At 36.4% G+C, this 576,716-nt stretch overlaps 1 protein-coding gene across 3 annotated transcripts; it reads right to left on the minus strand.

Annotated features, from left to right (window-relative positions):
• Positions 1 to 192,107: 192,107 nt before the first annotated feature.
• On the minus strand, positions 192,108 to 458,245 carry KCTD8 (potassium channel tetramerization domain containing 8). Of its 3 annotated transcripts, none has more exons than XM_047719200.1 (2): positions 456,864 to 458,242; positions 192,108 to 193,755 (listed from the first exon to the last, which is right to left on the minus strand). In XM_047719200.1, the coding sequence occupies exons 1-2, from the start codon at positions 457,819 to 457,821 to the stop codon at positions 193,295 to 193,297; spliced, it is 1,419 nt and encodes a 472-aa protein (XP_047575156.1). In that variant the 5' UTR covers positions 457,822 to 458,242; the 3' UTR covers positions 192,108 to 193,294. The 3 variants fall into 3 exon arrangements, with proteins under 3 accessions (XP_047575156.1, XP_047575158.1, XP_047575157.1); XM_047719202.1 differs by lacking the exon at positions 192,108 to 193,755 and adding an exon at positions 404,466 to 404,515 and having other exon boundaries at positions 456,864 to 458,245; XM_047719201.1 differs by lacking the exon at positions 192,108 to 193,755 and adding an exon at positions 455,390 to 455,553 and having other exon boundaries at positions 456,864 to 458,245.
• Between the last annotated feature and the right edge of the window lie 118,471 nt (positions 458,246 to 576,716).

Consider the following 576,716-nt stretch of genomic DNA (forward strand, 5'->3'; position numbering starts at 1 on the left):
TTGCACCTCATTAATAGCTTTTTTGATTTCAACTTGGTTCGATTTTAGTTCTTTTATTTCTCCAGAAAGGGCTTTTATATCTCCCAAGAGGGTTTCTCTAATATCTTCCATGCCTTTTTCGAGCCCGGCTAGAACCTTGAGAATCGTCATTCTGAACTCTGGATCTGACATATTACCAATGTCTGTATTGATTAGGTCCCTAGCCTTTGGTACTGCCTCTTGTTCTTTTTTTTGTGGTGAATTTTTCCGCCTTGTCATTTTGTCTAGATAAGAGTATATGAAGGAGCAAGTAAAATACTAAAAGGGTGGCAACAACCCCATGAAAATATGCTTTAAATCAGAAGAGATCCCAAATCATGAGGGGGGAGAAAGGGGATAAAAAGAGGTTCAGAAAGAAGGAAAAAAAAAAGAAAAGAAAAGAAACAATTAAAAAAGAAAACGAATAACGAAAAAATATAAAAAAGAAATATATATATATATGTGTGTGTGTATATATATATATATATATATATATATATATATATATGATAAACTAGTTTAAAAATGTTAAAAAAAAGAAAAGGTAAAAGTTAAAAATAATTTGGCAGAAGAAGAGAAAAAACACTGAAAAAGAAAAAAAAAATTAACTGCAAGGCTAAAGAATCATGGGGAGAAAACCATGAGTTCTGTGCTTTGCTTTCTCTTCCTCTGGAATTCTGCTGCTGTCCTTGGTATTGGAACTGCACTCCTTGGTAGGTGAACTTGGTCCTGGCTGGATTTCTTGTTGATCTTCTGGGGGAGGGGCCAGTTGTACTGATTCTCAAGTGTCTTTGCTCCAGGTGGAATTGCACCGCCCTTTCCAGGGGCCGGGGCTGAGTAATCTGCTCAGGTTTGCTTACGGGAGCTTTTGTTCCCTGAGCGCTTTCCATAGAGTTCCAGAGAATGGGAATGAAGATGGCAGCCTCCCAGTCTCTGGCCCAAGGACCCGAGAGCTTGGGGCCCCACTCCTCAGTGCGCCCTCAGAGAACAGCGCCCAATTACTCCCGTCACCCTGGCCTCAGGCCGCGCTCCAAGCTGACCGAGCTTGCGACCAGTTCAAGGTAACCCTGAGCTGAGAGCTCACTCCTTGGCTCTGTCTCTGTAGCCAGCTTCACCGTTCTCAGCTTCACCGTTCTAATACCTGTAAGCTCTGTGACCCTCAGACACCCCCGATCCTTCTGTTACCCTGCGGGACCTGAGGCCACGTTGACCCCGTGTGGGCTTCACCCCGGTTAAGCCTCTGGAGCGATGTCCCTCAGCAGAACAGACTTTTAAAAGTCCTGATTTTGTGCTCCGTTGCTCCGCCGGGAGCCGGGAGCCGGCCCCTCCCCTCGCGGTCTATCTTCCCGTCACTTTGGATTCACTTCTCCGCCAGTCCTACCTTTCAGAAAGTGGTTGATTTTCTGTTTCTAGAATTGCTATTCTTCTTCTCTTTGATCTTCCATTGGATTTGTAGGTGTTTGCAATCTTTAGATAAGCTATCTAGCTTATCTCCTGCTACCTGAAGTAGTCTCAGCCTGCTACTTCTCCGCTGACTTGACTCCTCCCCTAAAATAGACTTTTTATACCTAGGATGATACATATGAGCTTCATGATAACCACAAAACAAGAACTTATAATAAATACACAAAAGAAAAAGAAAAGAATCTAAACATTACCATAAAGAAAGCCATCAAACCACAATGGAAGAGGGAAGAACAGAGAGGAACTACAAAAACAATTGGAAAACAATTAACAAAATGCCAATCAGTGGATAACTATCAATAATTACCTTAAGAAATAATTACTTTAAATGTAAATGACCTTAATTTCTCAATCAAAAGACATAGGTGGTTGATATGATCAACTCAATAGATTCAGAAAATGCATTTGACAAAATTCAAAATCCATTTATGAAAAAGCTCTCAACAAAGTAGGTACAGAGGAGTTGTTCCTCAACATAATAAAGGTGACATATGACAAATCCTTAGCTATCATCATACCCAATGGGAAAAAGCTAAAGCTTTTCCTCGAAGATCAGAAATAAGATAAAAATCCCCACTTTTATTCACAACAGTATTGTAAGTCCTAGCCACAACAGTTATCCAAGAAAAGAAATTAAAAGGCATATGAATTTGAAAAAAAATAAATAAATAGAACTGGTACTATTTTCAGATGACACAATACTAGATATAGAAAGCACTAAAGGCCACCAAAAAGCTGTCAGAACTAATATGTAATTTCAGTAAAGTTCCAGGATAAAAAAAATAATATACAAAAATCTGTTGCATTTCTATCCACTAATAACCAGAGAGAAAAATCAAGAAAACACTTCAATTTGCAATTGCATCAAAAAGAATAAAATGCCTATGAGTAAATTTAACCACGAAGATGAAAAATTTATACACTGAAAAATCTAAGATATTTACAAAAGAAATTGAAGACAGAAATAAATGGAAAGATATTTCATGTTCACAAATTAGAGAATTAGTATAGTTAAAATGTCCAGACTACCCAAAGCAATCTACAGAGTCAGTGCAATCCCTATCAAATCACAATGATATTTTTCATAGAACTAGAACAAATAATTCTAAAATTTATATGGAACTACAAAATACCTTGAAGAGCTAAAGAATCTAAGAAAGAAGAATAAGACTAGAGTTATCATGCTCCCTGATTTGAATCTATATCACAAAACTATAGTAATCAAAACAGTAGCATAAAAACAAACATATAGACTAATGGAACAGAATGTAAACCATCCCCTTAAAAAACCCATGTATATATGGTCAGTTAATTTACAATGAAGGAGTCAAGAATAAACAATGAAGAAAAGACAATCTCTTAAAAAATGGTGTTGGAAAAACTGACATGTACTTGCAAAATAATGAAACTGGACCATTTTCTTACAACATATGAAAAATTAACTCAAAAGATATTAAAAACTTGAACATAAGATTTAAACCATAAAATCCTAGAAGAAAACATAAGTGGTAAGCCCCACAATATCAACCTTAGCAATGTTTACATTGGATCTGACTCTAGAGGCAAGTAAACAAAAGCAAAAATGAACAAATGAAACTAAATCAAACTAAAAAGGTTCTGCACAGAAAAGCAAACCATTAACAAAATGAAAAGACAGTCTACAGAAAGGAAAAAAAATACAAATAATATATCTGTTAAGAGGTTAATATCTAAAATATATAAATAACTCATACAATGCAATACCAGTAACAAAAACAAAATTCAATTAAAAAATGAACAGAGGATCTGAATAGACATTTTTTTTTTTAAAGAAGACATGCAGATGACCAACAAGCATATGAAAAGATGCTCAACAGCACTAATCATCAGGAAAATGCAAATCAAAACAACAGTAAGATATTACTTTACACCTGTCAAAATGGCTAGTATTGGGGCATCTGGGTAGCTCAGTGGGTTAAGCCTCTGCCTTCAGCTCAGTTCATGATCCCAGCATCCTGGGATTGAGCCCTGCATCGGGATCCCTGGTGGGCAGAAAGCCTGCTTCTCCCTCTCCCACTCCCCCTGCTTGTATTCCCTCTCTCTGTGTGTCTCTTTCTGTCAAATAAATAAATAAAATCTAAAAAAAAAAAAAAAAAGAATGTCTAGTGTCAAAAAAAGACAAAAAATAATGTGTTGGTGAGGATGTGGAGAAAAAGGGACCCTTCTGCCCTGATGGTTGGAATGCAAATTGGTGCAGCCATTGCAGGAACAGTATAAAGTTTCAAAAAAAGCAAACTCAGACTCATAGTACTCATAGTACTATTCTCTATAGTACATAGAGAATGTACTATTCTCATAGTAGAGAGAATAGTATGGTGGCTCCCATAGAAAAGAAAGTTTGGGGGGAGGGGTGTGAAGTAGTTGAAAGGGATCATGATGTACAGATTCCCAGATATAACACAAATGGTGATGGGGATGTAAAATACAGCACAGGGGATATAGTCAATAACATTGTATTAACTTTGTATGGTAACAGATGGTAACGTAGACTTATTGTGATGATCATTTTGCAGTGTATACAATATGGAATCACTATGTCATACACCTGAAACTCATATAATATTGTATGTCAATTTGCTTCAATTAAAACAAAAACAGAACACTGAAACCTTAAAACAGTACGATTTTCCATTTGAAATATAGCAGGCTGGAGCCATCAGCAAAATGAAAATATATTTCCAACTCATAATTTGGATATCACAGCATTTTTTTGACTGCACCACAAACTAAGGAGAATTAATAATCTATAGAAGTTGTCACCGAGATGTGCAAAGAACTACCATTGAAAAGATGAAATCCTATAAAAGAGACTGAAAGATAAATGTTTTCTGAGCTCCTAAAATGCTTAGATGGGTTTGGTTATTTTTGCATCTTCTGAATCTGAATTTTCTATCATGAAACAATCAAAATAATATGATATTTTTGACAGGCTATAGTCAAAGTTGTCTAAAAGTAATGAAGTGGAATGGAGACCGAGATTCTGTTACATGTGGCTACGGGGAAACAAATAGCATATGTAATGGAAATCTTTAAATTCCTGAGGCTAATTTCAAACAATATGTTTCACATCCATGCTCTCCTTCTTTTAAATCCATGTCTTTTATAAGTGCTGCCAAATTAAATGACTGGCTTTTGTGAAGGTTCTCTGACTTAGCTTTCTCTTGCAAAAGTGCTAATGAACAGTGAAATGGTGACAGAGAAAGGAGCAGAGGGAACAAAGAAGCTCATTGTGACACAAGACTATATCTTTTTTGCTCTATTTGTTCTTTAAAACATGGATATTGACACTGTCATAATAAAAAGATGTAGGTTGCATCTGGTCCTATTTGTTTTTCATCTGGCTTTCAGTGACACATAAAACTTTGTGAGCTTGTCTTAGTATGTAATGATAATCCTCAGGGCACCTGGGTGGCTCAGTTGGTTGAGTATCTGACTCTTAATTTGTTGAATATATTTATAGAATAATGTTTGAAACGAAATGAATGATTCTGCCACAGCAATTGATAAATGGTATTTAAGCAAGGCAATCCCTAGAAGGGATTCTATGATATTTTCAATAATCCCAAGCCACTTCTTAAATCATACATGATAATTGCTTTCTTCTATAGAAGACTTGTCAAGTAACTCATTATTATTATCTTGTAAAGGCCAGTTGATGTCTTCTTTGTGCATAGCCTGACAATGCTCCAATCAGGAAGAGGGCATTTAGAAAGAACCCTTAGGGCCAAGGGAGAAAGCAAGATGGCTGAGGAATAGGAGACTGAAATATCAGGTCCCAGGAGTTCAACTAGATAGTTATCAAACAATTTTGAACACCTTTAAACTCACTAGGAGATAGAAGAGAAGAAGAGCAGAAATTCTAGGAACAGAAAATTGACCACTTTCTGGAAGGTAAGACGTGCAGAGAAGTGAATCCAGAGTGATGGGAAGATACACCATGGAAAGAGGGGACAGCTCCTGGCAAGTGAGAAAGCAGAGGCGCACAAAATTGGAACTTTCAGAAGACTGCTCCACTGAGGGACTTTGCTCCAGAGACTAATAATGGTGTGAAACCCTTGCAGGGACAGTGTGATTTCAGGGCCTGCAGGTTCACAGACCAGGGGTGTCTGAGTGTGGCAGAGCTCCCAGGTATCAGAACAGGAAAGTTAGGTGTAGAGATAGAGCCATGCAGTGGGCTCTCAGCTTGGGATTATCTTAAACCATGATCCAAGTCACAGTTGGACCACTGATCTCCGAGCAGAGATGACACAAGTGGCAGATTCGAGGATACTCATCTTCCTCCCCAAGAAGAGCAGTGTGGGAGCACACTGCAGGAATCTGCTAGGTTTGGAGACTCCAAATGAGAAAGTGCACCACAGATAGAAACACCTGGTCACAGACTGGGTGAGGTCAGAGTACGGCCAGAGACTAGGAAGGTGGGAGTGGTAGACTGCTTTTCTCTGAGGGCGCACTGAGGAATGAGGCCCTGAGCCCTCAGCTTCTCACAGCCAGAGATTAGGAGGCTGCCATCTTTATTCCTGTCCTCCAAAGCTGTATGGAAAGTGTTCAGAGAACAAAAGCTACCAGGAGTGAACCCGAGCAGATTACTTAACCTGGCCACTGGCAAGGACAGTGTAATTCTGCCTCAGACAAAGACATTTAAGAATCACTGCCACAGGCCCCTCCCCCAAAAGATCAGCAAGAACAACCAGCCAAGACCAAGTTCACCGATCAATGAGAACTGTGGAACTCCAGAGGTATGGGAAAGCAACACATAGAATTCATGGTTTATTCCCACGATCATTTAGTCTTTCAAAGTCAATTTTTTTAATTTTATTTTATTCTTAGTCTATTTTTTATTTTTTCTCCTCTTTCCTATTTTAACATTTCTTAACTATATTATCTTATCAATACATTTTTTTAAAAAGTCTTTTTAAATTTTCATTGTTATAGTCGTATTTTATCCCTGCATTGTATTATTGTATTTAACCTTATTTTTTGTAAACATATAGTTTTTTTTCCTTTAAAATTTTGAGATACAAGTTCTTCAAATAGATCAAAATATACCTTAAATCTAGCACATGGCTTTGTTCTAGTCTCCAGCCAGAGCACATTGTTTCCTTTTCTTATTTTCTTTTTCAACCAGCTTCTTATCTTATCAATTCCTTTTTAGAATCTTTTTAATTTTCATCTTTACAGTCATATTCCATCCTTTCATTGTATTTGCCCTTATTTTTGTAAATATAGAAGTTTTTCTTTCTTTAAAATGTTGGAAGATAGTTGCTTCTAAAAGACAAGAACACACTCAAAATCAAATGTGTGGCTCTGTTCTATTCACTAGTCTAATATATATATATTTTTTTTTCATTTTTCCCCTTTCTCCCTCCCCCGCCCCAGTTTTGGATCTCTTCTGATTTGGTTAGCATACATGTTCTGGGGACTTTGCCACCCTTTTAGTATTTTGTTCTCTCATTCATATATTCTTCTCTGGATAAAATGACAAGGCAGAAAAACTCACCTCAAAAAAAAAAAAAAAAAACAAGAGATAGTACTGATGGCTAGGGACCTAATCAATATGGACATGAGTAATATGTCAGAACTAGAGTTCAGAATGACAATTATCAAGGTGCTTGCTGGGCTTGCAGAAAGCATGGAAGACATTAGAAAATCCATTTCTGGAGAAATAAAAGACTAAAATATAACCAAGCTGAAGACCAAGCTCAAAGAAGCAATTAATGTACAATCGAAAATGGAATCTCTTACTGCTAGGATAATGAGTCTGAGGGAGAATTAGTGATATAGAAGTATATCGAAGGATAAAGAAGGAGGATAAAGAAGCTGACCAGAAGAGGGACAAACAGCTGCTGGACCACTAGGGAGAGAATTCAAGAGCTAAGTGATACCATAAGATGAAACAATATTAGAATATTGGGATCCCATAAGAAGAAGAAAGAGAGAGAAGGGAAATAGGGTATATTGGAGTAAAATTATAGTAGAGGATTTACATAATATGGGAAAGGGAACAAGCTTCAAATCCAGGAGGCACTGAGAAACCCCCCTCAAGATCAACAAAAATAGGTACACACCCTGTCTTCTAATAGTAAAACGTATAAGTCTCAGAGACAAAGAGAAATCCTGAAAGGAGCTTGGGACAAGAGGTCTGTAGCATGCAATGGTAGAAATACTAGATTGCAGCAGACCTATCCACAGAGACCTTGCAGGCCAGGAAGGACTGGCATGATCTATTCAGAGCACTAAATGAGAAAAATATGCAGCCAAGAATACTATATCCAGGGAGGCTATCATTAAAAATAAAAGGAGAGATAAAAAGCTTCCAGGACAAACAAAAACTAAAAGAATTTGCGAACACCAAACCAGCCCTATTGGAAATATTGAAAGGGGTCCTCTAAGCAAAGAGAGACCCTAAAAGTAACAGAACAGAAAGGAACAGAGACAATATACAGTAACAGTCATCTTACAAGAATATAATGGCACATATCTTTCAATAGTTACCCTGAATGTAAATGGGCTAAATGCCCCTATCAAAAGACAAAGAATATCAGAATGGATTAAAACAAACAAACAAACACAAGACCCATCAATATGCTGTTTGCATGAAACCCATTTTAGACCCAAAGACACCTCCAGATTCAAAGTGAGGGGGTAGAAAACAATTTACAATGCTAATGGACATCAAAAGAAAGCTGGGGGTGAGAATCCTTATATTAGATAATTAGATTTTAAGCCAAAACTATAATAAGAGATGAGGAAGGACACTATATCATACTTACAGGGTCTGTCCAACAAGATCTAAAAATTTTAAATACCTATGCCCTTAACATGGGAGCAGCCAAAGATATAAACCAATTAATAGCAAAATCAGAGAAATGCATCAATAATAATATAATAATAGTAGGGGACTTTAACACCCCCCTCACTGAAATGGGCAGATCATCTAAGCAAAAATCAACAAAGAAATAAATGCTTTAAATGGCATATTGGACCAGAAGGACATCACAGATATATTCAGAACATTCCATCTCAAAGCAACAGAACACATATTCTTCTCTAGTGCACATGGAACATTCTCCTGAATAGATCACATCCTGGGTCACAAATCAGGTCTCAACTGATACCAAAAGATTAAGATCATTCCCTGCATATTTTCAGACCACTATGCTCTGAAGCTAGAACTCAATCACAAGAGGAAATTTGGAAAGAACTCAAATACATGGAGACTAAACAGCATCCTTCTAAAGAATGAATGGGTCAACCAGGAAATTAAAGAAGAATTGCAAAAATTCATGGAAACAAATGATAATGAAAACACAACTGTTCAAAATCTTTGGGACACAGCAAAGGTGGCCCTGAGAGGAAAATATATAGCAGTACAAGTCTTTCTCAAGAAACAAGAAAGGTCTCAAGTATACAACCTAACCCTACAACAAAAGGAGCTGGAGAAAGTACAGCAAAAAAATGCCTAAACCCAGTAGGAGAAGAGAAATCATAAAGATCAAGGGAGAAATCAATTATATAGAAACCAAAAGAACAGTAGAACAAATCAACAGAACTAAGAGCTGGTTCTTTGTAAGAATTAAAAAGATTGATAAACCCCTGGCCAGGCTTATCCAAAAGAGAAGAGAAAGGGCCCAAATTAATAAAATCATGAATGGAAGAGGAGAGATCACAACCAACATCAAGAAATACAAACAATATAAGGACATACTATGAACAGGTATATGCCAGCAAATTAAACAATCTGGAAGAAATGGATGTATTCCTAGAGACATATAACTACCAAAAACTGAACCAGGAAGAAATAAAAAACCTGAACAGACCCATAACCAGCAAGGAAATTGAAACAGTCATCAGAAATCTCGCAAGAAATAAGAGCCCAGACCAGATGGCTTTCCAGGGGAATTCTACTAAACCTTTAAAGAAGAATTAATACCTAGTCTCCTGAAACTGTTTCCAAAAAATAGAAATGGGAGGGAAAATTCCAAATTCATTTTGTGAGGCCAGTATTACTTTGATCCCCAAACCAGATAAAGACCCCATCAAAAAAGAATTACAGGGGCGCCTGGGTGGCTCAGTGGGTTAAGCCGCTGCCTTCGGCTTAGGTCATGATCTCAGAGTCCTGGATCAAGCCCCGCATCGTGCTCTCTGCTCAGCAGGGAGCCTGCTTCCTCCTCTCTCTCTGCCTGCCTCTCTGCCTGCTTGTGATCTCTCTGTCAAATAAATAAATAAAATCTTAAAAAAAAAAAAAAAAGAATTACAGACCAATATCCTTGATGAACACAGATGCAAAAATTCTCACTGAAATACTAGCCAGTAGGATCCAACAGTACAATAAAATGATTATTCACCATGACCAAGTGGGATTTATTCCTGGGATGCAAGTTTGGTTCAACATCTGCAAATCAATCAATGTGATACAATACATTCATAAAAGAAAGAACAAGTATCATTGATACTCTCAATAGATGCTGAAAAAGCATTTGACAAAATACAGCATCCTCTCTTGATCAAAACTCTTCAAAGTGTAGGAATAGAGGGTACATACTTCTATATCATCAAAGCCATCTATGAAAAACCCACAGTGATCATCATTCTCAATGGGGAAAAACTGAGAAATTTTCCCCTAAGGTCAATGGCATTCCTTATGGCAGGGATGTCCACAATCACCACTGCTATTCAACATAGTACTGGAAGACCTAACCTCAGCAATCAGTCAACAAAAAGAAATTAAAGGCATCCAAATTGGCAAAGAAGAAGTCAAAGTCTCACTTTTTGCAGATGATATGATACTTTATGTGGAAAACCCAAAAGACTCCACTCCAAATGTGCTAGAACTTGTACAGGAATTCAGTAAAGTGTCAGGATATAAAATCAATGCACAGAAATCAGTTGCATTTTATACACCAACAAGAAGACAGAAGAAAGAGAAATTAAGGAGTTGATCCCATTTATAATTCCACCTCAAAGCCATAAAATAGTTCAGAATAAACCTAACCAAAGAAGCAAAGAATCTGTGCTCAGAAAACTATAACATACTCATGAGAGAAATTGAGGAAGAGAAAAAGTAATGGAAAAACATTCCTTGCTCATGCATTAGAACAAATATTGTGAAAATGTCTATGCTACACATTTAATTTAATCCCTATCAAAATACCATGAACTTCTTAAAAGAAATGGAACAAATAATCCTAAAATTTATATGGAACCAGGAAAGAGACTGAATAGCCAGTGGAATGTCAAAAAAGAAAACCAAAGTTGGTGGCATCACAATTCCAGACTTCAAGCTCTATTATAAAGCCGTAATCATCAAGACACTATGGTAAAGGAACAAAAACAGACATATAGATCAATGGAACAGAATAGAGAGTCCAGAAATGGACCCCCAACTCTATGGTCAACTAATCTTTGACAAAGCAAGAAAGATGTCCAATGGAAAAAAGACAGTCTCTTCAACAAATGGTATAGGAAAAATTGGACAGCCACATGCAGAAGAATGAAACTGGACCTTTTCCTTATACCACACAAAAAGATATTCACAATGGATGTGAGATAGGAATCCATCAAAATCCTTGAGGAGAATACAGGCAGCGACCTCTTTGACCTCAGCCACAGCAACTTCTTCCCAGATACATTGCCAAAGGCAAGGGAAGCAAGGGCAAAAATGAACTATTGGGACTTCATCAAGATAAAAAAACTTCTGCACAGCATAGGAAACAGTCAATAAAACCAAAAGACAACTGACAGAATGGGAGAAGATATTTGCAAATGACGTATCAGATAAAGGGTTAGTATCCAAAATCTATAAAGAGCTTATCAAACTCAACACCCAAAGAAAAAATAATCCAATCAAGAAATGGGCAGAAGACATGAACAGACAGTTCTGCAAAGAAGATGTCCAGATGGCCAACAGACACAGGAAAAAGTGCTCGACATTACTCAGCATCAGGGAAATACTAATCAAAACACAGTGAGATACAACATCATACCAGCCAGATGGCTAAAATTAACAAGTGTGGAAATGACAGATGCTGGCAAGGATGCAGAGAAAAGGGAGCCCTCCTACACTGTTGGTCAATCTGGTGCAGTCATTCTGGAAAACAGTATCGAGGTTCCTCAAAAGGTTGAAAATAGAGCTACCCTATGACCTAGCAATCACACAACTGGGTATTTACCCTAAAGATACAAATGTAGTGATGCAAAGGGACATGTGCACCTAATGTTTATAGCAGCAATGTCCACCATAGCCAAACTATGCAAAGAACCTAGATGTCCATCAACAGATGAGTAGATAAAGATGATGTGGTGTATATATATACAATGAAGTACTATGCAGCCATCAAAAGAAATGAAATCTTACCATTTGCAATGACGTGGATGGAACTAGAGAGTATTATGCTGAGTGAAATAAGTCAATCAGAGGAAGTCCATTTTCATATGATCTCTCTGATACAAGGAATTTGAGAGGCAGGGCAGGGGGTCATGGCGGGTAGAGAAGGAAAAAATGAAAAAAATGGGACCAGGAGGTAGATAAACCATAAGGGACTCTTAATCTCATGAAACAAACTGGGATTTTTTTGTGGGGGGTGGGAGGGTAGGGATAGTGTGTCTGAGTTATGGCCATTGGGAGGGTATGTGCTATGGTGAGTGCTGTGAAATGTGTAAGCTTGATGATTCACACACCTGTACCCCGGAGCAAATAAAACATTATATGTTGAAAGAAGAAAGAAAGAAAGAAAGAAAGAAAGAAAGAAAGAAAGAAAGAAAGAAAGAAAGAAAGAGAGAAAGAAAGAAAGAAGCGGGAGAGTCCTTAGACTAATTGCCATGGCCAAGGTTTCATCTACACTCTGTCACTAATCAAATCTGCTGCAAGTAACTTTTTTTTTTTCTCCCAAGATCTCTTTTTTTCATGCATCAAAGAAAGTTTTAACTAGGTTTTTGCTAAAACGTGTTACAGGTTCCTTCAAATGCATACCGCAATGATCAGGAGACACAGAAGGGAGCGTGATGGCAAAGCACTTAGCTGTTCTGGCAACATCACCTGTATCACATCTCTAGGCCAACATGGGCATCACTTAAGTGCCCGTGTGTAAGAAAGGACAGGGAAAATATGTCAAATAAGTTGTCTACTATTAGTCTTAGATTGAAGACATAGATAACACAAGGCAGTGCTTAGATTCAAAAAAGACATTCCATATGCTCAGATTTATAAAAAGCTTCCATTTAAAGTAAATGCTGAATATTGTATTTACATCATATAGTAGAGATCATTACCATTTCTTTCCAGAAAAAGAAACAGCACCCTACAAAATTTCAAGATGTCTTATATAATAAAGTTACAGTAAGTATTCAAACTAAGTCTTTCAACATCAAATCCAGTATTTAGCTACTACATGATAGCTTGGTGTTTGTAAAGTTATCATGGTTCTGCTCTGCATTATTTGCCATTTTTTAAATTCACTTTTAAAATGCAACAAAAATTTGGATTCTGTACATTTGTATTCTACAAAACAAAATGACAACACAGAAGTTAAAAATTGAATGGGAAAGAACATTTTATAAAGGTTTGAGAGCAAGAGTAGGTCCTGGTTTGGATGAAGGCTCTATCATTGCAGGGTCACATGGGTCATATCCCTTAATTTCTGTCTTAATAACTTTCGACCATAATGTACATTCATCTAACAGACTGGGAGAATTAAATGTTAATGTTTGTGATGTACTCAGCACCATTACTAGGGTCCCTTGATAATGCTAGTTGACATTATTATTACTGCTGCTACTGTTGCTGTTGTTATTTTAACATAGCTAGACCAAACAGTCCATTGTCATCTTGTTTATGGAATCTTCACCCTGACCACATTACATTCCAAAGTACTAAACTGTGTAATTAAATAGAAAACAAAATCTACAACCAGATAAATAAAAAAATTCACCCCTAAGCCCTGATATATCCAAAGATAGGAAACAAATCAGTTATGTTTGTTTAATATTCACATATTTTTTTTAAAGATTTTATTTATTTATTTGAGAGAGAAACAGTGAGAGAGAGCATGAGCAAGGAGAAGGTCTGAGAGAGAAGCGGACTCCCCGAGGAGCCAGGAGCCCGATGCGGGACTCGATCCTGGGACTCCAGGATCATGACCTGAGCCGAAGGCAGTCGTCCAACCAACTGAGCCACCCAGGCGTCCCAATATCACATATTTTGATGACAAACTCATTTTCCTCCTTCAACAAATGGTGTTGGGAAAGCTGATAACAACCTGCAGAAGAATGAAACTGAACTTTTTTCTAACAACATACAGAAAACTAAATTCAAAAATGGATGAAAAACCTAAATGTGAGACAGGAAACCATCAAAGAACACAGGGAACAACTTCTTTGAGAAAGGCAATAGCAACTTCTTACTAGATATGTCTCCAGAGGCAAGAGAAACAAAAGCAAACATGAATTATTGGGACTTCATCAAGATAAAAAGGTTTTGCATGTTGAAGGAAACAATAAAATTAACAATAAAACTAGAAGCCAGCCTTCAGAATGGGAAAAGATATTTGTGAATGACACATCTGATAAAGGGTTAGTATCCAAAAATTTATCAAGAATTTATCAAATCTAACACCAAAACTAAGGAATCCAGTTAAGAAATGGGCAGAAGAAATGAATAGACACTTTTTCAAAGAAGACATCCAAATGACCAACAGCCACATGAAAAGATTCTCAACATCACTCATTACCAGGGAAATATAAATCAAAACTACAATAAGTCACCGACTCACAACTGTGAGAATGGCTAAAATTAACAACACAAGTGACAAGAGGTATTGACAAGGATGCAGAGAAAGAGGAACTCTCCTGTACTTTGGTGGGAATCCAAACTGGTGCAGCCACTCTGGAAAACAGTATGGAGGCTCTTCAAGTTAAAAATAGAACTACCAAACAACCCAGCAATTGCACTACCAAGTACTTACCCAAAGGATACAAAAATATAGATTCAAAGAATAACATGTACCCTGATGTTTATACCAGCATTGTCAACAATAGCCAAACTATGGAAAGTGCTCAAATGCGCATCCACTGATAAATGGATAAAAGATGTGGTGTGCACGCAAGCGCGTGCGTGCGCGCGCACACACACGCATATTACTCAGCAATCAAAAAGGATGTCGTCTTACCATTTGCAATGATGTGGATGGAGCTAGATTATGCTAAGCAAAATAAGTCAGAGAAAGACAATGATTTCACTCATACGTGGAATTTAGGAAACAAAACAGAAAATACATGATGGGAAATACATAGTGTAAAAATTATTTCCCAAATTGTCTAAAATCTAACAAAAATAATTTTAAGGCCTTCATATTCAAAGAACTACTGTATAAAATAGAACCTATAGCTAACAATACTCTATTGTATACTTAAAATTTGCTAAGATCTTACGTTATGTGTTCTTACCACAAAAATAACAATGTTAAAAATAATAATAACAACAATAATAGGAAACTTTGGGAGGTGATGGATTTGTTTACAACCCTGGTAGTGATGATGGTATCACAGATGTATCCTTATCCCCAAACTCATTGAACTGTATATGCTAAATATGTACAGCTTTTTATATGTCAATAATACTTCATTAACATAGTTTTAAGAAAAGAATTTCTATCACTGTATGATGGTTTCATTGATACTGCTGAAGTTAAAAAATATGAAGGGACTTTGAAATTAGCCAGTGGGTAATTATGTGACCTTATTTCAGGGAGGAAAGTACACTTTATACTGATATATGTGGTAAAACTGTATAATGAATTTAAAACAATTCCAAGAATTACAAGAGCAATTCAAATAGAGCATCAAAATAATCACAAAAGACAGAAAATTTACCAATTTGGAATCAAGGAAAATCAGGTCTTGTATTAATATACCATCAATACCTTTCTAGCCTCCATTAGATATTGATTAATATGAGGAATCATACTGTCTTTGCTGCTGTGCAAAGCTATGTGACAGAGCCCATGACAGAGCTGTGTGAGCATGCAAAGCTATGTGACAGAGCCCATGACAGAGATGTGACAGAGCTATGTAACGTAACCCATGGAACTTGGAAACTATCAGATGAAAGCCCAAAGTTTTTCTACTAACAAAAGAAAATGTGAATATAAGGAAATACAACTATCTTAAATCTGGTAGACCACAGAATATAATACTATACAAAAATGTTCTAGTAAGTTGTGAAATGCACTTTTAGTTCCATTTGTTCTATGTGTAACCATCACACCTTCTATATAAAGGCAAAACTGGGAGCAAATTAGTGGAAAGCCACTAATTTTAAATTTAAAGTTATTAAAAATACCTCATTAAGTAATTTCATGTCACACACATGAACACACACACACCCACATCCTATACTAGGCAGATAATTTCTGGCATATTATGAATAACATTAGAAAAGAGTTCCCTACTCTAATTTTAACCAAAAATCCTACAGAAAATAATTAACTATTGTTCCTGTTTGAGACTACGAAGACAGAAATTTGATTGAAATCTTTATTTCTCCCTAAGATTAATTTTAGTACCCACCAAGAAAGCATATATCCCAAAATGCCCATATAACCTTCCAAAACAGGTTCTTCTTTATGTGATTCATTCATATATTTGAAAATGCATTTGCTTTGCATAATTAGGATAAGTGAAAGATGTAAATCATTACTAATTCTCATAAAAAAATAATTGGCAGCAGAAATTCAAGGTTCCTCCCACTCAGAGATTATATTACTGTATCTTCTCAACAATTGTAAGTTTGGAAGGGATAGTCTTCTAGTGGTTGTCCAATCTACACAGTGCCTTCTGATATGGTGTTCCCTAAATCATTCTGCACTGACAAAAATGCAAATGATTATTACTGAGGCATGATTTATTCAGAGGAACTTATTTAGCAATATGAGTGGTCTCTATCAGTGCTGCACAAACAGCATAGAGCTTCATAAATTAAGAAGGTTCTCAATTAACATTTAATAAAACAGCTTATTGTCACTTAACTACATTATAGCATAAATCTGCAATGAATAATTATTTAGTAGCTCTAACAGTGTTAGGTACTGATCCTCTGCCAATTTTTTAAGACATTAATGTATAACATTAATGAAAGGGTCCATAGACAAAAGGACGAGACTGATACAAAGCGAAGGTCAAGCAAAGCTTTATTTTGCGCCAAGCATCGAGAATCAAACTGACCGGCCAGGGCCGTCTCTTGCAAAGAGGTGACCCCTCCCAGTCTCACAGACTAACTTTTATAGAGTGAAGGCCATGTGGTTGAGCCTGGCCACACACAGGTGGCCAGTTGAATTACATTCTACCCCATGATAGTCATCTAATTCAGCCTATGACCTTGGCTAGAATTGGCGCCTTTGTCTGATGCCCAAAAGGCGGGGGCTCACACTCCTTGGCGGGTAATACGTGCGCTTTTACTTGATTGGACATCTCCACCTGGCGGAACACATCCTTGGCGGGTAGGGAGGTAATATGTGCGCTTTCCCTTGATTGGACATTTCCATCTGGCCGGATATGTCCTTGAATCTGGACTCCGTTATCGGGGGCTATTTGGCCATATTTCACCAATTCTGTTTCTAAGCACTTTCCTCTTGGGGGAAGGGGCAGTTTCAATCTAAGTTTACTGCATAAACAACAAAATGGCTCACTCTGGCTAAATAGGCCCTTACAATTAATAAGAACAAAACTATGGCTTTATTAATTCTCTTATATGTGGCTCCTGTATAACAGACCAAATATCAACTTCTAAATCCCAGAAAACATTGTTAAATCGTGATAAATGGCAGATAAAACTACTTCTTATTTCTTCATGACTCTAAATTTAGCAAAATTACAGCAATTTTAACAAAATTATACACAATGCTCATGACTTAAATGGCAGGTTATTTATCTCTAAAGGGTTAAAGTGAACTGTGAAACCATCATGGTCTGTGGTTGGGACTCGGTGGCTTAAGTATTGTTTGATGAGCTATAACACGGGCAAAATATGTTTACAATCTTATTTTTTGGGAGATTATGAGCAGGCAGAACAAAGGTGGTTTCTTTAAGTGTCCAGGAGCATGCTGTGGCTTGTTTATTCACAAAGCTTTAGTGAATGAATGCATTCAGAAATTAGCTAATGGCTTAGTAAACTTTTAAAACCGTAGTTTCCACCTATCTTATGTTAATTTTGGCTTTTAATTAGAAGAAAAGTCCATAGAAAGAAAAAGTGATAAAGGTCTAGTTAAATTAGAATGCAGTTTTTCTTCTGATTTGTGATTCCTAGGGCTAAACTCAAGTGTATATATAAATATATTGTATTTATATTCATACTAAAGATCTAACTTTGTGGAAAGCCACTAATTTTTGTTCATTTTGAGTAGGAATGGGAAGGCAGTTTGTAATAGTTTTTTGGAATGGCTTTTGGATATTAAACCTTCCTCAGTATCAACCACAGATCTAGGTGTTTGACTCTGCAGACAGATGCAAAGAGCTGAACCTGCTGCATACCACCTGGGGAGCAAAACCTCATTAGGAAGAGATGTGTTTACAGAGGAAGACATGACCAGGTTGGATCAGGTTCTGGTGCTTTTGAATATAATGCAGAGCCAAGTGAATGGTTTCGCAGAAGGTCAAACTTTTCTATGTTTAGCCATTCTGGTTTGTGTTAATTAATAAGAAATGTTCTGTAAATATACATTCTTAATTGCAACTAAATTAAATATTCATTTGTAACATTTGCTCTAAAAAATTGATTTCTTAATGAGTATGAAATGAATAGGTCACACTTTTAGTGCACACAGAAGTCTCTAAAAAGAACTGACTGAAAATAGCATTGGTAATTTTAGAACTTTATAAAGATACACAAAAGTGCTCTCTATGAATATGAAAGTTCCCTCATACCATTAATATCCTCCTAAAATATATGTTTATAGAAATCATTAAATCTTTTGTTTACTCTCTAAATATGAAGTATAGTAGGTTATTTCACTGGATATGCTAGTAGTACCCTTGTGTTAAGAAACGCACATAAAATATTCTCCAAAAAAGTATAGTAATATTATTTGATTCTCTCTGTATCTCTGTCTCTGTCTTTCTCTGTGTATGTGTGTGGGGTGCTCTACCTATGGAGTACTAAAAAGGCAAATTAAAGTAAGTTAAGCAATTTAGAAGTGACTTCAGGAACAAATATTTATGGATTTGAAATCTTGGTGACTCTTGATTAGAGCTTAAGCCTTCTCTTTGCTATGATCTCAGGTCTATCTATCAGTGGATTCAATTCTGTTAGCTGTGTTTGTATTTGGGCATCCTAGTCAGCTCAGGCTGCTGTAACAAAATGCCATTTTCTTATGCAACTGGCATTTATTCATTACAGTTTTGGAGGCTGGCCAGTCCAGGATCAAAATGGCAGAAGATGTGCTTCTCAGTGATGGCCCTCTTCCTGCCTTGCAGATGGCTGCCCTCTTGGTTTGTTCTTACATGACAGAGAGAGGAAGCTCCAGTATCTCTTCTTTTATCCTTCTTCTCCCCCTCTGCCCCCTTCTCCTTCCCTTCTCTTCCTCCTTCTTATTCCTCTTCCTCTTCCTCCTCCCTTCCTCCTCTCCCTCTCCCTCCCCTTCCTGCTCTCCTTCTTCTTCATCCTTGTCTTCTTCCTCTCCTCCTTCTCCTCCTCCCCTTCCTCCTCCTTCCCTTCCCCCTCATCCTCCTCCTCCTTCCTCTTCTCCTTCAAGCACTATCCTCCTCAGAAAGTCTATACCCTCATGATCTCACATAGTACTAATTACCTCCCAAAGACTACACCTCTTAATATTATCACATTGAGGGCTACACCTTCAATGTAAGAACTTGATGGGACACTAACATTCAGTCCATTCTGCCCCTGGCCCCCAAATTTATGCCCTTCTCACATGCAAATATATTCATTCCATCTCATTTCAGCATCAGCTCTAAAGTCTAAAGTCCAAAGTTTCATCTAAATATCATCTAACTCAGGCAAGATTGAGGCTCAAATTTATGATTTATTCTGAGGGAAAATTCTTCTCCAGGCATGAATTGGTGAAAGCAAATAAATTATATGCTATTTAATGGTGAGACAGACATAGAATAGACAGAATTTTGTAAAATATTCCTTGTGTAAGAAGAAAAAGGACAGAAAACCAAAGAAAGTTCAGAAAAAGAGGAGCAGTATTACAAAAAAAAAAAAAAAAAGAGAGAGAGAGAGAGAGAGAGAGAAAAGAAAGAAAGAAAAAAAAAGAAAAGAAAAAGGAGAGTGTGTGAGAGATCTGGTCAAATGTCAGACTTCACTTGCATTCTCTTTACAGAGAATGCCCTTTCTTGGTTAAACTAGCTCTCTAGTTCTTAGCCTCATCTCTACATAACAGAGTTATCTATCCTCTTACCCTGTTTATTATTCCTTATTTTATTTTCTGACTTACATCATTGACCAGACCAAAATTTCCAAATTATACTCAAGAATAATAGTGAAACAGAAATAATTTTCCTAAATAGAAAGTTTTGAAGTTTTGGTTTAAAATATTTCATTAAAGAAGAATATTTCTCTAAAACAATTAGATTCTATTTTAAAACTTGAGTTGAGACATTTGAGTTACTAGTGTTGCATATTTAATCAGTTCTATATATTTTTATTTAGTAACTAATATATATTATTATATCACCAATCCTTATATTCTTGGATCAAATCTTTTTTGATAATGCTGAATCATATTTAATTACAGCTGTTAACATTTCTGTTTAAATGTTTTGTTGTATACATATGTGAAATTAGTATAACATTTTCTATTTTTAATTACTTATCACCAAGCTTGGGATTAATAATAACTTCATATGATGAATTTTCTAATCTCATATTATTTTTGTGGTCTACAACAGGTAATATAACTTGATAACTGTATTTTTCTTCAAATTTTGAAAGATTTCACCAGTCAACATGTAAAGACATTGTGACTTTTAATGTAGTATTTTTATATTTTCAAATTTTTATTATTGTCTACTACTTTTTAAGGTCTATTCTATCAATTTGGTTTTGAATTTTTTTTTTTAGAAAACAATCACAGTGAATATCATTTGATTGTAGTATTTATCATGAATTTTACATTGTTTTGATGTGTATGGTTACTTTCCCTAATTTTTCCCAGAACTAGCTCCTCAGATTTACTAATCCCTGTATTTTATGATGTTGTATAAATTGTATTAAGTTTGTATAATGGATTTGGCTGGACAATGTTCACAAATTTCTTTATGCTGAATAGTTGTCCCTCCAAAATTAAATTGTTCTGCACTTTCAGGTGTCAACTTACATTGAGAGAAATTATAGCATGGTAATTCACCATATGAATTCTAGAACCAAATTTTCTAGGCATGAATATTAGCTCTACCACTTACCAAATGTATAATGCTGAGCAAATTATTATACTTTCTGTACCTCAGCTATCTCATCTGCAAAAACCAGGATAATACTAGTATTTATCTTATAGGATAGTATTGAAGATTAAATGAATTGATTCATGCATGTCATTTAAAAGATTGCCTGTCACAGAATAAGTACTGGGTAAATATAAGCAATTGTATTGATTTTGGTACTACTTCGTGACATAACAATGATACAAGTAAATATGATGTGTAAGGGGTTGTTAGTGTGACTCCCTTCTACTGCCTGTTTCATTTGCAGCTAAGAATAAGGTTTAGGGATCAGACCTGAAAGAAATGAACTCTTCTCTAGCTGTTTGTTTTAATATCTGGGTTTATGACCCATCATCATCTCTCTGGGCAACAGATAAGTGCAGTGAGTCATCAGCATTTCTCTACATATGCATACCAAATCCCTAATAACAAAATGAAAATACCCAAAGCCAAAGTGTACAGGTATAAATATCCACTCCTGTAAGCAAAAATAGCATAGCATCTTAAAACCATTACCGTGGGCTACACGGAGACCAATATAAACAATCATTTGTTGAAAATAAAGCTGAGCTTTAAGCAAATATAATAGAGCCAGATGCCTTTAGAATCAGCCATAACGTATGGAGTTTATTGGATATAACTACATGCTCATTCCTCCTGTACCCCTGCACTAAAACCTTCTACAACTAAGCAGATGTAATGTAGGAATCCATCTTTTTTTTTTTTTTTTAATGATCTGCAAAGGTAGTTACTTAGTGCCATAAATGCTTTCAGGCTTTGATGATATGTCCTCGGACTACATCAAGCCAGGGAAGTCTTTTTAGATGCAGGGCCAGATGGTAACAAAAAGCCGATGTTCTGGGATGCAATTCTGAGGCTTACCTAGGACAATGGCTATAAATAATTTTTGGTATTCACCTTTTCATTTCCTTGACTTCCTATATTTTACTTGCAAGTATTCCTGTTTCCCTGTTTCATTTACTTCCCAAGTATCACTGGTACTTCAAAGAGGTTCGTAATTTCATTTAACTCGTGACTTATTTATAAAGGCGGTGGTGCGGGGGCTGAATGATGTGCACTCTATGGGCTAACAGATTTTTGAAAATTGGCTGAAAATATGCTTTTGTGTCATGACTTTCCCTGACAAGTCACTGAAAATGAACACAAAAATATGTAACCAGGAGAGATATTTTAAAAAGCGTATTCATAAGAATACATTAACAATGAATTAAGAATGCACTTATATTGACATTTTATTAACAAGCTATTTTAAAACTAATCAACAAAAGAGGGCATTTAAGAAGTTTTTGTCTCTGACAATTTTTCATGGAAAGAGAATCTGCTGACTAAAGTTTCTGTGCAATTAATCGGCCAGTCTTCAGTGGAACATGAAATCTGTGATGTATAAAAAGTGTCAGACCCAACTAATTATACTGTTTGCCTTATGAATAAACTATTACTGTGGATTTTTGTTATTCTGTACTATTTTCCCAGTGTTTTAAAAGCTATAGCCACTGGTATGTCTTTTATCCTCTGTTAAATACAAACTGACTCTAAGGAAAATTTTAAGAGTGGTTATAATTTTCCCATTCAGCATTATCACATAAATATATTGAATGTATATATTTATATACATTTATATTTATATATTTATATATTTATAAATACATATATATTTATATATACATTCAATATAAATATAAATTTAAATTTATAAATTTAAATTCTATTTAATTTTTTTTTAAATAGAAGCTTGCCCAGGACCTACCCGGTCTTCTCTGCAGCACTCCCTCCCTGCTCCAGATTCTTGTGTAAATAGGAGACTTAGTAAACAACTTTGCTTTTGGTGACAGAGAAATACCTTCAATCTCCATGTTAATAGACATAAAGGCTGTGATGACTTTGCTAATTATTTTAAAAATAGCTGGGGAGGGTTGCTGGAGGGGAAGGGGGTTGAGGGATGGGACAACTGCCTGATGGATATTGGGGAAAGTGTGTGTTGTAATGAGCACTAGGTGTTATATAAGACTGATGAATCACAGACCTGTATCCCTGAAACAAATATATTTTATGTTAATTAATTGAATTGAAATTTTTTAAAATGGCTGGTACAATGCAGAAAGAAAACATTGTGAGTTTTTACATTGGACACTGAGCTGATAGAAAGAAACCAAAATTTCAAAGCATGTGTCTGAAAACACATTCTTCCTTAGCAGATTTTATTACTGTCAAAGGAGAAAGGCATCCTTATCAATGAACTGGACAGAGGGGTCAGCTACTTGCAAATTCTATGTTCTACCTGCTGCACCATGTTACCTTCTAAAGAAGAATAGGACATAGTTTCTGTCCTCAAGGGAGCTTTAGTCAATTGGAACAGAAAATAAATTAATAAAAATTATTATAATTTAAAATCTAAATAGATACCAAATATTATCTTTACAATCCTTCTGGAAAGTTTCTAGATCACCCAGACAGAAAATTCTTTCATCCACAAAAATGTATTTTTGATCCAATTATCAAGTTTACATTAAACCATTTTCTTTTAACTTCTGACTTCCCAAATTTTGAAAAAAAAATCAGTAATTATAGTTAACTTTCATAAACAAAGGTCTTGCCATCCCCTAGTTATAGTTGATGTGTGTATATTTTCACTTACTCCTCAGGGGGAAAACAAAAGTCACAAACTTCATCAATGTGATGTAGAGCACTAAGGTTGTTATCCTAGGAACCAAATAAGTAGCAGAACTGGGTGTTGGGTACCCCCAAAATTGGGGACCCTAATAATGGGTCCGTGATTAAAGGAGCGAGACTGATACAAAGTGAAAGTCAAGCAAAGCTTTATTTTGCACCAAGCATCAAGAATCAGACCAACCATCAAACAAATAGACAAGTCGGGGCCGCCCCTACAGAGAGGATGACCCCTCCCTGCTTTCCAGAGTAATTTTTATAGAACAAAGGCCATGTGGTTGGGCCTGGCCACACACAGGTGGCCAATGAGATTGTAACACACACAGGAAACTCCACAGTGATGCTAGGCCACCAATTGAATTACAATTTACCCTAGTAGACATTTGAACCAGCCTATCACCTAGTATAGAATTGGCACCCAAAAGGTGCCCAAAGGGCGGGGCCCATACTCCTTGGTAGCTAGGAGACAGTATGTGCCCCCACTGATTGAATACCTCCACCTGGCCTGACCCACCCTTGTATTTGGATTTTGTTACCTGGGACTGGTTTCCCGGACTTGCTTTTAAGTAAGTTCCCTTGGGGGGGCGGGCAAGGTCAATTTAAGTTTTACAACAAAATGGCAGTTCAACTGGGGTGGGGCCACTCTGGCTGAATAGGCCCTTACACTGGGCACTTATATAATTCCAGAACACCTGCTCTAAGCAGGATACAGTACTGCTTCGAGGGAAACATTACAATTAAAAATGATTACTTCTCAGCATAAACTTCCTTATCTCTAAATGTTCTGATTTTTTTAAACAGAAAGAGAATGGAGGTTTCTAGATGTCATTGAGATCTGAGAGCTCTTGTTAATGTGGCTTTAATAAGAAGACATGTTGTAATTTTTTACTTCATCTTTTCTTCAAAAATTAAAATTCTCATATCACATTTCCTTACACTCAGTATCTATATTCTCTTGGGCATAATCTGCATTATGTTTTTTTAAAAAAAACAATTAAAGAAAGTCCTGATGGTTGATATTACAGAAAATGTAAGGGAGCACGTGGGAGGAAATCAGTCCCATGTAATAAGTCAGTAAATAATACCACAATTCACATAATAGTTCTTAGCCTTCAGCACTAGTTGTTATTATTTGTTGCCTTAGTTAATGAAAAAAAGTGATATGTGAGAAATCATTTTTAAATACTTTTAGAAAAATACTTGAAAATATTCCTTGGTGCACATTTCCAAATTTTCCAAAGTTCCAGAGGAAAAACTGTTTGTTCCTTATACCCACAAAAGGGACTACTTCAACACACAATATGCGATAGGAAAGATTACTTTAAAAAGTAATCAGGACAATTAGGCAGTTTGCAATTGTAATTAATAATTATAATGCTACACTGCTGAAGAACAATATGAAAGAATTAGAGATGATGTAACAAATAGTACATATTTCCAAAAGAAAAATGACATCATAAAATAGCTTTACAAGCCTGATGATAAAGGGCTTATTAGGAGAAATCACTGAGATTTTAAAGCCTCATCTTCTCATAAACCTTTTGTATTATGTAAAAGTGAGCAACATGCTTATCAGAAGAAAATAATACATATCTAACAGCTAGAAGGGTTCTATCAGATTCAGCTCTTGTATTCATAAATCTCATTAACTATTCAAGTTGCTAATCCTAGAAAGAGAAATTCAATCTCCAACCAGCCAATCTATTTCTCCTCTGTTCTTCTTACAGTGGTCGATGTTAACCATATAGTCAGACACTGAACTTGGAAACTACAGAATCATCCTGGATCTCTGACTTTCCATCTTCCCCTGGATAGGGTCAAACAGTTCTCAACCTCCCTTCCCTGTTGCACCTCAGACACATGTGTTGAACAGTATGCTAGGGCTCCCATTGATAGACCCAATTTTTTAAGGCTGTAAAATAGGAAAGAAAGGTGGTTGCATATTTACATAAATGTACAAATTTTACTTGCTTCCTAAGTAGTTTCTCTCCAATAAATTCATCAAACACATACACACAGGGTCACACACATACACATGAGTTGAAAACTGCTAATGTTGAGTACTTTCATTTTTACCTTCTTACCATTTTTCCTATTTGCCTTGTCCTCTTAATCTTCACTATTGCCTGACCTTGGGCATTCATCTCTCTCCAGAACACAGCATTTGTTATCAGAATAGCTCCTCTGCCCACAGGCTTCCCTCCCTCCAGTCTCTTCTTCTCTCTATCCCTATTTTAATATTCAAATCCGATCAAGTAACCTCTTTGCTCATAAGCTTTATTGACTCACTGGTTACTTTTTCACTGATTCCCCATGATTCCACAGCACTGATTTAAGTGTTTAAAAAATGTATAAAAAAATAAGTTGTTTTCATTAGACAACTATCCATTATGCTGCTTAACTTGTCCTCTGACAAAAGATGTATTTTCTATCAATCAGTATGTGAACTGTCACAGATACACATTCAACTTTGTATCATGTTCTATTCATGAGTTACTATTTTATAGATATTATAAAAGAAGTATCCTCTAAAGAAAGGAAAATATTAGAAATAAATCATAAGTATAAAATGTTTAAAAGCTTCATCAATAGAATGTGGAAAAACAAGGGTCAGAATCAAGGGTCAGCATACTGACAGGTGAAGTACTGAAAGCTAATCTTTTATGTGTTCAGACATTTTAAATTGTCATAATCATTTCTATTGCTTTGGTAATGTTCTTATTGACTGAAACCTCTTTGAAGACAAAGAACCATGTCGTATTCCTCTTTAGAAAGAAACATTGTATAATAAAATGTGTATAGTATTTGCAACCAAGTAATTTTGAATACAAAGCCAGGTATTTATTGGATGTAAGAGATTTTGCAAGTTACTTCACTACTTGAGCTCATTTCTCCTTCTTAGATTGGAGATATTAATACCTGAAAGATGTCTGTGAAGATTTAATAAAATCAAGTGTGTCAAGTTCCAAGCACAGGGACTACCCATGATAATCAATGGTTTTGTTCTGTTTTGGTTTGTTTTGTTTCAGTAAGTATTTGTTAAATAACTATCTGTCCATTTTACTCTATAATATTTTATTGCTAATTAAAATATCATTTAGCACATTCTGAAAGTATTTAGGAGAGGAAGAAAAATTCAATGTGATTTTAAAAAGACACAAAAAGGATAAAAGTGAAAAAGAGTCAGAATAATTAAGCATAATTGCCTGTGTACAAAAATGGAAAAGTTCTTGGCAAAGTCTGTCAAAATATTACTTACTAAACAGATTTTTCTCCCACGTCCTATGCATCTTAAGAGTAAATCTCATCTGAGTCTTCCCTCTTCAGTTCAACCGGAGTACAGATTTAAGCATGATGGCTGTCTTAGTTTGTAATATCTGTTTTATCTTAACCTCTTGCCTCTGAGAATTCTTGATAATATTTGCACAGAAAGTTCTTTAATCAAATTTGAAAAGAACTGCTCTCAAAGCTCACTTTCAAAAGCAATCATCATATTTTAAAAATTATCTTTCTTTTTTAAAACATTAGCACATGTAGAATAAAGAATTTTAAACCAGAATTGCATGATTCCACCACAGCATGAAGAAAGACATTAATGTTCAAATTTAAAGTGATATAAATTTCAAAAAGAATTGAAAAGTAATGTTGATAAAATACTGCTGATAAAACAGGATTTTTCAAACTTATAAGACAAGTTTTGAGGGAAAGAATGTGTCCAGAAATATTTTACTCAAATACATCATCACTTAAATATAAAAAAAATAAATGAACATTCAAACTGGACAAATAGAGAAAGTGTGGGGAAATAAATATTTAAAATGACAAAACCAAATGGAGGCAAAAAGAAAAGTGTGAGAAAACAAGTATTTGACAGTTGATTCTAACCAAATAAAACATGTGTAAAGAAATGCCCTTAAAATGACAAGGACAAATTTTCAAGTCAAAAATTACTTAAGCAATGTGTATAACTCTGAGATTAAAAAACCCACCAAGATGATCAGGATCTTTCAAAAAACTATTTAGCCATAGGAGGCCAACAGTAAACAGGAGAATTTAAAATTCAAATATGGAGAAGTAATGGTTAGAAAATTGTGTTGCTGTGTATTTCTGAGAAAGTCTCAATTAGACCAAATAAAAAGTTTTTTATATATAATGAATAGCTGGCTTTGTACTTAAAATCAAATTTACCTGGTTGCAAATACTATGCACTTTTCATTACGCAATGTTACTTTCCAAAAAACAAAAAAAATATGACATAGGTCTTGTCTTTAAAGAGTTTTCAGTTAAAAAAAAAGTTTTCAGTCAATTGGAACATTAGCAAAGCAATAAAAGTAATTATAATAATTAAAAATGTGCAAACATATAAAACATTAGCAAAGATTATGCCAGTAGAGATTAGTAGAGATTAGCAAAGATTACTCATTAGATACATCCTACACTGGGCTGAATAGGTCCAGCTCTATTATTACTACTATCTGCAATTATTGTCTGGAAGCAGCCTGGGGAGATCATGGCTTTTGTGTAGGCATAGAAGTGTATCCCAAAGGTATTGCCCATGGATGATGCCCACTAACTATACCCCCAGACTATCTGAGAAGTGTACTACAAAAGCAGCCATACCCATGAAAGGAAAAAACCCAATTCTGAATGCAAATTTGGGATGATGATTCCAAGAATAACCAGATAATCCTCATGGACACTGAGAAGCATGTGTGAACTTCAAGAATCTTAGAAACATTAAAAAATACTTTGTGTCAAGCAGGGTTCTCTCATAAACACACACACACACACACACACACACATATATATATAATAGATGTATATATATTATATATACAGCAAGAATTATATTTTCTTTCCCCCAATGCTTGATCCTTCTTCTTTGAAACCAAAAGCTCTTAGTTCTGGTCTTCAGGCCTTTTTACTAACTGAATCTGGCTCATCCAAATTATCTAAGATAATATCATTTGCTTAAAATCAACTGCTTGTAAATATTAAGTACATTTGCAAAATACTTTAATGGCAACAGAGAAAAGTCTGATTGAATAATTGGAATCTAGCCAAGTTGACAAGTAAAACTGACCATAATACTCGCTCCCAAAGAATAAAAATCTGACCCGAAAAGATAATCACTGGGAAATAAACATAACTATAAAAATAATAAATAAATAAATAAATAATAAACATAAAAATAAACATAACCGAGAAGGACAAAAATACTGGAGGTAAGAGAAGAAAGGTAGACATTGGTTGCACATCCCAGAAGAGTCTATAAACATCAAATATAACATCTGAGGATGAAAGTACTATCTAGTGTCGGAGTATGAGGCTGTAGGGAGAAAATATTCCTTAGCCAGAATAGCCCTGAGAAATGAATAGGTGGTCATTGATGTGGGAATAGGGATCAACTTGAGCCATGAACCTAGGAAAAATTTCTTCAGAAATCTCCTTTTTGAGGCTGTGTAATTTAAACACAGAATCTTAAAAGGTACAATATTTAAACGTTTATAAATGTTTTTTAAACTTTGAGCATATTTATAGGCTGAACAGCAACAAGAATAAGCCATGTTCACAAAATTTTTAAAAAAAAGTGATCTTGAATTTTGAAATATGATTAAAGAAATGTTTTAAAAAGATGAAAGGAAAGGTAATCAAAATTTTTAAACTATCAAAACTAAGCATTAAACAAGTATAAAAGACACACATGAGAGATAAAATAAAAGAAATAAGCAAAAAATACAGATATTAACATAAATTAACTTAAAAATCTTTAAAATGTTATGATTAGGCAGTAAGAAGATATAGAATGAAAAGTGACAGATCTCAGCAATAAATTACAAATAAAAATTATTTCAGACATAAAGACCAAACTAGAAAAAAACTATGAAACATTTAAAAATGAAAAAAATTACTGAAATAAAAAATACACCTGAAGTGTTTACCATCAGATTAAATACTGAAGAAGAAAATAAAAATTCAGTAAATTTGATTTTGTGAACTCAACTTGATCAGTGAAGTCACAGCTTTTGAAACATTCTAAAATTAAGCACAGAGAGAAAAAAAGACTGGAAATAACACGAATGGTGACCCAGTGACCTCTGGGAAAGTACCAAGCAGCCACAGAAAACAGAAGAGAATACAGGTGGGTAGAAAAAACATTGGAGATAAAATTATATTATTATAGTAAATATATTATAAACTATATTATTTATAGTAACTATATTATACATATGTTAGTAATTATATTATATATGATATGTACATTATATACATATTACATTATTTATAGTAACTATAAATCCATAGACATATAAAATTCAATGAAACCAAAGTAAAAGTAATATGGAGTCAAGCACATCCAGGTGCATCATAATAAAATTGTTAAAAAACATTGAAAAGAGAAAAATTTTAAGTAACCATTGTAGAAAAGATATATTTTATACCAAGAAACCAAGAATTATAGCAAAATCTCACCCGAAACACTGTGATCCAGAAGACAATGAAACACCATCTTTAGAATACTACAAGGAAATAAATGTCAACCTAGAAATTTTGGCTATCAAAAATGTTCCCAAAGTGGAGAACATAGATAAAGTGTAGAACAACAACAAAAAGCTGAGATATTTCATTGAAAGTGACATTTGCTAAGTGACCTTTTAACAGAGTTGTTAAAGAAAGTTCTTTAGGAATAAGAAAAATGATACCATTTTAATACCTATATAAATGAAAGAAGAGTGACAAAATCAGTAAATACATGGGCAAATATAAAATACTCATCCATATTTAAACTACTTAAAATTAACTGATAATTTAAATCAAAACTAATAACAATGTAACATGTGGCTTGTAGTTTGATGAAATACAATGGATTAGTACAGTAAGACAAAGGTCAGGAGGGATGAAACAGATGTGTACTTTTGTAAGATATTTACAATATTTGTGTGTGTAAAATGTTCAGAAGTTTGATAAATATGTATATTATTTAGCTTAGGCCAACTACTAAAAATCAAAACTAAGAGTCATAGCTATAACCCTATTATGAAGATAAAATGGAAACATGAAAATAGTTGAAAAGTTGGCCTGGAAGGGAGATTAAAAGAGCTAAGTATGGAGGGGACATATAGAAAACAAGTAGTGAGATGAGAGATATAACATCAGCAAATTTTAATAATTCCATAAAATGGAAATGGTTTAAGCCAGAGATTGGCAAACTTTTTCTATAGAGGGTCAGATGTTAGATATTTTATGCTTTGTGGGCCACCTACAGTCTCTGTCACATTTTCTTTCTTTGTTTGTTTTTTATGTGTTTTTAAAAATAAACCTTTAAAAATGTAAAATCCAATCTCAGCTCAAGGGTCATAGAAAAACAAGTCATGTCAGGAAACAACAGGTGTTGACAAGGATGTGAAGAAAGGGAAACCCCCTTATACTGCTGGTGAGAATACAAACTTGTGCAGGCACTTTGGAAACCAGTATGGAGGTTCCTCAAAAACTTGAAAATAGAAGTACCCTATGACCCAAGAATTGCACTACTAGGTATTTATCCAAAGGATATAAGCATAGTGATTCAAAGGGACATCTGCACCACAATGTTTATTGCAGCAATGGCCACAATAGCTGAACTAGGGAAAAAGCCGAGATGTCTATCAACAGGTGAATGGTTAAAGGAGAGGTACACACACACACACACACACACACACACACACACTGGAATACTACTCAGCTATCAAAGAAATGAAATCTTGCCATTTGCAATTATGTGGATGGAACTAGAGTATATTATGCTAAGCAAAGTAAGTCAATCAGAGAAAGACAATTATCATATGATCTCACTCATATGTGGAGTTTAAGGAACAAAGCAGAGGATCATAGGGGAAGGGAGAAAAAAAGAAAAGACAAAATCAGAGAGGGAGACAAACCATAAGAGACTGAAACAGGGGAAGAAAAACTGAGGGTTGCTAGAGGGGAGAAGGTGGAGGGATGGGGTAACTGGATGATGGACATTAAGGAGGGCATGTGATGTAAATAAGCACTGGGTATCATATAAGACAGATAAATCACTGACCTCTACTTCTGAAACTAATAATACATTACGTGTTGATTAATTGAATTTAAATTAAAAAAAGAGACCAACACACACACACACACACACACACACACACACACACACAATAAGCCATGGATCCCATGGATCTTATTCAGCCTGTAGGATATAGTATTTCCACCTCTATTTTAAAATCAATGAGCTATATTTCCATGTTAAGTAATTAGAAAAATAAAATCAAATTAAGTGCAAAGTAAACAGAGAAAGAATAAAGATACAAATAGATAACAATAAATTAAAAACAGTAATTTCATGAATAAAATAAACCCAAAAGCTCATTCTTTGAAAATATCGACAATATCAATAAACTCTTATTTACCAGCATACCCATGTCAGTAAATTTATCTTCAGTTATCTTCTTTCTGTAGAGATTAAATGGAAATAATACCTCCTTCAAGATTGTTATTTGAGCAAAATAACATTTATTTAAATGAATTAAGAGTACCTGGAGGCTAGTAGATGCTCAGTAAATTCTAGTCCAAGGTCTGTCCATTGATAATGCTTCTACTAACAAATATATGTAATCATAATGGGCACCTCCCTCTATTGATTATGACATTTAATTATCAATGCTTTCTCTATAATACACCTAGATAAAACAAAACAAAACAAAACAAAAAAACACCACAAAACATAAACTTGAAGCAATTATGTGGTCTGACCAGTTAAAAAGAGGCAAGTTAAATTACCGTTCATAACAGCCAACTCTCCTGTCCATTGTTTATCTCACTTTACCACTCAAATGTCTTCTTTGCAACAGACTCTAAAGGAATCATATTAAAAACCAATGTGGATGTCAATATCTTACCAACTTCCTGTAAGCAAAAATAATATTAAAAAATAACATAGCAAAGCATCCCACATATTCAAAAAACAAAAATTCTTAAACAGTAGTGAAAATAAATTAACTTTTTCACCTTGTGTTCTTCTTCATAAGCTGCATGAAAGGAAAAAGGATGTGCCAGGAGTTTAAAAAATAAAATAAATTTTAAAAGTTTTGTTTGCTAATCTCTCTCAAGTGATACAAAGGATTTACTAAAAATGACTATGAATTGCTCACCTGAATTCAAATGCCAGATCTCCAAAGCCATGGGCCAATTGTTCACCCATTGGCTTCATGAGAAAAGCTAAAAGTGGAAAAACAGCCTAACTGTTTACAACTCAAATATTGGTTAGAAGATATTAAAAATAACATCACAGGGGCGCCTGGGTGGCTCAGTGGGTTAAGCCACTGCCTTCGGCTCAGGTCATGATCTCAGTGTTCTGGGATCGAGCCCCGCATCGGGCTCTCTGCTCGGCAGGGAGCCTGCTTCCTCCTCTCTCTCTGCCTGCCTCTCTGCCTACTTGTGATCTCTCTCTGTCAAATAAATAAAATAAAATCTTTAAAAAAAAATAACATCACAGTGCCTGGTCTTGTTCTGAATGTAATTTCCTTTTTTCAAAAAACTCTCTGATGTATAAACTAAATTTTTACACTGCAGAGGTAATCATATATTTTTTAATTTTTATTTTTTTAATTTTTACTTAAATTCTAGTTAGTTAACAGGGTAATATTAGTTTCGGGTATACAATATAGTGATTCAAGGATTCCATGCATCACCCAGTGCTCAGTACCTATTTCACCCCTGCCCACCTCCCTTCTGGCAAACAGCGGTCTGTTTCTTGGTTTGTCTCTCTTTTTTCCCCTACAAAAGATATTTTTAAGAGCCATATTTAATTAAGAAGGATTTAAGTGAATCTCAAAGGATTGTTCTACCAACTCTCTACACAAAATAATTTATAATTACAGTCTATAACCATGGTGATTGACATAAAATAAACTACTGGTTTTGAATTACCTCATTATAAAGATGTGCTGATTTTTTTGAGATATGTATCAGTAGAAGCATAAAAATTATTTGTCTCTGCTAAGTATTATAAAGGTAAACCAGGGAATATTTCTTTTTATACTTATAGCTCTTAGCATTTCCTGTTGTAATAAAAGATCAACTGTGGGGTGCCTGGGTGGCTCAGTGGGTTAAGCCTCTGCCTTCAGCTCAGGTCATGATCTCAGGGTTCTGGGATCGAGTCCCGCATCAGGCTCTCTGCTCACAGGGAGCCTGCTTCCCCCTCTCTCTCTGCCTGCCTCTCTGCCTACTTGTGATCTCTCTCTGTAAAAAAAAAAAAAAAAAAAAAAAAAAAAATCAACTGTTATACACATTGATAGCCTTAAGATTCTTGAATCTACATATTTTAATGGATATTCAAGATTCATAAGTTTAATCCACCATACAGTACTTATTACTCTAAAGTATGGTTTCCTTTATTCTCCTTCTCATTCCCTTTTTTCCCTTTATTAAAAAATTCTAAATTGAAACTATTAAAGTTGTTAATCCATATAATTTATATCTGAATAAAATATTGCAGCTTTATGAATTTTAACCCCAAATCTGCATTGATTCATTCTTGTATTTATACAACAAATGTTTATTGAGGGCCATTTATGTGCCAGGCCCTATTTTAAGTAGGGCACAGCAGTAAATAAAACAGACAAAATTGCAAAACATTACATATTTTATTATTCCATTTATATAAAATGTCCAGAAAAAGACAAATCTATGGAGACAGAAAACAGATTAATGGCTGTTTGGGACTGGAGGTGGGAGCCAGGGTTCACATCGAGAATATAAGGGATTGTATTTGGAAAAAAAAAAAAAAAAACATATATATATATATATATATATATATATATATATATATATATATCTGACTTGTGGTGATGCATGCACAACTTTGAAAATTTACAAAAACCAATTGTGATTTCACATAAATGGGTGTGAAAATTATACCTCAATAAAGTATTTAGGAAGATAAGTTAATAAAAAATCAACAAAAATGGTGTAAATAAGAACCAAATATTGGTCATACAGGTAGCTCAGTGGTTTAAGTGTCTGACTCTTGATTTTGGCTTGGGTCATAATTTCAGTGTCGTGAGATCTAGCTTAATGTTGGGCTCCACCCTGGGCATGGAGCCTGCTTAAGATTCTGTCTTTCTCTCAAAAAGAAAAAATAAAAAAATAAAGATATAATATCAAGTAAATTCTTTGAAGAAGAATAAAACAGAGTCAAAGTACATATGATGATGGGGACTAGGGAGAAGTAGCTATTTTAATGGACTCATCAGAGAAGATGTTTGAACTCAGGAGCCAGCTATGTAAATATGAAGAGGTTCTAGGCAAAGAGAAGAGGAGGTATGAAGGGCAGAGCCAAAATCAGCTTAGCTGAGTTTCAGGTAAACAGGGTGGCTGGAAAAGGGTAAATAATGGGGAGAGGAGAAGGAAAGTGAACTCAGAGTTAATACCCAAGGGTTTTGTACAGTAACAATATTTGGATTTTAGAAAATGCCTTTAGAGTATAATTTTGGAATGTCTTTAGTCAGGCCACTGGACAACTTTCTATTGCTCTTTGTATAAATGCTTTAATGTGTGGTCATAAACATTTTAAAAGCATGTTTTTCAGAGAAATAATAGTAATAAAAACCTAAATTCCTTTCAATTCTGACATCAACTTTGGAAAACCTTTACTTTATTTTAATTTTCTTTATCTTGATAACTGACATTCTTGACTGAATCCAAACTGATTTTACATTATCATATTGAAGTGAGTTATTCCTTATAAATAGTTTTTATGCCATAAACAGATTTATAGATTTGAATATGCAATAATGTATGACACTTTTTACCTTCTCATAACATAGTGTCCTTAGTTCCTTTGAATATTTCTCTTAAATGAGGTACCCAAAATAGAAAAAATTATTCTCACCATCGTCTTACTGATAATTTAACCCAAAAGTTTTTAACATGTGTTGGTCCCAGAGGAGTATTTTGTTTTAGCATAGAACTAAACAATTGTGTTCATAGTTGCTACAATCTTAGTTTTTGCACTGAATCAATATACATATTTAAAATAGATCTCTTGGGCGCCTGGGTGGCTCAGTGGGTTAAGCCGCTGCCTTCGGCTCAGGTCATGATCTCGGGGTCCTGGGATCGAGTCCCGCATCGGGCTCTCTGCTCAGCAGGGAGCCTGCTTCCCTCTCTCTCTCTCTCTCTGCCTGCCTCTCTGTCTACTTGTGATCTCTCTCTGTCAAATAAATAAATAAAATCTTTAAAAAAAAATAAAAAAATAAAATAAAATAAAATAGATCTCTTAACGTTTCTTTTTCCAAATGAACATTTAATAAGAGTCCATTTTGTTGTAATATTCTGTTCTTATTTTAAGACCTTTGATTAAGAGCCCTAATTTGAGATTTCAAATATGTTCCTTTATTAAATTCTATAACTGCTTGATATTACTAGTCCTGATTAAGGATTCTAATGTCTCTAATTCATTTACTAATCTTATTGAGATTGTATTTGCTTTGTCATCAGATAACTAATTGAAATGTCCAATAAGGGCTTATACTAATCTGTATAAGATTTTATTTCATCACACAGTATAAAGAGCAGTGGATTTTTTCCTTCAATTTTATATAGCAAAATATCTATTCAAATAATCACTAAAAGACTGTTAGAAATATTCCACTTTGCCTTGGGAATACCTAAATGGTAAACCACAAAGGAAATCCAAGAGAAATATGCAGAGTGCATAATCATTGTGCTCAGGTGTTGACCATTAGCTCTGCATAAGAACTAATTCAGAATTGTCCTTCACACAGGACAAAATATTTCATGTAATATCTTAAAAGGAGAAGAACTTTTGCAGGGGAAGGAGACAGATCTGTGATGAACATAGAGTTAAAGAGAAAGGACTTTTTAAAAAATTTTTATTTATTTATTTGTCAGAAAGAGAGAGAGTACAAGCTGAGGGAGAAGCAGGCTCCCTGCTGAGCAAGGAGCCTGATGTGGGACTCAGTTATAGGAACCTGGGTCATGACCTGAGCCAAAGGCAGCTGCTTAACCAACTGAGCCATCCAGGTGTACTGGGAAAAGACATTTCCATAACATTGTCATTGGGAAGAAAATGTTATAGCATTACGACATTGATGAGCCAGGCTGCACATGATAGGAATGCTACTATGGTGGCCACCAGTCACTAGAACAGTCTGAAAATCAAATACTCCAGGTTAAAGCAAGAGAATGGGAAACTGCAAGAGACAGATACATCCATGAAGGAATGAGAGAGAGAGAGAGAGAGAGAGAGAGAGAGAAACAGAGAGACTTTACTATCTTTAATAACTTACACAGGAAAACGAAAACTGAAAGTACAGAAAGGAAATACAGACACACTATTTGTGTATACAAGAAACTTTATTTGTAGGTTTATTATTATGAAAACCTTGTCTATTGATTTTTAACTTTCAGAAGTAATATATACTCAAAGTTCCAATACTTACATATGAAACATTACCTGTGATATTGAAAATACACAGATATACACAAAGCAAAGAAGCTGAGAACAATGAAGGAAAAAAAAAAGTGGAGTGATGCAAGAGCTTACTACATATTCTCAAAATATGAGGAGTCAAGAAATGGTATTTTGAGGTAATGGTGTAATGCACTTTAAATACAGGTACTTCTCAGAGTGAGAGAAGTAACCAACAGAGGAATTAAAATAATGATAAGATGCATTCTTAGAAGGGGAAAGGCAAGGGTGTAGAAGCATGATTAATCATTATCTACCACAGCAAAAATCAGTAGATAATCTCTCGAATTACCAAATCAAGAAAGACTAATATCAGCATATTATTTAGAGATATGCCAGTGGGGGGGGGAATTAAGAGGATTAAAAGAATTTGTTCAGAGTAGTGGACATGGTATAAAGGGAAAAGACTATACATTTTCATTATAAACCTTCTATGATCCTCAGATAAAGCTGAAAGCAAAATCATGTTTTTAAATCTATCTGTACCCAAAATCTATTTACAGTGTAAGATGGACACTTAGGATTTTTTTTTAAGATTTTATTTATTTATTTGACAGACAGATCACAAGCAGGCAGAGAGGCAGGCAGAGAGAGAGAGGGGAAGCAGGGTCCCTGCTGAGCAGAGAGCCTGATGCAGGGCTTGATCCCAGGACCCTGGAACCATGACCTGAGCCAAAGGCAGAGACTTTAACCCACTGAGCCACCCAGGTGCCCCGACACTTAGAATTCTTCTTGAAACATATATTATTGAAGTATTTGAAATGTAAGAAAAAAATTTTCTCAACAAATTTACAAAATCATCATTTCTCAGAAAGAGATAAAATGAAAAGATTTTGGGAAGTATCAGAGCAAGCACTGAAATTCCTTTCTTGAGTCTGTAAAATGGCAGAGAAGATAGCTACAATCAGAGGTTACATTGGGACATTAGAAGAGTAAAACATCCTAAATGCTCCAGTGAAGAAGAAAAAAATCATCTACTCTGGGAGTAAATATTAAAAGGTAATTTTAAAAGTTTGGATAATGTGTCTTTAAGAAATGAGACTGTGAACATAGAAATTAACAACAAAAATAAGTTGTATTCTACTATTGAGTAAGCATTCTGTAAGCACCATTACAAAGAAGAGTCTAAGGTAAGGAAAAGTAAAGGACATCATCCCAAGAATGGGATCCAGAGAAAACCTCCAGTGCCTTGGTTAGATACAACTAACTTTAACATGGAGATATATGTGAGAATCTCTTGGATGACTGTTGCATTGGATGATGAAAGGTTCTAGTCTGTATCTATGTGCCATCTGGGATTTTTTAAAACAATTTCCATATTATTTATAAACACATGATACTTTCAGTTTTACATCCCTAATGATTCATATTTTAAATTGAATTTGATTTGCTCTGGTATAATTCAACTATGCTGTATTCTTCAAAGTAAAGCTGCTATATAGGTAACATAGTGTTACTAACTTTGACCTTAATGGATCTGAATTCAGTGATATGGTGACTTTATGTCAGATAGTTAGTATTTTGCCTTTGAGAAGGGAATATGATCATTTTTAGAGTATGTAATAGGAGACAGTAAATTATGGGAGTGTACTGCAATACCGTGACCTTTTCAGTATTCAGTAGTTTGAATAGCTGGTCTTTCTATCCCACTTGATTAAAGCTCACTAATCATCAAGAAAGTTAATGCAAGATAAAACATTTTTTTTTAAATGGCACAGCATTAATCCTTTTGTATGGCAGAAGTTGGAATAGAACTGTTAGACATTTGTAACAAATTTCAATGTCTCTGCTGTAGTTGCAAATCTTTAGACAGCAGCCATTGACTTTGGATGATGAAATTGTGACCCAGTAAAACCTTGATCCAGCACTTTTTAGAGTTATGGTATTTTACAGATGTGCCTGCCATACACAGAGAGTAGACATGACCTTGGAAAATTACATAGATGTCTCCCTCTCCCACAGAACATCGCATATAAAATGTATCTCCTGAGAATCCTATTTTTAACAATATCCAATGACATCAATTTTATACCTTCAGTAACCACTGCAAATCATAAACCTCAATGAAAGTTCTTATTTACATTCAGTGAAGAAACTTATAACTGATGTAAATCTGTGTTGTACTGATAGATTTGGTGACTCTTAAACAGGTATTTATTAATTGAGGAGGAGCTAATGAGGAAAAAAAATTAACATTGTTAAGTATTACAAGTTTTTATATATAGTCAATTTTTTAGAACTGTAGAAATTATTTTACTAAGCAATTTTACCCAAAATATTCAGAGTTAAAGCAAGTTAATTTATATTTCAACACATTGAGGAACACAGTAAATTGTAGATAGATATCTCCTCCTTATTTCAGAGTATACTAACTATATCAAGTTTTATTTCAATTACCAAGTTTTATTTTAATATGGAAGATTAGGTTTTTGTTGCAGGATAGAGTTATTATGGTACTCAATATATGTATGGACAATACATGACAAAGTGATGAATGAGAACATAGGGATAATTGTATATGTTAAACTGTCTTCATGCTTCCTATGATACTACCAAGTTAGCATGCAATTGCTTTGAGCTGTGTTATAGATTTGGAAAGTAGGACTAGTAATTATTGACATAAGAGATTATGTGGACATATACATATAAGCAATTACTCACAGAGAGTAGTTCATTAGTTGGTTAATGAGGAGAATGTTAATTACTTGTAGCTTCATTCAAAGACCAGGGTTTGAAATGGATTGAAAGTCAACCAGACATCTCAGTTGAAACAGTTTTGTTTTTCCTCAATTTAATGCAGACATAACTTAGTTCTTTCTTAAGGTTGGTAGTCATAACATGCTTTTTGTGCATATGAGATTTTTAGCACTTCAAAATATTGATATTTTTATAGTTGTCTCTTAAAGCATTCCTTAGTTTGAAAAAGGAGTATTTTCATCCTGTTTGCATTTCTTCAAATCATAGTTAATACTAGAATATCTGGCTTTTTAGCAGTGTTTTTCCTGACCTCTTGTTGATTCTTAAATCATAAGCCTAGATTGATCCACATAAAATAGGTCTCCATAAAGTTGAAAACTACATCTATTGTATATATATTTTTCTGCATATCTATTGTCAGATAACATGATTTTTATCTGAATATAAGAATATTTGCATCTGGTAGGTGCAAATAAGTTCTTATTTAATGAATGAATGTTTTATGTATCTAGAATATAGTATATTTCATTATCCATGGTTTCATTCAAAAAATATTTATAAGGTGTCTACTATGTGTCTAACAGTAGGTGCCATAGACCTTTTATTTAACAAAGCAGAGAAGTGACACGTTTACATTCCCATTGGTAAAATCAGAATATAAGGAGGAGGGGCAAGATGGTGGAGAAGTAGGAGACCCTGTTTCAACCAATCTGCTAAAGTGAGCTAATTATCCACCAGAACACTGTGAACATCTATGAAATCAACCTGAGACATAGGATTATACACTTCTGCATCTCTATGGGGGCAGAAGACACCAGTGGAAAGGTAAAGCAGAGTGGGAATGGTCACACTGATATCAGAGGATAAACAGAAGGGGAAGGGAGCCACCACTGGAAAGTAATACCCCAATACAAAAGTGCCCTGTGATTGGGGATGAGCATTAACTTGGAGTCTGGTCAAAAGCACTCAAAAAGAGCAAAAGACCTTGGGGCAAGTGGTGGAATCAGGCAGTCACTGGCATGGGCTTAAGCCCACTGTCCCAGAACTGCCACTGCCAGTGACCACCCATGCCGGAGAGAGTGCTTGCAGAGCCCCTCTCTCCACAGCTTGCATTATGGCTCGGCTGGGCACACTCCTGCCCCCACAAGAGGAGGTCTGCAGACTGCACCAGCCTGCTCTCCCTAGAAGTTTTGCACACTGCACGACCAGGGTCTGACAGACTCCCCCCCTACACCTGAGAAAGCTTCTTCCTGGCACTAGCCCATGGTCTCTAGGACCCACCAAGGGTCTGGATTCTCCCAGCGCATGTCTGAAGGAATTCAATGCGATCTCTGATTGCGATCCCAGTGGCAACATGAGGTCTGGACCCCAGAGAGCAGTCCCAGCAGAAGCAGCCACCAGAAGCAGGGTCCCTGGACCAATATTGCTCATGGTTTTAGTGGCACCAGGGTGCAGAGAAAAGTGGGTGCTTCAGACAACCCCTGAGACAGTGGCTGGGGTTGTGCACTGCCTATGGGAGGTTGCACAGCATGGTGGAGTTTGCACAGGGGGAGTCTGTCTGTTCTGGACCACCTAGAGGGGAGCAGACTAAGGCTTCTCTCTGAGATGGAAGTTCTGGGTGCAGTTTGCTTTCCAATAAACCTCCAAAAAGCCACAAAAAGCCACCAAAGTGGGGGAACCTACAAAGAACAAAAGCCTGAAAAACTGGTTTCCACAAAATCCAGCCCCTTAATAGGGGTCAGGAGAACTCAACCCAACCAAGACTGGCTGAAAAACATTGCAGAAGGACCCCCCCCCCCCAGAAGGCCAGCCAAAAGAATGAGAGGACAACCATGACAAGGTCCCCATAAAACTGTAAATATAAGAGAAAACAATATATTAAGCTGCCAGTATTCCCCTAAAACCTGTATATTTCAAAGATACAACTTCTATTTTTAATTAGGTCTCACTATTCTTGTTCTTTTTAATTTTTTTAACCTACTTACCATTACAACTAGAGGTTCAATTCAACCTTTTCCATAATAGCCTGTTAACTTGAACTTTTTTCATACATATACCTGGTTTTCTTTTCTTTTCTATTTTTTTAATATATATATAGATTCAAGGTAATCGTCTTTCCATAATCAACACTACCCCTGTATATAAACCAGTTTTAATCTCCATTTATCCCTGGAAAGTTGAGTTCTTTAACAAAGATATCAAGGTACACCCAGCAAGAAAAAATATAACCTTCCTCACCCACATCAAGGATTTCTAACCACCCTCCAGTCTTTCTCTTCTGTCAGAGTTTCTGTGTATTTGTTTTTGTTCTGGTATTGTATAAACCTTATCCTTGGGGTTCACTTTGGCTGGGTTCTTTCTTTCCTTTTTTTTTTTTTTCCTTGTCATTTACTTTGGTCAGACTTTTTGTTGGTATACCTTATAAATCTTACTTTGGGGGCATTCGGGCTGGATCTTCTTTCTTTCTCTCTCTTTTTCTGTCTCTCTTTCTCTCTCTCTCTTTTTCTTTCTTCTTTCTTTTTGTGGTGACTTCCTATTGCTCAGAAGCATTCCAGGGTGCACCTTGCCTGAATCATGGTTGATATATTCAGCTACACATCCCTTCAACCACCTCTCACCAAAATTCCTAGAAGGAGGACCATCCAAAGGAGGAAAAATTCAGAGACTGTGCCCTCTCCATCAGAACTATTGGATATGGACATAAACAGTATGTCAAAAAGGGAATTCAGGGTAACAATTATCCAGGCAATGGCTAGATTGGAGAAAACCATTAGTGACAACATGGAATCTCTAAGGGCAGAAGTGAAAGCCACATGGGAAAGAAGTTAAAGATGTTATCAATGAGATCCAATCTAACCTAAATACTCTAACAGCTAGGGTAACTGAGGCAGAAGATAGAATTAGTGATCTAGAGAACAAACTGATAGAGAAAAAGGATCAGGAGGAGGCCTGGAACAAACAGCTTAGAAGCCATGAAAACAGAATTAGAGAAATAAATGATGCCATGAAACATTCCAATGTCAGAATTATTGGGATCCCTGAGGGGGAGGAGAAACAAAGAAGACTAGAAGATATAGTTGAACAAATTCTTGATGAAAATTTTCCCATATGGGGAAAGGAACAAGCATCCCTGTCCTAGAGGCAGAAAGACCACCCCCCAAGATCAACAAATCTAGAAAGACCTAGAAACACTTGATTGTGAGACTGATGAATCATAACTTTAGACAAGAGCTTCTGAGGGCAGGGAGGGAAGAGATTCCTTAGATACAGAGGAAGGTCCATCAGAATAACGTCAAACCTGTCCACAGAAACCTGGCAAGTCAGAAAGTGCTGGCAAGACATATTCAGGACACTAAATGAGAAGAACATGCAGCCAACAATACTTTATCCAGCAATGTTGACATTCCAAATGATAGAGAGATAAAGATCTTCCAAGACCAGCAAGGTTTAAAAGATTATGTGACCACCAAGCCGGCACTATAAGAAATATTAAGGGGGGGGTTCTATAAAAAAAGAAAGAACCCAAGAGTGTTGTGGAACAGAAATTTACAGAGAAAATCTATAGAAACAAGGACTTCACGGGAAACAATATATCAATTAAAAAGTATCTTTCAATAATCACTCTTCAACATGAATGGCCTAAATGTTCCCATAAAATAACACGGGGTTGCAGATTGGATAAAATGACAGGACCCGTTCATATGTTGATACAAGAGACCCATTTGGAACCTAAGGATACATCCAGACTGAAAGTGAAGGAATGGAGAAGAATCTTTCATGCCAATGGGCCTCAAAAGAAGGCTGGGGTAGTGATTCTCATATCAGATAAATAAGATTTTAAACAGAAGACTGTAGTCAGAGATAAAGAAGGACTACATCATTCTTAAAGGGTCTATCCACCAAGAAGATCTAAAAATTGTAAATATTTATGCCCCCAATATGGGAGCAGCCAACTACATAAGACAACTATTAATTAAGATTAAAAAGTCATATTGATATGAATGCATAAATAGTAGGGAATCTTATCACACCAGTAATAAACAGATTATCCAAGCAGAAAATCAATAAACAAGAGCACTGAATGACACATCGGACCAGTTGGATCTCATAGATATATACAGAACATTCCACCCTAAAACAACAGAATACTCATTCTTCTCGAGTACACATGGAACTTTCTCCAGAATAAACCACATACTGGGTCACAAATCAGGGCTCAACTGATACAAAAGATTGATATTATTCCCTACATATTCTCAGACCACAATGTTTTGAAACTGGAACTCAACCAGAAGAAAAAGTTTGGAAGAAATTCAAACACTTGGAAGCTAAAGACCACCTTGCTTAAGAATGTTTGGATCAACCAGGAAATCAAAGAAGAACATAAACAATTCATGGAAACCAATGAGAATGAGGACACATCAGTACAAAACCTATGGGATAGAGCAAAGGCAGTAATAAGGGGAAAATTCATAGCCATCCAAGCCTCACTCAAAAGAAAGAAAGAAAGAAAGAAAGAAAGAAAGAAAGAAAGAAAGAAAGAAAGAAAGAAAAGAAAAATCCAGAATACACCAGCTCTTTTTACACCTTAAAGAACTGGAGAATCAACAACAGATTAAGCCACCCCCACACATAATAAGGGAATAATCAAGATAAGAGCAGAGATCAACAAGATAGAAAGTAGAAATATAGTAAGAACACATCAATAAAACTAGAAGCTGGTTTTTGGAAAGAATCAATAAGATCAATAAACCATTGGCCAAACTAATCCAGAAGAAGAGAGAGAGGACCCAAATTAATAAAATAATGAATGAAAAGGTAGAGATCACAATTAACACCAAGGAAATAGAAACAATTGTCAGAAATTATTATCAACAGTTATATGCCAATAAGTTAAGCAACCTAGATGAAATGGATGCATTCCTGGAAATCTATAACTTCCAAAACTGAATCAGGAAGAAATTGATGAATGGAATAGACCAATGTCTACTAACGAGATTGAAGCAGTGATCAAAAACCTCCAAAAAAAAAAAAAAAAAAAAAAAAACCAGGGCCCAGGACCTGATAGATTCCCTGGAGAATTCTACCAAACATTCAAAGAAGAAATCATACCTATTCTCCTGAAGCTGTTTCAAAAAATAGAAAGAGAAGGAAAACTTTCAGATCCTTTTTATGAAGCCAGCATTACCCTGATCCCCAGATCAGGAAAAGACCCCAATAGAAAGGGGAATTTCAGACCAATATCCCTGATGAATATGGATGCCAAGATTCTCAACAAGATCCTAGCTAATAGGATCCAACAGTACATTAAAAGGTTATCTATCACGACCAGGTGGGATTTATCTAAGGGATGTGAGGGTGGTTCAACATTTGCAAATAAATGTGATAGAACAAATCAATAAGAGAAGAGAGAAGAGCCACATGGTCCTCTCAATTGATGCAGAAAAAGCATTTGACAAGATACAGCATCCATTCCTGATTAAAACCCTTCAAAATATAGGGATAGAGGGAACATTCCTCAACTTCATAAAATCTATCTATGAAAAACCCACAGCCAATATCATCCTCAATGGGGAAAAGTTGACAGCCTTCTCCTTGGGATCAGGAACATGACAAGGATGCCCACTCTCATCACTGTTGTTCAATATAGTACCAGAAGACCTAGCAACAGCAATCAGACAACAAAAAGAAATAAAAGGTATTCAAATTGGCAAAGAAGAAGTCAAACTCTCTCTCTTCACAGATGACATGATACTTTATATGGGAAAACCCAAAAGACTCCACCCCCAAACTACTAGAACTCATACAGCAATTCTGTAGTGTGGCAGAATACAAAGTCAAAGTACAGAATTCTGTTGCTTTCTTATACACTAACAATGAAAATATAGAAAGGGAAATTAGAGAATTGTTTCCATTTTCTCTAGCACCAAGAACCATAAGATACTTGGGAATAAACCTAACAAAAGAGATAAAGAATCTGTGCTCAAGGAACTACAGAACACTCATGAAAGAAATTGAAGAAGACACAAAAAGATGGAAGACCATTCCATACTCATGGATAGGAAGAATAAACATTGTTAAAATGTCTATACTGCCTAGAGCAATCTACACTTTCAATGCCATCCTGATCAAAATTCCACAGGTATTTTTCAAAGAGCTGGGACAAACAATCCTAAAATTTATATGGTACCAGAAGAGACCCCAAATTGTTAAGGAAATGTTGAAAAAGAAAAACAAAACTGGGGGCATCATGTTGCCTGATTTCAAGCTTTACTACAACGCTGTGATCACCAAGACAGCATGGTATGGCACAAAAATAGACACATAGATGAGTGGAACAGAGTAGAGAGCCCAGATATGGACCCTCAACATTTTGGTAAACTAATCTTCGACAAAGCAGGAAAAAATATACAGTGGAAAAAAGACAGTCTCTTCAATAAATGATGCTGGGAAAGTTGGACAGCTATGTATAGAAATGAAACTTGATTATTCTCTTATACCATATGCAAAGATAAACTGGAAATGGATGAAAGACCTCAACATAAGCCAGGAATCTATCAAAATCTTGGAGGTGAACATAGGCAGTAACCTCTTCGACATCGGACACAGCAGCTTCTTTCAAGATATGTCCCCAAAGACAAAGGACACAAAATCAAAAATGAACTTTTGGGACTGCATCAAGATCAAAGGCTTCTGCACAGCAAAGGAAACAGTCAACAAAACAAAGAGGCAACCCACAGAATGGGAGAAGATATTCACAAATGACACTACAGACAAAGGGCTGATATCCAAGATCTATAAAGAATGCCTCAAACTCAACACACAAAAAACAGATAGTCACATCAAAATATGGGCAGAAGACATGAACAGACACTTCTTCAAAGAAGACATACAAATGGCTAACAGACACATGAAAAAATGTTCATCATCATTAGCTATCAGGGCAATTCAAATCAAAACCACATTGAGATACCATCTTACACCAGTTAGAATGGCTAAAATTAACAAGACAGTAAACAACAAGTGTTGGAGAGGATATGGAGAAAGGGGAACCCTGTTACACTGTTGGTGGGAATGCAAGTTGGTGCAGTCCCTTCGGAAAACAATGTGGAGATTCCTTAAGAAATTAAAAATAGAGCTACCCTAAGACTGTGCAATTGCATTACTGGGTATTTACCTCATAGATACAGATGTAGTGAAAAGAAGGGCCATCGGTACCCCAATGTTCACAGCAACAATGGCCACAGTTGCCAAACTTTGGAAAGAACCAAGATGCCCTTCAACAGATGAGTGGATAAAGAAGATATGGTCCATATATACAATGGAGTATTATGCTTCAATCAGAAAGGATGAATACCCAACTTTTGTATCAACATGGATGGGACTGAAAGAGATTATGCTGATGGAAGTAAGTCAAGCAGAGAGACTCAAGTATCATATAGTTTCACTTACTTGTGGAGCATAAGGAATAACATGGAGGACCTTGGGAGATGGAGAGAAGTGAGTTGGGGGAAATCGGATGGGGAGACAAACCATGAGAGACTCTGGACTCTGAGAAACAAACTGAGGGTTTGGGAGGGGAGGGTGGGTGGGAGGTTGGTTGAGCATGGTGGTGGGTATTATGGAGGGCATGTACTGCATGGAGCACTGGGTGTGGTGCTACACAATGAACTTTAGAACACTGAAAAAAAATTTTAGTTTAATTTAATTTAAAAAAATAAGAATATAAACAAATACAAAATTAATAAATGAGATAATCTCATATCATGAAAAATTTATAAAGGCAGCAAATGTGGATAACATACAAGAAATTAATTGGGGATCATGCTTTTTTATATTTCCATTTAACAAATTAAAAATAACTTTACTGTTCTTATCCTACAAATGAGGACAGTAACCAATAGGACAAATCAGTAAGAGTTCATCAAACTACTTACAAATGAATTTGCTAAAACTGACATATCTTTGATTATTGGTCTTCTCAAATATAATGTGGTGGTCCTTTTTTAATATTGTTTTATATTAATAAATAATAATTGACCTGCCACTATAAATATTTAAAAAAAAAGCAACCTAGTGTTCCTTTTTACAAAAGTAGGCTAATAATTTTATATGGACCCAACCAGCAATGTTAGTTCAATTGTCAGGGGTCTTCTAAATTTTATACATCCTTCTCTTCTATTGATAAACCAATAGAGGTGACTCACCCATTTTAAATATTGAAGGATGGATTAAAATACTAGTAACTTGGCCTCCTCTAGATATCCATAACATAAAACTACCTAATCATTACCCAAGATTACACAGTCTGAAAAACATGACTGAAAATACTAAATTCTAAATAAAATTGCACACATTTGGTAGTTGGCAGGTTTTATCAATTTTAAGACAAGGAAATAGTTATATTTTAAATGAAACCCAAAATCCCCCAATAGATTTTTTTTTTTAGTTTCAGATGAGAGGTCATACATAACACAAGGTACTAGAGAATCTGGCATGTCTTTCTCCATGGACAATGTAGCACTCTTATTGATTAAAATGGGCTAAGGCAAACTTGGGCTTTATTGCTAAAGTATTTGTGCAGAATTCACAATAGAAAAAACAATTTCTATCTCACTGATGACAAATCATACTCATTATGGGGATCAGCTCCCAAAGATCAACTGTGAACCAGAGATGGGGCTCTGTTCACATTATAAATATGGAAATCACTGAACCCACACCTTGGGATCACCCTCTATTTCTTACTGAATTCAAGATTATCTTGGGTGTTTTCCTTAGGTGCATATTTATGAAAGCTGACAAAACTTTAGAAGAGAATATTCCATAGCTAATGACATTAGAAGGGAAAGAGAGAGGGAGAGAGAAGAGGGAGAGAGGACTGGAAAGAGATGGGGGCAGAGAGAGAGAGAGAGAGAAGAGAGCTCCATTCTTACTTTTCTTCTCTGTCTCCAGTCAAAATTTTCTCTGACAATATAGATATTTCCCTACCTAGGAATTGAACCTAAATGGCTGTTGTTTTAAGTTATGAAGACTGTCATTTAAAAGGTGGAAGAAATTTCTGTTTACTTAGTGTTAAAACTTAAATTTATCTTTGTGCCATTTCCTTTGGACAGTAAAATATAAATCACTCAGTAGAACCTTGTGAGTTAGGCAAGACCTTAATGCAGGGAAGCAACTGACAAGAAGAATTTATGGATCAAACATTTAAGTGCTATATTTAGTAATGTAGGTTTTCTTTTTATTGTAGCAGATTTATATTCCTGCATAGGCTTCATTTAGACTAATGTTGGTTTTGGTTTTTGTTTTTTCCTAGAGAAGAATTTAGACTCTGATATGGTTTATTCCTGCAGAATTAAGCATGCCACTGGAGAGTTGTTCCTGAGGGGATCTGAAATGTAGATCCATAAAACAATAGGATCTCCAAACCTGGTAAACTCACCATCTTCTATTATAGGTGAGTTGAAGAAAACAACCTGAACTAGGGATGCAGAGCATGACTTGGCTCAGAATGATGACATAGGAGGGTCAGAGGACACTGGTGCCATTATAACTCTTTTCTTTTCTTTCTTTCTTTCTTTCTTTCTTTCTTTCTTTCTTTCTTTCTTTCTTTCTTCCTTCCTTCCTTCCTTCCTTCCTTCCTTCCTTCCTTTCATTCTGTACTATTATTTCTTACTAAATTCTTTAGATAATAAGAAAATCTACTATACTGAATTGCTGATCTGATAACATTTGCAAGACCATACCCACGCTGCTATGCACAGCTGTGTAATTCGTGTCCTGAGTAAAAGCAATCTGTCTGGGAACAGATAGAGGTTGAAATTCAGCTTGGCCTATGTCTGGTTCCCAACAGAGAATTTTTCGACTTGGTTTGCTTTTGTTTTTGTTTTTTTGTTGTTGTTGTTTGTTTTGTTTTATTTTGAATTGTTTGTACAGAGTAGAAGTCTGTGGATCTGGTCCTCTGAGGTTCACTGTTTTCTATTTGCTTGAAAGAGATGCCTTTTTCAAATTCAAACATGGGCTCTAGACATGCTTTCAGAAGCCCTGACTGCAACCTTGTGGACAGGAGTTGAGATTTCCCTGCAAGGACTAGATTTATCCATTGCAAGTTATCTGGGAAATTATCCAGGAAATTAAGACTTGGGAGAATGGGCTTCAACTCAAGTGGAGGGAACTTCATTTCTAAGCATTGTAGTAATTTTTTTTTCCTCTCGATTCTGAAACATGCCAATGAATAGCTCCCTCCCAATGCCAATGATTTGTGGTACAGGCCTAGGATAGGAAGGTGACACATTCAAGATATCTAAAACTAAAAATTTTACAGAAGTTATGAGCTATATTTACTTCCTTCCAGAATTCTAAACTTTTAGGAAATTCTTGTCAATTGTGATGACTAAAATTGACTGTCCTGTGGAAAATTAAGAGGAGCATGTATTTCTTGTCCAGGATATAGTTGAAAGAAAAGAACAATATTGGGGCACCTGTGTGGCTCTGTTGGCTAAGCAATTGACTTGGTTTCGGCTCGTGTTGTGATCCCAGGTGGTGAGATCAAGCCCCATGTTCAGCTTCTTGCTCAGTGTGGAGTCTGCTTTAGAGTCTCTCTTTTCCTCTCCCTTTGTCCTACCCCCAGTACATACATACATACATAAGAAAAGAAAAAAGACCAGTTTTTCCTTCCTTTACAAATAGGACACCTTTACTTATGAGAAAGGCAACATTTGCAGAGAGATCAGACACAGAAGTCTGGCTTGGCAAGAAAGTGAAAAAGAACTGATCTTTTCACATGGAATATTTTTTTCTTAAGTACTATGAACCTATTTGGCTCTACAAGTCATGTTTCAAGAATAATATGGAAAATTGTTCATAATAACTGTGGATACTTTTATTAAAATTATTTACTAGTTGAAATTAGTTTTTCATATTTTTCCCTCTTCTACCAAAGTGTTCAATTCCTCCTTCTGAATTATTATGTCTATTCAAAAAATACAAATCCCTTTTCTTTTTTTTGTGATGTAGCTTAGAAAGGATCACCAAAAAAATATGATAATCTCAAAAGAGATGTTTGAGCTTTAGATACAAATAAATAACTGAATTTAAAACTGGTAAATAAATAATCAAGCATAAGGTATTTAGGAAATGCCATAGATAGATGATAGATAGATAAATAGATATAGATAAATTCACATGGATGTAAAAAAAAATCACTGTGAATAATAGCTTGTGGTAGTGATAGGTTTGTCTGCCTTTTATATAAATTTTTCTTCTCCTATTTTTATTGATAAGCCTTTGTTCCTGGATACAAAACTGAGTTTAGAGCTCTGTCTGAGCCAATCACCATCAATCTGTCTGCCATAGTATGTGCTTCAGAGAAGTGTATACACTTAATCAGGGACCCTTAAAGCCTTGTGTGTTATGTATATATGATCCTGGAGAAAAATGCTGTCCATCTTTCACTGACATTCCTACCTGAAATCTTATAAAATAGGGTAAGCATACGACTTATCTCTAGTCACATTAAATAAGCACATCTCCAATCTGAGGAACCTAAGACCAGCACACTGAGAACAACAGAGGAGAGATGATTGGAGACATAGAAATCATATGCAAACTTATATGAGGGCTGGGATCAAGAAGGAATTGAAGACCGTACTTTTCTCCTTGTGTGGTAAGCAAATTCCCTTTGTTTGAGTTGGATTTCTAAACTAAGATTCTCATTAAAGAAAAGAAAGCTGTGGCAACACTGCTAAGTTAGTGAATTGGTAACTCTAAGCTTTACCAATTTATAGGAGACTTTCTTCTCCTGTAAATCGTTGTGTCTTTAAATTAGGCATTTATTCATTCTTAACCAATTTCATAATCTATTAAAGAAAATGATAAAAAAGATCTCATGATTTCCCTTTGGTTCTAACAATCCCTATTTGAAGGCAAAATTTGTCAGGCTTTTATTTTCACATAAATATAAAACTCTAATTCTGAGAGAAGATAGTAAAGAAACCATTTGCTCTCTCTATAGCACTGTTTTCCAGCTAGAGAAATCAACAAAGTAGGGTTGCCATGTATGAATGTTGAAAAATTGTGTGTGACTGTCAACAATGTAATATCGCTATACAACTTGCTCATTCATTTAATAAATATTTTATTGAGACATAATTGACATATAACATTGTATAAGTTAAGTTGTAAACCATGTTGATTTGATGCACTGATGTTGTGATGTGATTACCAACTTAGCATAAGCTATATTACCTCTATCCCATCATATAATTATCATTTCTTTTTTGTGGTGAGAACAGTTAAGATCTACTCTCTTAGCAACTCCCAACTACACTATACTGATTTGTTAACCAGGATCACAATGCTGTGCATTAGATTCCCTGCATTATTCATCTTTTAATTGCAAGTTTGTATCATTTGGCTAATATCTCTATAATTTCCCCACCCCCTGGCCACCATTCTACTCCCTGTTCCTATGAGTGTGGCTCTTTAAATTCCACATGTAGGGCGCCTGGGTGGCTCAGTGGGTTAAGCCACTGCCTTCGGCTCAGGTCATGATCCCAGAGTCCTGGGATCGAGTCCCGCATCGGGCTCGCTGCTCAGCAGGAAGCCTGCTTCCCTTCCCCTCTCTCTGCCTGCCTCTCTGCCTACTTGTGATCTCTCTCTGTCAAATAAATAAATAAAATCTTTAAAAATAAATAAATAAATTCCGCATGTAAGTGATACCATACAGCATACATACAGTTTTTTTCTCTATTTGACTTACCAAATTTAACATAATGCCATCAAGGTCTATCCATGTTGCCCAAATGGCAGGTAGAATGTCCTTTTTTGCCATAGATTATACATATATTCATCTGTTGATAGACACACACATACATTTACCTGTTGATGGACTCTGAAGTTGTTTCCAAATCTCGGCTATTTCTAGTAATGCTACAGTAAACATGGCAGTGCAGATATCTTTTCAATATCCCGTTTTCATTTCTTTTGAATATATATACTCAGTAGTGAAATTACTGAATTATATGGCAGTTATAATTTTAATTTTTCAGAAAATTAAACCTCCACTCTTCTCCATATTGACTAATCAGATTTACATCCCAAGCAACAGTAGACAAGGGTTCCTTTCCCTCCACATTCTTTTTTTTTAACCTAAGAAAATATTTTATTTCTATTAAGTTTTTAATTTTTATGTTATTATAGTTAATATACAGTGTGGCCAACACTTGTTATTTCTTGTCTTTTTTTTGTGATAGACATTCTAACAGGTGTAAGGTGATAATCTCATTGTGGTTTCCATTTGCAATTCCCTGATGATTAATGACGTTGAACATCTTTACATGTACTTGTTGGCCATTTGGATATCTTCTTTGAAAAATATCTCTTCAGTTTCTCTGCCTATTTTTTTCTTAAAGCTTTATTTACTTATTTGAGAGAGAGAGAGAGAGAGCACGTGAGCAAGCAGGGGAAGAGCAGAAGGAAAGAAACAAGCAGACTCTGCACTGAGCGTAGAGCCAGATGCAGGAGTCAATCCCATGACTCTGACATCATGACCTGAGCCAAAATCAAGACCCAGATGCTTAACTGACTGAGCCACCAGGTACTCATGCCCTGCTGCCTAATCTTTTAATTGGTTTTTGTTGTTGTTGTTAATGAGCTATATAAGTTATTTATGTATTTTGGATGTTAACCCTTATCCTATATACAGTTTGCAAATATATCTCCATTCCATAGGTTGCCTTTTCATTTTGGTGATTGTTCTCCTTTACTGTGCAGAAAGTTTTTAGTTTGATGTGATAGCACTTATTGATTTTTTTTTTCTTTATTGCTTGTGCTTTTAGAGTTAAATCAAAAGACTTTTTGCCAAGACCAATGTGAAGAAGCTTTTCCCTTATGTTTTCTTTTAGGAGTTTTATGGTTTCAGGTCATTTCAGGCCTTTAATCCACTTGGAATTATTTGTTTGTGAGTAGTCAGTGAAACAGGAGCAAGATAGAAGTCCAATTTAAATTTTTCTGAATGTGGTTATCCAGTTTGGCCAATATTATTATTTAATAAGGAGACTATTCTTTCTGCATTGAGTAATCTTGACTCCCTTGTCATATAGTATCCCCATATATTCAGGGGCTTATTTCTGGGCTCTGTGTTCTGTACCATTGGTCTATGTGTCTAGTCTTATGCCAGCACCATACTGGTTTGATTACTGTATCTTTAAAGCATAGTTTGAATCAGGGAGCATGATACCTCTAGTGTTGCTGTTTCTCAAGTTTTGGCCATTAGGGGTCTTTTTCTTTTTTCTTTGTTTCCATAGAAATTTTAGAATTATTTGTTCTATTTCTGTGAAAAATTCCACTAGAATTTTTATATGAATTGCATAGAATCTATAAATGGCTTTGGGTAGTATTGCCATTTTGGCAGTTTTCATTCTTTTACTCACAAGCATGTGCTATCTTTCCAACCATTGGTGTCTTCTTCACTTTCTTTCATCAGAGCTTATAGTTCTTGGACTTAACTTCCAAGTTAAATTTATCACTAAATATCTTATTGATTTTTTTATTTTATTGTAAATGGAATTATTTCTTTTCCACATATTTCATCATTAGTGTATAGAAATACTACTGATTTCTATACATTGAATTTATTGCCTGCAATTTTACCGATTAGTTACAATGAGTCTTATGCCATCGTGATGCTGACATAACCTTCCTCAGTAACTATTTTTAAAATTAACTTAGTTAAAATCAGTCATTTTAAAAATAATTATTATGAATCAGATCCATTCTAGTTATGGGAATGCTGCAGTAAATAATGGAGAGAATTCTTTCATGAAGCTTAATTCTGGTGAGATTTATACAATTAACATTCCATTGCAATTAACATTATATTAATAAATAATGGAGCCCTTGGGTGGCTTAGTCACTTAAACCTTGGACTCTTGCTTTGGCTCAGGTCATGTTCTCACAGTTGTGGGATTGAACCTCACCTCTAGCCCTAGGCTGAGCTCAGAGTCTGCCTCAGATTCTCTCTTTCCCTCCCTCTTCCCCTCCCCCCACATTCTCTCTTTCCCTAAAATAAATAAATCTTTAAAAAAAAACCCAAATATTATATTAACAAGTAAGTAAATTAAACAATTTCAAATTAACACAGAAAAAGAAAGTTAATAAAGTTACTGGTTTTGACCAGGATGGGATATAGAATGAAGGTCCCCATTTGGTTAGATTGTTCAGGAAAAATTCTTCTTTAAAAGGAACACTTGATTTGATGCCTGAAAATCATAAGAAAGCAATCATGTGGGGATCTTGGAAAGAATAGAAGAATGATTCCAGGAGTTTGATTGAAGAGGCATGCCAGACTTAAACTGACTACATAGCAATCATTAAGGAAATTAATTATTTATTCAAATCCTTGGTTCTTTACTCTTGAATAAACTGATTGAATAAATCTGAAAAAGTGAGAATCATTTACACTTCATTTCCACCCACTAATTGTTTTTGGTGAATCTGTGAAGATAATACAGAGGAAACTTTCAAAGTGGAGACTTCTTTCTTATACAACTAGGATCAATTGTGCGATTGGGAGAAAAAAGATGGGAGGATGAAAAAGCAGTACCACCTTCATATTACCTTTATTAAGTAGAAATAATTAGAATCAACCATAAATGGAGCTGACTCAAGTCATTCCAAAATAAATACTGCAGTCCTACCACTTTTCACATTTACCTGAGCATATAAAATATTTAGAAAATTCTATCTCAGCAAATTGAGAAAACACAGTTAATCTTAACTATCTTCCTTTACTTATAAAGATTTAGAGTGCTTTTGAGAGATAGGAAAAAAGCTATAACTATCATTCTAGATCAAGCTAAGACCATTAAAATGCCTGTCACCCTTAAGACAAAAACAAAGACGGACACAAACTCCTTACGTAGCTGAGAAACTATTGGTAAGAAAATTGACAGTATATTTAGATACTTGATATTTCAAAAACCAAAAATTTTCCTAGAAAAAAAAGTATAAATACCTGTTTACATTAATGGAACCAAGCACAATTATCTTAAATTCTTTCTGTCAGAATTTGAATCGAAACTGATGGAGCAAACCACAATATAAATTTTGTCTATGTCCTCTTGAGAAAGTATGATAATTGCTTCATTTATTAAGATTGATATGAATAGTATTTCCATTTCATATTCCTTCCAATCTCTACCTAAGCCCCATCACATACACAAATACAACTAAAAGCTACAACGTGGGCTAGGTACGTGATGGACCTAGTATATCTCAATAAACCAGCCAATAAATGCCAAATCCAGATGAGGCACAAGCTGCCTGGTGAAGGAAAAAGAGCAAGATACATGAAACTGAAAGCCAACTTCTACTTCTGACGCTTTCAGTAACTAATTATCAAGAAATCCCCAGTGGAAAATATATTTTATGCCTACGGAGTTTTATGATCTCAAGAGTACAGAGGCTGTTCTGCTAAGAGGGGTCAACCGCTGCTATTGGCAAGAAGGTATAGTGCACGCACTTTGGTATGAAGAGTGTGCCTTTGGAATTATTCTAAAGCTGAAGTCTATGAACCATTTGTCCAGGGTTCTTTAAGACCTCAAATCTCAGGCCCACTCCTTGGAAAGGCTAGACTTTAAGACAGCCACTCTACAAATAAACTTCAACCTAGAATGGTTAGTTAGTATGGAGGAAAATACATAATTATGAACTAAAATGACCTGGTTTAGTGCGCTGCGTAGGATCAATGTCAAGTGCATGTGACATTCAAACAGGAATCCATGCTCAGAAGGAGGCCCCAAGCTTGGGGTTAATGTTCTGCAGACATTGTTATGAAATCCTTGATAATGTTATCTTTGAATTTGTGTTTGTAAGTGAAGTCTGATGGAACAAGTGAGCACATATGCACTGGGGGCTTGCAGTGTTGGCTCACATCTGTCCTGCCTCCCAGCCCCACCATCCCCTCTCAACTCTCCTAGGTGGGTTCTCTGTCACTTGCTCCCATCTAACAACTGCTGCCATCCTTCATCCTCATCCATGAGGGGGAGGTGAGAAGCACGTCTTGGCACCTGCCCCACACATATAGAGTAAGCAGGACTCCATACAAGTCTGCTGTCCTCATCTCCATCCTAATATCCCCATGCTGGAGGAAGTATTACATCAAATGGAAATTAATAAAAACCACCATGATGGCTGAAGAGACAGACTGTCAAGGAAAAGAAAAAATCTTTTTTTTTTTCCTGGTTTTTGAACAAGGGACCTTGAATTTTCATTTTCTGCTGGGCCCTCAAATTATGTAGCTGGCCCTGATCCCGGATCTACCACTTTACTAGCTGTATGATCCTTGGCAAATCACTTAATCACTCTAAGTTTGTTTCTTCCTCTATAAACTGTGGGTTATGTTTTCTGTTACACAGTGGTGCCAACTGAAAAAGCCATTCTCTTGATAGGAAACACAGTAGCAGGAGGAAACATAATGAGTTGATTTTGAGTTGATTCATTCATGGTTCCTTCTGGTTGTAAATCATTTTGTGCATACACATCTATAGATCGTACAAATCTATAGATGGTTCACTAGAAATACCGATTCTAGATTGGTACTTTCACTTGGCAGTGAAACCACTGCCAAGTCAGAGGAGAAGATGTGTTTCTCAAAAATCAGGTTAGCACTTGCAAACATTTTCTGTAGAATAGTACTCTTTAGTTCCACCATTAAAGTATATATAGAAGATTAAATAAGATAATGTTGCCTAGTTTAGAAAATCATTATTTTTAACATTATAAGGTCATTATTATAGTCTCATAAGGAAATGTGTTATGTGTTTTAAAACATCCAAACCTACTGAAAGGAACTTTGATAATCTAGCCTGTTGGTATGCTGGTAAAAGACTCACAGTAATGCGTTTTGAGGAGATTTCAGGAGTAGTTGTTGGAAATGTACAAATTGAATAATACTTTCTGCACCCTCTAGCTCTCCTCTACCCATATTTCTACTTAGGAATTCACAGGTTAGAGGGAGAGCTAGATCTAAGATATCTTGAAGCCATGTACATGCTTTCTCTCCCTTCAGCCATTTGTCCCTATGTGTATCTCTTCACCATGTCCATAAATTCTCCAGTTAAAATTTTTTTCTACCAGTTGAAATTTAAATGCACCAATGCCTGTGTCAATTTCTAATTTAATGATGAAAAGGGAAGTAAACATGCATATGAAAATATTCTAGAACGGTTGCAGTTTTCTATCCTTCCTTGTTATAAAAAAAATATAGCACTTTCAACACTTAATACTGAAGAAATATTTAGCCCAGGATACAGAAAGATTATCTTCTTATGTAGGGTCAAAAGTAAGTACATATTGGAATCATGTTTCTAAGGACTAATTTCACCATGAAGCCAGAGCTATTAGAAGCACATCTTCCCTGCAAGTAAAATTTAAAATTTATAAGCATACCAGATATGTTGAACTTTATGGCATAGCAGCAACAAATACATCATTTAGTATTTGGGCTGATTCTCATTGCCCCACACACATCAATTATCCTCACTCCCAGGCTGTATATTAGGCTGACAGCAGGTATTCAAATGCAGGTCTGTAGATACTTTTCCACTTTCTTATCACATGGAGGGCTACAGGTATGCGGAGGACACTGGGAAAATTAGCAACACATCTGACTCGGTAAGGATATTCTAACTTAAATGTCTTAAAGTTACAGAAGATTATATGAATTTAAGAGGAAAAGGGAATTTTTGCAGCTCTCTCATGTACTGCAATCACTTCACACTAAAATAATTGGATTATATATAGCAAAAAAATTGAAATTTTAAAGGAAACTAATAGGGAGTATGTGGTTGAAAGGAGGACACCTGAAAATTACTTACTTCTAAGGAGAGAATCTAAGGGTCTTTGAGGCTTTTGCTCCAAGCATATGAAGTAAGAAGATGTGCACAGTTCACTGGGCTGGAAATAGACCACATCTTGCTTTTGTTTTGTTTTGTTTTGTTTTTAATAAAGATTTTTATTTATTTATTTATTTGACAGAGTGGTGGGGAACAAAAGGGGGGAGGCAGGGAGGAAGAAGCAGGCTCCCCACAAGCAGGGAGCCTGACGTGGACTTCAATTCCAAGACCCTGGGATCATGACCTAAGCCAAAGGCAGACACTTAACAACTGAGCCACCCAGGCATCCCAGAGGTGCTGTTCTGATAAGCTAAGTCCATTTATGAATGTTTTGTTTGTCACGTATTTCTATATTCAAAACTCACTGTAAATCTTACATTAAGAATGAAATAAATTAGATAACTCAATGTCCTGATCATTTCTTTTGACTCTGTAAACCCCTTCACCAAACATTGTAACATGAAGCATGACACATTTTGTTACAGATTTGTTGAATGTCCCTTGATTCTACTTCTCTCTTTCTTTCTTCAAAGATTCTTGAGCACCTGGGTGGCTCAGCCATTCAGCATCTGCCTTTGGCTCAGGTCATGATCCCAGGGTCCTGAGACTGAGTCCCACATCAGGCTCCCCGCTCTGTGGGAAGACTGCTTTTCCCTCTTGCACCCCCCCTTGCTTGTGTTCCCTCTCTCACTGTCTCTTTCCCTGTCAAATAAATAGATAAAATCTTAAATATATATATATATTCTTTAGGTTTTTTTCCATACTTAGGTTCTTTTGCTCTAGTTTTTATTTTCTCCTATTAAAAAAATCACCTGATGCTTTTTTCAATTTAACCACATTTATGTTGAACTTCTTAACATGAATTCACAGAAATGTCCTTAATATGTAATGTGCATATGAAATAATGTAAAATCATATTTTGGATATATGTATTCACATATGTGCACTCACACACACACACACTCCTGTTCTACTTCTGTTTGCACTGTACATCATGCACTGAAAGCTGAACATGTGAATTCTGTCTTCCATAATTTTACAAATTATATATATATACACACACACACACACACACACACACACACATATCTTTCATTATTAATACATCTTAGAAGGATAAATCACACAAGTCACTGCACTGCAGATACAAGAATTTGTCATGACAAAAACCCAAGTTAAAAATAAAATTAATACCCTGTAATAACCTTCACATAAAAGCTACTTCAGTGATTTTTGTCAATTTTGTTTTGTTGTTTTGCGAAATAGGTTTCCCTTAGGTAGTGGTATGATATGGTGTGGCTGAGAAAAGAATGACTGATGGGAATTTTAAGTGTGCTTCAGGAGAGAAGAATAGGACTTGTTTGATACTCATATAGCTCCTGTCATAGGAGGAAAATACAAAGGCTAGTACTCAGCACTTATTGAAAATAATAAAGGATATTGTTCAGCACTTTCTCTTCCAAAACACTGCTTTAAATGATATGTATCTATATCTATATCCATATCCATATCTTTCTAACCAGTCATTGAATCCTCATGGCTATTCTAGAAAAGTGTTGCAATTGTTGCCATTTAACAGCTAAGGACAGTGAAGCACACAAAAGATCAGTAATTTGTTTCCCTCCTGGTACATGGAATTTGATTCATGATTCTAAGTCAGAATATAAATTGTTAACAATTATGGTTTAGAGGACTGTTAAACCTCACACACATAACACACACACACACACAGCTTATTTATATACCTTTGAATTTATCTTATCACTTTATAACTCTCTTTCTCTCTCTCCCCATCACTCACAGACCCCTCCTTTTCTCTCTCTTAAAGTGCATCAGTTCTGTTTCTCCAAAGTTTCTCTACACAGTGGGCAACATGGGCACAGATACTTTGACAACTTCATGGTTTCTTCTACCAGTAGACTGATTTCTTTTAGATCCCAATTTTACAACCCCAGAGATGACCAATGATTGCTTTCTTTTCTTTCTTTCTTTTTTTTTAAGATTTTATTTATTTCTTTGACAACAAAGAGAGATCACAAGTAGGCAGAGAGGCAGGCAGAGCGAGAGGGAGAAGCAGGCTCCCCACCGAGCAGAGAGCCCAATGTGGGGCTCCATCCCAGGACCCTGAGATCATGACCTGAGCCGAAGGCAGAGGCCTAACCCACTGAGCCACCCAGGTGCCCCAAATGATTGCTTTCTGATAACTATATACCTCCGCCCCAGTCAACTGTGGCCAAAGAGGAGAGCATATGAGTATTTAATGATTCCTCCTTGAGTGGCTAGAAAAAAATAAGGCACAGCCCCCAAATTAAGAGGGAAAGGTGAGGATAAGAAAAGGGAGGTAATGCTGGTCTGATAGAAACTAAACAAATACGATAAAAATAACTCATGCACTACAAAACAATAAATGGAAGGAAGTTAGCTGAACATTTTTGTTTTTGCTTGTTTATTTAAAAAGAAGAGGACTGGATTTTTATGTTAATCAAGATGATAAATCACTACTATTATGGACCATTAACAACTTAGACAGATTGTCTGGATGATCTAATTGTTAATAATGTTATTCTGCATTATAATATATACTGGCATTATACAAGTAGCTCTAATACTTATGAAGATATATGTGGCATAAAATAAATTAACAATGGGTCGAGTAGTGATAGGATTACAATTTCACTTTATTCCCACAGAAATCCATCTCTCAGTTGAAGAGAAGGTGAAGTTTGCTTTCCTGTACACCTTCTTCTACTCACACATATGAATGTATGTATAGCATATATATGTCCAGTAAGTTATGGATTTCCTAGTTATGGCTCTATCATATTCAGCCTGACCCTGGGGATACTGCAGAGGAAAATACCACGAAGGGTACACGACCAAAAGATAGTAGTATTTTAAAACATACATTTCTTTTGTCTAAAGGAAAAGATGCAGGTAATTTAGACAATACAAAAGAAAACATGAACATGACTGTGTGTTTTTAAGTAACAGAATATCACACCAAAAATTTAATTTGACAGTATTATTTTTAAGACAAAGGAGGAAATTTTAATTTAACCAATGGAAGGAAAGATAAAACTAAACTAGATTTTTAATAATATACTAAGAAGAAATAAAATAAGACAGAAGAACTATCCCAATATAATGTATTTGCAATATATGTAAGTGGATTAAATTCATTTGTTAAAACATGGAGTCTTAGATTAGAAGAAATATTTTAAATCAGATCCAACAATGTGTGTTATACAAGATATAAAATGGTGAAGAAAGGATGAAAATGAAGGAGCAGAAAAAAGATACACCAGGACACTTTGAAGCATAAGAGAAGAAGTAAGACTTTCACATAACATCAAATAAAATTTAAGGCAAAAGTATCATAAAATATAAAAATATTATATACTTGCAAAAGATCATTAAGCTTAATAGAGTGTAATGATTATAATTATATGCACATAATAGAGCTTCAAAAATAAATAGAACAAGAACTTATAGAACCAGAGGTAGAAATAGATAAATCAACATTGGTATTTAGATTTTTCAAGTGGATTCCTCTCAGAAGCTAAAAAATACATAGAAAAAATATTAAACAAAGTTGTACCAGACTTTTAAATCACAATTATTAAATTCACATACATAATATATTTTATCTGTGTGAAGGTACACATATAAACTTTGCAGTTGATTAACAGAGAACTCCAAGTACAGGTGTAACATAAGCAGGAATCAGTGATAAACTAGTCCAAAAAGGAATCTTCATGAATTCTAACATTTTAGCAGAACACAGACTTTGCATTCCAACCCTCTGTAATGAAACTTCAATATAACAACAACAACAAAAAAAAGAGGTAACTGCATACTTTGAAAACTAATCAATAAGTAAACTTTATACTGAATAAGATATCAAAAGGAAAATTACAAAGCACTCAGAAATGTTTTAAAATAAAATACTTAAACTAAAAAAAAAATACTCAAACTAAATGTATAGAATTCTTAAAGATACATTTGTAGCTTTAAATATATTTACCAGAAAAAAAAGTAATGACTGAAAGCAAGTGAATATTCAATTCAAGAAGACAGTTATAGAGCAACAGAGAAAACCAGAAGATTAAAAAAGGAAAAAAACAATAAATATGAATAGAAATTAATGATATGTATTTTTACATGAAGATGAAAAAGCAAATCTTTGGAAAAATCAGTAACAGAAAATCTTCTAGGATGGAATAAAAAATAAAAGGGAAAATAAAAATAAAGCAAAACGAAAATAAGAAAATAAGACAATAATATTAGAAGAATTTAAAAATAGCATATCAATACTATATATCAATTAATTTTAAAATATAGATTAGAGAAATGAACTATTGGAACCAGTATAAAATGCCAAATTAAAAAAAAAATGGGAACTCTGAACACACCAATGTTCTTAGATAATTCAAATATTAAAAAAGCAAAAGGAGCATGAAAAAAAATTTATAAAATTGCATACATATTTGCAAATTTGTTATACACTAAAGTGGGATAGAGAAAATGAGAATTAAAAAGACCAGGAAAAAAGAAAAAAAGTAATACAGCACAGTAATGCAATGCATTACAACACCAAGAGAAATACAACAATAAAAATTCTTTTGAGCAAACGGTTGATAGCATTGTCGTAATTACTGGGGAGAACATAAGATGAGAAAAAAAATTATCATATACAGGAAAGAGTATTTTTAACTAGCTTTATGTAACCAGGGGAGGAAGTTAACTCCCACAATTGTTTACCAACCCTCTAAAAAGTGTTCCAAGGATGGCAAATATAGACGCATTAACTACTTACACTGACAGCAATTTTGGATGCAGTATCAAGTATCATATATAAATACCCAAGTAAATGCCAAAAGTATAACATTATTGGTTAGTGTTGAATAGTGAATTTTATTTACATCTGCCACGCTCTAAAAATATTTCAGTTTGATCAGTTTGGGTTATGCAACTATTATACAATAACATAAATAATTTATAGGTCCTCTCTATTTTGAGAAATAGTCCCCAAAAAAGTCTGCATTTATTCAGATGCTTGCAGTATAAACAGGAATGGCAACTGACTAAGAAATGGTGAGACGCCCCAAGCTTTCTGCATGAAGATTTTCAAGGTTAGATCAAATGTGATTTCTGACTTCCTCCTTCAGCTCTCTGGTTATATGCACACACGGTCAGGCGTCCAGTTCAATGAATAAGGTCTGTATTTATGCATATTTATCTGTAAACATGTGGCATATATTCCCAATAAAGCTACTTACTATTGCAAACAGGCAGAAATGTAAACACTCTTCTATTATTTTTTACTTCTCTGTGAGTACTGGAACAAGCCTTAAGTTATTTCGATAATTGAATTTTTATTGGGCTTGGTGAAAGACATTCTGTATTTATTTTGAAAGCAAGACATTAGATCAGTGGAAACCACTGCTGAATATTATTTTCATCTTAGCAAACTGTCCATGCTCACATATTTGCCAAATCCCAGAATAATATAAGCAATACCCATCCTAAATGATGAGGTGGTGTGAGGACTATAGAAATGATGGCACTTAGGCCACAAGTACCTTCGAATTGATTGTTTTAAGATTAATTATTATTTCTAAATCATTCATACTTAGTTCTAAGCCTCTCTTTCAATACATTCTCAGCAATGTCTTATTTTATGCTTCTGCTAGTAGTGATTTTGGAAAATTTCTCATTTGTTTCCTTTTTTGCACTTCGTATTTGAAAGAGGGAAATTGCTTTGGCACATTTCCAATATTTTTATAACTTGGTACATGAATTGAGAGTAACACTAAGACTAATCCTACCCTACAATCAGCAGAACTATTTCTATAATGTCAGATAAAGTCAGAATGCTGTATTCCTAGATCAGAACCCTCTGTCAATTTCTAGTGTGCTTAAAACACAACAGACACATGCAATGTGCACACACACAGGGACACACACATGGATTCAGCCCATCCAACAACATACCACCCCTGCCATGGTGCTGCCTTTTCTCAGGTGCTTCCTGATTCCTGCTACATTCTTTCCCCTTCTTTGCCTGTTATGATTTAATGATTTTATTAGTGAGCAAAGAAATGAGCAGATGACTGAAAGGATGAAATGGATGATTATGTCCTGACTGCTTGCTTGGACTCATATAAAATATTCCCCTCCTTCTCCTAGACTGAATTGTTTTTTTCAACTTTTATGTATCTAGGATGTATGGGATAATGTCTCCTCTCTTCACCAAAGATGCCTTAAGTCCTGAAACTTTTAACTATATTACTTTTGTAAATGATAAAAGGGATTTTGTAAATATAATTTAGTATATATGGCATATATGATATATACCATATATGTTATATATGATAAAAGGGATTTTGCAAATATAATTTAGTTAGGACTCTTCAGATAGGAAAGTTGTGCTGGATTATTGGTTGAATCTAATGGAACCATAAGGGTCTTTGTAAACTGAAAGGGGTTAGAGACTATGGATTGAAGATGATACTCTGTAGTTTTGAAGATGATAAGGCCACCAACTGAGGAATACAGGTTACTTCTAGAAGCTGAAAAAGGCAAGGAAACAGATTCTTCCCTGAAGCCTCCAGAAGGAATGAAGTTTGCTGACATCTTGATTTTAGGACTTCTGACCTCTTGAATTTTAAGATTAATTAATTTTTGTTGTTTTAAGCCATGGTCATTTGTGGTCATTTGTTACAGCAGCAATAGGGAACTAGTACAGTGTCCATGAACTCTCTATATCCTTCAGAAGCATGTCTGCTTCTCCTCCTTCATCATAAGATTTTCATGAATATCATGCTTCCTTTACTTGGAAAGGAGAGCTTGCTATATGTCATATTTTCCTCAAAAAGGGGTTTTACAATGTCAGCCAGATGTTTTTCTCACTTATTTATTAACTGTTTTAAATTTTACTCTATATTTGCAGATACAGTAGGTAAATATGTCTGTTTTTAATATGTTATCTAGAATAATCTTGGAAGTAGCAAGTATTTTATAATTTAAATGCATGCATTATTTGACTAGAAAGTAGGAGAAAACATGGTTCAATCTCAACAAAGTCACATAAAAAGAAATATGGCTCCAAGTATCTTGAAGAACAGTGAAAATCATTACTGTTGATTAAACAGGCAATCCCAGGGAGGCAACTTTACATCTATTAAATCCAAGAAGTTATTCATAAACACTGATCTGCACCCTCTCCTCAATGTCCCAAATCTGACAACTGCTGTAATTTCACTCAACTTTTTCTAATCTGTCAAATTTCTTTACTCCCTCTTCTCTCTGTCCTGCTGCTCTCTCCTCTCCTCAAAGTTCTAGACCATCCCCAACCCCAGAGAGATTCCATCTATGGCCTCCTGACTGGACGTAGCATCCCCCCACACATGCTTCATCTTTTAATGACCAGCAGCAGCACTTTAAGTTAACTGCAGGACAACACATCTCGACGCTCCCTCCTCTCCCTTCACTGATGATATTTAAAAAGATATTAAAAAAACATTGATGGACGGCAATATTCTCAACTCATTATATCAATATGAAAATAAAACCTAGCTAACTAACAGGAATAAATTGTACACATGGATTTACCTTTATGTTTCCAAATCTCCACTAAAAAACAGTAGATGAATTTTTAAAGTCATAAACTCCCTAAGACAAAGAGATTAAAAACATAGAGCAACACCATTTTGGAATCTAGAAACAAAGGAAACTAGTTGATAGTGCTAAGGCAGTTGAATCCTAAGATAGTTTGGGAGAAATGGGAGAAAAAAAGAAAAGCAACCTGATTTACAAATTAAAATAAGGGAAAGGCTCAGGTTTCCTGAAATGAGATGCTTTTGGAAATAGGGATAAAGGTAAGTATTCTGATTGATAATTGGTTCATAGTTAAATTCACATGTACCTGAAGACTACATAAAAGATGGAAAATAAGGATGGAGGCAGCTAAAATCCCTCTGATCTTATTTTCCTAGTACAAAGCAAGGTAAGAGATCCTGCATTAGAGAGAGCACAGCTGAGGACTGAGGATTAGTCTCACAGGAGTTGATGAAAACTTGGCTGTATACTGATTGCCGAGTCATCCCCACAGACAACACCATCTCTATCCCCAACCTCCCTCAGATCCTCAACTCAGAAGCTCACAAAGGTGGTAGCCAAGCTTATATACCCGCTCAGTAGGAAACTATAAATACATTATTGACTGCAGACTCTGAGCACCTCAAAGTAACATATAAACAAGCCAACAAAAAGAACTAATGATACTGACCTAGGGTTGCCTAAAAGGTTCACCTAAAACTGAAGCCCATAGTCAATTCGCTTCATCCCCATACACAAGGCTTATATTTGGTTATCAGTTTTTCATCCCAACTCTTATTTATCGGCAGACAGCCAAGGATCACCATATTTAAGAGGAAATCCCCTATGCTTAAAAATAGAGACCTAAGCAGATCTTTTTTTAAAAGGTAATGCAGGTGGATTAAAAACATTATAAAATCTTCCCATCCAAAAGAAATCCTAATAATTTTTGCAGATACACAACTGTAAGGAGATAACATTATGGACTGAATGTTTGTGTACCCTCACCAAAATTTTATGTTAAGACCCTAACCCAATGTGATCATATTTGGAGGTGAGGTCTGTAAGAAGTGATAAGATTATGAGGGTGAAGCCCTCATAAATGAAATTAATGTCCTTAGGAAAAGAAGTCAGAGAGCTAGCTAACTCTTCCTGCCATGACAGAATACAATGAGTAGTCAGTGATCTGCCACCTGAAAGGCATCTCTCATCAGAATTTGACCATGCTGGTACCCTGATCTCCAACATTCAGACTCCAGACTCAAGAAATAAGTTTCCATTGTAGCTTAAGTCACCTAGTCTATGCTAATTTGTTATAGATTCCCGAACTAAGAGAGAGAATAATTCCCTACTCTGTAAGTGTGTATCATGCACAATGACAAACTTCCAGTAAGTACAGTATAGAAGGGGGGAAGAATAATTTTACAGTGGAAAACCTTAACAGACCCTATCTAAACAGCTGGTCAAAGCTGGGGTAGGGTCCCTGACAGAACCCTGGAGGTATGAGCTGTAGGGACAGAACCATCCCTTCAGTGGACCCTAAAGGTGGAACTCCACCCCAGCTAGACCTGAAGGTGGGACTGCTAAACTAAAGGGTCTGAAGAGCAGAGAATCAGTTGAAAGAGGATTCTTCTCTAGCTTTCAGATCTAATGGAATTTGCCTTGCTATATTTTAGACTTACTAGGCACCTGTCACTCTTTCCTTCTTTTTTTTTTCTTCCCCCTCCCTTTAGGAATAAGAATGTCTATCTTTTGACTGTCCCACTCTTGTATTTTAGAAGCACATAACTTGTCTGCCTTCACAGATTCACAGCTGAAGAGGAATCTCATTTCAAGATGAATCATACCTCAAGTCTCACCCATATCTGAGTTAGACAATATTTAGATAAAATTTTGGACTTTAAACTTTAGAGTTGATGCTGGAATGAGTTAAGTCTCTTGGGGTTGTTGGGATGGAATCAATGTACTTTACATGTGAGAAGAGAATGAATTTTCACGGGCCAGGGTGGAATATTACAGACTGAATGTTTGTACTTGCACAGAATTCTGATGTTTAAAACCTAATCCCAATGTGATGGTATTTGGAAGTGGAATCTTCAGGAGGTGAGTAGGCCATGAAGATGGAGCTCTCATGAATGAAGAGTGTCCACATAAAAGAGACCCCAGGAAGCTCTGTCATTCTTCCCACCATGTGAAGATATAATGAGAAGGCAGCCATCTCCAAACCAAGAAGAGGACTTTCGCCAGAACTTTAATACACTGACACCCTGATCTTAGATTTCCAACTCCCAGAACTATAAGAGTTTTTCTTTAAAACCTGCAAATCATGGAGCAAACCAAAGGCAGAAATCAGTTAAGTGTCTGCCTTTGGCTCAGGTCATGATCCCAGGATCCTGGGATCAAACCTCATGTCAGCCTCTGTGCTCAGTGGAGAGTCTGCTTGTCCTTCTCCCTCTGCCCCCTTCCCCTGCTCTGGCTCTCTCTTAAATAAATAAATAAATAAATAAATAAATAAATAAATAAATAATATTTAAAGAAAAACACTGCAAATCATATCAGAGAGAAAAAAAAACAGTTTATTTAGTGTATAGTTATAAAAGCCTGTATAATGATAAGAAATAAGCAATTACCAAAATATATAAAATTTGTCAAAGAACATAAACAGTTCATAGAAAAGGAAATACAAATGTCTCTCAACATTAAAAAATTCTTCCTTCAGGGGCGCCTGGGTGGCTCAGTGGGTTAAGCCGCTGCCTTCGGCTCAGGTCATGATCTCAGGGTCCTGGGATCGAGTCCCACATCGGGCTCTCTGCTCAGCAAGAAGCCTGCTTCCCTCTCTCTCTCTCTCTCTCTGCCTTCCTCTCCATCTACTTGTGATCTCTCTCTGTCAAATAAATAAATAAAATCTTTAAAAAAAAAAATTCTTCCTTCAGCATGAGAATAAAATACATGTATTAAAAATATACTGGAGGGGTGCCTGGGTGGCTCAGTGGGTTAAAACCTCTGCCTTCTGTTCAGGTCATGCTCCCAGAGTCTTGGGATCAAGTCCTGCATCGGGCTCTCTGTTCAATGGGGAGCCTGCTTTGCCCTCTCTCTCTGCCTGACTCTCTGCTTACTTGTGATCTCTGTCAAATAAATAAATCTTTAAAAAACAAATACTGGAATACTGTTTTTCACCTGTTTAATTAACAAAATTCAAAACTCACTATGGTGTGCAACTTTGGAACTATCTATTAGAATTGCAAATGTGTATAACATTTGATCTTGAAATTACACTTTTAGGAATTTATCTGTGCTCATGCATTAAACATATATTTTCCCATACATTAAATGGCCTATAAATTGGGTGATTCATGGTAGCATTACTGTCAGAACAAGAAATGGGAATTAATCAAATGTCCATCAAGAGAGAACTCATTAAGTAAATGATTACACATAAAAAAGAATGAAGAAGCTTTCTATGGTCTGCACCCAAAAAAAGGCACCCAAATATTAGGTGAGAAAAGCAAAGAAAGATGTAATATTCTATTTTTGCATAGAAAGGAAAAAAATATATAAAGCTGATTTGTGTAAAAATCTCTGTGGAATTTATAAAAGTGCTAATTTTTATGGTTAAGAACTGGATACATGAGTAAGAAGTGAAAGATGAATGCTTTTGATGGTAAGCTTTTTTATAAAATAAATATTAATTATTCAATAGGATGAAAAGAAGAAATTATCAGGAAACAAATAAAAGCTCTTAGAAAACAATATACAAACATTCAAGACACAGCCATACATACACCGACCAAAAAATTAATAAAATTATATCTTTTAAAATCTTAAAAAATATAGAAAAAAGGTAAGGCAATGAGATACAAAAGAAACATGGTAAAAATGGAAAAGATGAAAATATCAAAGAGATTTTTCAAGATATTATTGTAAAAATTAAGTAAATGCATTTCATTGGGAAATTTCCCCAAAGTGTCCAATACTCTGCACATATATAAATATGTCCATCCCAAAGTATATTATAATGAACTTTCAGAACATTGTGGAAAGGATATACTTTCTGAGAGAATAAAAAACAAAATAAAAAATGAACATATTCCTGAGGGAATAAAAATTTTAAAATGCTTTGGTTTTGTTAATAATGTCATCAGGAGTTAGAGTGAATTAATAAAACGCTTTTTAACTTTTGAGAGACCTAGAATTCTATACCTAACCATGTTTTCAATAAAATATGGAGATGGAGGAGGGGTATTTTCAGACATCACTGTTTAAAAAATTATCTCTCACACATTTTCTGAGGAATCTACTAGAATAGGTGATTCAGAGGGGAAAACAAAAAGGCATAACTCTGTAAAGTAAAAGACATGGGATCCAGGAAACAGGTGATCTAACTGCAGAGAGTTGAAGAGAATTCTCTGGTTGATTGTGATGGAAAATAAGAGGTTAATTCCCATGCAACATTTCTGGAGTACAACTGGCACAGTTTAGAAAAAGACAATAGTGGCAGAGTACCTGAAGCTTATGACTGTATTACATGAGAGGGACTGTAAACAACTGGAGGACAGTTTATGGATTAATTAGTGATAAGTATTTCTAAAATATAAGATATAAGTAAACAAAATGAAAAATATTAACACAAAAGACGACAAAAGTTAGGAAAAATAATTATATTGTATTACAAAGATAATTAGTTATCAATTTTTAGTCAAATTTGTCTCAAAATGAAATAATCATAAATCACAAGAATACTCACAGGGTATAATTCTCCACTGGAGGCCCAGTCTTCCTACCCCTACATTGTAAAAAGAATCCCCAAAATCTCTTTTGGAATGGAGATAAATGTTCCAGCTGATTCTTGCCCTAGTAGCATCACTCACCCTGGGTTTAACTCCTATAACTTCTCATTTTACCCAGTTAGCTACAAAATTTTAGGAACTCAGTTCACTAATATTCTGGGCCATGGATTATTAAAATACTAATATTTCTGTTTTATTTTGAAAAAATGAGATTAATGAATAACTAAATTATTCACGTATCATTGTTCTGCTAGTGATTTTAAAATACATAAATAAAAGGTAAGGTGTCAATGTTCTTAACAACTGTGAGTTTCCCTTCAAATTATTTTCTATGCTATTTTCACGTAAAGTGTATACTGACATAATGTTGGATAATGTTTTAATTAAGAAATCTTTTCTTTAAACTGAAAAGGAAAGGTGCTAATTAGTAACAAGAACACATATGAAAGAATAAATCCTACTGGGAAGGTAAATATATAGTAAAGGTAAAGGTTAATCACTTATAAAGCTAGTATGAAGATTAAAAGACAAATGTAGTAAAAATAACTCTGATTACAATAATTTGTTAAGTGATACACAAGATAAAAAGCTATGACATGTGACATCTAAAACAAAATGTGAAGGGAAATGAGTTTTATAATGGGATAAACTTGTTATTGACTTAAGATAGACTGCTACAGGTATAAATTGTTATATGTAAGCCTTGTGGTAATCACAAAGCAAAATCCTATAGTAAATACATAAAAAATAAATAGGAATATAAGCATATCACTAAAGAAAGTTATCAAACCATAAGAAAGAGAACAACATAAGAAAAGAATAGAGAGGAACTGCAAAAACAGCCAGAAAACTATGAGTAAAATGGCAATAAATAGATACCTTCAATAATTTTACTTTAAATGTAAATGGACATAATTCTTTAATAAAAAGATGTAGAGTGGCTGACCAGATTAAAAAAGACCATCCATATGTTGCCTATAAAAGATTTGTTTTAAAAGTAAGGACACAAAGAAACTGAAAGTGAAGAGATGGGGGGGGGGATTTCCATACAAATGGAAATAAACAAAAAATTGGAGTGGCTATATATACATCAGGTAAAACAGACTTTAAAACAAAATCTATGAGAGACAGAGAAAGGCTTTGTGTAATGAAGAAGGAGTCAATCTAACAAGAAGATATGACATTAGTAAATATTTATGCACCCAACATAGAAACACCTAAATGCATAAAGCAAATATTAACAGACCTAAAGGAAAAAATAAGCAACAATATAATAATAGTAGTTACATAAATGGATAGGTCACCCACACAATAAATGAATAAAGAATCATTGACCATAAAATAATACATTAGACCAAATAGACTTAACAGATATTTACAGAACATTTTACCCAAAAGCAACAGAATACATGTTCTTCTCAAGTGCACATTTTCCAAAATAGACGTATGTTATTTTTTGTTATTTTTTTTTAAAGATTTTATTTATTTATTTGACAGAGAGATCACAAGCCTGCAGAGAGGCAGGCAGAGAGAGAGGAGGAAGCAGGCTCCCTGCTGAGCAGAGAGCCTGATGCGGGGCTCGATCCCAGGACTCTGAGATCATGACCTGAGCCTAAGGCAGCGGCTTAACCCACTGAGCCACCCAGGTGCCCCATGTTATTCTTAATAAATGTAGGAGTATTGAAACCATATGAAGTGTCTTTTCCAACAATAATAGTAGAACTAGAAATTGGTTACACAGAGAAAACTAGAAAATTCACAAATATGTGGAGATTAAACAACATGCTACTGAACAACCAATGGGTCGAAGAAAAAAAATCAAAACAGAAATCAAAAAACACTTTGAAACAATAAAATGGAAATATAACCAAAATTTATAAGACATAGCAAAAGCAGTTCTAAGAGGGAGTTAATAGCAATAAATGCCCACCAGAATAAACAAGTCAAATAAGCAACCTAACTTCATATCTCATAGAACCAGAAAAAGAAGACTGAATAAGGCCCAAAGTTGGTAGAGAGAAGATAATTATAAGGATTAGAACAGAAATTAATGAAATAAAGACTAAAAGGACAACATAAAAGATCAATGAAACTAACAGCTGGTTCTTTGAAAAGTAACAAAACCCTTAGCTAAGCTCACTAAGAAAAAAAGAGAGAGGACTCAAATAAATAAAATCAGAAATGAAAGAAAAGATGTTAGAACTGATACCACAGAAATACAAGGGATCATTAAGAGAGTGCAATGAACAATTACATGCCACAAATTGGGTGACCCAGAAAAAAATTAATAAATTCCTGAAAACAAAATCCTACCCAGTTTGAATCACAATGAGATAGAAAATCTGAACAGATCAACTACTAGTAAGAAGATTAAATCAGAAATCAAAAAGTTGCCAACAAATAAAAGTCTGGGACCAGATACCTTCACAGGTGAATTCTACCAAATATTCAAAGAACTGAAAGCGGTTCTTTCTTTTTCAAAAAATAGAAAATTCTTTCAAATCATTTTTTGAAGCCAGTATTGCCCTGATACCAAAACCAGACAAGGATGCCACAAGAAAGGAACAGTACAAGTCAATATCCCTGATGAAGATATATGCAAAAATTCTCAACAAGATATTAACAAACCAAATTCAACAAGACATTAAAAGGATCATACATCATGATCAAGTGAGATATATTTTGAGGATGCAAGGATGGTTCAACATCCACAAATGAATCAATGTGGCACACCACATTAGCAAAACAAAGGATAACAATCATATGATCATCTCAAGAGACTCAGAAATAGCATTTGACAAAATTTAACATCCTTTTTTTAAAAAAAAATTTTATTATTTCAGAGAGAAAGAGAATGAGTGGTGGGGAGGGACAGAAGGAGAGAGAGAGAAGACTCCCTTTTGAGCAGGAATCCTGATGCAGGGCTTGATCCCAGGACCTGGGTATCATGACCTGAGCTGAACGCAGACACTTTACCAACTGAACCATCCAGGTGCCCCTCAACATTCATTTATGATAAAACCTATCAACAAAGCAGATATAGAAGGAACATATCTCAACATAATGAATAGTCCTCCCCCTCCTGCTTCATCTTTTTTGTATGTGTCTATCAGATGGGGCAGATTTAAATTGTAAGTATGCTTTTCTTTCTCTATAGTTTCCTCTATAGTTTGTTTAGAGTTTGAGTATTGAGTATAGAGTCCTCTGTAAGTTGTACAGTTCTTTTGTTTGTTTCTCTGTTTTTTTTTTTTTTATGGTAGTTTAGAAATAAGGCCTTCCTTAGATCTTCCTATAGTTCTATTTATTTCTTTTCTATTACTGTGGGCTTTGGAGATACTACTGTTACACTCTACTCACTACCTGATGCTCCACTCCAGATCTTGGCTGTCACCAACTGAATCCTCTGTTTTTAACCTAAAGACACCTAAAAACCTGTAGCAGAGACACAAAGTTTATATCTCTCCAGAGAATGTCCAATCTAAGGGTAAAGTAGGGCAGGCCACAAAGGCAGTTCCAGGTTTAAGGATCATGGCGAGAGATAACTTAGATTTGACTCATTACTTTCACTTTGTGAAAAGCAATTCAAAGTGTCTACAGTTAAGAATAAAAAGAGAGTGCACACAGTCCCTCAATGCCTCTCACTGTTCCTCAGGGAGGTACACCAATAATTGGATGGGCTCAGTATGGGGTGTGGAAGGAGGAATTAGCCAGGTCAGAGAAGCCCAAAAATTTTATGCTCCTTTAAACTAGAATGCTGGACCATGTCAGCATTCAAGGGTTCACACTGCTACAATAGAAGGGAATTCTTGTCCTATCACAGTTACACATTTGTTTACTCTAACTCTTACCAAAGCATGAGCTCCACTTGTCATTTCAAGATAAATGCCCCGGTCATGGCTTACTGTGTGACAGAGAGAGATTTACATTTTACTGAAGGTTTTCTGGAGGGATCATGGAAGAGTATGACAATACATATAATCTCACTCAGTGTCTCCTGATGCCATTTATCTCATAACATCCCCTCCAAACCCACTCGGTAAATTCTCTTATTTGCTGTACAGATTAATTTAGGCTGTGCCGCACGTCCATCATGCCACTCAACAAAGAGCCCTTTGGTGTATACCATCATGATAAAGGTATCTGGGATGGTAAATAACAGATAATACATCCTGTCATTCAGTTGTTCAAGCAAAACACTGAGAACAAATAGTATGGATTTAGGGAAAAGTCTCTCCAGTCTCATCTGGCCTTCCACAACATACTTATAATGTTGTAAGAACCATGTGTCTTAATAACCTTCAAACAATCCAATTAATGTATTGAAGCATTTCCAGGAAAACTATTTAGAGATTGTAGAGGTTCAGCACCTTACAATTTGTGAGAAAGTTAAGCCATAATTAGAAGTTTGCTTTTACATCTGTACTTAAAAGAATCATTACTCCTTTACTAATATTATGAACATTTTATGAACATAATTTATCTCCATTGCCCTTCTCTTGGTCTGTTTCTGTTGATATATGACATACTCTAAATTGCAAAAAATAAGTTATTACAGTGAGCAATTTCTAATTATTTCCTCTGATTAAAGTTCAGCTGTGTCAGGGAACCTGATCCCGCATGTTGCTGCTTGATGGGAGAAACCATGTTTTATAATTAATCTCTGCCATTTAAAAAAAATATTTGAATAGGACTTTACATTAGTGTCTATGAAATGCTTTAATATTTTTATTTCTAATTTCCTTCTGATTTTGGGGGGGCTCAATTACCATAGCCAACACATCTTAGAAGAAATAAAGTACTACTATGATGAATAGGAGTATCATATGTTCTATTTATAAGGATGAACACAGTTAAGCATCTGTCACAAAAGTTTATCATCAGATGCAAACCTACATATTGGGCTTTTCACTCATACTTCTACTTAGGGCCTTCTGCAGAGAAAAATATTAATTCTCTGAGGCTCTTGTTTTCCCACTATGCTCTCCCATAAACAAGGGTTTGATGAAAAGTTCAATTTCAATCGTACTGAGAATTTTAAAAACTATTTTTAAAGATTAGTAACACATTATAATTTGACCAAAGAGATAGCCATGAAAGAAAAAAAAAAAAAGTTTAGAAAGTTTCTCCAACCTCTCATATCCATGTTACTCAAGGATCAACTGTATTTTTAATAGAGAATAGGATATATGGTCTTACTTTTAAAAATTTGTGACGATTGTTAGTGTAATGTAGGAAAGAGACCAATTTCATTTCATTCCTCTGAAGGTCAGAGAAAGGAGTATTGTTTTTTGGTTTTTTGTTTTTTTTAAAGCTTTAGTAGCTCTTAATGTGGTACATTTCTCTAAGTATTTTCTTCCCCCACTTATTATAAGTAATAAGGCAGTGTACTATTTTTTTTTAAAGTTTCTCCTAAAATATTACAAAAAGATTGTTTGGGACTTGAAATTAGTTGGACTAAATTTAAGCTTTTGATTCTGCCTCTCTTTAGCTCTATAATCTTGGGGCATTACTTAGTTCATTACAGACTTTCTTTAGAGACTGTTTGGAGAGAACATCATCAACTCTAAAGTGGTACTGTCAGAAACAAGTTAAATAATGTTTATGACTGTCTTTGTAAACTCTAAAACAATGTAGAAATGATAGAGGTTATTTTTCAACTACAGTAAAATATGCTAATTTTCCCTGTATTTAGTAGCTCATTGACAAGAAGATACTCGATAGAATCATAAATTGTCTAAAGAGAAACCAAATGTTTGAAGGTCCTTGAACACTAATCTATATAATTATGGAAATGGTTCATTCCATAGAAAGTAAGTATTAAGAAGTAAACCACAAGTAAAGAGCTTGTGTCATAAATAATGGAATCATAATAAATATTTAATGATGATTAAGATTCCATCAATTTTTGAGAAAGTGAAGTTAATCTAATTCAAAAATATTAATTCAGTCACTTTGGAAAACAGTGTGGAGTTTCCCCAAAAAATTAAAAATAGAGCTATCCTATGACCCTGCAATTGCACTATTGGATGTTACACAGATATAGTGAAAAGATACAGATGTAGTGAAAAGAAGGGCCATATGTACCCCAATGTTCATAGCAGCAATGGCCACAATTGTCAAACTGTGGAAAGAGCTAAGATGTCCTTCAGCAGACGAATGGATAAAGAAGATATGGTCCATATATACAATGGAATATTACACAGCCATCAGAAAGGATGAATACCCAACTTCGTATCAACATGACGGAACAGGAAGAGATTATGCTGAGTGAAATAAATCAAGCAGAGAAAGCCAATTATCATATGGTTTCACCTACTTGTGGAGCATAAGGAAAAACATGGAGGACATTAGAAGGCAAGGAAAAGTGAATTGGGGGAAATTGAAGGGGGAGAGGAACCATGAGAGACTATGGACTCTGAGAAACAAACTGAGGGTTTTGGAGGGGAAGGGGGTAGGGAGATGGGTGAGCCTGGTGGTGGGTATTAAGAAGGGCACATATTGCATGGAGCACTGGGTGTGGTGCATAAACAATGAATCTTGGAACACTGAAAAAATAAAATAAATTAAATAAATATTTTAAAAAATTAATATAGCATATCAAATACACTGTGCTCAGTTCTGAGCTTAAACAAATTTAAACAGATCTACCATCTTTATTTTAACATTCCACACTATCTTCATCTTGGTATTTGTACAGGTACCAAATTCTAAACTTTAAAAAATCATAAACACAAAAAAGTAAAAACATCATGTTAATTCTCAAAACATGGATAATAATTATGGATTTTTCCTCAGTTTCTCTCTATAAGTACAATGGAGACAAAACTAATAAGCTTCTGTTCAGCACAAAGAGTGAAGAAAAACTAGAGTAATAAATGAGAATCATTTTTAAATAAAATTATTTTAACTAAAGCTATGTTTTTGTTTGTGAAAGCTTTATTTTGTTAAAATTATTCTGTTTCTTAACTCCTAGCACCAATATGTAATTCAAATGGAATCTATAATCTCAGATTAAAAATAATTTCTTTCTAGAAGTTATAATCATTCTTTAATGTTAACTATCTGGTAAAGTGAAGACCACCAAAAGGAGAGTCAAGCTCAGATAATATGTCTCTGTGAGACTTAGGAGTGAGTACCAGGGGCTCAGAATAAGCAAGTAAGGATTAATAATCTTTTTCGTCAAGGGAGGATTAATTTGCATGCTGATATTGCTATACTCAAGAGGAGGCTGACTTAGAGAAGGGAGAAAAAGGAAATTTTATCTGTTTAATGAATAATATTTGAGCACCTACTATTTGCCAAGCTATGATCTAGGCACAAAGACGCAGTGGCAAATAAGAAAAAGAATAGGTACTTTTGGTAAAACAGAACTCAATGTTCTGTTGAAGGAAAGGGACAAGTAAGCAAATTCAAAAAAGAAAAAAATATAAAATTTAAAAAAAATTTTAAAACTCCTCTCAAAGAGGAATTTCTAGACATATGAAGACAAAGAAAGCCAAGTAAGAAACAGAGTATGTCAGTTTCATATGCTATTTAGGTTAGAAAATCAAGCATGTCCTCTTAGAGGAGATGGCACTGGAGAATAGCAAATATAAAGTCTCCAAAGCAAGCGTAGAGCTCAAAAAACAGCCAAGCATTCAGTCAGTGGGGCTGGAAGTGAGTGGGCCAGAAGAACTCAGAGGAGATCAGGTCACTCAGATCCTGGTTCAGATCCAAGGAGTTCTTTTATGGCATGATGAAGAATTTTGGTTATTCTAACTGCTATGGAAATCATTGAAGGACTTCGAGTTTAATGTGCTCTGATAAATATTTTTAAACTATATTGGAGAATAGATTTGAGGGTGAAGTTGGTGAGAAGGGTGAGAGGAAAGGATGGAAGGAATGAGACCAGCAGGGAGATGCTTCAGTTGTCACTGTCTGCAGGATGACAACTTGAACAAAATAACAGTGGAGGCAGTGAGAACGTGATTCGATTCTGGATATATTTTGACATATCTTAGCAGGGCATGTTGATGCACTGGATTTGGGTTGTGAAAGAAAAATGAAAACAAACATGATGTTAGGCTTTTGTTCTGAGTGAAAAGTAACAGTGAAGATTCGGGAAGGTAGTGAGTTTGGAGATACAGATCAGAAGTCCTTTTTCAAACATGTTAAAATTTATGTGCCAATCAAACAGGAGAGTCTAGAACCAAAGGAAAGTCTGCGGTTGGTGATATCAATTTGGGAATTGTAAGGATAGGGATGGTATTTATGCCCATAGCCTGCATAAAATTACCCAAAGTATGAGTGTGCATGGAAAGGAGAAGAAGCATAAGGAATGAGTGATGGGAAATGCTGAGAGTTAAATGTCAAAAAGAAGGAGAAGAGCCCGTGGAAGAAACTGAGAAGGAGCAGTGTTCTGTGTAGGAAGAAACACAGAGCCTGTAGGGAATACATCCAGGAGCTTTGAGAAGCTGGCTCCCACCATCACATCAAGGCTTGGCTGTGAGGTATTAATGTTGGATTAATTATGCAGTCTGCCTTTTAGCTAAAAGTGAGTTAAATTCAGTCACATCAGGGATAAGGTACAATAGGTTGACAATGACACTGACAATGCAGAGATGTCCCCCCACCTATCTTAGAATTTGTGCAATTCTATGTATGATTTGTGATATTCTGAGCCTCTGACCAGGGACCATCAGGGCCTCAGTGGTTCCATTCAAAACACAGGAATTGTTTTTCTCTGCTCTATGAAGGGAATTGATTTTGACTCTAGAATTGTCTCTATTTTTCAGAAGCTAATCAGGGTAAGCTAATCCTGTTAGCATTTGTCTTTCTTGTAAACAATTCTATATAGAAATTATATTTTGCCTTCCTTCTGCAGACAGTCCTAATCATTGTCAGAAGAAATCAAGGCAAGCAAAGTGAGCTGCCATGCATAAGGCTGTGGAAAGAATTCCCACAATAGCTATTTGCTAAAGGCAATGTTTTATAGTCTTAATTATAACACTGCTGGAAAATCATGGAATGTATATACAAATTCATTTACCTCATTTGTTTTTCACCCTTAGGTGCAATATTGTAAACAACGGCATTTGAAATCTAAAACAGAGATTTATTTTCCACCAGTGTTTATTTATTCCGAGCAAAATGGACTTCCGTCAAGCAACATGTCATCATGTATAATGCTCTGGCAAGCCAGAGTTTTAATTTCATTAAATGGCACATTTTTTATGGCTTCAAATGCTTTTTTGCCACCATTTATTGTGGAAGAACTTAGTAATAATTGTAAAATATGAACTCCTGATTACTAGGAAGATATTTTGGTTAAGTAATTCACTAATTACCAGCTCCATAAAAATTAACACAAATGAATAGAAAACAAGTCTCCAGGAAAACTAGGGCAATGCTTTTCTTTATCACTAAGTAAGTTCTAGGCATCTCTGAGAAGTAGATATCCCCTTATTTTCAATGAAGCAAAAGAAAGTAAAGGGCACATTTCATGATAGATATAATGAAGTCTAACTAGAAAACCAGACTGTAAATATGTTTTTTTCATCTCTTTTGGGAGATTTAAAAAATCTTACCATTACATATTAGATTCCTTATTGTCCAGGTTTAGAGTGAATTTGTGATAGCAGCAGGGATCTGAATGCATAGTGAATGATTAGCTTTGTGAGGTAGGGGTTGCAGGTCACAGAGAGGATGACAATTCCCCCAACTAACTACCTGAATGAGACTTGTAGTTTGCTCCATTCTGTAAGTCCTTCCTATGTCTTGCATCTTTATTAAGCTGGTTGTGTTCAGCCAAAGATGAACATTTCTAGAAGAGAATATCCAACTGGCTACCTCTCAAAGATGTGCCCATCTTCAAATTGAGCTGCCTACATTTTGTTGGATGCCATAATTCATGTTTAGGAGATGGATGAAATTGTCTGGTGAGGATTATTTTTAAATGTTTTATTAGTCACCATTCTACTCAGGAAGTGAAAAATGCTAAAGTACTCTATGCATGAATTTAGAAAGAGATTTTCTATAGGGAAATATGTAGGTACCCACAAATTATCACAAGGGTTGGAAGAGTAAAATTTAGAATGATATTTCAAAGACTGACTCCCAAACCCTGACAAATTGCCTGCCAAGGGAGCCCTTACCACTGAAGCCACCATGGAAACTGTTGAGATGAAGATCACAGTGCCATGATTGCATTACAGACATCAAGAATCCAGAGTCAGGGCACCTGGGTGGCTCAGTGTGTTAAGCCGCTGCCTTCGGCTCAGGTCATGATCTCAGGGTCCTGGGATCGAGTCCCACATCAGGCTCTCTGCTCAGCAAGAAGCCTGCTTCCCTCTCTCTCACTCTCTGCCTGCTTCTCCGTCTACTTGTAATCTCTCTCTGTCAAATAAATAAATAAAATCTTAAAAAAAAAAAAAAAAAAAAAAGAATCCAGAGTCAGGAAGCCATCACTACCACAAATGTCTCCCAATTCACAAAACTAGAGCCTAGATCCTGGAATATGGTAGCAGCGTTTTTTTGTTTGTTTGTTTGTTTGTTTGTTTTGTTTTGTTTTGTTTTGTTTTTAATAACCGGAAAGCTGGAGAAGAGAAACTGGAATGCTGACTGCTGCAGAAAAATGTCCTATCTCCATGATCTTGACTGCCTGCAGAAATCAGTCAAACACCAGAAAGATGGCCTCATTCCCACTTGGGCTTTCCAAATCTCATACGGGTGGATCTTTTTAGTGGGACTCAATTAGCATCCAGAACCTTAGGACAAAGAAGTATCAAAAATGTAATTTTTAGTTTTCCAATATCTGCATTAGAAAAAAATATGCTAGAAGATTGATAGAATGGAGGAAGTGCAAAGCAATCTGCAATACCTAACCACAAATACATGTTTAAAGCAAGTGTTACTATTTTCAAATAAAGGTAATATAAGAGAATGCTTTTAATTTTAGATTGGATGAACTCATAGAGTAAAAATGTTTGCTGAACGTTTTCAGATTCCCATTCCTCTCTAAAGTTTACCAGAAGTTCATTCAAGCTCAGAGTTATGGAATAAAGTAATGTGACATGACATTTTTTTTTCCAATTCCTAAATCTTTGATAAATGTTATATATGCTACACTGGTGACTTATTCTCACACATTATTCGACAAACAGAAAGACAAGCCATTCAGTCATATGTATTCAAACATCAATAGTGGTGACAGCATAAACCATGAAAATTGATTTTTATTTTGAATTGGTTAATAAGTTTCTTTGGGGAACTTCCAGTGACAACAATAAACCTGATTTTCCTAGACAATAAGATATTACCATCATCAGTAAATTTTCCTTCATCTCAAGTGATCTATTAAACTCATTTTTAGCATTTCTTTCTTGATCAATATGAAATACATTTTTTTGAAATAATACTATCAATTGACATTTAAAGTGGCTTTTTTTATTCATTTAATTTCCTTAAACAATAGTATCAAAGCTTTGAGTTTCGTTAATATTGTCCCTGATATTTTTACAAATACATAAATAAAAATGCCATTTTCATTCATTTCAAATGTTGTTAGTTAACCACCTGAATTTAATTCTGAATATGGCACTAACAAAGATACCATAATGATAAAATATGGGCAAAGATCTCTTGAGGTTAAACAAGGAAAGTAAATATACTATTATTCCAAGTGTTTTAGAAACTTGTAATTAGTGAGATTCAAGAAACAACTGTGTATTTACCATTCTTTTTTCTACCAGAAAGACAGCATTTAGGCAACAGAACCTAATGCAACTTCTCATTAGGACTATATGACAGAGTTTTGGAAGCGTTTTTGACAGAGTCTGGAAGGGGTTTCTTCTCTCCATGGAGTCAATAGAACTGGCCTTAAACATGTGCAACACATATTTGTGAAGATTTATTGCTGTTTTGGTCTTGTTTTATTTTGATTTTGTTTCCTCACTTCTGATTTCCTTCCTGTGACTGTGAAATTCCACTCTACCTCCCAACATTTATGAGATCTGGTGTCAGGCAGAGTCCTCATCAATTTCTAAGGACTGATGTTTGCATGTCCAGGCTCTCTTTTTGTCTTTCTGCAAACTAAGTCATGAAAAACTAACTCAGGCTAGACCAATATCATAGGACCTCTTAGGTTTGCATCTAATGATTCCAAGCAGTAGGGAGAGAGAAGACTTCATTGTGGCAATGTCAGAAGCATCCACAACGTTCAGGGGCGAAAGGGCAGTGGCAGCAGGGTCAACGGTGTTATGCTGGGTCTAGAGCAGTTGAAAAGGAACAGCTCTTTGGTATGGTGTTCCATGGCTGTGGCAGTGCCAGGCTCATCAGATAGGACCTGGGTCCCCCATCTAGGCTGCTTCTGACTGCCTAGACTTCTATTCATTATCTTATCGTTTTCCAAGCTTTATCCCCAAAACTTCATGGGGATCCTCAATAAACTGCATGGGTTGTTTTGAGTCAGAAAAGAGTAAAAAAAATTTTTTTTCTTGTTGAAACTAAGAATCCTGGTTAGTAAACAAATAAATAAAATAAGAATGGTACATGTAACTCTGATAAATGAAAAGAAATGTAACTTGTGATTGTATTCTTTTCCAAGGGATGCTATAACAAATTACCACAAACTTGGTGGCTTTAAATGACAGATATTAATTTTTTCACAGTGCTACAGCCTGGAAGGCTAAAATTAAAGGTGTTGGCAGAGTTTTACTCCCTCCAAAAGCTCAAGGGGAAAATATTTCTTTCTCTCTCCTAGTTTCTGGTGGCTCCTGGTATTTCTTGGCTTGGGCAAAAGAGACTTCATCCCTGCCTCCATCTTTATATGGTTTCTGTATCTCTGTGTGTCCTTTTCTCTCTCTTATAAGGACACTTGCCTTGGATTTAGGGTTTACCATAATCCAGTATGATCTAATCTCTATCCTTACCTTAATTATATCTGCAGAAGACCTATTTCCAAAATAAAGTCATAGTCTGAGGTTTCAGATGGATGTGAATTTCTAGGGGACACTATTCGACAGGCTACAGTGATCATACTTAATTTGACCCTAAGACAGTGAAAATCCACTAGTGAGGAATTATAACCTGGAACCCCCTGGTGAATGGTGACAAAACAGCTAATTAAATGACCTCTTTGAAATGCATGTGAGTCTTCAGGAACAGCATTGCTTCTTCCAGAACATAAATTCCATTAAAGAGTCAAGGTCTACGGAAAGAGGTAGTTGCCTTTACAGCAATGAATACTATAAGAAAGGCAAATCACAAAGCATAATCTGCAAAATACCTATAATTTTGGGTCAAGGTACTAGTGGAAGCTTTGAGATATATTAAAAAGATTGGCAAGCTTTCAAATTCAAAGGACAGAGATATCTCAAAATTTAAAAGTACACTACTTTATCCTACAGATTGACAAATTCTGACATCAAGTAAATTCACAATGCTTTCAAGATTATTATGTGAGAACTATGACACTGATAGGGAAAGAAGAAAGCAGGACTGGGATATATATGTATAGGGGAATTTGGAGGAATCAGCACACCCTGTACCAACAAGCCCAATGAGCCTGAACAGCCCTATCTCTGATTTTCTCTAAGTGTAGTTCTGCATGCAGGGGACCGTTACCGTACAAGAAGGAACCAGTTCTCTCTGTGTCCCTTCTTTGCCTTCCCCATTATCTCCAGCTCCAAAACCACAGTCATGTCACAGACCACTCCTAACTTATAAGGAAGCAGTTGAAAATCAGCCCAAGGAGGCTAAGAAGTACATGCCAAAAATGCTTAAACTTTTCTAATTTATATTATCAAACATTGGGTAACTAGAAGAGGGACTAATTCAAGGACATCAGAAATAGTAGAGAAGGTAATGTTAGGTGAGGCTATTAACTTTAATAAGGATGCACTTCCTACAGATCTCAGGATCAAGGTGTCAACCTTAGCATTTGAAAGTGGTTCTAATGGCTTTCTCATCTGGGTAATGAAGTTCTTACTAAGGCTGTGCTCTTGCTAAATAGAGTTGGGATATCAGAAAAACAACTTGTGTGTGTGATATAAAGAAGAAACCCAAATACTCCTGAAAGAGGAATGTTAGAGTGGATTTGTCATTAAGGCCCACCCACATATTTCCTCACTATTTCTCAGAAGGCATGTCTTGTATTGAGATCTTAAGAAAGGCACTGTTGCTAGGAGTTCCAGTAACTTGAAAAGCATTTAAGAGAATCTGTAATTTTGTTGGGCAAAGATGTTGGTTAGGGATGCTTCCAGGCCACGGATGAAATAGATTCCCTAATTTCCATGGGGCAGAAAGTTACTGAGTGGGTGAGTTAAAGGAGTGCTATAAATACCAGAGCCAGATTTGCAGTTCTAACCACTTCAGGCAACAGAACATCATGATGACCAACATCATTTAACCCCTAGAGATCTTTATAGCAAGTTTCTTGACCGTAGCATTGATACAGAATGTGCAATAAGACCATACTTGATTAATACAACTGAAAAAAATCCAAATGAGATGGGCAGGAGTTTGGGGTGTCATTTCAATAGAGAGTCATAAATTTCTATTGAATTTCCAGATCTAAATCCTACAACAGACCTGGTATCCTTGAATGAAGAGCATGTCGGGTATTTATGAGGAAAGATACCATAATGAAATCACAAATAAATTCTAAGAATATATCTCCTGTCCTTGCCAAAAGATCCTGCCAAATTTACACTTGGGCACTGACTCTGAATTGATACTAGTTCTTGGGAAAATAGACAAAGGTGTTGTTGGGGATCAAATACAAAAATGCAATTTTGACCTATGGCCACCTCACTGTATACTCAATAGGACACTTGTGTTTGGCTCCTCTAGTTCCAGAGTATATAGGTTCTGGAAATAACTGTAAGCAGCTGACAGAATCTTTAGGAAGAGTTATTATAGAAGGGAAAGCCAAGTTACTATAGTTCATCCTAAGAAAATTATATATAAAAAGCAATACTGAATCACTAAAAAAGGCAAAGAAGATAAGTACCACCACTGAAGATTAAAAATGCAAGAGTAATGGTTTATTGCACAGCCCACTTAACTGTCAGATTTGGTCACTTTCAAAGACTAATGGGTCTGTAAGAATAACTTAATTATTGTAAACTTGATTAGGTAGGGTCTCTGATTGCAGCTGCTATTCCAGATGTGGAATTGTAGCAAATTAGTAGAGTAGAAAGAGGAGAAAAAAGTTGCTATTTCTCCATTAGGATGCATTTCCGGTAATATATTTTACTGTCTCTTTAACATAATAGAGAGATATCCCGAAGCAGAGATATGCACAGATTTTTTCAGTCAATAGTTAACAGGTTAAATGGATTTTTTGGAACTTGGGAAGGGCAAGACAAGTTCACAGGGCAATAAACTTTGAAGAAGCTGTAAAAAGATATACAGCTCAAGAATTAGCCCAAACTATAAGAATAAATCTTTCTCACATAAATATTTACTAAGGATTCCATTGCAGAGAAGGCTGTTCAAAAAGACCCAATCAGAAAATTAGTGTGGCTATCCCCTGCCAATCCAGGGTTTATTTGCTGGTTTCATAAGCACAATACTTGTGGAGAGGGTATCTACAGCCCGAGTACAGATTTTAACTCATTTGCTCTTAATTGCATTCCCTGCCTTGGTCCTGAAAATTATATTTTTTAGGATTCCCTGATATTTGGCTTCTAGTTAAGGTCAGTGAATGGAATGAATTGGTGGAATATGGGAGGGTATGAAGAAAGGAAAAGCCAGTATTTGTCCCTCTCTTTATTTCTACCTCTAGTGGAGTCTATAGATTAGATAGATAGATAGATGATAGATAGATAAATATCTCCTTTGTTATTTCAGTTCCTGCCAGACAGCCCCAACTCTTACAGTACAAGAGTCACTCCTTCCCTATGTACCCCCTGACTTAAGGATGGTGCTGACAAATCTCTGGTTGGTTCACTGAAACCTTGTCTGATTTTCAGGTTCTTCTTAAAAGTTTTCATAGTAAGTTCCCTATATGTACAGTAGGGAGACTTTTATTGGACTCCTTCATATGCACTCTCTGTTCTGCTAAATGGTTCCAGATTGATATACCTGGCCTCCAGGAGCCATGGTGAAAATAGGTGTTAACTTCAGTCATTGTTGTTTCCATTTTAATGTCTTCTGTTTCCTCGCTGGACCATTTCTATGTTTGAAAGAGTGGCTGCCCAACTTGCCTTTTTTAAAAAGTTATTTTCTGAAATTTGTTCTTCAACTCAGCACCACATTTATCCTGTGAAATTGTGTTGGCCCAGAGTCCGTCCTTAAACCTTGCATATTCTAAACCTGATTTGTCAGCACACCAAGAGTACATCTGTTTCTTAAGTGTAGGCTTGAGTAGAAAGCTCATAAGAAGGATCCACAAATACAGAAAGTTAGTTTCCAGTGATGATAACTTCTGAAGCTTCCATGCTCTTGTTCTCAGGCAATGTCTTTTCTGCCTGAAGGAAAGACATTCATGGGAACCCAAATCCAAGAGCCCTTATTTTCTACCTGAATATATTTCTTTCTTACATAGAGGGTTCTCCAGAAAATCATTATTATAGTCTCCCAAATTTAACCAGCTTTTTAAACATTGACAGTCATAGTCAAACTACCATTTGACTCTGCCCAAATATTGGTTTATACCATTACAAGGCCAGCCACTGTTAATGTCAATGACCTTTGCTTTATAATCTGAGAAGTTGCAATAATTCATATTTTTTTCCCTCAAGACTGTATCTTGGGAGGAGGTGGAGTTCATTTTGTCACTCCTAAAATAAATTTAGAACCTCCTTGTGTTACATGATTTATAAACATTGATTTACAGGGGTGCCTGGGTGGCTCAGTGGATTAAGCCTCTGCCTTTGGCTCAGGTCATGATCTCAGGGTCCTGGGATCGAGCCCCGCATCCAGCTTTCTGCTCAGCAGGGAGCCTACTTCTCCCTCTCTATCTGCCTGCCTCTCTGCCTACTTGTGATCTCCGTCTGTCAAATAAATAAATAAAATCTTTAAAGAAAAAGAGTAAGTCCATAAAGGCAAAATGAGAAAAATAAAGCAGATGGGCAAATGATACATAATGTGGAGCCCTGAATAAGCTGAAACTTAATTATCCAATGCAGAAAACAAACTGATTTTTAGAAATCCAGAAAGATTAAGAAATTGAAACTTATAACTCTAAAAGTAGGAGTAGCAGTAAGGAAAAAAATAAGAGGAGTAGTTGAAAATCTACATACGTAGTTCTTGGATTCCAGGATTTCCTTCTGGAGATATTAATCTAGAAGGACCCAACTTTGGAGGGAACCAGACACAAGAGAGACCAGAAATTACCGTATTGAAAATCAACCACATATACTCCTCTTTCTTTAGTCAGTTTAAAAAACACTCACAGCCAAATGTATATTTCCCAAGTGACAGACAAGATGACTTCACTATCAAGGAAAATGTACCCAACAGAATAAACCCTGAGTTATGTAGATCTATGAATCCCAGCTGGTAACAAGTCTCATTTCCCCTAAAGTATGTACAAAGATTCTGAAGATTTAGTTTATGTGTCTTAAACAGAATTATCTAATCAAGGATCAATAGACATTTCAGAAAATCTTTTGATGTGAAAGACAAGAGACTAAAATAATCAGCAAAAAGGAAGTCAGAGGCACCAGGGAGAAGAGAGGATAAAAAGCTTTCAAAGTGTTTTACTTAATATCCAAAGGGATAAAAGAGAAGATATTGCCACTCTGAAACAAGCACAGATGAGTATGAGGAGCTAACAGACAAAACATGCAGAGAACAGAATGATTTAAGAAATTAAAAATATAACTGTAGGGGCACCTCGGTGGCCTAGTCAGTTAAGCATCTACCTTTAGCTCAGGTTATGATCCCACAGTTCTAGGATCTAGCCCTGAGTTGGCCTCCCTGCTTAGTGGGGAATACACTTCTCCCTCTGCAACCCCCACAACAGATAACAACATGAGTTTGAAGATACCTCCTAAAAGATAGAATAAAAGGCAAAGTAGGAGACAACAACAACAAAAAAAAAGATTAGAAGGACGTCTATATTAATAGCAATTTTAAAATAGGAAAAATAGAGGGAAAGAAACAACTAAATAATATGGAAAAAGGTTACAGACCCAAAGGAACCAAGCTTCCAGATGTAAAGATATTTTTGCTGCCTAGTATAATGAGGATAGGAAAAAAAAATAAAAAGAAACTAAGGTTCAGAAATCAGATTGTTGATTTCAGACTGCTTAATGCCAATAATGAGTTAGAAGCCCGTGTATGGACCATCATCATTAAATCTGGGGGAAAAATTAACTCCCTCATGAAATTCTAGGTACTGAACTCTGAAGTTTGAGAACAGAATAAAGATATTTTCAATCAGTGTGTCAAAAATCATTTCTTAAATCACTTGCCAGAAATTGACTTGAGGATATGCTCCAGCAAAATGAGGAATTAAATGAAGGAAAAGGAAAATGCAGGACTCCAACATAAGAAGGGTGTTAGGGCGCCTGGGTGGCTCAGTGGGTTAAGCCGCTGCCTTCGGCTCAGGTCATGATCTCAGGGTCCTGGGATCGAGTCCCGCATCGGGCTCTCTGCTCGGCAGGGAGCCTGCTTCCCTCTCTCTCTCTCTCTCTCTGCTTGCCTCTCTGTCTACTTGTGATCTCTGTCAAATAAATAAATAAAATCTTTAAAAAAAAAAAAAAAAGAAAAGAAAAGAAAAAGAAGGGTGTTAGCAGGAGAGACGTGAAAGAAATCGACAGGATGGTGCGAACTGCTAGTATGCTGTTGCCCACTGGACCCAGACAACAGCCAGATTGAAACAGATGGAGGAGAGACTCCAGGAGTGATAATCAAGAAAACGATGAAATTAGTAGTATCTTTGATGTGTGTGTGTGTGTGTGTGTTTAATGTACTAGAAGGAGACATGCTTGGAAGACCAATTATATTAGAAAGATTAAAATGTGGGGCACCTGGGTGCTCAGTGGATTAAAGCCTCTGCCTTCAGCCCAGGTCATGATCCCAGGGTTCTGGGATCTAGCCCCGCATCGGGCTTTCTGCTCAGTGGGGAGCCTACTTCTCCTTCTCTCTCTGCCTGCCTCTCTGCCTACTTGTGATCTCTATCTGTCAAATTAAAAAAAAAAAAAAAAAAAGGGACGCCTGGGTGGCTCGGTTGGACGACTGCCTTCGGCTCGGGTCATGGTCCCGGGGTCCTGGGATCGAGTCCCACATTGGGCTCCCGGCTCCATGGGGAGTCTGCTTCTCCCTCTGACCTTCTCCTGGCTCATGCTCTCTCTCACTGTCTCTCTCTCAAATAAATAAATAAAATCTTTTAAAAAAAAAAAAGATTAAAAAAAAAGTCACCTGTTTAAAAAAAAGAAAGATTAAAGATGGTTGGAGAGAGTAAGAAATAACTTTTGAGGGGCACCTGGGTGACTCAGTCAGTTAAGTGGCTGCCTTCAGCTCGGGTCATGATCCCAGGGTTCTGGGGTCAACCCTCATGTTAGGCTCCCTGCTCAGTGGGGAGCCTGCTTCTCTCTCTCTTGCTCCCCCTGCTTGTGCTCTCTCTCCCTCTGTCAAATAAATAAATAAAAATCTTTAAAGAAATAACTTTTGAACTCCAAGAATAAGAACGGAAGAGAAGGGAAATGAAACTTGTATCTAATACCAATTGAATGCTAAAGAAGAGTTTTGTGTGGTTGTTGTTGCTGCTGCTGTTTTTGTTACATTTCATGGCTCAGATGTTAATATGTTTATGTTCATAACAATTGAGTAGTGATACAAACAAAAATCATAATATAACTTCATTGAAGAATGGGTGAAGCAAATGTCCCTGGCAAAGTTAAGAGCTAAATCAATATCATCTTTACTCAGAAGGTAACATATAACACACAAAGATATACAAAAGAAACAGTAATACAAAACTAATGTGGATGTAAACGCCAAAGGAATCAGTTAGGAAAGTGAGAGGAAGCGAGCGGGGGTGCCCAGGGAGGATGTGCTGAAACGTAGCTAAAAGGAAGATGGGAAAGAGACCATGGCCTTTTGTAAAGGCCATTTGTCCCTGAGACCTACCTTTCTGTCTCTCCATGACAAGCAGCACATCTCCTAAATGATATGATCTTTCCTTAGATATGTTAACAAACTGAGCATATCACAGCAAACCTTCCAGGTGAGGAAGTCACTTGGACTCCAAGGGGGACTGTTTGCAAGTTCATGCTCTAATCTTTATGTGATGCTGATAATATTTCAACCTTCTCATTTTAGTTACTTAATTTTAACTTCCTGAAATATACTACCCTCTACTCAAAATAGAAACAGTTTCTAACCCTGATTCCAAAGTTATATCCTTACTTATCACTATAACTTACTTCTTAACGGCCCATTTTAAACACATTAATTCATGCTTAAAGATCTATACTCTTTGAAGACACGTGTAATTTATTTCACTTTAATTTTTATCTTCTCAGCTATATTATAAGCAATGTGAGTGCCGGGATTTTGCATCTGTGTATTTAGGACACTCTTAAACACACAGGCTCTGTTCAGAGTAGAAGTTAATGAATTGACAATTTTTTAATATGTTTTTATAGTTATTGCTGAATGCTTTATACATTAAATTTACAGCAAACAGTATTAAATAACTTGGGGATTTATTATCTAAAAATATTTCCCTTATGCCATAAAGCATGTAAAAAATTATTAGCTTAGGAGCTCTGTTGAAATGTTACTCTTTAAGAATTAAATTGACTTAAAAAATAATGTTGATAAAAATTTGACCTTAGAGCTCAATTAATTTTTAACCTTGTCCAAAGGGCAATAAACATAATCATATGAAGATATGGTAAGATAGATTCTGAATTTCTTGCTAGCTCAGTCAATTCTGAAGGCACCAGCAGGAAAGAGCTTACACAAATCAATGATTTCACCCCTTGTGGAACTGGACATACCATATCTCTTTTCAGCACTAATGTTCTCACTGTACAATTCCTTGGAAAATACTGACCAAATCTATTAGCAGTGGGTGTATGTATGAACAAGCGTGAAGACCAATGCTAGCATAATATTTCCCCCCAAATCTAAATATGTGTGTTTTCACTGAGATTTTAAGAGAGTTTTAAGGCTACACCTAGGATATTTTCAGTGGACAGTAGATATTTTTAATGCTAGAAAGCATTAAAAATATGTATATGAATATATATGATATATATAATATATATTATATACATATATACATATACATAATATATATTCATATATATGAATATCATATTCATATACTTTCCATCAATAATTAAAATATGTATTTAATGTTTGTATCAATTAAAAAACTAACATATAAAGTTTTTTTGGAAGTGGATTTGGATTGAGTGATTACTTTCACCTTCCAGGTAAACTGAGAGGGTCACAGCTTGTTTGTTCAGGTCCAACAGTTGTAAGTTACCCTAGTAATTAGAAATAAAGTATTCTTGTGGTTTTACATTATTAGCACAGGAATTTTGAGTTTCCTATCAATGAGTGATTTGAAGAAACAAAAAGCGAAAGTAAGGTAGGAAGATTATTCAAAAAGGGAGAAGCACTACATATCATGTAATAAATTCCTGCCAAAACGAAAAGTCCTCTTGCAAGATGTTCTTCCAGTTTCTGCCAGAATAATTACAGGAAAATGACAGCATCAAATTTGTATGTGTTTGATTTGACTGAATCAAGACTCCTGCTTACATGATACTGTAGTATTGGCTCCATGGTATTAAGTTCTACCTTCTGCTTCTAGACAAAAACACTTTCAATATCTGAAGACTGCTAATATGATCCTTGTGGGTCTAGTTTTCTACTGTATAAATAATCTCAACTTCTCATTTGAATCCTTGCAAGCCATAGCCTTTTAATCCTTTTGCCAAATGGATATCATTCTGGATAGACCCAGAAACAATGATGTATCTTTTAATATGCAGTTTCCAGAATGGAGGAGAATATTCTAAAAATGAAACTTCACTCATCTAAACCAATGATTTTCAATATTAAAATATTGAAATTTCCCAAGAAATTTTTGGGACACATATTTTAAATGTATTTCCCTCGAAATTGGTATGAATATAAATATTAAAGAAACATTCCAAAGAATTTTGACCTGAATTGTTTACAAAACATACTTGGTAAAACCCTAATATAGACTTTTATTGACAACAAAAATCATAACATTCCTTAATTACTATTGGTTCCTATTAAGCTTAAACTCAATTTGAGCTTCTTTTAAGCCCGGTGTCTCTGTTCAGTACTTGTGCAATTGATATTTCAATTTTTAAATTTTTTCCTGTTAAGATTCTTGTTAATTTGGATTTACAAGTTAAGGTTGTTGGGTAAAACTGCTGAAATAAACCATCAAACCTTTCATCTGTCATCTAAAACCTTAGCTTCCTTTGCCAACATTGTATCGCTTGTAACTTTGACAAACCTCCCTTCATCCAAGTGACTGATGAAAATTTATAAGACTAAATAGATTATTTTATGACAGGCCACAAAATACCTCCCCCAAGGTGACAATCATCTATTAAACAACACATTTGGGGGTAGCTGTGCATTTATTGAATTGTTCTACCACTTAACACATGCACATTTCTCTATCTTATCTATAAGTATGTCATACCCAAGATAATTTGCCAAGTATTTTCCTGGAATTCTGATAAACTGTCAAGAACATTCTTCTACTCCTACAGATTTAGCAAAGATAGTTCCACTGGGGAAAGCAATGGACATTTACTGAGCATTTAAGCATCTTCTCATTTATGACCACCTTCTGAGATGGATTTGTATCCTCCACAAATAAGGCACAAAAGCTTGGGGAAGTTGTATAGGTTTGTGATGACACAAAATTAGAAGGCAAGGAGTCCAAATTCCTTTCCATATGTCGCTACTTACCAATCCTATGGCAATAAGCAAGACTCTTATTATCTCTGCAATGTACATATTTCAAAATATACTCAGCTCTGAATTATAGGTTATGCCCTGAATTCTATCTACTAATTCATAATATATGTTAACACAGAACCAGAATAAAAGTGCTTCAAGTGTAATAAAAACGTATCTATTTTTCATTTAGAAGTTTGAGATAGGGGGCGCCTTGGTGGCTCAGTGGGTTAAGCCTCTGCCTTCCGCTCGGGTCATGATCCCAGATTCCTGGGATCTAGCCCCGCATCGGGCTCTCTGCTCAGCAGGGAGCCTGCCTCCCCCTCTCTCTCTGCCTGCCTCTCTGCCTACTTATGATCTCTGTCTGTCAAATAAATAAATAAAATCTTAAAAAAAAAGAAGTTTGAGATAGTAGTCCAAAGCTAGTATAGATGCTCTATTCTATACAGTTCTCAAGATCCCAGATTCTTTCTATTACTTCATCATTCATGGCCTCCAATCCCAAGGTCAAGTCATTGTTCATGACGGCTGTTCCAAGTTCCGATTATTACACCCACATTCCAGGCAGCATAAAGGAGGAAAGGTAAAGAAGAATGTACAATGCAAATTTGTTTTAGGAAAGGATTCTGGCAGCTGTTACATGATACTTCCACATATATCCTATTATCTAATAGTTAGTCATACAGCCATATCTTGCTTAAAAGAAATCTAGAAAGTGCTTTTTTTAATTCTGTGTGCCCATGTGCCCAGTAAAAATTTAGATATTCTGTTACTAAGGAATAAAGAAAATGGTTTTGGAGACAATTGTGAATCTTCACCACAAATAAATATAAAATACATTATCAGTATAAAACAAACAAGTTCAGTTTCATATACTTGTTTTTGGTGAAGCTCACTGATTATTGAAATAAAAACTTTCTATATTGCTTTAAATATCATAGAAATGTCCAGGGATTTAACACACTTATTTATTTATTATTTATTATTTGTTTATCCAGTCAACAGATATTAATAAAATGGTCCAGATACCACAATAGACCTTGCTGTTTTAAAAATCAATTCAAGTCATGGTCCTTGTCCTTGAGGAGCTCAAAATACTGTGAAGGAGATAGACTTTTGAACAAATATAATGTTTCACAACAAAATCATATTCAAAGGAACCTGGGAGAAAAGTAAGATTAAATTAACTAAACTGTGGAGATTTGAGAAAGACTTTAAAAAGGTAATATTAAACTGAATTCTAAAGGAAAAAAATGAATTATGTATCATCAAAAGAAGGAGCGGTTAAAGTACTCTCGGTAAGATTATAATACACACAAAGGCATAAATTATAAGTTAAAAAAAATTATGCTGTTAGATTTAAATTCGGTGCAATTTGGTAAAAGCCACAAATGCCATTCCAAATTTATCCTATGGGAATAAAGGGCACTGAAGACTTTAAATAGAGAAGGATATTATAGAATCTCTGGAGATTCTTTTTTTGTGAGTCTTGACAACATGAATGGAATATTGGAATCAGTGAGAGACTAGAGGCCGGACAGTTATTGCCAATAAGTAATTCAAATGCCAGATGATGAGACTCTCACTATGGCAAAGGGAGATGACTCTCAGATAGGTCATTGACCCTGTTATTAGCTCCTCATGTCCTCTTTATCTTTTCCTTTCTAATATTGAAATCATCCTCCTTTATGGGAGAAGAGAGCCTAAAGAAATGTTATGTAGGGGTGCCTGGGTGGCCTCTGCCTTTAGCTCAGGTCATGATTCCAGGGTCCTGGGATGGAGACCTGCATCAGGCTCTCTCCTCAGCAGGGATCCTGCTCCCGCCACCCACCCCCACTCTCTCTCTGCCTGCCTTTCTGCCTACTTGTGATCTCCGTCTGTCAAATAAATAAATAATATCTTTAAAAAAGAAATGTAGTTTCCCAATTTTTCTATCATTTATTACTCCAAAAAATAACATTGCCCCACTCCCCCCCCCTTTTTTTTTGCTTATAATGCAGTAATGACAACAACTGAAAATTCTAAGTTAATTTTATGAAGACGCTATATCAAAAGTTATACATAAATTATTTCATTTTATTCTCTCTTCACCTATAAGTACCTACTTAAGAGGCAGATACTATTATTAAGAGAGATAAAATAACTTTTACAAGAGCACTCAAGTTGAAAATAATGGAGTTTAGATGCCAAATCAAAACTACCCATCAATAAGTAGATAGCAAATCTATTAACACATAGATATTTTGATTATTTATTAGTGAATAACAAACATAAGCACATTCAGTTTATGAGCTTTTAGTATAAACTTCTCATTCATTTGTGCCTTCCACATTGTGTGTGTGTGTGTGTGTGTGTGTGTGTGTGATTGTTGTTTCTTTTGTTCCATGTATCCTTTCTTTCACTTCTCTTGTACACCAAGATTTATCAAGAGGGAATTCCATTGAGCTTCTTAAAGAATGGAAGCTCACATTCATTCAAACTAAGTTTGTTTCTTTTAGAAATGAGATATTGACATAACATATAAAGAGGACAATTTTTCTGTATATAGACATTCAACCTGTTTGAACCACAGCATTTTTAATAAAGACCACCTTCTGGATTTTAAAATTTGTGGAATTGTACCATCTATTATATTTCTTAACTTTCTTACCCTTCTCTGTACCAGCTTCCAACTTCACCCTTAAACACATAGTTTAGTATTAGCTAAAGTATTATTGCTGGTTTTATTCATAAGTACAATTTGTTAGTAGTAAACAAAACTGGGTTTTCTAGGACAGATTATCATACAGCTTTATTCTTTAATTCTTTCAAAATTAGAATTATATCGCTAATATGAATTTATATCACATGGAAACAATAAAAAAAGAAATAACTTGTTCAGCTAAGTGCAACTATTTTCAGAAAATGTTACTTCTCCAATTCTTATGACTCAGACACTTTACTTGATCTTCTGACATTCATTTCTCTATCTTTAGGAAGATGATGGCAATGGTAAATGAAAATAAAAACATTTGGAGTCAGAAAGACCTGATTTCAGGTCAAAAACCCTACTAATTACCAGTTGTACGACCTTGTGCAAGTCACCTAACCTCTCTAAACTCTTGTTTCCTAATCTGTAAACTACAGATAATACCATATACATCATAGAGTGAGAATTAAATGAGGTTTCACCTGTGAGATGTCTAGCACAATGCCTAAAACAGGGCTGGTTAATACTGTTAGCCGAGATACAGATTCAAGTGGACACAATTTGGATCTGCAAGGAAACTCTAGAAGATAATTTAACTGAATGTAATCATTCAACAGATGAGGTCACTGAACCCCACACAGATGAGGGGATTCGTTCAAAGTTATACCATGAATTGAGACGGAACGGGCACCATATCCTAAATCACCTTTTTTCAGCATAGCCATCATCCACTCCTTTATACCATTTCAACTAGAGGAAAACTCTTTTCAAGTTCCATGCAAAAGCATCTGTGTAAAGTATTTTACATCCAGCAGAAGAGGAAAGATTAAAACAAAATAGTGTGATGAAAGACCATTACTAAGGAATTCAAGTATATTATCATGTTGATAAAAAGAAAATTGGGCTTTTGAAATCTACTTAACTGTCCTAAACCGTAAGAGCATAGCTTTCACAAAGTGAAATGAGAATGAGAGAAAGAAGTTAATGCACAAGAAATTGAGTTCAAGGAAATCTACTTAACTCTGATCCATGATAATAGAAAATACAGATTTAAAATAGTAAAATGAGGACATTAGAAATGGCATTTTAAAATTGTAGAAACCAAAGTAGATTTAAGGAGATAAAATATTAGAAGTGACTCTATATAATACATTGTTCTGATGCTAGTAATAACAGGAAACCATATTATACCCCAATAGTATATGTCAAATATTGTGTTAACAATTTTTTTCTCATCCTAAGGGTAAATATGTTTGTAATTCTTTGGTTGGTTCAAATAAAAAAATAAATAAATAAAAACAAGACCAAGAATTTTAAAAGTGGTGTACTCAGATGCAAGCATCTGACTCAGAAGCCCATCATCTTCCTATTATATCTCTTTATGCGAAATAGAAAAGGAATTCCCCCTCCCCAGTTTCTAACCTGTGACCAAGGAGAAAAGCATTATTACACTGCTGCTTTTGCTTTTCTGTCCTGATCACTCTTTGTTGTCAGAGATGCTCCTCCTACCTTCCAATCACTCAGAGAGACCGGCTGTCCCAAGGAAGGGGCAATACAGAGCAACTGGAAAACAAAGGCATCACAATTTTACATTTATCATCCAAAGCCTCCAATTATATTAACAGACAGAAAAAGAAGAGATGTACTAGTTTTACTAGACTTATCTAACTAACCCCTTTCAGACTAAATATTTTCTGAGGAGAAGAAGAGAATTGTAAAGTCAGTCGCAGAAATGTGAATGTAGCTGAGGGTCATACCCTAGACCCTCAATCCAAATCAGCATTGAATTGGGAATCCTTTTAAGGTAACAGATGCTTCTGAAAGAATGGAGACCCAATGCCTAGCTCCCAGTGTTAAGGTCAAGGAAACAACAAGCCATGTGGAACAGTTCTGTCTGTGGTATATACTGCTGGGGTGGTAACCAGTCTCATACTAAACCTAAGTCTGGCATCTATTTTTTGAATAATAGGAAAGTTATCTAGGGGAGCCCTAAAGAGGGAAAGACGGTCTGATGAAAGTTATAAGCCCCCTGAAGGCTCCTTTTGAGTGGCATGGAGCAGGCAAAACTTTCTCGTGCCTTCTAGGGATTCCAGATTTGACTTAGTTTAAACCTGAAATGATTTACAAAACCGCAAACTGACTTATAAAATTTGACATTTACTAGATTACTTTTTCTACCAGAATGCAGAATGTGATCTTGTGGTCTTTTCACTTTCACAGAAACAAAATTTCCTTTCTTGGGATGCCTTTGTTTGCAACTTTGAAAATGCATATCAATATATAATAAAATTAAAGGACTAATATTTAAAAAAAATATATCCAAATAGAAGTAGTGACCACAGGGTTGTTTTAATTGGCCATTCTTTTCTATTTTTAAAGAACTGAGTTATCTGCACACTGCAGCTCATTTATATTAAGGAGAATATAATAATTAAATTACACAAACTTATTAAGACTCTAAGGAAGCCAAGCTATCTATCCTATGTGTAAAATAATGAACATCTTCTTTGTAACCATTGCCATTATAATGTTATTATACAAGCATTAAATTGAAGTTCTTTTTCCACTGTTAAAACAACTGGTCAATATCCATTTCCATCCTCTGAAGGTTGGAATCAAGATGATATTATTGTAAATGAGCCACAGATAGGTAATGATCCTTTTGCACTGAAATATTTTTAAAAATCTTCTAATTTCCTTAAAGGATAGTAGAAAGTATCAACAAAGTTATCCATATAGCTGAGAAAATGTGCTTAATGTCCTCTATCCCATGTAACTTTGTATTAATATTTGAGACAGAACCCTGAGATAATAAATTGTCCTACAGAACTACTCCCTGTCCCTCTATCTGGAACCAATCCCACTGAGGAAGTCTCATTTCATTTCTAAGTTGAGCAAGCATGGGTTCTAATGAGCCAGGTGATATATGAGCCTTGTAAGACTGATTTACTGATGGTTTCTGTGTTTGGGCCTCATTCAGAAATAGATTTCTTGCCATCAATAGCATCTGATTTATTGAAATCATATTCATGGAGAGCTTAAGTTCTATGCTTGAAAAGAGGTAGGTAGAAGTTCAGTTATAATAGGAAGACAAAAACAGACCACTGGAGGAACAAAAGGATACTTTTCAGCATTTTTACTCCAAAGAGGGAAAAATTATTGCATACCTTTGTTTAAAGCTTTATAGGGTATGTTTTTTGATTAAAGTAGATGACAGTATATTATACATAGAATTATACTTACATATTACATATGCAATCATACATATATTTTCAGGAAAAAAAGATGCCTGACATATTAGTAACAGTTTATTACAATTTTTTTAATAAGTAACAACTACATGCCATATAATTTAATATACCAATGAAAAGATAGTGGTTGTAGTCATTGATGCTATCCTTCCCAGCCACTCTCATTGGATGAGCTCCTATTATGGGCTGAATTGTATCTCCTCAAAATTCTTATGTTGAAGTCCTAACCCCCAGTGCTTCAGAATCTGACTGTATTTGCAGATAGAGACTTTCAAGGGGTAATTATGTTAAAATAAGTTCATTAGGGCAGACCCTAATCCAATATGGTTAATGTCCCTAAAAGAAGAGATCAAGACAAAGACACATGTCCAGGGAAGAATATGTGAAGAGATAGCGAGAAGATGCCTCTCTACAGCCAAGGAGAAGTCTCAGAAGAAGGAAGCCAACCCTGCTGACATTTCAATATCCCGTGAACCATGAGAAAATAAATTTCTGTTGTTTAAGACTGTGACACTTTTTTCACGGAGTCTTAACAAATTCAGGCCCTGTGAAATGGAAGCATTAAGTTGTTGACCTGTCTGGCGAGTTTTTCCCTTGCCAGAGTGGTAGCGTTCCAGTTTGCCAAGAATACTGGGAGTAGTCCAGAGGGCACCTGCTTCGGCAGCCTCAGGGAATGTGATATGGAATATGGTCCCAAGGTCTTGCGTGGTATGAGCAAAAACAAACTCTTCATACTCAAGCCCTAGGGATTTGGAGGGTGTCTGTGTACAGCATAACCTAATCTATTGTGACTACTGCACATCTGTGCTTGGAGATTATTGAAGTTAATGGATTTTTTTAAAGAGATTTACTTATTTATTTTTGAGAGAGGGAGAAAGAGCGGGAGAGGGGCAGAAGAAGAGAGAATCTCAAGCAGGCTCTGTACTGAGTGTGGAGGACAGTATAGGACTCGGTCTCATGACCCTGAGATCATGACCTCAGCCCAAACCAAGAAGCAGAGGCTTAACGGACCACAGGACCAAGCACTCTTGAAGTTAGAAGATATTATTAAAAATTACACAATTATATCTATGATAAGGCTCTGGGAAAAAAAGTACAATTATATATCTGCAAAGTGATACTGCTTTTATGTGAATTCTTATTTGATCTACATCCCAACTATTTCAAACAACCATTTCAGAAACAGTAAATGTTATTTTTTCCTAGGCTGCTAAAAAATTAGTTCTCAGAGAGATGACTGACATAGCCAGGTCATATCATTAAAGTATGACAAAACAAGGATAAGAATCATATTTTTCAGCTAGTTTTTTCCTAATACTTTTTACTATATCCAATGCCTCTTAAGGAAGTTGAGTTTACAATGGAAGAGTCATTCAAACTCAACAAAAATTTGGTATTTTATCACCATGGATGTGATCCTTTTCCCAAAACTATAAAATTAAACGTATTTTAATTTATTATAAATAGTGAAATGCAGTAGTTAAAAATAAAAGCTATGAAAATTCAACTTCTAAGGAGAAATTAAATATGCTTGGCACTATTTAATTTCTGTAGACATGACAAAAAGTATCTTTATTTCTATTTCATCTCTGAACTATCTATCCTTAGACTCACAAGAAGCCTAACTGTCTCACAAGCTAAGGTTAATTAATTCAATATGAAGACGATTTGTTAGATCCCTAGATGTCTTCTTTTCTGTGCTAGACTGAGGGACCCAAAGAAGAGTTTGAAAACTAGACCTGTGAAGAACAAACTTACTACATTAAATTATAAAACCATTTGCACTTATAGACATGAATCAGAGATGTAATGATGGGGAATATGATTAATTATTTTCCATAATATGAGGTGAATCAAAGGATACAGATTTCCAAGGGCATTCATGACAATGGGCAGAATTACATGTTAACACTTACAGTAACCAACTTCATTAAATGTGTAGTTTAAAATAGACTGGACCACAATTGAAGATTTTAATAATGAATTTCACCCTGTCTTGGAAATATCTAAATTAAATATGAAAACTTACTATTGCTTTATCCAGGCCATACCCTGGGGTACCAGCTGGATTATTCTTTACAATTTAATGTCTTTGATATTGTGCAGACCATATCTCCATGTGCTTCTATCAGTGGGGTTTCCTTTGCAAAAGACAATGTCCTTTGCAAAAGGCAATCTTGGCACAATTGATCTCACTGTCAGGGAATCTTTGAAAATATTCTGAATAATTTCCTCACATATCTATGACAATTTCCAAATTTAGAGCCACAAAGCAAATTAAATAATGGTACTTTTAAAAGACCATGATCTTTTGTTAATAGCCAGTGGAGTAAAACATTATTAACAGGTGCATCCACCATAAGCACCATTCCCTAAATCTGCCAGCAGAGAATGAAGAGAGAAATTCATGACCCCAAATTATCTTCATTCCATTTAACTAAGACTTGCTTGTCTTCATGGAACAAGGAACTCACTAGCAGTGTTTTGAATTGTCCTCAATCCAGAACTAATCACATAATTTAAACTGTAACAACTACATTATTTAGACCAAGGTTTGCCATGACAGTCCAGGAACTATATCTACTCCCATATACATATGGTTTTCCAGGGTTTCTTTTCTCATAGTCATTTGGCAGCATTAAAAATTGACAGAGGTTTTGCATAAAATCTGGCTTTCTGACATGTACTGAAAAAAATGAAAGTAAAAAAAAATAAAGAATTAAAAGGAAAAACTAAGAGAAGTTGAAAGGAGTGGGAGGGAATGAAAAGAAAAAGAAGGGGAGGGGTGCCTGGGTGGCTCAGTGGGTTAAAGCCTTTGCCTTCGGCTCAGGTCATGATCTCAGGGTCCTGGGATCGAGCCTTGCATCAGGCTCTCTGCTTAGCGGGGAGCCTGCTTCCTCCTCTCTCTCTGCCTGCCTCTCTGCCTGCTTGTGATCTCTCTGTCAAATAAATAAATAAATAAATTGCAAACAAACAAACAAAAATATTTAAAAAAAAAAAAAAAACAGAAAAAGATGGGGAAAGAAGAACAAAAGAACAGAGAGGGGGAAAGGGAGAGGAGCGAGGAGGCAGGCAAGATAGAAGCATGGAAGGTAGAGGGAGAAGAATACTAGTACCGCTAGGCCAGCATTGTCTGTTGGTAACAACAGGATTCTCTGAATAGCAAGTATTCTTTCTAAGAAGGAATCCCTCTACCCTAAGCTTGCTATAATCTTCTCTTTTCTCTATTTTTTAGCATCTGGCAAATTTTACCTTTTATTTTTTTAACCTACTCTAGTCCTTATGGTCATTTAATTTGTGCTCCTTAATTTAGACTTTAAACTCTTAAAAGCAAGACCAGTGCCTAGCAGATATCAATTCTACAATTTGGGCTGAAATGAATGGCATAGAACTGAAGTCTCATTGGGTGCCTGGGTGGCACTGTTGGTTAGATCATTGGCTCTTGGTTCCGACTAGGGTCCTGATCTCAGGATGGTGAGATCAAGCCTGGTGTGGGGTCCCATGCTCAGCTCAGAGTCTTTAAGACTCTCTCTCCCTCTGCCTCTGCCCCTCCTCCCTCAAATAAACAAATAATTAAAAAAAAAAAAGATTTGCAGTCTCGTCAAATAACTCACATTGATTTCCATATCAACTTCCATTAGAAATAATACTTAGGGTCTTTCAGTCATTCTTCATTTCCCACTCTCAATATCAAATAACACCTCTATTCTGTACCCACACTCCTGATCTCATCTCTCCCTAGCAATTATTGTAGCTCTCCCCTTTCAAGGACTTCACTGCTTTCAAAGCCTCTAATGAAACCAGTAGCTCTCAGTTGTTAGAGCCACAATAGGATTCATCTTAAAGAAGAAAGAAATGTTATCATAAGGTAGCTTGGGCTGTAAATCTGCTCTTCTTCCTCATTATCTAGAGCAAAAGAGCTTTATCCCATAATTCTGCATTACCGATATTTATTCAAGAATTGTGAATCACTCTTATTTATCACTTTGCCAAATAAGACTTTCTAGTCTCATGAAAATTAGTTAATTCTAAGCAATTTGGGATTTTAAAATATAATTACATTCTTTTCTCATTATTCAATTTATTTTGAACTTACATCCTTTACTGAAGTTTGTAGCCTGTGTTGTAATCTTCATTAGACTTAAAATAAAAATAAAATGTCATGGCTTCTCATATCAAAATAATTTTAAAAATTCAAATATTGTGCAATTTTATGTTACTAATTATACAATGTTTAAAAGTTTGGATTTTGAGAGGGTTTTTGTTTTTGTTTTTAACATTGTGGGTGCTACATGATCATACCAGAAATTGGAAGATTTTCCCATCACAGTATATTTATTTCACTATATTCTTGGGGTTTTCTTTTTTTCCTACTAGAATAATTCTTCTTTCTGACTTCAATTCATAACTCATAACTCTAAACTATTGAAAGACATTCAATTTTTAAAAAGTGTGTTGATCCTTTCACTGCAAAGCTTTTGTCTTACTTAGATAAACTTCAGGATTTATGTGCATTTTCCCTTAACACATCTTCCTATTTTTCATATATCTTTATTATTTTAGCATGGTTACCTTTGCCAAGATTTCTTTGTATGTGTCATTTAAAGACAAGTATAAAGAGAATTAAATAGTTAGAAGCTCTTAGACATTTCAAATCCAATATTATTTTCATGTCTCTCATTTATTTTCTCTCTAGTATTTATCTTTGCCTAATATCATTGTAAAAGCCCTACTCTATATAATTCCCATGGTTACAATTGCTCCTTTTAGTTTTATTTTTTTTAAACCACTTGCTTTTTTTTTTGTTTTGTTTTTCTTGAAAGCTTCAACTCATAAAATATGATGCGATTTCTACTCCTAGCTTTGTAAACACTGATTTGGTAGGTTTGGACACCTACTTTAACCATATATATTTTTTCTTCCTTCCTTTCTTCTTTCCTTCTTTCCTTCCTTCCTTCCTTCCTTCCTTTCTTCCTTTTACCTTGTCTTTCCAGAGCACACATATTCCTGTTTATCTCATTTAGATGGATTTTAAGAGTACTGGATGTTGTCATTAATTTTTTATTCTGTTTAGCAAGCTAGAGTTCTCCTTTCTGGTTGAGGGACTGAGGCACTATACAATTACAGTTGATCAAATGTTTTATAATAAATGTTGTAAGAAATTCTTAATGAAAATGAACTCAACCACAACATCCTCCCACCTCCATTAGATAAATACTGGGAACATTTACACCACATATTCATTTTCCATGCTGGGAAACCGTAAAGGGACTTAGAATGATTCAGCATTGCCCTAACATATAAAGTGAGATAACACAGTAGGAGAGAAATTAATCTATTTACTACATAATAGTGACAAACCATTTTATTATTGCAAACTTTATTTATAATAAGCACATTGTCGATGATTGTTTTGAAACTAAAATTTGGAACAAGTTTGATGAACACAATTACACTTACAGAGACACTAAGGCAAGTTCATTAAAATCAAGGTATGTCCTAAGTTCCAGAATAGAAAGGCCCCTCACCAGAGGGAGAGCTCTGTAAGTATAGGGAATAAATGCTTCTGGCAGGACTGACAGGCCCACCTGGCTTGGCTCTACCTTTCCTGCTGACCTGAGCACATACTTTTCTTTCCCTGCTATTTTAATTCTTTAAAGGTCAATGGGGAACAAATGTCACATTTTTTTTCCTAAAAATGCTAACTTCAAGCCCTTTCCATTTTCCACCTTGACTAGACACTCCCATACTTGTTTCAACAGGACCTATGAATACTGTATTTACAGACTCAAAATTAACCCTGTTCACCTGGATGATAGGAACTACAAACACTCTGTTTCTAAACTATGTAACAAGTTAGTCACTTAAATTCCTTTTTCAAGCTACCCACTATCATAAAACAGGGCCAGGGATGAAATAAATATTTGAAATCTTCAGACACCTCATCATATTTTGAGGATTTTTTTTTCAAAAGTAAGTTCAGAGAATAATATATAACTATACTTGTGCCCATTTCATGATACAGGTAAATATTTACAATTTCTTTTTTTTTATTTGTCTGGTCTTACTTCTCTCCATCCCTAGAAATGAACACTATTATAAATTGATAGATATTCTTTAGTCCATATTTTAAGAGGAGCAGAAGTAGGATTAAAAAGTAATGATTTTTTTAAAATATTTGCTGAGCATTCACTATAAACTAAAGACTCTTCTAAGTGTTTTTCATATATTAACTCCTTTAATCATCAAAACAACTGATTTTATACATAAAGAAACCAAGGCACAAAGAGTTTAAATAGACTACAGGAGTTCATAAAAATTATAAATTCTGGAACCAGAATATAAACCCCACCATTCTACCATGTATGTGGGTATATGGGTATATGTATGTGGATATACGTATCCTTTAATTATGCTTTTAGTATTATTTTCTATGTTTTAATACTTGTTTTGCTCATTCAGCATTTTAAGGGACATTTCTTTTTTTGGTTTTTTGTTTTGTTTTGGTTTGGTTTGTCAAATCATGGGTATCTTTATAAATATTTACAAGAAACTCTTTTTACATATATCTAATAACAGAAGTTCTGGACCTAGTGATAATGTGTTTCTATTTTCAATAAAGACTATTAAATTGTTCTCCTGTGTGGTCATATTTACAATTCTACCAGTAGATTTCAAAATTTTATATTTATCTTGGATACTTCCAGCATTTCCTTCTGTCAGACTTTTTTCCCATTTAGATATGTATGAAATGATAATTTTATTTTATTTTTTTTAAAGATTTTATTTATTTATTTGACAGATAGAGATCACAAGTAGGCAGAGAGGCAGGCAGAGAGAGAGAGGAGGAGGCAGGTTCCCCGCTGAGCAGAGAGCCCGATGTGGGGCTCTATCCCAGGACACTGGGACCATGACCTGAGCCGAAGGCAGAGGCTTTAACCCACTGAGCCACCCAGGCGCCCCTGAAATGATAATTTTAAAACATAACTGGGAAATGCACAGTACTAGGAAAATTTAAGAAAAAAATCCCATCTTTCACCTAACAAGGGAAATAATATTTTTAAGTTTTCGTATTTTTTCATTGGTATATAAAATTTTTAATAAATTATGAATGCAATCAAATTAATAAATTTGTTACAAATAAATTCTCCCAGTTTATTACAGCCCTTTTTTTAAAGTTTTTTTTTATTTATTTATCTTTTTAAATTTATTTTAGAGAGGGAGAACACATGTGTGCAAAAGCAGCGGGAGGAATAGAAGGAGAGGGAGAGAAACTCAAGCAGAATCAGAGCAGAGCCCAGATTTCCATGCAGGGCTCGATTTCATGACCCTGAGATCATGACCTAAGCTGAAATCAAAAGTCAGAGCTACCCAGGTGTCTCTATCACACATCTTTTAATTCACAGGTATTTTTATGTTTCACATTTATTTTCTATTTTGCTATGTTTAATAGGATCTACTCCATTACTCTTACTTTTATAACTTGTGCTTTTTTGAAAACTGCTCCCTTCCTACAACTGATAGCTAATTTTCTATATTTTATTTTAATAATTTTAGAGTTCTGTGAACCTTATGTGTGTAGTATAAGATAATTATATCTAATTTTATCAATTTTCAAATGAGGAGTCAATGGTTATATTACCATTGAGTAAATACCTTACACTTTTCTTGCTGACTTATAATTGCCACCAATAGATGGGAAAGCCCTTTTGTTATTCATCTGAATTGGTTGTTAAAACTACAAATAGCTTGTTAGAAGGGAGAATTAGGTTAAAAGTGCAAATGGAAGAAAATAAAGTCCAAAATCTACGAACTTGTAAGTGTGGAAAAGCAGATATGGAAGATACTATTTTCCAAAGATGTCACCAATGATATCTGTTATCTCAAATGTTCTTCTGCAACGTGACTTTGCACTTCCCTGTATTACGAACTATCAAGTTTTCCTAATGTTTTAGAATGGCACCAGCATTCACTTAGACCTTTAAGTTAGAGATCTGGGAAGACTTGTTGATTCCTTCTCTCTCACTCTACAAGTCCAGTTGGTTCTAAAACCCTGAGAATACTACCAGGGAAATCTTTCTTTAATATGGCCTTCTAGGGATGCCTGGGTGGTTCAGTTGATTAAGCGACTGCCTTGGGCTCAGGTCATGATCCTGGAGTCCCGGGATTGAGTCCCACTCCCGGGATTGAGTCTCAGCAGGGAATCTGCTTCTCCTTCTGACCCTCCCCTTGTCATGTTTTCTCTCTCTCTGTCAAATAAATAATAAACTCTTAAAAAATAATATTTTTAAATGATCTTCTATCCATCTTTGCTGCCTTAAAAAAAAAGTAGTAGTATACTACTTGTAGCAGTAGCAGTGATTACTATCCATCTGGTATTATATGTAATCACTTTACACAGATTATCAGCTTAAATCCATGAGCAAATCTTATAGAATAGGTTAAAAAATATCTTCCATTTTATAGAACATCATTCATTTAGTACATGGTATGGCCAGGATTCCAACTCAAAACATCCAACAGAAGAACCTATATTTTCAAGACTTCAGGTTTCATCAATTCCCATCTCTTTTTTTGCCATAGTTCTTTATCTGCCTTATTCCTCCTACATTGATGCCCTCCAAACATCTATAGCACACAACAGTCAAATCTAAGTAATGTCACTCTACTTTCTAAAATCCTACAATACCTTCACTTTTCTAAATGTGTTGAATTTAAAACTTTTTTAAGGTTGAATTTATAACTTTTTTCTGGTCAATGAGGTCTGTCATGTTTTGGTTCACTTCTCAATTCTACCTCATCTTTGGCATATTTTCCTTCATATTCTCTGTTCAAGCAACAATGAACTACTTTAAGTACCTCCTTGACAGGAATGTCCTTCCTAATCCTATAACCGGGTGGATTAATTGGAGTAGACTAAGCTACTAGAGCAAATAGATCCAAAAGTATAATGTAGTGACTCAAACATAGTGAAAGCTTTTCTTATTTACACAATAGGCCAGGGTGAGTTTTCCATACAAGGAGATCAAGGATTAGAATTCTTCTCTGTGACATCATTCAAAGTCCATGGCTGATGGTTGCTCTGCCATTGGCACATGGCTTCTAAGGTTGCTGTCATAATTATCATACCAATCCATGGGAGATAGAAAGTTGTAGAAGAGTGTACCTCTAAATTTTATGGATCATTCTTGGAAGGAGCCATGCATAATTTCTGTTTACCTTCCACTGGCAGGAGCTTAATCATATAATGTCATCTGTCTCCAAAGGGCTAAGGTTTGTAGTTCCTGGATGGTCAACTATGCTTAAGATACAACAGCATTGCCATGGAGGAAAAAATCTAGATTATGGCGGACAGATTTGCCACATATTATTAGCTCTTATTTGTCCTTAAGAATCAGATCATATGCCATCTGCACTGAAAGATCTTCCTTGACTTGATCAGTTATGTTAAAGCAGTCCTATATTATAAGCTCCTCAAGCCAAAGACCTATTGACATATCTTTCCAGTTATAGAAAGCTTCTTGATGAGGAAGACCCATTTACTAATCACAATATTCTCAACACTTAGCATTTTGCTTAGACATAATATAATAGTTCTCCAGAAAATTAATTGAATTGAACTAAATTGAAATGAAATAATATGCAATGTGCCAAGATTGGAGGGGGGGACAAAAACACTGAAAACTATGAGAGATTGGTGTTAAAGAAACCAGGTAAAGGAATGGCTGTGTCAAATATTTTAGAGAAACGAATTATGTCTGATAAAGTATTATGAGTTTCAGCTAATGAACAGAGGTAAACATACAGATAATCAAGAAAAGGTGAGACAAAAGGTGAAACTAGGTGACAAAAAAATCTAAAGAGGATTTTGTTTGTCTCTAAGTTGAGAAGTCATAGCTTTCCCAAAAGGTATCAGAGGCAATGGAAAATAAACAGCTTGCTCTCTAATTGTTCCCAAGTGTCTAGACTTGGATTCAATTATTTTATACTAAGCATAAATACCATATGCCCTCTGGCATTCAAGGTTAATGATGTCCAATTTTTGGTTCTCTCAATTGTCAAAGAAGTATACTTTGTAAAATAGCTGAGTAGGTATGTAATTAAGCAAGTATATTTTATTACTGGAATCAGAGTATTTTGAGTGACTTGAGTTTTCAAATGTGTTCCAGTTCTCAAAAGGTTATTTCCCCCAAGAGTTGTATTCCTTCTTGTATTCTTACACTAATTGTGATTACATTTTCAAAAAGAAAATTTAATTTTTATATCGCTTTGCAAGCATCAATGCACTATAAATCATGAATAATGTTTATTGCAGCTCTACTGTAGCTTTTCTTGTCATGTGTTCAAAATAAACATACCACACTTTTCTGAAGGCTTTTTGTATGTCAAAAATGAAAATCTTCCACAAAACTCTTCATGTCCTTTCTTCCTTCCCTCTCACTCTAGGCGTATGAACGTAGATCCTGCCAAGTAAGGCAAAGATATCAGGAGATTAAAATATTTTGTGATAATGGAAGAGCACCTAACTCTGGAGCATCACTCTGCTTACCACTCTGTAGGCATGACTGTATTGGAATACAGAAACTTCAGAAGCATAAAGGGATTTAGTGAATAGCAGATATTTTGGAGCAAAGGAGACCCTGTAAGTGTCTAACACTGCAGGTTTCTTTTCGTCCATTCTCCAGTGTTCTTTGGCTGATTATGCATTCCCTGAGTGCCTGGGTTAAGAATGTAGTCTTTGTGCTTCCATAGAACCTGTGTTAATCATGAAATATCACATAACACACTTTATTGGAATTTTCCAAGGAACCCATTTGGAAAATGCGACTGGCTTAGCTTATGTCACATGTCTACCCCATGACAATCCCTTTGGTCACAAGGATGGAGTCATACTATACACATCTGGTTGCCTAGGGCAGGGCAGGAGAAGAATTCTTAGAATAGTATTATGGACTAAAGAGATATTTACTGTGAGAGCAAAGTTCTACTTGGGATTCAAGAACACATGTTAGGGCTGTACATCTGAGTTTGCAGATAAGAGAGTACATTACTTCATCTTGTCAGATTTTGCTATCTTTAAGATATGAGATCTTAGAGATATACAAGTTGAGGGTGGTAAAAGCACAAGACTTAAGAAGTGCTTTCTATTTACTTAAAAAAATGTCTCTGTCCTTTTTTTTTTTTTTTTAAATCCAGCAAAACTTACTGGTAATAAATAGGTGTCACTTCAGCAAAGCCTAGTTCCTAATTAGCTGTCTAGGTTTCAGAGGAATGAGGAGAAAAAAATGAGGAATAATTAGCAAGAGGTAAAATTAAGTATGATTTTTATTAATTATGAAAAAAAGATTTTTCCATTATTTGTTTATAAAGATTTGTTGTGGATAGCTTTTTCTGAGAGATAATGAGCTGCCTTCAAATAACAAATCTTCACTGCATTTGGACTAAGATATTAATACTACTCTTATTTTTTATATATTAGTACCAGTGTTTAAAAAATACAAATAATTTGTTTATAATTATATTTCAAAGTTTTAATATAATCTTTCTTCAAAGCAAATGGCTTCTAACAAGCCAATTCAAATAGTTCTCATTTTTAACAGCTTTATTGAGATATAAGTCACATACCACAAAATTCATCCTTATAAGTGCACAATTGAGTGGTTTTTAGTATTTTCACAAAATTGTGCAACCATCACCACTATCTGTTTTCAGAATACTTTTATCACCCTCAAAAGAAACTCAATGACCATTAGCAGTGGTTTCCCTCCCTTTGTCCTCACATCCCAGACCCAGTTCTAGGCAGCCACTAAAGTATTTTATGTCTCTATAGGCATGCTTATTCTGGACATTTCATATGATGGAATCATACAATATGTGGTCTTTTGTGACTGGTTTCTTTCATTTAGTATAATGCTCTCAAGGTTCATTTAAGTTGTAATATGTACTAATATTTTACTCCTTTTTGTTGCTCAGTAACCCCATTGCATGGACATATCACATTTTGTTTAGGCATTTATCAGTAGGCGAAGGTTTGGATATCTCTACATTTGGGTTAGAGTGAAAATTTTTGCACACACGTTTTTGTGTGCAGATAAGTTTTCACGTCTCTTGGATGTATACTTAGGAGTAGGATCACAGGGTCATATGATAACTTATAACTTTTTGAGGAATTGCCATATTCCTTTCTTAAGCAGCTGTACCATTTTGTATTCCTACCAGAGATAAATGAGGATTGCCATTTCTCCATATCCTCATCAATACTGTCATTACACTTTTTTAGAATTATAATCCTAGTGCATCTGAAGTGGATTTTTTTAAAGATTTTATTTATTTATTTGACAGACAGAAATCACAAGTAGGCAGAGAGAGAGGGGGAAGCAGACACCCTGCCAAGCAGAGAGCCCGATGCGGGACTCAATCCCAGGACCCTGAGATCATGACCTGAGCCGAAGGCAGCGGCTTAACCCACTGAGCCACCCAGGTGCCCCTGAAGTAGATTTTATTGTGGTTTTGATTTGGATTCTCTGATGGCTAACTATGTTGAGCAACTTTTTGTGTTCTTGTTTGGAGCATCTTCTTTGGAGAAATGCCTACTCAGATCTTTTGTCTATTTATTAATTGGCTTATTTGCCTTTGTTATGTTTTATGACTGCTTAATATATTTTTGATACATGGCCTTTATCAGAGATTTGTTTTGAAAACATTTCGTCCCATTTTGTGGGCCATCTTTCTCAATGGTGTCCTTTGAAGCACAAAGGATTTTTTTTTTTTTTTTTTGGTGGAACAAGAACTAAGTTTATTTTTCATTTCTTGCATTTGAAGTATTCCTCGATGACATATATCCTTTACCTGAGACTCTTTGCCATAGTCCTTAACCACCACACAACTGCAACCAACCACTTTACAGGGTTTTCTCACTCTGTCAATTTTACAGAGGTCTACCCATTTAGTTGCTTATACTTTTGATGTTATATCTAAGAAATTATTGTCCTAACCAAGGTCACAAAGATTTATGCATGTTTCTTCTAGGAGTTTTATAAAATTAGCTTTTACATTTACGACTATGATCAAGTTTGAATTAATTTTTGCATATGGTGTGAGGTAAGGGTCCAGCTTCATTCTTTTGCATGTGAGTATCCAGTCACTCAAGACCATTCATTAAAAGAACATTTATCTCATAGAAGGCCTGGGTGGCTCAGTCGCTAAGCATCTGCTTCAGCTCAGGTTAGGATCCCAGAATCCTGGACTGAGCCCACATAGGTTCCCTGTTCAGCATTCAGCAGGAGGCCTGCTTCTCCCTCTCCTACTGCCCCTTCTTGTATTCACTCTCTTGCTGTGTCTCTGTCAGATAAATAAATAAAATCTTAAAAAAAAAGATATTTACTTTTCGTTGAAATATTTGTGGGAAGAGAATTTTAAAAATCATTGATATAGTTGATATTTAGAAAATTATTGTTAGAATTTATAGGAATTAAAAGAATGTCTGATTAAAGGTCACTATACTCTGGATGGCTAGGTTACTACTTTCCAAGAAATAAAGTCTGTTCCATTATTTTCCCTCATAAATAATTTACACATTTTATCAGAAATGCTATTTGCTTCCCAGAAGATGTTTATCAGTTGTCTCACCAAAATAGTTTATTTTCCAAACCAGTTTTTAAACTTAAAAAAAATAAGCCCTAGTGAAAAGGAGATACCAGATTTCCAAGAAATCTACCATTTCTCTAATAAAACTTCTGATAAAATGTTCTTTTTGCCACAGGAAGATATAAAACAATATATAAAAGTAATATTTACATTTAAGCCAGTTTCAAATACTAAAGGAAAGCTTATTCTAGCAAACTAAGTGTGAATCCTTTTGCGACAACAAATGTTTTTGGTCATTCAAATGACCACTGATAAAACTACCAGAGTCCATCTTCTACTTTTTTGGTAGTTCAGATATGTTAGAATCCTGAGTGGCTTAAAGAAATACCTTATATATTTGAGGAATCTTAGAGACTTGTTCTGCTTCTTGTCATGTTTATTATTATCACTGTCTTTGTGGATTTTTGTTTGAATCAATCATTGCCATGGTCCAATCTGGACCCCAGAAACATAGGTTCACAAAGATTGTATAAAACAAAATTTTGTAAGATTTAAACAATTCTCCCATGCTCTCCAAATCAGAGAGACTGATTTCTAACAGATGATGAGAATAATAGGAATATTCTAAGTCCATTTAAATTCTAAATCCATGTAAAAAAAAAGAAAACAGAGAAGCCATTATGGAAATGAGTGCTATGGAAAGGCTTTCAGAACCATTTTCTAGAGAAGGCAATGTTTAACATGGAGAAAAGGGGCAAACCAAAGTGGATTTGGCTCATTTGACTTCAAGTCTAATGCACAGTTAATGTTTGTTTTCTGAATGGATATTAATTAATCATCCTTTGTCACCTGTTTGGCATAGATTTATTTCTGGTCATTATTCAGCATATATTTTAGGCAAATAAGTTCCTCTGATAAGAATAGAAGTTTTGCAGTGTCTGGATGGCTCAGACAGTTAAGCGTCTGCCTTTGGCTCGGGTCAGGATCCCAGAGTGTTGGGATTGAGCCCCACATCGGGCTCCCAGCTCAGCAAGAAGCCTGCTTCTTCCTCTCCCATTCCACCTGCTTGTGTTCCCTCTCTTGCTGTGTCTCTGTCAAATAAATAAATAAAATCTTAAAAAAAAAGAAGTTTTAGGACTGTGGAATGTTTTGAAGTTTTGTTTGCTGCTATATTCCATAATCTTGAATGGTGTCTGTCACATAGAAGATACTCAATAAGAGCTCTTTTTTACTGAATGTCTATTTTATTTAGAAATAGTCTCTCTGCTATACTTTGGGAAATGGCAGAAAGAAAAAGAGAGTTTCCAACAAATTTATAAATATTTTGAGTATGGGAAATCTATGTGATATGCCTTTGTACATTTATAACCTAAAACCCTTCAAGAACAAACATAAACCATGAAATATAAAAGATAACCAATAAATTTTGATGAAATCACTTTGGGTAGTCCATTCCCAAGGATAAAATATTAGAGGACATTGAATGCTTTTGTGTATATACATCCAAAAATCCATTTCAATGGATAGTTCCTTCATACCATTTTTTTCTATAAGGTCTCTGAAAGAAAATAAAACCATCCAGGCAATAGTAGTTTTGGAAAAAGTTTTGCTCATTCTTTTCTAGCCTGGAAAACCAGCTAAACCTTCTCCAGAGAAGCAACATACTATAAGAGTTCCACTGAATTTGAGGAAGAGAAATTAATTTGATTATGATTATTTCCATTATGAAATGAAGCTTGACTTTTCTTTTTGCATTGGTCCCAGAGCACTTCCTCAAAAAATAAATAAATTAATAAATAAATAAATAAATTAATTAATTAATTAAAAGGAAAAAATAAAATAAAAAGTTTCAAATTTTTCTTGTCTAAATGAATGGTAACACTAGTAGACTTCAACATAATAGAACAGAATAGGGGAATTGATTACCACACTCTTCATTACTAGAGATAACACAAATACCACTTTTATTTGTCTTGAGGATACCTATTTTGTCTATTCTGTATCTTTACTTAATTATGGGTCTGCCTAAATTTGGAGGAAATTCAATATAGGTGAAAGAATTCTGATCCTAAAGTGGCAATATCTAGATCTAAAACCTAGGTTCTCTCACTTGATAGATGGGTGATTTTGGAAATTTAGTGTCCTTGCCTGTGAACTAAACAAAATAACAAACAAAACATTCTTCTAACAATCTCATAAGTTTGCTTTAAAAATCAAGAGAATGAATACAAAAAACAGAGACCTTGAATGTTTAAACTTAGCAACTTGCACATAAAAGGGAAAGTTCCCCATAAATGATTGCAGGATGGTGTAGAAACATGATTCTGGAGAGACCTACAGCAGGTCTAATTTTTCTCAACATTTTCTTGCAATCAACTTTTATGAAGTCCTTTTTAAATCTGAAAATGAACAAGTCTATTTTTGAAAGACGTTTTCTTTTAAATCCTGTCTAGAGTGAGTAGCATCAGTTCCAAAGGCATGGCTTATTCTTGGAACCTAAGAGAAAATGGAAGATGAAAATATCTATATAGTAGAGAATTATTCTTAGTTGCTATTCTTATTGCAAGTGGAAAGACTTACCTGAATTATGAATTTCTGAAAGGTATGATAACTTTGGAATATCCCCAAAGTAACAGAGTTTTTATTAAGCCCAAATCACTAATTTTTTTAATGTTTTCTTTATTTTTCATCACTGTGTGATTTTAGGCAGGTTATTTAGATCTTCTAGATCTCAGGAACCCCAAATAGCTTTATAAGTGACCTTCCCAGTCTTCTATGCTTTGTTTTGAAATTCTAAACCAGTTCTGCAAATAGCCAGCTTCCTCTGGCTTTCTTCCACTGGACTAGCAAAGATGCTGCAGTAACTTTACCTTAGCCAAGCTGAGACCTAAAGGGAAAAGGCATCCTCATTGTGAAAAGAGAAAGCTGTTGTTTGAATTTCCCAGGAAAGAAATATTGAACTAAATGGAAGGAAATACACTTTAGTGAGGATTGGCGGAGGATATAAGGTGGGGGAGAAGTGAGAGCTGAGGGAAAATGCGGAGATTTACAGAGCTGAGCTGGAAAACTCAGGATGTTAATTTTTCTTGTTTTAACAAGAAAAGTAACCAAATTCTCAGTAATTCTCCTGGCTAAATTATCTTTTTTAGCTGGCTTCTTCCTGAGGTTGGCTTCCTTCACTGCAAAATGTTTTCCAACAGATATTACAAACTACAGTTATAGATTTCCTCATTTACACTTACGTAGCAATGGTGTAGCTTCCCACAATTATCAAATAAGTTCTGAGTTTCACTCTGATTGGACTAACATAAAACAATAACTATGACCAGAGAAAATATTTCATGGTAGTCGGCTTATGCTTGGGTTGTTGCTCATCTCTGAAACCATGATTTAGCAACAGGGCTTATGATTATGCCAGTTTGCTCACATTACTCCATGTGTACCCATGGAGGTAGAGGTGGGCAAACACCCATCCATATTACATGATTGTCAAACAGGAAAAGAGAAATGTTTTAAGAGATGTGGATATCCCAATGACGACTTTTCTAAAAAGAGGCACGGAGGAAGAAACAATCACTAAAAAGATGACTGACTAATGATCATTCCAGACCCAATCAAAAAGTCACTTTCAGTTCCATTGGTAAATATCATCTCTTTCACTGCAAAATGAGCACATATTTTGAGACAATATACCTACTGTGTATTGATTACCACACATTCTATTACTAGCCATGTTCAAAACATCTTGTTAGTCTTGAAATATATGTTATAAAAATGAAGTTTTAGTTTCTTCATCTTACAACTCACATTTAGGAATCATTGCACCTAGAATTGATCTATAAGTTTCCTCTTCTATCCAAAAGTAGAGCATTCCCATGAAACCTTTCCCAAGATGAAATAGCATAAATCAAAGAAGAAATTACCATTAATCTACATGGAATTTTTTCAAGTGTTCTCTGACCCTCATAAAATAATGTCTCTTAGGATTTTCTGATACTTTAAGACACATTGTGCTGATGGAGAAACAAAATAAATCAAGATAAAGCACAGATGCTTACCACACAGATCAAAGCTGTTGTGGCTTAATGTTGAATGTCTTGGTGTATTTCTCAGGGAAGAAACTTGGTGGGGACTGCTCAGGGCACACTGTCTCTATAAAGGCTCACTGCAAAACAAATGTTGAATGCTATTTTTGCTTTTCACAATTCTCACAAAAGAAAAAATCCTCTTTGCATTTCTGTCACTTAGGAAAACAGGCATTAATGTAGTTCTTTCATAAAAGCAAAGTCACACAACACAAACTTCTGCAAAGCAAATATGTGATCTATGTACCTTATGAGATAAAGATCAAGTATTGGTTATTTTCAAAGCAATCTGTAAAAGATCTCCAAAAATTATAAAACACTTATGGAAGCATTATCAACAGAGAAAACATACCAGGCTCAAGGCTTAGAAGAACAAATATTGTTAAAATGTCTATACTAAGCAATTTACACATTTAGTCCAATCCCTATCAAAATAGCACCAGCATGGGGCACCTAAATGGCTCAGTTGGTTGAGTGTCCAACTCTTAGTTTCGACTCAGGTCATGATCTTAAAGTTGTCAGAAGGAACCCTGCCTCAAGTTCCATGCTCAGCTGGGAGTCTGCTTGAGATTCTCTCTGTCTCCCTCTGCCCCTCCCCCTGCTTTTGCTATCTCTCTCACTGTATTTAAAAATAAATAAATAAACCTTTAAAACAAAATATCACAAGCATTTTTCACAGAGCTAGAATAAACAATCCCAAAATCATGTGGAATCACAAAAGGCCCCAAATATCCAAAGAAATCTTGGAAAAAGAAGAACAAAGCTGGAGACATCACAATTCTGGACTTGAAGGTATATTTCAAAGCTATTATTATCAAAAGTATAGTACTGGCACAAAAACAGACAGGTAGATCAACATGTAGAACAGAATAAAAAACCTAGAAATGGACACAGAATTATTTGGTCAACTAATCTTCAACAATGAAGGAAGGACTACCCAATGGAAAAAAGTCTCCTCAACAAATGATGTTGGAAAAACTGTTTAGCAATTGGCAGAAGAATGAAACTGGACTGCTTTCTTACACCATACACAAAACTAAATGCAAAATAGTTAAAAGACCTAAATGTGAGATAGGAAACCATCAAAATCCTAGAGAACACTAGCAGTAGCTTTTTTACATCAGCCATCGCAACTTTTTACTAGATATGTCTTCTGAGGCAGGGGAAATAAAAGCAAAAATAAACTATTGGGATTTTGGCAAGATAAAAACTTCTACACAACAAAGGAAACAAAATTAAAAGGCAGCCTGCAGAATAGGAGAAGCTATTTGCAAATGACATATCTGATAAAGGGTTAGCATCGTATCCAAAATCTATAAAGAACATATCAAACTCAACACACAAGAAGTAAATAATCCAGTCAAGAATGGGTAGAAGACATGAATAGAGATTTTTCCGAAGAAGACATACAGATGCATAGATAAATGAAAGGATGTTCAATATCACTCATCATCAGGGAATTACAAATCAAAACTAAAATGAGATACCCCTTTCACCTGTCAGAATGGCTAAAATTAACAACACAGGTAACAATAAATATTGCCAAGGATTCAGACAAAGGGAACACTTTTATACTGTTGGTAGGAATGCAAATTGGTGCAGCCTTTCTAGAAAACATGATGGAGGTTCCTCAAAAAGTTAAAAACAGAACTACCTTATGACCCAGAAATTGCACTACTAGGTATTTACCTAAAGGATGCAAAAATACAGATTCAAGGGGATATATGCACCCTGATGTTTATAGCAGCATTATTGACAACAGTCAAATGATGGAAAGAGCCCAAATGTCCATCATTGGATGAATGGATAAAGAAGATGTCACATATATACACAATGAAATAGTACTGACCAATTAAAAAAAAAAAAGATTGAAATCCTGCCATTTGTAATGATGTGGTTGGAGCTAGAGTATTAGGCTAAGCAAAATAAGTCAGTTAGAGAAAGACAAATACCAGCTGATTTCACTCATACATGGAATTTAAGAAACAAAACAGATGAACATGGGGAAAAGAAAGAGTCAAATCATAAAACAGACTCAACTACAGAAAATAAACTGAAGGTTGCTAGAGGGAAGGTGGGATGGGTTAAATAGGCGATGGGAACTAAGGAGTGCACTTGTGATGAGCACGGGTGTTCTAAGTAATGAATCACTAATTTCTACACCTGAAGCTAATATTACAATCCTTTTCCTGCTGTCTTAAAGGAGCAGTTTTGTTTTAAACCAATTGTCCACACAGGTATGGAATTGTTTCTGGGCCCTTTATTTTGTTCTGTTCATCCATTCGTTTATTCTTGCATCAATTCTTTTTTTTTTTTTTTTAAGATTTTTTATTTATTTATTTGTCAGAGAGAGAGAGAATGAGCACAGGCAGACAGAATGGCAGGCAGAGGCTGAGGGAGAAGCAGGCTCCCCGCTGAGCAAGGAGCCCGATGTGGGACTCGATCCCAGGGCGCCGGGATCATGACCTGAGCTGAAGGCAGTTGCTTAACCAACTGAGCCACCCAGGCGTCCCTCTTGCATCAATTCTAAACTTGACTAATTACTGTAGCTTTATAATGCATCTTGCTTTCTAGAATAGCAGATCCTCCAACCTTGATCTTCAAGAGTGTCTGGGTTGTTCTTGGCTCTTTACATTCCCATGAAAATTTTAGGGTTTTTTTTGGTTGTTGTTATTCTCGTTAAGTCAGTCCTACAAAAAATACTAAAAATTTTGTTGGGATTGCATTGAATCTACTAATTTGAGAATTGACATTTACTAATACCTTAAATAGATATTTAATTTTAATTGTTTTCTTGTATGAATTAAAATAATTTTTAATTTTTTTTCCTTTTATCTTCAAATGGGTATTTTTTTTTAAATATTAAACCAACTTTTTATTTCAGTAATGTATAATTTTTAACAAAATACATTACACTTTTTTAAAAAGATTTTATTTATTTATTCGGCAGACAGAGATCACAAGTAGGCAGAAGGCAGGCAGAGAGAGAGAGAGGAGGAAGCAGGCTCCCTGCTAAGCAGAGAGCTGGATGCAGGGATCCATCCCAGGATCCTGGGATCTTGACCTGAGCCAAAGGCAGAGGCTTTAACCCACTGAGCCACCCAGGCACCCCCATTACACTTTTTTATATACACTTCAACATTTATGATTTTTGCTGTGGTGTTAAAGGGTGAATTTGGTTCATAATTTTCCTTTTTTTTTTTTTTTTTGGTAACGTATTATATGGCATTTGGTATCAAGTTTACCCAGGCTTCATCAATTGAGTTGGGAAGTCTTTCAGTGTTATTTTATTCTCTGAAAGAATTTATATAAGAGTGACATAATTTTTTGCCTGACTGAATGGGCTGTTGAAGTGACATAAAACCAAAGTTTGCATTGTAGGAAATTCTTATTACAATTTTACATTCTTCAATAGTTTAAAGACCTTATTTTCTTTTCATTTTGTGTCTATTTTGGTAAGTTGTAAAATTTGGTAACTTTATTATATATTTATTATATAATATACTATTTTTTTTAAATAGGCACAAAATTGAAATGAAGACCCTTTTCATTTCTATTGGCATATTTTTGCTTTTGTTACCTGTGCTTTTGGTGTCATATTCAAAAAATCATTGCCAAAGTCCAAGCATCAAGCTTTTCCCCTGTTTTCTTCTAGGAATTGGGGGGGTGGGCAAAGGTGAAAACATAAATTTATAAAGATTAATAGTTTAAGTTCCCAGAATGGTCAATAGGGGATAGAAACAGCAAATTTCCAAAGATAGAGGCAGAAGGTTAAGAGATTTTAGAGAGTGTGGCTGGGGGTACATTGGATTGACTTGATTTTCATGGTAAAGTTGAAAGAATGAGGGAATGTGATGGGGACTATAGTTGGAGGAAAGCAAAAAGTTTGAAAATTGCTTAGGCCATGAATCCAAAAATACACAAAGATGCATGAAAAGATTGCTATGTAGCTTCAGTGGACCAAATGAAGATATTTAACACAATTGCTAAGTGGACCTAGTCATCTGAGCTGTATAACTCCAACTACCACTGGTTGGTAGGATAAACCCTCAGATACGCAACTGCTGGGTGAAAGTGGTTATAGATTTTTAAGATCTTATGCATGTTACCAAAATTGCATATCAACAGTCTGTAAGTGTCGTAGCTTGGGCTGCTCTAACAATAAAAACATCAAAAACAGACTGGGTGGCTTAAATAATAAACATTTATTTCTCATGATTCTGGAGGCTGGGAAGTCCAAGATCAAGGAACTAGCAGTTCTAGTGACTAGTGAAGGCCTGCTGAGTCCTGACAGGAAAAAAAAAAATGTTTAAAGAAAATTAGCAATAAAATTATTACTGAGATTGGGGCACCTGGGTAGCTCAGTCAGTTAAGCATCCAACTCTTGATTTTGGCTCAGGTCATGATCTTGGGGTCTTGGGATGGAGCGCCATGTCAGACTCTGCACTCAGTGGGGAGTCAGCTTGAGGTCTTTCTCTCTCTCTATTCCTCTGCCCCTCCCACACTCTACCTCTCTTACTCTCTCTAAAATTAATAAATAAATCTTTAAAAAATTTATTATTGAGATAAACATTTTTTCAAAATACTGTGTTATGATATATATTTTTCACATTTTATTATGAAAATTTACAATATCATAATGAGAAAAATGTCATTTTTTTCCATAAAAGACAAGATAATAACTCAAAAGTATAGCTTGGCAAGGAAAAAAAAAATAAGAGAAAAGTTTAAAAGTAAAAAAAAGTAAAAGTTTAAAAGTAAAAGTTTCTAATATACCACTCTAATCATCATTTGATGATGGCCCAGGTGTGTTCAGGTGAGCAGCTAACAGGTCCATGGGAGTTAATGAAACCAAAATATGCATGTGGGAGACAGGGTAAGAATTAGAGCAAACAGAGGATGGATAGGAGGCTTAAAGTCATGGTGAAGTCAAAAAGATGGAAGAACTAAGAATAACAGAAGAGTGGAAGTTTATTGGTATAGATACAGGATTCAAAGTATGAGATCTTTGACATTAAGTGCTTTACAGCAGTATTATGTACATGAAACATCACCTTGCATGCTTTAAAAAAAAAGACATATCTGAATATACCTTCTGAATTATTTTTATCAAGTTCTTAATATAAACTATAGCTTGAGAGTAATTTATTTAAGAATTGGGCAGCAGAAGGGCACCTGGGTGGCTCAGTGGGTTAAGCCTCTGCCTTCAGCTCAGGTCATGATCTCAGGGTCCTGGGATCGAGCCCCATATCGGGCTTCCTGCCCAGCGGGGAGCCTGCTTACCCCCTCTCTCTGTCTGCCTCTCTTCCTAATTGTAATCCCTCCTGCTGTCAAATAAATAAATATTTAAAAAAAAAAGAATTGGGCAGCAGAAATACGGGAGAGATAGAGAAAATGGAGTTCAGGAAGTTAAAGGAGTGATGGTTTTGAGATGATGAATTATTTTACTTATGTCCTTCATGGAGTATGCATAAATTATGGTATGAACTAGAAGGGGGTGGACTAGGGGGACTACAGGACTGAGGGAGGAGCTATTTCTTGAAAGACACCTTGGTAACAGGTAATAAGGAGAATATTGATTCCCTTTCCTCATTATAGGTGCACATTGACTAGAAGGGGGTCTGAGAGAAACAAGTGTTTCATAGCTCAGTTCATATAATGTGAAGAGATTGAACCAAGGTTTGAGAAAAGTTCTGAAGGAATATAATGGCTTGTCACACAAATGCCAAGTACAAAAACCACTGTAGAAGGAACATAGGAGATATGATTCCCCCCAATAATTTGGAGACTCAATAAAAAACTGACTTTTTTTTCTTTTTAGCATTTTCTTTTTAATCATAGAATAACTACTCCCACTAATTATACCAAGAAAAAGTAAGTATTACACTTAATTGGTTCATTTTCTGCATAAAATCAATGCTCTTATTTTTAACATCACTTTAAATTACATAAATTCTATTGAAATGCATAAAAATAAACTGCCAACAGAGTATATGGATTTTATTTTCTATTTTTATTGCAATCTATTTAGTAACTGGGAAAAGTTGTTTTTTAATTGCTTAAGGTAATTGTGTCTGTCTTGATTACATTACCAAATAATTAATTAGAGAGAAAATTAAGTGGCTATTGATTACAACTCTGAATTTCCTAATTAATTTTAAGATTTAAAAATGTAAGTATTAGTTATGTTTTGGATTTTCTTTCATATTTCTTTTTCCTTTTACATACAGAAAAGTTGCAGCCAAACTAGCCCTGGAAAATGGCCCAGGAACAAAATGAAAAATGAAACTGATTAGGATTAAGGACCACACATAACAAAAGAGGACCTGAGAGATCATGAGGATGGCCAAAAGAAGGAAATTCATGAGACCTTGCAAGAGAGTAAAAAGAAGCTTTTAAGACTGCCGGATCCTTCAGGCCCATCTCAGTCAGGTAAACAATTAATGTGAGATAGAATCCATAGTTCAGCCTCTACCTAAAAAAAAAAAAAAAAAAAAAAAAAAAAATTGCACTTTAATTTGTTTGTATGGATTAAACACTGCCACTTAAAAACAATTGAAAATGCTTCCTTTCTAAACATATTAATTTGAGACAATTTCTAATTAACCACTGAAGTGGATAACCAAGACAACCCACAGCTATTCAGAGGACTATTGTCTTTAATTGAGCTTCAGAAAAGGAAATCAATATATACATTACAGTAATCATTTCCCCAATAGACTTAAGTTATTGGCAGATATGGTCAAGAAAGAGACACAGTTCCTAACATCAGAAAAGCAATATTTAAAATATGATAATTTTGCAGGTAAATGGTATAATTCTTTTATTGTGATTATTACTGACTGTGATGGTTTTTAACTATGCACTAAAGTTCTTTGCCATTCCTTTTCCTAAAAAGTGGATAGAACTGAGTTCCTCTCAACTTTAAGTGTGGTCAGAGTGACTTACTTATAGTGAAATAACTATAACCAATATTTTTAAATTATATGCATTTACCCCATTCTAAAATTATTCTAATTCTGTTTTTCTCTTTTCTTGTTATATTTTACTCTCCTTAGAATTGTAAATATTGTCTGCAGCAGAATTTTTAAAATTATTGTTTTATCTAAAAGACTTTTCCCTGGCTACTATTGTGTGCATGTCATTGATTAAACTATTTATTAAAAATGTGGATTCTCTTTTCTCCCATTTTTCCACATATTGATTCTGAACTTGGTCATGGCCATGTAACTTGCTTTAGCCAGTGGATGTTATTATATGTAACACAGGTAGAGGTTTAAAAAATTATGATTGTTGTATCAACTCTCTTGTGTCTCTGCTATTGACAAGAGAATGTTCTCTGGTTGGATCCACAAGTCCAAGGAGGGTGAAAGGCACATAAATTATATTGTCCTTTCATGATCATCTCCAGTGGAACATGATTGGATCAGTCACCCCCTACAAGAGGCATAAATGACCTAAATGAGAATGCCATTGAGATTTTTTGTGGCTATTATGTAGCAATAGCCAACTAAAATCCTTCTTTAAAGTGTCTCACTCAACAACCAGAGTTTTCTGGTTTGGGGTGGATAATAGCGAGAAATTTTAGATGACATAGTTTACCCTGTCATTCTAAATGAAAGGATAAACGTTGCAATTCAAAATAAATGGATGACTAAAGAAACAAATGTCCACAATCTGGATTTTGTGTTGCAGAGATAAGAACACCTTTTAATGAAAGGGACACATCTCAGCATTTTATACATCTGAACATCAAGCCTCCTTGACATATTTTTCTCACTTTCCAACCAAGCCATTCCTTTTCCTATTTCTCCTCTTAGTTTATTATCTATTCCTTCCCAGTCTCCTTTACTCATTTCAACTCTTCAATGTGACTTGGAAATTTTGTTGTATCCCAAAACTCGTCCTTAGAACCCCTTCATTTTCTACCTTCATCAATTCTTTAGATAACCTCATCAGCGTTGAGGCTTAACATATTGCATACATGCTGATTTCTCCTTTAAACCATTCTGTTGTTTGAACTTTAGGTTCATATTTATATTTTTTATTACATTTTCTTTATCATAACTGAGCTCTTGAATATCCTCCTTAACCAACACATCTCCAGTATTATCCCCCCTCAGCAATGGCAACTCCATCACTTTATTTTCTCAGGTCAAAACCAATAGTCACTTTTGACTCCTGTCTTCCCCACACACCATAAAAAAACTGTTGGGTCCTTCAAAACATACTCAGAACATGACCATTTATCACATTTTTTGCTACTTCCCTAATCCTAACTTCATTCATTCATCACGTCTCTGATGCCACTCCTGACACTTTAAGTCTATTTTCAAATATGCAGTGAGAATGATTGCTTCGATTAACATATAAATGCAATTGTAATTCTCTTCTATCTTCTGTCTCTAGTGGAATATCACATTACATAGTTAAATTCATAATTTTTTTGCAATAAATTATAAGGCTTTCAAATGATTCCTTACCTTCCTATGTCTCTTTCCCCATGTTTTACTACTATTATATATACAATTCTTCAGACCTACACAGTACACTTTACTAGGCTGTGTACACTCCATCTGCTCTTCAAGATCATTTTTTTTATTTATTTATTTTTTTTATTTGACAGAGAGATCACAAGCAGGCAGAGAGGCAGGCAGAGAGAGAGGAGGAAGCAGGCTCCCCGAGAGAGCAGAGAGCCCGATGCGGGGCTCGATCCCAGGACTCCGAGATCATGACCTGAGCCGAAGGCAGCGGCTTAACCCACTGAGCCACCCAGGCGCCCCTTCAAGATCATTTTTTAAATTAACATATAGTAAGTTATTTGTTTCAGAGGTATAGATCGATGATTCCTCACTCTTACACAATTCACAATGCTCACCATAAAACATGTCCTCCCCAGTGTCCATCACCCAGTGACCCATCTCTCCCACCCCCTCCACTCCAGCAACCATCAGTTTGTTTCCTGAGATTAAGAGTCTCTTATGGTCTATTTCCCTCTCTGGATTCATCCTGTTTCATTTTTTCCTCTTTTTCCCCATGATCCTCTGCCTTGTTTCTCAAATTCTGCATATCAGTGAATTATATCATTGTCTTTCTCTGATTGCCTAATTTTGCTTACCATAATACCCTCTAGTTCCATCCACATTGTTGAAAATGACAAGACTTCATTTTTCTGATGGCTGCATAATATTCCATTGTATATATACATACCACTTTTTCTTTACTCATTTATCTGTTGGTGGACATCTAGGCTCTTTCCATAGTTTGGCTACTGTAGACATTGCTGCTATAAACATTTGGGTGCACATGCCCCTCTAGGTCACTACATTTGTATCTTTGGGGTAAATACCCAATATTGCAATTGCTGGGCCTTGAGTAGCTCTATTTTCAATTTTTTGAGGAACCTCCATACTGTTTTCCAGAGTGGCTGCACCAGTTTCATTCACACCAACAGTGTAGGAGGGTTCCCCTTTCTCCATGTCCTCACCAACATCTGTCATTTCCTGACTTGTTAATTTTAGTCATTCTGACTGGTGTGAGGTGATATCTCATTGTGGTTTTGATTTGTATTTCCCTGATGCCAAGTGATGTGGAGCACTTTTTCATGTGTCTGTTTGCCATCTGGATGTCTTCCTTATAGAAATGTCTGTTCTTGTCTTCTGCCCATTTCTTGATTGGATTATTTGTTCTTTGGGTGTTGAGTTTGATAAGTTCTTTATAGATTTTAGATTCTAGCCCTTTATCTGATATGTCATTTGTAAATATCTTCTCCCATTCTGTCAGTTGTCTTTTGGTTTTGTTGATGTTTCCTTTGCTGTGCAAAAGCTTTTGATCTTGATGAAGTACCAATCATTCATTTTTCCCCTTGCTTCCCTTGCCTTTGATGATGTTTCTAGGAAGAAGTTGTTGTGGCTGAAGACAATGAGGTTGTGACCTGTGTTCTCCTCAAGGATTTTGATGGATTCCTTTCTCACATTGAGGTCCTTCATCCATTTTGAGTCTATTTTTGTGTGTGGTGTAAGGAAATGGTCCAGTTTCATTTTTCTGCATGTGGCTGTCCAATTTTCCCAACACCATTTGTTGAAGAGGCTGTCTTTTTTCCATTGGACATTCTTTCCTGCTTTGTTGAGGATTAGTTGATCATAGAGTTGAGGGTCCATTTCTGGTCTCTCTATTCTGTTCCATTGATCTCTGTGTCTGTTTTTGTGCCAGTACCACACTGTCTTGATGATTATAGTGATGTAAGAGAGCTTGAAGTCTGGAATTTTGATACCACCAGCTTTGGTTTTCTTTTTCAACATTCCACTACCTATTCAGGGTCTTTTCTGGTTTCATACAAATTTTAGGATGATTTGTTCCATTTCTTTGAAAAAAGTTGATGGTACCTTCATAGGGATTGCATGAAATGTGTAGATTGCTGTAGGTAGCATAGACATTTTCACAATATTTGTTCTTCCAATCTATGAGCATTTAATGTTTTTCTATTTCTTTGTGTCTTCCTCAATTTCTTTCATGAGTTCTTTATAATTTTGTGAGTACAGATTCTTTGCCTCTTTGGTTAGGTTTACTCCTAGGCATCTTATGGTTTGGGGTGCAATTATAAATGGGTTTAACCCCTTAGTTTTTCTTTCTTCTGTCTTATTGTTGGTGTATAGAAATGCAACTGATTTCTGTGCATTGATTTTATATCCTGCCAATTTAGTGAATTCCTGTATGAGTTCTAGCAGTTTTGGGGCAGAGCCTTTTGTTTTTTTTTTCCAAATAAAGTATCATATCATCTGCAAGGAGGAGAATTTGACGACTTTTTTGCTGATCTGGATGCTTTTTATTTCTTTTTGTTGTTGGAGTCCTGAGGCTAGGACTTTCAGTGCTATTTTGAGTAGTGATAGTGATAGTGGATGTCTGTGCTGTGTTCCTGACCTTAGGGGAAAGGCTCTCAGTTTTTCCCCACTGAAAATGATATTCCCTGTGGGTATTTCATAGATATCTTTTAAGATATTGAGGTATGTACCTTTTATCCCTACACTGTAGAGAGTTTTGATCAAGAAACAATGTTGTGGGGTGCCTGGGTGGCTCAGTGGGTTAAGCCGCTGCCTTCGGCTCAGGTCATGATCTCAAGGTCCTGGGATCGAGTCCCGCGTCAGGCTCTCTGCTCAGCAAGAAGCCTGCTTCCCTCTCTCTCTGTTTGCCTCTCTGTCTACTTGTGATCTCTCTCTGTCAAATAAATAAATAAAATCTTAAAAAAAAAAGAAAGAAACAATGTTGTACTTTGTCAAATTCTTTTTCTGCATCTATTGAGAGTATCATATGGTCTTGTCCTTTCTTTTATTAATGTATTATATCACATTAATTAATTTGTGGATGTTGAACCAACCATGCAGCCCATGAATAAATCCCACTTGGTTGTGGTGAATAATCTTTTTAATGTACTGTTGGATCCTATTGACTAGTATTTTGGTGAGAATTTTCACATCTGTGTTCATCAGAGGTGTTGATCTGTAATTCGCCTTTTTAATGGGGTCTTTGTCTGGTTTTGGGATCAGGGTAATGCTAGCTTCATAAAATGAGTTTGGAAGTTTTCCTGCCATTTCTATTTTTTGGAACAGTTTCAGAAGAATTAATAGGTATTAATTTTTCTTTACAATTTTTGGTAGAATTCCCTGGGAAGCCGTCTGGCCCTGGGCTCTTGTTTTTGGGAGATTTTTGATGACTGCTCCAATTTCCTTACTTGTTATGGGTCTGTTCGGGTTTTTTATTTCTTCCTGGTTCAGTTTTGGTAGTTTGTATGTCTCTAGGAATGCTTCCATTTCTTTCAAATTGTCTAATTTGCTGGCATATAGTTGCTCATAATATAATTGTTTGTATTTCTTTGATATTGGTTGTGATCTCTCCCCTTTCATTCATGATTTTATTTATTTTATTTTATTTTTGATGTCTGGCCAGGGGTTTATCAATCTTATTAGTTCTTTCAAAGAACCAGCTCCTAGGTTTGTTGATCTCTTCTACTGCTCTTTTGGTTTCTAGTTCATTGATTTCTGCTCTGATCTTTATTATTTATCTTCTTTTGCTGGGCTTATGCTTTATTTACTGTTCTTTCTCCAACTCCTTTAAGTGTAGGGTTAGGTTCTATATTTGAGTTCTTTCTTATATCTTGAGAAAGACTTCTATTACTATATACTTTCTTCTTAAGACTGCCTTTGCAAGGCGCCTGAGTGGCTCAGTGAGTTAAGCCTCTGCCTTCGGCTCAGGTCATGATCTTGAGGTCCTGGGATTGAGCCCCACATTGGGTCCTCTGCTCAGCAGGGAGCCTGCTCCCCCCTCTCTCTCCACCTGCTTCTCTGCCTACTTGTGATCTCTCTGTCTGTCAAATAAATAAATAAAATCTAAAAAAAAAAAAAAAAAGACTGCCTTTGCTACTTCCCAAAGATTTTGAACTGTTATGTTTTCATTTTCATTTGTTTCCATAAATTTTTAAAATTCTTCTTTAATTTCCTGGTTGACCCATTCATTCCCTAGTAGGTTGCTCTTTAGTCTCCAAGCATTTGAGTTCTTTCCAACTCTCCAATTGTGATTAAGTTCTAGTTTCAAAGCATTGTGGTCCAAAAATATGCAGGGAAGGATCCAAATCTTTTGGTACTGGTTGCACCTGATTTGTGACCACAAACGTGATCTATTCTGGAGAATGTTCCATAAGTACTAGAGAAGAATGTGTATTCTAGTGCTTTGGGATGGAATGTTCTGAATATATCTGTGCAGTCCATCTGGTCGAGTGTGTCATTTATTGTCCTTATTTCCTCGTTTGTCTTTTGCTTAGATGATCTATCCATTTCAATAAGGAGAGTGTTAATATCCCTTCTTATTTTTGTATTATTGTTGATGTGTTTCTTTCTAATGATTTTGTTATTAATTGGCTTATATAACTGGCTGCTCCCATGTTAGTGGCATAAATATTTAAAATCGTTAGATATTCTTGTTTGATAGACCCTTTAAGTAAGATATAGTATCCTTCTTTATTTCTCATAGTCTTTCGTTTAAAATCTGATTTGTCTGATATAAGGATTGCCACCCCAGCTTTCTTTTGATGCCTGTTAAATGGTTTTCCACACCCTTACTTTAAATCTGGAGGTGTCTTTGGGTCTAAAATGAGTATTTTGCAGATATCATATCACTGGGTCTTGGTTTTTTAATCTAATCTGATACCCTGTTTCTTTTGATTGGGAAATTTAGCCCATTTACATTCAGGATAGCTATTGAAAGATATGAATTGAGTGCCATTGCATTGGCTGCAAGGTGAGTGTTATTGTTTATTATCTCTGTTCCTTTCTGACCTATATTACTTTTAGACTCTCTCTTTGATTAGAGAATCCCTTTTAATATTTCTTTTAGGGCTGGTTTGGTGATCAGAGATTCTTTAGTTTTTGTCCTGGAAGCTTTTTATCCCTCCTAATTTTCAATGAAATTGAAAGCTGGATATAGTATTCTGGGCTGCATATTTTTCCTGTTTAGTATCTTAAGTATAACATGCCAGTCCTGTGTTGCCTGCCAGGTCTCTGTGGATGGGTTTGTTGCCAGTCTAATGTATCTACCATTGTAGGTTATAGACCTCTTGTCCTGAGATGCTTCCAGGATTTCCTTTTCCTGTGAGATTTGTAGGTTTTATTATTTGGGGTTATTTTATTGACCTATTTTTATTGATTTTGAGGGGATTCTTTGTTCCTCCTGGATTTTGGTGCCTGTTTCTTTTCCCAAATTAGGGAAGTTCTCCACTATAATTTGCTCCAATATACCTTCTGCCCCTTGTCTCTTTTCTTCTTCTTCTGGGATCCCAATTACTCTAATATTGTTTTGCTTTATGATATCACTTATTTTTCAAATTCTCATCTTGTGATTCTATAGTTGTTTGTCTCTCTTTTTCTCTACTTCTATTCTCCATCATTTGGTCTTCTATATCACCAATTCTGTCTTCTACCTCCTTTATCTTAGCTGTTAGAGCCTCCAATATTTATTGCACTTCATTAGTAGCCTTTTTTATTTTGACTTGGTTAAATTTTGTTTCTCCAGAAAGTGATTCTCTAGTATCTTCTATGCTTTTTTCAAGCTCAGCTAGTATCTTTATAATAATTATTCTGAACTCTAGTTCCAACATCTTTCTAATGTTCATGTTGATTCGCTCCCTGGCAGTCAGTATTGCCTCTTGCTCTTTTTTTTTTTTTTTCTTTTTGAGGTGAGTCTTTCCATTTTGTCATTTTGCCCAGAGAAGAATAGATGAATGAGAGAACAAAATACTAAAAAAGTAACAATGGCCCCAGAAAAATATAAATTAAATAAATCATAAGAGACCCAAAATGGGGTGGAGGGGTAGAAGAATATGATCAGACTGGTGAATAGAACAGAGCCACACTAGATTTTGTGTGTATTTTGCCTGTTAGAAGAAACTGCCTCCCAAAATTTTAAGAAAAGAAAACACACATACATACACAGACACACACACAGAGACAAATAAGAGTAAATATAATGAAGGGATGGAATATGACTATAAAAATGACCATTAAAGTATTTTTAAAAAAGGAATTGAAAACAAAAATAAAGAAAATTCAAAAACTTAACTTTAAAAGACTAAAAAATTATGAGGGAAAGCCATAAATTTCATGTGTTATATTCCCCTAGTACTGGAGGGGTTTTTTTTGTTTTTTTGTTTTTTTTAATGATGGGGAATGTAGTCTCCCAATTAGAGAAGGAAAGGAAGGGTCTTTTTTTTTTTTTTTAAGATTTTATTTATTTGACAGAGAGAGAGAGAGATCACAAGTAGGCAGAGAGGCAGGCAGACAGAGAGAGGGGAGGAAGCAGGCTCCCTGCTGAGCAGAGAGCCCAATGCGGGGCTCGATCCCAGGACCTGGGATCATGACCTGAGCTGAAGGCAGAGGCCTTAACCTACTGAGCCACCTAGGCGCCCCCCTTAGTACTGGAGTTTTATAGTTTTCATTGATCAGTAAACTTGGTCTTGGCTGGATGTTCTTGCTGACCTTCTCAGGGAGGGGCATACTGCATTGATTCTCAAGTGTTTTTGCCCCAGGCAGGCTTGTACTGCCCTTGCCAGGGGCCAGGCTAAGTAATCTGTTCTGGTTTGCTCTGTGTAGCTTTTGTTTCTTGAAGGCTTTCCATACAGCTTAAGAGGATGAGAATAAAAATGGCAGCCTCCTAGTCTCCAGCCCTGGGGAAGCCAAATCTCAGGGCCTCACTGCTGTACGACCTCAGAGAAAAGCAGTCAATCACTCCTGTCTCCCTGATCTCCACATGCATTCTGTGCTCATCCAGTCTGTGACTGAGCATTTCTATCTCTGGCACATGACCCTGTTTGGAGTCTCCAAACCCAGCAGATTCCTGTGGCGTGCTCCCTCGCAAATCCTCCTGGGGGAGGAAGGAGAGTCTCCTGGGATCTGCCACTTGTTGGGCTCCTGCTTGAAAAGCAGTGGCATGACTATTTGGTGGATCCCTGTCATGACAATCCTGAGCTGAAAGCCTACTCCTCTACTCAGTCTTTGCAGCAGGCTTCCCTGCTCTGATACATGGGAGCTCTACTGCACTTGGGCACCCCTGGTCTTTCTGTGACCCTGAGATCCTGTGATCCTGTGACCCTGTGATCCTAAGACCATACTGTCCCAGCAAGGGTTCCATCTCCTGCTTAGCCACTGGAGCGATGTCTCTTAGCAGACCAGACTTCTCAAAGTTCTGATTTCATGCTCTGCTGCTCTGTCACTTGCCAGTAACAGGCTGATAGAGGTCCCCACCCCCTGTGGTCTATCTTCCTGCATATAACCTCAGATTCACTTCTCCATATGTCCTAACTTCCAGAAAGTGGTCATTTTTCTGTTTATAGAGTTGCTGCTATTCTTTATTTCAATCCCCTGTTGAGTTCACAAGTGTTCAGAATGGTCTGATAACTATCTAGCTGAATTCCTGGGATCAGAAGAAATTTAGATCTCCTACTCCTCCACCGTCTTGGACACCTCCACTGGTGTTCATTCTTCTTTTTTTTTTTTTTTTTCTAAGATTTTATTTATTTATTTAACAGACAGAGATCACAAATAGGCAGAGAGGCAGGCAGAGAGAGAGAGAGGAGGATGCAGGCTCCCTGCAGAGCAGAGAGCCCGATGTGGGGCTCGATCCCAGGACCCTGGGATCATGACCTGAGCCGAAGGCAGAGGCTTTAACCCACTGAGCCACCCAGGCGCCTGGTGTTCATTCTTCTTAAAACATTCTTCCCTCAGATTTCTGTATGGCTTGTGTATCAGCTTTTTCAATTTACCTTCTCATTGAAGTCTTTCCTACTCTGGATTTAAAATTACAACCACCCCCTAAACATTTCCTATTCCACTTTCTTGTTCTACTTCTCTGTGTAGCACTCACCATTACCTGAAATACTGTGCAGTTGGACTCTAAAATTGGCAGTGTTGGTTTTCAATTTAATTTTATAACTTTATATTTCATATGTGCTACACACTAAAGATGTATTTTAATTTAGATGAGATTAAAGATGAATTCCAAATTTCTCTTTTCCAAGGTGTATAAACATTAAAAACTGTCTAAAAACTAGGCTACTGAGTTAGTTTCCTAGGGCTACCATAACAACATACCACATAGTATGTGACCTAAACAACAGAAATTTATTTTATTATAGTTCTGTAGGCTTGAAGTCCAAGATTAAGATGTCAGCAGAACTGTCTCTTTCTGGAGACTGTGTAAGAAGGATCTGTTCCAGGCAGCTCTCTGGCTTTTAGATGCCATCTTCTCCCTGTGTCTTTATAGCATCTTCTTTCTGTCCATGCCTATGTCCAAATTACCTCTTCTTATAAAGATAATAGTCATATTGAGTTAGGACAACAATTACCTGCCTCATTGTAACTTAATGAACTCTGTTAAGATCTTGTCTCTAAATTTGGCCACATTCTGAATTACAGGGAATTAGGACTTAAACACACAAATTTGAGACGGAAGGAAAGAAGGACACAGTTAACCCATGACAGTCACTAATTCATACTCAATATCATAAATCTAAAATGCAACTGATTCTGAATTAAACTATAGATATTGTGAATGAGTGTCTACTGGTGGGAGGGAGAGGAGAAAGCAGCAAAGGGTAGATTGATAAATAAAATACACTAGGTTTAAGCATTCTCTCACCATTCAGATTCTGGGACATTTTCAAATTCACTGCTAGCCTGCTCCAACATATACGATATTGTTATAACAAAATTTGTTAGATAGTTCTACAAAGGATGTCTGACTTGTGACTTAGACCTAGAATAAACTTAGATTGCAATGCACAGAAGACTAAAAGCCATCCATATTGTACCCAGTTGTATTTATGTTCTTATCTTTGTTGTTTTGTAAAAGAAATTAGCTGCAGAAATGCTGAATTGAAAATGTTATCCTGATTTTCATCTCTTGGGCCTTGGACTTTTTTTATTTTGCCAGATTACCAAAAGCTGAATAAATGCCTGAGTGTATACAAAAACAATTGCTTTTGTATTTGTTTATCAACTGCTTTTTTTTAAAGGCCACTTAGGAGACTTCAAATAGATTATTGTTGGGTTTTATTTTGGTTTGAATCCTCACTTCTCAACTACATACTTTTCTTGGAAAAAGAGTTAAATTCAAATGATTAGTTTTTATAAAAATCAAGGTGAGAAGCTGGGATTGTTAAATACTCTTTGTTTGCCAGCAATTGATTCATTGGGCACATCTGGAAATTAGACACCTACACTATAAGAAAATTGTAATCATTTCTAAGCCTGCCTGTTGGGGAATCTCTGTTACAGAATTCAGGTCATGACAGGTTTATAATGTCAAGTAGATGATGAACGATCCTGGAGCTGATTTGCTCCACTTTTTGCCTCTGACATTTCTCTACATACTTTGGGTACCAGTTCAAAGAATTTAGATACAGAATTTTGGGGATTTCTTCATTCTCAATCCTGAAAAATAAGATAAGAATGGTTAAAATCCCAGAACAGAAGTCTTTAAGAACTTAAAGAGAAATAGGCAGATGATTATTGAAAACTCCCTCAGGAACCAACACCAGGCACTAAAAAAAAAAAAAAAAAAAAAAAAAAAAAAAAAAAAAGTTTAGCAGTGTTGTTCACTAAGAGCAGGGTGGCTACAGAAACAACTAACAATGGGTACAACTTAGACAATAGCCAATCAGGCCTGGACACCTAGCAACCAGTCACAATTGACTCTAGTCATAAACAAGGAGGACAACCTTCTCAGCGCACACAAGCTAGGAAAATTTTGGCATATGTGGCTTCAAATATTCATCATACTGTGTGGCTTTGAGAAAGTCATTAAACTCTTTGCTCTACTGTTGTGTTTTGTTTTCTGTGTCCTATATCCTAAAAATACTAGTACTTCATGGGATTGTTATAGGATTACAATATGAATAAGTAATTAATCAAGATAATATCTGTCAAGGTCTCAGCTCATAAGCATGTGTGAAGTGCACATGTGTGTTTGCAAATATGTACATTATAATGTAGGAAAAATGTCAGGGTTTGAAACCAATGGCCAAGAAAGAATTCTTGAGATGTCTTTGGTGAAAAGGGTGGTTTTATTAAAGCATAGGGACAGGACCTGTGGGCAGAAAGAGCTGCACAAGGGTCATGAAGAGTAGCCATTTATATATATTTCAAGTTGAGAAGGGGTTAGGGATAGTGTAAGTCTCTAAGGAATTTTGGAAGCAAGGTATCCAGGACCTTGGGAGGTCTAGCTAATGTTAGGAAAACTTCATTTATTACTGTATGATAAAACCTTAGTCATGAGACCCTTCACATGCTTGGTGGGTGGAGATAAAGGAAGTTTCCAAAGGAATTTTCATATGTAAAAGTAGACTCACAGGATCTTGGGGGTTGAGCTAAGATTGCCTTTTGACCTTAGCAAGTATTACATCAAGGCAGCTGAGTTCCTAGAGGAATGTCACTCTGCCTGTTTTAAGGACTTGTCAGTGGTCTGTAGGTAGTGAGGAAATTTAACTTTCCCTTTGCCTTTGTTTCCCACATCACATTAGAAGTTTCTTAAATGCTTTTTCATTTGATTATTTTATTTTGATTCATTTATTATTTCATAAAGAATAATTGGGGTGACTAAGAATATGAGAGAAGAGGCAATTTTAAATGATGTGAAGATATGGATTATTTTTTCCTTTGAATAATTTTCCCAGACTTGAGTAAATTTCCCAGTGCTAAATTGGTCAAGAAGAGCCAGGCACTGTGAGGTATAACACAAGAAACAAAAAGAAAAACCAAAATTCCATTATTATCACTTAGCATTTGATTGACTTATAGAATAAATATTTTTGAAAAGCTTTATTTAATACGGATGATTAAAAAACAATATTAATAATATTAATAGCAAGCATGTATGCAGTTATTAAAGTGTTCTAGACATTGTTTTGAGTGATTGCTGAATATGAACTTATTTAGTTTTAACTATGGATAGTTATTATTATTGTTCCCATTTCATAGATAAGAAAACTGAGGAACAGAGGTCAAGGCTTTGTGACCAAGATCATATTCCTAGTATGTGTAAGACCTGGGTCTTGAATCCAAATTGTCTGATTCCAGAGTCTATGTGCTTAACAACTTTCCCATTTTCCCTTATACATTTTGACATGACAGAAACTTGGACAAGTTCTTTCATTTATCTTATAATGTTAACACTCCTATAGGATTCCTCCCCCAATTTTGTGTGATAAGCCTCATAGATGTTAAATGATTTAAAGGTCAAGCTCCAAGGAATTGACAGTTACAGTATTTTCACTTAGGACTTTAAGTTCTGTGTTTTATGCAATATTTCTCAAAATTACATTGAACATTTTATAGTTTTTTTAACCTGTCACTATCTAATTAAGTTTAAATTAATGAAAGTCTTCCACTTGCTATACTCAGATTAATTTGTCTGGCCATTTATGAGGCTATAAATGGAACCTGAAAGTAGGTCCACTGGATTTAACACCTGAAGCAAGGCTCAAACAACAGAATGAACGGGGATTGTAGCTATAGTTTATGATTTATAGTCACCAAAATAGAATCATACCATTTGAGAGTTTGCCAGTTTTCATTGGTGTGGCATCTGGATATTCCTGTAAAATATCTCAAACAATGACTAATAAAAGATGCTGATAATTGAGAACTCCAAATGGAAGGTATAAATTGTCAAGAGGGGAACTACTACTGAGTCCACAATTTTCTACTTCTTTTTTAAATATTTTATTTATCTATTTATCACACAGAGAGAGAGAGAGATCACAAGTAGGCAGAGAATCAGGAAGAGAGAAAGGGGAAAGCAGACTCCCTGCTGAGCAGAGAGCCCAATGAGGGGCTCAATCCCAGGACCCTGAGATCATGACCTGAGCTGAAGGCAGAGGCTTAACCCACTGAGCCACCCAGGTGCCCCCACAGTTTTCCACTTTTTTTTTTTTAGATTTTTTATTTATTTATTTGACAGACAGAAATCACAAGTAGGCAGAGAGTCAGGTAGAGAGAGAAAAGGAAGCAGTCTCCCCACTATTCAGAGAGTCTGATGCGGGGCTTGATCCCAGGACCCTGGGATCATGACCTGAGCCGAAGGCAGAGGTTTTAACCCACTGAGCCACCCAGGTGCCCCCAGTTTTCCACTTTTAAGGTAAAATGTATTCCCCCATAATGAGAAATGAGCATGTGGGTGTCATTATAAAAAGCTGTGATAGATTTTCTGGGTGACTAGTAGAAATTGCTCTCTTTCTTTGGAATCACATCTCATATGTCACAACTCAAAGAGCCTTAATGCCAGCTAATGTCTGCACCCAGGAAGAACAAGTAATGAATTCATGGATTGCCTTTCTATACTTCACTTAAGAAAGCTAATTGTTTAGGGAATAGACTCTCCTTGGCTCATTGGTTTAATAATACAGGAAGCTCTTTTGGAATTTCACAACTCTTACACTTCACAGTAGGAAGCCAAACCCAACCTAAATGAACAATTCTCCCTTAATTCACACTTGTGATAAAAACAGAGAGCCATACTCCTTATTAAAATGTAAACAGATAATGAATGAATTTACTAACTATTCCTCCCTGCTGGGGCATTTAGCCTTTGGGTAGCCTTCATTTTAAATCATACATTAAGTAAATTCTCATTAATTTGAAGCAAAAGATCACATATTAAAACATTTTGTTTACCAAAATTGATATTTTAGCTCAGCAGACCCCCACCACAATGATATCTTCAGATCAGTTGTGAGAAATGTCACTGGTATTTTATCATTTTATTATTTCTTGCATTAATTAGCATTAATTCAATGTAGCCCTACAATAATCACACACTCACAGATCTGCTTTATGCTAATTCAGATATGAGAAGAAATACTGAAGTTACAACTACTGTATCCAGAACTGTGTATGATTCTAGGTATTATCCAGGAAAATAAGTCTCATTTGTGAAGATCATGAGTTTTGTGTTTGTAGAAATAAAATAGTTGAAAACCACTGATTTAGCCGGTTAATATTTTAAGTCTGATTTAAGAAAGTATCAATTCTCGCAGTCAAAATTCTATATAAGCAGAACAAACTAATAGTTACCCATCATTGGCCTGTAAGATTTACATTGTAAAGTTAGTACTATTATCACAAACTAATAAGTGATGTAGTCCCTATGGCAAAGTGAAAGAATAATGATAATAAGCTTTAACTGTTAACAGTTGCTAAAATTCCCAGAGTTTTTGCTGTATAGCAGATACTCATTTGGTGCCTTACATGCATGATCATATTTAGTCCTCCCAAGGCCATGGAAGAAATTTTTAGAGAAGAAATATGAGGCTTAGAAAGGTTAAATGAGGCTTAGAGAGGTGAAAGGTGAGGTTTAAACATCAGATTTACCCAAAATTATGTGCGTATGCTTTTACCACATGCCACAGAAATATGTCAACAGCAACCACAGATCAAATTTACATCTGATTTTTAGTCAAAGTCAAAGATAAGTGAAGCTAGGGGAGGGAAGTTGGAAAGGGTTGAGAAGAATGCTGTGGCAGTTAAAATTCTAATATGGTTCCCAGTGACCTCCTACCCTTATATAACCCACTTCCTTTGTGGGGGTGGGATCTGTGAATATGATGGGATAATTTAATTCACATGGTGAAAGTGAAGGAACTTTTTAAATGTAATTAAGGACTCTAACCAGAGACGCTTTTCTGGGTTTTGAAGGTGAGCCCTTCAGTAGAAAATGCATGCCTCCTCAAACACAGAGGTGCTCTCCTGCTGGCCTTGAAGAAGTAAACTGCCAGGTTGTAGAAGGGATTATGGAAGCGGCCACAGGGCATGGACCTAAAGACTGTCTCCAACTGCAAAGACTGGTCCCTGGCCTAGAGCCATCAAGGAAACAAAACATTGTGTTTCTAATCATTGTGGATGATTTCCTAGAGGACAAACTCAGAAATCCACACTGCATCACACTCTGAAATATGACAAATAGAAGGCAATTTATAAAAGGGTATTTGGAGAATGCTACTTAACAAGTGACATAATGCCTAAGCACCAAAATTTCCAAACAACATTAACCAAAGAAAGAAAAAAAATAATAAATTTAATTATATAATAAGAAAATAGTGACTGTAAGGGCCTATTTAGTCAGAGCGGCCCCACCTTGGTTGAACAGCCATTTTGTTGTTTACGCAGTAAAACTTAAATTGACCCTGCCCCGCCCCCACCCCCAGGGGAACTTACTTAAAAGCAAGTCCGGAAACCAGTCCCAGGTAACAAACCCAAATACAAGGGTGGGTCAGGTCAGGTGGAGATAACAGCCCAAATGAAGGGAAGAGTCAGGTCAGGTGGAGACATCCAATCATTAAAGCATGCATACTATCTCCCTAGCTACCAAGGAGTATGGGCCCCGCCCTTGGGGTGCCTTTTGGGCACCCATTCTGACTAAGGTGATAGGCTAATTCAAATAGCTACTACGGGGTGAACTGTAGTACAGTTGGCCACCCGTGTGTGACCTAGCATGACTGTGCAGCTTTCTCTGTGTATTGCAATCTCATTGGCCACCTGTGTGTGGCCAGGCTCAACCGCATGGCCTTTGCTCTATAAAAGTTAGTCTGTGAGGCAGGGAGGGGTCTCACTTTCTGTAAGAGGCATGGCCCTGGCCAGTTGGTTTGATTCTCAATGCTTGGTATGAAATAAAGCTTTGTTTGACCTTTGCTTTGTAGCAGTCTCGTTCCTTTACTCACGGACCCATTATTGGGGGACCCAACATTGGGGACCCAAGAGTGACAAGTACATATAAGAATGTAATTTCTCTCCTAGAAAGCCCAAGTAGAATACAGAGTGAGTGAATCTGTGAAGAAGTTGGTTTGAAATCCAAGTCTAGGTATGTTTAATATTTTGTTAGCTTTACTTTATTTAACATGACAAATGTACAGAGATCTTGATAAAGCTTTCATATTAACAACAACAACAACAAAAAACAAAACTCATTTTAACCAAGAATTTACATCTTAAAAGAGTATTTCACCTCTAGGCTGAACTGCAAAATACCACTTCTTGCTTGTCTCATGTTTGTTTCTGAAGCTTTATAAGCTTTCCCTTTCTGATTTCTGGGAGCTCAATCAAGGTGCCCTGAGTAGTATCAAAACTTGAGATTTTAATACAGATTGGGATATCTGTATTGTCATTAAAACTAAAAGGAAATAGAACATCACACCACAGCCAGGATCATGGAAAATATACAGGAAGCTGAGTCATCAAGTGAAAACAATACATGATGATATTATAAACATAAAGTGAAATACTATTGATAAGAGAACAGAAGGTAAGCTGAGGACAAAGCAGAAGCTGACACCCCACAACCACCCCCTCCATGGGATATTTGTGACATTTCTCATGCAGTCCTGGATGTCCTAAAGCTAAGGAGAGGAAAAACAAATAGTTAAATTTACAGAGACTTGAGTCTCCTTCAGTTTACAAATGTCTTGGCAATCTATAGGAACAAAGCATCTCTTATCAATAACTTAGCTTCCAAAAGGAAATGTAGATACAATTAAATGTCCTTATAACCTTCAGCCCATTGACAGATACTTGAAGCAGTCAGACTCTAGTGTTCCTCCAGGAAGCTCCCAGCTATATTAATGTTAATGCCTTGCTAGAAAGAAAAACAACCTTAACTTGACAATGGCAAGGCCTCCAGTTTCTTATAGGTCCTCTTTAGCATATGAAAGTTCTTTTGAAAACCTCCCTTTTCCTTATCTTCTCCCATATTATATATCAACTCCATAGTATATAAGCAGCCACCCCTCACAACCCCAGTGTAGAAGCTCTTTCTGCCCATGGGTCCCCTCACCATGTTTTAATAAACCACCATTTTGCACCAAAGACATCTCAAGAATTTGAGTCTCCAGACCTCTCCCCACTGAACGTCACCTATATTCCAAATCTCCATCATTAGGAAGCTATTATAAATTTCATTATCAAAATACTTAATGATGAAAACATTAGCAGCAGTTAAAATGAAAAAAAAATAGGAACTTAATCTAAGGGTTGTTTTGTTAAAAAAAATTCAGACAGAAGACATGATATAATAGACCATTGTGTTAGCAGCTCTTAGCTGTAGATACTGGGATTATGTGTAATCTTATTTTAAATGGGCTTTTTCTTTTGCATTTATGCACTTTTATGTATTTATATTGTTCATTAGCATGCAAATTTAAATGGTTTTTATTATTTTTAGAATCAGAAAAAAAAAAAAAAACAAGCTAGGGAAATTGAGCTTCATAGCAAAGCATTAGAATTTGAAATGATCTAGGTGGTCTATAAAAAGTGAACAAAACGCAATCATTGAATCCCAGCTTCCAGATGCCCTGATTCTAAGTTCACATAGGGACATGTGCAAAGACAGGAACATTCTTTGGCATTTAGCCAATGTCTATAGTTCACAATGTATCATAAATAAAACATTACTCACTTCCTTAACTATAAAAAGTGGTAGTCACATCAGATGATGAGCTTTATGATATCTTCCAGCTGTAATACTCTATAGTATCATGCTCCATGACTCATTGGTATAGAGTTCTTATAGATTTTCAGACTTGGGTGTTATTTAGAAATTTCATTTTGTTTAAAAAAAAAATGAAAACATGCAACCTTAGAATCTATTATATTATGAATGATCTGGGATGCCAGCAGAGAGACAGCCCATCATGGCACCGACAAGGTCACAGGCACTGGGGACAGACTGCCTGTGGTTGAAACACATTGCTGACATACATTAAGTGTGTGACTGGAGGTGAGTTACTTAACCCCTCTGTGCTTCAATTTTCTCATCTTGGGATAAATGTTGAACTTACAGAGTTAGAGTGATGATTAGATTAATTAACAGATGTAGAGGATGTAGAACAGTGTCTAGCAAATGTTTAATAAATATTAGTTATTATTTTCCTCACCTGCTTAAGTAGGAAAAAAATGAGTCAAATAAAAAACAGCCCAAAGGGATTGGAGCAATTTATTCTGCTTTAGGAAAGGGTAAGCAGGGACACCTAAAACTTCACAGTCAAAGCAACCTTATTAAGTTACATGATTGCTTGTCCTCTAAAATCTGATATTTTACCTTTAGAACGGATGGAGGAGGAATGATATGTGTCTATTGCTAAAGATGGCAAAATAACTGAGATTCTAGCTAAGGGAGGGAGCATTCTGCACATATCCTGGTCTGCCATTTTTTTATTTTATTTTTTTTACCTTTTCTTCAAGGCCACACTCAAATGCCATTTTCTCTGTTAAGTGTTTCCGTTCATCAAAAATAGAAGAGCTCGGGACGCCTGGGTGGCTCAGTTGGTTAAGCAGCTGCCTTCGGCTCAGGTCATGATCCCGGCGTCCTGGGATCGAGTCCCACATCGGGCTCCTTGCTTGTCAGGGAGCCTGCTTCTCCCTCTGCCTCTGTCTGCCTGTGCTCACTCTCGCTTCTCTCTCTATGACAAATAAATAAATAAAATCTTAAAAAAAAAAAATAGAAGAGCTCTCTAGCTCATCAGTACTCATCCTTTGTGTCAGCATGAAAATGGCACTCTTTATAGACTCTTATTTCATAGGGAAGTCTAAATGTTGTTTCTTCTTCAGTAAAATGTATTAATGATTTATTCAATAAAGGTTTATGTAGCACTTACTATGTTCTAAGCTCTGCTCTAAGCATTTTGCAAATATGATCTCATTTAATCCTGTGGGAGACTGCAAAATGTAGCAACACTTCCCAACTGTGTTTGCACATCTTTTTGTAATGTGATTGTAAGGACCTATTTAGCCAGAGTGCTTCCATCTGGTTAAACAATAACCTTGTTGTTTAACCCTTTAACTGTCCTTGCCTCCCTTCCCCCAGGGGACTTACTTAAAAGCAAGTCCCGGAAACCAGTCCCAGGTAACAAAGCCCAAATACAAAGGTGGGTCAGGCCAGGTGGAGATATCCAATCAGTGCAGGGCACATACTGTCTCTCTAGTTACCAAGGAGTATGGGTCCCGCCCTTTGGGTGCCAATTCTGACCAAGGTGATAGGCTAGTTCAAATATCTACTAGGGTAAATTGTAATTCAATTGGTCACTTATGTGTGACCTAGCATGACTCTGCAGCTTTCTCTGTGTGTTACAATCTCATTGGCCACCTGTGCATGGCTAGGCCCGACCGCATGGCCTTTGCCCTTAAAAGCTAGTCTGTGGGGGCACCTGGGTGGCTCAGTGGGTTAAAGCCTCTGCCTTCGGCTCAGGTCATGGTCCCAGTGTCCTGGGATCAAGCCCCACATCGGGCTCTGTGCTCTGCGGGGAGCCTGCTTCCACCTCTCTCTCTATCTGTCTGCCTCTCTGCCTACTTGTGATCTCTGTCAAATAAATAAATAAAATCTTTAAAAAAAAAAAAAAGCTAGTCTGTGAAGCAGAGAGAGGTCGCCCTCTCTGTAAGAGGCACGGCCCCAAATGTTTGGTTTGATTCTTGATGCTTGGCGTGAAATAAAGCTTTGCTTGACCTTCGCTTTGTATCAGTCTTGCTCCTTTATCATGGACCCATTAGTGGGGGACCTTTCAGTGATCTTGCCACATCTCCCAAGTCTCTTCTAAAATGTGTTGCCCTTGTGAATTTTTTGACAGTAAAACAAGCAGAAGTGACAGTTTGTGGGTTGAGAGTTTGGGTTGAAAGAAGTCTTTCAGCTTCTGCTCTTGCTTTCTTGATGCCCTGAGATTGCCAGGTAGAGGGAGCCACAACAGCTTCCTTGAGTGTAAGCAGCCCTGTGGAGAGATAGGGCAGCCAATGACTACACCCACCACATACCTGAGTGAAGCTCTTCCATCAGATATCCTCCGTGAACTCACCAGATGCATATAGCTGCGTGAATGACTCAAGCAAAAACAGCAAGAGAAATCACCCAGCTGATTCCAGCCACTAAGTTTATTTCTTTTTGCAGCAAGAGCTAACTGATATACTCCTCATAATATTACTATGAACTAGACATGATACTATTCCAATTTTACAGATGAAGAAGCAGAATGGAGCAAGCTAAATAAATTGTTCAAGGTTACACAGCCAAAGCAAACCCAGGTTTTAAACCCAGAATCTGTGGTCTTAACCATCACACTAATCTGACTTTTTAAAATTCATATTCCATTTTAGTCTCTTCAGTTATATGAATATTTATGAAGCTTTCATGTCCTCATTAAAGCCCCCAGGTTCGGGACGCCTGGATAGCTCAGTGGGTTAAAGCCTCTGCCTTCAGCTCAGGTCATGATCTCAGGGTCCTGGAATCGAGTCGCGCATCAGGCTCTCTGCTCAGTGGGGAGCCTGATTCCCCCTCTCTCTCTGCCTGCCTCTCTGCCTGATTGTGATCTCTGTCTGTCCAAAAAATAAATAAAATCTTTAAAAAAAATAAAAAAGCCCCCAGGTTCTAGTGACATTCTTATACATGTTATTTTGTTTGAATCATCTGACTGCCTTGTAAGGAAAGCAGATCAAATGTCAATATATTCCAGGTGATAAGTTTGAGACAAACACTCCTAGAGGTTAAGCATAATGCCCAAAGTTATACGTAGGATGAGTGTAGAGTCTAAAGTATATTTTCTTTTTTACACATATTGCCCAAGGTATTAAGTGCCAAGTTTTACCTCAAGGTGCACACATTAAAGTATCTCATGTGTAATAAGTTTTCTGTAGATATTTATCATAAATAAATGCAATGGGATATATCACTTAATCCTTGCTTAATTTATCTCTCCCCCCTTTTTTTGCAAATGAGGTCATTCATATTTCTTATTTATATTTCTTCATTGCAGATATCACATGCCACAAAATATGACAAAGAAAAGCCCTCATAGCCCTCAGGAATGATGACAATAAAGCAGTGATACCCAGAGAAAAATGAATCTATCTCTTCTTGCCATCTCTGACATGTTTCAATTCAGTACCTAGGGACTGCAGGTGACAATCACCTTAAAATGTGACAGCTTGTGAAAGGAGCAGAGAGGCTTGTAAAAGGCATTTGGACAGAATGATAGGTCATACACTCAGGGACAACAGGTTTTGGGCATAAATATATGGCAGAAAAAGGAGGTTATATAGTGGGCAATCACTCTAAAATCAGAAAATCAGATTTGACCTCTACAGAGCAAAGTTACGAGTTCTTCATTACATTCCCATAAAAAGATATATATAGATAGATAGATGATAGATAGATAGATATGAAAGATATAAAGATATATATATGTATAAAGATATATATATATCTTTACTGTTTGAATAACATATATGGTAACTATTTGATTTAAGAGAGGAAACTTTGCATTATATGTGAACCTCAAGTGCTGATAAAAGGCCAGACACTTTTGATTTATAATTAAACGAATAAATATTACAAATCTTTGTCACACGAAATATCAGGACTCCTGACCTATTCAGATGCTAATGTCTCATTGAAGTCCTCTGTCCATTGCCTTTGGAAAATAGGACTTATGGGAGAGTCATTAATGCCAGCCCCAGGAGGCTGAACTTTAAGAACCAATGCAAACACCCACCAGGAAGGCAAGATCTATTTAAGCAGAGAGGATGTACTGAATGGAAAATATAAATATAAATATGCTGTTCTTCCTTCCTCTTCCCTTTCCTCCCAAGCTGTGTCTTTTGGGAAGAAGGAGACAAGAAGTTTTGTCGGTTTAGGAAAGTGAGTTCACTGTCAAACTTGAGAAAAAGTAGGAAGCAAATTGATAGTATAACTATAATAGTTTAAAATATTTCTAGTGCAAGAAGTCTTCATAATCCAGACGGAATCTTCGTTAGTCTGGGTTGAACTTAATTTTAAAGGCTGCATATTAAAAAACTCAGTTGTGTGTTTATTTTCATTGGAATCTCTTTTATGCTAAGAAATCCAAGAATCTAAGGGTAGAAACAGGAAGGTGAGAATAGGAGAGAATCAGATACTTTATTATTATGGAAGATTGAGCCACCATATCTAACAAAATAGAGGATAAAGTTTGCACATTTTTTTACTATTTCTTTTTTGTCTTTTTCTTTTCTCCTGATGGAGAGGGACCTTAATAATTGAAATATTTAAATTCTAGGATCTGGACTTAGAATTGGAATATATTCAATACTGATACAGTGAGTAGAAATGATGCACATATTGCTTTGTAGTCAACTTTAGGTATGAAATAAATCTGGATCCAGAATAATACTACTAATTCTACTAAAAGCCGTTTGTCTTCTAACTTCCTGTCTTAATGATACTTTTATTACTTAGAGAAAGGAGGAATTTGTTTCATATTTCAGGGATTTTGTATATTTATGCCTTCTCCCCTATGGTACTTAACTAATTTAAAAAGAAAAAAAACAGCAAAAAGGGGCACCTGGGTGGCTCAGTCAGTTAAGTCTCTGTCATGATCTTAGGGTCCTGAAATCTAACCCCAAGTTCAGCTCAGCACTTAGAGGGAAGTCTGCTTGAGATTCTCTCCCTTGCCCACTGCCCCTAATGGGCTCTCTCTCTCTCTCTCTCTCTCCCTCAAATAAATTTTTTTAAAAGAACAAAAATGAAAATAACATTTAAAGAATTATATGAGCCTGTTACTCCAAAATATAACAAATAAATTGTTGAGTATAGATCATAAGCAGAACTTCTTATGTTTCCTTCTACTTTGTACCTTCCCATCCCTCCAAAAAAAATGCCCTTAATCTAGATTCCGGTAAGAGTCTAGAGAGGAAGATTCTGTCTGGGAAAAAGTTTTGTTTTCACAGCAAACTCTTGTATATATGCTGACAAGTACAAGATAGGTAACACGAGAAGAAGGAGACAACCCAGCACAGCTTCTTAAAATAATCATTCACCTTAATGTGTTCCATAACACCTGTCTGGTGAGGGACTCTTCAGAAAGTTCAGAAAGGATTTGCAAATAGTTTACTGCTTCTTCCTCTGGAAAGTAGAATGGAAATCCATTAGCAAAATATGAGGATGTGGAAGAAAAGCCTCCTTCCTTCCTCTTTTAATAAAGAGACAGTAGGAATTTGATACTTTCAACTCAAATTGGACTAATAAGGCAAATGACCTCAGTAGATTAATAAAAGACAAGAAATTAACACCCAAGCCTATTGCTTTAATAGCACAGTTCTGGACAGATTATTATAGGACTTAACATTCTTTGTCCAAAGGAAGAAGGAAGGAAGGGAAGGAGAGACGGAGGGAGAGAAGGGAGGGAGGCAGAAAGAAAGATAAATTATGAAAAAAATTATTACTATAATTAACTGGAAAAGAGGGAATTCAGAAAATAGATATTTATTCCACCCTTTTAAGAATTAAAGAAGGTGGGGTACCTGGGTGGCTCAGTCAGTTAAGCGTCTGCCTTCGGCTCAGGTCATGATCCCAGGGTACTGGGATGGAGCCCTATATGGGCTCCCTGCTCAGCAGGGAGCCTGCTTCTCCCTCTCCAGCTCCCCTGTGCTTTTGTTTCCTCTCTCACTAACTCTCTGTCATAAATAAATAAAGTCTTTTAAAAAAAGAATTAAAGAAGGCAATTTATTACTTAAAAAATCAGTAAAATATTTGTCAAAACAAAAATTGCATCAGACAGAATCAAACCAGCAAGTACGATTTTATTCAAGGCTACTTGCAATAGGGATGGGAAGCCAGAATTCAATCTGAAACCAACTCTGTTGATATAAAGGACTGGAGAATATGAAAATCTGGGTGGGAGAGATTGTAGACTATGTGGGTTTAAGTGCCCTTGCCCAAAAGAAAAGTAAACTCAGGTAAGAGATAATTTTAGAGCTTGGAGCAAGGTTCCCCTGAAATTAGTCTCCTACCTTCCCATAGAAACTGGGAGCTAGAGCAGTATCTTTTTTGATAATTACATTTCAAAGACTGTTTCTCAGTCCTCGAGAAAGACATTTCTGGGCTATAAATTGACTGGAGGTTTTTTTAAAAGATTTACATCTCAAAGAGTCAGAAGAAGAATTTACAATTTTAAGTATTATAAACCAAACGTTCTAGGAAAAGGGAAGTCAGAGGTCTACTCAGGAGAAAGCCTATCTAAGTTTAGTTAAACTGAGGGGATGTTAAATCTTATCTTGGTCGATATCATAAACAAGAATTTTTAAATGGGCTGGAGGACATGTTTAAAATTTTTTTAAGCAAATGCTAATAATCCAAATAAAGAGTAAAAAGGTATTATCTGACATAAATGTGGCTCTTCGGTGAACTTTCTGGAGAGCACAGGTTTACAGAGAACATCAGTATAAAAAACTTATGCGATAACCAAGACTGAACATTAAAAGAATAATATCATAAAATACTGTCTAAGATACAAAAAGCAACAATGTGCCAGTGATATAGAGATCTAACTTGGCACTAATACATTCATCTATGAACAATTTTATAAAATGAGATGAAAATTCAAGATGCATTTTATTTATTTATTTAAGATTTTATTTATTTATTTGACAGAGAGAGATCACAAGTAGGCAGAGAGGCAGGCAGGAAGAGAGATGGGGAAGCAAGCTCCCTGCTGAGCAGAGAGCCCGATTTGGGGCTCGATCCCAGGGCCCTGAGATCATGACCTGAGCCGAAGGCAGAGGCTTAACCCATTGAGCCACCCAGGCACCCCTATTTTTATTTTATTTTTTAAAAGATTTATTTATTTTAGAGAGAGAGAGCATGCATGTGCAACTAGGGGGAGGAACAGAGGGAGAGGGAGAGAGAGAATCTCAAGGAGATTCCCATTGCAGGGCTCAAGATACATTTTTCAAACAATATTGTACTATTTTAGTAGAAAGAAGACAGGCCCATCCAAACTTGGATTCCATGTAAATTAATGATAATTGCTTCATCATTTTATGTCATTTCAATTTACAAAAGTTTTCACAGAACACTCTACTTTTGGATATCGGGGCAAACCTATATAGGTATGAGGCAAAGAAATCTATGATGTTTTCATGTCTGTTCCCTCACTCCTCCTTCTCTGCAGTTACTTGAGGTCAGACCTCACCAGTGACTCACCAGATTACTGCTACAGCCTCTTAACTTGCCTCCCCATCTCCAGTACTTTGTCTCCTCAGGCCTTATTATCTCACCATTTCTGCACTTACCTATGAAAAGTCAATGAACCACCTTAACTATATAGAATACACCACCGTTCTCTCTCATGCTTCTTTGCCTTCACCATCACAGCTCTTCTTCCTGGAACACTTGTCACCTCTCTTTTCTTCCTGGATGACTCCTTATGGTCCATGGATTATCTCCCTGAGAAAGCATCCATGCCCCTCTTGACTCTACTGGGCCATTCTTCTGTCACAGCCAATGAATGACTGCGTGCAAGCACTTGCCATCCAGGATAACAGGTTCTGGTCTATTTCTATCACTCTTCCACCAAGCTATGAGTCTCTTGGAGATAAGAGACTGTACAGTGGGGGCCCTGGGTGGCTCAGAGGGTTAAAGCTCTGCCTTCACTTTAGGTCATGATCCCAGGGTCCTGGGATCGAGCCTCTCATTGGCTTCTCTCCTTGGTAGGGAGCCTGCTTCTCCCTCTCTCTCTGCCTGCCTCTCTGCCTACTTGTGATCTCTCTCTGTCAAATAAATAAATTAAATAAAAATAAATAAATAAAAATAAATAAATTATAAATAAATAAATAAATAAAATTTTAAAAAAGAGACTGTACAGTGTTTCTGTTCACACAATGTTTCTCAGTGTAAGTGCTATTGACAATCTTTTCAGTGGAATGATTCTTCTTTACACAAAATGTTCATTTATGGCCCCAACCAAATAAATCAAATGTCCATTAAGTGGGTGCTGTTATCCTTAGTTAAAAACCATTATCCCACAGCATGCATATGTAGTATAAAAAAGACAATTAATTGTGTGTTGAATAAATTAAAGAACAGGTAAATGAGCGGATTAACAATGGATGAATAAATACCTTTTCAATAAAAAGAATTGGAATTTTCTTTTTTTTTTTTTTAAAGATTTTATTTATTTATTTGATAGAGAGATCACAAGTAGATGGAGAGGCAGGCAGAGAGAGAGAGAGAGAGGGAAGCAGGCTTCTTGCTGAGCAGAGAGCCCGATGTGGGACTCGATCCCAGGACCCTGAGATCATGACCTGAGCCGAAGGCAGCGGCTTAACCCACTGAGCCACCCAGGTGCCCAAGAATTGGAATTTTCTTGTTAGTTTTCAACAAATGCAGAATAACTTGGTTGTTTTTCTCTCAGATATCTCCAGTCACTCTGAACCAATTCTTCTTTTGGATACTTTCTAAGTGACAACTTCTTAAATGATACTAATGATATTAATACAGATAGTATCTTAGTTATTTTAATTTCATAGATAATTCTTTTAGTTCTATAGCTCTTCTATTAACCTTAAAACTTAGCCTACATATATTCACAACTTTCATATATAAAAATTATTTTCCTTCTTATAAGATACTGCAAAACACGCAGCTATTATTAGAATATTGCCATTCCATGAAGTCTGACATATGCCAACATTTGTTTCTAGATGTGTGAAAAAGCATGACAAATTCTAACAGATTCATCCCTGAGATCAGTGTGTTTTGTCTTAGCAGAATAGAGACAATGCATTATAAATTAAGTTTTTATCAATACTTAAGAGTTTTAGTCTTTTAGGCTGTGTGGAAAAAAATGTAGCTTTTATATGTATGGAAATAGTAGTTGTCTAGCGTTAAATAACAAAAATTACACCAAGTAAATTGTAAAGATCCAATTGGCTTTATTAATCGCTTCCTGAATCAGGGATCACCCCATGTAGCTTACAGAGGGGAGACCCAGAGGGCTACAGAAAAGGAAAGGTTTTCAAAGGCAGGAGGAGGAAATCATAAACAGGAAAAAAGGATTATTTCCGGTGAAGTCACCTTCCTCTAGGGACAAATGAGTTATAGGAAGAGGATTATCTCAACTTCCTTTCAGGGATGAAGAGCACCCATGTGATAGATAATCTTACTGGTGCTGACCTGAAAATTCCTGACTGAAGGCTAAGGGTTAAACTCCGGGTGTGTTGAAACTGCAGTTAGGTTCAGTATAGAGTCTTGGTTGACTGACTTGGGGCTTTAACCTAAGTGATGCCATTTTGGGTCTATTGTTTTCTTTTTAACCTGAGCCAGTAGAAAGTTATTACTCTACCAGCCTCTCATTATAAAAATAAGTCCAGGCACTGTCCATTAAATGGGAGAAAAAATAATTTCTATCAATGAAAGTTGTGAGTATAAGTATGGAGGCTTCAACCTCTTCAAACTTAAAAAACCCATATAAACTTATACATTATGCAAGAAATTTATACACACACATACATCCATATACACTTGCCTTGGAAATGTAAACTTTCTTTTTCTTTAATTGGATTAGAATACACACTGAAAAAACACATGAAAGTTCCAATAAAGAAGCATCCCCAATAGATAATCTAGCAAAAGCATTATATAAACAATCAGTATCATCCCTACTCTCTATCTGTGAATTCTGTAAACTCCCACAATAATTTATTTTCTCCTCTACCCAGTGCCTTATCCATACTTATTCAACTGTCTCATATTGTGGCACTGCCTTTCTCCCAAAACTCCACCCCCAGAGCTGGAAATCCAAGAATGGAAGCAGATTACAAAAGAACATGGGTCCTAGTTCAGAAAACTGGTTGCTGCTATTTGCTAACTGACTGATCTTTGAGCAGGCTTCTTACCTTCTCTGAGTCTTTTCCTTCATCCATAAAATGAAGATAAAAATAACTTCACCTTAGAAATCTAGAAAAGATTTTGCTATGTCCAAATAATTAATCTGTGCCTAACATACTAGATTGTCAAAGAGAAGTTTTCAAGTTTGCTTTATGTCTTCCAAAATTTTAACAATTGAAAGCTGGGCAACAGTTCATAACTAAGGTACATCCAGGTTGACTAAGTGACATACTAGACCATATGAAGAAAACTTCATGTTTCTTTTCTTTTTTTTTTAAAGATTTTTATTTATTTATTTGACAGAGAGAGAGAGATAGATCACAAATAGGCAGAGAGGCAGACAGAGTGAGAGGGGAAAGCAGGCTCCCTGATGAGCAGAGAGCCTGATGTGGGGCTCGATCCTAGGACCCTGAGATCATGACCTGAGCCAAAGGCGGAGGCTTAACTCACTGAGCCACCCAGACACCCCATCATATTTCTTTACCATAAGAGAGAAAGAAAGTTCTTACTGATTTCATAATTCTATGAGGGATTTCTGCTCTACTCTCCTGAACTTAACCCTACCTGATACAAAACATTTTACTTACAGATACTTAGGCTCCATCTTCCTTAAAATTAGCTTCTTACATTTAGCTCCAAACTTGATCATTCTTATGTATTCCTGATTACAGTCTTAAAAATGACCTTTTGCCATATTACCCAGTACAGAGTTCCAGAGGTCATCCTGAATTTCTTCCTCTACTTCACATTCACTTCAATGTCCCACAAGTATCTAACATTCAGTTGCTCAAAATTGAACTCTTCATCCTTGCCCCAAATCCTTTTCAAAATCTCCCCCCTGTTTTTCCTCTTTTGGTCATCATTTGCTCAATCACCTTAGTCAGAAACTGACAAAGATCCTAGCTAAAACACTTTTTTGCTTCATAAGTAATCAGTGACCAAACCCAAGTGCTCCTTTTTTCTCAGCTTCTTACAATCTGTTCTCCTCCTTCTTACCTTACTGTTCCAGGCATTCCCTATATCTCTCAATAGGACTCTCCCAATAGCCTCCACCAAACCAATCCTCACTGCTTTGTGTTGTCAGAGAGGTCTTCGTAAAATGTGAAATGAATCATGCACTCAATTGCTCCCTATTATCTACAACACAAAGTCCAGACTTTTTTATATGCTGCTTTAGATTGTGTTCTTTCCCTCCTTCCTGAAATCTCCCAGCTCTGAATCTCTTTCATCAAACTATGCCACTTAATATCCTTTTTGTAACTTCTACAGATTGTAGGATTATTTTCTCTATTCTGTTGAATATTTAAGTTTTTGGCTCAAGGCTATTTTCCTAGCATAACTTCTCTCTTTGCTCTTGGCAACTTCAATATTTATGTGGATGACACTTCTAATATCCAGGCATATCATTTCTTAGCATATCAATTATACTTCTTTTACAAGCTTTTTTTAGTGGTTGCCCTAGAGTTCATTATATACATTTACAACTAATTCAAATCCATTTTCAAATAATACTATACCAGTTCACAGGTAGTACACATACCTTATAATAACAAAAATTTCCTCATTCATTCCTCCTGTCCCTTACATTATTGCTGTCACTCAAATCAATGCAAACATCAGATGCATTGTTGCTATTATTATTTTGAACATCCTATTATCAGCTCATTTAAGAATGAGAAAAATAAGTTTTCATTTTACCTTCACTAACTCTTTCCCTAATGCTCTTCCATTCCTTATGCAGATCTGAGCTTTTGACCTCTATGATTTTCCTTCTCTCTAAAGCACTTCTTTCAAGATTTCTTGCCAGACAGATCAGCTGCCAACAAATTATCTCAATTTTTGTTTTTCTGGAAAAGTCTTTATTTCTCCTTCACTTATAAAGGATAATTTCACATGTATAGAATTCTAGACAGGTGTTTTTTTTTCTTTTTTTTAAAGATTTTATTAATTTATTTGACAGAGAGACACAGAGAGAGAGGGAACACAAGCAGGGGGAGTGGGAGAAGGAGAAGCAGGCTCCTCGTGGAGCAGGGAGCCCGATGCAGGGCTCGATCCGAGGACCCTGGGATCATGACCTGAGCCAAAGGCAGATGCTTAATGACTGAGCCACCCATGTGTCCCTTGTTTTTTTGTTTTGTTTTTTTTTGTTTTTAATTTATTCTCTCAACACTTAAAAATTTCATTCCACTCCCTTCTCACTTGCATGGTTTCTGAAAAATTGATATAATTCTTATCTTTGCTCCTGTATAAGTGTTTCTGTCCTCTGATGTCTTTCAAGATTTTTTTCTTTTTCTTTGAGTTTTCACAGTTTAAATATGATATAGCTGGGTAGAACTGCTTGTTTGTTTGTTTGTTTGTTTGTTTGATGTTCTCTAACCTTCCTGGGTCTGAGGCTTGGCATCTGACATGAGTAAACTCTCTGCCATTATTGCTTCAAGTATTTCTTCTGTTTCTTCTTTTCTTTTTCTCCCTCTGGTATTTCTGTTGCACATTTGTAGCACCTTTTGGAGTGATTCCACAGTTCTTGGATATTCTGCTTCATTTTGTCAGTCTTTTTTTCCTTTGTTTCTCAGTTTTGGAAGTTTCTATTGATATATCCTCAAGTTCAGAGATTCCTTCCTCAAAGGTATTAGTCTATGAATGGGTTCATCAAAGATATTATTGATTTCTGTTACAGTTTATTTTCTCTCTAGCATTTCCTTATGAGTCTTTCTTAGAATTTCCATCTCTGCTTACAATACTCATCTATGCTTGCATGTTGTCTCCTTTTTCCACTTAGAGCCCCTAGCATATTAATCATGGTTATTTTGACTTGCTAGTCTGATAATTCCAACACTCCTGCCATATCTGACTTTGGTTTTAATATTTATTCTGTCCCTTCAAACTGAGTTTTTTGTCATTTTAGTATGCCTTGGAATCTTTTGTAAAAGCCAGAAATGACATACCAAATAAAAAGAATTGCAATAAATAAGCCTTTAGTAACGCCGTGGGGAGGCGTTCGGGGGAGGGGAATTATTCTTATGCATAAATCTCAGTCTTTTAGTGAACCTATGCCCTTGAATTGTAAACTTCACCTGTTTCTTGGATTTCTGTGCCCTGCCCCCCTAATATGGGACAAGATGGTTAGGGGGCTGGAGTTGGGTATTGCCCTTCTCCCACATCAGGTTGGCTCTGATAAAGCCCCAGTAGGTCAGGCTCTTGTAAAGCAGATTCTCTTGAAGACAGGCCTGCTAAAGAACAGAATATTGTGGCTACTATTCTTCTCCCCCTGTTGGAAGTATGGGGAGACTTTTTTTCTCCAGACTTCACTGTGAGAATCTGATAATCCCAGAGGTAAAATTCACAGATGTGCGGTTATTTTGCCCTAAGACTAGGTCCCACTGGGTTTTGGTTTTTGTTTGTTTTGTTTTGTTTTTTAACTCTCAGATTTGTCTACACTGAACTTCCAGAAATTCATCAAGTACAGTTCCAGTCTTCCTACCCCAGGACTGGTTCCCTAGGAGATTTCCACTAGTGGGTCTGTGGTCTCATATGTTATGATTCTCTGTAGCTGCCCATCTGTCTCTCCAATTTTGAAGGCAGCAGTTTGCCTCAACTCTAACTGATCGAAAAAGGGCTGTTGGTTCTTAGTTTGGTCACTTTCTAGTTGTTATTGGCATGGAATGACGACTTCCACTCTCCTTATCTGCCAGACCAGAAACCCAGCAATCAGTACTTTGGTTTCTTCAATGACTTCTCTTCCACCTCATCTCAGCCAGTTACGTCTGTAGCTTATCTTAGACTGGAAACCTCCTAAAAATCTCAGTTTAAACTATATCACTTCAGAGCATCGCTGCTTTCCATTCTGATTTCTTCTCTCCAGTACATCAATTCCAAATACATCTTAACTTCCCCATGACCTAAAATTAATTGACTATCATTATTCTCTGTCTCTCATTACTGATATATGCTCAATTTCTGGTTTGATATGTAGTCCATCCCTATAGTGACTTTTTCTTATTCACAATGATAACCATGTCTTTTATTTCTCCAAGTTATCTGAAAAAATTCCAACCCTAAGTACATGTAATCCTTTGCATTCTCAATCCCTATACCTAAGCTGTTGAATGTTGTTGAAGAGAGCACTCATCTGTGCTGACTGGTCTTGCTTCCTCTTATGAACACAAATTTCAAATGGGTCTTTAATGCTACCCTGCATTATTCTACTTTTACTCACTTTCTACACTGCAGTCTTGTAGACCAGGATTTCATACTTTTTTCCGTTCTCTTCAAATTTCCAACTACTGTTGCTTAATAACTTCCAAATTGATATCTCCTGTCAGACGTCTACTGAGAATTATATATGTAGGTACCTACTCCATATCTCTGCTGTGATATCTATTATGGATCTCAGATTTATCTCAGTCAAAACAGACTTCCTCCTCTTGTCCTCAGGAGTGCCATCCTCACATCTTCTCCATCTGTGTAAAGCTTCACTCTATCCTTTCAGCTGTTCCGTTCAGAAATCCTGGTCCAAATGTCCAAGTGTTACCATTTCTCTCCAAGATTATTGTGACTTTTAACTAGCTCACCTATTTCTATCCTTGTATTCACCACAATATAGCCAATACTGAAGCCAATATGATTCATCTAAAAGTTAACACTGATTATGTTACTCTTTTGCTGAAACCTTCAACAGCCCCCACTCCTTTTCACTCAGAAAAATCAATGTCTCCATACCCTCTGCACAGTGTGATGCTATTAGGGCTCTGACCTCATTTCCTACCAGCCTTTCCCTTTTACATTTTGTTCTAGTCACATTGGCCTCCTCACTCTTGACATGTTGGCATGTTCTTGCTTCAGGGTATTTGCATTGCTATTCCCTCTGACTAGAGCTCTCTTATCCTATCTCTCCAAACGGCTTTTTCTATAACTTCTAAAAATAATTTTAATAGACTTTATTTTTTTAGAGGAATTTTAGGTTCACATAAAAACTGAGTGGAGTATACATAAAGTTCTCATATTTCTCCTCACCCCACCCCCGCCCTGAGTTTCCCCTATTATTAGCATCTTGCATTAGTGTGGCACATTTGTACAATTGATAGATAATATTGATATAATATAATTAGCCAAAATCCATAGTTTGCTTGTTTACATTAGGATTTATTTTTATGTTGTAAATTCTCTGTTTTGAAAAATGTATGACACAATTCCATTTTATGGTATCATACTGAAGAGTTTCACTGCCCTTAAAAATCCTTGTACTCCATTTATTCATCCCTTTCCTCTTCTACCTGGCAACCACTTCTCTTTTTACCATCTCCATGGTCTTACTTTTTCTGGACATCGCTTACTTGGAGTTATACAATGTGTATATAGACTTTCCAGATTTACTTGTTTTACTTACCAATGTGCATTTAAGATTCCTCCATGTCTTCATGGGGCTTGATAGCTCATTTCTTTTTATCAGTAATATTTCATCGCATGGCTGAACCACCCTTTGTTTATATATTTGCCTATCGAAAGACATCTTGGTTGCTTCCAAGTTTTGACAATTATGAACAAAACTGCTGTAAACGTTTGTTTGCAGGCTTTTGTATGGATATGTTTCCAATTCATTTGGACAATAACAAGGAGTGTGATTACCAGATTGTATGGTAAGAGTATGTTTAGTTTTCTAAGAAATGGTCAAATGGCCTTCCAAAGTTGTCCTTAAGTTTTCAAAATCTTTATTCAAATGTCACCTTCTTAGTCAAAACTTCCCCAAGGATCTTATTTAAAATTTTAAGCCATAGTAATCTCAATCATGACCTTGAAACTCTCTACCCATTGTCCTTACTGCAAAGCACTCATCATAAGGTAATATATCATTTTTCTTACTTACTGAGGTGTCCCCTATGATCTCTCTCCAATTCAACTAGATTGTAAGATCTAGGAGAGTGGGGAATTTTTTTCCTTGTTTTTCTTTAGAACCCTAGAACACCAATGAGATCATAAGGGTCACTTAAAAATATTTGTTGAAACAGATGAATAAGTTTAGGTATATAATTGTTATGAACAGTGAAGGTTCTGAGATTTCACTCTATTTGCAAGCTTACAAGTTAGTCTACTATAGCTTCATGGGTCCTAGTAGAAGACATGAGGTTTCTGGGTCATAGACAAAGGATTTTATTATCTGTGGTACATCAAGCAATATGAGCTTCATGTGCATAATAATTGTACCTCTTGCTCCCCAAGTCCCTTGAAACCAATACTGAGGTGGATCCAGGTGGTTGCTGCATACATGCATTTGTATCACACCTGAGGAAACCCAAGATAACAGAAATCCAATCTTTTAGACTGGGCTGGAAGTAAACCTGCCAAACCTTTGCAATGGAGAAAGATACTCTCTTTGTTAGAGTGGGCACTGAACACATCTTACTTCTGTTCCAAGTCTGTTTGATAACACCTTGAAAAGATAGTCTTCAACAAATATGTCAGTGCCTTTGTCTGCTGACATACAAGAGACTTATGGAGTATTGTGAAGCAGTAATAATGATCCAGCTCATTTTTATCTTCCACACATTTTTCTACCCATGTCTGAAGGAGTATCCAGCATTCTAAGCTACTTGGAGATTTCCAAGTGAGTCATGCTACTTCATTTCTCTCAGTATCTTTGCTTCCTTTCCTTGGAAGAATTTTGACATCCCATTCTACCTCATGTTCCCCAGTTTCTACTTGGTAAGTATCTTCTCTTCTTTCAGGACTGAAGTGGAATATCACCTCCTCAAAAAAGAATTAACACTTCATAGCTTTTATTGAGATTCAAAGGTGTTATAAATCAAAGCAAATGAATTCATTTTCAAAGTTTTGTGCTTAAAAAAAAAAAAAAGGCTCCTCTAAGTATCTTTGTATCTTTGTAATGATACTTTGGTGCCTGCATTGAACCCTATACAGACATCTGTCAGAACACCTAAGTGTTATAAGTACTTCTTAATGTCAAATGGTCTCTCCCACTGGGTATTGATATACTGGTGAGACACAATATATGGTGGAGATTTGCAAACTAATTATTATTAATAATAAAGTATAGGAATTTGCCCTGTTTTATTTAAATTTTAACAGTTTTTTTTTTCAAAAAAATTTTTAAAGGTTTTATTTATTTATTTGACAGAGATCACAAATAGGCAGAGAGGCAGGCAGAGAGAGAGGAAGGGAAGCAGGCTCCCTGGTGAGCAGAGAGCCCGATGCGGGGCTCGATCCCAGGACCCTGGGATCATGACCTGGGCCGAAGGCAGAGGCTTTAACCCACCGAGCCACCCAGGCGCCCCTAAATTTTAACAGTTTTAAGAAAACTTTTATTTATACATGACACTTTCATATACTTTCATTTCACTACACTAATTTAAATGAGTAATTAATTAAATTAAACTAATTAAATTAACTAATTAATTAACTTAATTAATAATTAAATAATTTAATTAATTAATTAATTAGACTAATTAAATTGGTAATCTTCCCACAGATGCAGTGTCCAGAATATCTAGACCCAACATTTTCCCAATTTCTTCCTATATCATTAAGATAACCAAAGCACATTCTGTTCTTTTTTTATTTACTAAGTTATCTAAAAACCTATTCAGTCTTGATCTTGATAGTTTACTGTGCATGTGACACTAAATTTGCTACTAAACCAAAGATCCTTTAAAAGCAGTATCAAATTGGCACCAGATGTATTATTCCACTCAAAATAATTCTTAAATCTCAGCTTAGAAAAGTAATAGAATGTCAATTATAAAGTTATGATTTTTCCTATACTTTGCTAAAGAAGGAAAAATAAAACAACAAAACAGTTATATTTATTTTTATTTTGGATCAGAGCTTCTCTTAACTCACTTGGCCTTGAGAATGAAGCAGTTGCATTTCATCTCATTGTTCAGTGTCCTGAGAATACTGCAGTCTCTCTTGGGGTGAGTTAATGGTAGGCTTTCAGTTTTTAATTCTCAGTTGCCTTCCTTTAATACATTTGTTACAATATTGCTGGAATTTTTCTGTGTTTGATATTTAATAATAGGAAAGCTTCTTCTTTCACATTATCTTCAGACAGCTGTCTATCTGGTTCTTCTGAGTATATAATCATTGTGCATTTATTGGCTCATACCACCAAATGCATCCTGAAGATACCGAGTAAATAAGCCATCCTGTGAAAACAAAAGAAACATGCTCTGGAACTCCAAAAGCTTAAAAGGAAACCCAGGACTATTAAATGTAGTGCTTATTCTAGAATCAATTCACATGATACCTTTGGGCATACCCTCCCAAAAAAAGCAGAAATAAATAACTAATGTAAAATGAAAATAGTATTGTATAGCTTCCTTAAAAAAAATGATTGTGCCCATTTACTGTAAGAATGAAAGTGTAACATGCATCTTGACATCAGTGGCGAAAGTATTCAAAGAATACACAAGATACAAATTCCTTTAGTTTGGAGGTTCATATTGCTATATATTTTGTAATTCCAGAGCGAACATCATCACTGTTACATGGTGGAGGTCCGATAACCATGAGTTAAGAGGCAGTATAACAAAGTGGCCAAGCTTGGAGACTTAGGTTAAAATTCCAATAATGACAAACCATAAGTGACTCTTAATCTCACAAAACAAACTGAGGGTTGCTGGGGGGAGGGGGGTTGGGAGAGGGGGGTGGGGTTATGGACATTGGGGAGGGTATGTGCTATGGTGAGTGCTGTGAAGTATGTAAACCTGGTGATTCACAGACCTGTACCCCAGCGGATAAAAATATATTATATGTTTATAAAAAAAAATTCCAATAATGTAAACTTCCAGTGGTGTGACCTTGGACTAATCATGCATATTATTGACTTCTGAATGTCAATATCTGTATTTATAGACTGGAGACATCAACACATGCTTATTTTATCTTTATCATGTTCATCATCACAACTAATATATTTTGAGATATTGGTCTGTCTTAACTATGTGCCAATGACTCTACTAAGCATTTTCTATACATCATCTCATATAACTCTCAGAGCAATACCATAAAGTGTGTTTTATTGATGAGGCAACTGAGACCCAGAAGAGTTATATCATGTGCTCAACGTCACACAGCTAGAAGGAAGCAAAACCTACATTGGAACTGAGGCGTGTCTGAATTCAAACCTACCCATGCATCCAAGCTATGAGATTAAATTTTAAAATGCATATTAAGCTTTCTGGCAGACAATGTCAGAGTCAGTGCTCTACTAGATGGGCCCAAGGTAAGTCCCTACACTCAGAGTTTTATGGAGGTGGCAGGAAAAAGGAGGGAGCAGAAGAAAGCACTCAGAACTTGTTATTGCTCCATTTTCTTTAGGGAGTCACACCATGAGTCACTCTCATATAGTTTTAAGACAGAGAGCCCCACCCAAACCACTGATGGGTCTGTACTGGGGGAAAGGAAAATAGACTTTACTAGAGGTTATTCCTGGCTTAGAGAATCAGTGCCCTGCAGGAGCCAGACAATAGTAAAACAAACGAAAAAACAAACCAAAAAATGGTGCACTAAACTTCTTAACCCTAAGTGATTTTTACTGGTCATTAGACAACTTTGCGGTAAACAATGCATGGCTTTCCACTTGCTAATCTATTTTCCTTTACTCTGCTGTCCTTGCTCCCTTCGTTCAGCTGTTCTAGATCCTGCTCGAACCTAGCCCACTGTGCTGCATTTACCCAGCCAGACCAGAGCGGACACAGTTTTGGGTCATATCTAAACCACAAATTCATGTGTCCCCCAAATGTTTGTTTTTCTTAACTCTGTGATACATTTAACCCTTTTACAGAGATTTCCACTCACAGTCTCCATGAACGAAAATGTATCCTGATGCAGGAAGAACTCTCTGTGAAGCATAATGTCTGGTCACTGCCTCTCAGAAAGATCCTGAACAAGAACCTGCAATGTGTGGTTGCCACCGAGAGTTAGGCATTATGAGATGTATTCACTTGCTCTGGCTGCCATGACAAAATCCCACAGAGTAGGGGGCTTACACAGCAGAAGTGTATTTTCTCACAGTTCTGGAGGTGGAAGTCTCAGGTCAAGGTGTTGGCAGGGTTGGTTCTTCCAGAGGCCTCTCTCCTTGGCTTGGAGCTGGTCAAGATTCTTGTATTTTCACATCACCTTCCTTCTGCCACTGCCCATGTTTCCTTGCCTCTTCGTATAAAGACACCAGTCACATTGGCTTAGGGCTGACAAAGATTCTCTCTCGACCAAACTCTACCTAAGCTCCCTGAACAGTCTTCTCAACTAGGTTCTGACCCTGGGGCTTCTGTGTTTGTCTCTCCATTGCCCAGTTTGTTTGTTTGTTTGTTTAACATATAATGTATTATTTGCTCCAGGGGTACAGGTCTGTGAATCAACAAGCTTACACATTTCCCAGCACTCACCATATCACATACCCTTCCCAATGTCTTAACCCAACCACTCTCTCCCTCCCCCCTCCCCCCAGCAACCTTCAGTTCCCATTGCCCAGTTTTAACAAGGATAGCACATCCTACTAAAGCAATTTAGTCAGAATCCCTCAATCTTGATACCTAGTTGCCTTGGATATCTGATGGGGTTCCTCATCCTCTGTCATCTCCCAGGTGGTGTCTGGTTACCACACCTGTACTCAGCAGGAATCCTGTAAGATTGGTCTAGCCAGATTGCTCCTTTATCCTTGATGTTTCCTATTGGACATTTTCTATCCACTAACACCCCAACACTAACCCTGATGACATTATTTTAACTTAATTGTCTCTTTAAAAACCCTGTCAGTCACATTCTGAGATACTGGGGGTTAGCACTTCAAGATATGAATTTGGAGGAGACACAATCTTGCCCAGATTACAAAGCATTGGTGTACTGCTTCGGGTCCTGGTTTTGGAACCGGTACCAAAGGCTTAAATTGGGATTGCCCTTCCTTCTCTTCTTCTTGGTTGCCTTTCACCTAGGATTTAGGCCAGCTCCCAAGAGGTTCTCAGGGAGATAGCGGGTTAGCAGACACTAGTACTGGGCTGCATTTCTGAGTTGATTTCTTTGCCTGGAAGCTCTTCATTTTTCAAATGCTCATGGATAAATAGTATGATTTACTCAAACCAATAGTTTGTTTTATTTTGTTAATTTCCTTTGCAGTGATGAAATTCTAGAAGTCTGTTGATCTAATGATATGCTTAGAGACAAGAGAAAATCAGCAGTTACTGTGGGGCCCAGTGAAGTGATCTCTGCAGAACCAACGGGCATGCACTCATTGCCCACAAATATCCGAAGAGACTAAGAGGGAAGAGGAAAGCAGACACTGTATCTCTGTTTTCAATGTTCTTCCTTTCGAGCCTCAATAGCCATCCCCACTGGCCCGGTGGGAACAGGCAAAGCTGTGCTGCTGCTGTGACAGCTGGTTCTTACAGCAAGCAGAGCATTTGGCCAATTGCTGCTCCTTATCTCAACCCACACTCACCAATTCATGGAGGACCCAGGTGTCTTGGAGGCAAAATTCAAATTTCTGTCCCTTTGCTCACCAACCCTGATGGCAAACACGACGCCATTGCACAGGCATCGCCTCCTTCCTGAGCAACAAGAGGAGTCCATCTGGTTTTACAAATACTTTATTCCTGGAGCATATATAGGCGTGTGTGTGTGTGTGTGTGTGTGTGTGTGTGTACATTTACCTTTCTTACACTTTCCAACGCTAAGAATAACTGGGATTCTTTTTACTAGGAAAAAAAAAATCTGTCCTGAGGCCAAGGGGATGAGTGCATTGTGTTTATTCGATAAAAAATAAACAGATTTGGCAAAGGGGAAAGGATAAGTTCTTCTTTGGAAGTGCTCTGAAGGGCTCAGCTCTGGGCACATTTTACAAATCAGTGATCTTGGAAGTGCTTCTGTTAAAATAAATTAAAATCTCCAGTGAGTCTGAATAAAGCTTTTCTCCCTTGTTTCTTGTCAGATGTGACATCCAGAAATCTGGGCTCCTCTTGGACTTGCTCTAGAGCTATTTTGACAGATTTTGCTTTTATTCTGTGTATAGTCATTGTTTTTGCCTTAATTATTATTATTTTTCACCACTGTGGCTTGGTATTTCTTCCTGCAGCAGAAAAAACAAATTTGCAGAGAGAATGGTCCATTAATCACATCGATCCTAAGTCATTAGCAAGTGTTAATTATCTAACAACAAAAAAACTTAAATGTATCCTATCACTAATCATAAAACCTCTGCAGCCCTTTCTCTGACCACTGAAACTTGCTTTGTCTCTGTCATTATACAGATGTCTATATTGTATTTGTGAAATAATGCAAGCTCTAAATCTCAGCCTCCACTGATATAAATGGTTTCTATTTCTCCTGTGGGCTATTTTCATTCATTATTTCCTTTTGCATTTCGCTATTAATATTATCGAGGTTATAGATAGCTATTCCCTGATAAAACAAATTTTAATTTTAATAGCAGAGGTTTCATTCTATTGGGAAAACTTAATTAATCATTTAATTGTTTCAAATCAGACAGGTCTCTCTTTTCAAAACCTCAAATTGTAGAATTGAAATGAACATTAATCTCTGTCTTCTACGTTAACTTCCTGAGAAAACTCCAATTAAATAATCATTTTGTTAAATATAAAGATATAACTGAAAATTACTAGTGGAAGCAGCCTTGAAACTGTAAATACAGATATGCACATTACTCACACATGCACACACACACACACACACACATGAAACAGAGGGAGAATCATAAAAGATGAAAGCAAATTTTATTCTTCATAAAAAGCATTTTGAATGATTTGCATTTTGTTTATTTTTCCCATGCGAAATGACTTTTAAGTACACTAACCATTCACTGCTGATACAAATTCAAAAAAAGGATTGGATGTTATATCATTCTTTTCATTTATATCTGATTAAAGCATCTTTGATTTGATAAACTCAGTATTTCATCTATTCCTTCCTTCTTTCCTCCTTCTTTTTTTCCTTCTCTACTCTTCCTACCATTTATTTTTCTGTTTATCTTTCCTTCACTTTTTACCTTTTCTTTTTTTTCTACTCTTCTCATTCTCTTTCTTAAACTGTTGTGTTTTGCCTTCATTTTTTTTTTCATTTTCCCATTTGCACTTCCTCTGTTGTACTGTCTTTTCTCAATGATTTCTTTTTTCTAGTGCTTTCTACATTTTCCTGACTTCCCCTCTCACTCTGCCATGTCTATCAACCTATAATATAAAATAATACAAGGTTTTATTTACTCTAGCCTCACTGCAATGCATTATTACTGCCTTTTCTCTCTCTTTTGGCCCTTAAATGATTATTTTTGTACTGGATTTTACAATTCATTGCCTTGGAATATAAAATTCTGATAGGAAATGATAGCATCATTAGTAAAGTCTGTGTAATGTTCAGAATGACATGAGTGGAGAATAAATTTTGAAGTTTAGCAAGGGAACTCTCCACCCCCACCACCAATCAGAGCAAAAGACAAACTTACCAGAAATATTTTTTTTCTAAGCTTCATTTTATAATCCATATTCAGTTACACACCTTGGGACAAGGTCTCCTAAAATTCTTTCATTTTCAGACTTCTTTTTTCTCTGCTCCACGAACCATGTAATAACAAAACAAAAAGCACAGAAGAGCTTCTCACAACTCAGGCGCCAGGTTTTCTACAAAACAAGGAAGCCAATTTTATAAAAGAGGAGAAAAAACAAAAGAAAGGGAGACAGAATGAAGGAAGGGAGGAAGGGAAGGAGGGAGGAAGGAAGAAAGGAAAAAGAGGAAGGAGGGAGAGGAAGAAGAAGGGAGAAAAGGAGGAAAGAAGAAAATTCGGTGTCTATGAGGTACTGAATTAAACTTTTTGCTAAAATTAAAATGTTTATATCTAGAAACTTCTGAATTAGGTAAATAAGCCCTCTTTTTACGAATATACACAGTTATTAAATGTTCTCATTAGATTGTGGCCAATAGGAACTAGATGAGGTCAAAGTAAGGGAATCTGCAGAAAGGCTAAGCCTTTGTTTATGGCATCTCTCTGAACAAACCCCTGGGTCTTCTCAGATATTTCAGATCTCTGTAATGGTGCTAGGTTGAAAGTTGTAAGCTTCCAAAGAACCTCTGATAGTGTGTCTTTATGACAAAACCATGAGGAGTCAGGTACTGTGACAATGAGGATTCCGAACATGGAAGGAAGATAGTGGTCCTAAAAATGTCTAGTTATTAGAACACAAAAGCCTACTTGATTAAAGTGTAGCCTTGGGGAACATGGGTGCAGAGTCAGTTAAGCATCTGCCCCCTGGTTTCTGCTCAGGTCATGATCTCAGGATCTGGGATCAAGCCCCACATCTGCTCTGTGCTCAGTGCAGAGTCTTGCTTGAAATTCTCTCTTCCCCTCTGCCCGCTCTCCCTGCTCTCTCTCTTTCAAATAGATAGATGATAGATAGATAGATAGATAGATAGATAGATAGATAGATGATAGATAAGGGGTGCCTGGCTGGCTCAGTTTGTTAAGTGTCTGTCTGCAGTTCAGGTCATGGTCCCAGGGTCCTGGGATCAAGCCCTGAGTCAGGCTCCTAGCATAGTCGGAAGTCTGCTTTTAAACCTCTCCCTCTGCCTGCTGCTCACTCTGGTTGTGCTGTCTCTCTCTGTGTGTGTGTCAAATGAATAAATAAAATCTTTAAAATAAGTAAATAAATAAATAAATCTTTAAAGAAGTGTAGCCTCTTATTTCTATCCTACTATCCTACGTGTTATATGAAAATAAACGTTTAGGCATATTTTCATAGAAGATGGAAATCCCTTAAAAAAAAAAAAAAAAGATCTAAGTAAGAATCCAAAGAGAGGGGCGCCTGGGTGGCTCAGTGAGTTAAGCTTCTACGTTCGGCTCAAGTCATGATCCCAGGTTCCTGGGATCGAGCCCCACATCGGGCTCTTGGCTCAGCAGGGAGCCTGCTTCCCCCTCTCTCTCTGCCTGCCTCTCTGCCTACTTGTGATCTCTGTCAAATAAATAAATAAAATCTTTAAAAAAAAATCCTAAGAGAAAGTTTAGGTAGAGAGTTTCTGCTTATTAACACTCGGTTATTGAAGATTTTCTTCTCAAAGATGGTTATACATATATATTTTTTAATTACTATACTGACCAGAAACATTCAGAAATTCTTCGATATTGTATTACATAATCCAAGTTTTCTACCAAGATTTTTATTAAAACAGCTAGAAGTCTTTTTTTCCCCCTGCTTTTCATATTTGCTAAATATAGTTTCAGAAATTAATAATTATGAACTAGATTTTTAGATGGAAATGATAATTTAGACTTGTTGACAAATTTGGGTAGCTTAAAATATGTATGTGATCCAAAGGAGAGAAAACAGAAACAATTTAGGGAAACTATGTTATTGAAGAGGTTATTTAACATCGTGTTATAAAACAACTCATTGTTTGACTGGATTTTTCATGTTATAACCCTAACTGTAACTTTAAAACTGTACAGGTGTAAGTAGGGATTCTATACCACCGACCGGCAGCAGTACTACCAACCTTGGGGGCTCATGATGATGGTTTGCTGTCGTCCCCCAGATACAACCTTGATTCTTCTCAAAAATGTTATCCTCTCCATATTCACATCATACAAAAGTAACTCTAGGATTTACCAGCTGTAGCAGAAAAGAACAGTGCCAACAGTTTCAGGAATTTTTGTTAGATACTTTTTTTTAAAAAAAATATTTTTATTTTAAAAAAATATTTTTATTTCTTATTTATTTTTTTTAAAGATTTTATTTATTTACTTGACAGATAGAGATCACAAGTAGGCAGAGAGGCAGGCAGAGAGAGAGGGGAAGCAGGCTCCCCGCCGAGCAGAGAGCCTGATATGGGGCTCGATCCTGGAACCCTGAGATCACGACCCGAACCGAAGGCAGAGGCTTAACCCACTAAGCCACCCAGGTGCCACTGTTAGATACTTTTTAAAGACTGAAAGATAATAGAGGTACAATGCTGATTTTAATTGGTAGTAGTACAAGGTCACGTTTTTTTTTTTCTTCTTTTTCTCATACAAAATAATGTCTAATAATCTTGGTGTCAACAGGGGTACATGAAACCAAGCATGCAATGATAAATAGGATTTCATTTAAAATAACTCAGATACAAGAAAGTTGACAGGGCATGTGAGGTAGGAGGAAAGAGTTATTGACTCTGAGATGGAAAGCACAGAAGAAGGCAGGTTAAAATAAAACTAAATGGAGAATCTTAGTGATATATAGTTGTCTACATTTAATGTGTGCTATAAATATTGGAGATAAAATGAAAATGTTATCTAAATGTATAATGTTATTAAAACAACACAGAATGTTTATATTGCTGAATCAATCTATCTATATACATAAACCTATATATACAGATATATATGCATAATTTAAAAATGATAACATATCTGAAAAAGAACTACAAATTTATAAAATATAGGTCATACAAAATACATGTATTACAAATACAATATATATGTGTATTTTAGACATAGATTACATCTGGGACATTACACTTTATCACTTATTTTATTTTCTTATGCCCCTTGACCAGTTAAGAGCAGAATAGTTGGGATAGCAATAATGATATTTTCAAGAGATCCTTGTCTAAGTTAGGTAAATAAACCTCCAATTTCATGGAAATCATGTACACAGATTTATGCTTTTATTCTGTGATAGATTAGAAAAGCATAAAGTAAGCACCTTCTCCTACCCTCTCTATATCTTTGAAAATGAGATGGACAAAATGAAATTATCTGTTACTAACTAATAATGTAAATGTCTTCATTCTTCTTTTGTATATTAGGCAGGAGATCATTAAGTCTTACTTGCACAGACACTGCCAAAATACTGAAGAAATAACTACTGAGAAATAAAAGATATTACTAAGAGCCCAGGGAAAAAGAGTAGAGAAATGAAAATATACACACTGAGAATTACTACGTTAAAGACACATTTTAATTAATACAGCAATGGACATGCAAATTAAAATACTATGGACTATATATTAGCCATCAGATTAGAAATCAAATTCAAACTATTAGCAATGGATAAGCATCGAGGAAACAGATACAATTAAGATACAATTAAGCACAACTATAGTCTCCATGGAGATTAATTTAGCATGGTATATTAAAATTGTAATTGGGTACACGTATTGACCAGAAACACCACATTAAGAAGCTGTTCCAAAAAAGTAAAATTTGAGAATATGGCTGTATATGCACAAGGGTATTATTATTAGTTTTATTTGTAACAATAAATCTGGAGACAAGCTAAATGTTCATCAATAACTTATGATTTACCTCGAATTATGGAATGTGATGCAGTCATTAAGAAGAACAATTAGCTCTTTATTTAGTGATATGGGGAGATAGTCATTAAATTGCTAAAACAGAAAAGCAAATTGTTAACTATTGCATATATGTGACTTCAGTTTAGTGAAAGTAAAAGACATAAGCATGCATATGAATGCATTCATAGATATTTATATGAGTGTAAAAAGTGTGGAAATTGTACACATAATAGATAATAAATATGTACTGAAATAGTTCAAATTTATTTAACCTTAGGTATCATCCAAATTTAAATGAATTTCTGATACTGTGAACCAAATCCATTAGTGGTAGTAATGTATGGTTGTTGCCTTTGCTTTCATTTTTAATTTCTTCTTAAAGATATTCATTTTCTGAGTTCCATCTTTCCCATTCTTCACTTCAATTTATTAACTGTTTTAATATATCAAATATAAATGTATAAAAATATGTATATACACACACTAACACACACATAGTAGGTGCTACATGGACACCAAGTTGATAGAGAAGCCCATTCTAGGATTTTAGAAACATTACATATCAGGAGAGGAATAAATATATTAATGGCTATTAAAATACGGCATTCTGAATCTGTAATTATTAGAGGACAGACCAGATTCTGTGGGCATTCGTGTTAGGGACAAGTTAGGTCTTTGCCAATCAGAAACTGGGAGAAAAATTTGAGACAAATTTCAAGAAATAATTTCTCTTCATGAGTGCAGAAGGAAATTCCAGATGGTAAAATGGTGTAGGCAATGGTACAGTTTGAAGACCTGGCGTTGTTTGTGAAATGATGATCAATCCTGTTGGGCTACAGTGTAAGGTATATAAAAAATGACAGACGTGGGAGTTGAAAGAGGATAAGGGGACATACTGGGATATAAAGCTGCTGTGTCTTGCCAGACAGAGGACAACTTCAATCAGGAAGCAACAAAGAAGACACTAAAAGAGAAGAATATGTGTTGTCTTTATGTTGAAGCTATCCAAGTGATCATTCAACACTGACTGTCAATCTCAAAACCAGTAAAATGTCAGCTCTGTGATTCTCCCAGACTAATGGTAATATTATATGCACATAGAGAAAAATTAACATATTAAGTCAGTAATGTAGAGATTAATACTGTGGCTGTGGCTATTTGGACATTCATTTCTCCAACGTGTGCAAAATTGGAAGGAGATAATTTCATAGATTTCCTGAGGGGGGGGGAAGCAAGTGGTTTTACCTTATGAGTGATAATAAATGTCCCCAGATATACTCTGTAGCAAAATTACTAATTATCGAATTTCTAGAGATGAAACTGATCATGCTGTAGAAATATAAGGAAACTATGTAAATTTCTGAAATTGAATAGCATAGAGTTTGTTTGGGTGAAAATACTAAAAGAAAATAAAGAGAGATGTTGAAAGAGATGTTCAATAAATACACTTACTTAGAATGCACCATTTTAGGATTCCCCACCCCCCCACCCCAAATCAGAGAAGACTTGCTTTTCCCGATGAGACTTCAAATTAGTTTTTAATTAAGCAGGAAGGGAAAGTTCACTTACCCAAGCAACAGATATCAGTCTGAAGAATCTTTCAGTGAAGTCCCTTTATTTTCTATTGGCAGTAACATTAAGAATGATCAAATATTGGGGCGCCTGGGTGGCTCAGTGGGTTAAAGTCTCTGCCTTCGACTCAGATCATGATCTCAGGGTCCTGGGATGGAGCCCTGCGTCGGGCTCTCTGATCAGACAGGAGCCTGCTTCCCTTTCTCTCTCTCTGCATGCCTCTCTGCCTACTTGTGATCTCTCTCTCTCTCTCTTTCTGTTAAATAAAATAAATAAAAAAAATTAAAAAAAAAAAGAATGATCAAATATTGCCCAGGTTTTGTTTTGTTTTTATTTTTTTTTTTCAGACATCTGGCAACGAGTTATCTTTTAAACAATTACACAAGCCCAAGCAAAGACAGAGGACATGGCCTAGTCATTGTTCTTTCCTCTTTAGTGACTTGCCTCCTTCCTTGATTTCCAAAATAACAATGATAAAGTCCAGTTACATCTTTTTAATATTTGGTGCATGAAAAAGGAGATTTTTCTATTTGCTAACAGAGATATTACAGAATTGCAAGCAAGCAAAATTGTCTCTTGACAGTGAAAGATGGAAACACTGAAGACATATTATGCTTTATTTTGTTCTTTTCACCCTATTATAGATTATATAAATTGTTTCTTGGAAATGGAATGGCCTAGCCTGGGTAGTCACTTGAATTCAAAAAAATAGTTTGCTGACTTCTTGTGTTCACAGTTGAAGTAAACATTGTCTGAGGACAAATGTCCAAGAAGTTCTCTTAGCCTACCCAGACTGTATTGTTTGAGGACCCTTTGGCAGAAAGATCCCAGCTATAAATATATCCTGAAATGAAACAAGGGCAATGCAGGACATGATTGTACTCAACCTTAAGATGAGGAGTTAACTGAAAAAGCTATTAAATCTTCACTGGGTGAACTGGAGATTATACAGGGAAGGCTGAAAATGGCTGAGAGCGAATTTTCTCATTGGGAATTTATTTATTTTTTTACTTGAATGCAGATCTAGGTTGCTATCATTGGGTACAAGTGATAGGCACTCATTTTATGGAAAAGTGTTGGGGACTTCAAATCAGTCTGGCACCAGGAAACACTGGAGAATAGATCTAGTCTCCTTTAGGGGCATTTTGATTTCTATTCTCCACTGCAGCCCTCAACCACAATAACCCATGTTCCACATTCTATATGCCCCCTGCATCTTCCTTTTAGAAAGAGAATTGACCCAGGTCATTCAGACCTTATTGCAAACAGTTTAATTCCCTTTGCCTACTCTAGAATTATTTAACATTTAAGAGAAAAGAATAACTAATAAAGTGAAAAGAAACGAGAACTAATTTTTAGTGTAAAAATTCCAGATGGCTGTACCAGAATAGGTAGGTATGGATATATTACAGCAATGTGGTCCTCCCTATGCCTCTCAAACCAGGCTATAGGAAAAAAAAAAAAACAACGTACTTGCACTCATAACTGAAGGATTCAAGGTTCATTGTGTGTTTATGGCAAAGAGAACAAAATGATAACTATAAAAAGATTTCCATAGTATTTGATTAACAAACATAAAAAATACAGCAAACGAAGCATATCTTTCAATATATGTCAGTATATGCCATAAATATTCAACTGACCATCCTTGTCTAGCTACACAGATCTATGTAAGTAGCTGAAATTTTAAGAGTGTTAAAGCTGAAGCAAGATCCTCACTCATGAGAAAGTGAGTCAATTATATTCTATCACACTAGCAAAGTCAGAAACATATTCTTAAGACCTCTTTAAAAAAACAAGCAAAAACACAGAGACCAAGTCTAAAATGAAAGGGGCACTTAAATTAGCTCAGCTAATTAACAGCTCAAATTCATCAGAGATCCAAAATAATGAAACACTGCTGTAATACACGTGCCAGAATTCTCATTTATCTACACACCACCGTTTATATCATAAGATTTCGTTTTATTTAGTTTTGATAGTCTGAAATTTTTTTTTAAAGATTTTATTTATTTGACAGAGAGAGAGAGATCACAAGTAGGCAGAGAGGCAGGCAGAGAGAGAGGAAGGGAAGCAGGCTCCCTGCTGAGCAGAGAGCCCGACGTGGGGCTCGATCCCAGGACCCTGGGATCATGACCTGAGCCGAAGGCAGAGGCTTTAACCCACTGAGCCACCCAGGCGCCCCAATAGTCTGAAATTTTAATGAAAATTAAAGAGCTATGGTTGTCTGGGAATAAAACTTGAAGTCACGCTTGAGAACCAGCCCAATCAGCACAGACAACAGCAGATTCATTGGCGCTGCTATTCAAGTCAGCAATATCAGGGTGCTCAGGAAGACAGGACAGTGAGATTCTTCCAAAAAGCTTCCATTGGTTGCTTTTGCACCAGATGATGTTACTTAAACATCATCAGGTTTGGTGCTGGTACCTTGTATTTAGAGCTAGGAATAAAGAAAAAAGTGGGGTCAGATGGACTAAAGGTGGCCATGAAAAACATAGCAAAGTCAACCAGAAGAGGAAAACCAAACACATGGAAAAACTCCTTTATGCAACTACCTCCAGTGGCATTAACCCATGCATTTTTAGGATAAAAGACTTTCTGCCTCTAGCTTGTGATTTAAAGAATTGTGGGCCGAAGCTAAAGCACAAGCCTCCAGCAAGAAAGATACAAAGTTTCTGTCAACAAAATAAAATGTAGGTCTCTACGCACAGCCTGACATCCCTCTCTGCACAACCTGACATCCTGTATCTAAACCCTGCTACTTTTGAAATATATCCAATAGTTAGATTTAATTTATCTAAATCCAGTGAAATACTCTGGCGGGCCTCATCTTCCCAAATAATAGGAGGATATTTGTATATGGCCATTTAGAATTATTTTTCCAACAAAAAGTGTTTTAAATGAAAATATTGAAAATCAATCCATAATTATTTAAGTTATTTTCTAATTGGGAGCTCAGAAAGCATGGACTCATGCCAGGAAATTGTACAGTCATTTCACTTAATTTAGAGGTAATTGTAGTTTTGTTATTATCAAAGATACATGAATGTTGCCAGTGAATACAAGTGATAAGAAGTATACTCACTAACCTTGGAACACCTGAGGCATCGGACATGCATTTTTCTGGCCCTGGAGATACATGATCTGAATGTGTTATAGATATAGCAGCTTGACAATGCTGGGTCAGCTTTCTGGTGGTCTTCACAGGATGGGAAGGAAATGTTCTGATATTCACAAAAATGTGATAAAAACAGATATTGGCATTATAGTTGCAAAGCTAGCTTCTAAATGGGTTTATACGGGCTAATGGGATTTCTGCAGATGTTTGATGTGACAAATAGATGAAACAGTCAGCAGGCTGTGACTTAGAATGTGTAATGGGGTATTAAACTTCCCATTCTCAACGTCTGCTTAAGAATAGTTTATTCCCCATCTGCATACTCCTATCTTCCTCTAGGTGCACAATTATTGCTGCCAACCTACTTGAACTCACTTCCTGCTAATAATAGTGCTATCTCCATTTGTAGTTAAAAAGTACTATGTATGGGGCGCCTGGGTGGCTCAGTGGGTTAAGCCGCTGCCTTCGGCTCAGGTCATGATCTCAGAGTCCTGGGATCGAGCCCCACATCGGGCTCTCTGCTCAGCGGGGAGCCTGCTTCCTCCTCTCTCTCTGCCTGCCTCTCTGCCTGCTTGTGATCTCTCTGTCAAATAAATAAAAATAAAAAAATCTTAAAAAAAAAAAAGTACTATGTATTATCTGCTAGATATAGTGGATCTCCACTATGTAGCTAAGGAAGGGCTAATTCCAAAAGGCTAAGTGACTTGCTAGTAGGTAGTGGATAACTGAACTGAAATTCCATTTGCATCCGCTGCTCTTTGTACTTAGTTTTAATTCCCATTGAGAGTTAAGTTATAATGGTGTTAAAAAGCTTATAAAAGGGTTAAGCCATCAGAGGCATTTGTATCAAATGTGCTGAGATATCCTAAGAATATATTCCTAAAAGCCCTGAGGCTTTCCAGTTACCTCACCTACCTCCATACTCAGTGTTGGCCACCCTGCTTAGTTTTTTCTTTTTCAAATTTTTATTTAAATTCTAGCTAGTTGGGGCGCCTGGGTGGCTCAGTGGGTTAAGCCGCTGCCTTCGGCTCAGGTCATGATCTCAGGGTCCTGGGATCGAGCCCCGCATCGGGCTCTCTGCTCGGCGGAGAGCCTGCTTCCTCCTCTCTCTCTGCCTGCCTCTCTGCCTGCTTGTGATCTCTCTCTGTCAAAAAAAAAATAATAATAAAATAAAATAAAAAAATAAATTCTAGCTAGTTAACATATAGTATAATACTGGTTTCAGGAATTGTTCCCTGTGTTGTTAATTTTAGCCATTCTGACAGGTGTGAGGTGACATCTCAGCCTGGTTTTGACTTGTAATTCCCTGATGACGAGAGATGTGGAGTAGCTTTTCTTGTGTCTGTTGGCCATCTGGATGCCTTCCTTGGAAAAATGTCTTTTCTTGTTTTCTGCCCATTTCTTAACTGAATTATTTGTTTTCTGGGTGTTAGGTTTGATAAGTTCTATATAGATTTTAGATACTAACCCTTTATCCTATATGTCATTTGCAAATATCTTCTCTCATTTCTCAGGTTGCCTTTTAGTTTTGTTGATTGTTTCCTTTGCTGGGCAGAAGCTTTTTATCTTGATGAAGTCCCAATCGTTCATTTTCGCTTTTGTTTCCCTTGCCTCTGGCTCCCTGTCTCGTAAGAAGTGGCTATGTCTGAAGACAAAGAGGTTGCTGCCTATGTTCTCCTCTAGGATTTTTATAGTTTCCTGTCTCACATTTAGGTCTTTCATCCATTTTGAATTTAGATTTCTGTACGGTGTAAGAGTGGTCCAGTTTCACTCTTTTGCATGCTGCTGTCCCGTTTTCCCAACACCGCTTGTTGAAGAGATGATCTTTTTTCCGTTGGATATTCTTTCCTGCTTTGTTGAAGATTAGTTGATTATATCATTGTGGGTCCATTTCTGAGTTTCTGAGTCCTCTATTCTGTTCCATTGATCTATGTGCCTGTTTTCTTGTGCCTGTACCATATTGTCTTGATGAATACAGCTTTGAAATAGAGCTTGAAGTCTGGAATCGTGCTGCCTCCAGCTTTTCTTCTCTTTTTCAGGATTGCCTTGGCTATTGGGGTCTTCTGTGGTTCTACATAAATTTTAGGATTATTTTTTCTAGTTCTGTGAAAAACACTGGTGGTATTTTGATAGGGATTGCATTGAATGTGTAGATTGCTTTGGGTAATATAGACATTTTAACAATTTTTTTTCTTCTAATCTATGATCATGGAAATTTTTCCTTTTCTTTGTGACCTCTTCAATACCTTTCATAAGTGTTCTATAGTTTTCAGAGTACAGTTTTGTTAGGTTAATATTTAGGTGTCTTATTGGTTTTGGTAGAATGATAAATGGGATTGATTCCTTGATTTCTTGTTCTGCTGCTTCATTATTGGTGTATAGATGTGCAACAGATTTCTATATATTAATTTTACATCCTGCGTCTTTGTTGAATTCATGTATTAGTTCTAGCAATTTCTGAATGGAGTCTTTAGGGCTTTCTACATAGAGTATCATGTCATCTGCAGCTAGTGAAATTTGACATCTTCATTGCTGATTCAGATATCTTTTATTTATTTATTTGTTGTTTTCTGATTGCTGAGGCTAAGATTTCTAGTACGATGCTCAGTAGTAATGGTGAGAGTGGACATTCCTGTCTTGTGACCAGAGAGGAAGAGCTCTCAGTTTTTCCCCATCGAGGATGATATTAGCTGTGGGTCTTTTGTATATGGCTTTCATGATGTTGAGGTATCTCCCATTTATATCTACCTCATTAAGGTTTTTTAGCAAATGTTTTATCTGCATCATAGAGAGATTATATCACCCTGTTTAAATAGATAATTTCCCCTCTGGATTACTATGAGAGAATTCCATCTGGTCATACAAAAACTCTTACTTTCCTTCCTATATAAACACAGTGATATTCTAAAAACTTCACATACTCTTCAAATTCCAGACTTTCATTGGCTTCCCATTGTCCATAGGAAAAATGTACAATCTTTAATATGGATCAAAAGGCTCAGGTCTCCACCGACTACTATGGCTTCATCCTTCTACATTCCATCTTCTGGATTTCTTATCTTATTCCTTCAAGCCTCTCTGTTGAGTTTGAAAGTATTATTCTCTCCACAAAAGCACTGTGTCATCCCCTTCACTTCCTCTCTAGATAAATCCAACTAATTCTTCAGATACAGGCCAGATGTCTTCCGGGAGACTTCCCTTTTTCTGTCAGATAATTTAAGATCCACATGATCTCTCCTGTGGCTTCTGTGCTTCTATTTTGTTAGCTTTCCTTACATCAGCATTATTTATTGATGTAAAACTCTGTGAGGCCACTGCATCTTTCTTACCCATTGATGTCTAATTTGGTAATCAAATAAAAAACGAAAACAAAAATAAAAATAAAATAAGCAAAAATTGATAACAAATGAATGAATGTGCAAATAAAATGGTTGGGTACTGATATGAATAAAAAAAAATGAATGGTTCTCTAGTCAGTGTTCCAATTAGCTTTTTTTTTTTTTTTTAACTACCCAGTAAAAAAACAAATAGTTCAAAACCCAGTATGACAAGTTCATAACGACAACCTATGGGGTATTTCCTACATTAATAATTCTTTATGGAATGACTATTTAAAATATAAGAATTAATATTTTGCCCACAGAGAACAGACAAATACAGTGATGGATGTAGTGGAAAGGCACACTTAATCACTATAGGAAACTGATTACTTGAAATAAAAATTTCAACTATGTCCTTAACTTTGTTACACAAACATCTGTTTCAGTATAGACATTAACAACAGCACATGTGAACCTGAAATTTCATACTAATTTGAACGCAGGATCTGTCTATTCTCCACCTGTAGGTGATTTCCACTAACAAAGGGGGGATATAGGATGCTCTGCTTTAAAATTAAATTTAAGAAATCATTTCAGCTTCTCAGTTAAACATTAAAAGCATTAAATAACTTAAAGAAACTTTTTTTTTCTTTTTAATCCTAGGAATAATTACCTAAACCTTTCGTTGGGATAATAAATATTGTTTATATAGGACTGCAGTGATGATTGTTAAAAGCCAAGATTGCTGAATATAAAATAAAGTATTTATGGCACGCTTCATTTTTTTTCCTGTCTCCAGGTGGCAAGAAATAGATTTCTCAGTGACAATTTATTTAGTATTAGAAAGATTTTAGTTTGAGAGTCCTGGGTGTCTCAGTTGGTTAAGCACCTGAGTCTTGGTTTTCACTCAGGTAATAACCTCAGAACCCTGAGAGAGAGCCCCACATCTGCTCAGCAAAGAACCTGCCTGCGATTCTTTTCCTCTCCTACCCCTGGCCTTCCCCACTCAGCTCTCTATCCCCCCACTCACTCTGAAATTAAATAAATAAATTAATTAAATCTTTAAAAAAAAAACAAGATTCTAGTTTTATATTGGATTGATTTGTGTTTTGTGTATAGGCATATTCAGAATTTTACTCTGAAATATTAACACAGAACATCAGTAGTTCTATGTGATTATGAAATGGCTTTGTTCTCGGATTTGTACTGTCCTAGTTCAAACAGGGAAAAGTCTGAGGGTGTTGGAAGTCATGAGGGAGAAGGGAGAAGACAGCCTCTGAAATATGCTAACAATTTAATTCGACTAACAGTTTGTTACTGTTATACCAAAAACATTCTGTTTGGCCTTCCAATTGAAAAGGACTAATTAAAAATAAGTTTCTAAAGGACATTAGGCTCTCTCGTTCTACGACAGTCTCCGAATAACCGTACATCCTGTTCAAGGTAAGACGGATCCTCCCCAACCCTTGGAACCTGCTCCATCGGCCGGTCAGTGGAGATCTTGTTTCCTTAACAGAACTTCCCACGTTAAATAATCCCCCCATTGACGATTGTTTTGAGAAAGGTGACTATTCTAAATAGCAAACTTCTACTGCAGTCAGTCTCATCAGGACTAGATGTGAGCTCTTTTGAAGTGATTGGATTGATTACTTAGTGTGGCAGCTCCCAGCTAGGCCTTTATCATGCGGGCACCTGATTTCAGGTACTGGGGGCGGTGATTATTACGCCATTTAGAATGCAGGAAACTCTAGAACAATGAAAGCAGTTATGAAAAATGGATTTTTTTTTACTGATCACTATCAGTTTTTGTCCAGGCAAAGAAATCCAGATATAACAGTCAGTGTTTTTATTATCATTAGATGAGAACTGCCAGTGTTTTCAGTTGTGAGAAGCACAGCTTTCGACATGTCACAGATTCTTAGATTCCTGTTATTCCACCGCACTCTTACTTCGCATGGTGCATAATTCATCATAGGATTATAATACAATCTCAGAGTGAGAAAATCAAGAAGCAAAAATATAACTAAAGAGGAAAATGATTGTTCCTGTGGTTTCTGTTCTGTAGGAGTCAAATTATGTTGAATTTGAATTAGGTTGTCTGAGAAGACTGGAGAGAATGGCTTGACCCTGTAAGATTCTGTATAATACCACTGGATAAGCACAGATTTTCTGTGCATAGCAAGCGTGCAATTTCCTATTTGTGAAAAAGTTTCTCAGAAAGGACAAACATTAAGATGGTGTTAAATTTCAGAACACTGATAGAACAGGAATGGGTAAGAACCTCTAAAAAATCCTTTCCTCCAAAGAAGCAATGAGAAAATTGACAAAAGTGGTAAAAATCAACTTAAAAAAAAAAACATTGGAAGTTAACCAAAACTTGCAACAATTTAGGGAGTCTTTAATTCAAGATTTTACTGAATCTCAGTAATAAGAGTAAGTGTTATGGCATTTCCACCTGATCGATACCCAGACCTCTCTCTCCTGGGTCTGTGCTGGCCTTGAAAACCAACAGTTGACAATCAAAATGAAAACCAGAAGTTTAGTATCTTCGGGAGGGAATGAAATGGGGCTGGAGTTCTTCCAAAGTACAATTCCTTTAGTTTCCTAGAAAATCTCACTGGCAAGGCTTTTTTTTTTTTTTTAAGATTTTTTATTTATTTATTTGACAGAGAGAAATCACAAGTAGGCAGAGAGGCGGGCAGAGAGAGAGGAGGAAGCAGGCTCCCCGCTGAGCAGAAAGCCCGATGTGGGGCTCGAACCCAGGACCTGGGATCATGACCTGAGCCGAAGGCAGCGGCTTAACCCACCCAGGCGCCCCAAGGCTTGTTTTTATTTGACCTGACTCAGACTTCTTCTAGTGTGAACAGTCTTTTTTTGAGGGTGTTGTTGAAAATAATCAGTGGCAATTTTTATTATCATAACCACCTATCATAGTAACAGTTGAGGCAAACAACAAACTGACCAAAATAATTTCAAAGAAAAGCTAGGGAATGACACGTCCAGAGGGGACTTTGAAAAGTTCCAAAAATAATAAAATAAAATAAAATAAAATAGTAAATTAATTAATTAATTTACAGAAAGAAATAATGAAGTTCCAGCTTATTTTGGAAATCTACAAGTCCACATGAATTTGTAGGGCTGTGTGCAATAGGGCTGTATACATGCCTAGGAGGAACCTGAGAAAATCCCAAACTCTCACCACTGGCTGACCTTCAGGCTCTGTGAAAGCAGTAAGTGAAAAACAAAATGGAATAATAATCTGTTGAGTGTTGAAGGTATGATTTAGCATGCACACAAAGCCTTTTGGTAATGAATAGGAGACTTATTGGTTTAAACATTTTTTGAAAAGTTTGCAGATCCTTTATTTGATAAGGATCTAGTATCTAGAATATGTTAAACACTTTTAAAACTTAATGAAAAGATAAACTATACAATTAAAAGTGAGCAAAGAGCTTGAGTAAACATTAAAAAAAAAGATATACAGATGGCAAATAAGCTCATAAAAAGGTTCGCACCATCATTAATCATTAGAGAAATGCAAATCAAAACCACAACAAAGTATCACTTCATGCCTACTAGGATGGCTATAATCAAAAAGACAGACAATAATAAATGTTGTTGAGGATGTCAAGACTGGAACCCTCACAGACCACGTGCAGGCATGTAAATTCTTGCAGCCACTGTGAAAAAGCTTTTGGTAGTCCCTCAAAAAGTTAAATATAAAGTCACCATATGGTCCAGTAATTCCACTCCTAAGTTTATCCCCCAAAGTATTGAATACATATGTTTTCTCAATAAAGTATGCACACATCTTCCTAGCAGCATCATTTATAATATCCAAAGAGTGGAAACAACCCAAATGTCCATCAACTGATAAATGGATAAGCAAAATGTCCTATATCCACACAATAAAATATGATTCAGCCTCCAAAATAAATGATTCATGATAAACATCCACAAACCTTGAAAACATTATGCTAAATGAAAGGAGCTCCATACAAAAGGCCACATATATAGAATCATATATATGAAATGTCCAAAATAGGCAAATCCAGAGAGACAACAAGTAGCTTAGTGATTGCCAAGTGATTGCCAAGGTGGGGGAAAAAAGGGCATTGGGAAATGACTGCTAATGGGTGTGTACTTTCTTTATAGGATGATGAAAATGCTCTTGAAATAGGTAGGGGTGATGGTTTTGCAACATTGTGAATATACTAATGACCACTGAATTGCATTCTGTAAGAGTGCGAATTTTATGGTAAGTGAATTACATCTTAAAAAAAGAAACACAAAGAGCATTTGTCCACTAAATAAGAGAGAGAATAAATTCATTTTGATGTCAGTTTTTAAGTACATTGAAAATAATCGGATAATGAGGTATCATAATATTAAGCAAAATTTAGGAGAAATGTTATCTTTGGAACAAGAGCACCCGCAAAAACATTCTTTAGCAGAATCTCAAAGTATATTTATTTGCATTTAGATAATTCAGTTTTACTCACTGATATAGATAGATTTAAATCTTAGAGCAAATATTTACATGGATAAGCTCCCAAAATGTCAACATTGATTGTGTCAGAATTTATTTTTTTTAAATTACCTCAGCACACAGATCTTTATGAAGTTTAGCTATGCTTTTGAAACCTCTGTAAATTAGAACACTTTCTCAAAAGTTTATATCACAAATTAATTTTATTAACAAACAAGGAGCAGCTATAATGATGAAAAATAGATACGCTTTGGTTTTCTGAATCAGGAAGTTGATGAATAGTTAATGGGAGGCTGTAACTCAGGAGTCTTAAAGTTGCAGCCTGAGTAAAAAATTAACATCCTATAGCTGAACAAACTGGGCATTTATTTGAGATCATTCATCTGTCTTGAAGTTTCACCTTACAAATTCATGCTACTTTGTTTACTCTCTCATTCATTCATTCATGGATTCATTAATGTATTCATTTGTTATTTATATTACTTTATTTGGATATTTGACATTTAATTGATTATAAGCATTTATTAAGTACCTAATTGTACAAAATGCCACTTAAAGATAATAAATACAAAAATAGCAGAGATTATAACTCTCCTTTTGTAAAATTATAGAATGAATCTAAGGGAACATGTGAAACTATTTGGAGATATAACAATCACATATCTCTACTAAAAAAACTTCAAGTAAGAAAATACCTTCATGGCAAGAAGGTCTTTTTATAGGTAGTTCAAAAGGTTTTTGACCAATGCCAAACATTATTTAAAGTGCCTTATGTATATTAAATTTTCACAGCAACTCTTAGGATGGACTCCATTACCATCACCATGTTACATACAGCTACTATATGGTAGAGATAGGATTTGAACCCAAGCAATGTTTGCTATAATGCATTTATCTGGACTTTGATGGGGTTATTGACTTCATATGAAAAACCATAGAGGGAAGAGGGAATTCCAAATTTGGAGAATAGAAACAGCAGAAACAAACAAACAGGAAGAGGCTATGTCTCACTGGAACTGAGGCTGATAGGAATTAGGGACTGGGACAGTGAAATAAAGTGTGGTGAGTGGAGAGAGAACTGGGATTAAGAGACTGGGCATTTGGATATAATCTGGAGGCAGACAAGGAGCCACCGAGAGTTTTGAGTGAGTTATGAAGAATAATCTTGCCTGATATGGGTTATTTACTTGATAGGACGTAGGGAGAGCACTCAGGGATTGATTAATCAATCATGCAATGGTGTCAGAATTATGGAAGTCAAACCCTTAGTGAAGAAATTTGGGATAAGTAGATTCAAATGATTTTGGCACTTCTGGATTCTCTTTAAAACCTGAAATCACCAATTAAAACAATCCCTCTCTGTGACCACACTCTCTGTTCCTTCTGGTTTGCATATGCAACTAGTCTTTTTGAGATCATGCTTTGATTTCTTGAGATTTCAAGTCTAGTATTCACTCCGTCACCCACCCCATCCCCAATCTAATGCTTTCTCTTTTATTCACTTAATTTTTAACTATCCAGTTGAATTCGTAAGGTTCATCCTTTTACTAACATAGATGCAGAGACTTCTCAGATTCAGCTCTAATGTTTTTGGTAAGAGGTCCATTATTTCATAAGGGTTTGAGAAATGGCCATATTTTATTTTTATTACTTAGTCTGCCATGAAAACAAAGCCTAAAGGAAAAGTGGGAAAATATGGTAGGAAAAAGCTGTGTATTGTGTTTCTTGCATTCTCAATCTCTGTTTATTCTGGTTTGCCAAGTAGGTGAGAACTGAGCTGGCAAACTCTCTTTAGTTTGGGAGAGGCAGACGAGAACATTCACATCAGATAATGAATGTTGTCCCTGTCGTAATAACTATAATGGTGGACACAAAGGAAGAAGTGGCAAATTTCACTCGATAGCTCATAGTCAGAAATTGCTGGAAAAAAATGTTACATGTGTGCATGCATTTGTACATGGTGATAAAACTGAAGAAAGAGAACAAGCAGAAAATGGAGTCTTCATTAATTATGTAAGGTAGTGTGTAAGGTCTTTCTCCTCATAGGCAGTGAAATGAAGGGTTTTAAGAAGAGAATATGAAAGATTTGTGTGGCAGGAAGGTCACATTTCTGGCAGTGTGGACGATGGACTAGAAGGACAAATGTTGAAGGCAGACCAGTTGTAGTCCTTATTACTGATGTGGAAGTGGAACACGATGAAGGTGTGAACTTGTATCTGCAGTAGAGAATCCTTTTAAATGCCTCTAGTTTAGTGCTTGTTAAACTGTACCATAATTCCTAGTTTGTCTTCTGCATTGAACAGCCATTGATTTCAAGCATCAATGACACGACTGATTGCCCCAGGTGCAGGCAATAAAAGTAGATAATTGTAAAATGCCAATAAATCCAACTATCAATTAATCCACTTTTTATTCTCACCAGGCATCCACAATTCTAAACAATGTTAGATTAAAATATTCCTCCCCAGAAAAAAAAAAAATGTTTTGTTGGTCTGAGTTCTAATCCACTTGTTTCTTTTCATTCATTTTAATTAGTTTCCATTTCAGTCTCTGATGGCATTTTATTTATTTATTTATTTTTAAAGTTTTTTTTTTTTTAATTTACTTATTTGAGAGAGAACAAGCAGTGGGGAAGCTTCAGAGAGAGGGAGAGAAAAAGGCTCCCTGTTGAGCAGGGAGCCCAATGTAGGCCCCAATCCCGGGACCCTGGGATCATGACCTGATCCGAAGGCAGATGCTTAAGGGACTGAGCACCCCAGGTACCCCTCTTAACAGCATTTTAAAGAAAACTTAATTTGCTTCTACCTTAACTCCCTGCTGCTGTAATTAGAGACTGTGGGCCATGCAGAAAAACAGGCTGGGCGTGTGTAAGAATTTAGTTATGAGGATGTACTCTGGAATAGTCTTCCTTAATATATTCTTCAACATAAAGAGGATTTATTCATTTAAAAAAGCTATATTCAAAAGTATATTCGATGATTATTTTTGTGTGAAAAATTTTCTATAATATTTTCGCCTACTGCGGCCTTCTTATATATTGAAGACTTGCTTCCTGAAATCTCTTCTACAACATCCTTGTATGTACAAATCCAAATCCCTCTTCTTTCACATCCAAGCTCAAATTCTACTTCGACCATAAAGCTGTCTCTTTCCTCTAAATCTATGTAGCAATATTTGTGCTTTTATTATAGCCCATGCCACTGCCTACACTTTATCATGGTGATTGTGTACACATCGTATGGTTGAAATTAAATCTATACGCTCTTAGGCATTTTTATTATTGCTTATTTACTGCTGTATCTTCTTTACATCTAGTAAAGTGCCCTGCTCGTAGTAGGCACTCTAGAAATAGGCCCAGATTGCTTTGAATTCATTTATATAGAAAACGTACATGACTTTTAAGATTCTTTCAACCCTGCAGGTTTGGGATCTGTTAGCTTATGTATGTTATGCTTCAAAGTGAATGTTTTTAGGACTAAATAATGGGAAGAGAGATTACTTTTGACGAAAATCGATTTGATGTTTAAGGGCTTTATAGAAAACTCTTCCAAACTGCATCCTTTTAAAATGAATATAACTATTCTTTCATAGGATTTACTTAACTAACCTAAACTAAAAACACCAATCTACATGGTCACAGGTTATGCTGACTGTATGCTAAACAAAAGGTTAAACCCTGTGGGGGAGACATGATTTTAAGGCCTAGTCACTGAATCTCTAGCGGGAGATGCTAAAACCACATTCATCCAAATTGGAATAAACTGAAATATTTTTAAAATATTCATTTGAGTAAATCTCTCTGTGAGAGATTAGCACTGAGGACCAGTGAGTGGAATCTGGCCTGAAAACATTGCAAAATAGCTTTTAGCAGGTAGTGAGACAGGAATAGAATCTGTCAAGGACTGTTGGAGAGAATTTTACCTTGAAAAATGTATTTATTTATTTGCCAAAATTATTAATACCTACTGTGTGCTAAAAACTTTGTACTCATTTCTCCTCATTCAAAGAAAATTAAGCTCTTAACTATATGAAAAATCTTTCAAACTATTGGGAAATACAAATTTATATACTTATTCTTTTATATTATAAAACCTGACATGTACATCAAGTCAGCAGGATATTTTTTAAAAGGTCTGAGATGTCTGAAAATGGAATGATTAATAATTCTTCCCCAAGGAATTAAAGCAAGCTTTGGAGAGTGGTGCCATTTGAATTGAAACGTGTAAGATGGGCAAGATTTCGAGTGTGAATTAAGTTTGTATGTGTGTATGAGTGTTGGGGGGGGGGTGACAATTTTTAGCCTTAGCAAGTGACTAATAACTGGTGTGCAGGGTTTGCTTCTAGATGTGAATCTGGAAAAGACAGATTGGATCCATAGTACATTACGGATGGTCAGAAACTCTTTGTTGTTCCTCTCATGAATAGGTAGAATATATTTTCACATACCTCGAATTTGAGAAGACTTGCTTTGATGAAGAGAATGAAGGGGAAGTGATATTGTATTAGTTTCGAGCCCAGCCTCCAGAAGCCTTACAACCTCGAAGCCATACAACCTTTGGCCTCACACTCTTGAAGCTCGTCAGTGGCCAAAAATGGAATGAGGTCATTATAGATTATTTAGCAGCTGACAATTACCAATACATTGTCTAGGTGAGTAAGCCCAGGTGAGATCAGTGGAAGAACAGCCTAGTTGATCTTAGCCCAAACTGCCAATCCTTAGAATCATGAGTTGATAAATGATTATTGTTTATAAATTGCTAAGTTTAAGAAGTGCTTTGTTGCTCAAGAAAGGTAAGCTGACTTTATTGATGGTCTACAATATGATACCTGATTGTTTGGATTTTATTCTTCAAAGAGTGGATGGCTCTGATATACCAGCAATGAACAAGTGGAATTTGAAATAAAAAACACACTGCAATTTACATTAACACTACCGAAATTAAATGCTTAAATATAAATCAAACAAAATTGGTACAAAATCTATATGAGAAAAACTACTCTGATGAATTAAATCAAGTGAGAACTAGATAAGTAGAGATAGTCCGTGTTCATGGACAGAAGACTCTATATTGCAAAGATGTCAGTTCTTCCCAACTTGATTTACAGATTCAATGCAATCGCAATAAAAATTCCAGAGAGGTTTTCTGGTTTTTTTTTTGTTTTGTTTTGTTTTGTTTTTTTGTGTGTTTTTTGGTGGATATCAACAAACCATTTTTAAAGTTTATATTGAGAGGCAAAAGACTCGGTAGCCAACACAATTTTGAAGAAGAACAAAGATGACTGGCACTATCCAATTTCGAGACTTGCTATAAAGCTACATTAATCAAGACAGTGTGGTATTGGTGAAAACATAGACAAATCGATCAAGGGAATAAACTAGAGATCTCCCAAATAGACCTATATAAATATAGTCAACTTATCTTTGATAAAAGAGTAAAGGCAATACAATGGAGTTTTTTTTTTTTTTTAATGGAACAAATTGTTCTGAAACAATTGAGCATCCACATGCAAAAAAATCAACCTGGACACAAACCTTATACCTTTCACAAAAATTAACTCAAAATGAATAACAGACCAAAAAACAATGGATCACAGACCTAAATGTAGGATGAAAAACTACAGATCTCTTAGATTGGAGATAACACAGAAGAAAACCTAGTGACCTCGAGTATGATAATGAATTTTTAGATGCATCACCAAATACAATATCCATGAAAGAAATAATTGATAAGCTGGACTTCATCAAACTTTTTAAAAAACGAAATACTTCTGGGGCACCTATGTGACTTAGATTGTTAAGTGTCTGCCTTCAGCTCAGGTCATAATCCCGGGGTCCTGGGATTGAGCCCCACATGGGGCTCTCCACTCAGCAGAAAGTCTGCTTCTCCCTCTCCCTCTGCCCCTCCACCCATTTGTACTCTTTGTCTCTCTCTCTCAAATGAATAAATGAAATGTTTAAAAAAATGATAAACTTCTACTCTGTGAAACACAATGTCCAGAGAATGATAGAACAAGCCACAGACTAGGAGAAATTTTTGCAAAAGAAGTGTCTGATAAAGGACTATTATCCAAAATATACAAAGGATTCTTAACATTTAGCAATAAAAAACAAACAACCTGATTAAAAACTGAGCCAGTGACCCTAACAGACATGTCGCCAAAGAAGTTATACAGATGGAAAAAAAAAAAAAAAAAGAAGTGAAAAGATAATTCACATTAGTAATCAGGGAAATACAAATAAAAACAATGAAATATTGGGGCGCCTGGGTGGCTCAGTGGGTTAAGCCTCTGCCTTTGGCTCAGGTCATGATCCCAGGGTCCTGGGATCGAGCCCTGCATCGGGCTCTCTGCTCAGCAGGGAGCCTGCTTCCCTCTCTCTCTCTGCCTGCCTCTCTGCCTTCTTGTGATCTCTGTCTGTCAAATAAATAAATAAATCTTAAAAAACAAAACAAAACAATGAAATACTACAACAAACCTATTAGAATGGCCCAAATCTGGAACACCAGCAATACCAAACGAAGCCGAGGTGTGAAACAATAGGAAGCCTTATTCGCTGCTGACAGAAATGCAGAATGGCACAGCTACTTTGGAAGACCATCTGATGGATCCTTCCGAAACCAAATATAATCTTACCATATGATCCGGCAATCACATTCCTTGGTATTTATCCACCCAAAGGAGTTGAAAACTTACGTCCCCACAAAAACCTGTACATGGATGTTTCCAGCAGCTCATTCATAGCTGCCATAACTTGGAAGTGACCATGTTGTCATTCAGTAAGGTGAATGGACAAACTGTGAGACATCCAAACAAGGGAATATAATTCAGCGCTCAAAGGAAATGAGCTATTCAGCCGCAAAAATACATGGAGGAAACTTGAATGTATTTTACTAACTTAAAGAAGCTAATCTGAAAAGTCAATATACTAGATAATTCTGACTATGTAATGTTATGGAAAAGGCAAACCCTTGTAGATAGTAAAAAGATCAGATGCGTCAATGTGGGTCCATCGATTGTAGCAAATGTACCTCTCTGGTGCTGGACGTTGATAGTGGAGGAGGCTAGGAATGGATGGGATAGAGGGTACATAGGCAATCTCTGTACCTTCCTCTTGGGTTTTCTATGAACTTAAACCACTCTAAGAAAGTCTTTAAAAAAGTGGCAATCTTGGGGTGCCTGGGTGGGTCAGTTGGGTAAGCATCTGACTCCTGATTTCAGCTTAGGTCATGATGTCATGGTCCCTGGGCTCCATGCTCAGTGGGAAGTCTGCTTGAGATTTTCTCACTCCCTCTCCCATTTCCCTTTCCCCTGCTTGCTCTCTGTGTCTCTCTCAAATAAATAAATAAATCTTTATTTAAAAAGTGGGGAGACTTAAAATTATTATGTAATGCAGTTGTGTCCATTTACCTGCAAACTTAAATGGCATAGCAGTTACTGTCTAAACTTTTTCTGTTTTGCTAAGTTCCTAGGCTGTCCTTTCTTGGCCCTGTGGCTAGAGAGAGCAGGACTCTGTGTGTGTGTGTGTGTGTGTGTGTGTGTGTGTGTGTGTGTGTGTGTGTGTTTTGTCTGCACCTGAAACTCTTTCTGGGTTCCTGGGTACTTCTTCAGCTCCAAGATTGGGGTATATGAGGTCAAAAGAAAACCCAGGAAACTCATCACCATGTTGTTCTTTGGGTCCCAATATCCCTACCTACCTTTCCTTCTTCTCTCAGTCTTTCAGAGTCTCTTAAGTGTGTTTATATAGATCTAGGGTTTTTAGTTATATTTAGTGGGAGAAATTGGGAAAAATAGGTCTAGTCCACTTCAAACTTGAATATCTCACAATTAACTTTTACATCTTGTTTTGATTTTAGTACTCAATATGTTTCCATTTACAATAACAACAATAAGACATCAGATCACAAGTTGAGTGTCTACTGTAGCAAACAAAGGTAAACCACGTGGACTCCATAAATACTCAAAGAGTATATATGTGAGCCCCAAAATACATTTATTGTCCATAAATACTCAACTTCAGCATCAGCTTTGAGCACTTTTGGCTTTTGGTGATCCTCCAGATTTTATCTCCTGATTCTTTGGAAAAGAAGATTTATACATTAGTTTTAGCCTGACTCATATTTAAGTCTGGAGTCTCCTTTTGTTTAGGGAAGAACCTCCATTCTAGCTACTTTCCTTGATACCCTTGTAACCCCAAATGTGGTGAGCCAGATTCTAGCCTCTGGTGAAAGCATAATGGTTTGGGAGAATCAGACCATAAGTTTCTTCCCAAGAGCAATATCTGGTAATTCATATTTCTGAATGTCTCGTTAACCTTTGAGCCAAATACTTGGTCTATGGTAATTGTTCAATGGACTATTATTGAAATGGGTTCTTATTTCCTAAGGATAGATGAAATAGTCCACATTTACTAAATTCCTTCCATTGCAATTCTGTTTGAAGTTCTATGTTGGGAAAAAACAGACCAGGGTGTAAAGTGTTTTTCAGATCTATTCGCTGTCCTTCACTTGCTGCGCTTTCTATCACAAGGGGATCACCTCTATAAATTATATTTCCAAGGCTCCTTTACCAACTGGTTTCCATTCATATTAGAACAATGGAGAACATCTGCTGGGATATTGGGAAGCTAAGATCATGCACCTCCCTCCCCTTCCTTTTTGTTTTGGGAGACATCTGTGGAAGTGATTGTGACTCTTTAGTGGCTAGAGTTCTTACTGGACAACTTGTTCATCCGTATTCCAAGTTCTCCATCTGTTAGCCTTGGTTCCTGGATTCTAGTAAGACCACCACTTCCCCTTTTCCCTCTATCTCCAAGAGCAGTAGTAGTGATGCTTTTCTTCAATTACATCATTTAAGTCTTCTTTATATTAGTATCATCCCCATTATCCCTAAGATCACACAGGTCATAAGTGGTAGAGGTGGGATTTGATCTGTGATAATCCAACCACCAACTTTTTTAATTTAACCAGCATGTTACAGCCACATCAGGCTTTGGAAAGACTCCCAACCTTCCCAAAAGGAAATGCAGAATTTGAGAGTAGCTCTTTCTCGAAAGCCTGATAGTTAATTCAAGCTCAATCACATATCTGTGTTTTCTTTAATAGTCTACTGTAGATGGTATTTTATATAATAGTAGGTTGAGACATCTAAGAATACCTAAAAATGTATGTAGATTAAAACGTTTTTGAGTTAATAATGCTTATCTCCTTGTAGTATTAAAGAAATGATACCAGTGCTACTCAACTTTTGTTTTAACCCACCACAGAGGTGGACCTCTACAATTCTTGAAGATATTTTTACCTTCTCTCTCAGCCTCTTTCTTAGTGAAATTTCATATTATGTATTTCTTTCTGTAGAGATGGTGAGGCAAAAACTATAGCTTGTGGTAAGAAAGCTCATTTCCATACATGCAATCAGGAAGAAAGCTTTTGTCATTCAGGCTAAACTTTCCACTTGCTATTGACATTTTTGTCTCTTAATTTGTAGGAGGTAACTTCCCAATTGTTTTTAGAGAAGCTTTCAATCTGGTTGTCAGCCAGACTAGAAGTTTAGTGCATTCTCAACTGAAGTCTTCTTCTCTTGTGGGTTAAGGGTTTATTAATCAATCCCAGGGCTATCTGGATTGGACTCTATATCCATTTTGAATTATGTTAAAATTCTAACTTGTCAACATTACAGTTGAACATATCATTCTCCAGCTTGGGATTTTAAAGGAACATGGAGGACAACGTGACAATTGAGTATTTTCAAAGAAGAGTCAACAGAAATCGAGGAATTCTAATATATTTTCCTTTTTTTAATAAATGCATAAAGCTTTTTACCATTTCCCTCAATTATTTTGATTAACACGATAATAGGATCTTTCAGAGCATCATTAGACCAATTTTCACAGCCTGATGTAAGGACTCATTTCACAGAAATAATCATGACTAGCATTAATAGATGAATGTCAGTGCCATAACACAACAGCATAAGGCATATTTACACCATCTTAACATACAGAACACCATACACATACACAAAAATATCACAGATCCAGAACAAATAAAATCAATCTCCTAGACAGTTTACATTTACAGGCTTTGCCTAAAACACTTTTTTTTTCTTAATTTTTTTATAATTTTTTCTTTCCAAGCAATAAACAAATCTTCCCTACGTCTTGTGATTTATTTGTTACATTGTGTTCATGCAAAAATAATAACTTGTTTTATTGCATTAACATTTAAACAGTTTTGGATTTGGGTCCCCCAAACCATCATCGAACATTTCACTCGATGTTGCTTCACCCATATTGTCAGTTTCGTTGGAGCGATACGATGATTTGTTTTTGGCGAGTTACAAAATGACTAACATATCCAGTTGACCACAGTTCAAAAAATCAAGATGCGAAGCTTCTTGATCATGCACATTTTACTTTCATTCTTGCAAAATGGTTTGAATCAGATATGCCATTTTGAATTCACATTTGTTTTTTATTCTTTTTTCAAAATCCTATTTCTAAAAACAACAACAACAAAAAAGAATGAAAGAAAAGACTGTCCCACGTCCACTGTTCACAAAAAGGAAGAGCAGCAAGAATCACACTGACCATTGTTAGGATATAGTCAGGCGGCAACGCTGTAGTAAACATCGAACGTCACTGAAACGCGGCAGGAATGTGACGATTACTATAAGCCGTACTTCTGCAACAGTTCAGACTGCCACTGGCGTTTGCGCTCTGGAAAATAATCGGGAATGTGGATTTTTTTAAAATCCTGAATACACTTTTTCATTTCTTCTTCCACACTTAGCTTCTCACAGACTTTCTTTTTGGATAGATTCGTTTCCCGGGACTTGCTGATGAGTGTCTGAAAGAGTTCACTGTTTCGGCGTTTGTCTGGTGGGGGCATCCATTGCGCAGGTGCCTTTTTGGAAGGGCGATCCAATGTTAAGGTGTTGGGTTGGTGAGCTGTTGCCTGCTGGGCACTGGGTGGGTTGTCCTGGGGAGTGCTGGCCTCTGAGTGGCTGTCACAGCTGGAAGTGGAGAGCTCATTACAGGAAGTCCCACTTTCACTTCCTTTATCTGTGACTTTATCATGTTTCCTATCTTCATGTTCTTGGTTAGGTGACACTACTTTCTGAGGTGGTCCTAAAAAGAAAAGAAAAGAAAAAAAAATAACAAGTAGAATAATTAAGTGAGTAGTGGGAAGGTCAAATTAAATAAGCTTTATATTTTTAAAATTTTAAACCAAGAACATTTATCTTCAAAAAAAATCACTGTTTGTTGCATTAATTTATATTTGAGGGATTAAATACGACACTTAGCTTTATTAATGCACATTGAAACATGTGTGATGCTGATTAATTATTTATAGAATCGAGTTTAGGGGCTTTGTTAATGAGCATTTCTGCCATAAAAAATCATCAATAACTTTATGCTGAAAAGAAGATTTTTGTTATTTTAGTTACTAGTTCCTGAAATCTAAAAAGATATTATATGTACATATTTTGTTAGTCCCATAACTGTTTCATGAGACATTTAGTTCATTTTTGTTCTACTTATTGGCTAGGAGTCCTTTGTGTATATATCTACATTATAAAAGCAGAAAGTTCCATTGCTCTATTTTACATAGTAGGACTCTTCAGGTTCAGAGGCTCAATAGCCTCATTTATGTTTCCAAGTGGGAGATTGGTTTAAATCTTATCCTCAGTCTCTTAATCTTGTTTTCTGTCTATTTCCTTGAAGAGAATTATGAAAGTGAGGCAAGATATACATGTGCCTAATAGTATGATGAAAAAATAAAATTGAAATACAGTATTTTCTTAAAATACAAGGTTTACCATTGAGGTAAATTACCTAGGAGGACAATTTTCAGAAAGTGATAGTTTGCCAAGATAATTATTTCAAATACACAAACAGTTTACTTCCAAGAGGGAGCATATTTTATTCTTCTTGCCTCTGCTTTGGGATTAGGACCTCCATTTAACATTTACTGAATGCTACCAGATACACAGAACTATAATAAAACCTTGATTAACTAAAGCCTAACCATTGAGAAATATGTTACTCAAATCTTATTTTTTTTTCCTGTAGTCAACTTTTATAAACAGGTCATATAAATCAGAATGGGTAGTGGGGAAAGGCATCAGTATTTTTAAGCAATTGCTCAGAAGATTCTATTGTGTAGCCAAAGTTGAGAACAATTGGTCTGATCTATAGGGTCTCAGGTTTGACCACATATGGAATTATCTGGAAAGCTTAGATTATTGATGCCTTGGTCTTAACCCTAACATCCCACTATAATAAGATGCTATCAGGCCTTTGGGCCATTTAATAGAACTAGGTGATTTCAATCTGTAGCCAAGATTATGAATCTTTCCTCAGTCTAATATATAGTAAATGAATTATATATAGTAAATAATAATAAATATATAATATATAGGGGTGCCTGGGGGGCTCAGTGGGTTAAGCCTCTGCCTTCGGCTCAGGTCATGATCCCAGGGTCCTGGGATCGAGCCCCATACCATCGGGCTTTCTGCTCGGCAGACAGGGAGACTGCTTCCCTCCTCACTCTCTGCCTGCCTCTCTGCCTACTTGTGATCTCTGTCTCTTAAATAAATAAATAAAATCTTTAAAACTATATATAATATATAATTATATATGACATATATAATTCTATATAACATTATAAAATATAAGCATATATAATATATATAAAATATAAGTACATATTATATTAAATAATATAATCTATAATATAAATAATAAATATAGTAAATAAGTATAGTAATATTTAGTAAATCAGTCTAATATATAGTAAAAAATACTTTATACTACTCAGAAAAGTGGGGACACAAATCAGCTTTTATAAAAAAAGTACTTGCCATAAAAACATCTACTATCTGTAACATTCTATTGGGCAATATTACCAATTTTCCTATTTACAATAAGAAGAAGCAAAAGAGGATACCAAATATTTAAAAGGATGAAGTTTGACTTGGGTGGGATTAAAGATTAAAAAATGCTTTGGAACTTTTTGGAATGATGGAAATATTCTATATCTTGACTGTAGTGTTAGCTCTAGGACAGTATACATTTGTGAAAATTGATAGAATTATATAACTAAAATGGGTGCCTTTTGTTATGTAAACTGTATCTGAATTGACATAACCAAAAACAAACAAATAAAAAAAAATCCTCAAAACTTTAAAGAAGATGTACATGTTTGAGGGAAGGTCTTAACTAATATTTCATACTTCCCTTGTTCACAATACAGTAAAACTCTAAGAAAGGACACCAATACATTTCAAAAATATCACAACCATGGATTAAGGAGCACAAAACCTAACAGCTTTTTTTTTTTTTTTTAAAGTCTCTGCCATTTTCACTTAGGGTAAGAGAGAATGGGGGTGGGTCTGAGGGATGGGGGCAGAGAAGATGTACTGATTAACACTCTTTGCTTACTAAACCAGATCCATTCTCAACATTCCTTTCTCCTTAGTGGCTGATGGGCACAACTATGTCCTTAAGGCTCCCTTGCCTTCTGGCTTTCAGTTGAATTCAGCCAATGATAAAGACTAGCAAGACCGTGCCCTCATCCCATCCTGCCCCCAGGATTTCAGGATCTCACTGTATTCCTGGACCAAGAGGCATAGCCCTGTCTGGCAGCTCTGTCCTCTCTCCCTCTCCCTTCCCTCCTTCTGGAACCTCTCTTTCCATAGTCTATTAAACAGAGGTTCACATCTTCAGGCCTACAGTGTTCACCATGTCCACTGTAATTGGCATGAGGGTACTGACACTCTGTTGTAAACTGTCAATATTTAACTTTTCTCAAATTACCCAACTGGATATGCCTTCTCTTTCTTCTGGCACCCTGACTAATAGACCCACACCGGCATTAGCCAACTTCTCCAGCATTACTTGTAGGATCAGTGTTTCAGTGGCATCAGATTTTAGTGGTAATGATATTGAAATGGAAATGGGTTTAAAGCCCTAGTGATCTGGAATCAAATTCTAGCTCTATGGAAAATAGTCTAGTGGCCTTGAGCAAGGTACATAGCTCCTCTAAGCCTCAATTTTCTCATCTGTAAAGTGGGGTAATAGTACTTTCCCCATAGGTTGAGATCAAATGAAATACCATATAAAATGGTCTAATAAAATAAATCTCAACAATCAGAGTGCATCATTGTAATTTTTTTTCTAATGTACAGATGTTTAGGGACATCTCTGAAGATTTTAAGTTTGCTCAAGAGTTTGCATGTATGTGTTTATGTGGAGCTCAGGGTGGTAGAGGACGTGTAGCATCTATTTATCTAATTATCTTTATGGGTGCGTGTGACCTCACACTAGCATGAGGCCCACTGGTCTACTCCAAAATAGGATATAAATAAATGCTTTTTACCTCTTATGTCTGTCTTCTGCATTACTTTAACCAGAAATCCCCACAGAAGAATGTGTGATTTTCATTCCCAATAATGACTAAAAGATTAACTTCAAATACCTGGAAAACCAATTTATATCTAAGCATAATTGAGTGATGAGAAATCATTTTTCTGTTAATAGGCTGGGGAATAGAGCATTTGATAGAGATACCAAGGCAGAAAAGTAACATCAGAATGGAAAACAGCATGGAAAAAGGGTATTAGGTACCACCAGAGCAAATATTTCATTCTGTTTTTATTCACTGGGAGAAAGATGCTTAATGACATATGCTGGGGAGTTATATAAAGTTCATGTGTTAGCTAACTAAATAACATATGATTATTATGCCTAATGGCACTACAATTTATTCATGGAAATAAGCTTCCTCCCAGTCCTCCCAATACATACACAGATGAATGCAGAAACTCCACAGTACAATAGAATGCAACGTATGTACGTCAGAAATGAATTGCTCTTGGAGTACAGGACAGAACACCCAGGAAGACTTCTGTGAAGGAAGCACTAAGCAGTTTAGCCAGTGAAGTGGTATGGAATATCACTATGAGCCAGGCACTGTGTTAGGATCTAGAGGAGGCTCACAGTAAGTTCTCTGGTAAAGCTCACAGGCTATTTTATGATATTTTATAACACTGAGTGTTTAAAATGCATGAACACTTTAGAATATCTCCCACTACAGACTTTAAATTCTGAAAAAAAGTTATTATGATCTTAAGAACATCTCCTTTTTTAAGAACTTAGAACAGATCCAATTATTAACCAGAAACAGCAAATACACACTTTTATTTCTCACTTCTTCTATATCATAAATTATCTTTAGGTAAGTCTGGCTCAGATGTTTGGCTCAGCTATTTCTATTATGACTTAAAGCAAAAGGTTTAACTTTATCTTGTCCACCCTTTTGAATGTCCAGAATATTAAGATGGTTTTCTGTACAAGTCACCAGCAGGAACAAATAGTTTCCTTTTGATTAATGTCAGAATTTTTGATAATGCATAACACATTATGTATTATTACTGAAATTTGATTAAGCATATTTTAAATAATTAGTGATAACTTAGTGGATTCAAACTGGAGCTAAGATACAATAATAAGATGATTTATGGGCTTTTTATGACATGAAATTTAAGAAAAATGAACAAAATGCATAGGAAGTAATGATTTACTCTATTTGCTTAGTTTTCTTGAGAATACTGCTAATTGCAGGCTTCCAGGGATAATTTAAAACTCTAATTTTACATTATTCCATTCAATGAACCAAAGCCACAGGAAATGTCCTAAGCACAAGATGAAAAATTATTTAAATAGCACCAAGTCCAAGTCCTGTATATATGGGAAAAACATGTGTGTCAGAAGCTTCTCTGTGTCTCTTCAACTAGTGATAGAATAAATATATAAATTATCTTCTTAAAAGCATGTTGCCTTCCAAGTTAGAGCATCAGACAGACTGAGTTTAAGAAAAGAAAACAAAATGTAATTTGGTGGTCTTACCAGCTGGGCTTTCTTCCATCACATAAATAAGCTCACCAGCAATTATTAGAACAAGCAACAAATCAATGAATAAGCAAAACTGTTACTTATTTGACTTTTAAAAGGAGTTAATTATTTAAAAATATCCAATACATACATACGTATACCTAGAAACTTTCCCAAAAGTATTTGGGTAATTAAATCTTTTCATTTGGCTATTTGCCATTAAACAGATTAGGATTTTTCATCTAGGAGTTGATCCTCTTTCAGGGGAATGACAGCCTTACCTAGAAGACATGTAAGTCAGCCAATTAAGTCATGCCCCTCTACAAATATTATTTTTTTAAACAATGTCAGTACACAACATGCACACACACACACACACACACACACACAATACTCATTTATTATGCTCACATTTTTCTTCAGTGTGGGAATGACCTTGGAAGATCTGGCTTTGAGCTTGGTTAAGTGCTTTGTGTTTTGTGTCCGTCATGGAACCTCTCTAAAACTTGGTCTTTGTCGTTAAAATGTTGGGGTTGGCCCCTAAATTCATTTATATTATGAAGTTCTGTAATTCTAAATTATATAATGAATAGGAAGGGATTTTCCACACAGTAAAATTCTAATCAGATATTAAATATATAAAAAATTAATGAGTGACCACTAATAAAATTACCTCTTAGAATGTGGAAACAAATTCAATTTCCACTACAGTACTTCACAGAATTACATGGTTCAAGGATAACTTTCTCTAAGTTTACTGATAGGCAGTGTAGTTTAGAAGACATTACCAGTTAATATTTGTTTCATTAAATCTGTTCCTTTCATGGAAACACAGGCAAAGACAATAACATTTAAGGCATCACAGTGCAGACTGGCTGGGCTCACATCCTAGTTTAATAATGTACTAGGTGTGTTTTCCTTGGGCGATTTTCTTTGTGCCTCTGTTTCCACAAAATCGTGGTAAGGCTTAAAGAGCTAACACATATAAAGCACTTAGGTGGGGCTTGGAATGTGTAAATGTTCACAATGTCAATTATTATTACTCAGCATAAATATCCTGTGTGATTTGGCCATCAGTAGTATGGCTGATTTGCTTACCTGAATTTTGAGAGAACGAACAGAGGGACCCAAATCCTTCCCCTCTAACTGTGGCTCTACAGGTGGTACCTACAAACGCATGGCTTCCAGCTGTCTCAGCCCCTTGAGGCCTCAGTTTTTTACTCAGTAAAAATGAAATAAGAACAGAAATACCTAGTCACAGGGCTATACTAAGAAAGGAGAGAACATATGTCGAAGCAATTTGCCATGAAGTTCTCTCCAACAGGTTTGAGAGGCTATGAAGTATTAAATTTTCATATTCTAAAAGGAACTTATTTGAAAAAATAAAACACAAAAGCTCTCTTTTAAGTTGTTAAAATGTGTGAATTAGAGGCAATAGTAAAAACATTACATTAAACACAATAAAACAAATTGAAAGTATCACAATGGGCCAAAAGTATAAAATTGGGTAAAACAGGCTTACGATTAATTCCATTGAGTTTTATTACACTGATACAAAATGGAGGAAGTTATAGCTTTTCTAAGTCATTTGGGTGGTTAGTGTAGTACAGAAATTAAACATTAATATTTTCATCTTTTAAAAAAGGTGACTTCTGGATAGTTTTGCGTGTAAGCATGTTGAATAATTCCATATTTTTCTTGGAATACACAGCCATTTCCAAATGCAGTCTACATGTACAACTGCACACTTGAAAATACCTTTTATTTTAATCTCTTTACCTGCCTAGTGATGATAAAAAAGACTGAATATGTAAAATATATCTGCAACAGGCACAATTCCCAGAAGGAAAATTACCCTTTAATAGTACTAAATTCAATGGTCTGTGAATGGTTATGTGCTACTTAAACAGAATGAACCAATCCATCTTAAATATTAGCACCACATATCTCTAGGTATTAAGCAGTTGAGTCAAAAGGGAAAAAACTCCATTTTGATTTGCTAAACATTTGTTGAGCACCTATCATGGACCAGGCATAGTGATAGTTACAAGAAGGACACACACACACACACAAGTAAGTCAGGCTTAGGGTGACAGTAATACATAGGTAACTAACTTTTGAAAAGGACAGGAAGGAGGGAGCAGGAGTAAATTGTGATTGGAGTAAACTAAGGAATGGGCATTATTTTTAATTTATTAGTTAAATTCTCACACTAAATTGAAACTTAAAGTCCATATAGGAGGTAAGTTCACCTTAGAGTAAAAGGCTATTTGAATAAATAAAGTTCAACTTTTATATGAGAAAATTAAACTCATTTCTTTATGTTTTCTACAGTCTCTACCATCATTACTTAATGTTTTTATGAAGAGGAATAAAAAAGAAAATAAAAGAAGTGTAATTTGGAAAGATAAACATGTTGTGGTATTCCTTTCTACATCCTGACATGATTAGTCACTGGTCCATTCTTTTGATCTACCCTGTACCTGCTAACTTTTGATTGTACTTATTTATCTACAGTGTGTCTCCCAGTCTCAAACCGTAAATGCCTTGAAGGTAGAAACTGCCTTTCTAGCCTATCATGAAGTCTTAATCGAGTAATTGCTTGACCAAATAAATAAAATGATCTTTACTCCTATGAATATCTATAGTATCTACTACTTACTATATCAATCATTACTGAATGAATATTCACTACCTTTTATGTTACTAGATATTCACCAAGATGACCACAGAGAGGTAAGAAAGCTCCCATCATCCCCACAGAAATATTTGTCCCAGAGTCACATATCTGTCGTCCTATGCTTCCTCAAAGTGGTTATGGTTTCGATAAAGGTGGTGACCATGTTTTTTTTCCTTGTGTCACTCAGTTCAGTTCAGTGATTTGTTTTGTCACTGAACCAAATGTAAATAAAGTGAGTAATAATTAAGTAAATAAGCAAATGTAATGTGGTATTAAGAAAAAATGTGAAAGAAAATGTATGTTTAATTGAACATATATTTGAGGAGGTTTTCAAAAGTAATCTTATCACCTTCCTTGCATTTCATACATCTGTGTCTTCCTAGTAGTTATTTCTGTAGACGATATCCAAGGTCAAATTTGGCTACCCAATGGATTCATTTCTTATTTCCAATTATTTCCAGGTCTTGTTAATTCTACTTCTACGGTGGCTCTTAAATCAATCCCTTCATTTCTATTCCATTTCCACCACTTCTAACAGGTTTCTCGTTACCTTTTACTGTGTCTCCTAACCAGCTCTCCGAATTCCTTTTAGTCCCACTTCAAACTATTCTTGCAAATTTGCTAAATAAATATTCCTGAAGTCTAATGCCATCAAGTATCTCACTTGCACAAAAGCCTTCCAAATAGTTCCCTCTGCACACAGGATGAAGCTTGCATACTACATTTTGGCACTGAGGATTGTTCTTAGTGTGACTCAAGTGATTATCCCAGTCCATCCGGTACTGCTCCCCACATAGCAGCCAAAACATATGTGTTGCTTTCGATAAAGGCCTTGCTTAACTCATGCCCATTTCCCTCCCCACGGACTGTATTCCATCTATGCTCATCATTCTTCAAAGCCAAATGGTGTTTTCAGCATAAAACCTTCCATTCTCACATTTGGCTATAATATATCCTCTTCCCTTAATGACCCATAGCAGTTTGTTTGAATCTGTCTCAAAGTATGGAGCCTATTTTTGTCTTAAATAATAGTCATCTCTATACGACTTTTAACTTCCACAAGGCATACACACAGACACATGTACAAAATTTTAGTTTGCATTTCTTGAAGCACCATCCCCATGATTGGGCTTATACTAATTCAGTAACTCATTGTTGAACTGAATTAAATGAAATTAGTCTTCCCTACAAAAGAATGTCTAAGCACATAAGGAATTGTTTTATTCCCAAAGAACATCTTTTTGTTTTGTCTTCTTTTAACTAAAAAAAGATAAACCCAAGTATAATTAAGCTTACAAGGTGTAACAAAAACAAGCAAAAAACCTAAAAAAACCAAAAAACAACAAAAAAAAGAAGATGAGCCTTTGGCAGTGGGGTATAAGAAGGGGCTTACCGTCTCTCTAGTTACTCTAAGTATTCCTTTGGGAAGGTCCCTATATTATTCCTTTTAAGTTACTAAAGAAAAATAAAAAGTATTTGAGAACCGTAGATAATGAATAAAACCCATTTTCTTTGCTCTTCGGAAGAACTCTACATCACTTATGTGATTGTACTGGGTTGTTACACCTAATATTACACCTAAATATTGTTACACCTAAATATTTCTAGTAGGAAAGGTATCACTTGTCCACTCGTCCTTTTAGAAGACTGATCACATGTGAAATGGTTACCGACACCTTGTCTGAGGGCTACATTTAAAACTGACCTCCGCATTTCACTCATGGGAGCTAGGATTCTGTGGTACAGTGATCATTTTGTAACACCCCCTCAAAAAAAAAAAAAAAAAACCCTACAAAATTCCATTAAGATGCCCAGGCTCATTTTGGAATTGGGAATTAAGACCATGTAATCCTGGGTTCCCACTACCAAATCCACCATTCCTTATTATTGATATTGATAGAGTGTTTTTCCACATGCCTAGGTGGTCACCTTCTAATGTCCTCCCTTTTCAAGCAACGTTTTGTATAAGACAGATAATTTATCTCTTTTTCAAATTTGTGAACACACGCCAACTCTTGCTTGTTCCACATCTATAAATGTGGATCATAACACCTGCATGGTGCTTGGCAAGGGTTAATGAGAGGTTAAATCTACAACACATCTGATGGCCCTGGGAGGGGAAAGAAAGTTGCCTTGTAAATATAGGCTGGGGCTACACTTATGATGTGCTGTGTATAACAAATTTATGTGAACATAAAACCATGCTGGTTGTAAATTATCGTTGCTGTTATAAATAAGAAAAATCTGTCTCAGGCTTGAGAAAAAAATTTTTTGATGACAAGAGGGGAAGAAGAGGTTGTGACAAGGCAAAAAGAAGAAAAAAAGAGAGAGAGAGAGAGAGAGAGTAATACTCTTGGATTCCCAAAGCAGTATCAATTGCTGGCAGAAAGTCACAGTTGAGGAGATTTTTATTTGTCAGATCTCTTCAGATCTGGAGTGCCTGCCTGCCAGTAAGTACTTTCAAGTACTTCTAACAATGGTCAGCGAGATGTAACATTTTGTAGCTGCCATACTATTTAATGTGAGTGCCACCTCTTTTCACTTTGAGATTCATAAAAGTGTGCCTATTATGGAAGCAGCTCAGTGCAGAATCAGTACGGTGCATGGAAAACGGAAACAGAGACGCTCACAGCAGTTTAAGGTGAAGTTGTGCGACAGTTAAAAAAAAGTTCTACCTTTGGAAATGGCAAAACTGTGCTTGAAGTTCTGACCCCTACTAGCTATGTGTAGCTATGGTGTCTTCAAGGCTCATTTCCCCATTTTGCTTAAGAGGGATTAAAAATATGGTACCTCCCTCCTAGAGTCACCCTACGTAAAGATACGTGTGAGGAAGAGTCTTACAGGAGGCTGAAAAGCAGGCCCCAGAAAATACATCTGTTCCTAATATCTGGAATCTGTAAATGTCACTTTGTATGATCAAGTCTTTGCAGATGTGATTAAGGATAGTGAGAGGGTGAATTCATCTGGAGACCTGAAGTCAACCAGAGGTATTCTTGCACGGGGGGGTGGGAAGGACATCTGGCACACAGAGAGAAAAAGGCAGCGGTGCGACCATGTTGTCAGGGGATGGAGACTGTTGGGTTGGAAATCACGGACTACCGGCAGCCACCAGAAGCTGGGAGAGGTAAGCAATGGATTTTCCCCTGGAACGTCCCTGGCGACAGCTTCATTTCTGCCCAAAGTGATTTTGGACTTCAGACCTCTAGAACCCTAAGACAATAAGTTTCTGTTGTTTTAAGCTACCAAAGGTGTGGTAATTTAGGACAGCGGCCATTGGAAACTAATACAAGTCTATTTAGTCTCCTGTCTGGCCCTTGGAAGATGCTAAATTATGGCATTTATATAAGAGAAAACATTATCCTTAACAACTGGATGTTATTGGATCTGAATTACAGGATCTTAAGTTTCTCTATTAAAAATACAATCTCTTGCAGTCTCTGCCAGATTGTCATCCTATTTTTCTTCCAACTAATAGCCCATAAGATTTTAGAAAAACAGTTATCATCTCTAGTCCGTTTTCCCCAATTATATAAATTAACCATTATTTCCAATAACGAGGTTTATAGCCTCCTAATGTCACATCCGACTACACTCTACACAGTAACATTCCCACAAAATTCTCCTTTCTTTCTACACGCATGCATACTCACACTCACCTACCCTCATGCACATATTGCATACACATGTCGACATATCATATATGTACATATATGTGTGTGCATGCGTGTATGTATTTATAATCATAGAACTGTCTCTCATCTGTAACTGATTCCACACACATCTAGCAACTGATCATTCTATGAAATGCTAGCACCATGAGTTTACTGCCTTCTGGACATTTCTTTAACTTCAAATACCATATGCTCAAAAAAGAGCTCATTATTCTTTCCCTGTAAACCAGTTCCTCCCGCTATGTTTTCTATTTTTCTTTTTTATAAAAGCACCACAATCTTCATAATCAGCCAGGTTTGCAGTCTCAGAGTCTTCTTCATTATTTCTATTCTTATCCCCCTATTGATTCTCTGCTCGTGTGACAGCCACTAATCCCGTTGCGCCTACTTTGATAATGTCTCAGTCACTCATCTCACTCTTCTCCCCACAGTTATGATCCTCATTAACTCATATTGAATCTATTGTAATCACCTTCTAACCTCTTCCTCAATCTATTGAAATGACATTCTAGAGCTCTTTTCCTCTTTAATATCTACCTCCTGCTATCCATACTAAAATTCCAGCTACATAGCACTGAAATATAGCTCTTATTATAGTACTTGTTCTCAGAAAATATCAAAGCTTTCAGCAACATATCCAATCTGCTAGACCCGTAAACAAGACTTTCTATGGTGTGGTCCCAATTTAAACTCCAAAACTCATTTTCTATTACTCCCACTTTCTATTCAAGCCAAATTGGAGATACTGATATTATCCTAAATATCACATGTCTTCTTGTCTTCAGTTCCTCACCTAAGTAAGTTATAGGTTGATTTTTCTCTTATAGCATACTTAAATAAATGCAGCATATTCTTTATTGGCTGTGTGTGCATGCATATCTGAGAATATACTTGGTACTCCTATCTATCTTGTAGACCCTAAACCCCACCCTACAGGAGTGGGTTTATAACATAGACTGGGCCAGTCATAATACCTTACCAACCCAGCCCCATAATCTAAGGCAAGGATGAGGGTTGGGAGACAAGTAATCGGGGTAGTTTAATAATAAGAAATCCCTGGAACACTAAACTGTTGATGAGGGGAGAGAAAAAGAAGGTCTAGCCAAAATCAATCTAGCCAAAAAGCTCTTGGATATGACTGCCAAGGACTAAGTTCCCCACCCCAATTACAGTAGAAGAGAATAAGACAGGAAAGGGAGTTTGGGTGTCTGACTCTGTAATCCCTCCGGGCCCCACCTGTTAAACGAGTATTTTAGACCAAATGAAATATTAACTTTATCAGAAAAATGATTTTTATACATCTATTTGGATATTTTATTAGATACATATAACCTTGAAATGTAACTGAAACCTCTCTTCTGAAGCAAGTTAGTGTGACATGTTGATTATATTGTCATTGGAGGACTCTAACACTTAATGCTAAATGCATAAAGTTAAATTTTTAATGTACATCTTAAGTTATTGATCAGAAAATCTGGGGAAATTTATATTAAGCAGAAAAAATACAATCAGTGTGTATTTATGAGCAAATTGTTATAACAGTAATATACACAATTTAAGGAATCTTAGGGATTTACTTTTACTCTACTTAACAGGCCCATGGACCCCCATCCCTGCCTTAGAGCCTGCGACCAGAGTGGGTAAAATACTATTATTGTCCTACACTAAGTTTTCATCCATTCCTGTGTCCTGGGAGAAAAGATCTGTTTCAAAAAGTGAAACAGGGTGCAAGAAAAACACAAACCCAGACACACACACACACACACACACACACACACACAGCCGATATATGCTTTATTATGGAAGTTTGTTCAAATGCAGAGACCAAGATGTATTGTAGTAAAATAAGTGTTTCACACCATCCCATGGCAATATGTCACTGTGTATCATCTTTTCCTGCGTAGCCACTAGTTAAAGGAGAGAATTGGCTTAGAGAAACAAACTTAGTAATGCAACCAGGACAGTTTCTCTTAGTTCATAGTTTCTCAAGTGAGTACAAGAGGAGAGTAACATTAAACATTTATTGAACACCTACTATGGACCAGGCACCATGGTAAATGCATATACATAGCATCTCATTTACATTTCACAATAACTTTATAAAATAAGGCCTATTGTCCCTATTTTACTAATAAGAAAACCAAGGCTTAGGAGATTATGTGATTTGACAGGTCACATTTGAAAGTAACAGAGATAGGATTCAGAGTTTCATCTGCCAGACTTCAGAGCTTATACTGAGTTAAGCTCTGAGTTACACTGCTTCAAAAACCTGAAAATGGTGTTTAAATCAGCTTTCCCGCAATCCTAAACTAGAGGTAGAACTACTCATATGAGCTACAAGTCTTCCTAATCTGATAAGATTGATGTGTGATGCACAGCTCTAAAAAAAAACTGGGGATAAAAGTGCCTAACTGTACCTAAGTGTTAGAATTCCTCTAGATCATTTACAATATAGTATTATTTTATATCATGTCCAGCTATCTTCACAAGAAATAAATTAAGAAGGCTAAATGTATGAAAATGTGGGATGGGCCTTCTAACTCAGTTCCTATTACTGTGACCATTATTGGGAACAAAGCACTTTAAGCAGGCAAACTCTATTCATCAAACTGAAGATTTTCCCCACTTTAAAATGAATGTTTATGTTGCCATATCCTCTGAAAAGCATACTTTTGGGAATTTAGACCAATTAAGGTTTTTATGTTAATTAGATAAACACAGGTCAAGAAGCAAATGTGGTTTAAAGAAAACATATATATATTTAAGATGTGAATTCCACTATAAAATTTACATGGTAGAAATAACTAGGAAAATGGATAAATAGATATAGAATTATAGCAGAGAAAAATCACAAAGGATGAGGGAATTATCTTTTTTTTTTTTTAAAGATTTTACTTATTTATTTGACAGAGAGAGATCATAAGTAGGCAGAGAGAGAGAGAGAGAGGAGGAAGCAGGCTCCCTGCCGAGCAAAGAGCCCGATGCGGGACTCCATCCCAGGACTCTGGGATCATGACCTGAGCCGAAGGCAGCGGCCCAACCCACTGAGCCATCCAGGTGCCCCGAGGGAATTATCTTAAGACTCATGACCTGTCAGATATCACAGCTTCCAAAATATCAGAATTCTATTTGTACAATAAGGCATCCTTAAAACTGAACCTTTCAATGATGTGCTCCTCTTGAAACGTTTTCACATAAGGCCAGAAATTTCTGCTAAGGCTTTCAGAGCCTAATTAGATAATGAGTAGTTTCTGTCAGGATTGAGACACCTTGAACATCTCATGTCACTTTATAGTGTGCTTAGTCTAAGCCTAATATTTCAGTAGCAGCAGTAACATCAATCTCCCTCTCTGACATTAAAGCCTTACAGATTAAAAGTAAAAGATTGTGAACTGGTGCTAATGAAACCATTACCAAAGAAAAAGATGTACTGGTATAAAACCTTTGGTATGGATCAGTCAAAATGGCTACGTAAAGGAAGAATTTGCACTGGGAATACTCTTGAAAAGCCATGTTTAATTACAAGATGTGTTAATACTCATTCATTAAAAGCTTGAAGATAGAAATTTCTTAATATAGGAAGCATTAGTAACAGAGTATGCTCCCAGTAGGATGCATTACAGAACTCTCCATGAAGCCCCAAGAACACAGGATTCACAGAGATGAATATTCTGCTTTGACTTTATGAGGTTCAGGGGAAAGTAATCTGGGTTGGTCACTATTTGCTCACTTTACAAAACTTTCTTAAATTATGTAGAGTCTGAAAGAAATTTCAAATATATGCATTCTTTTTAGGGCAAAATTTTCCATAACAAGTAACTAAACGAGGGCTACATTTACTCAATTATAAGAAATGTACACAAAGATTACTAATTAATTGGGAATTATGACTTACATTATGATTGATTTTAATACAACTGTGACTATATATTAGAGAAGGACAAAAAGAACATGTTTAACCAATGATTAAAGATTCACAACTCCTTTGCCTCAATGGCTGGTTGCTCCATTTGTCTTTTTTTTTTTTTAAGATTTATCTATTTGACAGAGAGAGAGAGAGAGAGAGAGATCACAAGTAAGTAGGCAGAGAGGCAGGCAGAGAGAGGGGGAAGCAGGTTCCCTGCTGAGCAGACAGCCTGTTGCGGGACTTGATCCCAGGACCCTGAGATCATGACTTGAACTGAAGGTAGAGGCTTAACCCACTGAGCCACCCAGGTGCCCCTCCATTTGTCTTTCATGTGCTGTGAATTACTTTACAAGTAGAACTGCAAGTTCAAGGTCAAAGATTATTCAAAAGACAGAAGATTTTGAGTGTGTAGATTAAAGAGCAAAGGAGAATTATTAATGTTTGTTTTTATTGCATTTGCTCTACTAATTTATCTTTTTTGTTTATAATAGCAAAAATATACATATAACTAGAGTAAAACTTTATAATCAAAATCCTTAGTATTATGCATCCAAATTCTTCTAAACTTAAGCATTTAATTAACAACTAAAAGGTTGTTTTATAATTCAATTTTTGTTACTATAAATTTTATTAAAATATTACCTTTTAGGATAGTGCATTCTATAAAATTCTAATTACAAGGAAAAATGAATTAAACCCACGTCACTTTTATTAGTACTATGTATTTACTGAAAATCGTCAGGGAAGACGGCATCATACTTGATGTCACAGAGACTAAGAACATATTCTACCCTAGTGTAGTAATAGTCTAGAAGGGACAGAAAAAGAAATGGAGGAGATTGAATCAGGATGTTAAGACATTTTTTTTTAATTGTTCAATCTCTTACAAAACCTTTTAATATGTTATGGCTAGGAAATGGGGAAGAGAGAGAGAGAACAAATGAACTAAATCATTGACAGTGCTAGAAAACAAGAAAAACCTTCAGAAACGGAACAGAAAATACTGGGTGACAGAAAACAGATGAGATCAGTCTAAAGAAGAATAGAGCAAACATCAGCTTGACACACTCACAGGAAAAAAAAAGTAAAGTATAATCTAGTAGAACTCAAACCCAGAGTAAACTAATTAAAAGAAATAGAAAGACTCTTCAGTCAGTTATCAGAAGACCAGGGCCTTGTTTATATGGCTGGGCTGGTCCATTTCACCAAGTAGAAGGCAGAAGCACTGACTGTAGGACAAAATTCAACTGTTCTCTAAAGAGAACTAACGACATTTCTGGGAATAATTCCTTCAGTGGATGAAGGAGAAGGGCTTTGAATTAATTCTCTTATAGATGAGGGGTGGATGGATGGGTCTGTAAAGAGAAAGGTGATCTACCCAGGAAAAGACAAACAAAAGCCTCTCCTTGACTTGACTAAAAGTAAGAGGTGGGTATTTTACATATGAAGTTGGGATGGCCTCATCCCACTACATACCAGTGAAATATCAATGCATTCTAGTAGGATCATCCAGTCAAGAATACCAGCCCCTCTTCCCAGTAAGGCAGAGCCTAAGCACTGCAGTATTCTGTTGGAGAAAGTTACTTGAAATCTGCTGGGCAAAGCCTATGACATCTACCCATACTAAGCAACCTAGCCATTCATTCATTAATGCAACAGAAAACAAACAAAAATTAGGTATTTTACATAAATAAGAGTATTAAAGAGAGAGACTTGGACAAACAACAAAAATATTTTTGCCTGGACCAAATAGAAATAGAACAGATAAGAGAAGAAAAATTTAAAAATTCTATTTAGAATCCTCAAAGGTGGAACATCTGGGTGGTTCAGTTGATCAAGTATCTGCCTTTGGCTCTCGGATCAAGTCCCACGTCGGGTTCCTTGCTCTGCAGGGAAACTGCTTCTCCCTCTGCCTGCCACTCCCCCTGCTTGTGATTGCTCTCTCTCCCTCTCTGACAAATAAATAAATAAAATCTTTAAAAAAAAAATCCTCAGAGAGAAATGAGAGGATATTTAGTCTTTTAAGAGTTGACAATTAGGAAAATAAATTTTGGGGAGAAACTAAATATTTTATTATAAAAGTAGAATGTGACAAAATGAACAAATAGAAGAATTTGACTAAAAATAAGACTTATAGCCTGGAATAAAATGTCATGATAATTTATTAGAATTGGTAGCAAAATGATACATACATAGAGCATAAAATAAAAATCAATCCAGAGCACCTGAGTGGCTCAGCTGATTAAGCATCTGACTCTTGATTTTGGCTCAGGGCATCATGTCAGGGTCATGAAATCAAGCACCAAGTCAGGCTCTGTCCTTGGCTTGGAGACTGCTTAAGATTCTCTCTTTTCTTCTCCCCGTGTCCCTTCCTGAACCTGCTCCCTTCACACTCTCTCTCTCTAAAAAAAAAAAAAAAAAAAAAAAGAAAGAGAGAGAGAGAGAAGAATCAGTCCAGGATGTCCATATATAAATAATAGGGATTCCTTAAAAAATATCAGAGTGAAAGCAGTGGCAATAATAACAAAATAAATTATAGAAGAAAAATGTCCCTTGTCTGTAACAAGTATACTTTTTGTATTGAAAAGGGGCGCCTGGGTGGCTCAGTGGGTTAAACCTCTGCCTTCTGCTCAGGTCATGATCTCAGGTTCCTAGGATCAAGCCCAGCATGTGGCTCTCTACTCAGCAGGGAGCCTGTTTCCCCCACTTCTCTCTCTGCCTGCCTTTCTGCCTACCTGTGATCTCTGTCAAACAAATAAATAAAATCTTAAAAAGAAAGAAACAAAGAAACAAAGTGTCACTGAGTTTTAAGCAATGTTAAAAAAAAAAGGTCACACATTTATAAATGCATCTCAGTGAATTTTAAGAATTTCAAGGTAAAAGAGAATTCTAAAAACTTCCAGAAGAAAATAAAGCATCCTACAGACAAAAGATTAAGGAAAAGTTTCAGCTTGACAATTTCACTGACTACTCTTGATTTCTAGAAGACCATGAGTCAAAACCTTTGGAGGTTTTAGAAAAAAAAAAAAAAGTTTGAACTTAGAGACTTATCCTCAGTTACTTTAGCATTCAAATGTACAAATTATTTATGGAGACACTCAAACATTTTACTATCCAAAGAGCCTCACTGAAAGAATTTGTCTAGATTGTACTCCAGCAAAAATGAATATCAACTTATTAATTTGTTGATTCATACATTTAATATTTGTTGAGACTCAGTACATAGAAGACATCTTATTAGACAAAAGAGAAATATGTAAAATGTACAATGATGTTTAATTTGTCTAATGATGATAGATATTCATTTAACAATCACACAAAGTAATGTACAGTTGTAACTGTAATAAGAGTGCTATTAACTGATATCATATATACTCATAGCATATTTTAAGATGTTATGTTTTACAAAATGTAAAGAAAGGGTTTCACTCAGGAAGGAACTGTGAAGGTAAAGAAATTATAGAAGGTACTGGATGACCCAGGGTTGGGGGGAGTGGTGAGGAGCAAGAGATATGAGTATGAGCAAAGTGCCATTTGCATTGGAGCATTAAAAGTCATAAAAACTGAACAATGGCAGCACACATATGCAACATGGCCCAAGTTGGCCCACAGAGGTTGTAGAGCATTCAAGTTCTTATAAGGCATGATGAAGAAATTTAGCTTTGTCCAATGAACAAAGGGAGTATAGCAGAACAATTTAAGCAAGAGAAAAGATTGGGAACAAAATCAAAGGTGCATTTTGTAACTACCACCCTGAAATAGAAGAGAATGGCTTGGAAGGAGACTCTAAGAAGACGGAATAGCAGCAACTAAAAGCCTTTTCCCGTTTTCTAGGTGAGAGATGAAAACAAATTACAGTGAAACATTAGTGGTGGTGGCGGGGATGATGATGGAGAGAGGTGAAAATTTTAGAACTCAAAAACCAGTAGAGGGGGAGGAGTCAAGATGGCGGAGAAGTAGCAGGCTGAGACTACTTCGGGTAGCAAGAGATCAGCTAAATAGCTTATCTAAAGATGGCAAACACCTACAAATCCAACGGGAGATTGAAGAGAAGAAGAACAGCAATTCCAGAAACAGAAAATCAACCACTTTCTGCAAGGTAGGACTGGCGGAGAAGTGAATCCAAAGCGACGGGAAGATAGACCGCGGGGGGAGGGGCCGGCTCCCGGCGAGCGGCGGAGCAACGGAGCAAAATCAGGACTTTTAAAAGTCTGTTCCGCTGAGGGACATCGCTCCAGAGGCTTAACTGGGGTGAAGCCCAGGCGGGGTCAGCGCGGCCTCAGCTCCCGCAGGGTCGCAGAAGGATCGGGGGTGTCTCAGTGTCGCAGAGCTTACCGGTATTAGAACGGGGAAGCCGGCTGCAGAGACAGAGCCGAGGAGTGACTCTCAGCTCAGGGTTGCCTTGAACCGGTCGCAGGCTCGGTCAGCTCGGAGCGCGGCCGGAGGCCAGGGTGACGAGAGTCATTTGGCACTGTTCTCTGAGGGCGCACTGAGGAGTGGGGCCCCGGGCTCTCGGCTCCTCCGGGCCGGAGACCGGGAGGCCGCCATCTTTATTCCCGTCCTCCGGACTCTACGGAAAGCGCTCAGGGAACAAAAGCTCCCGAAAGCGAACCCGAGCGGATGACTCAGCGCGGCCCGGGGGTAAGGGCGGTGCAACTCCGCCTGGGGCAAAGACGCTTGAGAATCACTACAACGGGCCCCTCCCCCAGAAGATCTACGGGAAACCCAGCCAGGACCAAGTTCACCTACCAAGGAGAACGGCGGAATTCCAGAGGAGAAGAAAGCAAAGCACGGAACTCATGGCTTTCTCCCCATGATTTTTTAGCCTTGCAGTTAATTTAATTTTTTTTTCTTTTTCAATTTTTTTTTCTTTTACTCTTCTTCTGCTAAATTTTTTTTAACTTTTACCATTTTCTTTTTATTAACGTTTTTTAAATAGTTTATCTAATATATATATATATTTTCCTCTTTTTATATTTATTTCTTTATCGGCTTTCTTTTTTTTAATAGTTTTTTTTTTTCTTTCTTTCTGAGCCCCTTTTTATCCCCTTTCTCCCCCCTCACAATTCAGGATCTCTTCTGATTTGGCTAAAGCATATTTTCCTGGGGTTGTTGCCACCCTTTTAGTATTTTACTTGCTCCTTCATAAACTCTTATCTGGACAAAATGACAAGGCGGAAAAATTCACAACAAAAAAAAGAACAAGAGGAAGTACCAAAGGCTAGGGACCTAATCAATACAGACATTGGTAATATGTCAGATATAGAGTTCAGAATGATGATTCTCAAGGTTCTAGCCGGGCTTGAAAAAGGCATGGAAGATATTAAAGCAACCCTCTCGGGAGATATAAAAGCCCTTTCTGGAGAAATAAAAGAACTAAAATCTAACCAAGTTGAAATAAAAAAAGCTATTAATGAGGTGCAATAAAAAATGGAGGCTCTCACTGCTAGGATAAATGAGGCAGAAGAAAGAATTAGCGATATAGAAGACCAAATGACAGAGAATAAAGAAGCTGAGCAAAAGAGGGACAAACAGCTACTGGACCACGAGGGGAGAATTCGAGAGATAAGTGACACCATAAGACGAAACAACATTAGAATAATTGGGATTCCAGAAGAAGAGGAAACAGAGAGGGGAGCAGAAGGTATATTGGAGAGAATTATTGGAGAGAATTTCCCCAATATGGCAAAGGGAACAAGCATCAAAATCCAGGAGGTTCAGAGAACCCCCCTCAAAATCAATAAGAATAGGTCTACACCCCGTCACCTAATAGTAAAATTGACAAGTCTTAGTGACAAAGAAAAGATCCTGAAAGCAGCCCAGGAAAAGAAGTCTGTAACGTACAATGGTAAAAATATTAGATTGGCAGCAGACTTATCCACAGAGACCTGGCAGGCCAGAAAGAGCTGGCATGATATATTCAGAGTACTAAATGAGAAAAACATGCAGCCAAGAATACTATATCCAGCTAGGCTATCATTGAAAATAGACGGAGAGATTAAAAGCTTCCAGGACAAACAAAAACTGAAAGAATTTGCAAATACCAAACCAGCTCTACAGAAATATTGAAAGGGGTCCTCTAAGCAAAGAGAGACCCTAAAAGTAGTAGATCAGAAAGAAACAGAGACAATATACAATAACAGTCACCTTACAGGCAATACAATGGCACTAAATTCATATCTCTCAATACTTACCCTGAATGTTAATGGGCTAAATGCCCCAATCAAAAGACACAGGGTATCAGAATGGATAAAAAAAGAAAACCCATCTATATGTTGCCTACAAGAAACTCATCTTAAACCCGAAGACACCTCCAGATTTAAAGTGAGGGGGTGGAAAAGAATTTACCATGCTAATGGACATCAGAAGAAAGCAGGAGTGGCAATCCTTATAGCAGATCAATTAGATTTTAAGCCAAAGATTATAATAAGAGATGAGGAAGGACACTATATCATACTCAAAGGAACTGTCCAACAAGAAGATCTAACAATTTTAAATATCTATGCCCCTAACGTGGGAGCAGCCAACTATATAAACCAATTAATAACAAAATCAAAGAAACACATCGACAAGAATACAATCATAGTAGGGGATTTTAACACTCCCCTCACTGAAATGGACAGATCATCCAAGCAAAAGATCAACAAGGAAATCAAGGCCTTAAATGATACACTGGACCAGATGGACATCACAGATATATTCAGAACATTTCATCCCAAAGCAACAGAATACACATTCTTCTCTAGTGCACATGGAACGTTCTCCAGAATAGATCACATTCTTGGTCCTAAATCAAGTCTCAACCGGTATCAAAAGATTGGGATCATTCCCTGCATATTTTCAGACCACAATGCTCTAAAGCTAGAACTCAATCACAAGAGGAAATTTGGAAAGAACCCAAATACATGGAGACTAAACAGCATCCTTCTAAAGAATGAATGGGTCAACCAGGAAATCAAAGAAGAATTGAAAAAAATTATGGAAACAAATGATAATGAAAACACAACAGTTCAGAATCTGTGGGACACAACAAAGGCAGTCCTGAGAGGAAAATATATAGAGGTACAAGCCTTTCTCAAGAAACAAGAAAGGTCTCAGGTACACAACCTAACCCTACACCTAAAGGAGCTGGAGAAAGAACAAGAAAGAAACCCTAAACCGAGCAGGAGAAGAGAAATCATAAAGATCAGAGCAGAAATCAATGAAATAGAAACCAAAAAAACAATAGAACAAATCAACGAAACTAGGAGCTGGTTCTTTGAAAGAATTAATAAGATTGATAAACCCCTGGCCAGACTTATCAAAAAGAAAAGAGAGAGGACCCAAATCAATAAAATCATGAATGAAAGAGGAGAGATCACAACGAACACCAAAGAAATACAGACAATTATAAGAACATACTATGAGCAACTCTACGCCAACAAATTTGACAATCTGGAAGAAATGGATGCATTCCTAGAGACATATAAACTACCACAACTGAACCAGGAAGAAATAGAAAGCCTGAACAGACCCATAACCAGTAAGGAGATTGAAACAGTCATCAAAAATCTCCAAACAAACAAAAGCCCAGGGCCAGACGGCTTCCGGGGGAATTCTACCAAACATTTAAAGAAGAACTAATTCCTATTCTCCTGAAACTGTTCCAAAAAATAGCAATAGAAGGAAAACTTCCAAACTCATTTTATGAGGCCAGCATCACCTTGATCCCAAAACCAGACAAGGATCCCAACAAAAAAGAGAACTACAGACCAATATCCTTGATGAACACAGATGCAAAAATTCTCGCCAAAATACTAGCCAATAGGATTCAACAGTACGTTAAAAGGATTATTCACCACGACCAAGTGGGATTTATTCCAGGGCTGCAAGGCTGGTTCAACATCCGCAAATCAATCAATGTGATACAACACATTAATAAAAGAAAGAACAAGAACCATATGATACTCTCCATAGATGCTGAAAAAGCATTTGACAAAGTACAGCATCCCTTCCTGATCAAAACTCTTCAAAGTGTAGGGATAGACGGCACATACCTCAATATTATCAAAGCCATCTATGAAAAACCCACCGCAAATATCATTCTCAATGTAGAAAAACTGAAAGCTTTTCCGCTAAGGTCAGGAACACGGCAGGGATGTCCGTTATCACCACTGCTATTCAACATAGTACTAGAAGTCCTAGCGTCAGCAATCAGACAACAAAAGGAAATTAAAGGCATCCAAATCGGCAAAGAAGAAGTCAAACTATCACTCTTCGCAGATGATATGATACTCTATGTGGAAAACCCAAAAGACTCCACTCCAAAACTGCTAGAACTTGTACAGGAATTCAGTAAAGTGTCAGGATATAAAATCAATGCACAGAAATCAGTTGCATTTCTCTACACCAACAACAAGACAGAAGAAAGAGAAATTAAGGAATCCATCCCATTTACAATTGCACCCAAAACTATAAGATACCTAGGAATAAACCTAACCAAAGAGACTAAGAATCTATACTCAGAAAACTATAAAGTACTCATGAAAGAAATTGAGGAAGACACAAAGAAATGGAAAAATGTTCCATGCTCCTGGATCAGAAGAGTAAATATTGTGAAAATGTCTATGCTACCTAAAGCAATCTACACATTTAATGCAATTCCTATCAAAGTACCATCCATTTTTTTCAAAGAAATGGAACAAATAATCCTCAAATTTATATGGAACCAGAAAAGACCTCGAATAGCCAAAGGAATATTGAAAAAGAAAGCCAAAGTTGGTGGCATCACAATTCCGGACTTCAAGCTCTATTACAAAGCTGTCATCATCAAGACAGCATGGTACTGGCACAAAAACAGACACATAGATCAATGGAACAGAATAGAGAGCCCAGAAATGGACCCTCAACTCTATGGTCAACTCATCTTCGACAAAGCAGGAAAGAATGTCCAATGGAACAAAGACAGCCTCTTCAATAAATGGTGTTGGGAAAATTGGACAGCCACATGCAGAAAAATGAAATTGGATCATTTCCTTACACCACACACGAAAATAGACTCAAAATGGATGAAGGATCTCAATGTGAGAAAGGAATCCATCAAAATCCTCGAGGAAAACACAGGCAGCAACCTCTTCGACGTCAGCCGCAGCAACATCTTCCTAGGAACATCACCAAAGGCAAGGGAAGCAAGGGCAAAAATGAACTTTTGGGATTTTATCAAGATCAAAAGCTTTTGCACAGCAAAGGAAACAGTGAACAAAACCAAAAGACAACTGACAGAATGGGAGAAGATATTTGCAAATGACATATCAGATAAAGGGCTAGTGTCCAAAATCTATAAAGAACTTAGCAAACTCAACACCCAAAGAACAAATAATCCAATCAAGAAATGGGCAGAGGACATGAACAGACATTTCTGCAAAGAAGACATCCAGATGGCCAACAGACACATGAAAAAGTGCTCCATATCACTCGGCATCAGGGAAATACAAATCAAAACCACCATGAGATATCACCTCACACCAGTCAGAATGGCTAAAATGAACAAGTCAGGAAATGACAGATGCTGGCGAGGATGCGGAGAAAGGGGAACCCTCCTACACTGTTGGTGGGAATGCAAGCTGGTGCAACCACTCTGGAAAACAGCATGGAGGTTCCTCAAAATGTTGAAAATAGAACTACCCTATGACCCAGCAATTGCACTGCTGGGTATTTACCCTAAAGATACAAACGTAGTGATCCGAAGGGGCACGTGCACCCGAATGTTTATAGCAGCAATGTCTACAATAGCCAAACTATGGAAAGAACCTAGATGTCCATCTACAGACGAATGGATAAAGAAGATGTGGTATATATACACAATGGAATACTATGCAGCCATCAAAAGAAATGAAATCTTGCCATTTGCGACGACGTGGATGGAACTAGAGGGTATCATGCTTAGCGAAATAAGTCAATCGGAGAAAGACAACTATCATATGATCTCCCTGATATGAGGGAGAGGAGATGCAACATGGGGGGTCGAGGGGGTAGGAGAAGATAAATGAAACAAGATGGGATTGGGAGGGAGACAAACCATAAGTGACTCTTAATCTCACAAAACAAACTGAGGGTTGATGGGGGGAGGGGGTTGGGAGAGGGGGTGGGGTTATGGATATCGGGGAGGGTATGTGCTATGGTGAGTGTTGTGAAGTGTGTAAACCTGGCGATTCGCAGACCTGTACCCCTGGGGATAAAAATATATGTTTATAAAGCTGTAAAAAAAAAAAAAAAAAAGAAAGAAAGAAAGGATGAATCCCCAAGTTTTGTAGCAACATGGACGGGACTGGAAGAGATTATGCTGAGTGAAATAAGTCAAGCAGAGAGAGTCAATTATCATATGGTTTCACTTATTTGTGGAGTATAACAAATAGCATGGAGGACAAGGGGAGATGGAGAGGAAAAGGGAGTTGAGGGAAATTGGAAGGGGAGGTGAACCATGAGAGACTATGGACTCTGAAAAACGATCTGAGAATTTTGAAGGGGTGGGGGGTGGGAGGTTGGGGGCACCAGGTGGTGGGTATTGTAGAGGGCACGGATTGCATGGAGCACTGGGTGTGGTGCAAAAATAATGAATACTGTTATGCTGAAAAAAATAAAAAAATTTAAAAAAAAAAAAAACAAAACCAGTAGAAACTAGTGATGAACTGGTGGTAGGTAAGAAGAGAGTTGTGAGGAAGGTAGATATATCATGAGGGCACTTGGGTTTCTGGCCTTCATAATAGATTGGATGGTCTGCCATACTGAGGTTGTAAATAGCGGTGAAAAACTAAGTGTATGAGAAAAAAAACATGAGTACATTTGTAGTTGAAAATATTAGAAATAGACAGTTTAACATACCCACCCACATGGAAACTCAGGCATGCTTTTGAACATATACTTCTTTGTATCTCAGAAAATAAGTTCCCCGAGTCCAAGAATAGGCAAAGAACATAAGAAAAATTGTTGAAAAAAGAAATCACTGTCATAATACAGACATGGTTATGCTAAACAATCCAGAGCCAAGACCCAAATGATTACAAGAGGGAATATGAGGGGGTTGAAAGGAATGAATAATATACAAGGATATTGGGAAGGAGAATAGATCTGATTAATTCTCTATATTAATTCTGCATATTGTTGGAAAATATGTGAAGCATGTGTTAATAATTTTAAACTATTAAAAGAATAAAAATACAAAGCGTACTTGGAAAAACTGAAGTAAAAATTAAATGAAAAAAAATAAGTGATTAATAAAACATAATAGAAATTATCAAGACAAAAACATCAAGTCAAAAAAGTAGTCAGTTGAGGGGTGCCTGGGTGGCTCAGTGGGTTAAAGCCTCTGCCTTTGGCTCAGGCCCTGATCCCAGGGTTCTGGGATCGAGCCCCGAGTCAGGCTCTCTGCTCAGCAAGAAGCCTGCTTCCTCCTCTCTCTCTGCCTGCCTCTCTGCCTACTTGTGATCGCTGTCTGTCAAATAAATAAATAAAATCTTAAAAAAAATTAGTCAGTTGAAAATATGAGTATATTTATTAATAAATGACTAATGAGGTAAAATCCCTAAATGAAAGAGGTAAAAATAATAACTTGATCATTTTCTTTATTTGATATTTTAAATATTCAATAGGTGTGGATATTTTAAATATTCAAGGTACATTTCAACTTGAATAGTTTCTAATTAGCTTTTTGGTTAAAAACAGGACATATTTTAATACTAGCCATTTTGACTGGTGGGAAGTGATATCTCACTGTGGTTTTGATTTGCACTTCCCTGGTGATTAGTGATGTTGAGCATCTTTTCATATGTCTGCTGGCCATTTATATGTTTTCTTTGGAAAAAAAATGTCTATTCAGGACCTCAGCCCATTTTTAATTGCATTATTATTTTTTTGGTGTTGAGTTATGTAAGTTCTTTATATATTTTGAATATTAACCCCTTATCAACTATCATTAACAACTTTTCTTCTCTCCTTCAGTGGATAGGAAATATTACCTCACATCAGTCAGAATGGCTAATACCAAAGGACAAGAAATAAAAAGTGTTGGTATGGGTGTGAAGAGGAACCCTTGTACACCATTGGAAGGAATGTAAATTGATACAGCCATTGTGGAAAATCATATGGAGATTCCTTTTAAAAATAGAACTACCATATGATTCAATCATTCCACTACTAGGTATTTACCCAAAGAAAATGAAAACACTAACTTGAAAAATTACATGCACTACTCCTATGTTTACTGGACCATTATTTACAATAGTCAAGCTATGGAAGCAACCCAAGTGTCCATCAGTAGAAGAATGGATAAAGAAGATGTAATACACACACACACACACACACACACACACACACACACACACTCACAATGGCATACTACTCAGCCATAAAAGGATGAGATCTTACCATCTGTAACAACATGGATGGACCTAGAGGGTATTACATAAGTGAAATAAGTCAGAGAAAGGTGAATACCATCTGATTTCACTTACATGTGGAGACTCAAAAACAAAACAAATTAACAAACAAAAAATGCAAGAAGATTCTTTGTTTAATTTTTTTTAAAAGACTTTATTTATTTGGGAGAGAGAGAGAGAGCATGAGTGGGGTGAGGGGCAGAGAGAGAAGCAGACTCCCCGCTGAGCAAGGAGCCTGATGCGGGGCTTAATCCCAGGACTCTGGGATCATGACCAGAGCCAAAGGCAGATAACCAGCTTCCTGAGCCACCCAGGCTCCTCAACCAAACAGATTCTTAAATACTGAGAAGAAATTGGTGGTTGCCAGAGTGTGGGATATGAGAAAAGGTGAAATAGATGAAGGGAATTAAATGGTACAAACTTCCGATTATAAAATAAGTTGTGAAGATGGAAGTTACAATATTGTGAATACAGTCATTAATATTGTAATAATATTATATGGTGACAGATGGTGACTACACTTATTGTAGTGTGAGCACTGAGAATTGTATAGAATTGTCAACTCAATAAATTGTACACCTAAAACCAATAAAACATTGTATGCAACTATACTTTTTAAAAGTTTTATTTATTTATTTATTTAGTAATCTCTATGCTCAATGTGGGGCTCGAACTTACAATCCCAAGGACCAAGAGTTGCATGCTCCCCCAACTGAGCAAGCCAGGCACCCCAATGTAACTATACTTTGATAATTAAAACAACAATGACAACAACAACAACAACAAAAAACAGGGTAGATTTCACGGGTTCTTAATCTGTGCAGTCACACAGGGCACCTCATTCAGAAAGGTTGCATGCTTGGTTTAATGCTTTGCTGTCACAGTTTTAAAACAATTTACAATTTGAACTTGTGTTTTATGAGCGAAGTCCAATAGAACAAGGAAGCATAGGGAACGGGGGAGATAGCCATGAGTGCCTCAGTCCCTTGCTACCCTATTTGCATATAGTATTCGAATGCCTCATGATCCTAAGATTTCAGAGAGACTCAAAGCAAGTATAAACATCTTACATTAACATTAGGTAAAGTGGTAGGAATGGGGGGCACTATCGCCCCTGGGGCCACATTCTCTGTTCCAACCAGAACTTGCTTGAATTCAGAAGGAAAGCAAATTGCATTCTAAGTAACAAGAATGTCCAAGAATCCTATCATATCCTTTCTTACTCATCATTGCACTAAACATAATGACATAGGAAGTAAGGGAAAGAAGGAAGTCCATAGTTCTTTTTTTTTTTTTTTTTCATAGTTCTTTTTCTTTTGGTCCTTCAGATCCCTGGGAAAATGATAAGATCTGTGTGATACAAAGTGATCCAAAGAATAGAAAATGAGAGAGTTTCCCTAACCAATTCTTTAAGCTTCATAACCTTGATCTCAAATCCAGAAAACACACACACACACACACACACACAGAAAAGAATACTCTGGGTCTAATTTCTAAACCTATATCAAATGGAAAATGTATCATGACCAAGTGATATTTATCTCAAAATGAAAGTGACCTCATCACCATAAACATTACCTAGGTAGGAAGAAACACTGAATAGAAACATTGAATAGATCTCAATACCCATACCTGATTTATTTTTTAATATCAAATAAGAAATTAGAAGAAAAATAATTTCTTAAGTTGATAATGAGGTACAGTTTCTACTAAAGTCAGAATTCAGCCCAAATACCTGTCATAATTAATACAGTTCAATTATTTCTCTTAGAGTCAATACAATAAGTAATAAAAATAAGTAGAAATTGAAAAAGGGGCAAAAGAAGTGTCATTATTTCAGGTGATACGATCTAGAACAATTGAAAAACTAATTTAAGAGAGTTTCATAAAGAGGCTAGGTAGAAGATCAAAATAGAAAAATCAACTGCTTTCTTCTATAACTGTAATGTTAATTAAATATATATATTATATAATTTTATATATTTATAAAATAAAATATGTTAATTTATACATATATACACATATATATAAAATAGGTCATACTCTGTGTAGCAAGACAAAGTTCAAATTAACTGTGGATAAATTTTTTTCTCATGCTGAACAAGAGGTATATAAAGAAAAGTATGAAACTTTGGGATGACTTGACTTTATTGAGAGACCAGAAGAAATGGAATAAATGGAAGGAGAAAGTATGTTCCCTATTAGAATAATATTGTAAAGATCTAATTATCCCCAAGTTACCATGTAACTAAGATAAAACCAAGGAGTTGGGCTGATGGTAAACAAAATGGTACATGTATTAGTGATAAAACCATCGTAAGACATGAGATGAGGTGTGAGGGACCATCTTGTTACTACGGTGTTGCAGAATTAAACTAACCATGTCATAGGCAGAATTGGACAATTATAGGTAGGGCCACCACACGATACCGTACACACACACTTCTCAGGGAGGGCATCTCTAAAATTTGTGGCATAGAGAAGCAAAGCAAATGCATCTTTTCTGGAGGTGTTCAGGTTCCAAATAAAAGATGGCAAAAAGGAAGCACACCAATTTGATAAGAGTAGTTTCTCTAGGTAGAAGAGCCTCAGTATGGGGCCAGTGAAGAGGGGCTTTCCTTATCCACTTTATTATTATTTTTAAAAATTTGCTATGAGTATGTTTTCATTTCTTAGTGACTACAAGAACATGGGAGAGACACATGATAAGAGACTTGGTTTCAAGTCTCAGCTCTGCTGGAGACCAGCAGGCACTTGTGAGAAGGTGTTCTACTAATTTGGACCCCAATTTCAACTCTGAAAACAATTTTAAGAGAACCACTTGGTGATCCTTTTCTGCTCTGAATTTTGCAAACCTTCCCACTGAAGGATATGGAGTTTTGGGACCCAGTGTTTCCTACTGGCAAGACCTCGCTAGTATGTATCCCCTTGACTGAAAACAGCCTCTAGCCACAAGCCCACAGCATGTGTACCCAATTTCCAGAGCTCCTGGTGATCAAGAGGAAACTGTTCTATATTAAATAACCAGGTCATTGCTGCCTCTGTCAGACTAGGGCCTTGAGTGGATTATTGAAAGGGATAATTGAAAGAGAGATCTAGCACAGACCCCAGCACTGCCCCAAGACAGTCATTGGTCAAACCTGCTGACTGCTCTCCTTGCTCTGGGCATGAGAGCAAGGTCATCTCATCTAATCTCCCATGAATTTCTGTTCATCTCCAGTTAGACTGGGAGCTTCTAATGGAGAAGCAACTGTGTCTAGGAGAGCTCCAGAAGTGCAGGCTTTCAAGACAGGCCTGGGTTCAAGCTCAGGCTTAGTCACTCCGCTGGAGGTCACTTTCAGGAAGCGACCTAAACATCTCCTTACAGTCAGAGATCAGATGATGAGAAACTTGATATTGCAGATAGCAGAGAGGGCTTCATCTTAATACTTGTGTTGTCACTTCCCAGCTGTGTAACCTTGAACAAACTGCTTGAACTCACCATCCCTTATATTTCTTACATGTAAAACAGAGATTAAAGATGTATCTTTCACAAAGTGTTTGCTTTGTACTAAGTATTCAATAGTATTCAATAAATAATTCTTAACTAAATAACTGATTCTTTAAATGCAATGCAAATGGAAAAATGTGAATGGCCCATCATGTTACACAAGCTCTTTCATGTTTTTTGTTTGTTTGTTTGAGAGAGAACAGGAACAGGGGAGGGGCAGTGAGAGAGGGAAAAACAGTCTCTCCATTGAGCATGGAGCTGGACACAGGGCTCAGTCCCAAAACCCCAAGATCATGACCTGAGCCAAAGTCAGACACTTAACCAGCTGAGCCACCCAGATGCCCCTCTCTTCATGTTTTTGATCAACACCATCTTCTCAGTGAGTCTGACTCAGACCACTATATTTTAAGTCATAAGCCACCTCCACCTCTGTCCTCCTGATTCCCATCCTGAGTGGGACGTCCTCATGCATCCTTCCCCTCTGCCCTATGTTATTAGAATACAAAATTGTTTTCCCACCAAATACTTGTGTCAACATGTGAACTGAATGTTTTTATGTAAACATTTGTCTCCTTATTTCTTTGGAGGGGGTAAAAACCTGCTGGTACATGTCACCCATGTCAACTGCTACACAGGCGGCAAACATAAGGTATTAAAAACTCCTTTGTAGCAAAAAAAAAAAAAAAAAAAAAAAAAACAGTGTTCTCTACAGGAAGCCTAGGATAATGCTGAAAGATGAAATTGCTTTGCCTGAGGAGTTTTATTAGGTGCTCCAAAGCATGGGGAATGGCTTGCTGCTGAGTTGTTAGCAGAATAAACATGGGCGGAGTGAGCAGGGATGAGAATCAGAGGTACAATGACCAGGACGAGATGATCACACTTGACCTATTTGGTGATACCTGAACTTCTCATGGAGTTCAAGAGACAAGTAATAAAGAAGTCCCAGGAGGTTGGGGCAGGCTAAGAAATCTTGTATCCATTACTGTGTCGTACTTTTTAAGGGTAGGCGGTGAACATAGCCTTTATAGAGAGGTTCCATGCTTAGAAAAGACAATTTCTCAGTTACCTCAGCAACAATCTCCATCCTATTCATTTCTTTTCTCTGAGGAAACAGAGTTTCTGGTCACTACCATAATTGTAATATAGTAATAGCATTCAGTGTTTAGCCCAAGGTGCTATTGGTAATGATTTTTACAATGGTTTTCTTGAGTCGATACTGCTTGGTGTCATCTCTCAAGTTTGCTCCTGTGTATCCTGGCACAGTGAAGGGCCAGCTAGTAGGGAAGTAATTACCTGGGAGCATGGCTATAAGGACCATCAGAGAAACGCACCACCTCCAGAATGCATCCTACTGAGTAGCCTCTGAATCGTACCTCCACCTCTTATCACTACTTCCATAAAATGAGGCCTTCCCTAATGAGGGTCATCATATCAGGCCACAAGATAGAATTACAAAGTATGTGGAAAACTGCAAAATAACCGAAATAAGAAGTTTGGTATGCTCCAAAAGTATCATGTATGCAAATTTTTCCTCCTAAAGAGAAAGATCTTGTCTGGGAGTGGGATAATTGAACTGTTATTATTGAAGCCCTGTGCCCCTTAACTCTCAACTGATATATTGCCCTGCCCTTCTCCTCATCTGTCCTCATAAAACTCAACTGGAAACTCTCCCACTTATAAATACCACAACTACAGAATAAAGTGAAGGCTGCATCGTCGTACTGGTTTCGGAAGAAGACTGGGGAGGATCTGTTTATTTCTACCGCTCTTGTCAGCTCTGACTTGATAGCTGATGTCAAGACAGAGAAAAGTACAAAGTTGAAGATCCATCTTTAATCCACCATCTAAATCCCTAGCAATATGGGGAGGATGTTATTTGTTTGTTTATTAAGAGACATTTAGTTTCCTGGCATGTGGATTTTATTTGAGGATTTGTTATTTTAGAAATGGCAAGCACTTTCTGTTTAAGTATCCTAATAGAAAAATAAAAACAAAATTTAAAAAAAAGTGTTTGTTCTGGAATCTTGGATTTTTACCTCCTCACAAACAATAAATTTAATGATCTGTTAAAAGTTTTTTATTTGTTTGTTTGTTTTTTCTGAAGGGTTTTTATTATGCATACACAGCAGGGCTTACTTTAAAATGGCTTTTCTTGCAATGAGAAACAGAGGAAAAAGATCTGATAGAGCAGAGAACTTAACAGAAGAATATGAAATTCAGAATTCCTATTCAAAGGCAGGACACCCACGAGGGAACGTCAGGTTCAAATATGACTTTCATCTTTTTGAGTTCACTCTTTAAGTCAGTAAAATAATAAAGTAAACATTTTATTTTATAGACTTTAGAAAAGGTGTCTCCTTTTTCTTCTTTTCACTATATAAATAAAAGCATAAGGCTGTGAATGAAAAGCAAAAACCAAAAATGAATGTATGAGCAGAGGTGTATTAAAGAGCCTGGCCAGGCAGAGTGAATGTGTAAAGTGGCTGGCTACAGACCCCATAGGGACCCACAGAGACTGCAGAGTTCTAGCTAAGGAGCTCCAAGACATGAAAGCTGCTGTGAGTTCTAGAACAGAGGAATGGGATAATAAAAGAAGAATTAAAACAGAGAGACCGGAACGCAAATTAACCACTCTGAGCTCAGTTTGAGGTCTATGTGAATGCTCAGCATATATTTTTTCTCAACCCTGTGTAAATATTGCAACAGTGAATCAGAGAGCACTTACCTCTTGCCTTTTCCTCACAGTTCTTTCCCTGAAAGTGTTTTCCCCCAACCTATGTAACATTATGGTGTCCTCCGTGAATCTGAATCCTGTTAAGAGTTTTGACAATGGGGAGTTGCTGTTCAATGGGTACAAAGTTTCAGTTATGTAAGGTGAATAAATTCTAAGTATCCACTGTACAACCTGTGACTACAGTGTTAAGAAGTGACTAATGTGGTAAGAAGGTAAATTTCACATCACTTGTTCTTACTACAAGTAAAATAAAAAAAGAAAGTTTTAGGAAGTCAGAGATCACAGTGAGCAGCCGTCCCATTTCTCTAACTCTCTGGGTGTATCTGCGGCAATGAATGAAATGCTAAAAGCATTTTTTTTAAATCTTGTATATTTACCCTCTATTAGTCATAGTCATTTTTTTTTTTTTTTTTAAATTTTTAATTTTTTTATTTTTTTTAAGCATAACAGTATTCATTATTTTTGCACCACACCCAGTGCTCCATGCAATCCGTGCCCTCTACAATACCCACCACCTGGTGCCCCCAACCTCCCACCCCCCACCCCTTCAAAATTCTCAGATCGTTTTTCAGAGTCCATAGTCTCTCATGGTTCACCTCCCCTTCCAATTTCCCTCAACTCCCTTCTCCTCTCCATCTCCCCTTGTCCTCCATGCTATTTGTTATGCTCCACAAATAAGTGAAACCATATGATAATTGACTCTCTCTGCTTGACTTATTTCACTCAGCATAATCTCTTCCAGTCCCGTCCATGTTGCTACAAAACTTGTGGATTCATCCTTTCTTTCTTTTTTTTTTTTTTTTTTTTTTTTTTTTTTTTACAGCTTTATAAACATATATTTTTATCCCCAGGGGTACAGGTCTGCGAATCGCCAGGTTTACACACTTCACAACACTCACCATAGCACATACCCTCCCCGATATCCATAACCCCACGCCCTCTCCCAACCCCCTCCCCCCATCAACCCTCAGTTTGTTTTGTGAGATTAAGAGTCACTTATGGTTTGTCTCCCTCCCAATCCCATCTTGTTTCATTTACTCTTCTCCTACCCCCTCGACCCCCCATGTTGCATCTCCTCTCCCTCATATCAGGGAGATCATATGATAGTTGTCTTTCTCCGATTGACTTATTTCGCTAAGCATGATACCCTCTAGTTCCATCCACGTCGTCGCAAATGGCAAGATTTCATTTCTTTTGATGGCTGCATAGTATTCCATTGTGTATATATACCACATCTTCTTTATCCATTCGTCTGTAGATGGACATCTAGGTTCTTTCCATAGTTTGGCTATTGTAGACATTGCTGCTATAAACATTCGGGTGCACGTGCCCCTTCGGATCACTATGTTTGTATCTTTAGGGTAAATACCCAGCAGTGCAATTGCTGGGTCATAGGGTAGTTCTATTTTCAACATTTTGAGGAACCTCCATGCTGTTTTCCAGAGTGGTTGCACCAGCTTGCATTCCCACCAACAGTGTAGGAGGGTTCCCCTTTCTCCGCATCCTCGCCAGCATCTGTCATTTCCTGACTTGTTAATTTTAGCCATTCTGACTGGTGTGAGGTGATATCTCATGGTGGTTTTGATTTGTATTTCCCTGATGCCGAGTGATATGGAGCACTTTTTCATGTGTCTGTTGGCCATCTGGATGTCTTCTTTGCAGAAATGTCTGTTCATGTCCTCTGCCCATTTCTTGATTGGATTATTTGTTCTTTGGGTGTTGAGTTTGCTAAGTTCTTTATAGATTTTGGACACTAGCCCTTTATCTGATATGTCATTTGCAAATATCTTCTCCCATTCTGTCAGTTGTCTTTTGGTTTTGTTCACTGTTTCCTTTGCTGTGCAAAAGCTTTTGATCTTGATAAAATCCCAAAAGTTCATTTTTGCCCTTGCTTCCCTTGCCTTTGGTGATGTTCCTAGGAAGATGTTGCTGCGGCTGACGTCGAAGAGGTTGCTGCCTGTGTTCTCCTCGAGGATTTTGATGGATTCCTTTCTCACGTTGAGATCCTTCATCCATTTTGAGTCTATTTTCGTGTGTGGTGTAAGGAAATGATCCAATTTCATTTTTCTGCATGTGGCTGTCCAATTTTCCCAACACCATTTATTGAAGAGGCTGTCTTTGTTCCATTGGACATTCTTTCCTGCTTTGTCGAAGATGAGTTGACCATAGAGTTGAGGGTCCATTTCTGGGCTCTCTATTCTGTTCCATTGATCTATGTGTCTGTTTTTGTGCCAGTACCATGCTGTCTTGATGATGACAGCTTTGTAATAGAGCTTGAAGTCCGGAATTGTGATGCCACCAACTTTGGCTTTCTTTTTCAATATTCCTTTGGCTATTCGAGGTCTTTTCTGGTTCCATATAAATTTGAGGATTATTTGTTCCATTTCTTTGAAAAAAATGGATGGTACTTTGATAGGAATTGCATTAAATGTGTAGATTGCTTTAGGTAGCATAGACATTTTCACAATATTTACTCTTCTGATCCAGGAGCATGGAACATTTTTCCATTTCTTTGTGTCTTCCTCAATTTCTTTCATGAGTACTTTATAGTTTTCTGAGTATAGATTCTTAGTCTCTTTGGTTAGGTTTATTCCTAGGTATCTTATAGTTTTGGGTGCAATTGTAAATGGGATGGATTCCTTAATTTCTCTTTCTTCTGTCTTGTTGTTGGTGTAGAGAAATGCTACTGATTTCTGTGCATTGATTTTATATCCTGACACTTTACTGAATTCCTGTACAAGTTCTAGCAGTTTTGGAGTGGAGTCTTTTGGGTTTTCCACATAGAGTATCATATCATCTGCGAAGAGTGATAGTTTGACTTCTTCTTTGCCAATTTGGATGCCTTTAATTTCCTTTTGTTGTCTGATTGCTGAGGCTAGGACTTCTAGTACTATGTTGAATAGCAGTGGTGATAACGGACATCCCTGCCGTGTTCCTGACCTTAGCGGAAAAGCTTTCAGTTTTTCTCCATTGAGAATGATATTTGCGGTGGGTTTTTCATAGATGGCTTTGATAATATTGAGGTATGTGCCGTCTATCCCTAAGCAACAGAATACACATTCTTCTCTAGTGCACATGGAACGTTCTCCAGAATAGATCACATTCTTGGTCCTAAATCAAGTCTCAACCGGTATCAAAAGATTGGGATCATTCCCTGCATATTTTCAGACCACAATGCTCTAAAGCTAGAACTCAATAACAAGAGGAAATTTGGAAAGAACCCAAATACATGGAGACTAAACAGCATCCTTCTAAAGAATGAATGGGTCAACCAGGAAATCAAAGAAGAATTGAAAAAAATTATGGAAACAAATGATAATGAAAACACAACAGTTCAGAATCTGTGGGACACAACAAAGGCAGTCCTGAGAGGAAAATATATAGCGGTACAAGCCTTTCTCAAGAAACAAGAAAGGTCTCAGGTACACAACCTAACCCTACACCTAAAGGAGCTGGAGAAAGAACAAGAAAGAAACCCTAAACCCAGCAGGAGAAGAGAAATCATAAAGATCAGAGCAGAAATCAATGAAATAGAAACCAAAAAAAACAATAGAACAAATCAACGAAACTAGGAGCTGGTTCTTTGAAAGAATTAATAAGATTGATAAACCCCTGGCCAGACTTATCAAAAAGAAAAGAGAGAGGACCCAAATAAATAAAATCATGAATGAAAGAGGAGAGATCACAACGAACACCAAAGAAATACAGACAATTATAAGAACATACTATGAGCAACTCTACGCCAACAAATTGGACAATCTGGAAGAAATGGATGCATTCCTAGAGACATATAAACTACCACAACTGAACCAGGAAGAAATAGAAAGCCTGAACAGACCCATAACCAGTAAGGAGATTGAAACAGTCATCAAAAATCTCCAAACAAACAAAAGCCCAGGGCCAGACGGCTTCCCGGGGGAATTCTACCAAACATTTAAAGAAGAACTAATTCCTATTCTCCTGAAACTGTTCCAAAAAATAGCAATAGAAGGAAAACTTCCAAACTCATTTTATGAGGCCAGCATCACCTTGATCCCAAAACCAGACAAGGATCCCAACAAAAAAGAGAACTACAGACCAATATCCTTGATGAACACAGATGCAAAAATTCTCGCCAAAATACTAGCCAATAGGATTCAACAGTACGTTAAAAGGATTATTCACCACGACCAAGTGGGATTTATTCCAGGGCTGCAAGGCTGGTTCAACATCCGCAAATCAATCAATGTGATACAACACATTAATAAAAGAAAGAACAAGAACCATATGATACTCTCCATAGATGCTGAAAAAGCATTTGACAAAGTACAGCATCCCTTCCTGATCAAAACTCTTCAAAGTGTAGGGATAGACGGCACATACCTCAATATAGTCATAGTCATTTTGATTTGAAAGTAAGAAGATAATCTGGAAAATGTTTTTATCAAATAACCAAGAAAGAAGTCTTGTGAAATGAGGATATATATAAGTGATTAGGAAATAATAAAGCAGTTTGCTATAAAAACAAGTAGTTCTTTGCTGCTATTTCATTGTTACTGTCTGCCTCAAGGAACACCTCTTCATCACTTGTTTTGATAATCGTGTAGGAAAACAATCTAACTAAAACATCCGCACAAGATTTCAGTTAAGTCTGATAAACTAATGCGTGGAAGAAGGGGATAAAATCAGTTCTTGTAGGAATATGGAGAAGGGGCACAACTCCATCTCTGATGGGAACACAGGAAGGAGGGGACCACTCTTTCCTGTTTTAAGATATGCTCCAAGGCTGGGGCTTACAGCCAGATATTAAACAGTTGAAGTCCTAGGAGAGTTTTCACTTCAACTTAAAGGCAGAATTAGGAAAGCTTGGCCTCTGGAGCTGAACAGAGAGTCACTGTCACCATCAATGCAAGTAACTGCAGAACAAGGCAAGTTGGGACTGTAGCAGAGATGAAGCTCACCAGTAATGTAGAAGCAGAAATGTATTCATTATGATTTTGTCTCATGTTTGTAAACAATTTTACATTTGACAAAGAGATTTCCCGTGCATTACCTTTGTATACCCTTAAAGTATCTTTAAAATGCCATTATAATACAGGGAATGTTATTAGACTCATTTTCTTTACTTAAAATTTATTATATACTATTACATACTACTTCATGCATACAAAAACACATACAACATGTGTGATGTGATGAAATATAATACAACAAATAACTGATCACACCACAAGACTTCAAAAGTAAAACTACCAGCATCCCTTTTTTAAAAAAAAAAAAATTATTTATTTGAGAGTGAGAGAGAGAGAGAGAGCACAAGCAGGGGGAGAGGGAGGAAGAGGGGGAAGCAGGCAGGGTGAGAAGCAGGCTCCCCGCTGAGCAGGGAGCCCAACATGGGACCCAATCCCAGGACCCCGGGATCATGGCCTGAACGAAAGGTGGATGCTTAACTGCCTGAGCCACCCAGGTGCCCAAAAGACCAGCATCCTTAATAAAACCTGTGGTTTCTCTCTAATGTCATCCCTCTGAGGATTACCTAAAGACAGCTATTACTCTTAATTTTTATTAATTTACCTTGTAAATTTGCTTTGGTTTTCTTATATTTGAGCTTTTTGGAATGCTGTCATAATTTATTAATCTTTTTCAATTTAACATTATATTTCTACAATTTAACCACGTTGTGAGTTGTTCATGTTCATTCATTTTCACTGCTGTATACTATACCATTTTGTATCTATTCTCCCAACCATGTACACTGGGGCAGTTTTCAGTTTTTTGTTAATAAGAACATTGTTATTGTGAAGATTCTGTCTTCTGGTAGAGTATATAATGAGCAGAAATTATATAACTTTGTAAGATAATGCCACATATTTTCACATTTTCTTTGTTTACTAATTCTTTTTTTCTATTTGGTTTATATAGAGTTAAAAGTGGAAATAAAAATTTCCCATAATCTGTAAAATTTCCCATGTTATTTATATTATTTTTATGTTATTTATCATAGCTATTTTATTTTTTGTTATATTTTGTTATTATAGTTTTACAATATTTATATATTCCTGATAAATTCAAATTTTATGATTTTATAGTGTTCCTGTTTTTACTTAATACATTTGTGGGCTTAAAATTAATTTGCCATTCCAATTATATAACATTCTTAAAATGACAAAATTATGGAAATAGAATAGCTGATGGTTACCGGGTTAGAGACAGGGCTTAGGATGTGGCTATATGAAAAGATAGCATGAGGGATATTTCTGGTGAAGGAACAGTTCTGTATCTTGACTATGGTAGTGCTTACACAAATCTACACACATAGCAAAATTGCATAGAAATATGCACATAAAATGAGTGCACATAAAACCAGTAATATCTGAATAAGGTCAATGAGTTTTATCAATGTTAATTTCCCAGTTGTGATATTGAACTCCAATTACAAAAAAAAAAAGTTATCACTTAAAGAAACAGAAAAAAGGGTACACAAGAGCCCTCTGTACTAGTGTTGTAATTGCATGTGGATTTACAAAGATTTTTAAACAAAACATTTAAATTTAAAAAAAAAATACAAGAATCTTTTTATTAGATTTTACCTGATATGTGTTTTTTCCATTATTTTACTTTCAAATTTTGTATTTCTTATGTTTTTAAAAAATGTTTTATTTATTTATTTGACAGAGAGCAATCACAAGTAGGCAGAGAGGCAGGCAGAGAGAAAGGGGAAGCAGGCTCCCTGCTGAGCAGAGAGCCTGATGTGGGACTCCATCCTAGGACCCTAAGATCATGACCTGAGCCTAAGGCAGAGGCTTAACCCACTGAGCCACCCAGGTGCCCCTATTTCTTATGTTTTAAGTATGACTTTTGTAAATAGTGTTTAGGTAGATTTTCATTATTAATCTTATCTGAAAATCTATGAATTTTAGTTGGAAATTTCAGTCCATTTATATTTATGTGCATTACTAACATCTTACTTTTAATTTTTATTTTCTTTCACTCTCTTTTTTATCCACTACTCCTTTTTTATTGACTGAATATTTTAATTATATTTTTATTCTGGTTTCATATTTTTCCTTCAACTAATATGAGATTTATAAATTCTGTTTTTATTCCTTTTAGTGGATATGAAAATTTACCATGGATACATAACATCTTTAGACTTCAAATCTAAGCTTAATCAATATTTTGGCCACTCTCTTGAGCAAAACAAGAAAGTAGAAATTTGAGCTCTACCACCCTCTCTGCTTATATGCTATTGTTGGCCAGGACTGACTTCTGCTTTATTTTTATTTTTTTATAATTCCATAGTTTAGACATTATCATTATTATATTAACTATATATTTTTACAGAGGTTAATTAATTTTTGTGATCTTAAGCTTTTTCTGCTATAGTTTATTTTCTCTCTTTTTGAAATATTTCTTTTATGAATTATTTTCCTGCAGAGAGAACTTGGGTTCCCTTCTACCTGGGCCTAGGTTGTCACCAAATTGATACTCTTTATTTCACTAGCCCTAGACGAATGCAGAATACCAGCTTGGCTTCCCTGTCTTGTGAAAATACAGCCCAGGCTTTCCTACCTGACTTTAGCTGTCTGTGTTCCCTTATTGGTGTCTGTCCCCATAAAGGGCTTGGCTACATTTGGCTTGTAGATACTATCCAAATTCTTCTCCTGGTCTTCTCTTCCTTCTTTTTTTGAGCATTGGGGATTTCCCTGGAAGCTCAAGAGTCATTAAATCATCATTTATTTTAATTCATCAATAATCTACTTTTAGAAAGATTATTCTTTAGAATATATAGTTGATGTTACTGCTGTAAAAAAAAAAAAACACAATGAAGTCCTTTAACTAGCCCATCTTACAGATAAGAAAACTAAAAGAAAGATTAGGCAATTTTTCTAAAGCAATACAGGTAAAAAGTGCCAGAAGTGCATTGTAACACGATGTTTAGCTCTAATTCCAAAATTTCTTCCATCTGTTGCAATATGACAATGGACTCTCACGGATGAACTCCATTATTATCAGCTCCTCTGAACAAAGTGTAGCATAATATGAACTAACTAATCCATCATCATTTAGTTTATACTCATTTATATGGTTCATTTATTTTTAATGCCTATCAATTTTGTCTCCTTAGACTGTAAAATCCCTGAGGCTAGGCAATGGTATTGCCTTTATCCTTTTGTCTTTTGAATATCTAAGTGAATTCTAAGCACCAGCACTTGCTCAGTGATGTTTATGACTCAGACTCCGTATGATCCATGTGAACCCCTCAGCTCCTACTTTCTTTATCCTGCCTCTCTTCTCTTTCTGCTTGGGACAATGTTTGAAGTATAAAAAAATGTAGTCTTCTCCCTTAAAAGGGAAATCATGTATTTTAATGACGCATACACATAGTAATATGAGAAATGCTATACAGCTTACTATTTACCAGTATAAAATTTAAAATTTACAGAAGGGGCTTTTAGTAACTAGTGGGCCACTATTAATCTGTCCAGTTCTCCTGAAGGGAAAGAACCCACAAATGTGAAAAGAGCAGGATGTCTTCCCAAACTGATACCTATTCCTTAGAATATAAAATCAGAAGCCAGTCCCCTGGGCAGTGTCATGTCTATTCTCAGCTTAAAAAAATACTCAAAGGCTGATAATACAGTGAAATGCAGAAAGAGGCAACTGCTAACATTCACTTAGCCAAAAGGCATTTTCAATTTTTACTCAGAGAGACTTTGAATGAAAGAAGATAGAGCAGAACAGGAAATCAGTGTTTGTAAAAGTGACCTCTGCTACCCAATGTTTCTGAGTGGCAAGTCTAAACTAGAGTTGATGACAATATGAAGAATTCACCATATCATAAAAATTACCAATAGATACCTCTTGGAGTTTCACAATTTAGTTTTCTTATCCTTATTAGCCAAAGTGACTTTTTAATTCATAGATATCAGGTGCAATCACCCACAGATCATTTCCCTAAGAATCTCTAAGACTCCCAGAAAATAAACGAAATAGTCTAATGAAATGACAGTCCATAGGGATTATAATTCCTGACCCAAAAATAAGGATGGACTAGGGAAACAAAGGGACGATTAAATTCATCTGTAGGAAAATATTATTGGCCAGAAGAGGAATATTTGTGGAAACAAGAACAACAAAAACCAGCAGTACCAACACAGAAGTGTGTAAGAGCCATTCAAACTAGTCTCTGAAGGTAAGAAACATAGAGTGCCGTGTATCACCTATATTAGGTTTTTGTTGCTGAGTCAAAGGCCTTCCCAAGATTCCCTCCTTAAGTCCCATCTTCCAGTCTTTCTGCATTAGTGTAGCTGAGTGAAATGAGAGTTAGAGATACCAGAAAAAGTTGAGATTCTGAGTTAAATAATGATTACTCTTTCTCTGCTTCATAAAACTGTAACCAAAGCCCTATGGTCATTGACTTTCATAACATTGGACTTGTGTTTTCCTAAACATACCTACACAAGCAATTTCATTCTCCTCTGTTCACAGTGCTGTGGTTCACTGTTTTGTATTGTAAGAAATGGGCCCATGCTTTCTTGGCCTCAGCCACCATCATCCAACCATGAGCCTAACCCAGGTTCTCTTCAACTACTTCAAGAAGTATTAAAAAAAAGAACCAAATCTTAAAATGCCCTTGGTGAATAAGGTTTTAATATTATAAATCTCAATTTATTTCTGATTTTATCCCCAATCCATGATTTTAGTGATTACTTTATCTGGACAAATTTTTTGACTGTTGCTCAAGTCAAATTTTCATCATTTTAAGCAAATAGAAATGTCAACACAAAGAAAACAAACAAAGACTAATTTTTAGCTTATGATGTGGGTTAAATTATATACCCCCAGAAAGATATGTTCATGTCCCAAGCCCTAGTATCTTGAATGTGATCTTCTTTGAAAAAAGAAGATCTAATCAAGTTAAGGTGTGGTCATATTCGATTAAGGTGATTCTTAATCTGATGACCAGTGTCTTTATAGGATGGGGGTGATTTGGGCATAAAGACACAGAGAGAAGAATATCTTATGAAGATGAAGGCAGAGACTGGAGTTATACAGCTACAAGTCAAGGAATGCCAAGGATTGAAGGCCACCACCAGAAGCTAGGATGAAGCAAAGGAAGATTCTACCTAGAGTCTCAGAGGGAGCATGGCCTTTTGATTTTAGACATGTAAGCTTCAAGAAGAACAATGAAAGAATACATTTCTGTTATTTTAAGCTATCCAAAGTTATAGTAGCCCTAGGAAATTCATCACTTTATTAGTAAGTATTTGTCACGGTAGTGACTTTCACACATAATTTTTGGTCACCACATCTATATAGAAATATATAGAAATATATATAGAAATAAAATTTATAAACATGTTCCAAACAGTGATCTCCATCAGTGAGAATAAAATTAGGATTGTTTAAACATTTTGCCAAAGGCAAATTATAAGATTCAGACCAAAATCATGTGTCATTTATAAATATGTTAATGACTTTATGTCCTGTAAGTGAAAACTATTATTTGAGGGTTTATGCAGCCAAAATTGAATAGTAGAAAAGATATGAGAGGCACAAACAATACAAGATCTGGTTTTTATATTTGTGCTGAAGGAAAGCCCAAAGTTTTTACATATATGAATCAAAGCAGTGCATCCAGTACACAAAATGTTGCCATCAATCATTCCATTGGCTTTACTGCCATTGATTGATATTGGGCCTTGAACCTTGCCATTGGATTCAACGTGAGTTCAGAATTTTATCCAATACTCATTTAAGTTAAAGGATGAATTCTAAATAGCTTACCATATAGCTTTTGTAGCAATTTGAAAGAATGCAGAAAGCTAGAAATAAAATGCTACCTGTCTGCTGTACCTAAATCTCTAAGCTGTACTGCAGGTTTCCTTGTGGGATTGGGTATTCCCAGTGAAGCCTGATAACATAATAGAGCTTACATCTGGCATGCTGCTAGGCAGGAGAATGCTTGCATTTGAGGTGCTGGTAGGGAATGAGGCCATGCCATCAAAGTGATGGATCTAAATTATTTACTGTCCTGGAGGAGCTGGTATTAAGACATTGCATGCTCTCATAAATTCAATCAATGGTACCCATGACAAGAGTTATAAACAGCATGCCCATTCCTTTTAAAAAGTAATGGTGGAATGGCAAGGCAGAGGAGGTTAGAAGAACTTTAATGGGGAGTCAGGGCACTCCCTTATACAGTTTAATCCCCAAGTGGTGGTGTTTCAAAGACTTAGCTATGATAGAAAAAAAGGGATATTTGGGGATTTCTTTGGGGGTGGAGCATAGAGGTATCCCTCCCAGGTTGTAAATAATCAATGATGATGAAATATTCACTTGTTTTTTTCTACAAGAGGGAGTAGGTACAAGTAGGTCTGAGAAGGGTTCACTTAATGTTGTCTAACAACTAGGATACAGTAGCATCGGAAAACAGACACTGATGACAAGATAAGTAAGAAATATCCTTGAAGAGTCTACTCAGGTTTGACTAGTGAAAAGGTGTGGGGAAAGAAAACACCACACTCTACACTGATCATGATCCAAACACCAGCCAATGCCCCTGCCACATTTCTTTAATAAAGATGTGATTGTCAAAATGAAGTCTGTAGTACTAGACATTCTGCTCCTGCCATCCACTTAGGGGCAGTTTGATTTGTACTCCTTTGTATTTCCCTCCACAAGGGGATGTGCCTTCTTAACACTAAATTCTTTGGGGGCGTCTTAACACTGAATAGGGATAAATGAAGTCAGAGGAGGAGAATGATAGCTACTTGGAGCTGAGATCAAAGTTGGAAAGATTCAGGAGTATTTGGGGTGAAGGATTCACTGCTCTGGGAGGAAAAGGAACTGAAGATGCAAAAAGAAAAAGTTGGGTTCTATATCTTCCTTCACCATACTTGGGAAATTACTTTTGGTTGAAGGCTTTTGACCGCATTACCATTCTGATCCTAGACCATGAGCATCTTGGTTTTTTGCTTGTCATATTTTGGGAGACATGTGATAGATTTTGGACTTAAGGATCAATAGCAGCCCCCTCCCCACACACACACCTGAGTAAACAGAATAAATCCACCATCCTGATGGGAGTCAGCAATGCATGCCATCAACACTGCATAGACCTAAAAGTGTAAAACGGGGGAAATACCACCTGGAATTCCATGATTGTCCTTGATATGCTATTAATGTAGCAAAGGGGCTCTATGGAAGTTATCAATTTATTGTCTCACAGCTCCAAATTCACCTTTGCACCTTCTCTGTTAAAACAGACTGGCCTATTTAAGCATTTTGAGCATTTCTTGTTTACAATGGATATGATGTTAAGAACTGGCAGCAGAAGGTGATGGTGGAAAATAGCAGGAGGAATGGAGAAGCTCTTGTTTGAATGCACTGCATTTTGCTTTTCCTTCCGTCTGCTGCATGATCCATCAGGTGTGTGGATGTATGTGTGTGTGAAGGGACATCCAGGTGGCCCCGTCTTAGCCATGTGTCCAGAAAGGCAGACCCTTGGAGATCTCACAGACCTGGCTAGGTTGGGTGATGATGACACTACTATTGCCCTCTTAACATGAATAATTCCTGACTCAGGACTCATGACCAGACTGGTGCCACAACTTCCCTACATGCCCACCCACCAGCTTCTGCTCATCTATGCCACAAAGGATTGTCTTCTGAGCAACTTCTTCACCTGCAGGCTGCACTTTCACCTTCTTTAAAGAGGTCTGATACCAGTTTTGGGGAGCATATTAGTTTCCTAAGCTACTATCACAAAATACCACAATCTGGTTGGCTTAAAACAAAAGAAACTTCTTATCTCACAATTCCGAAGGCTTAGATGTTTGAAATCAAGGTGTTGGCAATCCATGTTTCCTCTGAAACCTGTAGGGGAATCCTTCCTTGCCTCTTCCTAGCTCCTGGTGGTTTGTCAGTAATCTTTAGCATACTTTTGGCTTACAGTGACTTCACTCAATGTGACTTCATTGTTACATGGCATTCTTGCGTGTCTCTGTTTTCACATGGTCATCTTTTTACAAGGACACCAACTATGTTGGATTAGAGGCCCATCCCGCTCCAATATGACTTCGTCTTAACTTAGTCAATTACATCTGCAACAACTCTATTCCAAATGATGTCACACATTCTGAGGTACTGTGGATTAGGACTTCAACATGTAGGTGGACACAACTTGACCCATAATAAGAAGGAAAGACTTCTTCCAAATGTGGTCTTCCTTAGATACCCTCCCTTAGCCTTAGGGAGTTACCTTTTGGAGTTATTATTACATTTTCATACTTATTCTTCTATCATAGTTTAATAAATCTTAGTATTAAACTTCCCTGTTTAAACTGATTTATGATCTCTGATTCTTAATTGGACCCAGACTAATAGATACTGTGGAGAGCATACTAAAATTGAAATAATTTTTGGAGACTTTAACTTTGAACTGGATTTTCTTATTGGAGGATGAGATTTATGTCTCATCAATAAGGAATTTTTCAAAAATCCCTGGTGAAATAACTCAATTTTTAAATTAAGACTCAATATAAGCTCATTTCTTAATAAGCTAAAATCTTTAATTAAGGGTCAGAGAGATAACATACTAGAAACACTTAACTGTAACTATGGGACTAGAAAATAAGCAGGGCTTAGAACATAAGATAAAAGCATTTTCTATGAGTAATCGTCAAGTCTATCTTGAGATATTTTTTCAGATTGGCAAAAACTGTGAGTTGGAACACAGAAAAAAAATGAATAAACATAGAATTGAGAGTTGTGGTTATCTGAGTTGCTAGAAAGTTTCATCATAAAAATTGTAAGTGAAATTTTTGTGCAGAACTGCTTCATTGGTCTCTATCATGTGCATGTCAGAGGAGAAAGGTCCTGGATTTATATACCAGATCCCTAACCTTGGATCTGTGAAACCTATTCTAGGCTTTCCTTCATGCCTTCCAGTCTGCATGCTTCTATAGCAACTTAAAAGGGGTTACCCTTTATGTGAGTGTGGAAGCTGATGGGACAGTACAAGCAGCCTACTGCCTTTGTTTGCAGGGTTGAGCCTAAAGTTGCTTTAGAATCATGAAGACTGGAGTCACAAAGGAAAGCTTAATGTAGAAGAGAGCAATGACAAAATGGAACCTATAGGGACAAATTAAAAACAACAAGAACTACTATGACTGGCTCTTTCAAGAGCTCTAACCCTGATCCTGTGGGTGACTGGCAGGAACAGCTACCCACTTCTCCACAGTTGCACACATATGCCTGGGACACATCTGGGAGGAGGTAAGGTTAGAGTTCTGGCCAGAGCTGGGGGAACTGTGGGTCAGGACGCTACCATACCCCAAAACATGAGCTACCACATCAGTGGGATCCTATAGGTCCTCATGCTCTGCATCATCATTCAAAGAGTTAAAAAAAAAAAAAATGTGGCTGCTGCTCCACTTCCACTTTCCAGATCTCATACAAATTATATTTTAGGTCCAAGGCTAACTGGTGACTCCACAGAGAAGGAAATTCAGGGAATTCTGGTTTACAGACCAAGCACAAAGCCACTATATCTACCTAACATGCAAACAAAGGCAGAAGGGCCAGAAGGAAAGAAGGGAAAGCACAAATACTTGGAAGCAAAAAAGAGCTTCAGAATTTTTAGGAAATGAGAGCAACAGTGACTGCCTGCTATTTGGTAAGGTGGAGAGTGGACTTTATCCTAGGTTGGAAATGTGGGCAAGGGACTAGTCATGGATGTACTTGTAGGTCATGATGTGAAACACAGATTTATTCCAAATTCAATAGGAAATCATGGATTTATGTAGAGATTGCAAGCAAGGTATCAATATTGGAAACAGAAATGTTCTGTAGTAATCTATATGATGAATGATGGTGGAGATAAATTAATGGATTTTCATCAATTTAATTCAGGGGTAGGATCTACAGGACATTTTCTCCCAAGTTGCATTCCTCTAAAGAAGGGGACAAGAATATGTCATAGGATTTGTGTTTCTAGTAACTGGATAAATGGTAAAGACATTGATGAAGATGGAAAACACTGCAAGATTAGATTTTGGAGTGAAGAAGGAAGGAAAATCCCATGTGTCATTTACACTTGCTAATCTTGCTAAATTTTTTAAAATATTTTATTTATTTGACAGATTACAGGTAGGCAGAGAGGCAGGCAGAGAGAGAGGAGGAAGCAGGCTCCCTGCTAAGCAGAGGGTCCGATGCAGGGCTTGATCCCTGGACCCTGGGATCATGACCTGAGCCGAAGGCAGAGACTTTAACCCACTGAGCCACCCAGGTGCCCCTAATCTTTCTAATTTTGAGATGTCTTTGGGACATTCAGGTATGGAAGGGTTAAATAATTTGTTCAAAGTCATGAATATTTAGTATTTGACATTAACCGAAGGTTAATAGGTACTCTGAAACACTCTGGGTCTTTGTTCATTTTTGCTTACCCTACATATTCAATAACCCAGAATTTATCCTATTAATTAAGTAACTATTTCATTGGTTACTTTGTATGTTCTCAATTTGAAGATGGATACAATTGCCCCTTTACCTCACAGGGGCACAACTGACCCATTACCTCACAGCCTAGTAGTAGCAGAAAAAGAGGCACGCTGCTTACAGAGTCAACATTGAAAGTGGTACATTAGCTCCGCAAATTCTATCTGATTGACTTCTCTTTGTGTTACATGCTTTACCTCCTTTGTCCTTCCACCCCATTCCTTGTATATGAAGCCTTGTCACTCTTCAATATAGACCCCAGGTAGACAAATGAAAGCTCAGTGGCTTTTCAAGTGTTTTTGTAAATAAAGTTTTACTGGAACAGAAAGATGCCTATTCATTTCTGTATGGCTTATGACTGCTTTCATATTACAAAGACAGTACCTGCAACCCAGACTATGGCCTACAGGCCTGAAATACTTATCAGGGATTTGCAGATTCCTGATTAAGACTAAAGTATTGTAATATCCTTTTAGGTTTCCTCTCTCCCTTCAATCCAATCTTTCTTAAACATCACTGCTAGATTAATCTCTCAAAGGTTGCTATAATCCTTTCTTTAATGAGACACGGTACACTTAAATAAATGTGAAAAAATATTCTAAAAATGCCTTTGAATATAAAACACCCACATCCAATTTCTCCACAGCTCTCTACCACCTTATGAATTAAGAATAAAAACCCAATCTGGCATTTGAAAGCCTCCATAATATGATAAAAGCCTAATTGGTTAGGCTTATCTCCAATTACACCTCGGTAGAGGTGCTTCAGCCAAATTGGTCTATTTCCTTTGTCTGTGATTTCTCCTCTCTGTGTCTTTACTCCTATACTGTTTCCTGTACCAGAAAACCCTTCTTTCTGCCATTCTCTTTGCAGTTTCAACGATATCCATCTGCATTTATGAGGATAATGTTAGCTCTTACTATATAAACTCTTCAATTCTAGTGACTACACAATAAAAAATTTATTTCTAATTCAATGCAGGTGTTCTTGGTCAGTGATGTGGCATGAGGTGTGTTGATAGTTGTCATCTGCCTCACAAAGTCACTCCAGACTGCCCATCTTCAAGTCATCCAAAGTCAACCTGGGCATCATTATCTAGCCAGCAGAAAGGGAAGAGAAGATAGAGAAGGGACACCACTTCCTAATCCCAGAGGAGTCATATACATTGCTTCTGTTTGTAGTTCATTGGTAAGAACTACTTATAAGGCCCCACCTAATTTCAAGGGAGTTTGAGAAATACAGTCCCTAGTTAAGCATCAACTCCTCAGGAAGATGTTTATGTGATCAGTTTAGAGCACAAATCTTTGATGTGCAGTTAGAGGTCTCTGCCAAATCATCTTTCTTTCTTTTTTTTTTTAAAGATTTTATTTATTTATTTGACAGATAGATCACAAGTAGGCAGAGAGGCAGGCAGAGAGAGGAAGGGAAGCAGGCTTCCTGCTGAGCAGAGAGCCCCATGTGGGGCTCAATCCCAGGACCCTGGGATCATGACCTGAGCCGAAGGCAGAGACTTTAACCCACTGAGCCACCCAGGTGCCCCCAAATCATCTTTCATGGGTATCTCCATACTACCTTCCTATTCAGATAAACACTGTTTCCCATTCAGCCTTTGTAGCATTTAAAAAAATCTATTATTAGGAAGGCGCTTGAGTGGTTCAGTCAGTTAAGTGTCTGCCTTTGTGCTCAGGTCATGATCCCAGGATCAAGCCCTCTGTAGGCCTCCCTGCTCAGTGGGGAGTCTGCTTCTCCCTCTCCCCTTCCTTCCTCTGCTTTCACTCTCTCTTTTTCTCTTAAATAAATAAATAAATAAATAAAATCCTTTAAACAAAGATTTAAAAAGTCTATTTAGGTTCTAACATAGTCTATCAGGTATTTATTATATGTCTTTGTTTTTTTTTTTTTTTTTTTACTTTATTTCTCATTTTACTACTCTGATAATATCCTTTACATTACTCAGAATACTCTTAGTATCCACGGTGGTGATGAGTGAAAAATCCTTGCATCGGATTTCATTTTGAACATGTTGTTCAGTAAATTATTTTTAGAAGCAAACGACCCAGAATTTTTCCTACCCCTGTGATACAAAAAATTGGTATTTGGATGATGTGGGAGGAAAGGGACTTGGGAATGTTTCCAGAGAGACAATATCCCTGAGGTGAGGGTGAGATTCATAGATGGTTCCTACTACAAATACATGATAATCTTAGATTGCATGTGGTTATACAATCCCAGAAACTAACTGTTTAGGGTTGCATTGTGCTTCAGAATATGAAGTATTCTTGTTTGGAAATAAGGTCTTTAAAGAGATAAATTATAATGAGGTCATTAGAGTAGATTCTATTTCAATATGACTGGTGGCACTATAAAAAGCAAAAAGACACAAAGATAAACTCTCACAGAAACAAGATGATGTCAAGACACAGAAGGAGAATGTCATGTGAAGATATAGTAGAGATTGAAGTATCCCGGCCACAAGCCAGAGAACATGTGGAGCTTGTAGAAGCTGGAAGAGGCAAGGAAGGGTCTTTCCCCTAAAGGTTCAGAGGAAGCATGGACATATTGACACCTTGGTTTGGGCCTCACGCCTCCAAAAATGTGAGACAAATTTTTTTGCTCTTTGCATCTCTGGATTTTCTCTCTCTCTCCTTTTTATTCTCATTGCCACTTCCTCAGAGAGATCTTTTTTGCCAACAAACCTAAAGCAGCACAATTGCCCCTGTTACCCCATCATAATATAGTCGAGCATATTTATTGTCTCTGTCCCACCTTAAAATAGAATCTACCTTAGGGCAGGGTGTTAGCCTCACTCATTTATTGCCTTAATCCCTCTGGGCATAACACAGTGACTCATATTTTATAAGCCCTCAATAAACAATGAATGAATGAATGAATGAATGATTATTCATTTTGCTTTATATAAAATAGGAAAGTTAGATAAATCATCAAATATTTTCAAAATTCTTACCATATTTTGGATTTAAAACACAGAGATTCTGAAGCCAAACTTCCTTGGCTCAAATGCCAGCCTTGTCATTTCATAGCTCCGAATAAGGGCAAGGTGGGTAACGTCCTTGTTATTCAATTGCCACCATCTGCAAAATGGAGCTAGTATCTATCCCTATGGCACGGGGTCATTACCCTGATTAAATGAACTGTACATGAAGCATTTACAGGCATACCCAGCACATGGTAAATGCTATATAAATATTCGCTATTATTATTATATTATTGTATTACTAAAGATATACAAATTATAGCATTATTTGCCATAGTTGATAAAAACGAGATTAAGGCTCTTTTCTCTGCCCACAAGGACTTTACTATATAGCTAGGGAGACTATAGAAGTTAAGTTATTTAAATAAAATTCAATTTACCAATTTAAAGTAGATGAGATAATACAAACATAAGATAATATTGGGCTAATAATTATGATGAAAATGAATATAATTAATATGATTATGCATCATACATTTACGCCAAATGAGTGGCACTACTTAGGACTGATTTCACCATTTCTTGTCATCTGGATTACAAAGTTGTGTTCCAACAAGCACTATTTATGTGGGACTTCATTAGAGTTTACAAATTAATTCCTCCTGAAGCATTTCTTAAATGATACAAAGAGACGCAGTGAATAGCAGAAATCTGTGGCAGAACACAGGGTGTCTTGAAGCCTCTCAGCAGGCACCCAAAATTTAGCATTAAATGCTGCTTATACTCTTGAGTGTTCTTCCTCTTGGGGGAATTCTTAAGCCAAACTTTCAGGTCAGCTTTGCCATTAAAATCTCTTCATATTCAAAGCTGTCTTCAGGATTTAGACGTCTTATTAGAACATACCATTTCAATAGCTACCAGTTGGGAATAGCCAGACTCTCAAGCATAATGGACAGAAAAGAGAGCAGTTTCTGAACCCATCTGGCCATCTGTGCTAAGCAGTTCCAAGCAAACACACTGGAAAAATTGATTTTGCTTGCAAATTTATAAATTTGGTCCTAAATTCTGTGTGTTTGTTTAGTGTTCCTCTGCTGAGCAACAGAGAAGCTAAGTGGTAATGACAAACTCAGATATGCACATTTAGCTGATTATCTTGGATTCCAAACACCTGAGCCAAGAGTTGGTTGCTATTCAATAATCCCAGTTATCCTCCAGCTGCCATGTGACTTGTTTCATATGTAGGACAGGAAAAGACCATATATCTCACCTGATTTCTCCCCATACAGCCTCTATCTCTGCTTCTCAGGTCTTTCTATAATTGCTTCGATCAATGGTATAACATATTAAATGGGTATTTAAGGAAATCAATTCAAAACACTATAAGAGCAAACACTATAAGTTTGGAGATTTTGATGCAAAACACTCAACTCCAGGAAGGGGTTTATCTGTAATAAAATGTGCATAAAATCACCTGTGACTGACTTGGTTGATGCCTGAGTCTTGGTTTTTAGTTCATTTTTTTGAGATAGTACATGGCCTTTACCTTATTTTTTTCAAGCAATGATGATGAAATTATATTTGACCACAATGAAATATAATCTTTGAACATGTAGTTTAAATATTTTGGGCAATATCTCAGAAGCATTAGAAACCCAATTTTGTACCCTATTGATAAAATTATTTTAATGTTCTTCACATATAAGAAAGGAATGCTAAAACATTTAACTATATATATTTATAATTTCAACTTCTTATAGAAAACTTTTTCCTGGGATGAACCAATCCCTTCCCTTTCCTTCCCTTCCCTTTCCTTTCCTTCCTTTCCTTTTTTTCCCTTTCTCTCTTCCCCTCACCCTCTCTGACTCTTTTTATTTTTCTGTGTCTATCTAACGGACTAGCAAGTTGTTACTAGGTTGATTCTAGGCAGTGACTACAGACATGAAATCAGAGTGGTTGCCCTAAATGTCCAAGGCCAAAACAGATACCTCTTCAATATCCTTGAGTGTGTGCAAAATGAAGTAAATAGTTTGAAATTGGATAATATTGTCACTATCACTAGTTTGCAAGCTTTTGTGTCTATCAGAGTTACTGGAGGAGAGGGTATGCTGGTTAAAACATAAATTTCTAAATTTCTAGGCCCCCACCATAGAAACTCTAATTCAATACATCTGAACTGAGACCTATTTTTTTTTTAAAACATCCAGATGAGTCTTCAGTGACTACTTAAGTGTTAAGTGATCCAAAAATGACATTTTCAGAAACAGCCATTTCTAGATTAAAGGCTCTTTCATCTTGCTTAAACATTCCTTCATATCTTTCTTACTGATTAATTTCTCAATATCTTGCTTTATTTTTCCCAAGGCCCAAGTCTCATCTCTGCTATTAATGACTGGAGTAGTTAGGGGAACTGTCAACAATTTCAGCAGCAGAACAGACTCAAACCACGCCCCACCCCATTTGCTCCACCATGTCAGCTGCCCCATGATTGATCCAGTCCACCTAGCATGGAGTCTGACTGACCAGTAGGGCTGTAAGAGCTGTTAGCACACCTCAGTTGAACAGGTAGCTGCAGAGCCAGAGATTGAAGTGACCATAACGTTCCGCTCAATTTACAGAAAAATAAGGAATTCAGCAGTGTTTATTCTTCTATAATGAGGCAACTTTGTATCAGTTTTGCCTTCTAAAATATGACAAAGTACATAGATACTGCTGTCACAATGGTAGCTTACTAAAAAAAAAAAACCAAAAAAACAACAAAAAAAAAAACCAACAAATTTAGGATAATGGTTTCTTTTGGGAAAAGGGCAGTCCAACTCTGGCTAGTGTGTTTTATTTATGAAGTTGGGATATAGGTTTATTCCCTTATTATTTGTTCTATTTGACTTAGTTATTTAATTTAAATAAGACGGTATCATATATTTATGTTGAAACATGGAGGCCAATGATAAGCAAGGAAATAAGTAGAACTTGGTTGCCTCTAAGAAGCTAAACTGGGAGTGGAAAAGTGGAGGATAGTACAGGGAGCTCTTTTTACAAATCCTCCTTTTTAAACTATAGGGTATATTGTTAAATAAGTATAAAACCTAAATAAAAAAAATCAAGGACACTAGTTTAGCTAATGTTTTTATTTGTTTGGTTTTGGTTTAGAATTTTTTGTCTTGTGGTTTTCTAGAAGCAGGCTAATTAATTTAGGTGCTTATGTTAGGGAACTTCTAGAGAGAACGTCAAAAAAAAGAAGGGTGTGTTTTCCTTTCTATTCATTTTAGTTGTTATCTTTATGCAATTATGATCTGGGTTTCTTTATTTTATGAGTTTTATGTTTGCCTGAATATTTTCTGTCTTTTCAGTAACTTTCAAAGCCTCAAGATGTTTTATTAAAGATCAATTCTTGTACCATTTTTTTAATCTTTATTTCAATTCAGAGTGTTTCTATTTCTGTGAATCTAATAATTACAAATATAATCTGTTCTTTTTCAAGTAGCTTCCCAGTTCATCTCAATGCTGTGTGGTGTCCCAGTTGCTCTACGTTGGTTTACCACTCAGCAATCTGTACAGCATTTGAATCTGTCAATCCCTGATTTCATTAAGATTAAACGTGCTTTAATGTAGTAAATCCAGTTGCCCCCAGGTTTAGATACAATGAACTAAAGGATAGAAACCAGGTTACTGTCATATGGAAATATCAGGTGTACTATGCCGATTTGTCCTTGTTTTGTTTCACATATAAATTTTCTTGGGGGGGATACCAAGGGTTATCAACATTTAGACTATGAATACAATTTATCACAAGATTTCTATTTTCTAAAAAGGAAAAACATAGTTCACATAGTCCCTAAGAATTTTAAGTATTTTTGCTAAGTATCAGGGTTACTTTAAAATTGTCTGTTACTGATATAAGCACACTGTAGAGCATTTCTATAGAGAGTCACCCTGTAAATACAGTGATTTCAAATATTTTCCCATTCATTTATATATTACTTCCTATTAACTTAAGAAAATTGATTCCTATGATCTTAGGAAAATTGTTTAATTTCTCTGTGCCTCAATTTTCTGTCGTATAAAAAAGGGCTTAAACCATTATCAATACAATAAGACTAAACAGTTCAATAATAAAGCTGACATTTATGCATAGCACTTAACATGTGTCAGGAACAATTTTAACCCTCCTGTGTGTAAGCGTCATTTAATCCCCTGAATTTTATAGATTAGGCAAGTGATGCTGCACAATGGAGATAGGGTGGTGTGTATGACTAATGACAGACATGGTTTCTATTCTCAGGGAGCTCATATAGAATACAGAAAATAAAATCAAGTGTGAGTACTGTTTGGGCAAGGGCACAGCAGGGATGGGATAGAGGCAACAGGAGTTTCCAATCTACTCTAGAGGGTGAAGGAAAACCCTCAGGGCAGAGCTGAGGCCTCATTTGATAAAGCAGTAGAAGCTAAGCTCCATGAGAGTTCTGAAGATGACAAGGATGGGCTCAGCAGGTGTACATTGGTAGGTGGGTATCAAAGGAGAGAGCTGAAGAGAAGGAAGGCTTTTTACGATGAATGGAAGAAAGCTGAAGCTACTTTTTCTCTAGTCAACTGGATGGACAAAGTTAGCACAGAGGAGTCCAGGCCCAGGCAGGGCAGACAGGAGGGTATGACTAGCCCGCATGGTATCTCTCTGCTTTGACTCACAGAGAGACAGTGAAGAACACATAGTCACTCCTTTTGCCTACCCTCCCTACCTCCTTTTAGTCAATGAACATCTAAGACATCACATTTGCTAGGCCATGCTGGGAAAGAGCAGGGAATATTACAGATACAGTCTGTGCCCACAGGGCCTTCACATTTCTATGTGAACTTAACAATATAAAGACTTCAATACTGAAATGATCACTCTCAGGGAAAAAACATTTTAAGTATCTTAAAGTGTTTTTAAAATAATATTCTAGAAAAGACTAGATTCAGGGTCAATTCTGATTGGTGTTTCCTTTAATGACAGGATTAGCAGGTGAGTTTAGTCCAGAGCAACGATGTAAAGAACAAACAGAATATGTGAAGACTTGCGAAGCAGTTGGTGACGTTTGCTTGCTTTCCAACTCTAATAACAAAACAAGATCATAAGGTTATTAAATCAAAACTTGAATTGAATGACCATTGTTGAGCAATAATAACATGCTAGTAATAATAATAGAAAAAAGACTGAGTCCTTAAAACTTGTCAGGCAATGTGGTAAATTTTTTATAAACAGTATTTTATCCAACCCTCAAAACCTTTTGTACATGAGGAAACTGAAACTTAGAAAAGCTAAATAACCAGTCTAAGGCCACCTTAAGAGGCAAAACTGAGGTTTAAATCCTTGTCATTATATGTAAAGGGATAGAGATAGATACATAGATGATAGATAGGTGACAGATAAGAAGAGGATAGAATGGACCAAATAGCTTCCAGTCAACCAATAAAATTCTTATTTTAGTATTTTATTTGTGATTACATCATTTTAATTAGTACATGGAAAGTAATAAGCAATATCATATATCTTTCCATTGTGTTGCATTCCTCTGTATTTACCCAAAGACGCTGATGAATCAATTCTCTCCAAAACATGGAAAGTATTCTGGGTTTTGATTTTATACACAGTTCATCCTTATTACAATGACTTCCTGTATCAATCAAGATCATTACAGGAAACACGGCACTCAAAGTTGTTGATGGACTAAAAGTTAATGAAGGGACTATTGACAAAGGTTAAGTGAGGATAGGATATGCTGAAGGACTATGGGGCTAACAGAAGGGAGTCTTTACTGTCTCCACAACTTGAAGGGCAAGAGGGGAGTACAGCTCTCCCAGCCTGGAAAGAGTGCCTATAACCAAGTGGAGAGCTGCCCAGCAGGGGCTCTGGCCCCAGGTCCAGGAACACAGCTCCTGATCACTGTAGCCATAAAAGAGGGATCCAGGGGAATCAATATCCTGACCTCATTATTCTCCAGTTCTCCTGATATCCTGCAGTGCCCCCCACTTCCAGAACCCTGTGGGAAGCTGGAGTGCAAGTGACCATAATGCAGTATAGAAAGGTCAGCCTGCTGGAGTTTGAAGGGTGAGGTTTAAGTAGGAGTCCAAGTTGGTTCCACAGTTGCTGGCCACTCAGTGGACAGTGGGTGTAATACTTACTCAAAAAAAGCAACTGAGAAGAAAAGGATGAGGAATTCATTTGGAAATCAAGTATATTACTTTAAAATGAGTTCTATTTTGGAAGAAGTGTTTATTGCTTCCCATCCCCTTTAGGGTTTTTAATAATTGTGAGTTGATAGTCTTTAATTCTTGCATTTGTAAACATTTAATTTTTAAGTTATAGATACAAAATTTTTTTTAAAGATAATTATTTCTTTCCATCTGGGATACTGTGTTTAAATTTGCCCGAAAGGTACACATTGATACACACTGATATATTTGTATGCCTACAGAAAGGACAAAAAGAAAGGGCCAGATCCTTTAGAAGATATTGAAGAAACAAAATAAAACAAACAAAAAGCAAGAAAGTATAGAAATAGCTAGGAGGGAGGGTGAACATTTATCCACCTTCTCTCATGCTTCTACAATGGGGAAGAAATCTTCTTTGCACTCCCAAAAGGGATAATATGGCAGAATTCTTTATGCCTCTCTCTTTATGCCTTCCCACTCCTCCTCAAGGAAGAAAGAGTGACATCTAATAAGTGAATGGTTCTAAAGAGTCTTCTCTCTTTCTTCCCATCTTTCTCTCAAGATACACAAGATTTCTTCTTTGGATAAAGCATCTAGAGCAGGTTGCTATTTGGGAGACAGAAGTGAGTTTGATGGGGGTGGAGTGGCCCATAGTTCTGAGTGAGTAAAATTAATTCAGGGAACAGTATTAGGAAGACCAATTGTGACCTAGATGTGAGCTGTATTATCCTACTCAGTTTCACCAACAAGAAAACAAACATTTTGATCTCCATTTGTCTAACTCACATATCATTTCAATTGGTTTACAGCTTAGAAGAAGAAAGAAGGAATGACCTTATTACTCTACTCTGTAAAGAAGCTCAGCAAGAACTACCTGGAAGAATAAAAGAGATTTCTCTGTTTAACCTGGAGCATATGCACACTGTGTAGGACCTCTAATCTGCCTGTTTGGTTTGAGAAGGAACATCACAGAAGCAGGATGACTCATTAAATAAATCTCAGGTGTTAGAGGGGAGAAACACTGCTGAGAGATTATGCAGAAACCAATGAAACAGCTGAGGTCCAAATTTCACAGTTTTCAGTCATGGGTACATAACACCCAGATCTACTTCTGTCACCACTCCCTCTCCAAGCATCCAATTCAAAACAGCAATAAACAAAACAAAACAGAAACCCTCCAGTATCTTCCTTTGTTCTCAGAATAAAGTCTGAAACTGTGACAAGATCAGAGCTCTGGATTTTTCTCTCACTCAGGATTCATCTTATACCACAATCTTCCCACTTTCTATGTGGGAAGATAGTCCTCAAACCCAACATTCTCTCTTCTGCCACAGGGCCTTTGTATATGCTGTTTATTCTACTTGAAATGTTCTTTTCACCCACTCTTATCTTAGTTAACTGCTACTCATGATTCCTACTTCACGTTGAGCTTCTTTTTCTCAAGGAAGCCTACTTGACCCTCTAGCTTAGGTTGTTCTTATTGTTTTCTGCTTTTATGGCTTTGTCTTCTTTCTTTCTCCCCATACCCACCAAGACTTATTCCAGTTGTGGTATTTCATTTATCAATGGGACTATTTGACTAATGACTATTTTAATCCAGAATGCAGCTTCTTGAAGGTATTTACAATACAGTTTATGCTTATTACTTATAATAAAGTTTAGTAGAATTTTGATAATTGTCTGCTGAAATAATGAATAAAAGAAGGAATGCAAATTAATAAAAAGGTCACTCATATGTTAATATACTATGTGTATATATTCAGAATTATGGGTTAAATAGATTTTATGGTTTTCTCAATATCAGTGTATCTCAAGAATATATTTCATATAGAAAAGTAAACTATTTTCTACATTAGATTTTCATAGTATATTTTCTGTTTCTTAAAAAAAAGTTCATTTTAAATCATCTCTGCATGGTTACAGTGGTACAATGAAGTTATTTCTTTACTGTTCACATGATTATCCCATTTTAAAAACCTATATAATTTGTGTATATCGCAACACTATTACATATTATCTTAATATCCAAGATACTCCAGTGAATTTTCTAACATTATAAATTAGTTCTAAAATAAATGTTGCATATTCAAAAGTCTTATATTAGCTTCAATTTATAAAAGAAAATCAGAAGATGCTGTGAGTCAGAATAGGGAAAGCAGATTGCTTTGGGGGGAAAAAAATAGAGCACTTGGGTTCTAGTTAATTCCATAAATTGCTAGTCATGTGCAGGGGTAAATTTAAACAACCTGAACATCTGTGTGAGTGAGGGAAAGGCTGTCTACTCTGTCTTGACATAAAATAATACGGCCTCATCTCGTGGCAAAATCCAAAGCACAATTCAAATTTAAGATAATCACAGGCTATCCTTAGTCTGTGGCTGTTTTGACCCTGTCACAGACTCTGATACTACATCATACTCTTTCCAAACCAAGAAGTGTTGAAGTTAAGAACACAGTATCTGGAGCCAAACGGTTGGTCTCAAATTTCAGCTTCCATACTTGCTGGCTGTACAACCTCAGGCAAATTACTTAACCTCTCTGTGCCTCTGGTTCCTCAGTAGCAATGTGAAGGCAATAATACCATGTATCAGACAGTGTTATCATGCAGGTGAAATGAGGTAGCAAATGGAAAATCTGAGGAACAGTGCCAACCACAGAGTAGGCGTCGGTTAAGTATTAACAGTCATTTACAGGACCATTCACTGTCTCATCTGTCAGTTCCCTATATTGGGTGCTGAGGGTGATGGCAGTTTATTAATCTATTCACCGGGTGATTCTGCAGCCTTCTGGGTGGAAAAAAATCCTCTGTCCATTTAACACTTCAGATATATTTTTAAAAGGAGAATATCACTTTAGCAGTTGGAAATGAACTGTCTTTCTGTTTCACTTTTACTTGGTCTTCTCCCCTGGCGAGATGTGTGCCTGGTTCTTCTGATGGCCTTACATGCTCATCTCTCAGGCTAGTCCTCCACATTGTCCAAAGTACTTTGGCCTCTAACGGTGCTGCCTAGTTTCTCTTATTCTTGAGTATTTCATTTTTAGATTTGGTAAGCGCTCTACTCCATTTCGTGCCAATTGCCTCCCTGTATGGATTTAGTCATAAAGCAATTGGAGAGGCAACCAAATACCAACTCCTTTAGAAATGACTAGAACTTTGCATAGTGCCATTTATCACGACCCCACTGCGAGTCACCATATGTGAAGTAAATTCACTTTGAATCCCATTTAAATCAATTTGCAAAACTGCCTGAGACACTAACAGATGATTCACTGAAATTGAGATGTAACTATTGCCTTCTTGGCAACCCCAAATAGCGTCCCTCCACCAAAACAGCAATCAAGTGAGTTATGCATGATTTGCTTTTAAGAGACCCATGGTCTTTATTGTTCACATTTGTTTTATCCTCTAGATGCTGACTACTCCTTTCTTATTCCCTTACTTTGTAGAGATGAAAGAGAAATTTGAGAGTCGGTGATTGCCAGAGGCAAGTTGTGCAGCTCTACACACTTTTCATCACCGTCTTGTCTTGCTCCCGGCATATTTTTAATATATGTCTTTAACTCCACCCCATGAATCAGAAATATTATCAGCTGCAGGATATTATTCTTGTTGGTGTTTATGAATGACTCCATCGCCCTTCCAAGGGCTATGAGAGGAATCAAGTATCTCCAGGAGCCCAGAGGGAGACACATCCTCATAGCAACTTTAAAATTCTTTTAAGGCTGACATTACCACAATTCTAGAGATCAGCTAGCCATGGTCAAAATAAGGTATTTAGAAATGTGCAGAGTCTATACAGCCTTCGAGGTTGTTCAAGTGTAGTGAAATCAACAGAAATCTATGTTATTTTACATAATTAACCTGTCAGAAGGCAATCAGAGGAAGGCATGTAACAAGGTCTTCACTCTTGCTTCCCTTATTCACGATCTTGGTCAGAACCACAGATTCTCAGGTTCAAAACCTGTTGTCCCCATCACACCAAGTCTTTCCTTCCTCCCTTGCAAAGCTCAAGATTGGGCTACTCTCTGTTTGCCCACCATAAAATGCCTAATATGTATTTCTTTTACTTTCTGGTAGGGTAGAGTCGAAGCACTGATTAAGAATTTTACATATGTTTTGTCTTTTTATCTAGAAAACAAAAAACAAAACAACAATAACAACAACAACAACAACAACAAAACTAGATTCTGTTTAGGATACCGGTATACTTCATAAAAGGTTGAAAATCTGTAGGGCTATTAGTGATGGAAAAAGAGATTTATTTTGTTAATTTGTATCAGAATTCTTAAAGATAATTAGGAGGTTGTATTTAATACTATTGATTATACCTATGTATATGTACATATACGTATATATACACACACGTATAAATATATGTCTATTGATTAAATATACACTCACACACTCAGTTAGTCCTCACCAAAACCTCTATGATTATCTCCATCTCACAAAATGAAACCATAGCATAGAACAACTAAGTAACTTCCAATGCTCAAACAGCTAACTACATGATATTGGTTTTAGACCAGGTGGTCTGGCTCCAGTAGGAATTAAAGAAATACCTAAGGAGTACAACTGGATGTATCGTTGCATTGTTGTATATGTTGCACTGGATGGATACAAACTAAATATTATTTATGTAATCTTTTCTGTTTCAGAAAACTCCACCTACAGAAAGCTAATAAATAACTTACATAGTATTAAATGTTCAGTTCAATGAAGTCAGAGGTGTTAGCCACCAAGTGACTTACCCCCTTAAATGGCAGGAGGCAGAGTTGATCAGAAGTCTGGTAAAACATGCTGAAACTTCTGAAAGCATAAGCCCAGAGAGTCCAGCCCACATAAAATAACCTTGTTCTGAACACTGTTTCTGTGTTATACTAAAGAGAGGGCATAAAATACCTGCCTGTAATGAAAGCATCATGCTGGACTGGGCCCCTCACTTCAACCTTTATGATCATATAGACAGGCTTCTATGCAAGAGACCATCACTGTCATTCTCTGGGTTAGTCTGTGCCTTGACTCCATCCCAGGCTGCCTTTCACGTTCACTTCCGTGCCACTGACTCCTCCGTGTGCAGGGACTGGAGAGTACAAGGCTTTTTCCCCTTGTGAAGCAAAACTTGTCTTCACTATGTTGAGCTGGCTTTTTAAAAACTGAGACCTCAGGTCGGTGATTCAAGATTTCTATATCAGGACAGTGGGAAAATTTTTCTCTCCGTGGAGGTTCAAAGGGAAAGTAGGGGCTTTGTGCCACGTTACTCACAGCTCATTTCCCAAACCTAGATTCTGGTGGCTTCACATCCTCACCCCTCCTCTCTCTAAGTAAAGAGCAGCTGGCACTGATGACATCAGCATGTCTGTTAAGGAGAAGTAGTATAAAAGGCTTATGAGGAATTGAAAGTCACCAGAGGTGACTTCAGCTCAAAGTGCCCCCTATGTTAAGATTTTAGTCTCAATAGGGACAGGAGTACAAATAATTAGAAAGAAAAATATTACCATTGTGTCAGCTTTGGGAACATTTTTTTCTACGTGTATTTCCATTAACTATTCAATTAAATATGCATGGCTTCATGACCAGGCTCTGGGGAAGTGTCCTAGCCTCTGGCTAAGCCCTCAGGCCTTGAGAGAATGTTTCAATTTTTAAATAAGACCTCAAAAAGACATTGGTTAATGTTTTTTGATGGATTTATCCGAAGTGACTTTTTAATCATTTTAATTTAAAAAAGTATTTTATATTTTTCACACATTTTAATCTTCACTGTTGTCAATCAAAAGAAATTTCTGGGACATATTTTAAAATTATTTTTACTTTTCATTGAAGTATCAAATACTTACAGAAAAGTGTACACAGATGAACTGATGGATTTTTACAAACTGAACACCCTCTTATAACCTCTTATAACCTTATAACTCCAGACTAAGGAAAAGATATTAACAGCTTCCAAGCACACCTCCTTTGCTCCCACATAGGCTCTATGCTGCCCCCAGGTGTAGCCACTGTTCAATTTTCTATAACCAGAGTATTTTTAATTCTTAAAATTTATGTACCTTAGATCATACAGCATTTACTTTTGTGTGTCAGGCCTTTATCTGTCAACACTTTGTGATGTTATCCATATTATTTCATGAATTTGTAGATGGTTCCTTCTCACTGCTACATAGTATCCCATTGTGTGAATATTCTACTATTTATTCATTCTACTGTTGGTAGGCCACTGGTTTCTAGCTTTCAGTATTACAAATAGTGTTGCTACGAGTATTCTAGCACCTCTTCTAATGAATGCAGTCTTTGTTAAGGATATGCCAAAGAAAGAAATAGTTGTTTCACACAGTATAATTTGTATTGCTCCTATAACAAATTACCACAAATTTAGTAGCTTAAAACAACACGAAACTATTATCTACAGTTTTGAAGGTAGATACCCAAAACAGATGTATTGCTGGTTCCTTGAGGAAAGAGTGGGGTGGTTGGGGATTAAAAAGGTTTTCTTTTTTCTTTCAAGATTACTTATTTATTTATTTGTCAGGGAGAAACAGAGAGAGAGAGAGAGAGAGAGAGTGAGTGAGCACAAGCAGGTGGAGTGGAAGAGGGAGAACCAGGCTCCCTGCTGAGCAAGAAGCTCAATGTGGTCCTCAATCACAGGACCCTGGGATCATGACCAGAGCCAAAGGCAGATGCTTAACTGATTGAGCCACCCAGGGACCCTGGGATCATGCCCTGGGCTGAAGGCAGATCATGCACTGAGCCACCCAGCGTTTTCTGCCTACGGGATTTCAGTAGGTTCTAGCACCCAGGGCAAAACAGAAGCAATTGCACGATCCTGCTTGAGTTGCAGTGTTAGAGCCACAGATTCTTCATTAGCCAAGAAAGGCTGCAAATAGTACAAGGATACTTGGTAAAAAAAAGTTGTTTGCCATCACAGGTAAGATGCTATTATATTTTTGTGCCTGGTTTCTGGGTTTAAAAGAAAAAAAAAATTCCGTGCACTTAACCATTTTAAGTTTAGAATTTTACTCCTCGACAAGTAAATTATTTCTGAGGTGGTTAACCTCCTAGCACACTGGCAGAAATAAGTACAAAATTGATTAGGGGAGATTTTCCATCACCCAAATTATAAAATATTCTTGCATAAAGCAATAAGCATGCATAAATATGAGCTCGAAACAATTATGCTTTCAGCCATGAAAGAGTAAATGATATCAGACTTTCCCGCCTACCATTACAACTACAAAACTGAGCAAGATTAAAGAAACTGTCTTCGGTTGTTGGACAACAGGCAGACAGGCTGAGATTTTTGAAACAGGAGAAATACCTGAGATGAACTTATTAACGCAAGCTCTCTAAATAAATGCTCTTACCACAGTGCAGAAGATCTGGAGCATGGGAGATGAAGATCGGAATTCGGGGCTGCTGAAGTATCTGAAATTCGCAGGAAAGAACTGGAGAAGAGAAACTGCACTGGGACGAATTAGAAGTCTATGTAGGTGGGGACACCTGGGTGGCTCAGTTGGTTGTGTTCAACTCTTGATCTCAGCTCAGGTCTTGATCTCGGGGTCAAGAGTTCAAGCCCTTCGTTGGGTTCCACCCTGGGCATGGAGGCTACTTAAAAAAAATAAAAAATAAAGTATGTGTTGGTGTTCACCACAGACTCTTGGCCAAGCAAGGGCTGGGCTGTGCATCCACAGGATAAGTCTCTGTAAGATTGAGCAACGACTGAATGTTCCAGGTTGAGAATTGAATGCATGTATCAGAGGTTGATACGTAATCCCCACAAAGGATCACTGTCATCTTGATCCAAAGACCCTCTTTTCCTAACAAGACCTGCATTTATTATTTTTTTTTCTCCTCTGAGACCATCACTTATTTTGGATTTTTTCCCCCCCTGGGAGATAGGTACTGGAAATTAGAAACAGTTTTATATTTGCAAGTCCTGGGTTGGAAATATTTCCTCTAAATTCTGTCTAATAACTGAACAGTTTGTTATTTACATCATCTGTCTGTCTCCATGCCTTAGCATAGCAGCTAAAGGAAGCCACTCTTTTCAATATTGTGCATGGAAATCGTCCAGGTCTAATCCACGAATTCACTGGTATATTTTCTATTCTAGTCCTCTTATTACTGTAGGTGACAGTGTTGCCACATTTTCTACCAATGCATAACAGAGGTTGTCTTTTTTACTTCCTATAATAAGATTTCCTCACTGTTTTTACACTCTGCACCAACAGTTTCCTCAAAGTCTTCCTGGCTTCTGCCCACTACCTACAGCACAAATTTTAGGGTTTAGTCATAGTTAAACCCCACTTGCAGGACAAATTTCTGTTTTGGTTACTTATTGCTATGTAATAAAATTCCAAAACTCAATAGCAAAAGACAAAAGTAATCATTTATTATCTCATGAATCTCTGATTTGATCAAGTAATTTTTCCACTAATCTCACTTGGTGTCACTCATGTGGGGGCAATCACAGGCCAGATACACCTAAAAGAGCCTAGACAGCTTCAACCATTTGTGTGTCTGGAGAATTAGAAAGAACTCACAAATAAAAAAGGCTCAGACCTCTCTCTCTATCCACGTAGGCTCACCACAAGGGTAGCTTCGTTATATGGCATCTGGATTCCAAGAATCAAAATATAAGGGTGAGTCAGAGGAAGCTGTGAGTGCTCTGAAAAGATAGATCTAGAACTGGCATGGCATCACTCCTGCCATGTTCTTTGGATCCTGTTTGGTAAAACCAACCCAGACCTAAAGAAGAGGACAGATATTCCCTCATAAATGACATAGTGACAATAATTCTAGCCACTTTTATTTTTTTTTTTAAGATTTTATTTATTTATTTGACGGAAAGAAATCACAAGTAGGCAGAGAGGCAGGCAGAGAGAGAGGAGGAAGCAGGCTCCCTGCTGAGCAGAAAGCCCGATGCGGGGCTCGAACCCAGGACCTGGGATCATGACCTGAGCCGAAGGCAGAGGCTTAACCCACTGAGCCACCCAGGTGCCCCCACTTTTATTTTTTTAATTAGTTTTTTATAGCCACTTCTAATCCACCAGACAAAAAGTCTTTCAAAATGACGTGTTAAAAGTCACAAAAGAGAAAATTAAAAATATAAGGAGCCCATATCTACTAAAAAAAGAATTTATAATAATAATAATAATAAAAAAAAACCTTTCCATGAAGAAAACATCAGACCTAGATGGGTTTCACTGGTAGATATTTTTGAACTAAGAAATAAAGAAGGTCAACAAAACTATAACTCACTCTTTGTAAAGACTAATGAACTATAAAACCTCTAGCAACACTGAAAGAACAAAGGAGAAATTTCATTCATTTGAGAATATGAGAATTTTACAAATAACAAAAGTACTTAATGCTTTATTATGCATAACTTTTCCAATGTTTGTGAAATTTTGACATCTGATTAAAAAAATGGAATATCTGAAACAATTTTTAGCCACTAAATGAACAAAAATCAATATATTAAAAGCCATCCTCAAATACAAAATGAAATATGAGGTTGAGGAGCTTTTGAAGGTTAGGTTAATGGTAAATCTTCAACTTATCACTCCCTATAATATACAGGCTACGCCAGAAAACAGAGGAAAGTAACTTTTTTCAATTGTGAGACTGCCATATAACTCAATAAAAGTTTTAAGCATCTCTTATGAAAAGAAACCCATGACATAACCCATGTCACATGTGGCTATAATGTGAAAAAGTTAAATAAAACATAAAATATTAGCAACATCAATCCAGAAACATACTTTTTAAAACACATGAGCTAGGGTAGAATTCATTTCAGTAAAGCAAGAGTAGCTTAATATGACAAAAATCTATTATTGAAATACTACACAGTAAATAATGAAGAGGGAAGTAGCCTCTCAGTACACGTAACAAAGCACTTGAAAAGTTCTACACCTAATAATGATTTTTTTTTTAAATCACAAACCTAGGAATAAACCTATCAAAGAGGTAAAAGAACTGTAGTCTGAAAACTATAAAACACTGATGAAGAAAACTGAAGATGACACAAAGAAAGCGGAAGATATTCTATGCTCATGGACTGGAGGAACAGATATTGTTCAAATGTCTATTCCAATCAAAGCAATCTACACATTCAATGCAATCTCTATCAAAGTACCACCACCATTTTTCATGGAGGTATAGCAAACAATCCCAAAATCTGTATGGAACCACAAAAGATCCTGAATGGCCAAAGTACCCTTGACAAAGAAAAGCAAAGGCATCATAATTCTGGACTTCAAGATATACTACAAAGCTCTAGTAATCAAAATAGTATGGCACTGGCATAAAAACAGACTTATAGGTCAATAGAACAGAATAAAAATAAAAAGAAAGAAAGAAATTAACCCACAACTCTATGGCCAATTAATCTTTGAAAAAGCAGGAAAGAATATCCAATGGGAAAAAGACTGTCTCTTCAACAAATGGTGTTGGGAAAACTGGACAGCAACATGCAAAAGAATGAAACTGGACCACTTTCTTACACTATACACAAAAATAAACTCAAAATGGATGAAAGACCTAAATGTGAGATCTGAGACTACAAAAATCCTATAAGAGAACACAAGCAGTAACTTCTTTGACATTAGGTGTAACAGGTTCTTACTAGATATGTCTCCTGCGGCAAGGGAAATAAAAGCTAAAATAAACTACTGGAACTTCATCAAAATAAAAAGCTTCTGTACAGAGAATGAAACAATCAACAAAACTAAAAGGAGAAGATATATTCAAATGGCATATCTGATAAAGGGTTAGCATTCAAAAATATATAAATAACTTATCAAACTCAACACTCAAAAAACAAATAATCCCCCAAAATTGGCAGGAGACATGAATAGACATGAATTTTTCTAAAGAAAACATACAGATGGCCAGCAGATATGTGAAAAGATGTTCAACTTCTCTTGTTATCAGGGAAATACAAATCAAAACTACATTGAGATATCACCTCACACCTGTCAGAATGGCTAAAAATAAACAACAGGAAAGGGTGTTGGCCAGGATGTGGAGAAAGAGTAACCATCTTGCACTGTAGGTGGAAAGGCAAAATGGTATAGGCACTCTGGAAAATAGCATGGAGTTCCTCGAAAGTTAAACATAGCACTACCCTATGATCCAGCAGTTGTACTACTAGGTATTTTCCTAAAGAATATGAAAATACTAATTTGGATACATACATGCACCCTGAAGTTTATAGCAGCATTATCTACAGTAGCCAAATGATGGACACAGCCCAATTGTCCATCAAATGATGAATGGGTAAAGATGCGGTATATACATATAATGGAATATTATTCAGCCATAAAAAAGAATGAAATTTTGCCATTTGCAATGACATGGATGGAGCTAAAGAGTATTAGACTAAGTGAAATAAATCAGTCAAAGAAAGACAAATACCATATGATTTCACTCGTATGTGGAATTTAAGAAACAAATGAGGAAAGGGAAAAATAGGGAGAGGGGCAAACCAAGAAATACTCTTAACTATAGAAAACAAACTGATGGTTACCAGAGGTGAGGTAGGTGGGGAAAAGAGCTAAATAGGTAAAGGGTATTTAAGAGGGACTTGTGATAAGCACTAGGTGTTTTATGGAAGTACTGAATCACTCTATCGTACACCTGAAACTAATATTACACTATCTGTAAACTGACTGGAATTTAAATAAAAACGTTTAAAAATGCTTAGTAAATTAGGAAAATAAAAGAATGTCTTTAACTCCACTAAAGATCTAAATAAAGTTTATCTTCCAAAACCTATGACATACATCATTCTTAATGAGGATATGTTAAAGATATTTTATTTTAAAGGAGCAACAAAATAAGGAAGACTACAGTTACAAGAATCTATAGCTTTCATAAAGGCCAGCAATAAATAATTAGAAAATCTAGCTTTAAAACAGTTATCTACAATAACAACAAAAAATGAGGTGCTTAAGAATAAATATAACCCATGTTATATTGAACTTTTATGGAAAATATACTAAATCTCAAAGACATAAAAGACATAAAGGAGTGAGAGATTTACCATGTTTATGTCAGTAAAGACTCAATAAAATAAAAATGTCACTTCTTCCTAAATTAATCCAAGTATTCAGATTATCCCTAATATACCAGTTGATCTTTGTTATTTTGTTTTGCTTTTTTTTTTTTTTTTTTGCATTTGTCAAACTGATCCTAAAATTTACATCTGAAGAGATGACTATACCCAAGGATTAGTATTTTGATGATGTGGGAGAAAACTCACCCCACCAGATGAGAAGACTTACTAAAAAAGGTAATGCAGTTACAATATTTTGATATCTATGAAGAGATAAATATTTTGGCAGAAAGGAATTAAGAGCCCCTGAATAACTTTACATGTAGGAAAAATGGTAAATGTTGCAGGTGACATTATAGCTCAGTGGAGCACAGGATGGATTTTCCCATAAATAATACTCGTAAAACTGGCTACCCATACGGAAAAAAAAAAAAAAAAAAAAGGAAGAAAGACACGTAAAAAAGAAATCATAAAGAAATATCTTTATGATATTGAAATAGGAAAGGATTCTTTTTAAAAAGATTTTACTTATTTATTTGACAGAGAGAGAAAACGCTAGCATGAGCTGGGGGTAAAGGCAGAGTGAGAGGGAGAAGCAGACTCCCCACTGAGCAGGGAGCCCCATGAGAGGCTAGATTTCAGGATCCAGAAATCATGACCTGAGCCGAAGGCAGAAGCCTAACTGCCTGAGCCACCCAGGTGCCCCAGGAAAAATTTTCTTAAATAATAATTTAAAAAGGCAACCATGAAGGAAAAAAAAAAAAGTGTGATAAATTCGCATCCATGAAACTAAAAAAAAAAAAAAAAAAAAAACTCAAAATGGCAAAAGAAAATGAAAAGCAAAGCTTTTGACTTAGAGAAAAATGTTTGCATCCTATATAAACTAAGTAGTATTCACTTTTCAGACTATGTAAAGAAACCTCTGCAAACCAATAAAACTAAGCACAATTAAATAATAATGAGCCAATGAGACAAGCATATATCTAGGCAGTTCACAAGAGGGAATCTGAAGTTTAGTAAATACATAAAATGGTCACTCACAATCGGAGAAAAGCAAAGTCTCTACGAGAGAGAATAATTAGTTAACTAGTTAACATTAGTTAATTATTAGTTTCATTTTATTCATTCATAAAGAATATGGACTAGGGGCGCCTGGGTGGCTCAGTGGGTTGAGCCCCTGCCTTCGGCTCAGGTCATGATCCCGGGTCCTGGGTTCGAGCCCTGCATCGGGCTTTCTGCTCAGCAGGGAGCCTGCTTCCTCCTCTCTCTCTGCTTGTCTCTCTGCCTACTTGTGGTTTCTCTCTGTCAAATAAATAAATAAAATCTTAAAAAAAAAAAAAAGAATATGGACTATGTATGTAAGTGACGAATCACTGAATTCTACTCCAGAAACCAATATTACATGGTATGTTCACTAACTAGAATTTAAATTTAAAAAATAATAAAGTAAAAAAAAAATACCTAAAATTAAAAAAAAAAAAAGGAACATGGACTATGAAATCAAACTACTTGGGTTCAGTTTCTGGTTTAACCGCTGACTAGCCAAGTGACCCTGGGAAAATTACTTTACATCTTTGAGTCTCTGCTCTCTCAGCCTCTGGTGTCTCAGCTGTAAAATGGAGATGAAAGTAGTACCTCCTCATATACTTCCGTATGTTAGGACATAGTAACCGTTTAGATCCCGCTCAACATAAGCACTTCACAAGTCTAAGCAATTACCATTAAAACAACAAGGGAATTTTATTTACCATTAATCAAATAGGCAAAATTTTAAGTGAGATGACATTCAACATACTACATTGATATAGGAACGACAGGCCCCATCTTCAGAATAGTGGTCAACTCTGGAAGGGGTGAAAGGAAGAGTCTGGGAAAGGACAGGAAGTGTGGCTTTACAGAGAGAGAGAGGGAGAGCAGAAGAAGGAGGAGGAAGAAAGAAGAAAAGAAAAGAAAAGAGAACTGAAGAAAAGAGAAAAGGACAGAGATTTAGGAAGAAAATAGGACAGGATATTAATATATAGATATTATATATATAATTTCTGTGTTGTTTGTACAGGTACTACATATTTGAGTATAGACCAGGAGTTGGAAAACTACAACCTATGGACCAAATCCTGCTCATGTAAATAAAGTCTTATTGGCATAAAACTGCGCTCATTTGTTTATATGTCATCTATGGCTGCTTTGCATTTTCAGGGCAGAGTTGAATAACTGTGACAGAGACCTTATGGCTCATACATTTTTTTTTTAGTATATGTCACATTTTAAAATTTAAAATCAATTTAATTAACATATAGTGTATTATTAGCTTCAGAGGTAGTTTAGTGATTCATCAGTTGCATACAACATTCTGGTCTACAACTTTGAAGATATTTCTTACATGACCCTTTACAGAAAAAAAAAATGTCAATGCTTGGTATAAAGTACAATAAGTGCTTTCCCCATATATTAAAAATATTTTATACTCTCAAAAATATTTTATCCTCCAGTAAAACAGGGACTTGTAAGGGAATTGATTTTTTGGAATGACTTTATTCAAAACCTTATTAACAATAAGCCTTGTTAACTTCTAATGTATTTCAAAGGTAGAAGTCAGAAAAGCTCAAATTTAGTCATGAGAAAAAAAAATCATTAATCTATATTTCTTTGTTTATAATAATGAGAATATAGGCCTTTTACATTCTAATCCATGTCCCAAATAAAATGTAATAAAAGTCTTAACTTTTCTCACTGCAACTCTTAATACACAGAACTGCCAAATCTCCTTCATCTATTCTACACCTTCTCCTGCAACTCAGTATTTGGAAAGTCAGAAAATATTTCCATATTAGATAATATTTATTTAGCTAAAGACTTGAATTTAAGGGAAAATAGAGAATTAGTGAGATAGGCTAACTACATCCTGAATGTAATAGTGCTGACTAGAATTTTACTTTTGCTCACAAAACAGGCTGAGGCAGGTGCACCAGTGGGAGGGAGAAACTGTACTTCATGTGGTTTTGCAGGGACCCGGTAGCTTATACATGGATTTAAGATCTCTCTTCGTGTCATTCATTATCCCAAAGAATACTGATGGGCATTCTTCGGAGGCTTTATGAAATAGGAAGTTTATGGCATGGATGACATTTGGTCCCATTTCCGGAGATACTTTGATCATATATGGCCACACCTAACTGGAAGTCCACTTGAGAATTGGTATCTGGCTGGGCAGACATAGGTATAGCTATTACAGAGAAGCGGAACACAGTACAGATAGAGAGGAAACATTACTGACAGGAAAGCAGCGTTTTAAAAAGCTAGAAGGAAGAGTGAAGTAGGCCAGTGAGTATTTTTCTCTTTTTTTCTTTATTTTTGAATGGGGGCAGATTAGTATTACGGGTGCAGCATAGGAAGCAATGACCCAGAAAAGTAATTAAGCCCCCTATCATTGATGTTGCTAGTAAAACACAGGCTGCCTGATTAAATTTGAATTTTAGATAAATAATAATTAAAGTATATCATATGCAATAATGGCAGTTGTTAAATTTGGTAGTGCTACATACCATGAAATTCTTTCATAACGGGGAGCATACATTCATTCTGGTGGGCAATGATGGATTATTTATTTATTTATTTATTTTAAAGATTCCATTTATTTATTTGACACAGAGAGAGAGAGAGACAGAGACAGAGGGAAAGGGAACACAAGCACGGGGAGTGGGAGAGGGAGAAGCAGGCTTCCTGCTGAGCAGGGAGCCCAAGGACATGGGACTCGATTCCAGGACCCTGGGATCATGACCGCAGCGGAAGGCAGACGCTTAATGACTGAGCCACCCAGGCTCCTGGATCATTTATTTTTTATTTAAAAGATTTTTTTTTTAATGGTGGGTCATTTAAAGGTTTTGAATACAGCATGTAAATGGAGATATGTTATAGAAAGTCATGCTGGCAGCAGAAAAGAATACAGATTTGAAGAGGATAATCCTAGAAATGGAAAAAAAAAATAGTACAGGAAATATTGTTATCTCTTCAAAATTCTGATTTCATGTGGATATACTCTTAAAGGGAGATTGCTGCATATGATAGTCTTTTTTTTTTTTTTTTTAATTTTTTGAGGAGCCTCCATGTTCACTGAAGCATTTTAGGTTTCCTCCACCAGCCAAAAACAGAGCATACCTGTGAAACCTTTCTAAGCCCAAATGGCAGAAAGTGAAGAAGCAATTAATATTTTCTAAGAGCAAAAATCCTCTTTGGATTTCTTCTGGTTAGCAAAAACAGGTGCCTAATATAGGTCATTTGTAAAAGCAAAGTAGCACAAAGCTCTGTGCAGTAGCAGGACAAACCTGTATTCACAAAAACTAATACTATACCGAAAAACCTAGATGTCCATTAACAGATGACTGAATTAAAAAATGTAGTTTAGGGGCGCCTGTTTGGCTTAGTGGGTTAAGCCTCTGCCTTCGGCTCAGGTCATGATCTCAGGGTCCTGGGATCGAGCCCCGCATCAGGCTCTCTGCTCAGCGGGGAGCCTGCTTCCTCCCTCTCTCTCTGCCTGCCTCTCTGCCTACTTGTGATCTTTCTCTGTCAAATAAATTTTTAAAAAATGTAGTTTATACATACAATAGGCTATGATTATGCCTTAAAAAAGGAAGGAAATTCTGCCATAAACAATAACATAAATGAACCTAGAAGATAGTATGTTATGTGAAATAAACAAGACATAGACTAATCCTGCCTGATTCACTTATATGAGGTATCTAAAGTAGTCAAACCCATAAAAACAGAGAGCAGAATGATGTCCTCTGGGTTTAGGGGTTGAAGAAACTGGAGAGCTGCTGTTGAACAAGTATAAAGTTTCAGTCATGCAAAATAAGTAAGTTCCAGAGATCTGTTATAAAATGTTATGTTCATATTTAACAATGTTGTACTGTGCAATCAAAAATTTGTTTAAGAAAAAAATTTTTTTTAAATTTGTTAAGACAGATCTTATGTTAAGTGTTCTTACCACAACAAAATAAAATTTAAAAAAAAATACTCAACAGCTCCATAAAGAAATTGTATGTGGGGGGGGGGGGGCAAGAGAGAGAGAATAGTGACCATAACAGTGTTGATAATAAAAAGAAAAAAGAATCAGGAAATAATTAGGAGCTGTAATTGTTGAAGTGAGTGATTAATTAGATGGTGGGGGCACGAATCACTCTAAATACATCCAAGGCTATTTTTTCCCCATTTGTAGTGACGGACACCATCAGCAGATAAAGAATACAGAAAAAGAGCAGTTTTGAGGAAGTGGAGGGCAGAGGCATTAGGGGAGGTATAAAGATGGTAAGTTTGGAAGAGGCTGATTTCAATGATTTGTAAGGCACTCAGACAGTGATGACCAGCTGGCAGATATAGGTTCTGTTTTGGAACTCCTTTGGGATGACTGGACTATAGACATAAATTGGAACTGGCCACTCTACAAACAACACTACAAATCATTGTCAAGTTAAAAAAAAAAAAAAAATCATTGTCAAGTTAAAAAAAAAAAAAAAAAAAGCAATGGGCCTACGACACAATCCTGTGGAAAGCATGAGACGCAGAGAGCAAGAAGATCTAGCTATGATCAAAGGTGAAAGCAGAAAGTAGGACAAGTGGGGGCAGAAGATGCAAAGGCCACGTATGTGCTCCCCATTTCAAAAACCACAGGGAGATACAAGGACTGAGAAATTGCACTGGGTTTGGCAACAGTCTTCATTGTTGCTTTTAGCAAGGGTATTTCCAGGGGAGGGTGTGGGGGTGAAGATCGGATGAAGTAAGACAGATCCCTGGGAATGAATGCGAAGGGAGGAAATAAAAGCATTAAGGATCAATGGCACTTTAAGGAAAATAAAACAGGACAAATGAGAAAGAGAAAAAGGAATAGCTAGAAAGTAGCTAATGGACCCAAACCAAAGGAGGTTTATTTTCCTAACAGGCGAGACTTAAACTAGCTTCTTCTCCAAAAAGAATGTTTTTAGATTAAAGATGTTGAAAAAATCAGATATGATCAATGGATGACATTTTTTGAAGAAAAACATAAGCGGGGTGACTAACTTGAAGTCAGAGGAGAGATACTTTATTGTCAAAGACAGAGATAAAAACAGGATGAAATACAGCTGAGTTTGGTTGTTTGAAGAATTATAGTTCATACCAAAAGACTTCAAATTCCTTCTTAAGTAGGAGATGGATTCATGTTCCAGGAAAGAAAAGCATTTGACATTAATTTACCTAGAGGATTTTTGCAAAGGTTCAGGTCGGGTTTCCTTTTTTTTTTTTTTTTTTTTTTTTAAGATTTGATTGATTGGTCGGAGAGAGAGAGACAGCACAAGCAGGCAGAGTGGCAGGCAGATGCAGAGAGAGAAGCAGGCTTCCCACTGAGCAAGGAGCCCTATGTGGGACTCGATCCCAGGATCCTGGGATCACAACCTGAGTCAAAGGCAGTGGCTTAACCTACTGAGCCACCCAGGCGTCCCCAGGTCGGATTTCTAATTAATTTGAACCAAGGGTATGTCAGGATAAATTAGAAGGATTTCCCATGTGATAGAAGTAAGTACATTGTACAGATGTCTTCCTATATTGGAATCTGTTATAACTCTGTAAGTCAGCAATACTGGGGAATAATCATCATGTCATTTTTTTCTAATACTGCCACTAATAAGAAATTGTGGGGTTGTTTTTGTTGTTGTTTGTTTATTTGTTTTTGCTTTTGTTTGCTTGAGCTACTATTTACTACCTTCTTACTAAAAAATTATGAAAACTAAAGTATTAAAAGCATATGTAAAAAGCATTAGGAGGACTATACAGGTTATATATTATGCACTGAATCCTTAAGTTATTAAAATTGTTTCAAACATTTTCTGACCTATCCGGGGGTATCTTAGTTTCAGAAAAACAATTCCAGAATGTTTCATAAGAGTCAGCTGATTTTTCTGCAATCAGTCTTCTACTTGATTTATTGCTTGATAAGAAAATATACTAATTAAGTTAACTTTAGTGCTGGCATATGGTTATTGGAATATCGACATTTTAACACCAATTAGACTACACTCCTAATCTCATTTCCTTGATAGTCTCCTTTATCACTTTATTGAATTATGAGAATAATTTATCTTTCTTTTCTACTTATATCATAAAAATATTTTTCTTCTAAAGGAAATTAAAGAAAAATTCACATACCATTAATACCTGCTATAAAAGCCAAAACACATATAAGAACATACATGTATGTTAACCTAGACTCTGTGTATATTGTTAGCTAACTGTCATTTTCTGAGTTTTCCAAACATGAATAGATACATACATTTTGAGAGTTAGCTGCCAACCTTAGCCTCTTCTGAGTATTATTTCGAGCATGCCATATTCCACATTTCCAGTCCTACTATAAGAATACTACTGTTTTTATGTATTTTAAAACATTCTGAGAAGTATTCAATTCATTTCTAGTCTCCCTGCTCCCTTCTCTTCTGCAGAAACCAGCTGGCTATCCTATCCCCTATTCTCATTATCCTCACATAACACTTCTTTGTGGATATGTTCTATAGAGTTTTGAAAGTTACAAATTCAAAGTTTGCATTTTTTTTTTTTTTGGCCGCTTTAATGAATTGCAAGAGGGAAAATGTTAGGTATGTTTATTTCACCCTAAGGAAAAAAAAAATGGATAAAATGCACATTTTTAAAAAGTTTCCTACAAACAAATTTCAGAATAACGAGAAAAGAAGATGAAAAATCAGCCACTATAAATATCTTTGTGTTTGAATATGGAGATGAAGCCTAAGGAAAAGGAGGGTTGAACCTGTTTAGAGCTCTGAGAGCAAGAGTCTTGATAATAAAATGTGGACATTTTGCTTAAATTTATGTCTTCTGTTAATAGGGTTGTCAGATTTACAAATAGAAATACAGGCTTCTCAGGCAAATCTGAATTCCAGATAATCACAGTGAATGATTTATACAACAGGTATGTCTTCAGTATTTCATGGGTATCTTAGGACCTACCTAGTAACTCTCTCTGGGGATAGTCAGAATGTGGGGCATAACAGAGAAACAAAGAGAACTCCATTACTGAAAGGCTGAGGGATTACGTAGACTCTTTGGGAGCAAACCATAGAGTAGGAAGGTGTCCTGCAGCAGACTATTGATGGATAGGAAGTGACAGGAACCTATGAGAAGGTGCTCAGGAGGATGAAAAGGGATAGTGGGCAGGAATGTTTCTGCCACCAGTCATTCTCATCCTCTTCCTATTTTTTGCTGTCTAATGACAAGGCGGCTGTGTAGCTTTGGAAATATATAGATTTAGATTTTAATCCTGGCAGTGCCACTTCTTTTAAGTTGATGGTCCTTAGGCTCATTAATATCTCTGAGTCACATTTGTCCCAACTTGTAAAATGAAAAGGTTATTGTGAAGACCAAATGAGTTCTTAAGCACCTGAATCGGAGTCTTGGCCGCAGCCAATAGAGGGCCACATGGCTTGGCCTCACAATTACGAAGACTGTCTTCCTAAAACCCAAACAGAATATTTAATACATTTCGCTGGATAATAGCTCACTCTGTTTCCATACTGGCTCAACTTCCTTTAATCTAAATTGATTGTGAGGATAGTCTTCAATACTTATACTGACATTAGAGTCAAGCAATTCAAAACGTCAGCTCTAGCTAGATTGCTTGGATTCCAATCTGGTTTCACCACTTAAAAACTGTGTGATCTTGGGCAAGTTACTTATCCTCCCTGTGTCTCAGTTTCTTCATCTGTAAAATGGGAATAATAATGATAGTTACACTATAAAATTGGTGTGAAATACCTGATACATAGTCAACACTTATAAATGTTAATTATTATTGTATCATTCATTGCCAATAATTTCTAAATACACAGTTTTCACAATTAATGAAGTAAGTTAGAAAACTCTGGAGCAAAGCAGCCTTTTTAAAATTCCCAATACCAATACCAGTTAAACATCCAGCTAAAGACTCTGTTTTGGGTCTGAGATAGTGCCTCCGGAGTTTTGTTTGCATAGTTTTGTTTAGTTTTGTCTGACTGATTGATTTACTTATTTTTAGAGTGATAATACATGATCTTCTACATGTAGCAGGTTAGGTAGAGATGGTATTTACACCTATCTTTCCTACATCATGAGGAAATTAGGTATTCCTCAAATATCATTGGCAGGTTCCACTATAAATCAAGTATAAACATATCACACTAACACTTCAAATCTGGCAAATAAAGCTTCTGCTTCCCTTTTCAAACAGAAATGGACATAGGATTATAGAAACAGAGATTCAATAGAGCAGAAAGTAATTATAAGATTTATTTAGTTCATCCTCTTACATCCAAATACTTAAGCCATCCCAAAAAAGTAACAGTCTACTTTAGTCTCTCAAACCTCTTGAAATGGAAATGTATTTTTCTTTGGCAATCTTTTCTAATTTCTTACAATCTGTATGATCAAATAACTCTTTCTAAGGCAAGTTCAGGAGTAAAAAAAATTGACCACATTTCTATTACCAGTCCTTTTTCTATACATGATTTTTTTCTTCCATAGAAGCTGCCTGAATTTCATCACAACTTTTGTGAAATGTTTGAAGCCATTAATACTAGACAATTTTGATAGGAACAAAAAAGTCTAAAGGTAAATTGTTCTTTGGGGATCTATTCTTTGAGGTATATTGAGTTTTTCATTGTTTGTTTTACCCAAAGACATCCTCAAATATTTATTCCAATTGTAAATTGAACATTTTAATCACAGGATCACAGGCTCAATTGCGTATCTTAAGTACAAATTTGACAGGAAGACTCAATTGCTATATATACTTAAATTTTCCATAAGTTATTTAGGTATTAGGAAGCCAGCCAGAAAAGGAATATAATGAAATACTAACATCCAAAACACTGAAAAAGCTAATCTAGTTGTAAGCAAAAGGACATAACATCAAATAAAAAATATCTTATGTTAAAATATAAAAACAATTATTAAACAAATAAGAGAAGTGGTTAATAGAAAGGTAAATAGGACAATATTAGAAAATATATGGAATGAAAAAAAAAAAGTAGGTGGGAGGGACACTTGGGTAGCTCACTCGGTTAAGCATCTGCCTAAGGGTCCTGGGTTAGAGTTCTGCATCAGGATCCTTGCTTGGCAAGGAATCTGCTTCTCCCTCTGCCTGCCACTCCCCCTGCTTGTGCTCATGCTCTCTCTCTCTCTCTCAATCTCTCTCTCTGACAAATAAATAAATAAAATCTTTAAAAAAAGAAATAAAAAAATAGGAAGAAATGTAAGTGATAACCATAATTTATTCAACATATGTGAACTGAGCACCTACTATGTTCTAGGCATTAGAGATTCAATATTGAGCAAAGGAGAAGTGTTCACCTTCATGAGACTTACCTGGCAGGCAGAAAGATCAGTAATAACAAAATAATAAATAAAATAAAGTTATATAAAACATAAAGTACTGATAAGTGCTTTGAAGAAAAAAATGAAACAGATTAAAGGGATAGAGTGAGGATAGGTGCCACTTAAGATCGGGTGATCAAGGAATGTTGTTTGAGGTGCTACCATTTTCCAGCAAGGGCTAGAATTAAGTCAGAGTTGAGCCATGCTATATATATATGTATATATACATATATATATATAGTATTCTAGCTCAAGAACAAAGACTCTTGGGTTCCTGTCATCTGTTTAGAATTTTCAAAGAACACAACAGACCAGTGTGGCAGGAGCTAAGTGAGGAAGAAGCATGATGGAAAATCCATGATGAGAGCCAACCATGGTCTGGATCATTTAGGTCATGACAGCCAGGCCAAGGACTTAGGAATGTTAGGAGCAGATTAGTGACATGATATACATTTTGTTTTAAAAAGAATCACTCTGTTTGCTGTGTGATAAATAAATTTCAATGAAGTAAGACCGGAAGCGGTGAGAAGAGTCAGAGTCTATTGAGTTAAAACATATAAGAAATGAAAGTGGTTTGGAGTGGTCTTGGTGGTAAGCCTTAGAAGTGGTAAGATTTGGGACTTGTTTTGAAGGTATAGATAGTAGAGCTTCTAATGGTTTTCATAGGATAAATAAGGAAAAGAGTATAGAGGACTCAGGGAAGGCTTCAAAATATTTGAGCTGAGCAACTGGTGAACTAATAGTGGTATTCACTGAGTTGGGAATCACTGCCAGAGGAAGAGGTTTGGGAGCAAAAAGCAAATGCTACGTTTGAAATGCCCATGAGATACCCAGTATATCCAGACAAAATTCCACTAAGCAATTAAACATACAAGTCTAGATTTCAGCAGCAAGTTTTGTTCTAAAATCAAAATTTAGCCATCATCAGAATATAGAGGCTATTTAAAACCAGAAGAATGAATGAGGTCACCAAAAAAGCTGATATAAATAGAGGAAAAAAAGAGGTCTCAGAATTGAATCCTGAGGGGACGCCTGGGTGGCTCAGCTGGTTAAGCAGCTGCCTTCGGCTCAGGTCATGATCCCAGCGTCCTGGGATCGAGTCCCACATCGGGCTCCTTGCTCATCGGGGAGCCTGCTTCTCCCTCTGCCTCTGCCTGCCATTCTGTCTGCCTGTGCTTGCTCTCTCTCCCTCTCTCTCTCTGACAAATAAATAAATAAAATCTTAAAAAAAAAAAAAAGAATTGAATCCTGAGCTCTCAGGCACTCAACAATCTCACCATTAGCAAAATAAGCCAGTAACAGACTGAGGAGTAATATTAAGAACAAAGAACAGGGAGAGTACAGTGTCCTGGAAACCAAGGGAAGAAAATACTTAAGAAGAAAGTGAAGAGTTCTGTCAAATGCTTCTGAAAAATTAGCGTATGATTAAGTGTCTACTGAGTTGGACAACAGGAAATCATTGGTGAATTTGACAAGATCTTGACTTGATTTTTAGTGGAGTGGTGGGGAACAAAGCTTTGTTATAATGGGTTCAAAAGAGAATGGGAGATGAGGAAGTAGAGATTTCAAAGTATTTTTTCCTTAAGCAGAACAAATGGAGCCATTGTTGCCAAGGGGGATATAACATCGAATGTTAATACGATCAAGGTTAGTATCTATCTATCTATATCTATCTATCTATGATACAAAACAGAAGAGAAAGGATAACTGGTGATAAAGAAGAAAAGGGAAACAGCTGCCTGAACAAAATCACTGAAAAAGCAGTAAGGGGTAGAATTCATATTAATTATGGGAAGACATTGCTGACTTAAGAAAAAAAAATATACCTTCCTTAGTACAAGTCACCTGTGCCTTAAGGTTAAAAAATGTATTTATTCTTTAATATTAAGGAAATATTTTGTTATTTTAGAGATATTTTAATGAGAAAACCTCTAGAAAGTATGCATTAATATTTATTAGAATCACTGTCTTTTTGTCAATGTCTTATGGTGGATAAAAACAACTGATATAGCCTTAAAAGAAAATGATTTCTGTAATGGTTACATTTCTTCCTTTGGGTTTTTTAAAAATATTAATTAAGTGGAATGAGGATTGCACACAGGTGGAATAATGAAGTGTGGACTGATCCTTCATTCCCAACTGAAAGTGTAACAGCTTGTTTGAAAATTAATATTCAATATTCTCAGGGGTGTCTCTCAAACTTTAAAGTGAGACTTTCTGATGTTTTAGTTTGTGTGAAAACTTGAGCAGAGTAGAGTAGCTGATATTATGAAATTCAACATATGTTAAATTACCATAATAAGAGATCAGTTTAGGGCAAGGGGCTTTTTGCTTTATGAGATTTTCGTGTAATTGTTCTCACTCTGCCCATGACAATTCTGAATTTCTCTCTGACACGTTCTTTCTTCTGCCAGTGCAGCAATGGAAAGCATAGGGTAGTTTTTCTTTTTAGGTCTGTAGTTTTATAATCTTTGTCACATTTTAAGCATAACAAGTAAGGTGAAAATCTGCCCCCTATCAAACATGAACTTCTGGTTGAAAATCTAGGTAGATGTGGAAATGGAGTTGCTTTATTTTTCAAAGAATACAGGTTACACGAACTATGACTAAATCTCTGATTCTTTCAAAGAGAATAAATAGAACACCAATGTTGTCATGACCTCAAATCAATATTAATGGAGTTGCCTCTATGTGAATGCACTGATGTTTTGGACCTAAAAGTAGTTACTTCTTAACTATTTGCAGTTGCTTCACGCCTTTTAAATCCAGATAGAAACACTGAGGACTGGTATTGTCTACTGACGGATAACTCTAGCATTATATTTTACTTTGATATTAGAAAACACTGAAAGTCGTAAAAATGATATTAGAATAGAAAAAGGGAAGGGCAGAGAAAAGGAAGAAAATGCAATACCTAGTTTTGGGGATAATGATTTTAAAATACTGAAAAGTACTAGTCAACAGCCTTCAAATGGCACAAGAAGTTGAATCCACCACTAAGACAGGAAGTAGAACTATTTGTTCATCAACACACTTACTAGCAACATCCAGATGTAGCTAGACTCATTTCTATAGCAGAAACTGAAGGCATTCCAAAAAAGGTTCTTTCTGTCCTGGACAGTATGACATTCTTCGGCATTTCTTTTCTTTGTAGGGAACTGTCTCCAGTCTCTTCCACTATTTCCAAGTACCTGGGATATGCAGCCACATTTGGCTGTGCCCCAAAGACTTAATAATTCAGAGCAAATGACTTATCTTCTTTTGCCTAAATTTTCTCATCTGTAAAATTGGGATAGTATCAATTTCTACCTCAAAGAATTATGGATATTAAAAAGTAAAAATGGTAAGGTGCTTTAAATTGTATCTATCATATTTTAAATAGTCCATGAATATTAGTTATTGCTAATATTACCATTAGTCCTAAAATAACAAAGAAGAGACATTCCTTACCGCTTTTTATAAAAGTGAAACTTATTGAAAGTTTGCCCTAGTATTTGAGCCAAAAATCAGTACTGTTAGCCAATATAAAATCTTAACTACTTCTTAGAACTTCTATAAGGCAGTGTTAAATTTTCTTATTTCCCTCATACAAGGGCACTTGTCAAGCCTCACCAGAGTATCTGTATTAAATTATAAAGTCCTAGAAACAGTATTAGGCCTTTACTGGAAATTTTCACATACTTATTTCCTAGCACTTGGGTTTAACAAATGCTTTAGGAATACTAGTGGTTCATTACATGTAAAAAGAAATGTCTGAACACAGAAATTGTTTGTTGGCAACTCTATTTTTATCAATAATCTTGTTTTATAAGAAATACATATATTTATATGTATGTGTATATACATAAACACATACGTATACTCATACACACACACATACACACATACACTTACTTTGTTCCATATGATTTCCAGGTCAAGATGGTTAGAATTTTTTCTTCAAATCTGTGCTACTTTTGAAAAAGGAGAAGAGTTCTTTTAAACCCACTTATTCTCAGAATATTATTCCTTTCTCCCCATATGCCTCTGTCAACCTTTTTCTTCTGTCATTTCTACATTTCTCTAGACTTTAAGAATGCAAAAATAGATAACCTACCTTTTGACTTATGTATTATGAAAAAAGAGCTAGGAAAAATGATGAAGGTTGTACACTATAACCCCTCCACACATTATATAAAAGCATGAACTCAGGAGAAAAACTAAAGCTAAAATCCATAAAGATTAACAGTTATACAAGTGTTTACACTTTTATTATTAATTAAAATCTTAATTTAATAGAACCACTATTGCCCATCAGAAGAAATAATGTACTTCAAAGGCCTTCCATTTGGAATTCATCCTTATTCAGTATTTACACAGAATTCCAGTCTTCTAGAAGGAATATTCAGCCTAATGAGTAAGTAATCAATCATGATAGGGATATGTGGAGTATGCCAGATAACTAGTTTGCTAATAACTGTTTCATTGTGGAAAACAAAAGAGCATAATGATTAAGAGACTATAGTTTTGGATTCCAACTTCTATGTTCAATTCCAATGCCACAGTTTACTGAATGTGTGACCCTATTAAGCTCTCTATCAAATGAAGATCATGTAATTACCTATACCTCATGGGGCTGTTGTCAGTATGAAATGAGAAGACACACACTAAGTGACTATACATAGTAATGATCCATCAGTTAATACCCATATTATTAACATGTACATATGTTAGGCTGAGCCACAAGTAACCACTTTTTTTTTTTTTGCCAGTATCAGTCAAATACTGGAAGTTTCATATAGTTCAATCTAATGCATGTACACAAGACCAAGTCTCCAGAAACTTTAAAAGAAACCCCACAAAAATGAGCAAAAGGAACATTTTTCCCCCACTGACTTTTTGAGAAAGATAAATGATGAACAAATAAGCAAATCATCATTATCATTATCATCATCATCATCATCATCATCAGGCTACTTCTAGGATATTTTAAGCAGTCAGCATAAATTTTTCTCTTCTCTTAACACTGCTTTTTAAAATAATGCATAAGACAATTCAAAATGAAACGTTTTATGAACTTGAACTCTAAGAACTGTAAATTATCAGATGTTTAAAGTATGTGTAGAATAAAGTGTATTCCTATGTACTTATATTCTTTGAAAAATGATAATCTACATAGGATAATATTTTAGGAAATTGGTACATGAAATTAACACTTTAAGAGTTCTTTAAAATTTTGTGGTACTGGGGTGCCTGGGTGGCTCAGTGGGTTAAGCCTCTGCCTTAGGCTCAGGTCATGATCTCAGGGTCCTGGGATCGAGCCCCACATCAGGCTCTCTGCTCAGCAGGGAGCCTGCTTCCCTTCCTCTCTCTGCCTGCCTCTCTGCCTACCTGTGATCTCTGTCAAATAAATAAATAAAATCTTTAAAAAAAATTTTTGTGGTACCATAAGCTCATATATATATATGTATAATGAGTGCATATGAATTGTATTAATGGTAGTACAGGGTAGGACATTGTACATTTTGATTCACATATTAATTCTACAGATCCATTTTCATGTCATTTGTATATCAGGCAAGGTGTCAGGCACTGGGTACACAATGGTGAGTGAGACAGGCAGGATCTCTGCTCTCAAGTAGGCACAGATCACTGGAACTGCTGGAATCTAGTTATCATAGCAATGCCACCAAAACGGAGAATCAAAAATTCATCAAATACCAAAATTCAAATTCCTTTTCTCACTGTAAGCATTCACAAGGACCAGAGTTGTTGATATTTTTGAAAAGGAAAGAGTAAATTGTTCTTATGTAGAAGATTATCCCTCTTCATTTATGAGTCACATCACATACTAAGAACCACAAAATCTCTTATTTGACTTGAAGAGTTACATAGCTAACAACAAAACTGGAAACTGGAAGAATAATAGGTGAATCACAAATCTGCTTAAAGAATTCTGAATGTTATATGACAGTTCATTTCTTCAATGGCTTCTTCCCTAAAGAGAAATGTTTCCCAATTTTAAGAAAATCAAGTTTTCATAAATATTCAAAAGATGACATTCTTTCCATGTGGCATAAAATAATTCATAATTTTCTCCATGTTGCCATTATGGAGGTAAAAATAAGTACATTGAAAGGTGCTAACTAGCCATTTGAATTTAAAAGTTTACTCTCCCAGTAGCAAATGAGTAGCCAAAAAAAGCATGTGTGTACATTTGTCATATGTATATTAACAGACTTCTACATAAATATTGTCTATGAGAAAACAACTAAGACATTTTCAGTGTTAGCCTCATAAAAACTTAATGAATTTTTCATGACTGAAAGAGTGAAGAGGTTTGGAATATGAATTAGAAATCTTATGAAGAGTAGAAAATGTGTCTCAATCCAATCATTGAACCATGTGGGGGAAAGGTGAAGATTTCAGGGAAAAGGAGTCACCCTTCCTGAACTCAGAAAGCAGCTTCCTAACTAAATTGCCAGGGTATTGCACACATGGCCATTTCTTAATTTTTCCCACTGATAATTGAAGGATTCTCTTGGGAAATATGTATTTTAAGAAATAAGGTTGTTAAAAGCAAAAGATATATGTAACAGGGCAAACACAATATTGTCTGTTAAGCCAAATAATCTGGACATTTGTAAAATGATTAAAAAAATGATCAATAATAAACCAAAAATACTATAATGGTGATACAATTTATAATCATCTTGTCAATATGAGCAGATGTTAAGATGGATTCTCATAGCTATGTTTATCAAAAACCCAAATCAAGTCTCAGAAAAATATCAATTATTACTATCTAAAAACTCTGTCTTTGTATGAGTCTTTCTGTTGTCTGAAATCATGTGAATAGGCAACAACAGAAAAAGAAAGTCTTATTCAGCTTACTCTTCTAAACTGAAAAAGATCATAAAACCCTCCTGGATCTATCCACCAACATCAAAACTCGCTGTATTCAAGTTTAATTCCAGAGACTGTTTCAAAGCAACTGAATATTTGGACAAATTTTAGAGTTGATATCAAAGATTTTATAATACTAGGTTTAGATAGAAATATCTCATAGGCTTAAAAAATAATTTCAAGTATGTGTGCCTCTCCTTGGCATAGTTTAAGGAGACTTCACCTTCCCGCCTCAAGAAAGTCTAAGAATCTAGTGTCATTCTCTTGAATGATGACAAGTGTTTTTTAGAGACACCTCATTCTTCTTTTTTCCCCCCAAAAGGTACTCAAATTAATTTACTATTTTCTTTTTTTCAATCTCCATTATCACTATCTAAAAAGACTTCGAATTTTCCCTTGAACTGCTTTATCATGCGGCTCCATGTCAGAAAAATGCTAATTACAAGATTATGAGGTTGCATCTTAGCACTTGAGAGCTTGTCTTCTAATTCTCACACTATTCTTCCATATTGCATTATCAAATTGTATTGAACTTAATTGTATCTGCATTTCTGAACTTAATAACATTATGTTAATATTTATGTAGTCATTCCTTGGCCCATGTCAAGAACTTGGTTGAAAATTAACTTGTTCATTCATGGTGCGAGTTTAAGGTCTGGACTGAGAAGTATAGCCCTAATAATTTGATTCTACCTTCTAAAGTAGTCACAAGTTGGAATTACGTGGACTGGGCAAGTTGCTATAATAAAGCAAAAATATCTACTCTTCTACCTTCAGAATGGAATTTAATCAATCCAGAGATTGGGATGTGACCCACTGCAGTCTATTGATGCTTCCTTACCATTTAATGCACTGATTAAGGTGTTTTACAAATACACAAAGTTGTGAAGTCATTTTTATTACCCAGAATGGTTTTTAGGAGGCGAAGTGATTTACTGAGAAAATGTGTCTTAATGATAGCTTGAAATAAAAGTTAATATTGGAAGGTCTTGTTCAAACAATAAATCTTCTATGTATGGGGCAGGATAAAGACCTTCTGCTGCTCCTTAATTAAAGTGAATGCACAGGTAGGGAAAGTATTCTCAAAGAAAAAAAAAATGTGAATGAGACAGGGATCACTTGGAAAACATAAGACTAAATAGCTTCTAATTCCAGATGGAGTGGCTAGGGACAGCAGGAAAGTAAAAGATGGGTTCTTAACCTTACAAGCAGTGGGATGTGAACATATGTAAATTATCATACATATTATCTCTATGAATAGATATTTTAACTTTCTCCTTCTATTTTTCTCTTTCTCTTTTCCCTATTCTTCCCTTTCCTTCTCTTCCCTTTCTTCCTTCCTTTTACTTTTTTATGTGAGAATTAAAAAAGAAAAGATGAACCATGAGAGACTATGGACTCTGAAAAACAATCTGAGGGTTTTGAAGGAGCGGGGGGGTGGGAGGTTGGGGGATCCAGGTGGTGGGTATTGGAGAGGGCACAGATTGCATGGAGCACTGGGTGTGGTGCAAAATAAATAAATAAATAAATAAATAAATAATGGTGTAAAATACCCACAGCAGGCATAACGGCTCAAAAACAAGAGATCAAGGGCGCCTGGGTGGCTCAGTGGGTTAAGCCGCTGCCTTCGGCTCAGGTCATGATCTCAGGGTCCTGGGATCGAGTCCCGCATTGGGCTCTCTGCTCAGCAGGGAGCCTGCTTCCCTCTTTCTCTCTCTCTGCCTGCCTCTCCGTCTATTGTGATCTCTCTCTGTCAAATAAATAAATAAAATCTTTAAAAAAACAACAACAACAAAAAAAAAGAGATCAAGAGTATTTGGGAATTTCAAACATTTAGAGGAGGCAGACTTTACTCATCCTTAAACAATGCAAATGAGGACACAACCTTATCTCAGGTTTATGCGTATAAACTAGAAGAAGCTGAAATAAGGTTTAACCGAAGTCAAAATAGACTAAAACACACAACACGATTTTTAAAACATAAAAGCATCGGACTCTTTATCGCATCCTTTACCAGCTTATTTCTTACGCATTATGGTGGAACTCCGCTGGTTTCAGGGGGTAGCCAGGGCTGTAGGAGGCGTGCCCACGTGAGAGGTGGCACTCAGGCAGGTGTGAGTGCCAGACTGAGGCAGGGAGCTCCCAGCAAATGGTGTGGGAGCGTGCAGGGACAGAAGGAAAGAAGACAGGAGCAATGCTATCCCCTAAAGTGACCAACAGAAAAGCACAGTAACTTTTTGTTAGCCATTAATTAACCAATCGATATCAGTTACAAATATATATATATATTAAAGATTTTGTTTTTTTTATTTATTTATGTGACAGACAGAGATCACAGGTAGGCAAAGAGAGAAAGAGAGAGAGGAGGAGGCAGGGTCCCTGCTGAGCAGAGAGCCCAATGCAGGGCTCGATCCCAGGATCTTGACCTGAGCCAAAGGTAGAGGCTTTAACCCACTGAGCTACCCAGGCACCCCTACAAAAATATTTCTTAAAGCTCTGAATGAAAACGCAACTGAATTTGCCCAGGTGCCCCATGACATAATATCTTTAAATGACACAGTATTCCATACAGAAATTAATTTTGAGAATTCCTGGTTCTACGATTGGCCTCTGCCCCATGTGGACTCAGCCAAATGCATTTCTTTAAAAAAAAAAAAAATGAGTTCCCAAGGATGCAGAATTGTTCAAACTTACTTAGGACACATTTTTTTGGCTTTACCTTAGTGGTAATGCTTACCCTAGTGGTAATTCCTTAGTTTACACAGAAATTCAAATAAATAATAATGGCACTATAATTATAAAAATAAGGAAAACAAACTTGAGTTATTTGAATTCTTTGTGACCACCTGGCTTTACAACTTTATAAACTATGCGACAGAGAAATAGAGGTGTCACATTTTTGTTTGGTAAGTGCACATTTTATTTCATACATTAACTACTGAATTTAAATAAAGTTCAAATTCACTGTTCTTTCCAGAAACTTGTTTTAAAATTATGAGTGAATTGAAAATAGGACTGTTATTATTACATGGATTTTACTGAAAATAAGCTTGTCAGACAGAGAATGAGATGTTAAGAAAGGGATCCACATAGATGCTTTAAATACTCTAGATATGCTATTGAAACAGAGTACTTGGGACCAGATCCCAGTCCAACTACTTATGTCTTTGTGATTTTAGGCAAGAGGTTAAGTTTCTTTATCTGTAATATGAGAATTAAAAAATCCTAACTTCTGGGGTGCCTGAGTGGCTCAGTGGGTTAAAGCCTCTGCCTTCAGCTCGGGTCATGATCCCAGGGTCCTGGGATCGAGCCCCGCATCGGGCTCTCTGCTCAGTGAGGAGCCTCCTTCCTCTTCCCTCTATCTCTGCCTGCCTCTTTGCCTACTTGTCTGTCAAATAAATAAATAAAATCTTAAAAAAAAAATCCTAACTTCCATAATTTGGCTGTTATAAATAATGCTACAATAAACACAGGGGTGCATATATCTTCTTGATTTAGTGTTTTGATATTTTTTGGGTAAATGCCCAGTAGCAGAATTACTGGATCATATGGTAGTTCTATTTTTTATTTTTTGAGGAACCTCCATACTATTTTCCACAATGACTGGACCAATTTGGATTCCTACCAACAGTGCATGATGGTTCCCTTTCCCATATTCTTGCCAACACTTATTATTTCTTGTATTTTTTATTCTAGCCATTTGACAGGTGTACAGTGATATCTCACTGTGGTTTTGATTTGCATTCCCCTGATGATTAGTGATGTTTAGCATCTTTTCATGTGTCTCTTGGTCATCTGTATGTCTTCTTTGGAAAATGTCTATTCAGGTCCTCTGTCCACTTTTAATTAGATTATTTGTTTGTTTGTTTGTGTGTGTGTTCAGTTGTATACATTCTTTATATATTTTGGATATTAACCCATTATTGGATATGTCATTTGTAAATATCTTCTCCAATACAGTATGTTACCTTTTGTTTTGTTGAGGGTTCCCTTAACTGGGCAAAAGCCTTTTATTTTGGTGTAGTACCAATAGCTTCTTTTCGCTTTTGTTTCCTTTGCCCAAAGAGACATATTCAGAAAAACATTGCCAAGGTCAATGTCAAAGAAATTACTATTTATGTTTTCTTCTAGGAATTTTATGGTTTCATATCTGGAACAGGGCTTTGGACTAATATATTCCTGATTCCAAAATCTGGGTTCTTACTGCACCATTTATAGTCTTACACAAATTTTATTTAATTCCTATAGGCGCTTACTATCTGGTAAAAGCAAGAATTTATACAGAAAGGTGAAACAACAGTTATTTATATGTTCTCCTATTGCCTCTCCTTCTAGAAATCTTAAAGCCAAGGAATGTGTTCAGTCATAATAGCTCACTTGAGCCTTAATTTCTGGAGACCCACTGCCTTCTCTCTGTTTTTCATTACTTAGGGTTTCCAAGATCTTCTGTCTTTAAATATTTGACTTATACAGTGTTTTCACACAGACATATATATATATAAATTAAGTCAACTCCATCAGGGAAGTAATATGTGGTGATATTGGAGAAAAATCCAAACATATAATAGTTATATGTATCAATCAGTATTGAATCATTCACAAGTGATGCTCTATTTTGTATTAATTACAGAAGATTCTATATATGTTCTGTAATTATTCTGTATTTTCCTCTCAATATATCCACAGTAAGTGTCAGGGTTTCTTCCTTTCTCCCACATGTGTCCTTTACTAAGCTCACTTTCTTTTCATTCCTATGGAAGAAAAAGAAAGATAGCTGAGAAGTGCTTTTTATAGTAGAAATTCTTATTAAAAAGTCAGACTATTGATAGGGCATAATAGTAATTACTTTCACATTGATTACAAGGGCAATGGTGAAAAGTAAAGGGGCAGCATATTTATAGAGGTGATGGGGAGATAGTTGCAAAACTGTAGAGGAAACAGTCAATAATCATTGGCTTTCTGGGCTCATCCTGGGAAGTCATCCAAACATACTTTAAAATTCTGTTGGAGTTCGAAAACCTATCACACCCACGTTGATCAATAGCAGTCAGGTTAAAAAAATGAAAAAGGTCTGAAATTAGAAGTGACGAGAGTAACAATGACCTATTTCAGAGCCAATCCAGGGCCTCATCTCTGTTGTCATCCTTTCTGACCTCTCGACCATAACTCAAAGAGTTGACCACTCTGTCTCCATTATTACTTAGTTGTGGAAATGACAGACTCCCCTTGCTACCAAAACCTTCTTCATCCTTTCCCCAATGCTTTCTTTGTTGGTAGGCTGTTCACTGCCAGACTCTCTGTTCTCTATTCTTGTTCCTTGTACTCTTATAGTGGAAAAACCTCCCTCTTAGAATCTGTCAGGGTAAATACAGACTAATGGAAAGAGCATGGCCTTTGAGATCAAACATTCCTGGGTCACCTCAACTATGTGACCTAGGATGTGCTATCCTTGACTTTAAGCCTCAGTTCTATCTGTAAAGTGGAAGTGGTCAAGGCATATTCATTTTCTAGTGTTACCATAACAAATTTCTACATGAAACTTAACTAATTCCTGGCCTACAAAATTTCTAGTGGTGAGGAATTGCTGAGGAGACAGATTTCTCTTAAATTTCTGAAGAACTAAGAAATTTCAAAGACACCGTTGAAGCCAGAACGCACTTATAGTAGGATTATATTAACCTGAGAAAGCCATGGATTTTCTCCAATGCAATGGTATGAGACAGCCTTAGAAGTCTTCTTAAACAGGTGGAAGCCACAGGGCAATAGACAACTTATATTGCTAGCCTTGGGGCATCTTTACATACAGCAGCTTAATACAGATTTAAAGAAATTGGGGTTATTTTCCCTTCTCCCCACTCAACCTTTCCATCACTGTCAAGAGTAGCATCATTTCTTCAGATATCAATGATGGCAATTACTCATCTTACTACTAAGGGTTAAGAAAACAAATGGGTTACTCCAGAGTGAGGATGGATTCAAAAATTCCATTTTATGCTTTCTCTCACTGCTATGCTGGGAGAGGGAGACTATCACAAGGAATCAAACTCTAAAAGGGGACAGATACATTTCCTAATATGGTTCCCTGTTTGCACTCTCTGAAACTTTCTCTGTGCTACATACTTATCTTCCATTATGATCTCATAACATCTACCAAATCCAGATGAAGTTCTTGCTCCCTACTACTGAGATGGTACCATTGGTTTTCTTCTTGGATTCCTTTGGCTTACATGCATCATATAAGTACTATCAAGTATAAATTGTGAGATCAAGGTAGTATGGTTGCAGTGATTTATTAGGAATAATGTGAAAAGTAAGACAGTCTCTCTCCCCAAGTAGGTAACTTCAAATATAGATGAATTTTTTTCTCTTTCTCCAAGAAAACCATCATTTTTGTAAGGATGAGAGTTCAGAGCTATGAAGTACAAATTTACCTAATCCAACTGCGGCATTTTAAAAATGAGTAAAAGTTGGGGCATTTGGGTGGCTTAGTTGGTTGAACGTCCAACTCTTGATTTTGGCTCAGGTCATGAGCTCAGGGACATGAGCTCAGAGCCCTCCGCACTCAGCAGGAAGTCTTCTTGAGATTCTCTCCCTCTTCTTCCACCCGCCCTCCCCCCTCATATGTTCTTTCTCTCTCACACTCTCTAAAATAAACAAATAAATCTTTTTTTTTTTAAAAAAAGAGTAAATTGAGGATAAGAGAAGTTAAGTAACTTGCCTAAAGGGGCACAGCTTAATTGGGACTGGGGAGGGTTTGTACAAGGGGTTCCCATGTAATGTTATTTCCACTGTACTACATGATGTACCCCCTTCAAAATTCTGCTCACTTCAGTCAATTTGTGAAACTGTTTCCAGGTATCTGCACCCAAATGAACCAATGATGATCGCATCCCTATTCCTAGTTGTTGAATATTTATTGATTGCAACAGAGTTAAATTTATGGTTGTTCTTTCACATAGAATGCATGCCAATGGATTCCATTTTATAAAAAGTACATATATTCCTACTTAGATTTAGAAGAAATATGTATCCTTCTCTCTTCCTTCCACATATTAAACTACAAATGATTCAAGCTGCAGAGATACCTGGTTCCAGCAACTTCTCTAGGGCACAACTCTGAAAAACTAATGTGTACAATCATTAAATACTGGGGTTTGACTAATAAGAATTTTCTGTGTGCCTTCTTCTGTCTAATGATACTAAGACAGAGTTCCCAATTTGTACCTTTGGTGATTTACGGTTCCTGTTCCAATGGTAATGATGGGAAATGCTTTTCCACTATCATTTAATTAGCCCAGAATCCTAGTAGAAATTAGTCTTAAAAATGTACCAGCAGAGAAAAGATTGAAAGCTGCTATAAAGAACTTTGCACCAAGACTGCACAACTTTAATAGCACAGCACTGGTATTAAACACTATCAATAATGGGAGTAATCCTTTACCATAAAAGAGTTAGAAGCAGACGTCCTTTGATTTTCGAGGCTTGCCTTCCCTATCTGTATAATAAAGGTGCTGGGCCAAAACATTCATCTCCAAAAGGATACTCTAAAAATGATCCTGAGGATAAATAGCATGCGGACAAATTGTCTAAAAAGAATGAGAAGTAATTAAAGTAATTCCAAAACAGAGGAGTAAATTCTGACTTGCTTAACTACATATGGCTTGTCATACCATAGCTTAATCCTTCTAAATCCTCATACACTCAGAAAAGTATCTAATCTCTTAACAAATAACAAGCATATTTGGGACTACTCTCTTGCATTTCATATAGCAAATATGAACTCATCTGAATTACTAAGAAATCATGGTAACAGCTCAGGACTAATGTACTACTACAATTAAGCAATAAGTAATAATATTCAAAGAATCATAGTACAATAAAATAACAAATATTGAAGCAATAGTGAATATGAACCAGATACTATAATATGCTATAGAACTGCACAGTGATTTTGAGGCATAAGATTAAAAAGAAAAAAACTGATGAATTAAGTTTCTTTGGAGCTTTCCAGCTAATCATGTTAAGTGAAGATACCTCTAAGAGGGGAAAAATTGTAAGCAAATAAGACAAAACTTGTGTTTTTTATCTGGCAATCAAATGTGTTTACTCCTTTGTAAGAAAAAACAAATGCTTCTGTCTTTATGGTTTTAGTTTTCTTTTTAGCACAACGAAAAATTAGAGACAAATCCTGAATAGCACACAAATCAAAAGGTATAATCTATCAATTACATCTCTGCTTCTCAGGTATGTAAGTAAAAGCATACAAACAAATTTTCAATCATATATATACATCAATATACAATATATACAATCAATGATATACATCATAATGCCATCAGTTTTGATTTTTAACAAATCTGAAAGTCAGTCATGATCAATTCAAATATAAGAATGAACAAGCTATGCAGCTAAACTGAAGTGAAAATATTTTTATCACAGCACATTGAAATAGAGGGGTCTAATTTTTTAAATTATACGAATATCTGATTTATAGAGAACCTGAGAAAACAAAATGATTAGTAACAATTCTTCTTCTTTAAATAAACTGCACAAACTTGAAAAAAAATCTATGAAAACCAACGAAAAAGTAAATATATTTCTGACTAGACTTCACATATATACCAAGAGACAAATCAGTTTACAAATCTTTATTATAGAGAGAAGTGATTACTCTCTTTATCTAGCAAGGCAATAATGACAGATGGTTAAAAATAAGAGTTCCAGAGTACTTGCTGGATTTCAAGAAACAAATAGATTTTTAGTCTGAGAGTATTTGATAAATCCTGTTATGAAAAGCAATGTTTTGTTTTGTTTTACTGGTCAATCATTTCAACACCTAAATTTCACAATTTAAGGTATTTTCACATTTGTTTATTTTATAGCAATGAAGGAATATCACATTAGTTAAAGTTTTCCATTTAACATAAGACTAGAGAGATAACCATTAAAAATATTATGCACAGCTATATATTGGAATTGAGTTTGCACAACAATTTTCTGTTACCTTTTCTCATTTAGTACTCTCTGAAATCCTCCCATTAAACAGAAAAGAAAACTGGGAATTTCTGTCAGCTAATGGGTTTGCTTTCTAATTCTCTGAAAAAAAAAAAACTGGAAAAAAAAAAAGACTTCCATATATTTCCACACCATTTCATTATCTACCCACTTGAGAGTGACTACACCTACTTTCTCCTCCTTCCTGTGAATGCTCTGTCTAAAGCCATTCTCTCTACTGGTATAGCAAATCATATTATCTCTCTCACATACTCACATGCCTTGCTCAAGCATTCATCATCTCTCTTCCAAATCATCAACTTTTTGCCTTCTACATGTTTATTTCTACCAACACAAAAGCAATATAAATGTGATGCAACTTTTCCCCCCTAAAATGAAACAATTTACTCCATTTCCTACACCGCATCATTTCTTTACCTTGTAGCAAAGTTCCTTAACAAAGATGTTTATACTTGCTGTCTCCAATTCCTCTCCTCCCAACTCACTCAAACTTTCACTTCCACCACCACCCCCAAACTGCTCTTGTCAAGGTCATCAGGAATGTACTTGTTGCCCTATCCAGTGGTCAATTCTCAGCCCTCATCTTACTTGACTAGTAAGTACCATTTCACATGGCTAATTTTTCTCATTTCTTGTTGCACATTCTTCATTAGACTTTTTAAACACCATGTTCTGCTGGTTTTCCTCCTAACTCCCTTCCAGTCCCCTCTATAGATTTCTACTCTTTTTCTAAAACTTCTAAGATTCTAGTGCTCCCCAGCTCTTGGCCTCTCCCCAGTTCTTGGCTTCTCCTCATTTTTGTCCATTTTCATTCCCTTGGCAGATGTAGGATATCTCATGACTTGAGGTACCAAGTACATTCCAACAACACAGAATTTTATCTCATTCCAGACCTCTCTTTGCAACTCCAGGCTCATAATATCCAACTCCCCAGACATGTCAAATTCAACATCACCAAAACTGAACTCCTAACCATCTCTTCCAAATATACCCCAAACATAACCCTTTCCATTTTAACTTATCTCAACTCTATCTTTCCAGTTGTTGAGGCCAAAAACCTCAGGGTCCTCCTTAACTCCTCTTTCTTCCATGACACATCTGTTAAGGATTGCTGTCAGTTCTGTCTTCAAAATGCATCCCTAATTGAATACTTCTCATCATATCCTATACCACCACTTGTCTCTCACTTATAATAATGCAATAGTCTCCTAACAGATAAAAAGTTCAGAGTGGCGGGGCATGTCAATGAAGAAAGAAGGGCCAAAGATAAAGTCTTGTAGAGCTTTTTAGGTAAATACAGAGAGCTTGGATTTTATGTTTCTGCTACAGGAAACTTGGAATATTTTAAGTGGGAAAGCAAAATCTTCTGCTCTATGTTTTAAGAAAGAGAACTGCTCCCAGAAGGAGGATAAGTGGTATAGGAGCAAGGCTATAGCAGAGGTCTCATAGAAGAGGCATTTCAGTGGACCAGGGAGAGAGGATGATGACAGCAGATAAGAAAGAAAAGGGCAGATTCAAGATTGGGGTGGAGACCACAAGGCTTGTTGCTGGACTGGCTCAGGGATGGTGAGAGAAAGAGAAATTAAAGTAACCACTAGGTTCTTAGCTTAAGCAACCTGGTAGATGGTATTATTTACTAAATCAAGAAATATTCACTTAGTATTGTTTCATGGCATCTTCAAACATAAAACCCAAAGACTATTAACTCTCACTCAAATATTCTATAGACTTAAATCATATAAATTGCATAAGTTCAATAAAAAGAGATTTGAGATTTTAAAAGTTATTTCATATACCTAACAATGCTTTCTCTGCTTTAAAATTAATTTCTTAACCACATATTTTGTCATATTGATAAACTGTATCCTGTAAGGTTAGAATCATTGAATAGTAAAAGTCTATAATGTTTAATATTTCTAAAATAGTTGGCTACCCTATACGCTAACAATCCCAGGGAAAGGAAACTCACCTACCCCAGTGACTCCAGAACTGAACCCAACTTTTAAATTTACCTAATCATTAAGACACTTTTCCTTATACGGAGCCAAAATCTATCTCCTGGAGTATTTATCTAATAGTCCTGATTCTGCCATCTGTGGTAAACAAATAACATCTAATCTAAGATGAGCAATATTTGTCACTTGCAGACCACTTTTCATTCTTCTGCTAAGAGCAGACATTGCTAATTGATCAATGACCCTTTACTGCTGACCCAGCAGTGGCTTCAGAATCACTCTCAACACAGAACTCTTGGCAGTCACTACAAATTAATAGCAGATAAACTTAATACTTCTAAATCAAAAAATGTTTATAGAGTTCTTATTATGTTTCTGTACTCAAGGAATTCAGTCCAGATCTGTATGCAAGCAATTATAACACAAGTTCATAAATATTACTTTAAAAGGAAGTATAGAATACTATGAAAGCAAGAAAAAGGGCACTTGGCCCAGATTAAATGGGTAAGAGTTGTCTTCTTATTAATAGCCCTTTAGCTGAATAATTATTATGTGTGTCTTGTTTTCCTTCAGCAGGCCAAATATTCTTGGAATCTTCAGGCCCATGTGCTAAAAGAAAATGTTAGAGCATATTAGGAATATATTTCGAATCCTTTTTTTATGTAGAAGGTACTTCTGACTTGAACATAATTAACATTAGGAGATAGTTGAGAAATGACTGCACAGTACTAATGTGAAAGTATAAATCAAAAATTGTATACTCAGTCAAGTGTTCCTTCACCTATAATCAATAGAGAGATACAAGCAACTATGCAAGGGATTAGGCAATTTAACTCGTGGAAGCTATTCTTTTTTTTTTTTTAAACACACAGACATACAAATTAACAGTGAAATCTAACCAACCAAGAGATTAATCAGAATAACTCAATAAATGAAAACTAGTGATTAAAAAAAAAAAAAAACCTAACGGTGAGTACTGAATCTGCTTAAACATAAAAATTAAGCTAGTGGGGGTTTTTAAGGTGATAATTTCTTCTTCTCTGCTGGCAGGGAGTCTGTGGATAGAAACTTTGCATAGTTCAAATAGTCAAAAACATATTAATGCCAAGCACCTGTGGTCACAGACTTCTTAAATTTAGAGGTGAGCTTTTCTCTTTATGAAGAAACATTCAAGTTCACCAATTCCTTCAGCTTTACTTCAGTTCCTTTTACTTCAGTTACATTAAAGTAAAAATAAAGTCAATGTTTTCTATCTTTATATGACATTGTATCATCCCATTTATAAAAGTCATTTCTTCCTGACTGGCCATCTAACTTTACCCCTCACTTTCTACATATATACTGAGAGATGTAGATGGAATGCGTTCAGAGAAGAGGGGTAATGATTATTGTTGGGAATTCAGATTTGAAGTCTTTGAATTTTTTTATGAGTATATATTATTTCAAAAAATTTATAAAGTATACTTTAAAACATAATGTGGTTTAAAAGTCAATATTGTCTGTATTTTTAGACTTATTTACTGTTGTCCAAGTATCTTCAGAATTCTCACCTATCAGATAAAAATATTATGTCTCTCACAGACTGTTAAGAGCTTCAAACAAGTTGATATACAAAATATGCTCTCTGAAATGCTGTTTCCAATTCATACATACATACGCATCATTTATAAATATATACAATATTATGTATTGTATAATTTTATATTAACTTAATATGTTAGTATAATTATATGTTATTGTGATGCTATATTAATATAACATAGTAATATTAATATTATATGGGGCAATACACCTCAATAGTAATCTCTCATAATATATTAATGGAATCACCTCACCATAAGTAATCATAGGCCAAAGTAAAAAGAAAAATAAAATAAAAGTGAGACTACAAATTTGGTACAATTGTTTTTAGATAAAAGAAGACAGATCCCACCTATCCATCATTCAAATATAATTGGACTGTGATGTGTATTTTCTTTAATGACTAGTTATCAGAATTAGGTATATCAGGGGAGAAAATCCAGGAAGTATCAAGTAAAATTTGGTCTTTATTAATAATCCTTCAACCTGAAAGGGCTTACATTTTCCAATTATAGGAATTTTTAGAAGATTTGATTTTATCTTAGAAATACCTGTGCCTGGGTGGCTCAGCCTGTTAAGCGTTTGCCTTCTGTTCAGGTCATGATCCCAGGGTCCGGGAATCAAGTCCTGCACTGGGCTCCTTGCTCAGTGGGGAGCCTGCTCCTCCTTCCACCTGCCACCTGCTTCTCCCTCTGCCTGCCACTCTCCCTGCTTGTGCTCACTTTCTCTCTGATTTAAAAATAAAAATAAAAGTATTTTTAAAAAAGAAGAAATACCAGTCATTTGCAAACAAAATTTTTAAAAGTCATAATTTTTAATTCTAAAGAAGTTTAACTGACTTTTTTGCAATATGTTTACATAAGAACTATGAGAAGTATTTTTCTGCATCTCCTATGGTTGAAGTCCTATTCAAGCCTCCTTGTAAATAAATTTATAATTATTATGAGACTATAAAATCATTGTAGATTATTAAAAGCTATTGATAAAATGCCCCAGAGAAAATATAAATAAATTTTCAGCTAGTTAAAGAAAAAGAAAAACAGAATCTGAACAGATGGCAATCTTACCTAAGCATAGAATTATTATGAAAACTAACTTTTTTCATTTGATTTTTTCTATATAATTTTCTTTTGAAAATTATTTAAGAACATTTTCTCTAGTTGATAAGTTTTCCTCATTCCGCTAAAGTTATCAAATATAATCTACCAAAAAAATCTATCAAATTACTGAACTCAAATTATTTTCAAAAGAAATGTTTTTTTTTTTAAAGATTTATTTTATTTTATCTTATTTTATTTGACAGAGAGATCACAAGTAGGCAGAGAGGCAGGCAGAAAGAGACGGGGAAGCAGGCTCCCCTCTGAGCAGAGAGCCCGATGTGGGACTCGATCCCAGGACCCTGAGATCATGACCTGAGCCGAAGGCAGAGGCTTTAACCCACTGAGCCACCCAGGCGCCCAAATGAAAACCAGATTAATTAATTCCCCACACTTATTAGACAATATTAACCTTAACTGCTGCCAAGATCTTGAACTCAGTGCTGCATCTTGATTTATGGTAAATGTGGGCAAACAATGATAAGTATTTATAGATGTAAGTGTGGATATAAGCACACAGAGAACATTAAGAAATCTGATTCATATAAGAGAATGTCAGAAAAAAAAAGCAAATGATACTTATTACTTCATAAGCTAGGTTCCCGGGCTTTGATTTCTTTTTTTTTTTGGAAAAAAAAAAGGAAACTTTTATTTTGTTTTGAGGTTGGTAGACAGCATTTTAATCAATTATTTGATGACAGAAAGAAAAGAAAAAGACCTAGACCCCTTTAACACTGCCCTGAAATGGAATACACTGTTAAAAATATCACAGCCACTTAAAAGTTCTTTCAGCATTTTGGGGTTAAACAACAGGATCTAGGATGAAAACATTGTCAAACGCCTTGTGGAAAGCCAACCAAACAGAATTCCTTTATCAGAAATGTGAAAAGAATTATTCTTTTATGTGAAGAAGAATCATTCGCAATTGCACTGAGAATAAGATTAGTCCATGTACTCATTTTGTTCAACAATCTTCATCAACATTTTGTTTTATTAACTTAATTATCAACACGAAAAATTTAACATGATAATAATAATTTAAATTCATGCAATGACATCCATTTTTGCTTAAAAATTGACAAGGTATAATGCTTATGGCTGGACATAGTCTAGTGAAGCTGATTTTCAGAAAAATTATGAAGTAAACGATTATCATGTGATTGTGGAGATAAATCACAGAAATGATTTGACATACATAAGTTCCATACAAATATAGAGGGGGAAAAATAAACAATCACATAACTCCTTATGTCCCTCCACCTAGTAATTTGGGTCTCTGCAGTCCTGTGGGAATATAGGAAAGACGGAAGCCAGTCTGACACTTAGAATCTTAGTAGATTTTATATATCTCACTTGCCCACTGGTACCTACCAGCCATCAAAGTACTGGCAAGATCATGATACAGGAGCACATTCTGACTATGGCTTTTATAAATCAATACCAGATTTTCTTAAAAGATAATCTATTCTTTTCTCATAGCATTTAGTTCAAATTCATTTCCTTATCACCCCTCAGCACCATGGAAACTGGTGAGATTATCTGATTTTGATTTCTTTCTTTCTTTCTTTCTTTCTTTCTTTCTTTCTTTCTTTCTTTCTTTTCAGCATAACAGTATTCATTGTTTTTGCACCACACCCAGTGCTTCATGCAGTCTGTGCCCTCTCCAATACCCACTACCTGGTTCGCCCAACCTCCCACCCCCCGCTGCTTCAAACCCCTCAGATTGTTTTTCAGAGTTCATAGTCTTCATGGTTCACCTCCCCTTCCAATTTCCCTCAACTCCCTTCTCCTCTCTAACTCCCCTTGTCCTCCATGCTATTTGTTAGGCTCCACAAATAAGTGAAACCATATGATAATTGACTCTCTCTGCTTGACTTATTTCACTCAGCATAATCTCTTCCAGTCCTGTCCATGTTGCTACAAAAGTTGGGTATTCATCCTTTCTGATGGAGGTATAATACTCCATAGTGCATATGGACCACATCTTCCTTATCCATTCGTCCATTGAAGGGCATCTTGGTTCTTTCCACAGTTTGGCGACCGTGGCCATTGCTGCTATAAACATTGGGGTACAGATGGCCCTTCTTTTTACTACATCTGTATCTTTGGGGTAAATACCCAATAGTGAAATTGCAGGTTTTGATTTCTAAAAGCACTGACTCAATGTGATCTAGAGCATCTATTCATGAATGCTGACAAACAATTTCCTGATGGGGCCTAATTTTCTTGACAATTGTGTCCCTGAGGTTTTACTTGGGTTCTTACCAAACACCATCATCAATAGAACACTGATTCCATATAACATCCTATATATCAATTTGTTCACAAGCTTTTGAACTAACATTTTCTTTTAAGTTGGACTTGCTTCCCTAACTTAATCTTATGCCAGGCCCAATATACAGAACAGATGAAAGTGAAGCTGGTTTGTTAAAAGCAGAATGAGAAACCAGAGTCCTTAATGTTTAAGGCTCCACTTCTCTCAAGCAAAATCCTGAAACATGTCCACTGAATCTTAATGCCAAGACAACTGAGTAAAAAATAAGGGAACAAGGGAAAAGAACAAGGGAAAGGGTGAGACAAAATGTTCTAGGCCAAGAGGGAATAAAAAGCTAAGTGAGACGTTAAAACTAGAAAGCCATACACATGTTCTCTAAGGGCGCCTTCTAGAACTAAGATTCTGGCAATCTTAGCCTTGGCCTGGGCTCAATAGCTCTTATACACAAGGACCAGGAAAGCCCTCCTGTCGAGTCTTTTGAACTCATTCTTATTTAATTGACATTTGCTGGGAAAGGGAAGGAAAGCAAAGAGAAAACTTAAATTTTTAAAATGTTGCAGATAAATATGTATTAAGCTGAAAAGCTAAATTGTAGCTGAGTACGTTTATACTCTTTAGATTTTTCATATAAACATTACCTTTCCTTTCTTTTGATGTGTAATTATTAATATTGGTGATTCACTAATTATTAATTCAATTTTAACAGTTTTTATTTTTAAAATATTTAGTCCTTTAGTGGATAACTTTAAAATTACATAAATCTCCAGATAATTAAAACTAACCTACCCACTCCCTCCTTAATTGTCTGACCATCAATAATGACTTTCCCTTAGTTTGATTCCCAACTCTTATCCACATGGATTAATTAGCCATTTGTGAGCAGGATTAGGGATTAAAAAATCACTGATGCTATTATAAGTTTTAATTTTTATATTAATGATTTATGGAACATAATTTACAAATTAGTTCTACTTGTTAAAAAATAACACCTCACATATTAATATAATATGCATATGATTTTGTTGACTTTAAAATGTTAAAAAATTACTTAATTCCTCTGTTAGCACAGTGATGAATCATTGCATAAGCCCCACTGGTAATTTTTTCCCCTTAATTCTCATAAAGACATCAGAAAGCTGGGGTTTTGCTTCTGTTTTCAATCTTTAGTTTCCATGATTTCCTAAAAATTAAAAAAAATGCATATTTCCCATAGTGATGTTAAAATTAAAGGATACAAATTACCTCTAAAAATTTCAGTTAGCAATAATCGCGCCTCGGATAAACCTCATTGGCTACGATCCCTCTAAAAATTTCAGTAAGAATGAGAACCCAAAGATTATTCTACCTGCAGAGCAGGTCACCCAGCCCAAGGTGTGTGAAACATAATCTGAAATAATCCATTAGATGGTGGAAAATGGTCCCTTTCCATTTTCTTTTACATCAGTAAAACATACCACATTAGGTTCTCCAAATTAACACTACATATCTTAAAGAGTATATTTAATGCTACTGCAGTGGTGTAATTTCACAAATATTCTTGGCATATCTACGTGCTAAGTACTAGGTTGATATAAAAGCCCAAATAAAGTACTCGGTAATTCAACTGAAACACTAACACACATAAAGTATGCTACCAATGTGAAGTCCTAAGTTGAAATATAATTCAAAATATTACAAGAAAACCAAAAGCATTTCACAAATAGGTATAATTCAGTAAACAAAACAAAAAGTGGCCTAACAGTAATTTTCCAACAAAATCATAAGAATAATATAGCTATCCAGAATTTCAATTTACATTGCAAATGGTTACATTTTTTATTGCTTTTGTGTCCTCAGTTTTTTTTTAATATAACATGATTCCTTATTTCTAAGATGCACATTTTTTGTATTTAAATAGATGTCTTCATTTAATATAGTATCCTTCTATCTTTTTTTCCTGTGGTAAACTACTAATTAAACAGCAACTTAGGATCAGGAAGATATAGTATATACGTATGTTTTATTTTTATAAGGCAAACACTAATTTACCATTACCTTGTACTTTAACACACCTTTAGAAAATAATTTCCCCTATTAAGATGACCAATATCTGGAACACTGACAACACCCAATGCTGGTGAGCATGTGGAGCAACAGGAATTCTCATTCATTGCCTGCAGGAATGAAAAGTGGTAGAGCCACTTTGGATGACAGTTCGGTTGTTCTTTACAAAATTAAACACACTCTTACCATATCATCCAACAATCACACTCTTGGAATTTAGTCAATGGAGTTGAAAACTTATGTCCACACAAAACCTGCACACAGATATTTATAGCAACTTTTCATAATTGCTAAAACTTGGAAAAACCTAAGACATCCCTCAGTAAGTGAATGAATAAATAAGCTATGTTACATCAGACAATGGAATATATTATTTGGCACTAAAAGAAATAAGCTACCAAGTTGTGAAAATAAGTTAAGGAATTTTATTTTGTTTTTTGTTTTTGTTTTTGTCTTTTTTTAAGATTTTATTTATTTATTTGACAGAGAGAGAGAGAGATCACAAGTAGGCAGAGAGACAGGCAGAGGGGGAGGGGGAAGCAGACTCCCTGCTGAGCAGAGAGCCCAATGTGGGGCTCGATCTGAAGACCCTGAGATCATGACCCTGAGACCATGACCTGAGCCAAAGGCAGAGGCTTAACCCACTGAGCCACCCAGGTGCCCCACGTTAAGGAATTTTAAATGCATATTAATAAGTGAGAGAAGCCATCTGAAAAAGCTATGTACTATATGATTCCAATTATATACGACTTTGTGGAACAAGTAAAACTATGGAGACAGTAAAAAAGATCAGTTGTTATGGGAGGTTTGGGGAGGGAGGGGTAAACAGGTGGAGCATAGAAGATTTTTAGGGCAGTGGAAATATTCTGTATGATTCCATCATGAAGGGAACATACCATTATCCATTTTTTCCCAAATCTAAAGAATGTACAACACTAAGTGAACCATAATGTAAAGTATGGACTCTGGCTGATAAGATGTGTCGATGTTGGTTCATTTGCAAACAAATTCCCGCTTTAGTAGGAGATGTGGACAGTGGGGGAGGTTTGCATGTTTTGGGGTAGGATTTGATGGGAAATCTCTATACTTTCCCCTCAGTTTTGCTGTGAACCTAAAACTGCTTTCAAAACATAAGTTTTTAATTAAAAAACATAATGCTCCCCATATGGCTTTCATAGAAGCATCCTGAATAAAGACTGTGTTTATTAATAATATGTAAGTAAAATACTCTACCTGCTTCTCCTAAGAAAGAGCTATCCAAGATCCTAAGGAGGAATATGGTATGTCTTTGACTCCTTATAGTCCAAGAGAAAAAGTTTATTATCTGTATGTAAACAATCCTCCATGGTAAATTGAAGACATCCATGGGACACAACACTCGTGCAATGCCTTTCTAACATTTCTGAGTATTTCTGCAAATATCTATGGGTATTCTGCATGGAATTTTACCTCTGGTAATTAGAAGTCTGTCCTGGCTTTAAAAGTACACTGTGGATCCAACACCCTTTTATTGAATACATGACAATTGGTATATCCATATCTGAACTTGCACTAGACTAGACCTGGTGGAGTCAACAACCCTCTGATTTATCTCTTTCCTTTCACAAGCAACACAGTCTGGTACAGAGTATGTTAGTACTCAAGAAAACAGAAATGGAAGTTGTAATGGAAAATTGACATAAGATAGGTATACAAGAATATATACAAAAAGATGCTGCAGAAATAATTAAAAGATGCTGGATCCCAAGCTTTTCTTTTTCTTTCTGTGCTCAGAAGAGGATTCACAGTAGTCCTTCCAGGTCCACTGACACTGAAGACCACCCTTCCTTTCCCACAACTTGTTTGTCAGGGCTTCCTTGGTTTGGGAATTAGAAGATGACATGTTTCAGTTACATGTATCACCCAAAATGGATCCAGATCCCTGCAGGAAATGGCAGTCTCTACTTTCCCTCACAGAACGCCCACATACTAATAAGCTGCCCTCCTCTTTACTTTTTGTGAGATAAAATTAACTAAAATGAATTAGGGGGTGGGGAGGGAAATATCATCACCACCGGTGACTTTTCCTACATTTTTTGTTTTAGCACCAGTAAGTATAAATACATATTAAAATCACCTCAGGGGAAGAGCTGACAGACCCACAGAAACAATAGGAAATAGCTCCCTGCAGAACTTTCCTATAACTTGCTTCCTGATAGTCATCCTAACAGCGTGTGAAACAAACTCCCTCAACCACTGAACTTTTTTTAAAGCATTGAGCATAGCTATCAGTTTAGAGTTCATTCCCACTGGGTCTGTATCCAAGTGACAAAATGCTACTTCTTAAAGACAGGTGACAACATTTCTGGTTTGGATAATCCTCATTAGATTCAAAAGAACAGAATGAGAGCATAGAAGTTAAACATGAAATAAATATTAATTAAATGACAGCAAATGAAGTAATGAGTGAATGAAACCTTTGAAAAAGCCATTTGTCTCATGTAAATAGACTACAAAGGTGAAAACATGATAAAATACATATAGTTGCAAACAAATTAATTTCAAGTTTTCAGTGGCAATAAAATCTAACTACTTATTATTCCAAGCCTCTTTGAAAATTGCCATGAAGCTAGGTTGGAAACATAAACATCACTATAATTTATTTTAATGTAGATTAGTTAGGTATCATTTTTTTCCCATTACAGAAATGAATACATGCTGTGGGAGCTTAAAAAATTTAAAAAGTGTGACAAAGAATATTAAAAAGCTAAATATCTGTATCACCTAAAGATATGCACTGCTAAAATCCTTATCTAACAGTGGAACAGATGTTTGCAAGGATCTTCTCAGTCTCATCTTCAAAGAAACACTCTTTCTATTTCTTTTCAAAAAGTGGGTATGTTATCATGCTTTACTGTCTACAAGTTCTTTTTCTATGTACCAGCATTCTCAAGTAATGAAACTCCAGAATATTTCCACTAAAAGTTTAAAGTAAGACAGCAAACCATTGTGTGCCTCTTTCTTCTTGCATAAAAATTTAGTGGGTAATTAAAGAAAAAGCGGACTCTAATCTATTTTTAATATGCAATGGAAATTCAGAGTTGTCTAAAATGACCTATAGAGGTGTACAGTTATACATTGTTTTAGATTATAATTAAGTTTTCCTACTTATGTGTAAACTAGAAGAGATTATGGTGCTCCAAAGGTCTGATATTTATTAGAGATACAGTTTCTGTTTCTGCTTTCTAATCATGATTTTTATTGTAGGAATATAATAGTAAATGTAGAGCACCTTTCAAACTAAATGTAATTTCAAACATGGTATCAGAAAAAAACCTTACACTCATATTATACATATTTTATAAGAAAATTATTCTCTGTATTGCCATCTCTTTTTAAATGAAAATTTATTTGAGATATTCTAGTAAAAGACTGAAGAAAAGAATAATCAATTTTGCAATCTGAATGAAACAAAAGAAAATGCTGTCATATGTAATAACTAGCAAAAAAAAAAAGGAAAAAAAACCCTAACTACTTTTATGGTATGTTTTTAAATGCTCAATTAATTAAACATATGCTTTATTCAAGTAAATATTCATATTAACAAAACTAGAACAAACACACACAGAAAAAAAACAGAACAGAGTATGTATACTTCAATCTATAAAAAATTTTAAAAAATTTTAAAAAAATCAGTGCTAGGGGGTGCCTGGGTGGCTAAGTTGGTTGAGAGTCCAACTCTTGGATTTGGCTCAGATCATGATCTCAGAGTCATGTGAGATCAAGTCCCATGTCAGGCTCCACACTCAGCTTGGAGTCTGCTTCTCTCCCTTTGCCTCTGCTTCTCCCCTCCACCCTAGCTCACACACTTTCTCTCTCAAACAAATAAATCAATCTTAAAAAAAAAATCAATGCTAGAGGAGAAAAAAAATGGCATACATATAATTAAAAAATATGTGATAGAAATAAATCTAACTATTTAAAATATCAAACTAATTATAAACAGAATAAACTTTTAAGGTAAAAGATGAAGATTATAATTTGGAAGGGTCAAATCTGGCTATTTACTGATTATTAAAAAAATACTAAATTTAATGACTCAAATACATAAAATAAAAAGATATTTAAAAAAATAGACCTTTAAAAACCAAGAAGGTGCAACTATATTAATCTTAAATTTTAAAGAAAAACTCATTATCAGATACTTCATGATGACTGAACAATTAAATTCACCAGTGTATTATTTCCAAACCTCTATGCACACATTATCAAAATATATTAAAAAAAAAACTGACAAGGGAATAAGGAATAAGGAAAAACAGACAAACCTATTGTCACACTAGAAGATTTTATATAACCCTGAATTAATAATTGATCTAGAAGAAAGAAACAATTCAAGAATTCAGCATTGTTATAAAAAATCTGAATAATACAATTAACATGATTGATTTAATATATGTGTGTATGTTTTTAAGTCTTTACACCAAAGTGGAAAACGTGAGATGTTTTCAAATTTTTCAATCATGTTAGAGGTTTATGAAACCTGGCCTCTAACTTTATCATAAAACAAGTTTCAAAAAATTTCAGATTTGCTATCACAATAATCTGATCATATTTTCTAACTCTGAAGCAATTAAACCTGTGATTAATAACATGAATAATTTCTTGAAATGTTTAGAAAATACTTAAAGATGAGTAATAACATTACATATCAAAATAGCATTTAGAGTGAAATCTGTCCAATGAAATGCTTTTATTAGAAAAGAGAAAAGGCTAAAAATTAATAAGCTATGCATTTAACTTACACAGTAGTAGATAAAGAATATAAGAATAAACCCAAAAGGGAAGAAAAAAGAATAAACCCAAAGAAAGTAGAAAGAATGAAGTAATAAATAGAAAACCAAAAACTCGGGGCGCCTGGGTGGCTCAGTGGGTTAAGCCGCTGCCTTCAGCTCAGGTCATGATCCCAGGTCCTGGGTTCGAGCCCCACAGTGGGATTTCTGCTCAGCAGGGAGCCTGCTTCCTCCTCTCTCTCTGCCTGCCTCTCTGCCTACTTGTGATTTCTCTCTGTCAAATAAATAAATAAAATCTTTAAAAAAAAAAACAAAAACCAAAAACTCATAAAAGAAAAATGAAGGTAAAATAGATATGAAAATAATGTCAGCTTAAAAAAGAGAAAGGAAGTAACATTCACAGTTGTTAGGTCTCTAATATGCAACAGCCACTACACTATTTGCTTCTTAGTATGATACTATTATTTAATGTTTAGATCAGTCAAGCATTAAATCCTCACTAGCCTGTTAAATAACCATGTGAAGGTTAGATTATTAGTAAGGTGGATATTAAAATACATATCTCCCCAGGTCCAAAGCCTTTGGCTTTTTCTAATATACTTCAAATTTCTTCACATGTCTTTATCAAGAATGATAAATTGAATTTCATTCTTAATTCATGCTTTGCCAACTGCATAGATCATACAGTCAAAATAAATATTTAAAAAAAAAAAACTGTTTTTCACAAATTGAAATAGGAAGGCCCAAATTATAAAGTTATCCATATCCCTATTATTCAAAGTATAATTCATGGACTGCTATTACCTTGAGGCTTAGTATAAATGCAAACTCTCAGTACCACCCTGAATGTATGCATCAGAAGCTGCATTTTAACAAGATGATCAGGTAATTCATAGGCATATTAAAGTTTAAGAAGTTGCTATAAGTAACTGATTATTCATCTAATATCTCATCTACATGAAGAATCATGTGGAATACTCATATTGAATGATCAAAGCATCCGATGGTGGGAGACAATAATATATTAGAGAGTGGAATCAAGATTCCCAAAGATCTTGGTAGGCTAGAGCCTGGCTAAGACTAATAAATGCCTACCTTTTTAAAAATGGCCTACTATTTGCTGTTTGCAGTACTAGCTTTTGTTCTTTCATGAAAAGTTAATGAAGTAATTGCTGCTAACCCTATTTACAGATGATAATAAATGTAGGGCAAAGAATATAAGAAAAATAGGTTGAGAGGCGCTTGGGGGTTGAGTAGGTTTACTGTCTGCCTTCAGCTCAGGTCATAATCTCAGGGTCCTGGGATCGAGCCCCACGTTGGGCTCCTTGCTCAGTGGGGAGTCTGTGGCTTCTTCTCTGTCTGACCCTCTCCCATTTTTTGTGCTCTTTCTCTCTCTCAAAATAAATACATAAAATCTTAAAAACAAACAAAAAAAAAAACAAAAAAAAAACAAAGTAAGTTGAAAATTCAGGCCCTTTTGACTCCAAAAGCCCTGTGCTCTTCCCTGTGATGTACCTTGTATTTTCAATATAAAAATCATATCCACATACATGAAGACTAACCTGGATGGTAATGCATATGGAAAAATAAACAAACAAAACAAACAAACAAAAAACAGCTGAGACTTGTAATAGAAAAAAAAAAAGAAAAATGTAACCTAAGTATGCAGTGTAATATAACACTTACGATTATACAAGTACCCTTAAAATTGCCACATCCATATTTTGGCAGGATCGCCAAATTAGACCATACCTTCAACACTACCTTAATTACAGACCTAAGTATTAAACAGATGCATCGCCTCGGTAACTCTGGCTATATGAAACAGAAACCCTAACAAAAATTCTTAAACAAGTTAGTGAATTCTTTTTCTCTCACATCAAGACCAATTTAGAGAAAGACAATTCAAAGATGGTATGCCAGTTCTACAAGATCATCAGAGATCTATTGTCCTTTGATCTTTCTGTTCAGCCATTCTTTGTAAGTGCTTATTGTCTCATTGACACACACTGAGCCACCTCTTGCTTGTGAATTACAACCAGACAGAAGGGTAAAAAAGAAAAGATCCATCAATGTGAGACAATCCCCTTATAAAGGCATTTTCATGGAAAACACATCTAAGACTTTCTGTTTAAATGTGATTGACCAGAAATTAGTAAATGGCCATCTCAGGGAGCTAAGAAATGTGAATTTTTATTGGATTTGTCTCAAGAAAACTGACCCGTTAGTAAAAATGAAAATGATTATGAATAAACAACTAGCATTCTCTGCCACAGACAGTTAAAAAAGAAGGACGAGGGGAAAAGGCAGAGAAAAAAGCCTTTAGTTAATAAGTGAAGATTATCTTCAGTAGAAGATGAGCTCCAGAATGGCCACGGTGTCTGAAAAAAACAAAAGCTCTGAAGAATAGTTAAAGGTACCAGAAACATTTCAACATAAGAAAGTAACTTGACAGCATCTTCAAATAAATGATGAATTATTTAACCATAGTAGCTATGAACAAAAATAGTAATTAAGAGTCATAAAGGATGGGTGCCTGGGTGGCTCAGTGGATTAAGCCTCTGCCTTTGGCTCAGGTCATAATCTCAGAGTCCTGGAATCGAGTTCCATATCAGACTCTCTGCCTACTTGTGATCTCTCTCTGTCAAATAAATAAATAAAATCTTTTTTTTTTAAGATTTTACTTATTTATTTGACAGACAGAGATCACAAGTAGGCACATAGGCAGGCAGAGAGAAAGAGGGAGAAGCAGGCTCCCCGCCGAGCAGAGAGCCCGATGCGGGGCTCGATCCCAGGACCCTGAGATCATGACCTGAGCTGAAGGCAGAGGCTTAACCCACTGAGCCACCCAGGCGCCCCAAATAAATAAAATCTTAAAAAAAAAAGAGTCATAAAGGAACAGAATTGGGCTCAATATAAGGAAGACTATTTTATGAAATTATCTAATCAAAAAACTAGCGAAGCCAGTAAGAAGTCCCCACCCTTAAGGAATTTCACCAGAGGGAATAGTAGGAATATTATAGAAGAGCTATTAGTCTCAGAGGAAGAGCAGGTTAGGAGAAAGAGAAGAGGTCTTCCAAGCCCATGTTTAGGTTCTCGTAATGATGACTGCATACTTTCTTTGTGTATTATAGGCAGAATTAATCAAACTTACAGAGGTATAATTAGCTTGCTCATCTATATCTGTTGTCTAAAACTGGTGTGTCATATTATGAGAAATGACAAAACACCCTCTCATTGTGAAGTCATCCAATATTTGTTTATCATCACTTTCAAGAGTAATAATATTTTTAGAAAATAGTGTAGCATTAGATACATGTTTTCAATAAAAGTTCAAAATACTACCATTATGATGTCAGATTACAAACACAATGTGAACCTTTATTTAAAAAAATAATATACTATTGGGTTTAACACGAGATTACTTCCATTGTAATTTACTTTCTAATTAATTGCATAATCAAATTTCAAACCCCAAGAGAAAACACTCTGATTCAAGCACGTATCAGTCGATGATTCTCATTATATCAACCAACATGATGAGCAAAGTAGAAATTATTATGAAATAGGACAATGTACATATTTTTTTCAAAATGCATAGTCTTATAGCTTATGAATGTGTACTGAAATAAAATCTCTAGTCAAAAATTCATAAAATTAAAATAGTGTAGAAGTTCAGTGTAAAATATTTTAGAGACCCAGACAGAAGACAAATTCTTAAAAAACAGGTATTTGAATTCCTAAATTAACTTCAATTTCAAACCTACCTTAGTTGCAATAACTTAAAAGTAACATTTTACAGAATTTAAAGTCACCTTGGAAGATGCAGCCACCCTGTGTTTTCTGAAAGTTCATGTGACACCACTTTGCTTTTACAAAAGACCTACAATAGTACAGTAATGGCTATTTATATAGAAGTGAAAATCCTTTCCAGGTTTCTTTTGGTTATCCAAAACAGATACTTGGGATGCCTGGGTAGCTCAGTCAGTCAAGCATCTGCCTTCGACTCCGGTCATGATCCCAGGTCCTGTGATCAAGCCTTGCATTAGGCTCCCTGTTCAGCAAGGAGTCTGCTTCTCCCTCTCCCTCAGTTTCTCCCCTGTGCTTGTGTGCTCTCTTTGTCTCAAATAAATAAAATCTTAAAAAAAAAAAAAGAAGATAGAAGAGAAGAAAGAAAAGAAAGGAAAAAAGGAAAAAGAAAAGAAAAGGAAAGAAAATAAAACTTATGTAGGTCTTTTGGAAAGCTGAAGTGGCTTAACAGGAACTTTTGGAAAGCAAGGAATACTCTTCCCTTTAGGCCATTTCAGTTTATGAAAGATTTCATAGGAATTCTCTACTTTTGGATAGTGGGGAAATCTGTATAAACCTCACAAATTGCATTATTCTGAGCATTGACAGTATACTGGAAATCCAGTATAATCTTTCAGCTATATTTAATTCTCTTATTCATAAAATATTAAGCAACTCATGCTACTAGATTGTGTAACTAGGATAAAACGGAGCTAATTATGACTTTCAAAAAGTTAGATAATTTTCTTCTTTTCCCATTCTCAACATTTGATATTTCAAATAGAGTTATCCAATAATAGCATCTGTTAAAATGATAGTAATGTAAGGAATAGTTGCCTAACAGTACTGAATCTTTGGAGGCAATCTGATCATAAGATTTGTATCATTTTGAGACTTCTAAACCCTTAGAGAGAGCCTTCAAAAAGAAAAAAAGAAAAAAAATTGTATATTACTTAAAAGCATAGGGCCTGGTATTGCTACATTAGATCCAATTGAGAAGAAATATAATCTTTTTTGTTTATATGTACCACTTAGAAACACTTGACATTTTAGAGATCAATTTGAAACTTAATTATATGTAGCCTGATGAAATAAATAGATTGATAGTATAGATGCTGCTTGTGTAATGGAGACTTTGTGGATAATCTAGCTTTGAATATAAAAACATCCTTAGTACATAATTTCTAGACCAAGAGACACTAAGTGCACTGAAGTGTTGTTGAATTGAAGAATTTTTAGTGCTATAATAAAAAAGGCAACCGTTTTATGAAATAATCAAAATAGTGAAAATGAGAATAAAAATACAAAATTTTTATACATATTCAGCAAACTGAGGCCTAATATTTCCTGATATGCTCTAAAATCACAGATATTGCTGGTTAATCACTTTCAGAGGAAAAAAAAAACTACTTCTTCACTATCATATGCTTTATATTTTACCATAAAAAAGCTAAACTCTCAATGTTTCAGTTAGGAACCATCAGCTGCACAATAAGGAACAGTGATCCTGACACAATTATTTACCATCAGTGCACAGACACATTGTAGATGTGATTAAGACACATTTCAGTTATAAATCCTATTTTAATTTTGGAAAATCTTTCAGTTTTTTTTGTTTGGTTGGTTGGTTTTTTGTTTGTTTGTATGTTTTTCTTCAGAGGGGAGCGACAGAGGGAAAGGGGAAGGGAGAGACTCTTAAGCAGGCTCCACATCCAGCACAGAGCCAGACACAGGGCTTGATCTCACAACCCTGAGATCATGATCTGAGCTGAAATCAAAAGTTGGATGCTTAACCAACTGTGCCATCCAGGCACCCCTGAAAGTCTTTCAGTTTGGTCAGTCTTGGTATTGCAGGGAATTTGCTTTATTTTGCTTGCATGTACATATTTGGGTAATTATAAAAAGTCATCTATTTTCTGGATTCAGTAGAAAAGGTTAACATGGATAAGCTCAATTCCTTCCCACTGCCTAGAACATTAAGCACAGATCACATCATCCGTTTTCCCAAACTGGTTCTGTACTCATCTTTCACACACTTCCACACCTCCCATTTCTCATTCCTGGTATTAACTTCATATAGATCTGAATTTCAGGCTTGGTGATTCCTCTTCGAGTAAATAGTCTTCTAAGATCTCTCTCTCTCTCTCTCTCTTTCTCTCTCTCTTTTTAAGATTTTATTTATTTATTTAACCGAATGAGAGAGATCACAAGTAGGCAGAGAGACAGGCAGAGAGAGAGAGGAAGCAGGCTCTCTGCTGAGCAGAGAGCCTGTTGCGGGACTGGATCCCAAGACCCTGAGATCATGACCTGAGCCGAAGGCAGAGGCTTAACCCACTGAGTCACCCTGGTGCCCAAAGATCTCTCTTTTAAAGACACAGTTAGGCCCTCAAATTCTTCCATAAATAACATTCTCACCAATCTCTTAGAATCAGAGACATGAACAGACTCTCCTGACAATTTCTTTCTCCCATCATTTTCCTCTTCTACAATTTTCAAAATTATTTTATATCCACAGTTTAAATGACAATAAAGACAATATTTGCAATAAGATCTCTATCTCCACTATTTTTCTGTCTCATATAGTGTTGCCTTCAAACTCCAAATCATTTTCTGTGGTAATAAAAGGAGCTTCTTCTACCACAAATGTAGATGATAATCATCTTGTCTACCCATCATGTCCAAATCAGTTAGATGAAAACGAAAATTGCTCATTAAACCCCATCATATTTAAGTATAGAAAATAATGCTGTCCACTTACACTTTATTATACTTTGAAATCCAAGAGTCTCCAACAGATACCACAGCATGGCCATGGCAATGGAAAAATACCCATACCCTTCACTGATCAGATTGAGAGCCTATTGTTGTGAGGTTGGGACCCAAGTGAAAACACAGAACATTTAACATTGAACAAAACATGGCATTCTCAAACAAATCCAAAGGGAAGAGATATCAAGTATGCTTTATAACAGGAGGCTGAGATACAAGTGATTCAGGAACTGCCAAACAGAAGGACAAATTAATTTATTTGCATCTTAAGCCCCTAAAATTGAATTTTAAAAGTCACATGTTGTATTTTTCTTCCTCTTGGTTTACTCGTAGTCATGTTATAATCCTGTGTCATCATCACAGATGATACTTGATTGGACAGAACTAAGTGAAGAATTGAAAGCTGGGGTCATAATCAGACTACCTTTTCGTTTTTCCATAGACACCAATCAGAACTAAAGGATCATCATTACGCTCTATGTGTTCCCCTCTCCATTCCAAACGCACATTCTCTGAGTTTTAGGTGTCTTGATCTACAATGTTTAAAAAGATAAAATGTGAGTGTGAGGAGAGGTATGTTTTCAGATTTCAAAACAGTTCAACCTTAGAAAATGTTCTCCAAAAATTTTTCAAATGAACAAGATAGTTCCTTGGGACCTCCTTCAGAGTGGAGGGAGTGTTTTAATTATCTTTGTTTCCCAAAACATATTTAGGTGCTCAACAAGTGTTGGAGGTTCTTTTTTTTTTTTTAAGATTTTTTTATTTATTTATTTGACAGAGAGAAATCACAAGTAGGCAGAGAGGCAAGCAGAGAGAGAGGAGGAAGCAGGCTCTCCGCCGAGCGGAAAGCCCGATGTGGGGCTTGAACCCAGGACCTGGGATCATGACCTGAGCCGAAGGCAGCGGCTTAACCCACTGAGCCACCCAGGCGCCCCGTTGGAGGTTCTAAGTTATGTAACTCACTGAATTGGATTGTTAATTGAACGGAATAGAATTCCTAATTGTGTTTGCAAACAGAAAGGGCATTCAGGTCAGGACTTGAATCACTCAGAATCAATATCTGTTATCTTTTTGGGTTACAATAAAGATACATGATTACTATTCTTGCTATTTTTTTTTCTCCTTTCGACTGTTCACTTGTTTTTCAATGCAATACCAAATGAAAATTACCCAAGGTATAAAACTTCAAAAAATAGGAACAAAGAATAAATAACTATTATATGGATAGAGAAATAACTTCTAAATGCATTTTGATTCACCCAGTAAATAAAGTTTAAGTTTTACATAAATGTATAAACTATTATGTATAGCCTATCCTCTGCTGCCTTTATAATTGAAGTTTGATACACATCCTTACACAATTGTCCTCATGCTTACATATGTGTGTTTTTACACACATACGTTGTAAACTGATTATTTGATTCCTTTATTTGTTGGTATTTTATATATGCAATAATGTTTATGGAAAGACAAATAGGATGGTTCAATGAATGATCTAGGCAATGATCATTGCCTGGCAATGCATTAGCTGGGACCAGGATTTTCCTCCTCTCCCAACAAAGAGTGCTGTAGGATCTTAACTTTCCCCAACGCCTCCAACTGGCAGGCAGTTCATACCCTCTGGACCCCATTACTAGCTCATATCATGGTTCAGACTATTTTTCCAAACTCAGACACTTTGCTCCTAATTTTAGGAGAAAAACTCTGATAAAATGAGAACACCATAGTGGTGCATCATTTTCTTTTCTTATAACACACTTCTACATGTAACCAGCCCAAGCAAACTTTCTGTGGAATTTCAAGAAAACTTCCCATGAGCTCCAATCAGAGCAAGGTGGCACTTTATTACTATGTGCCCCCCAAACTCCGTTTATCAATATCAAATGTGGGGTGAGCACCACTACTTTGTGCATGTCAAAAGCATTGAACTAAGCACACCAAAGAGGGAGTATTAAGGCAGGGAGAGTTAAAGCAGGTCATAGTGAACATAATGGTAATATGGTCATGTGACCTGTGGTCTAGATGTACCTTGAAGCAGGTGGGTCATTTGGCCTTGGTAGGGCACCTATAATCTTGAACCAAATCGGTCTCTAATTTGGTACTTCTAACCTGAAGCACCAGTGGTTGCTGGGTCACAGCAAAACTCCTCAGTGAACATAAGTTTTCTCTTACTTGTTAATCATTAGCAACGAGTTGATTTGTAAAGTGATTCAACGTTAATAAAACTGCCATGTGTTTGGTCCGTCTATAAGTCATATTCTGTCTAGAAGAATGACATATTTTATTCACTATTGCCTTTGCCACAAAATTACTGCATGTCTACAGTTTATCAGACATTGGTTTAAGTAAAGGAGATATACTATCCTAGTAAGAAACATAAATAAATACCTATAAGACAGGGAGAGAGGCACAGCCACAGGATGCTTTGGGAAGAATATCTAAGTTCTGACTTGAAAACTAAATCAGGAGTTGGCTAAGGAGGGACTTGAGGAAAGAGATTTCAAATACAGAAAACATCTGTGAAGGTCTGGGAGATAAACTTACCAATGTTCAAGAAATAGATGTAGCTCCACCTTCATGGAACAGAATAAGAAAGGAAGGAGTCATGAGAAATAAGGCTGAAGAAATAAACTGGTGGCCAGATGATGAATGGTTATATAAAATATGGTAAGCATAAATAAGCCTAATAATAAGCCTAAATAGAGCTGTAGAAGAAAGGAAATTTGATAAATTCAAGAGATAACAGAAAGTTGAATGGACAGGATTTAGTGATTCATTGGATATGGCCAGTCCTGAAGATGGAGGGTTAATGATGTCAGCTCAAGTCTACTGTAGGCATCTGGTGGGATGGAGGTCTCACTGATAAAGAAAGGCAAGTTAGACACTGCAGGTTACTTTAGGTCAGTAAAGTGAAGCACACAGAGATCACAAGTTCTGTTTTGGAAATATGAATTCAAAATGCTTAGAGACATACAAGTAGATGCAGCTGGTTATAGTTGTAAATATTAGATTGGAATTCCAGAAGATATCGGGGTTGGTGACTTAGATTTGTAATCATCAGAATATAGCTGAAAGATGAAGTAGGCTGAGAAAAAAATGGACAGAAAATTGATAAGAAAAAAATGTAGTGTCATGGAAGCAAAGTAATAGCTATTATTTTCTTGCATAAATGATATATGTTCCTCATAATCAGGTCCAGACAGTAAAATGTTCACTAGGTAAAAAATGAATCCTGTTTCCTTCACCAATGCAATCTTAATCCTCAGAAGTTATTAGTAACACTTTGGTGTGCATTACATCAGCCATTGTCTATGTATATATAAATACACACATCTCTACACATATTTATGCATACACATCGGGGATCATATTCCATATTCTGTAACTTGTTTTATTTAGTAGATTGTGGATATATTTCACTATGAATGCATAGGAATAGATGCTATACTTTCTAAAGGCTGCACCATATTTCATTTTATGAATTTATCATGAGTAAATCATTTAAATTCATATTTAAATGCTTATTACAGAAATAATTCAAGGACATTGTAGAAAAAGTAATAAAAATAAAATTAAAAACTTAAAATCTTTTTTCTCTCCTGCAGAGACAACCACGACTAGTCTTCACTTTTTAGGAGATCTGGAGGTTAAGTTTCTAAATATTATGCTTAAAATTGCATTACATGATCCATCACCTTTATATCTATTTTACTCCCCACCTATAAAGGATGAAATATTTAGGGGATTTGTATAAATCATTTCCCTTGCCCCAAATCCAAATATTTGTTAGCTAATCATTTTAACTTCTCTAAGATTGGCTTGCTTTCTTTCTTCCTCTTTCTTTTTCTTTCTTTCTTTCTTTCTTTTCTATAGAGATTGTAATCTATATTTCTTGAGTTAGTTATCAGTTTTAATATTATCTAGTTTTCCTCTGGGTTAAAAAAATGGAAATCAGATACTTAACCTCTGTCCATTGTTTCTTCCATTTCTCAAAAATTTTAGGTAGAAATTATGTTGGTATATTGTTAAGACTTAAAATTTTTGCATACTCTGATGTAAATATAAATGCTAAAGAGAATTTTCTTTGTTTGGCTTAATACTAAAAATGTTTAACCATTGTAAAGAATGTAACATAAAAGACTATGTACACACTGTGTGTCATAGAATCAAAAAATGGTATTGGACCTGTAAAGATCTAAGATGATGTCATTTAAATTCTTGTTTCTAGCTTCCTTCCATCTTCTTTACAAGACTATTTATGTATTCTATATTGTTCCCCTTTCAGGGTAGATGGGAAGGACTTCCTTTCATTTTTCAAAAAACATCTTTAATTTTTTTAATAAGTAAACATGCATAGTAAAGTTTATGAGATACTCTGTATATGAAAAAGTGTATTTTACCCTCACATATGATTGATAACATATCTAGATACAGAACTCTAAGTTCAAAGCATTTTTTCTCAGCCTCAGGAAAGGATTGTTTTAGAGTCCAATGGTGCTGATGAAAAGTCTGATGTCTTTTTGAGCGCTGATATCTTGAAATCAACATAATTTAACATAATTACTTTGTTTAGTTTATTTCTTCCTGGTTGATTTTAGATTTTCTCTTTAACTTTGATATTCTAAAATTTTACTGTTTTGGTTCTTTTCACCAAGCTTGCTCAGCAATTAAAAACTTTTCTTTAACCCATGTATTCAGAACATCAGATAAGGCAAATCAGTGTCTATTTTCCTTCTAACACTTCTTTTAGAAATGCACTGGACTTCCCTGATTTAGTTTTCTTGGACCTTAATTTTCATCTGTTTCCTTTTTGCCTGAATTTTTTCAGATTTCCTTGGCTTCTCTTTCAGAAGTTCTTGTTCTTGTTTGGGATAATTTCTTCTACTTGTACACCTAAACTATGTCCATTTATACCATTCAGAGTTGACCATCTTTTTATTTCCACATTTAAAAAAATAAAATTAATGTTTCCAATAGATGTAATATATACCAAATCTTTATAAGGACAATTAAAATTGTCTTTAAGGGGGCGCCTGGGTGGCTCAGTGGGTTAAGCCGCTGCCTTCGGCTCAGGTCATGATCTCAGGGTCCTGGGATCGAGTCCCACATCGGGCTCTCTGCTCAGCAAGAAGCCTGCTTCCCTCTCTCTCTCTCTCTCTCTCTGCCTTCCTCTCCGTCTACTTGTGATCTCTCTCTATCAAATAAATAAAAATAAAAAAAAAATCTTTAAAAAAAAAAATTGTCTTTAAGATTTCTTTGTTCTCTAAGGAATCCATCAAAATCCTTGAGGAGAACACAGGCAGCAACCTCTTCGACCTCAGCCGCAGCAACTTCTTCCTAGAAACATTGCCAAAGGCAAGGGAAACAAGGGCAAAAATGAACTATTGGAGCATCATCAAGATCAAAAGCTTTTGCACAGCAAAGGAAATAGTCAACAAAACCAAAAGACAACTGACAGAATGGGAGAAGATATTTGCAAATGACATATCAGATAAAGGGTGAGTATCCAAAATCTATAAAGAACTTATCAAACTCAACACCCAAAGAACAAATAATCCAATCAAGAAATGGGCAGAGGACATGAACAGACATTTCTGCAAAGAAGACATTCAGATGGCCAACAGACACATGAAAAAGTGCTCCACATCATTCAGCATCAGGGAAATACAAATCAAAACCACCATGAGATATCACCTCACACCAGTCAGAATGGCTAAAATTAACAAGTCAGGAAACGACAGATGCTGGCGAGGATGCAGAGAAAGGGGAGCCCTTCTACACTGTTGGTCAGAATGCAAGCTGGTGCAGCCACTCTGGAAAACAGCATGGAGGTTCCTCAAAAAGTTGAAAATAGAGCTACCCTATGACCCAGCAATTGCACTCCTGGGTATTTACCCTAAAGATACAAATGTAGGGATCTGAAGGGGCACATGCACCCAAATGTTTATAGCAATAATGTCCACAATAGCCAAACTATGGAAAGAACCTAGATGTCCATCAACAGATGAATGGATAAAGAAGATGTAGTATATATATACAATGGAATACTATGCAGCCACCAAATGAAATGAAATGAAATCTTGCCATTTGCGACGACGTGGATGGAACTAGAGGGTCTTATGCTGAGCGAAATAAGTCAATCGGAGAAAGACAATTATCATATGATCTCCCTGATACGAGGAATTTGAGAGGCAAAGTGGGAGGTTTGGAGGGTAGGGAAGGAAAAAAATGAAACAAGATGGGATCAGAAGGGAGACAAATCATAAGAAACTCTTAATCTCACAAAACAAACTGAGGGTTGCTGCGGGGAGTGGGGTTATGGAGAGGTTTGCTGGGTTGTGGACTTTGGGGGGTGTGTGTGCTATGGTGAGTGCTGTGAAGTGTGTAAGTCTGACGATTCACAGACCTGTACCCCTGGGGCAAATAATAAATTATATGTTAATTTTAAAAAGATATGCATATTAAAAAAAAAAGATTTCTTTGTTCTCTGAATGATGTCTAACCCTCCAGGGCTGGTTTTTCTTTTAGTTTGCCTTGGTTCTTCTCTTTCATAATGTTGACTTTTCTCAGATGTCACATGGCCTCCTGTCTATTCATAAATATAAATTAAGTACTAGGTTAGCTTAGGTTAGCTACTAGAAGTGGGTAAAATTTGTTTTCTCACCAGCTGTGTAGTCTTTTCTAGGTGATCTCTTTCTTGAATTGGAAGACCAACTGCAATATCTATATCTATAAAATCTGGACATGTTAACAGTAACTGTCCCCTAGGTTGTACAGATAAGAAATAGGAAGTCAGACATCTACACTTGCCAGAGTAAGGAATAAGCAAATTGGCAATGGAGAAAATCCTTTTTGTACCAGATTAAATTATATTTAGTTTTATTTCTCTCCTTGTTCAGGGTTGGGAGAGGGTTCATTTAGAGCAGGAGTTTACGTACAATAAAAATTTGTCAGAACACAGCCATGCTCATTTGTTTGTGGAGTGTACATGGCTGCACTCACACAAAGACCCTCATAGCCTAAAATATTTACTATGTGGTCTTTGTTATAAAACCTCTGTCAACTCCTGGTGTAGGGTACCATTAAGCTCTGCAATACTTCTTTCTCATCCTCTAATAGTCACTAGTACCTACGCTGAGGCAGAATCCTTTCTGTGTTTAGAAAAGAATTCTCAGTATTCGTCATGATGTCAAAAACTCTAATTGCTACATACTTCATTTACAATAGGAAAAGGGAAGAAAAGCATCAGTCTCAGGTATTCTAAAGGTGTTTTCTTAAGAAAGTACCTCGTTGATTTCCAATGATCTTTGCATTTATTGACTGTGTAGCTGGAGCATCTCTAGACCTCCTTGGGAAGTCCTGGCTTATTTCTGATGTCTGCAGTATATTTCATATAAATTCTATGCTATCTGCTTTCTATATCCAAATTACCATAAAGTTTTTGATCCATTATTGACATAAATTATTTCCTCATTATCATTGTAACTATACCTCCTGTTTTCATGAAATTTCTTATAAATCCATGAAAAGTTTTGAAATAAGTGAGCTAGATTCTTGTGTTCAAGCTGTCATCTAGTATGTGGAACTCCAAAAGAAAAGAAAATGTTCAAGAAGGAATAATCAATACCACTAAATACTGAAGAGACTTCAAGTGAGATGTGGGTGGGAAGGTGGCTCTAGATATAGAAACAAGGATGGCATTTGCTACCTTGGAGATAGTAGGTTATGTGCAACAGTGGGCAAAGAGGACAGAGAACAGTACCTTGGGGAATGATGGAGATTTGAAGAAACAGATAAAGTGAACATACACAACTTTCTAGTGAAGGAGAGGAGAGAAATCAGCTGGCATGTGGCTGGGAATGTGTGATCAAATAACAGACCTTTGCTTGTTTATTGTTGTTGCTCTTCCTTTTTAAGATAGAAGTGAATATATCAAACTTCAAATCCAGTGGCTGAAACTTTGTAACAAAAAGACATTTTAGTTGAAGAAAGAGAGAAAGGAGAAAGAACAATTTATGAAATGCATCCTTGAAGAGGCAGAAAAAAATAGAATCCTGCACATGGGCAGAAGAATACATTTTAGAAAAGACAGTAGATAGGAGGAGAAGTGGAAAGGATGGGTGTTGATACCGTTAGAAATTGACAGCAGAGGTCACAAAAGTGTCATCCTATCACTTTTTTTTCTATGTGAGGTATCAGCTGACCACATATGTTGGGTGTTCACTAGCCTGGGACATTCAGAGGGTTGGAATTGCTTCCATAGATAATGGAAGAGAGGGACAATTTGGATACATTGAGTATTGAGGAAGTACTGAGGATCCAAAGGAAGGTAGATATCATTCTTCTATAGTGATACGAGCTTCAGCCTGGAATTTTCTATAACAGCTTTCCACAGTCTCAGTGAGGGTGCAGATGTAGCACACCGCTGGATTTATCAAGACATGGGGTTTGACCCAGGGAAGAGCTAGGAGATTAGCAAGAGAATGAAGTTTGACCATGATATTTAAGATGACTGTGAAGGAAGTAAAATTATAAGGTAACTGATAGGTGTAGGGGTTAGGAACTGTGTGATAAAAAATACAAGACTGTGTAAAAACATGGAGTGAGAGAATTGCAGGAAAAGAATCAGTGATTAGAGAGTAAAATGTTTAATAAGCACTTCTATGCCATGATCCATTCCTCCTGCAGTTGTGGAAATGAATTATCTAATTAAATTCTCACACTGAAAAATTATTATTCAATTCCTCTCACAGTCTCAGAATGGTAACTTGCAAAGGTTAGACAAAGCCAAAAAGTGATAGATCTGAAATCTGAAAAGTGTAGGTGTTGCTACAGTCAATCTTCAGGATGTTCTTCAGGATCTGCTTGTGTCCCAATAGTATTTCCAGCTAGAAGGGGACAAATAGAGAATAAGAGTTCTATGTCATATTCTCATGAAGCATCAAATTCTGGAACACATTACTCTTATCTCCTCCCACGCTTCTTAGCCACACTTTCAGACAAAATTTCACATGAAGAAAATGACCCTAACGTAGAAAAGTTTGAGAACCCCAGATCTGGATAGAATTTTTAATTGCAGGGGTGCCTGGGTGGCTCAGTGGGTTAAGCCTCTCTTCGGCTCAGGTCATGATACCAGGGTCCTGGGATCAAGCCCCGCTCTCTGCTCAGCAGGGAGCCTGCTTCCCCCACTCTCTCTCTGCCTGCCTCTCTGCCTATTTGTGATCTCTCTCTCTGTGTCAAATAAATAAATAAAATCTTTAAAAAATAATTTTGAATTGCAACTAATTTTTTTCAAGGACGCTTAGGCAGGGGTAGTTCAGATCTTCTCCAGTAGAAACCTCACTCTAGGTTCTGGTACTGCCTTAAATTACAAGAATACATTCTATGATTCAGATATATAGCTATGCTTAGTCGCTGGAACTTTTTTCCTGTAAATATTATAAAATAAGGCTTCATACACTTTGGTAGTATACAGAGAATCTCTGAAAAATAGACCTCATCCAATAAAGCATTTTTATATCAGAAGCACAATTACAGCCTTAGAGCACTCTGCTAGAATTCATTTTCAGGAAAGGTTTTGAAATTGAAAGACTGGGACACACAAAGGTAAAGCCATAGTTGTGTATGAGAAAGTGGAGACAATGAATTGTTAATGAATTCCCATGCAAGGGTGACTGGAAGAGGAACATGAACAAAGTGTAAGACTTATTATTCCTAATTCTGCAAAAAGCCTAGCAAACCTCCTCTATCCACTTTGTTTAAGACATTTTAAGAACTCAAGCAGAAGGACAGGACTAGAGTGACACCAGACACCTGGTGGTGAAACCAGGAGGCCTCACAAAAAGGCATTCACTCCCAGGTGGATTTGCACACGCTAGAACACATCCCTCGAAGCTGCTCCTTGCAAAACTCACGCTCTGTTTAGTCCATCTTTGTTCCAAAAGTGCACTTGTTCACAGCCCTCTAGGTAAATGTTTCCTACCTTGCTTTGCCTATCACTTCCCTCTTTGTTTCTGTCAGGTATTTATTATACTACACTTGATCTTAGCCAAAAGGCCGAGAAGCGATGTCAGGTATTTATTATAATGCCAGTTTCTACCTACACCTGTTTATTCTCACTTTCCCCACCTTCTCTCTAAGCCCCATTTTTACCGTATGGGCAATTAGATCAGGAACAGTGCTGGTTTATGTACAAGCGTCTGCCAAGAACCTCACACACAGTATACACTTGATCATTACTTGCTGACTTAACTAATTTGCCCTCCTCAGCTTTATGACAACAGTTTTTCAAGGGCCGACCGTAAGACTCAGTTGGTCACTTAGGGCTGTATTTGGGTGCAGGCGACACAGACTCTGTGGCGGCTTATCCAAAGGAGATAGTTGTTTGCTTTGTTTTTTTCATATAACAAGATGTTCAGAGGTAAGTCCTTTAGGAGAGGTCTGACAACTCCGCATAAGCACTGTCCCCACAGCCTTTGCTTCTTCTGTTTTCCTTAGTATCCCGCAAGAGAGGCTCATTTGGTTAAGCTGGAAATTTTACAAAATATACCAGGGTTCTGTTAATAAGAAGTCTGGGCAGAGAATTCACAGTGTCATATACACACTATAATGCCTCTTGATTGATATATAACAACAGAATCGTCATCACATCAGCGGTGTCATTCCGGCAGCCCTCATCAGCCGGTTAGACTGTTCTACAGAGGAAACAGATTCTTTCTCAGAAGGCGGCATGGAGAGAACTCAGTTACAACAAAGAGAGATAGCTAAATGTATAGACATGTAATAGCAAGATAAGACAGCCTGACATGTACATTCCCGATGGCCTTTCCAATGAGATAGGAATATTTAAGATTTGTTCAAAAAGGCATCTTTTTCCTCAGACTGTATTGATATTGGCACAGTCAGCTCAATTCTGGGACCCTCTCTTTTCTATACCCCCTTTTCTGACTAACTTCTTTCTGAGGGGCGTATTCTTTCTTTGGATATTTTATGACGATGTTTACTTTTGCAAATCAGGAAGCCCATCTTTCTCTTTAAGGCCACTTTGCAGATCTCTACTACGTGTTGACTTCACAGTTTAGCTCCCAGAAAGCAATTTCATTTCCATTTTCTCCCCATGTTCTCCCAGGACATTTCAGCATAGTCATAAAATATTGACAAAGAATGTCTGTAATAGACCATACCTCATCCGCAATCTTAAAATCGACTAATAAATATTCATTGTGAAATATCTTTCAAAGTTTGTTTGGTTAGCTTTTCTCTCAGTTGTACCTTAGGCTTGGTAATTGTTCCTAATAGTATTTTACAAATAAAAATTCTTCTGCTAATGTCCCAATATTGATACTGGGTTTCCCTTGGAGACTTGTGGTAAATGCATTATTTTCTTAACCTATGAATTTTTAAAACTTCTGAATGTTGACATCCCTGAACTTCATTTTCTTCCTCTAGGAATATGTCTGCCAAAAGGTATCATACACCATCGTTTTAAATATTACATGACACAGGCATGAGAAAAAGTAGAGTGGAAAGAATAATCTTGGTTAAGGCAAGAATTTCTAAGTGTTAACTTGAAATTTCTGTAATTTGGGGCGAAAGAACTTTCAAAACAATATTCTGTTTTTGAATATACCCAATGCAGATGTCTAGCCACAGCTGCTTCTTGGGAGGGTTGGCAGAAGTCTGGGTTTGTAAACCGGGATGCTTCACATGTATGTGAGGCCCCTGAAAAGACAGGAGCAATCCAAAGTAAAGAGAAAGGGATAAAAGCAGCACACTGGGGACTGAGGACCAGCCTTCCTCACACTGCCATATTCTAGAATAGAAACCTGAGGAATCTAAGGATTCTAAGTTTAAAATTAGCTTTCAGAATTTTTGTAAAACAAAACAAAACAAAACAAAACTGTTTTACTTAATAATTTGCTAATTTGATGGATAATTTTAATAGTCATACATATAGTATATATTCTTGCCCCAGGCCTGCAAATGTTAGCAGCAGGCTTGCTTAGTCTTACTCTCTCCATATGTAGAAAATACTTATATATAGCTCTACAGAAGGAACCGTATCCTTATCTCCTTAATTCATGGGGGATATAATTAACCTAGTGTTATAAGGCATAAGAAATCCAAAACAGAGCAGGAAGAAACTTGTACAGATATAAGATATGCCTTTCATCTGCTTCAAAGAGTGGTGAGGTGGGAAAAATACAGACTCAGTGCATAATTCCTCAAAATAGAATTTCTGAATATAAAGGGAAAACAAATATGAACAAGGCAGCCATTGTGCAAACAGCCATATTCAAGATGTGCTCAAAAACATCCAGTTTGAAATGCATATGCTCGCATGCCTTTGCTTTTCCTGTTATGTTCAGAACTTTGTACTATTTTGGTTTTTTGTTTGTTTCATTCATTAAATAAATTGAGCATCTTCTACAGCTTTCAGCATATTTTAACATTCAACATTTCATATTATGGGTCATTTTTATCTTCATGAACAATAGCATAGCACCAATTACTCTAATAACTAAATATGACTGTGTGTGTGTGTGTGTATTTTAGTAGCCGTCTACACCATCTGGATTATTTTTTTTTTTTTTCTAAAGACCAGGATTCTATTTAGTGCCATATGTCTTTAATCCCTATGGATTTAGAATGTGACTAAAACAGTTTGATAGAGTGAAAGTGATTACTGAAAGTCCTCAGTATGAAAAACCTCAGGTCTATTCTCATATATTTTTCTCACCCTCAAGGTTTGGGGCCTGAATTACCAAGATAATTGCTTCACTCTCTCTTACATTCATCTTAACAGTTTAAAGCTTAAGAACCATTTTATCTTTCATATTTTAGCTCATCTTTTCTTTTTTGTAAATAGGTTGTGTCTTTCTTCCTCTGCTTTACGCCTTAGCTGTTTGTTTAGTTAACACTTTGTCCTTTCCTGTTATTTACTATGTATGGCCATGACTGATACTCCTGTATTTCTAATATCTGAACATTTGAAAGCAAGCTGTTTTCCAGAAAGATTCCCATGCATGAGTAACAGGTATTCTGACAGTGAAATTAACCACCTCGTAGTCTTCATTCCTTTATTCTTCCAAATGAGAAAACTAATCTTGTTATGTAAGAAGTCATTACTTCATCTACTCATCAGCTGTTTCTGACATGCTCCAGTTGGCTCTCAGTTTGGAAATAAAATTACACAAGGATGAAAATGAAGCCTGTTTCAGAACATTTTCAAGGAAGATTTGTTCCTCTAATAGGCTCTTTGCCGAAAGATATGGTTTTTAATTTGTGCAAAAATAAAAATGGAGTTCAAACAAGTGAAGCATAAAAAGTCAGGGGTCAAAAGACTTTCTTTATTTCGACAGCAGGAAAGTTCTAACTCTGTATGAAATGACACCTCGAAAACAATTTTTGCTATGATTTACCTCTCCACAGTTTGGACAATGCATCTGAAAACAGCTTAAAATTAAGTCAGGTTTTAATGTCAGTGTTTCATGAATGTTAATTTCAGGATCCAATTTTTTGTCCAAGTAAGAATGAAACATTTCTCCCTCTCCATCTCTATTTTCTTTTGATTATAGGACTCTGTCTTACATTTTCTGGCAAACGAAATACTTCCTAATTAATTCATGGGGTAATAGAGAATGTTTGCATGATGTTCTCTACGGTAGCTCTGGTTGCAAGAGATTTTATAAATACTGGAACTGAGAGCAAACCCTAAGGATACAGTGAAATAAACAAGGTACAGAGAAAACACAAGAATTTGAAATAAAGTTTCTTCTTCTTCTTCTTCTTCTTCTTCTTCTTATTATTATTATTATTATTATTATTATTATTTAAATGCTTACAGAAGGTAGGAATAAGAATCTATAGTCTCTGGAGATAAACTTTCTGTAGTCATATATCAATATTACAATTGCCTATCTCTTAAGCTGTGTGATCTTGAGCAAGATACTCAACATATCTATGCCTTGATAACCTTATCTGTTGACCCCGGATGGTGAGGGGGAAGGTCAAAATCAAATAAACTTGTGAAGATTTAATGAATCATTAGAAAGAGTTGTCATTTACTAAGACTTGCTTTGCATCAGACACTGTTCTAAGCAATTTATCATGCCCCAAGCTGGGGACTCCCAATAGGGTTAAGATACTAACTTACAAAGCACATTGGGAATGTATACACTCCTTCATGGATACTCCTTTTGTAAGGAAGTAAAGTAATGCCACTATTTCACATCAAGTACATATTTAATATTTTTTAATATTTAGCTGACCTAAATATAGATCCAAAACCTTGTGCCCATTTTCAAATAAGAACACATGATAATTAATTTATTAATTATAGAAGGCTCTTTGCACAAAGCATCAACATAAAAACAAACCACTGTAGCTACCGAATTTGTTGATAACAATGGCAACTATGTTGTAACTGAGTTAAAGAATCTTTCCTAATGCATACTAAATACTTTGTGAGTCCAGCAAATACAGCTGAACTAGGGAGGCGTCTTTGCCCAACTGCGAACTACATGACCACTTTGTTGAAATAAGCAATCCCTAGGATTTGGCTCTACTATATGTCTTCTCCTGGTTTATGGCAATTTTCACTCCATACGTGTAGGGCATCCATAAAATATACAGATATTATGGCACATGGTAAGTACTCAATAAAAATAATCTTAGATGACTTTACATTAAGAATACAAAACTATTAACTATTCTGAACTAGGCAAAGACCATGAAAGTTAAACTACTAAATAAGCAGTACCATCCAGAGAATTAGTTTTGCGCTTTTGCAGGTAACAGATGTGGCTGAACTCAGCTAGAGAAAATGGTTCCAGCTTTTATTGAGTCAAATCTTAACCACCCACAAGTTACTTTGGAAAATCCATTAATCTTTAGTGAGCTCTGAGATTTACTTCATTATTGACTGCCAATAGAGATTGGGTTTGTCTATCATTCCCAGGCAGCTAATAAGTATATAGAGAAAAAGAGAACTGCATTCTGGTCCCTATTCTATAGTCACTTAGATAATATATTGTGTAAGTCACTCATCTTCCCATGGCTTTTGTTTTTCTATCTACATGTTGACCCTAAAACATCTCTTTTAAGATCTTACTAAATTTTGGGGTCATGGGCAGGTACATAGGAAACAGAGTGTTCCCTTTGGAACACAACATCAGAGGAGTAAATATTATCTTAGGGGCTTGTACAAATTAAATGGTTTCAATTGTTTTAAGGATAAATTCACTACTTTTTCCTTTTTTTTTTTTTAAGATAGCAAACAGTCTCGCCATGTTTTTCTTCTAAAATCTGTTCTATTGGGGTGCCTGGGTGGCTCAGTTGGTTAAGCTTCTTCCTTCAGCTCAGATCATGATCTCAGGGTACTGGAATGAGTTCCTCTCCCCACCCCCAGTTGGGCTTTCTGCTCAGCAGGGAGTCTCCTTTTCGCTTTTCTTCTGCCATGCCCTCCCAACCCTCCCCACCATGCACTCTCTCTCACGCTTTCTCTCCAATAAATAAATAAAATCTTTAAATAAAACCTGTTCTTTTTTTTAAAAGATTTTATTTATTTATTTGACAGACAAAGATCACAAGTAGGCAGAGAGGCAGGCAGAAAGAGAGGAGAAGCAGGCTCCCTGCTGAGCACAGAGCCCAATGCATGACTAGATCCCAAGACCCTGAGATCATGACTTGAGCCAAAGGCAGAGGCTTAACCCACTGAGGCACCAGGCACCCCTAAATAAAATCTGTTCTATCAAAACATGGAGGTATCAAAAAATGATCATTCACAAATCAATTGCATTTCTTGCAAAGATAAATTTTCTTAGGCAGTATTCTGAAAAATTTTGAGGGGCCAAAAAAACCCTCCTGTCTCATTTTGCACATTTCTTTAAAAGTTTGTTACTTTTACTCCTAATTCTTTTTAGAGGGTCTCTCTGTTAGCATTCCTTTCAGTGACATCAAGGTTGGGGAGGCACTGGTCTTAATCAAGCCTCTCATATACTACTCCTGCCTTGACCAGCTCTTGCCCTGTAATGGAGTTAGTCACTCAACCTGTCTACCAGCAGGAGCTAGTGAAAGAGGAAGGTAGATTTTAAAATATAATCAAATCAATAATGTGTTCTGTACAATATGGATATAAGGGAACCTTCATGGAATGTATGCACTAAATCTGGAAATCACTGTCAATAATCCAAGTAAATAGCCTTCTGTGTATCCTGGAAAAAGCTTTTCCACATAACATTTAAATGTCCACCCTAAATTTGACCTCACAGATCTTAGCTTACAGGAGGCAAAAGTGAGTAGAACTCTGACTCTTCATTTAAGACCACAGTAGCTTTCACCCATTGGAATTTCCCAAGAATGCCACAATAATTATCACATGAAATCTCATGTCTCAATACCTCACCATCTGGCCACTGCATGTACTTTATGTGCAATATAGAAAAGCCCCAACAGGGGGCCTGGGTGGCTCATTAAACTAAGCTTCTGCCTTAAGCTCAGGTGCTGATCTCAAGGTCCTGGGATTGAGCCTCATATGGGGCTCCCTGCTCAGCGGGGAGTCTTTTTCTCCCTCTGTCCCTCTCCATGCTAGTGCTCTCTCTCTTGCTCTCTCAAATAAATAAAAAAGGGAAAAAAAAGAAAAGAAAGAAAGAAAGGAAGGAAGGAAGGAAGGAAGGAAGGAAGGAAGGAAGAAAGAAAGAAAGAAAGAAAGAGAGAGAGAGAGAAAGAGAGAAAGAAAGAAAAGCCCAAACAATTCAGGGGAAAAAAAATGTACATGAGCCTGTCAGCTTTTTCTATTTTCACTCTATTTTTTAATGTAAGTAAAAGCCTCACCTTTCAGATTAGTTATGTCTGAATCACAGTGGTTAGGCAGATCTCTGCGTGAGTCCTTTGGTCATCAGGAATATGCTATTAGAACTTTCTGTAAGATGTACAAATGTGGGTCATGCCTCAGACAGATAGTTCACTTACAAAAATTATACCCACACTGTCGATTAGCTTGCAACCTCAGGCCAAAGCTGTCCTCACTTTTCCATGACACTGTCACTAGATCATTCTCATGTTTTATTTAATTCTGCCCTTCTCAAATGCATCAATTTCTCTTCTTACTTTATGAATTTTTAGAAAGTTTGTATCTCTGGGATTGAGTTTCATATGGCATTTTTTCATCAGTGCTTTGTTATTATTCAGGGATGTTATTGGTATCCCAAGATGTCATCTGCTTTGCAGAGGGTCCAGCCCATCTTTTAGTAGCTTTTAGGATAAAAACTAAGTCTTTAATTACAGTGTTCAGTTATAGAGAAAAAAATTGGAAGATCTAAAATCTGAGAGAACTGGCTGTAAGTCAAAGTCTGACAGTTACTGGTGTGTGAACTTGAGTAAAATTACCTTTTTTTTTTTTTGAGCCTCAGCGAGTAAGTCTATATATTAGGTTTGAAAATGGCTACCAGAAAGGTTGCCATGAAAATTAAATGGTTATATATGCAAGACACATGGCACACAGTAAAAGTGGGGCTCAATTTCTGCTGGAGTCAGCTATGATGATAATGATGATGACAGTGATGATGAAGACACTGTGTCCATGATGCTGATTCAGAGTTCTGATCACTTTCCCATTTGAGCCCAAGAAGGGAGGGCTTCAGCGCAAAAGTCCTCTCAGAGCACAGAGGAGGTATGCCACCCTGAGACACATCCCCCAACCCCATCCCTCATCACATGTCATTAAGGCCTAAGAGATGCTTCATGGTAAGACAAGAAAACTTATACTTTTTGTGGATTATACATGTCAAACAGTTTTCATTGAGGAAGAAATTGTTCCATAATCCCAGGTACTTGGTAAACTAAGAAAGAATGATAGTTTCAAATAACTTCTAAAGAAAGTCTGTGAAAAAATAAAATATAGGGGTGTCTGGGTGGCTCAGTCAGTGAAGAGTCAGCCTTCGGCTCAGGTCATGATCCCAGGGTCCTGGGATCAAGCCCCACATTGGGCTCCTTGCTCGGCGGAGAACCTGCTTCTCCCTCTCCCTCTGCCTGCAGCTACCCCTGCTTGTGCTCTCTCTCTCCCTATGTGTCAAATAAATAAATAAAATCTTTAAAAAAATAAAATATATAAGAAAATTACATTTTTGAAGCAATCTGCTTCTTCTCAGTTGGGCAGATTTTTGAAGTAAATAAATAGCTCTAATCATTGGGCCCTAAGTATATATTCTGAATTTTATAGCCTCTAATAATGCAAGTTACAAAAAAATGAGGACAAGAGTATTAATTATGTACAGACACAACTAGTGTTGAAGATATTTTAATTCAATGATGATAGGAGTGAAAGTGCCTACACACTTTAACAATCATAGTTTTGTAAAATTATTTTTAGAAAAATATATGCACAAAAGCATCGAGAAAATGATTTGCTATCAATGAGAGAAAACAGATCATGATAAGTTCTTGGTGATGGGATAATTATATTGTTCTTGATATAATGAATGTGACACAAAGTGAATTCAAATCAATCTGCAAGAGGGGTAGAGCTCAGGAGTAGAGAATTTGACTGCAAATCAATCTGTAAGAAAAACTGCTATTTTTGAGTAGAAAATTCACTGCTAATATTTCTTGTTGATTTTGAAGGTGGCGATTTACAGAAATTGTATGTCATATCTGCATATATGACAAAAAAGACAGATAATATATCTATGACATATGTGTATATATGACATATAAGACAGATATGTATATGACATACTATACATGTGTGTACATACATATAATGAAAGAGAATGTGTGCAGTCCTACAAAATCCAAAAAAAAGTGCAAATAACTAACATTCTGAGACCAATTTTTCAAAAACCTGACATAAGGGACACATTGTTAGAAATTATTATAGTTATTCCACAGAAACTAATAGATACCCTCGATTAAAACAAAAAACAAAGCTCTCTCAGATTATCACCTTTTACCATAAAGTTTAATGCAATATGCTAAAAGAAATACTCTAAGGAGTCAGAAGACCTAAATTTCACTGATTATTTAATTATTTTCTGGCTATGGAATCTTGAGTTAGTTACCCATCCTCTAAATTCCAGTGTTCTTAATTACCATGAAGGAGCTGGACTTGCTCAGCCAATGTTTTCTAACTGATCTTCTTAGCAGCTGACTTTTCTTTTCCAATCACAATCTATACAGAATTGCAGTATGTGTCTAACATGACAGTGGAGCTGCTCTCTTGGAATGAAGATGAGAGAAACATGGTCCAGGATCTTTAGGCTTAGCTGCCCCACACCTCTGTCATACAAATGTCCTGCACATTGTTTCAAATCAAGTATTCCCGCTTCTAAAAGTATTAATCCCCAGTCTATAAATTTCAATCTCTCAACACATGAGAATAGAATATTATTCAACATTTTTATTCCCAGCAGAATCATACAGCATAAGTGCTCAATAAATGGTTATTGACTTGAATGCCTTCATTTGCAATTCTACCTTACATTTATGTACCATTTCACTTTTTACAAAGCACTTACTGTTTCTCACATTATCTCACTTGCTTTTACCATTAATGAAGCAGGCAAGACAAGTATAAATGAAAGAGGAGTAGGTTCTCACTGTATTAATCTTTCTCTTTAAAAAAAAAAACTCAATAGTTATGAAAAGCCAAATTCATCATACTAATTTCATCATGAATGATTCTATTTTTATAGCACCAGTTATCACACATGTTCCATATTCATGTTGCTCTTTCAAAAATGCCTTTTGTTTTATACGATCCAGCAGGGATTCTCAACCGCGGCACTATTGACATTTAAGGTTGGATAATCCTTTGTAGTGGTATACAGTGTCCTGTGAACTATGGGATGTTTACCACCATCCCTGGCCTTTATCCACTACATAGTTTTTGCACTTTCCCAGTTGGGACAAGCAAAAATATCTTCAGGCATTGTCAAATGTCCCCTGGGAGGGGAGAGCAAAATCACCCTCCGAGTACTACTTGATAGACCAACATTGAGGCCAAAGGCAGTGACCAATTCATTTCAATACGCCTGCTATATTTTCAGTGATTAGCACAATTGTCCAGACTGAATAGAGAGCAATGTCATTCCTTTTTGTTGTTGTTTTTAAATGGCCCAAACAACCAACTCAATTTGGAGCTTTCTCATTTTAACCATAGGGAGACAGTGGAATGAATACCTCAAAAAACATACAGGTACCTTATTAGACCTTGGAAAAAACTACATCTCTTCATTGGTAATGGAGATAAATAAAAATTTAAAAAGAAAAACAACTAATACCGAGACTGGAAAAGATGTGAGGCCAATAACCAATATTACTGTCTCACATTACATAGAATAGCAGATTGTATAGAGAATATCATGTGCTTATATAAGTCACCAATAAACCAAGTAAAAATTTTATTGGAGATGTTCTGGATAAAATCCTGGCTACTGTCTTAAAGACAGAAATGAATACTTCCCAAGTACTATGTTTTACTCACATCTCCCAGGTGATTCACAGTTGGCTAGGGCAGAGCTAAGCATATGGGCAGATATAATTAAGGTCAAGCTTTCCATGGTTACTTTAGTAACAGTAGCTGATAGTCCTTCAAGGAATGTCCTGATGACTGCTCCTAACTAACCCCATCACCCATCTTCACATGCTTAATAAGTGATCACTGAATCTAGTAATATATAAGAGATTAGAAAGGAAAGATAAGATGATACAGCAACTGAGCTAACGATGCAATGTACTGAAGAGAATGAGGTTGAAGATAAGAACACTGGACACTTTTTTGACAGAAGAAGTTCAAAAATGAAAGGCAAAAACATAAGGCTAATCCAAATGTAAAAAAAGGAGTAATGACCATATTACTAGTTGCCAAGGAAATTAAGGAAAGGAGGGTCAATCACTTTATATACTTTGAAATTAATATTCATAGAATGATATAATATGTATAACCCTTTATACACTGAAAAGGTATACTTAAAATAAAGGTATAAAGATGGTTGGAATTATGAGAAAAATTGAACAAGATAAAACTGTAGATATCACTACCAACTTATTTTCAATTAAGAAGACAGAAATTAATACAGAATTTATACACTAAAATTAATAAAGTTAACAGCCAAAGCATACAGAACTTAGTACTCTGCAGCGAGATTTTTTACTCCAGTAAACCACTTGAGTTTTTAGAAGTCACTGGATACATTGGGTGTCTACTACATGCTAGGCACTCTTCTAGTAACAGGGACACAGCAAAGAACAAAAGATGAATTTCCCTTCATCATGCAGTACATGTTCTATTGTAGTAAACCACCAAAAAAAAAAAAAAAAAAAAAATTGCAAAGCAGAAATTATGCAGGATACATTTTCTAATCATATGACATGGGAAGAAATTAAATGGGGCATATGCACACAAAGTCCTCACCAGCTTATTATTATTATTGTCATTATTATTATTACTATTATCAAGTGTTTACAGCAATTTTACTCAGTAATACTACTTCTGAGAGTTAATACTACTGAGAGTTTATTCTAAGAAGTAACTAGAGGTGAGCATACAGACTTATTTACAAGGGTATTTATCAAGTTATTAGATTACATTATTAAAAGTCTCCAAAGGATTGAACTGTAAATTAATGCACGTTTTTAAAGACAACTATATGATTGCAATTATATGTAACCACTTAAAATACAGGTCTGAGGAAGAATATAGAATAATGTCAGAAAATCCTTTGCTATAACAACAACAAAATTCAGGATATAAACTAATACATGATTATAAAGGAATTAAACATTATTATTAACAGTCATAAATGTTACAGGCTGAGGACAGAAACAAGGGAGGATTACAAGTTCATAAAATAAAAAAGCCTTGGAAATTTTGAAATACTTTGTTCAACTGTTTACCATCAAAGTGAAATCCAAACACAGTTGCAGATTATCCAGAATACATCTAAAATGAGAATAACATACATAAACATTTTTTTTCCTAAAAGATTTTTATTTATTTATTTGACAAAGAAGAGGGTGAACCAGAGATCACAAGCAGGGGGAACAGCAGAGGGAGGGTAGGCTCCCCGCTGAGCAGAAAGCCCAGTGAGTGGCTTGATTCTAGGACCTGAGCTGAAGGCAGACGCTTAATACTTAAAGGACTGAGCCACCCAGGCGCCCCAACATAAACGTTTTCTAATGTGAACACACAATAGGCAAATTCATAAATGATTACATTTTCATCAGACAACAGACAACATAAAATGCTTTTAGATAGAAATTAAAAGTAGTCAAATAGACAAGTATATGCATTTGATTCTGACAAAACATTTATTTTTATTTTTTTTTCTAAAACTTTTTTTTAATGAGGTAGGTAGAAAACACAAATAAAGCTAGGGTTAAAAAGTTACATATAGGGGCACCTGGGTGGCTCAGTGGGTTAAAGCCTCTGCCTTCAGCTCAGGTCGTGATCCCAGGGTCCTGGGATCGAGCCCCGTATCGGGCTCTCTGCTCAGTGGGGAGCCTGCTTCCTCCTCTCTCTCTCTCTCTCTGCCTGCCTCTCCACCTACTTGTGATCTCTCTCTCTCTCTCTGTCAAATAAATAAAATCTTTAAAAAAAAAAAAAGTTACATATAGAATGTATTAAAATATTTGAAAATGATACTGTGTGCCAGCCTATGCTAATCAATAAAATTGATTATCCTAATGCAAAGGAAAATTATTTTTAAGTGAAATTATTAACAAAAACAAATAAACAAAAGTCCTGAAAATCATGAAAAAAACTCTCAGTCCAGGAGGTATTTTAATGATGAGAAAGAATTTCTTGTAAAAGTGGCAGTTTTTCTTAGTTAATTGAGAATTATTAGTGAATTTAGAATGCATTTAAGGGACAGATAATATCTGTTATAGGTCCAGTAGATACAGATATAAGGAAATTATAATTACCTGGAGAATGCAAAAGAAGGAAAGCATCCTTTGATTCAATGAAAGAAATACAACCTCAAAGGATCTCTGATTATAACAAAAAAAAAAAAAAAATTAAAGTATACAAGTATAAAAGAACAAGTATAAAAGAAAGTTTTAAATTTTTGAATAAAGTATTAGCAAATCTAATTTAATAGAATATTTAAAACACTAATCAAAGATACCTAATAAAGATTCACCTCAGAAATATGAAATCCCTTAATGTTAGAATTACTAACAAAATAATGCATCTTATCTATAGGACAAATTAGAAAAAAGAACATCATGGAATCAAAATTTAATTTGGTAAGTTTTAATATCACCCAATTAAAAAATCAAGAATAAAGAATATTCCTTTAAGTCATGAAGCATGTCATTCTCAAATAGATAGCACATTTTTATGTCTCCATTAAAGGCACCCAAATCAAAAAACCAAAAATTGCTGTTTACTTTGGTCTATAAAACAACAACAGAAAACATGAAACATAAATAGGAGCTATAATTGTAAAGTATAACTATTTGCTAAGTATCAACTGAAAAACTGGAGATAAAAATCTCCTTCAAATGTCTAGGAAGAAGATAAAAATGCAAAAATCACTAACTTTTCTCTGTAGGAGTAACAGAAAATATATAAACACCCAAAATATCATGAAATTAAAATATTCCAAACAATAAATATGTGACACCTATTGGGAGAAAACTACATACTACATACATATCTTTACTGGAAAATACAGAAAGAACTGATGAACACTTCGTTAAAAAAAAAAAAAAGAATAAAATTATATGTCCATTTTATATATCAAAAGAAATGCAGAATAAAATAAAATTGCTATATATCTCTATTCAGAGAAACTTTTTATGTTTAAAATGATTGAAGAAATGATAAATGAAAACAAATTAAAATTAAAATTACAAACGGGAAAGTATTTAGAATAAATGTCAAAAAAGGTTTTTTCCTGTTAATCCAGGAAAAGAACCTCAAAGGATACATTATAAAAGAAGAAATGCACATAGATAATAAATACCTCCAAAATGTTCACTCTAACTAATAATTAATTATAAAGTAAAACAAATTATAATTGACCCAACTATCGTTGGGTCAATATTGAGCTAATCAGGGATTTTCCTAAAATATACATTTTGAAGCAGACATTTTAGAGGAAAGAAATGTTAGGGAATATAGTGAGGAACATAATTTGTATTTATAATGGAAAATTATCACATCTATCTATCTAAATAAACAATCATTTGCTCAAAATTTACAAAAAGGAAAACAAAGATTAACTAAAACAAGATCACAAAAAGAATCAAATGCTTTAGCATCTCTTACATATATTTTGTTCCTTTCTATTTTGTTAGTTTATCCCAAATTTGGTCTTTTTTCTCCCCACCTATTACTATACAGCAACAACTGCTTAGCCAAACTTTGATATAACAAACGGCAGAAAATTATTGGTTCCTGTCTAAGAGCACACAGAACATGGGTTAGCATTTGAAGTTGTAATGGATTTAAAAAGGCAAAACCTGACATCTTTGAGGTGTTATGTCCCATATGAACTAAAAGAGATATCTCTGAGAAATTCTTAGAATCTGTGGTAAGCAGAATAATGCTTCCCTCTCCCCACCCACACAAAATCAATAAATCAATAAATAAAAAGTTAAAAAGCCCTAACCCTTAGAATCTATGCACAAATTACCTTCAGTGACAAAGGACTTTATCCATGTGATTAAATTTAAGGACCTAACAAAGCAGAAATTGTTCTGGATTATCTGGGTGAGCCCAATCTAATCAAACCAGTTCTGAAAATGAAAGAGTAGAAAAAGAGTGCTTCAGAAAGGTGTAACACTGGGAGCACTCAATCCATTATCGCTGGCTTTAAACACCAAGGAAGGTGCTACATGCCAAGGAATGCTGGTGGCTTCTAGCTGGGAACAGCCCTCAGTCTACAGCCAGCAAGGAACTTCATTCTCCCACAAATCCAGATGATCAGCAAACTGATTCTCCCTTAGCGCCTCCAGAAAAGAATGCAGCTATGTTGACATCTTGATTTCAGCTCCGTGAAACCCCTACTAGGCCTCGGATCCATGCAATCCATACATGTTGTCCAACCCACTGAATCTGTGGTAATTTGTTATGGAAACAATAAAAAACTCATAAAGAATCATACACTTAGAGAAAATGTTAAAAGTCATTTGGCAGAACAAAGGACAACCATAAAATTCTCATGTTCTGTCTAATATAATTACATCATTAACTGATTATAAAGCATTTATACTAATTATTCAGTGTCATTAAATAATATAATCCAAAAAGTATAACTAAAAATAATACTACTAACAACTACTATACATAGAATGTTGGGTGTTATCCTAAATATTTGACTAACATTATCTTATTAAACTTTCAGGAAACCCTTGTGGTAGATTTTATTTTTATCCCTATCTTACAGATAAATAGAGATTTAGATAAAGTAAATTGCCCAAGGTCATCCAGCTAGTAAAAGGTGGAGATGAATTTCAAACCCCAATCTCTAGGACACCTGGGTGGCTCAGTTAAGTATCTGTCTTAGGCTCATGTCATGATCTCGGTCGGGGCCTTGGGATTGAGGCCCATGTTGGGCTCCCTGCTCAACCTGCTTCCCCCTCTCCTCCCCACTTGTGCTCTCTCTCACTATTTCTGGCTCTCAAATAGATAAAATCTTGAAAAAAACAAAAACAAAAAACAAAAACTAATCTCTGACAACACCCTTGTGATCATAATGCTAAGGTAAGTTCTATACAGCTTGCAAATTTGACTTTGTGTTGTTTGTCCATTTTCACAATTTGAAGGTTCCCTATTCCAGTTGTTTTACTGGATCTCTCAAACACTCAGAACCAGGACTTTCATAGAATAATGAATGCCTTGTAAAGTTTATAAAACGTAATGACATATGAATTATTAAATTAAATTTCATTATAAAACACTTCAAACATTGACATTTACAAATAGGAATGAAATAATATAAGTAAGAAGTCAAATTGAAAAGAAATATCCTGCAATTTCTTACTAAAATATCTACTGAGAGCTGCTACACTGTAGATATAGCACAAATATTTATTCAAGAGAAGTAAAAATTTATGTTCACACAAAGTAGCTACATGCATATCTGTAACCCATTCTTTCATAAACACCAAAGTAGGTAACAGTGCTAACGTACCAAAGAATGGCTAAAGAAACTCAGGCACATCTATACAACAAAATAATACTTGCAATAAAAGGAAATGAGCTACCAATACATGCAGCAATATAAATGACTATCAAATGTATTTTTCAAGTTAAAGGGCTGGACCCAAAAGGCTGTTTACTGTCTGATTCCATTTATGTCATATTCTGAAAAGACAAAATATAGGGGTAGAGAACAGATGAATGGTCAGGTGTGGGAAAACTGGCAGACTCTATAGGGTATTAATAGTACATTCTATTATATTGATTATGGTGGTGGACATAGTTCTACTCATTTTAAAAAAAATCTATATTAACTGTAAAGCAAAAAATAAATTTCAGCATATAAATCAAAAATTAAAAAATAACAATAGGATGGCTATTATAGAATATTTAAAGCTACTCAGTAGGGACGCCTGGGTGGCTCAGTCAGTTAAGTGGCTACGTTCAGCTCAGGTCATGATCCCAGGGTCTTGGGATCAAGCTCTGCATTGGGCGCCGAGCTCAACAGGGATTCTGCTTCTTCCACGCCTTCTCTCCTGTGCTCTCTCTCTCAAATAAATAAATAAAAGCATAAATAAATAAATAAATAAAATGAACCAGGTATCAAAGTGGATTTAAAATGAGGAATTGAGGGGCCCCTGGGTGGCTCAGTGGGTTAAAGCCTCTGCCTTTGGCTCAGGTCATGATCCCAGGGTCCTGGGATCAAGCCCCTCATCGGGCTCTCTGCTCCGCAGGGAGCCTGTTTCCCCCTCTCTCTCTGCCTGCCTCTCTGCCTACTTGTGATCTCTGTCTGTCAAATAAGTAAATAATTACCAAAAAAATCTTAAAAAAAACAGGAATTAAGTACATGCTAGTTTCTTAAAAAGAGTTATTTATTTATTTATTTATTTATGAGCATTTGCCAAAGAGCGTGGGAGGGGTGGAGGAAGGCAGAGGGAGAGGAGAGAGAATCCTCAAACAGATTCCCTGATGAGCATGAAGCCCAAGGCAGGACTCTATCACAGCACTCTGAGGTCATGTCTGGAGCCAAAATCTAGAGTCCACCACTTAAGTCACTGAGCCACCCAGGTGCCCCAAGTACATGCTATCTTTAGGAGTTATATTTATATATTAAATATAAACACAGAGATGATTTAAAAGTAGACAGCGAAAGATACTACTTGACAATACCAATCCTTAGAAAATTATACTGGTTAATTATCAAAATGACCTCTGGTTAAGGAGTACTATCAAAAATAAACAGAGATATTAAACAATAGAAGGATCAATTTATCAGGAAGACATAACAATTCCAAGTGTCCATGCATCTAACAGTGGAACTTCAAAATACATAAAACAAATTGACATGGCTAAAGTGAGAAATGGACAGTTCTACAATTATAGTTGAAAGATTGAAAATTCCTCTCTCAGTGACTGATAAAGGACAAAATCCCTGGGAATATAAAAGATTTAACAACATTATCAACCAACTTTAAATAATTGACAATTTTAGAACACTACAATAAAATACTGAGAAGGAACATATACCAAGAGAGACCAAGACTTTGAAAGGATTTAAATTCTTTGACCACAACATTAAATTAAAAATTCTATTTCAGAGAACTATCAGATACTTGGAAATTAATCAACTGTTTCATAATCACCTGAAAAAAATATTTGTACAAAATATAAATATAAAAATGTTACTCAAATGAAGGATTAAAAGATAACTTCTTCCCCCAAATGGAAAAATAATTTGAAAAGACATTACAAAATAAAAAACACAAATGGTCCATAAGCATATACAGGGTGTTCAATAGCATTAGTTATCCTGGAAAAACAAAATAAACCAAAAAATACCACCAAAAACTCACAGAACTAGCTAAATTTAAAGACTGTACCAAAACAATGGGTGCATAAAGCCAAACAGATGCAAGTGACCCAGCCTTTTCTTGATGCTGATCAGTGGCAACTAAAGCCAGAATGCACTCTTCAAGACAGCAAGAGCTACCTTCCAACCACCATCCTCAAATTTGAACTTGGAATAGCAGTTCTACAAATTCCTCTGTTTGCCATTATTAATTCCCCATTGTTTAATGCAGTATTCCTGAGCTGTTCTTTTTTTTTTTTTTCAATTAAAATGCTTAGTTTGCACTAAAACCTAGTAAATCACTAATTAATGTTTTATGTCCAGTTTTTATACACATCTTTAGTAGAATTAATGAGAAAATTATATTACAGAAAAATATATCAGCATTATCAACATTCTGACATTTATGATCAATAAAAGAATTTTACATAAAACTATTCAGTTATAAGACCTAAACATTAGTTTTAAATATAACTTAATATTATATGCATAAACTAGAATCATACTAATAGTAATGCAGGAAGCCATATGCTTCTCCTGGTACCATTAAGGAAATAATTAGATCAATACTTTTATACAAAAAAAAAATGCCATTATTATCCCCAGACGGCATAATCTTGGCCTTTCATTTGAAATAAGTCGGCAAGTTTCCTTCATGATAAATAATGTAATATTAATATCACAGTTGGAGAACTGTTCTCCGAATACACCCAGCAAGTACAGGAATTACAGCCCAATTTTACTTGGAAATATACTATTCCTCCCCAATGAGTAATATCTAGCTTCAAATAACATGGAAGGACAGAGTTAACATAATTAAGATGATTATATTACATAAAAATGAGCACACAACTTTGCAGGGTAAAATCTTCAGGTCAGTGGTGAAAACCCCTAAAGAAAATGACAACATTAATTGGCCTAAATATTAGATAAGTAAAGCCATTAGTCAAAACCCTATTTTTCTAAGTTCCCCTTTCTAAACACAGTTTTAAATAATTGTAATAATGCAGATGGCATATGTCACAGCAATCTGAAAGTCACACTCTAGAAAATACAGGTGTAAACCAAATTAGGGAGATATTATGCTTAGTTCCATTTGCTTCAACCAGAATAGGCAGAATCACAGACTAATGCAAATTAAATGTTATGTGTATCTTCCAAGTTTCTATTCTTGTGATCAATGGTATTTATTCTAGTAAGGAATATCTGTGTGTCTTAACTACAGTTGGTTATGATTCTTATACTAACTCCTTATCAAAATTACTTATAAGAAAAAATATACCTACTGCTGCAGGGATTTTGACCTCATTAAATTCTAAACTCAAGATTCTAGATTAGTGACCCCTCTCAGTCCCTGTTGCTTGCAGCCCATTATGCTCACATTAAGAATTAAGTTCTATTTCAGAAACCCAAAAAACAGGTAACATGACCTTCTGGCTGTGATCGCCCTCCTTGTCAGCTTGGCAGCATTTATGGTATCAATTCCTTCCTCCTCAATGAAACTCTTCTCTCTGCTGGCACAGATCTCCTCTTACTACCCTCGAGCCTCTTTTCGTTCTTTCTTTCTTTCTTTCTTTCTTTTTTTTTTTTTTTTTACTACCTTTTTCCTTCTTAGATTCCACCTCTTTGGATACCCTGTCAGCTCTAGAAACTGCACGTTCATAAACTGCATTTTTGGCTGAAGAATTTAAGTGATGCTAAAGTCATCTTATCATCATCATCATCATCACCATAATCATCCCAAAGCAGCTCTAGCATCTGTCTTCACTTTTTTATTTCCCCACATTAACTACTGTAGAATGAACATTTTTGACATACAGTTAGGAACACATGAGATTTGTTGGGGATAATATCTGTAAAAGATAGAAGGGGAAGAAAGACTGGGTAAGGAAAGACTTCAGACTGTCATATAGATGTGGAAAATGTTAAGAAAAAAGACTGGGTGGCTTGGGTCATGATCCCAGGATCCTGAGATTGAGTCCCACATTGGGCTCCCTACTCAGCAGTGAGTCTGTTTCTTCCTCTCCCTCTGCCTGCCACTCACCCTGCTTGTGTCCTCTCTATCAAATAAATAAATAAACCTCAAAAAAGAAAAGAAAAGAAAAAAAGAAAAGATTTTGGTGGAGGAAAGTAGGAGGACTGGGCAGAGAAAGCCTCAAAACACAGTAAAGATCTGAGAAAGACTTGGCTAACCCAGGGGAAAGCTTTGGAGCAAGGACTTCCTATTACAGGAGTCCCACATTGTTCAGAAATGGCCAGACTCTAGAACACCTGACATGCTCGGCCACTGATAGAGACCTGCGCAGGAAAAGCATGACCTTGGTTCAAAAGTCACTGTAGATCCCAAAAGCACTAACAGTAGGAATTGTTCACCAACTGTCCAAAGTGCAGCTGACCAGCGGGTTCTTTCTGGAAGGTATAGTTGAGTGGCACAACCCCATAGCTGCCATCCTCTCACTACCTTCCACTTACATGACTACATTTGACTTAATCTTGGTGTGTTCAATCCTGACTTCTTCATACCACTCAGTTCTAGACTCAGCCATTGGATTAAATTTCCAAAGCACAATTCTGATTGTATCAATGCCTATTCAAAAGCTTTCAGTATTAATAACACTTCTTATCACACATTTATTATTTAATAAATGAAGTTGAAATTCTTTAACTCAGCATTGAAGGCCCACCAAAATATGAGCTCAGTCATTCTTTATAGATTTATCTAAGAGAAAGTAAAGTGATGTAGAAAAGACACTTCAGAGCCAGAGAGATAGGCTTAACATGCTAATTCTATTTACCACTTTTTAGGGATGTAACATTTTTTTCACCTTTATTTTCTCATTAGTAAAATGAAAATATCTGAGGTATATTTTTCAAGTTTATTGAGATAATTGTAGGACACAAGAAACATTCAATACATTTTAATTTTCTTTTTTTGTTCTTTCTCCTCTGCATGCATCCAGTCAGATCCTTTACCATACCTTGAATATGTCTCATACTTTCCCGTGTATGCCTTACCTCTGACCCTGTTTCAACATATCATTTTCCCACTCCCTCTTCGGCTATTAAAATCCTACCCATCAGGGCACCTGGGTGGCTCAGTAGTTAAGAGTCTGCCTGCAGCTCAGGTCATGATCCCGAAGTCCTGGGATCGAGCCCCACATCAGGCTTCCTGCTCCATGGAAAGCCTGCTTCTCCCTCTCCCACTCCCCCTGCTTGTGCTCTCTCTCTCTCTCTCTGTGTCTCTCTCTGTTAAATAAATAAATAAAATCTTCAAAAAAAAAAAATCCTACCCATCATCTCAAGTCTTACAGTCCAAACCCTTCTGATTGCCCCCAGGAAAATGTTGTTCCATCATTTAGACAAAAACAAAAACAAAACAAATCAATTGGGTAATACTCATGGAAAGTTGCATGTTTCTTTTTTTTTTCTGCACCCATTTATTTTCATTTATTCCTACAGTAAAAGGATAATAAGGTTAAGGTCAGTATATGTATGCATTTATATATAAACATAAATGTTAGACCTTCTAGCATGGTATTTGCAATAGCATATCCTCATTGCATATTTCAGTGTAACATCATCTGTTGATATGCAAGCTAACAACTTCATGAGATTATTTGGTGATGTTCTAAAGATAACTGTTAATGTGTGATAGCTCCACGAAAGATATATATTTGGTCAAATGAATAAAATATGTTTAGAAAAATTTTGATAGCCACTAATCTATGAAATGCCATCCATGTAAAAGAGCATTATAATGAATCAGGAAAACCAGCCCAACTTTTCTATCATTTATTTAACCAAAATTGATTTCTGCCATAATCAACCAAAGCCCTTGAAAGTGATGTCAAGGGACGCCTGGGTGGCTCAGTTGCTTGGACGACTGCCTTCGGCTCAGGTCATGATCCCGGAATCCCGGGATCGAGTCCCACATCAGGCTCCCAGCTCCATGGGGAGTCTGCTTCTCCCTCTGACCTTCTCCTAGCTCATGCTCTCTCTCACTGTCTCTCTCTCAAATAAATAAATAAAATCTTTAAAAAATTAAAAAAAAAAGTGATGTCAATACCTACTTTCTTCCTCATCTCTCCTATCCTCCTATTCACTGCAGTCAGATTTCCATCCCCATTACTTGAATACAACCATTATCACATGCACCAATGAATTTCATGTTGGCAAACTGGAACATTTGAAGGTACACTTGGATTCATTCAGTGTCACAATTTCATTCAGATCTCTGTCCAAATATAGCTCCTCAGCTTCCCCAACCCCCTACCTATTCCTTTAATGTTCTCTGCCCTCACATACATACAATTTTATCTGACATAGTTAACTATCGACTTTTAAATTGGTCAATTTTTTAAATCGCCTTCCCTATAATGAAAGTTTAATAAGGACATGGACTTCATCTTATTCGCTGTTTTATCCTCAGCACTTAGAATGGCTCTGTCAGTAAATCACTGTGGCATGCAATGAATAAATGATATTCTGAAGATAACATTATGGGTTAGATGATCTGATATTTTCACCACAGGACTGAAATTAGTTCAATTTTTGGTTATTAAAAGCAGGATTTTTGTGCATTAAAAGTATCCAAACAAACCCATTTAGTTAGTAACAAAACCAAGTTAGACATCTGTAAGGTTTTGACCACGTCTTCAGAAAAAATAACAGAGACCTGCTGCAAAATTATCTTTGTTATTGACTTAAATTGTGTGCACATGAACCACAAGGTTCCCAGGAGGTCAGGAGATCTCAGCAGAAACCCTAGACCTCTGTGGAGATTTCTGAAATGAAAGAACACTGAATTCTGAGTTTGAAGAGCTTCAGGTTCACACCCCTCCCACTTGCCTTTTATTGTTGTTGTTGTTAATTTTATACAGTAAAATTCCACACAATATTTCCTTTGGAAGGGCAGATTTAAAGAATGAGGTTCTGTTACTTTAACAACATAAAAATCTAGAAAATATCATTAATTTAAAGAATCAATATGTTCCCATAGGAGTTCATAAGATCCTTGAAACATGAATCTGACCTTCCAATAAGTTTACATTATCTCTCTGCCTAGAACATTACTCAGTACAGAGGGATGGCATCAATTATAGCTATGAGATCGAGCTGAAAAAATAATTTATTCTTTCTTCAACATTTTAGTTTCATTTTCTATAGTCAACATTCAAACTCCATTAAATAACCATTCATCTTTGCATGTACAGCCATAGTCTTAAAAGGAGAAGAAAATATGAAATAGTTTGTTTCTTGTTTTGTTTTTGTAATAAATAGTTGAAAGGAAGAAACCGGCCTGGAAATCTAGCAGACTTCTTGCCTGGTCACCACTAGGAACACAAGCATTCTCTTCCCAATCCATGAATCTTAAAGACTTTGCTCACTTACCTTAACTCAATCACCATCTTGGAAACAGCCCAGTATGCTTTAAAATGAAGCCAGCTTACCTAAATGAAGGCTGTGTTAGCTCTGCTAAACGGACTTTATTCAGCTCACAGTGACATCACCACATTTATCAATGACCTGTTTGAACTCTACTACCTCTGAAACACTGACATGCCCACTTGTGACTAAGTATGTGATATGTGATGATGGTTAGGAAAAGGCATACCTCCCTTGATTGACAGGGACAGGAAAGTCACTAATAAAGAGGCCAGAAATGCATCAGATTTTGTGTGTATGTGTATGTATATATGAGAGATGTCATATATATAGGAGATACATAATATACATGACACATATGTATATATACATATATATGAATTAAGTACCTTTTAAAATACTTTGCCCAATTGGGTGGTTTTCTTACTATTTAGTTGTAATATCTCTTTATATATTTTTATGTATTTCCTAGTCAGATATATATTTTGTAAATATTTCCTCCCAGATGATAGTTTGCTTTTCATTTTTGTGTCTTTTGAAAGGCAAAATTTCTGATTTTGCTTGTCAATATTTTTAATTTTTACTTTTACACTTCATGTTTTTTTATGCTACAAGTAATCTTTTGCCAAATCTAATGTCACTAAGATTTTTCTAAAATTTTTCTTGTAGAAGTTTATATTTTCACTATTATATTTAGGTCTATGATCCACTTAGAATTAAATTTTATATAATGTATGAAGTAAAGTTTGATTTTTTTTTTCATATGACTATCCAGTTTTTTCAGGTACCACTTTTTAATTATCTTTCTCAACTGCTTTCTCAAGATTGTGCAGGTTCTATTTCTGGATTCTCTGTTTACTTCCAATAATATTTATGTCAACACTTAAACTAATACTACCTGTTCTTGATTCCTGTGACTTCATAATAAGTCTTGAAAGAGGTAATTTAAGTCCTTCAATTTTTCTTCTTTTTCAAAATTGGTTTGGTTATTATAGGTACTTGATATTTCCATATAAATTTTACAATCAGCCTGTCAATTTTATAAAAAACGCCTGATGAGATTTTGACTGGGATTGCACTGAATCTAACAATGTCATTAAGAACTCACATCTTAATAGTGAGCAGTCCAAACAATGAACATGATATAGCTTCCTATTTCTCCTAGGTCTTATATAATTTCTCTTATCAATTATTTTTAGTTTTTGTTGCTCGGATCTTGCACGTATTTTGTTCTGTATATACCTAAGTATTTCATGTGTCTTATTATATATAAAAAGCATATTTTTTGTATATTGACCTTTATTAGATTTAATGTAATTATCAATAGTTTAGGCTTAAAAAACATCTTTTTATTTTCTGTCTGATTTGTTATTTTTTCTATTTTTTTGATTAATTGAACATTATGCCTTTTTATTTCTTTTTTTTAAGAGATTTATTTATTTCAGAGAGAGAGAGAATGAGAACAAAGTGGAGGGAGGGGCAGAAGGAGAAGGAGAGAGAGAATCCTTGAGCTGAAATCAAGAGCCAGCCACCCAAATGACTGAGCCATCCAGGCACCCCTCCATCTTATTTTTAATCATTTGCCTATTAATTGCACCTATTCCGGGTATTTTTATGGTTACTTTATGGTTTATAATATGTATATACATCTCATACTTATGATCACCATACTTTCAAAAAATACCTTATTACTTTATATATAAAGCAAAAACTTTATAGAAGGATGCTATCACATCTTTGACTATTACAAGTGTTACATATCATACAATATGTTATTATTATTTTACTTCAAATAGTCAACTATATTTTTTAATTTTATAATTGGAAAATAATCCACTTATATATATACACATATCTGTCACAATACCAGCAATCTTTAATTTGTTGAAGATTTGTTTAGATAATCTTCTCTGTTTAGATTCATGTAATATCACTTTCCTTTAGCCTGAAATTTCCTATAATATTTCTGGTAATGCAGTTTTGTTGGTGATAAATTCTCTGGGGGAAAAATTACATTTCACCTTCATCTTGAAGGAAATTTTAGCTGGATGTAGAAATCTAGATTTATTTTAGTTTTCTTTTTTTTTTCTTCAGCATTCTTAAAAAAAAAAAAAATCCCCTATCTTTTATCTTTAATTACTTATGATGAAATATCTGCAATAATTCTGATATTTCCTCACCCTCCCAAAATATGACATGCCTTTTTTCTCTTACTCCTTTTATGACATTCTCTTTAATCCTGATTCTTAGCAATTAGCTTATGATGTAGCTTGTTTTGGCTTTCCTTATTTTTATCCTGGTTTAGGTTATCTGATATTTGTGGATCTGTTGGTTATAATTTTAATCAAACTTGGAAAAATCAGACCATTGCTTTTTCAAAAATTTCTCTTCCCCCTCTCCTCTTTAGACCCCATGATATTTTCCACAGGTCCCACAGATCCTTGAAGGTCTATTTTTATTTTTATATTGTTTTTTTTTTAACCTTTGTGCTTCACTTTTTAATTTTTTAAAAGATTTTATTTATTTATTTCACACAGAGAGAGAGAGAGCACAAGCCAGCAGAGAGGCAGGCAGAGAGAGAAGGGGAAGCAGGCTCCCCGCTGAGCAGAGAGCCCGATGTGGGGCTCGATCCCAGGACCCTGGGATCATGACCTGAGCGGAAGGCAGCGACCCAATCCACTGAGCCACCCAGGCGCCCTGTGCTTCACTTTTGATAGTTTCTATTTCTAGGTCTTCAAATTCACTGATTTTTTTTCTACTCTAAACTATTAATCTAATCCGTTGAATTTTCATTTCAGGTCTTCTATATTTCAGCTCTAAAAGTTCAATTTAATTCTCTTACATAACCTCCATTTGTATTGCTATTATTTTCATTTTTTTCCTTTAAATCCTGAGCATGTTTAATATAAACGATTTAAGTCATCTTCTGCTATTTCCACATCTCTGTAATTTCTTTGGTTTTTTGGAGGGTGGGGGGCAGAGGGAGAGAAAGAATCTTAAGTAGGCTCTAAGCCCAGCAGGGAGACCCATGGTGGGGGGGCTAGATTTCTCAACTTTGAGACCATGACCAGAGCCAAAATCAAGAGTCAGAGCTTAACCAAATGAGCCACTGAGGTGCCCCTTCCACATCTCTGTAATTTCTATATTACTTTCTATTATCAGATTTTTTCCTAAGGAAATTAAGAGTTATGTTTTTCTTTGCATATTTAATGATTTTTTGTTTATTTTTGGATATCATGAATCTTATATTATTGAGTACTGCATTTTGTTGCATTTTAAAAAAGTTAGACTATTCTATTAATAGGCAATTATGTGCAGACCAGGCTGCTCCTTTTGAGACTTGTTTTAGGGCTGTTATTTGGGGTGGGCATGCACAGGTCCAGTGTAACCTTTATTCTCTGCTAAATTTACATCCATTTTTAAGGCGTCACCCTTATGGGGTCTTTTATGAATGTCTTAGGTGTTCAAACAACTCTCCTTATTCTAGCCTGTTAGAGCTGAAAATACCTAGCCTTGGATGATCTGTAAAAATTGATCGTATTATAACTCCCTATTCATTCCCTAATCAGCCTCATGGAATTTTCCTCATAACTGGCCAGCTTAGTATTCAATGACAGACCCAAATGAAACCACTAATCAGAATTCTGAAGCTTTTTCTCCATACGCCCCCTCCTACCTTGCAAATTCCAGCAATCTAGACCTCCAAATTCTATTTATGACACCTCAACAAAAGAGACTACTAGACTCTGCTTTGGCTCCTTCTTGCATCACGGCTGGAAAATATTTTAAGGGAAAAAGCCAAAGTGATCACAGGGCTCTCTTCATTGCATTCTATTCTATATTATCCAGTGTTCTAGTGATTTATTGACACACAGCTACTCCAGCCCCAATTATGCTATCATGGTTGGAAAATTTGTTTTGGTTTATTCCAAGCATTTTTCTTAGTCATCCTACAACCCACATTAGGATTAAAATCTAGCAGATACTCAACCTGAACAAATTTAGTTTTCTAACTTTCATGCATAACTCCATTTTCCCAATCTTATTACCACTAACTTACTGCTTTATTTTGTCAATTTTTTTTTGTAGTAACATCTCTTTTGTTAAACAAACTATACTATACATTTTTTTCCTATGATTTTCTATGATAAAATTTTAATCATATCAGACTTACCCCTTTTTGATTTTTGCAATTTCTAAATTAAGTAAAGACTTCTTAGACTGGCCTAGTGGGCTTCCCACTCCCTGTCCCTAACATAACATTTTCAGCTAGTTTGATCATATTCCTTCATGCTTACTTTTCATACCAGTGAAACAACATGAAGTCCCATCTGTGAGCAATGGTTCTCTCCATTTGAAACAGCCTTTTCTAGAGCCTTGCCTTCTTTACTTGCCAAAATCACATTTTTAAGGTCCATCTCAGTTACTATATGTTTCATGAAGGCTAAAGAAGATAGATGTAACTTCCTTCTTCTAAGCCATTATAATACACTCATTTTATTAACTTACTAAGCACTCAGTGTGTGCCACTTACTTTTCTTTTCTTTTTTAGGATTTTATTTATTTATTTGACAGAGAGAGAGAGAGAGCACAAGCATGGGGAGCAGCAGAGGGAGAGAGAGAAGTAGGCTTTCCGTTGAGCAGGAAGCCTGCTGTGGTGCTTGATCCCAAGACCCAAGGATCATGGCCTGAGCCTAAGGCAGACACTTAACTGACTGAGCCACTCAGGTGCCCCTGTCATTTACTTTTCTAAGTCTGTCAATTATTTCATCCAAGCCTCATAAAGTCCCGTTGAGTGAGGACTTTAATTATCCTTATCTTACAAATGGGGAAACTAAGTCACAGGAATGAAAAATAAGTTGTCTAAAGTTGTACTACTTATGCTGTGTTATTTTATTTAGCACATCCTTACAGTATCATAGGTATAAACTGTACGAGGGCACTGGCTTTGCAAAATATTTAGTAAAGACTTTGAATACAGCAGACATGACACGGTAAGTATTTGTTCCTGCTCTGGAAGGCAGGAAGAGTAAGAATTAATATTCATGAAATGTTATTCTCTTTTATAAGTTGATATGATTTGTGGGAAATGAATAAAAGCACAAGATTCAGGAAGCTGGCAGTAAATAATAGAATGGTTTTAGATGCCTTGATATTTTATGTTGGGTAATTGTTTTATTAAAACTAAAAATTAGAATAGAAAACTTAATGAAAAATTGAGTCAACTGAGAAACACTCAGTAACTAACAGTCATCATGGAAATTCTGTTTGCACATAAGTTTAAATTTACCCCTTTATTCAATAAAACATTATTTTAAAAATTACTAGTTATTGTTGAGAAAAATATTAAAGCATAAGCTTTCCCATATCTTTAAAACAGGGAACACCAAAATATAATTTATCTTTTCTCTTGATAATACAGTCATTAGAAATATTGATTTCTAAATTACGTAGTTATAAGGTCATGCCTTCAGGAGTTAGCAAGATCAATAAGGACATTTGCTTTATTGCTGGGCAAGTTGCTTCTTGTGTCTTCTTCCTCATTAAGAATGATGACACATTGTTTTCCATTTTTAGTAACGCTAATCCATGCTGTTAATAGTTTGTGATGTAAAAATCACTAAATTAGGTAACATAACTTTACACATAATTTTAAAAATATTCCCTGCCACAATGGGTGGTTCTAATCCTATTATAATCCTCTATGGACTCTTGCAGTGTGTTTTCCAGTAAGAAATTGTTTTCATTTACTTTCTTAGTGAATTTGCTTTAACTGCTAGAGCTGTCAGAATGTGACTTATATACAAATGCAGTATTTACATAACTAGAATAATTTACTATCCGGTATCTCAGTGAAAGTTATTTGGTCTATATATTGAGGGCATGGACACAATCAGGCAACCCAGATTAGCATACTTTTCTGTTCGATAATATCAATTTCCAACTAAAAATGTGATTTAATCACTTTTGCATTCCATATGGTGCAGTGTAGTTACTTAAAATATTCAATAAATGCATAAAGCTACTGGAAGAGTTAAATATAATCATTAAAGAAAATTCATAAAGGCATAGAAAAGAATCAATATAATTTATAATAACAGTTTAAAAAATTAAAATCTGAGTATAATCAACAGTAATTTCTAAAATAATCACTATCTGAACTTGGAAAACAATTATACAAACATATGAATGCACACATTTAACCATATAGATAGGTAGATAGATGATAGATAGATGATAGATAGATAGGTAGTTACACCATACATAACTTCTTCATCCCATATTGGCTTTCCTCATGAATGAGTAGTAAACAACTTTTTAACTCTGAATCCTTCATAATTTTCAGATTTTTTATTACAGTTTAAGAGTGTCTAACTTTGCACCAAGTCTTTTTTACTACCCTTCACTTAATCTTTTACCTACTTGACATAAAATTTATTAAGATCTTAAAGATTACAAGCAGTTTGCTGTCAGTTAAGAATGACGGATATAGTTTCACTCATAATTTCCTTTGCATTTTTTTTGGCAAAATAAAAAAGAAAGACCAAGCATTATTAGCCAACAATTATGAGAGTAATTGCTTCTTTATCTTAACATATTCTTTTTTTTTTAAGATTTTATTTATTTATTTGACAAAGATCACAAATAGGCAGAGAGGCAGGCAGAGAGAGGGTGAAGCAGGCTCCCCGCTGAGCAGAGAGCCAGATGTGGGGCTTGATCCCAGGACCCTAAGATCATGACCTGAGCCGAAGGCAGAGGCTTAACCCACTGAGCCACCCAGGCACCCCCTTAACATATTCTTAAATCCCATTTTCTCTATTCCCATCAAGTACCTAGGTCCTAGGCAAGATAATATCAAGTGAAAAGAGCAGAATTTTTTGATCCATATTTCATTTCCCATTCAGCCTGCTCTTTGAGTACCTTAGAATAGGAGGATTTGTCTATATGAGGAGATTAATGACCATGATGGCGATGATAGAAAATTGTAATAAGACTCAACAATTCCACATTTAGAACAACATTTTGAAAACTCTGAACAGCATACAATTAATAAATATTATTTTTGTAGACAATCCTCTGTTGTAAGATGTCATGTCATTTTCCACAAAACACAATTTAAGGGCAGTTATTGAAAAGAAGACATTTAAAATAAAAACAAAAGCAAAATCTTTGAAACAAAGATATAAAAATAGTCACATTGCATTAATTAACATCTCTTTCTCTACTGCACTATTTTGTCCCCCTTTTAAAGATGAGCAAAATGAAAAACAGGCTAAATAATTTGACAAATGTTATACCAGCAAAGTGGTGGAACGTAGGCAGCCTGACTCCAGAGACTGCTCTGGATTGAATCTTTGTTCATTCTTTGTCAGTCTACCCTTTTTTCCTTCTCTTTCTTCTCCTTGATCATTACAAAAATCATTGCCACAGACAAAAAGAAATGAATATTTGAATGCATGAAGACTCAATGAATGCAGCTTTCTTTGTTTATTTCAAGACACAGATTATTTCATAAAATAACTACATGGCCTCTTCATACAAAAGACCAAAAAGCTGAAGTGTATTATAAGAATATTTTAGTCAGAGGATTCCCCTCCTAAAGCCCCAACAGAAGGGAACAAAAAATATTTTGTTAAAGTCTGTGAGAAACTATGTTCAAAGGAGTTACCGGCACTGGATATATCCTTCAGAGGATGTGAGCAGGAACACTAAATATAATGGCCACCATTCTGTAACTAACCTAACACTGAAGGACAAAAATACAATTAACTTCTGTATATATTTTTAAGTAGATATTTTATTTTATACATTGTACCTTTTGCTTGAATAAATGCTACCCTCTGGCATCATCCAAGTAAAAGGAAATATTAAAGTTAAGAAATAATTATATCTGGCATAATAGCCAAGATCCTCTCTAACCATATAAATATTGTTTAATTGGATGTTCTGAATTTCATCTGTTCTATTTGTTTTTTGTTTTCTATTTCCTAATACAGTAAAAAAATAACATATGAAAGAAAAGAAACACTGCCAGAAATATTTTCCTATGATAACCTTGAATGTTATTAAGGTATCTAAATATAGAAGATGAAACTGAGTTGGAAATTTCTACCAAATCCATACAGGAAGGACTTCACAAGGTCAGGGTTGGGTTTTTCCCCCCCTCTCTTGAAGCTACACACTTCTTGTAATTTAATATGAGCATAAACATGTTGCTTAAAATATCAAGGTGGGTCACTGCTTAATTAGCAGTTTAAAAATTATTTCAATCAAAGCCATTACATTATAAAGGATATGCAGCAGAAAAACTGAAGGTAGTAGAAATTATACTAATTTAGGAGCTAGCTAACAGAGTTCTAGTCCCAGAACTGCTACCAAGTGACATCACTTTCCTCTATAAAGCTTTTTTTCTTCTTTATTAAAACAAAATGATTGTTTCAGATGACCTCTTAGGTACCATAATGTATTAGACTGAGTTACTGTATTTTTTTCTTCTTTGAAGAGATTCTTTTTCTTTTTCTCTCAGAAATGCAGTGTCCTCTGTTCCTCCAAAGCTGTCCTGTGACTCCACATATTCTTGATTTTTCAGAGAGAGGTAAGGAGGACTTCTAAAACTGAAAACCTCATGCTACATAACCTGTGAATTTTATGACCAAGAGCTTCTCATTTCTGAAGTATACCATTTGTTTTCTGACTGCTTGATCTTCTTATTTGTTTTCCATTGTTTTCAAGTTACTATTCAACTTTCTTAGTTCTGAATTCCATGTGAAAGGGGGAAGCACTTAAACTTCTACCATATTCCTTCACATAATGTAATCCAATAGTGCTAGAAACAAAGATATATTAAAATATAATTCTTTTTTATTATGTTCAGTTAGCCAACATATAGTACATGATTAAACGTGCTTATATTAGCAAGTAATTCGTTATGTTTACTGAACAGGTTGAAGAGGCAGACTGCAAAGGGTTGATGCCTGACTCATCACATACCTGCTGAGAGACCTCTTCATCTCTTTGTCCTTATCCAGAGTGATGAAAAACCTACCTTATCAGATACTTTTAAAGATTAAATGGATTAGTGAGTGCAAAGATCTTAGGGAAAGATCTGAGCCTGCCACACAGTAAGCACTCCATAATATATATTAACAATTACTATATTGTTTTTTTCCCATTTTGATATCCAGTTAAAAAAGAAATATTATCAATAAGAGAAATAAAGAACAACAGTTTATAATCTTAGGGTTAAAAAGGCTGGTATAGGTACACCTGGGTGGTTCAGTGGCTAAGCATTGGACTCTTGATTTCAGAGCAGGTCTTCAGGCTTGGGTTTTCAGGTCCAGTTGCCTGGGGCTCTGTGCTGAGCCCAGAGTCTGCTTCTCTCCCTCAGCCCCCAACCCTTTTCTCTCTCAAATAAATAAATAAATCTTTAAAAATAAATGGTTTCCATAAACATAACAGAAAATCATATATTATAAAAGACTGACAGATTAATAATAGAAAAACAGTCATTTGCAAAAAATACTTACACAAACTATTGTTAAAGAACCAATATCACACTGGAATAAGATATCCGTCTCATATATAATAGACAAAAAATAACAACCTTAATTTTAAAAGGGTTCCAATAAGAAATCAATAATAATAAAACAACTAAAAATAAGGAAAGACTGGACCATTTTCTTACACCAATCACAAAAATAAACTAAAAATGAATGAAAGACTTAAATGTGAAACAGGAATTCATCAAAATCCTAGAGAAGCAACAACCTCTTCAACCTCGAGCACAGAGAGTTCTTGCTAGACATGTCTCCACAGGCAAGGGAAACAAAATTAAAAATGAACTACTGGGACTTCATCAAGATAAAAATCTTTTGAACAGCAAAGGAAACAACAAAACCAAAAGACAACCTACAGAATGGGAGAAGATATTTGCAAATGTCTTGTGAGATAAAGGGTTATTACCCAAAATCCATAAAGAATATATCAAACTCAACAACCAAAGAAAAAATAATTCAGCTAAGAAATTGGCAGAAGACATGAACAGACATTTCTCCAAAGAAGACATACAAATGGCCAACAGACACATGAAGAAATGCTCAATATCACTTGGCATCAGGGAGATTCAAATCAAAACCACAATGAGATTCCACTTCACACAGTCAGAATGGCTAAAATTAACAAGGCAGGAAACAACAAAGGTTGGTGAGGATGCAGAGAAAGGGGTCCTTCTTACATTGTTGATGGGAATGCAAGTCACTCTGGAAAACAGTAAGGAGTTTGCTCAAAAAGTTAAAAATACAGCTACCCTATGACCCAGCAATCGCACCACGGGGTATTTATCCAAAGGATATAAACATAGTTATCCAAAGGGGCACCTGCACCGCAATGTTTATAGCAGCAATGTCCACAATAACCAAATTATGGAAGGAACACAGATGTCCATCGGCAGATGAATGGATAAAGAAGATGTGGGAGGGGCGCCTGGGTGGCTCAGTGGGTTAAAGCCTCTGCCTTCAGCTCAGATCATGATCTCAGGGTCCTGGGATCGAGCCCCGCCTGGGGCTCTCTGTTTGGTGGGGAGCCTGCTTCCTCCTCTCTCTCTGCCTGCCTCTCTGTCTACTTGTGATCTCTGTCAAATAAATAAATAAAATCTTTAAAAAAAAAAAAAGAAAAGAAAAAAGAAGATGTGGTAAATATATATATTTAATGGAATATTAGTCAGCCATCAGAAAATGAAATCTTACCATTTGCCATGACATGGATGGAACTACAGGGTATTATGCTAAGCAAAATAAGTTAATCAGAGAAAGAAAATTATATGATTTCATTCATGTGAAACTTAAGAAACAAAGCACAGTATCATAGGAGAAGAGAGGGAAAAATAAAATAAGATGAAATCAGAGAGTGAGTCAAGCCTTAAGAAACTCTTAACTACGGAGAACAAACTGAGGATTGCTGGAGGGGAGGTGCGTAGGAGGATGGGGTAACTGGGTGATGGACATTAAGGAGGGCACACGATGTGATGAGCACTGGGTGTTATATGCAATAGATGAATAACCAAACTCTACCTCTGAAATGAATGATATACCATATGTTAATTAATTATATTTAAATATGATAAAATTTTAAAAATAAATAAAAATAAAAATGAGGAAAGGATATCCATAGGAAAAGATACTCAAATGGTCCCAAATTACAACTTCCTTAACTAAAAAAATTTAAAAATTAAAATGAGATGTTTTTTGGCTATCAATCTGCCCAAATTAAAAATATTGTAATTATTCTTCATTATCGGAGAGAATGCGAAGAAGGTAACGCTCCAAAGCCATGTACCTGATGTGAATGGAAATCACAATGTCATGAGAGAACAATGTGGGTTTGTATGTCAATAACCAAAATCACATACTCTGAACCCAATATTTCCAGTTCAAGGAATCGATGATAGATATATTCACATCCACTAGCAAAGAAATTCTTTGTAACATTATTTGTTATAAATAATCAAAAGACTTACATATTCATTAGAAGAGGAACGGATAAAATAATTTTTGGAACACCCAAGCTATGGAACAATAAGCAGTTATTTTTTATTAAAGGATAGCTCTATGAATACAAAGATACATTATTGTTTTAAAAACACATTACTGAGTAGTTACATATTATAATCATTTTCTTATAAATTATACAAGTTAGGGGGAAATATTAAGAAATACATCTCAATGACACAATCATGGGCTTACATTAATTTTTTTTCTTCATTTTATTGCTGTGTTAAGTCTTCTCAAGAAGAACCTCTTTCTTAATTAGAAGAGTTGATAATATTTGCTATTAATTATTTTCATGGGAACTAGATTACATGCATGCGACCTTGAAAGGACACTTCTTTTATTCATTAAAGAGGTGATGCATGTACTAACACAGGCACTTTCGGGATCTTTCAGTGCAGTGTTTTTACAAATTAAAGTAATGCTATCATAAAAGGAGAATTAGGATTACCAGTTCCGTTATGTAAAAATCTTTAACAATATAGGCAATAACATTTTAATAACAAAATTATGTTTCTTTTTTATCGAATCAGTGTCCCAAACAAAAATGCCATTTGTGTAAATAAATGGTACCTACAGGTATTCATACTGAGGTTTCACCTAAAAACTCAGTATTAGCTGAGATGTGATTCAGAATGTCAAGCAAGCCTATTCAGTACTGTCCTTAATTTAGGTAATAAAATCAAATTGCACAAATTTCATACAAGTGTTTCCATGAAAACATTAAGCAGTTTTATTTTCTCTTTTAAAGATGTCTTTTATACACTTAAAATATTTATTTTAACAACTGAAAATACATGGCACAGTAAGAAAGGGAGAAAAACAATGAGGACATGATGGCTGTGTTCAAACACCAGCAGTGCTTTTATAGAAGAAAGAGTAAACAGACACATTGTCTTGCTCCAGGAGGCTGAACTTAGATATGCATTAATTGTATAAAGAAAGAATTACTTTAGTGGTATAAGACACTTCTAAAATTGCACTTTTTATTTCATAAAATTTTCTACTATCGGCACAGTTAAAAAAAAACAAAACACTGATTATAAAAAAAGAAACATGACTTATTAAAAAAAATGTTTAAATTACATTCGTAAAAGAATAGATCAAAAGTAACTGGTGTCACTGAATCTTAAAGAATTGATGAAGAAAGTGATTTTAGCACTGTCCAATAACAGAGAAGACTGTTTCAAAGAGTACCATTCTTTATCCCAGGAAACTTTCAATGGATACTACAGAATAAATTCCAGAGATATAGGCCAAGTCCCCTCATTGCGTAGGGATTGAACTAAAAGTTCTCAGAAGTCTCTTTAAAGAAGAGTAGACTACCATGTCACTGTAACATTTAGTCCTGTACATATGTAAACATTACCCCAAAAGTAATTAATCTCCACAAGCCTAAAACACCTGGAAAACCTACACAGCAAGTTACTCATTTTGCGAGTCACATGCTGGAATTTGGAAGCATCTCTAAAATGGAAAAAGGGTTAAATACCAACTACCTGAACTTCACTGCTCTGTAATAATAATGATGATGATGACAGTGGTAATAGATAAATAAAATGTTATATGCCTTATTTTAACTCCTGGAGAAATTAAGTTATAGAGTACATTTCTCTTAGTTTGCTTAATAATACAAATTTCTAAAGAAAGAAATTTAAATGATTAGACCAAGATTTGACTTCCTAATTCTCTAACATTCTGCTTCACTAAACCTTTTTGTTATAAATTATCATGTTTTGACAGATTAAAATCAATAAGGGATAACAGTGGGATACAGATAGAGAAAGACAGAAAAGAAGGAGGAGGGAGAAGGGAGAGAGGGATGGGAGGAAGAGGTGTGGGTGAGGAAGAGGGAGAGGGAGGAGGGGAGGAGGAAGGACAAGGAGGGAGAAACACTAGAGAATAACAACAGCAATCATGCTTCAGAAACCCTGTTACAGTATATATCCACACTCTGTAAAGCATTTACTAATAAACTTTAGAAAGAACTGCCTGATAGACAACAAACTGTCATCTATTATCTTCCTGAAGAGAAGTGACTATTTGTTGGTTTTGCTCTCAGCATTCAAACCTTCTTCTTGAAAGCACCCAATTTTCTTTTGAGGAATTATATTCTGCTCTCTCTTTCCCAATGTGTGTAGCATTAGTGGAAAGACAATTCTCAGAAACTGCTCCCTACACTAAATAAGTCCAAGGACCAAATTTCCCTTCTCCTCCACACAAAGAGAATCAGGGAGTGATCTAAGTTTGGTGAAGTAAATTCTCTGTGCCTTGAATATTGCAACTGAGGAAAAGATGCATAAACAAGAAGAGGGGTAGGAAAGCTGTCACAAAGGCATCATACTTTCAAACTCTAGTTCATGCTCCAAGGACTTTGGGGCTGCTTTGGTTCTCAGTTGTTTCCAAAACAAATCTCCAGAAGCCCGGAAATCTGTAATTTCACCTACATTCTTCTTGTAAATTCTCCTTTGCATAACTTAGCCAAAATTAGTTTGTTGCTAGAAGCCAAAATCCATATATCGGAGGGTAGTGACAAAGCATATAATTAAAGTACTGAATTTAGATACATAGGGTATATAAAATAATTTTACAAAGATTTACAAAGATGTGAGATACATTATAAGAGTGTTAGATAAATGTCTGTAAAGCATGCTATTTACAACAGTAGGAAAACCAATAAAATACAAGGATTAAATCTCCTAAAAATGGGGGCGCCTGGTTGGCTCAGTGGGTTAAAGCCTCTGCCTTCAGCTCAGGTCATGATCCCAGGGTCCTAGGATCGAGCCCCGCATCGGGCTCTCTGCTCAGCGGGGAGCCTGCTTCTTCCTCTCTCTCTGCCTGCCTCTCCGCCTACTTGTGATATCTCTCTCTCTGTCAAATAAATAAATAAAATTTAAAAAAAAAATTAAAAAAAAAAATAAATAAATCTCCTAAAAATGCACAAGACCTCTTCACAGAAAAATACATTATGTTGAGTGAAAACAAAGAAGATCTAAAAAACTAGAGAGAGAGAGATCACATTCTTGGATTTGAGGTCTCAAGATTTTAAGACATTAATTCTCCTCAATTTGCTCTAGTGATTGAATGACTCCAAGTAAAAATCACAACTTTGCGAAGTGTGCGTGTGTAATTTGACAAGTTGATACTAAAAGGTGAAAATGCAAGAGCCAAGAATAGCTAAGACGCGGCTGTGGAAGAACAAAGCAAAAAGGCTTGCTCTATGGGATATCATGAGTTATCACAAAAATACAATTAAGACGATTGGCACAAGGACAGACAAGGGAACAAGTGGAATGAAATGGAGAGTTCATTACCAGATGCATACATATACAGACAATTGATTTTTATCACTTCATATTATTTTATACAGTGGGGAGCGGACAGTCTCTTTCAATAAATGATTCTAGGACAATTTAAAATCCACATGGAATAAAATGAAACTAGACATCTCACATAATACATAAAAATCAATTCTGGGTAAACTATAGAGCAAATGTAAAAGGCAAAACAATAAAGCTTCTAGAACATAATATAGGAAAGTATAGGATAGGGCAGAAAAAGATTTCATAAACAGGACACAATAAGCAATACCCATGAAGAAAAAGACTGATAAATTGGATCACATAAAAACTAATTCTTTATGTTCCCAGCGGACAGCATGAAGAGAGTAAAGCCACACTACTGAGAGAAAATATTTGCATCAGATAGAACAAACACAGGATTTTTATACATGCGGATGTGTGTATCAATCATAATCAATAGAGGGGGGAAAGAAAGAGAACCCAGTAGAAAAATATGGCAAGAGATTTAAACAAATATTTCACAGATGGGCAAATGGAACTCAACCTAATTAGTCAAATATGCAAATTAAAAAGTACACTGGGATACCAAAGCACACCAATTGGAGTGGCTAGAGTTTAAAAACCTCACAGATACCATGGTTGGTAGGGAGGTGAAGTAATGAGGAAAATATTATACGGCTGGTGGGAGTGCACAGTTCTACTACTCTGGAAAGTTTGGCGTTATTGACTAAAGCTGAAGACACACGTACCCAGCTGTGCCACATCTAAGTGTATACCGAAGAGACAGGAAGATCAAACCCAGAGACAACTCAAATGTCCACCAACAGAACATATTTTAAAACTGTGAAGTAGCCACATGATAAAAACTTTTAAAGCAATGAAAGGCATCAAAATACAGCTGCACACATGGCTCCATATCACCAGCATGATGCTGAGTGTAGGAGGCCAGGATGCAGAGCGGATGACTCCATTTCTTCAAAATATGGCCAGCTAGACATGGTTAGGGATACACCCTTGAGAGTTAAAATTATAAAGAAGGAAATTAATAACATTAAATTAGTAACCTTAAAGTCAACATAAAAATTAACTTGGGAGGCCAAGGCACAGATGGTGATTAAGAGGGTCAAGATCTATTTCCTGTCCTGAATGTGGAGGCACAGGTACTGATCAGCTTTGCAATAGTGTATAACGTTGCTTTAGAGACTTTTCTGAATATATATCATGCCAATAAAAATTTGAAATAAAAAAATAAATAAAATTAGAAATTTTACTCTCCAAATAATAGTTTTTAAATCAGAAAGCCCCACATGTATTAATAAAATAGTACTGTAAATAGAATAGAATAGTATTAGTATATATAGAACAGTATACAATATTATAAAGTATATTTTAGTAGTAGTATACAGTAGTATATATTAGTATATAGTAGAACAGTATACAGTAGAATAGTACAAATAGTAATAGTATAGTACTATTGTATATACTACAAATAGTAATAGAATAGTACTATAAAAACTTGTTACATAAATATTTTTTTTCTTATGATTTCATTTTTTCTCTTACCTAGATTCATTTATTTAGGAAGATTTTAATACACCATTCCTTCTATTAATTGGCTTTCCCTAACATATCAAATTGTCTGATTTTCTTCCCCTATTGATATTTTATTGAAATTAATGGAAGGCAAAAGCTTGTAATAGGAATAAAATGAATTAAGTACATCACTTACAAAATGTATTGATCATCCATGTCATCAGTTATTTGCAGACTGAACAGTAAGCAAACCTCAGAGACTGAGCAGGAAATAAAGTATATAGGAAATACTAGTGGAACGGCTTCTGTATGTATATTTTCTTGTACTGAAGTAATATAAAATTCAAAACACTCTAATTAATTCATTTTATGCAAATATCATTGATTTCTCTAGTTATTTAACTCTGCTATTTTGGTCTTACTGTTTGTGAGGCTTAATTCAAAGTTTAAACCCATGTAGAACAGCTATATTTTCTCTAGGCTTAGGCAAAATCTCTAAAGACCATTCTGAATAAATTCAACATTGATCAGATTGAGATCAGATAAAACCAGACTGAGACCAGACAAGACATTTATTTTTAAAAAACTGCATGTAGTTTTCTCCTAAATATTTTGAAGAAATATAGCTTAACAACATTATATGTTTTTATTCTACCTTTATGTATTATAGAGTGAATAGATACATACATGTGCCCTTTAAAAAAAAAAAAGGAATAATGAATTACTTAATCAGGGTTAAAAACACAGCTGATTATTACTATTGAAGGTACATACACACATCTCTCAAGAGCAAAAGTATTTATCCTTACAATAAAGGGAACTGGGGATATTTCAGTGAATTTTTCCAATAGACAGACGCTTACAATAATCCATCACCTAAATGTTTTCTATTTTAAAAAAAACGTTTTATTCATAAAAAGGGATTTATGGACCATATAAATTATAAATGTAATATAATAAAAAAGTCACTTATCCAGATTGCTTCATACCCACTATCCAAATTCTGTAAGAAACTACAAAATGTTTATTTGCTTTATGTATACTCAGAGAAAGGACAGAAGAAATGAAGAACCTGCTCCTTGTTAGGCTTTGCACACTAACTGTGTATGGCTTGCTTTCTATCAGTGCCATCTCAGGATCCTAGAGTTACCTTTCCTGGACAATTTCTCAAAATTCTTAAAGAAAACTTAGATGCAGGGCGCCTGGGTGGCAGTGGGTTAAGCCGCTGCCTTTGGCTCTGGTCATGATCTCAGGGTCCTGGGATCAAGTCCCGCATCAGGCTCTCTGCTCAGCAGGGAGCCTGCTTCCATCTCTCTCTCTCTGCCTGCCTCTCTGTCTACTTGTGATATCTCTCTGTCAAATAAATAAATAAAATCTTAAAAAAGAAAAAAGAAAGAAAAAGAAAACTTAGATGCAGTCAAAGAAAAATAGAATTGAACCTACCAGAAGGAAAACAACAGCTATAGTAATGGATGGGTTTAATTATTCTTGTATCTTCTGGAAGTCTTGAGAGGTGGACCATTGAACAAATGTTTTCTTTTCTTTTTTTTTTTTTTTTGTTTCAAATTTTTATTTAAATTCTAGTTAACACGATGTAATATTGTTTGTTTCAGGAGTAAAAGTAAGTGATTCATCACTTACATATAACACCCAGTGTTCATCACAAGTCTTTTCTTTTGAGAGAGAGAGGTGGGCAGTGGAGGGGTGAAGTGAGAGGGAGAGAGAGAAGACTCTGAGGCAGACCCCAGGCCTAATATAGAGCCCAACACCCTCACAAACCTGAGATCAGACCTGAGCTGAAATCACGAGTTGGACGTTCAACCAAATGAGCCACCCAGACATCCCAACAAGTGTTTTGTTGTTGTTGTTGTTGTTGTTGTTTTAGTAGACAAATCAAGCTTTCTTTTTTCAAATAGCCAGGAGTATTGCAAGAAGAGAATGGAAAGGCAATCCTTATATTTAATTAATTCGTTAAAAACTAACCAAAGTGAAAACAGAAATCCTTGAGGAAAACTTTAAGGAAAGCAATCATAAAAAATTAGTATTTAAAGGTTTTTAATTTCTTTTTAAGATTAACAGTTAAATAAATGTACAAGTAATTGTTTTTAAACTTTACACTGATAGGCATTAAATCTCTCTTAAAGATGCAATCCAGGGATGATCCTCCTATTTGGGGCCCTTTTGTGCATTTATATTTCATGGGTATGTTTCTTTCCACATGGCATTTTTCCATTTAATTCCCAAAATTTCTTCTTCACTTTCCTCAAATGCTCTTTTCTCTCCCTCTCTCCTTCCCTCAAAATGTGTTAACCTCTCTTCATTCTCTATCTAGTGCAAAGCAGGATTTTCCTGAGCAGTATCACTGAAAGCCATCATATATGCCTTATACTTACCTAATCTCAAGCAAGATGAGTTGTTTTTTTTTTTTTCTTCCTTGATGTTTCTCATTCCAGGTTTTTCAATGGCATAATTCATTTGTCACTGCAATATCTCTAATGAGGTATTATACATTATTTGAGGCACGGCTGAACATATTCTTCTAAAGAAAAGGACACTCATTCAATAATACAATAGAGTCTTACGTGTTCAGAAGGTTTGGGGTCAAAAATAACCTAGATATTTTAAAAATATGAAATATTAACTACCAATGCCTCAGATTGTTTTTTTTACTTAATGGGTATAGGTTTGTCAAACTCTGATACATTAAAGGACATTTCTGCTGTTAATCAGTTGAGCTAATTTTCTAAATAATAACAATAATAATAATAAAAATACCCAAAGTGATATCAATCTGCAATGGTCTAATAAGTACTCTTGAGCCACAAATTACGCAAAATTTGACAATTTTTTAAAGATTTAATGAAGAAAAAAATCTCTAAGAGATAACTGAAATAGTAGGACAATGATGAATATTAAAAGGGTAAATGATACCTTAATTCACCAAATAGTTATTGAAAACATTTTTTTTTTAATGTTTTATATTGGGCTCAGTGCTAAAAGGATGCATGAGTAGAACACTGGCTTTGTAGCTGAGTACCTCACAACCTCTTAGAAAAGATCTCTATGGGGGTGCCTGGGTGGCACAGTAGGTAAGCATCTGACTGTTGGTTTGGGGTCAGGTCCTGATCTCAGGCTCATGAGTTTGAGCCTGTCAAGCTTTGCTCTCAAAGCAGAGTTTGCTTAGGATTCTCTCACCGTCTCCCTTTGCCCCGCCCCCTACTCACGGCCTCTCTTTCTCAAACAAATAAATCTTTTAAAAAAATTTAAAAATAGTAGTGCAATTGCTGGGTCATAGGGTACTAGGTATTTACCCCAAAAATGCAAATATAGTGATCCAAAGGGACACCTGCACCCCAATGTTTATAGCAGCAATGTCCACAATAGCCAAACTATGGAAAGAGCCCAGATGACCATTGACAGAGGAATGGATAAAGAAAATATGATATATATTCTACTCAGTCATTAAAAAAATGAAATACTGCCATTTGCAACAACATGGATGGAACTAGAGGGTAATTACGCTAAGCGCAATAAGTCAATCAGTGAAAGACAATTACATATGATCTCACCCGTATGTGGAATTTAAGACACAAAACAGAGGATCATAGGGGAATGGAGGGGAAAAGAAAACAAGACAAAATCAGACAGGGAGATAAACCATAAGAAACAATCATAGGAAACAAACTGAGGGTTGCTTGAGGGGAGGGATGGAGTAATTGGATGATGGACGCTAAGGAGGGCACATGATGCAATGAACATTTAGTATTACATAAGGCTGATGAAACACTGAACTCTACCTCTGAAACAAATAATACATTATATGTTAATCAATTTAATTTAAATTAAAAAAGTAAATAAATAGAAATAAAATTTTAAAAAAAGATCTCTACATCAGTAATTATTATTTAAAGCAGTCATTGTTAAGTGTCATAAGAAAACAAACATCAGTGTCCTACAAATATCAGGAAGAAAAAAGGCCATTTTAGGCTGGCTACATTTGATCAGTAATTTGGAGATGTCATTTCAGGTCACTTTAATGAACTGGAAAGTTCTGTCTAGGTTTTGGCTAATGGCCACATACAGGTGAATTAATGTTAAGTGTTGAAAGCTTGTCTGAGCAAAAATTTTGGATGATTTCATATGCCAAGATAAGAATTCTGGACTGCTTTCTTTAGACAGGTGACAAGTATTAAGGGAACAAGCCCTGCTTTCATTTAATCATAATGCCAACTTTTATGAGAGTGCTGACAATACTCTATAGTTAAGGACAGTAAGCCTTCGAGACTACAGAGTGCTTCCAAAAGCGTGGAGAGAGTACATAGCCCTTATTCCAAAATCCATACTCTTTCTACACCACAATAGAGAACAATTACTACAATAATAGGAACAGAGTAATGTTTGTAGAAGATCAGTGTGTAGAGTGTGGGGCAAAACAGTTCAAGAAAAGACTTTAGTCAGAGACATCAAGAAGTCAAAAAATAAGTCCAGGTTGAAGCGGAAACCTGCAATGGTTGTCACAGGAAAATAATGGGAAAGAAAGTCAAAGGACACTGCAAAAAGTCTACACAACTCCTTTGCTGTATCATAAAGGGAACACTCGGATAATTTCAAGTGGCTATTTCTTTCTGAGTTAAAGGTAAAATAAAAAAATTAAAACTTTAACCCACTTAAGACCAAAAACATTTTAAGAAACAGCAGACATTTAAATACTAAGAAATAGCTTAGTAATTCTAAAAGTAATTCTCTAAATACGAAGTGTTGTAAGACATACTTATAATATGTAAGCCATCTGCTTTACTCTTTTTATTGTTGTTGTCTCTATAATTAGGGTTAAAATAACCTGGTAAAGTTAGGCAACAATAAGCATGGTGCATGCTATATGGATTAAAATATTTATTGAAATCGGTATTTTCAATTTGTTTATGCCAGGAGTTCGTATGCAAGATGGTAACTTAACCAAGAAGCTAGAGGAATTAAAAATACATTTCTTTTGCAAATCAACTGAAAGCATCATTAATCCTAAGTATTCCCTCCATGCCTGTCACCATGGTATCAAATCACAGAACTATTAGAAGAGAAGCATTAAAAGGAACTGAAACTCCTGTCCTTTTATTCATTGTAAGTCATATCAAAGCCAGGAACTAAAAGAAATACTTCCGAATTATTTATTCTAAGGTTAAAGGGGAACATTAAAAAATGTATCTTTGATGTATTCTTGCACATTTTAATATTGAGACTACAACCAGTCTCCAGGGGTATGGATCAGGAGCTAGGGCATCTAACTGAAAACTCTCCCTCCAGCATCAGTGAATGAAGTTCACTGCAAGCCAATAAAGACAAAGATCACAGACTAGAGTAAAATGAGAAGCTGTAAGAAGAACCAGGGCAGGCAGGGGAGATGTTAAGAAACATAATTTTTCCTCTAGGCACAGCTATAATTTTGTACCAACTTCTGAATAGTCCTTTGTGTGTTCCTAAATAACACACCAGTTCTATTAAAATTGTACATTATGGAAGTGTTCCTGCTAGTGATCTCATCCTAAATTAAAGACACTTAGAATAAACATATCACTTTTTTTTTGTCTTTCATGTAAGCTATTCAGAAGTAGCAAAATATTCATGTTTACATCTAAATCTGTAGTTTTAGTAACAACAACACAGCAGTGTTTTAGGGTTCTAAGCATGGACATTTGTGGTGTTTGAACAAGTGGACATCCACATACTAAAAAAAAAAAAAAAAACTCCACAATAAAACCACAATCCTGGGTGCCTGGGTGGCTCAGTGGGTTAAAGCCTCTGCCTTCGGCTCAGGTCATGATCCCAGGGTCCTGGGATCGAGCCCGGCATTGGGCTCTCTGCTCAGCGGGGAGCCTGCTTCCTCATCTCTCTCTCTCTCTCTCTCTGCTTGCCTCTCTGCCTACTTGTGATCTCTGTCTGTCAAATAAATAAATAAAATCTTAAAAAAAAAAAAAAACACAATCCTTACAACTTTCACAAAAATAACTCCAAAATGGATTATGGACCTAAATATAAAACACAAAACTATAAAATTCCTAGAAGATAAGATGGAAGAAATTTAGATGACCTTGATTTTAGCAATGACATTTTAGATACAACAGCCAAACACTATAGTGAAAGAAGAAAAAAAAATTGACTTTATTAAAATTAAAAACTTCTGCACAGTAAGAGAATCTATTAAGAGAATGAAAAGACAATCTATGGGGAAATTTTGCAAAACACATATCTGATAAAAGACTGTACCCAAAATATACTAAAAGTTCCTAAAACTCACTGATATAAAAATAAAAAATCCAATTAAAAATGGTAAAAGGATTTTAATAGACACCACACTGAAAAAGATATACAGATGGAAAATAAGCAGAGCAAATGAAAATTTGTTCAACATATGTCATTAGAAAATTGCAGATTAAAACATGTGCTTACACTCACCTTTAAGAATGGCTAAAATCAGAAACACTGACAGTATCAAATGCAGGTGAGGATATGGAGCAACAGGAACTCTCATTTATTGGTAGTAGGAAAACAAGATGGCACAACCACTTTGGAAGACCATCTGACAGTTTCTTACAAAACTAAACATAGTTTTTTCCATATAATCCAGCAATTACAATTTATACGAATGAGTTGAAAACTTACAACCCCCCAAAAAAAGAAAAAAGAAAACTTAAAACCACACAAAAACCTGCACATAAACGTTTACAGCAACTTTATTCATAATGTCCCCAAATTATGGAAACAACCAAGATCCCTTTCAGTAAGTGAATGGATAAACCCCAAACTGTGGTTTGGAATGTTATTTAGTGATAAGAAGAAAAAAAAAATAAGCTATCAAGGCACACAAAGACTTGGAGGAAAACGTAAATGTATATTGCTCAGTGACAGAAGCGAGTCTGAAAAGGCTACGTACTCTATGGATTTTAATGCTATGACATTCTGAAAAGGGCAAAACAATAAAAACAGACAAAATATCAACAGCCTCCAGAGGTTCAGGCAAGGAGTGAGAAGAGGAGGAGAGATGTATAAGCAGGGCTCAGAGGATTTTTACGGTGGTAAAACTAATTCTGTACGAAGGTATAATTGTAGATTTGTGACATTATGAATTTACCAAAGCTATAGACTGTACAACACCAAGAGTGAATGTTAATATAAGTTATAAACAATATTGAATAATAATGTATCGATGCTGGTTCATCACTTATAACATGTACCACGCTTATGCAAGAATAGCAGGATAATGCTGTTGAGAGGGTGTTGAGCAGATGGGAACTCTGTCTTCTGCACAATTTTTCTGTAAACCTAGAAGTATTCTTAAAAAAATGAAGTCTATTAATGTTTTAAAGATTAGATAAAACATTTGTCAATTGTTTAGTCTTGAGAAAAATAGGGTTTTGCATAACAGCATCAAGAAAAATGTCTTTTAAATGTTGATTGCATTTGGTTCCACTGAAATTCCTGTACTGTCCCTGAATAAAAAAGTTGACTCCAAAGTCTACAAAGAAAGGATATATTATATTAAGCACAGAAATACTTTAAAGATATTTAATTATTTTAAATGGATTCCTAAAAGCAAAGTGAATACACCAAAATGTGCTACAGATCTGTTGAGAACATGACACCAACTAAAAATTTAAAAAGCAAATGAAAACGGGAAAAAATAACTTGTGACCTATCGGAAAGGCAAAATTCAATAATCAGAATAAAAATGTATCTATTGAGCCTCGACAAAGATGTAATAAAATGGAAATCACCTCCAAAAGTGATAAAACATAAACTGTTTCAAGCTTTTTGGAGGACAGATAGTTCATAAACACATTGAAATTTTAATGAATGATTGATTGCCAGAGGGAAGGGGAGCAAGGGATGGCAAAATGGATAAGAGGCAGAAAGAGATACAGGATTTCAGCTGTGGAATGAGTAAGACAATAGAATAAAAGGTACAATGCAAGGAATATAGTCAATGATACTATTAATAGCATTGTATGGTGACAGATGGTAGCTACACTTGTGGTGAACACAGCATAACTTATAAACTTGTCAAATCACTACCTTGTACTCCTGAAACTAATGTAACATTGTATATCAACTATACTCAAATAAAAAATTAACATATATAAAAATATAAATAACTAAATGTGTATACAAAGTGACCCGATAATGTCATTTAGAAATTTACCCTAAAAAAGATAATCAGACAAGGATAAAAAGATGTATGTACAAAAATATTCTGCATGCATGCGCATGTATGTGTTTCCTTGTGTGTGTTTGGGTGCAAAGAAAGAGAGCTGGGAATGAATCTTGGCTTTTATTTTCACATCTTACTTAAGAATGTGGAACTAGAAAAAAGAATAATTAAAACAAGCAAGCAAGCAAACGAACAAAACAAAACCAGAGAGCTTACATGTAAGACCTCCATGAGGGAAGATTTACCCTTCCCTACCTATGAAGGAAGGCTTACATATGGATTAGCCTACCTTACTGGCTCATAATTATTATCATAATAAGTATTGTATCCATAATTCATTGTAATCCTATATGGACTTAAAAACAGTCATTGTGGTTTTCTGAAAACCTGCTTAACATTCTTAACTTTTCTGCTTAGCAAACCCAGTCTTCCCCTTCCTGCCCTTCTGTCATTTGTAAAGTCCTCCAAAGCCCTAAACAGAGGCAGGTATATACACACTCCCATCCTGGTCTTCCGGCTCTTTTTTCCCCCACGGCATGAGTGGTCCTTTTAGGAGAGGAATTTCATATCACATGTGTTCTATCCTGCTCCCTGAACCACCCGCTTAAAAACCTTTAATGAATTCCTATTGCCCTTTAAGACCCAGCCTAAGTGGCTGTTACCCACCCACTTCCCAGCCTCACAGTGAGCCACATTATCCACACTCCGGGCCTCCCTATCTTCCTTCCTTTAGCCCTTCAGACTTGCTGGGCTCCCTTCTGCCACAGGGTCTTTAGATAGGCTGAGGCTTCTTCCCTTTTTTATTCCCCCTGTTAACTCCTGCTTTCCTCCACATGTCATTTCAATCATCAAGTCCTCAGTGAAGCCCATCTTGACTTCTCAGAGCAGGTGAAATCCCTCATTAGGCAACCACATAACATCATCGTGTAACTCTTGATGCTCTTATCACAACGGCAATACATGATCTATTTGATTAATACCCCTCTCCTCTACTTCACAGCAAGCTCCAAGAGTACAGGGAACATGTCTACTTTTGCTTACTTATTGCTTTGCCGGAGTACGGCCTGATACTTAGAAGGAACTCAACAAATAACTCACTGAATGAATGAATGAATCAATCAATCTCAACGTTAATGAAGTTCTCAAAGGCTCATCCTTCATTACCAGATCCAGTTTTAGCTCATCAGCCCACAATGTTTACACTGTGCATTAAGTTTACAACAAGGAATCACGTATCCGGAGACTACCACTGACCTTATAAAGAAGTATTTTTTAAATATTTTTAAATATGAGCAAAATAAGAGTCAAAGATACTTTCTCTCAAGAGTCAACTTTTTGAGGGACCTCAGCATACTTGAAATTTAGAATGAATGTCACCATCTATTCAATTAGCTATATTGGCATTACTGAAAATCTCTGAGCCGCTACAGAAAAAAATAATGTCAGTGTTTCTTTTCTATTGACTGTATGTTTGATGATCCAGGCAGATGATCTTTTAAATATCTCTCCAGCTGTTGGATGTATAAAACACAGCAAATGGCACCAGAGAAGCCATCACCCATTCAAAGATATTCATAATTGTATACAATCGTTTAAGCTATCCGTGTAGGTTACTATCTGAACCTGTGATAGGGACTCCCCACAAAATGAAGTGACAAAGTAGGGGGGGGGGTCTTTTTCTTTAGAAAATTGTGTGGTTGCTTTATCAAAAAGGCAATGAGTTGTAATCCTCTGATATGAGCACTCATGCCCAATCTTTGAGATTAAGGATAAAACCAGGATTTCAAATACACCTCATAAAGCTTCCTGAAGTTTCGTCAGTGTCTGGTTTACATTTTTCTTAAAGGCAAATCAGATTCTGCATGAGCTATACTCTGGAATTCAGCCAGTGGCTGCTGAAACTCAGTGACACTAAGCTAACAGCAGGGTGCCCAGTGACAAAATTATAGTTCAGTGAGACTAAGTGAAGGACCACACTGAATGTATGAAGAACCCCTATAAATACAGATAGAATAAGCTATGTTTTAGATTCCTTTGACTGCTAGAATTTGTAGGAGGAAGACAAATGCGGATTTTGGCACCCAGAACAGGAACAGGTTTTTTGAAGGGAAAAGATGTTATATAAACTATAAGGTGAAGAGGTGAGCCCAGAAACAACCAACAACAAATCCTGTTAGACTCATCTTTACCCCCTCAGTATTTTCAAAAGCACTTGTTCCAGAGAAAGCAACATAAACCAGAGTTATTGTTCAATATGCAGGGCAATGATGATATTTTGGGAAAGGATCAAAGTTTTCATAATCATTATGAAAACACACTTTCTAGAAATCTTACCTTCTGGCACATTTCAGTATCTGGACTGGGCTGCTTCTAACTTGATTTTACACTTGACTGGACTTCAGTGAGTCATCAGCATAGACACTGCTCAGCTCCTTCTGTCCTTTTTTGCAAAGTGGCATGCAAGCTGGTTGTCCAGGTTTTCTATGCCAGTGACTCTACTCAAGTGGTAGCTGAATATACACTAGTGTAAGGAAGACACAGAATGAAAATACTCCTTTCTGGTTCAAGGAGAAAAGTTACAGTGCTTACTGACATAAAAGAGCTCTATGATGGACTAGAACAGCATTAAAGAGGAGGAAGTACTCTCTTAGCAGAGCCTGCAGCAACTGACTGGAGAGAGATTACTGAAGCTCCTTTAAGGTTATCTGTATTTCTAATTAGGCCGTGTGTAGTCTTCTAGAAAACAATTCCCAAAGGAGATTTTTTTTGCCTTCTATATAGGAAAGCTGTGCATACTATTTAGCCCAGTATATATCCCATATAGTTCGAAACCCGGTAAGAGTACATTTAGGAAAAAATAGCCACTCTAGTATGCTAGCTGGATTTACACATTTTGTATGAAGAAGTTGGCAAAGTATAGAGCACTTAAACATGAAGTCTTCTGAGCTCTGCTGAACTAAGCTGATAATCACTTTTTTTTTTTAAATAAATCGGTAAGAGATGATAAAACTTGAATACAGTTGCTTTTACTGGCATTTTTTAATGTGTCCTTGCAGGGTTTTTGTTTTTGTTTTGTTTTTAATAATGTCATACCCATTGCCTGGAATATCCCCAGAATTTACACAAATCCTCAACATATCTTCTGGGTTAAAATTTACTGAGGAAAAAAAAATTACTGAGATATTTCAGAATGGTGAAGAAACTACAATTTAGATGAGAATAAGTGTCTCCTGACACTGCAGTTCTTTCTGTTTCTGCATCTCAGATAGCAAGACTGGGTTCTTTTTCCACCTACGGAGTTTACACGAGGAAATATTCTCCTTTTATACAAAGTTCCTGGGCATCCATTGGTGTCCCACTACTTTTCTTTTAACTTCACCTTCTCACAGAGAGTACATGGGGTCATTTTCTGAACTCAAATTTTTACTGTCATTGAAAGTACAGTAAGTTGAAAATGTATAGTTTAGAAGTACCAGTTATTTATTTAAACTGGGTGCTCTCACGTCTTTGAGGTTGTAAACTGACTCCAAATTTCAAGACAAAAATATGGCCAAAATGCATCAAGAATCACTCTTGTATCCAGCACTTCTACATCTAGAAGTGTATTTTATCAGAATAACTGGAAAAGGGCTCAAAATTTTGGGTGGTATTATTCATTACAGCCTAATTTAAAAATTGGAAAACATGTAAATCAACTTAAAGACACTGATATAGCAGGTTGGCTAAGTAATATGTAACATTAGGATTCTATTCAGCCGCAAATAACGGGAAACCTGACTAACAGAGTCATGGACATTTAAGAGTTCATTTTTCGCACATAATAAGTCTACTGATAAACAGTAGCTGGCACTGCTTTGGGTGCTCAACAATCCCAGCGGGATCCCAGGATTTTTCTGTATTTCTGTTCTGACATCCTCAGAATGGTGCTTGTACTCTCATAGTTACAAGATGGCAGATGTAGCTCATACACCATATATTCTTTCAGAAGGGGATAATGGTCAAAAATCTGAATACATCCATCCCCTTCATCAAAAAAGCAAAATCTTCCCAGAAATCCAGTAGAAGACTCCTACAGAAATCCCAGAGGCCATAACTGGGTTACACTGCCAACCCTCCCTGAAAGAGAAGTGTGAAAAGTGTAATTCTTTTCCAGCTTCAATTCCCGAAAGTAGAAAGAAGGAAGTAGAAATGAATGCTGAGTTAGCCCATCAAAGGTACTGGCCACCTAAATTACATCTTTAAAATAAATTCACAAAAGCAGGGGTTTTATCTCTTGGCTTTTGTATCACTGAGGTACAATATACTGCTCATCACATAGGAATGTGCAATGAGTAATTGATAAATGAATGGAATATAGGCAGTCATTAAAACTGTATTGTCAAAAAACTATGAAGAGCACTGGAGATTGTTCACAGCAAAATATTAAATGAAGAAGGCAGAATACAACCTGTATATTCTGTGATTCTGTGATCCCAGTCCCACATACAAGCAAACTTGAAAATAAATCCCAGATTGTATAAAGTAATTCTCTTTAGTTAGCATTACTGTGAACTGTAATCCTGCTGTGCTTTAGAACCGACAAGGTAAAATGGGTAACATCCCAAGTTCATTATGATCATGAAATAAATGTGTCTCGCTTGTTAGTTATCCAAAAGAATCGGTTTTCTTCTCTTCCCAATTCTTTGACTAGTTTTTTGGCCAGTTTTAAAATGTTGCTTTAGCTTTGTTTCTCAGCTCCGGAGAACTTCGGCAGCACATACAGCCACGTTCTGCTGGTTCTGCATTTGAGGCCAACTTGGCCAAGAAATTGTTAAAAAAAAAAGGGGGGGGGGGATATTGGTGAATATTGGTAACAAGCCTTGTTTTTCTAGGGAGCCATGCATTTGCTTTTTCTAGTTGAAATAGCACCATCCCCCACTAGGTAATATTTTAATGGTATTAGGTGATTCAGACTTTTTTAAAGATTTTATTTATTTATTTATTTATTTATTTGACAGACAGAGATTACAAGCATGCAGAAAGGCAGTCTGAGAGAGGAGGAAGCAGGCTCCCCGCTGAGCAGAGAGCCCGACGTGGGGCTCGATCCCAGGACCCTGGGATCATGACCTGAGCCGAAGGCAGAGGCTTTAACCCACTGAGCCACCCAGGCGCCCCAAGTGATTCAGACTTTAAATAAGCACAGTGTGTCATGCAATCCACTAGACTGAATAAAATACAGTCCCTGCTTTCAAGGGGCTCATAGTCCGAAGAAAGACAAACAGATGAACTAACAATTATAGGGACATGAGGCAGACAAAATAGTGATGCGAATGCTAAGTGCAGGTACTTGCCCAAGTACAGAGGAAAGTTACAGGATCTAGCTAGGGGCAGAAGGAATCAAGGTGTGTTTATGAAGGAGCTAATACTGGAGCAGATTCATATCACAGAAACAAGGGGAAGGGGAAGGCAGTAAAGTAAAGCATTCAAAGAAAACAAAGAGAACATTTTTGGAAGGATCATTCATCTCTATGGAAAGAAGCCTGGGGCATTTTTCTTCTTCATTCACTTTACTCACAAACTCACTTCAAAATCCACTGAGTTTCTGATTAATAAACATCCTTCGCTGTGTTGGAAAGAAAAGGTCTTAAAGCCAATAACAGGATGCCTTTCCAGGCACAGACTTGTGTCTTAATTTATGCTTCTGAAAACCAGGTCACATTTCAGAGACATTGCTTCCATTCTTTTAAAAAACCTGGGACACTACTACAAGTTGCATGCTTGCAGAGAAATTACCCACATTATCTTTCATTACAGCACAACCATAATTAAAATCCCAGTTCTATCAGTGGTTCTTGGAAATCCAGGGAAGGATTTAGCAGTTCATGTAAAACAACGGAGGACACTTTTCTGTCCAATAATACAGAATGATACATCTGTTGCAAATACTATTGCTTTTATGTAAAATAAATGTGAAATATTTATATTTACTAATGGAGTTCACTTTTTCTTGAGCTTCCTTCTTCTTCCCCTCACATGACTGACCTCCACTCAACCATGGGTGGGCAAAAACCTCACCTTCTTGGGAATCCCTTCCAAACTCAGGACCAATGGGAGAGAAGTCTTTCCTATTTGCTCCCTTATATTCTCAGGCTCTTCCTTCTAACAAATGTCTACTAACTGTCCCTCTCCGTCACTACCCTTACAGTGTTCATGGACTGAGGGTCCTCAAGCAGGATCAGTACAATGTTTCAGTTAAGAGGGAGAACTCCAGAGCTGCCTGGGATCAAATCCCAGCACTGACACTCAGGGTCTCTATGATGGCATGTACTTAACCTGTTTCTTCTATTTCCTCATTTGTAAAACAGGATCATAATGATATCTACCTCACGGGGTTGTGATGAAATAATAAAATGATTTAATATTTTTTAAAGCATTTACTCTGACACTTGACCCCTCCTAAGTACAGTATGAGGTCAGATATTTTTTTGTCACTTAACTATCACCTTATGCTCAGGACTAACATGACTCCTGGCACCAAATAGATAATAAATATGTTTCGAATAAATGAATGGAAGAAAATAGTTGATGGGATTTTGTTCTCCCATCTGACTCTTCCCACTTTTCCTGTCTCCCTCCCTTCTCTCCCGGGCCTCATACTCTCTTACTTCCCTCTCCCTTCTCCCTCTCTCACCCACATTTCAGACATCCCACCAATACTCCAAGTCATTATAAAATCCTTAGATTAGACACTGTGAAGTTTCACACACCTCCTTTGTGGCACGGAAAGGTCAGGCTCGGTTAAAGACATCTAAGTCTATTTCTCCCTGAGTACTATTCTTTAGAAATAATGCAAAGTAGTTTAGACAGCTATTACGGTCTTTCCAGAAGAAATGGGGCAAGCCTCCATACCAGTCTATCATGTAGACCATGGTCAATATTTGTTAGCCAAGATTACCTATAACTTCCGAGATAATCACACAGGTTTCTACCATACACAGATGGTAGGCCCAAATTTAAAGTGTAGACTGATGCAAAAAAATAAGTAAAAGTGCTCTTAGACAAGAAAAGACAATCAAAATGGAGAGGAGTGCTGGCAGAAGGTAAGAAGAAACTTTCCTGTATTTTAGCAGATCTAGAAGCTACAGAAAAATTTACCAATAAATATTTTTTTTTAAGATTTATTTATTTATTTATTTGACAGAGAGAAATCACAAGTAGGCAGAGAGGCAGGCAGAGAGAGAGGAGGAAGCAGGCTCCCTGCTGAGCAGAAAGCCCGACGCGGGGCTCGAACCCAGGACCTGGGATCATGACCTGAGCCGAAGGCAGCGGCTTAACCCACTGAGCCACCCAGGCGCCCCTACCAATAAATATTTTTAAAGGGATAATTAATTACTGAGCACGTAATAAGTGCCAGGTTCTATAACAGAAATTTCACATTTGTTATTTCATTTGTTATCAAAAAAAAAAAATCAATGAGTTATCAATCTTTGTATCCGGCTCAACACTAAGTAAGCGAAGCTTCATAAGATATTCCTTCATAAGATATTCATAAGATATTCCTTCATAAGATATCACCTGATATTCCTAAAGTCAGAAAGCTACTTCAAGCTTGGATTTGAAACCTGGTTTATCTTACTTCAAAGGGCATATTTTTCCACTGTGTTATGCTAATTAAATAATAATAACAGTGATAAAAATAACTTGGACCAAATCATGTATAAGAATTAATAATTCCCCAAATAATCCTTTTCTCAAGAAGAGTTAAATGGCTTGGGCTTTGACAGGTTCTTAGATTTCAATTCAACATGGCTATTCACATTAATGAGACATCATTTTAAAATTTTGCTTTCTTATGGTCTCCTTAGAAAAAGCAACCAAAATAAATGGGATCATCCTCTTATATCACAAAATATCATTATATGGGACATATGTACTAATCAGAAATGAATTCACATTCAAAGACATGTGGTGAATATAGTAAAAGCAGCAAAGATGCCAGACTATCAGTATTTACAGGCTCTCAGAAAGCCTGATTTCTAAGAAAAGTTAAGAAAACATCAGATGTTTTATATCAACTTTGATACTAAGATTAATAAAGAATGATTCAATATAATCACTTTTGTTTATTTGATTGTGTGTAAAGAAAAACTGTAACTGTAGATCCAGGGAAATAGGTAGACAGACAGATAAAGGGGAAAAAAAAACCGTGCTCTTTATAGAATGTCTAGAAATAAATAAGTGCTGCTATGGTTCATATTCGACCTTTTAAACAAGTAAAGATTGCCAAATTACAAATAAAGGATAAGTTGTAGACAAGTCAGACATGTAACTCTACCAAATTACTGTGTATTCTGGGAACATTTCTCTGTCTCTCATGTATTTAACTTTTAGTTGCATGAAATAATTTTTATTCATTAGAAAGAAAACATCTGGAAATGTTTATATATGTTTTCTAAATATGAGTATTTTATATAGTGATTTATAATAGAGTTATCTCAAAAGCTAACACTGAACAAAATATAAATGGGTGAATATAATTTTGACCAGAAAAGTCTTAGATGGAATTTATTTCACTTCTTCAAATCTCTGCTAAGGAAATCTAACTGCATGGTGAGTCATTGAAACCCTTTTTGTCATATCTTAAATATTTTCTATAACTTCCTACAGACCAATGTTCAGGAGTGGAGAAAAAATGGTGGCCAATGAAAGGAACTTTCAAAGAAAAAACAAATAAATGAAGCATATTCCCCATATGACTTACAAGAGAAAGAAATGGTATACTCTTTCTGCTCATGAATATACCATCTAGTCCACTAAGTCAGGAATTTGTGACCTGAAACCCTAATGGTCTAAACAATTGTATGCCTAACTTACCCTCTAGATATAGTCTTTGTTCAAGGAAAACCTGGCTTGGTAAACATTATGGAGTCCCACTAAGATGATAGTATATTCAGTAAAATCAACAACTTCCTTATAACTTAACAGGATTATCACATTCACTAGCCTGAATTGTTTTTCTTTTACGTTTTCTTTTACATTTCAAAATTGGAGAATTAAACATTACATAAGCTATTTCCATGTGATCAGAATATGAGACAACAAAGGAGACAGACAACATGGTCAGTGGAGATGGACAGAACCAACGGGCCATGGAACAGAGAGGTGTATACTGGGAGAGTGAGGTGAGAAACAGGAAACACAGAAGTCCAGGAGGTAGTGGTGATATCTGAAGCAGGAGAAAAAAGCCAGGCAAGTCTATAAAAAAGTGATAAAGACAGAAATCAAGAAGAACTTTATAAGTGAAGGAAGCATTTGAAGTGAAATAAGAAAACATGGGGAGGCTGGGGACAGCCATTGATCGTAGTCAATGCATCAGGAAAGAATTGCATTATAAAGGAATTGGAAGAACACTGTTGGAATTTTCTCTGCGTTCCTGAGTTTCCAGTAGGTGATTTCAAAAACTCCATGGGCTTCAAGAGTAGCCAAAGTCTAATAATTCTAGGACATGCATGTCTAGATCCCACGTTCTCCTGAGCACACCTGCATTGCAGTTGTCTACAAGAAACCTTAATCCAACTGACAGCCAAAAGGGAAGAGAGTGGTTTGAAACAATTCATCAAGATGAGCTTTCTGGGGGCGCCTGGGTGGCTCAGTGGGTTAAAGCCTCTGCCTTCGGCTCAAGTCATGATCTCAGGGTCCCGGGAACGAGCCCCGCATCAGACTCCCAGATCAGCAGGGAGCCTGCTTCCCCCACCTCCACCTGCCTCTCTGCCTACTTGTGATCTCTTTGTCAAATAAATAAATAAAATCTTAAAAAAAAAAAAAAAAAGAGCTTTCTGGTGCACAGAACAGGGTGGAGAGCCTACTGGGAGGGCAGAACAAAGGGCGGCCCTCATGCATGATTTCTCAGTCATTACAGCCCATAAACCACGCAGCAAAATCATATTGGTTTCCTACCATTAGAAGATTATACTCAATCCCAAGTTTCTCCTTTCTGTACATGATGAAACATCTTTTGTCTTCATGATTCAGGAAGTACTAGAGTGAATATTTCCCATCTTTCTACCTCCACTTCTTACTCACTCTTTTTCTTCTCTGTCATCCTAACCCCCACCTCAAGAAGGAGTGATTATGTGATTGGAGAGATTATATGATTATGTTTTTAGAAAGACTGCTGCCACAAGTAATGATTATTGCTCCTCAGAAAGGAGATTTAAGTACACTGCCCACAACCCCTCACACACTGCCTGATGATGTATCAGAGGATCAGGGCCAGATTTCTTCACCCTTCTCCAACCATGCAGAAGGCACACAGCATCAGACCTGAATTCTTCATTCCTGAGCCAACACTGGAGCCTTCCTCTAGTGTTCTGTGGAGTTCTCTGGCCCATCTGTTCATGACTGCATGAAGACATGCATGCTCCATAAAGCTGGATTGTAAACCTATTCAGAGCTTCTCCCTACAAAGAGTCCTGAGACTGAGATTTGGGGAAAAGGCAGTAGGGCCCCTATTCCCACTTCAGCTTCAAGTTATAGTCATGCTCTCAACACACTTTCACCAGAGAGGCATGCACTTTGGGTCTATAGGGTCTTCATTTATAAAGCTGATTTTTCTTAGCCTAAATACCTATGCATCTAGTGTGGATGTGTGCTATCAGCTGGGACCAACAGGAGGAAGAAAACTAAGTGATTTTCATTTCACACTATCAACGTATGTAAGAAACAATGTATGCTCTTTCTCTCTCTCTCACTCCCACTCTCTCTCACTAATACTGGCTATAAGCAAGGCAAAGGGAATACAGATGTGAATAAAATGCCCTTCCACCAAGAAGCTCACATTCATGTTAGGGATGTAAGTGTTCTATCAGGACTAAAAGAAGCAAAGGGACCACCAACAGGTAAATGGTTAATTGTGACCAGAGAAGGTTGGAGACAACTTTTGATCTCGGTCTTGAAGACTATGTGTCAGGTTCCTGGGTGAAAGAGTAAGAAAGGGCACTCTTGGCAGAGGAGATAAGACAAGCAAAAGTATCAAGCAGGATGGAAGACTGAGAAATCTGTGCTTGACTAGTTATGTCTGGAGTGCACAGAATAAGTGAGAAACAGCAGAAAATGATCTTGAAGATCTGACACTAATATTTGCAGGACCCAGAGTAAAAATAAAAAAGAAGTCTGCATATTGTATGTCTAAATATTTGAAATGTATAAATCAAGCTAACATACTATTAAATATGCTCTATGTGCTATGGGGAGTGCTGTGAATTGTGTAAGACTAATAATTCACAGTCCTGTACCCCTGAAACAAATAACACATTATATGTTAATAAAAAACAAAACAAAAACAAACAAAAAAAATGCTTTAGCCTTGCCTGTTGACAAATAGACAGTCTTAACAACCTGGAGGCCAGACTGAAGTTTAGAATTCTTTGAGATTTCACCCCAGAGCATGGTAGTTTGTGGAGAGACAGCTTCCAGTCTCTGGGCAGTCCCAAGTCTCTTCCCACCCCAGGTGTGTGTGTGTGTGTGTGTGTGAATGTGTGTACATACATACAGAACAGTGAATGAACACAAAATTAATAATCACCTTCACATTTTCTTGATTAAAATGTTTTTAATGAATTATCAATTACTTCAATGAACAATATAATGATTATATTTTATTAATAAGGCAATCACAAAAAAATAGTCATATAAATATCTTGGATGCATTAATTTCCTATTTATTGCTGTTAAAAATTTCCTCTGGCTACAAATTACCTCCCACTTGGTGGCTTAAAACAACACAAGTGTATTATCTTATAGCTGTGGAAGTCAAAAGTTCAAAATCAGTCTTAGTAAGCTAAAATTAAAGTGTCAGCAGGGCTGGTTTTTTTCTAGTCTCTAGGGAAGAATCCGTTTGCTTGCCTTCTCTAACTCCTAGAGGCTGCTTTCATTCCTCATTCCTTAGCTTCTGACCTCTTTCTTCCATCTGCAAAGCCAGCAGCAGAGTATCTTCCAATCTTTTTCTCTGACTCCAAACCTTTTGTCTCTTGTAAAACCGTGTGATTACGTTGCACCCACCCAGAGAACTCAAGATAACCTTCTCCTCTCAATATCCTTAATTTAACATACACAAAGTCCCTTTAAGATAACATATTTTCAGGTCTCCAGGATTAGGAGATGGACATGTTTTCAGGGAGCATTCAGCAGCTGGTATAAATGACCAAAATAATACTCCATGCAAATGTAAAAGTCACCTACTCTTTGATAGTACAATGTAAATGAGGGGGGGGAAAAAGACCAAATAAAATGAAGTTGTTTATCACTATTCCTAATCTGAAATGAACATACCTTGGGAGTAGAGCTTACGAGCTGATAAACTCCTGTGACCTACTATTGGGATTTTTTCGTATGAGGACTGATTATCACTGTACATAAAAAGTCTTTGACAACTCCTATGTAGGCCATGTGATTAGTCCAAGAAAACAGAGTAAAGTAAAAACCAGTGTGTATGTGGGCCAGAGGGTCTGTCTGTCTTCTGCTTCTGTCTGTATGTGTGTTTACATGCATACCAGGGAGAAAAGAGTAATGACACATCACAATGGATAAACTGGTTAAGAATTAAAATCCCCTGTGACTCATATTTTATTGTAAAATATCCTCCATGAGAGAGCACAATTGCAAAGGATATCAGCTTTTTAATTTGACTGAAACACCATATTAATCTTGGTAATGGAATTGTATATTGTTGCTACGTAAAATTACATTAATTTTTGTATTACTAATTTTTCAATCAATTCTACTGCAAGACCATTATACACACAATAATCTAGCAATTACACAGAACCTGATTTGTATTTTAAAAGTATGCTCAAAGTCTAAAACATTTATTATCTCACTTTGTAATTCACTGATATACTAGGCATTTCCTTTGCAATTAAATAAAACCTATTATAATATTTCATATTTCTCTTGTACATCAATGGTAAATTTAGCGTTGTCTGATAAAAGAACAAATTTGCTGGTAAATAGCACATTTCCTAGCATATACTGCTTTGTTTCCTAAAGCATCATACTCAAATATATACTTTATCAATAATCGTATATATAAATAAATACTTTATCAATAATCGTTTACAATTTAGACAATCTGTAAAGTAAATAAAACTCATCTTTTCCCTATTATTGTGCTATCATGGGACACTCATGCACACCATCCTGAACCTTCCTCACAGAACTTTCCTTCCCTTAATGTTCAGCAACAGCATTATCAAATTAAGGTACACTGGGTTCTAGTCTTCTGGCTCACTTCTACAATTCAGTTAAACATACCTATCCACACTAGATAAAGGTAGATCAGTTACATATCACAAATCAAATGCTGAATGAACACGTTAAAATCAGTATTTTGCCAAAGTTGAGGCCAAAGTGGATATTTTAATTATATAATGAAATGATGAGATACAAGAATAATGCTGAGATTTTTATTGAACAATTTTAATGGTTAATATAATTTTATTATTAAAATTTTTGATGGTCAAATTTTAAAAGATCAACATTATTAGCGTGGGACAAACAATTTCTCAGCATAGAGAGTTAGTTGTCATATTGCTCCTGTGGTCACCCAATTTCACATCTGCAATCATACATGCTCATTTTGCAGTTTAAAAAAAAAGATATTTAGAGCGTACCTTAATTTTCTGTAACATCTTCATATATACTATATATTTATAGTTCCTACATAGTCTGTATTGAAGAGGATTCTTCACGAATCTCATGTATGATTTTGAAGGTTTTTGTGCTTGTGAATTTGTGAAAGTGCAAAGTTGATAGTCTTTGTCATTCTTGTTTAAAAGATGTGAAGACTTTCAATGCAAAAATTTCACTTAATTCTTAAAAATTAGAATTGTGAAGTCAGATAACTATATTCTGCCATTTATTATTAAAATTATATGAAAAATGTTAGTGGTTTCAAAAAGAATGTAAGTTCTTCCTAGGCTATCTATTTAGTGCAGTCACCCTTAATAGATCTACTAGACTTCAACATATTTCTAAATTTTTGATGAATATTTTCCTTAATAAAATAGGAATATTCACAATTAATCCTCATTGTAGTATTTTACACTTACACTAACATGCACTTTTATTTGAATAAATAAATTTCTGAGATTTTTCACTCTATTACCTCTAAAATTTTTACCTATTTTTTTTTTAAGATTTATTTATTTATTTGACAGAGAGAGAGAAAGAGCGCAAGCAGCAGTGGGGAGGGGTAGAGGGAGAAGGAAAGAAACTCAAACAACTTCATGCTGAGCAGAAGCCCCATGGAGGGCTTGACCTGAGCAGAAACCAAGAGTCAGCACTTAACCCACTGTACCACCCAGCCACCCCTTAAAACTTTTTAAATCATAGAGATATGTTCAGATTTTCAGAATCAAATGGCATACTGGGTTTATAGTACTGTTATACAATATTAGACATCATGTGATGACTAATCCACATGATCTCACCCGAGTTCAAGTTTAATGGAAATGACACAGAGATGGCATTCAGCAAATCAATCTTCCAAACCCTGAGCCTGGACCTTAAAGCCAACTAGCATAGTCTAAATCTAATGGCCTATGCCAAATTTCCATACAAGCTGAAAAGAAGATACTTACAGTCTTGCCAATTGTGAAAATTTCAGAAACTTTGGGAGACAAGTTAAGGACAAGTTTTTGGTCAAGCAGCCCTTTGCCTTACTCCAACCCACACAGATATTATTTACAGGCATGTTCATTCCATTAACTCATAGCATTGGACCTAAAGTTTTTACTGTCCCTAACGCTTAATATAATAAGACTCTTTCTCATTTTAGGCTGTGTTGAGAAAAGGCATTAAGGTTTGGAGAAGGAGAGATAGTTAGTCCTTTGAGTGGGTTTATTATGTGATGCCCTCCTATACCAGAAATGTTATAGCAGCCTCCCATAGTAATATGCATGGCCTTCTGCAAAAACAAGGCATTAAATATATTTTAAATAACATATTTGTGGACCATGTCTTCCAAGTACTAAAACAAACACAGACACACACACACACACACACACACACACATGCACACAAGTGAGCTTGTGGGTTGGTATTTTAATTATCATTATATAGTTTCAACTACCATTGTGTCAGATTACCTATAATATCAAAGTCAACCTTTGTTAAATGGTTTGGGTGTGCTTGGAGAAGACTTTGAATTGCTCTGAACTACCTTGGTTTTCCCTGCCAATACTCATGACCATCCAAAAGTTCAAGGCTGATTCACTCAGATAAAGAACCATTAAAAAAAAGATGCTTGGTATTTTTAATCATGCTGCTGATGACAAACTTCTGGAGCTAAGAATAGCCAGGTGAAATAATCCCAAATGGAGGATACAACTTCCCCTCCAGGCTAAATGAGAAGTAAAAATGGTGAGATTTGGCTTACAGGCAGAGAATGGTCTCGATTCATCATAATTTCTTCCTTGAACATTGCAATATAAAGTTTATTATAAACTATAGCTCTGTACAGCTGAAAAACATCTATTTTTACCAAATGCCAAAAATAACATCAAATGATATTCATGAGATAAACCTAAATATATCAAATTGTCAGAACAGATAAGGACAGAGAAGCATTTTCTTCCCAGCCTACAAAGCAAGAATACTGATCAGTGCTAAGTCATAGTGGGGAAAAGTGCTGACACTGAATCCCAATTCCTGTTGGAAACAGGCCACAAAATGTGGGAAAAGATGCAATATTGTGACAATAGCAGAGTTGTACTCTTTCCATATTCAAGCATTGATTGTAGTGAGCACAATTCTGTGGCCTTAGATAAACACAGTATTTTTAGGAGCATTATAAAAGCAAACTAGCTTTGCTGGCTCTTCAAAAGTAGGATCAGGTTTCAGTAAAAGAGACTTGATAGGGACAGAAACAAAGGTTATGCTATTTTCCTAAAATTATAACGAAAATTAAAAGAAGAACATAGATTTGGCTTTGCAAATACTATGTTCCTTAGAAAATTACTAGCGAAAATTTTTCCTGAAACTGTATTATACACCAGTGGGGTTAAAGATAGGTAATCAAAAAATTAGAAGATCAAAATTACATCAATAATGTTAGTAAACATATTATGTATTCAAAACAACAGCTACTAAAAGTCACTTTGAAAAAAATACAGGGAAAAAGGGCCTATCTATCTACCCATTATGATAAATATTAAACTCAAATTTTTTAAATTCAAATGAATATTTTAAAAAATCTGCGCAAGAATAATGGAGTTTCTTGATGGTAACTGTCAGAATATTAAAGTATCCTATGAATTATTAATATGAAAGTAAGTGATGTTTAGTAATCCTGCATTAATTATATGTACAGCTAATTACTTTGAATTTTATCACCTATGTAGTATGGTTTCAGTCAACGAGAATACAGAGTTCAAGAAAACATAATATTTCCCAACCCTTCTGTATGCTTGTTTATTGTTACTAGTTCACTTTCTCTTAAGTCATTAGAAAGTATCAAAAGGAATATTTATTTCATAATATGGGACATTCACTCTAAAATGTAATTGTGAGTAGAAAATTCAAATGAATCAGAAGAACAAACAGCATCTACTAATTGCTCCACAGCATGTCAAAGACTAGACGTTTTCACATGAATCATTTCATTTAGTTGAGGATAAGTACTACTGTGCCTTTCAATACAGGCAAACAAAACAGTCAGAAAGATCAAGTAAGTAGCCCAGGCTCATAATTGATACAAGTGGGATTTGAGTACTTGTCTTCTTTGAGCTTCCAAATTCCATGATTCCAACATAAATATCAGAGTATGTCTCAAAGGAAACTGAATCTCCGCAAAATGGAATCCTTTGGTCATTTGAAAGTCCTCCAGGAGAAAGTCAATGTTTCGGCAATATGTATTCCCATATTATCTCCTTTAATGTGGCAAAAAAAAAAAAAAATGTAGTCACTATTGTTCCTATTTTAGATTTAATTCCTCAAGATCAAATTCTGACTCCAAACTTAAGTCTGCCTGACCAAATAAAACCACAGAGCTCAAAGTAGGTAAGTAAGCACACACGGTTTTGGATTACATGTGTGGTCTAAAAGATAAAGTGTTCCCTGCTTTTGATTACAACTCTACACCAGGCCAAAGGCTCAAAAAGAAAAACAAAAACCTTAGTTTGATTCAGTGAAGAAACAGATAAAGCATCAACTGGGCAAGAGTTTACCTGACAATAACGGAAAAACTTACAGTGACGATCATTTGTTCACATTAACAAGGCATGGTTCTGACAAAGACCTTGACCCAGTGATTCAACAATATTAGGACTTAAAACTGTGATTAGCTAGGTTTTTTCCTTGATGCATGGTCCTCTGTGTTCTCAACATGGATGTTCAGGTTTCAGGCATCATAATGTACTCAGGGCAAGAATGGAGAGAAAGGGGCAATGTCTCCCCCTGGTTTTCCCTTTTTAATGAAAAAGTAAAGCACCTTACACACAGCAGACCTTACACACCTTACACACCTTACACTCCTAGCAGAATTTCTGCTATGTCCAGTAGCCAAAACCCTGTGAACTTTCCAGCCCTACCAGCAAGAAACATGGGGGAAGGAAGTGTTCAGCTCTCCAGACTTTACAGAAAAGACAGAAATGAAAGAAGGAGGAAGTGAAGGGGTGTTGTGTGATTCAACTACAGTGTTTGCCTCAAGAACTTCAAGGAAGGAATTTTTTAATTCTTCCAGTTAAAACAGGTACTTGCAATTCTGTTTATCCTCAAAATCAGGTCACAAAAATCTAAAGCAACTTTAGCAATTTTTTCATGGATCTACTTTGCAATATGAAACCTCTGACGAAACAAACACACACAAGAATGATTTGGTTAAGGTCTAAGGAAAAAAAAAAAAGAAAGAAAGACAACATCAACCAATAGGTTGCCTAACCTATTAGGAAAACATCAGTGGCAGAGTCCACAACTCACAATGCTTAGCATCTTTTCTCCACTTCTTTACTAAGAGAATCACCTTCCTTAGCAGCCAGGAATGGCCTCATGACACATTTCAAGCCCATAAAATGGAAATGTAAACTGCTGGAAGGAATTTTCAAGGAAGCTCCTCAAAAGAAAGAATTTTAAGGAAGCTCCTCAAAAGAAAGAAACCAACTTAGCTGGCATGTCCCATTGTGCCCTTTGTCTTTCCCTTACTTACAGACTGAAATGCAAACCCTGTGGCTGACCTCTGGCAGCCCATTTGCAATTATGACAAGTATCATACCCTCAAGAGAGAGGCTGAGAAAGCGCAGAGGAGTCTGATTTCTGGGGACACAATCCGGCCTCAATAAAGTTCCCAGGCTGCCTCCATCCAGCCTTTCACATGAATACAAAATAACCCCTTAATTTTGTTAAGCTGTCGTTTCTCAGGTTCTATTTGCTAGATTATGAATTTGATTAATTCGACATAAAATAAAGACATCATGCCAAACATGAAGGAATTTCTATAAAAATGAGGACTACAGAAACATTAACAAACAGTAGCCTCTTTTATAGATCACACATCATTTAGTAAAACCATTTTTACTTATTTATAAGTACCTTAGCTATTAGTAGCAAATAGTAAGCCCCTTTCTCTATTTAAATATATACATTAATAATATGTGCACATATATTTATGTACATTCATATATATAAAGATAAAAATGTATGTGTGTCTGTTTAGGGTATACACACCCACCCACACATATAGACATAAACATATATACATATACACAGAGAACAATAATCAGTTGGTAAGTAAGAGTTGATGTTCATGGCTCGAGATTAAATTAAGAAGTCAAGTCTTACATAAAGGGATGATTAGAATGTCATAAGCATAATATTAGTAATAGTATTTTCTGGATGGTTACATTTGATTAACTTTTTTATTATTATTCTTGAATGTTTCTGAATGGCTTATCCATTTTTTCTAACAATGGGCTTGCATCTTTTTCTTACAAAAAGAACCAAATCATTCTTTAGAAGAAAGAAGTTGGGATTTAGTATTACTAATGTGTTAAAACTAAAATACAGTGGAAAATGTTCTTACTATGTGAGAACACATTATAAGAATTTTGAACTGTCCTTTAAAGTACAATTTATTGCAATTATAGTATCTCACAAATAGAATTAATTTGTTTGTGGTTAAAAGCAGCTGTAGCATAACAAATTACAGTTAAATCTACATTTTAAAAAGAGTCACAATTTCCTTGTTTAAATGTATTGTTTTAATACAAAGGACTCATTTTACAGCCATGTTTCTATAGTAAAATCATTGATAGAAAGCTGAAACATTTATTCATGGGTTCAGAGGCTGAAACTCAAAATGTGTTTCATTTTATAGGAGTTATAAGAAAATCTTTAAAATGATGTTTGTCAGGTAAACTGCAAATTTATACAGTTCTATGCCCTTAAAGGTCAAAGACTTTTACTTATTTTCCTACTTCCCTGAGGTTTATTCCTTGGAAGTAAGTTTAAAAAGTCAACTACTGAAGTCCATTAAATCAAGAATGCAAGAAACGGTGCCAGGATATCTCTGTTAATGTGTCCTCTTTAACACTTGCTACCTTTGGGGCGCCTGGGTGGCTCAGTGGGTTAAGCCGCTGCCTTTGGCTCAGGTCATGATCTCAGGGTCCTGGGATCGAGCCCCGAATCGGGCTCTCTGCTCAGCAGGGAGCCTGCTTCCTCCTCTCTCTCTGCCTGCCTCTCTGCCTGCTTGTGATCTCTCTCTCTCTGTCAAATAAATAAATAAATAAATAAATCTTTAAAAAAAAAAAAAAAAAACACTTGCTACCTTTGGTCCTGAAAGGATTAGATTCTCTGTGTCATTTCTCACAAGAACTAGGGGGAAGAAAAAAAAAAAAAAGCAAAACTTAAGCATAAACATCAAAGATGAAGACAGAGAGAAGCGACATAATCCTAAGTCACACAGTGACAACTGATATATCCATCCACTGTTCATCAACTATATTCTAGCTATTGTGGACCCAGAGTTGATAAGGGGGTACCTGAAGGTATTCTGCTTAGGGCAGTCTTTTAACTCTATCGTCTTGAGTCATTTAGGCCCATCACAGAATTAAAGATCCAGAACAAACTCTAGAGGACATCTAGTACAAAGTCATTTAATAGCTGGTTTCACTGGCCAGCCAGACAGCAGACCTGTTGCATATAACGTAATCACTTGAACTGATACTTGAAGAAAAGAGCCAAGCATGTGAAGGGCCAGATCCACGCTCTGTAATCACATGTGGAGAAAAGAACGCATGTGGTTCTCAGAACTAAAGGAAGGCCAGAATGACGGGAGCATACTGATGTCAAAGAAGAGAAGTACGAGTTGAGGTCAGAAAGTAAGGCAGAGGGGCGCCTGGGTGGCTTAGTGGGTTAAAGCCTCTGCCTTTGGCTCAGGTCATGATCCCGGGATCCTGGGATCGAGCCCCGCATTGGGCTCTCTGCTCAGTGGGGAGCCTGCTTCCTCCTCTCTCTCTCTCTCTCTCTCTGCCTGCCTCTCTGCCTATTTGTGATCTCTGTCTGTCAGATAAATTAAAAAAAGAAAAAAGAAAGAAAGTAAGGCAGAGCCAGTTCATGCAGACTCCACAGGATGGAGAAAGGATTTAATTTTAAGTCGATAAACAAATGAGAAAACAGATTCTATGACAAAGCCTGCCAGAATGCCTTCACCCATTTGGTACAGAGAAGAAGGTAAAAGAACTAGTACATCTGGACATAATGGAGATAACCAAGACAGAACCATGTGACAGAAGCCAAGAGATAGAGTTTCAGGTGGGGAAGGGGAGCTGATTAAATCTTGCCAAACATTACAGGTCATTCCATATATCCATCACATGAGAACACTTTCAATAAAATAGTGAAAAGGCAGAAGCCAGACTGTGGAGGAGTAAAAAATAATTGACTAGTGAAAGAATTCAAGACAACTGAAATTTACAAGTGAAGGGAATAAGAGAAACGTCAGTGAAGAGAGACTACTCAGAAGTAATACCAAAAGTAAAAAATTCTTGTTGGGATGTGGAAATTTTAGTTTAGATGCAAGTAGAGGTGAAAGACCCAAAGGAAAAGGGAGAGACTGAGGATGTAAGCAGATTGCAGAGGGGGTGGAAGGGAATGGAAACAGAAAAAGAGGTGGAAAAGTGGCCCCGGGGGGCAGAGGTTCAAGATAAGGAGAGATCAATGGCCATTTTTAAAGGATAGAAATCTCTAGGACAGTTCACAAGGGATGGTCCCCCAGCAGGATAAAGGACAACCAACAAAGCATTGAGTGCATGGCTTGGGGACTTGAGGAGAAAGCAAAATCGGTAGGACATATTCTATTAAATATCACAAGTTCCCTCACAAAATTAAAAATAAAAAAAGAAAAGAAAAGAAATCAAGTCCTACTAAGGATCTAAGGTTGGAGAGCATTAATCACACTACAGAAGACAAAGGCCCAAATGTAAGTGGGAGTATGTTTGTCTCCCTCCAGCTGTGAACGGGATAAATCTTTTACAGAACACATACACTAAATGGTATTGAAAATAAATATATTCTTTGTAGATTACCCAGCTCATCACATTTTTAGATGTTCTCTAATTCACTCTATCATCCTTTCATCCAGCATTTTTTCTGTGATAAAAAGAGATCTCACTAGCTAGAAACTAGACAATTTACTATTACTACCAACTCTCCTCACCACGGTACATTTCAAAGTGGGTGACGGGTATTTTAATTGCCTGTTTCTATGCAAATAAATCTGCATTATTCTATTCCTAGAAGAACACGGGATTAAATTTTCTCAATCATATTTAATTCCTGATAATAAGTTTCTATAACGTTTCTTCAAATCTCAAAATAATGTCCCATATCGTCTGCCAGGTAACAACTGCTGAATGTCTGAATCAGACATAAGACCCTTAAAAATATTTTAAAGCTTAGCGTTTCATCTACTTTCTCACTGCTTCAATCAGATAGTGATGTCAGGTCAGATTCATATTCCTGTCTCCTAGTTTCCATCTCTTCTAGCAGGCTGTTACCATGCTCACGCTGGAGGAGGGGAAAAAAAAAAATCAAACGCAGTTCTTTTAGGACCTTCAATTCTTCCAGCTCAGCCAGTCTCATGGGAATGCACTATATGGCTATCTATTTTAGTTCAATGGGCAAATTTCATGATTTTTGTTTTGATCATGAGTTTCTTAAGATAGTTTGGTATGACGTGTAAATGCAATAGGTTCATGGTGCTGAGTGCTTTCAAACAAGACTCCTACTTCCAGTACTTTTCCTCTAGTCACCATCTAAGAAGCATGAATGCTTTCGAATTCTCTGGAATGACTGGAGTTCTTTATCATCCTTGCTTGTTTTTAGTGTGTTGAGATGGTGTGGATCTTCTTGCAGCTGTCACGGACTCACTCTCAAAAAGGAAACAGCAGGATAAGCCGATGGTCGATCACATGGACTGTGAAGTAGAAAAGTCTGGGTTTAAGTCATGTTTTTATGAGTTACTTGACATCTTTGAGCCTTGGTCTCCTCACTTATAAGTGGAACTGGAAATAATGCTCAGAGTCATTCTAAAGATTAAATGAGTTAATATACGCAGTATGTTTCACCCTGGAAAGAGGACATACTAAATCCCAAATATGTGGCAGCAATCCCTATTCTATTTAGGAATCTCTTACTGCCTTGCCTGCACCACTCCACCTGGAAACAGAAAATTCTTTTTTTTTACATTGCCAAGAGTAACACAGCTCTCCCCAAATAAGTTTATACAAGGGGCCATGAAGTTCTACAAACAGAAATAAATGATGAAACATAAAGTAGTCCAACAAAGATTCCCTCAGTTGTTTCAAGCTTCTACACTTTAAAAAAAAACTCCCAGTTTTAGAATGAAAATCTATACTCTAGGGCAAAAATTGAATCCACAAAAGTAAACCTGGTATTTGAATGACTACATATACAGCAAAAAGATATGTACCCAGAGATCCACAACAGAATAAGGAACGACTCAGATACATTTTTTTTTAACTTTTTTGATTTTAGTTATGCTGTCGTTTGATTTTTCATTTTCGTATCTCTGGATTTAAGCCTTTCAACTTCAAATGTATTTTTTTTCTCTTTAAGCACAGGCGTTTGCTCAACGGAATAATGTAAATAATAATCTATTAATGCAAATATTTCAAGACCTTATTTCCTCTTGGCATTAGAGTCTTCAACAGAATATCAGTATTTAATTACTATTTAATTGAAATTGTCATATGACATTTAAATATAGTAGCAAGAACAAAAATGCATAAATCCATGCTTTGAAAAATAAAGAGAGAAAGGAAACCGCATAGAGAAACAGACCTAAGGCAGTGTCCCGATTAATCACTGTGTGAATTTAGTCAAACCTCTAGAGTCTCAGAAGCCAACTTACCCTGTAGTGAATAAAGCTTAAGCTTCAAGGCTCCTTCCTAGGCCTGAGGAGGGGCCCTAGCAATGGTATTTACATTTAAATTTTCATAAAACTTGCAAAAGATATTTCAACTGAAATTGATTATAATTGCTGTCTTTTCCCATGGTGATTTCTGTCACACCTACCCTTGCATCAGCGGGCACTAGTGTTTGTGAGCACTTCAGGAATCTGGCTAAGGGGAAATTGCATTAGGAATACATGGAGTCAGATATATTGAAATGATTTTAAATGCCTTCCGTTCTATTAGCCATCTCAGTATACAAACGGCTTCGGAGAACACTCCTACTGTTCACTTGGACAACTTATTCAGCTCTGCAAAACAAAGGCAGAGACTGAAGATTCTACCATGATGTAAATGTGTCCTTTGGCTCCCAGCACTAAAAGTATGTGGTCAGTAACGGAGAAATAAGATTGGAAATGAATGGCGCTAGAAGCTAATTTGTGGGATTTTTTCCCTCATTTATCAAACATTTCAATGTATAATTGAAAACAGGAAATTCGTCAACATGGTTCAAACCCAAGACATCTCCTGTCAACATACTCAACAATGCAGCATATATAATTATGAATGCATGAGGGGGTTGGAGTTGAACAAAACAGAATTTATCACAATTACCCTGTTTGCTAGTCATAAAGTCAGTACATCTATATGGAAAGTCACATGGTTTATGCAACCCAATAATGAAACAAACCTATTTCAATCAATCATACCAGAAGAAAAGTTAAATTCTATTTTTTTCTCTATAAAAATATTGCAAAATCATTTTAATAGAAAAAAATGTAGAGGCACTGCCTTTGTTTGCTAGGGCTACCATTACAAAATATCCCAGACTGGGAGGCTTAAACAACAGAAATATATTTTTTCACAGTTCTAGGAACTAGATGTCTAAACTCAAGGTGGCATCAGATTTGTTTTCTCCTCAGGCGACTCTCCTTGGCTTGTAGATGGCAACCTTCTCCCTGTGTCCTCAACGTCGTCTTCCTTTGTGAGTATACATCCCTGGTGTCCCTTTGTGTGTCTTTCATCTTCTTCTTGTAAGGAGACCAGTCAGATTGGATTAGCGTCTACCCTAAAGGCCTCATTTAACTTAATTACCACATAAAGGCCCTATCTTCATTCTGAGATACTTGGGATGAGAATCTTAATACATGAATTTGGGGGGAACACAATCCAGCCCATAATAGACACTATGAGCATGTAGCCATAAAATGTAGTGAAAGAAGTAAGCTTTGTAGAAGTATGTCATTTTTATTGACTTTGAAACGTTTTTGCTATTTGTCACCGTTTTTTTTAATGTGCAAATTGTTGTAACTTATTTTCTCGTGTGAAAGATTCACTTTTGTACCTAGTTTTGTATTCACAATTTATGGTGTATTCTTCTTTTAGGAGAGCTGCCTGCCCCTGATATTGCACTGAATTCAGTCCCTACAAAACTAAGATCCACTCTCATCTCACAGTTTCAATGTCTCCATAGAATGTCAGGATTCAATGGATTAATCTCTAAAATAGAAATCATTTTATTGGCACTGACATTGAAAAAGATGTCATGTCCATTTTAATATAAGATATCTACATTTTGAAAAGAAATGGTCATCTCCGAAAAAGTCATATATGGAAGCGTTTTTCCTTAGAAGGCCAAAAAATAGAAAGTTATTTTTCTCTCCTAATAGTCAACTGTCCTTAAATCCAGACATTAAATTCCTTGCTATGTTCTCATTACATTATATTTCATGTCTTGTTCCTCTCTCTCTTTATAAAGGTCATAAGTACAAAATTTTTAAATTACCAATGAGAAAATTTTGCCTAGTGACACAAACAAGATCTACATGAGCCTTGACATTGCCAAGAGGACAAATAAGTATGACATTTTATCTTTATGTATTATAGTCTATAGATCATGCTTTAATGGGACACTAATTGGATAAACCCCATATAGAGTTTCTCCTAGAACATCAGCATGTCCTTGAGTATGATCCAAATTTTGCCTCCGGCCTGAGATAGAATCCAGAAGAGGAAATAAGCTGAATGACCTCAAGAGCTAGCCAGTCTGACATACACCCAGGGGAAGAATGAGATGCAGAAATTGGGTATCTAATTTTTTAAATCCTCATGTTTTGCATTTCAAGAAATCTCTTAACTCATACTCATTCAACATTCTATCATTTTACATTTAATTTCATGTTTGAAGTCACATAAAAGTAATGAAGCTTGTCAAGCAATCGCACTTTCAACATTCCCTGAATGTTGAGAAAAATTTAGGTCAGACTTTCAGCCGCTAAATGCCTCTCTTGTTTCATAATAATCACAGTTCACCTTCACTCAGCAACATTTGAAGTAAAATATTTTGGGTTTCTTAGGACAAACCTGCTTGAAAAACCTAAAAAAAAAAAAATACAGTTCGAAGTAGTTAACTGCAATTTTATTTTTCTAACTTTAAATTTCATGAGGCTTCTTCATTTAGATTTGGATTTCTACCTCCTGAGATCTAATATTCATGACCAAATATGCCAGCTTTTGATCTAACCAAAACAATAGAAAAAGGATTTAAAATACCCATAGGTGGTGCTAGGTTAAAACAACAAAATCACTTGCAAAATGAGCTCTTCTTTAGGGTCAAAGATCTGATCGGTCAGGCCTTTATAACCATAGAAGAGTAGAAGAAGGAGTGGTCATGGCTACTTAGTGTCATTCTTGTTTTCCTCTGTTTTCTTCTCAGGATCTCTACTCTAATAGCCCTACTTACCAAGAAGAAGGTGTTATCCGGTTTTAGCCTAATCCAAGAAAAAAAGGAGAAGTTTCTTAAGAGTGGTCAAGGTTAATGTGGTGATCAGCTCATCAATCATCTCTCCAGCTATGAGTATTTGGAAGGATTTACTGTATTTCCTCCAGAGAACAAGGAATAAGACAGTTTTTGTCATCCCAAAGCATGTCTTTATTCTCTGAGCCATTCTCATAACAAGGTTTGGTTGGAGGGAACTGGACAAGAGTAAAAGAAAGGGGCGGCCATGCTAGAAGACTGACATGATATATTGGCAGCCCTGCTTTCTTTGAGATCAACACCTCTATTTTCATTTCTTTGTAAAATTCTGGCTAATAAAAAAAGTTTCATGTCTCCTTCAGACTGAGACATCTCTGCTTTCTTCGTAGTACCCTGAATACCTCTTTTACTTCCCACACTGGAACAGCATCCAAGGATAAGGAGATTAATATACAGTGACTATCACTTCTCAGGTTTAGGTAAAAAAGGGACAAGTTCTTGGTAGTCAGTAAAGTACTCAGTATATAATGGATATCTTTCATGAGTTAAATATAGCTAGGACATTCAACTTCAAAGCATAATTTTATGCATCGAAAGATAGGGCTCTGCTCTTAAGTCAAACATGATCTATAAAATATCAAATCTAAGAAAAGGATATAGGAGCATAAATACGCAAAGGAATGACAGCTTTAACCATATATATATACATATAGATATATGTGTATATATATATATATATAGATATATATATATATATATATATATATATATTTCTTTTGAAAAAAAATATTTGTGATTCCAGTGAAGGAGATCCCATCTGTGCTTCTTGTCACATTATTTTTATTCTTAAATTTACATATTGTATTTACAAATGTTTCTGTTCTCAGGTTAATTTTAAGAGCTCAAGTTGGGTATTTAAATGTTTGAATTAAGCATAACAACTAAATAAATATAAGAACACAAATCTTGGACGTTAAATGTATATAGATAACTATCTAATTTTTCTCCTAAATCCTCAGCCAGCACTTGAGTTCAGTTCCAATTGTCTTATATAGCCCACTAGACATATCCATTCCATATTCTAACCATCATCCCACAATTTTCTAAATGCATTACTTTTTTATTCCTCAAAAAAGTACCGCTTTGCGTTGTCCTTACTTCAATCAATATTATCACAATCTTTCCAAATATTTAAAACATAAATTTCAGCATCTTCACTTCTCATTCATCTCCTTCATCCCCAAACAAGTTCAAAAGATACTGCCTTCAAAAAATCTCCCAATTTATTAAACTAGTCTAGATTCTCATCATTTTCATCTCAATTGTTAAATAAACTGCTTATTCATTTTAATGCTTTGAAGACTGTCTTTTCAATTACTGTCTTTTCAATTTTCAATTGATACAGTTAGCACATTATTTTTTTTTTTAATTCAACACCTTCATCAGACATTCCATCAGCCTGGAATCAAATCCTTCAATAATTCTTCATCATCTACCGAAACAAGGTTCAACTTCCCAGTCTGTTATTGCGGATAACACTACCTAAATTTCTCTCCTCTCAAACCCTACCATTACAATCAGAATATGCTCCTCAAGTCCTATAAATAACCCTAGGTCTCTGACTTGCTGATTTTCTTTCCCACACGCCACTCTCCGCACGAGAGTTGTTCTCCTACTCATAGCCTACCGAGTCCTCATACTTCAGAAGTTAATCTGGTCTCACCGCTTCTCTGATTTTTTTTTTTTTTTACCCTTATGCCATCAAAAGCAGTACAGTAGAGTAGGAAACACACACACTGAGGTTTCAGGCAACTCTGAGATCAAATCCCAGCCCTATCATCTATCTACTGTGAAGGGCAAGTTAAATCCTTGAGCCTTGGTTTCATTATCTGCAATACAGGTCAAAATAACATGGCCAATGAAAGATTAAATGAAACAGTGTATGTAAAGTACTAGCATAGACTAGTGATTTTACTTGGCAATCTATTAGGTATTAATTCATACTCCTAAATATAATCATAAAGTAGTTGTTAAAATTAGAACCTTGACTTACTAAATGATCCCTAAGTATTAAATAAAAAGGAAATATCTGTAGCATATTTTTAGTGCTGCCTATACATTCTATGTTCTATGAACACTGTGAAAATGGATAATATATACCTGCTATATACGTTACATTTAACTATAGTTCTTTATTAACAACAACAACATCAAAATCCCCTCAAATGACATATACACAAACACCAAGATAGGGTTTAACATAGTTAACAGTTGAGAAATTAGAAGGAAGATTTTTGAATCAGAAAGACCGGAATGGAAAATTTCTAAGCATCCTTTCAGCATTATGATTCTTCTAAGTAAAATGACTGACAAAGAATAAAGTGAGATTTTTATATATCCAAGTGGGACCCCAAGGATTGTCTGCAGCTCTTCCAGGACAGAACTCTCATCTAATATAAAGCAGTACAGGGAGAGCAGTTCACATCCCCTAATGGGCAGGAAGACAAGCTTCTGACTAGAGTAGTCTCGCTGTAAAATGCATAGTTGTAGCCAGGTCAGCACCCATTAGGAGAAATTATAAGGAACTGATGGGGAAAGAGGGGCATTCAGAGACAGAAATAATGGTGAAATGGTAGCTTGGGAGCTATCCTTAGCTTCCACAAAAATAATCATTTTAAGGGACACACAAGAACATTTCACCAACTGGATAGAAGTCACTGAGCTAGCAATTTCAACCACGTAGAAAAATATGCTCTAGATTCTGTAGGATATCTTGATGAGAACTGAGTAGTATATGGAACTGTTGCATCACTATGTTGTACAACTGAAACTAATATAACACTGTATGTTAACTACACTGGAATTGAAATTTTTAAAAAAGCAGTTATAAACTATTAACAATTGTATTAAAAAATATTATCACATGTGGTATGCTATGAGAGCCTAATGTGAATTTTTAAAAACTTTACAAGCCAGTTAAACAAAACCACTATTAGACATTAAATTATATAAACTTAAATTAAATAAATCATTTTAAAAACAAACCAAAAAAAAGGTCTGCAGGGGGAAAAAAAGCTTTCAGCAATCTTACTATTTTAGAAACAACCAAATAATCTTCATTATCAGTTTTCTAATTTGTAGTGTATTTTAAAACAGCAAGTGGTTAGAATAAATGATAGAATAAAGTGCCTGAGAAACAGAGAAAAAACAAAACTGTCAACTGAATGCCTGACATAAAAGACGATAGGAAAAACTCACACAAACCCAAAGCATAGGATTCTGGGGCTTTTACTTCAAGCTCCTTCAGCCTTATTTGTATATTTCAATTGCTCCTGGGGCATCATTTTATTAATAGCACAATAAAACAACTAGTATTCTTTTTTTTTTTTTTTTTTTTTAAGGCTTGAAGACTGAAACAGTCTGAAGGTTTATTCTTTTTTTTTCTTTCTTTCTTTTTTTTTTTTTTACAGCTTTATAAACATATATTTTTATCCCCAGGGGTACAGGTCTGCGAATCGCCAGGTTTACACACTTCACAACACTCACCATAGCACATACCCTCCCCAATATCCATAACCCCACGCCCTCTCCCAACCCCCTCCCCCCATCAACCCTCAGTTTGTTTTGTGAGATTAAGAGTCACTTATGGTTTGTCTCCCTCCCAATCCCATCTTGTTTCATTTACTCTTCTCCTACCCCCTCAACCCCCATGTTGCATCTCCTCTCCCTCATATCAGGGAGATCATATGATAGTTGTCTTTCTCCGATTGACTTATTTCGCTAAGCATGATACCCTCTAGTTCCATCCACGTCGTTGCAAATGGCAAGATTTCATTTCTTTTGATGGCTGCATAGTATTCCATTGTGTATATATACCACATCTTCTTTATCCATTCGTCTGTTGATGGACATCTAGGTTCTTTCCATAGTTTGGCTATTGTAGACATTGCTGCTATAAACATTCGGGTGCATGTTCCCCTTCGGATCACTATGTTTGTATCTTTAGGGTAAATACCCAGCAGTGCAATTGCAGGGTCATAGGGTAGTTCTATTTTCAACATTTTGAGGAACCTCCATGCTGTTTTCCAGAGTGGTTGCACCAGCTTGCATTCCCACCAACAGTGTAGGAGGGTTCCCCTTTCTCCGCATCCTCGCCAGCATCTGTCATTTCCTGACTTGTTCATTTTAGCCATTCTGACTGGTGTGAGGTGATATCTCATGGTGGTTTTGATTTGTATTTCCCTGATGCCGAGTGATATGGAGCACTTTTTCATGTGTCTGTTGGCCATCTGGATGTCTTCTTTGCAGAAATGTCTGTTCATGTCCTCTGCCCATTTCTTGATTGGATTATTTGTTCTTTGCGTATTGAGTTTGCTAAGTTCTTTATAGATTTTGGACACTAGCCCTTTATCTGATATGTCATTTGCAAATATCTTCTCCCATTCTGTCAGTTGACTTTTGGTTTTGTTCACTGTTTCCTTTGCTGTGAAAAAGCTTTCGATCTTGATAAAATCCCAAAAGTTCATTTTTGCCCTTGCTTCCCTTGCCTTTGGTGATGTTCCTAGGAAGATGTTGCTGCGGCTGACGTCGAAGAGGTTGCTGCCTGTGTTCTCCTCGAGGATTTTGATGGATTCCTTTCTCACATTGAGATCCTTCATCCATTTTGAGTCTATTTTCGTGTGTGGTGTAAGGAAATGGTCCAATTTCATTTTTCTGCACGTGGCTGTCCAATTTTCCCAACACCATTTATTGAAGAGGCTGTCTTTTTTCCATTGGACATTCTTTCCTGCTTTGTCAAAGATGAGTTGACCATAGAGTTGAGGGTCCATTTCTGGGCTCTCTATTCTGTTCCATTGATCTATGTGTCTGTTTTTGTGCCAGTACCATGCTGTCTTGATGATGACAGCTTTGTAATAGAGCTTGAAGTCCGGAATTGTGATGCCACCGACTTTGGCTTTCTTTTTCAATATTCCTTTGGCTATTCGAGGTCTTTTCTGGTTCCATATAAATTTTAGGATTATTTGTTCCATTTCTTTGAAAAAAATGGATGGTACTTTGATAGGAATTGCATTAAATGTGTAGATTGCTTTAGGTAGCATAGACATTTTCACAATATTTATTCTTCCAATCCAGGAGCATGGAACATTTTTCCATTTCTTTGTGTCTTCCTCAATTTCTTTCATGAGTACTTTATAGTTTTCTGAGTATAGATTCTTAGTCTCTTTGGTTAGGTTTATTCCTAGGTATCTTATAGTTTTGGGTGCAATTGTAAATGGGATGGACTCCTTAATTTCTCTTTCTTCTGTCTTGTTGTTGGTGTAGAGAAGTGCAACTGATTTCTGTGCATTGATTTTATATCCTGACACTTTACTGAATTCCTGTACAAGTTCTAGCAGTTTTGGAGTGGAGTCTTTTGGGTTTTCCACATAGAGTATCATATCATCTGCCAAGAGTGATAGTTTGACTTCTTCTTTGCCGATTTGGATGCCTTTAATTTCCTTTTGTTGTCTGATTGCTGAGGCTAGGACTTCTAGTACTATGTTGAATAGCAGTGGTGATAACGGACATCCCTGCCGTGTTCCTGACCTTAGCGGAAAAGCTTTCAGTTTTTCTCCATTGAGAATGATATTTGCGGTGGGTTTTTCATAGATGGCTTTGATAATATTGAGGTATGTGCCGTCTATCCCTACACTTTGAAGAGTTTTGATCAGGAAGGGATGCTGTACTTTGTCAAATGCTTTTTCAGCATCTATGGAGAGTATCATATGGTTCTTGTTCTTTCTTTTATTAATGTGTTGTATCACATTGATTGATTTGCGGATGTTGAACCAGCCTTGCAGCCCTGGAATAAATCCCACTTGGTCGTGGTGAATAATCCTTTTAACGTACTGTTGAATCCTATTGGCTAGTATTTTGGCGAGAATTTTTGCATCTGTGTTCATCAAGGATATTGGTCTGTAGTTCTCTTTTTTGTTGGGATCCTTGTCTGGTTTTGGGATCAAGGTGATGCTGGCCTCATAAAATGAGTTTGGAAGTTTTCCTTCTATTTCTATTTTTTGGAACAGTTTCAGGAGAATAGGAATTAGTTCTTCTTTAAATGTTTGGTAGAATTCCCCCGGGAAGCCGTCTGGCTCTGGGCTTTTGTTTGTTTGGAGATTTTTGATGACTGTTTCAATCTCCTTACTGGTTATGGGTCTGTTCAGGTTTTCTATTTCTTCCTGGTTCAGTTGTGGTAGTTTATATGTCTCTAGGAATGCATCCATTTCTTCCAGATTGTCAAATTTGTTGGCGTAGAGTTGCTCATAGTATGTTCTTATAATTGTCTGTATTTCTTTGGTGTTCGTTGTGATCTCTCCTCTTTCATTCATGATTTTATTTATTTGGGTCCTTTCTCTTTTCTTTTTGATAAGTCTGGCCAGGGGTTTATCAATCTTATTAATTCTTTCAAAGAACCAGCTCCTAGTTTCGTTGATTTGTTCTATTGTTTTTTTGGTTTCTATTTCATTGATTTCTGCTCTGATCTTTATGATTTCTCTTCTCCTGCTGGGTTTAGGGTTTCTTTCTTGTTCTTTCTCCAGCTCCTTTAGGTGTAGGGTTAGGTTGTGTACCTGAGACCTTCTTGTTTCTTGAGAAAGGCTAGTACCGCTATATATTTTCCTCTCAGGACTGCCTTTGTTGTGTCCCACAGATTCTGAACCGTTGTGTTTTCATTATCATTTGTTTCCATGAATTTTTTCAATTCTTCTTTAATTTCCTGGTTGACCCATTCATTCTTTAGAAGGATGCTGTTTAGTCTCCATGTATTTGGGTTCTTTCCAAATTTCCTCTGGTGATTGAGTTCTAGCTTTAGAGCATTGTGGTCTGAAAATATGCAGGGAATGATCCCAATCTTTTGATACCGGTTGAGACTTGATTTAGGACCAAGAATGTGATCTATTCTGGAGAATGTTCCATGTGCACTAGAGAAGAATGTGTATTCTGTTGCTTTGGGATGAAATGTTCTGAATATATCTGTGATGTCCATCTGGTCCAGTGTGTCATTTAAGGCCTTGATTTCCTTGTTGATCTTTTGCTTGGATGATCCGTCCATTTCAGTGAGGGGAGTGTTAAAATCCCCTACTATTATTGTATTATTGTCAATGTGTTTCTTTGATTTTGTTATTAATTGGTTTATATAGTTGGCTGCTCCCACGTTAGGGGCATAGGTATTTAAAATTGTTAGATCTTCTTGTTGGACAGTTCCTTTGAGTATGATATAGTGTCCTTCCTCATCTCTTATTATAATCTTTGGCTTAAAATCTAATTGATCTGCTATAAGGATTGCCACTCCTGCTTTTTTCTGATGTCCATTAGCATGGTAAATTCTTTTCCACCCCCTCACTTTAAACCTGGAGGTGTCTTCGGGTTTAAGATGAGTTTCTTGTAGGCAACATATAGATGGTTTTTGTTTTTTTATCCATTCTGATACCCTGTGTCTTTTGATTGGGGCATTTAGCCCATTAACATTCAGGGTAAGTATTGAGAGATATGAATTTAGTGCCATTGTATTGCCTGTAAGGTGACTGTTATTGTATATTGTCTCTGTTTCTTTCTGATCTACTACTTTTAGGGTCTCTCTTTGCTTAGAGGACCCCTTTCAATATTTCCTGTAGAGCTGGTTTGGTATTTGCAAATTCTTTCAGTTTTTGTTTGTCCTGGAAGCTTTTAATCTCTCCTTCTATTTTCAATGATAGCCTAGCTGGATATACTTTAACATCCTAAGGGTCACTAGGTCTCGGAGAAGGGTGAATAAAATGTAGAATAATATTCAGTATATCCCTCAAGTATTTGATAATGCATTCCATTTTTCTTAGAGCACACTAAAAAGAGCATTTCTTGGAAGAAATTTGGAGAAACACTTACTTATAAAAAAGTACAATAATTATTTTCCTATAATCATTAGTTGTGACATCCTTGGATATGAAGCTGAGAACCTAATGTCAAAACACACTAATTACGAAAATCTACGCTTTTCTAAATGCTGTACACATGGTGTCATGGGTTGAATTGTGTCCCCCGAATAAGACACATTGCAGTTCTAACCCCCAGGACTCCAGAATATTAATTTATTTGGCAACAGTGTTGTAACCAATGTAATTAGATAAGAAAAAGTCATAGTGGAGTAGGATATGCTTTTATTCCGATATGACTGGTATCCTTATAAGAAGAGGAGAGAGATGGGGTGCCTGGGTGGCTCAGTGGATTAAGCCTCTGCCTTTGGCTCGGGTCATGATCTCAGGGTCCACATCCGGCTCTCTGCTCAGCAGGGAACCTGCTTCCTCCTCTCTCTCTCTGCCTACTTGTGATTTCTCTCCTCTGTGTCAAATGAATAAATAAAATCTTAAAAAAAAAAAAAGAAGAAGAAGAAGAGGAGAGAGAGGAAGAGGACAGGAAGAGTGTCAAGTGAAGACACACAGATACACCCAGGAAATGTCATGGGATGACCGAGGAAGAGATTAAAGAGCTGCCATTGCAAGCCAAGGAAAGCCAAGAGCTGAGAGACAATCAGATAGGAAAAGGCAAGGAAAGAGTCTACTCACGAGCTTCACCGACAGAGAATGGCCCTATATAGGAACCTTGATTTCAGACTTCCCCAGAGATCTAAGAAAATAAATCTGTTGTTTTAAGCCACCCAATCTGTGGTACTTCGTTACAACAGCCTAGGAGCTAACATTCATGAGTTACTGTAGACAAAATTTTGATACTTTGAACATGGGGTAAAATCTAGACTATTTAGAGCAAAGCATCATGTCATGATAATTAAAGTAAATAATTTAGAAAGAGACTTGAGAGCAGATATTCATGTAGACAGCTGAATAGATCTCCTTGTTTATAAGATTCTTTTTAAAAAGCTAATCTACAGTAACAAATTTAACATCTGTCTGAAACTCCATTTTCTTACCTGGAAAGTGGGGCTACCAGCTTATACCTTACAACAATATGATAGTGACTAACTGGGATATGGAAAGCAAGCAAGACATATTCCTCCATTAGCTACTTCATACTATCAATATTATCCCTCCAGCCACCAGCCCTGAGTTACCTCATAAAACTCCAAAGTTATTTTAATGAAGAAAGAATAGATATTATAAGTAGGTTCCCAAGTTATAATATAATTTCTCAGAACAGTATCCATAAAATATTATGCATTGGCTTAATGGCTCAGAAGAGTCAGTACAACTTCTAAAAGCAATACATCTACTAGAAGTCAGCATGGAGCCATATATCTTTGAAAATTAGCCTTCTCTGAAAGGGATTCCTAGAAAATCTGCTTCTTTGATTAACTTGGAAGGCAGAACTTGGCCTAAGATTACAAATTTTCAGAGTATTTAATTGGATAAAATAGTCTTCAAGTATATAATGGAATGAAAAAGAAATCACTATCTTGACACTCAAAATACACTTTAAAATTAATGTTATAATTTTTATAGCCATATTTTCAATTAGCTAAATTATCTAACATGATATAAAGCTATTTGCCTAAGACTTCATGTAGATAATTTTTACTTATTCAAAGGGCTTGTCTGAAGCACATGTGCATGCACACACACACACACACTTCTTTTCTTTCTTCTGAACCCTTTCTCCCAATTTTCTTACCTTGGCATGATCATGCTTCCCTGCTATTGCAATTTATTCATGAGTTCAGGACCTATAAAATGAATAGATAATGCAATAAAATATTGCCTACATGCCATCTAGAAGTCACTCCTGGGTAAAAGATGCTTATTCTGCCCTTAAATTTTGCTGTTTAATACAGTATCCTATAATAACAGTATCTATCATAGCTCATCAAGTCAATGCAAACACATTGCAAATATATTAGAAGACCCTCAAAAAGGAAGATTTATTGTATAATTTACCTAAGTGGACAGTGAAAAGCATGAGTACATCTAAATGAGGAATCAGATTAAAGTACTTGCCAAAATTTAAGAAACTCATATATATGCTATAGTAATAAGTAACTGAATTAACATCCCTAGAAAATGAGCAATTCCATGCAAGTGAATACCCCAGGTAACTGAAACTCGCAGCTTTAAAAGATAAACTTTAGAAAAGAAATTCCCATTCCTACAGATGGAAATCTTTGAAATATATGACCTCATCTTTTGATTTCTAGTTGGTAAGTAAAAGAAGTACTTGAAATTCAAAATAACTTTAACCTATAAGGTTATAACCACATAAGGAATAAGATGAGCTATTACAGAAATCTGCCTAAAGGACTAGATTTCTCCCAATCAATGCTTAAAGAGCAGTCTGGAAATCTAATTATAGCATTGTTAAGTGTGAAAAATGTCATTATGCAATCAACAGTATTACCAGACACACAGAAAGACTAACTAGGTAGTTGTGGTAGACAGAATAATGCTTCTGGCAAATTTCACCCTCTGATCCCCAGAACCTGTGAATATGTTATCTTACACACAAAAGAGATTGTGCAAATGTGATTAAGAATCTTGATGGAGGGGCGGGAGGGGGGAGATAATCAAACCTTATCGGGGCGCCTGGGTGGCTCAGCGGGTTAAAGCCTCTGCCTTCGGCTCAGGTCATGATCCCAGGGTCCTGGGATCGAGCCCCACATCAGGCTCTCTGCTCAGCAGGGAGCCTGTTTCCCTTCCTCTCTCTGCCTGCCTCTCTGCCTACCTGTGATCTCTGTCTGTCAAATAAATAAATAAAATCTTTAAAGAAAAAAAAAAACCTTATCAAGGCAGGCCCCGTGAAATCACGAGGATCATTATAAGTAAAAGAAAGTGGCCGGAGAGCTGGACAAAGACAGAGAGGCAAAGACAGGGAAAGAGACAGAGACTGATTTGCAATATTACTCGGCTGGTTTTGAAGATGGGAGGGAACCGGGAACCAAGGAATACAGGCAGCTTCCTGAAGCTGGAAAAGGCAGGAAACAGACTGTCCCCTAGAGCCTCCGGGAGAAAACACAGCTCTGTCAACAACCACCCCGTGAGATCTAGAGTTCTGACCTCCAGGACTGTGAGATGCACATTGTTTAAAGCCACTAAATTTGAGGTAGTTAGTTACAGCTGTAACAGCAAACTAGTATGGTGGTCTTCACAGAATACTGGAAAAAGAACAGTGAAAAAGAGCAAAAGATTGGGAAGATTTTTTTTTTTTTTACTCAGGATGACCAAAGGAAAGAGACCCTGAAGTACACTAGTTATTAGAAAGGTGTACTCTTCTGGTCAGGAGGTCTCATGGGGCTTTTAGGAAACCTGAATAAAAAATTCCACAAGTCAATGTAATTATCTTTGATTTGCTTCTATGCTAACTGTGCAAACAGCTAATGATCAAATTGTCCAGGATATAAAAAAGGGGCAAAAGTGCTCTGGCTGGTGAATTGTAATTGTCTCCACTGTAAAAGAGACCAAAGTAGGAAGCATCCCCTTGTCCTGATAAGTCTATTTTAAAAGATGCATCCTGACAACTGATACTCCATTTGGCCTGTCATGTCTGGCCTCTTTCTGAGGTCTCAATGCCCTGCCATGATCCCTTTGTAACACCTTTATTTCACTCCCTTTTCTTTTGACACTTCTTTGAATAGATACATTGTAAGTTGTTTAAAATATTTTAAAACTGAGTCAGGGCATTATCACAGTAACATAAAGATAGCAAATATATTTTAAGGGCTTGTTAGGTACCAGGCTCTATACTATGAATTTTTACAATCATAAATTTCTTTTAATCTTCAAAATAATTTCTGAGGCATTGCACAGGTGGAGCAAATGATATTTAGAACAATTAAGTAACTTATCTAAGATCACACAATTAATATTAAGCCAGAAATTGAATCCCCATGTGTCCAAACTGCAAATCCTCAAGCCCCAACTTTTATCTCTCATAGAAATTAGGAAACAAAGCTTATTAAAATGTATGTCCAAATTAGAGCTCATAGACTATTACTCCCGAGGAGAGCACTTTATCTACATCAGCCTTGAAAATCACTTAAAAATAAAATAAGACCATCTATCCTAGTAAATTAGTGACTCAAAAGAATTTGTCACACTTATTTGTAATCACTGATTGTATATTTTTCCGGTTAGATTATAAACTACTTGACAGAAAGAACCATCTATTACTTGGGTTTGTATCCCTTGTCCATGGCAAATCCTTAAGAAAAACCTCTTCCATGAGGCCTGACAAAAATACTAGCAGCACCCACTGGAAAAAAGTCTCCTATCTTGTAGGAAACTGGTGACATTAGCAGACTGCATATACCATATCCAGTGTCCTAAACAAGCTACCTTAAGGTGTGCATGCCTTTTTCCAAAACTAGAAACTGCAAATTGCAATAAGAAACAAGAACACTGGGGCACCTGGGTGGCTCAGTCGGTTAAGTGTCTGCCTTCAGCTCAGGTCATGACCCCAGAGTCCTGGGATCAAGTCCCCCTCTACCCGTGCCCCCCATCAGGCTCCCTGCTCAGCAGGTGAGTCTGCCTCTCCCCCTCTAGCGTTCCCTCTCACTCTGCCCCTGCTCATGTGTTCTCTCTCTCTCATTCTCTAAAATAAATAAAATCTAAAAAAAAAAAAAAAAAAAGAGGAACACCTGGGTGGTTCAGTCAGTTAAGCATCTATCTGTCTTTGGCTCAGGTCATGATCCCTGGGTCCTGGGATAGAGTCCAAAATCACTCTCCCTGCTCAGCGGGAAGCCTGCTTCTCCCTCTGCCTGCTGCTCCCCTTGCCTGTGCTCTCTCTCTGTCTTTCTGACAACAAATAAATAAAATCCTAAAAAAAGAAAAAACAGAAAAAAGAAAAGAAAACACCAAATAGTCTCTATTTTCCTAGAAATTGTTTGCTCTTATATTTATGTTTGAAAAGAGATAAATTTTCTCTGAAGTGTCACAGCTGAGTTAAAAAAATTATGTTTGAATGTCATCCAAAGATCCTTAATTTCTACCCTCAGAAAAAGGAATCAAAAGCCTACCTCTTAAAAAAGAGCCCCTAAGCCTATAATGTATTTAAGTTGTCTGCACGGTAAGATATCTTCACTTTTTAATCTCAGTCATTAAAAGAATAATGAAAACCTGGAGCCTGGGCCAACTGGAACAATTGAATAATTTCACCTTTAGGTGAAATTCACCTTTAGGTGAAAAAGAGGACCAGAAGAAGTTTTAATCAATTAACTTGTGAATATTGCTTAAACTATTTGATCAGAAAATAAATGAATAGTAAAACCATTTTGTCTAGTCCATGTCTTTTGATGTCCTGTGATTTCTGCCTCATTGTGATTTTAAAATTTAAAGCACAGTTTTCCAGAAAGACCCATCACTCTGACTTGAGCGAATCCTAGACCTGTGTATAAATGACAGTTATTATCGTTCAATACACAAGTGATGTATTAAATGAGTGAACAAATAAATGAATGACAGAAACGTAAGCTGATAAAGTACGTGACATCAGAAAAAAGAGAATCAATCTGAAGTTGGCTTTGTAAAGCTGTGTTTAACTTATCTTTTTTTTTTTTTAAGATTTTTATTTATTTATTTGACAGACAGGGATTACAAGTAAGCAGAGGAGATAGGCAGAGAGACAGGAGGAAGCAGGCTCCCCATGGAGCAGAGAGCCTGATGTGGGGCTCGATCCCAGGACCCCGGGACCATGACCTGAGCCGAAGGCAGAGGCTTTTACCCACTGAGCCACCCAGGCACCCCTAACTTATCTTTAAAATTCAATTTGCTTAAATGAATATAAACCACTAGACCCAAGAATAGGAAAAGCTGATTACAAAAGTTAATTAAAATATTTAATTTTGCTGGGCATGATGAGCTACATGAAAAAAAAATTATTCACACTCAGATAATTCTCAGAGAACTACCAGACAAGAAAAAGATTAATTTTGTGGCAAATTTAGTTAAACATGCTCTTTCCCTATCCAGCCATGCCTATTTAGGTAAAGTTTTGAATACATGTTGTAAGTTATAATAGACAAAATAAGTATGCAACTATTAAGTATTTGTTTTCTAATCAAGAAGTTAAAGTTAGTCATAAGACTAACAGGGTTCCAGTTATGGAAAGAACAAGTCACAGGGTTACAAATACAGCATAGGAAATGTAGTCAATGGTATTGTAACAACATTACATGGTGACAAATGTCAGTCACACCTGTGGTGTGCATAGCATAACATGTAGACTTGTTGAACCACTATGTTGTACACCTGAAATTAATGTAACATTGTGCATCAACTGTACTTCAGTAAAAAAAATAAATAAACTTTTTTTTTTTAAAAAGAACATACACCACACAAAGCTAATCTTATTACTAGAAAATAACATCAGTGACACTAATTGGATTCATCTAACAAAACTGATTTAAGTCACTGGGGTGTTCCAGGCACTGTGGAGGCTCTGGGTTTACAAAGAGTAAGCTATGTCCCACTCCTCAGTAAACTCAGAGTCTAGAAAAACAGACAGGATCAAAAATATCTTGCCTAAACACAGTCTGATGAATGCTGTGATAGAGATCCTTTCCCGTGATTGTGTGAGGACCAAATAAGGAGTCACAGATTCTGCTTCCTCATTGGAGGAAAATGGGGAGGTATCCACAGAGCAGGCCACGTAAGCATCTGGTTTTAAAGGATAGCAATGCAAAGAGGGAACATTACATAAACAGAAGGCTGTGTGAGCAAACACAGCAGTGAAAATAAACGGCAGCACTACAGAGAGCGAATAGCCTGCTATGACTAGAACACAGGATTAGTAATGGGCAGTAATTGGAAACGGGCAAAAAATAAGAACCAATGGTAGAATAGTTGAAATCTCTTCTGTGACAGTAAAATGTGAACTGGAATAGCATTCATTCATATATCTTTCTGACCAACTAGAACTTATCCCAGAGGTTTTAACATTTCTAGTATTGTACTGTTATGGGTGAACAAGGGGCCAGATCAATGTCAACAATCATGACGGCAGCTGGGAAAGGATCAGAGGGTTATTTTTGAAAGCTACTGTAGAGGATTAAAGCAGTGGGTGAAGTTAATGGAAAAGAAAGGAAATAATCAAAAACAGGCCTTGCTGAACAACTACAAGTGCATTACAGTGGTCAAGGCATGGTCCTTGGAATTAGGCAAGCCTTGGTTAGAATCCCAGCTCCCTATTAGCGTGTAACTTTGTGCAAATCATATTTAGCCTCTTGGAGCCTCAGTCTCCTCATCTGTAAAATGGTAAAAACAAATACTGTGCCTCTCCTAAGGTTCTTTAAGATAATACATAGAACATGAACAAAGAGAAAATAATTCTAAAAGAGTAGCTATCCCTTCTGTAGTTTTTGGATGCATATCCAGTTTCTTCACATGACAACCACCTTGCATATATCCAAATGTGGCTGTACTTAATAAAACTCAAATTATTTTACTATTCTTATTCTCAAATATTCTAACATAATACATTCAAATACCCTTAACCAATCAAAAAACTGAATCAAGAATTCAAGGAAGATGATGGCAACTGTAGAAACACCATTTTAAATCTTCTGAGTATTCGTATAAAAATATACAGACTTAGTACACAGCAAAAATAAGAATCCACGGACAACATTTACCAAAACTACGTAAAAAGATATTTTGCAAAGTCCCAGAGTAAAAGTGGATGGGTTCAAACCACTAACAGCATTATGACCTTCCTGATATCATCACTTTATGGAAAAAAAAAAAAAAAAGGAATTAGTGAAGCCACCCAGAATAAAAGAACCCAAAGTAGCCCCTAGGTACTCGCTGAAAAGTGCCACAGGCCAGTTCTAAAAACCATCACTGAATGGATGGCTTTTCCCCACTCCAATAGGGTCTCATGATAAGGGCTGATAGAGCTAGAACAGTTTAATACATGTGGCTTTTTTTTTTAAGATTTTATTTATTCATTTGAGAGAGAGAGAGAGTACACGGGAGCAGAGGGGAGGTTCAGAGGGAGAGGAAGAACCAGACTCCTCCCCACTGAGCAGGGAACCCCCTGAGGGAACCAAAGGCAGGTGTTTAACTGAGTCACACAGGTGCCCTAGTCTATGTGGCTTGTAAAAAGGGACCTTCCAAGCTGTCTTTTTGATATGGAGGAAAAACTGTTCATAATGGAATCAAAATACAGCAGGATATAGGAAAAAGGAAGAAAGGAATAAGAAGGCCCAAGAAAAAAAGTAGCCTTTGGGAACCAAGCCAAGAAATCTCGGAAAACAAGGCACCCTATTATTTTAGTGCTAGGCAAAAACTACCGACCATTGGGAAATCTACCAAATTAACCCAAGTTCTTTAACAGAGAAATTGTAGGGGGAGGAAAGGGAGGGGAAGAGGAATGAAGACATCTGAGAATCACTTGGAGATACAGAGTTGAAAGAGCTTCACTTCCGACTTTAAACAAAAGGTGATGGATGTCTTAGTCTCCCAGGGTGCTAAAACATAATACCATAGATTGGGCAGCATATAAACAACAGAAATTTATTTCTCACAGTTCTGGAAGCTGGGAAATGCAGGAACAAGGCAGTGGCAGATTGGGTGTCTGCTGAGGAGGATCCACTTACTGGCTCATAGGCAGTCATCCTTTCACTGTGTCTTCACAGGAGTGAAAGGTATGAAGGAGCTCTCTGACACTAATCCCATCCATGAGGGCTTCACTGCCATGACCTAATCACCTCCCAATGCCCCACCTCAAAATACTATTACATTAGGCATTAGGATTTAATATATAAATTTTAAGGGGACACAAATATCCAGTCTACAGCAATGAACAAACAGCAACTTGACACCTTGAACTTACTGAAGTCTTCACATAGGGTGAGCAACTGACCCCAAATTTAAGGAGAGTCAGGTGCCTACAGGAAGAGATGAGCAGTGATTTAATTAACTGGGATATATCTGGACACTAGGAAGATGAGATAAAGGGTCAACAAACCTTTTCTTCATAGGGCCAGAGAGTAAATGATTTCGCCTTTGGAGGCCATACAGACTGGGTCATGACCACTCAGCTATGTCAAAAACAGATATAGCTAATAGGTAAATGAATGAGCATGGATGTGTCCCCATAGTTTATTTACAAAAAATACAGAGCAGGCCATCGTTTGCCCCCCCCCCCCCCTTGAGCTAGATGACTTACCAGTTGCTGGAGACTGAGTGTTCACTGGCAAGAGACAGTAAAGTCCCTGAGAATTGTAAATATAGACAGAGTTCACATCCTTTTCCAGGCTTCTCCCCCAGGCACTCAGAGAAAAGATCAGGAAAATCCCAAGGACATCTCCCTCGTGCAATAAAATGATAATTCCCAACAGAGCAATTCACATAGTACTATTTGAGTTACAGGGAAGGATTAGAAGACTGTCAGGAAGCTAATTAAAACAAGTCAGAAAATGAAGGCTTTAAAGAAACTACAATGAAACATTTTTTTTTAAAGATTTTTTATTTATTTGACAGAGAGAGACACAGTGAGACAGGGAACACAAGCAGGGGAAGTGGGAGAGGGAGACGCAGGCTTCCCACAGAGCAGGGAGCCTGCTGTGGGGCTTGATCCCAGGACCCTGAGATCATGACCTGAGCCTAAGGCGGATGCTTAACAACTGAGCAACCCAGACACCCTACAATTAAACATTTAAAATAGAGTAGGTTCATGGTCTTCAGTCCTTAGGATGGCACCTGTCCATAAACAAAAGTAAGCTGCTTTTTAGGAGGAAGTAGAAGGGGGGAAAAAACAACTGACAATAAATTTCCAGCAAAAAGGCAAGGGACTTGTAGAATCTCTTCATGAAGATGTTTTTAAAATTATTGATTTCTCTTTTTTTTTTTTTTTTGGTCATCTTATTATGATTTGTTTGATTCAGATAACTGCGATAGCATAAGTGGGTTTCCCTGAAAGCAAAATGTTCCTTTGTACCCTCTGGTTTTATGATATTTACTGACATACAGTATATGTTTCCTTCCAAGAAATAGAACACATTTTGAAGAAAAGGCTTTGCAAAGAACCTACCCAAACAGTTCACAAGTCTCATCACAATATAAGCATGATAGGGGTATTGTATGATTCCCTATCACTTACCTACTTTTTCTAATAGATAAAAACCTTGAAAATTTTGGAAAAAACACGCAACATCTGTTTCAGATGTTTCAATGTTTGATGTAGCCACTATTGGGAGAAAGCCCAGAATCCTTATAGTATAGAAAAAAAAAGTAACAATGGCCCGTTCATAATAATGTTTATAGTTTCCAATTTTAACTATGGATCTTCTTTTTCTCTTTATTTAAACTCTTCTATGCTTAAGAGCAATTATATAATCTGAGCTTCCACATTAATTAACGACTCCTAAAATATATGCCACTCATTCTTATTTCTGTTACTGAGAAATATGTTTCTAAACGTCTATGCTAAATGTAATGCACTGCATTATTTAGCATTAAAATAGAAATCTCAAACTTGACATTCATATCCTTAACTTAGAATGTCACTCACCCCTCCTTAGTTTTTCTACGTATTTAGCCATTGGTTGCTGATCAGATCCGTCTCACCATGGGAACAGTAAAAAGTACTAAATTTAAATCTATTAAATTTTATTATGAAAGTCTCTCAGTTTAGAAATTAAAATATTTAATATATAAGAATATTTTTCTCCATTATTAATTGCTGAAGTGAATACCTTTCAGAAATATTTATTAGTGTGATTTTCAGTTTGGGTATGCAGGAGTAGGGCAAGGAGCTAAAAGTAACCCCCTAGCCAAGAAAGAACGTATATTAGAATTCCTTGGAGAGTACATATAGTTTAAAGGAGTTCTCCCCAAATCTGTATTGTGTGCTTTTAAAAAAAAAAAGAAAACTACATCACATTTGAAGTAGAGCTAATAATTTTATTAATATATAAAAATTTAAAAATTAAAACAATATAACTCTGGATGCTTAGAACCCTGTTACATTGACAGAAATCGTGGAACTTACAGAAGAAGGTGTTTTTAGGGTACAGTAGAACGAGACAGAAATAAGACAGTTTGGAGATGGGTCTGGCTAAGTTTCATGCCAACTTTCCTACCAGGTAGGTGTTTTGACCCTGGATAGGGAGTTTAATCTGCTGAGCCTCAATTCTCACAGCAGTAGAATGACAGGGATAATGTCCTCTTCATAGGGCAGTTAGGAGATGTAAATGAAACAATATAAAGTGCCTAAGATAGTACCTAGTACTTGGTTCATGTTCAGCAAATATCCTTTTCCATGTTCTCAGCCATCGGTGATAGTGATGGCTAGTGTTACTGCTGGGGCTGTTGGTTTTGGCTCAGAGAGACAGGCCCACAGCTCCATTTTACCAATCATAAATTTGATTGCTTCAGTTTCCAGGTAAATGTTAACACTGATCTAAGTATATGAATCTCAGCTAGGCCGATTTTGCCCCCCAAAAGACATCTGGCAGTATCTGGGGGCATTTTCGGTCGTTACATTTAGACCAGGGAAACAAAGAGGCTGTGCTACTGGAATCTATTGGGTAGAGGCTAGGAATGCTACTAAACACTCTACAGAGGTCAGCCCCCACAACAGAGAATTATTGGACCCAAAATGTCAATAGCACTTAAGTCAAGAAGCCCGGACCTAATTAATAAAATTGACATACTTATATTATTTCTTCGGTGAGTATCTTTTATACAAAACAGGTTACATGTTTTTCTACTCTTTAGCAATTTTTGAAGTAAGCAATCACAACACTCCAAACACAAAATATTCCATTAGTAAAACAGCTATCCCTTTAATTATTTTGTTAATTGTCAAGACATCAGTGAAAAAGAGCTTCTCTGTAGCTCATTAACTGACACAGCTGTGATTCCAGAGAATGTCTACAAGTCTGTCTGCTGAATAAAAAGTGACCCAATTCCTCTGTTAATTTAAACTGGAAAAAGTTCTTGAGAATGGTCCACAAGAGACAATGAACTTCTTCTCCCTTTAAAGGCAAACCCAAAATTCTAAAGACAAATGGAGAGTAAAAAGGTAACAGAGAAAAAAAGCAAGTATTATATGTACCATGAGATATTGTTTACTTGAATCAACAATGACGGAGAAATAGAAGTATTTTTGATCCCACTGAGCTATGAACACAAGGTGAACTGCTTAAAACATAAAGGAAGAATGCTGGAATCAGCAGTTCCATACACCTACTATAAAGTCTGAAATTTTATCCTGGAGAGAAGTTTAATTTTTCCAAAAGTATTTAATGAGGCTTCGGAATAAGCCTTGTGGCTTGATTTAATAGTAACAGAATGTATATATTTTCAGGTGCTGATGGTGAAAACAATATATAAATAATATCATAATTTCATACTTAACAATATCTAATAAAGTACTAATTAGTAGATAATTTATATAGATATATTTATATAGGTTTTTATCAGACACTATCCAACATTAACCTAAACAAATAGGTTCTAGTTCTTATGCAAATGAACACTGTCTACTCTTTGGGTCTGCACAGACACTATTAACCAATATGGGTTGGCCCATCTTTTTTAAAAAGACATATCTATGGTCTTAAGGAGACTATCTTGAATCTTCCACCAACTCCCCCAACTGTTTCTCTGGTCACCATCCAGTCTGGCCATGTACCTATGTCTGCCTCTCTATATAGTAGCAGCTCCTCGAGTCTCACCTAATTCTTCTCACTCCCAGCCCAGCTTTCTCAGGGCTCCGTCTACTAAGTGACCTTGTGTTTCTACATTATTCACTAGACTCTTACATATACACACAATGTAAACAGCCATTCTCTCTCCTCTGTCAATTTTACCTCTGAGCTTATAAGCAAAAATTGGTAAAGAAGCATGAGAAGTGCAGAACAGAGTAACACTTACAAAATGTTAAAGACCCCTAAATTCTGTTTAGAAAATATCAATTGAAAGCAATCCTGCTTGATATTATTGTACAAGGTTTTTCCCTCTATAATCAATTTCACCCATCATGTTGCTTCCAACATGAACCCTGAAAAGTTAAACACATGGTTACATCATTTAAAACACCCCAAAAACTCAACTCCAAAAGTTAACATGGAAACTATATATAGTTGTACTAATGTAATCATAAAGAATATCTACCAGTAATGTCTGTAATATTAAGAAACACTTCATTGTTACATGATTCCCATTTCTAAGGACTGAATTATGTCCCTCAAACTTAGTAATGATGAGTCTTAAATTCCCATACCTCAGAATGTGACTATATTTGATGACAGGATTTTTACAGTGGTAAAGTTTAATGAGATCATAGGATAGGCCCAAATCTGATATGACTGGTCCTTACAAGAAGAAGATATTAGGATACAGACATACCAGGCAGAACACCATGTGAAGACACCAGAAGAACACAACCATCTATGAGCCAAGAAGAGAGGCCCTAGAAGAAACCAACCCTACCAACACCTTGATCTTCTAGCCAGACTTCTAGCCTCCAGAATTGAAAATAAATTTCTATTGTTTTAGACACTCAGTCTGTGGTACTTTGTAATGACAGCCCTAGCAAACCAATATTAAAATTTTGGGAAAAAAAAATTTTTTAAAGGGAGAAAAGCTCCCATGAATCACATAGCCTATTTCCACTATTAAATGTAATTTACTTCTGTTAGTCTGTCTTCATCTGAAAAGACAAAAGGTAGTGGAGCAAATACTATAGTCAGCCAGTCTTCTACTTCTCCTAACACTAAATATCACATAACTATGCTGACATTAAATTAAGTCTGACAAAGCAGTTACTTTGGCATTTATAAACAGAAGGACATATTTCATTTTGACCTGGAAACACAATGTTTTTTATTAATAAAAATGTAAGTACTAAGAAGCAGGAACTTAGGGTGTGTTTTTTACCACTTACTCCTCAGGACCTAGAACTATATTCTGGACATTGTCATTGTTTAATCAATAGTGGTTGAATGTTGAAAGAATTAGTGAAGAGAAAATACTAGTAGCTTCCACGGATTCTGAACAAGATGGCAAACCAGCACAAGGTACTACTTCTTACCTAAAAGTCACCTATAGGACAAAAGACAGAGGGAATCATAGATCTAAGGAACCAATGTAAAAGCTACGAAAAAGCTGTTGTAGAATTATAATACCGTGTGGCATAGTGTGAGTAGATACGGTACCTGAGACTTATTTTTAGAGAGACTGTCCTTGCCTCTCCTAAACACAGCTTTGGAAGAATCATTGTCTGCCCCACAACATTTTCCAGACAGGAATTAGCAACAGCTGCTTTTCTGTATCAAAGGTATCTGATGCAAAGCCAATAAAACCAGCAGTCAATAAAAAGAATTGAAAAAGGAAAACCAAGTAAAATATCACTAAATAACACACTAAAAAAGAAAAGAAAATTATTAAAAATTTAAGCTAAATAATGCATAAAACAAGTACAGAACACTTACAAAGTTCCATTTAAATGGAAATTATTTTAAGTACATCATCAAGAAAGAAGAGGGGCTGGAGAAAATGAGCCAATCACTGACTTAGAGGGAAAAAGAACAGAGCAAATCCAGAGAAACAAGGAGGAAGAAAATAATAAAGACACTAACAAAAATCAATAAATAGAGAACAAACCTACAAAAAAAATGAGGAACAGCAAAATGATTAAAACCGTTAAGGAGATTAATAAGTAAAATCTAGCAACTAGTTTTGGGAGAGAGAAAGAAGGGAAAGGGAGAAAGAAAGGGAGGGAAAGGAGGGAGAAGAAAAGAAGGGGGAGAAGGCGGGGGAGAAGGATAGAGGGAAGGGTGAAAGGAGAGAGGGAGGAAGGGAGGAGGACAGGGAGGAAAGGAGAAGGAGAACTAAAGAGGGAGAGGGAAGGAAGGAGAGGAAGAGGGAAGGAATGAGAACACACAAATAAAAAACAGAAGTAAGAAAAAATATGTAGACACAAAAAAAATATTAAATTGATAATAAAAGAATATTATGACCACCCATATGCTACTAAATTAGAAAATCTAGCCCAAACATACATTATTGTGAAGACACAAAATGTCAAATTAGTATGAAAGGAAATAGAAAACTTGAATAGATCAATAATGATTAAAGAAATTTGAAAAGCAAAATCTCTTCCTCCCCAGTTCTCTGGCCTTCCTGATTGTAGGTGCATTCCATTCACTATCAAGGAACAGATCATTCTTAACTTTCAAGGAAAGCAGAAAGAAAGCTGCCCCTTTTATAAGGCTAGTGTAACCTTAATTCGAAAATTAGATAAACACAGTACAAAAAATATGATAAGCCCATTCAACTAAAAATGTATGTGCAAATTCCAAAATAAAATATTAGCCAAATGAAAAGGTATATTAAAATAAAATTCAACATGCTCAAGTAGGATTTACCTCAAAATTATGAGGATATTTTAATACAAAAAAGGAACTCAGATATAATTTACCACATACAAAGAGAAAACATGTAATTATTTCAAGAGATAAAGAAAAACAAGTTGGAAAGAATTTAAACCTTATTTATGATTTTTAAAAAATCACTCCCTAGGAATAGAAGGAACAGGCTGAAGTTAGTAATGGTTATGAACTAACTATCTAAAGCAAACATGCTTAAACACTACATTTAATGGAAAAACTCTACACACATTCCTTTTACAATTAAGACAGGCATTCATATACAACTAACTGTATATTGAATTTCAGGGAACTTACAGAATTTCAGGCTGACAAGGAAACTACAAGATTATATATGTTCTAGATAGTACTATAAATCTTAGCAACTGGTATTAAAAAAAAAAAAAAGACAAAGTTATAAAAGTAAAAAGATGAAAAGGGAAAGAATAAAACTGTCCTTTAGATAATATGATGATCTACAACAGAAAGAAATGATAAGATTAGACAGACTGAAAACAAAATAATTTGATCAAATACAAGATGAATTTACACAAACCATGAACACTTTTCTACATTAGAAACTACCAAATAACCAACTACACAATATAATGAGAAACAAAATACCTTTCCTAATAAAAAAAGAAAACCTACAAAGTAGGAATCAACTTAAGGAAGAATAGATAAAAGGACATTGGTATGAATAAAACTAAGCAAATGGAACAAAATAGAGACACAGAGACGCTCCAAAGCATGAAAAATAATAATATACAAGTAAGGTCATATCACAAATCAAGGCAATGAAGAAAGTGGTAGCATAAATTAAGGTGATTTATAAGTAATAAGGGATATATTTCTGTGTAGTAGATAGAAAAATAAATAAAACTGCAATCCTGGGGCACCCGGGTGGCTCAATTGAGCATCCAGTCTGACTTCTGGCTTGGCTCAGGTCATGACCTCAGTCACGAGATGGAGTCTCACACAGGCTCCACACTCAGCACAGAGTCTGCTTGAGATTCCTTCTCCCCCCACTTCCTCTGCTTGCCCTGCTCTCTGTCTTTCTCTCTCATAAATAAATGAATAAAATTTAAAAAAGAAACTAATAGCCAAAATAATGTTGAAAAAGAAAACCAAAGCTGGATGTATCACAATTCTAGACTTCAAGCAATATTACAAAGCTGTAATCATCAAGAGAGTATGGTATTGGCACAAAAACAGACACACAGATCAATGGAACAGAATAGAAAATCCAGAAATGGACCCTCAACTCTACAGTTAACTAATCCTTGACAAAGCAGGAAAGCATATCCAGTGGAAAAAAGATCAGTTTCTTCAACAAATGGTGTTGGGAAAACTGGACAGCCAACACAAAGAACGACAATGGACCATTTCCTTACACCATACACAAAAATAGACTCAAAATGTATGAAAGACCTAAATGTGAAACAAGAATCCTTCAAAATCCTAGAGGAGAACACAGGCAACAACCTCTTTGACTTTGGCCATACCAACTTCTTGCTAGATATGTCTCCACAGGAAAGGGAAATAAAGGCAAAAAATGAACCACTGGGACATCGTCAGGATAAAAAGCTTCTGGACAGTGAAGGAAACAGTCAACAAAACTAAAAGGCAACCTACGGATGGGAAAAGATATTCGCAAATGACTTATCAGATAAAGAACTTGTATCCAAAACCTATTAAAAACTTACCAAATTCAACACCCAAAAGACAAATAATCTAGTCAAGAAATAGGCAGAAGACAGGAAGAGACATTTCTCCAAAGAAGACATACAAATGGCTAAAAAACACGAAGAAATGCTCAACATCACCTGGCATCATGGAAATATAAATCAAAACCACAGTGAGCTACCACCTCACAAGGGTCAGGGCCGCTAAAATTAACAACTCAAGAAATAATAGATGTTGGTGAGGATGAGAAGAAAAGGGAGGCCTCTTACAGTGTGGGTGGGAATGCAAGCTAGTGCAACCACTCTGGAAAACAGCATGGCAGTGCCTCAAAAAGTTAAAAATAGAGCTGCCCTATGACCTAGCAATTACACTACTAGGTATTTACCCAAAGGAAAATAGTGATTAGAAGGGGCACATGTATCCCAATGTTTATAGCAGCAATGTACACAATAGCCAAACTATGGAAGGAGCCCAGATGTCCATCAACAAAGGAATGGGTAAAAGAAGATGTGGTACACATACACACACACAGAGTGGGATATTACTTGACCATCAGTGAAATCTTGACATTTGCAACAACATTGATGTAACTAGAGAATATTATGCTAAATGAAATCAGTCAGAGAAAGATAAATACCATATGATTTCACTCATATGTGGAATTTAAGAAACAAAACAGATGAATATAGGGGAAGGGAAGAAAAAATAAGACAAAAACAGAAAGGGTGAAAAGTTGTAAGAGACTCTTAATCATAGGAAACAAACTGAGGATTGTTGGAGGGGAGGGTGGTGGGGGGATGGGATATCTCGGTGATGGGCATTAAAGGAGGGCATTTGATGTAATGAGCACTGGGTGTTATATGCAACTGATGAATCACTAAATTTTACCCCTGAAATTAATAATACAGTATCTGTTAACTAACTTGAACTTAAATAAAAAACAAAATAACTGCAATTCTACCTTTGAATACCACATATAAGAGTACTCCAGATACTTAAAAGACCTTAATATAAAATGTGAAACTACTACGTTAATAAAAGAAACATCTTGTATAAGGTTTCCCTTGTCACTTTTTACATCCTGTAATAGTAGCACAGCCTAATCCTTTCATTCAACAGCAAAATGGGTCTTGGGGCCTTGGGAATTGGGCTAGGTGATTATGGAATCAAAAATCAGAGACAGATAAGGGCACATGAAACAATGGAAATTAATTTTCACAAACAAGTTAAAAAGAAGTTCATTCTAAAAATGTTTAAATATAAGTATGAAATTTGATGAAAACATTTTTCATGTAAATATAACCTATTTGAATGTTATAAATAGGGAATTTTCCATAGCTTATGCACAGCAAAGTACAAGTATCTTCAGGCTTACATTACTATCAGTGCAGTTTTATTTGTGGTAAGAGGCGATGGCCAACCATTTTGATTTTGACCACTAAATGCCTTAATGGGAAAAGAGTAGTGGTCCAGAGGTCAGGAGCCTGGGTTCAAGTCCCACTTTGGCTCTAGTCAGAATTATTACCCTGGCAAGGTCACTTAACCTCTCCGAGTTTCAGTTTCCTCATTCAAGAGTTACTCAAAATCTTGATTAACATTATCAAGATATGTTTGGCTTATAAACCACTTTAAGACTCACGTTTAGTAGGGACCTTCTTCTCTCCTAAAAATGCACAGATGACTGTGCACAAATAATTGTGAATCAAATATGAGAAAATTCACAGACCTGCAAGAGATCTCTGTGCCTCAGATTAAATACCTCTAAGCTAGCAAATAGCTACAACTCCTTTCAACTCTAAAAGAAAAACAAGAAGAGAAATATGTGAAGGAAGATTACTAGGTTTCTGGCATAAGTATCAGAATGCATGAAACGGTCATATAGTGAAACTGAAATAGGTATTGGTAGGAGAGAAGGAGGGAGATTATGAATTTTTTTCGGAACTTGTTAGCTTGAATATAATAAATCAGACATGTCACCCACATATTCACATAGAAATTCTGAACAGGAGCTGAGTTACCACTAGGTATGGCACTCAAAGTTGTTTGCTATGTATATAAATGTGGGAGCCGTCAGCAAATAAGTGATCATTGCATCATGGTGCTGTAGATCTCTGAGTGACATGGGAATGGTAAGAAGGAAGACAGAAAAAAACTTAAGTGACTCTAATATTTAATTGCTAGGTAGAGAATGATGGTCCTACATAGGAAACAAAAGGACGAAACAATGAGATAAGCATACCATTGTGTCCTAAAATTAAAAACCCTAAAAGTGTGGGGCACCTGTGTGGCTCAGTTGGTGAAGTGCCTGCCTTCTGCTCAGGTCAAGATCCCAAGGTCCTGGAAAGGAGTCCAGCATCAGGCTCCTTGCTCGGCGGGGAGCCTGCTTCTCCCTCTCTCTCTCCCCCTCCACCCAGCTCATGCTCACTCCATCATGCTCTCTCTCTCTCAAATACATAAAATCTTAAAAAAAGAAAAAGAACCCCAAAAGTGTTCCTGATGAATGGATGAACAGAAAAATCTCCTTCTTCCTCTGGTCTGGCACTGGACCATGCATTCCATGTTTTTTTTTATGAAGTTTGGAGAGAGGATTACTTCTTTGATTTTATCCCCTCAGTTAGGCACAAACCAAATAGCGTATGCACAGAAGCCAAGCAGAGGAGGGTTACAAGACAGAATAGTCAACAGTGGCAAATGTTGAAAAGAGGTGGAAATAAATAAGGAAGGAAAGACAGCTGCTGGCTTTAATGGCATGGATGAAAAACACTGGGCTGTTTTAAAGAGGCGCTGAGGACAAAAAGCCAGATAGATTGAAATATGAGGAGATATATGTGTAAAGTGAAAAAACGGAAATACATCAAAATACAGGCCATTCTTTCAAAAAAGGCCGTTGATTAAATTGGTAACTGGATAAAGATAAGGGATAACTTTCAAAAATTCAACTATGTAAGAAGGTAGCTGGGTTAAGATAAGGAACTTCGGAGACATTCCATTATTGTTTTAATGCAAAGAACTCCAGCACATTTGAAAGCCAATGGGCAGGATACAGTTAAGAGAAAGAGAGGCTGAATGCCAAGAAATAAAATTAATAACGCTTAGTGTAAGATTCCTCATATGGTGAAAGTGAGAGGACCCAGAGCACAGAGCTGAAGAACCATCCTCAGACAGAAAGGACAGTTCCTCCCTTACTGCCATGGAAGGAAAGGCACCTAAGTCGGATTCAGTTGTGAATAGGTTTGTGCCATTGGCAACAGAAATATGAATTAATGTAATGGCTTCCATTTTTCTGTAAAGAGAGGCAAAGACATTTGCTGAGAATAATGATCAGGAACAGGTGAGGTAACTGGAGGTTTAAAAAAAAAAAAAAAAAAGCCATGCTATGAATATACTGTGAAGGTAAGAAGAGTTTACCAGAGAAGCACAGGAGAATTGTCAGGCAGTGCTGGAAGTCTAATTAAGGCTAGTGGTCATGGATTTTTAGTAGAAGTGATCTGTTCTGTTAGGTGGCTTTCTCCAGCATGTCCAAGTTTCTTGGTCATAACTGGGGAAAGTCACTAGCTGGGTCTAATCAGAGCCACAAGAGAGATTGGGGAAAAAAGAAAAGGACAAAAGAACAAGAGTGTTCAGGTTATTTCCAGGTTAGTGACAGGAATTATAAACCTATAACCTAGGGATGCCTGGGTGGCTCAGTTGGTTGGACGACTGCCTTCCGCTCAGGTCATGATCCTGGAGTCCCGGGATCAAGTCCCGCATCGGGCTCCCAGCTCCATGGGGAGTCTGCTTCTCTCTCTGACCTTCTCCTTGCTCATGCTCTCTCTCACTGTCTCTCTCTCAAATAAATAAATAAGATCTTTAAAAAAAATAAAAAAATAAACCTATAACCTAAATTAGATAATGAGAGCAGTGAACAAAAGAAGGCTGGTGAAATGAGAGAAAGTGGCTGTAACAGAGAGCGATCACACAAACTAACAGAAGATATCATGAGCCATGAGATTTTGAATCAACAGTCTTGAAAGTGAAACAACTCTGTATATATGGCATATTGTCTATCTCTGTTGTCTTGAGTTAGTGACCAGAAAGATATTTGAACTAAAACTGCCCTCATCCCAACCTTGGTGTCTCCCCTGGTTATCTCTTTATTCAGTGGCAATCCTGTCCATTAAGGCACATTCTGAAGAGAACAGAAATACAAATTCTCATGGATATAGCTATGACAATGATGACCAACTTGATATAATAATGGACTCACCATTCCCCCCTCCCCACCGCCCATCCCTAAATCAGTCCTTCCTCTCATCTTCTATATGCCTGTGAGTTCTTCTAGGTAGTAAGTATGGGCGCATTAGTCACCTTTGAATCTACCTCCTCACTTCCCTTGTATTCAAGAAGCAATCCAGAAGTCCTAATGATTAGTTCTTCACCATATTTCTCAGGTTCTTCCCCTCTTTTCTATTTACACTGTTATCAGCTCAGATTAAGCTAGGGCCATCTCATGCCTACACTCCTGCAATCACCTCTCAGAGGCTTTTCTGGCTATAATCTACTGCCTTCATGTCTTTCTTTGCTTCTATATCTTTAATATCTAACCTTTTTCTTCAGGATAAAGATCTTATTTATTTTGTCTCCCCACTTGTATTGCAAGTTCACTGAAGTTAAGGATCATATTTATGATATAGACATGCTAACAGCCCTCATCAAAGAATCTAGCCTATAATGATTACTTGATAAATATCTATGAATTTGACATACTTTGCTCTGATAACACTGTGATAACACCAGCTTTACCAAACACTTACTACCAATAAATAAATAAATAAATAAATAAATAAAAATCTGTAGTTTAAGCTTCCAAAGAAGACTGTCTCCTGTGCCCACTTTTTGTGAGAATAGTTTTTGACAGATATACTCCTAGGTGACCAGAAATCTATGGCAGATTTCAGCCATTTCTCTAAGATGTCTTTGGGATTTTCCTAACACAGCTGGATTCATGGCCTCAGCTTTTTATCAGACTGATATTTCCTTCTAAATCACTGTCCTGAGTCTACAAAGTGGTCTGTATTTTTTTTTTAATTTATTCCCTAACACTTGGACAGTTTTGGTGTTGATCGAAAACAGAAAACAAACAAACAAAAAACAAAATGCGTAGAAGCTGAAAGTTGGAATACTTGTAGTCTTTAGAGTCTTAGAAGATGGACCACTCTAGGCGAAATTATGAGGTACATGAATTTATTTTTCACAAAGTTCTGCTTTTACTCTGGTTTCCTCTCACATCTTTCCCTCTATACCTAATTCAGGTATAAAATGCCTTTATGTTCTTTCTTCTTTCCATCCTTATTAAAACAGTGTTTTCAAGACAGTATCCTATCTCTCTATATCTGTATCTACAATCCAATATGTAGAAATGTATCATTTATTAGCTATCAATTTTTAAAAATTGTAATTTATCTTTAACTATGAAAGAAGTATAAGCTACAATTAAAAGACTTGCAAAAAATAAATTTAAAAAATGTTACTTAAAGTCCTACAAGCTAGGAATAACTAAGGGCATTTCCTTCCAGCCTTTTTAATGCATGAACATTGACTTGCATCTTTTTAAATATAATTAACAGCATTCTATGCATACAGATCTCTGTCCTCTCTTTTCACTTAATATTTCAGCAAGATCATAATTCTTCTCAGAACCCACTTGTTTATAATTAAACAGACTCTTAAAAATTAATCTGAAAAGTTCTTAAAGAAGAATATTTCATAGCACCATTCTACAGAAATTCTAATTCAGTAGGGAACAAATATTGAATTTTAATCAACATCCCAGGTGATACTATGACAAGTTATTTAGACTATCATAGCTTTATTGATTTTTTTCCACATCCTGGAAGAAGCAATTGGTTCCATCAATTCCTCTTCATCAGTATCCTTAACTAACTCTGCTCTGTTTTTCATAACACCCACACTAAGCATCCACAAACCTGGATGAATCCCATTATCTACCCTCTCTACTTCTGTATCCACACCAGAAACGACCTCCCAGTCACACAGTTTGTTATCACCACAAATTTATAATTTTCTTTAATTATTTCTAAAATCACTAATGAGCTACTAATTGGTAAATCTAATTGATGTTTTCAGTCTTAATCTATGGCCAACCTTTGGCAGCATTTACGCTGTTGTGCTTAGACTCCACAACACTTCTCTCTTCTGATATTTCCAATGTCCACTGGCCTTTCTCAGTATCATTCCCAGGTTCCTCTTTATGCACCGTTACCACATTCTCTGCCTCTCCAAACTTACCAACCATCTAATCTCCAGTACCTGCGTATGAGACATCTCCACCTGAAAATTACACAGATAACTCCAATTCAAAAGGTCTAAAACCAACCTCATCATATTCTCCTTAAGGAGAAGGGCAGGGCCTCACTGCTCCAGGATGCCTAATTTCGTAATGAAATTACATGAAATTACATCCATCCCCAACTCTGGAGTCATCCTCTGTATCTCTTTTTCTCTCTCACCAACACCCATTAGGTCACAAAATCTGAGCTGATCCTGACACAGGATCAAATAATCATATCAGAGTCCCATGAAAGAGAGATTAGAGTATCAGGCTTAACTAATAATTTCAAGAATAAAGGCACAGAGGAAACAAAGAGTGGTCTGGGACATTCCTTGTGCCTCCCCAGTCCCTTATTTCTGACATAAGATATTTACCCTCTGCCCCCAAATAATCAATGAAGTACTGAAAAAAGGTACCCAGAGAAACAAATAGCTTATACGGGGGCCATGCCTTATAGCTTCTGTGCTTATTTACCATTGGTCATCCTTTAGCCATGGTCATCTGGCAAAGGCCTTCACTAGAGAAGATCTCTTCTTCCTAGAAATACCATTCATCTATTCACTTGGAAAGCTAGTTAACAAGAAGATTAGACCAAGTCACCTGACTTTTCTTTCTCCCCAGGCATCTTAACTGGTAAAGGGAATAAATGAGTCACAGGACAACAGCCACATACTTTAACTCTTCCTCCCAAATTTCACTTGATTATATCACCTACACAGCAATAGAATTTATTGCTTACTCCCTGTACTTTCTAGAGCACATTAGTTAATCTCTAGCCTGAACCTTTCCAACAACCACCAACCAACCAAGTAACTTAGGTTTCTCCAATTCCATATGTTACTCCACTGCTCTGGCTCCTTCCTCAAAATGCACATTTGATCACACACCTTCAGGGGCTTAAAACTCTTTGCCTGACATACAACGTACAGTATTATCTTTCCTCTATCTACATTTCCAGATTTCCCCCCAACACATTTCCTGATACCAGCCAAATCAAACTATTGTCTAACGTGCCATGCCTCCCAGAGTCCCCAAGCTCACATGGATGCTCACCATTCTGTTTATAATTTGTAATGTTTAATGCCTTCTGGGAACCCTCCATTCCGTTCAATTAATAACAACCTCCTCTGTATTACCATTGTTCTTTACAAATAATAAGTACAATAGTTTACTTTAGAAAACCTTGACTTTAGGGGCACCTGGGTGGCTCAGACGGTTAAGCCTCTGCCTTTGGCTCAGGTCATGATCTCAGGGTCCTGGGATCGAGCCCCACATCTGGCTCTCTGCTCAGCAGGGAGCCTGCTTCCCCCTCTCTCTCTGCCTGCCTCTCTGCCTACTTGTGATCTCTCTCTGCGTCAAATAAATAAATAAAATCTTTTTAAAAATAAATAAAAAAAGAAAACCTTGGGCGCCTGGGTGACTCAGTGGGTTAAAGCCTCTGCCTTCGGCTCAGTCATGATCCCAGGGTCCTGGGATCAAGCCTCACATAGGGCTCTCTGCTCAGCGGGGAGCCTGCTTCCCCCTTTCTCTCTGACTGACTCTTTGCCTATTTGTGATCTCTCTCTCTCTCTGTCAAGTGGATAAATAAAATCTTTAAAAAAAAAAAAAAGAAAAGAAAACCTCGACCTTGAATAAAATGCCATGCCAAGTGATTTACATGCATATCACTTATTCCTCAATGCACCCTCTAAAATATGTACTATTAGTCCATTAATTTTACAAAAGAGAACAGGTTTGGAGACAAAAGATTGCTTACCCAAAGTCACATAATTATTAACTGAAAGAGTTGGGATACAAACATAGTACTGGTTTACTCCTTAAATCCACTCATATTATGTGTCTACATGCCCATCACACAGCTTCTCTAATTAAATCAATAAACATTTGCTAAGCGACAATTTGGTGCCAGACACAGTATGAGGCTTCACTGACTAAAGCATGGAGAGTAAATTTAATTTAAAAATTCAGCTTCACTAACTGTTGAAACATGAGTTTTCATTTCATTTTAAAAACCTCTTTGGGGCGCCTGGGTGGCTCATTCGGTTAAGCATCTGCCTTTAGCTCAGGTCATGATCTTGGGGTCCTGGGATCCAGTCCTGAGTTGGGCTCCTTCTCATCAGGTAGTCCTTCTCTCCCTCGCCCTTTCCCCCTCCCCCACCCCCTGCTCCAGCACTCTACATTCCACCCTTCACTACCTTAATCAAGAAATAGTACTGTCAGTCTCTTCAACAAATGGTTTTGGGAAAACTAGAGAATCTATACAAAAGAATGAAATTGGACCACTTTCTTACACTATATACAAAAATAAACTCGAAATGGATTAATATCTAAATGTGAGACCTGCAACCATAAAAATCCTAGAAGAGATCAAAGGAAGTAACTTCTCTGACATTGGCCCCAGCAACATTTTTCTAGATAGGTCTCCTGAGGCCAAGGAAACAAAAGCAAAAATAAACTACTGGGACTTCATCAAAATGAAAAGGCTTCTGCACAGCAAAGGGAAGAATCAACAGAACTAAAAGACAATCTACTCAATGGGGAAAGATATTTGCAAATGACATGTCTGATAAAAGGTTAGTATCTAAAATATATGAAGAACTTACACAACTCAAAACCAAAATAACAAATAATCTAACTAAAAATGGGCAGAAGCCATGACAGACATTTCTCCAAGAAAGACATACAGAGAGCCAATAGATACATGAAAAGATGCTCAACATCCCTCATCATCAGGAAAATGTGAATCAAAACCACAGAGGGATACACCTCACACCTGTCAGAATGGCGAAAATCAACAACACAAAAAACAAGTGTTGGTGAAAATGTGCAGAAAAAGAAACCCTCATGTTAGTGGAAATGCAAGCTGTTGCAGCCACTGTGGAAAACAACATGGAGGTTGCTCAAAAAGTCAAAAATAGAACTACCATAAGATTCAGTAATTCCGGGGTGCCTGGGTGGCTCAGTGGGTTAAGCCGCTGCCTTCGGCTCAGGTCATGATCTCAGGGTCCTGGGATCGAGTCCCGCATCGGGCTCTCTGCTCAGTGGGGAGCCTGCTTCCCTCTCTCTCTCTCTCTGCCTGCCTCTCTGTCTACTTGTGATCTCTCTCTGTCAAATAAATAAATAAAATCTTTAAAAAAAAAAAAAGATTCAGTAATTCCACTACTGGATCTTTACCCAAAGAAAATGAAAACACTAATTCAAAAAGATATAGGCATACGTAACCCTATGTTTATTTCAGCATTATTTACAATAGCCAAATTATGGAAGTAGCCAAGTGTCCATCAATAGATGAATGGAAAAGGAAGATGTGGTGTGAGTGTGTGGGTGGGTGGGTGTGAGTGTGTGTATGTATTACTCAGCATAAAAAAGAATAAAATCTTATCATTTGCAACAACATGAATGGAGCTACAGCATGTTATGCTAAGTGAAACAAGTCAGAGAAAGACAAATACCATGTATTTCACTCATATGTGTAACTCAAGAGACAAAACAAAGGAACAAAGACAAAAAGAGACAAACCAAAAAGAAAAAAAAAAAAAAAGATGTGTAACTTATAGAGAACAAACTGATGGTTACCAGAAGGGAGGAGGGTGAGTTAGGTCGGGAGCATGGATGACATAGGTGAAGCGGATTAAGAATATACTTATCGGGGCACCTGGGTGGCTCAGTGGGTTAGAGCCTCTGTCTTCGGCTCAGGTCATGATCTCAGGGTCGTGGGATCGAGCCCCACATCGGGCTCGCTGCTCAGCAGGGAGCCTGCTTTCTCCTCTCTCTCTGCCTGCCTCTCTGCCTACTTGTGATCTCTGTCTGTAAAATAAATAAATAAAATCTTAAAAAATATATATATACTTATCACAGGAGCGCCTGGGTGGCTCAGTGGGTTAAGCCTCTGCCTTCGCCTCAGATCCTGATCTCAGGGTCTTGAGATCGAGCCCCGAATCGGGAATCTCTGCTCAGCAGGGAGCCTGCTTTCCCCTCTCTCTCTCTCTGCCTCTCTGCCTACTTGTGATCTCTCTCTCTTTCTGTCAAATAAATAAATAAAGTCTTTAAAAGAAAGAATATACTTATCACAAGCACTAACATAAAGAATTGTTGAATCACTATATTGTACACTTGGAAATAATGTAAGACTACTCTTAACCATATTGAATTAAAATTTTAAAAAAGAGGGGCACCTGGGTGGCTCAGTCTATTAAGCGCCTGGCTCTTGATTTTGGCCTAAGTCAGGATCCCAAGGTTGTGAGATCTAGCTCACTGCTCAGCAGGAAACCTGCCTGTCCATCTCCCTCCCTTCGGCCCCTTCCCCTACTCACACCCTGTATACACAATGGGTGTGCTTGCTCTCTCTCAAATAAATAAAACCTTTTTTAAAATTTAAAAAAAAGAAGGAAATAGCACTGTCAGACGCACTATGAGACTTCACTCCCCAGAGGGGTGAGCATGTCTAATGTGCAATTGTCCCTTAACTTGACTGGCCGAAACATCCACATCACAGTGAATTTCTCTGGATAGCTAAAGGAACGTAGGAATGGCTATCATTCATGGGGTTTGGGGAGATTTTTTGTTACAATGTAGAGGCATTATTGTTGCCTGTAATTGCCCTGCAACAGCCTTAGATCTTGCAATTCACGAACTTAAACCCACACTCCAATGTCAGGCAAAAGTTAGTCATCTGGCAAATACCTAGAGTAGAATCCTCAGCTTGTGTCTTGCCTGTTCTGGAGAATGAGTCAGTGCTTTAGCCAGCTTCTTTCTCATATTTTAACTCAAAGAAACTTACATTTCCTTACTTCTGGTTCAATTTACATAGTGCAATTCAACTGAGGCGCTAAAAACACCTGACAAGTATCATCTCAATTATTGCTCAGATCATTTTTCAGGTGAGAGAGGAAGAAATAATCTCAAAGTATTTAAGTCATTTTCATTAAATCAATAAACTAGAAAGTGACAGAAGTTAGCCTCTGGTTTCCTCTAATCTTCACCAGAATCCATATACACTTTGGCATAACTATAGAGACAGTTGTCTAATGATCTAGCAGATTTTCATTTATTGAAGATTCTAACATGCGTATTTTGAAATTTTTGTACTTCCATAACTTAAATATTCCTCAAGGTTTTTTGTGTTCTACAAGCTGCAATCCTACTTCCTATACTTTCCCTCATTGATAACTTGCACTGAAATAATGAGATTAAACTTACCAGTCTCATTTCTATTACATACATATTTGTATGTAAAGAAATGCGCATAAGGGGAATTATGCCATGATATCTTTACAGAAATGAGATGTGTATAAATATGAATACATTTTCAGGTAATTTAATAAAAATCATCATTTTACCAATGTTCTTCTCAAATTCAAATAAGGCAGGGGTATGCAGGATACAGTGGATGCAACTACTCTATACTAACACAAAGAGGGTAGCTACCTAAAAACCCAATTTCTTGATTCCACTGTGATGGGCTCCTGGATGTGATCTGTGTTGTGCCAATTAGCTGTCCCCTAAAAGACACTCATTCAGAATTCAAGGGAAGCCGTGTGTGGGGTCTGTGGTGTTACACGGCATGTGGACTGCAGCTGTGCTGCAAGATTCTTTCTTCTGAGTTCCCTGATGGTGACAAAGCAGCAATTCCTTCAGTGGCCAGGATGCACATCCTCAATAAATCCCATTCAGCTTTAACTAACTAGACTGCATTTGGTTTTATATAGCTAAGAAATAAGACTTATATTTGAGAATATGGTTCTTTTCTGCAATAATAAAACATAAACTATGATACTGGTTTAATGTAGCAGGGAGGCCGACAGGTGGCCGGAGCAGGATAAAGGTGTTACTGATGAGAAAGCTGACAACAACCATTATGGGATGGTGACCATTTGGTCACATTATGAGCTGCTGTACCTCAGAAGATAGACACATGCCAACTAAAGCTATAGCACAAAATAAAACGCTAGGACACTTCAGAATATGAATGTGTAGTGTTTGCTTCCTCCTTCTTTCAGCAAAGCCTTATAAGAGAGACCCACCAAGGAACCTTCCAGAAGAGACAGAAAGTAACCCAGCTCTTATAAAACAGGTGCTCTTTCCTCCCTTTTCCTGAAGCCTGAAAGAGAATTTGAAGGAGAGTCCTAGAATTTGGAAACTTACAGAGTTGACAAATCCAGCTGGATTTGTACTGGAAAATGAAGCAGTTAAAAGCTGTGGCCACATAATGGCAGGTAAACTTACGAGGACCTAAGGGGCTGTGTCAAAAGAGCACCAAGCCTCTCACTGGTCAAATATTGAACAGTCTGAGCATCCAAAATAACAAATGTCATTGATGGAAATGCTTAAATACATAAAATGTCCATGATTTCACAACTACACCTGAGAGAGAGACAGAGGCACACAGAGAGAGAGGGAGGGAAGGAGGGAGGGAAATTGAGAAAAGAAGCAGCAAAGGAAGAGAAGAACAAGAAGGATGAGGAAAACCAAATAGGAAAAAAGTAAAAAGAAAACCCCCCAAAAGACCAAAATAATAGCAATGATTCACTGAATATCACTAGAAGTTACTCAGGAACCAACTCCTTACTATGAAAAATGGCAAGAAATAAGAAAGAATTATGCATTTTCCCTGCCTTTCCTCTATGAACTATATTTTAAGTATTCTTGAGAGGAAGTTCTTTGTTGTAAAATTCTACCTAACAAATGTGGAAGAAATGATAAAATAAGAAAATCACAATTTTGGCATCCTTTAATATAGTATCTGTATCAGGGGATGGTCATCAATGATAAAACTTTAATCAATATTTACTAGGCACTTAAAATGAAAGGATCAGACTGACACTACTCATATCTGCATGTTAATTACCACTAAAAATGGGACAACCTGACACTTGTGGGATGGTCACCTGAGAACTAATATATTAACAGAGTTACACAGAATCACCTATGAATAATCTTGCAAAAAAAAAAAAAGCTGAATCTAATCAAGGTTGAGTTAATGTTCATTTACAGAAAAGGTAGAGACAAAGGAACAATTTAAATGAGGTCACAAGAAAGCAAGCAACCAAATCCAGAACACAAGGCATTAATTAGGTCACGAGACTCTATTCCCGTAAACTAATCAATGGCATTACATGTAAAGACATAGAGACAGAGACAGAAGAAGAGAAAACGAGCTATCCTATATTGAGACAGGTACATAAAAATAACATATACAGTCTCAAGTTTAAAAAAAAAAAAAAAAGAACTGTTAGAGTTAGAACATCTTGGAGACAATCTCATTAATATGATTGTGGATTATGCACCAGATTCTGACACAAATTATTATTTGTCTTGTTAGAGTTGAAACGGGAAGAGTGGTTATATAAGGAAATATCCTTTTTTTGTTTTAGAGACTAAAGTATGTAGGAGTGAAATAACAATGTTTTGGGTTTTCTTTAAAATGCTTTAGCAAAAATAAAATCACAGAGATGAAGTGATATTTTGATTATTGCTGAATCTAGAAGATGAATACACGGGAATTTTTCTTAACAATTCTTTTTTTTTTTCATTACGTTTAAAATTTTCATAATACAAAAATTTATGTTAAGAAAACAATAGCAATGAGGCACCTGGGTGGCTCAGTCAGTTAAGCATCTGCCTTTGGCTCAGGTCATGATGGAGCCCATCTTTGGCTCCTTGCTCAGCAGGGAGCCTGCTTCTCCCTCTGCCTCTGCTCCCCGCCCCCCAACCCCTGCTGATGCACACACTCTCTCTCTCTCAAATAAATAAATAAAGTCCTTAAAAACAAAACAAAGCAAAACAACAGCAACAACAAAATCTAACTACAAAACTGCAGCTTTAGCAGGAGGTATAACTCCTTCACCCAAGGCTGACAGTCCTGTGGACAAAGCCAGCACCACACTCCTAAGACATTACCTGAAATGAGTGACTCACAGAGGCCACAAAATAAAGCCTTCAAAATAAATATATAAAGAGACTAAAAATGATTAGGACACAAGATTTTTGAATGACCTTAATTCACTCGTGAAACTAATCAAAAGAGCACTACAATTTTGAAGGCATTCTTTTGCCAAAGAAACAGCAAGACTGGCCATCAATAGCCAAGGCTCTTGAGCCTTTAGAGAAGTCCACATTGCTCAGACACTGCCAAGGGAAGAAGTACGCTGTGAAGCCTGTGTTGCTGCCAAGAGGGGGGCCGACCCAGTGCCTCCTTCAGATGGGGCCCCAGAAGACACTGAACAGAACAGAGTCATGCAGAAAGTTAAGAATGGGACCACAAAGGACAACAGGCATGAGGGGCTTATTCAATAGCAGAACCAGGTGCTACCAGATAGTCTTAAGAAATACATTCTGTGGCCAGTAACAAGCGTCTTGCTGTCTCCACAGTGGGGCTTGCTATAGACCTGGAACGCTGCATGTTCCACATTCTCGCATTCTTGGAACAAAAGTTCTTACTGAAGTTATCCATATAGCCTATTTGATATTGTTCATGGATGCACTGAGGGCAAATAACATGTTTTAATTCACAGACGGCCATTCCACAAGAAATCATATTTAGACCTCATATCATTATACTGCACATTGCCCAAAACACAGGCAGGGTTAGTGAGACTTGAGGTCTCCCTCTTGGGAGAAAGGCTAGTAAAATATCCATATGCATGAAGGGCTATTTCGTCACACCTTGCAGGAGCATGTGTTCATGATGCTATTGTTGTAGTTGGAATTTTAAAAGAGAAAGAAGGTGGCCATGGAGACAGACTAGTGGATTCTATTGACTGACACACTCAAAATCTTTCCAGTACCTTTCTAATTTACAGAGACTGGAGAACTAAAAACTACTTCCATCATTAGTAATTAAAGAGATGAAATTTAAAATGACAATGAAATATCATTTTTCATCTGTTTTGCAACAATTAGAAAATGAAATTTTGCCAAGTGTTGGCGGAAATTGGAGAAAATGGGATCTTTGTCACTGCTCTTAGAAATGAAGACTGGTGCATCACTTGGAGAGCAATCTGACAGTCTAAATTAAATGCAGTCTATGTACCCTCAGTGACCTAGTAATTCCCCTCCTAGATGTATATTTCAAAGGATTTTCACAGCAGACCATAGTGGACTTGGCCATGTCAGACTGAAGGCAATCTTGGTGTAGATCAGGGGGGGAGAGGTTGGTCAGGTAAAACACACACTAGAAAGTAACTTGCAGCAGTTAGAAATAGACAATTAGTTTAGATGGGCCCATGAAATTGAAAAAACCTTTAAAATAAAGTTGTCATAGAAACAATGTAAATGTAAATTAATTTAAGAAAATAAAATAATACACCTCTTCAAGAACACAAAAAATTTAAGAATATACATTAAATACATCGGAATGGTTGTCTATGGAGATAAAGTGGTAGAGAGCGAATGGCTTAATTTTTTTTAAGTTTCTAATTTTAATTCCAGTATAGTTACAGTTAATTGGATGGTTTAAATTTTAAAAACAATTATAAAAGTAAGAAATAGGCATGCACAGACCAATGTTGGTAATATGTCATAAATATTCGTTATTACTGTTTTTTATTTTGTTTTATTTTGTTTTTTGACAGAGAGAGCACTTGGCACAGGGGAGGGCAGGGAAGGAGGGAGGCAGTGGCAGAGAGGTAAGGAGGGAGAGAATCTTAAGCAGGCTCCATGCCCAGGCTGGGAGAGATCTCAGGATCCTGAGATCATGACCTGAGCTGAAATCAAGAGTTTGTCACTTGACCTACCGAGCCACCCAATCTGTTTTGTTTTTAAAGATATATTTCTAGACTCTCTTTTCACTAGATTTCCATATGCAATTGCACAACCAGACACTATGAACTAAGGCATAAGGGGAGACAGTGTACCAATGATTTTATCTTGACTGTTACAGTTCATGGCAAAGGTGGTGTGTCTAGACCCTGCACCTTGATGGCAGCTGCCTAATTCTGAGCTCCCACATCACTGCAAGGCAGCACCATCCCTGACAGAGCTGTTCTATGGTGTGGTTGGGAATCACTCCTGGAAGCTCAACCCTCCCAAGGAATGAATGTGCTATCTATATTATATTTAATAATAAGTTTTTTTCCAGCTTCAGTTATCTAGAGTGGAGTCTGTTCACTGTAGCTAAAACCTCTGCAACACAGAAAGCATTTAAAAATCATTGTATTTTCAAACTTTTCCCAGATTTATTACAATATGAAGAGTTCGAAATGAATACATTACTTCGTTAGGGCTACAGTAACCAAGTATCACAAACAGGATGGGTAAACAACAAAAATGTATTATCTCACAATTCTGGAAGCTATAAGTCCAAGATCAAGGTGTTGTAAGGCTTGGGTCTCCCTGAAAGCCATGAGGAAGAATCTGTCTCATGGTTCTCGATCCTACATTCCCGGTTTGCTGCCAATCTACAGCATTCCTTGCCTTGTAGATACATCCACCTGACCACCTTCATGTTCATACGGTGTTCTCCCAGGGCGCATGCATGTCTATATCTCTTTGTTCAAATTTTTTTAATAAGGACACAAGTCATACTGGATTATAGTCCATCCTAATGACCTCATTTTAACTTGATTACCTCTGTAAAGACCCTGTTTCCAAATAAGGTCCCATATTCTGAAGTACTGGGGATTAGCACACCAATTTATTTTTTGGGGAGCCACAATACAACCCATAAAATACTGCATACAATTTAACAAAAATTATAGCCATTGTTGTCTAGTGTTTGTACTGAAAATGTGGAGTAAATGTGTTATTGTTTTTTTATCCGTTGGTTGTTGTTTATTTTTTAGTTTTACCGAATACTAAGTATTACTAAGCTTCCCAGTATGAATGCTAAGTACCAAATTATAATTATGATAAATACGGCTTGATAGTAGCAGCTACAAAACAGACAGCTTGAAATAACTAAGTTTACTTTACAATCCAAACATGTTAACACAAGAACTAAAAACTGAAATATTGTAATGGTTCTTACATGACATAGAAATGCATCATTCCAGGGGTGCCTGGGTGGCTCAGTGGGTTAAAGCCTCTGCCTTCGGCTCAGGTCATGATCCCAGGGTCCTGGGATCGAGCCCAGCATCAGGCTCTCTGCTCGGCAGGGAGCCTGCTTCCCTCTCTCTCTCTGCCTGCCTCTCTGCCTGCTTGTGATCTCTGTCTGTCAAATAAATAAATAAAATCTTTAAAAAAAAAAAAAAAAGAAAGAAAGAAATGCATCATTCCAGTAGAAGAAATGTAAATAATTACACTAAGCTATAGAATCTTCCATGCTGGACTTCCTAGCATATTTATCCATGGTTCCATTTACCAGCAACATCAACAACTTAACAAAGTTCCATATCTTCTTGTTATAAAACAAATATGTATCTTTTTATCACTGTCTGTGAATCATACTAAATCAACCCATCACAGGTCCAATTTGACTGAAATAAAAAGGATACCAACTACCCATTTCAAATTCAAATTCAATCTTAATTATGGAATACCTGTCTTAGATGACTAGAAGTCCTCATTTTAATTTGACTAGAGGATTTCTTCATGGAGGGTAGACAACATCCATAAGAAATATAGCAACATCTGGACCACTGAATAGACTTTTCTTTTCTTCAAGTAGTAAAATTTCTCAGAAGGATTCAGGTGTAATAGGGAAGCCAAAAAATTATAACTTTCAAAATACTGAGTTTATCTCTAAACAGGCAAGTTCAACAAAAGATCAAGATCAGTAACAGTATTGCATTTTTCTAAAACAAATGTCATTATTCAACCACAGCTCAGAGGGCAAACATTTTTAATTGCCCACAATGGCCAAGGAGTTATGCTGATGCTCCCCTAAAGAATTCTCATAAGTATACACACACTACACACACACACACACACACACACACACACACACACACACACAGAAACTCTCAACTCTCATGCCTAGTCACTTATGGTCAAAAATTAGTATGAGATATAAAAAACATGATCATCTCAGTAGATAATACAGAAAAAAAGTCTCACAAAATTCAACATCTGTTCATGATAAAAAATCTCAACAAACTGGGTTTATAGGGAACACATCTCAACACAATAAAGGCCATATATGAAAAACTTACAGCTAACACCATACTCAATGGTAGAAAACTGAGAGCTTTTCTTCTAAGATCAGGAAGAAGACAAGGATGTCCATTCTCATCACTTTTATTCAACATAGTATTAGAAGTCCTAGCTGTAGCAATCAGATAAGAAAAAGAAATAAAAGGCATCCAAATTGGTAAGGAAGAAGTAAAACTTTCACTATTTGCAGATGACATGATACTATATACAGAAAACTCTAAAGACTCCACCAAAAAACTGTGAACTAATAAATGAATTCAGTAAAGTTGCAGGATACCAAATTAATATACAGAAATCTGCTGAATTACTATACACTAATAAGGAAGTACCAGAAAGAGAAATTAAGGAAGCAATCCCATTTACCATTACACTAAAAAAAGAATAAAATATCTAGGAATAAGTTTAACCAAATAGGGCAAAGACCTATACTCTGAAAACTATAAGACACTGATGAAAGAACTTGAAGACAACACAAACAAATGAAAGGATATACCAGGCTCATGGATTCAAAGAATTATATCATTAAAAATATCCATACTACCCAAAACAATCTATAGATTCAATGCAATCCCTATTAAAATTCCAACAGAATTTTTCATATAACTAGAACAAATAATTCTAAAATTTGTGTGAAATCACAAAAGACCTTAAATAGCCAAACAATCCTGAGAAATAAGAACAAAGCTCCCAGATTTCAAGATATGTAACAAAGGTGTAGTAATCAAAACAGTATGGTCCTAAGACAAAAACAGACACATAGATCAGTGGAAAAGGATAGAGAGGAAATGAACCTGCACCTATATGGTCAATTAATCTATGATAAAAGAAGCAAGAACATACAACAGGGAAAAGACAGTCTCCTCAACAAATGGTGTTGGGAAAATTGGACAGCCACATGCAAAAAAATGAAACTGAATCACTTTTGTACACCATACACAAAAATAAACTCAAAATGAACTAAAAACCTGAATGTGAGACCTGAAACCATAAAACACCTAAAAGGAAACACAGGCAGAAATCTCTTAGACATCAGCCTTGGCAACATCTTTATGGCTATGTTTCCTCAGGCAAGGGAAACAAAAGCAAAAATAAAAAACACAGCATAAGGAATAGTCAATGATACTGTAATAGTAATATAACAGGACAGATGGTAGCTAAGCTTGTGGTGAACAAAGCATAATGTATAAACTTGTTACATCGCTAAGTCGTACACCTGAAATTAATGTAACATTGTGTGTCAACTATACTCAAAATAAAATATAAAATAAAAATAAACTATTGGTACTATACTAAAAAAATGGATAGCAGAGGGAAGCATCAATAAAACAAAAAGGTAATCAAGTGAATGCAAGAAGATATCTGCAGATGATATATCTGCAGGGGTTAATATCCAAAATATATTTTAAAAATTATACGACTGAATACCAAGAAAAAATCTGATTAAAAAATGGGCAAATGATCTGAGTAGACATTTTTCCAAAGGGGACACACAGGTGGCCAACAGACACTTGAGAAGATGCTCAACGTCACTCATCATCAGGGAAATGCAAATCAAAACCACAAAGAGATATCATTTCACACCCATTAGAATGGCTAGTTCCTAAAAGACAAGAATTACCAAGAGTTGGCTGGGATGTAGAGAAAAGGAAATACTTGTGCACTACTGGTGGGAATGTAAATTGATGCAAACACTGTGAAAATCAGTATGGAAGTTCCTTAAAAAATTAAAAATAGAAATACCATATGAACCAGTAATCCTACTACTGGATATTTACCCAAAGAAAACAAAAACACTAATTCAAGAAGAAACACACACCCTTATGTTTATTAGAGCATTATTTACAAAAGCCAAGATATGAAAGCAACCCAAGAGTTCATCAAAAGAGGAACAGATGGGTGCCTGGGTGGCTCAGTGAGTTAAGTCTTTGCCTTTGGCTCAGGTCTCAGGGTCCAGGGATCCAGCCCTGCATCAGGCTCTCTGCTCACCGAGGAGCCTCCTTCCCCTCCCTGCACCTGCCTCTCTGCCTACTTGCGATCTCTCTCTCTCTGTCAAATAAATAAATAAATAAAATCTTTAAAAAAAAAAAAAAAGATGAATGGATAAACAAGATGTGGTACGTCACAATAGAATATTTCCCAGACATGAGAAAGAATGAGATCTTGCCATTTGTAACTACATGGATGGACCTAGAGGGTATTAAGCTAAGTGAAATAAGTCAAACAGAGAAAAGCAAATATCATATGACTTCACTTTACATGTGGAATCTAAAAATGAACAAACAGAGTTTGAAATACAGAGAACAACATGGTAGTTACCAGAGGGGATGTAGGTGGGGGATGAGCAAAATAGATCAAGGAGATTAAGAGTTACAAACTTCCAGTTATAAAATAAAGAAGTCACCAAGATGAAAAGTACAGCACAGGGAATACAGTCAATAATATTGTAATAACATCATATGGTGTCAAATAGTGACTATACTTATTGTGATAAGAACTGAATAATGTATAGAATTGTAAAACCAAAATGCTGTACACCTGAAACCAATATAATAGTGTATGTCAATTATACTTCAATATTTTTTTACATGTTAAGAAAAAGAAGAGAAAACACAGGAAAGAAGCTCATTGATATTGGTTGTGGCAATGATATTTTGGATGTGATGTCCAAAGCACAAACAACAAAAGCAAACACCAAGAAATGGGACTCCATCAAACTCAAAAAGCTTCACAGAAAAAAAACAAAAAACAAAAAACAATGAAATGAAAAACTAACCTACAGAATGGGAGAAAATTTTTGCAAATCATACCTTAGAAAAGGGGTTAATAACAAAAATATGTAAAGAACTTAGTTAACAAAAAACAAACAGAATAACTTAAAAACGGACAGAATATTTTTCCAAAGAGGGCATCAAAATGGCCAACAGGCACAGGAAAAATGTTCAACATCCCTAATCAGCAGAAATATGCAAATCAAAACCACAATGAGATACCACCTCACATCTGCAATACAAGAGACAACAGGTGTTGGCCAGAATTTGATGAGAAAGGAACACATACCGTGGTGGGGGAGTGTAAACTGGTCCAGCTACTAAGGATAACAATATGGAAGTTTCTCAAAGAATTAAAAATCTGCCATACAATCCAAAATTACCATTACTGTGTATATACCCAAAGGAAATGAAAACAAGATTTTGATGAGACCTATCCATGCCCATGTTTATCACAGCATTACCCACAATAGCCAAGAGATGGAAATGTCTGGAAATGTCCCCCAATAAATAAATAAAAAGATGTGGTACATACACATAGTGTAATATTAGTTAGGCATGAAAAAGGAGAATATACTGCTGTTTGTGGCAACATAGACAGAACTTCAGCATGTTATACTAAGCAACATAAGTCAAACAAAGTCAGACAAGTACTGTATGACATCGCTTATATGTGAAATCTCAAGAAGTTAATCCTGTGGGGCACCTGGGTGGCTCAGTGGGTTAAGCCGCTTCCTTTGGCTCAGGTCATGATCTCAGGGTCCTGGGATCGAGTCCCGCATCGGGCTCTCTGCTCGGCGGGGAGCCTGCTTCCCTCTCTCTCTCTCTGCCTGCCTCTCTGTCTACTTGTGATCTCTCTCTGTCAAATAAATAAATAAAATCTTAAAAAAAAAAAAAAGTTAATCCTGTAAAAAAAATGGAGTAAAATGGTAATTATCAGGGGATTGGTGGGGGGAGCACTAAGAGGATGATGTTTAAGGGTACAAACTATAACCAGTAGTAAATAAGCCATAGAGATCTAAGGCATAGCATAATGAATACAGACAATAACACTGCATTTATAATCATGTAATGTAATAAAATATTGCTACATGGGCTATCATATTACAAAGTATAAATCCATCAAAGTAACACACTATACACTTCAAACTTAAAATACAGAAATCACTGGAATTATATGTATGAATCCTTACCCTCCACCTGCAAAGAGACATCCTAGATTCAGCTTTCACCAACCAGATGAAAAGAAGTCAAAATATGGGAGAGTTACCTCTGAATGGCTGTTGAGAATCTGCCTTAGATCTCCCTGCTTTCTTCAAATACCTGGACTTTAAGCAACTAAAAAGCTTATCTTTCAAAATCTGTAGCAGAGTTTCAATAGGAGCTAATGAGTTGAAAGCTAACAGAGTTTTCTCAAAATTATGGAAATATGTATTTTAAATCCAATTTCTAGCCTAAAATTTTTGGCCAAATGCCCAAATTCTGAGCGATGTTTGAGCCCACCTGGCTCTGTGGCAATTTGTTGTCTTGCACAAAACTGCTGAAACTCAAAGCTAAATGCATTCACCAGAAATATAAATGTGGAGTATGATTAAAAGGGGCTTTGCCTAAATACATGCCATAATTTAGACAATAACCAGTGAATATCAGTATTCTTGTGAATTTTGTCAAAACTGACCAGTGACCAGCACTAAACCTAGAAAACTCTATTTTTCCCTAAGCGATGAAGAACCAACTAGAATGAACTTATTTTAATAATATTTTCACGTTGATTTTATACTTACTAGCTCAATAATTTTTATAAAATTTCACTAATGATGATGGGACTTTTTCAGAGCAATTTGAATAGGTATTTGCTATCAATTTCTTCAAAAAGAAAAAGAGAAGAAATCTGGTGCTGAAAATTTATAACACAGAGAAATGGGATTAACTACATGATATGAGCCCCTAACATACATTGAGAATTTAATCTGTGCCTATAGTTCTTCTAAGTCTTACTTGATTTAATCCTTATAACAAGCCTATGAGTACTATTGCTTCCCTTACTTTCCCTTCAGGAGAGAGATTAGGTTATCTTCCCAAGGTATCAAAGCTAGATCTAGAATTTGCCAAAGAATCTGACCAAGAAGGACTGAATTATTCATAGTGTTCTAGCCTTTCACTTCTTCAGAGTGGGAGGCAGTAGATTCTGGTATTGACTCCCCCTTAATACACTACTATTCTCCCTATTCTCCTCATTCAGAAATTACAGCTGTCTAATTATACAAAAAATGATGAGAAAGAGCAATATTATGAATTCCATCTATACTCAAGCTTTGGTTGTTTTCACTTGTGAAAGAAATGGAAGTAACACAACTTAATGGTTAAATCACTCACTATTTTGGTGACAAGAAGTAGATGCTATATATTATTTATATTCCTTTGTTGTATTTAGCTTGCTTTCTCCCCCAATGTAAATAGATTTTATTATGAGAATGGTTACCATATGGTGGAATAACATTCTAAGTTTAACTGCTGGATAAGCATTAGACTACATTTGGTGAATAAACATTGAAATAATGAGCATCCTACCGGTATCATGAAGTGTGTATTGTTATTGCCAGCAGAGCTGATTTGTTTTTTTATTAACTATCTTGACACAAGGTTAATGAATATAAGTAAAATTGATATTGCAATATCGATCACAAAATAGTATTATCTGTTAAGTTATCTCTTAAAGTGTCAAGGTACATTTTAAAAACTAATAGTTGAGTTTGCAATATAGAGTGAACCAGATCCTCACCTTTGTAAATACCTACCAGTATAGTCAAATAATTCCTGACCTTTTATTACACCACAGTAGGCCTGTCTAGGTCTGGAAGTAGCAAGCACTCTTCATCTAAGATGTTCTGAAAGGCAAGTGTGGTTGCAGACGGGTTGCAGCACAGAGCATTTGCCCCACATCCTTCATATCATTTAAGTATAAATACATGTGTGTCGGCATCTGTGTGTATGTTGACAATGCTAACAAGTTCATTTGTAACATTATTTTAATTTGCCTCTATTTTTGTTAACATTTTACTTAATTTTATTCTTCATGGGTACCTGTGTAACAACTCCTCACGTCTTTACTCCTGCCTCTTACTAATACACTCATACTTAATTACATAATTCACAACTACACAGAGTTTCCTGAGGTCACCATTTAGATGCAAGGTCTCCTTCAATCATATTTGTGTGTCTTGTCCCATGGTGGTATAGCCTGGTAATTGCTTAATAAGTTCAATTTAAATTGAAGAGACAGGGGCACCTGGGTGGCTCAGTTGGTTAAGAGGCTGCCTCAGGCTCAGGTCATGATGCCAGGGTCTTGAGAAGGAACCCAGCAGGGTCCTGGGATTCAGCCCCACGTCTGGCTCCCTGATCTGAGGGGAGCCTGCTACTCTCCCTCCCTCTCCCCTCCTCCCCACTTGTTCTCTCTCTCTCTCTCTCTTTCAAATAAATAAATAAAATCTTAAATAAATAAATAAATAAATAAATAAAAGCGATACTAAATCTTAATTCGGTAACTAATGGAACAGCCAACATCTTCAGTTCATTCATTAATTTGCACTCTTTTTTCAAAAAATAAATATTTGGCTGAGTGCTTAATATGTACTAGCCACTGCACTGGAAGCTGAGAACACAAAAGTAAGACCTAGTGTCAGTTTTCAAGGAGAGGACTAATGCAGAAGATCAATATGAAATGAGATTGTCACATGACCCAGGAAAGCCACTTCTGGGTACACAGCCAAAGGAAATGAAAACAGGATCTCAAAGAGATATCTGAACTCCCATGTTTACTGCAGCATTATTCACACCAGCCAAGATATGGAATCAACCTGAGCTCTGCTAGTGAATGAACAGATACAAAAGGTGTGGTGTATATCCAGAGGAATATCATTTAGCCAAGAGAAAGAAAGAAATCCTGCTGTTTGTGACAAATGGACGCACCTTGAGGGCATTATGCATAGAGAAAGACCAACACCTTATGACACCCATTATACATGGAATTTAAGAAAAAGCTTGTAGAACACCAGTATAGAATGGTGGTTACCAAGGGCTGACAGATGGGGGAAATAGGGAGAAAGTTGGTCAAAAGGTACCAACTTCCAGTTACCAGATGATTAAGTTCTGGGAATCTAATGTACAACACTGTGATTATAGTTAACAATGCTGAACTCTTTACTTGAAAGTTGTTAAAGTAGAGCTTAAATGTTCCAGCCACAAAAAGAATGGTAATTATGTGCTATTGAGGTTTTGGCCAAAGCTGTAGTGGTAATCATATTTCAAGACATAAATGTATCCAATTAACATGTTGTATATTTTCAACTTACTAAATGCTGCATATCAACTATAGCTCAATAAAGTTAGGAAAAATGGGATCTATCAAGAAAGGAATAAAGAGAGAGAAAGGAAACTACATATTGTAGGAAATGTAGTAAGGACCGTGTACCTAGGCAAGTGCAGAGACTAAACGCAAAAGGATTCTACAGCAAGGGGACACTCAGTGCTGCAGGACTATGAAACTGAGAAATACACTTAAAAAACCCGATAGCTTAGGATACAAACTTGTAAATAATACAAGCTTAGCATAAAATACTTCATCTACTTTTGTTTTGGGTGATGCAAAATACAACTAGCCTTACAGGATAATTAGATTTTGTGAAATGCTCCCCCACAAAGGTGAACGTTGGGGAGTGTACAGCTGATAGATGCAAGGCATGTATATTCAAGTCAGCTCTAGAAAGGTTCACCCTTACCCTTAGAACTTAAAAGTAGTGAACTTTCACCTGTGGGAGTAACTTTGAAATCCTAAGAATAAAGTTATTTTCATCTTTAGGCAACTCCTTTCAAAAACCTCCGATGGCACAGCCTCTCACCACTGAAAGAATAAACTTGATTAAAAAAGACACCAGCATGTCTTGCAGGAGACCAGCTGCTACCAAATGCTGTCAGTTTACTCAAATACCCTTAAGTTAATTCTAAAGAAGTCTTAAAAAAATGTGTCAATAAATATAAATTGAAGGGTAATCTAAAACGCTACTTTCCAAGTACTTCAAATACACATGTACATAGAATACATATAACATACAGATTATATATAGAGAGAGACAGGGAGAGAGAGAAAGAGTCAATCTAAATATACATAAAGAGTCAATCTCAATACTCAATACCCAGCTGGTATTTAATATTGTTTTGAATTGAATTATACTAAGTATATAATTTAATGCCATTAACCACTATCCAGAACCAATAGACTACATGTAATTAACAAAATTGATTTAAACTAAAATAGCCTCTTCATTATGCCATCTTCTAAGAAAAGAACATATAAACATATAAAATGCATTCTAATACACAAAGCAAAAATGAATTTTCTATGGAAGAGGAGTATATGACTACCTTAGCACTGTCACATTTAAGTCAGTTTATTGAACTTATAAATATTTGTCCCCCCCCAAAAAGGGCTGAATTGAGTCAAATGGTTTGTTTTCCTTAGTTTGAAAAACATTCATAAATATGGTAGACTTATGCAATAAAAATTAACTCTTCTATCAAGTAAAGACATAAAAATATGTATTTACTGTATTCTTAGGGAAATCTAATATAGAAATATTTGATTCATTCATCTATAATTCACACTACTTTTTTTTTTTTTCAGCATAACAGTATTCATTATTTTTGCACCACACCCAGTGCTCCATGCAATCTGTGCCCTCTACAATACCCACCACCTGGTGCCCCCAACCTCCCACCCCCCACCTCTTCAAAATTCTCAGATCGTTTTTCAGAGTCCATAGTCTCTCATGGTTCACCTCCCCTTCCAATTTCCCTCAACTCCCTTCTCCTCTCCATCTCCCCTTGTCCTCCATGCTATTTGTTATGCTCCACAAATAAGTGAAACCATATGATAATTGACTCTCTCTGCTTGACTTATTTCACTCAGCATAATCTCTTCCAGTACCCCCATGTTGCTACAAAACTTGGGTATTCATCCTTTCTTTCTTTCTTTTTTTTTTTTTTTTTTTACAGCTTTATAAACATATATTTTTATCCCCAGGGGTACAGATCTGCAAATCGCCAGGTTTACACACTTCACAACACTCACCATAGCACATACCCTCCCCAATATCCATAACCCCACGCCCTCTCCCAACCCCCTCCCCCCATCAACCCTCAGTTTGTTTTGTGAGATTAAGAGTCACTTATGGTTTGTCTCCCTCCCAATCCCATCTTGTTTCATTTACTCTTCTCCTACCCCCTCAACCCCCCATGTTGCATCTCCTCTCCCTCATATCAGGGAGATCATATGATAGTTGTCTTTCTCCGATTGACTTATTTCGCTAAGCATGATACCCTCTAGTTCCATCCATGTCGTCGCAAATGGCAAGATTTCATTTCTTTTGATGGCTGCATAGTATTCCATTGTGTATATATACCACATCTTCTTTATCCATTTGTCTGTTGATGGACATCTAGGTTCTTTCCATAGTTTGGCTATTGTAGACATTGCTGCTATAAACATTCGGGTGCAGGTGCCCCTTCGGATCACTACGTTTGTATCTTTAGGGTAAATACCCAGTGGTGCAATTGCAGGGTCATAGGGTAGTTCTATTTTCAACATTTTGAGGAACCTCCATGCTGTTTTCCAGAGTGGTTGCACCAGCTTGCATTCCCACCAACAGGGTAGGAGGGTTCCCCTTTCTCCGCATCCTCGCCAGCATCTGTCATTTCCTGACTTGTTCATTTTAGCCATTCTGACTGGTGTGAGGTGATATCTCATGGTGGTTTTGATTTGTATTTCCCTGATGCCGAGTGATATGGAGCACTTTTTCATGTGTCTGTTGGCCATCTGGATGTCTTCTTTGCAGAAATGTCTGTTCATGTCCTCTGCCCATTTCTTGATTGGATTATTTGTTCTTTGGGTGTAGAGTTTGCTAAGTTCTTTATAGATTTTGGACACTAGCCCTTTATCTGATATGTCATTTGCAAATATCTTCTCCCATTCTGTAAGTTGTCTTTTGGTTTTGTTAACTGTTTCCTTAGCTGTGCAAAAGCTTTTGATCTTGATAAAATCCCAAAAGTTCATTTTTGCCCTTGCTTCCCTTGCCTTTGGTGATGTTCCTAGGAAGATGTTGCTGCGGCTGACGTCGAAGAGGTTGCTGCCTGTGTTCTCCTCGAGGATTTTGATGGATTCCTTTCTCACATTGAGATCCTTCATCCATTTTGAGTCTATTTTCGTGTGTGGTGTAAGGAAATGATCCAATTTCATTTTTCTGCATGTGGCTGTCCAATTTTCCCAACACCATTTATTGAAGAGGCTGTCTTTGTTCCATTGGACATTCTTTCCTGCTTTGTCGAAGATGAGTTGACCATAGAGTTGAGGGTCCATTTCTGGGCTCTCTATTCTGTTCCATTGATCTATGTGTCTGTTTTTGTGCCAGTACCATGCAGTCTTGATGATGACAGCTTTGTAATAGAGCTTGAAGTCCGGAATTGTGATGCCACCAACTTTGGCTTTCTTTTTCAATATTCCTTTGGCTATTCGAGGTCTTTTCTGGTTCCATATGAATTTTAGGATTATTTGTTCCATTTCTTTGAAAAAAATGGATGGTACTTTGATAGGAATTGCATTAAATGTGTAGATTGCTTTAGGTAGCATAGACATTTCCACAATATTTATTCTTCCAATCCAGGAGCATGGAACATTTTTTCCATTTCTTTGTGTCTTCCTCAATTTCTTTCATGAGTACTTTATAGTTTTCTGTGTATAGATTCTTAGTCTCTTTGGTTAGGTTTATTCCTAGGTATCTTATAGTTTTGGGTGCAATTGTAAATGGGATGGACTCCTTAATTTCTCTTTCTTCTGTCTTGTTGTTGGTGTAGAGAAGTGCAACTGATTTCTGTGCATTGATTTTATATCCTGACACTTTACTGAATTCCTGTACAAGTTCTAGCAGTTTTGGGGTGGAGTCTTTTGGGTTTTCCACATATAGTATCATATCATCTGCGAAGAGTGATAGTTTGACTTCTTCTTTGCCAATTTGGATGCCTTTAATTTCCTTTTGTTGTCTGATTGCTGAGGCTAGGACTTCTAGTACTATGTTGAATAGCAGTGGTGATAACGGACATCCCTGCCGTGTTCCTGACCTTAGCGGAAAAGCTTTCAGTTTTCTAAATCAAGTCTCAACCGGTATCAAAAGATTGGGATCATTCCCTGCATATTTTCAGACCACAATGCTCTAAAGCTAGAACTCAATCACAAGAGGAAATTTGGAAAGAACCCAAATACATGGAGACTAAACAGCATGCTTCTAAAGAATGAATGGGTCAACCAGGAAATTAAAGAAGAATTGAAAAAATTCATGGAAACAAATGATAATGAAAACACAACGGTTCAGAATCTGTGGGACACAAAAAAGGCAGTCCTGAGAGGAAAATATATAGCGGTACAAGCCTTTCTCAAGAAACAAGAAAGGTCTCAGGTACACAACCTAACCCTACACCTAAAGGAGCTGGAGAAAGAACAAGAAAGAAACCCTAAACCCAGCAGGAGAAGAGAAATCATAAAGATCAGAGCAGAAATCAATGAAATAGAAACCAAAAAAACAATAGAACAAATCAACGAAACTAGGAGCTGGTTCTTTGAAAGAATTAATAAGATTGATAAACCCCTGGCCAGACTTATCAAAAAGAAAAGAGAAAGGACCCAAATAAATAAAATCATGAATGAAAGAGGAGAGATCACAACGAACACCAAAGAAATACAGACAATTATAAGAACATACTATGAGCAACTCTACGCCAACAAATTTGACAATCTGGAAGAAATGGATGCATTCCTAGAGACATATAAACTACCACAACTGAACCAGGAAGAAATAGAAAGCCTGAACAGACCCATAACCAGTAAGGAGATTGAAACAGTCATCAAAAATCTCCAAACAAACAAAAGCCCAGGGCCAGACGGCTTCCCGGGGGAATTCTACCAAACATTTAAAGAAGAACTAATTCGTATTCTCCTGAAACTGTTCCAAAAAATAGCAATAGAAGGAAAACTTCCAAACTCATTTTATGAGGCCAGCATCACCTTGATCCCAAAACCAGACAAGGATCCCAACAAAAAAGAGAACTACAGACCAATATCCTTGATGAACACAGATGCAAAAATTCTCGCCAAAATACTAGCCAATAGGATTCAACAGTACGTTAAAAGGATTATTCACCACGACCAAGTGGGATTTATTCCAGGGCTGCAAGGTTGGTTCAACATCCGCAAATCAATCAATGTGATACAACACATTAATAAAAGAAAGAACAAGAACAATATGATACTCTCCATAGATGCTGAAAAAGCATTTGACAAAGTACAGCATCCCTTCCTGATCAAAACTCTTCAAAGTGTAGGGATAGACGGCACATACCTCAATATTATCAAAGCCATCTATGAAAAACCCATCGCAAATATCATTCTCAATGGAGAAAAACTGAAAGCTTTTCCACACTACTTTTTATTTATTTATTTATTTTTTTTGCTTAGAGCTAAGTTCTAAGTACTCCGTGGACACTGAAATATACTTGTCAAATTGACTGCATGAAACAAGCATAACTTTTATATGTTTAGGAGGAAGGGCTTTGAAGTAAAACAGATCTATTCAAATTCCATCTCAGCCCCATTAGGTCTATGACCCAGGGATATCATTTAGCCTTTTCAAATCATAGTTTCCTGACTAGAGTAGCAGGGAACCAAGCTCGAAGAATGTTATGAGAAGTAAATAAGTAACGTGTATAAAACACATCACAAAATTAGGTACACAGTAAATGTTGTTTTTATTACACATTCTGTATTTTGGAAAAAATATCAACTTTTTTCTAAGTTTACAGGGAGAATATTTAACACCAACACCATTATGATACAGTCTGTGGCAAAAGACATGCATTATAATTTTATTATCTAAGATGTTAATAAAAATGTTAATGTCATGGGGAAAATATCATTAAGTATAGTAAATGTATGAAACAAAACAAAGACAACACACAAACAATTTGTATAGGACAACGACAATGCATAGAAACAATACCGGAAGAAAATAAATCAAGATTTTAATAGTTACTGTTGGTGATTTTTTAATTTTACTTTTTTTCTATATAATTCTTAAAACTGAATGTATAGCTTTCATAATCAAACAAGAGCTACTTTTAGATGACAAGTTGACAATCATTTTCACATTTTTAACTAATGCCAGTTAACTCATGATGATAGAATAGATAATAATTGATGCTTATTTTCATACAGATTATTTCTCTTTTTCCCAGGGGATTTTTTTTTTTAACTAAGGCATAATAGTCCCACATGCATATGTGCATGCGAGCGCACGCGCACACGTGCGTGCACACATACACACACACACACACACACACACACACACACTGTGAGTTCTGGCAATCTAAGTTACAAAAAAGAAAAGAACTCCACCAATAAAACTTATAATGTCATTTAGCCTTTCAGCTTCATAATCTAAATAACAGCTGACAAATAAGAAGCTGTAGAGGTAGCAGGGAAAGCTAAAGTCATAATCCTACTTAAAAAAGATCAAGTCTATGGGCATCTGGGTGGCTCAGTTGGTTAAGCATCAGGCTCTTGATTTAAGTTCAGGTCATGATCTGAGGGTCTTGAGATCAAGCCCAGGTGTGGGGCTCAGAGCAGAGTCCCCTGGAGATTTCCTCTTTCCTTTCCTGTCTTTCTGCCCCTCCCTCCAAATAAATAAATCTTAAAAAAAAAATAGATCAAGTTTAGAGACTGTACTATGCCAGACATAAACGTTTAAGCGCTTAAACAGAACTCAATGACAAAGCACAGCCTCCAAACTTTTTCACCCCAAGTTTTTTGTCATTTTCTGTCCACTTTATTACTTCACTTATTTGCATGAAATCAGGATGCTGGTGTTTAAAAAGTTATCTGTTCTGGGCGTCTGGATGGCTCAGTGGGTTAAAGCCTCTGCCTTCTGCTCAGGTCATGATCCCAGGGTCCTGGGATCGAGCCCCACATGGGGCTCTCTGCTCGGCAGGGAGCCTGCTTCCTCCTCTCTCTCTGCCTGCCTCTCTGCCTACTTGTGATCTCTGTCTGTCAAATAAATAAATAAATAATCTTTAAAAAAAAAAATAAATGAAAAATAAAAATAAAAAGTTATCTGTTCCTTTTACTTGTTCTCCACTGACTCAAAAGTCATTCTGTCATGTGGTTGCAAAAGAAATTTTCACACTGGAATTACGAAAATAACTAGTAAGTCTTTAGAAGGAAAAGAACCATCTTAAAAATAATGATTAACAAAATTCTTTTCCATATAACATTTGATGATAAAAGTAGAAGCACTTTTAGACTAGAAAATAATATAAAATTTTAAAGTATACATCTAAATAGAATAACTTTCTAAAAATGTTTTTTAGAAAGCTTTGAATACAACTGGCCTGCTAACATAAGATTTAAAAGTTATTTGAATATTTTCAACTCAACTAGCTATCTTCCTCCCAACACAGTCAAATAAATCAGAATAGATTTGAAAGACCAGATATAAAAATCCATTAAGACAAATCAGAATTCAAACTTCAGTTCACTAATGGCATTAATTCCTAGATCTGGCGCTCTCATAGATCACAACGAAAAATGTATACCAAACGTAAAGAATATCAAGTGCATCCTAGAAAAGTATGTACTTTTACACCAAATGTTACTCAACCAACATATGGAGTACAAAACTGGAAGCACTTTAAGATAAGAGCAGTACTACTATTCTGTAAACACACTGATTGTGAGAAATAAAGGATATATATATATATATATAGATATATATAGATATATATACTGTTTATTCTAACTATGGGTAGTCTACATATCTCATGCCAAGCCTATAACTATTTATTGTTGATGTAGTACAATGCCAACATAAAATGCTTTGTCTTCTAGATATAGCTAGAAACAGCAACAAGCACACCTAACAGACAACCCCTACCCAAAAAAACAAAAAGCATAAAAATCACTCTACTTTCCTTCAAGAAAGGACAATTTTCAGTATTAAAAGAGTAATATAGAATGGTAATATCATTAGTATAGGTCGCAGAGTCTAAAAGACTTGGTAAAATAATGAGTTAACACTGAGAATAGATAAAAGTGTCCATCCAGCCAGATGAAGTTAGTATTAAATGTTTAATAGCCTGTATATAACCTTGAGCATTGGAACCCAATGACTTGAATACAAGCACTTAAGGAGATAATGAATCTAGCTCAGTGTTTGTCAGAAAATATTACCAAACTTTCACGTCCTAGTAGAGAGCATTAAAACACTTCTTGGCCCTGAATCAGAAAAGAGTTCTATTGGAGTTGATCCAAAAAACTAACTGTAGAAAGACTGGCAAGCCCAGGTGACTTGAACTTGACCTGAAAAATTCAAGTTCCAAGAATGAACGTGTTATTAAATTGGTTGTGTCAAACTTTTGAAAGTTATTCTGTTATCATTTAATTGCAAAATAATTTTCTAATTAACTTTATAAGTAAATTGATTATACTTGGTATATAACAAAGTTAAAATGTAATATTGACAAGAATATTAAACTTCGTATAATATGGCTAAGAATTAATTGTAACTGCTAATATTTGTTAAGCTTTTATTATATGTCAAGCCCTGGTCTAAGGACTTTACATGTATTCTCATATCCTATGAAATTGATACTATAGGGATGCCTGGGTGGCTCAGTTGGTTAGGTGTCTGCCTTTGACTGGGGTCATGGTCCCAGGATCCTGGGATCTAGTTCCCCGTTGGGATCCTCACTCAGTGGGGAGCCACTTCTCCCTTTGCCTGCAGCTCTCCCAGCTTGTGCTCGCTCTCTCTCTGACAAATAAATAAAATATTTTTTAATTGATACTATAATAACCCCCATTATACAGGTAAGGGAGTGGAGACTCAGAAAAAATAAATAATTTAACCAAGATCACACATTTGGCAAATGGCAGTGTTTAAGATTACTGAACCATTTGCTACTCTCTTCCCATCTGAATAGAAACTCGGGGGCAAAAAGGGGAGAGGGAGTAAGGAATTGAAACTGGCATTCCAGTGTATAAACTACAATTCTGTAGTTTTCAGAGAATCTTCATGCTGCTAATTTCACACATAGCCTGATTTTTAAAAGGTGTTAAAATGACTGATACATGTTATACACTGAAATAAGTATTTGTTAAAAAAAACTGTGCTAAAGGGGAAATAAAAAATAATAAGGCCACCTTCTATCTCTAAAACATAGTGGACAAACAAGTTCATCCATTAATTTTGTTTTTATGAATAATACTGGTAGTTTTCTTAGAGACTGCTAAACAAAATAAGTATACTCTGTATACTTACATCATTGTCTAAGCTGAAGAGAATGGAAATATAAAAATTTTACAGTATATTTTCATTCACCAATATTAAAAGAAATCCTGTGTAAAATAATCTGTGAAAATATGCTATAATCTATATAAAATATAAAATAAATGCATATACAATAGGATTCAAGATAAATTTTACATCACAAATTGGTTTTATATTACATTTGGTTAGTCAATGACTAGAATGCCACTTCAGAAGAACATTATTTAACCTGGAACCATGTACCTTCCCCACAGAATAATCAATGAAGAAGGCTGCAGCACTTACATTTCTAGGACTTTTATGAATGACACTCAGAGCTCATTACTTATGTGAGTATTCTGCACATAGTTATTTGTAATAGAAATATTTTATTTTATTTAACACTTCTTCTGGTTCCAGAAGTTAAATATCCTAAATTCCAAATATCTCTCAAATTACCTTGTTATATTGCCTGAGTTTCCCACTGCAATAAACTATTTTAAGGGCATGTTTTCATAATTTAGAGACAACCTATGTTCTCCTCAAAATCAAAGTCAAGTCCACAACTTTCTAGGGGAAAAAGAAAGACCAACACTGTGAAAGATTCCAAAATGCAAGAATCTTAACCACTGAGCACTTATGCTCGTACCTTCTAACAAAAACCTCTAGCCATAAAAGAGTCAAAAGAAGTCTCATCTTCTAAAATGGAGTATACCCACGTTTGAATGACACACATGTTTAAGAGCTGAAATGCTAGTTAAAGGTCCCATTGATAAAGGATAAAATGTAAACAGTGATGCTAAAAAATGTTTTAATTAGTTAATATATATTGAAGAGATCCCAGTTTTATATAGACAATAAAATATCACCTTCCTTTAGGCAACTTTTCTATCAAACATTTTACTGTACAACAAATAAAACTTTGATATAATTAAGAAAATTAGATTTTATCTACCACTACAACCTGCACTTTCTATGCTTCTCTGTGAAATCGGTTTTCACAGGAAATCCAGCACTACTAAAAAAGACAATCTAACACTAATGCCCAGTGTGCTGTGTTTTGTCACCATATCTCCAAGGTTACTAGAACATACAATGAGCACCTTCCAATCAAGCTTGCACCTGTGGAAAAAGAAAATTTTTTTAAAGTATTTTCCACTTCTCCAGTCAAAATAAAGTGCAATAAATTGTGTAGTTCCAAACAGTAAGTGAATTACCAAAAGAAATAGATACAATTAAAGCTGGTCTATTTCTACATAAGCAGCCAATGATATTCTCCCCAACTCTACAGGCAAGTTTTGAAGCTTCCTGTGTCTTGCCAAAGAACGAGCATTTGCCAAATGATGTTCCTGCTGCCATCCCAGCTGGCTTTTCATTTGTCCAAATAGCTCTCTAGTTGTGGCCCTGCTCCTTTTATAAGCGTCACTGATTTCCGTGCCGGTTCCATCCCCCCAGCGCCCGTGATATTTGGTGTAGTCCTTGAACTTGATCCACAGAGCCCCCTCCCGAAGCGCACTACAAAACGCACCCTGCCAAATGCTTTCCAAATCCTCACCCTCCTTCTCTCATTTTCAGAAAATCATTGCATTTCAGTCCCCCTGGAAAAGTGGACTCAATATCCCTTTTGCACTTGAGGTGCCCAGAAAGGAAACACAATCACATACACACACACACTCACACACGCGCGCACGCACAACGTCCCTTCCTAATCGCCAACCCTGACAGCAGAAGACATCCAAATCCTAGTTCCCTCCACCTTTGGCTGTTCAAAACACCCAGCAGTTACGGACAAATGGCGTGGGGGAGGGAAGTCTGAGGTTTCTGAGTGGATGGACACCTCCTTCCCACCAGCTGCTCTCATGCCCCGGCCCCTTGAGGAGCTCAGGAAGCACAGAGGTCCCTTCCCTCCTTGCCCCCTGCCGAGAACACCCGTAAATGTAACCTCCTGCGCCAGACCCGCACCAACTGGAGGTGATGCCGGCGTGCGCCGTAATGCCTCGACGCCAAACTGCCCAATGTAGGGACACCACCGAGACCCACATAAGTTAACCCGCAGGAATTCCGTGAAGCAGAGAGAAGAGGACCTAATGCGCCCAGCTCTGGCGTCGCGTCTTTCCCCCGCCCTCCGCAGAAGGGAGCCCAGCGCCTCCAAGAGCACCGCAGGGTGAGAGCGCAAAACCAATGAAGTTAAGAAAGAGGACTGGCTGGGTGGGAAACGCTTGCTCCCGAGTTGAAGAAGACGGGAATCGAAAGGCAGATCGCCAGGGACGTAGCCGTAAACTGTGTCCACAGCGCGACGGGGCCGAACAGGGAAAACCCCCCGCATTTACCGGTTAACCAGCCCCCGCCCGGGACACCGGCCCCCTCCGGGTTCCGGCCGGGCTCAAACCCCACCGCGGGTCGGCGAAGGGGCGGGGAGACCGGGAACTTACGGAAAAAGATGTACTCGGTGTAGCTGCTCCAGATCTTGTCGTCGCGGTACTGGTTGACGAAGGCGGCGGTGCCCGAGGAGTTACACGCCACCATGTGGAAGCCAGCCTCCGACAGGCGATCGAACGCCTGCTCCAAGTAGGTGAACTTGAGGTAGAAGCGGGACGTGTACTTCTCGGGCGGCCGGTCGGGGTCGCGGCTCTCGTTGAGCGTGTCCCCGAAGACCTCCTTGGCCAGCGCGATGCGCCCGCACACCATGATGCGCGCCACACGCCGGAACTTGGCGTCCGCCTGGTTGTCTCGCACCGTGGTGTAGGAGCCGCGGTAGCCGAGCGTGAGGAAGCCCGAGCGCTTGTCCGGCGCGCCGCCGCCGCCCGCGCCGTGCGCTCCCGGGCCCGAGGGCGCGGCTGCGGCCGCCCCACGCAGCAGTAGCGCGTCGCTGCTGCCCTGGGAGACGTTGTCCTCCAGGTCGCTCTGGCAGCCCTCGTCGTTGAGTGAGTTCTGCTTGGTGACCTTGGGCGACAGCAGCTTGACCAGGTCGGTGAGCTGGAAGTACTCGGCCTCGCGCAGGAGCCGCTCCTTCTCGGGGAAGTGCTCGGGCAGCGCGAGCTGCTTGTCCCGCAGATAATCCAGCACGTACCTGAAGAGGAAGCCGTCCCGGTCGATGAAGAAGCGCGCCCGGCTGTCCCTGGGCAGCTCTCCACGGCGTCGGGCGCCGCCCCGGGGGCTGGAGGGCGAGAACATACTGGCCAGAGTGCTGTCCGGGACGCTGAGCAGCGTCGAGTGCTTGGTCACATAGACCTGGCCTCCCACATTGAGCTCCACTACCTCGGGGAAGGGCGAGGGCAAACAGGGCCCCGGGGCGGCGGCCGCAGACGCCCCCGGCGAGCTGGACGAGGAGACCATCTCGCTAATGGGCAGGATGGTGCTGCCGCCACTGCCCGTGTCCTTCAAAGCCATGGTCCCCCCGCCACCAGCCAAGTGACCCGGGAGAGCAGCACTTTCTCCTTCCTGAAGCCCGCGCCTTCCACCCTCGGCAGCCCTCGGCCTTGGCGTGTGCCTGGTGCGCCCTCGGGCCGGGCGGCACGTTCCTACAGCCGGGGCGTCCCCGTTCAGGGCTCGGGGCAGCGGCGGCGGCGGCGGCGCCCGGGCTCCATCGGGGGAGCGAAGCGCGGGAGAAGAGCTCCGCGGGCGCCGCGGCGGCGGGGAGGAGCGGCTGCTCCTTTGGGGTGACGGCGGGGAAGTGTGAGAGAGACTTGCGAGCGGCTCTTAGGCAGCCGCTGGGCTCCCCGCGGGGAGGGCGGGAGGAGGGGCGGGAGCAAAGAAAACTCGCCGCCCCAGCAGCTTGCTAGCGCTCAGCCAGCCCCGAGCGCGGACGGTGGCGCTAACTACTCCTCGCAGCCGGGGAGGCGGCACTGACGTCAAGCTCCGGACTGGGACCCGAGCCACAGCTGTCATTTAAAGAGATAGGCGCCAGCCGCTGGCTGCGGGGCTCCGACGCTAGGGGGCGGGGCGGGGTCCGAGCTGGGAGGAGATGCTGCTTCGCAGCCGGCGGGGAGAGCGGAGGGAACCGAAAACACTGGGGGAAAAAGACAGCCTCTCTCCTTCATTCACACCATTCCTTCCATCCATCGATCCCTCCGTCCCTCCCTCCCTCCTTCTCGTCCGTCTTCCTTGCCTGCCTTCCTTACCGTCCTCGCCACTGTTCGCCCAGTAAAATTAGTTTGGTTGGGGAGGGAAGCGGGTGTTTTTAGGGGAAGTAGGGGTACGCTTGCGTTCAGGTGGGAAGTGGAGCAGGGAGCGGTGGGCGTCAGGGGGAAGGTAGGAAAGTCTGTATTATAATAAAAATGCGAGGCTCCTAATCTGACATTACTACAAATGTTGGCGTGGGAGTCGTGATTGCAGACTACCTGGCACTTTTACCATAGTTTTTGAAGCAAAGGGGAAATGCCCTAACCTCTATTGCAATCAATGGTCATGATTGCATATTTAACTGCATGCGTTACGTATAACTGAAGAATCTAGGAAAATCTGATTTCGGCTCCAAAACTAATAAAGGATAGTACATAACGTAACTGTTTTCTTCTTTTATCTTTTCATTATTTGACTCATAGTAAATGCTTAATAAATGTTTGTGGAGGAAAAGACGCAACCAGGGAGGAAACTTGCTCTCTGTTCCTACTTTCCATTCCCGTTCAGTGCCTTCATCTAATCTCTCCATTTTCCTTTCAACTCACTGGGCAAGAGAAATGGCTTGTTTTTATTAGTCTTCTAAACCCAAGAGTCAAGCCACAAATGAAAATTATATGAATTTAAGCTCGCCCTCTCCACCTGTACATAGCACAGGTACAGTCTGCAATATCAGCATTATGTGTGGTAAAGAGTTAGGATGGAGGTGTCTGAGAAGCTCAGTCTATTAACCACCAGACACTTTGATTTCAGCTCAGATCATGATCTCAGGGTCATTATCTCAGGGTCCTGAGATATAGTCCTAGCCCCAGGATGGCTGATTTAAGATTCTCCCTTTTCCTCTCCCTTTGTCCCTCCCTCCCTTAAAAAATAAATAAATAAATAAATAAATAAATAAATAAATAAATAAGTTACCTAGGATAACAATGCAGATGAGAAATCTCCCTTCTTGTGGCTATCCACCTGGGGCATCTTTTTGTGTTCAAAGCCATAAAGAATCATTGATTGTTCGTACAAAAGTGAAAGAATATACTGTGGCACAAAGTAGTTTGTTTCAATGACTAGAACAATATTACAGATGAACTTTAACCACTAAAAGATAAAATAATGTCTAGTCTTTATTTTTTTTAAATTCTATATGCCTGCTTAAGATTTCTTCTCTGAACCCATTTAAAAAAAAAAAAAGCACTGGATTTGAAATAACAGTACTAACCTCAAATTTTTATAAATAATACATTATTCTTCAGAGCGTTACAAATAACATTAATTAATTGATCCTCATAAGATACATCCACAGAAAATGCTATATCAATTTTGAAGTTACCTGAGACTGAAAGAACCAATGTAGGAACACAACACCTATCTGCCAAGACTGAGACTTAAAACTGGGTTTACGGTATACATCTTCATGAAATCCTCTTATATAAGCCTATTGCCCCCCCCCAAATTTATAAATTGATCAAATTAAGAAGTAGAATTGGTTTTCACCTTATTCATTTAAAAGCTAACAGCACAAAGTATTTGGAATTTAAAATAATAGTTCTGGAAAATGAATTAATAGGAGCTTTATAACCTTTATAGATGAATATATAATAATGCCTCAAACCACTACTAATGAAGCCCATTTATCATGAGGGAAATATCCCTAATGATAAGTATGGCACAGCCCATAGAATCTCAATGAAGTGAACATATAATACACATGCATATGTGTTTATGAATATGAGGTCTCCAATATTATCAGGTTAAAATCCATTCTAATTTTTTAATTACATAAAATATGCTTATAAGATAAGTGGTCTAAAATTCATACTCTAAATGAATCATCTTAGAAATTCTTAATGAATTGCACTGTGTGCTGTATTGCTTCTTAAAATAATTCCTTCAATGTTGATTGAATATTTCTCCTTAATCCTTTCTCTCCTCATATTCCTCTGACTCTCACTCCCTCCCATAACCAAACAATCTGACCAAACTCCAAACTAAACATACTGCAGATCCAGGTGTCTTTTTTTTTTTTTCTTTTTTTCTTTCCGCTAGGAAGGCCTTTCCTTTTCTACCAGTTCCCTAATCCTTTACCCTGTTTATCTCTTCCCTGAGGTCCCAGCTTAAAAAGCACTTTCTCTGGAAATCGTCAGCTTTTGACCAAAACAGGTGTTCCCACAGCACTCTGCACTCACACATGGGCAGGGTTTATCACACTGACGTGTCATTGTCTCTCACTAAATTGTATAAGTATGTTATATAACCATATGCACTATTCTATCCCCAGCATGGTGCCCAGCCCATAAGAGATATAAAGTTTCTGTTTACTGAATGTTTACTGCATATAAATATGTTCATATCATGAATGGATGACAAAGCATCAACTTCTGTGCTAGACATCAGGCTACACAATGAGACTGCAGGGATAAGTAAGACTCGGTCCTTCAAAATTCTAATTAGGAAAAGTGAGAACAGAATCTGATCAAAACAAACTCAATCTAAAAGAGGAGGGAAAACTAAAAAGAGATCTACACCATTGGAACAATAATTTTGATGAGCTGAGCAATCAACATCAAATACTGCACAGGCAGACCTCATTTTATTGCACATCACAGATAGTTTATTTTTTAAAATTGAAGGTTAGTGGCAACCCTGCATTGAGCAAGTCTATTGACACCAAATGCTTTTTCCAAAAGCATTTACACACTTTGTATCTCTGTGTCACATTTTCACAATTCTCCCAAAATTTCAAACTTTTTCATTATTATATTTGTTATGGTGATCTGTGATCAGTGATCTTTGACGTACTCTTATGGTTGCTTTGGGGTGTCCCAAGTCATGTCCATATGAAGTGACCAGCTATTCCTCCATCTCACTCCCTCTTCTCTGGCTTCCCTATTTGCTGAGACACAACAATATTGAAATTAGGCCAGTCAATAACTACAATGGTCTCTAAATGTTCATGAGAATGGAAGAGACCCGTTCTCTTGCTTAAAATCAAAAGCTACAAATGAGTAAGCTTAGTGAGGAAGGCATGTTGAAAGTTGAGACAAGCTAAAAGCTAGGACTCTCGTGCCAAACAGTTAGCAAGTTATGAATGCAAAGGAAGCATTCTTGAAGGAAATTAAAAATGCTACTCCAGTGGCCACTTGAATGATAAGAAAGCAGAACAGCCTTATTGCTGATATGGAGAAAGTTTGAATGGTCCAGATAGAAGATGAAACCAGCCACAATATTCCCCTAAGCTAAAGCTAATTCTGAGCAAGGCCCTAACTCTCTTCAATTCTATGAAGGCTGAGAGGTGAGGAAGCTGCAGAGAGTTTGAAGCTAGCAGAGGTTGGTTCATGCAATTTAAGGAAAGAAACCATCTCCATAACATCAAAGTGCAAGAAGCCTTAAGTGCTGATGTAGAAGCTGCAGCAACTTATCCAGAAGATCTAGCTAAGATAATTCAGGAAGTGTCTACACTAAACAACAGATTTTCAAAGGAGACAAGACAGCTTCATGTTGGAAGATGCCATCTACCTAGAGGGGAGAAGTCAATGCCTAGTTTCAAAGCTTCAAAGGGCAGGATGATTCTTTCATTATGGGCTAATGCAGCTGATGACTTGAAGTTGAAGCCAGAGCTCATTTACCATTCTGAAAATCCTAGGGCCCTTAAGGGCCCAGTAAGTGCTCTATAAATAGAAAAACAGCACCTGGATGACAGCACATCTGTTTATGACATGGTTTACTGAATATTTTAAGCCCACTGTTGAGACCTACTGTTCAAAGAAAAGATTCCTTTCAATATATGATTGCTCATTGAAAAGGTACCTGGTCAACCAAGAACTCTGATAGAGATGTACAATGACATTAATGGTGTTTTCATGCTGCTAACACAACATCCATTCTGCAGCCCATATGCAAGCTGTCATTTTGATGTTGAAGTCTTAATACTTAAGAAATACTTTTGGGGGGCACCTGGGTGGCTCAGTTGGCTTAACCTCTGCCTTCCGCTGAGGTCATGATCCCAGAGTTCTGGGATCAAATCCTGAGTCGGGCTCCCTGCTCAGTGTAGAGTCTGCTTCTCCCTCTCCCTCTGCCTGCTGCTCAATTTGTGCTCTATCTCTCTGTCAAACAAATAAATAAAATCTTTTTTAAAAATGGTTTTTGTAAGGCTATAGCTGACACAGAATAATGATTCCTCTAATGGATCCGAGCAAAGGAAAATTGAAAGTCTTCTGTAAAGGACTCAGGATTCTAGATGCAATTAGGAACATTTGTGATTAATTTGAAGAGGTCAAAATATCAACATTAACAGGAGTTTGGAAGAAGTGGATTCCAATCCTCGTGGATGACTTTCATGTGTTTAAGACTTCAGTGGAGGAAGTTAACAGATGTGGTGGAAATAGTGGGAGAACTAGAATTAGAAGTGGAGCTTGAAGATGGGACTGATTTGCTGCAATCTCATCAATAAAACGAACAGATGAGGAGTTGCTCTTTGCTTCTTTTGAATGAGGAAAAAAAAAAAAGGAAGTTTCTTGAGAGGAAATCTACTCCTGTGGAGATACTGTGAAGACTGTGGAAGTGGTAACAAGGAATTTACAACATCACATAAACATAATTGATAAAGCAGCGGCAGGGTTTAAAGAAGACTGACTCCAATTCTGAAAGCCCTACTGTAAGTAAAATGCTATCAAAGAACATTCATTGCACGCTACAGAGAAATTGCTCATAAGGGGAAGTCAAACCATATGGCAAACCTCATTGTCTTATTTTAAGAAATTCCCACAGCCACCCTAACCTTCAGCAACCATCACCCTGATCAGTCAGCAACCATCAACATGGAAGTAAAATCCACACCAGCAAATTATTCAATTATGACTCATTGAAAGCTCAGGGAATGGTCAACATATTTCAGCAAGAAAGTACTTTTAACTAAGCCATACACATTGTGGACTTTTTTAGACATGATGCTCTTGCATGCTTAATAGGCAACAGTATAGTGTAAACGTAAATTTTACATGCACTGAAGCAAACTAAATTCATTTGACTTGCTTTATTGCAGTGGTCTGGATTAGAACCCACAATATCACTGAGGTACGCCTGTAGTCAAAACTATTTTGCTCTAAGCCACAGACACCAGTAGTGCTCCTCAGGCCAATCTCATCACAAAGTTAGGTCCGTAAGATCTTATGTTGCTGTGCAAAAATAAGACATCAAACCTCTCTGACTAGAAACGACACTTGATCACTTCATATTTCTGGCACATTTTAAAATAACATAGCCAAAACTGTCTGTAAAGCACAAAGCAAACTAACCAAAAAGGTTACATTGAGTCCAGATTAAATAATTTGTAATTTACAACAACAAATAAAATATTTCTCCCCTAGGCTGAGAATTACTTAAAGGCAGATATCTTCTTTGACAGAGGGGGAAGAAGAACTAGAATAAAGTCAAGTCGAACTGGATTAAAATCTAACTTTGTTTCTTGCTAGCTTTCTGATTTGAGTAAATTACTTAACCCCTCTAAACTTGAGTTTTCTTGTGGATACAGTGGAAATAACAAAGATCACAGACTTCTCACTGTGATATGATGTCCAATCACAGGCCCATTCAAGATTAATAAAGTTCACTAAATTTATTATGTCTGTTTTACACCATTGTTCTGAGGGATGACAGTAGAGCCACAATCTGCGGAGATAGATCTGAGTTCCCAAGCAGATTATTATAATTATATATGATTTTAGTAGCTTTGCTTTCCTTTCAATTGTTTCACCCATAAGGCCTGAGGTGGCATAGTCCTACTGTCTTGAACATCCCTGCACCACCCCCAGCATGTCCTTCCCTGTCTACAGCCATGGTTGTCCCTCCCTTGTTGCCTTTTATCATCCCAGATTATGATATAATTTCATTGGTTTAATTTATTTTGGTCCCTTTCTTTCTTTCTTTTCTTTTCTTTTTTATTTTAACTTTGTTCAGTCATTTGACTGTGATCAAGACCTTGTATCCAAGGCCAATTGCACTTCTAGTTTTCAGGAGCCTTCCTAGTATCTGTTTATCTTATTTAAGACAGTTGAAAGTTTTGCCAAACAAACAAAGATACAAAATTCAATCATTTGTAATTCTAAGAAAAAGTCTGAATTCTTTCCTGTACCAGGAGCTTCGCAGTTTTTAAAACACTGTGCGGTTCTACAAAAATAGGTCAACCATACATGTAATTTGAAATATTCTTGTAGCCACGTTAAAACAATAAAAATGAAATAGGTGAAATTATCTTAATAATGTCATTTATTTAGCCCAAAATATCCAAAATACTATCATTTCAACATGTTGTTAATAAAACATTTATTGATGGCATAATTTGCATATTTTTCCAAACTAGGTCTTCAAAACATGGTATGTATTTTACACTTATAACACATCTCAGCTTGGACTAGTCATATTTGATGGTTCAGTGGCCACATGTAGCCCGTGACTACTGTACTACACAACATACCTCTGGAGCATTTGTGAGTCTAATACCTACTTGTTTTGAGGATTAAGTAAAATAAAATATCTTTTAAATAATTTCATTACAAGACTTGCAATGACAGGAAGCTGGAGCTTAACACTTGATTGGAGTCATTGACACATAAAATAAAGACAAGGAAGCATCTCTCTAGCCAAAAAAAAAAAAAAAAAAAAGAAAGAAAGAAAGAAAAAAGAAAAGAAAGGAAAAGTTCTAAAAAAAATGTATACTCTATTTGTGATAGAATTTGGTTTCCCTTTCACACCTATCATATCTCTACATATGATATGATTATATGAATCATATGATATGAAATTTAAGCACATTTTTCTCACACACCACTCTTGTGAAAAAGAAACCAGTCCAAGGGCCAGTGGCCACCTGCAAGGTAAAAAGCAAAAGGTTTGCTGCCAGAGCAGGGTCAACATTGGTAGAAACAAGACTGAACATAAGATGGGAAGGACCATATTCAAGTTCAACAATTGCAATAGAATCTGAGGAAAGTTGGAAAGCTGAGTACAAAAACTAGTTCACTCCAAAATCTCATATAGCAGTCGTCAGAATTTCAATGATGCTATGAAATGAAAAATTTTGCAAATGAGGTATTTAGAAAACTCAAAGTATTGATGCTTGATGCACATGTTATATAGCATATTTCAGCAATTTAAATATCTTAACATAATGTGATATGAGTTCTTATTCTATATTATAAATTATACAGAAGCACTGTTAAAGGTCAGGGTGACACATGGTAAAACTCCATTAAATTAAATGCCCAAAGAAATTAATGAAGGTTTGTACAGATTATGATTCAATATATCTAGGCACTTAGTATAGTGTCTGGCACATAAAAAGTGATCAGTAGATGTTTGTGAATAAAATCATGTATAAACCACTTTCATATTAACTTATATGATGTAAAGGTCATGTTTTCAGAGGTGGCTATATAATTAATATATTGAATGTGTGTGGAATGCATTTGTTGGGGGTAATTTAGCAACAGATGGTCTAGTATTTCATCTTGCCCAACTGGCTGTCTCCTTGAAACATTGCTTAGCTCCCCAAAGCTTGGGGAATAAAGGAAATAATTCTCCATAACCTTAGGACATTCTGGGTAATACTTTTAGGCTGGAAATTGGGGATAATATTCCAATCCAGATGGACTCTAAGTCCTTTCAGATAACAAAAACCAGGAGTCTATAACTAGAGATATAATACACATAATATAAAATTTATCAATTCTGTACTTCAATGAAACAAAAAAGTCTCAGTGATTAGAGTAAGATTCTAATATATAAGGCAAGTTAATAATTTCTGATAACTAGATTTTCCCTTTGGAAATGCCCCCAAATCACAAGCTTTCCTTAAATTTATTTTGACCAGTGACTATTTATTAACTGATGTGTTTGATTCCATTATCAAAAACCTAATCATAGCAGGAATTCAACCAATTCCTATACTTTTCAACTTTCTGTCCTACTTAGTAGGTTTGTCAACAGATTATTTAGGTAGTGACTGGAAGGGACTTGATCCCCCTCAAAGGAAGTTACAATGGATCCAAAACAGCATTATTATAAATATTATACTTCTCCTGTGATACTTGTCTCCACTGTGAACAAAGGATAAGTTGGATTTGTGAAATTAGTCCTTCAGTATGGGGTTTGCCAGTTGTAAAATGTTTGAAAACTATTTTAAATCTAAAAAGAAGTAATTAAAATTTTTAAAAAAATGTTCCCAAGTAATCTACTCTTAAAAATTATAAATGTAGAGTATGGATGGGAATGCTGATCATTTGATATAATAAAGTATAGTATATATATATTTACACATAAAATTGACTCTCCTGTCACTAGGATTTTTTAAAAGGATGACTGCACATTTGTCAAATGACTGTGGTTCTTTGTAAGGGTTAATTTATCTGAGTCTGGGACAGGACTTTCATTAAACAGTAAGGTCAGACTGAACCATAAGAAATTTTGTAAAATTTTGTAAAAATTGTTGAAAACTGACAATCTTAGAAGAAAAGAAGGGAAGATGGTGGAATAGTAGGAGCATCCTAGGCTTGCCTTTTTCCTCAGGCATAGCTAGATAAATAAATATCAAATCATTCTGAACACCCAAGAAACCTATCTGAGGACTGAGAGAAAAAAAACTGCACAAATAGAGGGAGAGAAGAAGCTACATCATGGAAAGTAAGAGGTTGCAGAGACATGGTTTGCGGGAGAAAAGGGTCATGGTTTTGGCAGAGGGGAGGGAGCCCTGATCACAGAGAGATGCATATATATGCATGACAGAGAGAAAGATGGAGAAGAGGGCACAGGGTATGGCACACACACAAAAAAAACACTTTCCCAAAGCCATTGACTAGGAGAATGTGAGGGGCTGATTTTTTGTGAGTTTTTACAACCACTGGGACTCAAAGACTGGAGTTTGAGAGGTCCAGGCTGTGGCTACTATTAAGAGTACTGAGCCTGGTGGGCACTGCAGGCTCCTGTGGAAAGGGAGGGCAGGAAAAATCATAGCAATCTGAGGATCACCTGGGATGCACTGGGAGAGACAGTTCTTCTTTCTGGAGTATATGTGGAAGAAGAGGCATTGCCCCTTAAGGACAAAAGGGCCAGTAGGTGCCATTGTCTTCCCCTGCTCCTTAAACATAGGGGCAGAGACACCCACTGAGGGTGGCTAACCTGGACACCTGATTTTTGCTAGCTTTACTCCAAACTCCAAGCTCCAGTGTGCTGGTGCAACTACCCTTCTAGGATAAACCTACACCTGTCCCAGTGTGGTGAGACCCTCCCCCAGGGGACCAGTGTGGGTCTGTGCCACACCAAGTCCCTAAAGTTTGGAGTTTTAAAACTCAGCCAGCTTGCCTAAGATAAAACACAGGTGCTCTGCAATGCAGGTGGGCAAAAAGCCAGGACATAGACTGGCTGAAGTCAGGGACATGAAAGATGCCCAGGACATACTAGGGAAGACTTGCTTTTTTGGGAGGGCTTCCTGGACAGCAGCACATGCAAACTCTCCTCTCTGGGGATGTGGGAGAGAGCTGGCACCATTTTCCTCCCCAGTCCCTCAGCATAAACTAACCTCAGTAAGTAGCATGGTGCCAACACTGGAGGCCTAAACCTCTTACACCAAGCCCTACCTCCTGTGCTTGACAGGTCCCTATTTCACAAAAGCAAGTGTAATTGAGATCAAGAAGAACAGCAAGCCCCTCCCCCATAAGACCAGCATAAACTCCTGCATACACCAAGTCTACTAATCATAGAGTATGGCAAAGCTTCAACTCTGGTGAAATAGCATCAGACCTCTTTTAACAAGCAGACCAGAGCACACTTAATCAGAACTTGCCACACTCTGGCCAAGAGTCAAACACTCCCTACTGCAGGGAAGAAGAAATTCTATAGGGGACCAACCTACAGAAAGAAGAGCCAAAACACAGTAGCAGAGTGCACACAGCATACCTCAGAAACATTTCCTGAAACCAGGCCCTGGACAATATATGACCTCTTCTTAATGAAGCCATTTCTCTCAAGAGCAGAAAACATAACAGGCTCCCCTAACACATAAAAGAAGACAGAGATCTAGACAAAATGCCAAGATGGAGGAATTAATCCCAAAAGAAAGAACAAGAGAAGGCCACAGCCAGTGATCCAATTAAAACAGATATGGGAGCCTGCTTCCCTCTCTCTCTCTCTCTCTCTCTCTCTGCCTTCTTGTGATCTCTCTCTCTGTCAAATAAAAATCTTAAAAAAAAAAAAAAAACAGATATAAGTAATATGCCTGATTCAAGATTTAAAATAACAATCATAAGGATACTAAGTGGGCTAAAGAAAACACCAGGGAGTTCCTTACCATAGAGGTAAAAGACCTAAAACCTAGTCATGCTGAAATAAAAAATGCTATAACCAATATGGGAAACTGACTGAGTGTAATGACTACAAGGATGGAAGAAGCAAAGAACAAGGAATATAAAATATACGATTACGAAAAATAATGAAGCTGAAAAGAAGAGAGAAAGAAAAATATTGGATCACGAATGTAGACTTAGAGAACTCAGTGACCTCATAACGCATAAAAACATTCATATCATAGGAATCCCAGAAGAAGAAGAGAGAGAAAGGGTCACAAGTTTTATTTGAGGAAATTATAGCTGAAAACTTCCCTAATCTGGGGAAGGAAACAGACATCCAAATCAAGGAGGCACTGACAACTCCCATCAAAATCAACAAAAGCAGGCCAACACTAAGACATATTTTAGTAAAAATTGCAAAATATATTGATAAGGAAAAAATCCTAAAAGCAGCAAAGAAAAAGAAGTTCCTAGTTTACAAGGGAAGACAAATAAGATTAGCAGCAGATCTTTCCACAGAAAGCTGACAGGCCGGAAGAAAGTGGCAGGAAATATTCAACATTCTGAATGGACAAATATGCAGCCAAGATTACTCTATCCTGTAAGGCTGTCATTCAGACCAAGAGAGAAAAAGAGTTTCCCAGAGAAACAAAAACTAAAGAAGTCTGTGACCACTGAACCAGCCCTGCAAGAAATATTAAAGGGGACTCTTTGAGAGGGAAAGAAAGACTAAGGCAACAAAGACTGGAAAGGAACAGAGAAAATCTCCAGAAACAATGACATAGCAAGTAATACAATGCCACTGAATTCATATCAATCAGTAATTACTCTGAATGTAAATGGGATGAGTGCTCCAATCAAAAGGCATAGGGGATCAATATGGATAAGAAAAAAAAGAAAAAAGGATTCATCTATATGCTGCTTACAAGAGACTCATTCCAAACTTAAAGACACGTCCAGATTGAAAGTGAGAGGATGGAGAACAATTTATCATGCTGATGGATGTCAAAAGAAAGCTAGAGTAGCCATATTTATATCAAACTAGATCTTATTTTTTTTAATTTTTAATTTTTTCACACCAGATTTGAAAACAAAGGCTGTAACAAGAGATGAAGAAGGGCACTTTATCATAATAAAGGATCTACAATTGTAAAGATCCAACAAATGTAAATATTTATGCCTCCAACATGGGAGGACCCAAACATATAAAACAATTAATGACAAACATAAAGGATTTCATTGATAATAGTGCAATAATAATAGGGGATTTAACATCCTCCTTATAGCAGTGGACAGATCATCTAAGCAGGTCCACCAGGAAACATTGTCTTTGAATGACACACTGGACCACATGGACTGAAAGGATATATTCAGAATATCATCTTAAAGCAGCCGAACATGCATTCTTTTTGAGTACGCATGGGACATTCTCCAGAATAGATCACATACTGGGTCACAAATCAGGCCTCAACAAACACAAACAGATTGAGATCATACCATGCATATTCTCTGATCACAATGCTATGAAACTTAAAGTCAGCCACAAGAAATAATTTGGAAAGACCACAAATACAGGGAGGTTAAAGAACATCCTACCAAATAATGAAAGTGTTAACCAGGAAATTAAAGAAAAAAAATTAAAAATACATGGAAATAAGTGAAAATGAAAATGTGACAGTCCAAACCCTTTAGGCTGTGACAAAAGCAGTCATAAGAGGCAAGTACATAGCAGTGCAGACCTACATCAAGAAGCAAGAGAAATTTCAAATACACAACCCAACCTAACACCCAAAGGAGCTAGAAAAAGGACAAGTGAAGCCTAAATCCAGCAGAAAAAGGGAAATGATAAAAATTAGAGCAGAAATAGATGATATAGAATCGAAAGAAACAATAGAACAGATCAATAAAGCTAGGAGCTTCTTCTTCAAAAGAATTAGTAAAATTGATAAACTCATAGCCAACTTTTCAAAAAGAAAAGAGAAAGGAACCAAATAAAATCACAAATGAGAGAACAGAGATCACAACCAATACCACAGAAATACAAACAATTACAAGAGAATATTATGAAAAATTATATATCAATAAATTGGGCAATCTGGAAGAAATAGATAAATTCCTAGATATAAGCTATCAAAACTGAAACAGGAAGAAATATAAAATTTAAATAGACAAATAATCAGCAAAGTAATTGAATCGGTAATCAAAAAAACAAAAGTCCAGGACCAGACGGCTTCCCAGGGGAATTCTACCAAATTTGTAAAGAAGAGTTAATGCCTCTTCTTCTCAAAGTGTTCCAAAAATAGAAATGGAAGGAAAACTTCCAAACTCATTCTATTAAGTCAGCATTACCTTGATCCCAAACTGACAAAGACCCCACTAAAAAAGAGAATTACAGGCCAATATCACTGATGAATACAGATGCAAAAATTCTCAACAAAATCCTAGCAAATTGAATCCAACAGTATGTTAAAAGACTCATTCACTGTGATCAAGTGGGATTTGTTCTTGGGCTGCAAGGGTGGTTCAATATTTGCAAATCAATCAACATGAGACACCACATTAATAAAAGAAAGGATAAGAACCATATCATCTTCTCAATAGATGCAGAAAAAGCACTTGGCACAGTACGGCATCCATTCTTGTTATAAACCCTCCACAAAGTTTTTATGTGGGAACATACCTTGATATTATAAAGGCCTTATAGGAAAGACCCACAGCTAATATCATCCTCAATGGGGAAAAATTAGCAGCTTTTCCTCTATGGTCAGGAGCAAGACAGGAATGTCTGCTCTCACTATTATTTAACATAGTATTGGAAGTCCTAGCCATAGCAAACAGACAACAAAAAGAAATAAAAGGCATCCAAATCAGCAAGGAAGAAGTCAAACTTTTAATGTTTGCTACTCTGTGTAGAAAATGTTTAAAAACATTAAAAATGTTTAATGTTTGACACTCTGTGTAGAAAACCTGAAATACTCCATCAAAAAATTGCTAGAACTGGTACATGAATTCAGTAGAGTCACAGGATACAAAATCAATACACAGGAATCTGTTACATTTCCATAGACCAATAATGAAGCAGCAGAAAGAGAAATCAAGGAATCAATCCCATTTACAATTGCACCAAAACCCACAAGATACCTAGAAATAAACCTAACTTAAAGAGGTAAAAGATCTATACTCTGAAAACTACAGAACACTTATGAAGGAAATTGAAGGGGACACGAAGAAATGGAAAAACTTTCCAAATTCATGAACTGGAAGAACAAATTCTGTTAAAATGTCTACACTACCCAAAGCATTCTACACATTTAATACAATCCCTATCAAAATAACCACCAGCAGTTTTCACAGAGCTAGAACAAACAATCCTAAAATTTGTATGGAACTACAATAGACCCCAAATAGCCAAAGCAATCTTGAAAGAGAAAAAGCGAAGCTGGAGGCATCACAATTCCCGACTTCCAGCTATATTACTAAGCTGTCATCACCAAGATAGCATGGTCCTGCCACAAAAACAGACACATAGATCAATGGAACAGAATAGAAAACCCAGAAATGGATCCACAATGGCATGGTCAACTAACCTTGAACAGAACAGGAAAGAATATCCAATGCAAAAAAGATTGTCTCTTCAACAAATGGTATAGAGAAAATGAACAGCGACCTGCAAAAGAATGAAACTGGACCACTTTCTTACACCATACACAAAACCAAATTCAAAATGGATGAAAGACCTAAATGTAAGACAGGAAACCATCAGAATCCTAGAGAATAATATGGGCAGCAACATCTTTGACCTCGGCCATAGCAACTTCTTACTAGACATGTCTCCAGAGGTAAGTGAAAACAAAAGCAAAAATGAAATATTGGGACATCATCTAGATAAAAACTTCTGCATAATGAATGAAACAGCAAAACAAAAAGCAACCTTCAGAATGGGAGAAGATGTTTGTGAATGACATATCTGATAAAGGGTTAGTATGCAAAATCTATAAAAACTTATCAAACTCAACACCCATAAAACAATTAACTCAGTTAAAAAATGGTCAGAAGACAGTATGATGCTAACAGACACTTGAAAAGCTGTTCAACATCATTCATCATCAGGGAAATATAAATCAAAACTATAATGTGATACTACCTCACACCTGTCAGAAAGGCTAGAATTAATAGCATAGGTAACAACAGATGTTGGCAAGGTTGTGGAGAAAAGGGAACCATCTTACAAAGGCAAACTGGTAAAGACATTCTAGAAAAGAGTATGGAGGTTTCTCAAAAAGTTAAAAATTGAACCACCCTGTAATCCAGCAATTACACTATTTTTAGCCAAGGAATACAAAAATGCTGATTAGAAGAACCACATGCATCCCAATATTTACAGCAGCATTGTAGACAATAGCCAAATTTTGGAAAGACCTCAAATGTCCATTAACTGATGAATGGATAAAGAAGATGTACTCTATGTATACACAATGTAATATTACTCAGCCATCAAAAAAAAAAAAATGAAATCTTTCCACTTGTAAGGATGTGGATGGAGCTAGAGTGTATTATGTCAAACAAAATAAGTCAGTCAGAGAAAGACAAATACCAAGTGACTTCACTCATATGTGGAATTTAAGAAATGAAACAGATGGACAAGGGAGGTGGGAAGAGAAAGGCAAACCGTAAAACAGATGATTAACTGTAAAGAACAAACTGAGGGTTGACGGAGGTGAAGTGAGTGAGTGGTTTAAATGGGTGATGGGTATTAAGAGGGGGACTTGTGACGACCACTGTTGTATGTAAGTGATGAATGTAAGTTGTTGTATGTAAGTGATGAATGTAAGTTGTTGTATGTAAGTGATGAATGTAAGTTGTTGTATGTAAGTGATGAATCACCAAATTCCACTCCTGAAACTAATACTACACTATATATTAACTAACTAGAATTTAAATAAAAACTTGAAAAAGAAAACACAACTAAGCCATTTTGTCATAGGGAAGAAAGGAAAATTGGCAATTTTATAATATTCAACTTAATAGTTTTCAGTAACAAGGACAGTCCATGAATCTAGGACTATATCAGTAAAAGTTTAAATATTTAGAAATGCATAATTCATAACTTGAGTTTTAAATATGTATATGTAAGTGTGCTAAATATTTATAACTTTTCAGAAAGAAAAGTTCTACCACTTTACTCTTTTTTCCCCCTCACTACTTAAATATGGTTTGTACAAAGAACAATTTGTTTATATTTGGCTTGTTTGTATTCTGAATTATCCTTCACATGTGTCTATTTTCTATCTCTACCCAGATAACAAATTCTTTGAAAAGAAGGACTATTCCCCAGTTGTTTTATTTCCAATTCAGTGTTCTGTATATAGGAAGCTTAAAATGATGATGGCCAAGTTGTTTATCTACAGCGTGACTAATTAGGAGTGAGACTACTCACAGGCATGTGTGGTACTATTTAATTTTTCTATGTACTACTAAATAGGAAAATATTGATATTTGTATATCTCCAGACTCTATTTTTAAAAGTACATCCATCAAATCAGACTTTTAAAACACAATTAAAGCACAATGCTTCAATCTGGGGGAGCATTCTAATATAAGGTATAAATTCAGCTAATGAAAACCTATTATAGTGCACTATGTTATTCAGGTTCGATAAACAGCTTTTTAAAAATCTAGCCTTAAATTAAATTGCATGTTATAAATTTTCATGCCAATGAATGCGGCATTGGCACATTGCATTTTCTTCCATCATAAGTAGAGTGGACCAGAGGTCCAGGTAAGAAACAGAAACTCTATTTTAATACCAGCGCTAATAATATCACAGATTTATTAAGTGAACCAAAGGAAATGTCATTTCTGTTCACTTTCCTAGCTGGTCGAATGGACAGGTGCTAACATATTCTGGGAAATACTGTTTTGACTATGTATTGCTACACAACAAACCATCTCAAAACTTTGGGGCTTAAACAACAATCATTTTATCATGATCTTTACAGTTCTGGGCTCAACTAGGTGGTTCTTGCTCAGGTCTTTCATGGGTTGCTATGGGGTAGTGGTTTGGCTGCTATTATCTGGTGCCTGAGGTATGAGGACACAAATATCTGAGGGCTGGAAGAGATGGGGATTCTCTCTCTCTCTCTCTCTCTGTATGTGGTCTGTGTTTGTGGTCTTTTCATTATGGTGACTCAGGGCTCCAAAGTTGCATGGCCCAGGAAGTGTCAGCCAAGCAAAAGTGGAGTCATATTTTATAACCCTACCTAGGAAGTCACAAAGTGTCATTTCTATCATATGCTCTTTATCAAAGCAGCCCCAAAGGCATCCCAGTTTTAAGGAGAAGAAACACAGACTCCACTGCTTGAAGGTATAGTGGAAACCTGCTGGAACTACATGTAAGACCAAAAATACTGTTGTGGCCCTATCTGGAAATTTTACTCTACCACAAAAACTATAAAAATCAGGTATCATTACACCCTTTATAATATTTATGTAGACAGAGTGCTGTAAATAGAGCCATAGCATTTTGCTGTGACACACATTTTACAGGCTTTGCATACCTAATGAAGTCATCTGCTAGTGATGTATGGGAACACATAAACAGAAAGAGGTATATACACACATACAAGCAGCTAATACAATAGTATGTTTGCCTGAAATTTTAAGCCAATATTTAAAGACATGAAAGGATAGCCAGGTATTTCCTTCATTTTTAATAAGAATCTCCGTTTTTCCTTCATTTTGATAATTTTTCTGCTCTAATAAATTGCTTCAGCCAATTTGCCTTTGTTCTAGTTAATCCAGAACTCTCTTCTGTCTCATTCGTTCAATATCCTTTATTACTTCTGCAAGTCTTCATTCTCCCTCAGTGAATCACCTCTTCTTATCTTTTGGATACTGACCTTGTAAACACAAATACATCTGTGAACACTTAAAATTTACTTGTTACTGAGTTTTTCAACAATCTTCTCGACTGATCATTATATAATGGATGCAGCTTCACAGTATAAATTTTAGTTTCTATATTCCAAGTTCACTCTTCTCCCTACAAAAGTACTGGCTCTCTGTCTGGCAACATTCATCATGCTAAATTTTCTCATTATTGTCCATGTTACTCTCATTTACTCCCTCCTACTCATATTGCTTATTTATTCAAAGATTAGAAATACAGTAAATATAATATGCCTTGGTACATAGTCATCATGAAATCACAAATTTTGAATTTCTCTGCTCAATTTAGGGACACTGATCAAATAAAAGGAAGTCATCAGTTATTTTAGCCCAAATATCCAAAAAAGATGATATTTATGTTTCAGTCATACACATAGTTTAAATAAATTTTGAAGTAGCCTAAAAAGCTAAGTGAATACCAAATTGATTTCAATAAAATTTGAAAATTTGTTGAATATCAGTTACATACTCTGCTGAGTGCATTGTGGGTTATAAATATGAATGGTACATATACCATTGCCCTTAAAAACTTACAACATGGGAAAGGAGAATTAGAAAATCCCACAAATAGCCAGAAATTGAATTACAGGGAGGAGTGAGGTTAATGCAGCAACAGAAACATGAAGTGATTTGAGGGTCAGCGGAAAGAGAGAGACAGCAGTTCTGGTTGAAGGATTAGAAAATGCTTCAAGAAGTAGATAGTGCATAGAACAAACAGGCTCTAAAATAGAATGTAATTTTCATAGATTTGAATGTCAGAGAGTTGCATTTCAAAGCTAAATTATAGCATAAGCAAAAAAGGGGAAAAAAGAACTAGTTAATACCAGCATTGTCTCACTGGTCTACCTATCTACTCATCTATTCAATATTCGCCTGGCAATCCTTGCCCTGACTTATTTCAAAGAGATGCCTTATAGAAAGCCTAGGATCCTATGAAATATAAGTAGATAAAAATCAGGATAGGGAAAATAGATTGTACAAGATTGAGAACAATAAGCAAATTAGAACATAGTTATATATTTCATAGTATCCTAGGCTATTAAAATTAACCCAAATCTGGCTTATATGCCATGTGAGCTTCCTAGAAGAAGCAGAAGGTGATCAGTTACATGACTCAAATTAGCCACAAGAAAAAAGAAATCATTAATGCTTTTGAGAACACAAACTGATTTGCTAAATATTTCTATATATGGGGAAGCTTGTGTACCTAATAATGGTCAGTATCACAAATAATATACCTGATACAAATGTAATAGCAGATTAAGAGTGATAGCAAATCTGGGGCGCCTGGGTGGCTCAGTGGGTTAAGCTGCTGCCTTCGGCTCAGGTCATGATCCCAGGTCCTGGGTTCAAGCCCCGCATCGGCTTTCTGCTCAGCGGGGAGCCTGCTTCCTCCTCTCTCTCTGCCTGCCTCTCTGCCTACTTGGGATTTCTCTCTGTCAAATAAATAAATAAAAAATCTTAAAAAAAAAAAAGAGTGATAGCAAATCTAATTATCCTAAGAACTAAGAACCAAATACCAATGTTAACTTAGCAAAAACAATTCCATAGGGTTGTTAGTAATATTTCTGTTTTATAAAATTGATTTTAGAGATTCAGGAATAGTAAGTCAGTCACCACTAAGAACACTCAGCAGGGAACTGTCAGAGTATGACTTTGGATTTGAATCCAGTGTTTCTTCAACGTGGGAGAAAAGCTGATTGGTATAAAGAATAGAAGATTGGTCAAAAGAAAGTCTAGAGGCAGAAATCATTCACAGAGTTGGGCTGCAATGAGATTAATTGAGAATATACTCGGGCTGCAAATAAAGACCTTGGGAGCAGGAAAAATGGAATACCTATAGGTTAAAAGAAAACAGCCTGTGGAAAAGTGAAAATCTTAGAGAGGGGCTGTTTAGTGGAACAAAGCCTAAAGAAAGATGAGATTAAGAGAACAGGAAGGGTTCCTCGGTTTTGGCAGAGACAGAACTAGTCTTCCCTGAACAGACTGTGTAGAAGGTATAATTGTACCTAAATAACCCAAGAAATGGTCCAATCAGCCTCCCAGCAGATTAAACTAGGGTTTGTTTAGATCTCTAGATCAAACTTCAGTAAAATGTTTTTGTTTTGTTTTTGTTTTTGTTTAGGTTTATTTCTTTATTTGAGAGAAAGAGAGCACACACAAGCAGGAAGGGCAGAGGGAAAGGGAGAGAGAATCTCAAGCAGACTCTGTGCTAAGTACAGAGCCTGATGCGGGGCTCGATCCCACAACCCTGAGATCATGATCTGAGCTAAAACCAAGAGTCAGACGCTTAACCTGCTGCGCCACCCAGGAGTCCCCTTCAGTAAAATGTTTTATGTTGCCCTCTGGTCCCTAAAGGAACCAGCATTTGAGAGCAAAGGAATAGGATATCAAGCAGCCATCTTTGTTATTTTATTCCATTCCCTACTTATATGGAATTACTCAAGTCTGGAAGCATATATACTAATCTGGGAACAAAACAGCTAAATTTCCATATTAACCATGGACTTGCCAACAACCTATATGACATTTGGAAACATCAGTCCAGCTTACGGATTATTCACTTTGGACTGCTTACTCACTCTATTGGAGCCTCCATATCAATATATAAAACAGAGAATTTTAATATTTACTACTTAAACTTTATTAAGGATTACATGTACCCAGGATTATGCCCAGGATACCATAAACAATCAATAGCTGTGAATCTGTCCCTTCTTGTATCCTAAATCCTCATATAGCCATATCTGACAGCTGGATAAGGATTCTTAATAGAAGAGCAGTAAATGCCTCCTAATCTGGCATTCCTTTGTTATACTGTTACCAATTCTTTCAATAAATATTTATGCAATGCTTTCTATGTGACAGACACCCAGATCTCTTTCAAAACAATGCATAACCTCAGGTTTGGGCAGCATTACCTTAGCTGTTCTGTTTATCTTGAATTTTGACTCTATTTTCTGGTTCCAACTATTTTTAATACGGTTTGTCACTTTTCCTATATTGGTATTTAAAATCCTGTATCTTAGTGCAGATCTTGACGCCCTTAAACCAAGAGGCTTGTTTGTTTCCTGTCTCACATCATATTGTGTTTCATGCTAATAATTTGTTCTGATGCCTGATGGAGCCTGGCCAGGATTAATGAAATAACATAACAAATGTGCTTTAAATTTGGCAGAAATAATATGGTCAAGGTCAAATAGTAATTGATTTCTTTTGCCAATAAAAAATAATAAAATTCATAATGTATATCTGAATTAATCATTTCATATTCCATCCTTCCAAACTAGAATTTGTCTCATTTAATCTCCTTTCTCCAAAAGTATCATAAGCATTGTGTCAGACAGGGTCTAGGCAGGAAACTGGTAGTACACATTCCTATTGTTTCACTGATAAGAGTTGGTGCTCATAGAGTTTAAGATATGTAACAAAACAAGTATTTGGACTAGTAAGAACAAAGGTTGATTGTGATGCCCAGGTCTGAAAGGCCAAATGAAGGAGCAGTTACTAGAACCTCAGAGATGGGTCTACATAGAGAGGGGCTGTGATTTTTAATGGAGAAGCATCATCCTGGAGCAACCCAACAGGAAGAAAAGGGAAAATAAGCACTACAATCTTATTCTCCTCCTTATTTTTTACTTTAGTTGACTTTTTATATTATTATATTTTATTTTAATGCCAGTGATTATCACTTGATTAAACCCAAAACTAAAAGTCCAAAACTAAAAGCAAGAGAGCAAAATAATAATAAGAAGAAGAAGCAGCAAGAGAACAAGGGAGCCCATTGTTTATTCCATAAGGGTCTATATTCTGGAACACAGAGTAAACTATCAAAGAATAAAGAGTGGACTTGGAAGGACAAATGGGAAATATCTAGAGCAGAACAATAATCCAGTGATGGTGCTGTAATAACAATGTAAACAAAACACTAAGGGAAGATAAGTCATGAAAGAGAACTCTGGCCAGATTTTCATGGCAGGAAAGGCCATAGTGGAAGACAAATGGAAGACAAAAAATAGTAGGGGTGAATGAGGGGAATAAAACAAGCACTTGGTGTCTTAAGGTTTTAGGTAACCCTACAGAATTGGAAGGGAACAAATGGAAATAATGAGGTCAAAATAGACTGAAATGCCAAGTTAAGTAATTTTGTGCTCATTGTATGAGTAGTGGGGACTTATCAGAGTATTTGAGGGCAAAGAGTTATATAATTACCCTACTGGTTAAAAGAAGATGGAGGGGGGGTGCCTGGTGGCTCGGTCGGTTAAGCGGCAGCCTTCGGCTCGGGTCATGATCTTGAGGTCCTGGGATCGAGCCCCGCATCAAGCTCTCTGCTCAGCGGGGAGCCTGCTTCTCTCTCTCCCTCTGCCTGCCTCTCTGCCTACTTGTACTCTCTATCTCCGTGTCAAATTAAAAAAAAAAAAATTAAAAAAAAAAAGAAGATGGAGGGAAGAAGAAGGAGGACATTTTTAAGACCATTAAAGAAATTTTTGAAATGATCCATACAAGCAGAGAGAAAGACTTGAACTAGACCTGTGGCAGAAAGAACTGAGGGGAAGAGAAATTCAGAAAAACATTTAGCAACAAAATCAGCAATACTTACTGATTCACTGGATGTAGGGGATGAGTTCAAGAAGAAATTTAATGATGGTCAGGTAGATTGTGACCCCATAACTATATTACTTACTCCTGTGTACTATGTGCCAACAATGGTGTAAGCTCTTTGCTTATATTAAACCATGTATCCTCACAATATTCCTTTGAGATAGGTACACTATTATCTCTACCATTACTTAGAATTAAATTGAGGCATAGAATAATTATGTAAGTTCCTTAAACTCATATAGCTAACAAATTGTAGAGTCAAGTTTCAAAACCAAGCAGTCCTGTTGCAAAGTTACAACAATAATCACGTCTTTTTACTAACCCCAATTTCTAGCGCATTGAAAAAAATTGGTTTGTTTATTTCTTTGTTTAATTTTTGGGCTTTTGTTTATAAACAGAAGGATTCATATAGTTACAGAAGCCTCTAATTACTTCCTTTGCCAGTCACTGAAATTTCTTTTTTAACCTTTCTATGGCTCAAACTCATGGTATCCAAACAGATGATTAGAATCTAAAGTCAAATTTATGTTCTTAAATAACTAACTGCCACTGAAAGAATTGTTCCCTTTATCGAGCTGTGGTACCTCATGTTGCCTTACTCTACCTTTTCCTGTTAGACATAGATTCTATCCTAGCACTGCCCAAAAGAAATACAATACAAGCCAGAAAAGCAAGACATGTGTGTATTTCTAAATTTTCTAGTAGCCACAATAAATAAAGTAAAGAGAAACAAGTTAGAAAGTTCAGGAACATTCCAGAAAACCATCCACACTTCTGACACCAACTGAAAGTCTGGAGGTCCTCAAAACCACCCTCACCTGTGACACCAACTGCAAGACAACCCTTACTTTTGGGGAATTTTTTAGAAGTTTTCATTGAACTCACTGAAAGCATCTATACTTGTGGTTAGGGTTTATTATAGTACAGGCGTACAGGTTAAAATCAGCCACGGGAAGAGATACATGTGTAAAGTCCTGGAAAGTTCTACACATGGAGCTTCCAGCTGTCTTCTCCCAAGGATGTCATGGAAAATTCCAACCTTCCCAGCATCAGTGCGTGGCAAATATGCAGAGCATTGTCAACCAAGAAAGTTCACCTAAGACTTGGTGTCTAGAGATTTTAATGCAGCTCCGTCCCATGGACATAGTTGGGTGCCCACATGACTAACTTCAGTCTCCAGCCCCTCCCAAGTTTGAACTGATAGCATGTGACTCAAAGCCCCCATCATAAATCACATTGCTGGGGCCCAAGACTATCAGGTACATAAGCCATTCTTATCAGGCAGGATATCACAGGGCAAACGCCAGACCTCTCTTTGAACAAGGTTAAATTCTTTACTCACAAGTGGAATTGATTTTAATATAGTTAATTTAGCTCAGTGTATCCAAAACATCATTTTAACATACAATCAATATAAAATATTATTGAGATATTTTACTTTTTTTTTTTGCAGACTAAGTCTTTGAAATCCTTTGTGTATTTTATGTTTACAACCCATCTTCATTTGGACAAGCCACATTTCAAGTATTTTATTTTATTTATGTTTTTAAAATATTTTATTTATTTATTTGGCAGAGAGAAATATAGCAAGAACAGGGGGAGTGGGAGAGGGAAAGCAGGCTTCCCAGAAAATTGATGCCTCTTTTTTGGCCGCATTTTCTGGTGTCTGTGTGTGTATGTGCGTGCACATGCGTGCGTGTGTGTGTGTGTTTATTAATTGATATTTATGAATTTTTTGTGACCTCTAAAGCCCTTTCCCATTTTCTTAATGGTGGACACATCTGTTGCCTCTTTAGTTAGGACTCTTAATCCCTTTCTCCTCTTATAAGTTAAAATGTTGTATCCTCTTCTCTTTGGTCCTTTGCCCTTGTAACATTTATGAACAGATAATTAGTGCTGCTTGATATAGCTGAAACTCTGTCCTTTCCCACTAAAACACTGAATCATTTTTTTTTTTTCCTTTTTAAAATGTTACCTTAGGATCTCCTTCTCCTTTCAAGGCCATAAGTGATTCTTCCTTTAAAGTGTTATATGATTTATTGAATTGGAAATGTCACTTCAAAATAAACTGCATTTTACTGTAAATTAGTAACATATCAAAAGCCCTTACCACCAACCTAATCAATACCCTGACCACATATATATGAAGCAGAGCTAGATGAATTTACAAGCGATGCATCTTGTCTCAGTCTATTTGGGCTGCTATAACAGAATCATAGATTGGATGGCTTAAACAGCAAACATATATTTCTTATAGTTCTGGAGGCTAGAAAGTTCAAGATCAATGTACTGGCCAGATTCTGTGTCTGGTGGGGGCCTGCTTCTGGTTCAGAGAGATCCTTCTCTGTTTCTCTGTAGCTGAATGGTTGAGAGAGGGCCTCTTTTATAAGAGCACTAATCCCACTCATGAGGGCTCCACTTTGATGACCCATCTTCTCCCAAAGACCCAACTTCCCAATACCATCACATTGGGTGTTAGGATTTCAATGTATGAATTTTGGAGGACACAAGCATGCAGTTCACAACACATCTCTAGTTACAAATATTTCTGGACAAGTACAGAAAGGTAAAATTAGAAAGCTGTATCTTTCTGAAAAACATACATAAGGTTATCGTGGAATTCAAATAGACAAAAAGTGAATAAATAAAAAGGATCATTTCATAACTATAAGATGGAGCCAAAATAAACATTTAAAACCAAATCAAGAAAGGGAATTCTGTGTTGCTGGCCATGGTGGTGGCTTTGTTCTTAAATATCCCTGAATCTACCCATAAGCATAAAAAGAACCTGCATTAGGAGATGGAGAGGAGAAGGGAGTTGGGGGAATTTGGAGGGGGAGATGAACCATCAAAGACTATGGACTCTGAAAAACAATCTGAGGGTTTTGGAGGGGTGGGAGTTGGGAGGTTGGGTGAGCCTGGTGGTGGGTATTATGGAGGGCATCTATTGCATGGAACACTGGGTGTGGTGCATTAACAATGAATTCTGGAACACTAAAAAGAAATTTAAAAAATAAATAAAAATTAAAAAAAAAAAAAAGAACCTGCATTTGGTTGCCAGATAAAATGTAAGATATCTAGTTAAAACTTGAATACATCTTAAGCGCAAGTATGTCTCAAATATAACAGGGGACATAATCATACTAAAAACTATATATTATTCATCTACAATTCAAATTTACTGGGCATCCTGAATTTTTATTGCTAAATATGGCAACTCTTCTTTATTTGCTAAATCTGATGACAAACTCTATAGCTCTGTACAACCTGTTAGTATCAACATCTGTAACAGAGGGTAGTAATGAGTCATCTTACAGGATTCAGGAAGAACCCTGAATTCCAGCAGGTGGTCCCGGGAAATAGTGCCCAGCCTTTGGGAAAACAGAAACTAGGCAGGATTTCCACATTCTCCAAGTTGTGGATGAGGGCTTGAAGTCTGCAGTGAGGTCCAGGGGAGGTAGAGTAGGCTGGAGGAGCTCCCTTCAGGATGAAAGGAGAGCCCCCTTGGAATAGAATCTAAAATTAGCAAAACAAAAACAATTGATGCAAATGAAAATGAAGGTCCAAAAGGTCAGGAAGGGCCATAAACTAGCATATCCTTAGTCCTCATGTTCGAACAGTTCACAAAGACAATGGAAGAGGGCACTCTGATACCTGGGAATTAGAAAAGGTGTCCTGTCCATTTGTTCCCTCTAAATGTCCATTATTTTGGAACTGGTTAAATAAATAATAATATATCCACATCATGAGTTAAAATGAGGTTGCACAAAGGAATGAAGAATATTTGGTTATATGACTATGGAGAGATCTCTAGGATATATTATTACCTGAAAAGGTATACATAGTAATAAACCAGATTAAGAAATACATTTTGTGTTCAAATCAAATTTAGACTTATACTAGGAGGAGTTTGTATAAGTTACAGAATAAAAATTCATGTTGAGGGGAATTTTTGTTTTTATTGCTTATTTCTTGAATTTACTTTATTGTAGTAATGGAATAGTAGAGCCAGTACATTCAAGGAGAACTCTTTAGCACTGAAAGCTTTTGCATATAAAAAAGTGTTGCATGGTTATGATAAATTAATAATAGCTTTGAATCTAAGAATAATGTTAAATCTGACAAGCTTAACGGAGAAGGGAAATGAAAAGGGTGTACAAGTTCAAATTACATCAGTACCTACAAAAAATTGTTTTCAGTTATTCCTCAGAGACAATGATAGTATAAATAATGCCAAATTATATTTTAAAACGTAATCACGTAATAGAAACTGAATGGAAAGTATAATAATAGACTTTTCCCTAGGGTTTTTAAATTGACAATTTTAGTCTATAAGAAGTGAGTTTTAAAATAAAAGCCAAAACAACAAGGAACAACATAAAAATAATATGCAGGTAAGATGAGTTTCAGAAAGGTGGTCATATGTCACACTACTCCTCATACTGATGTGATTAGGCTATTTAGAAAACTCCTAAGTTTGATTTAGATATATATTTTTATACTCCTCAATTAAGCCCAGTATAATACCTTGAAATATCAAAAATATTTGTTGAATTATTAAATTAATAATGATAATCATTAGCAAAAAATGTTGCCATTTTAAAATCTAACAGCATATCAAATGGTTTTGTTTGTACATTATAACTTGGTTGCTAATGCTCATGATGGTTGGTTCATTGGTTAATTGGTATGCTTTGACTGGGGTGTCATCGGATTATTGGGGTTTTTTGGTCCTCAAGCATTAAGTTAATCTTCTCAGTTTATAACCAAATATAAACAGATTATTCTGTTCTGTATATTTAAAATGTATTATTTTTTGTCTTTCCTCCTTACCTTCCATTCAAGTTAACCCCATGCTTTAAGTGCCAGAGTTTATATTTAATGTATAGCCTTTTGAGCAATTTCTATATATTTCTTTACCTTTATGTATATATAAAAAAATTAGCGTATTTTTAAAAGATTTCTTATTTATTTACTCTACAGAGAGAGAAAGATAACGAGAGAGTGAACACAAGCAGGGGGAGTGGGAGAGGGAGAAGCAGGCTTCCCACTGAGTAGCGAGCCCTATGTGGCCCTAGACCCCAGGACCCTGGGATCATGACCTGAGCCAAAGGCAGATGCTTAACACCTGAGCCACCCAGGTGCCCCTAGTGTCGATTTTCATATATATTTTTAACATACAAACCATTACAGCATGGTGCTATGAACTATGTTCTATTTCTTACTTTTTCTATTCAACATTATTTTTTATATCTAGTATAGGTTGCTAGATATTAAGAGAGGGTTCTTTTCCTGATTAATATTCTACGATGTTCATAACTGTATGTCATTTACCCATTCGTATGTAATAAGCATATTGTTCGCTTCCAACTTCTTGTTCGTACAATGCTACAGTATTTATAAGAACAAATGTCTCTCTGTGTACCTGAAGGAGAGTCTCTTGCGTACATATGTCTCTGAGTGAGTAGGCACTTACTCAGTTTTACTAAAATACTACCAGTTTTCTTTTAAAATGGACTTGTCTAATTTACATTCTCAGAAAGAGAGCACAAGAACCCCATTTCCTGGTGTCTTTCACAGCCACTGACTTATGCAATGTTTTTATCTTTACCAATTATATGAATATAAAATGTCATCACATGTTTTTAATTTACTTTTCATTATGAATTAATGTAAGGGAGTTTTCAATATTTATTAGTGATTTGAATTTTCCATCTATAAATTACCTATTTATAACCTTTTTTTTAAAATATAGGAATCATGGGACGCCTGGGTGGCTCAGTTGGTTGGACGACTGCCTTCGGCTCAGGTCATGATCCCGGAGTCCTGGGATCGAGTCCCGCATCAGGCTCCCAGCTCCATGGGGAGTCTGCTTCTCCCTCTGACCTTCTCCTCGCTCATGCTCTCTCTCACTGTCTCTCTCTCAAATAAATAAATAAAATCTTTAAAAAAAAAATAAATAAAAAATAAAATATAGGAATCATTCTATACTCTAAATTATTAATTTTTGCCAAACATGTCTTAAAAAGTGGCAAAAACTAATAAAATACTCAAAATACTTAAAACAATGGAGGTATATCATAGTGGCATAAGAGCCAACATAAAGAGCTTCCAACGGCCAAACCTGGAATAATCTGAGCAACAAAATAAATAATGTAGTATTGTATTATAGAGTATAAAATAAATATACATGAGTGCAGGCTGATTTAAATAAGTGATTGAAAAAAATTAATGAGGAGAATAAGACAAGTCTCCGTCCTATGCAAAAGACCCCCAAAGGATTTGTTTAGAGACTGTCGCCTCAAGGAAATGGACTATAATACCTCTTAATCACTAAGTGTGGGTTCCCAGAATTGACTCTTGAGTACAAATGAAAAGTGTGTTATGGGTGAGAAGACTAACTTTACAGCGGAGAAACCTGATAAACACCGTATGGGTAGGTTAGCAAGGTTAACACCAAGAGTGATAAGTCATGCTGATAAAATGTATCCTTGCTAGGACATGATGAGAATGGTATTTTACTTCAATAGTCTTTATCTCTAAAACCCATAATCCCAGTCCTATCATGAGAAAAAGATCAGCCAAACCCATACTTAGGAATTTTCCACAAAATAAATGACTAGTGCTTCTTAGTCATCCAAAACAAGGAAAGTTTGAGAAACTGTCGTAGTCTGTAGGATCCTAAGAAGATGTGACGTGATGACTAAAGGTGATGCACTAACAATCCTGGATACAATCCTGGAACAGACCAAAAAAAAAAAAAAAAAAGGACAGTAGATAAAAACTAAGGAAATCTGAATAAAATATGAACTTTAGTTAATAACATTATGTAAATATAGATTCATTAGATGTAATAAGAGACTCATGCTAATATGTTAACAACGGGGGGAATTGGCTGCAGGTATATATAATCTCTGTGCTATATTTGCAAATTTTTGGTAAGTATAAAACTACTCTAAAATTGAAAGTTGTTTTTTAATGTCATAAATATTTTCTCCTCATCTGCTATTAATTTTGTGTATGGTAACTTCATTGTACAGAAATCTAGACATGACGGTTACTTCAATAAAGGTAATAGTCATGGAGGGGCCTCTGGGTGGCTCAGTGGGTTAAGTGTCTGCCTTCAGCTCAGGTCATGATCTCAGGGTTCTGGGATCGAGCCCCTGCATCAGGCTCTCTGCTCAGTGGGGAGCCTGCTTCCCCCTCTCTCTCTGCCTGCCTCTCTGCCTCCTTGTGATCTCTCTCTGTGAAATAAATAAATAAAATCTTTAAAAAAAAAAAAGGTAATAGTCATGGAGGTAAAGCGAAGTAGACAGATTTGGGAAATACTTTAGGCAATGGTAAATGAAATCTGAGGAACAAAAGAAAACAAGACACTGGAATGAATTCTAAGCTTTTTTACTTCAGGAACTGGGTGGTTAATCTCTAGAAACTTCATGGTCTTTATTGTGATTATAAATAGCACCCAATTTTGTATTTCAATTTCTAAATGTTTTACTGCTTTTGCAGAGAAATACTATTGATTTCTGCATATTGATCTTGCTGCAATGTCAATAGTTCTAATAGTTTGTCTGCTGATTATATGGGGTTTTCTTTGTAAATGATCAATTAATTACAAATACCAAGCATTTGTCTTCTTCCTTTTAATTCACATACATGCTTGTTCCCTTTGTAGTTAATTGGACAGAATCTCCAAAACTATCTTAAAAGTAGGATATCAGCGTTTCACCTAATTCCTAATATTAAAAGAAATCTTCTGAAATTTCTTCATTAAATATAACATTTGGTATATTTGTATATGACTTGTGTTTGCTTATTTGTTTGTTTTGCTTTATATTGCAATTGGGGATGAGTGTCAATAGAGGTGAGGAGAGACAGATTTTATCTGATTAAAGAAGTTTCCTTTTATTTCTGCTTTTTGAAGAACTTAAAAAAAACCTCAAATGTATTTTAAACAATATCAAAAGCTTTTTCTGTGCATATTGAGATGGTCATGTGATGTTTCCTCTGCATCCATTAGTTTGATAAATTACATTATTACATTACGGACGTTGACTGTCCTTGCATTCCTGACATAAATCCTTTTTGATTCATGGTGTGTTTTTTAAAATATGCTGCTGAAACTTGTTGGCTAATTAATTTTTAATCTATGAAATCTAGAAATTTTTAATCTATGGTCAAAAGAGAAATTGGTTTATACATTTACTTTCTCATAGTGTCTTCATCTAGTTCTAATATTCTTCGAATTTTTTTTTTTTTTTTTAGTTTGTCCTTTGAAGTTATTCTATATTCTCCTCCCTGCTCTGTATCATGGAAGGTTACTGAATAGATTCCACCAATGGGCTCCTCTGGCTTCTGGCTTCTGGTATAGCTGTCAAGGATTTCCTGGCAGGGGATTCAAGGGCAGGATATGTGTGAAGTCTGGGTACTTAACCCCTCAATTCCCTTTCTGTTTCCAGGAGCCTTCTCCCCTCCCCCCAACCAGCCAGGGACTTGGCCAACGGAGGCCCTGGAAGTTGGGAAGGGGCTGGTCAACCTGCTTTTCTTCCTTCAGCAAAGCCCTGGCCTTACCTACTTGCTTGCTGTGTGAAGGCTTTTCCAGGAGTGAAGAAAGTCCCGGCGGGGGGGCGGGTGGTGGTACTTACAGGCCAGGAGCCCCCCAGTCCTGGAGAGGCACTATTCTGGTACCCTGTTGGAAGACCTCGGGAGCCTTGCTTGGAGTAGGGGGAAGTAGGAGCCTGTCCTGGTCCTGTAGGGCCAAGCACCTCAGATATTCTGGGGGAAGGCAGAAATAAAAATTGAGTATTTGCTCCAGGAAAAAAAAAAGAAAGAAAGAAAGGAAGAAAGGAAGAAAGAAAGAAAGAAAGAAAGAAAGAAAGGAGCACCTGGGTGGCTCAGTGGGTTAAGCATCTGCCTTTGGCTCAGGTCATGGTCTCTGGATACTGGGATCAACCCTGTATCCAGCTCTCTGCTCAGTAGGGAACCTGATTCCCCATCTCTCTCTGCCTGCCTCTCTGCCTCTACCTACTCATGATCTCTCTATATATATATATCAAATAAATAAGTAAATAAATGTTAAAAAAAAAGATGCATTTTTCTACAAAAATCTCAGCTCCACTATAGGTTTTGCAAATAATACCCTTGAATCACCCTTTTAGGCCAAAGAGTGATATTGGCTTCCTCTGTTTTAAGTCTGAGTGCAAAAGTATTCTCTGTTGGTTTTCTTAAAGTCAGTCCATGCCACTGTAGAGTGCCTTAATTAAAATCTCCTTAATTCCTCAGGGTGAGTGTGCCAACCCCTTCTGCTGGGACCCTGAATGACACAGATACCAAAATGATACATCAAAACATGAGTTGCACATCATGTTTTCTTTTCTGCTGTAAGAAATTGTATAAAATAGATACATATTTCTTGGGAATTTGGTGGAACTCACCCATAACACCCTCTTTTTAGAGGTAAAGTTTTGGCAATAGTTCTTAATATGTACAAATTTTCTGTTACAGTGCCAGTTTGGGGGTATTATATTGTCAAGAATATTTATTTCCTTAGAATTTCAAATTGTTGCCATTTAGCAGTTCATAGTTTCTTGTGTAATCTTTGGATATTTTTCACACCTGCAACTGTTTCCCTTTTGTTTAATTAAAAATTAAATTGGGATCTTCGTATGTAGGTGATGGGATATAATGTGTTGCAGCCACTGTGGAAAACAGTTGAATGATTCCTCAGTAAGTTAAAAGTACAATTACCATATAACCCAGCAACTCCACTCCTGGGTAGATACCCCAAAGAACTGAAAACAGGTGTCAAGCAAAAACTTGTACAAGAATATTCATAACAGCACTATTCCCGATAGCAAAAGATGGAAATAACTCAAATGTCTACCGACTGGTGAATGGATAAACAAAATGTGGTATATCCATAAAATGGAATATTTTTCTACCATCAAAAGGAATGAAGTACTGATACCTACCACAACATGGGTGAGCACTGAAACATTATGGTAAGTGAAAGAAGCCAGACACAAAGGCTACATGTGCTTCCATTAAATGAAATATCCAGAAGAGGCAAATCCATAGAGATAGGAAAGAAATAAATGCTTACCATGAGCTGAGGAAGAAAAGAATAAAGACTGTTTAAAGAGTATGACGTTTTCTTCTGAGGTGATGAAAATGTTCCAGAATTAGATAGTAGTGACGGTTACACAACACGGTGAATGTACAAAATGTTACTCATAGTGAATTTTATGTTAGATGTATTTTACACAATAAAATATTAAATTAAGAAGTATAGAAATATGTGTATTTATCTGATTCTACCCCACCTATTCTTTAAAAAAGTCCTGAACCTTTCCTAAAATACTTACCGAATTATTACTGAGACTCCTGGGGAGCAGAAGTGGGGAAAGGATAGAGGATGATTAAGAGAACCCTATGAATTAACCCTCCTCAACAATTACTTAGTGTCAACATTTTCTTTGTTTTCACTACTACCAGCTGTGATCCTATCTCTTAGAGCAACTAATGGCAAAAAACAAAACAAAACAAAAAACTTCATCACAAATGTGTACTGAAGGGGTTCATTCAAACGAAGATGTCAGTGATGCCCAGGCCCCTGAAATTAAGAGACTGCCTTTTAAAAAAATTTTTTAAAGATTTTATTCATATATTTGTGAGAGAAAGAGAGATAGAGCCAGCAGGGGGAAGAACAGAGAGGAAGAAGCAGACTCCCTGCTGGGCAGGGAGCCCCAGGTAGGGCTCTATTCCAGAAACCTGGGATCATGACGTGAGCTGAAGGCAGACACTCATTCGACTGAACCACCCAGGTGACTGAAGAGGCTGCCTTTTTATAATCCACCTCATTCCAAAAATGGCTTGAATTGATAAGTGCCTAAATCAAGAGTTCTGATGTCTGTGCCCATCATTGCCCAAACTCCCTACTAAATGGGGCTAATGCTTCAGAGAGCAATTTCACAGACAGATTTTGATAAAATAACTACTTTAGTTTTTGCTGTTCTTTTATTGAAGGCAGTTGACCTAGAACTCAGAACGGAAGTCCTAAAATGGCTGAGTGTTGGGAATATCTCACTGCCCCTTCTAGTAGTAAACAGGGAGGATTTTCATTCAAGCGCTACCAGCGTATGGTCCATTGATCATTGTGCCTTAGGACTTTGCTCCAAGCGTGTCCAGCAGGGAGAACTTCTTCATCTCCCTACTGTCCTTGCAATATCTCAGAATACTTGTAAGCAAAGGAAAGTGATGGGTGGTCAGAAGAAACCTTCTTTTTCTTTTTCTTTTTTTTTTTTAATTCAAATTCAATGAGCCAACATCTAGTACATCATTAGTTTCAAATGTAGAGATCAATTATTTGTCAGTTGCATATAACACCCAGTGCTCATCACATCACATGCCCTCCTTAATATCCATCACCCAGTTACCCCATCCATCCACCCACCTCCCTTCCAGTAACCCTCAGTTTGTTTCCTATAGTTAAGAGATTTCTCATGGTTTGTCTCTCTGATGATTTCCCATTCAGTTTTCCCTCCCTTCCCCTATGATAATCTACACTGTTTCTTATGTTCCACATATGAGTGAAAGCTTATACTTGTCTTTCTCTGATTGACTTATTTCACTCAGCATAATACCCTCCATATACATTGATATAAATGGTAAGATTTCATCCTTTCTGATGGCTGAGTAATATTCCATTGTATATATATACAACATCCTTATCCATTCATCTATCGAAGGACTTCTGGGCTCTTTCCATAGTTTGGCTATTGTGGATACAGGCAGCAACCTCTTTGACCTCGGCTGCTGCAACAAATTCTTGCTAGAAATATCTCCAAAGCCAAGGGAAACAAAAGCAGAAGAAACCTTCTAACAGGTATACGCATGGATAAACTAACTGAAATTTTTCCTGAACCAAGACAGCGATAAAACATCCTTCTGTGACAGTGCCTTTGAAACAAACAAACAAACAAACAAACAAAAAAAACGATAGTAGGGTCTAGTAATCTTTGGATGTGAATCTACAGAAATATAAATTTAAAGATTTTATAAACAGAGGGAAAATGTGGTTTCTCCTATGGGTATAGTAAATGAAAGTTCTATGAAGATAAAGTGGGAAAGCAAGCTGATTAAAATGCTTATTTTAAAACAGAAACGAACTCATAAAAACAGAACAAACTGGTGGCTACTACAGCAAAATGGAGTTGAAGGGCAGGCAAAAGAGGTAAAGGGGTGTCATTTGTAGAGTGATGGATGATAACTAAAATTTTGGGGGTGATCACCCTGTAGTGTATACAGATGTTAAATTATAATGTACCCTTGATTTAAAAATGAAACCAGATACTACTTCTCAGAGAAATTCTCTGAATTAAGTAACATCCAAGATGAAACCATATTACAAACATCAATAATACCACTAAATTGGGTTACATTTAAATCTAATACTTTAAGAAGTATCCATTTGAATAAGGACATTAATTTTTTTTTAAATCTTCTATCTACCAAAAAGAAATCTTAATGTAATCTCTGTAATATCTATGCCTAGTACCTAATAAAAGTATACTCAATGACTGAATAAAGAGCTAATATTGGAGATAATTAACTTTGTAGAAATTTCTTCAGAATGGGAAACTTCCATTTCCCACTAATTTTCTATAATGCAGTTTTATTGTTAAGTCTTCAAAATGAGGAAAATCTTTCTTATACTACTGTGTCATTTTTAAAGAATGTGAGAATGTCATTTTATCATGATGAGCCAGATAATATGTGAGGATAAAATGCCATTTCTTTGTTCAAGGCAACTAAAATTTTTTGATGAAAGGAAGATTTATTTGGCATTCTAGAAAATAATTTTTTAGGGGCTGAAAATTCAGAAAAAAACCTTGATAAAAAAGAGAAACCTCCAATGGAGTTCCTATTAAAAAAATTAAATTAGAACTCATTGACATTAAAATAAAGAAAAGGAAGCTCAACAATGGGAGGAGGTAAAAAAGAATAGCCAAAATTAACGAATTATTCATATGAAGCAAAAAAGTATGTTGTAGTCCTAACTATGACCTCAGAATGAGAAGTGGAATAACTAGAGGACATGTAGTAAGACTATGAATCACTTGTAAGCTGGAAAGAAAATGGAAGAGTCTGATAATTTCTGAATAGAAAAAGGTTAGGAGTGATAAAGAAACTGACAAACTAAAAATTGTAATAATAATCATGTTAATTCCCTCAGCAATCATTTTTTGAAAACATACTATGCATTGATCATAAGGGTTAAGAACACAAAAATGGACAGATGATTCACACACCTCCAGGAGTTCACATTCTAGAGGTAGAGAAGGATGTATATGAAGACAAAAGTAAATATTAATATAAAAAATACAATTTGATATGTATTTTTAAAGAGGCATGAATAAAGTGTTTTGATAGCATAAAGGTTGGGGGGCTGTTATTCTCCTAAGAGTTGCCAAAAGCCTCTCTGGGAGGTGGAGGGTAGGCAGGGTAGAAATGAGCTATTGACCAGGAAAGCACTGGTAGGTCACAGGTGATGGGAGATGAGTGTAGGTAAGAGCATTGTAAACACAGGAAGAAGCCAAAGCCAAGCCTTTTAAAGCCAGATTCTTACCACTCTGAGTTTGACATTAGTCACAGCTAGCCATCAGCTGAAAAAGGAAATGCATAAGAGTAACATCACTTAGGTTCTCTGTAATTTTATCCGCATCATTCCTATATCATGACATCTAAAGTTAAGCATTTTGTGCATATCTTGGCATTGGCTGCAATTCTTCCTTCTCCTCCTCTGCTCTGAGTTAATTACAGACATGATTTGTCCATTTCTTCTAATGCTTTACTAATGACCTCTTTCTAATATCCACCACAGGGTGTGTGTGTGTGCGTGCGTGTGTGTGTGTGTGTGTTTACATGTGTGTACACACAAGCTGATTGGTTATTTTCTGGTCATTGAATTGACGAAGAAAGAGACCGTGTTTGAAGTAGGCAAGATTTATTGTATGCCACCTAGAAGGCTCCTTTCAGACCCTAAGGTATTCTTTCTTGGCCCTGGCATCTCCAGGTATAAAAACTCATTAATAATTTAGATGCAAACCATCTCTTCTCTCAAGTAGCATTTGCATTCTAAAGGAGGTTAGAATAAAAATTCTCTATAATATGATTTTAGCATTTGTCGCAGATGAGAGAGAAAGATCCCCAGGGGGGAGGGCAAGCCGTCATTGTATTCCATACTGTACCGTATTGCTTCCCCATGTAATGCAAATACCTATTTCTCCCCAAGGTAATGCAGACTTGGAATATAAAGTCTTTCTAAGTTATAATAAACATTTTAACTCATTTAATTAGTCAATTTAAAATATAATCTTTTTTGAAAGATTATATTTATTTATTTGTTAGAGAGGGAGAGAAAGAGAAATAGAAAGAGAGTATGAGCACAGCAGGCTTTGCAGGCAGAGCAGGCAGAGCAGGCAGAGGGAGAAGTAAACTCCCCACTGAGCAAGGATCCCTATGTGGGACTCGATTCCAGGACCCTGGGATCATGATCTGAGTGGAAGGCAGACTCCCAACTGACTGAGCCACCCAGGTGTCCCTAAAAAAAAAAATCTTAAAAAAGAAAAATATCACATTATTTTTGTTAATAAAGAATCTTACAAAACATTTTTACTTGCCTGGTTTTATTTAAAGCCATACGATAGCTATTGGTATTGTTTTGGTCGTTATCCCCATTTTAGAGATGGACCACGTGAGGCTCAGTGAGGCATTAAGTTATTGCTCCATGATTATACACCTAGTAAGTGATACATTCTGGTCTTCAGTTCAAGCATTCTGCCTCTAAGTTGACTGCTTTTTTTCATTACCTCTGTCGTTTGCTACCCTACAAGTTTCCCATCTGAGAGTGCTGGGCCCACCCACAGAAATCACAATTCACTTTGTGTTAGTTCACAAAGATGCATTCTTCATATCTCAGGTAGTTCAGATGAAGGTAGTTCAAGCATCATAACTTGAAAAACACAGCTCCGGTAGCTATTGTGGGTGATTATGGAGGTCAGAGAAGGGCAGAAGAAGGGTTAGTACTCCAATTAATCGGAGTCAACCCAAGGTAAAAGCAGGTCTTTGACAAAAACAGCTCATTAACCCTTCTATCTCCAACATTTCCTCCTCTAGCCCACCCACCTGCTGCACTTTAGTCCTGGAAAATTACAAGATAGCTACTCTTGCTCTGTAACCCCCAACCCAGCTTGGCCCTGCAGTGTCTTATGCTGCCTGCATCCCTTAAATTCTAATTCCCTCAGGTTAGGAAAGGACTACAACTTAAACTCCACTTAATGGTTTTTATTAGAAGAAAAGTGGGAAGGTTTTTACTCCTTGCAGGGAATTTCATTTGAATCTGGAACTAAAAAAGAAGATTGTGGAATGAAAATGATCAGAAGGGTAGAGGAATTTTGTCATTCTAAAATTATTGCACAAAAATAGCCCACATATTCTGAAAATACATAGGGCTCTTCTAGCATTTATGCATAGCTATTACTGTTCTTATTATTTTGTTAAACAGAAATTTATTGTTTTGTTCTCCTGGGTTTTTTTTTTTTTTTAATATAGAATCATGTGCTGCATAGGACAACTATAAAGAATGATGATTTAAGATGTAGATTAGTACTTTTATTTGGAAATTTTAACAAATAAGGTTAGTGACCGAGTTATATAACAAGACAGTAAAGTATGCCAGCTCTCAAAACAGGCTGATTTGAATATCATACAGTCACCTACTAACTGGGTGACTATCATACCTCAATGCCTCATCTCAAAAATGGCGATAAAAATACTTGGGGGAAAATGAAACTAAATAATGGCTGTAGACCTTTAAGTCTTCTATAAAAACTGATTATTATTGAAGGGTAATACAGTTGATTCTCCTTATTCGTGATAGCTTTGTTCTATATAGTAGCTGTGAATAATAAATAAGCAAACACTGAACCATTTTTCCTAAAAGAAAGAGAGGGTTAGGTTCCTATAAGACTTTGGTCACAACCTTTTTGTCAACTGAGCAATACCTAATATTCTTTTTTATGTGTTCTTTTTAAAGACACTTCAATTCATAGATATGGTTGATTCATTAACATTGAACTCGTGGCCTACAGCACTAAAACGCATACCTAAATGAAGCTGATCCAACACATGTATTTTGTCTGGAAAGCACAGCACAGTCTTCTTACCCTCCGGAACACTGGGCTTTTCAGCACCTCTGTTTGGATGCCATTTTAAACAGAGAACTCACCAATAAAAATCACAAAAATTTAAAAACCATGGCATTAACTAGATCATGAGAAGGATACCTATTTACAGTATGAAAAAAGAAGGCTGAGTGTCACTTTGTTGGACCTCAGCTGGGAGTGTGCATGTCTGGTGATGTAAAGTTTTTGGTCTTTCACACATGTCTGCAAATGACCACAAAAGGGTGGCAAGTATTAATGTGAGAGTCAGAAATAAATATTAACAAATAGAGGAATTCAATATGAAATCCAAGAATAGTGAGGATGGGCTGTATAAGGTCATAGCTAAGGGCTTGTGGTCTGTCATCTGTCTGGTCTCACTGCTCACCATCGATGTAATCTAGGGAAAGTGATTTGTCTACACTCAGTCTCAGTTTCTCACCTGGGGAATAAAGACAGTATCTCCAACCTATTGTACATGTGATGAGAATTAAATGAAAATCTGCATGTAGAGTGCTAACCTGATACAAGACAAGTCACCAAAACCATAAATTACTAATGCAAGGAAGACTAAACAAGGCAACAAGAATTAACTTCAACAGAGTGGAATTTTCTAACCTCTTAAAATTCTGGAAGTAAAATATTTGGCTGAATAATTTACTGCTTCCTCTTACATCCTGTGTAAGAGCAGAACAATATTAGTGACAGATATAAAGGATGTTATGTTCTAATTTACAAATGATTTTGGTGAAGTATTATAAATCAATAATGTCCTTTTGAGGGTCTTAATGAAGTATGCAGGTGCTAACTTTTAAATGGGGTCTTGTGATAGAATTTCAATTAACGCAAATGAAATAGAAAGTTGAACTGGTAGTACTAATTTTATTTGCCTAGATTAAGCCAGGAAAAATGAGATCATGTCTCTAAGGATCTGATCTCAATGCTGAAAGATAAATGCACAGAAATGGTCACATGACCTAAAATTTCATCTCTTTTCTTATGTTTTAAGTCATTTCTATTTTTTTAAAGTCGCTCCTATTTTTAAAAAATAAATAAATTAATTAATTAAATTAAATAAAAACACTAGCTTCTGGGGTGCCTGGGTGTCTCAGTCTGTTAAGCAAGTGGCTGCCTTCAGCTCAAGTTATGATTCCAGAGTTCTGGGATTAAGCCCCATGTTGGACTCTCTGCTCAGGAGGAGCCTGCTTCCTCTTCTCCCTATGTCTGCCACTTGGCCTGTTTGTGTTCTCCCTCTCTCTTTCTTTCTCTCTGTCAAATAAAGAAAGAAAGGAAATCTTAAAAAACAAAAACAAAACAAAACCTAGCTTCTGCTAGAAATCCCAGTAAGGTATTTTCAAACTTTATCATCCAACTGTGCAATGACAAAAGAGAAAAAGTGAAAAATGACATTAGTTATTAATCCAAAAATTCTGCTAAAACACCAGTACCTGTTTAGCATTTCATTGAAAGGATAATTAAATTATATCTCACTTTATTTCAATTAGGTTTATTCAATATTCAAAATTTCTCCAGTTTGTACAAACAGAATAATGGATAATGAAATCAGAAAGAGAACAAATAAGGAGGAGTTTTTTCATCTGCTACTTTGTGATTACAGAGTGCCAAGTAGAGGTGAAACGACAAACTTCAGGTTGTACATTCAATTAAAAATGTGTGTCATTCAATTAATTATCATTCAATTAAAAATGTTACCAAAATGAGCTAGAGAAAAATATACTCTATAGACGTGGTTTTCAACCATTTCTGGATTACATTCAGAATCTCAGAAATAATAAAAAAACTAAAAAACTAGAGAGTTTTCTCCCTAGAGAAGTTCACTATATATATATATACATTTTTATTAATACACATATGTTTCCTTCTTTCTTTCTTTCTTTTTTCCTTTCTTTCTTTCTTTCTTTCTTTCTTTTCCATGTTAGTGGGTTTAAAGTTGTACTGGGGGTCCATGTACCTGGTATTAATAATCCAAAGAGGGAGAGAATGTCACTTTTAATAAATTCGCACAGATAAATCTTTGAAAATAATTGAAAATAATAATTTAAACTATTTTAGGGAAGCTAAAGTATATGCTATACCTTTTTTGGAGTATGCTTCCCTGATCTTCTTCCACCGATACGAACTAAAAGTGCTGCTTAGAAAACAACAAAGCAGCTTCTAATGTTTGTTTATCCTTTCTGTACTGAGAGAACTTTGTGGGTTTTCAGTAAACTGGTATAGACACTGCAGGAACTTGCCTAATGAAAAGTCTACACATCCCATAGATTTCAATAAGGAAAGCAAAAAAGAGAACTGTGAACACAATGACTCTTAAGAGTAAAGAAATATGGGCGCCTGGGTGGCTCAGTGGGTTAAGCCGCTGCCTTCGGCTCAGGTCATGATCTCAGGGTCCTGGGATCGAGTCCCGCATCGGGCTCTCTGCTCAGCGGGGAGCCTGCTTCCTCCTCTCTCTCTCTGCCTGCCTCTCTGTCTACTTGTGATCTCTCTCTGTCAAATAAATAAATAAAATCTTAAAAAAAAAAGAGTAAAGAAATAGGAAGACATCATTCCATTCTATGATGTTTAATGGTTACGATTTGAAGTAATTATTCACTTCCTCCATCAGCCTATGGCCTGAAGCAAAGTATTATTATCACTTGGGTCAACAAGTGTCCTGTGTTGCCACAACATCTATTCTTACATATTTCACAGTTCATCACGCCCCATAGACATACCAAGGGGGATTCATCTCAATCACATTACAAAAACAAAGACTAGAAGCAATTCACTTTTCAAAGATCTGCTGGTCACATCACTTGGTTTTAATAGAAATATACAGTTGTAGTTGATAATGCCGTCTAACACACTATGATCCAGAGTTTCAATCCGACATCCTTTGGTGCTTATCTTTGGCATCAACCAGAAGCTGCATCTGATGCCAATCTTGGTCATGCAGAGAATGTAAATTTAAAGAGCCATTTTCATTTATAACAAACAGACCCAGCTGGGAACACAGCTGTTAAATGAGAAGGCAAAGCAAAATTTCCTGCTACCTGGAAGGGCCTAATTATAAAACCACCTAGACAAGCTTTCAAAATTCGTAAATGAACTAGCCCACCCTCAACAAGGGTTTAACTTAGACCAAAAAAAAAAAAAAAAAAAAAAAAAGTTAAATTATCTGAATCACGTTTTACAGAAGTAAACAGGAGTATTTTTTTTTAAGATTTTATTTATTTATTTGACAGACAGAGATCACAAGTAGGCAGAGAGGCAGGCAGAGAGAGGAGGAAGCAGGCTCCCTGCGGAGCAGAGAACCTGATGTGGGGCTGGATCCCAGGACCCTGGGATCATGACCTGAGCCGAAGGCAGAGGCTTTAACCCACTGAGCCACCCAGGCGCCCCAGCCAGGAGTATTTTATAAAGTCCAAAATCTTTGTATGTGTTAATTGAAGTTACTTTTGATTCTTAACATAGATTCCTGGCTTCCCCATATACAAGATTAGAATCTAAAGTTTGGAATCACCCAGACGAAAAAGAAATGTGATTTACAAAAATTTTACACCTCTATTTCAATGTCCTTCACCAAGAATAAACAAGAAAAAAATCAGTAAATACAATGTATGAAAATAAAATCTAGAAATTTAAAGATAATAACAAAAGGTTTTCAATAGTCAAGGGAGATAAATTCATTTACATATAAAGTGTCTGTGGCATTCTCTAACACTTTAGCAAGTTATGACATAAAATTTCATTGTCACTGTGGTATGTTGCTCATGGTTGTCCTTTTTTTAAACTGACCTTGGGCACTAAAGTGATCTTTATTCTACATTATTTGAAACAACAACTTAGCTAATAACTATCTACTCATTGTGCATCAGAGACCTCCCAATACACCAATCTGGGACCCTGCAGACTATAGAAAGGTCCTAAGTGAGGGAGAACTTCACGGTATTTCACTCCCTTCACCCTTTGTCTTACTAACTTTCTGAAACACACCCAATATTCTTAAGAAAGATGTATAATATATATTTAGCATCTGTCCAGTCGTTGTTACCTAATGATGATAAACTTCTGAAGGTTTCCACATCTTGGTCTCTGTGTGCTGTTATTAGTACCTCACAGGAAACATGTAGGTGTTTCACAGACACTACTCAGATTTGGCTTTGGACTCATTCCATTTTATAATTTATTCAAGAAGACACATCTACCCTATAACTAAGCCCTGGTGACTGACCTTGAGAAGTCACAGTTTTTAAGAGCTTAAGTTGAATTTGAGACTTTAGTTTTTCATTTGTATTACTTCCCTTCTGCTTATCAAATACTTTGGGAGTCTTTATGTGAAAAAACGTTTTTGTATCATCACCAACCTCTCACAAAATGTCTTATTTTGTTTTGGTTTTAGTATGTGGTCTTTTTAAAAAAATTTTTTTATTAACATAGAATGTATTATTTACTTCAGGGGTCCAGGTCTGTGAATCATCAGTCTTACACAGTTCACAGCACTCACCATAGCACATACCCTCCCCAATGTCCTAACTCAGCCACCCTATCTCTCTCCTGCCCCCAGCGACCCTCAGTTTGTTTCCTGAGATTAAGAGTCTCTTATGGTTTCACAAATTGTTTTTTAATGGGAATGTACTTTATGTAATATAATTTGGTCTGGACTTTAACAAATATCTGAGAAAACAAGATAATTTAAAGAAAAACATTATAGAAATCAAACTTGTTCAACCTTTCATCCAGGTGGATAGCATTTTGACACAGTCATCCATAATTCTTTCCTTTTTCACTTTTCCGTATTTATATTTAGACTTGTCACCTTTCCAACTGAGGTCATATCTTGTGGTTAAATAACTCTTCCTGCTTTATAACAGTGATTGCTATTCAAATACTTCCTCCAACAAAATAATGGTAGTATGTTAGTAAAAGTAAAAAATATATCTCCAAAAATACCTAAAAGTATGAGCACAAATGTGGTGGTCTTCAAAGGAATTTCCTCAAGGATGCAGTAAAGGAGTAACAGAACAAAAATAAGGAGAAGGGAACAATATTAGTAATGGTTAAAATTTATGAAGTATCTGGCACTACTCTAAGCAATATCATATTAATTTTCACAGGCAATCCTCACAACAATCTTATGAGGTATGATTTTCCAGATAAGAAAATTGGCACTTAAGATTGAATTTATCTATTAAATATGCCTTACTAAATTTGCTATTAGACTTCTGGAATAATTTGTCCTAGAGTTCTTTGTAGGCAGGTTAGATACGAGCTCAAGAAGAGACTCTATAACAGGGGTTGCTAACCTCAGAATTTTCTGGTGAGAGATCCACGGTTGAACTCAATGTATTAAAAAACCCAGTGGAATGTTGTCCGAAGTAGACTGAGTGCATTCATGGATTTTTTTTCTTTTCACAATTATAACCATAGCTTTTATGAGATCCACAAAAAGATCCCAGAATAATAAAACCACCACCAACTAAAAGCTTAAGAACCAATGTTCTGAGGGGGGCATAGTGAAAGTAGTGGAGTGAGGACATTTGAAAGCTTCCCCTCCAATAAAAGGAATAAGATAACTGGAAAAATTATCAGAATCAATTTTTTTTAGAATCAGGTTTTTTAGAACCCTGGATATTAAGCAAAAGCTTTTAACAGTTCAGAGGATGGGGTGAATTTAGTGGAGAAATTCAGCTAAAACTCACTAAGAACAGTGAGATTTTGGTATTTTTCACTTGCCACACCTAGTCCTGTCCCACCTCTAACTCCCCCGTATCACATCAGCCTTTAAAATACAATCCACCGGGCGCCTGGGTGGCTCAGTGGATTAAGCCACTGCCTTCGGCTCAGGTCATGATCTCAGGGTCCTGGGATCGAGTCCCACATCGGGCTCTCTGCTCAGCGGGAAGCCTGCTTCCCTCTCTCTCTCTCTCTCTGCCTGCCTCTCCGTCTACTTGTGATCTCTCTCTGTCAAATAAATAAAATCTTAAAAAAAAAATAAAATAAAATAAAATACAATCCACCATTCACAGTACCAGAGGGAGCAGAACAGTGTTGGAATTCTTTCAAGACCTCATTCCCAAAGAGGAGTCATTATTTGCCCCAACTAGTGGCTCCCTGAAAGATCCCACTTGAAAACTTGCCTTTATTGACCTCAGCTGAACTTACCCTGTGCTAAAAGCTTCTTCCCAAAGGCCATTTGTTGGATTTTTTTAATCATCACTACTGCCTGAGGCAACAGGTAACATCTGGAGCAAATAACATAATAACCAATAAGTTTAAAAGGAAAAGTTGAGAAAGGAAATGTCCACAGAGGCTTTGAAAAGCTCCAACATATTCCTGGAAATTGAGAATGCTACACGCAAGTGTAGAGTTGTTCGCATACTCAGAAAGAATCTGAGAAGTCCCTCAGCTCTCACCTCTGATTGATCTTGAGGGTCTGCAAGCAGGAAACGAAGGCCAAATCAGAGCTGTAAATTGAGTAACTGAGATAGAAAACAGGTCCTAACATGCACACAGAACCCCCAGAAAGAAAAAAAGGGGAGATTTATTGGTCGTAGATATTTAAACAAATCTCTGTCTAATCATTAGCTGATTAGAGACTTCCGTGGCAACATACAGCAAAGACATGTAATTTACAGAATTAGTTTAGGAAAGTCAATAAACAAACTACAGCCACAACAGGAAGCAGCAAACCCAGGGGAGGGGGGAGAATCTGATTTTCGGAGTTGTTGAATCATATCATTTCTTTTTTAATTTTTTTAAAGATTTTATTTATTTATATGACACAAAGAGAGAGAGGGAAAGCATGAGCATAACCAGGGGGAACAGCAATCAGAGGGAGAGGAAGAAGCAGGCTTCCCCCTGAGAAGGGAGCCCCACTGGGGGCTCGATCCCAGAACCCTGGGAACACAACCCAAGCCAAAGTCAGACGCTTAACGGCTGAGCCACCCAGGTGCCCCAAATCATAGATTTAAAATGTCCAATTTTGAACAAAAAATTAGAAAACAAGCAAAGAAACAGTTGAGAGTGGCCTATACATAGGAGGAAAAAAAAAAACAATGAATAGAAACCCTGTGACAAAGTTCAAACCTTGGAATTATTAGACTAAAGTTCTTATTTTATTATATTATTTTATATATTTATGTATTTAGTAAAGAAATATATTTAATTATATATTGTATATTTGATTTACTTTACTTATTTAATTAATTGTGTGTATTTAATATTTTATCTATTGAATATATAAAATATTTACTATATATCATATATTTAATATGATATATTATATGATATATTTAATATCATATAAATATATGGTATATTTAATAGCTAAAATATTAAATGCATACAATTATATATATTTATATATAAATACATATATTTAATATATTTAATAAAATTAAATAATTATATGTACTTTATATATTTAATAAAATTAAATATATTATATTTAATAATTATATATTATAATTGTAGTTAGTGTAGATGATACACAATGTTACATTAGTTTTAGGTGTACCACTTAGTAATTTGACAAGTTTATATGTTATGCTATGTTCACCACAAGTGTAGTCAGTCATCTTCTGTCCCATTACATTGCTATTACAATATCACTGACCATATTCCTTATGCTCTGCTTTTTATCCTCAGGACTTACTCATTCCAAAACTGGAGGCCTGTATCTCCCTCTCTCCTTCTCCCATTTTGCCCAACCCCCTACCTCCCTACCCTCTGGAAGCCATTAGTTTTTTCTCTGTATTTATAGTTCTGATTTTGCTCCTATGTTTATTCATCTTTTTATATTCCAAATTTAGATTTGGATTATTTTATTTATTTTATTTATTTATTGGACAGAAAGAGAGTGATAAAGGGAATACAAGCAGGAAAAATGGGAGAAGGAGGAGCAGGTTTCCCACTGAGCAGGGAGCCTGATGCAGGGCTTGATACTAGAATCCCAGGATCATGACCCGAGCCAAAGGCAGACACTTAACTGACTGAGCCACCCAGGCGCCCATTAGATTCTATTTATGAATGGAGTCATGGTATTTGGATAGGCAAAAGCTTTAAATCAGCTATTTTATTTTTATTTTTATTTATTGATTTATTTTAGATTTTTTTCTTTATTTATTTGATAGAGATCACAAGTAGGCAGAGAGGCAGGCGAGGGTGGGGGGAAGCAGGCTCCCTGTTGAGCAGAGAACCCGATGCGGAGCTCAATCCCAGGACCGTGGGATCATGACCAGAGCCGAAGGCAGAGGCTTTAACCCACTGAGCCACCCACACGCCCCTAAATCAGCTATTTCAAGTACACCTAAAGACTTATAGGAAACCTTGTCTAAAGAAATAAAGGGAAATGTTATAATTATCATTCTAATATTTAATGAAGAGAATATTTTTTAATTTAAATTCAATTAGCCAACATACAGTACACCATTAGTTTTGATGCAGTGTTCAATGATTCATTAGTTGCGTATAACACTCAGAGCTATTCTAATGAATAGAATATTAATAAAAAGATAAGAACTATAATAAAAAGAAACCAAATAGAAATTCTGTGTTTGAAAAGTACAATAATTTGAAGGAAAAATTCAAATACTGGACAGACAGCAGATTCAATTAGATAGAAAAAGGAAGCAGAAAACTTGAAGATAGGTCAATTGATATTATCCAGTGTGACTAATAGAAAGATAAAAGAATGAAGAGAAATGAACAGATCTTAAGAGACCTGCAGGATACTAACACGTGAACCAAAATAGAAATAATAGGAGTTATGGAAGAAGAGGAGAGAGAAAAGGTACCAGAAAGAATATTTGAAGAAATAATGCCTAAAAATATTTCAAATTTGTTTTAAAATATGAATCTATTAAAAGAGAACGAAGTTGGAGGACCCATGCCTCTTGACCTCAAGCCTTAGTATTAAGCTACAGTAATCGAGGTGTTAACAAAAAAATAGATGCATATCAACTGAACAGAAAAGGGAGCCCAGAAATAGACCAACATAAATATATTAATGAATTTTTTTTTCAAAGATTTGATTTATTTATTTGACAGAGAGAGATCACAAGTAGGCAGAGAGGCAGGCAGAGAGAGAGGAGGAAGCAGGCTTCTTGCTGAGCAGACAGCCCGATGTGGGGCTGGATCCCAGGACCCTGTGATCATGATCTGAGCTGAAGGCAGAAGCTTAACCCATTGAGCCACTCAGGCACTCCTTCCCAATCTTATTTGATCATGACCTGAGCCGAAGGCAGAGGCTTTAACCCATTGAGCCATCCAGGCGCCCCAATATATTTATAAATCTTTTACAAAAAAGCAAAGGTAATATATTGGAGCAAAAATAGTGTTTTCAACAAATGCTGGAACAACTAGACAAACATATGCAAAAAAAAAAATCTAGACGCAAAAAAATTACACTATTCACAAAAAATAACTCAAAATGGATCACTGACCTAAATGTAAAGTGTAAAACTATAAAACTGCTAGAAAATAACATAGGAGAAATCCTAGATAACCTTGGGTATGGTGATGGTGTTTTAGATGCAACACCACAGACACAATCTATGAAAGAAATAATTAATAAGCCGGACTTCATTAAAATTAAAAACTTCTCTCTGAAAGACAATGTCAATAAAATGAGAGGATAATTCATAAACAAGGAGGAAGTATTTTCAAAACATACATGTGAGGACACCCGGGTGGCTCAGTCAGTTAAGTGTTTACCTTGGTTCAGTTCATGATCTCAGGGTCCTCAGTTTGAGCCCCGCATCAGGCTCCCTGCTCAGGGAGTCTGCTTCTCCCTCTCCCTCTGCTCCCCACACATTCTCACTCTCTCTCTCTCTCTCTCAAATAAATAAATAGAATATTTTAGGAAGTATATACACCTCATATAGGACTGTTAGCTAAAATATAGAAAGAACACTTAAAACTCAGCAATAAGGAAACAAACAACCTGATTTGAAAATGAGCCAAAGATTTTTAACAGACACCTCACCATAAACATATGCAGACTGCAAAAAAAAAAAAAAAACAAATGAAAAAAATGCTCCACAGGACAGATCATCAAAAAAAAAAAAAATTGCACATGAAAATAAGAATGAGATACCACTACACATCTAGTAGAATGGTCAAAGTCTGAAACACTGACAAAACCAAATGCTAGTAAGGATGTGGAGCAACAGGGACTCTCACTTGTTGCTGGTAAGAGCACAAAATGGTACAGCCACTTTGGAAAACAGTTTGGCAGCTTCTTATAAATCTAAACATACTCTTACCATAGGATCCAGCAACTGCACTCCTTGGTATTTACCCAAAGGTGTTGAAAACTTATGTCCACACAAAACCCTGCGCACCGATGTTCACTAGTAGCAACCGAGATGTCCTTCCGTAGGTGAATGGACAAATAACTATGGAATGTCCAGATCAATGAATATTATTCAGCATTAAAGAGAAATTAGCTATCAAGCCATGAAAAGAAACCTGTTAACTTAAATGCATATTACTAAGAAGAAAGAAACCAATTTGAACATATACATGTTGATGCTGTATTTCCAACTATGTGACATTCTGGAAAAGGCAAAACTATGGAGACAGTAAAATGATGAGTGGTTTCCAGGGGTTGAAAGCTGAGAAGGGACATCGGGTGGCACACAGAAGATTCCTAGGGCAGTCACAATATTTTGTAAGGCACCATAATGTAGGTTATATATCATTATACAGTCATTCAAATCCATAGAATATACAATGCTGAAACGGAACTGTAGTGTAAACTCTGGACTTTGGGTGATTATGATGTATCAGTGTTCAGAAATTATAAGAAAAATGACACTTTGATAGAGGATGTTGATAATAGGGGAAGCTATGCATGTGTGGGGGGCAGGATGAACATGGGAAGTCTCTATACTCCAATTAATTTTGCTGTGAACATAAAAATGCCCTAAAAAATAGTGTTAATAAAAACAAGCAAGAAGCAAAAACACTGGATTCAAATGTGACATTAAATCCATTCAGAAATCATGTTTACAAATTAATCTACATGTCCAATAATTTCAATAAAGTCCAAGCATGGTAAACTCAAAGAGATTCATACCTAAACACACCATAAAGAAACTTTTGAAAACCAAAGACAGTAAGAGAATCTAGAAAACAGTAAGAGCGATGACTTACCAAATACAAGGTATCCTAAATAAGATTAACAACTAATTTCTTTTTTTAAAAGTTTTTACTTATTTATTTGAGAGAGAGAGCTTTGAGAGAGCTTGAGCAGGGGCAGAGAGCAAGGGAGAGGCAGACTCCCTGCTTCCCACCCCATGTTAGGCTCCATCCCACGACCACCATCCATTCCATGATCCCAAGATCATAACCTGACAAATGTTTACTGACTAAGCCACACAGGTACCCCAACAACTAATTTTGTATCAGAAACTACGGAGGCCAGAAGATAGCATGATATATTAAAAGTACTTGAAAGGGAAAAAAAAGTCAATCACAATAAACTTTCAAAAAGGAAAGAGAAATTAAGATACATCCAGATTTTTTAAAAATGAGATAATTTCTTGTTATTTTATGTACTTTATAAGAAATTATGAAGGGAGTCCTCCAAAATGAAATGAAAGGACACTTGACAGTAACTCACACCCACATGAGGAAATAGAGAATATCAATAAAGATAACTACATAGGTAATACAAAGATAAATAGTTTAAAAATTAGTGTTTTTTAAAAATTTTTGACCAATATTATTTAAAATACAATTGCATAATGTGTTCATTATAAATCTCTGTTGATGGGTACTCAAAGTACAAAGATATAATTTGTGAAAACAGTAGCATAAAGGGGTTGAGAAAATGAAGTTATATAGGAGCAGAGTTTTTATATACTATCCATAATAAGTTGCTGTTAATCAAAACTAGATTATTATAAATAAAGTGGTTAGTGGTAATTCTCAGGACAACCACTAAGAAAATAACATTTTAAAAAATGTAGAAGTGCACATGGGGGGCTCAGTCAGTTAAGTATCTGACTCTTGATTTCAGCTCAGGTCATGATCTCAGAATCAGTTTTATATTCGGATCAAATCGGGTAACATATGTGAAAGTACTTCATAATGGAATGCCAAGGCTGTTTTCAACATTGTTATTGTATTGTACTTACGGTTTTTTGCTAAATCAACATTCATGTCACTTTCAGTGATGGGTTTTTTGTATATTATAGGTCTCCTTCCATTTGAGATTTATAAATAAAATACAGAACAGGATTTCAAGTCTTAAGAAACTTTTAATCTGACAAAGAAGTATCATTTTATTTCTGTTCATGGGTGCGAATATTCAATTTTGCATCCTTACTAGCCCTTTATGCTTACTGAGATTGAGAAAGACTATTGCTACTGTAATCTTGTTGGAAACTAGAAATAGTTGATCCATATAAGGAATCATTTTGTGAAACTTCTGAATTTTATAAATGGTGATATATTTAAACTCATAAGTCTGGCTTCAATCACACAGAGAGAAAAATCATTAAGACAAAATAAGTGTAGGTTAAGTTTAAATGATAAAAGTTCAGAGAGAAAAGAAAATGGTTTGGGATTAAAATAAGCTACATTTGCAGTTGTTTCAATTCTCTCTGTTCTCTGTTTAAGAAAAAAAGGGGGGAGAGGAGAAATAATAAGGAAAGAAAAAAAACCTTTTTTTTCAGCGACCTACAGAAATTATTAGATTATGGGAAGATTAAGAACACAGTTATAGAAACTACCTCAACATGCTCAAGGGTATCTAGAAAACAGGCTCCTGTAGCCACAAAATATCCAGAGTCAGGATTTTCTTATTTGGAACTGCTGCCAATTCTCTTGTATCCATAATTCAGCCAATGCCACTGACTGCCTGATTCCTACGGTAGCTTTGAATACAGGGGAACCCAAATATCCTCCACATGTCTTGGCTCTTGCTATATAAGAACCCTAGGAAAGCCTCGAAGCAGTGCCAAAAAGTTGATAGAGTGGTCAGGGACACCACTGTGATGCTCACAGCAAAGTGATTAAAGGTCGAGGTTGGGAGTCCGATCTGGCTCAAATCCCCATTTTGCTGCTGTTTAGTAGCTTGTGACCTTGGACAATTTACTTAATCTAAAGCTTGAATTTTTCACTTGCAAAATATGGATAGGATCAACCTCGTAGGATTTTTGTAAGGGTTACATGATAATACGCACAAATTGCTCAGCGAAAATCTCTGCTAATAATAAATGCTGAAGAATTGTTAGTAACTTTTACTACAACAGCCATACTGATGAAAAGGGGCAATAAAAGCAAAGTAGAGAAAATAGATGATGGTAGCCCGCTTATTAATTATGGCTGGTTCACTAATTTTTTAAAACTCCTTTCAGCTTTTTCAAAATAAAAATAAACACAATTACGAAAACATGATAATTTTCACTATGTAAGCTGATGCTGCTGTTTGAAAGTCTTTCATACAGTTTTTCGAGTTTATAAAGTTCTTGATCTCTCAATAAAGTATTCTTATATTCACTGGTGTTAGTTTCTGGAAGGAGCTCTCATGTAGACTGCTAGCTGAGTCTTGTACTTGCTGTCCTGGGGCTGTATCAGTTGAGTGAGGCCCATAATGGAATTCTCTGCGTAGTTTTTTAGAATGCAAATTACATACAAACTGCTTGAGTTTGCCGGTATTAATACATCCCTGAAGTCACCACACACATACACATATGCCTAAAACTGTCAAAAGCTAGTACTGGAATTTGGAGGAAAAGTGAGTGAGGCATTTCGCAATGAAATGAATGTAAGAAATCCATTTGTGAATGTGCTATTTTGTTTGACTCCTACCTATAAACAAAGTCATCTAGAATTAGAGGGGGCTCCATATATATGCAGAGGCTGGAAAAGGACTGAGTACATTTCTCAGTGGGATATACCTGCCTCATCTGTATTCCTGGAAGAATCAGTACCTAAGCTAAGGAAGAAAATTGTGACCTGAATTACAGAAGTTGTTAGATTACAGGAAGATTAGGAATGCAGTTATAAAAACTACCTCTACCTGCTCCAAGAAATTTGAGAAACAGACTTCTGTAGCAGAAGTTACACACTGTAGCAGAAAATACACACTGACTCAGTACTCATTAAGGAGCACTGCGGATTCTCCTACACTCCATAATAGTCAGTGCCCCAGACTGCATGGTATGCTAATGAGTTCTAGATCCCATGATTCAGTGTCTCCCAAAAGTGAGGTCTTTGACCAGTAGCATATCACCTCAGAGTTTGTTGGAAATAGAAATTCTCAAGTCCCACCCTATAGGCACTGATTCAGAAACTATTTAAAAAAAACCCTCTGGGTGGATTCTGATGTATCCTCAAGTTTGAGAACCACTGACGTAACATAGAGTAACCATGTGGGCTATGGAGCGATTATGAAGAATAACCAAGAAGCAAAATGTATAACAAAATGTATAACAAAGAGACAGGTTTTGTTGTGGAATTTTATGGGAAAGTTAGGGAAATCTGTTGTTCAAACTGAAACCCCAGAAGCTCACGTGGGACTTTTTTTTTTTTAAGATTTTATTCATTTATTTGACAGACAGAGATCACAAGTAAGCAGAGAGGCAGGCAGAGAGAGAGGAAGGGAAGCAGACTCCCTGCAGAGCAGAGAGCCCGATGTGGGGCTCAATCCCAGGACCCTGGGATCATGACCCGAGCCGAAGGCAGAGGCTTTAACCCACTGAGCCACCCAGGTGCCCCACATGGGACCTTTTTGAGAGAAACATGTTTGACTTCTTACGGGAGGAAGTGACCAGTTCTGTTACTGATGCAAATCGACATCTGTATTCGAGAAAACGTAAATGCTGGAAAAATTCTTGCAGAGACTCTGCCTTTCTAGAAACAATAGAAAAGATTCTACACAGAAACCAAATCTAGGAAGGAAGCCAGAAAGTAAGGGAATTCAAAGGTGATGAATAGAAATTAAAACCGGGATTGAAAAGTTGAAAAGCAGAACAATGTGAGGAAAGGAGAAAAAGAAGAAAGTAAATTTAGGACCACTTTAGCTAAATGAAAGTTATGACCTCTTCCCAGACAGCATTAATTCAGAACTTCTGATATCACATCTTGTACAACAATAAAGAGGATTCCTATACACAATCAGCTGTAATAAATCTTACGAATACAAGTGGAAGACATGGAATGTTCAAAGGTATGAAACCAGCAAGATACAGTTGAAAATCTGAGATGCTACATTCTGAATGTGATCAGAGATACATGGAAAGGCTGCCACTCGACCATATTCTGGTTCTTTTAGTTTATGAAGGACTTCATAACTCAGGCACAATAAACATGAACTATATCCCTATTGATCTTGAAGTCTTTGATAGGGAAGAGAATATATGTTTTTTTTTTTCTCTTCCTTTTTAAAAAATGTTATCTATTTATTTGAGAGAGACAGAGAGAGAGAGAGCATGAGTGGGGGGGGGGGGGGTTAGAGGGAGAGGGAGAAGCAGACTTCTCACTGAACAGGGAGCCCCATGCAGGGCTCGATCCCAGGACCCTGGCTGGGTTCAGGACCTGAGCTGCAGGCAGATGCTTAAATGACCAAGCTACCCAGGTGGCTCCTTTTCTTTTCAGTTGAAGATTACATTTGGAAGAGAAGTTGGCAGAAGGTGTGAAGAGAAAACTAAAAAGAACTTGTTGAAAAACAGTGTTTCTTTTTTTATTCTAATATAAGAAAATTAGATGGTCATGAGGCTATCATAAAGATTGAATATAACATTTTCACTCAGGGCATCACAATTTGGTCTAATGGATTCAAACAGAAAGAGAGGGAAAAGTTTCAATTTAACTCCCAAATAAACAAACAAAATAAATACAAAACAAGCTTCCTGTAATGAAAAATAGATGTGATTATAGAAAAAGAAAAGAATAATGATAGTGACCAAAAATCCTTAAAAGCAGTAGGAAAGAGTTAAAAATAGAACTTTGAATGTTTTTATCTATAATGAATTTTAATAGAAAGAAGTAACTCTGGTCCCACAAACATGACCAGGTCCAGTGATGGGACTCATGATTGCCAGGAAAATGGAAAGAAATGCCTATTTAAAAGATGGATGTATAGTGGGATATAGAACTATTTGCCAAAGATGTACTTGTATAAAACTCACAAAACCAACAGTATATGGGATATTGGGAGCAGGTGGATGAGGTGAAAGGAAGGACACATAGTATCATTATGGTGTCACACTCAGCACTATCTAGTCAGTCACACTGAATAGGATGGTTACTTGCCTAATAAAGACAGCAAAACAGGAAGAGAAGTTACTAGTGGTTGGAGACTTCAATTATCTGGACATCTGCTAGCGGCTTCATTCAGCTAAGGCCATCACAGCTGATAAAATATTGTTAAAAATGTCACTTCAGAGAAGACAGAATCACATAGTTTTAAGTGAAAAAAAAAATTTCATGAAAGTTCAATTCCCTCCTGTCAAATTTAAATCCAGGAAAACCAAGGCCTGGAGAGGTTGTAGAGTTAATAATAGATGAGACCTGGGACAGAAATAAAATGCACATCCCATATCATAACTCACCCTTCAAATATCTGCGGAATTTCTTCTCTATGCCAGACACTATATTTGCACTTAGAATATATTAGTGAAGAAATAGATTTAAAAAATCTCTGCATCCAATGATCTTATATGCCTGTATTCTAGATGGAGAAAACAGTAAATAACATAAAAATTAAGTAGACTAAAAAAAAAAGAGACTATCTAATAAAGCACTGTGTGATATGGTAGCCACTGGTCACATGCAGCTATTTAAATTTAAATTTAGGTTAATTAAAAGTAAGGATGCCTCGATAGCTTATTTGTTAAGTGACAGACTCGATTTCAGTGAAGGTTGTGATCTTGGGGTCATAGGATTGAGCCCCAGGTCAGGCTCTGCACTCATCAGGAGGTCTGCTGGAGATTCTCTCTCTCTGCCTCTCCCCACCTCATGCTCTCTCTCTAAATAAATAAATATATAATCTTAAAAAAAATTAAAGTAAATGGGGCCCCTGGGTGGCTCAGTGGGTTAAAGCCTCTGCCTTCAGCTCAGATCATGATCCCAGGGTCCTGGGATCAAGCCCCCCATCGGGCTTTCTGCTCCACAAGGAGCCTGCCTCCCCACCTCTCTCTGCCTGGCTCTCTGCCTACTTGTGATCTCTGCCTGTCAAATAAATAAATAAATAAATAAATAAATAAAATCTTTAAAAAAAAAGGTAAAAAATTAGTTCCTTAGTTTCATTAGCCACAATCTTTTAATAACCTAATCTCAGCAATTAAGCCATGGTTTAATTGCTGAATAGCCACATATGGCTAGTGACTATCACCTTAAACAGAGCAAAGCTAATATGATAAAGGTAATAAATGGGATAGAAAAACCATATCTCTGTATTAGTTATCTGTTGCTATTTTACAAAGCACCTAAAAATGTAGCAGCTTAAAATGACTGACACTTATTATCTCACATAGTTTCAGAAGGTCAGAAATCTGGAAGCAGCTTTCCTATAATTTGTCAGCCAGGGCTGTAGTCCACTGACTCTCACTCACATGGCTGTTGAAAGGCAGTTTCATTACCTCACCTCATGAGTCTCTCCAAAGGATGGCTTATATGACATAGCAGCTGGCATCACTCAGAGCAAATGAGCTAGGAGAAAGGGGGGGGAGAGAGAGAAAACCCAAGACAGAAACCATAATCTTTCAATATACTAATCTCAGCAATGACATCCCATTGTTGCTGCCACATTCTAGTCAATAGAAGAGTTGAGGAGTCCAGACACACTCAAGAAAGAGGAGTCAAGCTCAAGCTCCCCGTCTTGAGAAGAATTATATCATGAATTCTTTTTTTTTTTTAAAGATTTTAGAGAGTGAGAGCCTGACCTGAGGGAGGGGGCAGGGAGCAGCAGAGGAAGAGGGACAAGCAGGCTCCCCACTGGGCAGGGAGCCCAATGTGGGGCTTGATTCCAAGACCCTGAGATCATGACCTGAACCAAAATCAGAAGTCGGACGCTAAACAGACTGAGCCACCCCTATCATTACTTCTTCTAATCTATAAGCATAGCCTATCTTTCCATTTGTTTCTGTCATCTTTCATTTATTTCATCAATGTCTTGTAGATTCCAGAGTATAGATCTTTCACCTCTTTGGTTGAATTTATTCCTAGGTATTTTATTCTTTTTGGTGCAATTATAAATGGGATTGTTTTCTTAATTTCTTTTTCTTCTACTTAGTTGATATTGTATAGGAATACTGTATATTAATTTTGTATCCTGCAACTTTACTGAATTCATTTGTTAGTTCTAATAGTTTTTTGAAGGGATCTTTATGGTTTTCTATATACAGTGTCATGTCATCTGCAAATAATGGGGGTTTAACTTCTTCTTTACCAGTTTGGATGCCTTTATTTCTTTTCTTATCTGATTGCTGCAGCTAGGACTTCTAGTATTATGTTGAGTAAAAATGGTGAGAGTGGACATCAGTGTTTTATTCCTGATATTACAGAAAAGGTGATTAGTTTTTCACCATTGAATATGGTGTTAGTTATGGATTTTTCATATGTGACCTTGGTTATGTTCCCTTTAAACTCATTTTATTGACAGTTTTTATCGTGAACAGATGTTGAATTCTGTCAAATGTTTTTTTGCATCTTTTGAGATGATTATATGATTTTTATCTTGTTTTATTGATGTGGTGTATCACCTTAATTGATATACAAATAATGAACCATCCTTGCATCCCCAGGGGGGGAAAAAAATCTCACTTGATCATGGTAAAAGCTCTTGTTAATGAATTATTGAGTGTGGTTAGCTAATATTTTGTTGAGCATTTTTGCATCTATGTTCGTCAGGGATATAGGCCTATAGTTTTCTTTTTGAGGGGGATGTCATTGTCTGGTTTTGGTATCACGGTAAATGCTGGCCTCATAAGAAATAACTGGTCAGGGAGATGTGGTTTTTGAGTTTAAACATTAAAAATAATTTTGACTTAAAATGGAGGTATACTTTTCCTTTGTTCTGAGTAGGATATTTTTTGCAGTTCCTTATGATTACCTGTATGTGAGGCAAGTACCCAGTCAATATTTTGGGGGCGGCCTTGAGCAGAGAAAAGAAAAATAAATCGAATAGCTTCAGCCTGAAATAGTAAATGTTTCATTCAGTCTTGTAAGTTAGATGTATTTACAGATCTATATTCCAGCTGACTTAGAGACACCAGTATACTTTTTCTAAACAAGGATTTAGATTGCTATTTACCTGAGATAAATGTTATCTCAGGAAATAACATTTTCTTAATGAAGTCCTTGCTCAAAGGAGATAGAGGGGAGCAAAGAAGTGGAGCAAGAGGGGTATGCCAGTCTCATCCCCCCCTCCAAAGAATCTTGTGAAGAAGGAAAGGTCTTAATGCAGCAAAATCTGAATTAGAAAATAAACAAATAAATCATATAAATACATGTCCTAAGAGGCCAGGGTATATCCTTATGTATAGGAGTACGGTTGTCTAGGAAGGAATAATGTCTCCATTGTCACTTGTCCTTGAAAGAGATCAGTCTGGAGGCATAGAATGCAGTAGGTTTTGGACTTGTGGAGGAAATATTTCCTTCTTTTTCTAAGATCAGGGTTCAGTTTGGCCCAAACTCCAAGGTGTAGAGATACTTGAAATAATCTTAGAGTGGCAATGAGCTGACCACTACCATCCAGAAGCGATAGAGATGGTTTACAAAGGAGTTCTTAGGCCTGAAGGCTCTCAGAAAAGAAACTTGGGGTACCTGCGGTGGCTCTGGCAGTTAGTTGGCCAACTCTTGATTTCGGCTCAGGTCATAATCTCAGGGTCCTGGGATGAAGACGGGCATGGGGCACTGCACACAGCAGGGAGTCTGCTTCAGGATTCTCTCTCTCCCTCTCCCTCTGTTCCTCCCCCTGCTCACTCACTCTCTTGTCTCTAAAATAAATAAATCTTAAAAAAAAAAAAAACTTCAAGTATTAATCAACAGTTATTCAGTATGTCTAACTTTAAAGACGTGGGAGTTCCTGTTTGAAAGATTAGCCTGTTCACTATGCATTTATTACAAATATTAACTGAGTGCCTACCTACGGCAGGCATTGCTTGAGGTTCAAAGAGGCACAGCAATGAACAAAATAGGCAAAGGTTCTGTCCTTCCTGATGGAAAAGACAGAAAGTAATCCAATAAGCAAATTAGTGTATAAAATGATGGCTGAGAGCAATAAGTACTATGAAAAAAAAGTAAAGTCAGATGCGTCAAAGATAAATGAAGCAACTCTGTTTTAGCCATGGTGGTACTACTGGTTGAGAAGAAATTTCAAGGAAGTGACTCAGTCGTATGGATACCAGATAAAATATTCCATGCAGAGTGAACAGCAACAGCAAAGTTCCAAGGAAGGTATACATTTGCACATTCATAGAACATCAAGGAAGCCCATGGGGTTGATGCATGGGGAAAAGGGGCAGAAATTCAGGGAGGGTGGAAACAAGTTCAGACATACATTGTAAAAGAATACTGAAGCTGCTACATGGAGAATAGAATCTAAAAGGGCAAGCATCAAAGAAGAGAGACCAATTGTTCTTTAGATAATCACATCTGTGAAGTCTGTTTTACATGTAAGGCAACATATTCACAGGCTCTGAAGATCAGTCTACCACAGAGGTCTCAGTTAACTGCAAATTTAACAAGAGTCAGTATTGCAATGCAGCTAGTAAAAAGATCATGTTCATGGAAATTAATAGTTCTGTTTTAAGGCCATAGATCTTTCATGCAATCACATTCTCTTTCTTAGTGCACAGCTCTAATATCAGATCAGCAAATTATCTTTACTTAGTTTATCCTTTTTGTTTTTTCCACTCCCCACTTGGGAATTTGGCCTTAGTTTCTAGATGGGCCTAGTCAAAACACAGATTGATAGTCCTGGGGCTACCCCTTCAAGTGATTCTGCCCCATTCCCTTTGTTATGTAGGTTGTTGGACTCTGAGATCCTATGTTGTCAAGGACACAACATGAAAAATTAGATTGTCATTATTGCTAAACCCTTGGAAGTTTTAGTTCTGTGGATTAGCCATCAAATCCAGTGTGTTTGGTCAGTTTCTCATTTCCATTAAACTCCTTCCATGCTACGAAAAAGAATATCTACAATTTATATTCCTTACCTATACCAACCTACCTTGGCATACCTGAATTTGCAGTGAATACCTATATAGTTGAGAACTTCATTCACTAGAATCAATGCGAAGGGAAATGTTTTGAGCCTGGGCTTGGCAGGATGATAGAATTTTGACCGGCATTTAGGGACAGGTTAGGGGGAACGAAATCCAACACAAAATGCAGAATCACAAAAGTTTGAGGCATTTTTGGGGAATAGCAAAAAATCACTTAGATGTATACCTTATTCATGTTTTGGGTGCTCTTGAGATAAAATTAGACAATACCACATGTGAATCTTAGCTAGTAGGTTGTGAGTTTTGTCAATGCGGCTTCTTGTATTTATGGGCTTAACTTATCTGAAACACAAAGCTGTTAAAATTATTCTTTACGCAGAAAGAAGCATAGTATCATTATTGTTGGAAAACTTACCTGCTGTGCTTATAATGCTCTTGTTGACTACTCCTAGGAAGTTCATTATGATAAATTGATTAAGTTTGGAACTCACTGGCACATAAATGAGAACCACTCCTGAATAAAGATATTCCCTACTTTACTTCATAGGGAAGTTTTTTTGAGGGTTTTTTTGTTGTTGTTGTTGTTTACTTGTTTTTTATTTTTTTTTGTTTGTTTTCGTTTTTGGTCTTGCACTGGTAACCCATTCCTTAAGGAGAAACCCATGACTTATACAAAGAAAGCATATTTTTCTTACTTTCTCTTATACCTGATTTGAGGGCAGTTCCTTCTCTCAGGTAAACTCTCTAAATTAAAATATATCTAACTATAATTATACCTAATAGATCACTGTTCTCAAATGAGCCATTTAAAAGAGGTTTTTACAAGGTATCTGTCTTATTAACACTGGTAATTAGCACTGATAATTGGATATCTGTGACCCTTGTCATAGACTTAAAAGAACCTCTATCAAAAGTGGCAAACAGAAGGCCCATGGTCTTAACCATTTTTAAATTAATAAACAAGGAGGCCATTAGACTGAGGAGGATCCAGTGCCATGGTGGTCTATGTAAGCATACTGAAATCTAAGCCTGTGAATTCTTCAAGGTTGTGAAATCAAGATGCTAAGGTCAACCAATCACAAGCTGCCAACTCAACAGCTAGAGCCAATCAAATCATGTCTTTTTTTTTTTTTCTTTTTTTGCTTCAGCACTTTTTTCTGAATAATTTTTCCCCTGGCTCTTGATTCTGAAGCATTTCCAGTTTCGTACTGCCTAATGGAATCGAACTTTGCTCAAATAAACTCTTAAAAATTTTGGGAGGAGTCAAGATGGCAGAGAAGTAGCAGGCTGAGACTACTTCAGGTAGCAGGAGATCAGCTAGATAGCTTATCTAAAGATTGCAAACACCCACAAACCCAACAGGAGATCGAAGAAAAGAAGAACAGCAATTCTAGAAACAGAAAATCAACCATTTTCTGAAAGGTAGGACTGGCGGAAAAGTGAATCCAAAGCGACGGGAAGATAGACCGCGGGGGGAGGGGCCAGCTCCCGGCAAGCAGTGGAGCAACGGAGCACAAAATCGGGACTTTTAAAAGTCTGTTCCACTGAGGGACATCACTCCAGAGGCTAAACTGGGGTGAAGCCCACGCGGGGTCAGCGTGGCCTCAGGTCCTGCAGGGTCACAGAAAGATCGGGGGTGTCTGAGTGTCACAGAGCTTGCAGGTATTAGAACGGGGAAGCCGGCTACAGAGACAGAGCCGAGGAGTGAGCTCACAGCTAGGGGTTACCTTGAACTGGTCGCAGGCTCTGTGAGCACGGAGTGTGGCCCAAGGCCAGGGAGACGGGAGTAATTGGGTGCTATTCTCTGAGGGTGCACTGAGGAGTGGGGCCCCCAGCTCTCAGCTCCTCTGGGCCGGAGACTGGGAGGCCGCCATCTTTATTCCCGTCCTCCAAACTCTACGGAAAGTGCTCAGGGAACAAAAGCTCCTGAAAGCAAACCCTAGCGGATTACTCAGCCTGGCCCCTGGTAAGGGTGGTGCAATTCCGCCTGGGGCAAAGACACTTGAGAATCACTACAACAGGCCCTTCCCCCAGAAGATCAACAAGAAATCCAGCCAGGACCAAGTTCACCTACCAAGGAGTGCAGGTTCAATACCAAGGAGAGCAGCGGAATTCCAGAGGAGGAGAGCGCAAAGCACGGAACTCATGGTTTTCTTCCCATGATTCTTTAGTCTTGCAGTGAATTTAATTTTTTTTTTCAATTTTTTTTCTTCTTCTTCTGCTAAATTTTTTTTAACTTATACCCTTTTCTTTTTTAGCATTTTTAACTAGTTTATCTAATATATATATATATATATATATATTTTCTTTTTTATATTTTTTCTTTATTTGTTTTCTTTTTTTAATTGTTTCTTTCTTTTTCTGAACCTCTTTTTATCCTCTTTCTCCCCCCCGCATGATTTAGTATCTCTTCTGATATGGTTAAAGCATATTTTCCTGGGGTCTTTGCCACCATTTTAGTATTTTAATTGCTCCTTCATATACTCTTATCTGGACAAAATGAAAAGGTGGAAATATTCACTACAAAAAAAAAAATAAGAGGTAGTACCGAAGGCTAGGGACCTAATCAATACAGACATTGGTAATATGTCAGATCTAGAGTTCAGAATGACAATTCTCAAGGTTCTAGCAGGGCTCGAAAAAGGCATGGAAGGTATTAGAGAAATCCTCTCAGGAGATATAAAAGCCCTTTCTGGAGAAATAAAAGAACTAAAATCTAACCAAGTTGAAATAAAAAAAGGTATTAATGAGGTGCAATCAAAAATGGAGGCTCTCACTGCTACGATAAATGAGGCAGAAGAAAGAATTAGTGATATAGAAGACCAAATGACAGAGAATAAAGAAGCTGAACAAAAGAGGGACAAACAGCTACTGAACCATGAGGGGAGAATTCGAGAGATAAGTGATACCATAAGATGAAACAACATTAGAATAATTGGGATTCCAGAAGAAAAAGAAAGAGAGAGGGGAGCAGAAGGTATATTGGAGAGAATTATTGGAGAGAATTTCCCCAATATGGCAAAAGGAACAAGCATCAAAATCCAGGAGGTGCAGAGAACCCCCCTCAAAATCAACAAGAATAGGTCCACACCCCGTCACCTAATAGTAAAATTTACAAGTCTTAGTGACAGAGAAAAGATCCTGAAAGCAGCCCGGGAAAAGAAGTCTGTAACGTACAATGGTAAAAATATTAGATTGGCAGCAGACTTATCCACAGAGACCTGGCAGGCCAGAAAGAGCTGGCATGATATATTCAGAGCACTAGACGAGAAAAACATGCAGCCAAGAATACTATATCCAGCTAGGCTATCATTGAAAATAGAAGGAGAGATCGAAAGCTTCCAGGACAAACAAAAACTGAAAAAATTTGCAAACACCAAACCTGCTCTACAGGAAATATTGAAAGGAGTCCTCTAAGCAAAGAGAGAGCCTAAAAGTAGTAGATCAGAAAGGAACAGAGACAATATACAGTAACAGTCACCTTACAGGCAATACAATGGCACTAAATTCATATCTCTCAATAGTTACCCTGAATGTTAATGGGATAAATGCCCCAACCAAAAGACACAGGGTATCAGAATGGATAAAAAAACAAAACCCATCTATATGTTGCCCACAAGAAACTCATCTTAACCCCGAAGACACCTCCAGGTTTAAAGTGAGGGGGTGGAAAAGAATTTACCATGCTAATGGACATCAGAATAAAGCAGGGGTGGCAATCCTTATATCAGATCAATTAGATTTTAGGCCAAAGACTATAATAAGAGATGAGGAAGGACACTATATCATACTCAAAGGATCTGTCCAACAAGAAGATCTAAAAATTTTAAATATCTATGCCCCTAACGTGGGAGCAACCAACTATATAAACCAATTAATAACAAAATCAAAGAAACACATCAACAATAATACATTAATAATGGGGGACTTTAACACTCCCCTCACTGAAATGGACAGATCATCCAAGCAAAAGATCAACAAGGAAATAAAGACATTAAATGACACACTGGACCAGATAGACATCACAGATATATTCAGAACATTTCATCCCAAAGCAACAGAATACACATTCTTCTCTAGTGCACATGGAACATTCTCCAGAATACATCATATCCTCGGTCCTACATCAGGTCTCAATGGGTATTAAAAGATTGGGATCCTTGCATATTTTCAGACCACAATGCTCTGAAGCTAGAACTCAATCACAGGAGGAAATTTGAAAAGAACCCAAATACATGGAGACTAAATAGCATCCTTCTAAAGAATGAATGGGTCAACCAGGAAATTAAAAAAGAATTGAAAAAATTCATGGAAACAAATGATAATGAAAACAGAACGGTTCAAAATCTGTGGGACACAACAAAGATAGTCCTAAGAGGAAAATATATAGTGGTACAAGACTTTCTCAAGAAACAAGAAAGGTCTCAGGTACACAACCTAACCCTACACATAATGGAGCTGGAGAAAGAACAAGAAAGAAACCCTAAACCCAGCAGGAGAAGAGAAATCATAAAGATCAGAGCAGAAATCAATGAAATAGAAACCAAAAACAAAACAAAACAAAACAAAAAAAAACAGTAGAACAAATCAATGAAACTAGGAGCTGGTTCTTTGTAAGAATTAATAAGATTGATAAACCCCTGGCCAGACTTATCAAAAAGAAAAGAGAAAGGACCCAAATAAATAAAATCATGAATGAAAGAGGAGAGAGCACAACTAACACCAAAGAAATACAGTCAATTATGGTCAATTATAAGAACACACTATGAGCAACTCTACACCAACAAATTTGACAATCTGGAAGAAATGGATGCATTCCTGGAGACATATAAACTACCACAACTGAACCAGGAAGAAATAGAAAACCTGAACAGACCCATAACCAGTAAGGAGATTGAAACAGTCATCAAAAATCTCCAAACAAACAAAAGCCCAGGGCCAGATGGCTTCCCGGGGGAATTCTACCAAACATTTAAAGAAGAACTAATTCCTATTCTCCTGAAACTGCTCCAAAAAATAGAAATGGAAGGAAAACTTCCAAACTCATTTTATGAGGCTAGCATCACCTTGATCCCAAAACCAGACAAGGATCCCATTAAAAAACAGAACTACAGACCAATATCCTTGATGAACACAGATGCGAAAATTCTCACCAAAATACTAGCCAATAGGATCCAACAGTACATTAAAAGGATTATTCACCACGACCAAGTGGGATTTATTCCAGGGCTGCAAGTTTGGTTCAACATCCACAAATCAATAAATGTGATACAACACATTAATAAAAGAAAGAACAAGAACCATATGATACTCTCCATAGATGCTGAAAAAGCATTTGACAAAGTACAGCATCCCTTCCTGATCAAAACTCTTCCAAGTGTAGGGATAGAGGGCACATACCTCAATATTATCAAAGCCATCTATGAAAAACCCACCGTGGGCGCCTGGGTGGCTCAGTGGTTTAAGCCGCTGCCTTCGGCTCAGGTCATGATCTCAGGGTCCTGGGATCGAGTCCCGCATCGGGCTCTCTGCTCGGCGGGGAGCCTGCTTCCCTCCGTCTCTCTGCCTGCCTCTCTGTCTACTTGTGATCTCTCTCTCTCAAATAAATAAATAAAATCTTAAAAAAAAAACAAAAAACAAAAAACAAAAAAAAAAAAAAACAAAAAAAAAACCCACCGCAAATATCATTCTCAATGGAGAAAAACTGAAAGCTTTTCCGCTAAGGTCAGGAACACGGCAGGGATGTCCGTTATCACCACTGCTATTCAACATAGTACTAGAAGTCCTAGCCTCAGCAATCAGACAACAAAAGGAAATTAAAGGCATCCAAATCGGCAAAGAAGAAGTCAAACTATCACTCTTTGCAGATGATATGATACTATATGTGGAAAACCCAAAAGACTCCACTCCAAAACTGCTAGAACTTGTACAGGAATTCAGTAAAGTGTCAGGATATAAAATCAATGCACAGAAATCAGTTGCATTTCTCTACACCAACAACAAGACAGAAGAAAGAGAAATTAAGGAGTCCATCCCATTTACAATTGCACCCAAAACTATAAGATACCTAGGAATAAACCTAACCAAAGAGGCTAAGAATCTACACTCAGAAAAGTATAAAGTACTCATGAAAGAAATTGAGGAAGACACAAAGAAATGGAAAAATGTTCCATGCTCCTGTATTGGAAGAAAAAGTATTGTGAAAATGTCTATGCTACCTAAAGCAATCTACACATTTAATGCAATTCCTATCAAAGTACCATCCATTTTTTTCAAAGAAATGGAACAAATAATCCTAAAATTTATATGGAACCAGAAAAGACCTAGAATAGCCAAAGGAATATTGAAAAAGAAAGCCAAAGTTGGTGGCATCACAATTCTGGACTTCAAGCTTTATTACAAAGCTGTCATCATCAAGACAGCATGGTACTGGCACAAAAACAGACACATAGATCAATGGAACAGAATAGAGAGCCCAGAAATGGACCCTCAACTCTATGGTCAACTAATCTTCGACAAAGCAGGAAAGAATGTCCAATGGAAAAAAGACAGCCTCTTCTATGAATGGTATTGGAAAAATTGGACAGCCACATGCAGAAAAATGAAATTGGATCATTTCCTTACACCACACACAAAAATAGACTCAAAATGGTTGAAGGACCTCAATGTGAGAAAGGAATCCATCAAAATCCTTGAGGAGAACACAGGCAGCAACCTCTTCGACCTTAGCCGCAGCAACATCTTCCTAGGAACATCGCCAAAGGCAAGGGAAGCAAGGGCAAAAATGAACTATTGGGGTTTCATCAAGATCAAAAGCTTTTGTACAGCAAAGGAAACAGCTAATAAAACCAAAAGACAACTGACAAAATGGGAGAAGATATTTGCAAATGACGTATCAGATAAAGGGCTAGTGTCCAAAATCTATAAAGAACTTAGCAAACTCAACACCCAAAGAACAAATAATCCAATCAAGAAATGGCCAGAAGACATGAACAGACATTTCTGCAAAGAAGACATCCAGCTGGCCAACAGACACATGAAAAAGTGCTCCACATCACTCGGCATTAGGGAAATACAAATCAAAACCACAATGAGATATCACCTCACACCAGTCAGAATGGCTAAAATTAACAAGTCAGGAAATGACAGATGCTGGCAAGGATGTGGAGAAAGGGGAACCCTCCTACACTGTTGGTGGGAATGCAAGTTGGTGCAACCACTCTGGAAAACAGCATGGAGTTTCCTCAAAATGTCGTCGCAAATGGCAAGATTTCATTTCTTTTGATGGCTGCATAGTATTCCATTGTGTATATATACCACTTCTTCTTTATCCATTTTTCTGTTGATGGACATCTAGGTTCTTTCCATAGTTTGGCTATTGTAGACATTGCTGCTATAAACATTCAGGTGCACGTGCCCCTTCGGATCACTACGTTTGTATCTTTAGGGTAAATACCCAGCAGTGCAATTGCTGGGTCATAGGGTAGTTCTATTTTCAACATTTTGAGGAATCTCCATGCTGTTTTCCAGAGTGGTTGCACCAACTTGCATTCCCACCAACAGTGTAGGAGGGTTCCCCTTTCTCCACATCCTCGCCAGCATCTGTCATTTCCTGACTTGTTAATTTTAGCCATTCTGACTGGTGTGAGGTGATATCTCATTGTGGTTTTGATTTGTATTTCCCTAATGCCGAGTGATGTGGAGCACTTTTTCATGTGTCTGTTGGCCAGCTGGATGTCTTCTTTGCAGAAATGTCTGTTCATGTCCTCTGCCCATTTCTTGATTGGATTATTTGTTCTTTGGGTGTAGAGTTTGCTAAGTTCTTTATAGATTTTGGACACTAGCCCTTTATCTGATATGTCATTTGCAAATATCTTCTCCCATTCTGTCAGTTGTCTTTTGGTTTTGTTCACTGTTTCCTTTGCTGTGCAAAACCTTTTGATCTTGATAAAATCCCAATAGTTCATTTTTGCCCTTGCTTCCCTTGCTTTTGGTGATGTTCCTAGGAAGATGTTGCTGCGGCTGATGTCAAAGAGGTTGCTGCCTGTGTTCTCCTCAAGGATTTGGATGGATTCCTTTCTCACATTGAGATCCTTCATCCATTTTGAGTCTATTTTCATGTGTGGTGTAAGGAAATGATCCAATTTCATTTTTCTGCATGTGGCTGTCCAATTTTCCCAACACCATTTATTGAAGAGGCTGTCTTTTTTCCATTGGACATTCTTTCCTGCTTTATCGAAGATGAGTTGACCATAGAGTTGAGGGTCTATGGGATTGGGAGGGACACAAACCATAAGTGACTCTTAATCTCACAAAACAAACTGAGGGTTGATGGGGGGAGGGGGGTTGGGAGGGGGGGTGGGGTTATGGATATTGGGGAGGGTATGTGCTATGGTGAGTGCTGTGAAGTGTGTAAACCTGGCGATTCGCAGACCTGTACCCCTGGGGATAAAAATATATGTTTATTAAAAATAAAAAAAAAACTCCAGTCTTATCATTCTTCCTTTCTTTTTTTTTTAAAGATTTTATTTATTTATTTGACAGAGATCACACGTAGGCAGAGAGGCAGGCAGAGAGAGGTGGGGAAGTGGGTTCCCCGCTGATCAGAGAGCTCCATGCAGGGCTCGATCCCAGGACCCTGAGATCATGACTTGAGCTGAAGGTAGAGGTCCAGCCCACTGAGCCACCCAGGCACCCTCTCATTCTTTCTTTCTTAAAAAATTCCTCCGATTATTATAATGACATGATACTGTGGTGGGAATTGAGTAGACCGTAATAGTAGATCTTAATTTGCCTCTTGGCATTATAATATAATAAAGATTTACTGAACCTTTTTTTATATTATTTTCATCAGTAAATAGGGGCTGTTAGCACCTAAGCCATAGCATGGTATGAAGCTCCAGGAAATGTAGCAAAAGCTGGGCACAGTGGAGGTGAATAAACAGCACCATGTTATGATAATTTGAGCTAAATTTCTGCACCTAACCTCTAACCTCTGGAGACAGAAACAGTTGCTATGAACTTGATTTAGACACACTGCAATGTTAAAGGAAGACTTCTGATTATTAACCCCAACCTTTCATGAACCCAGCCATCTGCTTTCTCTACACTGGTTCTCATAAATGGAGCACGGCTATGGAAAAAAATAAAAAAAGAAAGAAAGAAAAGAAAAAGGAATCATGTAACTGGGCAGGTTTCACTCCATATATTTCAACTACTGAATTTAAATAACTATTGAACACTATCAGGTTACCGCTATCTGGTAATCCCACCACTGTTTTCCCTTCAGTTTGTTCTGCAAAGATTAGTTCATTAACTTCTCACTTTTCAAATCCCAACCCCTTGCTTCCCCCTTGTTTACAGCTGATGGTCATGCCTTATGTTTCTCTGACAAAAGGCAATTAGCATGCCAGAAGCTGCTCACATTGTCATCAATAAATCTACAGGGCCACATGTCCTTTCCACCATCCCTCTTACTCTGGAGTAAGAAGTGTCACATCTCCCATTATAGGCTGATTTTGCCATGCTGGCTGCCTCCTTGTCCTGCATTCTCAAGGACCTTGATCCTTAGATAGTCTAGCTACACTCTCATCATCGCTTTCCCTCTCATCAAGGTGTAACCTTTATAGACACAAGCACACATCTTTCATCTTAAACAACTTCTTGACCCTGTATTTCTCTTTAGCTATCGCTTCTATCCTCTGCTCTCATCCCATTCCAAACCACACTCATGCTGTGTTCACTCCTTACCATCTTAGCCATTCTTCAGTGCATTCCAATCTGGATTCTACTCCACGTCACTGAAATAGCCTTTATTAACCTGGCCAAAGACCTCTATTTCACCTAATTCAAAAGTTAAATTTATGTCTGCTTCTCAAATTTAATATGCATATGAATCACCTGGGCATCTTTTAAAAATGCAGATTCAGATACAGTACATCTGAAGTGGTATCCAAGATTCTGCCCTGCATACGAGGTCCCAGGGGGTATTAATGCTTCTCATTTGTTGACCAATCTTTGAGCAGCAAGTGTTTTCAGATCTTGTGTTATTGTTTTTACTTTTTTTTTTCTTGTTTCTTGCTCCTCAAAAAAAAAAATCTTCTTTATTATGCTTTGCATGTGGGAATCCTTCTAATTTTTCAGGTCTCACTTCAAAATTGGCCTCCTCAAAAAGCCCTTACTAGACAACCCATCTAGCATGGATGCTTGATATGTTTTTCTAAATATATCAAGAAACAGGTAGTTAAGTGATGGTTAGATAGATTTAAAAACAAAAGCATTCTATTCTTTTGCTGTACAATTTCTCTTTGTTTTCTTCTTCGTAAGCTTCTGCACTCTACTACAAATTACAGAGAATGGGAACCATGTTGTCATTATTCACTCTACATCAATGGAAAGCTAAGCATAGAGCAAGAGTTTAGTAAACACTGAATTAATGAATACTGGTCTTTCTACTAGATCATGTTCTTTGATTTCAAACTGGAGTTTGAAACTCCTTAAAGTTTTGCTAATCTTGGTGCATTTTTCATGTAAACCCCACTGTAATGCTAGTTTTCCTGCTCCTAGCTTCAAATATTCACCTCCCATAACTCTTTCTCCAGTTTCACTTTACACTTGGTGATGCTCTAAAACCAAACCATAGTTAAGCCCCTATACTTCCGAAGATTTCCCAACTAACATAGCCCAGGGGTTTCTTCCTGCCTGAGGATAATCAAGTGTTTCTATCACTCATAGAAATTTAATATACAATGCCTTGAACAGGCCACCTTTTTTCTGGTATTTATCATCATTTTCCTTAAATATGTAGTAATTTCCTAGAGTTCAAGGACCAAATCATAGTAATGGTGACAATTTACTAAATACCAACCATACATCACTGCCTTACATAAATAATGGGTAACCCTCAGAACAATTCTGATAACTCTTATGGTGTCAATTTTAAAAGTAAGGAAATTATGGTCTAAGACGTTACTTGCCCAAGGTCATCTGGCAAAAAGTGGATGAGTGTGAACACAAAACCAGTGTCCTTTCCACCATGATGCCTTTTCCTATCACCCCATGTCTCATTCATTGCAATCTCAGCACCTAACAAAACTCACTCAACTTATAAGAGTACAAGAACTGAGCAAAAAAATCCTGGCCCATATGCCCTCTGGGGCATTAATCAGAAGGAGCCTAAAATATCTAGAGATTCCCATAACCCATTCTATTTCCCAGAGTTATCTATACTAAACAGAGCATGACCTCAAGAACCCACTGTGTTATGTTCTCTAATCCTCCTATAATCTTTAAAGTGAGAAAGGAAAGTCAAAATAGTTCTCTGTTGGAAAAACATGTAATGAAAATACTCATAAGTTTTCTTATTTTGATGGCAGTTTTGGAGAATATTTATTTTGATAAGATAGTAAAACCTTAGAGGAATTTAGGAATAAATATACAATAACAATTTTTTTCCCTTAGAATTTCATAACTTTTGCTTTTGGGAATAAAAAACACTCTAAAATCAGGGACATAATGAGAAAAAAATTGTTCCTCTTCAGATGAGCAGGGAATCAGTTTAGTCCCCAAAGTGGGGGTATGGAAATAGAAACGGGGCTCATTGTGCTTTTTAATCCCTTCTGAGTGTTGTAAGGCTTTATTCCGTGGGACAGCTAAACCCTCATACTTCTCAGCAAACTCTGAGTTTAAGCACACAGTTGGGAAGTGTATTCTATCCAGCCATAAAAAGGAGAACAGGCCTGTCTTAAAAGTCTACTATTAAGCATACCCTAGAAGACACATGGGAGTTACCTGATAAAATCATACTGGATTGAGAAACCAAAAAATGAAAAAAAATAAACTTGTGAAAACTTCAGAGTGATAAATCAGTACCCAGGCAGGTCCCCAAGCTAGAGGTAGTCTTAACAACTAGAACTAAAGAGACATCAATTCCTGGTAAATGGCCCTGCCTTCCCAGGGCAGCTATAGGAAAAACAGGGAGGGCCCTCAGACAGGATTACTCAGAAGGCTCCATGTTTCTCTCAGATGTCATATTTGCTTCACAGAAGCGATTTACCCTGACATAAATAACTCCACGGTTAATACTCAAGAGACTTCAATGTGTATCTCTGTTTTGTTTTGGACATTGTGTTTATTTTTCTCTCTTCCTGAAATCGCCCTGTCAATTTCCTTTGTCTAAAATGACTCATAAAACGAAGCTGAGTTATTTAGCAGTGACGACCACCAATATCTTGGCCCACATGGTGAAGATTAGCTTCTCCCACAGCAGACACTTTTACGTGGTAAGGAAACAGGATAATTGTCTTGGGATTCTTTCATTAAATAATAGCAAACACACACACAGATAACAAGGAAAACTGGACGTACTCAATGATGTCCCATGTGACAGTTACAAAGAGTTTTTATGTAAATGATGTAGGGGTCTCAATGCTTGTTTCTCATTCTAGTTTTTCCTCCCAAGCTCTGTATTTTTAAAAAATCTCCTTTCCCTTCTGTTCAGTCTCCTAACAGAATCAATGTTTGGGTGGGGTGTGGGGGGAGTTTGTCAAAAAGCCAGTAGCAGCAGTTAGAAACATAACAAACAATAATCCAGAAATGGAACAATTGTCCTTTACCAAATTTCCACTTACAATACCAAAAGAAGCAATATCAGGAACCAATTCTGAACAAGTTGATGTTTGTTTAAGGAGATTCTCACAATTTATTCATGCCTTTAAGGTCTGAAAGTTCTCTCACTGAGGTTTTATAGAAAACTATTGAAAAGACTCTGGAATTGAGAGGAAGAGGTAGGGAAGAGGGGACAGAAATGAAATGTGGTTAGCTGAGGAGGCAGCTATAGGAAAAACAGGGAGGGCCCTGTTGATCTTGCTACACCTAATGGGAATCTTGACTCTCTATACTGATTTTCTCACCCTGACACTGTAACCTGGGTATCCCCAAGACCTCTTCCCACTTCTTCCTGCTGTATCATTAAGGATGCCTCAGGGTCCACTTTTCTTGCCCACATGGGCATGCTGTTTCTGACAAGGATGTGACTAACCCTAAACTCTGCCTAGAGAAACAAAGCACTAATCTGTAACTTGCTAGGATGTTTGTCAGGCACTTCAGGAATAAACCAGGAAATAATATTTTTTATATGAAAAGTGTTCACTGGAATGACTCTGCATTCTTGGTAAAGACTACACTAGTTAGCTTAGTCATGAAAATGGCCAACAAGAGCATTCCATTTACAATTGTATCTCCACGTGTTAGACTTGCATGGGGGTTCTGTATTTTTTTGGACTCAAAAGATGCAGGAAGCACTTGCAATAAATAAGAATTTGGTTCTGTGGAAGCAGAAATAATCATTCGCTTTATCTGACTCTAAATTCCAAACTGAAAAAAGTGTTCCATGGACATTAATGGCTTGAATTACAAATGGTTGGTGTTGATTTAATGTCAAGATATGGAGATCTGACTCACTTTTGCTTTGATAAATATTGAGATTCTAGGTTTTAAAGATTTAGGGTCTTCCATTTGTGCTCAAAGTACTATTGAGTAAAGACTTATAATAAACCTCCTTTTGAATACATCAGTAGTTTTATAACCCTGGAATCTATCTTTTTTTGATAGATGCTATTTCCTCTGATAGCTCAAATGACCAGTTTTCACCAATTATTAAAATTTCAACCATTTACTGGCACCTGGGTGACTCAGTCTGTTGAGCACCGGACTCGTGATTTTGGCTCATGTCAGGATCTCAGTGTTGGGCTCTGTGCTAGGCATGGAGCCTGCTTAGGTTTCTCTCCCCGCCTCTGACCTTTCCCCCACTCACACTCCCTCCCTTTCTCTCAACAAATATTTCCAACCATTTAGCATAACTCCATGGATCTGTAAGTTGTTCAGTTTATACACTTCCAATTGTTTATCACAGTTCTTTTAATATCATGACTGAAGAAATTTAGCCTTGATGGGGATCAAGAGAGAAATGTAACATTTTGCAGCTCTTAGTCATCATTTTGAGAACTTACTTTCATTAATGTGCAAGGTATCTAAGAGACAAGAAAGCTCAGAAAATATTGTAAAAATAATTCTTTCCGAGAGAAACACATGAAGCCCAATCAGTTTTTTTAATGCCTCAGCTGACTGGGTAATTGCTTACAAATGTTCACCAGACATTTAAAATAAAGCTTTTGGGGGTAAGCTTAAGTTCTTTTACTGAGTGGCTTGATTATGAGATTTCATCCCTGAAGAGCGTGGACCAGGGATATTACATGTGTCAGCGAAGCAAGAGAAAGTACCCTCATGTGCGGCTAGTGGGCTCAGCCCTTTGCAGTGCTCTGCATCTGTAAGAAGGTCACATCACAGCTGGAGAGGCCGACTTGGCGCAGTTTTTCACAGGAATGACTACTGACTTTTAAGAAGGAGTACTGTGCCCCTGAAATTAGCAGGCAGTGGTCTTCAATATTTGATCGTTTTTTTTAATATAATAAAGAAACAACTGCCAAACCCAGCAAGCAGAATGGATGATACTGGAACTTCCTAGTCCCTGATTGGTTTTCACTCCCCCTCCCCCTACTCCATCTGATCCAAACCACAGAACATAAAACAAATAATACAGAGCAGCCATCATCATTAATTATAATGTAGATGTCAATTGGTCATCTTCTTGTTTAGACTTTAAATGTGATTAGATTTGGTGCCTTATTCTGTATTCTGTCCTTTCAAAGATTTCAGTGAGTTTGGTGGGGAAACTTACATATTGTCATTTCTAGCTAAAAATTCCAAGATCAGTGGAAACTTGAACCAGTTTATGTCTCATCCCCTCGGAGTCATTCACTTCTCTGCACTCTGTGCTAGTCTAAAGGGGGAGATCACCTCTTTTCCTTGAATTGTCCTCTAAAACACACATAGACATATTTGCATAGTTAGCAGGTTTCAGAGGAAGTTTGGAACAAAGAATGCATTATACAGTGAGACAACAAATTTAAAATTTATCCATTCCAGAAATATGTAATGGGTACATATTCCATGCCAGCCACTGCTCTGTGGTCTGGGACTGTAGTATTAAATGAAACCAACATCTCTCTTCTTGTGGAACTCAAAGGCTTATGGGAAGAGCTAGACTATAAAAAAAATACATACCTGTGTAATGAAGCAAACTGTATATACAGAAATAAAAATAAGGAGTGATGAGGAGGATGAGAATGAGAGAGGGTATAGGACTTTTTAATCAGGAGTCAGAGTAGACCTCTCCAGTCGTATTTGAGCTGAACTTGGAAGGGAGGAAGAACAGAAGCAGCAGAGCAAAGCTCTGGCAGAAAATTGTTTGGTTTGTCCAAGGAACCAGAAGGAGGCCAGTGAGGCTAGAAAAGAGTATCCAAGAGGGAGAAAGAAGTCAGACAGATAGGTATCAACTCATGCTAGGTCCGGTTTGGGGCTGGATATACAAGGAAATATTGTCTGTTGGTAGAGACTTCTAACTTAATTTATTCTTTTTTTTTTTTTTTTTTTGAGACTACCTTAGTGTATAGGTATAGTCTATATATTATGCCTTAGAATATAGTCTCTGGCATTTTCTGATAGTCAAATTACTGATTAATAGAATGTCTCCTGACTGCCAGACTGTTTTCTCTCTTCAGCATTCTGCATGTCTCCCTTGCCTCCCTGAGTTCCTCTGTGGTGGGATCCAATCAGGCTTGGGAGCAGGCTCTCCTAGTGCAAAAGCTGGCCAGGCTTCATTTGACTCAGCACTCTTCGTCTCGCCTGATAAAACTGGCTTAAGAAAACTGAGCATGCTTTGGAGAACTTGGCTCAAGGGCAAAACAAAAGGGCATCTCTTATCATGGTTACAACTACCTAACTCTGTATTTAGGCATCTTCAGAAAGCGGTGTTTTGTGTTGCCAGAGATAATTGTTCATATTTGCTTGGGAGTCCATGGGTCTGTGCATCAGTACCACAATGATCCTGGGATGAAACAATCAGAAATAGGCAGCTTTTTCTGAACCAAGATTTGGTGCCAGCCTCTCCCCCTGAGACAGAATGGCAAACAGTAATCGCGTCGCAAGTACTTTTTCAATATGGAGGGCAACTGTAAATTATTTTAACTCTGTATTTTCAACTTTTTAAGCTGCTGTGAAAACTTTCGTAACCGTGGAAAGGCATTTATTCAATGCATTTATTGGGAATCTATGTGAAAGTACTGTCCTTTATTCTAAAATTTAAAGTCACATGAATTTTGTTATGTTTTGTTTTTGTTTGTTTTCTGCCATAAAGGACCATGTTGTAATCTAGACGGTCTGAAACAGCAGCTAGAAGAGAGGCAGAGTGATCCTCATCAAACATGGCAGGGACCGAAAACCCAGGTGAACTTCCAGAAGTGGGCAAACCATCAGGGAAGTTCCAAAGATTAGAAGTGGAAGGTATGGACTGGTGCTGATGGCTGAAACAATGGCTCGGAAAAGGACAGAAGGTACGATGGAGAAGATCATAGACAAATCCTACTGGTAAATCTGCACAAGAAAAGGAATGTAATCAGAAAATCTATGGTTAGCAGGTAAGACTTCTCTGAGAAAGACTCAAGGGGCGCCTGGATGGCTCCGTCGGTTAAGTGTCTGACTACTGATTTCTGCTCAGGTTATGATCTCGGGGTTATCCCCACATGGGGATCTACCCTTGATGTGGAGTCTGCCTGTCCCTCTCTCTGCTCCTTCTCCCATTAGCTCTTCCTCTCTTAAATAAATCAATAAATAAAATCTTAAAAATTAAAAAAAAAAAGACTGGAAAGACAAGTACAAACTAGTTCTAAAGGGATCTGAGCTAATGAAAAGAGGATCAAGGTATGAATTCTGGCAATATAAGAAGGTAAGTCAGCTACCTCAACTGAATTATGGAAACATAGGCCTGGCACTGTGCTAAGTGTTATGAAAAAAAAGTATGTATATAAAAATAACTAGTTTCTTCCTTTTTTTTTTTTTTTTTTTAGTTCTAAGCTAGATTTGGAAGGTAGATTTTTAAAAATATTTATTATATTAAGTGAAAATGTTATGGGGGCACCTGGTGGCTCAGTTGGTTGAGCGACTGCCTTTGGCTCAGGTCATGATCCCAGACTTCCAGGATGGAGTCCCGCATTGAGCTCCCAGCTCCTTGGGGAGTCTGCTTCTCCCTCTGACCTTCTCTTCTCTCATGCTCTCTCTCACTCATTCTCTCTCAAATAAATAAATAAAATCTTTAAAAAAAAAGAAAAAGAAAAAGAAAGAATGTTATGGTAAAAATAGGCCCAAGGTCATTATGGGAATTGATAAGGAAATAATTGTTTTTGTTAGGGAAATTCAAAAAATATTTCTGGCAAACGTTGAAGTTTTGTTTCTAAAGTCATATGCAAATTATTAAGAAAACATGCATCATATGACCAGTTCCTCTGGTTCCTCTGGTTAAAATAAGCAGCTATAAATGGAATTGATAAAGACTTTTAAATGTGGCTTGGGGAAAAAAAATAACTTCATCGTGGAAAGAGGATAGACTATAGCATCAGATAAACACTGAGCAAGTTACAACCTGAGACTCAGAGATCTGTGTATTTGTATATCAAATAGTGTAGAGTTCTACTGCATTCAGCAAATGTCATTGCCTATCTTGCAAATCTTTAGGAAATGAGAACATTAGATTTTCATACTATTATGGTATCTTGAGAATCTATTTGTATAGAAGTAGATACAGGGAAAATACTCTTCTCAAACTGGAAACAATAGTTTCTGGAAAGCTTGGTAATATAACTCCTATTTAATTATAATAGCTACCATTCCAGTAATGACAAAGAAGTTTCTCAATTTATGACTTTAAAAAAAAACACAAAAAATACTTTAAGTGAAGACTTTGGACTTTACAGAGGAAAGGCACTTTACAAATCATTATGTGTATTAGTTTTGTTACTGCAATAACTCAACATTAGTGTCTAGTCCGAAGTTCTATAGGAAGGGCAAATGCAGGAAAGTTAGTCAGTTGGTTTCTATAAAATTATGCTGCTTAGCATAATAATGGTTCTGTTTTATGTAACGTTTTTCAAAGATATGCGGTAATATCCTAATGAGGAATAACTAAAAAAATATGGGGAATCTTCTCCTTGTAACCATTTTACAGATTACATGGCTCCAATGGAAGAAATAAAAGTTCTATTCAGGTGAAACAAATAAAAGAATCAGTTACATGGCCCTTTTCCCTATGAATAGCATACCGCACAGAAGTAAAACAAAGTCAAAATACAAAGAACATACTAAGCTATACATTATGAAGGGAAGTTTCTTATGGTGGATCGAAAAGCAAGCCATTGAGAAACACATTTTAATTACTCCAGAGGAACGGGCAGGCTCCATAGCTCAGTGGTTAGAGCACTGGTCTTGTAATTATTCCAGAGATATTTACTGAGCCTCTAATATATACCAGACAATTTTCTGTGTGGCAAGATGAAGGATGGTAAATTGTATATCCCCAGAATGCTGCAACAATAGTTCTTATTCCACATAGACTCCCTAAAATGCGACTGCCATTCTTCTCATAGAGCTTTGGGGGTCAGTGTTCCCTCCCTTTGAATCTGGGCAAGCTATGACTCTGGAGAAAAATGAGGCTTGTACAACTTCCAAGGTTAAGTCATAGAAGGTGATACATTTTCAGCCTGAATCTCTTGGAAACTTGCTCTTGGAATCAATAACTTCATGAGGAGGCCCTCAGGAAGAGGCACTGAAGTCAGTCCCCATTTGCTTGAGTCATCTTAAAGCAGATCCTTGAGTGCAGCCTGAGTTGGACCACCCCACTGATGCCACATGGAGCAGAAACAAAGTTTCCCTCCCAAAGACTGTTGGTATTGTATATTTCTGAGCAAAATAAGTGATTGTTGCTGTATTAAGGCTCTGTGTTTTGGGGTGGTTTGTTATACGGCCATAGATAACTGGAATGGTGAGATACTACTCTGACTTGCACCCTCTGAAGCTTACAGTGAATGACCAAAAAAAAAAAAAAAAAATTAAACCAGCAATTATAATATAATGTAGGCATTGTTCTAATAATAGCAGTGCACTAACATATGGGCATATTTGGAGGATTGATTATAGTTTTCAACAATAATAAGTTCTCTGAGGGGCGCCTGGGTGGCTCAGTGGGTTAAAGCCTCTGCCTTCGGCTCAGGTCATGATCCCAGGGTCCTGGGACCGAGCCCCACATCAGGCTCTATGCTTAGCAGGGAGCCTGCTTCCTCCTCTCTCCACCTGCCTCTCTGCCTACTTGTGATCTCTGTCTGTCAAAAAATGAATTAAAGAATAATAATAATAATAGGTTCTCTGAAGAAGTAACACCTAAGATGACACATGCAGGATGAGTGCAAAATGGAAGACGCATGTCTTAGAGATGGGGAAAAAAAAAAAAGGAAGTCTTGATAGGAGTGGAGAGCATTGGGAGCATGGGAGAAAAAAATAGGAAGAAAAGAACATATGCAAAACCTCAACGAAATCACGTTAAAAAAAAACTTGAAGTTTATTCTAAAATAAATGACAATCCAAAGTAATTTTTAAATTAGCTAATTAACCTTTTAATTAGCTAATTAGCAGTCAGCATTGCATTTTAGAAAGATCAGGAATCAAAGTGGTGTGCAGACTACCTAGGTAGTAACAATGATTCAATCCTTCTCTATCTGCAGCATTTCTCATCTTGGTTAATAGAAGCTCTGTCTTTTATTTATTTATTTTTTAAGATTTACTTATTTATTTGAGAGAGAGAGAGACCATGAGTGGGTATGGGCAGAGGAGATAGAGTGAATCCGAGCAGACTCCTTGTTGAGCACAGAGCCTGAAGCAGAGCTCAGTCTCATGACCTTGAGATCATGATCTGTGCCAAAAATCAAGAAATGGAAGCTCAATCAACCAGGCCACCCAGGCACCCCAGCTCTGTCCTTTTAAATGCTTAGACTAAAAACCTTGAGGAGTTCTTAACTCCCTGTATATATTCCATCCTATCTATTTGCAAGTTCTGTCCTGTATATCTTTTTTTTTTAAGATTTTATTTATTTATTTGTCAGAAAGAGAGAGGGAGAGAGAGCGAGCACAGGCAGCAGAATGGCAGGCAGAGGCAGAGGGAGAAGCAGGCTCCCTGATGATCAAGGAGCCCGATGTGGGACTCGATCCCAGGACGCTGAGATCATGACCTGAGCCGAAGGCAACTGCTTAACCAACTGAGCCACCCAGGTGTCCCTGTCCTGTATATCTTTAAAGATATCTAGAATCTGCCCATTTTCAACTTCTGCATTGCTACCATCCTGGTCAAAACCACCATCTCTCACATAAATTATTCAAAAGCTTTCTAAAAGATACCTGCTATTACATCTGCCCCACATACCTAAAGGTCTAGTCCCAACACGGCAGAGTAAACTTTCAAAGCCAAAATCAGATCATCTCATACCTCTGCTCAAAACCGTGCAGGGGCACTCCATTTCCCTCAGAGTCAAAGCCAGAGTCCATACAACACCTAAGAGTCTGCACATAATCAGGCTTCCTGTTTTCACCCCAACTTTCTCTTCAACTCTTCTCCCCGTCTGTTCAAGCCACACTGGGACACATCGATACACCAGGGGCCTTCCAGTCCGAGACTTTTGTCTTAGCTGTTGGTTCAACCTGGAAGGCCCTTCCACAGATATCTAATTTCCTCAGGTCCTTCAAACCTTTGATCAAATCTCACCTACTAAAACTGCAATTAGCAACCCCCTCACTTATGATCCCTTATAAACTTCCTTACATTGCTCTATTATTTTTCTTTTTCTCAAAGCCTCTTTCACCCTATAACCTACCATGTACTTCATTCATTCATTCATTCATTCATTCGTTATGTCTACAGTAGTCCTCCTTATCCATGGGAGGTATGTTCAAAAACCCCCAGTGGATGCCTGAAACCATGGATAGTACTGAACCCTGTATATACTATGCTCTTAATATATATACATACCTGTGATAAAGTCCATTTTATAAATAAAGCACAGAAAGAGATTTACAAGAATAGCTAATAATAAAATAGAGCAATTATAACAACACACTGTAATAAAAGTTACACGAATGTGGTCTCTCTCTCTTTCTCTCTCTCTCGGAATATGTTATTGTACTGTCCTCACGCTCTCCTCCTTGTGCTGTGAAATGATAAAATGTCTATGTGATAACACAAAGTGAGGTGAATGACACGGGCATTGTGACCTAGCATTAGCTACCACTGACCCTCTGAAAATACATCAGAGGAGAATCATCTGCTTCTGAGCAATGGTTGACCAGAGGGAACGGAAGCCACAGAATGTGAAACCATAGATGAGCAGGGACTGCTGTGTTCTTTTCTATGTCTTCACTTCTACCTGCCCACATTCTTGGTAAAATGTAAGGAGGGAGATGAAAGTGAAAATCATTTGTTCACTGACGTAAAAAATTACCTCAAGAGGTATCTGGTGCTTCGTAGGCATTAAATATTTGTTGACTTAGGACTAGATGATAGGGGACAGAGGTGAAAGAGCTGTGCCTATTCTTTACTCCAAATCTAATTTAGTCTTTAGAATTTAACACAACTTTTGACATGCCCTTTTCTCTGCTGAAATTCTACCACTGGGTTGTTTGCGTTCTCCTTTTTTTCTCTTCACTATGACTGTCATTGGAATTTAATCAACTATCAAAGTCATCTTGGTTTCTTGGCCAGACCAAATATCAGTTAGAGCATTTCAAATATTAATACTCATGCCATCTCAGGGAGGAGAATAGGAGTGGCCTACATAGTAATCAAACATTTAAGTGGCTTATTCAAGGTCACTTTTTCAATCAATATGGAAAATAAAGAGTACCTTAAAGGGCAGGATTTAAATTTAATATATTTGGAGGAACTGATAGGATAATGAAGAGCACACTGAATGAAATTAAGTTAGAACAAGTGTTGGGTAGGACCAAAACCATATATAGATAAATGCATATATAGTAAGTGAAAAATAGTCCTTCCCTTTGTTATACCACAACTACATTTGGATTCACCCATCTCATTCCTGGATTCCACTCTTCTCTTTGAAGATGACTTCCACTCTTCTCTTTTGATACTGGGCAATAAGGAAATACTCTCTCAGATTCCCTTCAGAATCACAGGATGGTTCATAGTCATCTCATATCTTAAATAATAATTCTTCTTTTGTTCTATTAAGAATCTATTATATATGCATCACACATATCTCAAGTCCCTGAGAAGGGAAGTTAGAGTCTGGATCTTCCAATAATTAAAGGAAGCAGCAATACTTGACTAGAGTTCAGGTACTACATCTGCCAGTTCTCCTGGTATGTTTTACAGATGCCAAGATACTGTTCTACCTCTTGCCCCCTAGTCTTGACCTCTTAGGAAGTAAAAGTAATTAGAGAAGACACAGATATTTCTGATTTCTCTCATCTGAGAAAATTGTGTTGATATGATTTCTAGGATTTCTAAAATACTCAACATATTTTTCTGAGCATTTGTTCTGGATACTGTTCTAAGTATTAGAATCAGTGATAAACAAGATATAAGTTGCTACCTCCATGGATATTCCAATATAATGGAAGTAGATATCTGATCCTAAACCAGAGCCAATCAAAGAAACAAAATCATAAATCATATAAATCATGATGATTGAATATTTTCTTTTTCTCCCATTTTTCATGGTCATGATAATCTACCAAAGATGGGGAATCAGGAGCTGGAAAAATTAAAGATGAGGTCTTTACTGGGGTTTCTCTGCTTTCCTGTTAAACATGGTTCACTATACACAAGTTGTTCTGGTTCTGTGTATTGTCAACTATCCCCAAATTTTCATTACCTGATGTGTTAAATCTGGCATGTGACTTAAAAAAAAAATCTACTTATTTAGAGAAAGGGAGAGAGAGGGAGAGTAGGGGGAGAGGCAGAAAGAGAGAAAAAATGTTAAGCAGACTCCACACTGGGCACGGAGCCAGAAATGGTTCTCAATTTCACAACACTGAAGGACATCATGACCTGAGTGCAATCAAGTGTCAGATGTTAACTGACTGAGCCACCTAGATTCCCCTGAACCTGGCATGTGCTTTTAACAGTAAAAATTAAAAACTATAAGTGAAATCTCTATAAGTAAAAATCCTAGCATTTATAGATACTACACGCCACAGAGAAAAGTCTATGTCCTTATCGCAAGAGGCACAGAAGTAAAATGGTGTGGGAAGGAATTCTAAGGCAAATAGCAGGGCAACAAGTTAAAGAAAAAGAATCATTTTCAAAACATAAGGTCATTTAAGGCTAAAACACAGTGATACCATATTCTTCTTCAAATTAAAACAGTGTTTCACAATTTGAATAACATATGGACACCTTGTAAAGAACAAAATTCTTTCTCTCCCCAATTCTATTCCCAAGGGTATCTTTAGTAATTATTTTCTGTTCCTCAAAAATATTAAAGTTGTGATATAGTCCTATGTTCATAGGTATTGTATAACTATAAAATGAAAATTAAAATGATAAGCTAAAGACAAACAAAGCCATAAAACAAATAAAATTAAAACATTAATGTCAGAGTTATTTTGCTTCTAGTCAAAATAAAGTACAAGGGAAAGGATTTAGCCTCTGTTGGAAATATGACTCAAGTCACTGGAAATCAGACAATGAATGAAATTGATCTCTGGGCAATGGGAACAAACACAATGAACTTTGAAAGTGCCCAAGCTTGGCACATAGAGAAAATTTCCATACCTCAGTTTAGGGAAGGAGGAAGCCAGGCAGAGTCTGGACAGCTTTCTAAGTTGGGAAGACAAAGCTGAGAGTCTGGGTAGATCAAAGTGAGCAGAAGTTTGCAAGAAAGCGTACCAGACAGCAAAGAGCTATTAGGGAAAGAACTTTTGAGATCCAGAGATAATCTACTTCAAGTCCTCAGGTGAATTCTAACCAGCACAAGCATGTGAGGAAACTATCCAAGGCTGAGGAAAAGAAATACCCCAAGAATTAGAGGAAATAATATCTGGAACACACATATGAACTAAAATAGTGCCTGTTTTTACCAACTGCAGTGAAAAATAATATAACTCGCAGGGTAACAGATGGCATACTCAGAAAGAAGTCTTTTGCCAAGCTTGCTGTGGTCTGATACAAAAAGTTTACAAGTAGGATGTAAAAGAATCAAACAATTTCCAAATAACTGTATCTCAAACAAACTCCAAAATTTCCCTAATAATATAAATGTATCCAGCACAGAACAGGTAAAATTGGCAGTGTCTGACATCCAATCAAAACGTATTAGGCATGGGAAGAAGGACAATAAGACTTTAAAGGAGAAAATGTATAAAAACCCAGAAATTTTATGAATGATGGAATTAGCAGATAAAAATATTAAGGGGCACCTGGGTGGCTCAGTGGGTTAAAGCCTCTGCCTTCAGCTCAGGTCATGATCCCAGGGTCCTGGGATAGCGCCCCACATCAGGCTCTCTGCTCAGCGGGGAGTCTGCTTCCCCCTCTCTCTCTGCCTGCCTCTCTGCTTACCTGTGATCTCTGTCTGTCAAATAAATAAACAAAATCTTTAAAAAAGTATTAAAAGTTAACTATATTTTATATATTTAAGAAGAAAGATTGGACATGTTTAGAAGAGACATCAAAGATATACAAAGATTCAAACTGAATTTCTAGAGATGAAAACTACAATATTTGAGGGGCACCTGGATGACTCTGTCAATTAAGCATCTGCATTTGGCTCAGGTCATGATCCTGGTGTCCTAAGATCAAGTTCCTCATTAGGCTCCCTGATCAGTGGGGAACCTGCTTCTCCCTCTCCCTCTGCTGCCCCATACCTGCATGCCCTCTCTCTCTCTATAACAAGTAAATAAAATCTTAAAAAAGAAGATGAAAAAAACTACAATATTGAAATTAGAAATACACTTGCTGGGATAAATGAAGAGTAGGAACTTTAGTGAACTTGAAAATGGCAATAGAAATTATCCAAATGAAACTGAGAGTAAAAGACATTTTAAAAAGAATTTAAAAAAAGAATAAAGAATCAGTGAGCTATGTGATAATATCAAGCAGCCTAATATATGAATGAAAGTAATTACCACAGACTGGAGGAAAATTTAATAATGACTAATTATTTTCCAAATCTGATAAATATTATAAACTCACAGATCTAAGAAGCTCAATGAACTACAAGCAAAAGAAACACAAAAATTAGGTCAAGGTGCATTATAATAAAACCACTTAAATCCAGCAAAAAGGAGAAAAACCTTGAAAGCAGCCAGAGAAAATAGACAAACAGAAGAAAAACAAATTTCTTTTTTTAAATTTATTTGTTTTTATGTAAATTCCAGTTAGGTAACATGCAATGTAAGATTTAAGATGTACAATATAGTGAATCAACACTTCCATAAATCACCTTCTGCTCATCACAAGTGGACTTCTTAATCTCCATCACTTATTTCACCCATCCCCCCACCCACCTGCCCTCTGGTGAACATCAATTTGTTCTCTAGAGTTAAGAGTCTGTTTCTTGGTCTCTCTCTCTCTCTCTTTTTGGCTCATTTGTTTTGCTTTTTAAGTTCGATATAGAAGTGAAATCATATGGTATCTGTCTTTCTCTGACTTGTTTCACTTGGTTTAATACTCTCTAGCTTCATCCATGTCATTAAAAATGGCAGTACTTCATTCTTCTTTGTGGCTGAGTAGTATTCCCCTGTGTGTGTGTGTGTGTGTACATACTATCTTTTTTAATCCATTTCATCAGTCTATGGATGGGCTGTTTGTGTAAGTTCGCTACTATAGATAATGCTGCTATGAACATCAGGGTGCATGTGTCCTTTCAAATTAGTATTTTTGTATTCTTTGGGTAAATACCTAGTAGAGCAATTGCTAGATCATGGAATAGTTCTATTTTTAACTTTTTGAGGAAACTCTGTACTCTTTTCCAGAATGGTTGCATGTTCACCTTCCCATCAACCATGCAAGAGGGCACAGTCTCCCCATCCTCATCATCACCTGTTGTTTCTTTTGTTGTTGATTTTAGCCATTCTGACAGGCATGAGATAATATCTCATTGTAGTTTCAATTTGTATTTCCTTGATGATGCATTCATCAAAGATGATGAAACAAAGATGTATGAAAGACTTGATACAAAGATGCTATTAAGCATCTTTTCATGTGTCTGTTGGCCATCTGTATGTCTTCTTCAGAAAAATGTCTGTTTGCATCTTCTGCCCATTTTTTAACTGGATTATTTGTTTTGGGAGTGTTGAGTTTTATAGGTTCTTTTTAGATTTTGGATACTAACCCTTTATTAAATATGACATTTCCAAACATCTTCTTCCTTTTTATACGTGGCCTTTTAGTTTTGTTGATATTTTCCCTCACTATGAAGAAACGTTTTATTTACTTTGATGAAGTCCCAATTGCTGATTTTTTATTTTGTTTCCCTTGCCTCAGGAGATCTATCTAGAAAGTTGCTACAGCCAATGTCAAATTTCTTGATGGAAACAATGAAGCTAAGAGGCCATGGGGTAATATCTTTAAGGAATAGAAAGAAAAAAATCCATTAACCTTAGAATTTTTTGTCATGGAAAATATCCTTCAAAACAAATGTGAAATGAAAACACTTTCAGACAGGCAAATTTGGATGAATTCATCAACAGCTGATCTACTCTAAGGAAATGTTAAATGAGAAGTAAAATGACACTAGATAAAAACCTGTGTCTATGAAAAAGGAATGAAGAACATAGGAAATGGTAATTATGTGGGTTGAAACATTTTTTCTATTTCAAATTTTTAAAGAGTTAAATAGTAATAATTTATTGTGGGCTTTATGAAAAATAGAGAGGTAAATTTCATGGCAACAATACTACAAAGGACCAGTAGAAATCAATTAAAGTATACATTTACTATATATGAAGTCATATAATAACACATGAATATTGTGTTATATATTAAAGGTATATACTATGAATATACCTTTTATATATTAAAGGGTATACCTTTTATATATTATATAATATATATTTTTATATATTATATAATATATATTTTTTATATAATATATAAAATATATATATAATATACCTTTATATATTAAAGGTATATACTATGAATTCCAAAGCCACTAGTAAACAGAGTTTAAGAAAAAACAAAAGTTTTATCTAATAAGCCAAGAAGATAAATTAAATAATGTGAAGCGATAAAAAAAAAGACAGAAAAATAAGGAAGAAAAGCAAATGGACAAGTAGAAGAAAAAAGCAAAATGGTAGATTTAAATATTATCATTTCAATAATCTCATTAAATGTATAGGCAGCCCTCATTATTTGTGGATTCCGTATTTGCAAATTTGTCTGCTCACTAACATTTATTTGTAACCCCCAAAGTCAATTATTGCTATGCTTTCCCAGTCATCTATGGACTTGGGTAAAGCAGTAAAAAATTTAAGTGCTGGACGTGTAAGTTCTCAGATGAAGTTAAACAGAGACACTCTGCCTTCTTGTTTCAGCTCTCCTAATATAACCAAATGTCCTTTTTGTAGTCTACTTAGCGTCACATTTTTTGCATTTTTGTGCTTTTGGTTGGTAATTTTGTCATTTAAAGTGGCCCCCAACCACAGTGCTCAAAATCTGTGTTGTGTTCCTAAGAATAAGAACATTATGCCTTACCATGAAAACGAGGGTGTTAGACAAATTTCATTGGGGCATGAACTGGCTTTGAGGTCATTATTAATGAATCCACAATATATATTCAATAAGGTATCTTTAAAAAGAAATACACATAAAACAAGATTAAATATTGCTTGGCTGGCAAATAAGTTATAGCCAGAGGCTCTGGGAGATAACTCCGTATTTCCCAAAGGAGCAATAATTAGGTATTTATCAATTCAGTGATCACGGTGACTTTATATAACAACTATTGCATATATCAAGAATCAACTGAAAAGCTCTTAATTACCCAATTAAATGGCAGAGATTGTCAGACAGGATTTAAAAAAGCAAGACCTAATTAATTTGTCTAAAAGAAACTTACTTTATATATAGTGACACAGATAGGTTTTAAAAAGAGATGAAAAAAAGTTACACCATGCTAATGTTAATCAAAAGAAAGCTGATACACATCAAAGAAAATTTCAGAGCAAGAATATTTTGGGGATAAAGAGATTAATTTCATAATGATAAATAGATCAATTATATAAGAAGATGTAATAATTTTAAGCATTCCTACACTAACTTCAGAGTTTCTAAATATATGATGCAAAAACTGATAAAACTGCAAAGAGAAATACACAAATCCACAATTAGAGTTGAAGATTTCAACACAGATCTTTCTGTAATTGACAAACAGGTGGGCAGAACATCAGTAACAATAGAAAGGATTTGAGCAGCACTTTGAACCACCTTGATCTAACTGACACTATAGAACACTCTACCCAATAACAACAAAACATATATTCTTTTCAAGAATATTTACCAAAATAGGTCAGATACTAGAAAAGAGGAAATAATAAAAATCAGAGTGAAAATCAGTAAAACAGAGAACAAAGAAGAAACTGAGAAAAATCTATAAAACAACAACAAAGAAAGGGAGATGATAATAAGCTTGGAAAATCTAGCTAGATTGATCAGAAAAAAACTGCAAACATATCAATTACCAATATCAAAAATGAGAAATGACATCCCTACTCTACAAATATTAAGGGGCAAAAAGAAAATATTCTGAACATTAAGCTAATAAATTTAATTTATATGAAATAGAAAAATTCCTTGAAAGACACAAACTGCCAAAGCTCACTCAAAAAACAAAACAAAACAAAAAGAGATAATCAGAATAGTTCTGTACATATTAAGGAATTTGACTTTGTAGCTAAAAACCTTTCCACGTGGGAAGTTCCAGGTCCAGACTGATTTCACTAGTGAACTTTTCTTTAAAGAAGAAATGTCAGTTCTTCAGAAAATCTAGGAATTATTTTTAATTATTTTAAAAAATTTTAAGTTTGTGTTCAACATTATATCAAATATCAAATGATTAAACCTCATGATCAAGTAGGATTTGCCTCAGCAATACAAAGTGGGTTCAATATTTGGAAAATCAATCAGTGTAATTCCCTGAGATGTCTTTGTCCTACGTCAGCTTGTCTAGGCTGAAATACAGTTGACCCTTGAACAACATGGAGATTGGGCACCAAGCACCCAGCAGTCAAAAATCCCTGTATAACTTTTGACTCCCCCCAGAATTAAATACAATAGCCTACTGTTGATCAGAAGCCTTGTCAATAACATAAGCATTCAATTATTACATATTTTATATGTTATATGTTTTATATACTCTATTCTTACAATAAAGTAGGACAGAGAAAAGAAAATGTCATTCAGAAAATCATAAGAGAAAATACATTTATAGTTTTATATGAGTATTTATTGAAAAACATCTGAGAACCACCTACTCTGCCCGTCACCATGAATCGCCAACTCAGGGGCAGGGACAGCAGTAATCCTGATCACAGCATGGCTACGTTCTGAAGCCTAGCGGCCTCAGCTCAGCCGTGGCAGCCCTGAGGTATACTATAGCTGTCCCATCTATCTAGAAGTGTACCACCTGCCTATGGCCAGCAGCAGCTACAGTTACACATGAGTGAGCCAGCCTCCGGAGGCAGTGAGTCTGGAGCAACCTCTTGGGAAGGAGGGAAGGTAAATGGAAGGGCTGCCAGGGGCACATGGCTCCCTGAACCCCTGCCTTATACTGGGCCCTAATGGGCTACTGATGGCCTCAGTGGGACTCAGAGGGCAGCAGACCCTCTCTGACAGTCACCTTTGATTTGATCCCTGGAGACTGGGGTGTGTAGGTGTAAAATTGTTTAAGTATGTGCATTTTACTTGATGTCAATTATCCCTCAATTAAATAGTTTTAAAATTAGTGGAATTTGCTTATAATAATTGTAAGTTTAACTTACGGTTTACTATATTGTAGAAACTGTTCTATTTACTTCACATACATTAATGTAAGCCTTACATCAACTCCATGAAGTAAATTACAACTCCCATTCTCAGGATAATAAAACTGAGATACAGAGAAGTTAACTAAAATTTCCCCAAATCATGCTTCTAGTAGGTTGCACATCTTAGATTGGCTGCCAGGCTGTCTAATTCCATAGTCCCTGTACTTGTCCCCTATGGTTATACCAATCTTTGGGGAGAATTGAGTTGCTATACTATAATTAGGTCAACCTGCCTAAACTGAAATAAATCCTGGTTTCTATTGCATTTTTTTCCCTTGAGTTCAGCAGGTCTGCACTACCATGTTCTTTGAGTTGTTCAAATCTTCCACCATTTTCTTTGTTTGTAGCAGGATGACATCATTTCTTTCTTTTTTAATGGAGTCAACTCGGTATTAAGTTCACAGATTGTTTTTGTTTGTTTGTTTTTGTTTTTTCTAATCAGTACACAACAGTTAGATTAGTAGTGTCTGGTACTTATGGCAATCATATATTTTTATGACCTGAGCCAAAGGCAGATGCTTAATCATCTCAGCCACCCAGGCGCCCTGAGAATTTCCTTTTTAAATTGACTTCACTTCCTATAATAGTCTAATTTGTTGTGTTCCATGTATTGCCACCTCCACAATTTATTAGCTGCATAATCTTGGGCAAGTTATTCATCCTTTCTCTACCTTGAATTCCTCATATGTAGTATGGGTATGATAACAGACCTACTTCACAAGACTGTTAGGAGAATTCAATGAGTTAAATCTTTGAAGTTGTTAAAACAGTGCCCAGCCATGCAAGCACTCCATAATTGTTATCCTCTAGAAGAGTAGAATATTTTGCAAGAACCATTTTTTTTTAAAGATTTTATTTATTTATTTGACAGAGAGAGATCACAAGCAGGTAGAGAGGCAGACAGAGAGAGAGGAGGAAGCAGGCTCCCCGCTGAGCAGAGAGCCCGATGCGGGGCTCGATCCCAGGACCCTGAGATCATGACCTGAGCCGAAGGCAGCGGCTTAACCCACTGAGCCACCCAGGCGCCCCGCAAGAACCATTTTTAAAGGAAGAAATGTTTTCCTTTCTCTTTGACAAGCTATGTCTTATCTTTCATCTACAAAATTTTGCATAAGAATCATCTTTCCTATAATCAAATCCAATAAATTGTTCTACTTCTTTAGCAACAGAAATTGGTAAAACACAAAATTGAAGAGGGATGTGGGATTTCTAGGATTTTAAAAATAACTGATAAGCTATTGAAAGTTTGCTTTTAGGATAAATAGAAATGTTCATGTCACATCAAGTTAGGCAAACTATAGAATTCAATAACCCAAGCTGTAATATACAGTAGGAAAAGATTTATATTTTTAGAAGTTTAAACAAATTTATCACAACTCATTACTGTAGTAATAGGAAAGATTACAAGTTTGTATCTCTGGGGGTGCCTGGGTGGATCAGTTGGTTAAGTGGCTGCCTCTGGCTCAGGTCATGATCCCAGGATCCTGGGATCGAAACCCTCATTGGGCTCCCTGCTCGGCGGAGAACCTGCTTCTCCTTCTGCCTCTGCCTGCTGTTCTCCCTACTTCTGCTCTCTATCTCTCTGTCAAATAAATAAATAAAATCTAAAAAAAAAAAAATGTTTGTATCTCTGAATTTTTCTATTCTCCAAATTTTCTTTGTTTTAGTCTCCATAAACTAAATTCACGTTTGATTTAAAATTTTTTTCTTTTTTCTTTTTTTTTTTTCAGAAGCTAGTAATGGAAGTAGTAGAAGGAGGAAGGGTCTTTCCCTAATATTTAATATCTTCCTGAGTTTTTTTTTTTTCACTTTTTCTCTAGGGTTGTCAAAGTATACTAAGAATTACAGGAAATGAATCATCCATGTTTTTATAAAATGGTAACATCAGGGCTTCATTAACAATAAAAATACTAATGACATTATGTCAGTTTATTTTATAGTGACAACATGTTGTACATGACCACCCAAAGTCATGTAGTCCTCATAATCTCATGATGTAAACATGTACTAAAAAGCACATATTTCGCAAGTGCAGCAACCAACACTCATTGACCTTACATAGTTTGCCCAAGATTGTTACAAAAGAGCATAGACCAGCATGAATCTCCCAATTCATTTCTGGAACACCGTTAGCAGGTTTTTTGTTTTGTTTCTAATCTCTGTCTAATAATCCCAGGCATCATATTAACTTTTTGGCCCTGAAAGCACATAAGGCCACTTTCTTTACGGCATCATCTGTATCCCTTCTAAAATGTTTCCTTCATCTATACCAGAAGCTCAGAATCTACTTTCCTATATATGTTAAGATCACTTTTATGCCCCTTCAATCAACCAGTGTAAATTCTCTTGTAGTGTAGGGTAGGACTTTAGTTTGGAACCTTACAAACTTAAAGAACCTAAAGTCACCTCCAAAATTGGAAGATTCACTATCACTTCCCTATCATCAAATATTTTAGGGTTTCTACTATGTCTTATATATCTTTGTTTTATTGTACAAATATTGATATAATGCTTACTATGTACTAAGTCATGTTCTAAAGGTTTTACAAATGTTAATTTTTTCAATCCTTATAAGCTAAGTATTATTATTAACTTCATTTTGTAGGTAGGGGATGGAGACACACTTGCCTAAGGGTACCAGGTTAGTAAATGGCAGAGTTTTGCACAATAACAATCACAAACAGTGGAATTGCAACAGTACCATAAATCCAACTGTTGAAATTCTACAGTATAGACTGAAATTTGAACAGTCTCAGAGAACTCTGCACTAAGTCTATCAGCTCTAACACTGAAAACAAGAAATAACTGTGGTCAATATGAGGCCACCATGTCACCATGGTAGATCAGAGGGCAGGGTAGGAATAGTTCAAGGAGAGAGAAGGATGAACTAGATTGATAACTTTACCTGAGACACTCCTGGCTAGGCTTTACATATATGTATACATATAATCTGTAGGCTAGGTTAAAAATAGAAACTTTATTGCCATCAAATAACTAAATATGGAGCATTTCATTGAAAGAACTAATTTCTTAGCTATTAACCTTTTTGTAATCTTAATGCCCAGAGTTAAAATAACTCCTTCAGGTATTGTTAGGGAGAATTTTGGTCCATGAGGTAGCTCTAAATCACATTTATAGTCACCCTGAAAGGAAAGATAAAGTAACCCTCTAGTTTTTGTTTAAAATACTTATTACTTTTAAACACCATCACCAAAAAAAAAAAAAAAAGACTAAATTTATTTTTCATTGATAAGTTGTCTCTACCTACTCTTTCAAGTCAACAATTTGTGTGAAATTCTTAAAGTCTATAAGTTTATTTTAAAACAAAACAATAATACTTAACAATTTAAGCACTTCCTTTGTTACAGGCCCTCTTCTAAGAGCTCTATATGATTGCCTCACTTAATTCCTATAAAAGCCCTATGAAGTAGATACCATTATTATTTCCACTTTACGCATAAAGGAATTAAAACAGAATTTACATAATCGGCCCAAGGTCATATAGCTAGTAAGTGTAGCAAATTTAAAGCCCACATGTCTGACTTCAAAATTTGTGCTACTAACTATTAATGATAGAAATTTTCAGAATATGATTATAGTTGAAGCATTTGGCATCCAGAAGCCTTATCCATATTCCTATTTTAGTTTTTCAAAAGTCCCCAGAAAATTAGTGGGTATCATCCTCACTCAGGAAACCAAAATGTGATGTCTCCCAAATACTCAGAGAGACGGAAGACTTATCATATAAAACCTCCACTGATAACTGTAACACAGTGCTACCTGAAATTGAATGTCTATTGAAGTCATTTAAAAGGCTATTACTTTGTGGCTCATGATCACTGCCCAAGAAAAAGATAAGATCTTCTGCAGGATGCTAAGAACCTAACAATAGACTAATTTTTTGACCATCAATTCCACATTATCAATTTTATGTGTTTTTAAGACTCAATGGAGGAACTAAAATTCTGATAATGTATTTATGTCCAATTTGCAATTAGTTCTGAAATATTCTCTTTGCTTACCATAAATTTGATATAAGTCTACTTAAATATTTTCAAGGTATTAACTCTTCTAATCCATACAACAATCTTATTAAATAAGTATTGCTATTATCACCGTTTTATACATAAAGAAACTGTGACACTGAGAGGTTATCTTCAAGCTCACTTACTAAGGCAAATGGTAGAGACCAGAGCTAAAGAAGATAGTTTGGCCGAAGAGACCATGTTCATAACCACGATGTTATGTGATCATGATAGGATCCATCTATTCTAAAACATCATTAAAATTGTTAGATCTATGGGAAGGGAAAAAAAAGAGAGACAGAGAGAGAGGGAAACAAACCATAGAGACTCTTTTTTTTTAATAAAGATTTTTATTTATTTATTTGACAGAGAGAGAGATCACAAGTAGGCAGAGAGGCATGCAGAGAGAGGGGGAAGGGAAGCAGGCTCCCTGCTGAGCAGAGAGCCCGATGCGGGGCTCGATCCCAGGACCCTGGGATCACAACCCAAGCTGAAGGCAGAGGCTTAACCCACTGAGCCACCTAGGTCCCCCCAAACCATAGAGACTCTTAATGACAGAGAACAGACTGAGGGTTGATGGAGGGAAGTGGTGGGGGATGGGCTAGATGGGTGATGGATATTAAGAAGGGCACTTGTTATGATAAACACTCAATGTTATATGTAAGTGATGAATCACTAAATTGTATTTCTGAAACCAATATTATACTATATGTTAACTAACCAGAATTTAAATAAAAAATTGGAAGAAAAAAATATGAAACACATTAGAGCCACAGAGCTATGTCTTCTCTTAGGGAACTTATCCCCAGATATTAACTCATTAACTAAGCATTATTGCATTCCAATTTTCTTAGTCACCATTCAAAATCTGAAATTACAATGATAAATAAGGCAGGGAACATTTTAAGAAGAGAGAGGCATATAAATTATTAATTACAATCAGAGCCAATGAATGCCCACATAAAGTATATAGAAAGGGCTGCAGTAGCATAAATGTGACAATATTTGGTCCAGAAGCCCTCACTGGGGGGTGAAGAGTGGGGTAGAGAAATATTTCAGAAGAAGAAAATGGAGTGAATTCTCCCCACAAAAAAGAGCCAATACTTTTAGACTTAACAAAAAATTGCCTAAAAAATTGATAACTAAATAAAGCTTAAGAAAATGAATCATTTTAATCATTACCCTTGCTATGCACATTGAAGTAATAACTGAGACAGTTTAATGAAGGTACTGTTTACAAAATTGTGGAGAGGTTTATAGGAACCAAACAGCAAAGGAGAAGTAGAAGCTTTAGGAACTCCAATAGCCAGAAGGTGTTGCCATCCTTACTCACGAGAGACAAACAGATGTTGCTGACATGAGACACCATCAAAAGCTGTAGTGGTGGGAGAGAGTCAGCCACTGTAAGAGCTGTGGCTCTAGGTAAAGGAGAATAGCCACTGCCAAATCATAGTGTAACAAATGGGAGGGGAAAAACATACTCTGACTTCATGGTTCTCCCACCCACCAATCTTCCACTCAAGCCTCGATTGGCTAAAGAGAAGACAAGGGAGCCCTTGTCATAGAGTCTACAGAAGCCAGAATCCTGTCACCCAGACAGGGTGAGAAGGGTCAGGTGCTGATCTGGAAGGACAAATGGAGAATAACTAACACCCAATTACTGCTCAGTACTTGGTACTTCATCATCTCTAAGGAAAACAGTAAACAACAAGAGAGAACTCTGTTTGGTAAAATGAAGACTTACTTGTCTAGAAGAGCCCCATAATTACTAAAATTGGCTACATCAGCATGGAAGTTGTAAAGATATTATATGAAATTTTTAAATACAAAATTTGCATCACTTTGACCAGGCTCAATTCTCTCTCTGGTGGTAATTACTGCTTTTTAAACTTGTTTACATTAAGGTGACCTGTTCCATCTACAGAACCCACATTACATGACCTCTTTTAGAGAAGACTTTGCTTTTGTTCATTTGACCAATAGACATTATAATTCACCCCTAAACATCTTTCTATTTCTCTCTTTTCTCACTGTTACTGTTATTTCAAGGTTTTATCAACCAAGGCTACTATTGGCCCTGACAGCAGTGAACTCCAAGTCCCTGAAATGACAGGCTACTCTCTGCCCAGAGTCCTGACTATTCTCCTTGAATGTAACATAAAATAAATTCAGATAATAGCAGCAGGAATTTCATAGAGAAAGATCATTCACTGATTATGTTTTCCAATTTGCATGTAATTTGCAGTAATTTTAACGGTGCAAAATTAGCATTTAATTACCATTCACTCTTTTTGGCTTCTTCTAGGGAGCCCCATTAATTAAGGTGAGAATTTAGATGAATCTGGTTCTGCTGAATAAGGGAAATTGACTTGGATCTTTATGTAAACATTAAGCATTCAAAGAATTCTGTTAATCAGCATTAATGTTCTCTCTGTTCATATTTAGTTTTTGAGTGTTTAGTATTATTGTCCCTTACCAAACTTTCCTTTATATTTTAAATTTTTTAAATTTCAATTACTTAACATACAATGAAATATTAGTTTCAGGGGTACAATTTCGTGACTCAACATTTACATACAATACATGGTGCTCATCACGACAAGTGCACTCCTTCATCCCTATCATCTGTTTCACTCATCCCCCAACCCACCTTTCCTCTGGTAACCATCAGTTTGTTCTCTATGGTTAAGAGCCTGCTTCTTAATTTGCCTCTTCTCTCTCTCTATCTATCTCTCTTTCTCTCTCTTTTCCCCTTTCTTCTTTATTTTGTTTTTTAAATTCCACATGAGTGAAATTATATGAGCATTTGTCTTCCTCTGACTGACTTATTTCACTTTATACTCTCTAGCTCTATCCACATTATCATAAATGGAAACATTTCATTCTTTTTTACAGCTAAGTAATATTCCATTGTATATAGATACCACATCTTTTTTACCCATGCAACTTCTTGCTAGATATGTCTCATGAGGAAATGGAAAGCAAAGCAAAGCAAAACAAAACAAAACAAAAACAAACAAGCAAAACAACTATTGGGACTTCATCAAAATAAAAATCTTCTGCACAGCAAGAGAAATAATCACCAGAACTAAAAGGCAACTGATTGAATGAGAGAAGATATTTGCAAATGACACATCTGATAAAGGTTAGTACCCAAAATATATAAAGAACCTATAAAACTCAATACCCTAAAAACAAATAATCCAATTTAAAAATGGCCAGAAGACATGAATAGACATTTTCCAAAGAAAACATACAGCTATCCAACAGATACAAGAAAAGTTGCTTGACATCGCTCATCATCAGGGAAATCCAAATCAAAACTACAATGGCATATCACCTCACACCTGTCAGAATGGCTAAAATCAACAACACAAGAAACAACAGATGTTGGTGAAGATGAGAAGAAAGGGGAACCTTCTTACCCTGGTTGGTGGAAATGAAAACTGGTGCAGCCGCTCTGAAAAATAGTAGGGAATTTCCTCAAAAAGTTAAAAATAGTACTACCCTATGATCCAGCAATTGCACTACTAAGTATTTACACAAAGAATACAAAAATACTAATTCCAAGGGATGCATGCACCCCAATGGTTATAGCAGCATTATCTACAACAGCCAAATTCTAGAAACAGCCCAAATGTCCATCAAATCAACTTTCATTTATGTTGCTTTCAACAAAGATTTAAATTGTGCATTGTTTCTTACCTGCTAATTTTCTTCTCTGGTGAGCATAGGAAAATAGAGCTGTCAAATTCTCCCTGGGGGTAAAGAAGAGAAGGTAAGTTGTAGAAAACTATGAAGTATAATCTCTCTCTCTTAATACTATAGAAAAAGAATGTATTAATGAATGAAATGAAAAAGAATGTATTAAGGTGTTAAAGGAATGTATTAATGAAGCAGGAAAGTGAAGAATGGAAAATGGGCAAAAGGGCAGGGTAACTGTAAAGTTCAATTCTTTTTTTATTTTATTTTATTTATTTTTAAATTTCTTTTCAGTGTTCCAGAATTCATTGTTTATGCACTGCACCCAGTGCTCCATGCAATATGTGCCCTCCACATTACCCACCACCAGGCTCACCCAACCTTCCAACTTCCCTCCCCTCCAAAACCCTCAGTTATTTCCTCAGATTCCACAGTCTCTCATGGTTCATCTCCCCCTCCAATTTCCCCCAACTCCTTTCTCCTCTCCATTTCCCCACATCCTCCATGTTATTCCTTCTGCTCCTCAAATAAGTGAAACCGTATGATAATTGACTCTCTCTGCTTGACTTATTTCACTCAGCATAATCTCTTCCAGTCCCATCCATGTTGATACAAAAATTGGGTATTCATCCTTTTTGATGGAGGCATAATACTCCATAGTATATAGGGACCACATCTTCTTCATTCATTCATCTGCTGAAAGGCATCTTGGTTCTTTCCACAGTTTGGCGACTGTGGCCATTGCTGCTATGAATGTTGGGGAACAGATGACCCTTCTTTTCACTACATCTATATCTTTGGGGTAAATACCCAGTAGTGCAATGGCAGGGTCATACAGAAGCTCTATTTTTTAAATTTCTTAAGGAATCTCCACACTGTTTTCCAGAGTGGCTGGACCAACTTGCATTCCCACCAACAGTGTAAGAGGGTTCCCCTTTCTCCATATCCTCTCCAGCACATGTTGTTTTTGAAGAAGACACAAAAAGATGGATGACCATTCCATGCTCATGGATCGGAAGAATAAACATTGTTAAAATGTCTATACTGCCTAGAGCCATCAATACTTTCAATGCCATTCCAATCAAAATTCCACCGACATTTTTCCAAGAGCTAGAGAAAACAATCCTAAAATTTGTATGGAATCAGAAGAGACCCCAAATTACTAAGGAAATGTTAAAAAGGAAAAATAAAACTGGGGGCATCCCATTGCTTGATTTCAAGCTTTACTACAAAGCTGTGATCACCAAGACAACATGGTACTGGCACAAAAACAGACACATAGACCAGTGAAACAGAGTAGAGAGCCGAGATATGGACCCTCAACTTTATGGTCAACTAATCTTTGGTAAAGCAGGAAAAAAGACAGTCTCTTCAATAAATGGTCCTGGAAAAATTGAACAGCTAAGTGTAGAAGAAGGAAAGTCAACCTTCTCTTATACCATTCACAAAGATAAACTCGAAATGGATAAAAGACCTCAATGTGAGGCAGGAATCCATCAGAATCCTAGAGGAGAACATAGGCAGTAACCTCTTCAACATCAGCCACAAGCAAATTCTTTTAAGATATATCTCCAAAGGCAAAGGAAACAAAACCAAAAATGAAATTTTGGGACTTCCTCAAAATCAAAAGCTTCTGCACAGCGAAGGAAACAGTCAACGAAATAAAGAGAAAACCCACGGAATGGGAGAAGATATTTGCAAATGACACTACAGATAAAGGGCTGATATCTAAGATCTATAAAGAACTCCTCAAACTGAACACACACAAAAGAGTTAATCAGGTCAAAAATGGGCAGAAGACATGAACAGACACTTCTCCAATGATGACATACAAATGGCTAACAGACACGTGAAAAAATGTTCATTATCACTAGCCATCAGGGAGGTTCAAATCAAAACCACATTGAGATACCACCTTACACCAGTTAGAATGGCCAAAATTAACAAGACTATAAAGTTCAATTCTTAATGCTTTATTATAGATATCAGTTTGAATATATACTTACATATTTTTATATAAATCCACATAACACATATGCATCTCTTCTCTAGACCACCTCCAGAACTAAATTTGGGAGCCTCATACATATGGTATGGAATTAAATCTTCCATCAATAAATATCTGAATGCTTAATCTCTGCCCAGTCCTCTTCTGCATGCTCTTAAGAGAACACCAGGAATTTAATACATGGCTCCACATTAAAAGAGTGTGTTTATAAAAGTAAAACACATTTTAAAAGGTAACAATGAACAGTACTCTGGATTAAAAGAAATATGATTGTTGTGAGAATTAAGAAATAAAACTCAGATTATATAGAACAGTCTTTATGGAAGAAATGGTCTTGGAGCAGGTGTAGTGTTTGGTCAAGTAGTCAGAAGATGGAAGAATAAGTAAGAAAAAGGCAACAGTTAAGGCTGTGTACAAGTTTCGTATGTTTTAGGCTTAACACCAATAAAAAAATGGCTAATATTTATTACTGAGTACCACGAACCAACTGTTCTGCCTTTATTTCCTACTTGATACTCATAACAAAATGAGATAAAGTCATCATAGTGTAATGATGGCATATTGATTGTAATATGCTGCACTAACCATGAGTGTCTTATTTAAATATGCCAAGCTTGACAAACTTTAATTTTCTCATCTGTGAATGGGGAAAATCATAAATACTACCTACTTCACTTGTGAGGTTTAAATAAGATAATATAAATTACTTTGAATAATGTGCAATCTCTCACAGCTAATGGAGGGTGAAGCTGACAGCCTGATTTCTAGACAGAATTGTAACCCCATGCTATGGGTGAGAGAGGAGCAAAGAAAGATAGATAGGGTCTATATCCACTTAGGCAATGTTTTTCAGAGTGGCCCAACCTGCCTCCATTGTAATCAGTTTGATAATGAAAAAAAACAAAAAACAACAAAAAACAAAATTCATTGTACTATTGAAGATGAGAAACCCAAGCCATGAGTTTATCTTCCACTTTCCTCCCCTCTCTCTCTAAAATGAAAAGAAAAGAAGAAAAGAAGCTTCTCTTTCTATAAGTAAGATGAAAATGAGGGAAGCTGCCAATCAATGAGAGATCTAAACAGATTGACAGGAAAGAACAGCAGGCAGAGCCCTGCTACTGCTGATTCTCATAAAACTTGACAGAGCAACAGAAGGAAGAGCTCCAGCAGGGTAGGCACTCTGTCTTCCATAGAGAACTTCAAACATTCTAGTTTCAGTTAAGGCTTAGAATAAGTTGTGGTTTATTAGAAACAGGTATTATTTGAAAGTCTTTTTATGCAGCAGTAGATCCCCTCCACTCCAATCCTCTACCCCAAAGCCGACCAAATTGCAAGAAGGTGCTTTCACTCCAGGAAAAAAAAGAAAAGAAAAGAAAAACATTTTCTAAAGAAATTGAACAAATCAATTTGAGAGAACAAAATTTGTAAGAGTTTTTGTGAGCTCCTGAGTATGTTGGAAAAGGGCAAGAGGGAGCTGAAATTTGTGCCTTTTCCTTGTTTTCAAATATTGTGTTCTAGGCATGAAGGGTACTTGGGCACAGTGAACGTATCCAGAGTCCTTTCTATTTTTATTAGTCTACAGGAAGCTCCTTTTCCTACTTTCTTTGTCCAGGAATGGTACCTTTTTCTATTCTGCCTACTCAGACAGGATGGCTTTTTCAAGTTTCAATAATGATGCAGTGTAGGTGAGTAGCTGTGTGTTAGAATTGGCCAGCAGAGATCTCCATATGCTGACATCAAAGGGCTCCCTACTACTTTCTTCTCTGTTCACACAAAATCAAGGCATGCCTTCAGTTATCTCAAAGTGCTGTACACTTATCCAGACCTCATATCCATGAGTAGTGGCTGACTGGAAGCCATTCTACCTCTGCATTGATTCAATCAATGTCTGTCAGTTCTCTATGGTCTTAGGCAAATTCCCATTGGTTACTTACTTTTGTACAGCTCTTGAGTTAATAACTTTAAAATAATTTTTTAATGAATGAAAACAGTCCAAAGGTTACTATTCTGTGCATGGATGAATTATATGAAATACAAATTTTAGTGTCCATACATAAAATTTTATTGAACATGGCCATGCTCATTCATTTAAGTAGTATTGATGACTGCTTTGGCATTACAACAGCAGAGTGGAGTAGTTACAATAGAGGGCATAAGATCCAGGAAGCCTAAAATGTTTATTATCTGGCCCTTTACAAAAACTTTACAGAAAAAGTTTTTTAATTCCTGATAGAAAGTATTGTCCCTTTTTGGACAGAAGACACGAACAGACATTTCTGCAAAGAAGACATCCAAATGGCCAACAGACACACGAAAAAGTGGTCAACCTCACTTCGCATCAGGGAAATACAAACCAAAACAACAGTGAGATACCACCTCACACCAGTCAGAATGGCTAAAATTAACAAGTCAGGAAATGACAGATGCTGGTGAGGACGTGGAAAAAGGGGAACCCTCCTACACGGTTGGTGGGAATGCAAGCTGGAGCAGCCACTCTGGAAAACAGTATGGAGATTCCTCAAAAAGTTGAAAATAGAGCTACCTTATGACCCAGCAATTGCACTACTGGATATTTACCCTAAAGGTACAAATGTAGTGATCCAAAAAGGCTCATGCACCCAAATGTTTGTAGCAGCAATGTCCACAATACCCAAACTATGGAAAGAACCTAGATGTCCATCAGCAGATGAATGGATAAAGAAGATGTGATATATATATATATATATATATATATATATATAGAGAGAGAGAGAGAGAGAGAGAGAGAGAGATAAGATATATATGCATACCTATATATACCTATATACATATATAGATACATATATGAATACTATGCAGCCATCAAATAAATGAAATCCTGCCATTTGCAATGACATGGATGGAACTAGAGGGTATTATGCTAAGCAAAATAAGTCAATCAGAGAAAGACAACTCTCATATGATCTCTCTGATGAGAATTTGAGAGGCAGGGTTGGGGGGTTGTAGGGGGAAGGGAGGGAAAAAATGAAAGAAGATGGGACTGGGGAGGAAGACAAACCATGAAAGACTCTTAATCTCAGGAAACAAACTGAAGGTTGCTGGGGGATGGGGGTGGGAGGGATGAGGTGGCTGGGTGATGGGTCATGGGGAAGGAATGTGCTCCGGTGAGTGCTATGAATTGTGTAAGACTGATGATTCATAGACCTGTACCCCTGAAACAAATAATACATTATATGTTAATTATATCTATATCTATATCTATATCTATATCTATATAAAATACATACACTCTGTGTGTGTGTGTGTGTTCTCTTTTCTTAAGGGTTAAAAGGAATGAGTTGGAGGGTTGACATGCCATTATTAACTCTAGACTTTCTTCAGCCTTTTTTATTTACATTATTTTTTTAAAGTCTTTTTATTTATTTTATTTTTTATAAACATATAATATATTCTTATCCCCAGGGGTACAAGTCTGTGAATCTCCAGGTTTACACACCTCACAGCACTCACCATAGCACATACCCTCCCCAATGTCCATAACCCCACCCCCCCTCCCAACCCCCCTCCCCCCATATATATATATATACACATATATATATATATATATATATACACTCACATATATATATATACACACACATATATATGTAATGAAATACTATTCAGCTATAAAAAAGAATGAGAATTTGCCATTTACAATGACAGGGATGGAGCTAGAGAGTATTATGCTAAACAAAACAGGTGAGTCAGAGAGAGACAAATACCATATGATTTCACTCATGTGGAATTTAAGAAACAAACTAATAAAGGGGAAAAGAGATAGAGGCAAACCAAGAAACAGACTCTTAACTATAGAAACCACACTGATGGTTACCAGAGAGCAGGTGGGAGGGGGATGGGTGAAATAGGTGATGGGGATTAAGGAGGGCATTTGTCGTAATGAACAGAGGGTGATGTACTGAAATGTTAAATCACTGTATTGTACACCTGAAACTAATATTACACTATATGTTAACTACCTGGAATTTAACTAAAAACTTAAAAAAAAAAAAAGGCAGCAATTTTATTCTTATTCAGACAAAGCGTATCCTGAAGAAACATGAGGGAAATCTACTTAGAATGGTTGGCATTTGTCTCCTGGACATTACTAGGAAGGCTGCCAGTTTACTTACCTTCAAAAAGACAAAGACAAACTCTCAAAAGCAAATTGGTTCTTGTAATGCATTGAGATTTATTACCTAAACTCCAGTAAGGAAGATAATGTAAATACTCTGCAATGAATTCATGAAAAGATAATGTTGTGTCAAATTGAAGTTATTATAATTATAATCATGTACCATTAGGAAGACATTCAGTGTTTTAGTCATGTACTGGCTCTAGACAAAATTTAACATCAACATAACATTGTGCTATACAGCAATTATAATAGTAGACATCTAATTCACTATTAGATGAATCCACAGTTGTAATGAAGTAATTCCATGAACAATTAATAAAGCATATTGACCCTTGTGGCATATCAAATTCTATACATTTTCCTCCAGAAATACCATTTTTAACTTACAGTGATAGGAAGATACTTAGACTTTGTGGAATAAAAAACATACATTATTTTAGAACATGCTGTTGAAGTGGGCATTACAAAAACAGAATTTTATATTCATTATATATACTGACTAAAACTATACGGAGACATGCTTTAATATATATTATATTTAATCAATTTACTTCACACATATATATGAGCCTGCTCAAACTGCCATAATAAAACACCAGAGACAGGGTAGCTTAAACAACAGAAATTTTTCTCATAGTCTGGAAGCTAAAAGTCTAGCCCACAATGCCCGCAGAGTTGGTTTCAGATGAAGCTGCTCTTCTGGCCTGCAGAAGGCCATCTTCTCACTTCATCTCTCCTTAGCTTTTTCTTTGTGTATGCAGGCAAAGAGAGAAAGAGGTCTGATGTCTCTTCCTCTTCCTATTTTAAGGTCCTCAGTCCTATTAGACTAGGTAGGGCTCTACCCTTACTGATCTCATTTAACTTTAATCCCCTCCTTAAAGAGCTTATCTCCAAATACAGTCACTTGGAGGCTTAAGACTAGAACATGTAAATGTTTGAGGCCATGCAATTCAATCCATAACAAAAACATAAAGCACATTCCCCTTTTAACTCATTAAAAAAAATACATTATCTTTTAAGGTTAGATATCCCCAGTTTATATCCTGTTAATAATCTAGCGAAAAGCTAAAGGTATGTTGATTCTTTCATGCCACAAAGGTCCTCTTGGGGCACTGTGGAAATGATAACCTAAAATGGTGCTGTTTAGTTGTGAGACAATTCACCAATACATTCCAAATGGAAAGTAAGTTAATGTGTCTATCTGAACACACATTGTATTTTATACAGATAATTTATTTCTGTGCTAACCTTGCTTTAAAAATGTTATAATGAGGGGCGCCTGGGTGGCTCAGTGGGTTAAGCCGCTGCCTTCGGCTCAGGTCATGATCTCGGAGTCCTGGGATCGAGCCCCGCATCGGGCTCTCTGCTCAGCAGGGAGCCTGCTTCCTCCTCTCTCTGCCTGCCTCTCTGCCTGCTTGTAATCTCTCTGTCAAATAAATAAATAAAATCTTTAAAAAAAAAAAAAATGTTATAATGAGGGTGCCTGGGTGGCTCAGTGAGTTAAAGCCTCTGCCTTCGGCTCAGGTCATGATCTCAGGGTCCTGAGATCGAGCCCCACATCAGGCTCTCCGCTCAGCGGGGAGCCTGCTTCCCCCTCTCTCTCTGTCTGCCTCTCTGCCTACTTGTGATCTCTCTCTGTCAAATAAATAAATAAAAATCTTAACAAAAAGATGTTATAATGAATATAACTACACATCTTGGTTCTGATTCATAGAGAAAATCAACAAGCTTCTTTAATCTTTGATATTCTTATTCTTTTTATTTTTTAAAGATTTATTTATTTATTTGTTTTAAAATTTTATTTTATTTTTTCAGTGTCCCAAGATTCATTGTTTATGTATCACACCCAGTGCTCCATGAAATACCTGCCCTCCTCAGTACCCACCACCAGGCTCACCCATCCCCCCACCCCAGCCCCTCTAAAACCCTCAGTTGGTTTCTCAGAGTCCACAGTCTCTCATAGTTCATCTCCCTCTCTAATTTTCCCCAATTCACTTTTTGCTTCCTTCTCCTAATGTCCTCCATGTTATTCCTTATGCTCCACAAGTAAGTGAAACTATATGGTAATTGACTCTCTCTGCTTGACTTATTTCACTCAGCATTATCTCCTCCAGTCCCATCCCTGTTGATACAAAAGTTGGGTATTCATCCTTTTAATGGCTGAGTAATATTCCATTGTATATAGTTATTTATTTGTTTATTTTTGAGAGAGAGAGAGAGAACGGGCACGAGAGCAAGTGGGACGGGCAGAGGGAGAAAGAATCCCAAGCAGACTCTGCACTGAGTAGGGAGCCCAACACTGGGTTCGATCTCATGACCCTGAGATCATGACCTGAGCCAAAACCAAGAACATTTAACCAACTGCACCACCCAGGCACCCCTTCTTTTTAATTTTTTTTCTATTTTTTAAATTTTTAAATTTTTTCTATTTTTTAAAAATTTTTTTCTATTTTTTAATCTATTTTTAAATTAAAAATAACCCTCCACCAAAGTTCAATAGCAATAAATAGCAACACTTAAATCCAGTTCTTTTAGAAGAATGTTTTCCCCCTAATTCCTTACTACATAGGGTAAGAGTGCTGTACGATTTATGAGTCCAAGTAATGTTTGCTATTGTATTGTTTTTTATGACCTGCAGGCTGAAAGAAAGAAATGTTTTGGTTAATTTATGGTGGGATGATGTTTGCCTACTTTCATATTTTGGATTGGGAAAAGCACCTTTGGTCCATATTAAGAAAAAGCAAGCATCCATGATAGCTCATGTTCAGGGAGGCAATTAGGGAAAGTGAAGTAAAGCAGCATGAATTAACACCTGCCCTCCCTATGATGTGTAAAGCAGCATAATGCAAGGTGCTGTGGGTTAGTTAACAACATAATATTAGTAGCCACTAGTCATCAAGTGTCAACCATATGACTGACGGCCAGTGTTAACCGTGGACTTTGACCATTTTTTCTCATTTAATCTTTATAATTCTATGCATGGTTATCAAAATTCTTTCTTATTTAACAGATAGGAAGTTCAGAGAAGTGAACTAATTACACAGTAAGTGTTCAGGTCAGTATTCATACCCAAGACTGCATTCTATATCCATGTATGTTCTCTTTGTGCCACAACTCCCACCCATACACCTTCAGAAAAACAAAGTATGTTCTATAATCTGAGTTCATAGAATACTTTATATTCTAAATAATATAAAGAGAGTAAAGCAAAGGTATGTATAGCTCCAACTAATGTGAACAGAAGAAAATCACAATAGGGATAGTTACCACAAGCTATGAGAATACCTGACGAAATGGTTGCCTCCATGTGATGTGTGTATATGTGAGTCTCTATCTTCAACCAGCTGCTCTTTTTTTTCTTCTTCATGCTTTCCAACCATCTTGGAATTCTTATTCCTTTAACTCATCTAATTCCACCAATTCTTTAAGGAACAACCAAAGTCTAATTCTTAGGGAGCTTTTGTCAAATATTTTAACCGAATGATCTCATTGGATTTATGGTCTTTAACCGGCTCTTAGCTCTTGCTAATAAACTATATGACATTTTCTTTTATTTTCTTGTCCAAACTATAAGCATTGCTGGTCCCTCTACAGCCATATTTGGCACATAGAAAATGCTCAAATTGGTTATTTGATTAATAAGTTTCCAGATCAAATATGTCTTTTAAATTATGTATATGGTAATTCGTCCATTTGTTAGAGTAAGGAGTCAATGGTACACATATATTCCTGTCAAACCAATATGTCTTGCATAGAACTAAACTCTGTTCCAACCCTGAGACTATTCCCAAACTCCAACAGCCATTTCAGACTAGAGAATATAGATGTCTCATTCACTCAAATGGAAATTCATTGAATAACTTCTCTGTCTTGAATTTAGCATAAGAAAGTGATGATACAGAAATGAATCAGTGATTCCTCAATATCTAAAAGTACCTAACCTAAGTCATTCACAATACTCAGTATTAACGAAGGAACAGTGAACCAATCAAACTTGTGTTTTCTCTTAACAGAAGTTACATTCTAATAGAAATGAATCAAATAATTATAGTAAGATATGATGTCTATTTGTGGTTCAGCGGGATTGGGGGAGACACTTACTTCTGACTCCCAATATTTCCTTCCATGTGGACAGAACTTCAAAACAGACATAACCTCAGAATCTTCTGTCTCCTCATTCATTTGTCTCCTGAGGAGGAGGAGTAAATTTTCTAAAAGGTAAATTTAGGAGAAAAGTATTAGGTATGCATGGCCCTTAGTCCCTTCACTCTTCTTTAATTGCTCACCTACCTGAAAAGAGCATGTACTCTCTTCTGCCATGTCATGGGAGGGGCCTGTGCTCTACCACTGCCAGTGACTAAAGTTTTGAAGTTCAGGTTAGAAAATCTGTAGAATGACAAATATAAGCTGCATTCTCCAATGTTAACTTTATTAATAATAGAGGTGGTAATTTTGCTTCCAGCTGCCATCTCTTTTATGTAATTCTCAGTGGATTCAAAACTCAAGAGGGGAAGAGAGAGTTAATTGTTGGCTCGCTGGAACCCCAGATAGTTATGATACAGGGAAAGTGACACATCTATGAGAGATTAAATATAATCTACAGAGACAGGAAAGTTTGGCAAGACACGCGATGCTTGGACACAAGCTGCTCAGTGAAAGAGAGGAGATGAATCTGGGACATAGCAGGCCCTTTCTCTCTCATTTCTAGATGGTAACTGTCTATGGCTCTTTTCATTTCCCTTTATTTATGGTGACATGTTCTCTTTTCAGATATACTAATTCCTTTCTCACTCTTCGAGATCATTAGAAATGTAGCCAGCGTTCATCTTAGGTTATATCCTTACTTTTTTGTTAGAGGAAAACTTTCAATAATCCTTTTGAATTATTGTCTGTTTATGTATTAATTTTCCATGATTGATGAATAATATTAGCTATAATTATTGAGTACTTACTGTCAGAGACCATGTAAGAAAATTTATATACTTGATCTCATTTCATCATTTTATCTCATAAAACTGTAAAAGGATGGTGTTACTATGGCATGAGAAGCTAAGTAACTTGTCCCCAGGTCACATAACTAGTGGGTGGCAGTCAGCATGGGATCTAACTGCATTATTTTAACTCCTGTGTCCATCCAAACAATCATAGTTCACATCCTTCAAAGCTAATGTTATTTCTAAATTTTGCATTCCTTGTTGGAGCTGCTGACTATAACAAAACCATGTGAACAAACGTATATAGGATGTCAGCAAGAAAAGAGACATTGCAGTGCATCCAATCCCTGCCCCTGGCAAACGAATCAAACTATAAGACCTTTGATGCAGAGTGAAATGTGTGGTCTTCAGATAGAGGACAATGTAGATTCACTCAAACCCAAACAGAATTAGCTTTAATAAAGTATCGCATAATTTTGGAAACATATTTGCCAATATGTCAATGTACAATGTGATGCCTAAATCAATATGTTCTTTCCTGAGACTTTCTCACAAGCAATTTTGAACCACAGAAACATGCTTTGAATTAATTAAGTTCAATTCAACAGCAATTTACTAAGCACTAACGATATGCAAAGCATTGTGCCAGGAACAATAGAGAAAGCAACTTCTATCTTCAAGGATATCACAGTGTCTTATGTTGTGATTTCTTATTGTCATTTTTATTCACAGAAGTAATTTTATTATTTTCTAAGTGAGCTTCCTGTTTTCCTTCTCCTATTTGTTTTGTTGCCCAATATAAATGAGAGATGGTTTCCGTCATAAACCATATTTTTATTGCTTTGTACCATAGCAAAGAAAAAAGACAGGTGAATAAGAGTTTTCTGTTTCTAACTAAAATTTTAAATAGCACCTAGAACACTGTCATCATAAAAAAAAAAAAATTGATTGTGGTGTTGATGCCAGCATTTATTTCCTTGACACTTTATTTGACTGAAGGCATTACAGTGAATGAGAAGCTCTACCCATTCCAGATATCACCAATAGGCTGATGATTATCCCCCCATATTCCAAGGCCTTTCTGAGACATGTATATCTATCTGCTTCAAATTAACCCCACCCTTAGACAACTGATGCACCACCTGCTCCTCGGGGACAGAGAATGTAAAAGGAAAGAGAGAGGTCAGGAAGAATGAGAGCAGCTTAAGAAAAACCCTCTTAGCAGAAAACAGGATTCTGTGAAAGGTGCCTCCCCTCTAATATCCATCCACTTTTTAACCCACTGAGCCACCCAGGTGCCCCTCTGTCCACCTTTTTAGAGAGGAAACTTAATATAGGTTTTTGGAATGCGGATTAGAAGTTTGCCTTCTATTTCTTAGTATGTCATATTATAGTCAAGGTATCCACCCCATAGACGTCAAATGAAAATCACTTCTTAAACACTGATTGATTCTTTATGTCCTTACTTACTATGGCTTCAATCTTCCACGTTTCAATCTATACTGATGAGATGTTAATTAAAGATGAAAATACAGCTCTTTTAAGGAAGGTATGCAGAGAATGAGAAATAAAAGAATTGAGAAAGTCTTTTTACCAGCTCAGTGAGTCGAGATCAGAGAGAGAAAAATAAAGAATGGTGTTCCGAATCAGCTTGTCTTTCTGTAATTACAACAATCACTTTCAAGAACTGTCTGGATATTAAAGTAGTAAAACTAAAATCAATCTAATTATCCATAGTGAACCTTCCCTCCATCAATTCCCATTACAGAGGAAACAAAATTGGCCATTACTTACCACTTCAATATTAATGCTGGCTGCAGCCCCACTGAGAGGTACTTAGATGCACACCATTTGTTAGAAATCTGAAAGTGATTCCTTTGACTATTAGCACATGCATAGCAAGAGAAAAGAGATGGGGAGAAATTACTAATTCATTTTTTTTCTTTCAACAAATAAGCACTGGGCTTATCCCTGGGACTATAAACATGTATAAGATGTTATTTCTTTATTCAAGGAATTCAGAGTCTGGTTGAGGAGACAAACACATAAATAGATAATAATGAAACAATGTGATAAAAGCAATGACAGAGAGATTCACATAGTACTGAGAACCAGAAACTGTCTTTGTAAAAGATAGGGAAAGGAATGTTAATTGGAGATACAGATGAGCTTTTTTCTTAAGAGAAATTGAAGGGAGAAAAAGAGCATTTCCTCTAGAAAGAAAGGTCTGAATTAAAACATGGAGGTCAGAAATACTAGGAGGTTAATATGCAGCCCAAAGCAATTTCCATTCTATAACATAGTAAACCAGGCAGAGACTGTCAGACAAAGAAGAAATGAGGCCATAAGGAATATTCTGTGTTTCATGTTGAAGGCCGAAATTTTGCCTAATAAGAAATGTGAGAGTCAAAATGTTTGCAAGTAATGGAGTTAGGCTGTAAGATCTGTGTGCTGGATTGTTCCACTGCCCTTCCAAATCCATTCTCCACCTTTCTCAATTTTGTACTCTGCCCTGGAGACAACCAGTACAGACTACATCAAACAGTTCTTGTGCCTTCTGATTTCCAGACGGGTTTGGTTAATAGGGAGTCCAGTCAGGAGATCAGATAGGAAGTAGAAGGGAGGACAGTGTATTTATCTGGTATGGTGTGAACATGCCTTAGTTTGTGGTGTCTCTTGATTAATAAGAGATCTTTGCTTCTTTCAAATTAGCCCACTCTACCCACTTAATTTTCCCATATACCAGTAACCACTTGCTCACCTCATCTCATAGAATCTAAAGGTGATAACACTTTGGTCAGATTATTGCAACATCTGTTGTGGTTGTTTCTACACCCAAACCCATGGAAACTGTCCCTTTGGGAATGAAGTTTCCTTGAATATCTTATTTTGCAAATGTCCTTTATTTCCTACTGGGACCTGAGCTGATATACTTTGCATTTAGATCAGCTAAACTGGAGGCAGTAAAGGATAGGTGGCCCTACAGAGACATGGTGAAGGATTAAACTGTATTAATGAAAATTGAGTTAGAGAAGCGGGAAAAATGTTTGAGAAATACTTGGAGATAAAATCTGTAGAATGTATTGATTGATTGGGTAGGGAGGGGAGTAAAAGATGGGGCAAATCAATTTCCCAATTTTCCAACTTTCAAATATTTAATTTCAGTGACAAAGTGGATGCTGGTGCTACCTATGAAGACTATAGATGAAGGAGCAGGTTAGTGGGGAAAGATACTACGTTCACTATTTCATGTTGACCTTGAGGTGCCTAGGTCTGCTGAATATATGAAAATAAATGGCCAGAACTAAAATAATACCTTTGAAAGTTGTCAGCATATCCATATGTGGTATATAAACCATGAGAGTAAGAATAGTGAGCTCGGGAAGGAACCCCAGAAAGGGCCAATATTAAAGGAAATTGTTCTCAAATTTTAATACTTGTGAAGTTCCAGTCAGTAAGCTTATTAAAATGTACCATCAACAGTCTCTTGTCTAATGATTGATTCAATAGGTAGAGTGGGGGATTCAGAGACTGTGGGTTCCAAATACAAATCCTAAGTAATTCTGATTACATATTTTGCAGACCACACTTATAGAGATACTCATTAGAGGAAGAAATGCTCATAAAACAAAGAAAACAAAGAAATAGAATATAGAGAGAAATTCTAAAACTCAATAATAAAAATAAACAACTCCACTCAAAAATGGCCCAGAGCATTTGGGGTGCCTGGTGGCTCAGTTGGTTAAGGCCCTGACTCTTGATTTCAGCTCAGGTCATGATCTCAAGTGTTGAGGGATCAAGTCCTGTGTCAGGCTCTGTGCTGGGTATGATTCTCTCTTCCTTTGCCCCTCCCCACACTCTAAAAAAAAGGGAAAAAATGTCCAAAGTATTTGAACAGACATTTCTCCGGTGAAGATCGATGAATAGCTAATAAGCACACAAAAGATGCTCAACATTGAAATGCAAATCAAAACCACAACAAGACACCACGGCTTAACCCACTGAGCCACCCAGGCGCCCCAGCATGGTAGTTCTTTAAAAACTTAAAAATAAAGCTATTATATGAATAAAGTGTTATTTATAATGGCTAAAATGTAGAAGCAACCCAGTTGTCCATTGACAGATGCGAAAATGGTATATAGGGGCTCCTGGGTGGCTCAGTGGGTTAAACTTCTGCCTTCGACTCAGGGCATGATCTCAGGGTCCTGGGATCGAGCCCCACATTGGGCTCTCTGCTCAGCAGGGAGACTGCTTCCCCCTCTCTCTCTGCCTACCTTTCTACCTGCTTGTGATCTCTCTCTCTCTATGTCAAATAAATAAATAAAATCTTAAAATAAAAAAGAACATGGTGTATATATGTATATATGATGAAATATTATTCAACCTTAAAATGGAAAGAAATTCTGACACATTACACATGGATGAATCGTAAAAAAAATTTGCTAAGTGAAATAAGTCAGTCATGAAAAGACAAATGCAGGGGCACCTGGGTGGCTCAGTCATTAAGCGTCTGCCTTCGGCTCAGGCCATGATCCCAGGGTCCTGGGATCGAGTTCCACATCGGGCTCCCTGCTTGGCAGGAGACCTGCTTCTCCCTCTCCTACTCCCTCTGCTGTGTTCCCTCTCTTGCTGTGTCTCTCTCTGTCAAATAAATAAATAAAATCTTAAAAAAAAAAAAAAAGACAAATGCTGTAGGATTCCACTTATATTAGGTACTTAGGGTAATCAAAATCATACAGAGTAAGTAAATAGTGATGGCCAAGGGATGGGGGGAGGACAAATTTAATGGGTATAGAGTTTCAGTTTTGCAAAATGAAGAGTCCTAGAGATGGACTGTGATGATAGTTGCACAGTAATATAACTGTACTTACCTTACACTCAAAAATGGTTAAGATGGGGGCACTGGTGCAGCTCAGTGAGCTGAGCTCCAACGCTTGATCTCAGCTGATGAGATCAAGATCTCAGGTCTTGATATCAGGGTCAGTTCAAGCCCTGAGTTGGGCTCCTTTCTGGGTGTAGAGACTACTTAAAAAAAATAAATAAATAAAAAAGATTAAGATGTTAACACAATGTTACAGGTATTTTATCAAAAAAAAAAGAAAACCTACAAATTAAAGTATAGAATAAAAGTAAACACACCATTTTCTCCAAGAGGAAAAAAAGAGAGAGGGGAATGGCTAAAGTATGAAAACAAGAAGAATTTCAATATGGAGAGAGCAAATCAAATGAAATAGATGACCATAGGCTGTGAATGACTTATGTCACTAAGAAAATAACATTCTGCAAGGGAATGTGGTGTCTAAGTTTCAGTACAGTTTCTGTATATTTTCCCAGTAAAATCTTGTGCCCTCATTTAAGTAAAAATACAATGTTAAATGTTGCTGATGTTCCCCCAAATTACATTTACCCACTGAAAAATTGCATCTCTGTTCTTTACGAGTAAGGCATTCACTGACTTTAGAAATATGGAGAGACAAAACATTTTCTTAAGACAAAACAAAGCACCAAAACATAAAACAGGCTAAAGGTCACAGAATTACTGGCTGTCTGCCTTCTCCACAGGCCACATGCCCCCTGAGCAGAATGTGAAAATAATAAATAAATAACCATAACATCCAAACCTTAGGCCTGTTTTCCAGAGACATACCAGGCTGGCATTAGGCAGATATGGTTTTATTTTTTTTTAATTAATTTATTTTTTTATTTATATATTTTTTAAATTAATTTTTTAATTTTTAAATTTATTTTAAGCGTAACAGTATTCATTGTTTTTGCACCACACCCAGTGCTCCATGCAATCCGTGCCCTCTCCAATACCCACCACCTGGTTCCCCCAACCTCCCACACACCCGCCCCTTCAAAACCCTCAGATTGTTTTTCAGAGTCCATAGTCTCTCATGGTTCACCTCCCCTTCCAATTTTCCTCAACTTCCTTCTTCTCTCTAACTCCCCTTGTCCTCCATGCTATTTGTTATGCTCCACAAATAAGTGAAACCATATGATAACTCACTCTCTCTGCTAGACTTATTTCACTCAGCATATTCTCTTCCAGTCCCGTCCATGTTGCTACAAAAGTTGGGTATTCATACTTTCTGATGGAGGCATAATACTCCATAGTGTATATGGACCACATCTTCCTTATCCATTCATCCGTTGAAGGGCATCTTGGTTCTTTCCACAGTCTGGTGACCGTAGCCATTGCTGCCATAAACATTGGGGTACAGATGGCCCTTCTTTTCACTCCATCTGTATCTTTGGGGTAAATACCCAGTAGTGCAATTGCAGGGTCATAGGGAAGCTCTATTTTTAATTTCTTGAGGAATCTCCACACTGTTCTCCAAAGTGGCTGCACCAACTTGCATTCCCACCAACAGTGTAAGAGGGTTCCCCTTTCTCCACATCCCCTCCAACACATGTTGTTTCCTGTCTTACTAATTTTCATTCCTGGGCTACAAGGATGGTTCAACATTCACAAATCAATCAATGTGATAGAACAAATCAATAAAAGAAGAGAGAAGAACCACATGGTCCTCTCAATTGATGCAGAAAAAGCATTTGACAAAATCCAGCATCCGTTCCTGATTAAAACGCTTCAAAGTATATGGATAGAGGGAACATTCCTGAACTTCATAAAATCTATCTATGAAAGACCCACAGCAAATATCATCCTCAATGGGAAAAAGCTTGCAGCCTTCCCGTTGAGATCAGGAACACGACAAGGATGCCCACTCTCACCACTCTTGTTCAACATTGTATTAGAAGTCCTAGCAACAGCAATCAGACAACAAAGAGAAATAAAAGGTATCCAAATTGGCAATGAAGAAATCAAACTCTCTCTCTTCACAGATGACATGATTCTTTATATGGAAAACCCAAAAGACTCCACCCCCAAACTACTAGAACTCATACAGCAATTCAGTAACGTGGCAGGATAAAAGTCAATGTACAGAAATCAGTGGCTTTCTTATACACTAACAATGAAAGTACAGAAAGGGAAATTAGAGAATCGATTCCATTTACTATAGTACCAAGAACCATAAGATACCTGGGAATAAACCTAACCAAAGAGGTAAAGGATCTGTACTTGAGGAACTACAGAACATTCATGAAAGAAATTGAAGAAGACACAAAAAGATGGAAGACCATTCCATGTTCTTGGATCAGAGGAATAAACATTGTTAAAATGTCTATACTGCCTAGAGCCATCTATACTTTTAATGCCATTCCAATCAAAATTCCACCGGTATTTTTCAAAAAGCTGGAGCAAATAATCCTAAAATTTGTATGGATTCAGATGTGGTTTTAGACTGCTTTGGTTGTCTCTTAATACCTTGGAAGAGCAAGATTTCTTTGAGAAACATCCTGAATTCCCACTCATTTCATTTTAAGCATCCTCTAAATCCCCAAGTTAGAATTACCATTTCTCAGAATCAATCTGAAGCATAGAGATGCAACGTATTACTGGGGACATTTAGTTCTTCCAGAGGGACTTAGCTTTATGCACACTCAGAGATGCACTTCCTTTGGGCCTTCAAGTGATAATTATCTGTCCTGCATACAGCTTCATTTTTTCCAGTCCTCAAATATTTGAAAGGGACTACTTCTTAAGAATACATCTTGCTGTTTTCAGAACAAGATCACATGTGCACAAGCAAATAGCAAACCTTAATTTTTTAGATGCAAATGATGGTGAGAATTATCAAAAAATGGCTTTATCCCATTAATTTTATTTGGCTTTTAAGCTTCCAGGAACATGCAAATTTATCTCCTTAATTATACCCATCCTGGACTTAAATTAATGCTTGTGCAGATTTCTCCCCCTGGAAAATAGCACCTTCCTAAGGCTATCACTTTTTTCACTTCTTCCTGAGGTTGCTTTGTGTCCTCTGGTCATTTCACACTGCCTATTTTCAGAATCTGTCCATTCTGACTATACTTACTTATTCTCCCTTAAAGCTTGGACCATATCATTTTAAAGCTGTTCCCTAAAGAGCTTGGCCACTTTAATATCCTTTTCCACTACAAGGTCAATCTTTCTTCCCCTAGTAATTGCTTTAAATAACACATGTTGGTTGGATGCCCTGAGAATTTAAACTATATTTGAAATTTCATAGGCAGTACAGATAGTGGTAAAGTGGCCACGTGACATTTAAGGTGGGTTTTGGTAATTACCTGAGCTCACTGGTTCTTGGTTTTTTCATCTGTAAAACATCCATCTAGCTGCACAATTCTCTAAATTCAAATCTCTCTAGCCATCCTCCAAAACCATACAGATAAACAAAGAAACTTCTTTCAGCATAACAAACTTAAAATTAACTGTAAATAAAAAAGAAATTAAACTACATTAAATCAATATCAATTCCTAGCATAATAATTTAGCAAGCCCCCGATGCAAGTCTTTGGAGAAAGGTAGGGAAACATAGAAAAACTGTGCTAATAGAAAACAAATGTTTGGGATAAAATCACTTGCAGAATAAGAAAATCTTCCTTACATGCAAAAATATTGAAAAAGAGTCCTAGTACATCAGACCACTGATTATGGGTAAGGGCTTTAAAAGTATACATAGGATTCAAGGAGTCGGTCTGGGAAAGATGAAAATTCTAAGGGGTTACAAGTAAAACTGAAGGGAGAGATACCCTTTAAAGAATGTGTGATGGGGCACCTGGGTAGCTCAGTGGGTTAAAGCTTCTGCCATAAGCTCAGGTCATGATCTCAGGGTCCTGTGATGGAGCCTGTGAGGGAACCTGCTTCCTCCTCCTCTCTCTCTGCCTGCCTCTCTGCCTACTTGTGATCTGTCTGATAAATAAATAAATAAAATCTTAAAAAATAAATAAATAAATAAAATCTTAAAAAAAAAAAGAATGTATGATGATGGATAAAAGAAGCAAGAGGGGAAATTTTTACAGTCTCTCAAGACAAAAGTAAAGCAAATATTTCAAAAGAAACAACTCTCTCATTGACAACAAACAAACAAACAAACAAAAATCTACTAAAGAGACCACAATCTTTTAATTTGACAGGATGTGTTCTTGAACTACAATTGCATAAGCTACTCCAAACTACAACACCAGTCCAAAAAATATAGACATGCAAGAACTATTTACTATACAAAGCTACTATTAAAAAGGGCAATTTTTTTTTACAATGGGAATTAAACATTTCTGCTAGTGAGCAACCACCTACCCCCAAGGAAAAGAAGTAGAAGAAAACTGTAAAACACTCCACATTGAAATAATCCTAAAAAAAAAAAAATTGGGGATATCAGACTAAAACACCTTGAATCATAAATTCAAAAACTAAAAATAGAAACATACAAACAGTATGGAGGAATGAAATGAGAAATGACTGAACACAGGAAAGAAATGGGAGACAAAGACAATATATCATAAAAATGATGAAATAATTGTAAGATGCTCAAAGAAGAATTAATTCAAAGAAAATTTAATATTACTCATTGAATAAAAGGAAGAAGAGTCAAAATGATAAAATAAGTTTAAAAAACAAAAGAGAAGGAGAAAAAAGCAAGAAGACATCAAAAATTCAACAGATATATAGATTGTCCAGTCAATAATTATATATTTACAATCATATATTTATAATTATATATATTAGCTATATTATATATTAATTATATTATATATTATTTGTATAATTATTAGCTTCAGACAAACAAAACAACTGAGCAGAACTAGTATTTAAAAATATAATCCAAGTAAACCTTCCAAAAATTAAAAAAAAAAGACCTCAGTCTACATATTGAAAGGGTCTACCAAGTTGCTGGGAAAAATTGCCTGCAATAATCTATTCAGTGATGTATATTATTAAAATATTAGAATTTAAAAATGAAAGAAATTCTCAATGTGCTGGCAATATTATCACAGAATTTACAAGGGAATAAAAGTTAGACTGCTATTGGGAGGAAGACCTTCCTCTGCCCTATGGTCCTTCTAGCTGAACCTAGAATTAAATTGACATGAGACAGATTAACAGGAGAAAATCAAACTTAATAGGCGTACATATGGGGAATCCACTCAGGACATGAAATCCCAAAGACAGTGAGGTAACATGAAGC

Source organism: Lutra lutra, chromosome 2, assembly GCF_902655055.1.
Source record: "Lutra lutra chromosome 2, mLutLut1.2, whole genome shotgun sequence".
Taxonomy (NCBI): Eukaryota; Metazoa; Chordata; class Mammalia; order Carnivora; family Mustelidae; genus Lutra; species Lutra lutra.

What these genes read in the sequence shown, in the direction of transcription:
- KCTD8 (XM_047719200.1), bottom strand. Translation starts at nt 457,821, where the DNA reads ATGGCTTTGAAGGACACGGGCAGTGGCGGCAGCACCATCCTGCCCATT. An exon ending in CACCGAGTACATCTTTTTCC is followed by an intron (nt 193,756 to 456,863) that starts GTAAGTTCCCGG and finishes TTTTCTTTTTAG; the next exon opens with GACCACCTCAGAAAGTAGTG.